The sequence below is a fragment of the Tenrec ecaudatus genome, chromosome 4, assembly GCF_050624435.1.
Source record: "Tenrec ecaudatus isolate mTenEca1 chromosome 4, mTenEca1.hap1, whole genome shotgun sequence".
NCBI lineage: Eukaryota > Metazoa > Chordata > Mammalia > Afrosoricida > Tenrecidae > Tenrec > Tenrec ecaudatus.
The window spans coordinates 182211692-182788407 of NC_134533.1; the positions used below are offsets into that span (position 1 = coordinate 182211692).

Sequence of the window (576716 nt, forward strand, 5' to 3'; positions counted from 1 at the left end):
AGCTATTACTGTAACAATTCTGGAAGCAAGAAAACCAACAGATAAGAAAAATTCAGTAATGGGTCCACTATGGGTAACTAGAAAGTTGAAGCCAAGGTTGTGTGGATTACAGGCTCACGAAACAATAGTGCAACAGGAATAGGAATAAATATACTGTCTCTTCATTTACTGATATGGCCAGACTCCAAACACCATCATTATAGATGCTATGTAAAAATGAAAGATGACCACATCAGGTCACAAAATGAAGAATGGCTATATCATTACATAATTGCCAACTTATATAACTGTCAGGCCAGTCAAGTTGACACATAATCTTTATTTTAGATATATAATCTTATTGGGGGCTTGTACAACTCTTACCACAACCCATACATCCATCCATAGTGTGTCAAGCACATTTGTACATTCATTGCCCTCATCATTATCAAAACATTTGCTTTCTGCCTGAGCCCTTGGTATCAGCTCATTTTCCCCCTCACTCCCCCTCTCTCATGAACCCTTGATAACTTATAAATTATTATTTTGTCATGTCTTGCACTGTCCAAGACTCCCTTCACTCACTTTTCTGTTGTCCGTCCTTCAGGGAGGAGGTTATATGTAGATCTTTGTAATCTGTTTCCCCTTTCCAACCCACCCTCCCAGTTTTGTCCTGGATTCCCTGTGTTTCCAGTTCCTATCTGTACCTGTGTACTTCCTCTGGTATAGCTGGATTTTTAAGGTAGAATTGGGATCGTGATAGTGGCAGGGGGCAGGGGGCGGGCAGAGGAAGCTTTAAAGAACTAGGGGAAAGTTGTATATTTCATCGTTGCTACACTGGACCCTGACTGGCTCGTCTCCCCCCTGCGACCCTCTTAACCGCACAAGTCGGCATTCATTTTTGCCAGACTTACATTATAAATGTGAAAAAAAATGTTGGGCAGAGTTTTGACTATTGTCTAAATGTGAAATGTCAGATGGCAAAACAGTTTATAAGTGAGGAGAGGGAGCGTGTTAAATGTTTTAGTTCTAAAAGGTGCAACCAAAGTTTCTAGTAGACTGTCATCTGACACAAGAGGATCAAAAATCAGATCTTTAAGGTAAAAAGTAAGTACACCAAAAATATTATCTTTACCAGTGAGCCTATTCTGACTGAGCCCCTATACAGGGCAGGATGGAGCCGTAGGCTGCCTTCGATCTTTCTCCTGCAGAGGAGCTGGTGCGTGCAAACCGCACACTTTTCGGGTAGCAGCTGAGCACTTTAACCAATACGCCACTAGGGGTCCAAGAAAAAGTAAGCATAGGCAAAGCAAGTGGTTTGGAACATGCTTTTTAAGTCAACTTTAAATTTCCAAGATTTGATGAAAGTATAAATGCCAAGAGCTGATTCTTTCTCTTTCTATTTTAACAGTTTTAGTGACATCATTCACATATCATACAAGTCAATAGTTCAACCGTATTAAAAGGATTTATGCAATCATTACCACAATCAATTTTAGAACTTTTGTTTCTTGTATTCATTGTTAGCTCCCCATCCCCCCAAAGAAATTATGTCTAATTACTGTCTCCATAGATTTACTGATCCTGAATTTCATACACACAAAACATACCAAAAAATAAAGTTAATGAACAAAAGAAAAACCAAGAAAACCTTCCACTGAAAAGAAAGCAGGAATTATTAAAAGCTATAAAAAATGTTAAGGGATCAAGAGGGAAATCAAATGGTAAGCTGCTATGTTTTAACTCGACCACATAGAGAACGATCCATTGTGCAATGCACTCTGTCTGATAGCAAGGCCATTCACACGGGCGAGAGGGCAACCTGGGATGCTGTGGGGAAAGGGTTTATACTATGTGCGCTTCCCCCCGCCCCCTTCTGAATAGGTCCAGTTGGATTTCTGGCAGTAGGATGTTTGTGTCACGTAAACCCATGAGATCTCTATTCAGGAAAGTACTGTTTTGAAGGATATGGTTACCCACACTGTCTAAATATCTGACCCCCTTCAAAGAGGGTGGAAATGCTGATTATGTCCACACTCTAAAGGTCAGGAACCAAGCAGTATACACAACGTCCAGAAAAGTGCAAATATGCCAATGTTTCCTCAACTAGCTAAGCTATAATTTGTTTGCTTGTCCTATGGACATACTGCTTTTGTATCCATGTTTTTGAATAAATGTTGAAGTTATAGTCAAGTGATAGATGAAATAGATGTTTACTCAGAACCCCAACTCCAACATATGGAAAACATATATTTTTAAGGCAAAAAAGGATAGATATAAGCAATACAACTTGAAAGCTAAATAATAGATGCAGTGGCACCGGAGAGAAAGTGCTAAAAAAATAATAAACAAAACTCATTGCTGCAAGTCAATTCTGGCTTATAGTCACCATACAGAACTGCTGCGATCTCTATGTAAGCAAACTGCCACGTGTTTCTTCTGCAGAATGGTTGGTGGGTCTGAAGTGTCCACCTTTCAGTTAGCAGCTGAGTGCTTTAATCACTCGGTCATCGGGTCTCCTGAAAGAACATTAGCCAGGAGAGCACCCAACCCCACTAAGATGTCTGACAGCCATGGATCCTGGGCTTGGCAGTAATGGATGCAGAAGAACAATGGAAAGCAAGTGAGACCGAGATAGAAGGAAAGGCTGAAAGTCTGCATGACAAGCCGTTCGAGTCTCGATATTGCGTCTATCCCTCCAGATAGACGCTCTTCATATACAGAAACCTAATTTTACCCCCCCCCCCACCTACATTCACACCCATTTTTTAATTTCTTGGGTAGAAGTAACTATGGCTTCAGGTCAGTCATCCTTTCTGGAGTTCACCTACCTTGACAGAGCACAGCAACTCAGCCCTGTGCCAGCAAACTCTGAATATACCTTCTCAGGAATGTGATCTCTCATCTCTCTCAGCAATGTTTCCAACTCTATAAGCTTTCCTTCACTCCGACTATACATGTAGCCATTGGCGTTGGCCATTCATTTGGGCCTTGCATCTCACTTTGGAATTTTCCCTTTAGTAGCATGGTACTTGGGATGCAAAAGAATGTAATATCCTTCCTTCCACATTTGCATAATCCAACAATAGAAACACTAAATACTTGATTCTTGCTAACAGGTTTCTATCCTGAAGTATAATCCTATAAGTAAGACAAATTAGTAAGAATATTATTCAAATTTACATATCAATTACTAATGTCAAAGATGAGGACATTGACGAGTTCACTAACTTCCTCTGTCTGAAAGTAATGAAATCTACAATGAATATACCTTGATAATTATTGGAGATTGGAATGCAAAAGCTGGAATCAAAAAAACTTTAGTTACAATATGGGTTTGTTAATAAAAAAATAATTCTAGAGATCACATGCTAGAATTTTATAACATCAATGACAGTATACACCGTCAATACCTGTTTTCAACAATATTAACAGTGACTATACACATGGACATCGCAAATGGAATACACAACTGGTCTTCAATCATTATTTTTCTGTGCATTACATCTTTTCTTGACATGTTGTCTAAATTCAAGTTAGAATGTCAAGGACAATGTACACAAATAAAGCTACAGGTCCTGTAAGAGCTACTTCACAACTTGCTCTTGAATACAGAATAGCTATAATGAATTGAATAAATAATGAAATCAATAGCTGAGTTGAACATTTCAAAAAGAAGCTCAAAAGGACACAGTCTTATAATAAAGTGTACCAGGGCCTGGAGTTAGAAAATCGAAAGGGAAGAATACACTAGGTGTTTGCATTTCTCAAGCTCAAAGACCTGAGGAAGAAAAAAAATCAAGCTACAAGTTGCATGATTGAAGGATTCTCTGAGCAAAGTGATGGACACAGAATATACGAGAAGATGTAAAGAATACACAAAATGAGTCACACAAAAAAACCTGGAAGGTATTGAACCATGTCAGGAGGTAGCAAATGATCCAGAATCAATGACACTGAAGGAAGAAGTCCAAGATGTGCTGAAAAACGAGGCTCCAGAAATTGACAGCATTCCAACTGAGATGTTTGAAAAAACATATACAGTACTCACAGCTCTCACTCATATACCTTGCCCAAACTGGAAATGATCCACACAGAGAGTCTTACAAAAGCTCATGGAAAATGGTTTTTTATGGGAGAAAAGATAAAAGGCAACTAGGCATACTCCCAACCATTGAGTCCATTCTAATTCATAGAGACCCAATAGCACCGAGCAGGGTTGCCCCTTCTAGGTTCCAAGATTATAAATCATCACGAAAGCAGAAAGCCTCATCTTTCTCTGAAAGAGTGGCTGGTGGGTTTGAATTCCTACCTTGTGGCTAACAATTCAATGGGTAGCCCTCTAGGTCAACAAGACTCCTTGTGTAGATTTCAAAAAATTTTGACAGCAACATGCACTTGTCCTAACCTGCTATATAAGTTCACAACAGGGTCTAGGCTGGGATGTTACAAAGAATGAGACACCTGTTTTAAAAGAACCCATATTAGAGCAACATGAATACCCCTAAAATCAAAAGAAGAGCAAACATTATAATTGACATGAGCCTTGGTGGAAATCATTGCACCAATGGAAATGGTGCAATCATTGATATTCTTTGAAAGGTGCATAGAGACGGTGTCTGCTAAGAAATCAGCAGCTTATAAAAGGATTCCTTGTTTTAATAAAAGACAAGATGATTTTGAAGGTGGGATACTCAGTGTTAGATCATCCACATCAATTTGCAAAGAAAAACTTGATCTTGTTCATGACCTAATTGGAGAGCCCTGACAATTAATGGTAAAAATAGCCAACAGCAAACACGTTTCAATAGGTTCAGCTTATACAGTTCTGACAGAAAAAGAAAAATTAAGCAACCTTTATGCCCAATGGTGTCAAACTATTGCACCCAACTACAGGCCAGATTAGGCTTTCAATAGAAATTATAAACAACTGGGATCGAGATCCTAAAGCACCTCTTCAGAGCACAGTGACAGGAGATGAGACATGGCTTTCTTTACCTGTACAATTTTGAAGGCATAGCGCAATCTAAGCAATAGCAACCAATAGAAAGCAGTGGTACAGTCAAAACAAACGTGGATCTGCCAAGGGCAAAAGTCATGGTGACAGTCTGGAGGGACGCTCAGGGCATGTTGCTTGTTGATTTTCTGGAAGAATAATAAAATCTGCTTGTTATGGGAGTATTTTGAGGAATTTAGCTAAAACGTTAGCAGGAAAAGGTCCAGGAAAACTTCAGTCATGCATTGGACAATACTCCTGACCATTTCCCTCATCAAATGAGTGCAATTTTGTGTGAGTTGCAATGGAAAAGCATTAGGTGTCCATTTTTAAGTCCTAATTTAGAGCCATCTGAATTCTTTTTGTTTTGTTTTTGCTTTTTATCATTCTATTGGGGACTCTTACAGCTATTATCATAACTATTTAAAGGGAACCCATTTTTAAATCATTTTATTGGGGGATCGCTCAACTCTTATCATAATCCATCCATCCATTGTGTCAGGCACATTTGTACATTTGTTGTCATCATCATTCTCAAAACATTTGCTTTCTTCTTGAGTCTTTGGTATCAGTTCCTCATTTTCTCCCCTCTCTCCTCACTGCCCGCTTCCTCATGAACCCGTGATAATTTATAAATTATTATTGTATTGTCATATGTTACATTGTCCGACATCTCCCTTCACCCACTTTTTTGTTTTCCATCTCCCAGGGAGGAAGTTATATGTGGGTCCTTGTAATCGGTTCTCCCTTTCCACCCCACACTCCACCCACCCTCCCAGTATCGCCACTTTCACCACTAATCCTGAAAGAATCACCTGTCCTGGATTCCCCATGTTTCCAGTTCCTGTTTGTACCAGTATACATCCTCTGCTCTAGCCAGATTCGTAAGGTAGAATTGGGATCATGATAGTTGGGGGGAGGAGGTGAGAAAGCATTAAAGAACTAGAGGAAAGTTATATGTTTCATCTGTACTCTAATTGGCTTGTCTCCTTCCCGGGACCTTTCTGTAAGGGGTTGTCCAGTTGCCTAAAGATGGGCTTTGGGTCCCCAATCTGTACTCCTCATTCACAGTGATTTGAATTTTTTGTCCATTGATGCCTGATACCTGATCCCTTTGATATGTTATGATCATACAGGCTAGTGTGCTTCTTCCATGTGGGCTTTGTTGTTTCTGAGCCAGATGGCTGCTTGTTTACCTTCAAGTCTTGAAGACCCCAGATGCTATATCTTTTGGTAGCCAGGCACCATCAGCTTTTTTCACCACTTTTGCTTATGCACCCATTTGTCTTCAGTGATTGTATTGGGAAGGTGAGTACACCATGATATGACTTTTTGTTCTTTGATACCTGACAACTGATCCTAAAGGGAACCCATTTTGGTAAAACTAATCAAGTTAAAATATTGCATTGATTTGATTAAACTCTTAGACTCTGCCCCCACGTCCACCCCCCACCCAGTTATTTAGGGATGAACTGAATGATAGATAACAGTGCTTTTTTTATCGTTTTTGTTGTTTGTTTTTACTGGTGATGTTGTTTTATTTAAAGTATGTTTTCCTGTATATGAATAAATATATTGCAACAGTAACTAAATTAATGGTTGTTTTTTGGGGAGGGGGGTATGACAGACAAGGCTAAGGGAAGTGGGGAACTAATAAGAAGGAAGAAAATGTTCTAGAACTTATTGTAGCAATAATTATATGACTCTTTTTAATGCAATTGAACTACTTAATTGTGTGATATGTGAATTATAGTGAATATGTGAATCAATAAAATGATTAAAAATTAAATCATTGGTAACAGTGTTTACAAAGGGTCTTGACACTGATGTACCTTATGTGGAGAAATAAAGTTGTTATTTTTTTTAGTTCCACTTTTCCACGAACTTTCTGAGTCTTCTAATATTTGTGCCCATCCAAATAAAGGTGAACCCACAGAACGAAGAAATTATTGAACAATATCCTTAATATCACATGCATGTAAAATATTCGATACTTTTGAAATGATTTTGGAGGTACACTAACTTTGAACTGCCAGAAATACAAGCCAAATTTAGAAGAGGATGTAAAACAAGGAGATGTAAACAAGGATGTAAACAAGAGGATGTAAACAAGGATGTAAAACATTGCTGATGTCAAATGAAGAAAATACCAGAACGATGCTTACCTAAAATTGTCTTGGCTCTGCAAAGTATTTGCCCGTGTTATTTGACCATAACAAAGTATGGATGACATGGCAAAGAAGTCTCAAACACTTAATTTTGCTCATGTGGAACCTGTCAAAAGGCAGTCAGTTGAACAGCACAAGAGGATACTGCATGGCTTCAAGCCAAGAAAAGTGTTCATCAACTGGGCTTTTATCCTTTCATCAGACGTGTGCAATCTGTACATGGAGTAGATCATCCGAAAAGTTGGACTTCATGAAAAAGAGCATAGAAATGGCTAACTAACTCCTTAACAATCTGGGATATGCAGATGACACAACCTAATTTTCTGGGGGGTAAAAAGAGATCTTGAAGCACTTATTAATGAAGATGAAAAAGACAGCTTTCAGGGTGTATTACAGCTCAACATAAAGAAATGAAAAATCTCTACCGTGTGATAAACAACACCGTGAGAAACAGAACAGATTGAAGTCAAGAACTTCATTGTGTTAGTATCCAAAATCATTGCCCAGGGAAGCTGCAGTCAAGCAATCAAATGGCATAATGCAGGGAGAAAATAAGCTGTAAACCTTTTTTTTAAAACCATTTTATTGGGGGCTCGTACAACTCTTATCACAATCCACACATCCATCCATTGTGTCAAGCACATTTCTACATTTGTAGCCCTCATCATTCTCAAAACATTTGCTTTCAGCTTGAGCCCTTGGTATCAGCTCCTCTTTTTCTCCCCTCCCTCCCCGCTCCCCTCTCCCTCATTAACCCTTGATAATTTATAAATTATTATTTTGTCATATCTTACACTGTCCGACATCTCACTTCACTCACTTTTCTGTTGTCCAGCCCCCAGGGATGATGTTTTATATGTGGATCTTTGTAATCAGTTCCCCTTTTCCCAACCCTCCCTCCATCCTCCCAGTATCACCACTCTCAGCACTGGTCCTGAAGGGATCATCTGCCCTGGATTCCCTGTGTTTCCAGTTCCTATCAGTACCAGTGTACATCCTCTGGTCCAGTCGGGTTTGTAAGTTAGAACTGCGATCATGAAAGTGGGTGGGGAGGAAGCATTTAGGAACTATAGGCAAGTTGTATGTCTCATCAGTGCTACACGGAGTAGCAGTGGTAAAACTTCTTTAAAGTGCTAAAAATACAAAGATGTCCCTTTACGACTAAGATGTGCCTGACACAAACCATGTTATTTTCAATGACCTTTTAAAAATGCGAAAGCTGGAAATAAATATAAACACTGAAGAATAATTGAAGCCTTTAAAATACGGTGCTGACAAGGAATATTGAATGTATCACAGACTGATAAAAGAACAAATAAATCTGTGTCAAGCGCTCGAGAGAAGCAAGGATGGTGAGAATGTGTCCCCCATCCTTGGACATGCTGGTGGGGCTGGTCCTGAGAGACGCACATCATGCGTGGTGAAGGGAAGGGGAAGCACAGAGGGAAAAGGCTCTCAGCAAGGAAGACTGACACCGTGGCTGCCACACCGTCTCAAGCATATGAACAGTTGTAAAACCGGGGCAGGATTTTGTTCGGTTGTGCGCAGTGTCCCTGTGAGAGAGATCCAGCTCCACAGCACCTGACAGCAGCAACACAGCCACGATGGCGTGCCTTGAAAGGGGCATCAGCATTGGTACAGCAAAACAACACCCGGCGAAGCAAACACTTGGGGCCATCAAATGGATTCCCGCTCGTAGCAATCCCATAGGACACAGTAGAGCTGCCCTGTTGGGTTTTGAAAATGATACATCCTTATGCAAACAGACACATTGTATTTCTCCTGTGGAGGGGCTGATGGGTTGGAAACACTGACATGGTGCTTAGCAACCTAACGTGTAACCTGGACCAGCACTCTTGGGGGACAAGTCTAAGTCCTTGTCTGAATTAGAACAAATCAAAAGAAAACATCTAGAACTGGAAAATGTTTCTGCAATAGCAGTAGAGGAAGTCATTTGAAAATGTACAGGTAAAAATCAGGAGCTTTAAAATTAGAAGTGGTTAAATCTGAAATTGGGAACTAGAGCGGGGAGAGGAGGCAGGGCAAGGGACTACTGTCATTCCATGAAGACATTAAGAACGATTTAATTCAAAAGAGTTTTTATGAGGGGTGTTCAAAAGTTTATGGGGGGGAATCCATTAATTTTCATTACAGTTCCCATGAACTTTTTCAAACACCCTCCTATATATCAGCCAAACTCAAGCTCATAGCCATTGAGTAGATTCCAATTCATAGTGGATGTATGGAACAGAACGAACTGCTCCTTAAGCTTTCCAATGATACACACTTTCACAGAGTAGACAACCTCATTTTCCTCCAGAAGAGCAGGTGGGTTAAAACCGCAGAGCTTGTAGTTAATAATGCAATGCTGTACCTCCTCTCTGTCTCTCTCTCACTCACTCACACACAGATGCACATGTATATGTATGCGTATATATGTAGCTTTGCTAAAATAAAAATTGAGCAAAAATAAAATAGATATGCAGGAATCAGTTTCTTCTATCTGCATGAACTCCACAATCAGTTTTACTTTTACATCCCATCACCTCCAAAAACATTCCAGGCCCAAGTTGTTAGGTCAAATTGGGATGTCAGAATGATTCATTTCAATGTACACTTTAAGCACATTTGAGAAAATCCATATTTAAATACGGTAACCTAAGAGATGGCACATCAGTCTATAAAGCCTTTCCCAAATGGATCATTTCACACCGAGGTATCCCCTAATATATCTAAAATGATTCCATTGATTTTTAGATGTGATTTACATATAGCTTTACAGCAATGTATTCTGTGAGCATGGAAAAATAAGGCTGTATTCAATATTCAGCATCCACACAATCACACGGAGGATGATACAATTATGTATGATTACTACTTTAAGTAAACTTGAAACAGTCTTTGGTACATTTCAATCAAAATATCCACTTTACAATTCTTTTAAATGGTGCTGCTATCAATCCATTATTATGTCACTTTAAAGGCTATGAGTTAAAATGAGTACTTTGTGCATTATTTTCTCTTGTTTAGAGCAGCTCTGAGACACAAATTCACAAGCATCCTTAGATGTGTGATCAACCCCACTGAGAACTGCTGTGAAGAAATGGCTTAGTAAAGCTAACTGCTAAAGTCGAGCATTCACTGTCAACATCGAACTATCTGTTTTCCTTCCCATTTACAAAGAATTTTCCCCTCAGACAATGCTTTTTTTGATACCTTCCACAGTCTCATCTAGTCTGCAGTTGCTCAGAAACACTCAAAAAATTTTTCTTCATTAAATCACAGCAACTTTGCCACCCACCCACCCACCCCCACCCGAAACTTAACACATCATAAGCTTCCAATTTGTATTTTTTCCACTACAAAGAAACACATGCTTACGGGTTCAATATATCCATTCACAAGATTCCTCAGGTTGTTTTCCCAGATCTAAGGAGACGTGTAACATCATTGGGAAAGGCTGGGTACATTTCAGCTGTGGGCACCAAACTTCTGCCATGAATCTGGCCAAAGATGTATGACTACACAATGTCCAGTCTGCAGAAAGTGCTTTTTTTAAAAAGACAACTTAAAACTATTATTGCTTTCAAACTTTTCAGAATGTAAACCATGGAATACTTAATCCAGCTTTCAGAAAATTGCTTCCAGCCTGGCATCGTGATTGAAATGGCTGGAGTAGCTAGAATTAAAATCTATCAGGTAATGCCAGTGGGCATTAGAATGAGGCCCCAATCGTCATTAAACTAACAGCAATGCAGATAGCTCTATCACCATTTTAAATTATTTCATATCACTTCATTCTCAAAGTAAACACATCCATGTTTTAATAAAACACTTTTTCTTATGCAAAACATACTTAGGAGTGCATTAAATTTATCTTTCTTTTCTTCTGAAAAAGCTTTTCATGCAAATGAGTTTACCAAGCTAATAGTTGAGACATAAAATGAACGTCCTCAACAGTGACAAAAATGAGTAGATCGACAACAGATGAAACATCAACAATAAAACCCAGCAATGAGGGAGAGCGTAGGGTGAGTGGGTTGGAAAGGGGGAACTGATTACAGGGATCCACATGTGATCTCCTCCCTGGGAGAGGGACGACAGAGAAGGGGGGGGGGAATGGAGACTCCGGATAGAGCAAGATATGACAAAATAATGATGTATAAATTACAAAGGGCACATGAGGGAGGGGGGAGTGGGGAGGGAGGGGGGAAAAAAGAGGACCTGATGCAAAGGGCTTAAGTGGAGACCAAATGCTTTGAGAATGATTGGGGCGGGGAATGTATGGATGTGCTTTATACAATTGATGTATGTATATGTATGGATTGTGATAAGAGTTGTATGAGTCCCTAATAAAATGTAAAAAAAGAAAAGGGAAAAGAAAGAAAGAAAAGAAAATGATTAGGGCAAAGAATGTACAGATGTGCTTTATACAATTGATGTATGTATATATATGAACTGTGATAAGAGTTGTATGAGCCCCTAATAAAACGTTTAAAAAACAAACAAACAAACAAAAAACCAGCAATGATTCCAACTTTTCATCAAAACATAACATTAAGGTGTGGTTGCCATGACAGTCTAATTTGAACTAAAAGATCTCTATCGCTAGCATTTATCTGTTTTCTGGGAAGGCATTGCCATGTCACCAGAATCAAAGGAAAGTCTCACCAGAATTTCTCAAGTTTGAGGGTCAAATGATAAATGGGTACAGTAAATTTCAAGAATGATAAGAAACCCTGGACATGTTTCGTGGCAGGCCTCCCGGTCCCTAGATCACTAAGGCTGCAGCACTCCTCGAATTGCAGGAGCCAATACTGAAAATGAGCAAACAGATGCTAAAGAAGTTGGCCACCAAATGACAGCATGTATGCCCTAGTTGACAGGGCCTCTCTGCAACCTCTGTGTTCCCACCAGCCACCACCCCAAGGTAGGTGAGCCCACGGAAACCCAGAGGGCTGGGTTAGTTACAGGATCAGCTGGAGGGTTTTAAGAGTGAAGGGGTGGAGTTTAGCTAGTCAATAAGGTTGCACTTGACTGAAGGGTAATCAAGGTAAATGGGTCTCAAGGCCAGCCTCCCTCTCTGTGTGCTTCGCCTTCCTGTAAAGAGTCACACTCGCAGAGCTGGAGGAACCACGTGGACACTCGCACCAGCTCGGAGATGCTTCCACCACCACTGGATCCACAAAATTTTGCACCCACTGCCCTGTGATCTTCCTGTGCTTTGCATCATTGCATGTGACTGCATAAATCGAAAGAGGGATTTATGGACTAGTATCAGATTTATGGGCTTGATTTATGGGCTTGATCTAGGTTGGGCTGAGATGTCTCATCAATATATAACTGTTCTTGGATATAAAGCTATCTCTTATACATGTTCGTGTCTCTGGGTTTGTTTCTCTAGTCAACCCGGCCTAACACAAGTACAAAGAAAGCCAGGACAACATGACAGAAAATTGACTTAATCTCTCTTGTTGATAGGTCAAATGACAAAAATCATAGGATAATACTGATGTTCAAAAGACATAATACAATCAACATCTATTCATCATTAAAACACCTTTTTAAAAATAGTGGGTACTTTCTTAAAATTGTATTTTACCCCAATAAAATGATTTAAAAATAGTAGAAGACTGGACATTAAAAACTTATATTTTAATAGAGCAGAAAAATATACACTGGGGGAAAAATAAAAATTTAAGAGAAGAAGTGAAAGCTTAAATCAATTCATGCTACAAAAATCAAGTAAGTGGCATTCATCTTCTTAGAGGCTATTTGGTAACACTTATTAAAAGCCTTAAAAAAGTGTTCACAATCTATGAGAATTGTTGAAAGTTTTGTCCTATCTCCAACACTCATTGTGTAGTGTCTAGTCATTTAGTTTTTAATCTGTTCAAGTCAACATTCCATGTATTTTAGTCATAAAAACCTGTCCTATGCATGTATACTTTCCTTTTTTCCATAGTAATTAAAATTCTATATGGCTATTAGATGCCATCCAGTAGGTATCCCACGCATGGCGACCTTATGTACAACAGAACAAAACACAGCCCAGTCCTGTGCCATCCTCACAATGTTCCCACGTTGGGACCTATTGCTGGCAGCCACAGTGACAATCCATGTTGCCGTCAGCCTTCCTCTTCATCAGTGTCTGTCTACTTCACATGCCTGATGGCTTTCTCCAGGGACTGGCCACGTCTGCTCATATGTCCAAAGTATGCTAGACAAAATCTCACCATCCTCGCCTCTAAGGAACAATTTCACTGTACTTCTTCCACAACCAATGTGTTTGTTCCTTTGGTCCTGTCAATATTCTTCTCCAGCACCATAATTCAAATTCATCGACTCTCTTCAACCTTCCTTATTCAATGTCCAACTTTCACATGCATATGGGGCAATTGAAAATATCATGGCTTGGGTCAGTTTTACCCTAGTCCTCAAAGTAACAGCCTTGTTTTTTCAACACAGAAGTCTTGTGCAGTAGATTTACCCAATGCAATGTATCATTTGATCTCTTGATTGCTATTTCCATGAGCACTGATTGTTGATCCAAGCAAGATGAAATCCTTGACAATGTCAATCTTTTCTCCATTTATCATGATGTTGCCATTGGTGAAATTTAAAATACTATCAATAGAATTACCATATGCCCCATGGGGATGATTTGTAATGTTCTCCAGTCAAATGATAATGATGTCTCTAAAGTGGACCAGGGACACCTGCAAACCATTGATATGTGAATGAATTTGAGCTCGCATTTAATCATTGAAACCATAACTTAAGAACAATGAATGGCCCTACTTGATAGTCGCCCTCATGAAAAGATCACTGAAGATTTGGATGCTATAGCAAAGTGTGGTGAAGAAATCAGATGGTGCCCAGCTATCAAAAGATGCTTTGGGCATCTTAAAGACTTGTCGTAAAACAAGCAGCCATCTAAGGGAAAGATCAGCTAATTTCACATTGAAAAAAGCACACCAATCTGTGTGCAAATATTATGAATAATAAAATCCAACATCAGAGGAGGGAATTGTATTAGAGCTTAAATCCTGAGCATTTGGCTTGAAGAAGGCTGTGGATGACAATGAAAGCCTAAAATCCGTTTCCAGGGTTCTCGCCTCTGGAGAAGCCCCTATGACCATTGGCCAGGGAAGTGAACAGTCTTGCTATCAGACAGAATGCATGAGAAAGGGGGTTAATGCAAATATATTAGGTTAAAATTTAGTGCCTTATTATTGTGTTCCCTCTTGACTCTTTTTAAATTTGTTCTAGCATTTATTATTTTCTGCTTACTTTTTGATTGCGATTTTTCTCATTTTATTTATTAGTATTGTTGAGTTTTGCTTTGTTTTATTTTGGTTCATTTTCCTTTACATGAAATCCAGGATTGGTAAACCAATAGAAACAATAACTGAATTAATATTTTCTTAGGGTTATGGCAGAAGAGATTAAGCAAAAATGGGGAGCAAAAGAGTACAAGAATGAAGAAAGTGTTCTAAAATTGATTATGGTGATGATGGCCTGATTTTTAAAATAGTTTTAAACCCTTGAATCTGAATATATTAAACCAGTGATACATGAATCACAGTTAACAAAATGGATTAAACATTTTTTAAATGTACACACTCTTTTATTAACCAATTCCATATCTAGAAGTTTACCCTCTGAGATAATCAACCAGAGATAAGCACAAATATGTACTTGTCTGCTACATGAAAAGACTACAAAAATAGCCAGTAAAAAATATTTATGCATATATGTGAGTGTCTATGTATTATTGTAGTCTAGTTATCTATTCAAATGCTATGCAATTATTATATTTGAGTAGCTACTTAGATCCTTGTGGAGTGTTGGTAAATCAATGTTTTAATTTAAATATAATATGAGGTAAATAGCAATTTGATCTTCATTTCACTGTAAAAAAGCAAAAACTCCGTATCATGTATGCCAAGTCAGACACAGAAAAGTGCCTAAAATTTTACCATTAAATATTAAATCAGTACTTTTCCAAATTTCTTTAATTTGAAAACTCTTGCTAAAATTAACCTGTACATCTCATGAACTCTGAAGAAAAAAATAAAGTTTTTTTTTTATAAAGCTTATTTTTAAAAGGTTATACAAAAGGATCCATGCCAAGTCCCACGCAGAGGGGTCTTTGTTTCGTACAATGAGGTTTGTTAAAGTTGTCCGTTTCCTCCAAAGGACACCAACGGGAAAAGTACAGAGAAACACAAAGCAGTACCAGGCTCAGCTTGGTAGCACAGGACAAGAATAACTGGATACTTCCATACACAAGATTCTGGCTTGCTCAGTGTTCTGGTCAAGCTGGACTTGGTTATCTGGCTGTTAAAAGAAATGCAACCCTTGGCACAGTTTAACTCAACAACCCCCCGTACACAAGGTTCATGGTGGCCTGGCAAACTCACTACTCCGCACCATAAGCCGTCCTGATGCAGTTCTACCCACATAGGCACGAACAAGATCTGGGAAAGGTCCAGTTCACCAGAGGTGTATGTAACACAGAGACCAGTGGTGTTGACCTTCATGAGTTATCTGGAGGCACTTTGCCTTCGGTTGCTCATGGCACTGCTGTGATGGCAACATGGATTTCAAAATGGAAATGTGTGTTCTCACAGTTCTAGAGGAGAGAAGTCTGGGTCAGGATTGGAACCACTGCAATTCCTTGCCTGTTGTTAGTACTTGGTTTCTTGGTGACCCTCCTGTCACATCTGCCTTCTCTCGTGTGTGCCTGTGTATGTCTGTATCTGTTTCGGTATTTGATCGTTCAAAAGGGATTTGACTTTTAATATCCGCCAAAACCAAAACCATTGCCATTGAGTAAATTCTGACTCCCAGTGAGTCTGTACAACAAAGCAAAATTGCCCCATAGGGTTTTCAAGGCTCTGAATCTTCATGAAGCAGATTGCCAAGTTTTTGTGCTACAGGACCGCCTATGAGTTCAAACCCCAATTGTGTGGCATTTCAACACTGTGGCAGCAGGGTTAGATTAAGAGCTACACTAGCAAAACCCTAACTGTTTAACTGATTATATTACATTATGTTGCATTATGGAAGGTAAACTTTGCTTTACCTACTCGACCACGTGTGGTAGCAACTAGACTGGTTTTTAGTCAAACAACTGGGAATAACAGAGCAGTAAAACTGACACATTATATTCATGATCACAGAAGAAGTACCACTAGGAAAACTTATGGAAACTCTGGAGACTTGTGGATGAGGGTGCGTTAGACTGGGTTGACTACAGAAACAAATCCAAAGACACTCGTGTGTAAAAGAGAGCTTTTAATCAAAGAGCAATTGTACAGTGATAAAATACCCAGCGCAGTCCAGATCCAGTCCATAAGTCTGATATTAGCCCATATGACCAATACTACTTCATAAATTCCTATTAAGACTCACAAAGACATGTAATGATGCCAAATGCAGGAAGATCACAGGCCAGTGGGTGCAGAGTCTTGTGGATCCAGTGGCAGTGGAAGCATCTCAGCACTGCACAGGTCTCCATGTGGCTCCTCCAGCTCTCTTAGTGTGGTTTCTCAACAGGAAGGTCAAGCAGAGAGAGAGAGAGAGAGGTACTAGCAGGGCTCAGCAAGTCTTCATCTGGCTTGTCCACAGGAAAATGAAGGCAGAGAGTGAGGAAGTTCTCAGGATCCTCAGGAGAAGGCCACCCCCACAAGGAGGCATCATCAGGCTGGAACCTGATTGACATGCTAGACTCCACCCCTACACTTTATCAAGCGGACATGAAATTATGTTCCTACCACAGGATTTATCCAAATGTTGATTGGTTTACAATTCCAAAAGTAAGCAAGTCCACAGTGATGTGCACCTGGCAGGGTGAGTCAGAACTTGGCAAGTTACATGTATGATGAAATAGAAAATGAAGATGTTTCCAGTGACCAAATTTTTAGGCATACAGAACACAGCAAAACTCCAAACAGGTTGGAAATTCATAATTAACTTAATATTGCCATGTAAGATAGTATAGTCTAAAACTTGAGAGGAAGGTTTTATTCTTTTATATCATTTTAGTAGGAGCTTATACCACTCTTATCACAATCCATACACACATCAATTGTGTAAAGCACATCTGTATATTCATTGCCCTCATTATTCTCAAAACATTTACTCTCCACCTAAGCCCCTGGAATCAGCTCATTTTTCCCCTCCCTCCCTGCTTTCCCCTCCCTCATGAACCCTTGATAATTTATAAATTATTCTGTTATATTTTACACTGTCCAACATCTCCCTTCACCCACTTTCTGTTGTCTGTCCCCCAGGGAGGAGGTTATATGTATATCCTTGTAATTGGTTCCCCCTTTCCAACCCACCCTCCATCCATCCTCCCAGTATCACCACTCACACCACTGGTCCTGAAGGGATCATCCTCCCTGGATTCCCTGTGTTTCCAGTTCCTATCTGTACCAGTGCACATCATCTGCTCTGGCCATATTTGAAAGGTAAAATTTGTATCATGATAGTGGGGGATGGGGAGGGAGCATTTAGGAACTAGAGGAAAGTTGTATTTTTCATTGTTGCTACATCACACCCTGACTGGCTTGTCTCCTCCCCGAGACCCTTCTGTAAGGGGATGTCCAGTGGCCTACAAACGGGCTTTGAGTCTCTACTCTGCACTCCCCACCTCATTCACAATATGATTTTTTGTTCTGATGATGCCTGATACCTGACCCCTTCCACACCTCGTGATCACACAGGCTGTTGTGCTTCTTCCATGTGAGCTTTGTTGCTTCTGAACTAGATGATTGTTTGTTTACCTTCAAGCCTTTAAGACCCCAGATGCTATATCTTTTGGTAGCCGGGCTCCATCAGCTTTCTTCACCACATTTTCTCATTCACCCACTTTGTCTTCAGTGATTTTGTTGGGAAGATGAGCATCATAGAATGCCAATTTAATAGAAGAAAGTATTCTTGCATTGAGGGAGTACTTGAGTAAAGGCCCAATGTCCTTAATACTAAACCTATAAATATATGCACGTAGATCTATTTCCCCATCCTCATATATAAATATGTTTATGTATGTACATGCCTCTGTTTAGACCTCTATAAATGCCCTTTGCCTCCCAGCTCTTTCCTCTATTTCCTTTGACTTTGAGAGGGAGGTTTTACAAAGAGAGGTAGAAGATACCTCCAAAGTGTTTTTGCCCAGAAAACAAAGTAGATTGCTCAGAAATGTTTCTTAGAGTTTTCTGAAGTTTTTTATGATGAACACAATTTATTGACTAAGGAAAAACATATATTTTAAAACTATTTACTCCAAGTTCTAGTTTCTCCACATTACACCCAGCTCTAAGGATGAATTCAAACCACCGTAGAGTATAAAAGCTGAGGCAGCTATATCACAATACGACAATGGTGATGATCTAGGAGTAGAAGCATGGACAGACAACCAGGCTGATGGGTGTGGGAGAGGAAGGGTGACAGTATGCCCACAAATACAGACAAAGGGGATATTGGAACACATTGGTACACGGATATTTACCTTTGTTGTAAATGTATCCATGAATGTGGTGGGACACTTAGAACTCTCTCAAAAACTCCCTACCATCAGGTCAATTTTCTGACCCATCGCAACCCTGTGGGGCAGCAACCCTATAGAACTGCCCGTTTCTGAGACTGTAACCCTTTATGGGAGTAGAAAGCTTTGTCGTTCTCCTTCTGAATGCCTGATGGTCTCAAACTGCTGACTGTGTTTAATAACCAGAGTTGTTAACATTAGACCTCCAAGGCTCCTACAGAACCAAATATCTTGCAGAAATACACTGATGGGACCGGGATTCAAACCATAGTCTCTAGGGATACCAAGGCCAACTGGCTTCCCATATCCAAAAGAGAATGTTCTATATCCTATTTTCAGTCGTAGGGACTGGAGTCTTCAAAGCTCATGAGCAAAACCCAACGTGCAACGATCAGTCTCCGCCTATCTCAAGGAAAATGGTGAGATGAATACACAAAATACAGTAGAACCGAGGTACTCAACCGCCCCCGCACTCCACTGTGATTGGATTTCAATGAGAATGTGGAGAACATTTGCATCAGAGCTTGAACAGAACATGGGAATCCGGCTCAGTGCACGTGATTTATATAAACAAAAGCAGTTTGTGTGTCGGTCACTCAGGGTTAGTTGGCATTGTTAATACACCTTATTTACACCTTTTGTGGCTGTGTTCCAAGAGTTTGGCTTTAATTTACTTAGTTTTTGTGGCTTTTTGTACTGTTTTTAGATTAAAAAAAAAAACATGGGTCCTAAGAAAGAGTCTTTTGAAAGAATCATCATGATAAGGAACTGGTTAACCATGTTATTGATATTGTTGATAATTTAGTAAAGCCTTTTTAAAAACAGTCAAGAAAACGTCAACAGCAGAGCACATTAAACAGATTTTTTTTTTTTTAAGAGAAAGCTAGCCAGGTCCTAGTGAAAAAAGGCATCAAGGCAGGGAAAAAACTTCTGAAAAGCAGTTACCATTTGATTTTACAAAAAGAAATTCCCCTTCCAAATAATGACTCTCTCTCCATCTCTCCCCTCCATAGATCCAGATCCTCATCAGTCTCAAGGTATGGGCCCTATGGTAATTGAAAAAACTTTTTAAACATGTTTCTTATTTATATTATATAACTCTGAATTTATTGACTTAGAAATTTCTGTGTAATGCTTTGTTTAAAAAGGTAAGGTTAGGGTAAAAACTTGGTGGTTGAGAATGGATTAATCAGTTTTCAATAATTTCTTATGGGAAACATTGATTCAGAACTCGACTGCTATGCATCTGGATGTTCCTTCTAGAATGGATTAGCATCGAGGTCTGGGTTTTACTGTACACAGAAACAGTCCAATGGACTAATAGACCATGCAAGGATCAGTCTCCAAATTCTGAGGCCAGAATTACTAGGGCACAGCTCCCATAGTGAACTATTCGATAAAGGATCGCATTAGAAAGTCCTGGGCAGAGTGGTTACACATTGGGCTTCGATCTGCAAGGTCTACAGTTCGAAATCATCAGTCGCTCCAAATGAGAAAGATGGGGCTTGCTACTTGCTTAAAGAGTTACAGTTTTGAAAACTCCTAGGGGCAGAGCTACCTTGTCCTAAAGGGCCACTATGAGTCAGCATCAGCTCAATGGCAGACTTTGGTTTTGGGTTTTAGACAGTATGAGAAAAAATGTGAAACAGAACACAAAATCATAAAAAAAAAAAGACTAGGTTTGCTGGTCAAATAGAGACTAGTGGACCCCTCAAAACTGTGACCCTTCATCACCCATCAGGTCTGGAAATCACTCATCCCACTGGTTCTATTTTTAGCCAAGCAATGGACAACAGCACTGGCAACAGAAGTGCATACTTTTGTCTCTAGTGTTTGCCTTCTTCTCTTGCCAACCATGGAAGCACCTCATGTGATGTAATAATCAACCGTCTGAAATCAAAAGAGCTGCATTCACCTAAGGACAATGTTCAGAAGGGTTAGAAAAAGAGGCTCATGGACACAGGACACACACGGGCAAAGTAGGCTAAGGATGTTATATGGAAGGGATTGAAATGAATTAGATGAAACAAAATGTGTTTGATCTGTTGAATGTTACACCGATGATCTGCTCTGTAAACCTTCACAATAAAAAGTTTTTAAAAACCTAAATTGTACATGCTGAAGCATAACGGCCAGTATCTTTTCTTGCACATAATTTATATTTGTGAATGTTTAAAAACGATGTGGCTATTTTTGCATGCGGTCTACAAGCATGAAAAAGAAATAATAGACATCTTGCAGATGAAAACCAGACCTTTTGTAGATGTTCTTTCATCCATTAAATGTTAAAGCTCGAACATATGCATCTATAAGCAGTGGGTTTTCTCTCCTTTAATGATCCAGAGCAGTTTCGCATCCTTGCCACTATTGTCATTTGGGGCTGGATGGTTCTTTGTGTGGAGCTGCCCTCTGCTTAGACTGTTTAGCAGCATCTCCTACCCATCCTCGCTAGATCCTAGCAGCAGCCCCAGCTCCCCCAAAATGTGATAATATTGTCTACCACCACCCCAGCTACACTCCCACTGCCCCCCCGTCTGGATGGGGGGGACAAAAACATTGTCTGAAATAGAGGCACCTTGATCCGATAGTATGCTCGTTCAGTGTCTGGCTGTTACAGACAGCTCTACTGGAACTTCGTAAACCTCACACAATGACTTGTTAAGAACGGAATTTAAAGAGAAAAACAATATGGTTTTCAGTTGCCTGCTGTGATTTAACTTAATTTGAATAAAATTTCAAACTGCCCAGAGGGTGAATTGAAGGGTAAACCTTTTCTCCTAATAATAAGACTATCTCATAAATTTTACAGAAAGTTTCACTCGTGCCTTGGCTATTCCCATGGTTGGCAAGAAAAGTAGGAAAATGCTACCAGGCAGAAGTACAAAATCCTGCTGTCAATGCAAACTACTCCATAATTAGCATATCTAGATTAGGTTATAATGAGTCTATCTAAGCCCCAAACCAAATCCAATGACATTAAGTTAGTTCCGGATAGTGACTGACCCTAAAGAGTCGAGTCGAACTCTTCCCACAGGATTCCCATGGGAAAATCCGCAGGGCCCGCCATAGAATTCTGTTGTGAGGTGGCTGGTGGGCTAGAACTACCAACGTTCAAATTACCAGCCCAACAATTAGCCCATCATGGCACCACCAGGACTCCTTAATTAGCATACATACTTAAAATTATCAAAATGGTTTGACATCTGAATACTTCACGAAGGATCTGGTTGGAGAAAACAATTATTAAGTGTAAGTGAAAGGCCTTCTGCTAGAAATATGTACAAGAGATTCTATGGATGGACATGTGCTTATATCTCAGTTCTCAGCTCTAATCATAATACTTAGCAAACCATTTTCTGTCAGCTCTTACCTGGACGGCCCTTTAGCAAATACCCTTTGGGATTTCTTTTGGTGACAGTGACCCTTAGGGGGCCGTCACAAAGTATCTGTATGGATGAGCCCAGGCTGGGCTAGAATACCTGGAAAGACTACATGAAAATTGTATTCCTCTACTGCTTGTCTTTCTTACCACTGCTGTTCATATGCTCAATAGCCAATATTCACCTCTCCCGGAACTATTTTGAGGAACTTTTCATTATCTTTATTTTAGTTGGAGCTTCTGCTGTGCTGTAGTTTAGGGGTTGGGATGCCACCTTCAAGGTCACAGGTTCAAATCCACCATCCTCATCCTGAGCCTCTCAGATCCTCATAAAGATTTTCAGTCTAGGAAACCCTACATCAAGTCACTGTGATACTTATATAATCGTGTGTCAGTTGGAGGATTAAGAGTATAGGAGTGGAGTCTGGCCTGTCAGTCAAGATATAACCAATGAGGCCTCTGTGTGGGCATGACCTTGTCCTGAGAATTCTGGGAATTCCTGAATTTCCTCCTTAGAGGCAGGAGACTCCTTCTCTCTGCTCACTCCCTTTGGATATACGGCACTATGCTTATAGACCCTATACCCCGGGAGCTGGAGAAGCCGCATGAACCTACCCTGGTGGAACCAAACCTCTGGAGCCAGAGAAGCAACGTGGAGACCCTTGCCAGCGCTGAGAGCTTTTAACACCACTGGGTCCAAAGAATTCCTACCCACTGGCTTGTAATCATCCTGCATTTGGTGTCAGTGCATGTGTTTCGTGAGTCTGAAGAGGACTTTATAGATTGGTATCCCACATATGGGCTAACAACCAACTTATGGACTGCACTGGGCTGTTTTCCCAATATTCAATTGCTCTTTTATATAAAGCTCTTTCATATGAGTCTCTATGAATTTGCTTCTCTAGTCTACCCAGACTAACACAGTCACTGTGAGTCAGAATGAACTCAATCATGAGGAGTTCAATTTGTGTTCAGTATAAACTGAGGATGCTACTCACACCAAACCTCACAGGATACTTCAAGGATTAAATGACTTAATGCCAACAAAACACTTAGAATACACATGGGGGGGGGGCTTGAAAACAATCGTAGAAAAACAAAATTTGACAGTAATGGCCTTTTCCCACAAATTTTTGAAGCTACCTCATGTCTAGCAAATATGGAGAATGCAGTATGAATTAGATTTATTATAACTTTTGCTAATCATTCCCCTTCCTCCACGCATTTGCGCTGCTTGATTACAAAGTCTCTGAATTCGACTCTCTTCTGATGCCAGCCCCTAGAACAGCATCAGGCATGTCTGACGTGTGTTTGCAGATGAGCAGCAGATCAGGAAGCAGACTTATGAAGGAAGTGAAGCCCAGGGGGACTTGAGGTCAAAGCATAGTGAACCGGCGAGTCAAAAGAATTTGCAAACGTCACTGAACAGTGAAATCAGCAAAGCTGAAATGCTCAGAAAGGAATAGAGGGAGCATTTCGAATGGGATGGATGAGGAACTAGTAGCTAGGAAGGGAAGAGGGTGCAAAGTTGACCAGCAGCCCCATGCTTACCAATAAGAGCCACCTGGGCTCCTTATGCTGCCTTGCTGGGCCCTCTTATCTATGGGTGGAGCACAGTCTCAATTTCAACCTCCACTTGCCCAACCTTTGGGCCTTGCCTGCCATCAAAAGCAGTCCTGAGGTACCTTCCTGAGAGGCTGTAGGGGAGCATATTTTTCAAGCAGGTTCTAGGGAGCTGATTCTGCTGAGTTAAGTGCCTGCCACCAGTGAATGGCCTCCTCACCCCTCTGTGCAGTGACTTTCACTTACCTCTACCTCCAGACTCCATCTAGCAGAACCACCTCACCTGTCGAAGCCAAACAGCAGCACCAAAGATTCTTGGCTCTGCTGCTCAGGTGACCTTGAGCAAGTTAAATTTAACCTCTCTGCCCTTCAGTTTCTCCATCTTGGAAATGAAAACTGGTTAGTGTGAAATGGTACAAGTGAAGAGCCTTCAATTTTATTCCATGCAAGGCAAGGTCCCCTTTGACTCAGGAAAGAATCAAAGGACAGCCTTGAACTGCACTACGGAAGGGATGAGGGAGGCACGATGTTGAGTGCTCCCTGAGCAGAGCTCTGTGATGACCTCTCGCCTTCCCCAAACCCTGTGCCTCTTTTACCTTCAAGAAGTAAGTGTGACAAGCTCTTAGGGCACTATGTAGGATCAGTGTGACAGTTATATAATCTGTTGCCAACTTGAGAGGATTAAGAGAGAAGGGGTGGAGTTTAGCCCGTCAATCAGGTTGCAGCTTGATGGTCTCATTTGGAAGCACTAGGAGATAAATAGCTCACTGGAGGCAGGACACACGCTCAGTCCTTATGAGGCATTCTCCTTGACAAGCCCCATGGAAACAGGCTGGGAGCTGAAGAAGCCACATGGAGACCCCTGCCAGCACTGAGATGCTTATATCACGATTGGATCCACAAGACTTCCCAGCCACTGGCCTGTGATCTTCCTGCGTTTGGCATCGTTGCATGTGTTTCATGAGTCTGAAGAGGACTTTATAGACATATGGGCTAATATCAGACTTATGGACTTGATCTTGACTGGGCTGGGATGTTTTCTCAATATTCAGTTGATCTTTTATATAAAGCTCTTTATCATACACACATGAATGTCTAATGAGTTTGTTTCTCTAGTCTACCCAGACTAACACAATAAGGAAATTTGAAGCATGGCTCAGGGCCAGCAGCAGCCTACAGAAGAGGTGTCAGGAGGACTTGGGTGTGTGAGGGAGTGTCTGATCCCTTTGCTCCTCTCACTCGTCCTCAATGGGTACCTCTCTTCCCTCCATCCCAAGTCTTACACTTCCCAACCTCCACAGTCTACAAACGTTCCTAAAATCCAGTTAGGAAAGAGAGTCTGGGGAAAATAACTAAAACAGGTGAATCTCCCTCTGCACTCCCTCTACTAACCCAAAAGCCACAGGCTGCCAGCAGAACAGAAGAATGCTGTTGTGATCCTGCTTTATTTAGCACTCGTGGTGAGAACGAATTTGAGCCAACAGCATAAAACTGGACTTCACCTCAAACCTAGATCTTCCACATCAAAAACTAGACATTGGTTAGGTTCCACATCAAGAAGTTGATTTTCCAGTTTCCTTACAAAGCAGTGGAACATCTAGCTTGAAGGCTGAGGCTGGGGAAGCAGATAATCCCTCTGGAAGGAGTTCATGCTCCTCTGACATCTTCCTACCATCGTGTCCTACCTACTTCTTACAGTACGTGGACCCACCTAAGACCTAAGTTATGCATTTGGAGTTTGCTGTTGTCGTTTGTAGACTACAGGGATGCCTTTGAAATCATCAGCAGACAAGAGAGGAACTTAAACAGCTGTGTGATGCCTGCAGTCTGTGGGTGGGGTGGAGACTCGTTGGAGGCCAGAGCCAATCATCCAACACCTGTGTGCTCTTCCTATCCCAGCAGGTGAGCAATGAGAACTCCACTGATTTCCCACCCCCTGCTTGGCAGCCCCTAGTCATTAGGAGCCAAACCTGAGATGCACATGGAGAGGACTTACACTACTCACTTTACTCATGATTAGCAGTTCTCGCTGCAGACTCAATACAGGGCACGTACTGGGAAAACTTGCCTAAGAGGAAAACGGAAGATTATATGGGGCTTTTACTTCAAAATTCCTCCCAGCCCACCTCCATATGGATGGTGCTCAAAATTCATCATGAGTCGAAGGTGCTTTGGAAACTGATCCTCTAGGAGAGAACAGGCCCTAATTAAGTCATACAGATGATGAACTGTACAAAAACAGAAGCAAAGCATTCGAAGGTAAAGAGTAAGCCATGAGGCTGGGGGCCAGAAGGGAAAGCTGGTGCTCACATAATGAGGGGTCTACATTTGGGCCACAGGCTTAAGGAAACAGGTCATTCACTGCTTCATCCTTTCCCTTTTCTGCTTTTGGGGCTCAAAGAAGGTTGCAATGGAGTCCTAAATGTCCTGCCACGGTTACTAACGGCATCTGTATGCAAATGAGGTCAAGGTAGCCCCTCTGAGAAGAAGCTTCCTCCAAGGTGTCTGTCCATGGGAGGAGCGGGAGGAGCTGGTGGACATTTGGTTTGGCCAGAGGATAGAACTGGGGGTCAAAGGGGCAAGATTCCCTTCCTAGGACTGGGTAGAGGCCATTACCAGGCCACATGCTTTGGTGAGCAACAAGTCGATTAAATTTCCATACCAATTGTTCTTCCTTTCTGGAGGCTTCTGGCACTTCCCAACTGGCTTCAACAGGCTGGCCTTAGCACATCAAACAAAAATACGAAGGACGGAAGGAGCAAAGCAAGTTCTTCAGAAGGGTAAGAGGCTACCCCTGTTTGAGCTTGCAACCAGATTCTAAAATCATTTTCTTCCTTCTGTGTACTCACCAAACCATGATTGCACAGGAAATACTTGCTGGTTAACAAGGATGCAGAGATGTCTCCAACATAATCCCTCGCGATATTGAGGAAAAGAATGTGTCAAGAAGAACCTGGACATTGTAATGATTTCGGAAGAACATTCGACATATTGGGATGCCTGGTGAGAGGAATGGCCGCGGAAGGTTAGTGCCTGGCTCCTCTGCTTCTCCGCACTTCATCCTTCAGAGGACTTCAGAAGGCTCTCCCAACACTTGCCACCTAGGCGGGGCCACCATGAAAAAGGGCATTAAACCCAACAGATCCCAGTTTTGCAGTCACCTATTTCCACAGAAAGCCGGTGGGGAAAGCAGCTAATTTTAAAAGAGAGAGGCACTAAGGTCCAGGATTACCATGTTGAAAATGATCCCCAGAACCAACACAGCTGACTCTACTGGTAAACAGAAAAGATCGGGGTTTTTCTTCTTTCTTCCTAACAATGAAGATACCAGAGGGCTAAGGTTAAATAAGAAATGCATGGAAAGTCGTTTTAAAGTATCGTTAAGGGTGTAATTTTGATTTTTGTTGTTGTTATTGTCTGATCTTAAAGATCAAAGAAATCAGCTTCTTGCAAACTGCTCTGAAAAATTCTCCACTTTCCAAGTGGTAACTAGTCCACATTAAATTCTATTCCTCCCTATTAAAACTCAGTTCTGTAAGAATTGTGAGGGGATATTAATAATCATAGATAGTGGTTTCATAGCCATTTGCTGAATGCTAGGCATTGTTCTAGTTGTCTTACTATATTAACTCACTTAATCCCTATAGCATCTCCTTTTCCCTGGTAAGAAAATAAGGTACCAAGAGCTTAAGTGAAAATTTGCCCCCATTCTGCAGTGTAGCAATGATGAAACATACAACTTTTCTCTAGTTCCTAAATGCTCCGTCCCTCCCCCCACCCCGCACCTCCAACATCACGATCTCAATTCTACCAGAGGACGTACACTGGTACAGATAGGAACTGGAAACACAGGGAATCCAGGATGGAGGGTGGGGTAGAAAGAGAAAACCAATTATAGGGATCTACATATAACCTCCTCCCTGGGGATGGACAACAGAAAAGTGGGTGAGATGTCAGATAGTGTAAGATATGACAAAATAATAATTTATAAATTATCACGGGTTCATGAAAGAGGAGTGAGTGCGGAGGGAGGAGGGAAATGAGGAGCTGATGCCAAGGGCTTAAATGGAAAGCAAATATTTTGAGAATGATGAGGGTAACAAATGTACACATGTGCTTGACACAATTGATGCATGTATGGATTGTGATAAGAGTTGTATGAACCCCCAATAAAATAAAAGAAAGAGAGTTTTCCCCCAACACAGAGATAATTAGTGGTAATGCTGGGATTTGACCAAAGCTATCTGGCTCAGAATCTGGTCTATCAATTACTGCCCTTCACCGCCTCTATAACTACCATCATCTTCCTATTAAACCTACCACATTGTATTATAATTTTCAGCTTAGATGCTCAACTGCGCAATCATGTCACATGCTGCTAGAGGACCAAGATGCTCCAGCAGCTAGCACAGAGCCTGCTAACCACTCGGCATCCAACAAGTGTTTGCTAAATTATATATACAATCATTCTGGCTTAAATTCCCACAGAACTTGCCACAGAGTCCTCCGCCAAGCTAAGTGAAGAGAGCAGTTGAGAGAAGATCATTTCAAAGTGTACAAATGTACGTGGTTGAAGAGACTTGTCACCTTGCCAACGTGTCTGAGAAGGATCACTCCCACCTTTTCCACTGTCACCCTAAGTGGCTGGGGGCTAACAATGGGGAAAGGCGCAACATCTCTTACACAAAGCTGCCTGATGCTGCTTGGAAGAGAGCACTCAGTAAGCACTTGCTCGGATTGCTCTGCGGAGGATGCCTCCTTCGACACGATGGTGCCAGCAAGGTGCCAGCAAGGGGTTAGTGCTGCAGATGCCCTACCAGCCTGAGGGGCTTGTGGGGGCAGTCTGTGAAGACAGAGAGAATGAACGCCCACTGACATAAGGCGTGGGCTGCAAACGAAATGTGGTTCAAACCCTAAAATTAGAACACAAACTTACCCATAATACCCTGCCCAGGAAACCCAAAGGGACACTTCAGAGAGGTATAGAGGACACAATCACAAACTGCTTATGGGACTGCAGTCTCCCCCTCCAACCCACCCTCCCTGTTTCGCTCTCAAAGAAACCAGCTAGGAACATCAATGCAGGTGGTGGCTTTTGTTCTTTGTTATGGGAGGAGAGGGTAGCTCTTGGCATTGAAAAGCTTTCCAGGGAGGGAGGGGGATGGGGGGAAAAAAGAGAAACCGAGCTGATTCCAGGAACTCAAGTGGAAGGTGAATTATGAGAATGATGAGTGCAACGAATGTATAAGGGTGCTTTGCTCAATTGATGTATGTACAGACTGTGATAGGAGCCTTATGAGCCCCAATAAAAAGATTTAAAAAAAGAAAGAAAGAAAAGCTTTCCAGGGAGCTTAAAGACGGAAGGAAATGGGATACTAGCCCCACAGCAATAAAGGAAAGAAATGGGATGACCTCCTCGTGCAATGTTTTCTCCATGGAAAACCAAGTATTATGGAACAAGACGTTTAACAAAACCAAATTCCAAACACCACCATCTCACATATCAACCCTTCCATCTCTAATACCAGACCAAGTATGGACTCAGCTACTTTCGGCCAGTTCTAACTCCTGGTGACCCTATTATTTGCACAGTATAAGTGTACTCCAAAGGGTTTTGTAAAGGCTGTGACTTTTTGGAAGATTACCAGGTCTTTCTTCTGAGGGCCCTCTAGCTGGATTTGAACCACCAACCTTACAATTTAGTCTTCAAGAACTTAATCATCTGTGCAGCCCAAGGACTCAAGTATAGTAATTTCTCCAGAGTTCCAATGGAAGTTAACAAAACAGAAAGGAATGGTAATGCTCAGCTATAGGCTCTGGTTGAGGACTGTCCCCTTGCTGCAATATCACTGCCTATTAATAATGCTTGCCAGACATCATGGCACCAAGCAATTCCTTCTTCAGTAACAGCCAGAAGAGCTTCTTAAAGTTCACAATTCAGATTATGTCATGTCATTTAAAATATGTCCACTGTACTTAAAATCTTTGTCATTCACCTGCACACCTCATAGAGAGGAGTCCCTGCCTCTCTCTCTCTCCTTGCAGCTCTCATTGTCCCCTAGCCCCCACGGGCCCCTGCTGTGAGTAAGCCACTAAGAATTTTACACCAATTCCACCTTCACATCAGAAGGTCATTTCCCTAGTTTGGTTTCCTCCTCTTCTTCCCAACATTCAAACTTCACCTGCACAAGCAACGAATCACTCCCTGTTAGCACGGGCCCCTCTTAGGTTTTCTATTTGATATTTATCATTCTCCTTTAAAATGATCGGGGGCACGCACATATTTACTTTACGATCTGTCTGATCTGCGAGGGCCTCGGCAGAAAATAAATATCACAAGCAAATTGGTCAGCTTGAGGGTCATTTAATAAAGGGACTATTTACAAATCTGGAGGTTGAGTTTGGAGGAACCACTGGGGTGGCTGAACTTCCAGAAGTGTGCCCTGGTGACATAGTGGTTAAGCATTGGACTGCTCACTGCAAGGTCAGCCGTTCTAAAACACCAGCTGCTCCATAGGAGAGAGATGAGACTTTCTACTCCTCCAGAGAGATACGGTCTCAAAACCCAAAGGGATGTTGTACCCTGTCCAATAGTTACTATGAGCCCGCATAGACTTGATGGCAGTGAGTTTGGGTTTGGGTTTAGGAAGAGTGAGGAGCATAAAAAACCCTAGGCCTGGAAAGGAAGAGGTAAGAGAGTAGTCACCAGGACAGACAGGAAAAAAGGAGTTACATAATCTTGTGTCAACTTGAGGATATTAAGAATGAAGGGGTGGAGTCTTGCCCTGTCAGTCAGGTCACAGCCTGATGATGCCTCCTTATGAGCATGGCCTTCTCATGAGGCTCCTGGGAACTTCCACTTTCTCTCTGCCTTCATTTTCCTGTGGACAAGCCATGCGGACCTACACTGAGACCAGAGTGAGCCATGCAGCAGAGACAGCCCGGGGATGCTTGCACTGCCATTGGGTCCACAAGAATCTTCACCTCCCAGCCTTTGATCATCCTGCATTTGGCATCATTGCATGTGTTGCATGAATATGAAGAGGAACTTATACACTAGTATAGGACATATGGTCTAATGTCAGACTTATGGACTTGATCTGAACTGGGCTGAGATGTTTGCTCAATAAGCAATTGCTATATAATATAAAACTCTATGAGTGTCTCTGGATTTGTTTCTCCAGTCAGCTCTGCTTAACACAGGGGTCCTGATGGCATATTGAGTTTAGTGTTGGACAACGATTCACAAAATTGGTGGTTCAAACATGCCAGTTGCTCCACAAGAGAAAAATGAGGCTGTGTGAACTTATAAAGATTTACAATCTTGGGGATCTATTATGGAGTAATTCCACTCTGACCTACAGGGTCACTACGAATCATAGTGGGTTATGTATTGAGCTGCTGACCACAAGTTCAAAACTACCAGCTGCTCTGCAAGAGAAAGATGGCGCGAGCTTTCTGTGCCTCTAAAGAGTTGCAATCTCAGAAACCCACAGGGGTAGTTGTACTCTGTCCTGTAGAGTCACTACGAGTCAGAATCAGTCAGTTGTGGTGAGCTGAGCAATTAGAACCACTTGCCAGCAACGGGAGTTCAAAGAAGGAAGGGATTCTGTGTGGGGAGGGTGGCCCGGCTACAGCTGCGTCCTCAGGAGAGGAGACAGCCAACTCACTGCACAGAGACCGTAATGAGAGGAAACTAGGGACCAACGGCCAAAGCCCATCCCCTCTTGCCCTGTGACAACCTACCAGTTTTTCCCATTTTCCAAGCCCACCAAGAAGCAGAGGGCAGGTAAAGCCATCAGAAAACAAACAACAACACAAAAAGGGGCAACAACTGGAAAGTCATGGTGTCCATTTTTAATTGTGTGAGCTATATTTTGTGTCAATTGTTCCTCAATAAAATTTAAAAAGGGAAAGGAACAATAAGGTACACAAATTCTGTTGCTGAAGGTCAGAAGTGGGCGAACTTCTGGGTGGGCCAGGTAGACCATGGTTTAGGTTTATGTGGAAAATGTTGAGCTCTGCTATTTCAAGGTCTCAAACAGCCATGGACAAAGCAGTCAAAACCTGGATAAGATTATGTGCCATATTTTGCTTATGGATACCAAAACCTGAATTTCATGTATGTATCACTAAATACCATTCTTCCTCTGATATTTCTTCATACACTTAAAACCTTTCAAAATCGGCCCTTAGGTGACAGGCCATCCAAAAACAGACATGTCAGATTTGGCCTAGGGGCCAAACTCTGCTGGTCCTTAAATCAGACCATTCTTGTCAGTATCCCAAGACCCAGCTCCAGACTGTGAAGGCTAGACAGAGTATCTGAAGCAGAGAAGAAATATATTGATCCCTTCCATCGTCCTGGGATCACACATAAATACCAGGATGCGTTCCCTTGTTATCTCCCCAGTATCTCAACTATAGTAGGTACTCAATAAAAATGTGTTGAAAAAGTCATCACATGAATTTCTTATTGTTTCGTCTTTTTTTTTTCTTGCCAAAAACAAGTCTAAAGATCTGCTGGAAGCCTCCCCGAATTACATTTCTGGAAAACATCCCTGGGACAGTATCATGTGGCACTTCTGGTTTTATTGTATAACCAAACAAATGACACATTGGAGTCCTTAAATGATGACAGTGGGGGGGGGGAGGGTGTCGACAGGCAGACATTAGTAAGATATGCATCGTCTTCTTTATCTATGGACCATCATCAGGGCCCCAAGGCACTTCATTCATTCAGCCTCTGACTCCAGTAAGAAATGGTACAGAGAGAGAAAAAGAATATTTTCCTCCGCCTTCTATTGAAGGCAGCTCCGGGACTAAGCCTGAGGGAAGTTGTATGCTTGACTATCGACTCACCTTCTAATCAAAATGGATAAATGCACCCACTCGGGCTGCAGCTAGACAAAGAATGATGGACGTAGGCGGGGAGTTCCCAGATAAGTTCAAGCCTTTCTGATTTTATCATCACAGCAGCCTGGGTGTTGGGCTGCATGGAAGCTTCCAGGAGCTGGGTGAAACTATTATTTAGGACCGCGCTCAAGCTATTCGGGGAAGCGCACTAAATTCATGACCCTCTCTTCAGTGTTCCCAGCAGCGCAGCGCCCAGATGAGCAGTAATCGCAGATCGCACGAGTGAAAACAAGCAGGCAGTGCCCTTCGAGCCTGGCTGGTTGGAGGAACTCGGTCAAAATGAATTTCCCAAACATGCACTGGAGCGTGCAGCAGACTCAGCCCATGACTCACATACAATGTAAGTGGAATCTAAGACTTTTTTCATCTTAAAACATCCCTGGGCCAATTCAATGCCAGAAATGTCTCCTTGGTCCTATATCCTTCCAGCATGCCAAATATTTCTTAAACTCTCCTCTGCTTATTTCACTCTTACATCTACCTCTCCCACCAATCATTCTTACTTACTATTCATGTAAAGACATTTGGCTATTTCTTCACTGAAGATCTTTCATTTGGTTTAGCCTCCATGGCTTCAGCCTTCCATAATATTTTCCTTTAGAGTGTTTCCTCAGTAAAATAATCTTGGTGTTGTCTGTGGAAATCATTTTTCATTCTCTAAAGATAAATTATAATCACCTTCATATGCATCTGTAAATTATTATAACGAAGCAGGTCTGAATTTGTTTAGTTAACACAGTGACAAGTGTGCCATACAGTTATTTTTCTATAAGAAATACAAGAGTAAGTCTAAAATTATTGGTACAAAATCAGAGGCCTATAATAAACCAAAATAACAAAATGTAAAGCTATGGTTTTTCAAAATAATCTTCTAAGTCTGTACACCCCAACGGCAGTGTTTGCATCTTTCTAGCCCTTCCCTGAAGAATTCCGTAGTCTTCAATTTGCACCATGTCAAAATGACAGTTCGGGACCTCTGAGGCTCTCAAATTGTCCTGCTTTAAAATAACCTTTGCGTTTGAAAAACAGAGAGAAGTCTAAGGTGCAAAACCATGTTGTAAAGTGGACAAAGTAAGGTTTCCAAATGAAATCCTCATAGACCAACCCTTACTAACCTCCAAGAATGATCAGATATACTGTCATAATTGGAAAAAAATGTTTAGACACAATTCTCCATGCCCTCCCCACACACCCTCACCCACTACCAATACAATGTTCTCACCATTCGCCTGTGAGTTGTCACAGAGTGGTGAGTTGCTGTGTGTGGTGCTGTGGACCCTCTGTCACCGGTGTTTCAAACACCAGGAGGGTCATCAAAAAGGAACAGGTTTCAGCAGAGCTTCCAGACTAAGAAGGAATACATTGTCCACCTCGGAGGAATTAGCCACTGAAAACCTTATGGATGACGGCAAAAGACTGTTAGTTACTAAAAACCTATTGCATAGACACAGAACACTGTCAGAGATGTCCCAGAAGATGGGTCCCTCAAAAAATGGGCACTCAAAAAGTAACTAAGAGCTGCCTTCTCAAAGTTGAGCCCATCATAATGACTTGGCTGGAGTAAAGCCTTCAAAGACTCATTTGCTCATCTCGAAATGAGAAGAAACAGATGCAAACAGCAATGACTAATTGGAATTTGGAATGCAACACGTATAAATCTAGGAAAATTGGGAGTTTCATTAAAAATGGAATGGAATGCATAAAAATCGATATTCTAGGCATACGTGAGCTGAGATGTACTGGAATTGTCCATTTTCAATCAGAAAATCACATGGTAAACCTATGCCAGGTTTACGTGACACAATCAAGAGGAACGGTGGTGCATTCACCATCAACAAAATGAACATTTCGAGAGCGATCTCAAAATACTGTCCATGAGAGGACAGTGATTATTCCACTATAAGGAAACCCAATGGAAACTGCTATTACTCAAATTTATGCACCAATCAATAAAACTAGTTATGAAGAATTGAAGAATTCTACCAACATCTTTGGTTTGAAATTGATCAAACATGTGATCAAAATGCATTGATAATTATTGGTGATGGAATATAAACATTGGAAACAGAGAGGAAGTAACAAAAGTTGGAAAATACCGCCTTGGTAATAGAAACAAAGTTGGAAATCACATAATAAAATTTTGGAAGTCTAACAGCCTGCTCACAGCAAATATCTCGTTTTCAACAAAACAAAAGGCTCTACATCTGAACTTCTCCCTATGGAATACAAATCAAATTGAAAAAATCTGTGGGACGAGATAAGAGCTCTCAAGGTGCAGTAGTTATATGTTGGGTTACAATCCTTAACGTCAGTAGTTCAAAACCACCAGCTGCTCCACAAGAGAAAGATGGGCCCTTCTATACCCATAAAGAATTACAGTCTTGGAAACTCACAGGGGCAGTTTTTACCCTCTCCTATAGAGTCACTAAGAGTTGGCATCAATTCTTTGGCAATGAGTTTGGTTTTTGGTTTGGTGGGAAGAGATTATGAAGAAGTTCTATCAGCAGGTAAAACCAGACCAGAGGCTGATTGTGGAACAGAGCATCAGTTGCTCATATGAAAGTGTAGGTTGAAGAAAATATAAACAAATCCACAAAAGCCAAATTATGACCTTGAGTCTATCCCACCTGAATTTCCAGAACATCTCCAGAACAGATTTACTGCGCTGAACCCTAATGACGGAAGATTGGAAGAGCTGTGAGATGACGTCAAAAGCATTGCACACGAAGAAAGCAAAGGGTCATTAGAAAGATCAAAGTAGATGTCAGAAGAGATCCTGAAAGTGGCTTTTAATCATAGAGTAGCTAAGGCAAATGGAAGTCGTGATGGCATCATGGAGCTGAACAGAAAACCTTAAGGGGCAACTGGAGAAGACAAAATAAATTGTAATCAAATGTATACAGGCCTAGAGTTAGAAAATCAAAACGAAGAACACTCAGTATATTTTAAAGTGAAAGAACTCATGGGGGGGGGGCGGGTGGTGCGGAATCAAGCCTTGAGGTGCAATCTTGAAAGGTCCTACGGGTAAAGTTTTGAATGATGAAGGAAGCATCAAAAGAAGATAGAAAGAATGCACAAGGTCACTGCGCCATCAAGAGCCAGTCATTATTCCAACTTTAAGGAGGTAGCGCATGAGCCCAAACCAATAGGACTAAAGAAAGAAGTCCAAGCTGCACCGGAAGGATTCGCCAAAAACAAGGCTTCGGGAGAGTGAAATGCTTCAACAAGCTAATGAATTTCAAAACGCTATGCTAAGAAATTTAGAAGACAGCTAGTCGTTCAATGGACTGGAAGAGATGCATATTTGTACTCCTTCCAAAGAAAGGTGACCCAACAGAATGCTCAAATTATAGAATAGTGACATTGATATCACATGCGAGTAAAAATTAGCTGAAGATCATCCAATAACAGTTACAGCAGTACATTGATAGGGAGCTGCCAGATATTCAAGCTGGATTTAGAGTAAGAAATAAAACAAGGGATTTCATTGCTGATGTCGGATGGATCTTGGCTGACAGCAGGGAATACAAGATGATTGCTTGTGTTTCATTGATTTTTTTACCAAGGAATCCAATTGGGTATCATAACAAATGACGGAAAAACTTGAGAAGAATGGGAATTCCAGAATACTGCATTATACTCACGTGGAAACTGTATGTGATCAAGAGGCAGTTGTGCAAACAGAACAAAGGTGCACTTCATAGTTTAAAATCAGGAAAAGGGTGTCTCAAGGTCCTATACTCTCACCATGCTTACTCAATCTGCATGCTGAGCAATAATCAGAAAAGATGGCTTACATGAAGAAGAATGCTATATCAAGATTAGAGGAAGGCTTATTAGCCATGTACGATATGCAGATGACACAATCTTGCTTGCTGAAAGTGAGAAGGACTTGAAGCACTTGCTGATGAACATCAAGATTTCACCCTTCGGTATGGAATGCAATTCAATGTAGAGAAAACCAAAATCTCTTCAACAACGTCAATAGGTAAATGGGGAAAAGATTGAAATTGGCAAGGATTTTGTCTTACTTGGATCCAAAATCAATGTCCAGGGAAGCAGTAGTTAAGAGATCCAATGTCAGGTCACATTGGGTAAATCTGTTGCACACCAAGGTCCTCCCAAGTCAAGCCATGATATTTTCGATTGTTGTACATCCATGTGGCAGTTAGACATCAAGTGAGGAAGATTGACAAAAGTCCATACCCTTGAATTATGCTCTTGAAGAGGAATACTGAAAGTACCATGACTGTCAACAGCACAACCAGATCTGTCTCAGAGGAAGGTCAACTAGAATGCTCCTTTGAGGCAGGTTTGGCAAGACTTCATTTCACAGACCTTGGACATGTTATCAGAAGCGACCGGCCCTGTGGGAGGACATCATGCTTGGTAAAATGGAGGGGCAGCCAAAAAGAGGAAGGCCCTGGACATGGCAGACTTTCCGGGCTGCATCGATGGACTGCAACAGAAGAACCATCTTAAGGATGGCACAAGACCAGGCGGCGATGTGCCTAGTGTCACTGGGCATCAGAACCAACCCCCAGGCTCATAATAATAAAAAAATTAAATTTTAAAAACAAAAAAGGCTCATAATAGCCACCACAATGCAGTTTTCAATCTTCTGAAAACTTCCTAATAAGCCCCCGTGATTGTCAAGTTTCCTTGGATAAAATTTATGACGATGACCTCTTGGAGATTCCAAAACTGCTTGCCAGAACCTTCTGAGTTGACCTCTCTGCCTCGAATTTAACTCCCCACAAAGCCCCCCTTCGAAGCCACTGTTTCGACTGGGCTTTTAGTGGAAAACACCTGAAGGACACGGAAGACGAATGCACTGCTGAGAGCACATGGCTGCAGTCATCCACTGGTGGCACAGACACGCTTAAACACGCTTTGTTTAGAATAAATCCGTGCCTGTATGAAGGAAGCCCGCGTAGCCATACTGTTAGACTTGGCCTCCTATATCTTTCTCCTCCGCATGACAATGCTTAGCTTGTCTTCAGAAGTTGCATATTGATAAGAGCTTATTGATTGCGCTCGCTTTTTAAAAACAATGCACCATAATTCTTCTTTCTAAAGGAAACTGGCTACTCTGGAGCACAGACCTAAATGCTAGAACGTTCCCCTCTGGGGTCCAGTGCTTTCGTGGATTCCTTGAAATATTAGTCCCTTGTGCCTGGGCTTCTGGGCCTGTCACGAGAGTGGCCTCTTTCAGAGCCCAGAGTCCTGGTAATTCTTCCCATCAACAACTCAGTCAAATTAATGAGTCCCCAGAAAGGTTGTAAAATAGATTCGTTAGTAGGTTCCTTTAGACATAGAGGTTTACACGCAGCTACCCCACAGTACAGAGCAGACTGCCCCCTAGAGTTACGTAGACTAAAACCATTACAGTCTTTCTTCCACAGAACTGCTGGGTGGGTTTGAACCACCAACCTTTCCATTAGCACTGGAGCATTGGCTTATTGTGCCACCAGCGCTCAGAGTTCATCTCCCTTCACCATAAAGCTTTGATTCCATTTCTAAACTGACTTTCTCCTCATCTGCTTGGATCCAGCCAAAAATATTTAAATGTGCCGCACACTGCACTTGGTTACAGCAATTTTGGTGATCCTGTCCTACAAGGAACAAATTAGCATTCTTATTGAGAAGAGATCCATACCTGCCTTATAAGGTTGGACTCAAATGACGACGCACTTTGTGGAATGAATTTTTAAGCAATTATTATAACAAATCCTCTTTAATTAATTGTATCACAGTTGCCTTGCTTCCAGAAGCATGTGGCGCCCTTTAGAAAACTAAGAATTAGCAGAAGGCAGTGTCAAGGGCTCCCACTGACAGTGGGAGAACAAGATTCCAAAGAGGCAATAATCATTGCAGCACAGCTGAACCCAACAGCGGAGAAGAGTGGAATCTTCATAAATTAATGTTTACCAGCCCCAAACATGGGCTCCATTCCAAATTCATGAGCATAGAGCCAAAAACGGGCATGGTCATGAATTCGCTATGGTATGTCTACCCAAAATGTGAGATGGCCTCTCCAATTCCAGTCCCCTGGGAGCTCCAGCCTCGGACAGGTATTAGATAATTGACAGAAACTCGAGGTAAACACAGAAACTCCCTTCAAGTGTACAGTTTCCTGTGAGTTCTAAGTTGTGGCTCAGGGACTTCTGCATTTCGGTGTGGGAAGCATAGTTCACTCACAAGAGAAAGCAATTTGTTAATCAACAGGACTGAGTCTTGATTATCAATTAAACAGACTCTAAAAACATCCAAATAGACACTAAACACAGCGATGCAGATGGTCTCATTCAGCCCACCAGTCTCAAGAGAGCAAACTAGCCCATTCATGGAAATTTCATCTCCTACAAATTGATGGAGGCATGACATGGAATGCATTTGGTCTTGTAAAAAGAGTTAAGCTGACAGTTATATGAGAAATGATTTCAGGAAAATTAAGTTAGGATGATGGTGGAGTGGGATGGGGTGCTGCAATGGGATTTTTACATAAACAGATTTCTAGTTTTTATTGGGGAAACCCACAGTCCTTGATTTGTCTGAGTACATTTTCTCTCAGTACAGCTATTCCCCGCGTAAGATCCTCATTGACCTTATGGAGCTTTCCATGGAAGATTTTCATATGCCAACTGAAAAATCATCAATGTTTTAAAAATTCTCTCTGATTCTATCACCAACCCCATGTTCACTGCTATTTTTTTCCTCAGGGGTCACTGTTGAGGATGCTAGGTAGGCTTTTTAAATGTTCTTAGAATTCCTTCTCTGTATTGCCCTAACACCTTCCCTTTCAAGATCATACCAAAAGCTGCTGCCAGGCGGTCCAGAATTATCTTTTCCAATATATAACCAGATGGGCAAAATTAAAGCCAGGTCTCTGCAAAGAAGTGAATGATTACAAAGCACATTTCCTATAAATGTTATATTTATGCACAAGCATGGACTACTTTCAGCCGCCATCAGTCTTTTCCTCGGTGACTGTGTCAGAGAAGTTGGAAGCAAGGCTGCCTTTGGCAGTGCTGTTGACCAGTTTCTCCAGAATGTTTACAAATAGCTTCCCAAGTTTGAGCGGCAATCTTCTCTTACGGTTCCAGGTGTGACCATCGAAAGAACTTGAAGAAAGAGACAATGAGGCTGTTATAGACTTGGAGAACTGGAGATGTTCTGGGAAGTGGAAGTGGCGCACCTCAGCTCTGTAAATGTGGATCGCTGGGCATTTCGTTCCTGTTTGCCTAACTCACCACAATTTGCTTTTTCTCTCCTTTCACCAAAAGGGATCATTTGACCTAGCGTCAACCACAGGAATTTCTTATAAATGTGGTAAGTGGTTTTTGTTTTTGTTTTTTAATGTTTCCTTGCAAAGAAAAAAGTGAATATTCCAAATTAGTAGAAATGGAGTATAGTTTTCAACCATTCTAGTCTGAAGTTTTATGATTTAGATAAAGAAAATCCAGTTAGACTCTCGCCTGATACCACTCACCAATATCAGTTCCAAATAAATGGAAGAAATAGCAAATTCACAAGAGATTATAAGTAAAGATTGACCCATTAGGGGATCAGCGTAAGCCCCATGGTAGTGGTGGGTGGAAAATATATCACTTTTTAAAGCAACGCGATAATGCAACTAAGTAATTAAAATCTAAATAATCATATCTGAAATTTTACAAATCGCAAAGTTTCTACATAGCTTGAAATGCGCCATGTACTAACCTTCACCCAAATCTTGCTTTTGTCCTAGTACTTTATCTGCTTTTCGTTAGTAAAGCATCGGGATGCCATATGGGAAGAATGCCAGAGTTCATGTGCCTCGAAGTCATTTGAAAGGGAACGCAGCTGCAGGCCCCAGGCATGGAGCACACACAAACCAGAGAACACCTCAGCCACTGTGAAACACTCAAAGACACGCACAGTCCAGCCAGAGCCAAAAGACTGCTGGGATGTCTTACAAGGAAACTGATGTCTTCTCCAAACAGTGTTAGTGCCGTGTTCAAAATGCAGCCCCCACTCTACTTGCTCAATGATGGATTGTAGACCCATAGCACCAGTGCACATATTACTTTAAAACTCGGGGACCGTATGCATAAGTTGCTGGTGTAGTGTGGGCGACAGCTGTATTTCCTCATAAGGAAAGGCTACCTTAAATAATAATAGAACTTAGGTCTTTCACAAATCTTTTCATAGTCTCACTCTGAGTTTCTCTTACACCTGTAGTTCAGGGCCATGGGATTCAAATATGACCCATGTGTCAGAGGATACACCCAAAGAAATCAACTGTAACAAAATCATGGTGGTTAGTAGCTTCTATTATCAACTAGATCCTATTCATGATCTCAACCAAAAACTAAAAAACCTCACTGCCATTGAATCTATTGCTACTCATAGCAACCTTACAAGACTGAGTAGCATTGGCCCCGGAGGCTTGTCCAAGGCTGTAATCTTTACTGAAGCAGGCTGCCACATCCTTCATGCACAGAATGGTTGATGGATTCAAACCAGCTGAGCTCTTTAACTGCGATCACCAGGCCTCTTTCAATCATGGTCTTGAAGGATAAGTAATTATGCACGTCAAGTGCTATATCAGTCAATCAAATAAGATGAATTTATTGACCACCTATTATGTGCCTAGCATTACACAAATGCACTCTAATGTGTACTGGCACTATATTAAAATGTCGAAGTAATCTTTGCAGCATCTCAAAGAGATGTGTGGGAAACCCCATCCAGGTTTCCCTATTGTACCCATCAGCACACAGCCATGTTTGACCCCATCCATCCACACTGCCTTCCAACGGCAATGATCAGATTTTGTTTCTAGATGGGAAAAATCATCACATCGATGCCACAGTTTTAAATCTGTGCGAAGATGGAAGTAGTAATTGCCAAGAAAAGCTCAGGACACAATGAGCGTGATAGTTTTGTTATGCCTATGCAGATGTAGAACAAAAGAAACTGCAATGTAATCCGTTCGGTCTTTTGTTTGTTTTGTTTTGTTTGAGCATGAGAGAGCAGAAACGCTGGGAGGAAAAATATCCCATTCCCCTGTGAAATTTCAACAGCTGCTGAAACCGTGTCCTGTCACCAAAAGGTCAGCATTATGGAACACTAAAGCTCCTGAAGCCAGGCTATGGAGAGGCCATGGAAGAAGTTCTTTCTGGTCCTGTGAAAGGAAGGTGGGCCAGCAGGCCAGCACTATTGAGGTTAAAAGGTAATTGGTTAAAAGATTAAAAGCAGTATTGAGGTTAACCGGTAATTGAAAGCAGTTGTTTACAGTTGCGGTACAGTGGCTACTAAGTGAGAACCGTACCTGTACTTGGGCATGTATCGATGGATGGCTTTAGATACTTGACATCCACATGGAGTCTTCCGTCTTAGAAGCGCCGTAAATCCAGGTACTCTCTAGCCCAGCCAAAACGCAATCCAAGCTTCAGCCACAGACATCTTTCTGTAACTCCCAAACTTGAGCAAAGTGGTGCAAGATAAAATTAAATTTTTTTTTTAAAAAGGATGGATCATTCCTCAGCTCTTATTGCTAGATGCCAGGAGTAGCCCTTTCTGAAGCTATGTCTAAGCAAGCAACAGATCATACTCCACCCATTCTACATCTCTTCAGCAAACTGCTTTGTATCTTGGCCAGGGCTTCAAAGAAGTTCAGCTATAGGCAATGAAGCAAAACTAAAACACACCCACATTTTCTTTCACTTGAGTAATTTGAAATGCTGGCCAATGTGGGAAAAGTTCTAGTTCAGAAATTTGCAATGGAGGAGACTCAGAGTAGGCACACTGAGCCCTTTCAGGAGGCTGTTGTGTGACACTGGATTGTTGCCAGGACACTGGAGAGCCACACACCATCAAAGCTGGGCAATCCAGCCACCATCTTTGAGCTGGGCACTGCTTTTTCAGTTCTATCAGTCCAGATATACGGTTGTTATGTAACTAGCACAGTGTTCTTGTTTTCGAAGAGGGAGGTTCTGTTTCTGGGAAGGCGTCAATCCATACATTTTGCCATTCTGATTCACTGACATTGTAAAATGTGGGACCTATTCCAGTGTTGCTTCATCAGCAATGACGGAACTGGGCTCAACAAGTTCTTAAGTAGATGATTACCATCTACATCTCACTATTTATGTTTCTTTAACCCTTACTCTAAAATGCATAGTCTTCTTTAAAAGACATTTTGTAAAAAGACAGCTCAATAACAGATCCAAAGTGAGACGTGGGTTGTCTCAGTTCATATGGCCCTGCTAGCCATAGTTCCTTATGTGAGATAATTCTGGACTCTATGCCTGTGGTCAAAATCCCCTTTTAAAGGGGGTTCTCTCTTATGCTAATAAACAGGGTTAGGGTTGGATTAAGGTCTTATTTTAGTGTTAACCAAGCCACACCCATTGTTTCTTTGGAGCATCTTTAGACTCTACTAGAAGGTATGACTCAAGATACCATGTTTGTTTCCTGGGGGGGGGGTGTCTCACTGCCATCATTGAGACTCTCTCCAAAGCCAAACCTTTGTTTCCTGAGTGTCAATTGCATGAAGACCTGATGTGAATGTTGGACATTTTCGGTTTCTGGATCTGGACCCCACATTGGGCTTGCCTCTGCCTGACCGTCAGGTTTGCGACTGTGCCGCACCCACTACCACGTGAGCTATTTCCTTAAAGATTTGTGAGTTTGTCTGAGACATTGTAGTGAATTGAAGAATCTGGGAGCATGAGGAAATATACCCAAGGGAGGAGAAATAGAGCGGAATAGTATCCTGGAACAGCTGGCCATTTGCGACATCATTTATCTCCAACTCTTTGAGATTAATTATTCATTCTCTTAACATAAATTCTTATCACAGATTGGTAGCATGTGCAGTTTTATTGTTACTGTTTTGATGTGCCATTGAGAGTCCAACAGAGAGTGAACACACATGACAAAGTGAAACTGGCCCATGGGGCTTTCTAGTCTACAATCTTTACAAAAGCAAATCACCAGGTCTTTTTCACACAGAGCTGCTGGGTGGGCCTTTGATTTAGCAGCCAAGTGCTTAACCATTACACCACCAGGGCTCCTGAGTCACGGGTTGATTCACTCACTATCTGGACCTAGTGGCTCAGAGTAATGGCATTTCTTATAGAAACCTATCCACATCATCATAATCCACATCCATCTGGGGGGTTCACTTTTACAGTCACAAGACTCAATTTCTACATACATAAACCCAAAATGAATATACCCACCAATTTAGCTCATTTCTAAGGGGAAAAAAAGGAAACAATCACAATTAGTTTGAACACTTTTCAAAGTAAAATATGAGGGTAAGTAAAAATAGGATTGCTCCAAATCACAGAAAGCTTTATTAAACAACACTATCAAAATGTAAAACAATCGTTTCTCACTACCCATCATCTGGGTCTCTGCACTTCTGAAGGCAGTAGGTCCACCTCTCTAACCATTCCCTGAAGAGGCATTCATTTTCAGTTCACACTGCAGCAAAAATGGCAGTTTTGGCATTCTAGAGGGACTCAAAGTATGTTCCTTTAAATGTTTTTTGAGCTTGGGGAACAAAAGAGAAGCCTAAAGGGACAAGATCAGGGCTACAGGGTGGAAAGGGTAAGATTTCCCAAAGGAATTTTCATACGACCACCCTTGTTGTCCTTGAAGAACGAGCAGGAGCATTTTTGTGACGGAAAACAATTCCTTCGTGTCACTGACCAGGCCTTTTTCTCACAATGCATTTCTCAGTGTCTCAAAGCTTGTTCATAATAAGCCCCCAGGATACTCCTGTGTCCTTGGGGAAAATGTATCGAGATTACTCCCTTGAGAATCTCAAATGCAACTGGCCCAGCAGATTCCCTAGGAAATGACTGTTGGGATTGGACCTGTTTTTCGTAAGGTATCCTAAAGAAACCAAGGCACGTTTGATGCTGGGACAACTGGTCTGCAGCCATTCACTGAGTATAAACGCAGTGGATGGCTGCAGACAAGTTGTAAGCACGTTTTCTTTGAGAGAAAGCCATGCTTCTAGTACCAATAATGCTTGACTCACCCACATACAAAAAGGTCTTCAGTTTGTAATACATTTTGTGATACCAAAAACTCTTATTTTTCGTGTCCAATGCAATTATGTATAATAAGGATCATCTTCATGTTAATTATTTTGGTAACTTCTCAGTTCATTCTTTTTCTGGGAATGATACTAATGTGTTTCTAACAGCATGAACTACAAATGTGACCATGACCCTCAATGCTAGAACATGGTTTATTACCAATAAACCATCATTGTTAACAGTCATGTTTCAATGAGAAAACAAATGTTTAATCAACTCTAAAAAGATATGTGAAATTGTTCTGTAAATAATGAAGATGACTAAGGTTTGTGGATTATCGGTTCCATGCCAGACACTGAGCTATGCACCCTATGCAAGTTCTCATTACTCCCTCGTTACAGCCATAAGTAGTAGTGGGTCATTCCTCCATACTCCTGAGAGGAAAATAAAGAGTTCTGTAGCAAACCTGAGATTCTAAGTCCTTTCCTTCCCCCCAAATGCTACATTATTCACAGCTGTCCTTGCTTCAAGGAAACCAGGCCATACCAAGCAAGGGCCACTCTCCATGTATGGCAGGCTTCCCAGACAGCAATCATAGTAATTAATTAGTAATTAAAGCTCTAAAAACCCTTTCCAGTGATGTCATCACTTTCCTGAGAGTTTCAAAAGAATCTTGAACATTCTCCAAAATGATATGATCAGTCAGAGATTAATGACATTCCGTTTGATTCCTACTCTATTACCGAAAAGAATGAAGGAGATTACCTAAGAGAAAAATTCTATTAAGTTAAATTTAATTCAGTAAACTGTGCTAGCAGGCACTTCGACACTTGCAAAAACTCAAGAAGCTGAGCTTGGCGTGTAATTTTGTTTCTCTGGTAACTTTGCCTGACTCTCAAAACACACACACACACACGTGCACAGACACACGCACACGTTGGAGTCAACTTTAACTCATGACAACCCACATTTCAGGGACAGCTGCCCTTTAATAGGGCTTTCAGTGGATTTAATCCTTGTAACATAGGTTGTCAATCCAAGGCACCTCCTTGTGGTTTTGAACTGCCAAACTTTTGGTTACCAGTCAAGTGTTTTTAACCTGGGGATTTTGGTCTAACTCTCAAAAACAAATTCACTGCCGACTCATAGAATATGAATAGAAATCATCTGAAGCCCCCCAACCCATAATGTGAAAATGTCTAAGTTTTGAGTTACATGACTCTTCACAGACGTGCCGACAAGTTCAAGTGGTCTTTGGTTTGGATCTTCCTGCCTCTGACGTTCTTTGCCCACTCTGAGGGTGCATTGCAAAGGAGACCAGGGACAGCAAAGAGGCAGCAGCTATGGACACGCCCAGAATTTGACAATCTGTAAGTCTCAGACTCCATATCACCAAGACTTGACTACATTAATAAGAATGTTGATATGCCCTTTGCACAGAATAAAAATCCTTCATAATTACATTGATGACAGAAACAGCCATGTTTAGGATTTCTGGTCTCTTTTAGTGCTTCTAATTGGGTTTCCTTAGTTGAGACGTGTTTGATTCAAAATATTCTTTCTGAACCAATATAGGGTACTCTTCAGGATTCAAAGTTCCGGGGCTGCACTTCACAGTAGTCACTGGCCACATGGAGCTATTGAACACTTGAAATGTGGCCCCTTCAACTTTCAAAGACTTGATGCCATACTTTTTTTAAATGCAAAAATTTCAATAATGTTGACATTACCACATGTGGAAACACTTCTCCGCATGTAGTAGGTGAGATGTATTGTTTTAATTGTTTTCATCTGTTTCTTTTTATCTGTTTTAATGTGATCACAATGGATGTTTAAATTCAGCACTTCATTTCCATCCGGCAGCACTTCTCTCCTGCCATGTTCTAAATTATCCATGCGTGGCTCGAGCCAGGCTGCCACACAGGCTGTACGAGTTGTGCACTGCCACCAGGACCAGCAGGGACTGCCATCCACCCTGTGCTCTCCCGGTCAAGGTATCACCGGAGAGGAAGTGTTTTCCTACCTTGTATGTAACTGCTACAGGATGTCGGTTCAGCCCTTCGTAGCCACCTGAGTAGGAGCAAGTTACTTAAGCTCCCTTTCTTTTTGTCCATAAAATGGGGATAATAATATGTTAGACCGGGTTGACTAGAGAAACAGATCCAGTGACACTTGTCTATGTGTTACAAGGCGCTTTCTATCAAGAACTAATTATGTATCAGGAAAACATCCCAGCTTAGTCCAGCTCGAGTCCGTAAGTCTGGATCTAGTCCATAAGACCCTCTTCAGAATCATGCAATCACATGCAATGATGCAGAATGCAGGAATACCACAGGTCGGTGGGTGTAAAGTTGTGCGGATCCAATGTCAGAGGAGTCGTGGTAGGGCTCCAGCAGCTCTTCAGGGAGCCAGTAAGCAGGAAGGGGAGGCAGAGAAAGAGAGGCTGATCTCCAGCCAGCTCTGTATCTCAGTAGCATCTCCAAGAGAGGCCATTGGGCTACGACCTGATTGACAGGCTAAACTCCACCCACATCTTGCCAGTGCCATGTTGGCACACAAAAAAAAACCCCTAACTCTCACATAATACTAAAGGTCTCATAGGGTTCTAGAGATCATCCCAGAGCCTATGATACAGTAAAGGTCAATAAATGTGAGTTGGCTTTCACGCTTCTGTAGAAATCATTTCATAGAAGTCTTCTTTCAAATGCTAAGCATTCAACAACTGATGATTCTCTAGTGCAGAAATCCATGAAATACAGGGAAAAAATAGACCAGAATGGCTAGGCATTCTTTCCTAATAGTTGACTGATGAAGTACAAATGGCTCAAAAAGCCACAAGAACAGAATTTTACCAAAAGAATATTTACCATACAACCATTGGGAAGTTCAATGACTGGAACAGTTTATTGTTTGGTTGGTTTTTTTGTGTGTGTTTAGGGGGTGGGGTTGTTTTCATAAATAAAATGGAAATCTGAGAAGAAAAAGCAATGTCAAATATATTAATTCTCATTAACTGTAGACCACAAAACTCTCATCCCCTGAACACAAATGTCAAGTGTACACCCAAAACAAAGCCGCCACCCTTGAGTCAATGCTAACTCACAGCAACCCAATAGGTCAGAGAAGAACTACCTGGTTGCATTGTGGATGCTATAAATCTGTAAAGAAGCATAAGGCTCCGATGGAGCAATTGGCAGGTCAAAATCACCAACACTGGGTTAGCAGCTGAGAGATTTAACCAAACCTCCTGCCATGTGTATCAGAGGTATACATTTTAACATGAAGCTGTCCATGAAGATTAAATTGCCTTTAAAATAACTAGTATACTAGAAAAGACTATCAATCATTATTAATGTATGTGTCAACCTTGGGCCTGAAATATGGAGCCTTAGACCGGGCACGAGATTCAGAGGTAGGAATGTGCCACTTCAAAGTGCAGAGTGGCAGAGGTAGAAGTTCCCATCCAGGAGGACTGGAACCTCAGCCTGTTTTCCTACTCTGAGGAAATGAGTTACCGGATACAGAGTTCATTACGCTGTAAGCCCAATTACTATCACATGGCATCAACCGTATTGCAATTACAGTCTTTCCGGGAGGCAGCCAGCCGCCGTTTTCAGCAGAGAAACACCGGTTCGGACAAGGTTTATAAATGATTTTCATTAACTATCATTTACCATTAGCACAAATAAAAGCACTAAATGCCCACTTTGCTGTAGAGAATGACCTTTGGCCCAGATTCTCTCTCTAACCGATGAGGCCTAAATGCATTGTGACAGGTCCTAATCACATTGAGTGCAGCCCCGTGATTTAATGGTGCTGGGTGTCCCATCAACCACAGACAGCCCTGGCAGGGCCATTATACGCCATTTCCTTTTAAAGATATGCATATTAGTATCCCAGGGAATTGAGAAATATAAGCCTTTCCTAATCATGTAGAGTATATTTCAATAGCTTAAAAAACTCATCCAGTTATGCCATTACCTACAAAGAAATGCTTGCAATGAGAACATATTTCTCTTCTTCCTAATTCAGGTTTATGTGCCTAAAATGCATTAATCCGATGAGCCCAGCTCTAGTACGATAGATAAAAACTCCCAGTCATAACTCACTAGTCAGAAACAACCCTCTCCAAAACCCACACATCAGGTTTTGCGGCTCAGCTTCATCTCATAAAAAGTTAATACAGCTGTGTGATATCTAATACCGAGGAACTGGCGCCTGAGTTTTGTACTAATCCAGGATAACACAGTTCACGGAAACGTCAAGGGGGAAACACTGGGACGATGAGACTCAGAACACGAAAATGACTGACATCGAAACCCTAACTCCTCCATTTAAATGAAAGCAAGTACCCGGCCGCCAACCTGCTCCAAGTAAAATCTTCAAAGAAGACGCCTGTAGGTGATAGCTTTCTTTCTCCCACAAGAAATGGGAAGAGACACCTCCCCAGCAAAATGTCAGGCCCTAAGCAGGGGCTAATGACGTCTGAGGAAGGACACAGGCTGAGACCAAGAGGGGAAGAGGCTGAAGGTACACAGAGTTATGCAAAGGTGGCTGTGTAAGGAAAAGCCGAAGCCAAAAATGGCTGAATTCATCAGTGTGCGTGCAGTTAATGGTTTTCTAGAGCTGATGTCCATCATGAGCACGAAGGCCCCACTTGTCCCTCAGTCTGTGGTCCCCGAAAGCAAGTCTGCAATACCAGAGGGGAAGCAGCAGGCTACGAGATGCTTCTCTGGTCCTTAGGAAAATGAAACTTTTTTTTTAATCAAGAAAGTGTCATACTTTTAAACCTCTACTCAAATACAAAAATACCTCAAAGATATTTCAGATTTACTTCCAGACCAACACTATACAGAAAAAACTTATATATATATATATATATATATATATATATATATATATATATATATATAAAATCTTGCAATAAAGTGAGTAGCACGGCAGTTTTGGCTTCCCGGTGCATGTAAAAGTCATGTTTGCCCTAACCCACAGCCCAATTCAGTGTCCAAATAGCCTTGTGGAAAACTGTGAAATACGAGAATTACCGAAATGAGGTACAAAGACATGAAGTGGGGAGCACATGCCATTGGGAAAAGGGCACGGACAAACGGACAGGCTGCAGGGAGATGCAGGTGGGCAGATGGCCTGCCTCGACACTTCCGTCAAGTAAAGCTCGAGATGCCCATTCAGCTGTTGGCTTTCTGCTTTTGCACCACTGAGTCCCCAGGGGGCACATGCATACACAGCTGAAAGGAGAAATGACTAGCAACATGCTAGCAAATGAATGACGACTCGAAATCTAGTGGGACTGAGCCCAGAATGTGGCAAATTCACAAAAGAATGCCATCCGATGAAGAGATCACCAGCACCAGCACCAGCACCTGCACCAGCACCAGGGCTTGGCCAAGAATGTCTGGAAATTTCCACTAGCCTACTTCTAGTCTTCTCCTTCTAATAAAATATGGAGAAATATACAACTTGTGGTCTCCGAGATCCCATCATTTCCCAAAATTTACCACACAAAAAAATTCAACCACAAAAACCCAAAGCCTAAGGCTACATAGTTAACCTATCAAGAGCTCTTACACCCTCATCCAACACTATCTCACACAGAGAGCACCTGAATAGGAACCGCAAGACCTACTTGACTTGTACGCCCCTAAACACACACACACACACACACACACACACACACACGGCTTTGCCAAACTTTGGTGATGGATTACGGCACCTTTTGTGCTGTGTGTTTGGTTTGGTTTTTATTTTAACTTTAAAGTCATTCCAAGTGAAAGCTCTGCTCCCTTCTTTAAGGTTATGCATTTACAAGCAAGGTATCAATGGAAATAAAACATCCTAAATGTGTCTTCAAATAGATTGTCCGTGGTTTAGCAAAACAGGGCAGTCCCACTTAATCCAGTTTCCTTTGAATAGAATGTGATTCTAAATTAGATCTTTAAAAAATGGATCACCTGAAGCCAAGTCGATTTCCCAATTTATTTATGGCCCGAACCTTGACGTGTTCAAGCACACCAACCTATTCAAATTAAGGGGAAATCACCCTGAATGATCCTGAGAAAACAGAATTGCAAGGTCAGAGACTGGGTGGCAGTAAGCAGAGGGCTAAGAGCATAACCTACAAATTCAAACAGATAAAAACTTGCATCCCACCACGGCGAAGTAAGCACTATGGACAAATTATTTAACTTCTGAGTCTCTATTCTCTTCCATCTCTTAATGGGCTTGGGGACAGGAGGGTTGAGACCCTAACGTTGGGATCACTTATTATGCCCTAGACTAGAAGGGGTGGATAGGATTTAGTTGCATTGAAATGAGAGACTTGCCCAACTAGAAAGTGGTGGAACTGCGATTTGAACTCCAGATGATTGATTCTGAACTCCCCCCTTAATCAAATTCGTTAATGCTGTCTAAGGTTGACAGGAAATTAAATGCATTGATATGGATAAAGTAGAGTAGCTGACATGCATCGCGGGCACAATTGTTATTTCAGTGTTTATTAATTAATGCTTATTCTGATGTAAAGGTAAAAAAGAAATGCAGGGATATGTGGTTACAATTTACTTCTTTTGTTGCCAAAATCCCTATTTATTAAATACAACTGTGACTTATCATAACAGTGGCAGCTCTCGCACCATACTTGCAGTGGGATTTCAGAGGACGGCTCCCGGCTCAGAGGGGCTTGGGTTCAAAAGGCTACACTTAATCGTGAGCTATTGAGAGAGTTGCTTACTGTGTCAGAAACTCACCTTTGCAGTAACAGCCACTTGCTTCACGCGAGCGCTGTTGGTAGTGGCTCTCGAGTCCAGTCTGACCCACAGCAATCTTATGTGCAGAGAAAAGCCTTGCCATGCGTGGCATCGTCCTCACCATTGCCGGCATGTTCAAGACCATCACGGCAGCTCTGATGCTACTCCATCTCACTGAAGGTTTCCTTCACCCTTGTAGGCCCTCGACTTCCCCAAACATCATGTTCTCCACTGGCAATTGATCTCCCCTGGGGACCTGTCCAAAGCAGGCAAGTCTGACGATATTCTGTGATCCACAGGCTTTCCGGGGCTACGCTTTGGAAGTGGATCACCAGGCCTTGTTTTGGCATTGTCTTAATCTGGAAGCTCAAGTAGAACATGTTCACCATGGACGACCTTGCCAGTACATGAACTAGTGTCAGATATTCAAGTGTTACAGCAACAAGCACGTCACCACGGTATGACAAACCAAGAGACCAGCAGTGTATAGAGTTTACATGAAATGATACATCAAAAGCACATAACACCATTCCTGGCACAGAGTAAAGATTCCCACAAAATGAACTATTATTTTGCATATGGCCTCCTCCTCTCAATTGATTTGGTGTTCTTTTGTGTAAATTAGACAGATCGGCTGACATGTCCGAGATAATTCCAAGGCATACCTTACGTGATGTTACTTACAACTCTCCAGCATGTTTTCTCTTAGAAGCACAATAAGCATCACCATTATCTTGTCAATGTCAACACCTATTGACAAGAGCATAACAGCTTTCCCTCATCTCCCATTTTTCCTTCTCCTGTGTATTGAATTGTGTGCTGCCAAAATACACGGATGTGTTGTAAATCCTAAAGTCATATGCCTCTGGATGGAATCCCATTTGGGAATAGGAATTTCTCTGTTAGGTTAAAGAGAGCATATCTCTGACAGGGTATGTCTTCAATCATCTCTCAGATATGAAAAAAAAACAGGTGCATAGAAGGCAGAAATCAAAATGACCACTACTTGTCTGTCAGCTGGCCAAACTGTGGTGCTGGAAGCTATGTCACGGGTATTTCAAATGACAGCAAGGTCGCCCAACGTGGACAGGTTTCAGCAAAGCTTCCACACTAAACACAGACAATGAATGAAGCAGGACTCGCCTGGCTCTCCGCTTCGGAGGAGGGAGCGGTTGAAAGTCGTATGTCTCGCTCTGAAACACTCTAAGATACTGAAGGCGTCATGAGTGGGAGGAGAGCACTGTCAGAGATGGTACTGGAGTGTGGACCCCTCCGGCCAGTGGGCTCTCAACATGTGACCGAGGAGAAGCTGACTCATCATGGTGCGGTCAACCACGAGGACAGGAGTCAGACAAAGCCTATAGCAGGTGGGGCACTACTCAAGATAAGGAGCAGCAGCTGCCAATATCTGTGAATTGTTGGAATTGACATGGGCAAAGTATGAATCTGAAAAATGAAAGTCGTCAAAAAGGAAATGGAACCCAAAGATTAATATCCTGGCCATTTGTGAGCTGAAACAGATGGGTAGTGACTGTTTTTAATCAGAAAATCATATAATGTACTATGCCAAGAATAACATAATCAAGAGGAATGGTATTGCATTTATTGTCAAAAAGGACTTCGCAAAAATCAACAATAAAGTGCAATGCTGTGTGATACGATTATATGTATATATATTCATCTTCAAGGAAATCCATTCAATACCCCTATTATTCAAATTTATGCAGCCACCACAAAAGCAAATGATTAAGAAATTGAAGAATTCTATCAACAACTGCAGTAGACTCATTGATAACTATTGGTGATTGGAATGCAAAAGTTGGAAACAGAGAAAGGAAGGACAGTTGGAAGATATGGACTTGGTGTGGCAAATGAAGCTGGAGAGTGTGTGAATGTTTTGCAGGAGCGCTAACTTGTTCATGGAAAGCACCTCTTTCCAACAACAGAAAAGGCAACTACACACATGGACTTTCCCAGATGGAATGCATATAAATCGAATTAACTACATCTGTGGGAAGAGATGATAGAGCTGCTCAATATCAGCAGCTAAAAGCAGGTCAGCGACTGACTGTGGAACAGACTAGTTGCTCATATGGAAATTCATGTTGCAGCTGACGGGCATGAGTCTATCCCACATGAACTTCAAGAACAGATTTGACACACTGAACACTAATGACTGGAGACCTGAAGACCTGTGGTTATCAAGAATATCATGCATGAAGAAGGCAAAAGGTCACTAAAAAGACAGGAATGAAAGAAAAGATCAAAGTGAATGTCAGAAGAGACTAAAACATGCTCTTAATCATAGAGTAGCTAAAGCAAATGGAAGAAATATTGAAATCAAAAAGCTGGGCGGGGGGGATTTTCAAAGGCGGCTCCAGAAACAAAGGCAAATATTAAAATGAAATGTGCAAAGACCTAGAATTAGAAAGCCAAAAGGGAAGGACACACTCAGTATACCTTAAACTGAAAGAACTCAAGAAAATTATAAGATTGCCTGGGGCTTTGGCTCAAGGGGAATCCCTCTGGGACATGGGGGTACAAGGAAGGGTGTAACCCTTTACTGGGCATGCCTAGAGAGTAGGGTATGCTGGGCCCCTCTAGGGTTTCTCGTATAGGCTCCAATAAATTTATTTTCTTCCATTTTGCTTTAAAAAGATTAAGACTAGAGTTGCAATCTTGAAAGATTCTATGGGCAAAATATTGGATGATGCAGGAAGCATCAAAAGATGATAGAAAGAATACAAAGTCACTGCACCAAAAAGTAGTTGATGGTCCACCATTGCAGGAGGCAGCATATGAGCAAGAACCAACGGTGCTGAAGGAAGAAGTTCAAGCTGTCCTGAAAGCATTTTCCCAAAACAAGTCTCCAGGAAATGATGGGCCACCCGTGGAAATGTTTCAACAAGCTGATGAAGCACTGGGAGCACTCACTCCTCTGTGACAGGAAACCTGAAAGATGACTACTTGGTCAATGGACTGGAAGCGAGCCCTATGTGTGCCCATTCCAAAGAAAGATGGTCCAACAGAACATTCCAACTACAGAGCAATGTCGCTGATATCACATGCAAATAAAATTTTGCTCAAGATCATCCAACAGTGGTTGCAGCAGTAGATTAACAGGGAGCTGCCAGCAGTTCGGGCAGCCTTCAGAAGAGGGAGAGCAAGGAATATCACTGCTGGTGGCAGATAGATCTGGGCTGAAGTAAGAGAATAGCAGCAGGATGCTGCCTTGTGTGTTATTGACTGTGCCAAGGCCGTCGATGGTGTGGATCATGACAAACGGTGAATGCCCTTGAGAAGAGTGGGAATTCCAGAACACTTGGTTGTGCTCATGCAACATATGTACATGCATCAAGCGGTAGCTGTGAGAATAGAACAGGGAGTACAGCATGTTTTAAAATCAGGAAAGGTTCGTGTCGAAGTTACTTACCCTGCTATTCAGCCTGTATGCTGGCCAGATGAGCAGACGCTGGCGTATATGATGAATGTGGGATCAGGATTGGAGGAAGGCTTCTTAAAAGTCTGCAATCTGCAGGTGGCACAACCTTGCTTGCTGAAAGTGAGGAAGACTTGAAGCACTTGCTGATGAAGATCAAACATTTCCTTCTTCAATATGGATAACAACTCAATTTCGACCAATCTTCACAACTGGACCAAAAGAGAACATCATGTACATGGAGAAAAGCTTAAAGTTGCCTTGCTTGGATCCATTGGCTCATGACAGCAGCAGTCAAGAGATCAAAATACGAATTGTGTTAGGTACATCTGCTACACAAGACCGCTTTAGAGTCATAAAAAAACAAGGATGTTACTTTAGGTGCTCCTGACCCAAGTCATGGTATTCTCCATTGCCTCATATGCATGTGAAAGTTTGACATTGAATAAGGAAGACCAAAGAAGAATTGATGTATTTGAATCATGGTGCTGGAAAAAAATATTGAAATTACCATGGACCACTGAAAGGACAAACTGATCTGAATCAGAAGGAGTAGGGCCAGCGTGCTCTTAGAGGCAAGGAGAGCAAGATTTTGTCCGACATACTTGGGGTCTGTTGTCAGGAGAGACCAGTCCCTGGAGAAGGACATCATGCTTGGTAAAGTGGCGGGGCAGCAAAAAAGGGGAATGCCCTTCAGGACTGACACTGAGACTGCAACTATGGGCTTGGGCACACAATTGTGAGGATAGGGTATAACCAGACAGTGTTTCGCTCTGTTGTGCAGAGGGCGATTATGAGTCTGAACTGATCTGATGGCACCTAGCAACAACATTTAGAAGGGACAATACAAACCACGTGAAAATCGCCAAGGGACCTAGGAACAGAAACGGAGGGGAAACAAGGGAACCTTCCCAATAGCAGACACTGAAAAAAGCCCGCCCCCCACTCGAGTCAGTGCCCTGAATTCAGACATCTAGCCTCCTAAAGCATGAGAAAATAGTCTGTGTTCATGAAAGCCACTAAATCACGATACTGATTTTAACAGCACTAACCAGTCTCCACATCCTTTTGCCCCCACTGCTCTGGAGTCGATTTCAGCTCACAGCAACCGTCTAAGACGAGGTGAAACTTCTGGAGGTTTTCTGACAGTCTCCTGAAGCAGCCTGCCTCACCTTCCCCGCATCAGTAACCCCAGGCTTCACCACAAGCGAGGACCCGCTGTCTTCTCCTGAGCATCTTTTCCCCTTAATAAGGAACTCCATTCTAGATGTCAATTTCATCAATTTTTTTTCTGTTGCTCAGCTTCTAAAACACCTGCTGGACTTCCTCTTTCATGGCTTGAATCCCTGGAGCGTCTGCCACACATTCAGGCTTCATCAGGTTGTCGCGGCGTCAGCGTTTTTCCATTGCCCCCTCAACTTAGCCACATCTCCCTTTTCCATCCCAGGTTTCTGGTACGGTTCATTCTGCATCCTTGAGATTTCTTAATTCCTTTGCCTTTTAATGTCGGAGCTCAGAGAAGCCCAATTATAGCTGTGAGTTGACTGTTTCGAAGGTGAAGAGAATGCTCTAGAGCAGTGATCCTCAACCTGTGGGTCGCGACCCCTTTGGATGTCAAGGGACCCTTTCACAGGAGTCACCCAATTCATAACAGTAGCAAAATGACAGTTATGAAGTAGCAACACAAATAATATTATGGTTGGGGTCACCACAACCCAAGGGAACTGTAGGAGAGGATCACAGCATTAGGAAGGCTGAGAACCCCTGCTCTGGAGAATCATTTTCAACAGTGTGGGAAAAAACCAACTCGCCATTTAGACTGCATTGTTCAGTTGAGTCAACATGGCAAGCACAGGGCTTCAACTCCGCCTTCATTTCTCCCCGGCTATCGTAGATTCTTAGAATGGCCTCACTGTCCCCCTTTCTTTTTGCCCTGTAGTCTTTGTACATCATTAGACATGTTTATTCTTGAGAATATATGCCAAACAGACCCACAATTACTGAACTTCTTTCCTTTAATCACCAATTAGCATTTGTTGTTTCTCTTATCTGTGTTTCTATACAGAGTATAAGAGTGAGGCTCTTACATCTCAGAGAAGAGGCTAAGCCCTCTCACACCAATTTCAAATGTAGAAAATGAAAGTGGAACATTTCAGCTTTTGAAATATTTAAGACAGAAGCATCCTTTTATCACATATAACTCCTTCCAGAAAAGTGAATACATTATATGTCTTCTGAACCAAACCACTTCAACAACAAAATTACATATTCAATTTGAAGTAACCACGGGTCCTCAGGAGGAGAAACTGAGGGTGATCGAATAGACCCAAGGCTTTCCCACAGAGAAAATGCTGGGCCAAGTCAGGAGCAAACCCACTAACACGAACCTCTTAAACCTGACGTACCCAAACTCCTCTCCGATGTTTGTCTCGGGTCAGTTACGACGATGTTCTCAACCCGCCTGCCTCCAACAATGTCTCCCTTCTGAAGTTTCTAATAAAGAAGCACAAGCATTCCTCTATTCAGCTCCTACTTTCTCAAGAGTTTACTCCGAGCTGTTATATGAATAGTCTAATTGCTTAAAGTGTATCACCGTGTCCCCATTTGCAATTATGGCATTCTAAAATTTAAACTCTGCCTTTAAATTGCTGTTTGTCTTTGGATCATGAACATATGGATTGATTCCAAGTATGAAATATGAATAGCATACTTAAAAATCTCAAAAAGACATGGTGTCATTCAATAAGCCAAGAATGATAATCTATTATCCTTAAATCATTTCCCACTAAAGTTTTATTCTTTGTTGTTTGGGGTTTTCCCCCAGGCAACCACTCTAACTGACCTCTCGCCTTTCGGCTAGCTTCTCTCAGCATTCCAGCATCTTACTCCTCTTTCATGCAGCTGCACTACTTCCTTTGGGGATCCAGTCATAAATTTTCTGAATTTGTGTACATCTAACAATAGCTTCTCTTTTACTTCATGCTTAATTTGATAATGAGGCTGAATATGGAGTTCTAGCTCTAAAACCTTCCTTACAAAATCTGAATACACTTTTCTTCCATTATTACTATCATGTATTTCTGACAAAAATATAGGATGTCATTGTACTTCTCATGTTGGCAGTTAACTTTCTTTTTGTCTCTTCTCCAGAAACCCTTTCCCCTCAGTGTGTTAGAAAGCCCCAAGGATATGAGTATTATTTATCCCTAACTGTCGAAAGCCAATAGAAAGCTATTTCTTTTTAACAGGAAGTCCAAGGTAAGTCAGTCCCAATTCATGAAGTATAACATCTAATGATGTACAACATGGGAAATCTCATTAGAATGATATTTTCCCCATTCCTGTGTCATCTTCCTAATTTGGGGCATGTTTGAGTCCGTTGTTGTGGGCAGTTATCACTGTAGTGTCTTTGCTGTGCTCAATTCCATGGGAAGTTTCTTCAGTTTTCACTGACCCTCTGCCAACCCGGACTTCTTCTAGGTGTCGTCACTGAAGTAAGTAAGCCCAACTCTCACCGCTCTCACTTCTCAGGAGCATTCTGGCTGTATTCCTCCTCAGGGAGATTTCTTTATTCTTCTAGTATTCCAAGGTGTGTACACAGTCATCCAGATGACTTGCCTGCCTCACTTAGCCTTCCTCTCCCCTGTCCAGACCCCCACGAATGTGAGGTGATGGAAAGCACCCTGGCTGGGGTTAGGCATCCCTTAAGCATCAAGGTAGCATATGACCTTTTTCAATTTTTTCACAGATTTCCCCAACACAACACTTATTCTGACATCTTGACGGCTGCCTTTGTGGATCCCAATCATTGAATCAACTAGAAGGAAATGTTCGACGAGGTCGATTGTTTCTCTATTTATCATAGTTTTTTTATCAGTTCTATTGCAGGAAGTTTCATCTTTCTTCCCATTCGGGTATAATCCACACTTGAAAGTTGTAGTTGTCATGTTTCCAGTCATCTTCGTTTTCAGTAAGCAGAGCTATATCATCTGTACATCACATGTGCTTCATGAATGAGTCTGCCTCCGATCCTGATACTTCTTTCTTCTTCATCAGTCCAGCATGGCCAATTATTGGTTTAACATTCAGACTGAGCAAGTGCAGTGCAAAGATACACCTCCATCACATGCATTGTCCCTTTTTCAACCATAGTATTTGACTCTATTTGACTGACTGCCTCTTGATCCACATACAGGTTCCACATGAGCACTGAGTTCTGAAATTCCTGTTCATCCCGTAATTTGTTGTTATCCATAGTCAAATGATTCTGTGTAGTTGACAAAATGTAAGTGAAACAAATTTCTGGTATTTTCTGCTTTCTTAATAAGATCCATCTGACATCAACAATAATATGCTCTGTTCCACATCCTTCTCTGAATCAGGCTTGCGCTTCGGGCAGTATCCTGTGAATTTTTAATAATCAGAATTTGGTTAATATATGACATTAATCTTATAGTTCAGAACATTTAAGGCTTAGTTCTAAATTCAGACATGAATACATTGATGCTGGAAAGCCGAGTCGCTTTCTTTCCACTTCTCAGAGCAGCTCTTCTCTGCATTGGATTCTTTCTCAGGCAGATGCTCTCTTTGAGTGGCAAAATAAATGGTCCTTTGTCGTGTTTCATGGCTTCTGGGTCCCTAATTACTAGAGATCTTAGAAAGAATCAAGGCTTCTCTGATCCAGTAATCACATGAATACTCTCAACACCCAACATGTCCATTAAATTAATTCAAATTTATATTAGCCCCATAGCATTAATCCCCCCCCCAAAAAAACCATTAACAGACTGGTTTGGGGGTATGCTGTACAAGAGCAGTTACCAAAATTTGGGGGGCACAGGGCAGTTGAACAAACAAACTGAGCTAAAAAGTCCATTAAGACTGGTGGTAAGCTTTCTTTTCCTTTTTGTTTGGTGCTTGCTAGAACTTTTTAATCTAGAACCATGCTTCTTTTTACTTTAAAGAAAACATTTTTTATGTTTTGAGGGGAAACTATATCCACTCATCCATTCTTTCCAAATCCCTTTCTATAAAACTCCCACTAAGTTATATTTAGACCTCTGCTCCATGTTAGCATACTATTTCCATTTTCTGACTTTTTACTGTACAACATAATATAATCCTTCAAGATCAATTTTATCTTCAGTCCAATTTATCACTAAGTTCGTTGATTGATATTTGTCAATATAATTAATTAAAGATCATTTTATTGGGGGCTCTTATAGATTTTTTATAACAATCCATACATCAATTATATCAAGCACATTTGTACATATGTTGACATCATTTTCTGAACATTTAATTTCTATTTGAACCCTTGGGAAAAAGCTCTTCTCTTTATCCTGCCTCCCCCCATCCCATGCTCATGACCCCTTGATAAATTATAAATTGCTATTTTCATATCTTTTAAAAAATCATTTTATTAGGGGCTCATACAACTCATCACAATCCATACATACATCAATCGTGTAAAGCACATTTGTACACTCATTGCCCTCATCATTCTCAAAACATTTGCTCTTCACTTAAGCCCTGGCATCAGCTCATTTTTCCCCTCCTCCCCACTCCCCCCTACTTTCATATCTTATACCAACCACTGTCTCCCTTCCCCTATGGTTTTTTCCCACCTCTTATCCCAACCTTCCCCCTACCCTCTTGGTATCACTATTCCCATTTCTGTTTCTGAGGGTGTTATCTGACCTGGATTCCATGTGTCCTGAGCTCTTATCTGTACCTGTTTACACGCTCCAGTCTAGGCTGCAGTGAAAGGCAGGATTGGGGTCATGATAGTGGGGGATAAGGAAGCCTCAAGGAACCAGAGGAATATTGTGTGTTTCATCAGTGCTATTCTCACTCTGGTTGACTCATCCCTTCCTTCAGACCCTTCTGTGAGGGGATGGCCTAGTGTTTACAGAGGTGCTTCTGTCTCTGGTCTGACCCCCTTCATTCTTAATAATATGGTTGTTTATTTGCTTGTTATTTTGTTTGGGGACTTCTGATACCTGTTACCTGATCCGTATATGCCTCATGATCGCATAGGCTGGTGTGCTTCTTCCATGTGGGCTTCTTGCTTCTCTACCAGATGGCCACTTGTTCAATTTAAAGCCTTTAAGACCCCAGACACTATATCTTTCGATAACCGGGCACCATCAGCTCTCTTCACATTTGCTTGTGCTTCCTTTTTGTCTTCAGTGATCATCCCAGGTGAACATCACAGAATGTCAGGTTGTTAGAACAAACTATTCTTGTGTTGAGAGAGGCCTTGAGCAGAGGCCCAAAAGCCCGTCCACTTCCTCGATGTATGGCCATATAAATACATGAATATAGGCCAATACCTCTATTTTTATGAATTAATATATTTACGGAAATACACACCTATGTTTACACCTCTATTCATAGCTTTGGTTCCTAGATCTTTCCTCTGTTTCCTTGCACCTTCCTCCTTTCCCACTATCACGCTTGCCCTTCTTCTGCCTCTGAGTCATCAGTTGATTTTTAATATAGTATTTTTTTTAATTTTTGGAAAAACTTACCAGTATAATTGATTAAATCTATTTGTGCTGAAAATAGTATTTTCATTTGTTTTCTTTCACCTTGAATTGTTACTTTAACGTTTCTTGTAACTTATTTAATATTTAATGAATTGTTCTGTTCATTTTGGTCCTCTTTCCTTGATACATTTGCTCATTTTTGTATCAAATATCTGCTGAACCTTGTTTGTGTCTCCATGCTTCTGAACATATGAGGGAGTTTTAAAAATTTCATGTAAAAATGGAATTGGAAGATAATGGAATTTATCCATGAACTATTTTGAAATACCCTCTCCTAAAATAAGAATTATTTGTTTTAGGAGAATTAGCTGGTGTGGACTTCTTTTGAAGGTATATAAATGTGTTTCCCTAATCATCTCCCCGTGAATAGCAGGGTTCATCTCAGGTTGTAAGTAGTTCTACAGTACATGGAAACATGCCTCCAGGAGGACAGCGGAGAGTATGCTTAAACATGGGGCAGGAGCCTGTGACAGCTACCGTTAGCATGGGAGTGGGATAGTTCAATAGATATTTCCTTCTAAGCAACTGGTTTTTGTTTCCCTTCTCTCGTCTATAAAGTAGATTGGGTTCACTGCCTTCTCAAAGAAATTTATATCGAGATATGGCTAGCATACCCTGATGCTCGAATCATGAAGAGATCACCAAGATATGGGTGCAATATCAAAGTGTGGTGAAGAAACTAGATAGTGCCCAGCTATCAAAAAGAATAGCAGCTGGGGTCTTAAAGGCTTGTTTTCAAATAAGCAGCCATCTAAGTGAGGTGTCAAGAAAGTCCACATGAAAGAAGCACATCAGACTGTGTGATCCAAGGACTGTAAATACTAAAATCAAAACCTGAAGAAGGAATTGTATCAGAGCTTAAATTTCGAACCGTCATTTGTAAAAATCTATGACAGTGGAAGCCCAAAATCCACTTGCAGGATCCATACATGGATTAAACCTCCAGTGAATGCCCTCTGAACATAGTCCAGGAAATGGAACAGCCTTGTTATCATTCAGACTGCATTAGAAAGTGGATTATAGTGATTGTAGTCAGGTTAAAATACAGCACCTGGTCATATGAGCTCCTTTTTGACCCATTTTTAAATTGGTTTTAATATTTTCTACTTCTTTTCTATTAAGGTTTTTCTGTTTTATCTAATCATTGTTGTTGTTTGTTTGCTTGCTTTCTGTGTTTTGTATGATTTTTCTGTATGTGAAATCCAGGGTAGGTAAATCTACAATGACAGTAACTGTGTTGATAATTACCTAGAGGCACTGCAAGGGAAGATTGGGGGAAATGGGGAACTAACAAAGATGAGGGCAACAAATGCACAAATGTGCTTTACACAATTGATTTATATATGGATTGTGATGGGAGGTGTATGGGTCCCTAGTAAAATGATTTTATAAAAACAAAGATTACGGAAGAAAATGTTCTGAAATGGGTTGTGGTGATGATTGCAAACCTCTTAATATGATTGAATAAATAGTATGATTTGTAAAGTATACATTAATAGGACTAATTTTTAATAAAAATGTGGACAATGAATAAGTAAGACTGAAGAATCATTGCATTTGAATTATGATTTTGGTGAGGAATACTGATATTTCTATTGGCTGCTAGAAGAACAAGCACCTGTGTCTTGGGAGAAATACCAACAGAATAATCTTTGAAAGTGAGGATGAAAAATCTTCAGCACACATGAGAAGAAGTACCCCCAAAAACTGGAAAAAAGCTCTGCTGGGCAGAACTTTCTTAGTACGCATGTTTCCCACTAGGCAAGCATCGAGCATCTCATTCTGAATTAGTGCACCCAGTGGTGTCACCTGGGAATGTTCTCTCTGGTCACAGTGAATTTTTTAGTAAAAGCCGTTTCGCTCAAATCTTGTTTGTTGTGATGGCAATTTAAGAGAACAATGTGAGGCTGTGAATTTTGTTTCCTACTTGGGAAAAATGCTTCAGAAACTGTTGTGATTTTGAATACAACTTACAAGGACAATGCAAAGGGAAAAACTCAAGTGTACACGTGATTCTCTCATTTCCAAAAAGGTAAAATATTAATTGATAACAAATCTCGTTCTGGATGTCTGTCAACTTTCTGAATGGATGAAAGTATAGACAAAATGTGTGTGCTTGTACTCGAAGACTGACAGTGGATCATTGAAGAGATGGGGAAGTTACCTAGACTATCTTCGAGCTTGGTTCAGAGAATGTTAATGAAAGATTTGGGAATGAGATGCCTCACTTTGAAATTTGGGTTTAGACTGACCAGCAAAAAAAAAAGCATCAACTGGAAGCAGGCTGTGCTTTGAAAGAAAGCCCTGAAGTGACCTAGACATTGTCCCCAAGGTCATTACTGGTGATGAGCCATGGTAATATTCTTATGACCTCACAACCAAGCATGTTTCAAGCCAGTGGAAGACACCATCATCACCTAACCCCCCACCAAAAAATAACATGTCAAGTGAAGTCAAAGATCAAGATGATGCTCATTTGTTTTCCTGATATGTAGGTGGGGAGAGTGCATTTGGAGTTCCTTCCACCAGGTCAGACTGTTAATCAAACTTTCTATTTGGAAGTTCTGGAAAGATTGTGTAACAATGTGTGACAAAAAAGGCCTGACTTGGGGAGGCAGGGGACTGCTTTAGCCACCAGGACAATGAACCCGCTCATGCAGCCATCTCAGTGCACCAGTTTTGGGCAAAAACAGCATGCCTCTCTTGTCCCACACACCTTCCTCACCTGACCTTGCTCCGTGTGAGTTCTTTTCGTTTCTGAGGATGCAGAGGATCGTGAACGGACAGCCATTTGAGGATGTAGAAGAGGTGAAGAGAAAAATGAGGGAGGTGCGGTCAGCCATCCACACAGACGAGTTTGAAAAATGTTTCCAAAAATGGAATCACAGATTTGACAAATGTATTAAGTGTAATGGAGAGTACTTTAAACGTGATAAGGTTCTTTTGTAAAAAGAAATTAAATACATAGCTTTGAAAGAGAATTCAAGTTTTTTGGGGAGTGCACCCTCATACCTTGGACATGTTATCATGAGGGACCAATCCCTGGGAAAAGACAGTCTGCTTGGTGAAGCAGAGCGGCACAGAGTAAAAAGAAAGACCCTACACAGACTCACTGACACAGTGGCGGCACGATGGGCTCGAGCATGAGAACATTTAAGCAAATGGTGCAGGACCAGACGGTGCACCATACTGTTGTACATAGGGTCGCAGTGTGTCAGAACTGACGCGACAGCAACTAACAACAATTAAGGGTACCTAACTCTTTGATGCCTCCTTTTAATCACCAAGAGGAGAACATCACAAGCTCCTATCTTTGTACTAGAAAAAGGGACAGTCCAGAGGTCACAAATTAGAGGACTTTGGAGAATCGTGTGTGACATGACATTTAAAAACTTGTAGTCTTACAACTCCGGCTGGACCAGAGGATGTGCACTGGTACAGACAGGAACTGGAAACACAGGGGATCCAGGATGGATGATCCCTTCAGGACCAGTGGTGAGAGTGGCCATACCGGGAGGGTGGAGGGAAGGTGAGTAGAAAGGGGAAACCAATTATAAGGATCTATATATAACCTCCTCCCTGGGGGTGGACAAAGAAAAGTGGGTGAAGGGAGATATTTGGGGAAGATATGGTAAAATAATAATAATTTATAAATTATCAAGGGTTCATGAGGGAGTGGGGAACAGGGAGGAAGGGAAAAAATGAGGAGCTGACACCAAGGGCTCAGGTAGAAAACAAATGTTTTGCGAATGATGATGGCAAAAATGTACAAATGTGCTTGACACAATGGATGTATATATGGATTGTGATGAGTTGTACGAGCCCCCAGGAAAATGATTTAAATTAAAAATAAAAATAAATAAATGAAAACTTGTAGTCGTTTAGATAGGTTCTTGCAACCGAATAGAGGCTTAAGTAGTAAACATCTAACACATTATGGTCCCATTTCCCTGAACAGGAATGCCTACCTTTTTCATTTAGAAATCACACTTCGCCATCAGGCTAGCACTAGAAAATTACATTCTTCCTCACTGCCAAAATACTTCAAGTAAAGAAAGAAGAGGCTCAGAGAGGCCAAAGAATATATATATATATATATATATATATATATATATATATATATATATATATATATATATATATAAACCATCCCCAAGGAGTGAATGAAGATGCTCATTTCCATTTCCCCCAGGTCAAAAGGCCCTCAGGCCCTCTTTGTGATCTTTTATTTAGAAGAACAAGGTTGGGCTGTCCACCTATACTTTCTGCTTCAGGCACTTGGCCCCAAAGAAAGAAGAAATGCAAGTATTTCTAAAGAAAGCTCCAAAATATAGGGACTGAAGGAAGAGATTAGAATGGAAGTGAATTTCACAGGAGTCTGAAAGGAACGTTATTTAGAGCAACTGTGGATACACAGATTACAGGTGACTATGGCCTCTCCTAAAGAATCGGCATTTTTCTGGCTAAGGAAAACTTCCAGCTATTTGGCAGGGGGGCTAGCAACAGCAAACAACACTGATCTGTTTTCTCAGAGAAGCACTATTCACGGACAAAGGAGTTGAAGTGGAAAAATAACTGCAGATTTCAATCTACTCTATAGACCGACACACACAAACCTACACAGAAAACCGACTTAAATGATCGTCTGAACAGAGGACAATAAAGCACAAAGAATGGTGCATCTGTTGGGTTTAAGGAGGAGCAGAGAGGCCATCAGGAGGAGCATCTCCTTCTAACCAAGTCCACTTGACCATCCCTACCAAGAGAGATTTTAAAATGCTTACAGGTTTCCAGATAAGACACCCCGGTCACACTCAGGGGCGCATTTCAACGCTAATAGCTGACATTGCCAGGATATGATTTTATGTTGGTAAGCTAAATCAGCCCCAAGGGATTTTACCTGCTTCTTCTCTCTCTCTCTCTCTCTCTCTCTCTCTCTCTCTCTCTCTCTCTCTCTCTCTCTCTCTCTCTCTCTCTCTCTCAATTTCTGAGGCTAACTGCTGGTTCTGCTTCCATAATGAGCCCTTCCTTTCTTGGAAAGGCAGGGTCAACTTGGTCTTCAGAAGGAGTGGCTCTACTGTTTGGCCTTTGCTTCTGGCTCTCCCTTCCGCACCCTCCGAGCACTCTGTGGTCCCTGTGCCAACGCGAGCAGGGATGAGCAAAAAGTCACCGTCACACAAGTGTTGGCTGTGAGGGATCACAGCAGGGGTCCCTACCGGCAGCCCCAAGAGAGGGTTTTAAACGCAGATGGGAAGACCCAGTGCTTCCAGTCAAAGCATTTCACCAATAGATATTTACCAACGTTAACATTTGTCGATTGAAGTATACTAGCATATCTCGACAAGGATGTTCCCTGCAACTCTGTTTATAGAATAGTAAAAAATTAGAAACAACCTGGATTTCCAATGTAAAGAAGTAAGGTGTGTGTGTGTGTGTGTGTGTGTGTTAATTATAGGCTCACTGAGTGGAAAGTAATGTCAGTAAATAACTTACCCATAGAAATATTTTATGATATAATATTTTGTGATATTTAATCAATGGCCCATAATACTGGACTAAGTATTGTAATTTGGGGGAGTGTGCGTGCTTGTGTAGATGTAATGGTTTAAAACTAAATGGAAGCCAAGAGTTTGCCAGCACTTATTGAGGAGAGATTTCCTCCTCCTCTTTGTTACCTCTCCGTATTGACTGATCCCCTCAATTGGCATTCTCGTAGTTGCAAAATAAGTAAACTCACTTTCTTTTCATTTTTGGAAATCTATTTTAGGTAAGGCAAATTGCTGCTTTGTACAAGAGGAAGCAGAACGTTAAGTCCAATGATTCAGATTTAAGAAAATTAGGGCCCTGAAAAGGGCACCTTCAAAGGGGGACATGCCAAAGACATAAAATGAAAAGTTAAATTTCGGCTTAATATCAGTGATTCCTTTTCCATTTCAGATCCCTTCTCCGGCACATTTGGCACTGCCTCCTCCTGCTAGTACGCTGCTTACCACAACACCTTCTCATCTTCTGGCTCCCCATCCAGTTTTGGTTTCGACCACTGCTCGCTCTCCTAGGCAGATCTCCTCTATTGCTCAATCGATCTTTCGCTTCACCTCTAGAATGTAAGTTTCCAAAGTCTATAGTCTCATGCCACTCTCTAAGACCAAACTCACACCCTCTGCCACCAGACTGCTCCTTTCCCAGGTTCCCTTTTTCTATACACCCAAATCAGATACCTCAGAGTTAAACCGAACTCCTTCCTGTCAGTTTTAAACAGCCTGAACAACTCTTGTCAAATCCACCTCCTAAATATATCTGGTATCTGTTGACTCTTTCCTCCCACCTCACAATTTTACACTCTATCCCACCAACCGCAGCCTCCATCAGCTACTTCCTGACTTCCATCCCAGTCCATTAGTCCATTCCCTCTATAAATCCATCTATATAGTGGCCAGTTACCTGCAGGAAAAAGTCCAAACTACTTCCCATCACACACTAGTTGCCAGTCTTAACATATTAGCCCCTCAACTACATGACACCTTGACACACAATCTAGAAATGCCCGATTTCTATAAAACCCCACCATGTCAACCTGCCACTGCATCCCCTTTCTATTCTCTCCCTACCATATATTCTTTTTGTTAATGAAAAACACATTTTCTTGGCACTTAATCCACATATCACAAAATTCTATACTTCAATCATATCAAGAAGAATTGCACAATTTCAGAACACGTTCTTTGATTAAATCGCCTTTAAAATGAGTTGTGTATTCAATTTCAGTTCTAGTACTCACTCCCCCTCCTACCTTCATTGTTTACTCCCCAAATCCCCCTTGCCCTCCTCCTGCTTCCTCCGCCCCCTCAATCCCTTACGAACACTTGGATCAGTTGTTATCTCTATGTATCCACTCTGCGACAGTTTATTGTGCTAGCCTGACCGATAAACACACTCCTTCTGTGCTTCACAAACTGGTAAACCCGACAGAAACAATAAAGCACACAAATGAAATGAGGTAGCAAGGATAAAACAATAGTAATATAAAAATAAAATACAATTAGTAAGAAAAAGGGGCCACCATCATTCTTTAAAAACCCAGGGAAGAAGTTTTTGCCATGGAACAAGCAAGAGATCCTTGCACCTGTAACAAATTCAGGCTGGATGTAGAGGGTGGTCAACTGACCAAGTATCAAGTTTGATCCAGCATAATCAGGATTACAATGATCTATGTTTGATGCAAAGCTGTTCCAGACTTTTGCCTGTCGCTAGAGGGGATCTGCCAGTGGCTTAATCTGACCTGATAGTCTGCAGATGGGTATTGGGCTCCCACTGTCCTCCATAGCCTTCCACAAATTAAGTGTTCACAATCCTTCCCAAACATCCTTTTTCTCAGCCCATTCCCCAGTCATTTTTTCCATCATGCCTTTATGCCTGGCACAGATCTCTTTTGAACTTCTTACACCTTCATTCCCATGCCACCATATTACCAAATAAGCCAGTACATAAAGTCCTTGCCTAACCCTTCTGTTGAAGCCAGAAGCCCAATCCACTGCCACTGAGTCCATTCTGAATCATAGTAACACTATGTGAAGTCTCCCAGACTGTCAGTCTCTATCAATGTAGTCACATCTCTCTCCTGCCGAGCAGAGAGTGGCTTCTTTGAATTAGTCCAAGGCTCACCTGACAATACCACAGTAGTATTCAAGTCTCTCCTGCCCTAGGCATGGTCGTTTCACATAGTCTGGCCAATGAGACCTCAGTACAAGGTTACTGGGGGAGTTTCTAGATAGTTTTTTGAGTTCCAGCTCACAGAACACAGCACAGCTGATATGTCCCCCTTTTTCTCACTTTGCACCTAGTATGCTTGGGACTGCGGATCTATGAGGACAGCACCCAGGGATTACAGCGCCCAGAGATGACAGCTCTGACCTCATTAAGCTCCTGAATCCACATTACCCACTGCCATCAAGTCAATTACAATTCATGGCAACCAGCCACCAATCTGAAACTTTATTAAGAAAAATTACCTCTACTTAACTTGGCTAGTATACAAGCTGCTGCTTTATGCGTTCCTGATAGAGTTTTTGAATGTACTAATGTAGCAGTTGCTATTGGGGACCTACTGTCCCCCTGACACTGTACTAAAAATTTGTGCTTATTTTGTTGTTATGCATCATCATTTCTATTTACAGAAATGGAGGTTGACACTAGTAGCTTCGATGGTATCTCTAATATCACTCAACTCTAATTTTTCTGAACCTGGATTCCAACTAGGAACTGTCTGATTGGGAAGTGTGTTCCTTTCGCCATTCTGGGAAGACCAGTTCGGTGAGGTTATACCAAGGCAAGCCAACATGGGTTTGCAAACCCAGCACATGAGAAACTCGGTATTTACCAGTTTACTGCTGAGCTAGTAGTGCAAGACAGAAGGAAAAACTGCTAAAGTGGGTGATAGATGTATTCTTCACCTCCCTTCCTAAGAGTTATCAATCCTGTCACTCTGCATCACAGGAAGGAGATTGGCTTCTCCTCTCTAAAGCCCAGATGGTGACTGCCCAGTGCCCCATTTTCGCCAAGATGTTTGCAAATTTCTTCACAATTGAGGTCCATTTTCAAAGTCAAGGGGGGTTATTTAAAACATTTGTGAGCACCAAAAAAGGCCCCACATGGCAGAAAATGCCTTTTCTCAGAGCTGAGGAGGCCAAGCTTGGGATCAGGAATTCTTTGAAAAGGACGAAGGAGATTCCTCTGGAGTATAGATTCAGAATCAAGATACGTGATATAATTGAGGCTAAGACTTGAGATCGGCTGGGGCAGTGGATTATTATGTGTAGCTCTTAATCCAAGGATATTTGAGTTTGGTTTTATTGTGGGAGGGGTGTTGTTGTTTTAAGCTGACTGCTTCTGATGGGAGGCTTACTACCTGAGAACCTCACAGAATTATACAATAATCCCATAATAAAAACAGTGGACACCTGTTTATCAACCTAAAGGAGTGCTTCAATGCCCATAGTACAAATAGTTTATAGAGCACCTAAAATTATGTCACTCTTGCTGAAATTAGTTCTCTGGAGTTGTGTTCACCTTATTTTAAATGTGCTCCTAAATTGCATTCATAATTGACTTGTGTCACAAATACATTTAACTCAAGTTCTCACCCAAAGCAATGATCCCATGGTAGGCTAAGTTCTCAAGGAGGGGAGCCCAGGGAGAAATGGCTACCTCTCTATCCAAACCATTCCATCCTGAGGCAATCGTCGTCGTACCTGGGAAGTCGCTTCCTTGGAGGGGGTCACATTACGCAGCCACCATTTACTAGCCACAACTTGGCAACTAGTTCATGGGAAGACTATATGGGTCACAGGATTCCCTCCACCTTTGACAGCTCCCATCACCGTCTGATCTTTGGAATGACAGACCGAGAGACAGAAGCAGTGTTGGTTCCCAGAACACGGCAAGAAGAAAAGCCGCCAACTTCGCAGTAGCATACATCTCAGAGTGTGACATCGCTGATAAATAAAGGTCTCTCGTGTTTAAGACATTATATATTTTCAGGCCTATTTTTCTGTCCACAGTCGTTCAGCCTGTCCTAAGCAATATCGAGTCCATGAAGGAAAGTTCCATGAGAAAAGATTGGAGTCAATAAGATCAGCTGGGATATGAAACAAGAGAAGAAAAGAAAAACTAGATCCACATTGTTGCCACCCTTTAAGAGGATTTTTAAAAATTGAACTGGTGGCATCTGCAATGCCCAGCCCCTGCATTTGACAGCTATTATTAATAGCAAAGGGGGAAAAAAGAAGTAAAGAATCTCTGAGCCTGCCAGATGTACACCGATTTCACGTTGCTGTTTATGTGCTAAGTCAAAGGTAGTTGTAGACGTCAAAGGTTTGGAAAGAATCTTTGCTGAAGTACCTATCTCCATACAAATGAAAATGAAGGTCAGTTATTCAGAGGGATTGTTCTGCAGGAAGTGGCCATGGCCACGCCTCCCCTGTGATCTGCTCTCCTGGTATCCACACCCTTCTGCAGGCCTCTTCACACAAGGAACAGTGCTGACCTGTGTGACCAGCTGGCAGCCAGAGCCTGCCTTCCAAGGCTAGGTCATACACGACACTATGGTTGCCACCCTCCTCTGGGGTGGCTTGTCCCAGGAGAAGCCAGGTGCGGCTCTGTAAGGACACAGGAACAGCCATCTGGGAAGGTTCAAGTGGTGAACGGAAGCCTTCCTCTACCAACCAGTTCTGCCTTACCAGTACCCAGCTGGACTCTCTTGGAAGCTGATCCTCCAGGCCCAGTCAAGTGGCGGACCGCAGCCCTGGTGGATACCTGTGCTGGAATTTCACCTAATACCCTGATCCAGAACCCCCCAGCTAAGCTCCTTAAGTTCCTAATCTACACAACACTATGTGAGATGTGAAACTGTCAAGCTGTTAAATTTGGACGTCATTTGTTATTCAGCGACAGTTAACTAAAACATTCATGGACGTTTTTAATACACAGGGCAGAGAGAGAGAAAGGCCACTCTGGCCTCGACTGGAAAGTTATGCCTGTCTTTAGTCCTTCCTCATGTCTCCTGGAAAGGGGGTACACTGTTCCAGGCATCGAGTGTGACAGTGGGTCTCCTCTACCAGAGTCGCACGATAAAATCAGTGCTAAGTGTATGACAGACCTTTTGTTAACAAGGCAGCAAAAGATTACACTGAACTCGCTGCTGGTTCACCTGCAAAGCAAACGGAAAGGTTGCTTTCTTTCGCGGAGTGCTCGTGTGCACGAAGGTTGACTGGCGGAAGTGAAGAAAACACGGTTAATTGAACATAGCGTATGCTTCAGTCAGGGAATGGAGAGGACTACTTAATAGCCTCACATTTCAAACAAAATGAAGACTTGGGGACAATTTTATGCTTGTGCTGCTACACGGCGACTGCACCTCTCCCATACCCTGATTGAGGACCCTCACACAAAACCACTTCAGTTTTAGCTTTCTTGACTGAGGGCACTTAAGGGGAGCGGAGCGCAGGGGCGGGGGTGGGGGGGTTATCTCTCATCGCCTCCATATTGCCCTGTTGGAAGTGCCACAGTGTTTGACGGCACTGGCGTGATGGTTGAGGCACAGAACACGAGGAGCTAGCTCAGTGTGGCTCATCTCTCCCTCTACAATTATCGGAAACCGTCACTAGCTCTTACATCCTATCAGCTGACACACTGACAAGGTCTAATAACGCCATCCCGCCATCAGAAAACCGTGTCAGAAAGACCCAGACTGTAGCTGAGCAAGACAGTGTCATACCTTATCCTACACGAGCGAGGACAGCGTCAGCGATGGCTGATGGTTCTGCTGAGTACCCGCCACCATCTGAGCGGCCTGCACCACACGGGGCCAGTCTATGGGGACTCTTCTTTGGAAATGGCAGATATCTTTTTCCTTGTTCTTCCCCCTGAGCCTAATTCTTCACTAAATCTGGAATCTAGCAAATATTAAAGAATATAATGTTCCTACAATAACCTAATGGACCCTCTTGGGCATTATTTTTACTTTTTAAGAAAATCAAGTTGTGAGTATTAAATCTCCCTTCCTTTAGGCTTGATGATGCACAAGCCAACTGAATGCATCCCGCAATGATTACCAACTGAAGAGTCCTTGATAATATAGTATTGAGGTTCTTAATTTAGTATTCATACATTCAAAGGAGGTATCAGGAATCATGCGCATGCCCATGATGAAGCTACATGGGTTAAATTGCTGTTTCCCAAAGTGAGCGTCAGCGATGCTGGAATGATTGGTGGGGAAGAGGGTACAAAAGCAGATACCTACACTTTATTCCTGGGTTATTTGGCTATGGGGCAAAAGTTTAGGCTTAGGCAATAAAAAAACTTTGTCTTTCATGATCTGAAAGACAGTTTTTAATTACCAAGGAAGCACTGAGTGGTTTGGTTTGGTTTCTGAAATGGGGGTGACAGGTCAAATAAGTTTGCGAACCGATGGGTTCTATAACGCAGGGGTTAGCAAACTACAATCTCGGGGCCAAATGTAGTGGACAACCTACTTTTAAAAAAAAAACTGGATTGGGACACAGTCACTGCTACCCACTTGTTAATTTCCTATCGTGGCTTTCATACTACAACAGCAAAGTGGGATACCTGTTGCAACAACAATGCATGGCCCACAAAGCCTAAAGGAAATACTAGTTGGTCCTTTGCAAAAACAGCTTGCCAATTCCTGAAGTAAAGTATTACACCTCTCATTTTGGGTTGTGTGGTAACTAACGCAGAACCCTACCCACCTCATGAATGACAGCTTATCTCTTTGATCCACAAAACCAAAGCAAAAAAGTTAGTGGAGTAGATCTTTAAAATTTTAAGGAGAGTCAACAGAGTTCTCCTTCTTAACCAAAGGTTCTCTTCTTCAGGCTTAGAAAAATTAAAAACTGGAATCCAGACAGCCGTACCACAAAATCTAACCCCACTGCCATCCCATCAATTCTGCCTCTCTACCGTGTTTCCAAGGTTGTGAATCTCCAAGGGTACAAGCAACCCCATCTTTTTCCTCTTGAAGCAGGTGATGGGTGTGAATAGTCGAATGTATAGTCGACAGCCAACTGCTTACCCACAGCAGCACCGGGCTCCTTGGGCAGCCCGTGTACTTGTGTAGTAGTTCAAAATTCCATTGAGTAAGTTTAAACAGCCATCTTTTTTTTCTAAATGACTTACAGGGCTGAATGTTCTTAGCTTTACATTGTGTTTTTAAAATGAAACCATGTAAACTATTTGGTATACAATGTTTTTCCTGACTTGAAAAATCATAAGCATGGATTAACCTATATTATACAAGATAAGGAAGTGCTTGTAGCAGAATTTAATAAGAATATAACCGCCACAGGATTTGAATTCACTGGTTTGGAAACACAAAGCGTGCATATTTTGGCAGCAAGACAGCGAATCTTCATTAGAGTCTGAGAAAAGTTTCAGAAAGGAGGATTCCCAGCCAGCACCTTGAAGACGATGCAGAGCCTCCCAGTGAGTCTCCGTTCTGTTAAGAGATAAAACCACACTTGGAATTCTTGGCATAGTTAGGAACTTAGCAATCTCCTGAACTAGTTTCATGTGGTCATAAATACCTGAGGACAACAAAAAGTCTTAGACTTTCTCAGTTCATACAGTCCTATCAGCATACATGGGGTACCCAAGAAAAAATTGGGAAAAAAATTCCAAAGCTATGTATTTAAAGGTTTTACAAAACAACTTTAATCACCTTCAAAGTACTCTCCAGTACCCTTAAAACAGTTCTCAAATCTGTGATTCCATTCTTGGAAACATTTTTCAATCTCATCTGTTTGAATGGGTGATAGCACCTCCCACACTTTTTTCTTCGCCTCTTCTACATCGTCAAATTACTGTCCCTGCATGTCCCTCTGCATTCCTGGCGACAAAAATAAGGCACAAGAGCGAGGTCATGTGAGTAAGGTGCATGAGGCAAGGTGAGTAAGGTATGTGAGGCAAGAGAGACATGCTGCTTTTTGCCACAATCTGGCACACTGAAATGGCTGTGTGAACAATTGCATCGTTATGGTGGCAAAAACCAGTCACCTGTCTGCCACAAATCAGGCCTTTATTTGTCACACGCTGTTACACAATGTTTTCAGAACCTCTAAATAGAAAGTTGATTAACAGTCTGACCTGGTGGAATGTATTCCAAATGCACTACAAGTCAACATATCCATCCATTTGACGGACGTCCAGAATGAGGTTTGTCATCAATCAACATTGAAAGGAGGAAATTACTCATATGCTGGAAGTTTTCCCATAGAGCTGTCCTTGTAAGCTGTGTTCAACACCACAAGAGTTCCTGAGGCATTTTTCCTTAGCAGGAAACAAAATTTCATAGCAGCACACTGTTCTCTTAATTAAGCCATCTCACACACACACACACACACACAAAACGAGGTTTGAGTGAAATTTCTTTTATGAAAAAATTTACTGTCACCAGAGAGAACCCTCCCAGATGACAGCACTGGGTGCACTAACTCAAAGCGAGTTGCTGGATGCTCGCCTCGTGGGGAAACCCATGTACTATAAAAGATCCACTCCGCCCAGCACAATTCTGGTTTTTTGGGGGTACCCTGTCATATTGTCCCTATGTAATATATTCAAAGGCAAGACTTCCAAAGACCTAGAACAGTGGCACTGACTGTTCTGGGCTAATTTTTTCTTTGGAGGAGGGTGGTCATGGGGAGAGGGAGGGTGCTGTCATGTGCACTGTAAGGCAGTTAGCAGCAGCCTGCTAGACGCCAGGAGCACTCCACCTTCGTGTCTGAAGTGTCTGCCAACACTCTCAAATGTCCTTTGAGGGACAAAATTGTCCTCGCTTGTCTGCAGGAGGATTAAACTTTTAACTTGTCAAATGGTGACTTAGTTTGCTCAACATCTAGAAATCAGCCGTCCAGGGAATTGGATGCAAGTTGTACTCCCTTCTGAGCAGGAGTAGTTACATGTGCTGTCACAGCTGTTATCACGGCCCCAACTCAAAAGGAGGAAGACCGATGCTTCCCTCAGCAAAGCCCATGGCTCTCCTCTCTCATCCTGGCCCCACTCACTGAAAACCCGAGATCTTGGTCTCAGCATGCAACCAACTCGATGCAGCCACAGCATCGCAGACAGACACAAAGGCTCCATTTTTAACTCAAGAGTTTCCAAATGCCAGGCTGATCCCCCCCCCAGTGGTGGACAGCCTCCTGTAACTGACTAGGGCCAAAAGAGAAGTGGCCGGCATTTGCTAAAGATTATTACCTTACACATTGCACATTAGCAGAATATCTTATGACAGTGCCAACAGTCAGATGTGGTGGTTTTCCTTATGATCCCTTTAAATCCCCAATTCAATTACCACGCTCGTTTTTTCTGATGAATCATCAGCAGAAAGCCAGCCTGTTTTTCAGTGTGATATGCTCTTCAGCTGGAACATTACTTTGGAGCACTTGGCTTTGCCTAACAGACACTCAGCCTAGTCCTGCAGGGTGCACCCAACATGAGACGAACCCCTTAGACAGCTCCACGCCTCACAAACACAGCCGTTTTTCAACCAACACCCAAAGTGAGAACAAAGCTACATGGAGTGAAGGGTCTGGTGTCCTTTGTGGTTGTAGCGCTACCTTTGTCAGCCTCTGAGATGCAGGTCTCAGCTCTAAGCAGCAAGTAAATTGATGCATGCAACTAGTCTCCACATGTATTTTCAGACATAAGAGCAGCGGTGAAGTGTTAGGACTTGGGGACTGCTTTTCCTTCCAGGATTTCTTTTTATCTCTACCTCATCTTCCTTCACCAGAGGGACATATCACCACCGCAGGAGCATCTGACATGTTGATGCCACCAAAGATTAGCAAGTCCCCGTAGAGGAGAAAATGTGTGCATTCCCAAACTGCCGAGTGACTGAAAGTCGAAGAGGAAAATGGGCCCGTGAGTGCCCAAGACGCATTCTGTGGGAGTATGTCTCTCTCTGCCACAACAGCTGACAGGAAATGTGCGCACCTCTGGAGTGGCGAGCCTAGAAAGAGACAATGCTTAAGGGAAAGGGGATCCCAAAGGTTGAAAACCCCATCCATTATTCCATCCTCCCTTACTTTTCCCCCCACACATGCACTTTCCAGATGTCATGATGCTTAAAGCAATTGAGATCACGGACCCCAGCATCCTCTCTTTTTACTCACAATATCCGAGGGGTGCCACGGGATCCCTCCCTGGTAGATAAGACCGGGATATGAGCCTCAACTTTGTTTCCTTAGCTCGAACATTTATAAAGGACATAGCGACTAGTGAGCGATTAAGGTTGTCTTATTTAAGGCCCTACGAGCCTAGGAGAGTTGTCAGGCAAGGTTTGGGCCGCTAACAACGTCAGTGGTTCAAAACCCTCGGCAGCTGCTCTGTTAAAGATGTCCAGCATAGGGTCACTGGCCGTCCGAATTGACTCAGTGGCATTGGGTTGGGTTTTGGCTACCACTATACTGTTTGGCAAATATATTAATTGTTTCGGTACCTGTTGTTAATCTTTAATACATAGAGCTAGCATTGGCTCCGTCAGCTGCCTTTTCTTCTTCCTGCTGATTGTTCTAAGGCTGCATTCTGCTGCGCTGCTGCTGGGATTGTGGAGAGAGAGCGAAGGCTCAATTCTCACTTTCCCAGTTCTCCACGCACTGCCACACTGAATGTGATGCCTGGGGGCCTCGCAGCTCACTGGATGTGTAGATAAGAGAATTTTTAGATCACTTCAAGGTGTCATTCAAATTTTCATCCTAGCGAACAGGAAGGAAATTCACTAAAGCCACCCTGGGGCCACTGTTCCCTCTTTGCCTGCCGACTCCCCTGTCATGTGTCAGACAAAGGCACCGTGAGTCCATATTAGTACCACTTAGGACTAACGCCCGAGTCCTTCCTCCGCTCACGGGTGAAAGAGAAACTTAAGGAGGACTGAGAAGGTACTCTCTATTTTCAGAACTGCTCCTAGCCTCTTTTTTAAACGCATCCCTTTTTAAACCTTATCCATAACTGAAACCACTAGGGAACACAGCGCACTTGGCATTTTTACAGAGTGGAGATATAAGAAGAATCGGATATACCTTAAAGGTGTCACTTCGTAATAGAGCACTCTATCCATTATGTAATTTGAAAATGATTCCCTGCATTGTTGTTGCCAGCGTCGGGCGCTCTGTGCCCATATTAGATTTGGCCTCTCGGCGCGGCGGCTCTGCCTGTGTACTCTGACAACGAGTCCTATCGCGGTAATGCCCAGCGTAAAGACAGTCATTAGTAAATGGCTAAGAGAAGGTATCAGCGGTGCTTCAGGCAGCGGTTCAACTACCCACTAATAAAGGCTTTGAACTCCGATAATAGAAAAGCCATCTCTTGAAACCACTTTACCCGCCACTGTTTTGATAATGGCCAAGGACACATCAAGATTCGGTGGAAAACCGAAGTGAAAATAGCAAGACCACAAGTCAGAGTGTTTTGTTTTGTTTTAATCTGATCTTGCTCACAGCAGCCTCTATACACAACAATAATGGTAGTTCAAAAACAATTTGTAAGTAATTCACCAAAAACCGAAAGCCAACCCAGGGAAATGGTGAACGCTCCATCCTTGTCGAAGGCCATGTTTCAGGGCAGCTCGCTGGGTCTCAGCGAACAATGACTGGAGCAGCCCAGGAGCACTGTTCCTTCCAGCAGAACTTTCTGCAGTGAAATAGTTCATATGTACACTGATCCAGATAGTAGCCACTGGTCACTTACGACTCTTTGGCATTTAAATGTGTTGTTATTGCAACTGAGGAACTTTTTAAATCCTACTTACCTTTAAATAGTCGCAGGAGTCTGTTGGGCATCTAAAGCACTACAGTGGGCAATGCGGGTAAGGAGTTGGGCAAGGGGTGTGCTGGTTTCCAGTGTGTCTCTGAAGGACAGGCAGTGACTGCAAAGCTGTACTGTAGAACAGCGGCTCCCAACCCACGGGTCGTGACCCCTTTGGGGGTTGAACGACCCTTTCACAGGAATCGCCTGATTCATAACAGTAGCAAAAGGACAGTTATGAAGTAGCAAGGAAAATAATCTTATAGTTGGGGGGGTCACCACAACATGAGGAACTGTATGAAAGGGTCACGGCATTAGGAAGGTTGAGACCCACTGCTCTAAAACAAGGATATAAATCAACCAAACCCACGGCTGTTGGGTGAATTGCAGTGCATAGTGGCTCTATGAAACAGAACTGCTCCACAACAGACTGTAAATATTTACAGAAGCAGACAGCCTCATTTTTCTTCAACAGAGCACCTGGTGGACCACCAGCCTGGCTATTAGAAGCCCCACACTTAACCCAGTGCACCATTGGTTTTTCACAAGTCACCTTGGATTAGTAATGCTACGTGCTTCCAAGATTAAGACTGGGGTCAAAAGGAAGGACCGGAGATTAACTAGCAATGCCTGATGTGAACACAGGAAGGGACAGTATTGGCACATGGGCTGCATCTTTGTCAGACCAATACAGTCAAGTGAACGTAAACTCTACGTAGGGAGAAGCAGAGGAAGAAAGTCCAGTTTTGAGGCCACAGATGAATGGCAACTCTAGAAAACAAACCAGACCAGTTATTTTAATACCTGAAATTAATGTTTGCATCTAAATAGGGCAGAAATTCTATCAAGGGTCCTCAAACTTTTTAAACAGGGGGCCAGTTCACTGTCCCTCAGACTCATTGGAGGGCCAGATTATAGTTTTTTTTAAAAACTATGAACAAATTCCTATGCACACTGCACATATCTGATTTTGAAGTAAAAAAACAAAATGAGGCAAAAACACCCAGCGGCCTGGATAAATATTCTCGGCGGGTCACATATGGCCCGCGGGCTGTAGATTGAGGACCCCTGTTTGATGGCCGCAGGCATACAACTGGGGGTAACTGGTGTCAGATTATTCCCTATCTTGTCATGGTTACTTTTTAAACATTCCTCCAGCAGAAATGTGCCCTGTATGAGAATAAAGACTATCCTGCGTCATAAAATAGGTCCTGCTTAAAAGATCGTTATATTGGGTATTATTCATCAGGTTTATTCATCAAAAAATATATGTGAAATATCCTAATATTAGGGTTAGAGCAACAGCAGTGAAAAATAAAACCCTAGTCCTTATCCTCATGGTTGACATTAAATAGCTAGTTACATAATTAAGACCATGTGACACCCTACCAACAGGGACCTGACTTATTAGGTGGTAATACTTTAAAATGCAGGGAAACGTCCGTAAGGCATTGAACTGAATTTTGAAGGCTGAGTGCAAATGAAGGGAGTGAAAGGAAGGTGAAAGTGAGGGGAAGACGAACACCCCGCCCAAAGGCCAGGCGATGGCAGAGGATCCCGGAGAAACATGCTATGAACAGAGCATGAAAATGGCATCCCACCTCCTCTGGCTCCCACAGGAGGGAAGGAGAATCCACTCAGCATCGGCCCAAAGCAGAAGTCAGACATACCTGCCACGAGGCCGGCAACAGGTAGACATACTTTCACAATTCAACATCAACTCTCTCTGGATCAAAAACGCATTTCAATGGCCACAAAGAAATTACAATGTTCACAATGGTGGGGGTTCTTAGGGAAGGTAACAGATTTCAGTTGAGGATCTGAAATGAGCAGGCTGCAATTCATCTGATCCAATAACCACAGGCATGCCTCTCTCTCATCGCAGACTCTCGGTCATTCATCCCAACACCCTCGGCCCTGCTTGGGCAAGTGTTACCAAACTCCTTAGGCACTGCAAATAAACACCTGGAGGGCACTTCACTCCACTCTAAGCCCATCCGCGCTCAGCTCTAACTGTGAGTCAGTAAACCCAGTTTGCCAATTAAGTACCAGGAAACACCCTACTCTGCAAGTGAGCCCCCAGCCTAGCTTTAGTCAGCCTGGAAGCCCACTGCTCACTCTCTTATGCTCCGAGTCTTGGTTCTGATGCTGCCACATCTCTACCACTCTTCGGCTGCATCTCTGATGTCACAGTTGCCTCCAGGATAAAGACACTTAAGCCCACGGAGCTCAGGGCCCAGAGGACACATTGTTCTCCTGGTAATGATTTCTCGATGGTGGTGAGATCCTCAAAAGGTTTTATTTCTGAGGTGGTTACTCAGTAGGAAGACAAAGTGAACCAACTCCTACATTGGAATTCTGTGTACACTCATCTGTATAGTCCCCCTCAGTCATGTGGTGGGAATTAAAAGGCCTGAGTCTGAATCGACTCAACAGCCATGAGTTTTGGGTTTGAGGAAGACTATGGCTAGAAGATGCATATCAAGTAATTCAGTGCACCACATATAGACAAATAAACCAAACCCACTGTCATCAAGTCCATTCACATTCTAGAGAGAGCCTATATGTTTCCAAGGCTACAGATCTTTATAGAAGCAGAGAGATTCCCCTTTCTCCAGTGTACCAGCTGGCAGGTTTAAATGGCTGACCTTGCAGTTTGCACTCCAATGCTTACCTAACAGCTACCCCAGGGCTCCTTATGTACCGCATATGGTGAGCTGCAAATTCTAAATGCAAAGGCAGGAGGCCAATGATACTGCCATCCACGAGCAAGAAAAGCAGAGAAGCCAAGAGCAGCTCTCCGGGTCAGTCAGCGATGTCCTAGAAGAACTTTGCCGTCCCCATCCAGCCTCTTGCTCCTCTCAGGCCCTCTGAACCCATTCACAATCATAGCGGGGCATCTGTGATGGACTGAATGGTGTTCTTCAAAAATATGTAAGGAATTCTAACCCAGAGGCTTGTGGATGTGGTCCCATTTGGGAATGGTATTTTCTTTCTGATGTTAATGAGGCTATACCAATGTAGAGCATGTGGCATAAGCCAGTCGCTTTTGAGATCTAAAAAGAGCAAATTAGGCAGACTCTAGGAAGCACAGATGCCGGGAGGACTGACGCCATGCCACATGGAAGTCACTGCAGAACAGACGTTGAAAAGGAGCTCCTTCCAGCACCGAGAGAGGGAGAAAACCTTCCCCTAGAATCCGTACTCTCAGTCTAGACTTCTAGCCTCCCAACCTGTGAGAGAAGAATGTGCTCGTGGAAGCCACCTAGTTGGGATATTTGTTACGGCAGCACTAGAGCACTAAGACCGCATCACTCTCAAGAGGCTGCATGCTCCTATGCACCCACCAGGAGTTGGCCCCTTTAATTTGGTGAGCTGCTTTCCTCCAATCCATTTCTCAAAGAAGGTCATTCGGAAAATGGGGTATGATGGGAGGACTCACTTATCTGTCACTACCAGAGAGACTTCCTGAATAGACAAACTCGGACTTATGTAAACTTTCCACAATAAAAAATAACTTTGCCCAAGAAATTTTGAGTTTGAGATTCTAGTTTTGACCCATCTTAACTTATTGTCATTGATCCCAACTCATCATGCCCCTACAGGGCAGAATGGATCTTCCCCACAGGCTTTGTGAGGTGTTAGTCTTTACAGGAGCTGCCTGCTACATCTTGGTCCTGCAGTGTGAATAATGATCCAAACTGACCACCTTTCACAGTCAATAGCCAAGGGCTTCAACCACTGTGCCAACAGGGTTCCTTTGGTTCTTCTTAGAAAAACAGCACTAAGTACAGATGTGCTTTATACATGTATATGTATGGATTGATGTATGTATATGTATGGATTGTGATAAGAGTTGTATGAGCCCCTAATAAAATTATTTTTAAAAAAAAGAAAGAAAGAAAGACAGCATTATCCCCATTTGTCAGCTGACAGCACAGAGGCTCACGGAAAATGTGAGTTATACTAGATATCATAACTGCGAGTGCCAGAGACAGGATTCAAAGTCACACCTTCCAAGTCCCTTCCTCTTGCCTACATCAGTAGTTCTTTTCCAATTGGAGGCCTTGTGGGATATACACAGTCTTATACTTCATAAGACACACTAGCTATCACGCACATTTAAACATTTATTGGAGTGATTTTTGCAGGCCATTGAAGATCCTTCCCCACCTAGCCTGGCCCTTTAAGTCAGGGATACTTCCTTGACTGGCTTTCTGAAACCCAGGTACCACATGATGATGGATTTTTTATGGAGCTGCACAGAAAGTTCTAGGGCCACTTACTCAGAAAGGCATGCTGTTTCTTCATTTCCAGATCAGAGCCTTGCTTTGAACAACTTCACAACGTGAAGCTGGAGTGTGGGGAATCATTCATAGGAACTCATTAGTTCTGAAATATGAGTCATTTTCATACTCATGGATTGAAAGCCTCAAAGTATTTTTAGCAATGACAGCTCTCATATCCTGACAAGCTTTAACTGTTCCAGGTGCTTTGTATGCATACTGTAATTAACAGGGATGGATTGCCCAATAAGCAAGGCAAGCAAGTGCTTAGGGCACCAGCAAAACAATATCATCAGTAGTCCAAAGCAAAGACCCATAGATTCCAAGCAGACCAGGCACAAGGACTAAAAGCAAGGACCACAGCAGAAGGAAGTGGCAAGGGGGTAAATGAAATTGACCCCAGCTCCCATGTGTGCCAATGTGCTGGCCAGAAAGAAACATTACACAGTGTCGTGAAAATGTGCATGTGCAAGATGATTTGCGCTAGGTGGCCCTTACCTCTTCACTGCCTTCCTTGGCATCTGACTCCTGGGTGATTGAAACTGCTTACCTTGGTGGGTGCCTTGAGAGTACACTCTTTCAAACAAGCAAGAGGTGGGCTTTCAAGTCTACTTCTTGCTACAAACACCCAGTATGGAGAGAAGGATAGGGGTTTCTGCACCTGCAAAGCTTTACAGCCTCAGAAACTCACAGGGGCAGTTCCACCCTGTCCACCAGGGTCATGATGAGTTGAAATCCACTCTATGACAATAAGTTTAGGTTGACGTGGCTTTCACTCACTATGCAGCTGGATGCAATATGGATGGTTAACTGGGCAAGGATGGACGATATTCATAGATTGAGAAAAAAATGTCTTGTGCAGCCACATCTGCGGATCCCGTAACTCCCACCATAAAGGCCTGCAATGCTGTTTGTTATGGATGCGTCCTGGTCAACAACCCAAGGGAGCTCCATGCAAACGTGAAATCGAGGAAGTCCACCCCTGCCATGAATTCAGTCACAGCACGTCTCATCTGAATAGCATGGATGTAGAGTTATGCCCTAAGTTTCAGAAATCATTATGCCTATAGCTTTATCTTTAATATATGCTTGACATACGCATGGATGCAATCGGGAATACAACTAATATATTATTAACGTGGGTAATAATTTAGTGTAATACTAATAAGCAAATGTCAAAAAATACTGAAAAACTAACATTTTTTATTTATAAATTTGTTTTTACTTAAAAATTGGTTTTTATTTATAAATTTGTTTTTATTTATAAATTTGTTTTTCTCATCATGACGTTTTTCTTTGATGTCATCGTACAAGTGTCAAAACTGAAACTGGTGAAAGTCAATTTGTCATTATGGTAGAACAACATAGGGTTTTTGTTTGTTTGTTTGTTTGTAATGGGAACACAGTGCCCCACTACCACAAATTCTGCAGTCGAGTTTCCCATGTTTGGGGAAATCACAGAGGTCAGCACACCTGCCGTGCGATGGGTGAGCCTCACCCTGAGAAAACCACCTTCCTGATCATGGCGTCTCCCCTGCCAGGTACGTCTCACTGACTCACTTTCTTTGCTGAACTGTGGAATACTCCTTTTATAGAACCTTAGTACCCCATCCACTAATTGTTTTTTAATCCAGATCATCTTATTCTGCTAAAAAGACATAGGCCATTTTTATGCTCAATCACAAATAGTATAGGGCATTTAAAAAGTTACATCAGACAGTCAACACACACACACATTCATAAAAGGGCTTTTTAAAATTTGTGGGGAAAAGTGTAATTAAAAGCTAATGAAATTTTCTATAAACTTTTTGATACATTGATATTTCCACAAATATTGATGTAATAGCTTCTGATTTGAATGTATGAGTAAAATGAGAAGGGGGCCACAGATTATTCACGATTAGGGCCCTTCCATGCCCGAGTCCTGCTCTGGTAACCAGGGTGAAGAACTGTCTGATTTCCCTCAGCCCAAACTTTCCAGGACATAGCAACTTTGAATGCTTCACCGGGACATGTTGTTACCCTCCAGGAGACCTGTCCATCCTTCAACTGATGAAAATATCCATCCTTTCAGGCAGTAGTTCTCAACCCTTTGGGGGTTGAACAACCCTTTCACATGGGTTGCTTGATTCATAACAGGCGCAAAATGACAGTTATGAAGTAGCAACAAAAATCATTTGATGGTTGGGAGTCAACTGTATGAAGGGCCACGGAATAGGAAGGTTGAGAGCCGCTGCTTTCAGAGTTCACATGATTTTCCCAGGCCCTCACAGTTTAGGGCCCAAACTGGGATTTGAACTGAGGTCAGATTTCCAAGGGTTCCACCCTACTCCACCCACCTGGGTAACCACGGAGTTGCAACTTACCCAGGATGCAAGGGCATCCTTTGGGCACTGGTATGTAAATGAACACCTCAAGCTGTCACTTCTCTGGAGAATGCTCACTTTTCTAATTTATTCAGGAGGGAAAGAAAACCTCGAGCACTCTCTTGCCTGAAGCTCAATGTCCTGATTCCCATCAATGCCAGCAATGCTGTTTTACCGGAGGGCTGTTTCTAAGCCCCCCAAGCAAGCAAGGACTTTGGGCTGAGAAGCCAACCAGTAAACGGAGGACAGGCCTGCTAGTCGGACCTGATAAAGTGGAAAAGTAGGAGGCTGGCAGGCTGAAATTTAAATCCTTCCCCACCATAGACTAGTTGCGTGACCTCGGGGTTAATAAGAGTTATTTCTCAAGATTACTGTGGAACATCAAATAAGATCACCCAACGTGAATCTACCGATCTCTGTGGCTGGCACATGATAAATGCCCAATAAATACTAGCTCCCCAACATTCTCCAGAAAGAAAACCCAAAAATTTCCATGCTTTGTCCTCTCCTTAAATTTCCACGGTTTCTAAAATCAACCACTCTGTGAAAATAACAGAAGGTATCATTAAGAATACAAAAAACCTACTTTTTCCTAATGAGCAAAATATACCATAGCATCTAAAAAAGATAAATTATCTAGGGATAGATTCAACCAGTAAGGTGAATAATTTGTACTGGAAATACAGGTTGAATTGAATTGGAAGAACCATAAATTTTGTATTGAATTTGTATTGTAAATTTGTATCAAAAACCATCAAACATTGCTGAAATAAATTGCATGAGACCTAGAGGTTCAGCATTAGGCTGCTAACCACACAGTGGAGCGTTCAAAGCCACCAGCCACTCTGAAGACTTTCTATTCTTTCTACTCTAGGAAAGCATTAGAGTCTCAGCAACTCACAGAGGCAGATCTACCCTGACTTAGAGGGTTGCTACGAACTGGAAATGACCCCATGTCAGTGAGTTTGAGTTTTTGAAATATAACAATATCCTGTGTCCATCTATTAGAAGACACACCTATACTTATGCAGAAAAACACGTACCTTCTACATTTGTTTGCTAATTGCTCCCCTACCCCACACCCCTACATGTTTTTGTAAACACGCTATGCTAAAATTATTTACAGCAACAGGTTTTAAAAAAGAGGTGGCAAAATAAACTTTGAAAGGAACAAGTTATTTGCAAAAATTAAAGTAATATTGTTAAGATGTCAATGCCATCCAAAGTGAACTATTAGATTTAACATAATTCATATCAAGATCCCAATCATCTTTTCTTCCCCCCCATTAGCAATGGAAAACCAACAAAAAATTTTTGCAAGGGACCTTAATAGATAAAGCAATCTTGACAGAGACAATAAGTCATATTATTTTTAAAGAAATATATTTTAAGATATAATACAAAGCTACAGTAATCAAAACAGTCTGACACTAGAATGTAGATCAGTGGTTCTCAACTGGGGGAGTCAAACGACCCTTTCACAGAGGTCACCCGATTCATAATAGTAGCAAATTTACAGTTAGTAAGTAATAATGAAAATAATTTTATGGTTGGTGGTCACCACAACATGAGGAACTATATTAAAGGCTCGCAGCATTAGGAAGGTTGAGAACCACTGACATAGACAGACAGCTAAACCAACAAAACAGAATTGAGATTCCAGAAAGAAGCCAATGTCCACCTGACTTGCAATGTGGGTGCAAAGTCCATGCAATATGGCAAGCAGGGTCTCTTCAGTATATGATGTTGTGATGACTGAATCTCCACATCCAAAAGAATGAAGCTGGATCAATAACTCGCATCATACACTATAATTAATTTAAAACAGATCATGATCCAAATGTGAGAAGTAGTACACCCTATTTTGGTAAGTAGTATCTGGGAGCTTAAAAGATTGAGAGTAACCATCTAAAACATTAGTCTCTTGTCATCTGGAACAAAAGAGAAAGGAAATCAAAGGCTTAAAGGATAAACCAATCTACATGACCAATTGCCTACACAAGCTGCAGCCTAACCCATCCTGAAGACAAAATAAGCCCAGCTATCAGAATGGACCAATCTGACCAAGGTTACATTAGCTAATCCTAGAGAGAGCAGGAGAAAATTATATTATAAAATTCAAAATAATTTTAATATTTTAAAAGTCTTATTTAAAGAGCATTTTATTGGGGTTATTATTAGCTCTTATAACAATCTATATACCAACTTTATCAAGCATATTTGTACATATGTTGACATCATTATTTTCTAGACATTTATTTTCTATTGAGCCCTTCATATTAGTAATTCTCTTTTCCCTCCCTCTCCCCCCAACCATTGTGACCACTTGATAAATTATAAATTATTATTATTTTCATATCTTAAAGCAACTGCTATCTCCCTTCCATCATGGTTTCTGTCATTCATCCCCCTGAAAGTGGGGGTGTGTGATTATGTGTCAATCATTGTGATCAGTTCCCCCTTCCTCCCCTTCTCTCCCCACCTTCCCCCTCCCCTTCTGGTATCACTATTTCCATTCCTGTTCCTGGATTCTGTGTGTCCTGAGCTCTTATCTCTGATCTGTACCTGTGCATATGCTCTGGTCTAGCCCACAGTGAAAGGCATAACTGGGGTCATGCTAGTGGGGGGGGGGGGTGAGGAAGGCTCATGGAACCAGAGGAATACTATGTGTTTCTTTGGTGCTTTACTGCACCCTGGTTGACTCATCCCTTCCCTGTGATCCCTCTTTGAGGGGATCTCCTATTGTCTACAGATGGGCTTTGGGTTTCTGCTCTGACACCCCTCTTTCTCAACAATATGTTTTGTTTGTTTGTTTGCTTTGGGTCTTCTGATGCCTGTTACCTGGTCCCAAAGACACCTCTCATGATCTCACAGGCTAGTGTGCTTCCTCCATGTGGGATTGTTGCTTCTAGGCTACATGGCCACTTGTTTAACTTCAAGCCTTTAAGACCCCAGATGCTGTATGTTTTGATAGCTGGGCACCGTCCACTTTCTTCACCACATTTGCTATGCACCCATTTGTCTTCAGCAATTTTGCCGGGAGGGTTAGCATCACAGAATGCCAGTTTATTAGAACAAATTATCTTGCATTGAGGGAAGAGTATGAGCAGAGGCCTGAAGTCCTTTCACTACCTCAGTGCATTGTCATCTAAATATATGTATCCAGGCCAACACCTCTATTAATATGTCTTTACATCTGTACGCACCTATGCTTATATCTCTATCCATATCTTTGCTTCCTAGATTGTTCCCGTTTCCGTTTACCTTCCTCTTGTCCCACCGTCATGCTTGCCCTACTTCTGCCTCTCAATCACTCCTCTCAGCTAGAATGCCATTGCTCCAACACCCCCAGGATCTCTACATCCTCCTTGTTGTTGATTTTAATTACCTACCTGTTTCCCTGTCTGTGGCGCTGTTTGCTCACTGCTCCCTTCCCCCACCTCCTGCTCCCCCAAGCCCCTCCAGGACCATAAAAATATATTTTAAGAAAGCCAGACTTACTGAGTAGACAGAGACCTAGGGAAACCCCAGGACTATGTCTCTGAGATGTTTAAAGTTTGAAACTGAAACTACTCACAGAGGTCACCTTTCAACTAAGTAACTTTCACAAAACAGTATCACCCATGAGTTCGGTGCTCCTTACAGGGAAAAAAATCATTTATCTGAGACCAAGGGGTCACCATTTACTCTTAAGCAAAGACAAGAAGGAGGTGCAGGAAGGACAGGGAAGCAAAAATAACAGAAATAAGCAACCAGATGGAAATAATGAGAATGCTGGTATAATGTGGAAAATGTAACCAATGTCACAGATAATATAAGGGGGCTTCAGGAAGTATATGCAGACATGGAATTAAAGGAAAATATAATATTTCCAGTAATTTTCTAAAGCACTCGCGTATGGGCAATTTGCTGGGCAAACTTCTACCCAATTCACAATAAAATAGTTAAAAAATAGAATAAAACCATGAGAAGAAAACAGAGGTAACACTTTGGGAACTATTTTTTTGGACAATAGATTAAGTGCATCAAAAGCATGGCTAACAAGAGACAAAATATGTAAATGAGACTTAATTAAAATGAGAGAAATGTGTACACCAAAGAACTCGCTCAAGAAACTGAATAAGCCCTTTAGGGGCTGAACAACCCTCTCACAGGGGTCACTTAAAACATTGGAAAACACATATTTCCAATGGTTTCAGGAACCAAGACACCTCTTTTATATTCTGTTCCCATGCAGGTCCAACCACTTACAGATATGCCTGCATATGAGTACCTAGTGTGAAGACTGTTACCCATGCTACACCATGCTTCAAGACAAAATTTCATTTATTTGTCATTAGAAATAAATATTTCACAATATATAATTACATATTGCTTTGTGATTAATCACTATGCTTTAATGATGTTCAATTTGTAACAATGAAAATACATCCTGCATATCAGATATTTACATCACAATTCATAACAGTAGCAAAATTACACTTATGAAATAGCAACAAAAATAATGCTATAGTTCGGGGTTGCCACAACATGAGGAACTGTATGAAAGGGTCGTGGTCTTTGGAAGGTTGAAAGCCACTGCTAACCACTGCTCTACAGAATAGAAGAAACTAGTTGACAACTGTATATAAGGTAGGGATCCCTGGTAGTGTAGTGGTTACAGGTTGGGCTGCCACGTACAAAGTCAGCAGTTCAAAACCACCAGCTGTTCCATGGAAGAAACACAGGGCTTTCCATTCCTGTAAAAAGCCTTGAAACCCCACAGGGGTCCAAGAGGGTCCCTAGGCGTCAGTGTGGACTCAATGACTGTGAGTTTGGTTTTAGGTTTGATATATAAAACAAGGGTTTAATATCAGATTATATTAAGAACTATATGTCAACAACAAAAACAGAATCAAATTTTAAAATAAGTGAAAGAGTTGAAGACATGTCACCAAAGAAGATTTATAAATGGATACTAATCTCATGACAGGATGTTCAGCCTCATTAGAAATTAGGAACATGCAAATCAGAGCAACCACTTCACACCCATTCTCACGGTGCTGATGAAGGTCAGATTAGCTAGAAAGGAGGTTTCTGAGGCTGCCAATCTCTATGGGGTCACAGAGCCTCATCGTTCTTCTGAAGAGTGGCTGGTAGATTTGAACCATGAAACTTGCAGTCAGCAGTCCAGTACTTACCTGACAGCTCCACCAGGACTCCTTTTCATAGTCACGAGGATGGCTAGCATCATAGAAATGGAAAATCACAAGTGTCCGTGAAGATGCAGACAAACTGAAACACTTGTATGTTGCTGGTGAGAATGTAGAATTGTGCAGTTGCTGTGGGAAACCATTTAGAAGTCTCTCAAAAGGTGCAATAGCGAGCTGTCATATGACCCATCAATTCCACTCCAAAGCATACATGAAGTCTAGAAGCAAGGAACTTACATGCCAATGTTCCTTGTACCACTATTCACAATAACCAGAGCAAGAAACTATCCCAGTGAAGGGAAAAACAAAATGGGACGGATCTATTAATGGGATATTAACTCTGATATCAAGAGAAACAAAATGTCAATGCAAGCGACAGCATGGACAACCCTTGAAAACATTTTGCTGAGTAAAGTAAGCCGGACATAAAAGGACAAATACACACAATCCCCCTTATATGAAAAAGCTGGAACATGCAACAGTATAGAGACAAAAAATTATCATATGAAAATGGATAGTGGCCATAGTTGCAAAAATGGCTAAAATTGCAAATATGTTGCTACACAATAAAATCTGTGAAAGCTGGAGTTTTTATAAGACTGAAATCCTTCACAAAAGGAAAACTCAAATATTCCCCAGTAAAATGAATAGAGAAAGGGTAAGACTGCACCATGTCAAAGGTGAAACACTTCCCAGACCTAGAAAAATAAGATGGTGTCATCAAGTTACAGTTTTCATGGGCTTTGTTGCATATATTTTACCATAATTTTGAGAATTAGTGAGATACTTCATTTAAGGAAACACAGGTGGCAAACAGGCACAAGAAAAGATATTCATCATTAATTAATCCAAACCAAAAACACTCACTGACCAGTCATTTCCAACTCGCAGTGATCATACAGGACAAAGTAGAACTGCCCCTGTGGGTTTCCAAGGTTGAAGCTCTTTATGGAAGCAGACATCCTCACCTTTTGCCCAGGGAGTAGTTGATGGGTGTGAACTGTTGACCTGACAGTTAGCAGTCCAACCAGTAACCCACTTCACCACCCGGGCTTCTCATTAGAGAAATGCAAATTAAAACTACACCGTGGTGGTACCTTGCATACCGCTGCTGCTGTGAGTTGCCCATTGAGTCACTTCCAACTCTTACAGCACAGGGGATCCACCCTGGGACAGGGAGAATATAAATCTGACAAAGGTGTGGTGGAGCCAGAGACACAGGAAAGGGGAAAGAACCAAACAGCTGATTTTTATGACTAGAATGTGATTTATGCCTTTGGTTATTGGGGTAGCAGTGGGAAGAGAAAAGGTACTTTGTGACCACTCTCTCCATGTATCCTACACTTCACATATCCTTGCACTTGACTGCACCTAATGCCTTCTGAACAAGCCAACATAGTGCACTTGACAGTGTTGAACGGACATATATATTTACGAAACCACTCCTCCTAACACAATAAGTGCCTTCCCTTTTATTTCCATACAATGAAATACTACTAAGAGCTCAAGAAGTGATTTCTATTATTTTTTTACAAGTGAAGACAAAAACCTTATCTAAGAACATGGATCCTTCTTACCATTGATTCAACAAAGTGTGAGGTCATGAGGAAAGGCAATTATCTTAGTCAAAATGCTTCATGAGTCCCCAGCACAATATGAGTGAACTCAACCCCACCCCATGAAGCAGTACGGAGAGGCTCACAGAGGAACGAGGCCGGAAAGGCAGCGTGATGAGAGGAGAAGGCCACGGGGAAAGAGTGCAGCGCGAGCAGGCACGCAGGCTGGGCGAACCCTGTGGCTCTAGCCTTTCTCAGTCACATTATGATCAATGCATTCTTTTTGATGCCCACAGCCTTTTACTTATGATGCAATGCCCTCTCTCATCAGTTAGTTCATCTCTTTGGTCTCCCATTTTCTTATAAAAACACTGATTCATAAGATCCCAAAGTCTAAAAACCCATGCTAGAGAGGGTTCGACTGCTATAGCAGGCTACAGCCTCCACTCTCCTCCTGCTATTTGTTAAAATAATGTCCAAATTCCTAATTATAACTGTTAGGTTCAGTTCAGTATTGCAGCAAAACCAGTGACAAGAGGGACATAAGGGGAGGGGGGGATAAAAGGGAGTTGATGTCAAGGAGTGCGGGAAGGAAACATATGCTTGGAGATTGATTATGGAAGCAATTGTACAATTATGTTTGACATGATGGATTGATAAGCCATATGTATTCACTCCCAAGTTACAGCAAAAAAAACCAAAAAACATAGATCCAGGAATGGGTTTTGGGATTACACTAAATCCTAACTCCTACTTGAACAATTAGTTCTTACATCATAGCCCTGCTCAATACTCACCCTCATGAAAGGATCACTAAAGCTAATAGTGCTACAGCAAAGTGTGGTGAAGAAAGTAGATGGTACCCGGCTATAACAAGGAATTGTATCTAGGGTCTTAAAGGCTTATATTTAAACAAGCAGCCATCTGAGCAAGGAGTCAACTAAGTCCACAGGTAAGAAGAACACCAGCTTGTGTGATCCAAAGGTGACAATTACAAAATTCAAATATGGTGAAAAGTATCAGAGCCAAATATGACCACCCAATTTGTGGAAGACTATAGGGGACAGTGGGAGCTCAAACCCCAATTCCAGAGTACCCGATCAGATGGAGCCACTGGCAGACCTGCTTCTAGCCACAGGCAAGAGTCTCAAACAGACTTACTGTGAAGCAGAGGCCATTGTAATCTTGATGATGCTGCATCAAACTCGACACTTGGCCAGTTGACCTCCTATGAAACACGACCTGATTTGTGCTGGGCCCAAGTATCTCTTACTCATTGCCTGACAGAAATCTCTTCCCTGGCTTTTTGAATGTGGAGAGTGGTCTTTTCCTTCTTATGCATCATTTGCGTTTATGTGTGTGTGCTATTATAATTTTGCTTTTTATTGTTTGGGGTTGGGGTTCCCAGCTGTGAAACACAGAAGGAGTGGATGCATTATAGTAACTGATACAAGGAGTTATAGGGAATGGAGGGATGGGGAGAGGTGATGGGGAGAGGTGGTGGGCATTTGGGGAGTAAATAACGAAGGTGGGAGGGAGAGGGAGCACTAGCACTAGCTGGGATTGCACAACACATTTAACCATGGGGCGGGGCGGTGCTCTAGATTGATTTTGTAATGATTGTACAATTCTCCTTGATATGATCAAACTAATTAATTCTATGATATGTGAATTATGTGCCAATAAAAGTGTTGGGGAGAGGGAAGAAAAGAAACCGTCAAGTCCAAGTTCAGGCAAGTTCCAAGTCCCAGGGTCAGATTTTAAGCTGGAGACTTCTCCTGAGCCCAGTAGCTGCAGGGGCTGAGGAACCCAGAATTGCCAAGAAGACCACAGGCTGGTAGGCTTGTGGCTACCCACTCCAATAAATCCAAAATTGACAGCAGATGGCAGGCCAGTAGCTCAAGTCAACCAGAAAACAAAGAGCCACAGGCAGGACCCAGACTGAACAAAAATCAAGAAATATTTCACACAGCATCCACTTAAACTAGTGTGTGTGTTGGGGCGGAGCGGGGGACATTTATGCACACCTGCATGAAATTTCCTTGTAATTGCATCAGGACTATGAGCTGAGTAAGGAAAGGGTTTGCATTCCACTCCTATCTTCTTACAGCGGATTGAATGCTCAAAGCAGATCCCATGTTGGAGTTGATTGTATTGTGTTACATCAAATCATGGAGGATTACTAGACCTCAACTGCCAAACCACCAAAATTACTCGCCGAGTCAAGTATCACAAACTATCACAATGGCTCCACAAGACCTTCATGATAAGCATGCTTTCAGCTACTATTCTCCATTGTATCACAGGACAAGCCTATGAAACTTGAATAGCCATTCTAGATTTTACCTCGTGCTTTATTCCTCTGGAAAGTGCTTTCCACTTTCCACTCCTCTAACACTCTGGTGAAATTGCTCCTCCCCTGGCAGCCTCTCAAAGCATCCTTGCAGAGTAGCCCATCTCTCTCTGCAGGACCTCAGATTCTCATTTCTACTATGGCCCTAACCCTTCCCAAGATCATGATGATGTACAAGTTTGTCTCCTCTATTACTGAGGGTTTCTCAAGAAGTGGGATTTCTCTGTTTCAACTTTGTAATTTCAGAATCTAAGACATGTTGACTGAATACATTGATACAGAATTCAATGTCAATGCACGTCATTGGGCACCCACTCTATGCTAGACACTGTGCTGGATCAGTGGGTATACAGGGACGAAGAGTGTATCCCTCTCCCCACTTGACATGCTGCAAATGAGACCATCCAGAGTACCTTCTTCTCTAAGACTTCCTTGCCAATAGTAGGAGGTAAGATCAAATACTTTTGTGGACAGAATTACCTTAGCACATACACTCAAAAGTCAAAGAGAAGAGCTGTATCAATTTGAGTAGAAGCAGACAACACTTATTAATATATTTTTTCTGTAGGAATTTTATTCCATAAAAGATTTACCTTCAAGAACATTATGATACAATCTCATTCACCCTTAGTTTATTTGCTAAGCAGGTATGAAATGCAAGAAGTCTGCATTTCTGAAGTAGAGTTCAAATGATCACTTAACCAAGTTAAACTCAAGAGTTAAGCCTCCCAAAAGCAGGGATGTTGAGATGGCTCCCAGCATCTGTACATACGAGGGAGTACCCCCTCCCCTGAAAAATGGGGAAAAGTTCTACTAGGTGAAGCTTTCATAGTACACATTTTTCCCACTAGGCAAACATCAGCAACTCGCTCTCAGTTAGTGCCCCCAGTGGTGTCACCTGGGAAGTTTCTCTCTGGTCACAGTGAATTTTTTCATAAGAGCAGTTTTGCTTGAACCTTGGGGTTTTTTGTTTTGTTTTGTTTTTGTGATGGCCAATTTAAGAGAGCAGCATGCTGCTGTGAAATTTTGTTTCCTGCTCAGGAAAAATGCAGCAGAAACCTTTGTGATGTTGAACACAGCATGCGAGGACAATGCTGTGGGAAAAATTCAAGTGTACAAGTGTTTTCCTCATTTCCAAAAAGGCGAAGTGTTAATTAATGACCAACCTTGTTCTGGACATCTATCAACTTCCCTAATGCATGAAATTGTCAATATAATCCATGCACTGTGCTCAAAGACTGACAACAGACCACTGAAGAGGTGGGGAAGTTATCTGGACTATCTTGGAGCTCAGTTCAGTGAATTTTAACGGAAGGTTTGGGAAGGAGAAGGGTCACTGTGATACTTGTGCCTTGTGTTCTGCTCTGACGAACCAGGGAAAAGAGCATCGAAGGAAACATGCTATGCTTTGAAAGAACAGCAAAGCGACCCAGATTTTTTTGTCCAAGGTCACGACTGATAACAAGACAGCATACGCTTACAACCCCAAAGCCAATCAAGCCAGTGGAAGACACCATTGTCACTTCGCCCCGCCCCCCAAAATTCAAATCTTTGAAATCAAAGATTGAGACCATGCTCATTAGTTTTTTTCATGTGATGGGGATAGGGCTTTTGGAATCCATTCCACCAATTCAGACCACTAATCAAGCTTTCTACTTAGAGGTTCTAAAAAGATTACGTAACAGTGTGAGGGGGGCGGAGGGGGAAGGCCTGATTTGTAGCAGTCTGGGGACTGACTGGGTTTACCACCATGACAATGCACTTGCTCACACAGCTATCGAGCACAAGTGCATAAATTATATCAAAATTTTCATCCATTAGGGGAGTTGATGGATGTCCAGAATAAGGTTTTAGCACCAGTTTTTGGCAAAAACACAGCATGTCTCTCTTGCTCCATACACCTTACTCACCTGACCTCACTCTGTGAGACTTATTTTTGTTTCTGCAAATGAAGAGGAGGAGCCTAAATGGACAGTGATTTGGTGACATAAAAGAGGTGAAGGAAAAAAGCAAGGGAGGTGCTGGTCAGCTAACCAAACAGGGAAGTTTGAAAAATGTTTCCAAGACTGGAACTGCAGATTTGACAAATGTATTAAGTCTAATGGAGATTATTTTGAAGGTGATAAGGTTGTTTTGGGAAAAAAACCAAATTAATATATAGCTTTGAAAAAAATTCTGGATTATTTTTTTGAGGTACCCCCTCACATATCCTAAGTCACAGGCCTGCATTTAAGTGCCAACTCCACTTTTGGACCCAAATTAATGGTCACGGGGCCTCATTTTCCTCACCTGTAAAGATAGAAAGAAAAGTCTTGTCTTTAAAATAATAAGAATCAAGTCTTCTGCTCCCCTCTTTCTATACACAAGCAGGCAATAAACAACAAAAGTATCCACTGATGTTGATGCATGGTAGACCTGTGTGACTGAGTAGACCTGCATTCTATAGGATTTTCAATGGCTTGGGGCAGGGGGAGGGGCTGCGGTTTGTCTAAGGTACCTCTGGGTAGATTTGAACTTCTATCCTTTCAGTTATTGGCCAAGCACATAAACCATTTATATCACCCACAGACCCTTAAGCAAGATAGTGTATATATTTTGTCTATAGTTTATCCTAAATGGTAGGACATTTAATATTTTCAAAGTATCCAGGTTCTTCATTCTCATGAGAAGTCATACTGGTTTTTGTCCCTTCTCCTTGCTCCAGTAATAGCACTCTGAACTACCTAGCAACTAGGTCCTCTCCAAAGGGTATACTTTGTTGGAATGTTCGATGAAGCTATCCACCCTCCTCTGGCCAAGCAGCAGAAAGAACATCCCATCCAAATGAGGCCAACTAGACACCCTTTCCACCAGCTCAAGGCGTGAGGGGTGTGGCATCAAGAAAAAGTGTAGGAATTGATTCTTATGTCATTGCCCTCGATAAACCTTTCAGCCTTGACAACTCAGAGCGTCTGAACCTCACTCGTTTCTGTATTCCTCAAAAGCCAACATCAGCATGCTTTGATTCGGTGCTCACTTGACAATGAAATGCCTTTTTCCTTGCGCTGGTGCAGTCATGACTGTTGCTTGCAGCCCAAGAGTCCTAGAGATACACCTTGTTGGCCCAGTCATGGTTTACTTCTCCAAATCTTCCACTTACACATCCCTCTTGCTGTTGTTTGGGTTGTTATGTCCCATGGTTCCAACTCATAGCAACCCCTTGTAAAACATAACACTGCCTGGTCCTGTGCCAGTCTCGCAATAGTGATGCTTGAGCCCACTGTTTCAGCCTCTGTTTGATCCATTTCCTTGAGCCTATTCCTCTTTTAGCTGCCCTTCCTCTTTAAAAAGCATGGTGTCCTTTGCCAGGGGCGGGTCCCTCCTGGTGACACGTCCAAAGGACATGAGATGATGTCATCTCGGAAAGATTCTGGCTGGGCTTCTGGCAGTTTGTTGTTGTTGTTCTGGCAGTCTATGGTATATTTAATATTTTTTGCTAACACCGTTAACTCAAAGGCATGCATTTTTCTCCAATCTAACTTAGTCATTGTCCAGTTCTCACGTGCAGATGAGGTAAAATACCACTGCGTAGGTCTTGCATACCTTAGTCGGACCGAGAAGCCATAACTGTATTGGGTGAGAAGAGAGAGACGCATCTGTTTGGGAGCATCTCAGGTGTACTCTTAGGGTGAAATGTTGCGGCTTTCTGTCTTCAGTATGCCTAAAGACAGGGGAGCAGGTGTTTGAGAAATCGGGATAATTCTTTTGTAAATCACTGCCTACCAGTAAAAGATCCAAAAGGGAAACACACTCAAGGAGCAAGTATCTTGACCCACCCCAAGTTCATTTGACTCTAGAGTGAGATGTAGGCATTATGTCTAGCCGCACACTTTTGTGGGAAAGTGAAAATCATATAAAAACGTGGAGCCCCACCCAACTCATTTGCATTCTCAGAACTGCAATCACAATAGTGATATTATGCACAGATGCTCAGCTATTATCACCTGAAAGACACGGAATCAAAACCTTTTCATCTCTCATCTCTTGTGAGCCATACTAGGTAAGCACTGAAATCAGCCTTGTTTCAAAGACCGAGGATAGGTTCAAACCTTTGCCAAAGGTTGATAACTAGCAAAAGTCAGAACTGAGATGAAAACAGGGATCTTTCTGAGTCCACAGCCAACAGTGTGAATCCAGGTGCCAACCAGCTTAATGTGGGCAGGCCCCTGTTTCTGGGCAGGAAGTCAGAGTCCATCTGGCAAACACAATGCAAAACACAAAAGGGCTTCCTCGATTTTCCTCATCAGGAACAACCACCCAACGGGTTGGGCATCAAAGACAGCTTCCTGCATTTGATCAATCACCTTTCCTCCTCTGCTTGCCACTGGAGACTTGGCTGTCCTCGGGGTAAAGGCAAACGAACTCTTTGTACTGACATACACATCTTACCGGGAGCAGGAATGTTTTTCCAGATGAAATGAAAAGGAGACTCACATCGCACAGGTTAACAGCTCTCAAGAGCTTTGCCAAAGAGGTGACTCCCACAGGGCTGACAGCAGCCTGATGCAGAGTGGGGGGACCTCAACCTTTGCACTTCCGGTTGTTCCTATGCACCAGAAATCAGGGGGAGCACTCACCTCTACAGTAAATCTGGCACACAAATACCCTTCTCAGGGAGGTTCGCAGGTATAAAGAAACCAAGAAATACAAGCAGAACAGATTAGAGAATGTCAAGATGTTACACATTCATTCAAGGAAAAATGTCTAGACAGGTCCAGTTAATAGTATTAGGCCAATGTTATTTTGTCACTTTGATATACATGCCGTGATTACGTAAGCCTGTTAACAGGAGAGGAAGCTGGGTTACGAGTCCACAGAAATGCTCTCAGCTTGGCAATTTTTCTATAAATCTAAAATTATTGCAAACTAAAAGGCTTTTGAAAAGGTACTGGGACAGGCTGGGCAATTCATCAATGAAGTATCTTTAGCAGCAACATTAAAGAGTTCTTCTCGTCCAAAACCACAAGGATAACATGTGCTGCAAACTAAGGCTGTCACCAGAGCTAAAGAGACAAAAAGGTTCAGACGTGACAACTCAGACCCAGGCCATAAATACACTGTTCCCCACAAAGCAGCTCGGTCAATAGTAAAGTGTGTGTGTGTGTGTATTTTAGAGAAACAGAGAGAGAAAGAGAATGGGGAAGAAAGAATATATGAGAAAAAACTGAAGGGGAACAAGAAGGAATAGTTTAAATGGCTCTCTGGGATCCAGAGAGTAATACACACAATAGCGCTATTCATTTGATGATATTATGTAATACATGACCGTTCGGGTCCCTCGTGTCAAGAAATATTTTCTTTCAAGTGTTCCAAATAAAGTTTCACAAATATCTATCCAAGAGTCAATGCGCATAGCCAAAGGATTCCAGAAGAGTTTTAAACCGCACCTTAAGGAAACAATATTTAGGTTTAATACAAACGTCTGTAAGAAAGTTTTGAGAAGGATCAACTGCAGAATCAAGAACACCTTCAAAGACCTGATGGTCATTTACTCACTGACACTAACCTTTATCTCTGAGACTCAAAGAAAGGGGATTGCCCAACTTAGAGGACCCTCTTTCCAATATAAGGAAGGAGGCCTTGAACTGATAGGTAATGAAATACGACACACTGTCCCCAAGAGAGTTTTACTGTATTGCTCTGGATGGTGTTATGAGGAGGAGACGGGTTTTGAAAGGGTTTAATACCTCCTCCTGGTTCAAAGGAGACATGGGCAATGTCTTTAGGGTCTTCAATCCTTGGCACAGAATGAGGCTGCTTTAACATTTATTTTAAAAGTAGTTGCTTGAGAAGAATGAAGCATCGTTATTCTAGGAACAGAAAGTGCCAGTCATGTCATGAAACTCTGGCATTAAAAAGAAAAAGAAAAATCCCTTGACTGATCCAGTTTTCTAACCATTCTTCCTATTTTATAGGCTTTCTGAGGATGTGCGACTGTGGACCTGTAATTTAAGAGAAAAGCTGATCTGACACTAAGCTCCAATTTCATTTCCAATAAGACAACTGGAGCAAATTCAGGAGAAAATAAACCATGGCCTCAAATAACAATAAAAAATATGCCATCCAGAGGGCATCTCCAAATTTAAGATAAATGATTCAGCATTCATAGTAAACATTCTTATTAGTCTTCACTGAAAAGAAAGCATAATAATTCAATAGATCACATACATGTAGATATGTGGTGGGATAATTTAGTGAGACACCAAAGGCCTTTCTACTAATAAAACCAGGATTGACTGTGGGGGAAAAATATCCATTTATTACTTTCCTTAGTGTCCATCAAAGGCAAATCTGGTATTCAAATCTCAAACACAGCAAACATCCTCACACACTTAGAAGAACCATGAGGAGAGGCCCCTAAGCGCACAAAGGGTTAACACAGCTGGCTTCTGGATCAAGAGAAGGCTGCCACAACAACAACAAAATTTAAGGCAAAACACCTGGAGGGAAAAAAAAGTAGCATTTTGTTTCCACCTCAAGAAATTGCCGACAAACATAAAGCAAATCACATCAGTGGAATCCTCAATTATCTACACATGCTAATTAACTAAATGTAATCAAGCCGCGTTCAATCCCTTTCACTGGCTGTAATACTGCTAGTGCCTTGGCTTCCTTGCCCCTCACAAGCGGTGGAACATTAGACAGCCTGTATGGTGCATCCAAGGGACACACACACAGCACGGCTTTCTGCTGACGGCAGGAATTTCTCCTGCTGGAGGCATAGGAACCCACAATATGGAAATCCCAGCACTGGCCGTATATTCTAATTACTCCCCACACCTCTTTTTCAAGAGAGACTTAAAAGTTCCATTAGGTAATATGATGTTCTGTGGTGATTTCATAAAGCACAGCACACACAGTCACTGGAAGTAGTAAATATGCAGTCACGGCAGATTTAAATATTCATGAAACCGAGAGCAACGGAGAGGGTGAGGATACCGGATTATTAAAATTCATCCTAGTTTTCACAATGTAAATCTTGTAGGCGTTTGTAAGACACCCCGATCCCGTCTAGAGTATGTACAAATTCCCGTTCCTCGGTAGACTGCCATTTAAATTACAATATTGATCTTGGTAGACAAACAACCGTCTCAATTCTTAGCTCAGATGCAAAATGCAGAACAATCTCGAGCACTGGCAAATCCCAACTTGTTCAAAGTGCGCCTGTCTGCACGTCCAGAGCAGCCACCCTCCCTGTGATCCGGCTGTGTGCCGGGGATTTGTCTCAGCCACTAGCGCCTGGGGAAGGTGCAAGGGGAAGCACTTCAGCAAATGCAAGTGTTCTTCTGATCGGCACAAGTGTCCAATTCCTCACACACCTCCTTAGTGAGAACAAGTGAGAATGTGCCTCGAGTGGCCCATCCTTGGTTCCGATATTCTGATTTGTTGGACAAACTCCCCCCCTCCTCCCAATATTAGCAGCCAAATTCAAACAGTTTTGGCAAAAAAAAGCACGTGTGTGCATTATACAGATACAACGGAACAATGCTCGTTTCCATAAACTCCAGACACACAAACTCCAAGTGTTTGTGGCAAAGAAGACGACAGGCAGAGACAGAGCTGTAATGAAGATGCTCCACTCATATTGCCAAGGTATGCATTTCTAGGCCATTTCCCCAATTTTCTCCGCAGAAGAAACATCAACCCCAGAATGGCATTGAGACCGTTACTGGAATCCAATTGCCTGAAGAACTCTAGCCCCCCCCCCTCCCCCTCCGCAATAAGGAGCAGCGAGCCCCTCATCTACAATGACACAGCAGGGCAGCGAAAGATTTGCATCTGCTGACAGGCTCTAGGTCCCTGCCCTCCTAGGTAGGAGGATGCCAGCCAAGGAGGACCTTGACTGGGATCAGCAGGGCTCTGAATTCTGCAAATGAGCCAAACTTTACTCCCATTGCTATCCTCTCAGGTTGATGTCACCTCCCTCCAAGGAGTCTCAAGAAGCCACCCCGGCAACTCCTGCACACACGTTTCCCTAGACCATCCAAAGGAGCCCCTGTTAGGCAGTTCAGGGCGAGCAAAGGTCTCTCAGCCTTGCTCCCCTGAGGCGCTCGGCTCCGGGCATCACCGGGCACCACCAACCGACAAGACTTTACTCTGCACCCAGAGCCGAACGCGGAAACCAGGACGGACTTGGGCACACGCCTTCCAGTTCAGAAAGTCACTGGCGCCCACAGATTCTTCTAAGGCTCACGCCTCCGCCACTTCTGCCCCCCCTCCCCCAGGGAAGGGGGCAGGGGGAGCCAAGGGGTTCCAGTGACAGCCGCTCCTACGAGATCGTCTCGGTTTTGTTCCAAAGGTGGCACAGCGCCCCACGCTGTGCACCTACCTTGCTCTCTCCTTTCTCGCCGAGGGCTCTCTTCTCGAGGTCGTCGCCGTCCTCCGGGCTGGCCCCCTCGCCCGCCACTTCATCGGGAGCCAGCGGCTGCGGCAGCGGCTGGGGCTGGGGCGGCTGTGGCGGCGCCGGGCAGGCTCCACCAGCCCCGGGGGACCGGGGGATGGGCTCCGGGCGCGGAGAAACTCCCTCCACATCCATCTCCATCTTCCCATTCACTGGAGGGCAAGACAAAAGCGGAGCGGCGACTTGGCAGCGGCGCCCGGCGGCTCCTCAGCTGCCCGTGGCACGCATGGCTTGCCGAGGAGGGGCCGCCTCCCGCGCGCCCTCCCTGCCGCCACCCTGCGCCCGGGCTCCCCGCAGCCCCGCTCGCCGCCTCGGCTCCTGCACCCGCGCTCGCGGCGGCTGTGGCGGCGGCGGCGGCGTCTGGGCCGGGGAGCGGGCGGAGCGGCTGTGCAGCGTGTCCTTGGAGCGGTGGCCTTCAGGCGCCCCCGGCAGTCCCGCTAAGCAGAGAGCGTCCTGGTGGTGGCGGCAGCGGCGCCTGCCAGCCAAGCGCCCAGCCCTGGGGGCTGCCCCGGGGGCACCCGCTCTCCTGCCCGGCCTCGCGCTCCTTGGCCGGCAGAGGTGCCCAGTCTCTCCGGAGCCCCTCGGGGTTTCCCCTCTCCTCCAACCTCCTGAACAAAGTTACTGCAAGAACTGCCCCAAGGGCTGGCATTTACAGGGAGAAACTGGTAAGGACCTAGGGTGGTGACAGGTGTAAATCAGCTCTACCATCCCTGCCCCTGGACCAGGCACCGACCCACACCCCAGCCCCTCCCCACCGCTGGGGAGCCTTTTCCCACCTGTGCAAGGCAATGGTGGTGAGGTGAAGAGGTGACGGGTTGGTTGGTGCGCCCATGCCCAACCCAAAGGGGCATCCCCTCCCCCATTTCCACGTTGGCCCTAATCATGCCCCTTCCGGGACCACGCTGGTGTGGGGTTGGCCCTCTGTGGGTGCGTGCAGGGATTCCCGGAGCTCCCGGGCTCCTCTGCCTGCTCTGCTCCACAGCCTGCACTGGAAGCCTGCACTGGAAGCCTCCAGGCAAGAGGAGAAGCCAGCCGCCAATTCTGGGCAGGGAACCGACCTACCCTTGGCCCCTGGATTGCAACCAGGATGGGGTGGCGCCCCACGTGGAGTGTGGATGGTGAGGACACGAGGCTCCAGGAGCGCCTGGGTTCGGGTTAATGGTCAGTGGCAGATGGGGGTAGATGGGTGAGGAGGAGAAAAAAATCCAGAAGTCCCTCTGGGGCATTTACTACCATGTGCTGATGGGCAGCGGAAGGAAGGGCGTCCTTGGTGACTCCACTGGTAACCCCAGGAAGTGATTTACATAGATACAGATAGCAAGAGTAGACAGGGAAATTCTAGAATTAGGACTCACCTTCAGTCAGGTGATCTGGGCGATTTCTAAATATAACACGAGTGGGTCCTGGGGAGCAGCTTACAACTTCACGGGAACTGTCACCGCCTCTCTGCACGTCCGGGGAGGACCTTCCAGCATCTATGGAGAAAATGAGCCCGGTATTGAGAACCTGTTTAATATTAAATAGAGCCCATTGTTCTGGGCTTGGAGTTCCATAATGCCCCCAAATGGATTCGCAGATAAATGAAGCGCTCATGTATTTCTTAGCAGAGGGTGGCTTTACCCCCTGACATACAATGTATCACAGGCGACGCTTGCCTAATGGCACTGGAAAGTTACATTGCTCATCTCATGCCTGCTCTGTAGAAAGACAACTTTTACACATCAGGGTTCGCCACCCCAAAAGATGCAGTTACATCTGTAATGTAAGAACGACAACATTTGCATGAGAGAGATTGAGTGCTGCCTTAATTCAATCCGTGTAAAACAGCCAATCTGAGGAATGAAATCCGAATATGCCAATATGCTGATGGAAAGAAAACATTTTTTTGTCATCGAGTTTGAATTACGAAAGTTCGTTCAAGAAATAGAGATCAGAGAGAGAGAAAGAAAAAAAGGAAGGAAGGAAGGAAGGAAGGAAGGAAGGAAGGAAGGAAGGAAGGAAGGAAGGAAGGAAGGTCCACCACGTTTCGGAATGTGTGGAAATTAAAGTGAGCTTTCAGCTGAGATTCACTATAATTTTTAAGCGACACCGGGACCCCGTAGGTAATAATGCTCCAGTCAAGAAAATAAAGAACTGCACCTCTGAAGAATCTGCTTACTCCCCACTTCCTATCCAGTATGCGGTATTACAAAACAGTTCTTACGGGCTTTTTCTCGTGAATTACATGGTTTGTTTGGCAGAGTACCTGATCCTTAATGAACACTCAAAAGAAATGCCTGTGGTGATGACAGCAGTGAGACGCTATGAGAACTGAGCAAAGGATCTTCCACTTAAAGAAGAAATGACCAGCATAAGTCATTTGTTCTATAGTATTTGTAAATTCTATGAATCTCAACTGTCCGATCCCCTGGTTCGTGGCTCGAAGGCCAATCGAAGGCAGCTAACAAAGACATTGATATTACTAAATAATAACGCTACCTGGCCCCTTCTGGAGTCTTGGAAAGGATCCCTTTCCCTGCCTGGTACGCAGTGGTTAAGATCTCCTATGCTAACAGAAAAGGTGCTGTCTTGAGCCCCCCAGGCACTTTAAGGGAGAGAGGTCGGCATCTGCTTTTTAAAACCCAGTAGGAGCCTATTGTGTCCCTCTAGGGACACTTGGGGTTGGGTTACCATTGGGCCACGATATGAATGTTCAGTGGTTCAATATCACCAGCAGTCCTGCAGGAAGACACACTGGGCTTTCTACTCCTGGAAATAGCTACCATCTTAGAAACTCACAGAGGGTCTCTGTGGTCAGCATTGAGGAGTGAGGGTGGACTGGGAAGCAATGGGGCTTGGTTTGGGATAGAAGGTAGGCAGAAAGTCCATGATGTTTAGTGAGCGAAGCTAATGAATTTGACATGGTTGTTGTTGGGTTTGTTTGTTTGTTTTTTGCTGGTTTTTTATTTCCTTCTCTGTACAATGCAGAAATAAGAATGGAAGGTCAGCTCAGACAGGAACTAGAAGAGCTAACTGGAAAGTTATTTTTCTTTCAGGTTTGGTACTTCCAAAATGTGTTTGTGAACTTTCAAAGAAGTTTTAAAGTAAAGATTAGTTTGTAAATATTCTTTTAATTCAAGATTAAATTAAATAAACATATAATACTTCAGCTAACTTTGTTCACCATTTAGGCAGGAGCTTTTAAAGATAAACTAAGGGGGAGGAAATGTTAACCACTGACTCCTTTCTGACTCAGTGACCCAAATAGGAGCCCTATTGGCACAGTGATTAAGCGTTCACCTGCCAACTGAAAGATCCAAAGTTCAAAACCAACAGCTTGTCCACAAGTGAAAATGTGACCAGTTCCAAAGACTGCACCCTTGGAAACTGTTTCAGGCAATTCTGTCCTATAGGGTCTCGATGGGTCGGAATCAGCGAGACAGCGAGAGGTTTGGGTTTGGATTGCTAAGTGCAAATATTTCTCTTTCTATCCCTCCATTTTGGGGACAGATTTTTTTAATGCATCTGTCATAAGTAAATATGGACTCAGAAAATATATTACATTTCAAAACTGTTGATTGCACCTAATTATGCATGTAAATTGCTACTTCAAGCATGCAGACAGCTTGCAACATTTTCGAAAATTTTGCCCCAGTAGTCATCTGAGGTATCTGAGTGACTATTTTGCTGTTGCCTTAAATGACTCTTCATTTCTCAATTCACTTTCCATTAGTAATGCTTCTTTCTATTAGTAATTGTGTCCTTTCTAGGTCAGTAAATGATTCAAAACTACAAATTGGCATTTTCATCAAAATCAACCTTCCTGGGATTTTGGTTTTTTTAAGCCGAGATGAGCGAATACACAAAAAGGTATCCTCAGAACCTTCGTTGACCCCTGGCTGCTCCCATGTGGGCTGTGGACCAGTAGAATTCCCACATTTGTGTGTTAGAAGCACAGAGGCTCCTACATAATCCAAGGTGTCCTGAATAAGAAACTAGATGTTAAGGTTTCCAGGTTTCTAGATGTTAACTAGATGTTAAGATTTCCAGGTGATTCTTGTGTGCATCAAAGTTGGAAATCACACGATTTCCTTCAAGTGTCTTTCCCCCTAAAATACTTACTGGCATACCTAGGAAATATTGCAGGCTCAGTTCCAAACTTCAAAAACAAACAGACTTACAGCGGAACCCCCGTGAATTTCCAAGACTTTTTCCAGGAGTAGAAAGCCTGGTCTTTCTCCCTGGAAGCGGCTAGTGGGTTGGAACTGCTGACCTGGAGGATCACCGTCCAACTTGTAACTGAGCTGAGTTCCAGACCACCTCACTAAATGGAATGCCGCCATTTGGTTTCCTAGTTCATATAAAAGTTACATTTATACTACATATTCTGTTAAATCTGCAGTAGCCTTTGAAAAAGTTTCAAGTATTAGAGGAGAATTACCAAAACATAACACAGACATGAAGTGAGCATGTCATCAGGAAAGGGGCACCCACTTACTTGCTCAATGAAGAATTGCCACAAACATTCAGTGTGTAAAACTTTCAAAACCCAAATACCTTTGAAGTGCAATCAAGTGAACTCCCATCCAACCAGGTATGCCTAGACTCACTAGGAAGACGTATGAGAGGAACACGCTCTTAGCAACTGTTTCCCTCATAGCTTTATGCTCCTACCCCTCCAGGATCTTTGTGTTGCACAATGAAAAGGTGCATAAGTCAAGATGATGTCGATGTGGAATATCTACATAAAAGTATGTCAGTTTCTTAAACCAATGACATTAAAACCTTAAAAGTGAAAGTGACGCAAGTTCTCATTAACTTTGTGAGAAGATGTGGAACTAGGGACTAATATCTTGGTTGTTGGTAAGTGCTATGAGCACCCCCACTTGTCCTGCTCAGGGCCTCTGCACAAGACCTCTCTCAGGCAAGGTGGAGTGCCAGAGCTGGCTACTGAGAACACAGCACATTGCAGTCGAACCCCGGACCTCGACGCTAATTCCTTTAGAAGGAGCATCAAGATGCAATGCAGTTGAGTTCCAAATCAATGTTTCCCATAAGAAATAACTGAAAACAGATTAATCCATTCTCAACCACCAAGTTTTTACCCTAACCTTGCCTTTTTATACAAAACATTACACAGAAATTATAAAGTCGATTAGTACATAGTCAATAATATATTTTAAATAAGAAACACACATTTAAAAAGTTTTTAGCAACTACAGCATGACCCATATCTTGAGATGGGTGAGGATCTGGATCTGTAGACACAGATGTGGAGAGAAGAGATGGAGAGAGAGTCGTTGTTTGAAAGTGAATCCCCTTCCATAAATTCAACGGGTAGCTGCTTTTCAGGAGTTTTTCCTTGTCTTGCCTTGCCTTTATTCCAATAGGACCTGGCTGGCTTTCTCTTTTTAAAAAAATCTGTCTAATGTGGTCTGCTGTTGGTATTTCCACAACTGTTATCTAAATGGGTTTACTAAATTATCACCACCAATATCAATAACACGGTTAACCAGTTTCTTGTCTTGATAATTCTTTTAAAAACTATTTTAGGATCCATATTTTTTCTCTTAAAACAGTGCAAAAAGCCACAAAAACTAAGAAGGGTGTAGTAAAACGTTTGGAACACAGCCACAAAAGGTTTAAACAATGCATACCATCAATGCCAACTAACAAACGCAGAATGATTGAAACACGAACTGCTTTTGTTTACAAAAATCACATGCATCGGGTCGGATTCCAATGTTTTGTTGGAGCTCCGATGCAAAATGTTCTGGACATTTCACGTTGAAATCCTATTATGTCGAGTCCTGATGTGGTCGAGAACCGGGGTTCTTCTGTATCACCAAGGCAATTTCAAGGTAGCAATCATGGGACCACTTTGGTGAACCAGTTCCCAGCAGTTGCAGCCAGAGCGACTGTTCTCGGCCTCCCTCATGGACTCCTCTCCTCCCCTGCATCACCTGGGAGGGATCACCTTGCATGCTTCAGCTAGCCTGTGTGGACAAAATCCTGACCCTGCTGGCCACTCTAGTGTTAAGTATTGTTAGAGACACACTTTCTCTGCCCAACAGAACCAAACACTGCCTGGTCCTGCACCAGCCTCACAATTGTTCTTATGTTTGAACCCACTGTTGCAGCCACTGGGCCTCCCCAGCTAGCCCTCCACTGTACCCACCCTGGCACACACCTTTCCTGATTTCAAACCATGCCACATTCCCTTGTTCTGTTCACACATTGCCTCTTGATCCATGTACACAATTTGGTGTTCCCCATGAGCACAATTCAGCATTCTGGAATTCTCTTTCTTCTCAGGCTATCCATAGTTTGCTATGATCCATGAAGCAGAATGCCTTGGTATAGACAATGAAATACAAGGATTCATCTTTTTGGTGTTCTGTGCTTTCATCCAAAATCTATCTGACATCAGCAATGATATCCTTTGTTCCACACCCTCTTTTGAATCCAGCCTGAACCTCTGGCAGCTCCCAGACAATGTACTGCTACAACCATTGTTAAATGGTCTTCAGCAAAATTTGACTTGTGTGTGATATTAAGTATATTGTTCTATAATTCAAGCATTCTGTGGGATCACCTTCCTTTGGAATTGGCAAAATTATGGCTCTCATTCAAGTTTACTGACCAAGCAGCTGTCTTCAAATTTCCTGGCAGACAAGTGCTTCCAGTACTTTATCAGCTTGTTGAAATATTTCTATTGGTGTTCCATCAATTCCTGGAATCATATGTTTAGCTAATGCTTTCGATGCAGCTTGAACTTCTTCCTTCAGTATCATTGGATCTTGCTCATATGCTACCTCTTGACATGGTAGAACATCAACTAGTTCTTTATGGTACAGTGACTGTATTTGTTCAATCATTTTATTATTGTTATTAAGCTACAGTTAGCATGTCATATAAATCATTCAGTTATCAAGAAGGGTTGTTCAGTCCTTCCCAAACTCAACTTTGGAAACTCTTCTCCCTCCTTGTACCCCTGACATTGAGTTCCAATTTCCCCCACCCTCCCCTTTGTTTCCCCCAGGCAATCATCAATCCAGCCATCTAAATTCCAATCCATCCAGTCTTCTTAATTCCACCCATCTGTTTCCCTATACAGATAAACATATGAAAAAGGGAAAACAATAAACAAGGACCCAGCAACAATGACCAAACAAGTAAAGACCTGAATCTAAGAGAAATCAGAGAATATTAAAATTTAGAATTCACATTGGATGCACCGGGAGATCAAATAACAAGTTTTTACATTCCAGCCTAAATAAAGCTGCTGAAATCCAGCTTGAGGTGTTTTCTATTTGATATTAGGGCTGTTAGCATTCCTACCCAATGTGCATTGGGCTTCAGCAGGGCTCAATCCACATGGAAACTTTGCAAATGGATTTAGGGCTATCTCTCCATCTTTTTTGAAGCTACCTCCATCATTCAATATTTTGTCTATAGGATCTTTCAATACTACAACCTCTGGCTTGGGTTTGTTTTGTTGTTGTTCTTTCAGTCTAAAATATGCTGAATATATTCTTCCCTTTGGTTGTCTAACTCTAAGTCTTTACACATTTTATTGTAATATTTTACTGTCTTCTTGAGCTGCCCTTTGACATATTCTGATCAGCTCTTGGACTTTATCATTTCTTCCATCTGCCTTATCTACTCTCTGATCAAAAGCAAGTTTCGGAGCCTTTCTGACATCTACTTTGATCTTTTCTTTCCTCCTTAATGATCTTTTGTTTTCTTCATGATTGATGTTCTTGATGTCATCTACAGCTTATCAGGTCGACCATCATTAGTATTAAATCTGTTCCTGACATTTGGGTGGGATCTCCTTGAGCTTGTGTTTTAGGCTCTTGTCTACTTTTCATTTTCTTCAGCTTTCACCTGAACTTACAAACAGGCAGTTGATGGTCTGCTCCACTGTCGGTCCCTGTCTGTTTTTAACCTGCTGATAGTGAGCTTCTCCATTGTCTTTTCCCATAGATGTGGGCCATTCAATTTATGTGTATTCCGCCATCAGGAGAAGTCCACATCTACAGTACTACACCTCTGTAATATTTTCATATTTAATAAAGTCTATATCTCCCAGAGTAACTCTCAGTCTTGTTTTTTGGGTTATTGGCACCTAGTAATCAGAAATATGGTCCCTGTCCAAGGTGTCTCCTCACAGAACCCGCTCAGCAGCTTCTCCTAAGAAAAGCCTGGCTGGTGACCTGAATTTATAAAGACGTGGTTTACTTGTCATTCGGTCCATTCTGACTCACGGCAACACCTGTGTGGGAAGCAGAACTGCTCCTTCTGGTTTTCAAGACCAAAACTGTTCAGATCACCAGACTTTCTTGGCGCTTCTGTGTGGATTAAAATGGACACTATTGCTGCTTAATATTTGTCCCACCCGGGAACTTTTCCATACAGACCGCAGCAAGGAAATCCTATGAAGTTGTGCTTTGTAACCCACGGGATAGGCAGGAGTTGGCGTCAACTGAGTGTCGCTGCATTTATTCATTGTTGTTGTCTGGGCTAAACTGTGTGCCCCATGTTTTTAGCAACTAATGGAGGTTGTTCATTTCTTTAAAGAGCTCATATAAATAAATCAACAAAGGGTTAGTTTAAGTCTATTCAGTACAATAGTGTTCATCTTTAATCAAGTGGCCTGGAGGATGTGGTTCACATGCAGACAAAACCTGCGAATCAGTATTTCTAATGAGCTTCCAGGTGATGCCAAAGCTTCTGTTTCTGGGGCCTGATAGACTTACTCTAGTGAATGATTCTCAACTTGTAATCACTTGGGGTTTCTTCCAAGTGCCCAACCCCTAGACAGCACCCTCCACAAATTAAACCCGAGTATCAGGAGGTGGGATCTAGACATCAATGGTTTTTAAAACTGACCACGCTGTTCCCAATATAGTCAAGAAAGTCAAATTTGAGAATCAGTGCTGTACCTCAGTGATTCTCCACGCGAGGTGACTGGAAAGGCAATTATCTGCCCCACCTGGAAACGGTTAGCAATACCCACTCTCAGGCATCACACCACACCGTATGGGAGACTCTGAGGCGGGAACCCAGCCAGCTACAGTTTCAGGAGGTATCCTCTCAAGGCTTGCTCGAGTTTGAGGACAACTGCTGCAATCACAGATCCCCTGTGGCTGTGTGTTAAGACCATCTGGGGAGTATTTCAAACTTACTGGTGGCTTTTAACCCACCCACCCTTCCCCGCCCCCACCAGATCAATTCAATGACAATCAGGGCAAAATCACTCATGCCTGGTGATGTGGAGAAGCTCTGCCAACTGATTCCAACCGTGCAGGCAGTTGCGAACATTTTAAATAGTCTGAATTTTCATGTATGAAAATTGGGTGTTTCCATGGAGCTGCGGTTCATCTTATGTTGGTTAAAAACTAATTCTTTAATGTGAAAAAAAAAAGAAAGAAAAAAAATAAGAGTACCTGGAAAGGTAAATTAGAGCCCTGTCCCAATTATAGATGCAAATTAGTCTGTTCCTTCTAGTCTCATGAGCTTTCCCCTTCTCTTCATTACAGCACCTTATGCTCTGCCGTAGGCTGGGGTGTGAAGTGACTCAGCTTCAGGTGGCAATGAAATGTATAGCAGCATCAAGCCATATTGACTCAAACACAGGATCCCGAACGTATTTGGCCTACTGCCCACTTTGGGGAGGAAATAAACAAGAAACAACACATACCTAACGCAGTGCCCGCTGGCAAGTAAACACTCCCGCACGCTAGTCCCTAGTCCAGGGCAAAGGGCAGGGAACTGCTTTTGCATGTTGCAGCCGCCCTGGGTTGTTCCGGCACACATACCTCAGGAGGTGTCGGCACCCACTTTAGGAGGACAAGCCGTCCTCGGTTTACTGAGCCATCTCCTGAGATGTTAAGGGTGTTAGCAAACTGCTCCTCAAAGTGTGTCCACATACCAACAGCTTGTCACATACGAACAGTGTCACCTGGCAGCCCGTTAGGAACGTTCCTTCGCTGAACCCTCCGCCCAGGAAGGAGACCCCCAGGTGATGGGCCTACACACTCAAGGGCTGAGACGCACTGCTCTGTTTCTCTGAACTCAGCTAGCAGCCCCATCCTCTCTTTCACCTCTGAGGCCTCACCGATGTGCCTTATTCTGGGAGCTCCTTTAAGGACAAAGGAGAGAAGACTTAAAGGCGCCATTCGCTCTGCTTTAGCCCTTCTGGGATTAAACGGAATCTGTTTCTGGGAAAGGCAATTCCAACTCCTAGTGCACCCATGTCAGAGTAGAACTGCCCCGTGGGGTTTTCTTTTGTTTGTTTGGAGTTTCAAATCATTTTATTGGAGACTCATACAACTCTTATCACAATCCATACATGCATCAATTGTATAAAGCACATATGCACATTCATTACCCTCAAAACATTTGCTCTCCACGTAAGCCCTTGGCATCAGCTCATTTTCCCTCTCCCTCCCCGCTGCCCCCTCCCTCCTGAACCCTTGATAATTTATAAATTACTATTTTTTCATATCTTACACTGTCTGATGTCTCCCTTCACACACTTTTCTGTTGTCCTTACCCCAAGGAGGAGGTTATATGTAGATGCTTATAATCAGTTCTCCCCTCAACCCCATCCTCCTGGTATCACCACTCTCACCACTGGTCCTGAAGGGATCATCCGCACTGGATTCCCTGTGTTTCCAGTTCCTATCTGTACCAGTGTACATCCTCTGGTCTAGCAAGATTTCTAAGGAAGAATTAGGATCATGATAGTGGGTAAGGAGAAAGCATTTAGGAACTAGAGGAAAGTTGTATGTTTCATTGGTGCTACACTGCACCCTGACTGGCTTGTCTCCTCCCTGAGACCCTACTGTAAGGGGATGTCCAGTTGCCTACAGATGGGCTTTGGGTCCCCACTCCACACTCCCCCTCATTCACAATGATATGATTTTTTTGTTCTTTGATGACTGATACTTGATCCCTTCAGCACCTTGTGATCACACAGGCTGGTGTGCTTCTTCCATGTGGGTTTTGTTGCTTCTCCGCTAGATGGCCACTTGTTTACCTTCAAGCCTTTAAGACCCTAGACACCATATCTTTTGATAGCTGGGCACCATCAGCTTTCTTCACCACATTTGTTTATGCATACATTTGTCTTCAGCCATCATGTCGGGAAGGTGAGCATCATGGAATGCCAGTTTAATAGAACAAAGTATTCTTGCATTGAGGAAGTACTTGATGGAGGCCCAATGTCCTTCTACAACCTTAATACTAAGCCTATAAATATATGCACATAGATTTTCCCCATCCTCATATATAAACATATTTACATATGTACATGCCTGCATTCAGACCTCTATAAATGCCCTTTGCCTCCTAGTTCTTTCCTCTATTTGCTTTTACTTTCCTCTTGTCCCACTATCATGCTCGGCCTTCATTTGGGTTTCAGTAATTCTTCTTGGTTACATTACCCCTGATCATGCCCTACCAGGCTTCCTACAGCCTCCTCACCACCGATTTGGATCACTTGGTGTTCTCTTGTCCCTGGGTTTGTTAACATCACTTCCTTCCCCCTACGTCCCCCTCTCCCATGTCCCCCAGGAGCTGCCAGTTCTGTTGTTTTATCCTCCAGATAGTTCACCCAGCCTATCTTATTTAGATAGTCCTGCAGAGATAATAACATGCACAAAAACAAGACAGAGCAGAATAAAGCTACAAAAGAAAACGAAACAACAAAAGCAATGACAAAAAACACACACAACACAACAACGACAAAAAAGAAAGGAGCATAGTTAGTCCAAGGACAGTTTGTTGGCCTTTAGGAGTGTTTTCTGGTAGAGTCAGATGGAGTACCAAGCCCTGGCCCCAAAGTCTATTTTTGGTATTCCCTGAGGACTTGGTTGCTCTGTTCCCTTGCTGTTCTGTTGCACACCCTTAGTGTTTTGCCTCAGTGTGGTGGGATCAGATCAGGCACAATTCCCACACTGTGTCTCCAGTGTTGTCCCTGTAGGGCTATGAGTCAGTGAGGGATGTGTCTCATAGTGGGGCCAGTCATATGGTCTTCTCTGTGGATTGGATGCTCTGAGCAGCAATATTGTCCTCAAGGCTTGGTGGGCCAGGATGTGATCCACTCTCTCCTCCTCCCCCTCATTTCTCCCGTGTCCCTCCCCCAGAGCTGCAGCTTCAGTGCTGTCCTCTGAAATAAATTCTTCTGTGGGGAGGGGCACGTGTCCATGTAGTTGGGATTGGGGCCGGTCCCTCAGACCTCTCCACTGGTTCCCTACTCCACGCCCGCATGTTGCATTCACATCTTGGAGCGCCGGGTTGAAGTCTGGTCCCTCTCTCCATGTGGAGATATAAACAATACCCTCACCCCGGGGACTTTTCTTGACCGCAATCTACTCCAGAGAAGTTTCCAGCCTCCTTTGTATGTCACTGCTGGGCGGGTTCAAATGCCCCACCTTTAGATCCAGTGCAAACTATCCCCCACCCCTGGGAATTCAGCCCTGCCTACTGTGCCGAACTTTCTGCAGAGAGGGGCAGGCTCTGTATCTTCCCTGCCCCACCCCCAAACAGTAGCCAGCAGCTGCATGGGTGAGTCCTGCTGGAGCCCATGAATGACAGCTAGTATGACTGAGAAGCTGAATTTTACTTTTATTTCTTTTTAATTGACTTAAGTAGCCTCATGTGCTCAGTGGCTCCCAAACAGGACACCAGAGTTCTGGAGTAATCTTCTTTATTCCTGCTCAAGCCTGATGCACACTCCCAGGTTGAAGACTGTCCCCTCCTGCTCAGCGTGTGCACCTATTTATCCCCAGTGAAGGAGCCAGGATAGAAAACATCTGCCTTGCCGCCACATTTACATAATAAGTAACATTATGCTTATTATTTTGAATGAGAAGAGTTTAACTTGAATTAAATGCCACCAAAAGTTGTCAAAACCTTTTTCATAGTATTCATAATGACGTAGCTTTAATGTTACAGTCTTTTCAAATGTCAGCCGACGTGGAGTGTACTTGAAAACTGCCTTAAGAAAATGAGACAAAGGCTGCAAATGGATTCAGGGTAGAAGGCACGTAAAGATGCCCTCCCCTCCCCAGGATCCTAGCGGTGCATAATGAACAGTTGCATAAATTACAAGTGTACGTAGGTTGAAGATAAATATCCCCACTTGCAGAATATCCTCAGAATAGAACAAAGACGGGGGTCACAAAGTTAACGCCAATTCCAAACAGAATGGCACTCAGCCATTAGCCTGCGAAGAACCCAGTCATCCAGGCAACCAGTGGACGGAGGGGAACAACAGCAGCGACAACACTTCATGGTTTAAAAATGCATCCGTTTTCTCCAGAGTCCCCTTGGTTATGAACGTCCAACTTGTGGACAACTCATACTTGCCCTTTAGTGTTAAGTAAGTTTTGCCCTCCTTTCAAAATTGTTCAATCAATCCTTCTGGACAAAAAGTTTTTCATCACAAAAAGAAAAAAATTTACATTTTTAATCACAATCACCTTCCCTTGTTGCATATGCAGATGTTAAATCACAGGAAAAGACGTCAGCCTGCCTTGGTACTGAAGTAAGGCTACATAGAATTATATGTGGACAACAGAGAAGTGGGTGAAGGGAGGCATCAGACAGGGCCAGATATGACAAAATAATAATTTATAAACTATCAACAGCTCATGAGGAAGGGGGAAGTGGGGAGGGAGGAGAAAAATGAGGAGCTGATGCCAGGGGCTTAGGTGGAGAGCAAATGTTTTGAGAATGATGAGGGCAATGAATGTACAAATGTGCTTTACACAATTGATGTATGTATGGATTGTGATAAGAGTTGTACAAGCCCCTAATAAAACGATTAAAAAAATTTTTTAAAGAATTATATGAACCTGTTCCAATTTACCTACCAAAAATGAAAATTCTCTGCCATCATGTCAATGGACTTGTAGTGACCATTCCACTTAAAGACACAGGAACAGATCATAATCAGGGGACTGCTTATATAGCAAAAAATAAAACAAACAAAAACCACCCCACTGATATAGAGTCAATTCTGGCTCTTAGTAACCTTACAAGACAGTAAGAACTGCCACTATGGGATTCTGAAACTAACTCTATTCAGAAGTAGGAAGACTCATCTTTCTTCCATGAAACAGGTGTGCTTGTGAACCTGACCTTACCATTAGTAAGTAGTGTAAAAGGGGGTACCCAAAAAATAATGGACTTTATTTTTCACCTATGCATTCAATTTTTAATAAAAATATCACCTTCAAAGTCCTCTGCATTACATTTAGTACATTTGTCCGATCTGTGATTCCTTTCTTAGGAACATTTTTCAACCTCATCTTTTTGAATGACTGACAGCACCTCCATCATTCTCTCCTTCACCCCTTCTATGTCGTCAAAATTGCTGCCCTTTCATGCCCCCCTGCATTCTTGGAAACAAAAAGAAGTCACATGGAGTGAGGTCAGTGAGTAAGGTGCTTGGGGCAAGAGAGGCAAGCTGGGTTTTGCCAAAAACTGGTGCACTGAGATGGCTGCGTGAGCAGGTGCTTTGTCGTGGTGGCAAAACCAGTCCCTGTCTGCCACAAAGCAGGACTTTTTTGATGCACACTGTTATGCAATCTTTTCAAAACCTCTAAGTAGAAAGCTTGATTAGCAGTCTGACCTGGTGGAACAAACTCCAAACGCACTATGAGTCAACATTTTAATCTGTTCAGGAAGTTGACAGACGTCCAGGATGAGGGTTGTTGCCAATGAGCATTCACCTTTTCCGAAATGAGAAAACCACTCACACACTTGAGTATTTCCCACGGCGCTGTAAGCCATCTTCAATGTCACGGTTGTATCTGTGGTTGTTTTCCTGAGCAGGAGACAAAACTTCCCAGCTGCACGCTGTTCTCTTAAATTGGCCATCAAAAAAACTAGGTTTGAGTGAAGATGCTTTCATGAAAAAATTCATTGTGACCAGGGAGAACCTTCCCATTAGACACCACTGGGTGCACTAGCTCAGAGTAAGTTGTTTGATGCTCACCTAGTGGGAAAACTGAATACTGCAAAAGCTCCACTCCACCCAGTGCTTTCCAGGGTTTGGGGGGTACCCCTTCATATGTACACCACCAGGGCTCCTTAAAGAACCATAATAACACCAGTACTGTTCATCACTTATGACATGCACACATACATTCAACCCTGAAGTCCTCACAATAGCCCTGAGATATGGGAATGATCAGGAAGGAGATGGTTGAGAAGACACTATTTTAACTGGGACTTAGAACCAGTCCATTCTAGTTCAATGCCTGCCGAGATTGTCCTCACTCCAGATATACTGAATCATCATTTACATTTGGACAAGACCCCAGGTAATGTGTAAGAATAAACTGGAATGAATGTTTGAAACCCAAATTTTAACTGAGACACCCTGGACAATCAGAGAAGCAAAATAAAAATAAGCAGAGCTGTACTTGAGAGGGAAGAGAACAGAATTCAAATAAAGTCAGCCCTTGCCCTTGAGTCTAAGCTGAACTAACCACTGCCTGTCTTACAAAAGGAGGCTCACACTAGAAAAATATGTCATGAGGGTCTGGGCCTGAACCAGCTATTGATATGATACTGCACAATTCAAGATGATGCCTACAAAGAAATGTGTAACTAAGGGCAACAGCAGGATGGTCACTTCCTGACACCCAAAACCGGTAAATAGACTGCCATTGTTGTCCTCAGGAAAGAACATCCGAGACACAGCAGACAGTAAGGGTTCCGGAGGCTGGCTGGGAGCTCACGTGCCATTCGGAACCCATCCCGACTCTCCTGTAGGCATCTTTAAGATCCACTTGACCCGGACCTCTCCCTCAGAAAGCAAGGCCAAGTTTCTTCATAATCCACACCAGCCCACCTCAGAAGGGCAGGGGCAAAGCGAGGACCAAAGAGCATTGAAAGGTTTACCTTCTTCAAGGAGGGATTTAAAAGGCCAAAAATCTACCTTGTTTTACAACTACAAACATACTGACATGCATGCCTACTCACCCACACGACTTAATAAAAATTAAACCGTTGATCCGAATAATTACTTGAGATGTCCACAGGATCTAACACTCTATATTCAAACACACATGCACACACACACATTTTTTGAACACCTAAAATTTTGAGTGTAATCTATGGATATGAGGACTCATGTGAACCTGAGCTTAAATTTCTGGGTCACCTGAAATCTTCCAGGACATTGCAGTCTGAGAGCAGTTCATTCTGCCCAAGCAATATCAGCGTTCTCTTTACTGAGCTGGCCTATTGGCTGCTGACACACTGTACTACATGCCGCGCGCACGTGCGTGCGTGTGTGTGCGTGTTTGCAAAGTGGATGAAGGCTTACTGAGCAGGGAATCAGTTCTACCTTCCATAATTCATACACGTTGTTTCATTGCATTGTTTGCAATCCCCTCGATGTAACATGCCTCTCCCAATTTCCTCCGTTTCCTGTTTCCATTCTTCTTCCTTTCCTAAAACCTTCTGAAATTTGTGGGTAAATGCTTCCCTTTTGACCTCAAGTGGTCGATTATTCTAAGGGGTGTACCCACACTAGTAATACTGGTGCCCTCTTATAAACCAACCCTTTCCCTGAAAATTGCGCCATGAGGGTGGCCATTCAGTTCTAGACTGAATGTCCGTGTGGCTGAGCTGATGCCAGCCTGGGGTGGTGCTCCTGGACACGTGGGCTGCTGTGCTCCGCAACGCCCTCCCGCTCACATGTGAGATTCTCTCTGCCCTTTACTGATCTTCGCCTCCACTGTGGGTTCTTGGCCGCTGGGCACCTTTGCTCCGTATTTAGTATCTGAGGAGGCTTCCAAAAGTTCACGGAAACAGTCCATTGTTCTTTAGCTCCATTTTGCCAGACAATTCTTGAAGCCCTGTCCCCCACTCACCCCCTTATTTACCAGGACCTATGCTAGGCACTGGAGACACAATGAAGTAGCCTGGGGCTTTTGCCTCAAATGGAAATTTAGATAAATTCATTATGTTCTAAAATATGATCAGAAACAACAAAGTCAAATATAAGCACTCACCCGAGGGTCTCAACAATCAGAGTGTCGGCCCAATGAGTCCTTTAGGACGCTCCAAGAAGACACTCAATAACCCCTTAAATGCAGCAACAACTGAACATGAGGCCAAATAATATGTAGGAACAAATGTCACTTTTATGATAATAACGCCAAGGTTGGAGGAAGTAGCTAGTAGCTGTGAGAAAGTCTTCCTATTTCTCATTAGACAGATGAATTCAGCGCGGCCGTCTCCGGCTCTTGCAAGCTCTGTCTGAAGGAACATGTAAAATGAACACTCCCTGCATGCAGCTAGCTCTCTGAAGGTAGAAGGAAGAAGCCAGCATGCTTATTTACCCCCAAGTTTACACAGCAAATAAGACATCCCTGCTGGGACCGAAGGTTCCTGTGTGGTGCAGTTTCCAGTGGTTCTCAATCTTCTGATGCCATGACCCTTTAATACAGTTCCACATGTTGTGGTTAACCCCCAACTATGAAATTATTTTCATTGCTACTTCCTAACTGTAATTTTGCTACTGTTATGAATTGGGCGACCCCTGTGAAAGAGTCATTCGAGCCCGCAAGGGGGTTGCAACCCACAAGTTGAGAACCGGCTTATACAATCAGCTCAGAACCCAGATGCACCTTGGAAGAAAGGCCTGGCTGTCTACTTATCCCAAATCAGTCCTTGAAAACCCCCTGGAGCACAATTTGACTGGCACACATGAGGTTCTCCCATGCATAGGAGTCAATTTAATGGCAACTGAGCAAAAAGAACAAAAGCCTTCAGAAAGGCTGAGTGTCTTGCTGGTTGAATTCCTGTAGAGGAGGAAACATCCGAAGCTTATAGAAAGCGCGACTCACCTCAAGCCAATTCTGCTTCAATGGCAGCCTCACAGCCCACCTCCCATTTCCCAGTCCATCTCAATCAATGCCTCGTGTCCCCTGTGCTGGGCAGACCGTTTCCTCCTTCATGTCTCCATGTACTGGTCCTATATGGCTGTCAACTGCCTCCCAGCCCCTCGATCCAACCACACAGCCCTGAAGAGGGCGAATAACTGATTGGACCCCAGGCAGAGTTGGTCAGAATTAACATTCCTGGTGCAAAACTGTCAAGAATTAAACTCCTGACCTGAATCCCATTAGCATCATGCTCCTATCATCTGAGCAAACCAGAAAATTTTACGGAGGTGTAGCGCTTGCAGAGGTGGTGCTCAAGTGAATGCCTTTTATCTTATAAGTGCCTAATAAATATTACATTTTCATAATTTGGCTTTTTAAACCAGAAATCATCTTTCATTCCCTTGTATAGTATGTTTTACATGACCCAACTAATGCAGTGCCTTCGAACATGGTGGGAACTAAATAAATGTTTGCGAATGAATATTAAAAACCTTTTATGTGGAGGCTCAGAGATGACTGCAACTCAGAAAACTTAATCTACAAAAAAAAAAAAAGAAAGAAAGAAAAGGTGAAATACCACCAGCGGCTTGGAAACTAGATTTTCACTGTGGACTTTCTAGGGACACATGATCATGTCAGGAGGGGTGAACCGTTGCTGGGCTGTCGAGTTGATTACAACCCACTGACCCCATGAGACAGAGTCCAGTGCCCCGTGGGGCTTCCCAGGCAGTAATCTTTATGGGCACCTGTCACCACGTCTTTTCTCCAGCAGAGTTGCTAACTGGTTCAAACCATCAGCCTTTCAGTTAGTGCGTGAGAGTGAACCACTGCACTACCGGGCCCCTTGAACTGCTGTAGCAAGGTAAATAGCTAATTCTGTATCTATGTGCCTTTTCTGGGTCTGGTTTTTGTCTATAAAAAGGAGGAACCTGTAAATTCCTTTCAGCCCAGACTCTGAGATATAAATAGTAAATATTTTATTTTACTTTTTTTAATGGGAGCTGTTCAGATATTGTAACAATCCATACTTCAATAAAATCAATAACAATTGTACAAATACTACCAGCATCCATTTCAATACATTTTTTCTTCTTGAACTCTTTAATATCGGCTCCCCTTTATCCCTTCCCTCCCCCACCCTACCCCCCAGAAACCCTTAATATTACATTATATAGTATTATTTGCCATATCATACACCATTCAGTGTATCCATTCACTTGCAATTGAGATCCGTCCCCCTCGAGTGGGGTTCTACAGTCATCGGTCTGAGCAGCTAACTATGCTAGGAGACTATAGTATAATTGTGTGAGGGCAGGAAACCCCTGAACGTTTCAAAGCATACTTTTTGTTTTCATCCTTTAAACAGCAAAGCTTTCCTCCTGTCCCAAACAGGCACACTGCTCCCCTGGTCGTAATGCGCTTCATTGGCACACCGCACTTTTCAGCTGAGAACCCGGTTATAAGCAACATGACTAAGGACAGTAAACAACTAGGCAGGACATCTTGGAAAACCAAGAATTTACGTATAAATGTGCATGGAATCCACAGGAAATTGTCGTCCATGAAAGGATGGATAGGCATAATGGGTCTTTAGGGAAAACAGTAGAATGAGTGCTTTACTTGCAAGCGTCAACTGGATGTAAGGAGAGCATTTAAAAGATCATCGGAATAGGTAAGGAGGAGCTCTGGTGGTGTAGTGGTAATAAGTTGGACTGCTATCCTCAAGATCAGCAGTTCAAAACCACTAGCCACTCTTCCTTGGGCGAAAGGCAAGGTGTATGGCTGCCATCAACAGTTAGTCTCAGAAACTTGCAGGGGCAGTACTACCTTGTCATACAGGGTCACTATGAGTCACATCAACTCTATGGCAGTGAGGCAGTGAGTTTGGGTAGTGGATTAACGTGGAGCCCTTTTACATAGTAGACTACGAATTGGGGTCCTACTTGCAAGGTCAGCAGTTCTGAGCTACCAGCCACTCCTCGGAATCAATATCAAGCTGTCTGTATCAGTAAAGATTTACTGGCTTGGGAACCCCACAGGGGCAATTCAACTCTGTCTTATAATCACTATGAATCAGAATCAACTCAATGGCAGTGAGTACTATCATTAAAATCTCAGGAGGTAGCATATGCCTTTTAAATATCATCTTTACATGTCCTTTAAGAATACAACTAATGCTAGAAACTAAGGCGCACGTAACCACCAACCAACCACCTGCTTCTTAGCAGGCCCTTTCTTCTTACCTCTCAGCACTCCTGCTTCTGAGCCACCTGCTCTGTTGACAGTGTGCTCTCAGGTGTCATTAGTTACCTTTTGATGGACAGAATCAATGACCTTCTCTCCTTCCTCAGACCTCTTGGTCTTGAGCCAGCCCTCTGCCCCATTGCTTCCCTCCAACCTTCTCAAGCAGCTACGCACTCGACTGTCTTCTCTCTTTTGCACTCTTCCCACTCGGCTGCAAGTCTTCTTCTCCATGTGTGAAGAGGCTTCAGAAAGTTCACAGAAAAAGTCCATGTACCAACAATCTCCTTGAAGACTCCTCAGGGAGACACTTTTTAAAGACAGTGCTCAAGCCCGAATTCAACATCTTCATTTCAGAGAGATCGTGTTCACGTTGAATCGCCAGTGAGATTAGGCACAGCTTTCGGCATTTTACAGTTGACGTCTCTTCTACTTCTCACAACAGTCCTCTGCTGTGTCCTTTTACACACACACACACACACACACACACGTGCACGTGCACAATCAAATTGCTTCCAAATCAAGGGGACCCCATATGTTTAAGAGGAGAGCTACCTTCCATAAAGGTTTTCATGACTGTGGCCTTATGGAAGCAAATTATCTGATCTTTCTTTCAAGGTTACCTCCAGGTGCATTTGAACTGCCAGCCTAGCAGTTAATAGCCAAACACTTAACCATCCATTGGTACTGTGCCTAAAGCAAGGTAGTGGAAGAGCCAGGCTTTGGAACCCAAGCATCTCTGGGTCATATGAATCATTACTGCAAACTGAGGGTGGTTGTATCCATCCAGAGGATCCTCAAAAGAAAGGCCTGTCAATCAAGCATCTGAGAAACCAGCCATCGAAAACACCCTGGAGCACAAATCTCCTCGGACACACTAGGAGTCTCCATGAGTCAATGTCAAAGGTCATGTTCCTTCCATCTACCCATGTTGAACAAACCACTCTGAAACTTCATGACATCAAATAAGAGTTATTGGTTTTGTGCACATGACTCCGTTTCAGAAAAACTTAAATGGATAATACATCTCTGCTCCATGCTGCATCATCTGTAGCAACTCAGCTGGGCTTATCTGGGAAAGCCATACACTGCGAAGATGGCTTGGCACAAGGCGGCCACTGGCTAATCATGAGGAACCCGAATGGGTCAAAGGGCCAGAGCCTCAGTTCCCCTCCACATGCACTTCACCAAAGGCTACTTGGAATCTCTCTCCGCGTGATGACTGGGCTCCAAGAGCAAAGAGCCTGATCAAGAAATAAAGCATTTCTATGACTTACTCACACAATATAATTTATGCCACCTTCTGTGGATGGCGGCAATCACAAAATGTCACCCGAGCTTCAAGGAGAGGTAAAAGAGACTCTGCTTCTCAACAGAAAGTAGCAAGATATTAGCGGAGCATGTTGAACGGGAGGAAGCTGGTTGCAGCCACCTGTGGCAGCAGCAGCGGCAGCAGCAACAACAAGCTGTCACAGTATTCCTCCTTCTTGCTCCATCAGTAACGGTGACTTTTAAATCTGTGCTCCACGACAGCTCTTCTCAGGCCAATTCCGCACCTCTGTTTACTAGAAATTTTCCAAACAGAATTTTCAAAAATGTGTTTATTAAAAGATCCTTTTACTGGGGGCTCTTCCAGCTTATAACAATCTATACATCGATTGTATCAAACATATTTGTACATATGCTGCCATCATTATTTTCCAGACATTTGCTTTCTATTGAACCCTTATTATCAGCTCTTTTTCCCGTCTCTCCCCCTCCCCCAACCATCGTGACCCCTTGATAAATTATAAGTTATTATTGTCATATCTTACACTGACTGCTGTCTCCCTCCCACCAGTTTCTGTTGTCCAGCTCCCAGGAGGTGGGATGGGGGCATGGGGGGCATGGATATGTGTCGATCATTGTGATAAGTTCCCCCTTCCTCCCCTCCCATCTCCATCTTCCCCCTCCCCTTCTGGTACTGCTATTCCCATTCCTGTTCCCAGATTCTGTGTGTCATGAGCACTTATCTCTTACCTGTACCTGTGCACATGCTCCGGTGTAGCCTGCACTGAAAGATAGTACTTGGGTCATGATAGTGGGGGGGGGGGGGGAAGGAAGCCTCGAAAACCAGAGGAATATTTTGTGTTTCATCCATGCTACTATACCTTCCTTGTGACCATTTTGTGAGGGGATGTCCTATTGTATACATATGGGTTTGGAGTCTCTGTTCCAAGTCCCCTCATTCTTAAAATGTTTTTGTTTTGTTTTGGGTCTTCTGATGTCTGTTACCTGATCCCATCTAACCCATGATCATACAGGCTGGTGTCCTTCTTCCATGTGGGCTTATTGTTTCCCTGCTAGATGGCCATTTGTTTAACTTCAAGCCTTTAAAACCCCAGATTCTGTATCATTTGATAGCAGGGCACCATCAACTTTCTTCACCATGTTAGCTTGTGCACCCATTTCGGCAGCAGAGATTGTGCCGGAAGGGTGAGCATCACAAAATACCAGTTTGTTAGGACAAAGTGTTCTTGCTTTAAGGGAGCGCTTGAGCAGAGGTTCAAAGTCCATCCACTTGTCAATATATTGTCAGATAAATATATGTACATAGGTCAATACCTCTTTTATGAATATGTTTACATATGTACACACCATGTCTATATCTCTATCCATAGCTTTGCTTCCCAGATCTTTCCTGTTTCCTTTTACCTTCCTCCTGCCCCATCATCATGCTTGCCCTTCTTCTGCGTCTTAGGAATTCCATTGAGCTTGATTGTTCCAACACCCTCTCATTGTTGATTTTAATTCCCTAGTTGTTCCCCTATCTATGGCATTGTTTGATCACTGCTCCCTTCCCCCACCTTCTCCTCCCTGCAAGCCCCCCCCCAACTGTTGGTTCCATTGCTATCGCCTCATGCTTGCTGCCCGTGTCTATCTTATATAGGTAGGCAAAACAACAATAATGGAGACAGAACAAAAGATTGAATAAAAAACCGGGGGAAAGCACATATAATTTCAAGTCTGTTCACTGATCTTTATGACTGTCTCTTCCCCTGCCTCCCGACCCCCAAGCCTAAAGTCTGTTTGGGGCTCCTCGGGGATTTGTGGCTTGGCTCTGCTCCTGTTGCTGAGCTGTTATGCTCCCTTCTTAGTTCGCCCCGCTGTGCATGTGTCGGGGGGAGGGGGAGTTGCGGGTCTGAGGGGGCTAGGTTCTCAGTGTTGTCTTCTGTCGTGATATTCTTCAGTGAGAGTACCTCATGTCTTGAACTGTTGTTGGTCCTACAGTCCTCTCTGAGCCTTAGAAGATCCATGCAGGGACGTATTCCTCAGGGCTTACTGTGCCCATATGGATTCTAGTCTCTCTCTCTCTCTCTCTCTCTCTCTCTCTCTCTCTCTCTCTCTCTCTCTCTCTCCTCTCTCTTTCTCTCCCTCTCTTTTCTCTCTCCCTCTCTCTTCTCTCTCTCTCCTCTCCTCTTCTCTCTCTCTCTCTCTCTCTCTCTCTCTCTCTCTCTCTCTCCCTCTCTCTTCTGTCTCTCTTCTCTCTTTCTCTCTCTCTCTCTCTCTCTCTCTCTCTCTCTCTCTCTCTCTCTCTCTCTCTCTCTCTCTCTCTCTCTCTCTCCCCCCCTTGGTTTGCTTCCCTGTAGGCATGGCAGACAGGTCCCTAACCCCACCTTGTAGGTTTAGTGTTATCCTCTGTAGCACATACTTCTAGGGAGCGCATCAGTTTAGCTCTGATTGGGTTGGCCCTGTAGCCCTCTCTGTTCATGAATTACTCCATTACATTGCCCTCAAATTTTGGGGTTGGTGTGCTGTGGGAGGGTCTGCACACATTGTTTATGTGGAGACATAAACAATACCTTCCCGCTGGGTAGATTAGTGCCCTGCTGCTCCAGCACCATCATCTCCCTTTTCCCCCTTCCCATTTTCCCTCCCCCTTCCCCCCTTTCCCCTTCTTTGTGTTGTAATGACATGTACATCCTTGGCTTGGGCCTGTTCTCCCCTCACCCCCACTCGGCTGCCTGTACCTCAGCCCATATAGTGTGAGGTAAGTGGCTTTTCTTCTGTGCCTACTTTGCTGATTACACTTACTTCAGGGCACTCATGTTGTGCTTATTCTTTTGTGATTGACTAACTTTGCTTAGCATAGTTTCCCCCAACTCTTCCCATGAGATGACGTGCTTAATGTAATCATCAGTGCTTTTCAGTGATGCCTAGTACTCCATTGTGTGTATGTGCCAGAATTTTCTAATCCACTCATCTATCAAAGGAAAATTAGGTTGTTTCCAATTCTTTGTGATTGTGAATTGCACCACAATAACAGACGTTGATCTATTTCTTACCTCTTCTGGGTCTAAGGCCAGTAGAAGGATTATTGGGTCGGAGGGTAACTCAATTTCCATTTGATTTAAATATTGCTGGATCGCTTCCCATAAAGGCTGCACATCTCTACAAGACCACCAGCAGTGGAGGAGCGGTCCTATATCGCCACAACCCCTCCAACATTTGTTGCTCTCTGATTTTCGCTATCCTCAAGTGTGTTAAGTGGTATGTCATGGTTATTTTAATTTACATATCTCTGATGGCTAATGATCCACAGCATTTTCTCATATATTTATTGGCCATTCAGGTCTCCTCCCTTGTGAAACTTCTGTTCAGGTCTCTGGCTTACTTTCTCATGGGATTAACTGGTTTCCTCTTTTTGCAGGCAGCAAAGTATTGTAGATTTTGTTTAATAAGCCTTTTGTCTTTTGTGTCATTGCTAACAGTCCTCTCCCAGTCTGTGGGTTCTCTCATTACTTTCTTGGTGAAGTCTCTAGACTGCACACAGGTGTTTTACCCTTAGTATATCCCACTTGTCAATGTCAAGTTCACCTGTGTATACCCTTCCCTATTACAGTTAGCCTATGTTTTCCCTGTGCCAAGGTTCTTAGGTTTGTTCTGATTCCTTCGTTAATAGTCCTGATAGTTTGGGGTTTTACTTCTACGTCTGTGATCTGCCTTGAGTTTGTTCTTGTTTCATTTTTTTTACAGGGGGATATCCATTGTTTCCAGCATCCCTTGTTTAAGAGGGCATGCACCTCCCACTTGATGCTTTCGGGGCCCTTGTTAACAATCAGTTGTCTATATGCTGGTGATTTTATTTCGGGGTTTTCCATTCTTTTCCACTGGTGGTTTTATTTCTGGATCTTCTGTTCTTTTCCATTGGTCTGAGTATCCAATACCACACTGTCTATTACTCCAATACCACACTGTTTATGGCTGAACAGTAGGTGACAGAGTCACTGTGTCCTTCTTCTTGGGGAGATCTCTGCTAATTCTGGGCTTCTTCCCTCTCCATATGAAATTGGTGGTCAGTTTTTCCAATGCTTTAAAGAAGATTATTGGTATTTGAATCAGGATAGGATTAAGTTTATATAGTGCCTTGTGTAAGACTGACATATTTATTATATTGAATCTTCTGATCCACGAGCATGGTAGGACAGTATTCCATTTGTAGAGATTGCTTTTTGTTTCCTGTAATAGAGATCTGTAGTTTTCCCTGTGTAAATCTTCTGGGATTTTTAGTTAGCTATATCCCTAGATATTTCAATTTGTTCTTTGCTATTGTGAAGAATACTATCTTCTTGATCTCTTCTATGGTTTTGTCCAATGTATACAACGAAGCAATAGACTTCTGTTTGTTGATCTTGTATCCTATCATTCTTCCATATTCCTCTATCACTGCCAATACTCCTATTATGGAGCCTTTGGGATTTTCAAGGTATAGAATCCTTTGTTCTGCAAGTAGCAATAGTTTCACCTCCTCCTCTCCCAGACTGATGCCCTTAATGTCCTTCCACTGCCTTATGTTGTTAGCTAGGACCTCCAGTATGATGGTGAATAGAAGTACAGACAAGGGGCATCCTTGTATGATCTCCTTTTTCAGTGGGATTGTTTCAGTCTGTTCTCCATTGACTTTGATGTTGGCTGTTGGTTTTTCATAGTTAGGTAGTATTGACTTGAAGACTTTTCCTTCCCTTCCTTCTTGTGTGTCTTAATTAGGAATGGGTGGTAGACGTTGTCAAATTTGTTTTTGCATCTATCGATATTATCATGTGGTTCTTATCCTTTTTGCTATCAATGTGGTGAATAATGTTGATGGACTTTCAGTAGTTGAAACATCCCTGCATCCCTGGAATCAATCCCACCTGATCATGATGGATGATGTTCTATATATTTTGTATTCTATTGGCCGATATTTTGTTAAGGATTTTTGCATCTATGTTCATTAGAGATATAGGTATGTAGTTCTCTATTCATGCAGGATCCTTGCCCTGTTTGGGTATCAAAGTTATAGTGGCTTCATAGAATGAGTTTGGGAGTTTGCCATCTTTTTCTATGCTCTGGAATAGTTTTTGGAGGATCAGTGTCAGCTCTTCATGGAATGCTTGGTTGTATTCTCCTGTGGAGTTGTTTGGTGCAGGAGTTTATTTTTGTTGGTAGTTTCTTGCTAACCATATCTAATTCTTATTTTTCTATGGGTCTGTTGAGGTCTTTGACCTCCATCTGGGATGATCTAGGGAGGGATTTGTTTTTCTCAAGTATTTGTCCATGTCTTGCACGTTGCTGAATTCATTAGACTACCGAATGTTATAGTATTCTGTGATTATCCTTTTAATCTCATTGTGGCCCATTGTGATTTCCATGTTTCATCCTGGCTATTGATGTTTACTCCTTCCTTTCGTTGCTTAGGTTTTCCAGCCCTCTGTCGATTCTGTTGATCCTTTCAAAGAAACAGCTTTATGCTGCATTGTACTCTTGCCTTCCTAGAGGATTTGTGATAGCACATCAGTCATAAGTCTCTCTTACTTTCTTATATATGTATTAATCTCTATCAGACTTCTTCTGATAACTCCTTTTGCTATATTCCATAGGTTTGGGTTCCAAAAACATCCTAATATCCTTCTACTCAGAGCCAGTGTCCATTCATGTCACAGAATATTGCTACCTTTCTTTAGTTCTTTGCCCTTTTTGGGGGGTTGTCCTTTTGTTGATCTCTAGCTTTATGGTGTGGTGGTCCGAGAGGGATATCAGAGAAATCTGTGTGTTTGAATTTACTCAGGCTTGACTTGTGTCCCAGCATGTGGTCTATTTTTTGAAAATGAGCCATGCGCACTTGAAAAGAATGTTAATTTTTTTGCCTTTAGACGGAGAGCTCTGTACATGTCTATTAGGTCCAACTGCCTAATTGTAGTGTTTGGCTCTGTAGCCTCCTTGGTGAGCTTCTTTCCCAGTGATCTATCTTTCTCTGATAGTGGTATATTAAAGACACCTACTATAATTGTTGAGTTTGATTTGTTTTCATCTTTTGAATAGTTTGATGAATTTCATGGGTCTCTCATTAGGTGCATATTTTTTTATTATGTTTACTGGTTCTTGGTCCACTGATCCTTTGAACATTAAATATGTCCATCCTTGTCTCTTGCTATGGTTTGCACCTTGAAGTCAATTTAGGATTGCAACCCCTGCTTTTGTTAAGTTGCAATTTACCTGGAATACTTTCACTAGCCTTTTATTCTTAGTCTATTTTTGCCTGTGTTTCTTGCAGGCAACAGATTAATGGGTTTTGCTTTCTGAGCCAGTGTACTAGCCTGTCTTTTAATGGGTGAATTGAGGCCGCTGATATTCAGAGTTATTAACATAGTTTGTGGATTCATTGCTGTCATTGTGTATCTTTTGTGTTGGGTGTTTCCCTATCTCCCTTCATATCATTGTGTTGTGTTTGTATGGGTGGCTTCATTCTAGCTTTCTGTTTTTTTCTCTGACGCTATGTTATATTGGTGTTGTGTGTGTGTGTTCACTTCTGGATTGAGTTGCACTATGTGGCAGTCTCCTGCTTGTACTAGCTGGATGTTGATCTTCTGACCACAATAAGCCAGCAAGGATTTTCCACAGGGGTGGGTGTCATATGGCGAATTCTCTGAGTTGTTCCTAGTCCAAGATGATTTTTACCTCACTGCAGGCTAGAGGATTTTCAGGTTGGCATTTTTTACTTCCTGCCTTTGGAAGATGTTACTCCACTCTCTCTTTATCTTCATGGTATCTGCTGTTAGGTCTGAGCATATTCTTACCTGAGCACCGTTGTATGTAACCGCCTTTTTTTCTCTTGCTGCTCATAAAATATTCTCCTTTTCCTTGAAGTTGGATGATTTAACTATTATGTGCCTTGGTGAATTCTTCCTAGAGTTTAGTTTAATTGGTGTCCTGTCTGCTTCCTCTATGAATGTCTGATTTTCATTCATTAAGATAGTTTGCTTCTAGGAACTCCCTTGCTAATTTGGTTGACTTCTTCACCATGTCTTGTTCTGCTAGCCCGATTTTTAGAATATAGTTCCTTTTCATAGCATCCATCATTATTCTCAGGTTTTCTCCTGCCTCATTGATTATCTTGTTTGACTGTCTTTCCCATTTGTTGAAGTCTGCCTGGTGTCCTTGAGATTGCTGGTACAATTCTCCATGTCTTCCAGTCTGTTGGTGAGGTCTGTTACAGTGTTTTGCTTTTGTCACCTCATCCGTTAGTTCTTATATTTCCCTTTGGTGTGTTGACTCAATCCCCTCTAGCGTGGGCTTCATCTCCTCGATCATTGTTTCCTTGTTCTATGTTGCTCCTTTCATATCCTGTATTACTCTAAGCAGCATTCTGAAGATTTCTTTTTGTGGCAGACCAATGTCTGTTTTTACTATGAGTGTTAGGTTTAGGACTTCCTCTGCTGTTGCTTTTTTTTTTTTTCTTCTGTTGAGGGTGTTGAGATATGTTCCTATCTTCATTTTCTAGAAGAACTCAGCACCATGTTCCTGGGAGACCAAGGTTCCCTGAGCTTTCTCTGTGTGACTGGTAGGAGTGGTTTCAAGGACTACCTGTGTCCTATTGTGGTGATGGGTTGGACTGGTGTATAGGGAAGGAACCACCATGACTCAGTAGCTGGCAGCAGTGGGGGCCTTGGATGGGTGGGTCCGCTGAGACTGATGACTGTAGGTATTACACTGGGCCAGGTTGGGGTGAGCCTGCAGCACTGGCACTTGACTGGTCTGGACCGTGTGGCCATAATTTGCAGTCTAAGACTCTCGGTGGAGCCCTGGCTCTACCAGTTTGGGGATTGGGCTGTGACTATCAGAGCCTGTTGGCTTTTTCTGTTTTGTTATGTTAAAATCCTAGTATGTGCTCTGGGGATTGTGTTCTGCCTGTCTTATGCTAATGCTATGCTAATGGCCAGATTTCTGGTGACTTACCTTCAAAGTTACACAAAGGAACACAGCCTGGAATTGAAAATGTTTAAATTTTTTATTTCTTTTTATAATGGTCTTTGGGGGTGCCCTGCTATTGGGGCTGTGCTGCCCTGTCCCCAGGGAAGGGGTATCAGATTTTCTGAGTGGATTTGGGGCCAACTAGAGCTGAATTCTCCCCTGGCTGCACTCCTGTGTTACTCTCAGCTCTCTCCTGCACAGCTCTGGAGGTTGTGCTCTTGGAATCTGCATTCTATCACAGGTAAATACCCCAGGTACTCTTCAATTGCTTCACAATAGCGTCTAACTACCATTACCCATGCTGACAGGGTGATATTCTGGTGTTAATTTTCTGGTCTGACAACAGGAGTGCACCCAGTGGCACCACCTAGGAAAGTTCTCTCTGTTCATAGTGAATATTTTATCCCCCCACCTCTCCCTCTCCCAAGCCGCTCCCAGAACTGAACAGTGTGCAACTGTGAAATTTTGTTTCTGCTTGGCAAAAATGCTGCAGCAAATGTTGTGATGTTGAAAACAGGTTATAAGGACATCGCTATGGGAAAAACACAAGTGTACAAGTATTTTTCTCGTTGCAAAAAAGGTGAAATGTTGATTGAGAGCAAATGCCATTCTCGAGGTCTGTCACCTTCCTTAATGGATGAAAATGTTGACAACATCCATGCACTTGTGCTTGAAGGCTGACGACGGCGGACCATTTATGTAAGGAGGAAGTTATTGGGACTGTCTTAGAGCTTGGTTCAGTGAATTTTAGCAGATTTGGGAATCAGAAGGGTCTGCGAAATTTGTGCCTCAGGTTCTCACTGACCAGGAAAACGAGCTTTGAGTAGAAACATGCTGTTCTTTGAAAGAACAGCTCCAAAGTGACCCAGACCTTTCCCCAAGATCACTCCTGGTCATGAGACATGGTGCTATTCTGACGACCCAGCCAGTGAAAGATGCCACCATCACTTCGCTCCCCAAAAGCTCATCAAGTGAAATCAAAGATCAAGACAATTCTCATTTGTTTTTTGTTTTTTTGATGTGAGGGCAATAGAACGCTTGGAATTTGTTTCACCAGGTCAGACTGTTAATCAAGCTTCTATATAGAGCGTCTGAAAAGATTGCATAACAGTGTGCAACAATGCCTTATTTGTGGCAAATGGGGGACTGATCCTCCCCCCCCCCCCATGACAATTACCTGTTCACGTGGCCACCTCAGGGTGCCAGTTTGGGGGAAAAGATCCAGCATACATTTCTTGCCCCACACACCTTACTCCCTGACCTCACTCCACATGACATCTTTTTGTTTCCATGAATGAAGAGGGACATGAAAGGACACAATTTGATGACATAGAAGAGGTGAAGGAAAAAATGGAGGTGCTGTCAGCCATCTAAACAGTTGATTTTGGAAAATGTTTCCAAGAATGGAGAGTACTTTGAAGGTGATAAAGTTGCTTTGTAAAAAGAAATCTAAGTACATAGCTTTGAGAAAAAAAATTCCATTTTGAGGGGGGTACCCCATCATACAAGAGAAAGACCAGCACAGAATGACCAAGGCAAAGTAAGACACTGGGGGGTACACAAAACTAAAGGGCCACAATGGTAAATGCTATTGCATCATCCTGTAGTAATAGTCATAGCAAACATCTGCACATAGATACACAGGTAGACATGTAAGCTGAATAAATGAAGGAAGGTATTATATGTTTACCAACATACATAGGTTTGGCAGAGGATATTTTATATGTGTATTTGCATGTGCTGTAAATTAATATCAAGGGTATTGTTGAACAAAAAGGTAAAATTATGAAAAGTTTTTAGTTATAATTGAAAAGGAATGAGTATTTAGCCTTGGTGACTTAAGAGCACAATTTCAGGGGACAAGTAGGTCAATTGGTATAATATCATCTACAAAAGTAATATTCTACATCTTCCTATTTGGATGAGTAGTTCCAAAGATCTTAAGAGCTTTAAGTGTCCATCCAAGATTCTCCCTATCCAGAACAGACAGTGAAGAAAACCAAAGACCCAAGAAAACCATCAGGACAAATGATGAGTGGACCACTAGAAGCACAGAGTCCACTAGCCTGAGATCAGAAGAACGAGTCGGTGCCTGGCTACTACTCTGATTGCGGTCACAGTAGAAGACCCTGGATAGAGTGGAAGAACAATATAGAACAAAATAAGAAAGATCAGACTTGCTGGTCTGCCAGAAACTGATGGGACCCCTAAGACAAAAAATGGCCTTTAGACGTTCTTCAAATCAGGCACTAAACCCCCAAATTCCACCCCAGGGATCAGCCAAACCATAGGTATTTATAGTATACAACACATGTGACAACCATACTCCAGAAAACTACAAACCATATGAGGGCCTAAGGGCAGCATTTGTCCAAAGACAAAGCTTAGAAAGCAGAAAAGGGCAGGGAAGAATGGTGAAAGGAAACAACAGAGAGGATGTAGGCAGGGTCCCATTGCAACGAGGGGTTGCAACTAATGTTATGAAATAAAATGTGGATTAATTGTTGGATAGAAAACTAATCTTCTAAAACAAAACAAGAAAAGAAACCCGATTTTCTTCATGAACTTTTACACAAACATCTCTCAAATGCTTTTTCACACACGCACACCTCCCCCCAAATTTTTACCCTATTTTTCACTATATTTCCAGCAGCTCTTTCCCTTAATATCCAAGTCTGAATGTTCCTTTATAGATCCAACTCTTACCATTGCTCCACACGCAAACAGATGATGAAACCTGCTTATGGTTCTTCACGCTATTTCAGGAGCATTATTGAGTGCCCACTGTGTATCTAAGGTGCAGTGATTAAGCGCTCAGTTGCTAAGCAAAAGGCTGATGGCTTTAACCCTATAACTACTGTGCAGGAGAGAAGACTTGGTGATCTCCTTGCATGAAAGCACAATTGTGTTGTATCAGGATGAGCCAGAATCCACGGGACTGGCATTTACTTATGTGGCCCTGTGTTGGTAGTTTTCCTCTTAGGTGCCATTGATTGGATCTGAACTCATCGCAAGTCTACGCACAGGTCTGGTCCTCTGCTAGAGCTCATCGTTGCAGCCACTGTGTCCATCCATATCACTGAGGGTCTTCCTGGTTCCTCCGATGCTCTACTGTACCTAGCATTATGTTTTCCTCCGGGGAGTAATCCCTCCCAAAAAGATGTCCAAAGTAGGTAAAATATGCTCTCATCACCTTTCCTCCTTAAGACCATCTGGGTGAACTTTTTTCCAAAATAGATTTGTTTGTTCTTCTGGCAGTCCACAGTTTATTTAAAGTTTTTCATGAACACTGAATTCAAAGGCATCCGTTCTTCTTTGGTCCTCTTTATTTGTTGTCCAGCTTGTGTGTGACTATGAAGCTATTGGAAATGCCATGGCTTAAGTTAGGTGCACCTCCATCCTCAAGCCCGTTTGGGCATTCTAAGACATAAAGAAGTCTTTTACAACAAATATACCCATGACCAATGTATTACCAGTAAGGGAAAAAAAGTAGTTCTTGACTTACAACAAGATTTCTTTAAAATCTCATTCTCAGTTGAATATTCCTTCTCTAAGGTTTCTCTTTTATTGTTTTCTATTACTTGAAAAACTGCAAGTAAACATCTAAAACTGATATCAATAGCTTATGTAAGACAGTAGTGTATGCAGAACATATTACAAACAAGATGTTTAAAAACATGTTAAAAACAGTACATTTTTGTAACTCTGGGTACTACCTATAATGCATGCCCATACAGCACATGGCAGGTCTTCAAATACTTCACAGAAGAATTTCATTATCTTTTCCCTCAATTTTTTTCCATAACTTTTTGAAGCCTTCAACTAGGCGTGGGAAAAAATACATATTCCTATGCCATCTTACTCTCAAATAATTTAAAATCCTAAGTGGAAAGAATAGACAAATTAATGAAAATATTGTCAATTTTCTAAATATTGCAATTAAATTTAGGTGCTGAGGTTGCATAGAAAAGAAGTCTAGATTGAGAGTGGATGAGGTGGGGCGGGGGGAGGCGGAGGAGGAGCTAGCGAAAATGGAAGGGAAGTCTGATTCAAGTTTAAGAAACTGTAGGAACTCAGTAGCCCATCTGAGTTTCCCCACTACGAATCATGGAAACCAAGCAGTATGATTTAGTTTTAGTTCCTCTGACATGAGGTGATCTCTAAAACTTCAATACCCAAAGCTAAACCTCTGTCCAAATACAGACACTTATTAAATGGTTTTAAGAAAGTAAATTGTGAGTGGCATTTTGGCCCCAGATGCAGATCCTGACGAAGCTACATAAACTCCGCGCATGCTTCCGCCCATTCTCTCCGTGCTCCGGCCCCCTGCTCCCATCCCTGACTCACTGCTGTTCGCTCTCATCGAGGAACAAGTCGGTCAGGAAGCTCCCCCATCGCCATGGCATTGAAGGACACCGGGAAAGACACCTTGGAACCATTCACCGGATTAGAATGACTGACCAGCCGCAACGTGACATCCTTGGGAAAGTGTGTGCTGACTTGCTCAGAGAGGCTAAGGAGAAGAACCTGAACATGAAGGGACCAGTTAGGATGCCTACCAAGACTCTGAGAACCACGACCAGGAAAACTCCCTGTGGGGAAGGTTCCAAGGCCCGGGATCCTTTCCAGATGAGAATCCACGAGCGTCTCATTGATTCGCACAGCCCCGCTGAGACAGTTAAGCAGGTCACTTCCGTCAGTATCGATCCTGAAGTAGAGGTTGAAGTCACCATTGCAGATGCTTAAATCAACTATTTTAATAACCTGATATATCTGTTGGTAAAAATAAAAGAAAGTAAATTATTTGAGATTAACTAGTATTACGCAGGATTAACTAGCATTACTAGTTACTAGTATAACTATGATTAACTAGTGTTTGAACGTCAAAACAGCAAGTTGTAGTGTTTTCATTCTCTATGGAAATTGGAAGGAGCTTTTTAAAGGACAGAGAAAGAAATCAATCCAAGCCTAGTGTGCTGGTGTTCTTGTGAGCTCACCCTCATGCACTCCCAGTTATGTAATGACCTCTACGCCACAGGAAGCCGCTGTCTCTGACTAGGACCACTCAATGGGAAGTGCTGGTGGAAGCCAGGAGGGTGAAAGGAGCTGAGAAACTAGGGGTGTTTCTCACCGCTCCATCTCATCAGGATTTCCATGGTGCAGATAACTCCTCCTTCAGTGACCCACGTCCCACTGGGTAGCAGTCCTTGCCCTCCCCAGGTGGTCCTATTTCCCACCATATGGCCCCAGATTCTGGAATTGTGGTGGCCTGCCACTCCGATCTTCCTGCCCTCCCAGTAGGTATCCCTTTGCTTGTTCAAACAACCTCTGAACTGGTAGTGTATCCATCCCCTGTGTATTCCATTCTATCATGAGGTCTTCCATTTGGAGGTCGAGAGTGATGTCTGGTTTCCAACTGAACCCAAGTACCACACCCACAGCTAGCTCATTCTAGTCACAGAGCAGTTCTTTGAGTGGCAAAACATGCTAACTCAACCATGTTCTTATCTAGTCATACAGTAACAGACAGTTCTCTGGCCTTAAGTCCATTGCTGCTGTTGGTTTCTATGACACGTTTAATAAACACCCAGCAGAGGCACAGCAGGGATTTTCGGGCTGGATGGGCCTTCATGCAAATCCAGAAACAGCTACTCACTCTATAACCGGGGGCAGCTTATCCTACGCCTTCTCTGGGCTCAGGCTTTTTCTCTTGCTCTTGTGAATAATAACCTCTGCCTTGAGCCGCTAGGAGGGTAATATTTCCCTATGTGTTTACTTATAGTCAAGAGTCTTCGTTTTAAATATTTGATGCTTCACATCTTGGTAGCTTGTTTATGTAGCTCAAGCTTCATCTGTTGTTGACACTGTACCAATGAAGAGAGCTGAACGTGTACACATGTTGTGTTCTCTGCTGGCTAAGGTGCTGGGAGTTGGTTAATGAAGAGTGCAAATCCCTGAGGCGTGACAACCATAATTTCAAATCCGAACCCCGCCGCCAGCATAGCTGCGGCTTTGGAAAGTCATTGATGTTATTTAAGACCTTGGAATCTCAATTTTCCCATCTGTGAAATGGGGGTCACGATAGTTCCTACACCTTTGTGTTGTTGTGGGACTAAATGGCCCTATTCACGTGGAGCTCTTAATACATATTTAAAGACAGATTAGGCAGCACAGGTGAATCACAAATTAAAAATGTTAGTGACTCCCTGGAAATCCTTTGAAATCCTTTCAAATACAAAGCACGTGGTTTTTATACCCTAAAATATGGTCGTATTTTAGGACATATAGCTAAAAAAGTTTCTGTCTCCATTCTCGCAAACTCTAGGGCACAGCACCACATCCGTTTCCAGTGGGTCAGCTGGGCCTTGGGGGCGTGCTCTGGCTTCCACGGCCGGCTTGGTGCGCCTGCATGGCTCTGTGCTTGCGGGAAGATCAGATTTTGATGACCAAGCAAAATCAGACCGACCGTCTTCTTACAGGGACAGGGTTATTGCTCAACCTGCGCTTTGTGTTATGAGCCTAACTCATTCACGTCTTCTTCCCCAAGAAAGGAAACAAAGCACACTCCTTCGCAGTTACTCTCCAAACCTTTCTTGAACACCGGTGCCAGTCACTAAGAAAGATGCGAGACACAGCCCTAGCCGCCCACCCCGCCCCCGCCCCCGCCCTCGCCTCCAGGAGCTCAGGCGACGCACAAATTCAATACCCCTATGTAAGTGGTATAATACATGGCAGCACAGATGCTCTGGGAATCCGTGGGAGCACCCAACGCAGGGAAGGGGCAATGGCTGGACCACATGTACAAAAACAAAGAGAAATGAATCAAGAAGAACGGAGTGGGCACGTGCAATGGCGAAGGGAGAAAGCCCATTGGGTACAGCAGCATGGAGGAGGAGGCTCACCAGGCTATGGAAAGCCCCAACGTGGAAAGAAGTGAGAGGGATCCGATGGAAAGGGTGGCTGGAGTTAGATCACGAAAGGATTCTACGTTATGCTAAGCAGTTCCCCCTGAGTCTGTGCAGCCTTGGAGAAATGATAGTTTAAGCTGTGGACAAGAAGGAGCGGGAGAGCTTTCTATGACAACCCTGCAGTAAGGACCAGGGAGACAGGGAAACAACTGCAATGCCAGGGCGGGAAGCCAAGCAAGAAACAAGATGTTGAGTAAGACACTGGGCACAGAAAGGAAGGTGCAATCAACAAGACTGCATGAGTCATTAAAAGTATGCATTGTTTCTATATTAAAAGTCCCAAGATGACTGAGCAGACTATAAATAGTGTTTGATTCTGCCTGAGAACAAGGCAGGTGTCAAAAGATGGTCAAGTTAACAGCAGAAGCAATGTGACAGTCAGATTTCACCAAAAGTTGACCCACTGTACCATTAGCCAGACGTTGGAGAATGGCAAAGGCCAACAAGGTCCATAAATTATTTTTCAGGGGATACAAGAAAATACCAATCCAATCAACGTGGTGTAAACTTTTGTTTTTAAATTTAAAATGTTACTCATCCTGGGAGTTACTCATTCTTTTGTCATCAAACTAAATATATGCTTTTGTGTGTCAAGTCTCAGGCAACCAAACTTTCCATTTTCCGTGGTTTTTAAGCAAACCATCACCTAACCTATATCCAACCGATGCACATTTATTCTATGTTTAAGGCTTTTCAAAGAAACATGTCCCATAGTTTCTGGTTCTTAAAAGCTCTACCATGATTTAAAAATAAATAAATAAAACCCTCCACCTGCATATTTTCTCGGAAAGTCAAGTACATCCTTTCCTCTCATGCTGCTACATGGAATACCTGGAAAATGTCCTGAACATAAGCTTTCATTGGGTGGTGTCTTGTGAATGAAAAAGACTTCTCCACGTGAGATGTAATCTGCTGCAAATTATACTTCTCCAGTTTCACAGCAAATTGCCCTTTATGAATGAATTCATCCTGGTTCAGAAGGAGGCTGAAGGAATATGAACACCAATCCAAGCACCAAGCTTATCTTAAACATTTGTCTCCTAGTTTGCATAATTTACAATAAAGCAAACTTTTCATAGCTTGTCATTGAAACACACTATGGTAGAACATAGTTATCTATGTCTTGTGGTAATTCTCCACGTCTTAGAAGGTCTTGCTGAAATGGATGACTGGATGTTCCCCTGGCCAAGTATTTAAAAAACAAACAAAACTGTACCTAAACTCATTGCCGTTGGATCTATTCTGACTCATAGAGATAGAGCAGAATAGAACTGTCCTTGTGGGTTTCTGAGACTGTAATTCTTTATAAGAGTAGAGAGTCTCAAGGGAGTGGGGAGCGGGGAGGAAGGGGAAAAAAAAAGAGGACCTGATGCAAAGGGCTTAAATGGAGAGCAAATGCTTTGAAAATGATTAGGGCAAAGAATGTACAGATGTGCTTTATACAATTGATGTATGTATATGTATGGATTGTGATAAGAGTTGTATGAGCCCCTAATAAAATGTAAAAATAAAGAGTAGAGAGTCTCTGACAAAATAATAATAATTTATAAGTTATCAAGGGTTCCTGAGGGAGGGAGGTGTGGGGAGGGAGGGGTAAAATGAGGAGCTGATACCAAGGGCTCTAGTAGAAAGCAAATGTTTGGAGAATGATGAGGGCAACAAATGTAGAAATGTGCTTGACACAATGGATGTATGTATGGATTGTGATAAATAAGAGTTGTATGAGTCCCCAATAAAATGGTTTTTTTTTTTAAAAGAATAGAATGCCTCATCTTTTTTCAGGTGAGGGGCTGGTAGTTTGAAACTTCTGACTTTTCAGTTAGCAACCCAACACATAACCTATTGTGTGAGCTACAGATATTGGAAACCTGAAAGTCAGAATTGGAACCTAGAGAAACAAAAAGGAAATCAAGAATGAAACTTGGGGCCAATTACAGGTTGGAACTGGAAAAATGGGCTGGAATGCAGGTCACAGAAAACCAACTCAGTTTTAACACAAAGGGAATTTATTGGTCCATGGAACCAAAATGTCTAGAAAGAACATAGTTTTAGATACCGCTTTCTCAGAGTGCTAATTTTTATTTTACAACTGCTTATTTGGCTGTCTAGGACCCTATGGTTGGAGCTTGTCATCAGTGAAGAAGTTATGTGATAGGCCTTCCCATAAAGTGTTACCCAAACCAGAAAAACACCGTCGTAGTCAGAGTGATATCGAACAATCAGTTCCTGCCTCTGGATCTGGAGGGGATGATGAATTCTTCTAAACCCCATGCCTGACACACTAGAAAGGCATGGGAGAGATGCTAGGGGTGGGGGCGGGAGGTGCCCACTGCAAGTCTCACCAAGGCAATGCTTAGAGCAGAAGGGTGCCCCAGAGAGGGCACGTTGGAGCAGAGCAGTCATGCTGCAGTAGCTCTCAACATTCCTAAGGCTGCAACCCTTTCATACAGTTCCTCATGTGATGATCCCCAACCATAAATTATTTTCGTTGCTACTTCATCACTGTCATTTCGCTACTGTTATGAATCAAGCGACCCCTGTGAAAGAGTCTTTTGACCCCCAAAGGGGTGGCGACCCATGGGTCGATGAATGACAGTCACTTCCAGATTTTAATTATTCAGAACAATGATGGTTAACGTGTCAGGTTTCACATGCCAATATATCACCACCTAAGAGGACCAGTCATTCATTCTTTCAAGCAACTAATAGGCTATTTAGTAAATGTCTGCTTTTAAGGACAGAGTAGAACTCTGAAACTCTAAACATGTCATTAAATAAAACAGCTTGTTTCCTAAGAATGGCACTATTTGCGGTGACAGGATGTTCTGGGACTGACTAATTCCTTTCATAGGAACAAGAAGTTTACTTGCCAATATTGAATCGGGGGGTGGGGGTGGTGTTACAGCAACAGGGAAAGTATATTCCCCGATCTATCGAGATCTGGGTGCACAATGCTGGTTTTGTTTATATCAAGAAATTCCCTCTGAGAATAAATTAATTAGTAAATATCTTGCCCAGCACTTGCCAAGTAGTAGGTACTCAATAAATGTGCATTGAATTAAAGTATTTACTGAGCACTTTCCAAGTACCCTGACAGACACTGAGGGCCCTTAGCAGACACAGTGCCTGGGACACCATTCCCAAGCGCTCTGGGGCTTCCCATTACAAGCAGCAGAGACTCTGCCTGAGGGAGAGGCCTGGTTCACACAAGGGAAAGAGGAGGGAGGGAGGTCATGTCCCTGGGAGCAGCTCCCAGCCAGTGCTGGGTGGGAATGTCCCTTGGGAAACGTTCTGCTCAGTCTCCCTGGTGTCCTGCTCACAGCCTGCGGCACCAACTTTCTTATTAGCAGCAGTGCCTTGGCTTTTTCCCATCCTTGTCTCACATCCTCTCTCTCTGCCACCGCTTCCTGGGATCACCTCCTAAGCAAACCCTTTCCTCACAAGTTTCTCTCACGAGTCATTTCTGGAGGAATAAAGCCGATGACAGGAGACCTCCCAATAATCATGATCTTTTTCCTTCCTGGCCGGCAGACTCGAGTATTTTGAGGGAGGAACACGCCTAGCCTCAGGAGAAGGATCCTTATTGGGATGAGCCCACCATGACAATTGATTTTCAGCTTATCCAACCAATCATGTTGCTAGCCTGGAGTGGTGTGATCATTTCTAGCCAATGAGACATAATCAGAGGCCTGAAAGGGGATTTCTTCAAAGCTATAGCTGGGATTGCCACATCTCTTTCCGTCTTCCTGCTTGCAAGTGAGCAGCAGGACAAAGACCTCCACAAAGCTCTTCCATTCCATTATCACTGCGCTACCGAACCGATACTGGCAACAGCCCATTCCCAAACCCGTACTGTGGCAGGAGTGAAACCCTGCTGAAGTCAACTTCACCCAGTTTTCTGGTCACATACTGACAAAACTCAACTCAACTCACTGCCATAGGGACCCTAGAGGACAGGGTAGAACTGCCCCTGTGAGTTTCCGAGTCTGAAACTCTTCCCGGGAATAGAAAGCCCTGCTTTTCTCCTGTGGAGCAGCTGGTGGCTTTGAGCTGCTGACCTTGCAAACAGCAGCGTCATGGATAACCACACCAGCAGGACTCCCTACAAGACACAGGCACATAGCATCTTGTTACAGGAGACCCAATTGCCATGGCTTCGAGCCCTGTAGAGATTGCAGCCAGGGAATTCTCCGAGCTCCTTCACCCTGGAAGGTCTACCTCCATCCTCTCTTTAGAGGTGATGAAAGAGTGAAGTAGGTAGCGGTAGTTCCAGAAGCTTTCAGGCAGGAGAAAAAAGAGAGGTTTGAGAGTGGTTGGGATATGAATAAAGTGAAACAGAGAACATTTAATCAGAGAAATGTGTTAAATATGAAGGGGTACGCAAAGTTGATAGAGGGGGAAATATCCATGCTCTGTTTCATTTTCTAAGGACTTTTTTGGAAGCTCTTTCCTATATTCTACAGAAATACGGCCAGTAACTTCGAGCCCCGTCATTGAAGGCCCTCCGTTTGGACAAAAGGACAGAGACAGAGGTCACGAAGGGTGGGGGGTGGGGGTGAATGCTGATAAGGGTGCAGTTGCAGCACCCAGTTCAGAAGCGTGTTTCAACCAGATATCTGCTAGGACTCCAACCAGGTGCTCTTGCTTTTAAACCTTCTTTGGAAACTCCAATTCAGCTCAACGGATAAGGACGAAAGTGTTAACTTCAGTGACACCACCCTCTGAAGAGGACCCCAGATTGTCATCAGATGTGATGGTAAATGCCAAGCTGTAAAGAAAGTGGAAAAGACTGATGTGGTGGAATTCAGTGATACCATCACACCTCCCCCCAAAGCTCCCCGCAGGAGCAGCCCACTGTCACTGCTCAGTAATTTTAGCATCTGGAATTCATTAGCTGTCCCTGAAGCAAAGCCCTGTGATCTCGGTTTATTTATTTATTTTCCATTAAGAAACTGGGAAGGAGAACTAAAGGATGAGCCCAAGGTCATCGAAGACATCTTTCCAATAGTGAGATAAACAGATGTCATCTCGCATCTGAAAGCTAGAGTGCTCCATGGGAAGCATGGGAGTGTTCCATCTCACGCAGCACTGGGCCCTATAGTTCAGTCCAATGGCCGCACAGGACTCACAGAAGATGCTCATGATTAGGGAGCCCATTGTGGAACTCAGCAAGCTACAATTCAGGTGGAAATGCTCGGGACAGAGTTGTTCAGTTGGGGCATTGCGGTCAGACGGGGTGCCAGCCCCCCGCCACTAACCACGGGCTCAATAGGCACAATTGTATGGCTGAGATATATAAATATGAACATATTGAGAGCATGAGAGATAAAAGAGATGAACTAAGGGTGTCAGATACATTTCATGGTAGCACGCTCACCTCAGCCCTGCTTGGTGGGCCATGTGGAGAGAGGGGGAAGGGAAGGACAAGGGGAAAGGGAACAGGGGAGCGAGGACAGGAGAGGAGAGGGGGAACCGAAGAGAGGCCAAGGGAGGAGCCGAGAGAGAGATCTGTATTAACCCTGGCCTATATACCTTTGGGGGGAGTGCAAGCCCACTAATTACAGGTGAAGACTTACGTCACAGGAAGGGATTGCGTTATAGGTCATACAGCAATGAGAGAGGGACAATCTAAGGACATACACGCACTAGCATGAGGAGGGATTGGGGTATACATGTGACAAGATGGGCGGATCCTAGATTCAGGATGGCAGCTTAACTGAGCCCTTTGACCTGTTCCCTGGCTCAATTGCTAGAGACCATTATCAGCAGGGTGTGAACTCCACCTACAGGAACCAAATCAAGGACTGCAGGTCTTTAGGGAGTAGTCTATTGTCCTTAAAGGCAGGGAGGGGGGGTGCCCACTGCAGTCAGGGAGGATGCCTGCAAGCTTCTGACCTCCCCACACATGCCAGCAAAAAGCCCCCAATCTTGGCATGTCTCTGGGGGAGACAAAGCTGGGGAAAAGTCTCTTTATAATCCCACAGGGCATGTTACAAACTTCTTTTATGTCTGTTAATCAATGCCCAAAGGGCTAGGTGCTCCACTGTAAACCCCAATCCAAAGGCACTCTGCCCCAGTTCCATGGGCCAAGAAGACACGCTTTCCTGGTTAGTCCCACAGGTACCCCACTCTGCAAGCCCACTCACGTTGTGGTCTGGGAAGGCCACCATGTTCTGTCTCGTGCTCTGGCTCAGGATCTGCTACTTCTCTGGTTTTACCGCTGTCTTCTGGATCAAGGAGACTCACTGAAGAGGGATCTCAAGCGCTACAGAACTTGCTCCACTCTTGAATCTTGCCAAAAGGGAGATTCCCGGCTCCTGCTGGTCAGCTGCCTCCCTTTAAATGCAGTAGGATGGCGATCACTCACACCTGAATTTTATATTAGAATTAGAATTTTCCCCCACCTTCTTATCTAGACCCAAAAGGGAAAAGTCATTTGGTGGGAGTAATAAAGGCCATGGCTAGAATAACCGTATTTGATAATCCAGGACACTGCAGGAGGGTACATTGAAACACAAGGATGCAAAATCACAGAAAGTATTTAAACAAACGGTCACAACATGAAGCTATTGTTCCTTCACATCTCCTCCATCTAAGTTTATATAAGATGGATTGACACAGCAACTGCGACAATGGATTCGAACATAACAACAAGATGAGGATGATGCAGGGCCAGGCAATGGTGCCTTCTGTTATGCTTCGGGTCACTATCAGTGGAAACCAACTCGACAGGACTCGACAACCACAACAGGCAACCACCATCACCCATGCCGAACCATTCTGTGGCTCTCTGATGTATGCCACGTGAAAATGGCAGTTTGGGTTTGCTCAAGCAATACAAATTATGTTCCTTCTCAAGGTTCTTCAAGTTTGGGGGAAGGCAAGAAATCTGAAGGACAAGATCAGGGCTATGGGGTGGATGGAGTACACTTCCCCTTTGAAAACCTTGTATACAAACTTGCTGTTCTTGAAGAACAAGTAGGCGTGTGGTTATGATGGAGAACAATTCCAGGCAACGCTCCTGGCCCTTTTCTCACCCAAGGAGCTCATTTCGTCTCTTGCAACATGTTCCCGATAGGCCTGTGCTCAGTAACGCAATGGAAAGGGTTAGCACAAGTCCCTCTTTGTCAGGGGCAACCTCAGTGCTCGAGCATCAGCATTAGGGAAGGAGCCTGCACTCTTCTGCTCATCCTTCCACCCCGTCTCACTCAGGCGAGACTGAAGGAACCAAGCCGGCCTTGAAGGGTGGGTGCATTAGACAACGGAACGTCTTCACCTTCTAGTGCAGTCACATCTGTGTGTAGCTGGACATTGTACCTTGACAGAACGAAGGACAGTGAGACACTTAGACCAAGCCTGGTACCCTCTTCTGGTACCCTAAATTCTCTCCTGGTACCCTAAAATCCCCCCTATATTCTGGAAAAAGAATTTGCTCTGATCTTCTAAGGCTGATTCCACCATGCTGGTGGCTGAGAATGGGTCCCAGACATTCAGCAGGCAGCCATCCTCAAAGGACACCCTAAATCATACATGCTAAGCAGTTGGCCATAGGGCATTCTCACGTCAGTTCATGGAAAAGACCAGATTCATAAGGGCAGCTTACATTATTGAACATGTTTTATGTGCCAGACAGTGTTTTATCCCTGTTATCGATAGCTCCCACCTGACCCAGAAGGTGCCCGGGAATAAAAAGAAGGGAGCAGGGTGGCCCACACTGTCAGGCCAAGAACTTTATCGCCCTAAGTCAGCATACTGACCTCCCTGTCTAGCCTGGAGAAGAGCAGTTGATAGGATGACAGCGCCAGGGGAAATGCTTCCTATAGTGTAGTGGAATTCCTATACATTGCATTGACCTGGAAATACAATGTCCGATATCTTTTGGTTCTGCAGCCAGGCGAGCCTCACACTTTCCATCTCGCCGCACCAGGCCAGCTGAGTGCTTCCCTAGGAGCCTTGGAACCACGCACCGGTAGCACGATTGCCGAAGTCATTTTCATATTCTTACCAGCAGGTTCCAATCATGGTAACTTAATCCATCTTCGGACCATCTACATTAAGCCCTAAAAATGACCCAGATTATCTGATTGGCTGCTGTGCGACCCAGTCCCAGCTTCCATCAGACCATCTGGTGGCTCTCCCTCCTCCAAGGGCAGCCTAGAAGGACCATCTGCTTCCCTGCTCCACATGCCCTGCCGAAGGAGGCAAAGGTTGAGGCCGACCACACACTCAGCAAGACACTCTCCTCTTGCCTTTGCATGAACCAAAGAAATCCTGAAATGCACTGTAATTTAGCTGCTCATACCCTGCAGAGCCTGCTTTGCATTCTCAGTGAACACATCATAATATTCAGAATGCAAATTAAACTTTATGGACGCCATAACCTTGGCCATTTATTGCAGCAGATTCTGTAATTGCCTGATGCTGCTAATACAGCCAAGACTACTTTGGTCTTTTTTTTTCTTCCACTTTTGCAGATCAAGCTGCCATGTTGATTAAGCAATCCCAGGTGCTCTTTCCTTGGCTAATGCATGAATGAAGGCGGTTTCCTGGTTCAAGCAAGCAGCATCTGTCTTATCTAATGATGGACAGTGAAATTGAAAATAAAACAAAATTGTATGTTCATGTTCAAGCAGTACTTGAGAAAAAAGTACAGTTAATATTCTGAGGGAAAATAGGAGATGTCAAAGAACGGGGCAAGGGGAAGGTCAATGTAAGACCAGCGATAACTATAAGTTATACTATATGGTAAAAGGTGACTCTTGGAGTAATTTTAACCACAAAAATGGCCATGAAAGAGAATCAACCAGTATTGGGATGGTCACCAAGGACAAACGAAGGCACCCAGAGCTACTGCTGATGCGTATGAACATGCCCGGTGGCACAGGGACTGCATGCTCTGATGCTACAGGTCAGCAGTTCGACTCTACCATCCGCTCCACGTGGCAGTCTGCTTCCGTAAAGATTACACCCGTGGAAATCTTGCAGGTCCATTCTACTCTCCCTAAAGGGCTGCTAGGAACTGGAAGGGGCTCCGTGCCATGGGTAGTGACCTATAGGCTCTTGCAGGCAAAAATAGGAAAAAGATGCCTGCTCTTCTTCTAGATAGTTATCCCTAAGCGAAATGTTCCAGCGTCATCTCTAGCACTGAGGAAGCCAGTAAGAAGGAATTCCCAACAAAGTAAGCCATTCCTATCATGATGGTGATACAAGGATGAAGCTGTAAAAGCCCACTTTGACAATGATAGTGGCATGTCCAGCATTGCAGAAGTGTTTAGGGGTATAAATTTACCTAAGGAAAATAAGGGAACCCTGGTAGCGTAGTGGGTTACAAATTTGGCTGTGAACCACAAGGTTAGCAGTTCAAGCCCACCAGCTGTTCCTTGGGAGCAAGATGAGGCTCTCTGCTTCCATAAAGATTGATAGTCCTGGAAGGCCAAAGGAACAATTCTGTGCTGTTTTCCAGCATCATGATGAGTTGCAATCTACTCCACGATTAAAAGTTTGGAGTTATTGGAAAAAATAAAATTGGTGGAGGACTGAGATTGAAATACATATAAAAATCCAAGCATTTGGCTTGGATGAGTCCTATGTTGTAGGAGATTAGGAGCCCTGGGGAGGCAGTGGTTAAATACTTGGCTACTAACCAAGTCTGGAGTTGGACTTATAAGCTGTTTCTCAGGAGAAAAATGAGGCAGTAATTATTACAGCCTTGGAAACCTATGGACAGATAGACCTACTCTGTCCTATAAAGCCATTATGAGTCGAATCAACTGACAGCAGTGGGTTGGGTTGGGTTGGATCTCTGCTTACAGGAAACCTGTCATTCTGCCCACTGTCTCTATGACCTGTCATTGGGGAGGGGGGGTAATGAGGGGAAAGTCAGGGTCCAATAAATTCTTTGCATTTTATATATGATACCATGGCCTTGAGAAATGGAGCTTAAGCCAGGTCACTGCTGAGCTCATTCTTTTGCCACTCCTGTGGACAGAACTTGGGGGACGGCCATCTCTGATGCACTTCCCTTTGTGAGCATGGGCTCATCAGCGGGATAAACCATCAGTACCATCATCTTCTATAAAATCGGTATGGAAGACAAGAGGGGCTACACCTTTCCACTGCTCATTTCACCCTATATCCATGACTTTACCGTTCTAACTAAAAAGACAAAATGCCTCTCTTTACTTTGTACAATGGAGCTTTAAAAAGAAATAGAATTAGAAGAAAATAGAAGTGTCTACAGCCCTTTGGAAGGCCCCAGATAGCCGGTAACTTGTACTAGTAGAAAGGACAGTAAGCCTAGGCCTCAAGGGGTCTTCCATGCCTCAGCCATCACCATAAGGAGGCGCGTCCTCTGTCTCTGGTGGAGGATGAGAGACACCTGGAGCGCAGCTGTCTCGGCCCAGCTCAATGAAGATCAGAGCCCAGCCTCCAGCAGAAGACCCAAGGGGGAGCCCAGCTGCAGGCAGCCAACCCACAAAACGGGGCATGTCGACACTTCAGTGGGTGACAGTTGTTTTAGATCACTGCATTTGGGGTGATTTGTTACACAGCAACCATTCGTTGGGACAACAGGAACTACGGTTGATTTGGGGCCTCGGCATTCAAATTTATGGACCTTTATACAAACACTCCCATTAACTTTAATAACTCTGATTCTATGCATCTGTCCCAGTTCTAAAGTCCCAACAGAAACCAACAGCTGGGAAATGGAGCAGAAACTCAGGGCACATGAATCTCTCTGTACTCGACGTCCAGGGAGCTGCATCTAGTACGGTGGCCACGTTCCCCCAGGTCTTACTCTGTGAGTGATTGCCCCTCCCACATGCATCTCTGTGGACTGCTGAATTCTAGCACCTCACTCTGTTCCAAATCCAATGTCAGTAACCAAGTTTTTAATTAATTAAAATGAGAATAAACTCTAGTTGTGATCTCTGATTCCTCTTCGCCTATTCCTAAAATTTCTAATGAATCTTTTTTTTTCACTTAGCCTTTGAAAAATGTGATCACTGGACACCTATATTCTAAAAGGTTGCCTCTTGGGACAAGCCAAGATCTGTTTCTTTCAACCACAGAAAACAGCTAGCTGCTTTCTGACCTCTGAATACAATTGCGTTGTGAGTTTCATGAGGACCTGGGCCCCGTGGGTCCCCTCCCAGGCTTTATTTGGAAACGCCTTATCATGACCCTTTGAACATCCAAGAACATTACTTTCATCAAGTCCTGTTTATCTCTATTTTTGTTTACTCTTTCTAAGAATTAATAGCTGGAGTGATTTCAACTTCTAGAAAAGTGACTATTTGTGCTTATCTCTTTATTCTTTGTATCATGGGGTCTTCACATAAAACCTGGGAAACCGTTTTTGCTGGAAGTTGATAAAGCTCACCACACTATCACTTTAGACATCATTTATTTTCTTTAAGAGATGGAACTAATCTTGGCCTCTTAGCTATTTTAAAGTAACAGTACTTTATTATTTTTTTTACAGGAATGAATGATTGAGCTGCTAAGTGCAAGGTAGGCAGTTTGAAACCATTAGCCGATCCTCTGGAGAAAGACAAGGCTTTCAACTCCTGTGGAGAGTTAGTCTCAGGAAGCCGCAGGGCTGATACTCCCTTACCTTACAGAGACCATAAGTGTTAGAGTCCACTGGGCGGCAGAGTGTTTGAGAATGGGTCTTTTCAAATCTGACTGCTCTCCTTTTCATTTAACTAACTCCGTCCTGTTTCTAATAATAGAAGTACATTTGACATCAAAACAAAATTTGACTATTAACTTAACATTTGTTTAAACATTTTATTGGGAGCTTTTACAGATATTATTAAAATCTATAGTTCCATTAGATCAAGCATGATTATACAATTGCTGCCACCATCATTTTCAGTACATTTTCTTTTCTTCTTGAACATTTTGATATCAAATCCCCTATATCCCCTCCCTCCCCCACTTTACCAACCCCTGATCCCTCAATATAATTATATATTATTGTTATTAGGGTATTTTTGCCATAACTTCTGCCACCCCATTTATTAAATCACCTAAAATTTGGATGTTTGTTCCTTTGAATGGGGTTACACAATCACCATTGTTATTAGTTCCCCTTCCTTCCCCGTCTCCCACTCTGGCTTCAAAATCAAAAAGAAAGAATATATATGTACATAAATATATATAAATTTAGCATTGTGAAAGATATGAAGTTTATAAAGAAAATAATGCAAAAGAGATCAAATGAAAATAGCTTTATACAGATAGTAAGTTACGTGCAAGGCTGCGAACTGCAGGTCAGCCATTCAAACCCACGGTCCTCCATGGGAGACAGATGAGTCTTCCTATTCTCATACAAATGTACAGTCGCAGAAGCCCACACACAGCAGGTCTAGCCCCTCCTATAGAGGTGCTCTGAGTCGGAGATGGCTGGATGGTAGTGAGGTTTTTTGTTTTGTTTTGTTTTGTTTTCTCACGACAAACCCTTGTGTCGAGGGCTGACTTTCAATAGATCGCAGCGAGGGAGCTGCTCTGCTACGTACGAAACCCCGACCCAGAAGCAGGTCGTCTACGAACGTGCGTGCGGTGCGTGACGGGCGAGGGGGCGGCCGCCTTTCCGGCCGCGCCCCATTTCCCGGGACGAGGGGCACTCCGCACCGGACCCCGTCCCAACGCGCGGCGGGGGCACGCACGCGGCCCGCCGAGGGGTAGTGAGGTTTTTAGGGGGAAGCACACTGGAAAGTAAATATGCAGACAACTCACTTAAGCTGCTTGGTTGCAACCTTTTGAAGTTAGATCACTTTTCTTCCAACACCTTCTCTCCAGTGTCACCGCTGTTGCGAGGGCTGGAATATGCCTACCTTCCCACCTAAAAACACATAACTACGCTATAGGGTCCCACTTCAGTGAGTCGACTTAGAGTGAGCCTGTAGAATAGAGTAGAACAGATCCCTAAGGTTTCTGAGGCTGGAAATCTGTTCAGGAGAACACAGCCTAATCTGTCTCTCTTGGAGCAGCTGCTGGATCTTGAACTGCTGACCTTTTGGCGAGCAGCCCAGTAGTTATTTCAACCATACCACTTCAAGCAAAGGCATGCTAACCGTATTACCAGTGTCTGGTCATAAACTAACATATGGAACAGATTTAAATTCTGCTCTATGTGTGAGAGAACCCAGAGTGATTTGCTTTCTTTCAAACTCCAAGGAACAATAAGGAGCCTCCTCATTCACGATGTGTCCATGTGCTATGCATACGCGCTGCTTCCCCGTTTCAAAGCCCGCACGTGATGAGCCTTCCTTAGACTTTTACATGTGTATTTCCGTGCTTTAACTTCGTTTTTAGTTTAGTTTGACCTCAAAATATGAGTTCCTCAAAGGTTGAAAACTTGGCCAAAAAAAGATAGAGAAGAATGCTTGTTCCAAAAATTACATTCTCATCTATCACTCTTTCATCAGGATGAGTGTGAAAAAGTACTGATGCTCCTCTTCTGGCAACGGACTATCTCAAAGAGCACCGAGAAAACCCAGCAGCAGGTGACGAGCAGGCAGTCTCCTCATCTACATGTCCGGCAACCACCAGCCACCAACATCAGGATGCTCTGCAGATGGCTGCCGACTCCATCCAGACGTCCACCCCTGAGACAGGCTGGAGGTGGGAGCATTGGTTCTAAACTCTGTAACTTCACATATGAAAAGCAGAAGTCCTAACTAGGTAGCCAATGTACGTTGTATTATCTATTTGGTGTGGGTGGTGTTGAAGACCACCCTTTTGGAGCCAGGCTGAATTTAAATTATTGCTCTGTCACAAGACCTAGAACAAGTGGCAAAACTGTCCTGTGCATCAGCTCACAGTAGTAACTAACTTCCTGGGTGGCTGTGGGGATGAAATGTGTTATAGAAGCTAAATCACTAACCTCAGTGCCAAGCATTGGGCATTGAGGTTGGCAGTTCAAACCGACAGCCACTCCAGGAGACAAAGATGAGATTGTCTGCACCCTTAAAGAGTGTCAGTCTCTGGAACCCTATACAGGCTTGCAATGCATCTGAATCAGCTCTGTGGTGGTTTGGGGGGTTTTGTGGCAGAGACTAATGAGAACCCCTGCCCTTGAGTTGATGTGGGCTCATGGCAGACTGATATCAAGTTTCTGAGGCTGAAAATGTGGAGTAGACAGCCTTCTCTTTCTCCCAAGGGGTGGCTGTTAGGCTTGAGCCACTGACCTTGCAGTTAGCGATCCAACACTTCGCAATAGCATCTGACTGAGCAAAGGTATATCCACTCTTGCCTCCTCACCCTCTGGGTGGGAGAGCTCCGAGGTATCTGTACTACCCTGACTCCGTGTGCCCATGGCGTCACTTAGCTCCCACCACTCACAATGGTAATTTGCTTGTTAACATACCTTCTGGCTCCTTCTTTTCCTTCCTGTCCCATTTCCCCTCTATCATAGTCATTCTCAAAGAAACCCTTCCCCTCCAATCTTGGTTTCCAGGAGAACTCGTACAAGACAACTAGCAATACTGACATAGTGGACTTAAAACAACAACAAAAGGCACTTTGTAAGTTTTTTTCTCCAAATAAACATATGATTCACATTCATATCAAGTTTTAAAAATTCAGCATTGTGTGGCATCTGCTTTAGGCTGTACACATTTAATAATTACAGGAACACATCTTTTTTTAATGTCTTGAGCTCAAAAAGCTGGCACACAGCAGAGCGCACATTGCTATTCTTTACTTCAATCTCATTTGGGACTGGAAGAATGACTTTGACCTTGTTTAGAGCCACTTGAACTCTGTGGGCTCCAAGCTAACTTTTTCTTCCTCACCCCAAGCTTCATTTAGTGCCAACAGAACTCGACTTTCTAGTTCAAATAAAACTATCTTTGAAAAGGCTTATAAAAAGGTTCATAAGATGTGTTGGTGTTTGAAATGGCTTCGAGGTGTATAAATGAATCAAGAGCACACAGATTAAATTTTCCTTGAAATAGACAGTTTCTAAAAGGAAAAAGGAGTCCTTAGAGAAAAAAATATTTACGAGGATTTACTGCTTTGTCTTTGTTTGCTTGCCTTTTTTTTTTAAGTTAAAATATATTTTTAAATGTCTCTTCAATAAAAGAACCCCTAAATTATTTCTCAACATTCCTGGACAGAAAGCATTGTGCATCTAGAAAATGAATATTTAAAGCTCTTCTTATAGATATGGCCAAATCCCAGACTTTCTGTATATATATATTTTAAAAGTTTCCACTCCCTTAGAAGCAATGATAAAGTACACTGGCCAACCTGCATTTCGGTGACTCAAATGTTAGACCAGTTTCTGAGTATATTTCACCTGCTGATTAAAAAAAATGGCAGCAGTTTTCCCCCCTTGGTTCTAGTTTTTGAGATATAGAACATACAAATATGCCATATACTCTTCACTGTGTTCATCCATTAAAAAATTGGGATATTTTAATGTAGTGTTTGCTAGCCTGAGATAAAGGAAGGGTACTCCTTTATTTAAAGTAGTTGTTGTACTAACTATTTAGGTCAAGTTAGAGATCACATGGTGTCCTTTGATCCCCAAAGATATTTGAACAGTACCAATTACATGAACTTGAAAATTTCCCCAAGTATCACTTCACTTTTACTAGGAACTGAATAGCAGGCCAGAATAGTTTTAGTTAATAAACGGAGTAGTTTTATTAACTAAAAAAGGAGCCGGAACTAAGAGTTGCTATACCGTAACTCAGGAGCCCCGGGGGGAGAGTGGGCTCTCCGTTTGACTGGGAGCCCACCGGTCACTCTGCGAGAGCCAGAGGAGACTTTCTGCTCCATGAAGAGATGCGGTCTCGGGAACCCACAGGACACCTCCCACTCTGTTCCACGGGGTCACTATGGGTCATAATCGACTGTGCGTTTGGTGCATTCGATTCAAATGAAACCCAAAGTGGATCTGTCAGCGTTCATATTCCTTTATTCAAATGGAAATGTTCCACTCTTGTTGTAAAATGGCACACCCTCTCTATCTTTGCAGAGTCTTAATAGAAAAATCGAATTTTTCTTTTCAAGAAGATTGGAGTCACTCTCACCTCTGAAACATTGAACACAAACAATTCATTGGCTTCTATATATTAAAATGTGGTCTGAAACACTTACTGCACAATTTAAAGAAGAAAAATTTGGATCTTCAAAACATTTATGAAAACGGAAAGCTGACATTTTTGACACTCTAATTGCTCTCACACCTTCCAGTTATGTATCTCGAACTTAAAAAAAATGGTTCCCGCTCTTCGCAAGCTGTTTGCTGGCGTTTCAGTCTCCAACGTGGAGTCTCTGTCTATAGTCCCAACTTCCTCCACCTACGAGAAAATCCTACTGCCCTCGAGTTGATCCTAACTGCTAGTGACTCCATGCCACAGAGACAAATGGTCCCTTGGCGTTTCCAGACCTTTCAATCTTTTCAAGGCTGAAGAGCAGCTGAGGGATCAAACCACTGACTTTATGATTGTCGACTCTGGTTGTAACCAACCAGCCACCATGGATCCATCTACAGCTTCCCTGGGAAGTTCCTTCATACATGATTCTTTTTCAAATATTTCTTACCTTTTTTGTTTTATCCTATAATCTGTGCATTTGAATCCTTCTCATCTTTGGAACGAGGATGATAAATAAATTAGGTAAGTAACTTTATAGCTGAAAATATAGTGGACCACTGTATCCAAGAAACAAGAGCTGAGTGGTGTAGGCAATGCAGTGTTCTCGGTCGGGGCTCCAAATAACCCCAGGAGCATGTCTCAAACCCAAGATGCCAAGGGAACCGTGCTGCTGTCGGTGGGCTGTGATACCTTTCAATAGTGACTGAGCCAGGTAACATGAAGGGACTGTAGCACATGTTATATTTACACCGAATTTATTAAACCATCTTCTGTATAACAGCTCTTGAAAAATAAGTTGTCATTTTCTTTACAGTTGGCAAATGTATTGAAGCAAATTCCATTACAATTAAATGCTTTTTAGTAAATCATCATCATATCTAAGCGTTTTTATTGTGTAAACAACTCGGATGAATCAGGTATGCAGCAAAGAGAGATTTTTAAACTACCCGGATCCATGCCTGACTATGGAGCCCCGAGAGTGTAGTGAGTTAAGGGCGAAGTTGCTAACCCAAGATCGTCAGTTCAAACCCACCAGCTGCTCATGGAACAATGAACTTGTCCGTTCCCATAAAAACTTATTATCTTCAGAAACCTCAAAGAACAGTGTGCTTTGGCCTACCGGATCACCGTGAGTTGGAAAGGACTTGATAACCATGGATTTGATTTGGTTTATGTTTGACAAGGCTAGTAAAAGATATCCTGATAGAGACGGAGAGAGCTCCTTGTTTTCCTGCTCGATGCTCTGCAGTAGAGGCATTTGGAGAAGAAACAAAGAGCAAGCAAACACCTGCATAGTCCTCATACATTTTAAGTTCATTTGCTTTGATGGAACTAGATAGCGATGGCTTTCCAGGTAAACTATTTACGAAGTGTCTTTCCTTTTAGTTGCTTCTAGTGTGTCCCCTTGTGATTGGAATGCTCTCATTTCTGTTTAAGTGGGAAGAGCCCATACAGTAATTACATTTGTAGTACCAATCATTATGTTTGTAACACAGTTTTCTTTCTTTCCACAAACAAAACATCCTCTTTAAATTGTTGTCCTTTTCCCTGTCTGGCTATAACTCAGTGATTATCTCTGTATTCTCTTATACACGTGTGCACGCGCGCACACACACAACTTCAAGTTCAGCAGTTTAAACCTACCAAATGCTCCATGGAAGAAAGGAGCACACGTAACCACCTACAGTCTTAGCAACACAGCGAAGCAGTCCTACTCTGTCCTCACGTGTTGCTGTGAGTCAGAACCAATTCAGTGGCACTCAGTGAGCGATATCAGTGACCTTAAAATGTATTTGTTTAAATGCGCTTGATTTAAAGCTCTGGATATTAAAAGGATAGCACTGATTGGTAGGTGTTAGGATTATTGGTATTGCACTGGGCAAAGCTGTGAAAGCTCAAAGCTGTGCCTTTGAGGTCTGAGGTGCACCTGATTTAAACTATGGTATTTGAAATCCCACCATATGTTTCAAATGCAGGACTAAGGAAGACCAATGAAGGATTGATACCTTTGAATTATGACGTTGGCAAAGAACGTCACCTGTGCCATGAATTGCCAGAAGAACAAACAAATCTGTGTTAGAAGAGTTACAACCATAATGCTCCTGTGCTAGTTAGGCTTTGTGTCAACTTGGTTTCTCCTGTGGGAAGGTCTGGAAAGGGTTCAAACTCTCCACAGCACAACCTACTGTCTCCTTGGGGTGGGGGGGTGGGGGTAGACTATTTATAAGAGACACGGTCCCCTCTCTCGTCCTTCTTGCTGCTTGCTTGGATCCTTCATCTGTCTTCTAGGGCTGGTGGCCCATGGGGTCTGCCAACCTCGAGAGCTGTCAGCACCCTGCCATATTCCTGCCAAGCTCGGAGTCACAATATTCTGCATGCGCCAGCCTATGATAGCCTAGCTTCTGATTTTCTCTTCCTGTTTCATTAGCCAGCAGCTGTGTGAGTCAGGAGAGGCTTCCACCTAGCACCTGACCTATGAATTTGAGTTGACTGAGCTGGGCTGCTTCCATGATAGAAATGTCCTTCTTGATAGAAAGTTCTTCATTATACATAGACAAACGCAACTGGTCATGTTTCTCTCTAAAATCCAGACCACACAGCGTCTTAGAAGAAAGGACGGTGAGACATCATCTTAGGTACTCTGCACACAATCAGGAATGGCTAGTCCACAGAGAAGAAGGGCCATGCGTGGTAAAGTAGAGGGCCAGAGAAAAGAGAAAGACGTTTTTGGGGATAGACTGGCACAGAGGCAACACTGGGCTCCCACACATGAACTGCCGTGAGGATGGTGCAAGACGAGGCAGTATCATGGTGTGTGGCACAGGAGGTCACTATGAGTCAGGAGTGTCAGCACAGTACCTGTCAACATCTGACTGTAGTGAAGACCCACCGCTTTCAGGATCAGAGGGAGCACAAGGAAGACTGCACTTATGACGTTTTCAGTTCTTCATGTTGACCACAACCATTAGCTATGTTGACTCATTAGCCACTCCCTTACATTTACAAGGATAAGTAACAATGATAATAATAGGGTTCCAATTCCTGCAAGCACAGTTTATTCTATACAAACTCAAAACCACACTCAGGGCCAGTGAGTTGATTAAGACTCAGAGGTGCCCTGTAGGACAGGATAGAACTGCCCCTGTGAGATGTTGAGATTGTAACTCTTTATGGAAGTAGAAAGCCCCGGCTTTCTCCCACGGGGTGACTGGTGGTTTTGAACCATTGACATTGCAGTTAGCAGCCCGACACACAACCGCTATGCCACCAGGGCTCCCGTTACTCTAACAAAATGTGTTTAAATATTTCTCTGCAATCTTTGGATGACTGTAGATAAGTTTTTTCAGGAGTGCACTTTTTAGTCTCATTAGGCTTCCTTCAGATAGATATGAAGACCCACCAGTAGTCCTTTTCTAGAGACTTGTCTCTCGTGATCACATGTCCAAAGCACATGTGTGGGAGTCTCGCCATGCATGTTTCTGAGGAGCGTGCTAACTGTACTTCTCCCAAGGCAGAGCTCTTCATTCTTCTGGCCATCCATGGTATTTTTTTTATGACAGAGGAGAATCCATGGTATTTCTTCTACTTTTTAAAAATATTTTTCACCAGCCAGTGCTGTAATTTAAATGCAGTAATTGATTTTTAGTTTTCCTTGTCCAACTTTCAACGTTCAACTTTGACATGCATATGAGGCAACTGAAAATACAGTAGAACCCCAGATCTTGATGCTAATCCATTCTAGAATTAGCATTGAGATGAGATGCAGTTGAATTCTGAATAATTTTTCCCATAAGAAATAACTGAAAATAGATTAATCTGTTCTCAACCACCAAGTTTTTACCCTAACCTTCCCTTTATATACAAAGCATTACACAGAAATTTCAGAGTCAATAAATTCAGTGTTAAATAATACAAATAAGAAACACACATTTTAAAAGTTTTTAACATCTACAGTATGGCCCATACCTTGATATGGATGAGGATCTGGATCTGTGGACACAGATGTGGAGAGGAGGTGTGGAGAGAGAGTCATTGTTTGGAAGGGGAATCCCCTTACATAAAATCAACTGGTAGCTGCTTTTTAGGAGATTTTCCCCTTCCTTGCCTTTTTTCACTAGGATCTGTCTGGCTTTCTCTATAAAATGAATCTGTAAGATGTGGTCTGCTGTTGGCATTTCCTTAACTGATTTCTTAAAAGGGTTTACTAAATTATCATCAACAGTATCAATAACATGGTTAACCAGTTCCTTATCTTGAAGATTCTTTAAAAAAAAAACTTTCTTAGGATCCATGTTTTATATAAAAACAGTACAAAAAGCCACAAAAACTAAGAAAATTATAGCAAAATGCTGAAACACAGTTGCAAAAGGTTTAAAGAACGCACACTAACAACACCAAGTAATGTGGAGTGACCGAAACATGAACTGCTTTTGTTAACAAAAATCATGTGCGTCGGGTCAGATTCCGATGTTTTGTTCATATTCCAATGCAAAATTTTCTTGACATTTCTCATTGAAATCTGATGATGTCGAATACAGATGTGGTCAAGTACTGGGGTTCTACTGTACCAGGGCTTGGATCAGGCCCACCTTAATTCTCAAATCCTTACTTTTCAACAATTCAAAGAGGCCTGTGCAGCAGATCTGCCCAATGCAATGAGCCCTTTGATCTCTTCCATGAGCATTGGTTGTGGATACCAGCAAAAGGAAATCTCTGACAACTTCCATCTTTTCTTGATTTATTGTGATATTTTCGACTGGTCCACTTGGGAAGCTTCTGGTTTTCTTTATATTGAGTTGCAATTTATACTGAAGGAGTCGATCCTTGATCTTCAAGTGCTTTGTGCTCGCTTCACTTTCAGCAAGTAAGGTCGTGTGAACTGCATATCAAAGCTGTTAACAAGTGTCCTCCCAGCCTTATGCTGGGTTCTTCCTATGAGCTGACTTCTCTGATGAGTAGCTCAACAAACAGACTGAATACGTATGGTGAGAAGACACACCCTGCCACACATCTTTCCTGCTTTTAAGCCATGCCCTAGTCCCTAGTCCTGTTTGTGCAACGACCTCTTGATCCATGGACAAGTTCCACATGAGCACAATGAAGTTTCTGGAATTCTCATTCTTCTCGAGGTTCTTCAGTTTGTTTTGATTTACACCGTCAAATGCCTTGGCCCAGCAATACAACACAAGCAAACATCTGAAGCACACCGTTCCTGATTTTAACCCATACAGGGTTTCCTTGTTCTGTCCAAAGAGCACATAATTCTTCGGGGGAAAACTAGAGGGTTAGTAACATCACCTACAGAAGTGTGTCAACCTAGGTGGAGGATGTATTGAAAACAATAGCTCCACAGTTTGAGATTTTGAGTAGCTGGTGGTTTCAAACTGTTGACCTTGTAGTTCGCAGACCAACATACAACCACTAGGCCACCAGTGCCCCTGAAGTGTATTCGGGTGATGTTTAATTCTGTGCTAAATTGTGGAAATGCGCAAGGGTCAATCAACTTTGAGGATTTGAATTTACAGTGAGAAGGGTTAGGTTAGAGGGAAAATTCAATTTAGAATTTGGCAAAGCTGTCTATCCTAGGTGGTTTTACAACATACTTTAACAGCAAATAATACAAATCTTTATAACAGAAATGTATTGACATTTTTCATAAGCTCGTGCCTGTGGTGCTAGACCAAGGGGTTCTGAGACTGTAGAGCTGAGACCCTGATTTGGAGGGACTCACAGTCCACGGTGTGTAGTGCTGCCTCGAAATTATGGAGCCATGAGGCTTGGAGTCACTATCAATATGCTGTGCACTGAGACAAGAAGCATCGTCTCAAAGCCCATATTTCAACTGAACATTATAAGCAAAAAGTTGCAAATGTATAAACACATATGTTGGTAAACACTTAAATAGTCTTTTCTCTCTTTATAAAGCCATTTCAGTTTAACACAAGAAAAGCAAAATTTAGAAATTAAGAAACCCAACATCAAAATATCCATGATCTTTCTTAAAAGAAAACTACCTTGAAGAAAAGAATCAATACAAAAGTAATTCCTTCTCTAAACCAACTCCCCCATCCCCCCACCCCACCCTCTACCCACATTGAAATAGGACCCCCTAGATTTTTCAATTCCACCACTTGACTAACCCGGCGACTCTCCCCGGTATTTGCCACTCACTGACTGACCAGCGGAACAGTTCCTCCTAGCATCTCATTCCCCTGCTCATTGTCTGATAAGTTATTCTTGTCTCCGTCGCTTTCAGACCCAACACCATGGCCTTGTGCTTACACTCATCCCTCTCCTAGGAATTAAGGGAGAGCCACCCTTCCCAGAGGCATTAGTCAACATTCCTTAAGACCAACTTAACCCAACACCTACTCACAAGTAGAAGTCAAAATTGAAAGAGAAGTCAAAACTCAGCTTGCCGTAGAAACTGACAAGTTCATTTGCTGCCGGTAGAAAGTAAAAAGTTATTAGACATAAAAAGCTGTTGGGTAGTGCAGGCCCTTTCACTGACCCAACAATACCACTTATAAGAATAATTTTTAAAATGAATATACATAAAGCATGAGGGGAAAAGATGTTTGTGATAGAGTTGCTTATAATTTTGAAATCATAAAAACAAATTATATGTCCAACAGGAGGGTTTATCACTGCATGGCTATCAGTGCAATGAAAATACTAAGCAATCATTAAAAAATATGTGGCAAAATAATACATAATAGCATGAGGATATGGCCCAAATATATAGTTAGGAATCAAAAGCTATGGAAATAATTGTATGCATATGTATAATATTATTTCATATCTAGTTTAAAATGTAAATAGGTACCTGCAAAAAGGGCTGTAAGATTTTTTTTAAATATCAGCAGTGATTTATCTGTTGTTGATAAGATTGCAGGTGGTGTGCAGTTTTATTAAAGTTCTGTTTTTTTTAGTGTGCATGTGTGCAGATGAGTTGAATGAAAGCCCCCTATTTTGGTAAGGCCTCCCCATCTGGTTCTGGTATCAGAGGCCGTGAGGTTTGATTTGGCCAATGAGATGCTAGCAAGTGTGACACAAGCAGAGGTTGGAAAGCAGGCGCTTGGTGCCTCCTCCATCTCCTTGAACTCATGTGATTAGGGGACGCAAGGAAGCACGTGAAGGAAAGCTGAATTGTCCCTATTTTCCCACGTGAGACTGGCCAGCCCGGCAGGAGGGCGAACCTGCATGATCAACAGAGCCTAACTTCCCCTGTACCCGCTAGGCAGGCCCATTGAGTGAGATGAGCAGAAGCCTGCGGACATTTTTCCATGCGCATTTTGCTCCTGCTGGTACCCTATGTTACTGTAGCAGGAGATAACTTATAGACCATATGTTTGTTGTATGAAGCTGAGGGTCGGACAAGGAGCTAGAAGAAATGAAAACCAACCTTAAATGGAAAAGCACGGGGATGGAAAATCTCTCTTCTTGGAGAAGACTTTTGGAGACGTTAGATTTGCTTCTTGTGTTGCTGGAGAAGAACATTGAAAGTACCACGGACTGCTAAAAGGGCAAACCCACCTGCGTTGGGAGACGTAAGGCCTGTGCTCCTTCGAGGCAAGGATGGCGAGACTTTGTCTTGCACTGTGGGCATGTGTCAGGAGAGAGCAGGCCCTGAAGAAGGGCAGCATGTCTGGTAACGTGAAAGGGTGGCGAAAAAGAGGAAGGCCCTCGATGATGAGATGGACTGGCTCAGTGGCTGCATCGATGGGCTCCCGCGCAGGAACAATCGGGAGGATGGCACGGGACCCCACCGCATTCGGTTCGGCTTTGCATAGGGCTGCTATGAGATGAAGCACATAACTACAGACCAGCAGACTAGCAGGAAGTTTCAAATCAATATAAAAACATGAACTGATGTTCTAACAGGCGGAAGGCGCTATGCTAGAGTCTGGGTGTGACATAGCTCCTACTTCTGGGAAGCCACACTGTAAACAGTGGGAATCTATTCACACACACAGTGCTTTTCCGAGACTTACCAACAATTGCATTAACTATGCTAGGGCACCAAAGAACTTTCCATTGTTGATATTGGTTGAAAATGCACTCATTTCCCCCAACATGATTCTCATATCACCCTAACAATTTTTTAAGGCTTTCTCTTGTCACCCAATGAACTTGAAGTAATGAGGTCTATAAGTTGATTTGAACAAAAAGAAAAGATATTAAGCTTTCAGGGAGGACAAAAGAAAGTATCTACCTGAACCCTTTCTGACAGCCACAGACCCCTTGCCATTGAACACTCGGCGGCTGTGGTGCATTACTCCCAGGCAGCGGAGAGTTTAATAAGCCTGTGCAGAGAATCCTAACCTTCCAACCCTGGCTGCCTGCTAGCACCCCTCAGGCGCTCGCAGTGGAAGCTGACAATCTGAGCTAACATCCGGGCGTGGATTTCCTCAGACACAGGGGCATGGGTTGGCATCGTAATGTCTGCCTGCTGTCCCTAATGTGCAAATCACAGAATGGCCTCACTGCCACCCAGCACAGCACGAACACCGTTGGGTGTTTAGTTCTAGAGGTTCTGGTGGTCAAGACTCTTCCCTGAAAAACCTAGCTCCCCCGTGGAATCCAGTGATGCTCTTTGCTCCATAAGCAAAGCTCAACTTGCCTGGCTCAGCCGTGATTCCCAGGACTCCTCCTCCCGCTTACATCTCCTACCGCCTGCACCCTGGGGCCTCACAGTTTCTGCTTTTCTCATATGGTGCTTTCTTCAGCCTCTAAGTTTCCTCCCCTCCAGTCACCTCACTCTTCTACCTGCAAAACCTGACCATGATCCACAAGTTTGTCTGACTGCAAATTTAGTGACGATAGTAAAATGACATGAGTGTGCTAGGTGCTGGGCATATGGTCTCACTCGCTTAATTATTTTGCCCAATAATTCTGTGAGGTCAGCATGATGATCACCATTGTTATCAACTCATTCCCATTTTAAAGATAAGGAACGTGGGGCTCAGAGAGGCTAAAGCAACTTAGCCACGGTCTCAGTCAATTCCATGGCAGCTGGCGATGGTAATTCACTATGACACAAGGGCTAGAAAGCATTGGTTCTAAGATTCCAGCTAATACATGCATAGGTTTCTTCCCCACAAAGTGTTTCAGCAGTTCTCTGTGATCAGGGGATGTGGCAGCAGACGGTCCTCTTAGTAACACATTTGTTAAGATGTCTTCAAAATCGAGTCCCGGGAGGTCAGCTCAGGGTATGACCATTGCTTTGGAAATTCCAAAGGGCATAATCCTGACATATTTTCTCAAACAACATGGGACAATCATAGGAGCGTATTGGGAAAAGTTTTAAGATGATTGAAAACTGCATGGGTGAGAAAATAACCAGGAAATTTGCACTTTGGAAATGGTTTCCCATCACAATACTGTGCTGCCCATTCTTCAAGGGTGGCAAGAGCTGTCCTAGGAGAATTTCATGGGAGACCTTAATCTGGCCACTCTGCCTGCTAATCTTGCCCCCCACCCCAGACTTCTCTTTGCTCCCCAAACTCAAGGAGCATTTAAAAGGAATACACTTTGAGTGAGGAGGCCAAAGTGAGGGTTTTCTTTTTGACATGGTGTGAAATAAATGGAGTAGATTTCCTCAGGGGAGACTCAGGGCTGGAACCACCACCTTCAGATGCACACAGATATGCAGGCAATGTCGAGAAACAGTAGGCTCCAATTCTGATATTTTTGTGTAGTGAAAGTTTCTGAGATTTTGTTGCAATATTCTTGTTCTTCCCCTTACACTACCAGTGCCTAGCCCAAGGTTGAAGGCGCCCTGGTGGGTAATGGGTTGCAATGTTACTAGTTGGAAATGACCATCTGTGCTGAGGGAAAAAGACAGAACTTTCTACTCCTGTGACATCTACGGCCTCAGATTAACTCAAAGGGACAGTTCTCTCTGCCTCAGAGGGTCGTGGTGAGTCTGAATTGACATGAAAGCAGTGAATATGGATATTTTGGGGGAAGAGAGAGAACCTGACATCTGGCTCACAGTATGGAATGAATATGAAGCCTCCATGAAGCTGTTCTTACAGTCAAGCTTGATTTCACTGTCTTCTGCTTTCCCATCTCCACCTACTAGTGAACACATTCGATCTCATAGACGTGCCTACAATTGCCAGACAGCCTGAGCTTTCATGGAAAACTTGTACGCAGCATTGCCGGTCATTCCAAACCTGCTTTGCTTGCAGAAAGTAAAGCTTCATCGATTGGTGACACTCCATGGCTGATAGCTACTGGTAGGGAGCAACTGGGTCATGAGTCCAAAAGGAATTGGGGGGGGAGGGTATGGACATGAGTTGGAGGCTAATTGGTCAGCCTCTGACTCTCCAGAAGTACAGGCCTGACCTCTCCCGCAAGCACCGGCCCCTACACCTCCTCTGCAGTGATTGTGCACCAGGAGGGACGGACTCACAGAGAGCAGCTATCCCAGAGGAGTGCCTGTCCCCACACTCTCTCCACATCTCCCTCGCATAGCTTGATAATGATGTACGAACAGGAAACACATGGGTTAGAGGCCAGCAACTGAACAGGAAGTGGAGAGTAGGATGGTAGTGGGCCTATGGGACATCTGAGATATGGTCTGATGTCAGCAAAAGGGGGAGGGGGGGAAATCTCAGACTAAGACCTACTGGAGTTTAAAACTCAGGTACCAATGTCATGGGACCTCTCTGTCTTTCAAAAGCAGCCAAGGGGGGCCTTGAGAGGGGAGAATTCTCCATGGACAGCTGCTGGCAGTCCAGGTTGGTAGATTTTCCCCTCTGACAGGAGTCAGCTGGGTCTGAAGGATTATGGTAGTAAAGAGTTTTGTAACCATTAACTCCTGGTCTTTGCGGTCACAAACCACCCCCACTCCCCGCCCCGCCCCGCCCCCCCCCACCCACTTTCAGACACTCTCTCCTTGAAGACCAGTCCTACTGGTGTGCTTCTTACCCTTGCTCTACTGAAGCTCCAAAGCATAGGAGCCAGTCACCATCTCATTTCTCTCCTGCCTCCTCCTTTTCTGCTGCAGATTATTGGAGACTAGAATTTAGAAAGAATCTATAGAATCTATGAAGTTCAGTTGTATGACTTGATAAAGAAGTGGAAATCCTAAGATATGTTTGCTAGCTTCCTTGCTTTTGAAAGCTGCTCTAAGTGTGGGCCTGAATTCCAACTCGCCAGGGGAGGGCACCCTGAGCTGGCCTGGGCTCAGGAGAGAAGCATTCATGCATTTCCTGGAATGCAGCCGAACCCTGCCATTACCCATCAATAAGACGACTTTCTTTCTTTTCCCTTTTTAGCTGAATGTGAAGAAAGCAAGGTGATTTAAAGCCTTTCCCAAAATTCGACAGTGAGATGTCCTTTAAAAGATAGACATTGCTCTTAACATACCCATCAGGGAGAAAATCACAATACTGCTGGTGATGGCTTCTAAAGATTAATTTCAAGAAGGAGAGAGAAGCAACTCCGATATTGAAGTCTGGTAGAGGCAGTAATACAAGAGTAAGATCATTTCAAATGTATAGCCACATTTAACCGAGTCATTATTAAATGCAATGCACTTAAACACATACTCAATTCCGTTTTAAAGGAGTAAATAAAAGATAAGTGATTTACAAAGCACTTTCACAGGAAATATCTCATTTCTTCTTCACAATGCTTTGATTTAGATATCTTCGCCGTCATTTTACATGAGGAAATGAGATGATTGTTCCAGACACCAAGCTAATAAACAGCTTATTAAGACAATATAGATTTATATAATCTAGGATAAGAGATCTGCATTAAGACAGAAATTTATTCAAATTCTGACTCTTAGATTTTCTATTAATAAGACTTAGACAAGTTAGTAAATGAAATCGGGACTCAAAGTTAGGGTTTTCATCACAATACCTTAGATACAATAGCCAAAAAGCTAAGAAAGGGATGGGGAAAGTAAATGGTGGAAATACATGCGTGCATATCTTGGCCAAATCAGACTTTCCACCATTACAGGTATTTCTATGCCCTCCACTCTGTGTAATTAAAAGAACTAAGTAAGTCCCTCCCTGAATGCTTAATATCTTCATGATATTGTAGTCATATTTTAAATATAATACTCAGGCTGGGATCTTTAGAGATGCCAAACCAGTGATGCTTGTATACATATGTGCATATACATTTATGTATATGTCGAGATTGATATTAAGATAAGGCTCACACAGTTGTAGAAGTTGGCAATTCCTATCTGGCTCGAGTCTGTGGGTCAGATGTAAGCTACAGGCTTCTCCTGACTCATGTAGCTGCCAGGGCTGATCAACAGGAAGCAGGGAGATAAGGCAGTAAGACCAGAGGGTGGGGGATGCAGGGCTGAAGGCATCCATGGTCAGCAGTCCACCGATGGCCCCTGGGAGCAGCAGGCCCTGGAACAGGAGATGACAGACCCAATGCAGGATCCAGATGCAGCAGCAGAAGTGAGCCAACTTCGGCATATTTTAAATCCATACCAACGGCCAGCCACACCTCTAATGAACCCTTCCTCACCTGAATCAAGACTGGGCCAGATGAAAGGATGACATTCCACCCTGTTCTTTCCACAACTGTTGGCTGCTTCACAGAAGAGCTCATCACAGAGTTGACTCTGCCCTGCTACATCATATCCAGGGAAAGTCCTGGCATAAAACCTATCACAGCTATCTAAACATACAGTGCCTTCCTAACAAAGTAATAGGAGTTTGCAATTAAACTCATCACAGCTGACTGTGACAAGACTGGGTTGAGCTTCAGCAGGTGGAAGGTCAGTCTGGGCCACATTCAGGCAGCATTGAACTGATCACTGGGCTCAGGCCAGCACTCTGAGTTCAACTCAGGAGGAAGAAGCATCTTGGTAGTAATATGTCCCTAATTCACAATAAAAAAAGTTTTAAAAATGAGACCAAGAGGGAAATTATTATCTATTATTCTAATGTAACTTGATTTTATCAAATTCAATAAATAACTCTGAATAAAAGCACTTCTCAGATCAGCTCAGACTCATGAATACCATCAATCATTTCCACTGTGTAGACTTAGATTCTAGGCTGATTTACAAAGCTTACCATAGTGCTTAGGTCTATCCATCCTAGGTGGACAGATTGAACTCTATCCTGTCATTATCCACTGCAGAACAACTGAGTTCAATGCTATAGACATACACAGATTTTGCAAGTACTAGAAGCATACCTCCTATTAATCCAATATGGGAAGTAACTCTATTTGATAGGGAGTAACCTATTTGAACAGTGTGTCTCTAATAAAGATAGAGGTAACCTTCTCACTAGTAAGAATCCATTTAAAAATTAAGCTTCAAGCATGCAGTCAATAAGACAGGACAGTCTGGAATATGAAGAAAAAGAGCTGGCTTTGGTACAAAAACTTTCCATAGTCTACAGATGTAAACTTGGGGTGCAAGTCACCCAGGTTGTAGGTGGGAGTACCAGGCTTTTGTTTTATGTTAACTATGTAGTATATTTACCAAGGGAGGATTATTCGGCCAGCCACGGTTCTCCATTGTGAGCTCTGAGACATTGGTCAACTGCTCCTTCATCCCTATGCCTGGGACACCCTACATCTCAAAAGCCTAGTATGTGCACATGGATAAAGGGTCCCCAGAGACTACTGCAGACAAAGTTAACCCAGATGTTGGTTCACAGAATAATTTTTGAGCTACTGATGTGCCCAAAACATTTCAGTGGAAACCCTAAACTTAGACCAACACAGAGATGGCTTTGAACTGGAAACTTAAGTGTCTGGCCTATGACTTTGAATCTGACTTTGGTGAGCACTGGCTGTTGCACCCAGAAGAGTTCACGTTAAATTATCTCATTGATTCACTAGAAATTTTTATTTAATAGTTGATTTTAAGCAGTACACCCCCCCCCAAATGCCACAACTAGGATAAATGAATTCTTGAGACATCTTATGAATACAGAATCATATTGGAAAAGAGAGGAAGGGTCAAGTGGTTTGAAATGCTATAACTGGAGGTCACGTAACCTGTTCAAGAAAATAATGTGCTAAATAAATACAGCTGTGAAGAAAAGAAGAGGCTTTAACCTTCAATGTTTTATGATATTTGGAATTTAAATATGACATGTTGTGATCCTTAGTCTCACTGGTTCTCAGAATGGTACTGAAATTCAGACTTTTTCGAAGCAAGCAAAACCTAGAAACTCTGCAGGACTTGTTTTGACCCCCAACTTGATTTCGCCCCAGGCTTCTAATCTTGATGTATTCCCACCTCAGTATGCAGCATTGTGAACACCAGAAACCTGACACAGACAGTCCTTATTCCTCCCTCCTAAAGCCCATCTCCATTTCCTAATAATCCCCTGAAGCTAACATTCCTCAAATCTGTCCACTTTGCTTCACCACTCAAATCCAAACTCACTGCCACAAAGTTGATTCCCACTTACAGTGACCCTACAGAACAGGGGCAGCGCTGCCCCTGTGAGTTACCGAGGCTGTAACTTTTTTTAAAAATCATTTTATTAGGGGCTCATACAACTCTTATCACAATCCATACATACATCAGTTGTGTCAAGCACATCTGTGCCTTCATTGCCTTCATCATTCTCAAAACATTTGCTCTTCATTTAAGCCCCTGGCATCAGCTCATTTTTCCCCTTCCCTCCCTGTTCTCCCCTCCCTCATGAACCCTTGATAATTTATAAATTATTATTTTGTCCTATCTTACACTGTCCTATGTCTCCCTTCACCCACTATTATGTTGTCTGTCCCCCAGGGAGAAGGTTATATGTAGATCCTTGTAATTGGTTCTCCCTTCCTACCCCACCCTCCCTCCACTCTCTCGGTATTGCCACTCTCAGCATTGGTCCTTTAAGGGGTCATCTGTCCCAGATTCCCTGTGTTTCCAGTTCCTATCTGTACTAGTGTACATCCTGTGGTCTAGTCAGATCTATAATGTAAAATTTGGATCATGATAGTGGGGGGAGAGGAAGCTTTTAGGAATTAGAGGAAAGTTATCTGTTTCATCATTGCTACACTGCACCCTGACTGGTTCGTCTCCTCCCCACGACCCTTCCATAAGGGGGTGTCCAATTGCCTACAGATGGGCTTTGGGTCTCCACTCTGTACTCTCCCTTATTCACAATGATATGATTTTTTGTTCTGATGATGCCTGATACCTGATCCCTTTGACACAACGTGATCACACAAGCTGGTGTGCTTCTTCCATCTGGGCTCTTTTGCTTCTGAGCTAGATGGCCACTTGTTTACCTTCAGGCCTTTAAGACCCCAGATGCTATATCTTTTGATAGCTGAGCACCATCAGCTTTCTGCACCACATTTGCTTATGCACCTGTTTTGTCTTCAGCGATTATGTCAGGAAAGTGAGCATCATGTAATGTCAGTTTAATAGAACAAAGTATTCTTGCATTGAGGGAGTACTCGAGTGGAGGCCCAATGTCCATCTGTTACCTTAATACTAAACCTATACATATATGTGCATAGATCTATTTTCACATCCTCAACTTTCTATGGGAGTAGAGAGCCTTGACTTTCTCCCTCGCGGAGCAGCTGGTGGTTTCAAACTGTTGACCATGCAGTTGGCACCACTATAATTCATAATTTCTCAGCAGAATTCCTGAAATTCTCCTAGCAGGTCCTTTTGCCCGCTGTGGTACTCCCTCTCACCGCATTCTGTTCACTGCTGCATGTAGAACCTTTGTGAAATGTAAAACAGATTCCACTGCTGAACACTCTTTTAGCCCCTAAAGTGTTCAGGGTAAACCATAACTCCTGATCTGCTCTCATCATGACTGGTCATTTCATCTATCCCCAGATCCCACATGCTCTCTTGCTTGTGCTTTTACCAGCTTTGCTCTTGCATTTAGGTGCCTGCCTTCAGGTCCTTCTCCAGCCTCCCTGGGAGGAGAGCACGTTTTTGGTGTGCACTGAAGATCTTGGAGGAGGCCCGCTGCAGCCGTTCAGGGCAGCCCCTAAGAAATGGAATCTCAGGAAGGGGGGAAGGGAGTGATGCTGCATGAGGGGACTCTGCTCTGTATTATCTTGTTGGCGCTCCTTTGTAGTAAATAAGCATACCTGCCTTTCCACTTTGATCTCTGGAGATACTGATCCAGGGGGCAAAATTCAGGATTCTGTTTTTCCCAAATTCCTGGAGATGGTGTTACTTGTCTTTGAGACATTCACCATTTTGGAATTTTTAGAAAAGCTCCAACTTTAGCATACAACCATGTTTCAATTTTTCCATTTATTTGGTAGCAGTTGAATTCCACTACAAATACACATTCTTTCTATGTATGTTAGATCTGAATTATCCCTAAGAATTAAAGACTCTGGCAACTGTTTTTATCCTTAACAACACTAGAATCAAAGTCCTAAGTAATTGTTGTAAAGTGTGTGTTTATATAATCAACTCCATAAAGCTTTTGAAAATGAAGGCAAATAAGGAAGATAATCTGAAAATACAAATATACATCAAGGTTTTAAAAATTCGAAATTCTTAACACTAACTTAAAATCCCACTTGATGGCTGTTAAAACTCAGCATTCTCAAAACACAAAGCTATTACAATTATCAACTCTTGTATAGTGTGTACTGTTTGGCCAAGCATTTTCAAGCTTTTGACTTCTAGAACATACAAATATGTAAATATTTTCATAACAAACTTTGGAAATTGATGTAATTCCCTAAAATTCAGACATCAAATCGTCTATTTCTTTAAACTTGTTTGTGATGCTCTCAATACATTCTCCAGTTTGTAACTTTATTCCATCAATTACAAGATAGTCCTCTTCACAGTCATTCTCAGATGGACTGCCTGAAGGAGCTTCAGAGCTGCCTTGAGATAACTGTAAATACAACCATATCATTCATTAGAACCACATCAAATTTACTTTAAAGCCAGTTCTAATTATACAAACAAAATCATCAGAAATGCCTCAAGGCACAGGAGTTACTGCCTAAAGTTTCTTTCTCTAAGGGCGTTCAAGTAATCACCCCCCTTATATAGTGTAGAAGTGCATTTATTCAAGACTAGCTTATCATTTAGATTTTATCCCTTAATTTTAATGTTACACTTTGGTAAAACATGATTATTTTAATTCAGTGTTGGTTTTCTATGTTGCTTTATGTTTTCAAATTGAAACTATTATTATAGACTACAACTTAGAGCTGTTTAGGAACTTTTTCTGTTGTCACTGTCTGTATAAACAATTGCATTTTTATTTGTGAATAGTGAGAGTTTTCTCTCATTTAATGGGGAAGGATACTGATAAAAATATTGCACATATACATACAATGTATCATTTCAAAAGTCATTAAAGGCAGGGTTAACTGCTTATGCAAAGGGAAAAAGATATATCAAGGGAAAAAGATATATCTGCAGTTTATATAAGCACTTTTATATATAAAAGATGTTCTTTTAAACATAACTTTTATTTAACAAATGCTATCTTATTTGCATATGGATTCTCTAATTTATAAATTATTCAGGTAGATATATACAAATCTGAACTTTATTTCCTCACCTTGCTTGCAAAGTCCGGGCATGTGCACAGCGCTAGTATGAGCTAGAAGATTATAATTAGAAAGGTGCCTCTATGGAGGAAAATCATCTCATAAAGCATTGCAATGACAAACAGAAATGAGTTTTGATTATCCATGTGTGCGTGAATTTTTCCATATTGCTGCTCTCATCCATTGGTGTACATGTTTGAGAGTAATCATATTGAAACCTCACAGGTGAAATGAACAGTGAAAACATCAAATTTACAACTTTGAAAATAGCTCAAACAATAACTGCTCAGAGAGTAAGCATGCTCATGACTTTAAAATTGCCAGGTGTCTCTGTCTGGCTTATCAGAAGCCATTTTCCCCCTAAGAACAAAACACCTCTCACTTTCTAAGTGACTTTACCTTTGGAAGCTGTGTGAATGAATTCATCTGATTCACTCCCCCAGTCCCCACACACTTCTCCCACCTTCAAAACACACACACACACACACACACCCTCTTTCCCTCCCTCCCTCACACACTTCTCCCACCTTCAACACACACACACACACACACACACACACACACACACACACCCCACCCCACCCTTTCCCTCCCTCCCTCCCCAAGGAAAGAGAGAATAAATGACCGGGGGTTGGGGTCTGTTGGGGCATCACTTTTTAATTTTCAAACTGGAAAGCGGTCCGACTCAATGTCATTTGCTTCATTGTTACTCTCCCAGCCAGGCACTCAAGGATCCCGACTCTGGCATGAAGGCAGCTCTCTGTGTGGAGAGTGGTTGAGGAACCAGCCAGCAGGAAGCACTCACCTGCCTGGCAGCCAGGTAAAGTGGTTAATTTTTACAATCCGTAAATGCCTTTTGAAAGCATGAAATAATGTAAGAATCTGAAACCCAATTCAAACCCCTGCTATTAAAACTATGTATTTTACCTTAAGAAGTAAAAAATCAGATGTAAGTAATTTTCTATTCTATCAGCTTACTAATTATAATGGCAAAATAGAAGGCAATTCTGTGGCTGTAAAAACTCCAGGACATCACTCTAAAAATCACCCTGGATGTATTTTTGAAAAGACAAACTATACAGACTGAAAATATATTTCACAAAAGCACATGGTGTTCAAACAAAACACATATTTTCTAGAAAGAAATTTCTGCATTAATTATATGTATAGAAGATATATGCCACTAACCTATTGCTCTTGCTCTACAAAAGGTAAAATCCATATACAAAAACAAGTCTTGAAAAAAGAAAGTCTAATTTTTAAAAAATCATATTTAAAACCCATGCCAATTCAGGTAAAAACCATGATTGCTGGTGTTGACTATTAAAGATATTGTGTCTTTCAACTCAATAGGAGTTTTCAACATTAATTTTATTTTCTTTCTACACGTGTATCTCAAAGGAAATTCTATATATTTCTGGCATTTCAAACTCAATTAAGGAGGTGCTTAAGATTCAGCTTTCTTCTTGCTGAAGTTCTGAACAAAACCTTGCAGTTGGGTAGCTGTCAGCGTGCATAAAGCACCTTGTTCATTTACAAATCCATGTTTTCTCCATCTGAGAACAGAAAGACTTGAGGATGTGGAAATAAGAGAGGAAGCTAGAAAATCTTAGCACTTAACTCTATGGACTGCATTGCTAATTCCCATCTACAATCACAGCTAATTTATCAGTTACTATACAAAGCATTTACTTCATCTCAAAGAACCCTCTAAGGCAAGTGCTAAGCAACTTCACCAAGTTAGACAGCTCTGAAGTGGCAGGAGCAGGATTGCGACACAGGCATTGGGAATCAGAGTCAGTGCTTCTAACCACTGTGGCCTCTTGTCTCCAAGCACCTTTTTTCTCCAAATGATGGAAAGGAAGACTCAGGCAGGAGGGGCAGGGAGGCAGGGAGAAGGAAAGAGAGATACCTTAAAGATACACAAGTCCTCCCTGGTGTTTTTACCTCTTAATTATTTAAGCAACAGCTGTACCTCTTCCGGGCAGTGTCTGCCTTCTGACTTATTTTCAGTCCACACACCTCACTGCTACTCTGGGTTAATGACCACCTCCCCTGGCCATGCATCACAAACTCACATTTTATTTGCAGAGACACGGAGCTGATGGGCCAAGTGGTATTAATTTTCAAATGTAAAATTTGTGTTGTCATATATAAGCATGAAATAAAACAGGCACAGATGGCCTTTCTGGATCCAGCATAGTTGGCCACACACACACAAAAGATAAATCTAGATAAGAATGGTTAAATGATACAACTTATTTCAACTGAAAATTCTACCTCCAGTATTTTATATTTGAGTTTTTTGGCGAGAGGTACCCTGGTGCACGGTGCATGCGCACTCCATGTGGAGGGTAACATCTGTGTTGTTGTTGTTGTTAGTTGTCATCCTACCCAAACCACTGCCATCCCATCAACTGATAGTGACCCTACAGGATGGAGTAGCACTGCTCCATAGGGTTTCTGAGGCAATAAATCTTTACAGGAGAAGACAGCCTCACCTTTCTTCCGCAGAGAGGCTGGTGGTTGAACTGCCATCTTTCGGTTAGCAGCCCAGTGCTCAAACCACTGTGCCCCCAGGGCTTCTGAGATGCCATCCATTCCATTACAATTCACGAGTGCAGATGGGATAGTTTCCAAGACCCTCCGTAGACTTTCAGAGGCAGGTCTACAGGTGTGGTAATCAGGAGACCTTTCTCTGAACAGCACAGCACTTGGTCAGTTTCCTCACCCAAGGGCGACTGTAGGTGGCACCAAGCATTGCACAGGGCAGCTATTCCATCAGAATCCTTTCGCCTGGCAGATTTGCAGCAGGGTTAAGGTCTCTCTCTTGGGATCTTCTCATTTCAATGCGTCCCCTCCCTACCCACCATCTTCATTCCAATCCCAAAGATCTGAAATTTTAAAAAAAGAGCTCTTCTGCTAAAACACAGATCTTTAAAAAATTTCCAGACAGAGAGAGATATTCTGATTTCTCAACAAGTTACTAGTCTATTATTCACTGTATGGGAATCAAGGCCCAAATTTCAGAAGTGAAAAATGTTTTCCATGTAATTAAAAAGCACCACCAGGAACAATTTTGCCGTTAGAGGGTTTTAAATTGCTATAGAGGCCTGGCGGAAAGTGTCGGTCATACCTTTTCTCCTGGATTTGTTTCTCCTCCGTGATCTTCTTCACGCTCCCCTGGGCCCACAGTGGGCAGCAGTGCTTCCTGCAGCATTTGCTCCAGGTCTTTGAGTAAAACTTCTGCCTCAGCGACAACTAAGGAGCACAAAAGTAGTATAATAAAAAGCTACAGCTTAATTAATTCAGAGTAATTCATAATATTAACCACCTAGAAAGAGAAACTTCTTTACACATCACGAGACCAAAAATACGTATTTCCTATGATTTTTACATCTAGATGCTGTTTGATACAAAGCTATTATGAATTTTTAGGAATCTGTTATAATTCTTCCTTGAAAAATGTTACATACTTATTATGTGTAGACCATAAAGTATCTTTGAAACCTCAAAAACTCAAAATATTTTATTGATATAGAAGGGCCAGGGTCACTATGTGGGACTGAATTAAGTCTCCTTTCCACCAAAGCTATGTTGTAGCATCTGGTAGCTGACTGGACACAGTTTGAAGATGTGGTCAGTTAAGAGCGCATGCAGTCATATTGCAGTAGGGTGGACCCTGATCCAATCTGAGTGACGGCCTTGTAGAAGAAAAGACCATGGTCCGCAAGATGGGACTCTGGGACACAGGCCTTGGGACAAGAGAGTTAAGCTGCAGCGCATAGGCAATGAGAAGCTTGGAGTAACAAGAAAGTAGCTTCCCTATCAGTGGTTCTCAACCTGTGGGTCACGACCCCATTGGGGGTCAAATGACCCTTTCACAGGGCTCACCCGATTCATCACAGTAGCAAAATGATAGTCATGAAGTAGCAACGAAAATAATGTTATGGTTGGGGGTCACCACAACATGAGGAACTGTATGAAAGGGTCGCAGCATTAGGAAGGTTGAGAACTAGAGCCTTAAGAAGGGTCATAGCCCTGCCAGCATCCTGCATGGAGACAACTAACTTCCAGAACGGTGAGACAATACATTTCTTTACGTTTCCTGATGTATGGTATGTTGTTGTGTTAGCCCCAGGAAACTAATACAGACACCAAAGTGTTATTTATAGACTAAGGCTTGACAACCCTTTCCTGTAAAGGGCCAGGAAGTAAATATTTCAGGTTTTATAGGCCAGATGGTCTCTGTCACAACTACTTAATTCTGCTGTTACTGAACAAACCATGGCTGTGTACATAAACAAATGATCATGGTTATGTTCCAATAAAACTTTATTTATGAAAAGGGTGGCCTATGGGCTAGTTTGCCAATTCTTATTATAAACTGTTATAGCTACTGGTGAAAAGAGGAAGCTGCATAGCTAAGTAGCTAGACTGAACAAAGTCATGTTCATTTTTTAATCCAAATATGGACATATCTTAATTGAAAATCTTATATTAAAAAAGCAATGTTACAGAAGGTTGTTTTGTATTACTGTGACATAAATATATACATAGGCAAAAATCTAGCAATTAATTTAAATAAAAATTATCCTTTACCAAAATAAATGAACAAAATCCTACTTTAATTCTATAGATTCAGCTACTGATTACAAGAAGTCTCAAAATTCCTATTTGTAATGGAACAAACAAATACTCAGTTGATATAGGGCCTCACTAAAGTAAAAGTCAAGGAAAAGACGCCCCATGCAGTCTGCTGCCCTAGACCTGGGAGACAGATGGAGCACCTGAGAAATCCTTCCAAAGGCAACATGACTTGGAGGGAAAGGCTATGAGGGCATGCCCTTTTATCTTCCATTCTGGTTACCAAACTCTGACGATCTCGCATTGTCTGTGTTCATTGGCAGGTCACCAAAAGTCATGCTAGGTAGAGAAGCTGAATGTTCATGGAACACGAAAACACTCTAACATCAGACACATGTTAGAGCTACAATATTACTGACGAATATGTCAGCATTTTTCCAGCAATTATATGATTTTTTAGTCATTGTTGGATATACTTTAAAGTGAGTGATTAATGATTTTTAGGAAGAATGCATATGATACACACACATCCCTATGTGTGTGTGTATACATCCAGAGATAAACATTTACACACATTCCTATAGCTTAACCAAGTCATAGGGGAAAATTGAACTATAAATGAGAAAGAGTTCCTATGCTGTTTCCTTTCTTCCATTGCAAGTGTCCATATTATTAATAATCCTTTTGTTGATAATTTTCTTTCAGATATTACTTATAAGAAAAAAATTCTGTCTAAAATTTAAACTAAATAGTAGTGTTGAATAATGTACTAAATAGGAATACTATTTACTGTTAAGTCACCAGAGGTTATGAAACAGATCTTTTTTTAATTGTCATTATAGAACTGGAAAAATAATTTTTAGTTTACAGTTTTCACATTATAGTTATGGCTACAAAAATAATTTTCCATCTTTGTATTGCTTGCTCTAAGCTGTTCTATATAGTCAGTCTACAAATATTTATTTTGTGCCTACTAAGGGCAAGGGACTAAAGAAATAAGCACATAGTAACAAATCTTTCTGACCATGGTTTATTCGCAGTCAATTTTAGGTTTTCTCTAGGAAAAATTCATTTCAAAATAAGAAGCTTCTGATAACCCTTTACATACCTTAGAACCATTTGCTATGGTTGAAAAAAATGAAACAAGCAAATAAAAACTATAATTGATATGCAAGTTGTATAGGTCTGTGGCCTTGGTTATTAGTAAAGCCTAAGAACACAGAGCATGAACTATTGAGGGTCCTGAACCACGGTATTCAACATTTGTCGGCTAGAGTTTATTTCTTAAAGATGGGCAAAATGCCATGCACAGTGTGTTAGAATGTCCTACAGGAATGTACAGGAGCCCTGGTGGTATAGTTGGAAGTTACATGTTGGGCTGCTAACCACAAGGCCGGCAGTTCAAAACCACCAGCCTTTCCGTGAAATAAAGATGAAGCTTTCCATGCTAGTAAAGATTTACAGTCTTGGAAACTCATAGGGGCATTTCTGCTATGAGTCAAAATCGACTTGATGGCATTGAGTCTGAGAGGAATGTGCATATGTATTGAAGCAATTTTGTTAATGGAATCAACTTGCTTCCTTAACTAAGATTTTGTACTTAATAACCTATTACTTAATACACAACAATTGTGGTCACCTCCCACTGACTTCTCAGGCCCACTCACCCTGTGCTTTCCTACTTTCCATTCTGAGTCTCTGGACATTGACACTAACATGTACTGCACCGTGGAGAAGACGGATTTTGAACTATGCTGTAAAAAAATAAAATGGGGCACAAGCATCTTTATATTTCTAAAGCTAGGCTTAAATATAATCACTGTCTGATAATGAATGTCACTGCTGAATGACATTGTAGGTCCTCTAGTTTCAAGCAGTCTGGAAAACTATTTGTACTGCCTTTTGATTAAAGAGTAGGCAAAATAATGGATGACTTAATAAATTAACCGGGGTTCACAGCATCACCTTAACTGATGTCAAAATCTGCTTCCAGAGCAATCGGATTTGCTTTCCTAAACAGGTATTCCTATATTGTAAACTGATGGTGTTCAAAAGTAATACTCAATAAATAGTAATTACTATAATCAACAAAGGTTATCAGAATTATCAATTGTGGGATATAAAAAGACTGTTCCCCCCCAGCTTGTCTCCCCCAAATCTGTTAGACCTAGGACACTGCTTGCAACTAATGGTAAATGATTGTCAAGTTATCTCCCTGAAGACTCCAGCCATCCAGAGCAAGCAGACACCATTGTTTCTCCCACAATAGGTGGGGCTCACTCCCTGCTGTTAGGGACAGTGGATTGCTTCCCCTGAAAATTTAGACTAAATCAAGTCTCCAGCTCAAGGCCAATCAAGGTTAGGCCGCCATCATGAATCTATGATCTGCCCATCTTGTCACATGTATACCTTTGTCACATGTAGTACAATCCCTTCCTGTGACGTATGTCTTTGCCTGTAATTAGGGGGCTTACACATCCCCAAAAGATATATAAGCCTTGGTTAGCAATAAATCGCTCTCTCTCTCGTCTGCCCTCTCATCTCCCATCTCCACATGTACCACCAAGAGAAGCTGAGGTAAGCATGCTACCATGAAAGGTGTCTGACTTATTTTACTCTGTCTCTTAGCTCTCTTATCCTCTATGACTTACACACACACACACACACACACACACACACACACACACACACACACACCCCTTACAATTGCACTTACTGAACCCATGATAGTGTGAGGGGCTGGCCTCCCTCCCTCACAGTTCAATGATCTCCTCCAAAGACAGAAGAGAATGAATGTCTTTACTGACTGTGAGGCCGATTACCTATCAATACTGATCATCCTATCAATACTGATCATCCTGTAGCTTGACTAACTTATCTTAATTTGTGGTTAGAATAAAATGGTAGCATTACGGCTGTTCCAATACTCAAAAGAGGTAAATATACACAAAAAAGCCCAAGACTGTATCTAGACTTTTAAAATAAATGCATGTAAAATAAATCAATGCTAATTTCTTGTAAGAAACAACTCACGGTTAGCTTCAATATAACAGTCACTTTCACTACTTCAAAGCATCAAATGTATATTTTTGAAGTTTCTTTAACCTCTACATTTCCATTAAGTGTTTCAAGACATCACTTTTCTTCCTCATATAAGGTGATTATTGATTGGGTTATGCCAAATCTGACCTTGTGAACAACCCTGCATTTGAAGGACACTGTAAATTCTTGAGCATTTTTATGGAAAGGTAGGCCAAGGAAGAGGAAAAATCATTTAGCTTTGGTCTTTAAAGCTCTGAGTGCTTACAATTTAAATGTAGAGATGAGTAAAACGCAAGTTGAACAGTAAGTACAAGTTCAGCTTCTACGGCCAAACTGTCAAAGGAGGCATGCTACTTCTTTACTTCATGAGATCGAACAAAGCTCATCTTTCAGGCTAGAGTTTACATGTGACTCCAAATTAAGTGAGAGTGGGTGACGTTTGCCTTGAGTGACCAGGTATTACCTGTCCTGCAGACGTAGATTTACTCAGGGGCTAATTTCATGTTCCAGGTCATTCCTATAACTACCATCCTTTTCCAAACTTCCCTGCTGCAGACAGGTGCCCAAAATACCCTTGTTCATTTAATAATGAATGCTAAGAGATTAATATTAATCGTTGGTCCCAGGTAATATATCAATATTTTAACGACAACTTTTATTTATAGATTACTTATCCACCCACCCTCTGCAAAAGAAATGAAGAATCCTAAAACAGGAAAAAAAATTGACACAAAAACAATTCAAAGGCTGAAAGAAACTAAAATTAATTAATTTAGGTAGATACGAAGTACAATGTATTTTTAAAATTCTTAGATCAGTGTTATACCAAATAAACACATAAAGTTAGCTTTGAGGTTGCTGGTGCTAAAGCAACCAAGGAAACTGCTCTACTAAACACAGCGTTTACTTTTAGAAATTGTGTGACCTTAGAAAAGTCATAGAAGTTCAAGACGTTCAAGGTAAAACCAAATTAAAAGATAATGGAATTTTGCTACAAATATTTGGTCTCAACACTCTAACACTCCCTCCCCTCCCCCCATACCTTGTATAATGTCTCATGTACCGATTGGGTCTACCTATTAATAAAATGGGTTTATTGGTTATCATCATCTTTATTATATCCCTAGACTTTGGAAAAACTAGCTATGGGGATAATAAAAGTATAATATTCATGATAGCAATACGTTTTTAAAAGCAGACATGTGCCGCAAATAATTATTTCTAAAATCAGGCATCTGTACAAACTTTAAATTACAAAAAGGAAACTAATATTATACAGTCAGGAGCACAAACTTTAAATACAAGAGGGTGCTCTACAGATAAGGAAAGTAATATTAGGAGCGATTAAGTAGCTACTTAATGAGTTATCTGCCTGATCTCTTAATTAAGGGAGAGAAAAAGATAAGCTATAGTTGATGTCTAAGGCTTTAGAAATAACATAAATTGAAATTGGGAGACTTTACAGCACCTGGGAGTGTGAGGCAAACAGGTCCCCTCTTACTGAGTGGCCAGTTGGTTTGAACTGAGAACCTTTCAGTTATCAGCCCAGTGCTTCACCACTATGCCACCTGGCCTGCAGAAATGTGGGCAGGGGATCAAAACTTGGAGGGCTATCATGAAAGGAAACTCCCCTTCAGGAAGAAAGTCAACTTTGTGAAGTACACAGTTGCTTAGCTATCCCTCCTGTTTACTTGTTCACAATGGGAAGGAGAAGACAAACCCAGGATCAGGGTAGCTTTGAGCTATTCAGAGCCAGAAAGACTCTGAGACTCCTGACGGAGCTTCCCTTGACTGGCTAGTCACTGGGATGCATTCATTCATTTACTCCAAAGATTCGCTTTGGGTTCCTGCATGCCTCCTGGCTACAGCGCTTCCCCCTGCACTGTTCCTTCCGTGAGCAAGTGGTCGGAAGGGTGTTGAGCTTTGGAGCCCTCTGCTGAGGTGCCAGGGGCTCCAGGAAGCAGTCATGGAATGGTACCACAATTAGTGGGAAAGTAGATGCAGAATTGGTTAGAAACGAGATTAACAAAAACAACAGAATGGAGTGGTAGTGTAAAGAGAGATGGGGGTGGGGGGGGAGATTAATCCGTGGAGAAAATTTGATAACTAAAACAACTTAAGTCTGGTAGGAGGTGTGTTAATGGTTTGGATGAGTTGCTTTTGCGTGTGCACGCATAGATGTGGTTTATGTCTAGCTTGAAAGTAAGTACAAGAACAAATGCCCAAATTCTCAAGAGTCATGGCAGGTCTCAAGAACTAAGCCTCAGATCTCAAGAAAACGAGTCAGGGAACTTGAGGTTACTGCTATGGGACATTCCATCTGTCCTTGAGTTGCTGTGTAGCCCAAAGCAGTGCAGTGCCACAACTCCTAAGCTGGCTGTGACAGAGAGGGAATACGCCAACTATCGCCTGGGGGTTAACAGGCTGTCAAACTCTCTGTAAGGCTGCTAATGTTCCACCCTTGTAAGTGAGCGTTTGCTTGCTTTGCAAGACTACTGAAAATGTGGGAAGAGTGAATGGTTTTTGAGAAGTAAACTGTCTCTGTTTTCGACATTCACTCTACTGTGCTCTAGTACTAGTGGGACTTAATTCAGCTGTAAACCCCAGGCTCTGGAACCCCAAGGGCCCCAGTTAATCTGGAATGAAGAGGTATGGACTGAAGCATCCTGTTGTTGGAATGCCTCCCCCCCCCCACCTGTTGTCAACCTCAGTGTGCTTCATTCAAATAAAAGGAAATACGTTGTCTGATGAAGCTTAGATAAGATTTAATGTGTGGAACTAAAAACCTAAAGACAAGAAGTTCGCGTGTACATCAGTGTCAAACATTTCTCGTTAATATTTTTCATATATTGTTACCACAAAGGTGATAGCCAAGAACGGAGTTGTTTTTGGTTTTTATTGTGAACTTAAATAGTGGCGAAAGAACTCAAAGTAGGACAGGTCGTTACATACCCATGTTTTCCTTTGATAAGGCATCATCTGAACAAACATTTTCAAAGGAACCTTTTAAATTAGCTTTCCTAGAAAAAGAATTTAACAGATTTAGTTTCCAACGATCAATCATATATATTTAAAAACAATCCATGTATATTCATTGGTAATTGTAGGTTTTGAACACATATTTCCTGTTCTTGAGATACTCTGGAGATGGGGGTGCTTCCTACAGTAAGGAAGGCAGCACAATTCAATGCAAAAAACAAACAAACAAAAAAAGCCAGAGGCCCACTACAGATTGGAGGGCCCACGATGAGGAAAGCATGATGTAGCTACTAAAATCATGTTACATGAGATCCATACCCTTCTCCCAAAACCCCGACTCTGAGTTTTACTCTCATCCTATCGATAAAGAAACTGGAAGTCAAAGAAATTGAGGCATTTGCCAATACAGAAAAAAAAAAAAAAGGCTGTGTTTTTAGTTCTGTCAGACTGCAAATCCATGCTTTTCCCACAATGTCACACTGCTGATGTAACCAGAAAATGTCTATTGAACTCATTTGCTCTAACTATAACAGCTTTTAAAAGCGACTTCCTAAGTTACAATTTGTTTTACCTGCTAAATAGAGATAATAATTATATGCCTCCAACCTATTGGGGGGTGGGGGAGGTAACAATGAAGTGTTCCTGAGATAACACAGTAAAAGTTATTTTAGAAAATTTATTCACTTTCTGAAAATGACAAAGAAGAAGGAATACTAGTCATGCAAGACTTTGTTTTTCACTAAGACTCTTTTTTAACACAGTACTGATTATCAGTCATTGAAAAAACAAGTGAGTAAATCAACTGTATGGTTGGTTCAATGACAAACACTAAGACTTGTTCTCAGTGGTATATTAGTTCATCATAAAGGCCTATGTCTGACTTGTATTACCAACTTTAAATTAAAAATGTGCTTCTCATCTGGCAGCTCTAAAAATAATTATCATTGGAAGTTCTGATTTAACAGATTTCTATAAGTATAAAACTTTCTTCATACTTTTAAAGCTTATTTTAATTTTTAAAGAAAATTGTATTTGTAATATTTCCTTAAACAAACAAAAGAATTTGGGAAATGTCTTATAATAATTAAATTATAAGAGGTTAAGTCAAAAAGTATTTCTACTAGAATTCCATTGGTGGCTTATTCCAAATAAAACATGTTTAAAAACATCTCTGCCATGAGCAGGTAGCTGCAGACAAAATCTCTCAGCAATACACTTGTCTTAATCTTTTTAAGGTGCCTTCTAAAACACAGTCCAATCAAAAGCGTGGCACTAGGAGGATTTTTTCTGGACAATGAAACTCAAAGTAGAGAGGTCAGCTCTGAAGGTCAACTATAAGAGTGGAGTCTCAAATAAAAGCCCTTCCAAAAAGGTCATTTTCATAGTTTTGTTTTGACATCCCCCACCTGAAAAACACAGAACCATCATGAGGGCTTATTATGAAGTCTTTCAAAAGTTGAAAACTGGATTTGTTAAAAATAATAATAACAAATAAAAGACCAGGAAAGTAATGCCAAGGAATTTTTTAAACCATGACAATGCACTGCTCTTTCCCACAGGTTAGCTAAGAGAATTTCATTGGGAACCCTTGCCCCATGCACCCTACAGCCCTGACCATGCCTCTTCAGAGTTTTCCTTGTTCCTCAAACTCAAAGAACATGGAAATGGAACACAATTTGAGTTAAGAGTGCTAAAACTGCTGAGCACAGAATCCTTCAAAGGAAATGTTAGAGAGATGGAAACGTTGCCTTCAGACGTGTACAGACAGAGATGGAGGGTGTTTTAAGAAGCAATGGCTTCATATTTTTGCTTAATAGGGGTTTCTGTTATTTTGTCCACCACTTGTCCATCAGTTTGGCGAACGGTGGTGCCTTGTGTGTTGCTGTGATGCTAGCAGCTACGTCACTGGTATTTCGAATACCAGCAGGGTCATCCAGAGTGAACAGGTTTCATTGATGTTTCCAGACTAAAGCAGACAATGAAGAATGACTGGGTTCCCCACTTTGGAGGAAGAAGCTGCTTAGAACCTTATGTAAAGCATTGCAAATGCTGAAAACCTAAAGGAAGGAAGCAGAACATGTCTGAGGCCCTGCTGCTAGACAGGCCGCTCAGATTCAAGATCACTTGAAATGTGACTAAAAAGCAGATGGTTTTCTTAGAGGGGACTTGAACATTGTGACGTGAGTTGTAAAGCTAAAATTTGTGGGAGTGGAGCCTTTGGACTCTTCATTTCCTGATGGTCCAGGAGTCAAGGGAAAGAGAAACAGCTGCAAAAATCGTCTAATGATTGGAATTTGGAATGTGAGAAATAGGAATTTAGCAAAACGGTAAGAGGTCAAAAATAAAATGGAACACACGAAGCTCTGTATCCTAGGCATCAGTGAGCTGAAGTGGAGTGGCGTTGGCCATTCTGAATCAGAAATTCATATGGTTTATGGTACCAGGAATAACAAAATCAAGAGGATTGTCAGACAGGATCTTGCTAAATCCATCATGAAGTGCCACGCTATGATCAGATTATAGCTATCCGCCCTGGAGGAAATCTAATCAATACAAATATTATTTAATTTTATGCACCAGTCACCAAAACCAGTTGTGAGGAAACTGAAGAATTTTATCAACGACTTCCACCGTAAATTGTTTAAACATACAACATGCATATGCATTAATAGATATTGACAATTGGGATGCAAAAGTTGGCAACAAAGAGGAAGGAATCCTAGTTGAAAAACATGAACTTGGTGATATAATTTCGCAAAACCAACAACTTGTGCATAGAAAATACCTTTTTCCAACAACACAAAAGGTGACTACACACATAGACTTCCCCAGATGGAATACACAGAAATCAAATTAGCTACATCTGTGAGAAGACACATGAAGTTCAATATCATCAGCTAAAACCAGATGAGGGGCTGACTGTAGAACAGACCATCAATTGCTCATATGCAAGTTTATGATGAAGCTGAAGAAAATGAAAACAGTCCACAGGAGCCAAACTGTGATTTTGATTTTATCCCACCTGAATTCTGAGAGCATCTCAAGAACAAATTTAATGCAATGAACTCTAAAGGCCCTCATTCATGAAGAAAGCGAAGGTCATTAAAATGACAGAAAAGAAAAAGATCAAAGTGGATATCAGCAGAGACTCAAACTTGCTATTAATCAGAGGAGCTAAAACAAATGGAAGAAAGAATGAAATAAAGAAATCGAACAGAAAATTTCAAAGAACAGATCAAGAAGACAAAGACAAATATAAAGAAATTGCAAGGATCTAGATTTAGAAAAACAAAAGGTAAGAATGTGCTCAGCATATGAAACTGAAAGAGCTCAAGAAAAAAATTAAAGTCTTGAGTTTCAATTTTGAAATATTCTATGAGCAAAATATTGACTGATAAAGGAAGCAGCAGAAGAAGATGGAGAGAATACACAGAGTCACGGTACCAAGAAGAACTAGTTGACAGTCCACCACTCCAGGAGGTAGCACATGACCAAGAACCAATGGTGCTGAAGGAAGATCAAACTACATTAAATACATTAGCCAAAAGCAAAGCTCCAAGAATTAAAAAATACTCATTGAAATGTTTCAGCAAGCTGAGGAAGCACTGGAAGCACTCATTCATCTATGCCAGGAAGTTTGGAGGACAGCTACCTGGCCAACTGACTGGAAAAGATCCATATTGTACCCATTCCAAAGAAAGGTGATCCAACAGAATGCTCAAACTATACAGTGATTTTGCACACAAGTAAAATTTTGTTTAAGATCATCCAACAATGATTGAAGCAGTGCATTGCCTGGGAACTGCCAAAAATTCAGACCAGACTCAGAAGAGAACATGAAACAAGGGATATTATTGCTGTTGTCAGATGGATCTTGGCTTAAAGCAGAGAATACCAGAAAGATGTTTACTTATGTTTCATTGACTATGCCAAGCATTCGACTCTGAAGATCATAATAAAGTGTGGATGACCTTGAGAAGAATGGGAATTCTGGACCACTTCATTGTGCTATGAGGAACTTGTACCTGGATCAACAGGCAGTTGTGTGAACATAACAAAGGAAAACTGGATTGCTTAAAATCAGGAAAGGTATGTGTCAGGGTTGTATTCTTTCACCATATTGTTCAATCTATATGCTGAGAAAACCATCAAAGAAGCTGAATTATATGAAGAATAGTGTGGCATCATGATTGGAGGAAGTATTCTTAACAACCTGCAATCTGTATATGGCACAGACTTATTTGCTGAAAGTGAGGAAGATTTGAAGCACTTACTGATGAAAATCAAAGATTGCAGCCTTCAGTATAAATTATAACTCAATGTGAAGAACACCCAAATCCTCACAACTGGATCAATAGGGAACATCATTATAAATGGAGGAAGCGTTGAAGTTATCAAGGATTTTGTCTTACTTGGATCCACAATAATGCTCATGGAAGCAGCAGTCAAGAGATCAGATGATGTATCACACTAGGTAAATCTACTGCACACAGTTTCTTTAATATAATGAAGACCAAGTATGTTTCTTTGAAGACTAAGGACTACCTGAGCCAAACATCATTTAATAAGCATGGGAAAATTTGACATTGAATCAGGAGGACTGTAGAAGAATCAATGCACTGGAATTATGGTGCTGGAGAAGAATATTGAAAGTCCCATGGACTACTAAAAAGACAAACCAATCTGTATTGGAAGAAGTAAGGTCAGAGGGCTCCTTGGAGGTAAGGATGGCAAGACTTGTTTTACATACTTTGGAAATATTGTCAGGAGAAACCAGTCCCTGGAGAGGGACCCAGGCTTGGTAAAGTGGAGGGGTGGTGATCAAAGGAAACCCTTAAACCAGAGGGACGGACACAGTGACTGCGGAAGGCTCAGGCACAGGAACAATGGCGATGACGGCACAGGACCGGGCACTGCTTTGTTCTGGTGTACACAGGGTAGCTATAGGTCGGAGCAATATTTTTGGACATTCTTGAGTGTGTGTGCATGTGTGTGTGTGTATCTAAAAGGACTCCAAAAAAGTTCATGGAAATTTTTCATTATTTTATTTCTACTTTTCCATGGCTTTTGGAGCCCCTTGTTTTATATATATATATAAAATATATATATAAAACAAGGGGCTCCAAAAGCCTTTATATATATATATATATAGATAGATAGATAGATAGATAGATATAGATAGATAGAGAGAGAGAGAGAGAGAGAGAGAGAGAGAGAGAGAGAGAGAGACAGAGAGAGAGAGAGAGAGAGAGAGAGACAGAGACAGAGAGAGAGAGAGAGAGAGAGAGAGAGAGAGAGAGAGAGAGAGAGAGAGAGAGAGAGAAGGAAGGGAGAAATTCATTGGATCATAATGTTTAAAAACTTTAAAGAGTATACCTTTTCCTTTTTCTAAATTTAGGCTTTTTCTTTTCAACGTTAGTTTTGGAACCTTGCATCTGTAAAACAACAACAACAAAAAAACTGAGTTAAGTCACCTAATCACTAGATCAACTCAGTACAACATGGTCCTATATGATCCAGCTTAGCACAAAAGGAAATTCTGACTCATAACCCAAAATATCGTGTATAACTTGCATCATACACCGTAGTATTGCAATTGAATGGATTTGCTCAGCTTCGGGAAAATAGCAGAATGATCTCTTATCTCCAACCTCTACTCACTTTCAAAAACATAAAAATACAAAATAAAGCAAAATTTAAGTTTTAATACACACCATATCTGTAAAGGAGGAAAATAAAACACTCATATGCTAGAAGTATGTGAAATTAATAGTTATAGGTGGACACAGACATGATGAGGCTCAGAAGGAATTTATAGATAGAATGAAAAGTCTTGGAACTATAATTTTAATGTCTAAGAAATGGCAAATGACTTATTTTGGGGTCCATACTAGTTAGAAAGATATGTTGAAAATGTTCTCTAAAGCATTGGGCCTTAAAAGACTTTATGCATGAAAAGATAATTGGAAAAATTCAACTTACTAAGACAGAAAAGCAAAAGGTAATATGTATCTATCTAGGGAATTGGACAAAAGAGAAAGCAGTAATTCTTTAAAAATGAAAACTTCAGGGCTATACCATGAAAATAAGAAATTAAAATTTATGCTTCTTGAGCATTCCAAAATTCCCAAATCAAATGAATAGCAAAAAAGAGTTATCCAAGATCTCTAAGATCACCAAATTTAGAAGTAAACACAAAAGACACATTAATATATAGACATGTACAGAATTTCTAACACCATTAGTTCAGAAATGTTACACAAATTTTCAGGAAAATTAATTTTGTGTATATATATATGTATATATATATATATATATACAGGCAAAATAAATTTATCATGAAATTTTAAATATAGTCATCTTCTAAAAACAAGCCCCAAACCAAACTCACTGCCACAAAGTTGATCCCGACTCACTTTCCTTTAGGAAAATAGGGTAGAACTGTTCCTGTGAGTGTAACTCTTTAATAGAGTAGGAAGCGTCCTCTTTCTTCTGAAGGACTGTAGTGTTCGTTAGACTGACATGGGATGTCAGGAAAGTGATTATCCTTAGGGCAGGGAGCAGGAGTAGAAGACAACATAAGGACATTCCTGTGGCTCTGGAATTTGTTTCTTTAGCTGATGCCAGGAACTTAAGTGGAGAGCAAATGTTTGGAGAATGATGAGGGCAACAAATGTACAAATGTGCTTTATACAATTTATGTATGTATTGTGATAAGAGTTGTATGAGCCCCCAATAATATGATTTTTTTAAAGTGTTTACTTTGTAAAAATTCTCCCACCTCTACTTATGATTTAAACTTTTCTAGATATTTATATAACACTAATTAAATGCTAAAATTAATATCTTTAATGTTGTTAAAAACAGAAACTATAATGAACAAGGTACAATCTCTACAACATGTGTGACAAATAAAAAATAGAAAAAGATTCCAAAAGAGGAAAATAAAATCAGCAAAATTAAAATTCAGTAAATGGTTACTAACACTAGTAAGCTGCCAATAACGTGAAGGAAGAAATCACAAATTTATTAACATCAAATGAAAATGGAAGCTCAGCATACCACAGCATATGAACTATAGACAAAAAACTACCTTTTTTACTACTTCACGTAAAACATACAGCCTTCAGTATGGAGTACAATTCAATGTAAAGAAAACGAAAATCTAGGACACAAGTCCAGCCTGAGTAAATTCAAACACATAGATATTATCCAGACATCTTCCTCAGATCACCATGTCATAAAGCTGGAGATTAATAAGAGGATGTCCAGAAAAGCAAGGGCAACCAATTGGAGGATGAACAACGATCTCCTGCGACATGAATGGGTACAGGCCCAGATTAGAGAGGATAGTAGGAAGTTTCTACTAAGTAATGAGAATGAGAATACAATATATAAAAACTTATGGGATACCGTGAAGGCAGTTCTCAGAGGTAGCTTGATATCATTAAATGCATGTACAAAAAAAGAAGAGAGGCTTATGACAGATACGTTAACACACAACCTCCAACACTAGAATAGAGTCAGCAGAACAAGGCCTCCAATAGCAAGAGAAAAGAAATAATAAAGCTCAGGGTGGAGTTAAACCAGTGGGAAGATAAGAGAACAATGCAAAAGATAAATGCAACTAAAAGCTGGTTCTATGAAAGGATAAGCAGAATTGACAGACTGCTCACAAGACAAGTCAAAGAACAGAAGGAAGAAACATTAAAAGCCAGGCTAAGATATGAAACAGGGGAGATCACAACAGACTCCAATGAGCATAAAAGGATAGTTTTAATGAATTCAACAATGTGGAAAATATGAACAAATACCTGGAAAAACAAGCTCTCCCTAGATTATCCCAGATTGAGGTCAAGAACCTCAATAGACTCATAGCGAAAGAAGAAAAAGCTACTATGGTTCTTAAGAAACTATCAATAAAACAAGCTCCCGGGCCAGATGGCTTCACAAGAAAATTCTACCAACTATTCAGGGAAGGCTGAAACCTAACCTCCGCAAATTATTCCAGAGCAGAGAAAAGAATGGAAAACTTCCAAACTCATTCTATGAAGCCAGTATAACTTTGTTAAACAAACAGGGAAAGGATCCCACAGGAATAGAGAACTATAGACTGATATCTCTACTGATCATAAATGCAGAAAACCTTAACAAAATATTGGCCAATAGAATACAAAAATATATAAAACATATCATCCATCATGATCAGGTAGGATTCATCCCAGGAATTCAGGGATGGCTTAACATCTGAAAATCTATCAATATTATACACCACAATGAGAAGAAAAAGTGTAAGAATCACATTATATATCAAGAGATGCAGAAAAAGCATTTCACAACATCCAACACCCATTCCTAATTAAGACACACAAAAAGATAGGAATGGAAGGAAAATTCCTCAAGTTAATACAAGCTATCTATGAAGAGCCAACAGTAAACATCATAGTCAATGGAGAAAAGACTAAAGCAATCCACCTGAAAAAAGGGACCAGAGAAGGATTACCCTTGTCCCCATTTCTATACAATATCATACTGGAGGTTCTAGCTAACAACAGAAGACAGTGGAAGGACATTAAATGTATCCAACTGGGAGCAGATGTATCCATCTGCTATTTGCAGATGACATGAGTCTATACATTGAAAATGCCTAAAGCTCCACAACAGGAATGCTAGCAGCAATAGAGGAATATGGAAGAGGGGCAGGACACAAGACTAACAAACAGAAGTCTATTATTTTGCTGTATACATCAGACAGGAGGAAGAGGAGATCAAGAAGACAATACCCATCACAACAGCTAAGAACAAATTGAAATATCTAGGGATATATTTACCCTAAAACCCAAAAGATTTATACAAGGAAAATTTCAGGACACTACTACAGAAGACTAAAAGCACCCTCCACAAATGGAAGAATATCCCATGCTCGTGGATCATAATTTGTTTATTTCTTATGTTATCTATCTATCTATCTATCTATCTATCTATCTATCTATCTATCTATCTATCTATCTATCTATGTGGTTTTTTGCCTGGTAGGGTGACCCAGACCTTCATTCCTGAGGGATCTGGGTCATTATAAGTCCTATCAGGATTGGGTTGCTGTACTTTACCATTTACTTTAATCACAGGACATGGTAGCACTAAGAGCTGGCCTCTGGGATCTCCTGGATTCCAGACATATTCTTCTTTATCTCCATTATGTAGCACCAGTCCAATTTCTCCTTGGTAGTCAGGATCAATTACAACACTCAGTACACTGACACCCTTCCTGACCTGTTGATTCAAAGTCATGAGAAGCCCAGAGTGGCCAGGGAGCATTCTCAGCTGCCAGTTCAGTGAAATCCATGCTGTGTTTCCCAGTAGGAGAGTTCCTTCCTTCGGGATCAGGACCTCCAGGCTTGAGGAGCAAAGGGTTTCTGGGACAGAAAGCAAAAATGATGCAAGTGGATCACTAGGAGTAATAGTGAGTGGTGCCACTCCAGCTTCTACCCCTTGGTTCCTGGACCCATGAATTCTGGCTATTGGAGACACAGCACCATATATTGGCCACTGGTTTAGAGCGTATACAGCCTCCTGGAGAACATTGCCCCAGCCCTGCAAGTTGTTGCCACCTAGTTGGCACCTTAATTGTGTCTTTAGGAGCCCATTCTATTGTTCTATCAAGTCAGCAGCTTCGGGATGATGAGGAACACGATGTGATCAGTGGATTGCACAGGTGTGGGCCCATTGCAGCACTGCATTTTCTGTGAAGTGAGTTTCTTGATCTGAAGCAATGCTATGTGGGATGTCATGCTAGTGGATAAGGCATTCTGTAAGTCCACGAAAGGTAGTTTTGACAGAAGCATTTGTGTGCAGGGGGGGCAAGTCCATATCCAGAGTAGGTGTCTATTCAAGTAAAAAAAGACTGCCCCCTCCATGATGGAAGTGGTCCTATTTAATCAACCTGCCACCAAGTTGCTGGTTGATCTCCCCAGGGAATGGTCCCATATCTTAGACTTAATGTTGGTTTCTGCTGGTGGCAAAACTCAATATAGTACTTTATTCAAACTTTACTCAATATAGTAAAGATGCCATTTTTACCCAAGGAACTCTAATTAAGTTTAATGTTATCTTGATTATAATATACCTGACCTTAACACCTATTATACAGCCACAGAGGTCAAAACAGCATGGTAATGGAATGATAACAGATACTCAGATCAATGGAAAAGAACAGAAAACCCAGAAATAAAACCATCAGCATATAGACAACTGATCTATGACAAGGGCCCAAGAAGCATCAAGTGGGAGGTGCCCTCTTCAATAAGTGGTGATGGAAACAATGGATATCCACCTATAAAAAAAAACGAAACAAGAACAAACTCAAGGTGGATCACAGACCTAGAAGTAACACCCCGAGCTATCAGGACCATCAACAAAGGAATTGGGACAACCCTAAGAACCTTGGTTCATGGAATGCATAGGTTAACTGTAATAGGGAAGAATACACACACAGGTGAACTTGAAATTGACAAGTGGCATATACTAAGGATAAAACACCTGTGTGCATTGAAAGACTTCATCAAGAGGGTAGCAAGAGAACCTACAGACTGGGAGAGGATTTTTAGCAATGACACAACAGACAAAGGGCTTATTAACCAAAATCTACAATATCCTCTTAGTTTGCACGAAGAGGAAAACAGTTAACTCCCTGAAGAATTGGTCAGAAGACCTCAACAGACCTTGAGGAGACACAAATAACCAATAAACATATGAGAAAATCCTCTGGATCATTAGCCATCAGAGAAATATAAATTAGAACAGTCATGAGATACCATCTAATAATCTTGAATATAGCCCAAATCAGAAAATCAGAGAGCAACAAATGTTGTAGGGGATGTGTGTGGCAAGATAGGAATTATCCTTCCCTTCTGGTGGTCTTGTAGATATGTACAGCCTCTATGGAAAGCGTAAATCAAATGGAAATTGAGTTATCTTATGACTCAGCTATCCCTTTACTGGGCATATACCCAGAAGAGGTGAGAAATGAACCAAGACTAGTCATGTACGCTCCAATGTTTATTGCAGTGCAATTCACAATCGCAAAGAATTGGAAACAACCTAAAGTTCCATTGATAGATGAGTGTATCAGTAAACTCTAGCACATACACAAAATGGAGTACTACGCATCACTAAAAAGCACTGATGATTGCATGAGGCACGTCATCTCATGGGAAGAGTTGGAGGAAACTATGCTAAGCAAAGTTAGCCAATCACAAAAGGACAAGTACAACATGAGTGCACTGAGGTAAGTGTAATCAGCACAATAAGTATAGAAGAAAAGCCATTTATCTCACACTATATGGGTTGAAATATAGGCAGTTGGTTGGAGGTCATACCAAACACAAGAAGGTACACACTATTCTAACATAGAAGGGAAAAGGGGGAAATGATGGCATGCAAGGAGCAGGATACTAACCCACTCAGGGGGACAATACTGTTTATTTCTCCACAGAATTGGGAGTGTGCATGAAGACCCCACCACGGTGCAGCAAACCCTGAGAGCAATGTAACCACATGGAAAAATGCATGAAAAGAAAAGGCTACAGGGCCGGCCCCTAACAGCCAAACTGACTCCCTCCATAGAAGTGTGTGCTACAGAGAACAACACGAAACCTACAGTTTGGGGAGAGGGGCCATGGCCACATGAAAACAAACCAATCCTGGGGAACAACATCCCAGCACAGAGCTGCAAAGGCGCAGAGAGGACTGTTGCTGACAACAGCTAATGGCATGTTGTCCTCTCAGTGGAGCATACTGTAACAGAGTACAATACTGGGGACACACGAGGGGAGTTAGTTCAGTCTGAACCCCCCCACGGTGGGGTGAACCAAGAAGGGAGCACAATAGATCAGCAAAGGGAGCAAAGGAAAGCCACAAAGCCCCTAAAGAGTCCCCAAAACAGACCTCAAGCTAGGAGGGGCAGCGGGCAGCTTCCGGAATTCCCCCAGGACCAAGGGGGAGACAGTCATAAAGGTCAGCAGACCTGGAATTATGTATGTTGTTGTTTTGTTTATCGTTTTTGTTTTTCTCTTTCAATCTTTTGTTTTCTTCCTTTTTTCTTTTTGTTGCCTGTTCTTGTTTGGTTGCCTACTTATATAAGATAGGCGTGGGAAGCAAGTTTGAAGAGAAAGCAACTGGATCCACAGTCCTAGAGGAGAAGGTGGGGGGAAGGGAGCGTTGAGCAAGCAATGCCATAGACAGTGAACACCTAGGGAATTAAAATGAACAATAAGGAGGGTGTAGAGATCCTGGGAACAACAGCAATCTAGCTGAAAGGAATTACCAAGAGGCGGAAGTAGGGTGAGCATGATGGTAGGGCAGGAGGAAAGTAAAAGGAAACAGAGGAACAATCTAGGAAGCAAATATATGAATTGAGGTATAAGTGTGTACATATGTAAAAACATTTATTCATAAAATAGTGCTATGGGCCCATGTATATATATTTATATTGCAATTCACTGAGGTTGTGAACGGACTTCAGGCTTCTGCTTCTGCTTTCCCTTGACACAAGAACTCTTTGTCCTAACATCCTGGCATTCTGTGATGCTCACCTTCCCAGCACAATCGCTGAAGATAAAATAGTACATAAGCATATGTGGTGAAGAAAGTGGATGGTGCCTGGCTATCAAATGAGATAGCATCTAGGGTCTTAAAGGCTTGAAGTTAAACAAGCGGACATCTAGCAGAGAAGCTACATGGAAGCTTCCACATGGAAGAATCACATCAGCCTCTGTGATCATGAGGTGTGGCCAGGACCAGGTAACAGGCATCAGAAGACACAAAAGAAACAAGTAAAACAAAAGCCATATTGTTGAGAATGAGGGGGTCGGAGCAGAGACCCAAAGCCCATCTGTAGCCAGTCGAATATCCCCTCACAGAGGGTTCACAGGGAAGGGATGAGTCAATCTTGGTGCAGTAAAGCACTGATGAAACATACAATATTCCTCTGGTTCCTCAAGACTTCCTCACCCCCCCCCCCCACCCACCCAATAACATGACCCCTGTGCTGCCTTTCAATGCAGGTTAGACCAGAGCATGTGCACAGGTACAGATAAGCCATAAGCGCTCATGACACACAGGATCCAGGAACAGGAATGGGAGTAGCGAAATGAGGAGGGTGGGGAAATGTGGGGAGGGGAGGGGAGGAAGGGGGAACAGATCTCAATGATTGACATATAACCCTCCTCCCCTTCCCAGGGGGATGAAAAACAGAAATTGGCAGTCCAGTTCTTTATAGGAATCAATCTCTCTCTCTCTCTCTCTCTCTCTCTCTCTCTCTCTCTCTCTCTCTCTCTCTCTCTCTCTCTCTCTCTCACACACACACACATCTCCTTTCCCCACCTCCTTTTCAGTTGGCTACCATGTGTATCCCTGGATTTGGTCTGGCCCCTGCCATACTACCTGGTCCTTACCCTTGGAATATTTGTATACAGTAGCTTTTCCCCTATGCCCCTTCTGTATTTTTTTAAAGCTTTCCTCAGCGGACTCATGATGTACTTGTCCTTTTGTGCTTGGCTTACTTTGCTTAGCATGATTTTCTCCAGTTCTTCCCATGCAGCGATGTGCTTCATACGTCCATCACTGTTTATTAGCGATGCGTAGTACTCCATTGTATGTATGTGCCACAGTTTTTTAATCCACTCGTCAGTTGATGCAAATTTAGGTTGTTTCCATCTCCTTGTAATTGTGAAATGTTCCGCAATGAACATTGGAGCACAGATGTCTGGGCTTAGTTTGTTTCGTTCCTCTTCTGGGTATGTGCCCAGTAAGGGGATTGCTGGGTTGTATGGTAACTCGATTTCCATCTGTTTTAGATATCACCAGATTGATTTCCATAGTGGCTGTACATACCTACAGGTCCACCAGCAGTGGATGAGAGTTCCTGTCTCCCCACAGTCCCTCCAATACTTGTTGCTTTCTGCTTTTTTGAATTGGGCTATCTTTGAGGGTGTTAGGTGGTATATCATAGTTGTTTAATTTGCATTTCTCTTATGGCTAAAGATTGGGAACGTTTTCTCATATGTTTGTTGACCTTTTTTCTTTTTGGAAGTTAACAGAGTATTATAGATTTTAGTAATAAGGCCTGTGTCTGATGTGTCATTACTAAAGATGTTTTCCCAGTCTGTGGACTCTCTTATTACTCTCTTGGTGAATTCTTTTGATGTGCACAGGTGTTTTATCTTCAGTATATCCCATTTGTCAATTTGTGCCTCCTCTGTGTGTCCTTCCCTATTTCTGATAGCCTGTGTATTCCCTGTGCCAACGTTCTTAAGTTGGTCCCAATTCTCTCATTGATGGCCCTAATAATTTGGGGTTTAACTTCAAGGTCTGTAATCCACCTTGAGTTTATTCTTGTGCGTGGAGTGAGATAAGGGTGAGAAGTAAACTTTTATGCTTCAAAGAACACCATCAGAATTAGAATAAGAGAAACTATTTTAAAATAATTTTAAAACCACAAGTAAGTATATCTAGGATATAGTAGAGTAAATAAAAAATATTGCTACTAGGATTCCAGGTAAGACATGCGTGTTTAAATATGTCTCTGTGATGAGTGTCTCGATGCAGACAAGTTCTCTCTGATGTACATCTGTCTTTGTCTCAGGGTACCTTCATGAAAATATAAATTTTTGTGTGTGCCATGGGGAAAAAATTATGAGGTCAGGGCTGGTATCAAACTACATACCACATCATTCAATCTTTACAGTAAATGTATAGGAATGTTTCTCCACATGAAACAATCGCTTTTAGACAAGATTGGGTATTTTTAGAAGAATCAGGAAGCCTTCAAAGATGAATGAAGAGAAGGTAATCCATTGGCTTCAATGAATAAACAAACAGTGGCTGAAGTCCAGAAAGTGGGAAGAGACCATAGATGATCGTTGGTGTTATAACCACTGAAAGATGGGATCTCATATATCTCTGCATTTTCAATTTTAACTTTGAATTTTGACCACAGACAGGTTTTAGCTGGATGGGTACCAAAAGCGTCATGCAAAGATCAAGTAGCCGAGTGAGCTGATCTTTCTTTCCGTCAGTCTTACAAGCAAGATTAAAGTTAATGAAAATAGTCTTATGGAACAAACAGTAACTAGAGAGAACTTTTGGATTTACCAATATAATCCAGAGAGCAAGGTGCTGTCACAAAGTGACTTCCAAAAAGCCACTGTGGACCAGTTAACTTCAAGACAGAGAGGTCAGCTCTGAAGGTAAAGATAAGTGCTTTTTGAGATTTCAAAGAGATAATCTTGATAGATCTTCTCGAAGGACACAGGACAATCACAAGTGCTTATAAAGAAGACCTTTTAAGAAAATTAAAAAGAGAATTAGTGAGAAAAAGGCCAGGAAGATGGCATCAGTACATGTTTCCTACCAGGACAAAGCACTTACCCATTCTTCATGGGTAGTCAGGGCTGTCCTATGAGAATTTCATTGGCAAACTTACCCCATCTGCTCAAGATCCCTGATCTCCCACCGCTAGGCTTCTTTTTGGTCCAAAGTTCAAAGAATATTGAAAAGGGAAATTATTTGAGCCCTTCAAGGATGCAAAAGCTTACATTTTGATATGATGGAAATCAAGGGGCTCAGAGTTCTTTGGGGGAAAGGTTGGTGAAATGGGAGCACTGTTTTCAAAAAGGCACAGACCTACATGAAGGATATGTGGAGAAATAATAGCTTCATATTTTGAAAGGTTTATTTAGTAAATATTTCTATGATTTTGTAGCAATCGTTTTTAATTTACCTTGGCATAAAGAGTGCTAACAACTTACTTAGAAAAGCAAGACAACTGAAAATTAGAAAATAAAAAGAACCGTAAGAAGTAGAAAATGATTTGAAAGCACAGTTTTCAAGAGCAGATACATGAATGGACTAGAAGCACATGAAGAGATGCTTAACATCCTTGGATGTGGTTGTTAGATACTGTTGAGTTGGCACTGACTTGACTCAGAGCCGCACTACGTTCAACAGACTGCAATGTTGCCTGGTTCTGCGTCTCCCTCGCGTTATGGTTACTAAACTTGAGTGTGCTGACGCGTTATGGTTACTAAGCATGAGTGTGCTGTTACAGCCACTGCGTCAATTCAGCTCATGACTAGCTATTAGAGAAATGTAATTCAATACCTCCAAAAGACACTCTTTCACATTTTAGGATTGCTAAAACAAAAAATACGGGTGAGTAGTATTAACAAGAATGCGGAGTATGTCAAATGATGCAGTCATTTTGGCAGGTCTAGCAGGACCCCAAAATGTTCATTACCATATGACCCAACAATTCTACTCCTAAGTATATAAATATGTATGTATGTAAATATTTATAGTAGCATTATTCATAATAGCATTATTAGTGATTATAATAATAGGTAAAAGTATAGAAACACACTACATGTTTACACTATGGGATATTACTTGACTGTTAAAAATAATGAAGTGCAGACAAAACTTACAAACAAATGAAACTTGAAAGCATTATGCTAAATGAGAAATGAAAAAAGTGACACAAAAGGCTATATATTATAGCATTCCCTTTATATACTGTCTCCCCTAAGCCTTGGACATTCATCATGGGATTTAGGGCCTACCTAATAAAAAAATAGTCTCATCTTGAAGTTCTTATCATAATTATGTCTACAAAAAACTTTATTCCAAATAAGATTAAATAGTGAGGTTCCAGTAAACATATATTTTTGAGATCATTGCTGAATCCATTCTAGGTGGAGCCTGGAATCTTTATAAATCCCATATCCTTCAATTCTCTCTTTTTGTTTCACATCTGATTCTACTATGCTGTCTTGCTAAATGTTGTTTAGAATTAGGTCCAATTCTGCTGTGCCAGATGAATCATTGGAGGTAAATTAGCAGTGTGGCTACTCTAGCCATCGCTGTCAGTCACCTCCACATATTGGAAAAAAAAAAGAATTAGGTCCAAAACGCAACAGAATCAGCCAACACCTGAGAGATGGTTGGAAATGCAAATGTGGTTGTCTGCCCTAACTCACTACCATTGAGTAGGTTCTGGTTCCCAGCAATCCTATAGGGCAGAGTGGAACTGCCGTTTTGAGTCTCCAAGGCTGTCAGCCCTTATGGGAACAGAAGGCCTCCCCTTTCTAGAGCAGAGTGGCTGGAGCATTTGCCCTCCTGACAAGCTTAACACATAATCCACTGCTCCCTCCACCAGGCGCCTTGCCTGTCCAGATCTATGGAACTATAAACTCCAAGAGTGCGACCCAGGAGTCTGGATTTAAGTAAGTTCTTCAGGTGAATCTTAAGCTAACGGAATTTTGTAAGGCAATCATAGGCATATAATGCTATGTATGGTTCACTGATTTTAAATGAACCAAATTAAGCATGGACTATTTTCTTGATGGACATACAGAACAAAGAGGCATATATATGGGCAGCACATGAAATTTAGGAAAAAATCTCTCTGTGTGTCATCAGAAAGTTTCAAAAAGTTCCTGGAAAAGTAAAAATTACAAGATAACAGAATTTTTCCACCAACATTTTGAAGACCTTCATATATGTTTATGTGGGTGTGTATAAATACACATACCTATGTAGGATTGCTGAATAGAATAACAAATGACAGAATTGTCTTTAAGGGAAAAGAAGCAAAAAAAATCTATCAGTTTTGTTTGTATCAAATGTATATAATCTGCATAAACTTACTTGACACTGCCCATTACCTTAAGTCACTGTTCATCTAAATGCTTATCTTTTGGGTCTTAAAAAGAACTGCATTAAATATGAGGGTATAAAATTATGGTTCAGCATTTTATGCTCATAAAAGACATAAATATGTTTTGTAAACTTTTGAAAATAATTGTCACCTAATAATCACTAAAGAGCTGCCTGCTTGGACATAATTTCCAAAAGTGAATCTGTGTGCATTGAATAATATACACAAATTCTTGTGCATTGACTAATGTACACAAATTCTTGTCAAAAATAATCACTCCAAAGGCAAAACTAATATCCTCATTTCCCTTTGGAAAAGCTCCTCAGAAAACCTGCTTGGAATAAGTATGAGCACTAGTTTCATGTAGCATTATAAATGACGGTTATTGCTTAATCTAAGCACCCAGTGTATAAAAATAATACAGCTAAGTCTCTGGGGCCCAGATAATGATTGTTTTCAACACTTCTTTGCTAGGAGGGAGGAGGTAAAAATAATAATTTTCTAAGTCTACTTTTTGTTGTAATGTTAAAATGTCCTGTATTTTAAAAATTATTTCAAAAGCAAAAACACAAAGCGAATGATTATGTAAATGTTAACCAGTTACCACAGAGAACATCTAGTCAATCTTTCATACAGCTCATCATTTCTATGAGGTTTGAACATTAGCAGAGACCAGTCTGCTATATTTTTCTCTGAATCTAAGGGCTTCCCAGAGAAAACAGTGGAGTGTGTGTTCAAGAACTGTGACAACCCTTTTGACTCATTTTAAATTTGTTCTAGTGTCTAATATTTTCTACTTTCTTTTCGACTAAGAATTTTGTTTTAGTATGTTATTGTTGTTAGTTTGTTTTGTATATTATTCTGTATATGAAATCCTGCATAGGTAAGTCTATAGGGACACTAATTGGATTAATGGTTCCTTGGGAGTATGGCAGGGGACACGGGAGGGAAATGGGAAGCTAATAAAAATGAGTGCAAATTAAGAAAATGTTTTAAAATTAAGAGTGGTGATTATTGTACAAGTCTTCTTGATCATGACTGAACTATTTAATTGTATGACATATGGATAATGTGCCCATGAAAACTGTTTTTAAAATAAATAAAATAATTAATTTTTAGTGAAGAAGTGAGTTGAGATGTAGGAGAGTTATTTCCTCTCTAAGAGAAGCTGACCTCTAGGCCACCTTAAAGAAAAAGCATGAAAACCTTTCTAGTCACATTTCCCAGCCCTAGTTGAGGGCTGTAGTAACAGAAAACTTCAAGAAGCTCTAAGATTATGTATTTCACATACAAGTTTTAAAACCTTGGACTTAGAATTTTCACAGAAGTGCTCCTTGACTCTCTGCTGTAAATGCTGTTGTGTGCCACCGAGCACCGCTCTGCGACAGAGGAGTGCTATCCCATAGGTTTTCTAGACTACAACCTTTATGGGTGCAGATCGCCCCTCTCCCTTCCTTCTGTTTAATGGCTAAGCAGGTGACCATTGCAACACAGTCTTTTCTATCAGGTATAGAAGCCTTAGTTGTTTGTTATCTTTTTTAACCTAATTGACTTCACTCATCTAAAGATTTCAAGAATACTAAAAACTCATTGAAACAAATGCCAAGGGAAGGAACCCCAAGAGAAGGAGGAATTCTGGCACAGTTGTTCATCTTGTTGAATGGGGGAAGGAAACTAGATTCTTGGAACCCAAGTAGGTTGAAAACAATTCCTATATTTGTGTAAAGTTTTGTTGTTGTTCTTATTTTCTAAAGCTACTCAGTAGTTTAACAAGAGACACGATGGGAAAAAATATGGTTTCTAGGGAAGATATTTTGGACTCTAGAGATTTCATCTAATTTCTAAAAAGCTGATTAAAGACTCTATCCAATGTTTTATTCCTTTTTTTCCCTGGACAAATAAATAAATACTGAATATTTCTTTACCCACTTTATAAATTTTGTTTCCACTAACTTGGGAATAAGGATAAGCTACCTGATTCTTTATCTCATAAATCACTGTCAAATATCCTGAGCACTTATCCTCAGCAGAGGGCATAACATAATCTCTTGTTCTTATACAGGAAGAGACTCTCCACAGCAATACCAAATAATGTTATTAAAAACATATCTAGATTCAACTATTTACATCAACTCTGTGGTGAGACAAGCATAGATTCGATGAAGGACATGGAAGTCACAGCACCCTTTATTGGTGCTTCCATGTAAGTAGAGCACACAGTTAAAACCAAACCAAACTCACTGCCATCAACTCAGTTCTGACCCATAGCAACCCTACACAACAAAGTGGAATGAGCCCTGTGAGTTTCCTAGGTGTGCATAGCCTCATCTTTCTCCTGAGAAGTGGCTGGGTAGTTCAAACTGGTGCCTTTGTGATTAGCAACTCAATGTATAATCCACTACACTGCCAGAGGTGCTGGATCCCTTCCTAGCAGATGTGGCATTTACATAATCTCCTGTCAACTTGACCAAAGGGATGGAGTCTAGCCTGTTAATCAGGTCACAGCTTGATGACCTAATTTGGAGGTAAGATGGCGTTAAATAGCTCACTGACTGCCCTTCCTTTCCTGCTGTTGAGACACTCAGAGAGCTGGAGAAGACCCGTGGAGACCCGCGCCAACACAGATGCTTCCACTGCCACGGGAGCCACAAGACCTTCTACCCCTATGATATTCCTGCATTCGGCATCATTGCATGAACTGTGTGAGTGTAAAGAGGAATTTATGGACTAGTATCGGAAATATGGGCTAATATCGGACTTAGGGACTTTGATCTGGACTGAGCTGAGATGTTTTCTCAATATATAATTGCTCTTTGATATAAAGTTCTTCCTAGTACACATGTGTGTCTATGAATTTGTTTCTCTAGTCAACCTGGACTAACACAGCAGGTATACCAAATATAAGTGTTCCATGACATAGTAAATTCTTTTTGAAAAAGTGAAGGTATTAAGTACATAAGCAAATGGTAAAGAATTAAAAAGTAATAATTTCTAAGTCTTCAAAGGAAGAAGATAGTCTGCGTGTCATCTGATAAAAATGCAAAGTTGGAAAATATGTGAACAAAAGTAAAATATTTACAAGTTTGGAATCAAAGACTTGGATTTCTGAGCATGAGAACCCCAGATGAATTTAGGACACCCCATGTGATATGTTGGCTGTGCTAAAGTATGAGGTCAAAAGTCTACTTTGAATACAAAGGAACTTCCCCACCTAGAATATCGCTGCTGGGTGCTGTCAATCGGGTTCCAGGGCACAGTGACTCCTTGTGTGAACCAAACAAACTCTGGTCCTGCACCCTCCTCCCACCCATTGCTATGCTTCAGCTATGAAGTAACTGAACATATCATGACTTGGATGGGACACATCTTAGTCCTCAAGGTGACATCATTGCTTTCTGACACTTGAAAGAGGCCTTGCGCAGCAACTAGATCTACAATGTGCTCTTTGATTTGTTCAGGGTCACCAGTGAGTCAGAATCGACTCGATGGCAGTATTTTTGGTTCTGGTTCACTTCCATGGGTCCAAGTAAGAGGAAATCCTTACAATTTCAATATTTTCTTCTTTTTTATCATGATATTGTTTATTGTGAGAATTTTTATTTTCTTTATTATTGTGGTACAATCCATAGTAAAAGCTGTAGTCTTTTGCCTTCAACAGTGCTTCATGCCTGCTTCATGTTCAGTAACTTTGTGTCATCTGCATGTTGTAGGTTTTAATGAGATTTCTTTCAATTCTGTATTTTTCTTCATGGAGTCCAGCTTCATATAGTTCAGCTATTAATTATTCAGGATACAACTGAATACATATGGTAAATGGATACAACACGGACACACTTTTCTGATTTTAAACCATGCAGTATTTCCTTCCATCCAATTTTATAACCCTTACCTTCAAGTCAGTCAGTCACTAGATTTTCATTGAAGTTTCTTATATTTCCTTTTAAAGGATCATTGGATCACTTTTACCAAGAATCCTTTGGACCTTATAGTTTTCTTTTTTTAAAATTAATAAATATTTTTATTGGGGCTCATACAACTCTTATCACAATCCCTACATACATCAATTGAGCAAAGCTCCCTTATACATGTTGCCCTCGTCATTCTTCCTTTTTTTTTCTTTTTTTACATTTTATTAGGGACTCACACAACTCTTATCACAATCCATACATATACATACATCACTTGTATAAAGCACATCCATACATTCCCCGCCCACGGTTTTCTATTTGAAAGTTGCCTTGCCTCTCAATAAAAACTCTTTACTTTTCCTTTCAACCAGATTCTGCGTTTTTCCTCTCCAGATGAAGGTATTATTTTACAAATGAACTCGATTAATTTACACTCACATTGTCACTTTCCCAGGGATAACAGCTCCTCTTGCAAACAAGGGAACGGTAGGTGTTAGGACTAGGCATGAAACTATCATCTAACATCCACCGTACTAGCTACAACTTAAATAATACAAATTCATTATTCAAATCCCCACTATCTCATGTTAATAACCACTCTCTATTGATTAGTAAAAAAATACTAGGATTTCATTTAATAGGGTGAAGGAGATAACAGTAAATGAGAATTATTTTCAAAAACATAAGGTTTATCCTGTGTGTAGTTTGCTGTTGGAGATATCGCTTAAGTGTCTCCCTATCACACAGACAGGACTGTAGCTTTCTATAACATGAGTAAATAAGCATACTAAACTAACGAACGCTGCATCAAATGCCCCTCAGTCCCGAATAGCAAAGGACAAGACCTGGAAGCTGTTCTCTGTGCAATAACTGGGGCTCATGTGGAAGAGGGTTTGTTTCTTAACAAACGAGCAATCACATTTTTGCAAAATTCTCCTTATTGCCTCGTGACTCGAACTTAAAAGTTTAGAATTGAAAACAGGGAAAACTATGTTTGAAAGATTTTAAATTTCTGGAATCCATGGCACCAGATTCCATGTCTTCCCACAGTTAAAGGCCTAGTAAATTAACATCTTCAATGAATTCTTAAATGTGTATTGTGTGCAAAGAGACATAAAATGAACACAAAAGCTTTATTGTAAATGCTCACATTAAAATACTTTTTGGGGTTATGTTTTAGTAATAAGGATGAAACCAATTCTTGAAAGACAAGAGGGAAAATTACTGAGAGGTAAATTCAGTTTCTGTTTACCGTGTATCATGTCTGCATAATTAAGCTCTGAGTTTTCCCAGACAAAATCGCAGGTTTAAGAAGTCATCACCAGTAGCACGCTTTGTTGAAAATCTCTGCAACACTGAGGAGCTGGCTTCTGTGTGCATGGAACTGCTCCTTCAGGGCAGCTGCTAACAGATACCTTTCCCATGAATGGGGAGCATAGCGTGGCCCTTGCACTAGAACACGGGGACTTGATAGTGCAGCAATTAAGTGCTCAGCTGCTATTCAAAAGTTTGAATTCAGCAGTCCCTCCTCCACAACAGTCATCCACAGCCTTGGAGACCTCATAGGGCAGTTCTGCTCTGGCCTATAGAATCGGGATGACTGGATGGGGAAGGCTTGGACCCTGTTGTTTCCTATCCTGGAAAAGAAAAACCAAGGGATCTGTCACTTCATTGCCTTTCCCCGGATGCCTATTTTCTCTCTGCTTGCCAGCTTCTTCTGTACCTACTGTCTAATTTAAGAGAATGCAAAGGTGGGTTAGCTAGATCATTTTGGCTATATTCACATCCATAGGCTCAAAGTTAAAACAAAGGTTAAGCAAAAACAAGTCTTAAAATAGACTTTTCTCTTGCAAAGTAAATATATTCATTCACACCACAAAATTGGTACCCCGAATCAGAAGATACTTGTTCGCTATCATAGATGGTATATAATAAAGTTTACATATCAGAATTTAATCTATTTTACCATTAATTATTAACCTATGTAGTTCCTACACACTATAATTCAAGACTGACTGAGGTCAATCTTGAACACAGTCAAGTAGGTTTACAAACTAAATTATTTACATAGTATCTTGTTAAAAAAAACAACAAAAGCAACCTTCTGATTTTGAGCATAAAAACAGGGTACAACTACCCCTTTGATTTTCAGAGACGGCCGCTCCTTACAGAAGTAGAAAGTCCTGTCTTTCTCAAACAGAGCAGTTAGTGGCTTTGAGCAGCCGATCTTGCTGATCCCAGTCCAACTTGTAAGCACTATGCCACCAGGGCTCCTTTAGAGGGTAAGTAAAATTGTCATGAAAAGAATGTTCTACATCAAGATTTTCCAAAGTGAGACTATTAACAATGTAGGTGACACATGGGCATTTCTGTTAGTATGCTTATTTTGATATGTATTTGAAAAATATAATTTGCATTAAAAATTAAGATAGACTTTTAAAAAAATTATCTCATTTTATTGGGGGGCTTGTACAACTCTTATTGCAATCCTTATATACATCCATTGCATCAATCACATTTGTACATTTGTTGCCCCATCATTCGCAAAACATTTGCTTTCCACTTGGGCCCTTGGATCAGCTCATTTTTTCTCCTCCCTCCCTGCACCCCCCTACCTCATGAACCCTTGATATTTATAAATTATTATTATTTTATCATATCTTACACAGCCCGACATCTCCCATCACTCACTTTACTGTTTGTTGTCCATCCCTCAGAGAGGAGGTTATGTGTAGATTCTTGTAATCGGTCCCCCCTTTCTACCCCACCTTCCCTCCACTCTCCTGGTATTGTCACTCTCACCACTGGTCCTGAGGGGTTATCCCTTGTATTTCCAGTTCCTATCTGCTCCACTCTACATCCCCTGGTATAACCAGGTTTGTAAGGCAGACTGTGGATCATGATAGTGCGTGTGTGTGCAAGCATTTAAGAACTAGAGGAAAGTTGTGTTCCATCGATGCTACACTGCACCCTGAGAGACTCATCCCCTCCCCAGGCCTCTCTGCAAAGGATGTGCAGTTGCCTACAGATGGGCCTTGGGTCTCCAACCCACACTCCCCCTCATTCACGGTGATATGATTTTTTGTTCTTTGGTGCTTATGCCTGGTCCCTTAGACCCCTCGTGATCGCACAGGCTGGTGTGCTTCTTCCATGTGGACTTTGTTGCTTCTGGGCTAGATGGCCGCTTGTTTACCTTCAAGCCTTTAAGACCCCAGACTCTATATCTCTCTATAGCTGAGCACCATCAGCCTTCTTCACAACAATTGACTTTTAAACATCTTAATTGGGTGTAATGGAAAGATGGGTATATACATTTGAGAAAACTCATCAAGCTGCACAATTAGGATCTATACCTTTCACTTTGTTTTAATTTTACTTCAATAAAGAATTTAAAGTAAAAAAAGGTAATAATTACAAGAAAACTATGGTAAGTAACAGTATAGACAATGGCAATAATCATGAGGGAACACCTGAATAATTCATGTTTGGGTAACACTAACCTATAGAGAGGGTGAATGACGCCCATGGAGTAGAAGCCAAAAGGAAACTAAATGAGTTTTAAAGTTTAGTTGTGACTCTTCCCAGAGGGTCCTTCCTTTGCTTGCTATTCTTTTTTGAGACTTTTTTTCTGCCTGAGGCTAGAAGGCAGTAGTAAGACTCTATTGCAGTATTTATCTTTGGAAAAATGCATTCAAAGTTAAATGAATGAAATGAGTTTCCGTAGATGAATTCCATATTAATAGCAAACTTAGCAATTAACACAAACACCCAGATATCTAGTTATAAAGTGCAAGCAACTTATCTTGTTAATTGGTAAAGGAGCTTTCCCTGCTGGTTATGAATAATTTTTGTAATAATTTTTTGGGAGAACATATTTTCCATCGGAAAAAATAGGAGCCTAAATATCTTAAGCATGAATGTATACATTTTTAAAATCTTCATTAATTTTGTCTTTCAAAATGGTATAAGTTAAATTCTTGATATTAATAAAAATAAAATGTTGGGGAAGAAAGTAAACACACATATGCACATGTGAATACACATGGAACATCTGTATATAAGTCAAAAAAGCTGGAAAATAACAGCTTTTTTGAAAAAGCAGTTCTTTCCTACTAATAGCTATATTTACAGTAGCCTTAACTAGAAATAGTAAAAACCTACACTGAAAAAGAAAAAACAAAGGAAGGTGAATAAATAGTTGTTTCCAGATGGATATAATTGATGATTATATACACGTAAATTCTTCTTAAATTAATGCATAGCTTTTCTACATTGTCAATCTTAATCTTAACTGACTATTTCTTGTTATTTGATTAAATAATTCTAAAATTCATCTGAAATATTAAATATTCAAAAGTATAAACCAACATTTGCAAAATTAATGATCAGTGATCACACATTAAAAAATTTAAAACTAAACAATAATTAGAGCATTTATGAACTTATTTGATACCAGATACTTGAATTGAGAAATAGATGTTTTGACATGCTAAATGGCATGTATATTATAAAGAATCTCACAGAAAACAGCAAAGAAGAGCAGGATTATTGATTAGTGACTACGTGGATAACCAGTTAGGCAGTTGGGTTACATTTTTGTTTATATACCAGTCCATCCTCATACCACATACAAAAATAAATATATACTCCTATACACTTACATTTGTGAAGTGTTTTCTGTGTGTTTTAAGCACCTTTGCTATATGGTTAACATACACTGCCAGAGAAATATTATATATAAGGAAATAGAGAGCTCAATGCATTGAGAAGCCAACTTTAGGTCACATTCAACACTCTAACTTAGGAAATGCTTGCTTTTACCCATTCTACTGCGAAATTCTCCTTGAAGGAATCTTTACTACTATAGTGGGTTATGTGTCCGGTTGCTCACCGCAGGGTTGGCTGTTCTAGCTTGCCTGCTACTGAAAGGGAAAGTGATGGAGCTGTCTGCTCCAGTAAGAATTTGCTAAGAATCAGCACCAGTGTTGGTGGATAAGTGGGGAAGAGCAACCTCACATCAGAAAGGATACTAAACAACAATTTTAGGGAACCTAAGGGAATAAGTACTATGATGACCGTAGACCAGTGGCTCTCAACATTCCTAATGCTGCGACCCTTTAATACAGCTCCTCATGTTGTGGCAACCCCCACAATCATAGCATTATTTTGTTGCTACTTCATAACTGTAAATTTGCTACTGTTATGAATTAGGCAACCCCTGTGAAAGGGTGGTTAGACCCCCAAACAGGTGGTGACCCACAGGTTGAGAACCGCTGCCTTAGACACCGGCCTAACAGGGTACACCAGAAAGACTCAGTGTGGAAGCCCGACTGAACTTACTACCTCACAACTACCCAAACCCTTGGACCTCTCCCTGGTGGGAGAAGAAGCAAAAGATGGCCACCACAAGACTTTGGAAATGGTGGTCATTGGACCTTGGGTTGGACCCCTGATGTCCAATGAAAGGAGACCCAGAACCACCAGATATTTAGTACCTCAATGCTCTCCTTGTGTTATTATGAGAGGTTTTAATCTGATAGGCAAAAATCTGTTCTTGCAAGAAATAAGACAGCTAAATTTCCCCTAGCACCAACTCCCATGTTCAATGTAAACAGAGTTCAATCAATTAAGAAATCAAAGAACAAAAAATCATATCATTGTAAATGTGGGTGAGTGTAGAGTGGAGACTCAAAGTCCATCGGTAGGCAATTGGACACCCCCTTACTGAAGGGTTGTGGGGAGATGAGCCAGTCAGGGTGCAGGATAGCAACGATGAGATATATAATTTTTCTCTAATTCTTCCTCCCCCCACTATCATGATCCCAATTCTACCTTACAAATCCGGCTAGACCAGAGGATGTAAATTGGTACAGATAGCAACTGGAAACACAGGGAATCGAGGACAGGTGACCTCTTTAGGAGCGTGGTGATGCCTAGAGGGTGGAGGGAATGTGGGGGTAGAAATGGGGAACCGATTACAAGAATCTACGTATGGCCTCCTCCCTGGGGGATGGACAGCAGAGAAGAGGGCGGGGGGAGACGTCGGACAGTGTAACATATGACAAAATAATAATAATTTATGAATTATGAAGGGTTCATGAGGGAGGAGGGAGTGGGGAGGGAGGGGGAAATTAAGAGCCTATATTAAGGGCACAAGTAGAAGGTAAATGTTTTGAGAACGATGATGGCAACAAATGTACAAATGTGCTTGACACAATGGATGTATGCATGGTTGGGACAAGAATTGTATGAGCTACCAATAACATGATTTAAAAAAAGAAATCAATCTGTCCAAAGCAACAACTCATAGTCTGCAGCTCGCAGATGGAGTGCACTCACATGAACTCTCTGTCTTGACATAAGCTTAAATTCTGTATCATCGGATAAATGACTGATGTAACCAATGCCAACACCTTGTATTCTAGGGGGATGATTGACAACATTTTTCTTTCTTGTGTTTTTGCTTTGTTTTTGTTTTCTTTTCTTGTTAGGTCTCCCAGTTTAAGAAGCACAGCAGTGGGTGCATAAAGACATAACTAAGGCAATGGCTTACTAGGAAGGAGGGAGGGGCAAAAGGAAGGGGAATTAGGGAACAATCAACGAATGTGGGAGCAGACAGAGAACATTAGAACTGATTGTGATGATGTATGTACAACTCTTTTAAAAATTGATTTAACTATGGAAGTGTATGATATGAGGATATTACATCAAGAAAACCACGGAAAAAGCAAACTTTACCACAGGTGACAGAGGAAGAGTTTTTGCTTAGGGGGCACTGAACTTATTTTAATGTTGGTGGAACAATTTGGAGAGGGATATCAAAACAACACAAAGTATAATCAATGACACTGAATTATACATGTAGAAGTTGAATTATAGAATGCTCTGTGTGTATATTTTTGCCAAAATTGAAAAAAATTACACTAGTAACAATGAAGAAGAAAATGGTCTCAAATTGTCGTAAAAAAGGTACAACTCTTCTTGATATGATGGAACTATTGAATTGTATGACATGTGGATGAAGTGCCCAAAAAATTGTTAAAAAAATAAATAAGAAGCCCCCTAAGGACATTTACATTTTCTCCATTAGGGTAGCTATGCGTCTGAATTGACTTAATGGCAGTGGGCTTGCTTTCTGTTTATTGTAGTTAAGCACAGATGTATGTTTCTTGACATCCATAATACATTCTGTGAAACAGGATGCTGTATGATTTGGAATTATGAACACCATATTATGTTTAGCATACACGCCTAAATCTGCAGCAGTAACATTCGCTGATTTTCTTCTCTTATGTACTGCACCATCATGCACCTGGCAATGTAATCACTTTGCGCACAAGAGGCATGAGATATACATGCTGCATGCATGAATTTGTTGTGCTGACTACCTCTGGTTAGGTCTCATTCTCTGGTAGAAATTTCTGCACTTGTTTATAATCTTGAAGATGAGAATATACACTTCCTGAAGAGTAACAGTCTCAGAGACCCATAGAGGCAGTTCTATCTACCCTGTCCTAAAGGGTTGCTGTGTCAGCATTGACTCAATGGCCATGAGGGTTTCCCCACTCAAAATATATTATAACCCTGGTGTTGAAGTGGTTATGTGTTGGCCTCTGATCTGCATGATTGGCGATTCAAAATGATGAACAGCTCCCTGGGAGAGAGACTAGGCTTTCTACTCCCACAATAGTTATCATGTCGGAAATCCACAGTGGGTTTGCTAGGAGTTCGGTAGTGAGTATAACCTAATGGAACCACGAGAGTATATGTTGTCATATATTGTGTAAACACTTTATGCAGCACATGACTATACTGAAGTAAAATTCAAAACTAAAAAATGTGCATATAACCACATAAAAATATTTAACTTCCATATTTCCAGGGAAAAAGTGCACAAATGAGCAATACAGTGGAAAATATATGCAAAAAATAGAACAGTGGAAGAAATATGTTTGCTACTAGTTATGGTGAAGCGAGTTGCGTGGAATGGTTCTTTTAGCCATGCCATTGCACCTCTTACCAAATGACTGGGTGGTTGAACCATATAAATAGGGTGTGGGAAACACCAGCAGAGGGAATTGTTCTGTTTTGCCATTGCACTGGGAATGTAAGTGTGCACCATCTCAGCAGAAGTAGAGAGGAAGCTAAAACAAGAAAAAGTAATGTTTTGTTCCAGATTTTTGCTCCCACTCTATATCTGAGCACTGTGCTCATGTGAAAACCATATATGGACAAAAAAGGCGTTGTTTCACCAGAACAAGGGAATGACCTTGTGGTTTAAAACTGGGGGAGGTGTCACAGGATTGTGCCATTTCACCAGACCTATTCAATCTGTATGCTAATCAAATCATCTAAAAAAAAACTGGACTGTAGGAACAAGAGCCCCGCAGAAGGATTAGAGGCAGGCTTACTAACAACCTGTAATATGCAGATGAAACAATCTTGCTTACTGAAAGTGATTAGGACTTGAACTACCTGCTAATGAAAGTCAAAGATGTTAGTGTTCGGTATGAATTCCAACTCCATGTAACGAAAGCAAAACTCTTACAACCTGACCAACAAGCAACAACATCATGTTAAAGGAGAGAGGATGGAAGGTGTTCAAGGATTTCATTTTACTTGGATCCACAGTTAATGCTCATGTAAAGCGCAGTCAAGAAGTAACATGATGAGTTGCATAAGGCAAATCCTTACAGTACAAAACTGCTTTAAAATGTTAAAAAGCAAAGGTATCATTTTGAGGACTAAGTGCATCTAACCCATGTCATGGTATTTTGAAAAGCCTCATATGCTTGTAGAAGTTGGATTGTCCCTGGATAAGGCCTTGATAGTTGGCAGATTGTCAGTGAAAAAGAGGAAGTCCCTTGCTGAAATGGATTGACAAAGTGGCTGCAACAATGAGCTGAAAAAATAAGCAGTGTTTTGTTCTGTCATACGTAGAGTTGCTATGAGTTGGCACTACCACCACCAATAACCTTAATAGGTAAAATGAACACTCAGTCTCCAATTAAGCTATCATTCCAAGATTTTTACAGGCTCTAAGGAAAACGAATTAGAACACGGAAGCAGCATTTTCTAAGCAAAAATGGCCTCCTTTGGAAGCCGATGAATGCTCCTGTCTGCTCCCTCTCCTTTCCAAGGTTCTGCAGTGAAAGCAACATTTGCAAAAATGTTTTGAACTTTAAAGTACTATACAAATTAAGGTTATTTTTTAAGTAGAATTATGCTCCTTTATATGCATCAACGCTGAAGTGTTTTAAACATCATTTTATGGGAGGCTCTTACAGTTCTTATACAGCAATTGTGTCAAGGATATTTGTATATATATTGCCATCATCATTTCTAAAACATGTTCTTTCTACCTGAGCCCTCGGTATAAGCTCCTCTTTTTTCCCCTCCTTCCCTTACCCTCATAAATACATGATCAATTATATATTGCTATTATTTCGTATCTTATACTGTCCGTTGTCTCCCTTCACCCACATATCTGTTATTCATCCCCTTTGGGAGGGAGGGGGGCTGTATAGCCAACCTTGTGATGGGTTCCCCCTTTCTTCCCCTTCCACTTCCCCAACCACTCCTTAACCCTCATGATATCGCTACTCCCACTACTGTTCTTGAGGCATTTATCTGCCCTGAATTCCATGTGTTGAGAACGCTTATCTGTGCCAATGTGTGCTCTCCAGCCTCGTCAGATTTGTAAGGTAGGACTGGAGCATGGTGGCGGAGAGGAGGTAACATTCAGGAACTGGAGGAGCGATGAGTGTCTCGTTGGTGCTATACCGCAGCACTTCGGTTGAATTGTTCTTTCCTCACAACCCTTCTGTGGGGGGATGTCCAACTGTCTACAGATGGGCTTTACGTCTCCACTCCAACCCCCCCTTGTTTGCATTGATATGATTGTTTATTTTGGATCAAATTAAAAGTTTTTCAAAAATCAATTGAAATACTAAAGTAATGTTGAAAAAAAGAAAAACTATTCAAGAAAATTATGGCATTGTGTGTCATCAGAACTGGATTCCTACTCTGGCTCTGACATTAGTTAGTCACTACTAGTCACTAGGACAATTTCTTTGTAAGAATAAAGAGAATTGTGGAAATGCCCATTTCCGATAGCTACAATAAGGGTCAAATGAAGTGGTCTGCCAGTATTCCTCAATTCTGAGTTGGTGACTTTTTAATAAAAAACACTTGGAAATATTTCTTTCCTTCTAGAAGCGACTCTTTGATAACTATCTGCACCCCAGTATTTATGCCATGAGTATGAATCGATGTGATGACAATGAGTTTCCCTGCCCCTTCTTTTAACAAACAAAACCTACACTTCCCACCTCCCCCTTGCTACTGGATATGGCTATGTAACTGAATCTAGCCAATGGGATGGGAAGGAAGTGATGTGTGCAACATCAAGTTCATGTTTTGGTTTCATTAACCCTTCAGCTAAGGGTTTTACTCATCTACTTTACTTTTTTCTGTTTGCCAGAATGTGAATGGATAGTGCAATCAATCTCTGACCACTACAGATGATGACCACTTTCCAGGTTTGGGAAAATGAAATAGAAGGAACATAGGAGCTTGGATATTCTGATGGGAAGAAGGCTTCTACTCAATATGAACCAATGGCCTAGCTTTGGACACATATATGGCAAAGTGATAAAAATTCCACCTCATGTGACTCAGAGTCATTTGGAATCTCTTTGTCATAACAATGCAGGCTATGCCTTAATTCATACATCTGGCTACATCCATATTTAAAAATGTTTAAACTGTAATAAAAACAGAATATATATTAACAAAATTAAAGTATAATCCATATGTACACACTTGAGAAAAACTGTATTTTAAGACATAATCAAGAAGATAAATGCTCAAAATTAAAAAATAAAGAGAGAATTAGTTATCTCTAATAAGACTGGGTACAAATGAAATGACATGATCAAAGGATCTATAGAATAAATGAAGAGGAAACATAATGGTAGATACAAGGATAGAAATTACTTTTAGGCTAAGTAATAACAGATCAGACTTATTATTATATTGTAAGAAAGAAAATAAATTAGTTTAGTTTAAATTGGAGTAGGGATAATATAAAAATAAATTATATGTCTCTATGAGTATAAAATATTAGAATCACTATGTTCTCCAAAAGAATTAGCCAAATAATTTCCTGATGGAGCCCTGATGGTGTAGTGGTTACTTGTTGGGCTGTGATCCACATGGTTGGCAGTTCAAAACCATCAGCAGCTCCCCAGGAGAAAGGCTGAGTTTTCTACTCGCATAAATAGTTACAATCTCAGAAACCCACAGGGGGTAACTATGAATCAGCATTGACTCCAAGGCAGTGAGTTTGAGTTTTGGGGGTGGGTGGGTTTGAATATGCTATAACAGGGAATGAACAGTGTATCACAGAACCGTATATCTTTTTTTGAAATCCTACAGCATACTTTAAAAGATCTTTACCTCAACTGTCACTATATAAAGAAGACTAGGCGATAAATTAGAACAAAATAAACAATATTATAGGATGCAATAAGGAATTTTATGGTAGATCTCTGGACAAAACTAGAGTAAGACTGGAGAACAATAAGCTAAATAATTTCAAAATATGCTTTTAAAGCAAAACTTTCTATTTATTAAGTGAAACCATTTTCAAATATAAATTATAGTAACATGAAATATTTTTAAATAATTTAAAAAATTCAATGTTACCAATGTATTTAATTTGTCTCTATTTAGTAATATTTGGCCTATGAGTGTTAAAAGGCACCTTAAATCTCCCTGTTACTTATTTACAAATGTGTTTCATGGTCTCTTAGTAACTGTACTTCTACTGTGAAAGCATTTTCAGTTAACTATCTTGTTGGGTGCTGTCTTAGTTACCCACTGTTACTATAACAAAAATATCTCAAGTGGATGGCTTTACCAAGCACAAATTTACTTCCTTATGCTTTAGGAGGCTAGAAGTCTGAAATTAGAATGCTAGCTCGAGGGTAGTGGGCAATACCCTGGTGTGGTGCTGAAACGATGCAGAAGGACTTCACACACAGACTGCTTACACTTTTTCCTGCATTATGGGCTGTAGTACTAATGTGTATACTTTCCAGGAAGGCACTGAGTAAATCTTTCTTTCTGGAAAGGTAGCAGCAGTCCAGATAAGTTTGGGCACCTACGCTCTAGAAAGACACTGACAAACTGCGGCTCCGGATCCACTTATGGCTCTTTCGGTGCAAACGTGTGCCTCTGAAGTAAAAATGATATGTTTAGAGGATGCTGTTCAGATGATAGTGATTTCATTTGTTTGTAAAATATATTTATGGCTCTTGAATAATTTTAAATTGTTGTGAGGGACAGGATTGGCTATTCTGTCTCAAAAGTATGCCGACCTTGGTCGAAGGCCTTTTCTCTGTGAGCTCAGAAGGAAGCTCTTCTCTGAGCTGCTTCTCCTGAGCAATTTTCACCAGCTGGGCATTTCTCTTTCCCCATCTTTGCTTCTTTGCACTTCTTGTTGAGTCTCATTTAAGTCTCAATAAAGATTACTTCAGATACACCCTCTCAAAAACGTCACTGCCATCAAGTCAGAATCAATGCTGTCTCATAGTGACCTGCTGGGGGTTCCTGAGACTATAACTATTTGTGGAAGTAGAAAGCCCAGTCACTCTCCCAGGGCGCTCCTGGGGGTTTCACATTGTAGACAATGAAGATTTCATCCCAATGTGTAATTACTATACAACCAGGAGTCCTCTAGATACACCCTACACAATCCTATTTAACATAACCCATCCCTGTATGAGAGTATAACCACATACATAGAAGGTAGGGTTTACAATGCTCATTCTGTGGGGACACAATTCAATCCACAGCATTCCACTATTTGGACCCCCAAAATCCATGCCCTTAGCACTTACAAAGCTCATTCACTCCAATACATAATCCCTAAAATTTCCAATCAAATCCAAGTCCAAAATCTTATCTTTGGAAACAACCTAAACCAAAATAGGGTGCAAATTTAGGCATATTCCATCCTCAGGAAAAATTCCTTTTCACTTGTGAACCTGTGAAATCTAGAACATAAGTTAGCTCTTTTGAAAATACAAATGTGAAACAGGTATCAGGCACACATTTCTATTACAAATGGGAGAAAGAAGAAGAAGAAGAAGGAGGAGGAGGAGGAGGAGGAGGAGAGTGAACAGGCAATAAGCAAGTCCAAAATTCAGAGAACAATTTGTATTATTTCTCAAGCTTTGAAAATAATCTTCTGTTCGCTGAGACAGTCTGGGTAATGGTCTCATCCTTCAGAATGGGTGCTGGCCTTGCCCTCTGAATTCTAGATGATGAGCTTCAGCCAGGGGCTTCAGATACACTTTCAATGCCTACTGAAATCAAAACTCATTTCCCGCAGCTTTGGGACATCCATTCTCCTACTACATCTGAGTGGTGACTTCATCCTCTTGGCCCCAACATGCCCCATTCTTCTGCCCCTTTGGCATGACAGCCCCATTCCTTTAGCTTTGGCTGACCACTGCATCACTTCTAGCACACATTTTATGCAGTCTCACAGCCCGGAAGCAAGCTGGTGAAGATCCAACTCTTTGAAACATACAAGCCCCACCCGTTGAGATCCAAGAGATGCTGGCCCCATCCTCTAAAACTGAGAAAGGCCCTGCTGCCTATGGTCTTTGCAATAGTGGTGCTGAACAATGAGCTTTCCCAGGGATGACTTTTTTCTTTTCTTGGAAGGAATAGATGTAGCTCTTTGGTCCATCCTGTTTCTGTCTCTAGAATTCCAAGAGGTAGACAGTGTCTTCCCCTTTTGTTCTTTCTTTGACCTCTACGGTTTGAGCTGAGGAATTTCCTGCTGTGGTAGCTGGTTAGAGCCTTATGTCACAAGTTTAATCTCTTTAACCAAAAACTGTGTAACCACATTATTGGTGAACATGTCTTGACATGAGTCTTGCAGCTGTACAACCAAATTTTCCAAATATTTAAGTTGTTTTTATTTTGCACAATTCATTTTTTCCTGTAATTTAAAAATTTTAAATATTATATTGTACTATAGAGGAAAGTTTGGGACTGCCCTATTCACTGGTAAGACACTGCTTTAAATACATAGTAGCACACATCTTTTACATTTTGCTTTAGACTTTTATTGGTAGAATTTAGTCTTTTATAATTGGTAGAAACAACTTGGCCATTCTCAATTTCTAGAAGGAAACTTTTTTGGCTACAATTTTTTGTTTTAGAGACACTTTCTCCCCAGCAGTTTTATTGGCATATTAATTCACACATCATACAATTCAATTTTTCAATCACATAAAGAAGAGCTGTACAATCATCATCACAATCAGATTTAGAACATTTTCTTTAATCTTGTACTCATTGTTATTGGCTCCTCATTTCCCCAGCCATTATGCCAAGGGATTATTAATCCATTTAGTATCATTTATTTTTAAGTCCATGTGTTCTCTCACATTTTAATATGTGCATCAAGGAGAAATCACTTGGACCCTTTACAATATTACTCAGACATTTCATCAGTCAGATATATAAGTTCATCACCAGTCATTTCTACCTTCCACCAAACATTTGAACATAATTCAGAGAAGGGTCTTGCTGCTGAATACATAGCATCACCCTTTCCCCATTGTCCAATTACACAATCATTATTTTCTTTAAAGCCTCATCAAAATCACATGTAATTTCTACATTTCCAGCAACATTCTATTATGGGATCCATATGTATTTTCTAAGATGATAGAGACTTTCTTCATAGCTCTTTTTCTTTATTACTTTTTACTGACCTTTCACCAGAATTGCCTATGAAGCCTATAATTCTACCAACCATTTCTTCAAGATAATCTTGGTGTCATGAATTGAATTGTATAACCTGCAAACTATGAATCAACTTGACTGGGCCATGATTCTCAGTGCTTCACCCATTATGTAATGATATGACTTGGCAGTTATAGAAGGCCATCATTTTCCCCAGAATGTGATCTTCTGTAATCCAGCAATAAGTTCTAAGGGGATTTGGGTGGTATGTAACGCCTTTACCTAGATCACAGCTCTGAACACATGCAAGAGGAGTGTCATTTCAGTATGATGTACATATTATTTTATCTTACAAGTAACACAAAGAGCAAGAACTAAGCAGGGAAACAAGGGCCACTAAGCACGATAGAGAGAGAAGGGTGAGGAAGAGAGTGCATCCTCAGACCCAGTGTCCCTATCCTTATAACTTGTAGTCTCAAGGAGAAATTGCACATAAAAATATGCCCAGAGAATATGAGTCAAGAGCTGATGAAAAGAGAACTTGCCCCAGGACCACCAGAGAAAGTCTTCCCCTAGAGTCGGTACCCTCAATGTAGACGTGTAGCTTCCACTGTATGACAGAATAAATTCAATTTCTCCCAGTGGCAGAGGATAGGGGTCTGAATTCAGGGACTCACTAGGGGAAGGCTCTTTCCGTTGGCTCGGGAGGAAACTCTCTTTTGGGGGATCTTCACCGGGTTGGCATCTCTCCTTTTACTCACTTACTTTGGTGCTTAACCCCATCACACTGCTTCTCCTGCTTGCCTGTTTAACCCCTTGAATATCTCAAAATAGATGGTCTCAAGATACACCCTACAAAATCGTGCCTCATTAAGATAGCAAGACAACCCATTCCCAAAAGTGATTGTAGCCACAAGTAGAGAAATAGGATTTACAATATGTTTTGGGTGGGACTCAATGTAATCCATAGCAGATGGGTTACAATATGTTAGAAGAGAATAAGTAAATTATTTAGTAAGTTTAAGAACAAGTGTTTATTCCAGTTTAGCTACCTTCTCTATAACAGGCCTTTGCAATTCTGTAGATTTTTGCCAAAATTTTATTTTAGTAACGTTTTATATGAAATAATTTTACAATTATATGTATAGTTTTTTGAATCCAGGAAAACATTTAAGAAGCATGCTGAATGTGTACAATTATTATAGTTCTGCTCCATGTATTGAGAAATCACCCAAACTATTTCCCAATAAAATGCTCTGTACTTCCCAAATTTACCATAACCAAAATGCATCCATAAGTTTCTAAATTGTTTCCTTGGGCAATGTCTCTTAAACTATCTGAGGTAAAGGAATATTCCTTCATATGGTGGGTTATTAACCACTAGGTCAACAGTTTGAGACTACCAGCCACTCCTTGGGAGGAAGTGAGGCCTTCTATTTCTGTAAACATTTACAGTCTTGGAAACCCATTGGGGCAGTTCTACTATGTCCTTTAGGGTCCCTATGAGTTAGAATTAACTTGATGGCAGTGAGGTCTTGGTTTGAAAATAAAAATGAGTTACTGGAACAATAAGATTAGCTAAAGAGCAAAGGCACAAAATACATGATTCAGTATGTTGTTATTAGATTCAACAAATAACAATTACTCTGCCAAATCACAGTAATCCCACTGCCATTAATCCCAATTCACAATGACCCTATAAGGCAGAATCGAACTGTCCCACAGGGTTTCTGAGGCTGTAAGTCTTTATGAGAGCGGAAAGTGAGTGGTACATTCCAGATGCTGATCTTGTGGCTGTAAGCTCCAGGTGTAACCATCTATGTTACCAGGGCTCCTTCAAAACACTACAGAAGTTCATAGTTACTCTCAATTGTAAAGTCACCTTTTCCTCTGGTCCCTGGACCACACTATGAATGGCATGCTAATAACCTAGTTATTTTGGGTTTGTTTCAACATGGGTAAAAATTAAACAAAATGTTGATATGTTAGCCATCATCTTATTCATTTTTTGGTAAATATCTTTTAGCAGAGTATGAAATAGACAATTTCATTCAAACGCACTATCCCGAACTACTTCACATATTCTTGTCCAGATCTCCAGACCTACACCAGTCCTATTTCCTTTCTTTTATATAGGGCAACCTTGTACTCGTTGATATTGAATTACTTCAGGCAAAGGAATATTGACATGATTTAGCCACCTCAAAGTCCAGATTCCTTTGACAAGTAGAAGAGCAAAAGGATGAAACAAAGTCTGATTTCAAAAGTGCCCACAAGACGCACCTATTCAGACTACATGAAGCCTGCTCACCCACTGTCTGCTCACGTATAAGTCTACACCCAACATCATTTTCTGTTCCACCTGACTGCATTCAACATTCCTGGGACTACCCTGCCCCTTCACCAACTCCAAACACAGAAACTCCCACTATCAGCTTTCCTTTCAATCACAAGTCTTTTTCTTGAGACATCAATATATTACATGTCCAGAAGGATTTCTTTTAAGCATCCATTCTTTCTCTATTTCATTAGTGTCCTGTAGGAACATTGTCACTTAAGGAGAATGCCAAGGTTCACCCGGTCTCAGTTATATTTTAGACAGTTGGTAAAGTTAAGAACCTCTCTCTGAATGGAATATATAGAATGATTTAAAAACATCTTTTAAAATGCTATTGACTGTGCAAGTTTTCCTTAAAAAAAATATAGGTAAAAAAAATTAGTTCAAATGGCTGCTGTTGCTCTTTACAGCAGAGTACACATACAGTAATATGGTTTAGAATAAAATATAGTAACATTAAATAACATATAACAACATTACATATAAAATATCTCTATATGACAGTATATAGGAGAAAAACAGGAGTCACTCGGTAGCACAAAGGCTCCCTGGTGGTGGTATGGGTTACCTGCTGAGCTGCTAGCCAAAGACCAGCCATTTGAGCCCACCAGGACTTCTGTAGGAAAAAGATGAGGCTTCTGTTCTCCTAAAGATTATGAACATTGGAAGCCTACGTGTTTAGTTCTACTCTTGTGAGGTCGCTTTGAGTCAAATCGACGTGATGGCAGTGAGTTTGGCTGTGTGAGTTTGGCTAGCACAGCTACTAGCCTGAAGGTTGGAACTCATAATTCACCTAGAAGTTCCTTGGAAGTCAGGCCCGGTGATCTACTCTGCACACATAGGGTTGCTACGAGTTAGAATTAATTCTATGATAATTAGCAACAACACTGGGCACTGCAATTTAAATAAAAGTAATTGTTCACTCAACTTAATTTTCTATTATTCTAATTTCTTGTGAATCTATCATACAATTAAGTATTCATAAACATTATATTCAAGTGTAAACCTAAGAAAGAAAACATATATTCGAGTAAGAATATTTAGAAGAAAAAGATTGATTATTTTGACTCAACTAGCACATACCGGGCAGCATAGTGATTAAGTGTTGGGCTGCATTCCTCAAGGCCCACAGTTCAAAACCACCAAGCACTCCACGGAGAGAAAGACTGGCTTTCACTCCCGCCTAATCTAAGAAACTCCCAGGCGCAATTCTGACCTATGCTCCAGGGTCGCTATGAGTCAGCATCAAATGGATGGCAGTGAGTTGTTTTTTTTTCCCCTTTGCTTTTGTTTTACAGCACCATGCTTTTAAAATAAAATAGCAAAAATATGCCCTGAGAGTGGTAGTGAGGGATTGACTGGTTAGTACATATCACTGGCCCCCAAATATAGTACATGTCATTGCTTTTAAATATTAATTTTCCTTTTTAAAACATTAATTAAATGCATCTGAAATGTATATATTTTATATAATAAAATATGATCTTACCCTTTTCTTGGCCACCACAGCAACTTTGGTACCTGCTTTGGATGTATCTGCAACAAATAAAATATGGCTGCTTGGACTCAGTACTTAAAAGCAAGGTTGTACTACCAGGCTTTCCTACCTTCTCATACTGTGTTAGCAATCTTTATTCCAGTGCTCCCTTTGATTGAAATTGAGAAATAACCTCAATTTTCTAGAGTTGAGGAGAGTGATGAAATCTTTAAATAGTATCAGAAATTTGTATGCTTACTTGACAAACCTCCTCCTGTAATTTGATGGATTTGTAAGGCATTTAGAACTAGCACCTAGCTTAGGACATGGAAACTGTGCCCATTGCATTATGCAAATTCCATATATATTTAAGAACTATTCTAGACTAGAATGTTCCTCAAACCAAGGATCACATCTTATATGCAGTAGGTATGAAATAGTTTTTATAATTTATAGATGTAAATGGAGTTTTTCATTAAAAATCTTAAACTTGCATGAATCTGAAATATTTTTTTGTGAACAAGCTAATATAATCCATTATGTAAAATACACAGGACATCTATTGGCATAAACTGTTATATTAGATAGAAAGCAATATATATACAAAGCAATATATATGTTCTCTGAGATTCAGTTTCCTTATTGATAAAGCATAAGTAATAATACTCTATTGGTATATTGTGAGATTTAAATAAAATAATTGATGGAAAACTCCTAAAACAATGCCAATTAAAGGGAATCAATAAACATTCGCTTCAACTTTTAGCTGGCAAAAAAGTATCTTAGGTTATGTCTGTATATATGCATGTGTTTATATTTTAACCCTTCGAATATGAAGAGAAACAGTTACAGTGATCATTTATTTCACTGTTATATCATCATTTAAGTGATTACATAATGATTTCCTTTAAATAATCACTCTAGTCATTTTAACCTAGTTGTGAAAAATTGGTGAGTAATGATAAAATAGCAAAATATTGCAAGATACAGGAAAAAACCTAAGATCTCATTATATAGCTAAGACTTATTTAAAAATGTAGTGGAATTTTATAAGAAGGAATAGGTATGTTGTAACTCAAAAATAAATAAAGTTATCTTTATTGTATTAAAGACCTCTAATAAATATAAAAGTTATGAAGTATCAATTTGTAAAATAGTTAAATTGCACGAAAAAAACCCTCAAAACTACAATTAGATATAGTGAATCCTAAAAGATTCACAATGAAAATTCACGGTTTCTCTTCAAACCCTAGCTTATTCTTATGTGCAATTTCCTTTATGGAGATGAGCTACTAACAAAACATCTACAGTGTTGTTCAAGGCACTTTGTATGTTCATAAGCTTCAGACCCTTCCTTCTCCTAAGGCAATAGGAGGGCCATACAGCAACTCTGATTTGCAAATGGCAAAGAGAAATTTGATACAATGCTTAAAAGATTACAATCACTAAAAATAACAGTGGGTTTGTGTTGAATCTCGGCAACATGACTGTTACAGAGCTGAATTTTCCATAGCGAGAAAATGTATTTTCCTCCCTCTGGAGTCTCTTATATTCAGGGACTCTCATCAAAGTGAAAGCACTGAAAGGGAAACATCGATTTGAATAAAGACTTCATAAGACTGGCTTCACTCCTCTTTGGAGTTGTATGCAAGTCCTTTTATTTTGAAAATTACAAGGAGGATCTGCAGGTAGTAATTGAAAATTTTCTCAAAAGAGTTGAGGCCTCATGATCCAAAAGAGATGTTAAAAGATTTATTATTTACAACCATATTAGAGAGGAATAAAATAGGAATAAAATATAGTGGTTTCTCTCCTTTACATAATGTTCCATAAAGTTTGTCTAGTCATAGCCTCTAAAAAGAGATGTCAATACATGCTCTTTCAATGTGACAGTTCAGAGCAGTTTCTCATAAAAGTACAGTTAGGAACATCCATTCTGAAATGTCTAACATGTAAGAAAATATTGTCCTTACAAATAATAAAGCTAGCGTATAAAGGGACTAGGTAAATAACACCCTAATGTTCGCTTATGTGTAATGACTGCTCCTATCTGAAAAAAAGGAGCCAAAGTGATGCTGTCGGGTAAGCACTGACATGTTAACCAAAAGGTCAGTGGTTCAAACCCACTACCAATCCAAGGAAGCAAGATGAGGCTGTCTGCTCCCCCAAAGACCTACCGCCTCAGAAACCCTACATTGAGGCACTCTCAGTCAGACCGGCTTGATGGCAGTGGGTCTAGTTTTTCTTTTGGTTCATGTATCAAAGAGCATTCTAGGCTACTTAAAAGAATCACTTATTCAGAGTCATAGTTACTACCACAAAAAGTACAGGGCAACTAAGTAAAGTGGATACTAGTTTGAAATTTGAGGAAATATGACCAAGTTTATACAAGGGAGCTTCAAAAAGTTTGCAGAAAAGTGGAATTGAAAGATAGTGGAATTTTTTCATGGACTTTTAAAGTCCCTTCACATTTACCGTTGAGATTTCAATATGAAATAGTCTTATCAAATATGATTGTGTGCCCATTTCTGCAGGGTAGGAAGTTTATGCACCGGAATATTAGCAGTGCTAATATTATCACTGCTGCTAATATTATCAGTGCCACTATTATCAACTGTTGAGTAAAGAAATCTCAGAGTTGCTAGAATTAAACAAATGGTTTGTCTCTGAGCTTCTCACCTTTCAGACGTTGGAATAAATGGGTAAATATCTCAAAATGCTACTTTAGAATACATACAGTAAGGACTTAAATTTTGTACCCAAGTCCACCCTGGACGAAGGAAACAAAAGCTTCAGAGAAGAAACTTTTTTCCAAGGCTCTGACCTATGTGAGCCATAGTTCATTTACCTTGAGACCAGAACTAGAACCTTTCAGGCTACCACTACTATCCTGACTAAGTCCACAAGAGGAGGTCCTTGCAGAATAAAAGAAAAACCTGGAAAACAACCCACATTCTTACTAAGTCTAGAAGTACTGGACCAGTTGAGATTGGAGGATGGGGTAGTACTAGAAACAGAACCACCAGTTTGCAATTAAAGAGAATGCTAACACCTTGTGAAAAAGGTCACCAGTGTAACTAAGCAATTTGTATAGAAAGTGGGTGTCAATGGGACCTAATTTTCTATGTAAACTTTAATGAGAACATAACAAATATAAATATATATACATATATGTATTTAAATCCACTCCGGAAGTTACACAGACATAAGGATTAAATTGTTTATTTGGGAGACAGCAATGGGTTAATGTGTCTGAAATGAATGAGCCTGTTCTGCCAAATGATGAACTCTCCTAAGTTTGTCCATGACCCTACGCTTTGACTCTTCGAGTCAGACTGCTGAACACAGACACTGATGAGGAACGTTCTCCTCAGAACAGTCAGCTATACAAGATCCAAAGGGTAGTATTTTCCTTAAAACAAATTTCAGAAGGTGAGAAAGATGGGCTCATAGAAACGGGGAACCCAGGGAGCAAGCGAGAAGTATACTGTAACACTGAGGTGACTGCAACTAATGTCACAAAACAAAACGTATATAAATTGTTGAATATAAGATTAATTTGTTTTGTAAACTTTCACCCAAACTGTTCAAATGAATGTATTTTTCCTTTTTGTAATTTTTTTTTAGAAAATCAAGCTAAATTACTCTGCATATAAAAACCAAGAGACTCTCAGGAAGAAAACCCTCTGTTGCTATGAAACCAGAGGTGACCACATGCTTGACGCCTTAAACTTGGAAGAATGACAAAGGCCCCGACATGAATGCAACCATGGCTCAGAAGACACTGTTCCATGGTATATTCAGAGAGGTTGTCTCCTATTAGTGTGAAGTAGATGTAATACCACTTTAAAAAAGCAAATGACTATACTACTCTGAAATATTAATGTTTAATGAAAACATAAATATTGCAAAGTTTATTGAGGTAAAACAAGAAAATTACAAAGTCCATGCAAGGTGAAAGGTTGTATCTGTGATGATAGAGTTCAGTGTTTAGTGCTAATAAACAGAGACATTATATTTTCAGCCAAGGAATACAATTAGATTTGTAGTAATAAATGTCTCAAAGCAAACCAGGGTAATGTGCTTGTCATTCTTTTTCCATTCTTTTCAGACCTACTTACTCGCTTTAAAACCTAATCCTAGTTGTCTGGCTTAATATTTAAAACTTTTTCTCAAATAAATGCATATAGGTTTAAAACCATATACATGAAACTTCTCAAAAGAGAAAAAAATCACTTAATAATCTGCTTTATAACTTAAAGTAATGAATTTAGAAGGGATCTTTTAAGTTAAAAAGTTATGATCACTGAGCAGATAAGAGTTTTTAAACATATTTTATTGGCATTATTATTTTCATGTGATAACCATTCTTTCAGAGTTGAAAATGTGTGGTAAGTGCTATCATCCTTCAGATGAATTCACTTTAAAGACTACCAATGAGCCATAATACTTATAATTCACAAAAACTATCTTTTAAAACCATCTCAAATAGCATATTTTTCACAAACCTGGTTTTAAAAATAAAAAGTTGAAGATTATCTTTTATCATCTATTTTCTATAATTATTGTCTATAAGTAAAATTTTAAAATCCAAACAGTTAAAAAATACTTTGTGTAAAATAATACAGCATATCCCAGTGAAAATTTCATCCCAGGATTATATTTTATATATATGATCATTAATTTTCGAATAATACTTTTTAAATACACCAGATCTAGATATAGAGTCTAAGAGTAAAGATTGCAGAAGTGTGGATAAAAACAAATCAAAATTTGCCTTTAAAGATTGTATTATTAAAAAGAAAAAAGTTACCTTATTAAATTATTTGAAATAGTTTCCAAGGACAAATGCCATCAACTCATAACAAAATTATTGTTTTCCGTGGACAAAGAAAAAATTTTTCCTGATAATATGAAAGGGGGAGGGATTTTTAAACTTAAAAACATATGCTGGAAAATGTGGATCTGAATACATCCTTATATTGAAGTTTAAAAGAACAAAGAACTCATATACCGTGTCTTGATAGGTAGCACTTTTCCTGCCTTTGCTCATGAGAATATCCAGAGAGTAAGTATGCTTCTTGTAGGGCACTTTCATACCACTTCTTCTTCTTCTTACATTGTCCTGGCTATGGGGACACACAAAAAGAATCAGATTCATTTCAAAACAGACCTTTTCATTTCCATAAAGGAAAAACTAAATTGAATTTGGACAACAGAATATTACTTCAATTTTTGGTATCTAGTTATTATTTGTAAGAGCTCTGGATACCTCCTTATTTTTTAGATATAGCATGTTAATAGCAAAAATACTCAGATTCTTGGTTAATTGAGATAATATTACAATAAGATTCATCTCACGCTTAAAAGTTATAAAAAGTTAAGCCCTCTTTGCAATGAAGTCCCCAAATCCATGGCTCCCGAGTCTGTTGGGCTCATAAAGCTTTCCTGAGCAGATAGACTCAGCTCTCTCCCACGGAGAAGTTGGTGGGTATAAACCACTAACTGTAGTTAGCAGTTCAATCCTTACCCAACAGACTAGTTATCATTAGTTCATTTTACTAAAATAGCATTAATTCCCTTTAAGGGAAATTACACTGCTATTGAAATGGTAGATGTTAACAGCAAGTTTTTTTGTTAAAGAAAACTAGTATTAGCCATATCTACTTTTGGTCTTTTGCCAGATATCTTGATATATGCATGCAACTTACTTAAAGTTCTATTCCCTAGCTTCTCCATGTGTAAACTATGGGTAATAACAATGCACACAAGAAGTATTTTCATGAGTATTAAATGAAATAATATATGAATCAATTTTCTGGCATAATACACTCTCAATAAGATATCTTATTCTAATTGGATAGCTCACTATTTTTTGAAATCCTTGTTATTTAAGAATTCATATTTTGGAAAGAGACAAAATAAATGAATCTGTGTTTAAAGTGTCTATAAAATATTAAGTTTAATGATTTTTAAAAAGTTATTTTAGAATTTTAAAAAATGGTGTGATAATATTTTAAATGTCACAGTTCATAAAATGCAGGTTACTATTTGATTTTTTTTAACTTTAACAACAGGAAGAATACCAGTGTTACAGAATTTTTAAAAAAACTATTTGATTACTTTAAATATAATAAAGGTTGAATATCCAGAATAAATAAGTAAGTCTTCCTTCTCTATAAAAACAAATAACCCAATTTAAAAGTGGACAAAGGACAGGAATAGACACGTCCCTAAAGAAGAAGACATACAAATGACCCCAAACACAAAAAAGATGCTCAAAGTTGCTATTCAATTAGGGAATGTAAATCAATTCATAATAACATAGTAACTCATCTTATGATACTCTTGCTAATGGTTATTATAAGAAAAGTGGAAATAACAAGTGTTGATGGGGAGATGAGGAAACTGGAGTTTGTGAGCATTAATGATGAAAGTGTAAAATAGGACTCTTGTGGAAAATAGGTAGTTCCTCTAAATGGTAACACAGAATTACCAGATGACACATCAATTATTTTCCTCAGCATAGAAAGACTTTCAAAAAGTTCACAGAGAAATTAAATTAAAAGATGACAGAATTTTTCCAGAAACTTTTTTACATTCCCTCATATGCCCAAGAGAACTGACAGCAGATATGTTTACACCAGTGTGCACTGCAGCACTGTCCCCAACAGCCAAGAGCTGAAAGCTGCGCAGTGCTCATCAGCACTCCAGAGGAGGAGCAAACCCTGTACATCCACACAAGGAAGCAGTATTCCACCACAAAGAGGGGAAAAGTTCTTGTACAAGCTACAACGTGAGACTTTAAACATTACACCATATTAGTCAGACAAGGACAAATATTGTATAACCTTACTTACATAAAATATGTAGAATAAGCAAATATAGAGGCAAAAGTTTATTATAGTCTAAAGTTTAATAGTGGGAATCATGGGTTTCCTTTTAGGGTGAAGATAAGCTTCAGAAACATGAGGGGGTAGTGAAAAAACACAATTTTTTCAAAGTGATGCATTGAAATGTTTTTAACAAAGCAACCTTATCACATTCAAAGTACTCTCCATAACATTTAATACATTTATCAAATCTGTGACTCCATTTTCAAGCTCATTTGTTTGGATGGTTGACAGCACCTCCCTCTTTTGTTTCTTCACCACTTCTGTGTCTTCAAATCACTCTCCTTTCATGTCCATCTTCATTCACAGAAACAAAAAGAAATTTCCCGGAGCAAGATCAAGTAAATAAGGGCATGAGGCAAGAGAGGCATGCTGGTTTGTCAAAAACAAGTGCACCGAGATGGGTGCATGAGCAGGTGCATTGTTGTGGTGACAACCAGTCCCACCTGTCGCAAATCAGACCTTAGCTGTCGCACACTGTTATACAATATTTTCAGAACCTCTAAATAGAAAACAGTCTGGCCTGGTGGAACAAACTCCAAATGCACTATCCCCCTCACATTAAAAAAAAAAAAAGAGCATCCTCTTCTTGATTTTGCTTGACGAGTTTTTTCTTGAGGGGGAGCACGGGGATGATAGCGCCTTCCACTGGCTTGACGGCTACTTGCTTTCAGGGTCATAAAAATAGCACCATGTCTCATCACCAGTAAAAACCTTAGGGGAAAAGTCTGGGTCACTTCGGAGCTGTTCTTTCAAAGCACAGCATGTTTCCACTTGATGCTCTTTTTCCTGCTCAGTCAGAACCCGAGGCACGCATTTTGTAGTGACCCTTCTCATTCCCAAATCTTCTGTTAAAATTCGCTGAGCCGAACTCCAAGATAGTCCAGATAACCTCCCCATCTAGTCAGTGGTCTGTCTGCAGTCCCCTTGCACAAGTGCACGCATTTTGTCAACATTTCCATCTATCAACGACCCGAATGTCCAGAATGAGGTTTGTTAGCAATCGACATTTTGCCATTTTGAAATGAGAAAACCACTTGTACACCTCAGTTGTTCCCATAGAGCTCTCCTGATAAGCTGTGTTCAACATCACAACAGTTCTTGCGGCATTTTTGCTGAGCAGGAAACAAAATTTCACAGCCACATGCTGGTCTCTTAAATTGACCATCACAAAAATCAAGGTTTGAGCAAAACTGCTTTTACGAAAAAATTTGCTGTGACAGAGAGAACCTTCTCTCTGCCTTGAATTTACCGTCCAGCAGACCTGTGAGAAACTAGTTTTGATTCCTTAAAAGAAAAAAAGAAGACTAAGACAAGCTAAGAAAAGTGTCGTATGAAAAGAACGTGTCTGCAGCCATCCACTGCTCACAGAAATATGTTTAAACACATTATGCTTGGAATAAACCTGGGCAGGGATGGACTGCAACCCTAGTAGCAATACGTTTTCATCCTCATAAAATAAATAATCTTTGCATACTCTACAGTACCTGTTAGACAGGGTTCTCTAGACAAACAAACCCAGGACACTTGTGAATATATAGATATCTATCCATATATATATGGATAGATATACACAGTATGAAGGAATTTATAACACCTAATTAGTCCACACAGCAGTTCAGAGAACTCAGTTCAACTCACTTCCATAGAACAGTTAATTTCCTGGAAGTCCTTCAACTCATGAGGGCTGCTCAGTCCAAGGTCAAGGAAGCAGACAGATGAGTCTTCTGTAAAGCAATGCAGGCAATCCAGCCAGAGACAGCAAACAGCAGAGTAGGTAATCAACAGACAGATGACAGGATCTGACAGTTCCCAGCTCAAGCAATGTACACACCAGCAGTGTGGTGAAGCAGGTCTCGAAGGAACCTGAAGCTCTAGCTACACGGTCCACGTGTTGGGTGTCCCACAGGTAGTATAGCTTGCAAGTTGAGGCAGCTAGTACACTGGTCTGATCACCAGAGAGTAAGAGAGAGGTGGGGCTTGCCAAGCTGTTTATCTCTTTGCCCTCCAGTCAAACTGCAACCGTATTAATCCCACATATTCTTATTGGCCAGGTTGGCACAATAAACCTACCTATCACAGTGCCCAGTTCCTAACGTAGTTGATTGTACACTATAAACGCAATCAGTTAAGCCAAACCCACTACCACTAAGTTGATTCTCACAATGGTAGAGCACAGTAGAACTGCTTTACACAGTTTCCCAATCTAACTTTTAACGAGGGCACACAGCTGCAGGAGTGTTTGAACCACTGACCTTGTGGCTAACAATTCAATTCATAGCCACTGTGTTTAAACTCTTAGATAAAATTCACTACCCTTGAGTCACTTCTGACTCATAGAGACCTATAGTACAGGATAGAACTGCTTCCGTGGGCTTGCGAGACTGTAACTCTTTAGGAGAGTAGGAAGCCTACTTTCTCCAGTGGAGCTGCCAGAGGTTCACATAGCTGGACAGCAGCCCAACAGGCCACCCACTACAGGCTACCCACTAGGGCTCCTTAGACACTCACATAAGTGGTAGTTAAGTGGATTCAGTCAGTTAATTTGGATACGGATTAATTTGATATAAAAACACTGAAATAATATTGTCAAGCAAAAATCTACTATTGAGCATAGAGTCTATAAACCTCACTCATTAAACAATCTCCTAGGAAAAACGATGACAGGGTGGGCAAATAAAATCCAGTAAACCTTCAGATAAAAACAAAGTATTTCAGAGTGCTGGTGGCGCAGTGGTGAAACGCTCAGCTGGAGTCCTGAGGACTGGGGCTTGAACTCATGAGCTGCTCTGAAGGATACAGAAGTGATGTCATCTTCGGTAAAGACGCCAAACCAAACTTGCTGCTATCGAGGCAATGCCGACTCGAAGCGGTGCAGCGTGAGCTTCCGAGCCTCTAATTAATTGTGCGTTTCTCAGTCTCTGACTGTTTATGGAATAGAAAGATCAGGCTTTCTCCCGCAGGCCGGCTGGCAGTTTCGAACTGCCGGACATATGGATCGCAGCCCAACACGCAACCACTACACCATCACGGCTCCTTTCGGCAAAGATTACAGGCAGGAAAATATGATGGAGCGGCTCTCTGCTGAGTTAGAATCTGAGTCTAAAGCAATGGGATGCTGTTTTGTTTTTGTTTGGTTTGGGCTTATGTTAAGGATATCTAAGCTAAAGTCTTTGCAGGTTTAAGACATGTTTGTAAATCAAATGCTATTGTAATAATGACTAAGAAAGAAATTATAGATGGGGAATTCATTTAAAAGCTGATATATCACTAAATAGTTGAAATTAAGGAAATTTCTTGCCAAGAAACCAACCTGATATATATAGTACAACAAACTTTGATGAGTATGGGGAACTGAAAAGTTGTTTAAACTCTGAGCCATTATAAATGTATCAGTAGTAGGTAGGTGCCACCTAGTGGCAATACAATTAAACACACAAACTATTCATTCTTACTGCATAAAGAAATTTCAACTCCAGAATTAGACTCAGCTATAAAATGTGTTCTTAATTATCTTTTTTTATTAAAGAAATGAAAGATTCACATTCTGGCAGTAGAATGTCCCCTCCCTTCCTGTGACAGGTGCCCCAGTGTTCCTCCCTAAAGTAATTATTACTAGTTCCTGTTGCAGTCTTCCAGAGATACAGGTTCAATAAACAAATATTCACATCATTTATATAAGTACTTCTTTAAATGTCAGCAGTTGCAACCACTCAGCTGCTGATCTGTAGAACAGCTGGCAACTGTTCCTATAAAGAACTACATGAGGTACTTCTACTTATAGGGTTATGAAAGGTCGGAAGGTAGTCAATTGTACACAACAATATGAGTTTCTATAACTTCAAAAATTTTTCACAGTCTTTCAGAGTGCTTCATTATTTATTGATTCAGCATTGTAGATACCTGAATTATGTCATTTAAGAACACAGAAAAGGTATCTACCTTCATACCTAGAGCTTACATTATAGCCTATGAAACCAATCTTCAGCACAGCAAATAAGGAAAAGCTATGGTATAAGAGGTGATAAGTGATGTGGAATAAGCCAAAGTTAAGACTACCAAAGGTGATTGTGACGGCGGATGACTGGGTAACACGGTATTACCTTAACACTCACTGAACAGCACGGTGACATTCGTGCAAAGATAGGACGGAGGTCAGGGAGCTAGGCATGCCTGTATGTACCAAGGGAAGAATACTCTGGCAGATAACTATGCTCTCAGGTGGAGAATACAGGTGGATTCAAGAAGCAACAAAAGCCACCCTAACTGAAGCTAAACGAGGAAGGAGAGTAATAGGTAAAGGGATCAAAAAGTAGGGGTCCTTTTAATCTGAGTGAACTAGAGCTGTAGTAAAGTTGGAGAAAAATAACGTGATTTGACTTAATGCTGTAAAACGATCACTCTGGTTACTTTGATGCGAAGCAAATACAGAGAAGGAAGTACAGAAGCAGGCTGACTAGCAAGAGGCCATTTCAAAGTTGTTGCTGCTATTGGCAGGTGCCATCGGGGTAGCTCAGACTCAGAGTGATGTTATGTACATCACAATGAAACATTGCCGGGGCCTGTGTCATCCTCACAACTATTGCAGTTTGAGCCCGCTGTGCAGCCACTGTCTCAGTCCATCTCAATGGGGACCTTCCATTCCTCCTCCTCACTGATCGACTTTACTAAGAATGATATCATTCTTCAGGGAGTGGTCTCTCATGACAACACGTCCACAGCAAGGCAGGCAAAGTCTTATTACTCTTGCTTCCAAGGAGCATTCTGGCTGTACTTCTTCTAAGACAGAGCTGCTCATTTTGTTTCTTGCAGTTCATGGTACTTTCAATATTTTTTATCAACCCCATAGCTCAAATGCATCAAGTTTTCTCTGGCATTTCAATAATCCAGATGAAAAATTGATGGTGGTTGGTCCCAGATATCATTTGAAAGTAGAGCTAAAATAATTTGCTGACAAACTGAGAATTGGTTGTGAAGAAAGAGGGGAAAGGAAGACTCCCAGACTCTTGGACTTTAGCAATGGGTCAAATGGAATTCGCCATCCAACTAGATGGGGAAGATCAGCAGTTCAGGCATGTCAAATATGAGGTACCTGTTCTGAAATCCAAGTGGGGATATAAGTTATGGAGTAGACAACTGAGCTGCAGATAACATTTAGGAATTGCCCACATATAACATGGTATCTAAGGCAAGAAATTGGCTGCGTTAACTGAGAATGGGGGCATAAATGCATGTACCCCACTACTATGTTTATTGGTACTTTTAAACCATAATTTACTTAAAACAAATACCATTAAGAATGAACACTGGACTCATTTCCACTACACTTTGCTCATATAAGAGTATAGGGTAAGATCAATGTTTTGGCATAGAATTACCAAATTTAATGAATGCATATTTTGAATTATGAAACTGATTTCTAAATCAAGCTCAAATGAAGTGGTTACAGTTTACAGTGTCACCAATAATTTATCCCCCCAACCCTTGGGAACAACTTAAGGCTACAAAACTTTTATATCTTCACCAGTTTTTTTCATTTCTCAAATTACGCATGCATGTTTAAGAAATATTTAAAATTCCATTAGCATTTCCTTTTTATGAGATGCCTATTTTAAGTTTTGTGTTAATAGTTATACTGACAACTTCCCTGTCAGTTTGTCTTACTGTGGTGGCTTTCGTTTGGCTCTGATGCTAGAAGTTATGTCACTGGTATTTCAGTTTTTTAAATCATTTTATTAGGAGCTCATACAACTCTTTTCACAATCCATACATACATCAATTGTGTCCAGAACATTCGTACATGTGTTACCATCATCATTCTCAAAGCATCTGCTTTCTACTTGAGCCCTTGGTATCAGTTCATTTCCACCTCCCTCCCTGCTACCCCCTCCCTCCTGAACCCTTGATAAGTTATAAATTATTATTATTTTATCATATCTTATGCCACGCAACATCTCCCTGACCCACTTCTCCACTGTCCGTCCTCCAGGGAGGAGGTTATATGTAGATCTTGTCATCTGTTCCCCTTTCTCCCTCACCTTCCCTCCACCCTCCCAATATCGCCACTGTCACCACTGGTCCTGAGGGGTTCATCTATCCTGGATTCCCTGTATTTCTAGTTCCTATCTGTGCCAGTGTACATCCTCCAGTCCAGCCGGATATGTAAGGTAGAACTGGGATCATGATAGTGGGGGGCAGGAAGCATTCAAGAACTAGAGGAAAGTTGTATATTTCATCATTGCTACACTTCACTCTGACTGGCTCGTCTCCTCCCCACAGCCCTTCTTCAAGGGGATGTCCAATTTCCCACAAATGAGCCCTGGGTCCCCACTTCACACTCCCCCTCATTCACAATGCTATGATTTTTTTTTTGTTTTGTCTTTGATGCCTGATACCTGGTCCCTTTGACACCTTGTGATCTCACAGGCTGATGTGCTTCTTCCATATGGGCTTTGTTGTTTCTAAGTTAGATGGCCCCTTGTTTATCTTCCAGCCTAGAGGACCCCAGATTCTATATATTTTGACAGCTGGGAACCATCTGCTTTCTTCACCGCATTTGCCTATGCACCCACTTTGTCTTCAGCATTCGCGTCGGGGTAGGCTGGTGTGCTGCTTCCTTGTGGGCTTTGTTGTCTCTTAGCTAGATGGCCACCTGATTGTCTTCAAGCCTTTAAGACCCCTAATGCTATGTCATTTTATAGCCGGGCACTATCAGCTTTGTTCACAACTTTTGCTTATGCACCTACTTTGTCTTCAGTGATCTAGTCGGGACAGGCCAGTGTGCTTCTTCCATGTGGGTTTTGTTGTCTCTCAGTTAGATGGCTGCTTGTTTATCTTCAGGTCTTTAAGACTTCAGGTGCGATATCTTTGGATAGCTGGGCACTATAAGCTTTCTTCACCACATTTTCTTGTGCACCCATTGTCTCCAGCGACTTCAGGTGCTATATCTTTTGGTAGCCGGACACCATCAGCTTTCTTCACCACATTTGCCTGTGCACCCACTGTCATCAGTGATCGTGCCAGGCAGGTGAGCATCTCAGACTGCCAAATTGTTAGAACAAAGTGTTCTTGTGTTGAGGAGGTACTTGTGCAGGGGCCCACTGTCCATCTGCTTTCTTAATACTCAACCTATAAATATATGTACATAGATCTATTTCCCCCTTGTTGTATATAAATATATCTACATCTTTATATGCCTGTATTTAAATCTCTATGACTATCTTTTGACTTCTAGTTCTCTCCTCTATTTCTTTGTACTTTCTTCTTGTCTCACTGTCATTTTCTGCTTTCATTTGGGTTTTAGGAATTCCTCTCGGTTACATTGCCCTTGATACAGCCCTGCCAGACCTCCCACACCCTCCTTGACACTGATTTTGGATCCCTTGTTGTTCCCTTGTCCCTGGGCTTATTAACACCCCTTCCTTTCCCCCGCCTGGCTTACCCCCTTTTCCCCCTGGAATTGTCATCCCATTGTTCTCTCTTCTGGCTTGTTTATAATGCCTATCCCTTCCAGGTAGACATGCTATGTACCATCACAAGACTGAGTACAATGAAGCAACAACAGAAAGTAAAACAATCGCTACAACAACAACAACAACACAGACACACACACACAAAGCATATGAATAGTTCAGGGTCTGTTTGTTTTCCTTCATGGGTGCTTTCCAGTTGAGTCTGATGGGGTTCCATGCCATGGCACTGCCTCTATCACTAGGGACTTCATTGTTCTGCTCCCCCTGCTGTTCTGCTGCATGCCCCCAGAGGATGACTTCAGCATGGTGAGCTCATGGTAGGCACAATTCCCGCAGTGTGTCTCTAGTGTCACTAGGTCAATGACTATGGGTCAATGAGGAACACTGTGTCCCATGGAGAGGCCAGCCCTGTGGTCATCTCTGCACATTGCTGTTATGAGCAGGAACATTGTCCTCAGGTCTTGGTGAGCCAAGATGTGCTTCACTATATTTTTTCCCCCGTATCCACCCTCACTGACTACTGTGTGCTCTGACCAGACCAGTCCCTCTTCTTAGGCTGTAGCTTCAGTGCTGTCCTCTGAAGTGAATTCTTCTTGGGGGGAGTCACTGTTATTTCAAATACCAGCAGGATCACCCAAAGTAAACTAGTTTCAGTGAAGAATTCAAGCAAAGAACAACGAAGAAGAACTGGCTGCCTACTTCAGAGGAACTAGTCACTGGAAATCTTATACACAACTTCAAAACCTTGTGAGATACAGAATACCTGCTATATGGAAGCAGAACCTTGTCTGAGGCAGTGACAGAGGATGGGCCCCTCAAGTCTGATGGCACTTAAAACTGATTGAGGATGACCTGCTTTCTTGGAAGGGAGTCAGCCATGGTGACGTGATGCTGCTAAACTGCTGGGAGTGCAGTCTTTGAATCCTGCATTTGTTGACAGGGCTTGATCAAGGGAAGGAAAAACAGCTGCAAACATTTTCAAATGATCACTACTTGGAATGTGTGAAGTGTGAATTTAGGAAAATTGGAAGTCATCAAAAATTAAATAGAACATATAAAGATCAATATCCCAGGCATTAGTAAGCTGAAATAGACTGGCTTGGACCATTTTGAAACGTAGAATCATGCACTGGGAATAATGCAATCAAGATGAATGGTGTGACATTCATTGTCAAAAAGGACATTTCCAAAGCAATCTTGAAGTACAATGCTGCATGTGATAGGATTTTATCTATCCACCTTCAAGGAAATCCAACCAATTCAACTATTTTCAAACTTATGCACCATCCACAAAGCTAGTGATGAGTAAACTGAAATATCCTACAGACTTCATTTTGAAATTGATCAATCTGACAACAAGATGCATTGATAATTATTCATGATTGGAATACAAAAATTCAAAACAAAGAAAAGGAACAGTAGTTGGAAAATATGGACTTAGTGGTAGAAACAAAGCTGGAGATCTCATGAATTGGATGGAATACATAGAAATCAAATGTACTACCTGTGGAGAGAGACGATGGGGAAGCTCAATATCAGCAGCTAAAACCAGGCCAGGGACTGATTGTGGAGCAGACCACCAATTGCTCATATATGTAAGTTTAGGAAAAGCTGAAAAGAAGATGACTTTGAATCTATCCCACCTGGATTTTCAGAGCATCTCAAACAAAAAATGACTCAGTGAACATGATGAGACGGCCTCATAAGCTGGGGAGGACATCAAGAACATCATTCCAGCATGAAGCAGAAGGCCATTAAGACGACAGGAAAAAGGAAAAGATCAAAGTAGATGTCAGAGCAGACTCTGAAACTTGCTCCAAATTAGAGAATAGCCAAAGCAAATGGAAGAAATGAAGTCAAAGAGCTGGATAGAAAATTTCAAAAGGAAGTTTGAGAAGACAAAATCAAATGTTTTAATAAAATGTTCAAAGAGCTAGAGTTAGAAAAAAAGGGATACGTGTTCAATGTATCTTTTCCCCAAAACTTATCTTAAACTGAGAGAACTTGAGTAAAAAATTCAAGCCTTGAGTTGCAATATTGAAAGACTATGAAGAAGCTATTGAATGACGCAGGAAGCATCGAAGGAAGACGGGGACGTGAACCAGGGATGCGAGTAGCCTTGCAAGCATGCGGAATGCATTGCACGTGGATTGTTTCAGATGCAGCTACATTAAAGTTTAGCACTCTATCAGTTGATCTTCCTTATACTCCATTTAAATTTGCTCTAGTTTTCAGTATTTTCTGCTTTCTTTTGGATTGAGGTTTTACTTTGTGATTCTTGTTAGGTTGTGTTTGGTGTTTTGTTCAACTTTTAGTATTTTCCTTCATATGAAATCCAGGATAGGCAAATCTATAGAGACAGTAACTGAATTAAAGGCTCCTTGGGGGTGTGGCAGAGGAGGTTGGGGAAAATAGGGAGTTAATAGAGATAGTACAACAATGAAGAAAACATTTTAAAAGTGATCACCATCATTAATGTGACTGAATTATTGAAATGTATAGTAAGTGAATTATATGAAAATAAAAACTTTTTGGGGGGGAGAAGATGGAAATAATACACAGAGTCACTGTACAAAAAGTGCATTCAACTATTTCAAGAGGTAGCATATGAACAAAAGTCAATGGTGCTGAAGGAAGACATTCAAGGTGCACTGAAAGCATTAGCCAAAAACAAGGTTCTAGAAATTTATGGGCTACCAATTGAAATGTTTCAACAAGCTGATAAAGCTGATGAAAAAACTGGAAGCACTCACTCGTCTATGCCAAGAAATTTGGAAAACAGCGACTTGGCCAACTGACTAGAATATATCTGTATTTGTACATATTCCAAAGAACAATGACCCAATAGGGTGCTCAAATTATGGAACAATATCATTGATATCACATGTAAGTAAATTTTGTGATGATCATCCAACAATTGTTGCATAAATACATTGAGAGGGAACTGGCAGAGGTTTAGGCCACATTCAGAAGAAGATGGGGCACAAGAGATACCATTGCTGGTGTCAGATGGATCTTAGCTCAAAGCAGAGAATACCAGAAAGATAATTACTTGTGTTTCATTGACTATACCAAGGCATTCAACTGATGGATCATAAAAACTATGCATAGCCTTAAGAAAAATGGGAATCCCAGAACACTTCATTGTGCTTATGAGGAACTTGTACTTGGATCAAGAGGCAGTTGTGCAAACAGAACCAGGGCATGCTGCATAGTTTAAAATCAGGAAAGGTCTGCATGAAGGTTGTATCCTCTTACCATACTTATTCAATCTGCACACTGAGCAGATCATCAGAGACATGGCTTATATGAAGAAGAATGTGGCATGAGGATTGGAGGAAGGCTTATTAACAACCTGTGATAAACAGAAAACACAACCTTGCTTGCTGAAAGTGAGGAGAACTTGAAGTACTTGCTGATGAAGATCAGAAATGGAAGCCTTCAGTATGGATTACAACTCAGTGTGACAAAGACCAAAATCCTTACAACTGGACCAACAAGTAATGCTTCCTTTCCCCCCCCCCCCACTATCATGACCTCCATTCTACCTTACAAATCGGATTAGACCAGAACATGCACACTGCTACAGGTAAGAGTCCCCAACACAGGGAATCCAGGAGAGATAAACCCCTGAGGGCCGACATTGAGAATAGAGATACCAGGAGGATAAGGGAAAGGTGGGGAGGGGGCGAAGAAGGGGGAATCGATGACAAGGATCAACCTATAACCTCCTCCCAGGGGGGACAAAAAGCAAAAAAAGTGGGTGAAGGGCAACAGAGGATGATTTAATATATGAAAATAATAATCTATAACTTATCAAGGGTTCATGAGGGAGGGAGAGTGGGCAGGGGAGGAGGGGAAATGAGGAGCTGATATAAAGGACTCAAGTAGAAAGAAAATGCTTTGAAAATGATGATGGCAGCATATTACAAATGTGCTTGACACAATGAATGATTGTATGGATTGTGATAAGAGACATAAAAGCTCCCAATGAAGTATTTAATTTAAAAAAATAACAGTAGGGTAAATGGAAAAAAGATTCAAGTTGTCAAGGGTTTTGTTTTAGTTTGATCCATAATCAGTGTTCATGGAAGCAGCATTTAAGAGATAAAAAGATGCATTGTATTGGGAACATCTGCTGCACGAGACCTCTTTTAAGTATTGAAAAGCATGTGAAAGTTGGACATTGAATGAGGAAGACCAAAGGAAAATCAATGCATTTAAATGGCAGTGATGGAGAATAAGGTTCAAAGGAAAAATCTATCTGTCTTGAAAGAAGTATGTTCAGGATGTTTCTTAGAGACAAGGACGGGGAGACTGTCTTAGATACTTCAGACACATTGTCAGGAGAGACCGGTTCTGGAGAAGGACATCATGTCTGGTAAAGTGGAGGGGCAGTGCCAGAGAGGACGGCCCTCAGTGAGATGACTGACACAGCTGATGCTGTAACGGGCTCGGGCACAGGGATGGTTGGGAAGATGGGGCAGGGTGGGCAGTGTCTCATTCTATTATGCACAGACTCGCAATGGGTTGGAACTGACTTCATGGCACCTGACAACAATAAAATCAACAGCAGTTATATATCCCCGAGTAGCTCATCATTTGTACTCATGCTGTTTATTAAAATAATATAACTCTTCTTTTTTTTAAAAAATTATTTTTATTGGGGGCTCTTACATATGTATATGTAAATATATAACTCTTCTTTACTTATTTGAATACTACCTTAACCATTAACCATATTTCCAAGTAGTTTTGAATCTCCTATTGGCAACTGTTATTATACCATTAATCTGTCAATTTGTAGTTTGTAACAAACTGCTTTAACTGCTGGAGTTTTATTATAGCTTTAGTATTTTAAAACTTTATATGTCTAACTTGCTCTGCCATGGTTAATTTTCCTATAGATCTGCATTAGTTTGTTTTGCTAAAAAAATTCCTATGGGTATTTTTAAAAATGACATTGCACTAAAATTACAGATGATTTTATGGATTATTTTATATTTTCATATAAAATCTTCCAAATGAAAAAGGTGCAATGTCTTTGTTTGGCTATTATTTCCTGCAATGTATATTACACAATGCTATTTTCTGTTGTTAAACTTTTAGATCTCTGTCAATCTTTTTCATTTCTTAAGAATGTTTCAAAAATATTTTTAAAATTCTTTTTTTGGCAATGAATGTACAAGTGTGCTTTACAAAACTGATGTATGTATGGACTGTGATAGGAGTTGTATGAACCCCCAATAAAATGATTTATATATGTATATATATATAAATTCGTTTGTATTTGCATTTTATGACATACCTGTTTAAGTCTTTTGTTAATAGTTATATTGATCTTTTCTCTTATTGATTCTTATCAGGTAGACCCCTACCTCATGATGACCTCAGGCACAATGGAATTATATGTTGCCCAGGCCTGTAGGCCCATGATCTGCTGTCTATTGGACCGTCATGATCTACAGGATCTCAGTTGACTGATTTTCAGAAGTAAATCATTAGGCCTTTCTTCCTAGGCCATGTTAGTCAGGAAGCTACACTAAAACCTGTTCAACATCATAGCAACCAGTAAGTCTCCACTGGAGATGGAGAAACCTTAGGTGCATGGGCCAGCAATTGAAACTGGATCTCCTGTGTTGGAAGCAAGAATTCTACCACTCAACCACTGATGTCTCCATACATTGTTGCTACTATAAATGGGAATTTTTATCTGTTCATGGTTTTAAGTTAATTCTATAAAATAATTTTATAACCTGCCACATAACTGAATTTTCTAATTATTTATAGTATGCTTTCCATCTGAATTCCATGGTTTTCTAGGCAATCATCTACTAATGATAAGTTTGTTTCTTCCTTTCTTATATTTATACATTGATTTTTATTTAGCTAATCCGATTCTGCCAAGATAATATTAAATAATAGTAGCAATCCCATATACATTTGAAAATGCAAACTTCCTACCTGAACAGTATATTTGTTCTCTAGTTAAAACGTAAGTAGAATGAATTCATGTATTTTTCAAGACATGTGCAAGTGATTCTCATTTAATTGAATTTTTCTGCAGATGCTACCAAAAAATGTTTGTAATTATCTTCATAAACTAAGCTCTCTGGAACATTATCATAATCTTTCAACTGAATCTGCCAAGAAAATTATTCTGGATTGACAAGAAAGAAGCAAAGATCCAGCATTTCACTGAACATAATAGATGCATTCCATACACTAATTACTAGGATACAGTTTGTGAAGGATAAATGAACAGCACGCTTGAATGAATTACCAAACTAATATTGTAATTAAGTTTGATTTTAAGATAGTATAGTAGTTAATGATATAAACGTTTAACTTGAAGGTTCATAATTTTGGAAACAAAGTTAGCAAAAGAAGCAGTGTTGTTCTGAGTAAAGTAAAAACCAAAGAAAAAGCTTTCTTGTCATTTGGTTTCTTTGACAAGCAATTTTTCACCAAAATGAATGTCTATTGACTATATAACACATTTAAATAGATAGTTAAATTCATATTTCATCAAGTATTGCTCAAAATAAACTCATATTAAAAATAGGAATCAAATTCAAATCGAAAGTATCATTTAAACTCATTCTTTGAACTAGAGTCTAGATCTTAATCCTTGGCTGAAATCTATAACAGTTCCTACAACTTTTCTAGTAACTTTCCAATAACAAGAGGTGCCTTCAGCTATTTTGTTGTTTTTAGGTGCTATGAAGTCAATTCCAACTACTACAAATCCTGTGTACAGCAGAAGAAAAGCGCACCTGACCCTGTGCCATCCTCACAATTGTCATCTTTGAGCTCATTGATGCAGCCATTGTATCGATCCATTTTGTTGAAGGTCATCCTGTTTTTCACTCAGAGTCTACAATACATTTTAGCTCCCTGGATTAAAAACTGAAATGTCTACTCTTACGTGAAGAGGTAAAATTCTAAACTTCATTCCAAGTTCAAAGCCCTGCAGTCCAGCAGTGAGTGCCTGCAGGCTTCAATGGGTTCCTTTTTGCCTCCTTGTGTTTCTCCGTCTCTTCTAGGTGTTCTTGAGCAGAGGTTGGCAAACTGTGGGCCTGGGAGAACCAGTCCTGGCCCTCACAACCACTTAAAAATCCTCTGAGAGCGATAAGTATATTTTTACAAACAAATGAGGTCGCCATTACCTGAATAATATCCTTAAATGAAACGATGATAATTCTATTTTAACTTTCAATTTTAACTCAGAGCCACACATAGGTTCTGAAAGTGCCGCATATGTAGCAGTTTGCTGACCCTTGCTCTGAGCAAACCCTGCTCTGTGTAAAAAGGTGGTGTGAGGAATGAGAGAGGCATTGTAGAAAGCGCTTTTCCTTGACTGCTATTATGGTGATCTCGGATTGGAGCTTTCTGGGCTTGAAGTGGTTTGGTTTTTGCTTTTTAAATTATAGAGAACTTTACAGATGTTTTAGGAAATTCCTCACCCTAACTAGGGATACTTTCCTTACAGGGGGCTGTTTCTAACCTCCACCTCAAACACCATTTTTCTGCAGAGATTCTGTGGGGTCAGAAAGCCTTCCCATAATGCCTGTCTCCTCCCTCTGTAAACTGTAGGGATGCTGGCTATTCCCATTACAGCCTCTTCTCTTCGTTCTGTCAGCAATGCCAATGACCACACACTTGCATTCTGTAGACATCCCCAGGGAAAGCTGGAGATCAGTATAGTAGACTGTGTTGTTCAAGCTCCAGGAAACATGCATAAAATCCTCAAGAACCCCCTCCTATTAGCTCGAACCCAAATCTTGAACTTTTGGGTTTGGAACTACCATCCTGAGGGACAGCTAAGTAAATTGGCATCATAGAGTCCACAAAGACGATGTTCTGTATCCTACTTTGGTGATTAATGACTGCGATCTCAAAAGCTTGTGAGTGGCCATCTATGATGGAACAAAGAAGAGAGAATAAAGTCAGAGACTCAAGAAAACCATGAGTCCAAAGACTGACTAGACCACACAAACCATAGCATCTATTCATCTGAGACCAGAAGAACTAGACGGAGCCCGGCTGCCGCTACAGACTGCTCTGAAGAAGAACACACAAAAAGGCCCTGGGTAGAGCAGAAGAGGATTGAAGAACAAAACCCCCAAATCACTCTAAAAAGATCAGACTTACTGGTCTGATAAAGGCTGGTGGAATCACTGAGACAAAGGCCTTTGACACTCTTTAAAATGGGAACTGAAACTAACCCAATGGTTTGATCTCAGATGCACAATAGATCGCCCTGTAAAGTAAATACACAACATTTGGGATAGTCCTCAAAACAACCAACAATATTAGACCAGAGAGCATAATTTACCCTAAAACAAAATTCAGAAGGCACAAAGAGGCAGAAATGGAAATGGGGAATTTAGGGAGGAAGGAAGAAGAATGCTGTTATTTAAAGGGGATTGAAATTAATGTTACCTTAAAAATAAAATGTGTGTAAATTTTTAAATAGAAAACTAATTTTCCTTTGCAAAATGTCATCCAAACCACAGTAAAATATTCAAATAAATAAAAAAGAAACTTTTATTAAATATGAGGTATAGATAGATAGTTTTGTTTTTAAAGACCTCCCTCTTTTTCCTAAGAGAGGGAGAGAGGGGTGTAGGGAAAATGTCACAGAGCAACAATTTTTTTCTAAGGAAAGTTCTACATGTTCAACATCGAACTGTTTATAGCCTTCTATAAACTAAGCTAAGGGATGCCAAGAGTTTTGGGGTACCTCCTTTGCACAATGTACACACTTGAATTTGCACTTCACTTTACAATGTAAAAGTAACTCTTTTTATCCTCAGCTTTTGAAGTCCTACAGAAGAATGTCTTTGACTGTAACTTGGCTGTGTCTGATAATGAATGAATTTTCAAATCAGGTGAACTCCCACTTCAAAAACACAGATTTTATAGGAAGCCTCCTAAGAAAAATATTATCAAGACAGTTCTCTAGCAAACTTTTGAGGAACCAAAGGCTTAAGAGAATTAAAATCAGTGGGAAAAAATTTACAGATTAAAGTTAGTTTCCTACTCAACAATGTATACATATTTTGCATTGTAACTTAAGTTGAAATTTTCTTAATATAACAATACTTTTCTCAGATCCTCCTAAGTTCCCTTCTTCCATTCACCCATCTTTCCTGTCTCTTCTTGCCCTGTGAATTTTGATTTGGCACTAACTACATTTTCATCTTCTGGGGTGAATTTTTCTGAGCAGTATGCTCCTCACAAGTGGTGTTGATTTGAGATGAGACTGTAGGAAGGGCTAAGCACTCTGATCTTCCAATTCCAGTAAATCCTAGGATTACCAGAGAAACTATCGTGTATTTTATCTGCATTGCTGAGTTTTCTCAGTGTTATTAAAGATGGTAGAAAATAAGATGTAATCATCACAAAAGGAAGAGGATATTTTATCTAAACTTTTGTGTTACCTTATGAGTATAAGGTGCATCCTTGGAAGATGAATAAGGATTTAGAATGGGGATGGGGTTGAAGACTGGGAAAGATGCCTATGCCTGAGAAAAGTCATCTCTCTGCCATTGAGTCAATGCTGGCTCATAGCAACCCTCTGTGGGTTTCCGAGACTGTAACTGTTTAGGGGAGTAGAAAGCCCAGTCTTTCTCCAGGGGAGCTGCTGGTGGTTTGGACTGCAGACCATACACAGTGCAGTCAAATGTATCACCACTATACCACCGGGGCTCCAGAGAAAAAGTCTTTGATGACCCTAAAATGGGGATGTTGGTAAACCACTGTCCTATAGGACTTTGTTTCAATCAAGTGTTATGTGCCAAATATCATTTCTCCATTTTCCAGGATTTGAGGAAGTAGTGGAATGAATGCTCCTTCTCAGCAATTTTTAACTCACTGGATAAGGTGTGAGCTATCGTATTATACTAATATGTAGTAGAAAATTCAGGGGGGAAATACCTGTGTGTGTACACCTAACTTTAAAAAACTGAACTCACTGCTTTCAAATCAATTCTGATTCACAGCAACCTTATAGAACAGAGTAGAATTAACTATTTCTGAAGCTGTAACTCTTTACAGGAGCAGAAACTCTTATCTTTCCCCCAAGGAGTGGCTATTGGATTCAAACTGCTAACCTGGTGGTTATCAGTCGAACACATAATCCACTGTGCCACTAGGACTCAAGCTAACCTCAGGTCACATAAATTGGAAAGACATTGTTGCCTGAAAAATGAGGATAGGTAATTTTCAGCCATGGGTAACATCTTTATTCAAGTAGCTGGAAGTCAGGCAGCTCAAAAGCTTCTTTAGTGCTGGACTAAATAACCCTTTCAGAACCTGGCTGCCTTTAATGGTAGGATTCAGCCTCCCTTGGTACATCAAAGTGTAGCCTGGTAGCCTGTAGCTGAGGAAGCCTCATGCCCAGGGTACTGGCAAGATTTTCAACCTCTTTCATGTCTTAGGGAATCACCTCTCTGCCTTGCTACCTTTGTTGGGGCCACCCAGAGACAATGGCCATTCCATTCTGTCTAACCTGCCCACCCTTAAAGACCTCAGGACAGGAAGATAGGCAAGTCTTTGATCCCTCAACAGAAACTTTCTCAGAGACCTGGGGACACAAGAGTTTTGAATATTTTTTGGAATAAAAGAGGAAAAAATATAAACCAAACAAAAATTATTATAAACAACCACTGGTGTCTTATTAGCTGTAAAAAGACTGTCCCAGCTAGGGGGACTAGGGTAGATGGGGATTAGAACATGAGCACAGCTAGAGCAGACTTTCCTCCCCACCCGCTGGCATCCCATTCCGTCTTCACTGTACCATTGCTTCCTCCTAATGTTTCTCCCAACTGACACACTATATATTTTTCCTATTTACTTATTAATATTCATTCATGTCTCATGAGGGCATTCCCTTTTATCTATTTTGTTCATGTATATCTAGACAATTCTCAAATAATAGTATCTCAATAAATATTGATTAAGTATTATACATATTTTGTTTGTTTTGAATGGCATAGATAAAACTATGCAAGATTATTAGAGATGAGAATTTTTAAAAGCTGTCATATTTCAATCCTAATTTGTAATTTTCCCCACAGGGTGAGGAAGAATATAAGCATTATTATAATCTGGCATTATAATATTAATTCTAATCCCTTTTTTATTGTTCCATAGTTGAGGCCTATAAAATATTTGATAGCTCACAGATTTATTCTCTGATATTAGTAGCATTATTTCTGGTGGGGGGAAATGTGTTTGATGGCAAGCACTTTAAATTATATGTATTAAATAGTTTCTAATATTAAAAGTAAAGCCATTCAAACAAATGATTATTAATATGACCTATTGCAGGTACAGTAGAGCTTCACTATCTTTGGCTACAATTATAGCATTTATAATCCAAATTTATCATTCAACTTTTGATTATATCAATATTAAAGTTTAATGCAAATATAAGACTTCCAATGTAACTCATATTTATCTTTTATATAATCATAGCACATCAATCTTAGACAAAAGGTTGACATATATTAATATGAGAATCATAAAAACTCTAAAACTGGTTTATAGAGACTTATCATTCATTGAAATGACTTCAAATATTGGCCATTACTTGAAATTTTTGCTTATATAAAACGCTTTTGGAAACATGAGGATGTAAGTCATAGGTTTCACAGTCTAAAGAAATACAAAATGGCTTTCCTTTGGCTGCATCCTCACTAAGTGTTGGAGGATGAATACTAATCACCTATCGTGTGGTGATTACTGTCGATTGCTGCTTTGTATACATTTAAACTTGCGATGTAACTCCTCCACTCTAACTAGGCACTGTACTGGCATGTGGAATTTCCCATCCTGCCAGTGCTACCACTCTGCCTCTTTGTTGGGCAAATCGTTTTCAACTTAAAGAACTTCTGTAGAAAGCTAATCACAAGTAGATCGTGTTTACCTCCAATTGGATTTCAGCAAAGGCAACCAGTAATCTAAGTAAGAACTTTCTTGCCCTATAGCTTTAGGCTCTAAGCTTCCTATTAAGCCTTCTCATCTGGCATCTTTAACAAAGGCTTCTATAATATTTATAAAATCAGGTCTGAATTATATAGACTGCATATTTAAATTATAGAATATTTGAAGCTAATATTGCTTTTAAATTCATATTAATTTATTGCTTACTGAGTTGTAGTTTTTGTAGGAATTTTGCTTTCAGGATTTTAAGGTTGAAATAACTCCTGTCCCTTTAATTCCCCAACACACTGGAAGGTAAGAATCAGGAAAGCTGGTCAAAAAAAATCTAGCTTCACCTGGTGTGATACTTAACATCAGACTGAGAGAACATACCCCGACAGCAATGAAAACCAAAGAATAAGTCAGATCGAAAACTTAAGGAACTTTGAGAGTAAAATCTTTACAATTTGATTCCATTGTTTGGTTTAAAACTTTGGGAATCAGTAAAACAAGGACTGGAGCTCTGACCTACCTTGTCCCGGTAATGAAAGACGGAAGTGAGGGGCTTAAGACCTAACAGCCATATCATACAAATCATAGGCTACCTCGATAAGCTTTTATCAAACAAAACCTTGGCACAAGCATTTTGAATAGCAGATCGCTGTTTTGTTTTTACTAATAAGCTATAACAGACAATTGCTACATGCTTTGGGTTTGTTTGGCTTGGTTTCGTTTGGTTTGATGTCTTTGTTTACAGGAGCTCCCATCATTTTTAGGTGCACTCATGATCAGGAATCACATCCTTTAGGAAACAATACAACCAACATCTTAATCATTTAGTGTGATAGACCTGAGATCATATTCCGAGAGACTAAGAAAGAGGTTTCAGCTCTCGGGGCAGGGAGAAAATGAGACCTCACGAAATGAGGATGTGCATTTTTAAAGGGATGAGATTTTAACTTCACATCACAATTCAGTTGAAGATTTCCCTGTTTTCTTTAGCATTACAAACTCATAAATACATTCATATAATCCCCACCTTGCACATTTATATAAATAACTTCTAATTCCTGTAAACATAGAAAGTAGGTATTTATGGAAATATAATGTTATCACTCTTGAGATCCACTGAACAGGATATACTTGACCTGGCTAAAAATACAGATTTTCAGAACTCTCCCCAGGAATAGGTTGGCATTTTTAAAGTGTTCTACAAAAGAACATTGAGATCATCAGATGTGAGAACCAATATAATAATAATAAAAACTCACCAAACCCTGGCATCAGGACACCAAAGCTTATATTAATAACCATTTACTGCTAATGTCACAAGAGAATTATTTTTAATAGCCTAGATTTTAATATTGAGAGACCTAGAGCCATGGCTAGGAATCAGTGCACTCACATTAAGAAACAGGCTTGTACATCTTTGTCTAGCTTTAAAAAGCCTTGGATCAAGGTTAAGCTAATGAATCAGCTTGGCTAAATTAACAACAGAAGATCAATGAGAAGGCTTTTGTGATTTTCCAATTAATAGGTGATAGCTTATTATGAATTTGGTATGCTTGTAAGGATTCGAAACAGATGGGACGATGTAAATTTCAAGGAGATTAATATATAATGTAAAAACCTGGAGTTTAGAATCAGAAGACTTGGGCTTGAGGCCCAGTTCTTCTGATGTATTACCTCAGAGAAATCACTTTACCTGAGTTTCGGTTTGCTTTAACAGTTAGTGAAGCTCACATAAGGTAGATCACATGAGATAGTACATGTAAAAGGTGCCTTATAAGCTTTGATGTTCTTTTCAGATGTTAGTTATAGGCAAAACTGGTCAGAATATGAACATTTATCACATGGCCTTTGCAGTCCAAGGAAATGACATGGAAATCCTACTCACAATAAAGAGAAGTTGATCAAGTACATAGTATATTTCTATATCAGGTCATTTTCAGATTGCTTAGGAAAAATACTTTCAGGACTATTACACAGTAACTGAATATATTGCTACATCTGTAACAAGAAACCAGTTGTAAGCACTGCTTTGTAAAACAATGGTAAAGCATAAATAGTGTGAGTTAAACTACTACGCTACTAAAGGAAAGGTCAGCACATGGACTCTACCAAGTGCTTCATGGGAGAAAGATGTGGTAGTATGCTTCTGTAAAGATCTACAACTTTGCAAACACTATTTATAGTTCTACTCTGTCCTATAGGGTCACAGTGATTCAGAATCAACTTGATGGTGGTGAGTTTGGTTTGGTTTGGCATTAATATGTTAATCAATACTGCCCAGGAAGCAGAGGAACCTTGAGTCAATAGATAATTCTCAAGAGACTCACACTTGTCTAAAGTGCTGCTCTCTCCCACTGTTCTAAGCTGACTTCTTCAACGAAGAAGGTTAAATCAAAATAGAAGACAGTGTACAAGCTTAAATTAGCCACAAAAATAAATATGTGCTCATTTGCCTTGAGTCTTCAAATCATGAGGATCTTCAGCAGCAGTTCTAATGGATATAAAGACATAACCCTAAAAGAAAGTTAACACACTTGGCTACTATGTTCTAGTCCATATTTGTTTGCTTTTTATGGAATTGTGTTTATAGGAAAACATTAGTTGAGTATATTATAGACAGATGCTCAGATTCTATGCTTAACGATAAAATTGTAAAAGCAGGTGCAGAATCTGTACATATTCTCTGAGCTAAACAAAATGCAAAAGAATTGATAATTCTGAAATCTACATTCAAAATTAGTTTAGTCATCATTTCTTATGGTTATGGGGTAATGGATTTTGCCTGTATCACAGGCTGGTCCTGGCCCAGAAGACACTTTTAAAAAAAAAACCTGAAAAAGAAATCAATATACCCAATTGCAGGCTTTCTATTATAAAATTGTAATTTTGGAACTTCCCTTTTCACTAATGAAATAATGCGCTAAAATGATACTGTACAACTATTTATTAATTTCAGAGCCCTGATATAAAATACTCATGGTAAGGCAGGCTTACTCATGAGTCATATGATTCTGAGGGCAATTTAGTAAGCCTTGTATAGTGCCTTGAAAACCAGTGATCTGGCTTGTGGTTTCTTTAGCAGAGAATAAACATGTCTAGAAAATTGAGGAAGCTTTATGATGGAATTTCATAGAAAAGAATATTTCTGTTCCACTGAAGAATCAATGTGAGAAAGATATAGTTGATGCTTAATACATTTTTCATGCATTCGATGATAAGAAAGGTAGCCACTTGTTCCATCTTTTATAAATGGAGTGAAGTTGGTCATAGCGTGTGGATTTGGACTTTAACGTAAGTACAAGTTCACAACTATCTAAATTCATAAGCAATGAATTCAAGTGATAACAGGGGTGAACTCAGGAATTTATTTGGAGCAGCAAAGTCAGCATACATAAATGTGAGAGAGTCAGAAAAGCAGTTGCAAAGAACATGAATGATAATATTTCCTGTCCTCCTTCCAAATTCCATCAAACACATCCAAAGTACTCTTGAGGGCACTAGTCATTTACCAAGGAGTCGGATTAAGAAGGCTCTAACTTATCTCCTACTCTCAAGAGTTCTCAGCACTTCTGTTTACATTAAACCCGAAAAGCACTACAGCAAAGGCCTCCTTTCCATCTTGGACTGAGTCAAAGAATAAGAGATTCAAGTAGCTCTAGTTCCTTAAATTTCTGGAACCATCATATTGATCGATAATATTAAAATCCTGTCATTTTCCATATATGAAGTTAGCCAAAAGGAAAGATGTGGAATTCAGGGAAGAGAAATCATTTAACCATGTATGTCACCTGGTTCTTGCAGTGAATAATCATATCATCTAACATGGACTGAGAGGGCACTATATGAAGAGGACTACAGCAAATGCTTACATGAGTCTATGCTTCTATTGTCCAGCTTGACCTTCACGACAACTTTGTGACACAGATATTCGTATAACCTCCATTTTATAATGAAGTGGCTGAGATTTGTAAAGGTTGAGTGACTTCCTTGAGCTCAATGCCTAGTAAGCAGCAGAGCCAATCTTTAAAATCCAGAGCCTGATTCTATCATCTACCTTTTAGATCATTATGACAACTTTATTCTTTTCCTAATGAACATAAACAAAAATGTTTTCTTGGTAGATTATTCTCAAGTAGGTGACAATTATAGAAATATAATTCCCTTGTCCTCTCTCAATCCAAATGCTAGAGAATGTTCAGTAAACAAGCAAAAAAAAATTACCAAAAAGCCTTAATTCAATAATACAAAAATCCTGGAAAATTTTATATAAAATACAAAATTTTATATTTAAAGTAAATTTGATATGTTAAATTAGTACAATAACATTATATTTGACAGTAGTCAAATGACTCAAAAGTATATGTATAGATACATATATGTGTGTGTATGAATATATTTTACAAATAGATTTGTCTAATAGATTTTTAGCTAGTTTCACTCCATTACTCTAAGAGCATAACGCTGCCAGATGATCTAGTTACACACTCATGTGCTAATGCAAACTACAGTCTAAATTCTAGGAATCTGGATCCTACTAAATCTTAGAAGCAGAACAGTTGCTTAAATAAATGATAATGCAGATGCACTGGCCAAATGATAGTACAAATTCAGTCTAAAAATATTGGCAGCCAAACACTCAAAAACAGGTGCAAAAATAAATCCTCTTTTGCAACCCAAAACTCATTGTGCAGTATGAGTTTTGATACAGATAAGAAGGGACATGTCAAAAAAATATATCGGCAGCTCTACTTATTTTGCTTGGTCTCTAGTCCTCTAAGGGAACATTAAGCAGGAAGTGAAAAACAAATCTTCCAGAATCTGCCATCATCCAACATGTACATTAGAATCTAAATGAGAAAAATTTCCACTCCTCATATTGTACATAAGAGGTTGGGAAACATTCAACAATTATTAATAGACTGGTGCTACACATAATCAAATAAATGTAGAAAGAGAAAGAGGTGGACTTGATAGCTACACATCTTAGTTCTAATCATTGTCCTGTCACGTGTAGCTAAGTGACTTTCATCTACACACATAACTTGAATCTCAGTTTCTTTACACGTCAAATGGTGATGACATATCTTCATGGGGGTGTGTGACTTACTTGAAAATAATACATAAAAGGATATGCCATAATCTCTGGTCTATGGTAGGTACTTAATGAATTTTCCCTAAAAATACTTTTTCCACGTGTAATTTCATTGTACAACTACGACTTCATGTGGCTGTTGTGTGCAAAGCTATGCCACTGGTGTTTCATATGCTAGAAAGTGGACAGGTTTCAGTTAATCATCCAGACTAAAAGAGACTAGAAACTAATGGAGGTTACTTAAATTATTTCTCAACAACTGATAATTCTACCTCTAATATGGACCAAGGATATGTATAAACTTTAGATACATGGATGAATTTTGAGTTTGCATTTGATCATAACCCTTTATCTAAGAACAATTCATTCTTATGGCATGACCCTGCTCAATTCCTGCCCGCATGAAGTGATCACTGAAGACATGGGTGCTACAGCAAAGTGTGGTGAATAAACCAGATGGTGCCCAGCTATCAGAAAGGATAGCGACGCTATGTCTGGGGTCTTAAAGGCTTGTCTTAAAACAATCACTTATCTAAGTGAGGTGTTATCTAAAGCTACATGGAAGAAGCACATAACCCTGTGTGATTCAAGGATTGTATATAATATAGTCCAAATCTAAGGGAGAGAATGGTATCAGAGCTGAGATTTGGAATATACCATTCGCAGAGGCCATGGATGACGGTAGAGACCCAAATTCCATTTGCAGAGTCCCCATGTGAAGTAAGCCTCCACTGAACTCCCTCAGACCATTGACTAGGGACGTGGGTATTATTGCCCTCAGACAGCATCCACCAGAAAGCGGATCACCAGAGATATAGTTAAAAATTTTACAATCTTTTTTTCTTCAAAACCATTTCATTGGGAGTTGTGTAATAAACAGTATTATATAATTGTCATCACAGTTTCAAAGCATTACTTTCCTTCTTGAACTCGACATCAGCTTTTTGATACCCCCATTCCCCACCGAAACCACTGTACCCCCTGGCCAGCCCATACTCTGGAAACCCGTATTCTTTCTACTTGCTGTCCTTATAGGTTCATCAATCCTGGGTTTCCTATGCTGAAAAACAGATAAACATGTAGCAGAAATTCAAGAGGGTGACCTCCAATGACAAAGCTCATCTGAGATAAACCCCAATGAACAAACAAAACACAAACAGATACAGAAAGTGTTAAAAACCACATCAGGCTGAGTATGCATCAGAGCTGGGACCAGCTGAGAAGGTTTTAACTGTTCAACCCAGGTTTATCATGTTGATCTTTCATAGTCATCACTCCAACACATTCTGTTTGGTAACCAATTTCTTCCCATCACAGGAAGCCAATTTCTTATGTAGATCACACAAATCTATCTTGGGCTCCCACTGTCATCCATAGCTTTCTGCAAAACAGCTCCTAACAATTTAGACTCTGGTTCTAGTTCCTCCTTTGCTTTCATATTACATGATTTACAACGTTCGGGCCACTGATGGTGTGCTTCGTCCATGAGGATTTAGTTGACATCTCACTTAGATGGCTGCTTGTTTGGTAATGAGCCTTTAAGGTCCCAGATGCCATTTTATCTGATATCCAGGAACTATCTAATTTCTTCGCCACACTTTATTTTAACACCCATATCTTCTGTGTTTCCTTCCCGAGGGCCATGATGGAAGAACTAATCCTTCTTAATTGGAGCTAGGATTTCATGCTACCCCCAAACCCATTCCTGGATCTATATCTATTTATCGGCCATTGGTCCCTTTCAAAACCTCCTAGTGAATTTATGGTAGGGATTCATATCAATCATCCCCTTGGGTCATAACAATCTTCCTTTATATTGTCTTTGCTTAGCTCCTGATACTACAAAATTTATAATTTTATCCTTTGTTTTCCCTTTGAACCCATTTTTAAAATTTTAAATTTGTTCTAGTTTCTATAATTCTCTGTTTTCACCTGGACTGAGGCTTTCCTGTGTTTTATTTTTTTGTTGTTGGGATTTTTGGATGATTTTCTTTATATGAAATCCACGATAGATAATTTATAGAGATAGTAACTAGATTGATTGTTTTGGGGTTTGTTTGGGGTTTTTTTTGGCTACAACAGAGGAGGGTAGGGTGTGGGTAATGAGCTAATAATGACTGATACAAAAATTAAGAAAGTGTTCAAAAATTGAAGGTGGTGGTAATTGCACAACTCTTTGAATATATTTAAATCATTGAATTGTATGGTAAATGAAATACATTATCAATGAAACTTTTAAAAATAAAATGAAATAACGGGGGAAACTGGCTTAACTAATGATACTCTCAATGAATAGTGGTTACACATTGGGCTGCTAACCACAAGGTCAGCAGTTTGAAGCCACCCACCAGCTCTTCAGGAGAAGGAAATGGCATTCTAATCCTGAAAAGATTCCTGGTTCCTGAGTCTGCCTCAGTTTTTTCTCTTGTTACAACTCTTAATTGAATGCTCACTGGAATCAGATTACTTTGAGATAAGCCTGACAGAAATCAAATTCTCACAGTATAACTAGTCAATTTTAAAACAGGTTTGTTTTTTTTTAATTTTTGTGCTGATGGTTATATCTAATTTCTTAGTAATGCCTTTGCCACATTGTTAAGTGTCTGAGATTCCAAAGTCTGCTCTGTGAGTGACTAGGGGCTTCTCCATCCTTGAAGAGGGCTTGAAAACGGGCACAAGAGGAAGGACACTCCTTCTTGCCTTCTGTGGTTGCCAGCAGCAGTGGCCGGGACCACATCCAAGGGTGAGAGCAGAGGGTTCCCGTTAAGACGACTGGCTCACAGCTGCTCTGCTCTCTACGCGATGTTACTCTGCACCTGAATATTTTTGTGAAAACAGCCTTCCACTCCAGCTGCTTTCAAGCCAAATGAATCAAAGGTATCATTTATGCCAAAGGGACAGTTTTTAAAAGCACTTTAAAAGACTTCAAATGTCCACAGATTTAATTGAATGTTTTGAATATACAGGGATCGCAATGTATATTTCTCACTATAAAATGGAAACCTTCTAGACTGAATCAAAGTTGCCCACATTTCTGGCATCTATTTCTTATCAGGTTTCTAATGAAAACATTTGCTGATGGAAAGCTTCAACATAATAATATAGATGCAGATGACTGATTTATCTGAATGAACCAAAATTTTAAAAATATGTCCAGCTCACCTATTCACAACCTGAAAACCCGTCTATTCGATAATGGTAGCATGAGATTTAAAGTTTAAAAGGAGTCAAAAATACTTAAGGAGTTAGTAATAAAATATTCTGTATGAAATTTGAAAAGCTAGTTGAATTCCATAATTAATTTTCCCTGTGAGCTAGGACTACAACTTCTCAAGAGAATTAGAAAATTGCCAAGTGATAACATTAAAAAAATATTTCAAAAGGCAATTATGTAAAGTGTTCAGTTGATTTATGGTATGTTGCCACTGGAAAAATAAAGTTTAAACTCCCCCAGCTCTCTTTATATCTATACTATCTTTAAAAGAAAATGCTTTTAAAATTCCAAATATCTAAATTTAAACAAACAACATACATTATTTTGTTTCTAAAAACCTAGAAGTAATTACTTATGTTTAGGAATTCAATTTAAAATGGTCATAATTAAAAACAAGCATAAGAAGAATAAGTTTTACTGTTAGTATACATACCTTCAATGTAATACTATAGTGCCCAACAAATGTTGCATCTGTCCATGATCTTGAATGGGGTTCACCCAGAAATTCTATATGATACTTTTCAACATTTCCATCCAGGTCATAGGCCACATATTTCCTTTTAAAAGGATCAGTGCAAAGTATACCTGGCCAACTTTCAAAAGAAAATGTTTTTGAATTATTTTGATGCTTTATAAATTGCATACCATAATATATATGTCAGAATCATATATTAATTTCTTCCTTTGAGTATTAATGATTTTTCAACAAAATTTGAACATCCTAATACTTGCCTGTATATTTACAAGTGAAATAGTCACTAGATACATGTAACAAACTGTATCTTTGTAGATCGTGAAAACTATAGTAATCACAATTTACGATACACATAGACTGTAAGACGAAAGAATAATAAGTCAAAGAATGATATCCAGAGTCAATAAGAGACATTGAGGCACTGCTGAAAGAAAAATGAGAACTGATACATGCCAGGGTTAACTCTAATGAAGCAGAATGATTAATTAATAAAACGCAGCCCACTTGGTGGGAAAGAGCTGTTCCAACCAGAGGCAGGGCTGTGAAACAAGAAGGTCCTGGTAGCCCAGACTGAAATAACACTATAGGGGAAAACTACTATGGGAAAACCAGAAATAGACCTCAGCACTACTTTCCCCACTCCACCCCTTACCTCCATCTGCACCATTGGTATGTGTTCGAATCGCTAAAACCCTTCCACTCTGCAAGTAGAGTTTATGCTTGCAAAAAAGTAAATCTATAGGGACGTGTTCTTTCATGAACTCAACTGGCAATCCCTTGATCTGTCTCACTTTGCCCTTTGGGTACTCAATTTCCACATCTGTCCCTTCCTATCAATGTTCTGCTCTACGTGTCCTGGGTCTTTCTTTTTATATCCTAGCAGAGAGCTCTTGCCATTGACATAGCTGATACACAAAAACACAACAGCATTTCCATATGGAGACAGAGCAGGAAATCAGAGAGTAACCTGAAAATGTTCTGTGCTGTGAGAAAATAATTGCAAAGAAGTGATTCACATCAAAATTTTGGTTACAAAATTCTGTTTCAAAGTAAGTTTGAAAGCAAAATTAAATTTTACAGTTTCATAAGCAACTTTGAAATGCCTGATTACGAATGCAAATAAAAACAAATGTAGGCCTAGGGAAATTGGAATTTGAAATAATACATTTGGCCTATGATTTAAAATTAACTTGTAGTATCTTTGAAACAGTAAAAGTTAGGAAATTGACATAATTCTATCATAAGAATAACAAAGGAGGAATGTGACACAATTTAGAAAGTTGTCCTGGAAATCAAACAACTACACCAAAACGTGGCAAAGGATGAAATGGACGAGAACAGAACGATCTTTTACTCAGTGAATCACTTTAATAGCTATGATGTCCCTGCTTTGAGGCTCTGTTTATCGCATTGAATCCTCAGTCAGCCTGATGAGATGGGCATTTGACATTTCCTAGAACTCTAAACAAATCTCAAAGAGATTACAGAATATCCCTAAGAAGACCATGTCAATAAGAGGTGAAGATGGGATTCAAAAGAAGTCTTTTTGATGCCAAAGTCCAAATGTGGTCCAGTAGACTAGACCATCCTCAAGTTCCAGAGGCAGATATGGTATCGAATGAAAGGAAATCATAGGGAGGTTGTATCAATTCAGGAAAAAGAACTTCCAAAGAATTTATTAGTCCAGAAGTGAAATATCAAGTAGCAGAACTCTGAAATAAAATGGTTATTTTGTATTTACATCATCTAACGTAAAGGATCTAAGTCATGGACTTTAACATTCTATTCCTGGCAAAACCACACTACATATATCAACTGTGTTTTAAACATTTTAGCAATTGTTCTAGATTCTGACTTATTGTTCAGAGACTAAAGCAGGAAGGAGAGGCAGCCAATAAAGTCGGGAAGCTATGACTAGGGAGTGTGCAGTAGAAATCTGACAGAATTTTACAGATCAAGGTCCCAATGTGCAGGCAGTCAAGGGTCAGGTCAGCCAGTTTCCAGGCTGCACTGTAGTCTGCAGCACTGTGGAGCAGCAGGGCCGTGAGGCTCAAATCAGGGGACTACGGCGCCTGTTCTCCCTCTAGCAGGCACGAGCCCTCAAGCAGGTCATCAGCGCTCCAGAAACCAGGGTTCTACCCTGTGCTGTTGCACAATTTAAATGAACGCATGCCTTACACATTTGTATTTTTGAAATGTTAAAAATATGTAAGTATGCATGTGAGGTAAATAGTGCAATTGATAAGCAGAGAGAATTCTACCAAAATATGTTTTGCCTAAGATGGATAATTATGTAGGAAAAGCGTCAACTTGACACTTAAAATTTAGAACCTCAAGGAAGCATGCAAACGATGCTTTGAAGAAACTAAAATATCAAAATTTCAAAATCCATATACTTCTTGCATTTGAGGACAACCAATTACTGATCTTCCAATACATTATCACTGAGAATCATGTTATAAAACCATAAATATAAAATGTCTTCATCTCATATATACAGGTTAACAGCACAATGTAAACTAATAAAAGATATTCTATGTTTGGCATTCTTAATGTAAAAAAAATGTACATCAGGTAGTTGCCAAGTCCCAAGATGAATGATACAGAAGTGATAATTCTTAAAAAAAAAAAAAAAAAAAAAAACAGGCATTAGGGATGAAGAGTGTGTGAAATGTTCCGGTTTCCAGGCTGCCCCTGGATGCTGAACAGAGTCCTATGGTTCTTGGTTCTGTCTAAGGGCCAGGGAGGCTGGGATCTGTTCACCAACTCTAGCCAGGGGAAAGGAAGCATAAGAGGCATGAAAAGTTATTCAAACCATCTGGGACCCACAGATGGCAATATCTTAGAACGAGAAGTGAGTGATGATGTAACTGGACAATGGAAAAGACTGTGATTATTATCAGGTTCATGACAGCAACTTCTCATTGTTAGTGAGTGGGTCTCATAAGGCTGATGTAACTGGACAATGGAAAAGACTGTGATTATTATCAGGTTCATGACAGCAACTTCTCATTGTTAGTGAGTGGGTCTCATAAGGCTATAGAAGTATGATATGGGCAAACATTGAAAACATCAAGGACTTCTAGGAGAACAAACAAATTTGCTTCAAAGACATATGGCCAGGATGTTCTTTAGAAGAGACGATGGCAAAACTGTCTCACACATTTTGTATGTTATTAAAAGAGACCAGTCCCTGAAAAAGGATATCAAATAGATGATTGGTGAAAGTGAGAGAGACTTTCGATGAGATGGATTAATACAGTGGCTGCAACAATGGGCTCACACATAAACAACAATGGTGACCATGGCACAGAATCAAGCAATCTTCTTTCTGCTGGTCACTACGAATCCTGATGGTCACTAAGAACCGACTTGATGTCACCTAACAACAACATTAAACTGTGCTTAAAGCTTCGATTGAGTTCACCTTTTAAATTGACATTGGAAATCAACATTTGCAAATAAAGCCACTCAAAAGAAAAAGACTTCGACAAGAAAGTAAGCCGTTAAGAGTACGTGACAGCTGCAGTGGAAACCCACAGGTACCAGAAATTGAGGATTAGCAGCTATTTAAAAAGCAACCAAATTTTAATTGCTATGGTTGTTTAAACTTCTGTAAAATGTAAGAAACTCATGCTTAACACTAGGTGATTCAGACCTCATGGTACTTTCTAAAAAGATTATCAAGCAAGTTTACATTATAATAAGTACCTACTATGTCCAGTTTCAAACAGTGTAAGGATTTGTTACACTGAAGTCATGAAACAGAAATATTTTGTAGGTATTATATGTGAAATTATTTGTAAGTGTTCTGATAATCCCCTGGATATCTCAATCAGGGCCAAGAATATTTTATTTAAATTATTACTCTATAAAATTAGATGCTAATGAAAGAAAAAGACTTGATCGTGTATTTTACATCATAGAAAATATTAGAGGCTGACTTAAAGATGAATCATGAAAAGTATTGTCATGTGTCCAAACAACAGGGCATTTTAGCATTTCTCCAGGCAGAAGACTCCTGGTTGGATAGCTCTGCTAAACATGAATTGCTAAACTGCAGGAAACGCTGAGCAGAGGCGAGACACCGAAAACATGATTACTCCCCTCCATCGGCTGTACCTATCGTCATCTCTGACTCTGACTGAAGGAAGCTGGTGTCCATTTCTTGCCCTTACATCAACCTCAATTTGAGTTCCCAAACTGTCAAGCATGATAGTGCATTCTGCACTCTTGCTTCGTGGTGTGTCCCTCTGGTATTGCTGAGAAACACTCTAAGTTAAAGGCAGAGAGTCGAGCAGCCGACCAGTGTGAGGGTTGAAAGAAGCGTGTGGTCCCCTTCAGGAGGAGTGGGCAGAGGAGGGAAAACACACAAACAAGGTCATGTGGACATCAAATGTTACAATTGATGGGGATGGGAGGGATTCTGACGGGACAAGTACGCTCACGGAAAGTGCAAATGTGTCATAAAGAGACGAATGCTTATTTATTTTTATCCAGTGGAAAATAATTTGAAGAACCACTGATAAGGGATGTGAATAACCTCGCCCTCAGAATACATTGAAAAGTGAATTAATGCAGATATATTTGGGTTACACTTAATCTCATTTGTTTTCCTTTGTGATCCATTTTTAATTTGTTCTGGTTTTCATTAATTTATGCTTTGTTTTGCATTGAGGTTTTTCTATGTTTTATTTTGTTGTTGTTTGTTGGAGGGTTGTATAAGTTTCAGTATATGAAATACAGGACAGTTAAATCTACAGAAGCAGTAACTAGATTAATAATGTCTTAGGGCAAAGTCAGGGGAAGTTAGAAGGAAATGAAGAGTGAAAATATGAAATAAATGTTCTAAAATTGATTGTGGTGATGACTGTACAACTCTTTTTAACATATTTAAATTATTGAATTGTATAGTATGTGAATTACATGCAAATGAAATAGTTAAAGTTTTAAAATGAATAAACATGAAAATAAATTAAATATAAAAAGAAGTAAGTAAGTTTTGTTACTCAATACAAAGATATACAAATCTTGCATTTGGTCTCTACCTATCTGCTCTGCAAGAATTCTGAACGGACTAGGAAAAGAAAAACTAAGTTTGCAATGTTTAAACAGGCTTAATTATAAAATATTGATCAAATAACATAGTGGTTAGCTACAAAGAGCCAAAAATTAAAAGGAAAAAGTAACGTTGTATATCTCATTTAGTACAGGAAAATACATTGCCAAGCAGAAATGAGGGCTCTTTGTAGCATAACTGCTTTAGCTATATTTACATGAACATTTTATAGAACTTTCTGATAAGTATTAAAATTACTTTAAAGAAAAGATATTTGCATTCTAAAAATTATTGTCCAGTTTAGTAATAAAATGTACCTTTAAGTTAGCAAAGAAAAATAGTGACAATTTTTAGATATAACATATAAATTTATAAATCAAGATTTCTGCTGCTTTTTTCTGCATTAAAAAGTATTATTTGGGGGTTTCTTATTTGCATTCTTTTATATATATAATTTTGTTGGAGGCTCTTAAGCTCTTATAAGAATCCATACACCAATTTTATCAAGCACATTTGTACATATATTGCCATCATCCTTTTCAAAATATCTTTCTACTTGAGCCCTTGGTATCAGCTCCTCTTTTGTCCCTCCCTCCCCACTCTCCCACCCTCATGAGTCCTTGATAAATTATAAATTATTATTTTCTTATCTTACACCACCTGCTGTCTCCCTTCACCCATGTTTCTACTGCTTGTTCTGTAGGGGTTGGGGGAAGGTGAGCTATATATTGATCATTGAGATTGGTTCCCCCCCTTTCTCCCTCTCCCCATATTCCTCATACCCTCAGAGTATCACTACTCCCATTACAGTTCCTGAAGGGATTATCTATCCTGGAATTCGTGTGTCGAGAGCTCTTATCTGTATAGTCTAGTCAGATTTACAAGGTAGAACCAGGGTAACAATAGTCAGGGGAGAAGAAGCATTAAAGAAGTAGAGGAATGTTGTGTGTTTCATCAGTGCTATACTGCACCTTGGCTGACTTATCCCTTCTTTTGACCCTTCTGTGAGGGGATGTTCAACTGTCTACAGATGGGCTTTGGGTCTCCACAACGACCCCCCTCATTCCCATCTATATGATTGTTTGTTTTGAGTCTTCTGATGCCTATTACTTGATTCCATTGATACCTCATGATCACACAGGCTGGACTTTCCTGCACAATGGCTGATTGTTTGACTTCAAGCCTTTCAGACCCCAGACTCGCTATCTTCTAATAGCCAGACACCATCAGCTTTCTTCACCACATTTGCTTCTGCACCCAATTTGACTTCAGCAATCGTGTCAGGAAAGTGAGCATCACAGAATATAACCTGGTGGTTAATAGAATAAAGTGTTCTTGCATTGAGAGAGGACTTGAGTAAAGGTCCAATGTCCACCTTGGTACTTAAGATATAAATATAAGTACATAGACATTTCTTGTCTTCCTTGGTACTTAACATATAAATATATGCACATAGACCTATATCCCTAATGCTATATTAATATATTTCAAAAAACATGCCTATATTTATACCTCTATAAATATCTTTTGTCTCCTAGTTCCTTCCTCTATTTCCTTTTACTGTCATCCTGTCCCACTATCATATTCAACCTTCATTCGGCTCTCAGTAATTCATCTCAGCTACCTTGCAATTGGTCAATGCCCACAAGGCATTGTACACCCTCCTTGCCATCGATTTTAGATCTCTTGTTCCCTTGTCCCTGGGTTTGTTGGTTCCCCCTTCCTTGTCCCCCATGTCCCCTTTTGCCTGTCCCTGCATAATCATCCATCCTGTTGTTTTCTCCTTGGGATAGTTTATTTTGACATTCTTATTTAGACATGAAAAAAAAGAAGAAAAGGGGGGACACTATAAATAGTTCCAGGTCTGTCTGCTGACCTTATCTATGTTTTCTGATTGAGTCTAATGAGGTGGCAAGCCCTGCCCTCCAAATCTGAAGTCTATTTTGGGGATTCCTTGGGAACTTTTTGCTTTGCTCCCCTTGTTGTTAAGTTGCATATCCTTTGTTTTTTTCCCCAGTTTTGGGGTGTCCGACCAGGCACAATTCCTGCTCTATTTCTCCAGTGCTGTTCCCTGCAGCGCTGTGGGACAGTGAGGGGACATTTTGTCTCATGGTGGGGCCTTCCCTATGATCCTCTTTGTGCTTTGACTACTCTTAGCAAGAATGTCATCCCAGGGGCTTAGTGGGACTTGGCCTCTCTCTCTCTCTTTCCCTCTTAGTTTGCTCCCCTGTGGTCTGGGCAGACCCACCACTCTCCCTGGGCGGTATCTTCAGTGCTTTCCTCTGTAGTGCAATCTTCTGGGGATCAACAAAGGTGGGATTGGGAGCAGCCCCACAGACCTCTCTGTTAGTTCACTTCTTCATGCTTGTGTGTTGCCCTCAAGGCTTGGAGAACTAGGTTGCAGTCTGGTCCCTCTCTCCCTTTCCTGTGGAGACATAATCAATACCTTCCCCACTGGTGGGTTAGTGCACTGTTCTCAACTTTCCACATCCTCTTTTCTTTCTTTCTTTTCCCCCCCCCTTCTTTCCCCTTCCTTTTTAGTTTGCTGCCATATGCATCCCTTGGTTGGATCTGACCCCTGCTAGAGTGCTGGGGCCTTGCCCCTAAAATTTATATTTGCATTCTTTTACTAATGTATAAATATGCTTTTATATAAAATATGGATGTATTGATGGGAAACTTCCTCTTCCCATCAGCTTCTGCAGTTAAGTACAGTCCAGGAATAGCATCCAGTTAATGATGATTTGCAACTCATCCATCTTATGTTCCACAGTTTGGGGCTTAGGCTCAACTTAAGCATCCAAACCACATTTGGGTATAAACATATGACTACTAAAATTATGCTTAAGCATACTTCCACTGGATAAAAAATGTATAAACATGAGCCCCTTCATGATATATTTGCATGTTTCATGAAGTTATTTGTTCTGTCAAAATTCTCCCTCGACTCAATATATTTCTTCATCAGATATTCTTTTGACATTATTCTGTTTGTAGAATCAGATTGTTTGTATTTTATAATGGAACTTGTGAAGGTTTAGTAACTCTAATTTAAGGAATGGGTTTATTTTATGCCATTTGTCCGAATTATTACATTGGAAAATTTATTAGGAATTTCTTTTGCCATTTTATATTGGTAATTGAGGGTTAGGGTTTGCAATTAGAACTGATGCATGTTTTGCTACAGTCTCTAAATTATCTCTGGTTATGGACATCAAAATGTCTGGAAAAATATGGCCATATCTACCTTCTTGCTTACTAGAACGAGTATAGTATACTTGACTGCATAATCACATTTCTCATCATTAAAAATGCACAGGTGAGCACAGATTTATAGACTACCAAATTCAAATTTAGGTATATTTTTCTTCTTATTCAATAGCACCAATAATAAGTATACTGTTAACCTTCTAGAAGCCATCCAATTTTATTTCTTAAATAAATTATTTTATAGATTTTGAAATTTCAAGTGGAAAAAACAGCTAGCCTGCTGCAAAGGAATTAACAGTGTCACATTTTATGGGTCAAATTTCTTTATCCAATGGCTTTGAAGATTTAAGGACTCAATTTTGTCAACATCTTGTTCTTTCTCTAAAGAGTTGACAAATGAGACTACAAATACATTCATAAATAACTTTAAAATGTCTCATTCATCACCCCGTGAAATCTGTGTTCATAACCATTCTTGTTTAAATATTTTCTCTCATACAATTATCTTGTTAATCTTCATATTCATTTTATTATTTTAATTAATTCATGGCAGCACATTGGTAATATAACTTTGTTCTCAACATTATCACATTTTAGTTCTTTTTAAATCCCTCAGTAGTAAAGGGAAGTATCATGGAGAGATCACCCGTATGACAAGTAGTCATCTACGTGAGGTATCAGCTAAGAAAGAGCACAACAGCCTTTGCGATCCAAAGATTGTAAATACTAAAATCCAAGATTAAAGAAGGGAATTGTGTTTGAGCTTAAATTCTGAGTGCCTGGTTTGCAGAAGACTATGGATGACAGTGAAAGCCCAAATACCCATTGTGATGAGTCTTCATGCAGATTACGTCTCCATTGAATTCCCTTGGACCATTGGCCAAAGGTGTGAACAGTTTCGTCCTCAGAAAGAGTGCATTGGAAAGCGGACTACTGCAGATATAGTTAGACCGAAATGTGTTTTCCCTTTTGACCCATTTTTTAGTTTGTTTGAATTTCTATCATCTTCTGCTTGCACTTGGACTTAGGTGTTTTTGTGCTTTATTTTGAGACCTGCACCAGCTTCACAATTGTTCTTATTTTTTAGTCCATTGTTGCCTCCACTGGAACGATACATCTTACCAAGGGCCTTCTTCTTTTTCACTGCCCCTCTACTTGACCAAGGGTGAGATCTTCTCCAATGACTGATCTCTCCTGACATTTCCAAAACATGTGAGACAAAGTCTTACCATCCATGCTTCAAAAGAGCATTATGGATGTATATTTTGCAAGAGTGATTCATTTTTGCTTTAGGAAGTACAGAATACAATATTTTTTTACCATCACTATAACTCAAATGCTTCCATTCTTCTTCAGTCTTCCTCATTCAATATCCAACTTTCACATGTATATGAGGCAATAGAAAATACCATGTGTGTACCTTAGTTCTCAAAGTAATACCTCATTTTCATCATTTTAAAGAGGTCTTGTACAGCAGATTTACCCAATACAAGGTGCCCTATTTCCTTTTGACTCTTGCTTCAATGAGCATTGGTTGTGAACCAAAATAATATGAAATTGATTTGTAAGGTACAATAATTGTATGTAAATAAAACTTTTTTAAGACAGAGATTTGAAGAATAGGAATGAGATAATTGCCCCAAATTAATTTATTTTAAGTTCCAAATGAGCTATTAGAACAGATGATTTTTGTCTTTTCAGAGAAAGTTCAGAACTAGTTGTTTGTTTAAAGGTGAAAATCCTTAAGGAGCAAAGGTGAGCATAAGCAGATCAATTAAGAGTCAGTCAGGGTTCCTTCTAGGAGAGTTGAGCCGGGTGCTTCGGTGAGTTAGAAGTAAGCCACTTATTCTTTTATTGTTGTTTAATTTTATTTATGTTAAATTAATTCATGTAAAACAACAACTGAAGGCATTGGAGCCATCTGTGCATTGTGATTACTTCAAAATGACCAACAACGTTCCTTTCCAGGTGGTATAATATAAATTGTGGGGAGATAAATGCAAATAAACACCAGAAAATGTATAAACAAAGCAGGGAGGAATTCAGCTAGAAAAATCTTCATAAAAGGCAAGTTTATATGCTTGATATTTTGAGACAGCAAAAGAAGTGTGGGGTCTCAGACTATGAATCAGAAAAAAACGTTTTCCAAATTTATTCTGTAGATTCTGATTCCAAAGATGATGAAGCAAATTGACTTCCTCTGTTCTTGCCTGTATGTATATCAAACATCCCAGGCAATACTTGAGATGGAATTGGCTCAATGGTACTAATAGAAACAAAATATATAAAACAAAGTTCAGTAGATTCTGAAAGGTAGAGACAAGATAGGGCAGTGAAGAACTTTTAAACATGAAGAATGATATGAAAGGGACAACAGATGAACTTTCTTTTAGCCTCATATATCCCAGATTGAGGTACTAAAGAAATCAAAACAAAACAAAATCACCACCATCAATTCAATCCCGCTCCTAATGATCATAATATGACAGCCTGAGGCTGTAAATCTTTAAGGAAACAGAAAGCCTCCTCTTTCCCTCTTGGAGAAACTGGAGGGTTCAAACTGCTGAACTCACAATTAGCAGTCCAACACATAACCCCCTACAAGACATACACACACAACCAAATGAATACTTACTCACCAACTACCATCAAGTCAACTCCTACACATAGCAACCCTAAAAGAAAATACTAAAAAGAACTAAACAGGAATTTAAAAACTAAAATATAAAACAAAAATTAAAAGCTCAGAATGTATACTCAATAGCAAAGTATAGATAGAAGATGAAAAAGTCAGTGTACTTGAAGATAGAACAATGAAAATTATCCAGCCTGAACAATAAAGAAAATAGATGATAAATGAATTCTGACTTACTCCTTTAAAAATTAGGAATTCATTTCACATAAAATTATACAAGATCATTATAAAATGTAACACTATAGTAATAAAGAATAACGTTCCTATGAAAAATGATTACAGACACATGCCATCAGAGAAAATGAAAAATGTAACCAGATGTTTCAAGTTGAGAAAATAACGTTATTCAAAAATAATATAAATCAAAATTTAAAAATCTAAAAGCATGAGATGATTAGAGAAAAAGCAAGTTTAAAAAGAGAGATGACAAAGTGAAAAAACTAGAAATATATATATATATATATATTTTTTTTAAGAACCAAGACTGTACTGAAAGGATTACTTAAAACAAACAAATTCAATGGATAATACCTTTAAGGAGGAGGAAAAAAGTGAAAGGGAAAATATTTAAACTTATAAAGAATTTTTTAAATAAAACAGTTCAAGAAAACATGATACTGAAGATAAAGTAATCAACCATAATAAAAAGTGCTCAAAAAAGAAAACCAAAGCAATGCAAAGAACAAATATAAAGCCTTAAGTTTAAGGAAATTTAACCAAATTAAAGACTTAGAACTATAAAAGTACACATTGCAAATTTGGCGAAATCAGTCCAGAATGGTAAGTCCTGAGATATACTCCATTAAAACTAGAGAAATGTAAATAAAAAGTTGGTTTTGTTTTAAATAAGCATATAGTAATCATTTCAAATGTCCATGAAACTTTACAAAATAGGATATGCTGGACCAAAGAATACGTTTCAGGAGAAATAACTAATACATTTATAATAAAATTTAGTAATAATAAAATATTTTTAAACTTCTAAATATTTAGTAATTTAAATACGCACTAATAGACAATCCATTTCAAATAATAAATCATAAGGAAAATTAGAATTTCAAACTGAATAATTAAAAAACAAAATTTTGGGATATACATAAAGCTGCATTTAGAGAGAAATTTATAGCTTTATAATTTCCTCTAATATAAGGAAAATACTTTAAATTCAGTGACAAATTTTCCATTTGAAAAGCCAGAAAAAGAAGCATGAATTAGATCTGAGTAGTAGGGGAAGAATAATGAGGCCAGCACACATAAATATATCAGACAAACAATAGAGAAAATAAACAAATCCAAGAGTTAACTAAACATCAAATCCCAAAGCTAACTAAAAATCAAATGCATAAAACAGCACAACTATACCTCAAAATTTATTGTAAGACTACAATGAAATCCTTACCTTGGCCAATTATGTAATTTTACCAAAACCAGGCTTCCAAGAGGGAGCTGTGAATAAACTATCTTAAATCCATTTTGATGAAGCTGAGATTCTTCAGGAAAGTCTTCTTCAGGAACAGAGCACTTACTGTATCTCGAGTCCATGTTCATGAAGCAGTACCACGGTTCACTGTGATCAACCTTGGCTGCATCCTCACTTGACAACAATCTCCATTTCAAACAATTTTCCTTCTCACATTGAACCCACACTTTGTTTACATACATGCTGTTTTCCAAGGAGGAATCCATTGTAGTGATAAGGTAATTATTCAATTATCTCATTCCCCAGTATTTTTTTCCATAATGATTTTAGTCTGGAAAATAGATGAGGAGGAAAATGTAAAAACAGCAACAACAAGAATTCAAAAGTATAAGATAGACAATTTAACTCCAAAGCAGAGAAATTCCTCTTTGATATCACTTTATGCACCCCCTCTCTATTTTACAAAGATTGTCTATGCTAAATTATGATATGATTCTCTTTCTACCTTCTCATAAACCAAAGGGGGAAAAAGGCACATCATTTTGGACATCAGATACTGCAAAATTGAAAATAAGAAAAGTATGATGGAATGGAAAATGAGTAAAATTTATTCATAATTCCTATAAACCTACTAAATTGCATGCATCTGGTAAGCTGTCCAATATATTTCTGCTATTAACATCTAAGCCTTACAACATATTGACTACATACCAAGAATTATTCTAAGTATGTTATATACACAGCTCATATAGTCTTCTCGGTAAATCTATTGTGCAAATTTTTCAAAAAAATAAAGAAATAAGTAACTGATTTATGATCCTGGAGTTGTAGGTGACACAGTTGGGATTTGAATGAAGACAGTTTGGCTCCAATTTCTGTTATTTTATCCAAAAGCAGTACTAGATGCCTTTTTCTAACTCCTAGTAAAATCAAATGTAACAAAATGTATCTCAATAGGAAAATTTAAAATTAATTCTTTGAAAAATCAACGGAATCTTTTGTTTATGTAGGTTTGCTCTTCTCCATTATTAATTCAAATAGCTTGTAGGGGGAGCACTCTCCCAGAACTTTTTATCATCAACATTTTAAACATATAAAGAACTATGTGTAAACTAATAAAACAATATAAATAAAATATAGGTAAAGATCATTATTTGTAACTTACTTTGTAATACATAATAAATTTCTTTTTAAAATACTTTGATATACCATGTTCCTAAGTTACAGAACAACACTTCTCAATTGTAAACACTACTTGAAATAGCTTAATTTAACTTTAGTTAAGCCTAATTGACCATATGTTGTGATATTTCTTCTTTAATATATTCATACAAATCAGTTTGTCAATAATTGTTTTAGATTTCATATACATTAATTTACTGCATAGAATACAGCTGGCCAGTATATTTAAGCTACCAAAACTAAGCCATAACAATTCAACTATTGTTCAAATGTTCATCAAACTTCCAATACCACTGCCATGAAGTTGCTTCCTATTCATAGAGACCCTATATGAAGGGTTAGAACTGCGCCTGTGTTTCCAAGACTGTAACTCTTTATGGGAGTAGAAAGCCTCATCTTTTCTCTGTCAAATGGCTAACCTTGGGGTTAAGCAGCCCAAATGGTAATAACTATACCCCTAAAACTAAAGGTAGGGGTGAAGAAATTGAAGAATTCTATTAATTTCTTCAGTCTGAAATTGTTCAAGCATGCACCCAATATGCACTGATAATTAGCGGTGATTGGAATGCAAAAGTTGGAAGGAAGAGTAGTTGGAAAATATGATCTTACTGATAGAAACTAAGTTGGAGAATGTATTATAGAAATTTACAAGACCAGTAACATGTTCATTGCAAACACATTTTTTCAACAACATAAATGGCAATGATGCATGCGAACTTCTCCAGATGGAAGGGTCAAGAATCATAGATTACATGTATAGGAAGAAAAGATGGGGATGCTCAATATCAATAGCCAAAATGAGGCCTGGGACTGACACTAAAATAAAGCATTAATTGCTCATATGTATGTTGATTTTGAAGAATAAAATTGAAACCTCATGAGAGCCAAAATATGACCTTGAATGTATATCCTACTTGAATTATGAGAGCATCTCAAGAAGAGATTTGACTCACTGAACACTGACAGAAGACCTGATGACCTGTGGGTTGACATCAAGAATATAATACATGAAGAAAGCAAACTCTAAACAAACTCACTGCCATTGAGTTAATTCTGACTCACAGTGATCATAGAGGACAGGGTAGAACAGTCCCTGTGGCTTTCCAAGACTGTAATTCTTTACAGCAGTAGAAATCCCAGTCTTTCTTTCTCTGAGTGACGATAGTTTCCAACTGCTGTCAATCGCATAACCACTACACCAAAGAAAGTAAAAGGTAATTTAAAAGACAGAATGAAAAAAAAATCAAAATGGATGTCAGAATAGACTCTAAAACTTGCCCCTGATCACATATTTACTGAAGTAAATGGAAGAAATAATGAAACCAAAGAACGTAGTAGAAAATTTCAAAGGAAAACAATAGAAGATAAAGTATTATATTGAATTGTCCAAAGACCTAGAGTTAGAAAATAAAAAAAATAAGAACATGCTCAGCATATATGAAGCTGAAAGAACCAAAGAAAAATTCAAGATTAAAGGTACAATATTGAAAGATTTCATGGGAAGAATATTGAATGAAGCCAAAAGCATCAAAAGAAGATGGAAGGAATACACAGCTATTGTACCAAAAAGCAGTAGTTGGCACCCAACAATTTCGAACAGTAGCATATCAGGAAGAGCCAGTTATACTAGAGGAGTTCAAGTCACATTAGAAGCATTAGTCAAAAGGAAATCTCCAGGAATTGATGGAATATCAATTGAAATGTTTCAAAAAGCTGGTGAAGCACTAGAAGCATTGGAAAGATAGCTACCTGGCCAACTGACTGTAAGAACTTCATATTTTTACCCACTCCAAAAAATGTGACCCAACAGTATGTGGAAATTACCAAGGTGTATCATTAATATCACATGCTAGCAAAATTCTGCCGAAGAACATGTAAAAATAGTTGTGATAGTACATCAACAGGGAGCTGCCATGAATACAAGCTGGATTCAGAAGAGGTTACGGACTGAGGTATGTCATTTCCAAAATCAGATGAATCTTAGTTGAAAACAGAATAACAAAAAGATATTTTTTTGTGTTTCATTGACTATGCAAAGACATTTGACTGTGTTGATCATAATACACTATGGATAACATTGAGAAGAATAAGACTTCAAGAACACTTCATGGCATTCATTTGTAACCCCTACATGGCCTAGGAGGAGTCATTCTCATAGAACAAAGAAACGCTGTGTGGTTCAAAATCTGGACAAGTGTGCATCATGATGGTATCTTACATTATATTCAGTCAGTCTGTATGCCGAGCAACCACACTAAATGAAGAAGAATGCCACATCAAGGTCAGAGGAGGGGTTACTAAGACCTGCGATATGCATATGCAGATGACACGACCTTGCTTCATACCTTTATCCTACAGACTAAAACACTGCTTGGTCCTGCACCATCCCTTAGATTGGATCACAATAGTTCAATCTTCAACCATGAGTTGGGGTAAGGGACAACTCAACAACCATATTAACTGCAACAACAAATTAATCAATAGCTCCATCTTTCACCAACATAGTACTGATGATCGTCTTGTTCTTTATTCCATTTCTTTCGGGACTCAAATTCAATGAGCCGACATTTTCTGCCATTTGGGAAGTTGTCAGATGTCCCGAATGAGGTTTGTCATCAATCGACATTTCACTTTTTGAAATAAGAAAACCACTCATACTCTTTTGAGTTACTCCCATAATACTATCCTTGTAAGTTGTGTTCAACATCACAACAGTTTCTGCAGCATTTTTCCTGAGCAAGAAACACACAGCCACACACTGTTCTCTTAAATCGGCCGTCACAAAAATTTAGGTTAAAAGAAAAATGAGGTTTGCGCGAAACTACTTTAACTAAAAAATTCACTGTGACCAGAGAGAACCTTCCCAAGTAAGGCCACTGGGTGCACTAACACAGAGCGAGTTGCTCAGTGCTTGCCTAGCGGGAAAAATGTGTAACTATGAAAACTTCTCTGGGTGGAGCTTTTCTGGTTTTGTTTGTTTTTGGGTAGCCCTTGTATGCTCTTTACTTTAAAGAGTTTGGCAGTTTCACTGAAACATGATCTTCTTTATTCCATTTTGGAATTGTTATGTCTCCTGATATTCAATCATTTTTCTTTTCAGGTCTTGTCTTTGTGATTCCATATTCTCTGAAATATATTTTTGACTCTATTATATAATTCCTTTTAAAGTGATTTTCATATATTCCAAAACTATTGCCCTGCAATGATACATGGTAACTTCCTCAGCTCACCTTCCTCAGTTATGTTTACTCTATTGATGAGTTTTTTTATTTCAGAATTTTTATATGTAGAATTTTATTATTATCATCTTGTCAAGTCTATATTGTTATTTCCATCTCTGAAATCTATTTATATTCAAAATATACCAAGTCAAAAAGGACTGCTACTAGGATTCCAATTCATACTTACATGGGTTTCTTCTGAACAAAATCAGCTTAAAATATCTTTGTGATTAGGATCACTGCACACAAGTTCTCTCAGTCATACACTTAACATAGTCTTATTAGGGTGCCTTCTAAAAATGAGGGCGCTATATTGTCATGGAAAAAAATGATTATGAGTTCAGTGCTAGTATCAAGTAAACACCTTCCCAAGGCATTGAAGTGTTGCAGCAAGTTTACGGGAAAGCTCTCACACAGAAGAAAAATGTTTTTAAATAGTTCATGTGTTCTAAGGAAAGTCAGGAAGTGATTAAAGATTGGACAAGAAAGAAAACTGTCAACCACTACAAATGAAAAAATTGTGACTGAAGTCCAGAAATTGGTGCACGAAAGCCATACTATTACCAATGATGTGATAGCTACTAGAGTTGGGAATCTCACATGGCTCAACATTTTCAATTTTAAGGGATCCTCTTAACCTCAGCAAGATTTTGACTAGGTGGACATCAACAACATTGCATGAATGTACGTGGGAACTCTGTAAATGATTTTGGGCTGTCACAGTCATCTATGACCTTTGGAAACCAGGATGCTCAGAATTTAAGCGCTAGTACAATTCTTCACATTTTGCTATGCACCCTTATCTTCAGTGACTCTTCATCAAGGCTAGTGTCAAGCAGGGCCACAACATAAAACTAATTGTCCTTCAACTATGGCTATGATTAAGTGGTAGCTCAAAAGGCATTTATATTTAAGTTTATATATATACCTATAGGGTCTAACTTTGGACCCTTGGTGGCATAGTGGTTTCGTGCTCAGCTAATCGCACGCTTAGAAATTTGCACACACCAGTTGTTGTACAGGAGAAAGAAGGTGCTTTCTACTCGCATAAAAGGCTACAGTCACAGAAACCCACAGGGTCGTTTCTACTCTATGCTGTAGGATCTCTGTCAGTCATAATACACTTGATGGCCGCGGGTTTTTTTTTCAGTGTGGCCTACTTTAGATGCACCACCATTTGTTTCTTGAGAAATAGCACAAATAACTTTCATGGGAATTTTGTAATTCTGAGAATAATATCATTAATCTAGCCAATGCTATAGAATTTAAAATACTAGCAAAATAAAAATATTCACAAGAAAACCTTCACTTAAACAGATAAAAGCTTAAGTAAAATTTTTAAATAAAAACTTGTATTAAAGAAAAAAATCTATTTGCCTGCAGAAATGACACATGCAAAAAGCAAAGAAAATGTGAAAATAGCATATATATGGTAGATCAAGTTGTGAATTATTGGACAACTCCAAAGTAATAGGAGATTTGCACCAAAGTCCAATGACTTCAAAATTCGTAACCGTGGAATAGCAGTCCTCTGGATGACAGTGATTGCGAGAATCCATTTGCTGAATTCCCATGCACACTAAGCCTCACCGGTTAAGCCTCCATTGGATTTTTCTGATCATTAAGCAAGCATATAGATAATTTTGACTTCAAGCAGAGTGCTTCGAAAGTAGATTATCTTCACCCCTCTCTAGCCAACCAAGGAGGGCAGTCTCTTAGCGGCTTACCTCGGTGTGTCCTTGGTGGAGATTACTGGGGGTCTGATAGGCATGAGAAACCCTATCCACCTAAGCAATCTTGTCAGTTCTTCTATGTAACTATGTACTCATACCAATCATGGTCCTGTTTCTGCTTCTGTAGTCTTACCTGCAAATGTATTGATCTGCCACCAATCATAAATCTGTGTCATTTCCACTGTTCCATGCCTTATTTAGCGAGTGCCCTGAATGTAAATGCTTGAATGGTCATTTTGACATTGTGCTAATGGCCTCCCTCATCCAGATACATGTCTGTCTCGGTGTTGTCTTTGTCTCTTTTAAGACTTAATAAGTGTTTTCATTGAATTATCTCTTTTAACTGCATGAAGAAATCAGCTAGCTCAAAATGATCAACTTTCCATCAGACTTTTAAGGAAGATCAAAGCTAATGTAGACAATTGGATGGAATTAATCATAACCATGAACAAGACTTGAATTTAATAGTACGTACCCTCCAGAGAGTGAGGTCCTAGCAAAACAGTGGCTTCTAAGGAGATCTGCTGGACCAGCAAAATTCAGAAGCATTCAAGTCTGATCACAAGGTTATAATGATTTGATATTTTTTCTCAAAAGACACAAGACTACTATCACTTACTGTGGAAAAGTTTTATGAAAATTGAAGACTGCATTGGTTTACAAAAAAGGCTACAATAGCTGCACCATGGAATTGTTTTCCAGCCCTACAATGTACCTGCTCATTCTTTACCTGGGTTAGTCTATGAGAATTTAATCAAGAAGCTTTACTCCATGCATGCTACAGACCTGATCTTGCCACACCGGACACACTGGGCTTCTTCTCTAAATTCAAAGAACAATGGAAAGGAACACAATTTGCATCCCATTGGGATTATCCCAACTACTATTTTGACATGGTGTAGACTGAAAAGCACAGAATTTTAGGGAAAAGGAAGGGTTAGAGAAATGGAAACACTGCTTTCCAATGTGTATAGACATAGTTAGAGAATATAGTTCATGTTTTCAGATTTTAAATAAAGGTTTCTATTATTTTAAAGCAATATCTGTGGATTACTCTTATATTCCACATATGAAATATAAGAGAGAAGTTTAAGTAAACTTTAATATATAAATACATGTATGAATAAATTTTGTAGGGAGTAGTTAAGTCTGTTGTGAAGTGAATCTGCTGAATTTCCTCCTATTAGATTACTTCCTTGTAATTTTGTAATGACAGCTCACTTTTAGTGAAGTCTATACTATGGAAATTATTTTTGCTTCTGACAAGGGATGTATGCCTGCAGGGTGATTTTGCATTTACCCCTGCCATCTGGCCCAGAAACATTGCTGGCGTGAGCTTAATTATAGGTTAATTTTTATTTATGTGAGCATATTATTTCAAACACATAAAGAAAATTACAGTCCCAAAGTCTCTTAAGATTGTGGATTCTCAAATTCTATTTGAGTTTCTCTCTACTCATTTGTTTTGATTTGATTTAAAAATTTTTAATTTCATCTTATTGGACACTCTTACCACAATCCATACAAATATCCATTTTGTCAAACACATCTATACATATGTTGTCATGATCCTTTTCAAAACATTTTCTTTCTACTTGAAGCCCTGGAATCAGCTCCTCATCCTCCCTCCTCTCTCCCCCTCCATTCCCCAGGGCCCCCTTGATAATTCATAAATTCTCCTTTTTCTTTTCATGTCTTACACTGACTGCTGTCTCATTTCACACACTTTTCTGCTGTGTTTCCTGGGATGGGGGGCTATACATTGATCATTGTCATTGATTCCCCCTTACTTCCCCAACCCCCACCCTTACCTTCCTAATGTCGCTGCTCCCCTTATTGCTCCTGAGGGGTTTATCTGCTCTGGATTCCCTGTGTTGTGAGCTCGTATCTGTACCAGTATACATGTTCTGGCCTAGCCAGATTTGTAAGATAGAACTGGGGTCATGGTAGTGGGGGTGGGGGAAGGAAGCATTAAAGAACTAGAGGAATGTTGTGTGTTTCATCAGTGCTATACTGCACCCTGACTGGCTCTTCACTTCCTTGTGGCCATTCTGACAGGGGTGTCCAATTGACTACTGATGGGCTTTAAAGTCTCCACCCTGCCCTCCCCCTCATTCCCATTGAAATGATTTTTGTTTGTTTGTTTTGTGTCTTTGATGCCTGATTCCTGATCCCATTCACACCTCATGATCACATAGGCTGGTGTGCTTCTTCCATGTGGGTTTTGTTGCTTCTCTGCAAGATGGCTGGTTGTTTAATTTCAAGCCTTTGAGACCCCAGAAGCTATATTGTTTGATAGCTGGGCACCATCAGTTTTCTTCACCACATTTGCTTATGCACCCATTTTGTCTTAAGTGATTGTGTCAGGGAAGGTGAACATCACAAAGTGCCATGTTAGTAGAACAAATTGTTCTTGCATTGAGGGAGTACTTGAGGGGAGGCCAATGTCCATCTGCTCCCGTAATACTTTATAAATAAATATATGTACATGGCTCTATTTCCCTGCCATTGTATATAAATATATTTACATATATACATGCCTGTGTTTTGACCTCTATAAATGTCCTATGCCTCCCAATTCTTCCCTTTATTTCCTTTTACTTTTCTCCCATCCCATTATCATGTTTGGCCTCTTGCTCACTGGATTTAACCCTGCACTTCAGTTCCAATTTCTCACCTCTCTAGTGCTTAAAACCCCAACTTCTGGAATCATGTGGTAATCAAAACCCTTAGACTATGGGAGCTAACCTCACAGATCTTCATCTCCCTTTCTCATACTCCCAAAGGGAGAGACAGCAGCAAGTCTCATACTATTTCTTTTTAGGATAGATTATACTGGTAGGATTATATAATGTATGAAAGCAATATCGAGGGGGGAGTGGGGAGGGAGGGGGAAAAAAAGAGGACCTGATGCAAAGGGTTTAAGTGGAGAGCAAATACTTTGAGAATGATTGGTGCAGGGAATGTATGGATGTGCTTTATACAATTGATATATGTATATATATGGATTGTGATAAGAGTTGTATGAGTCCCTAATAAAATGTAAAAAAAGAAAAGGAAAAAAAAGAAAAGAAAATGATTAGGGCAAAGAATGTACAGATGTGCTTTATACAATTGATGTATGTATATGTATGGACGGTGATAAGAGTTGTATGAGCCCCTAATAAAATGTTTAAAAAAAGCAATATCAAATTTGTGAATGATTCCAAGTTAAACAAAACTTAGAATAGTCACATATGAAACTAGAAAATTTATGTTTCTTTATAATGATTTAATATAATTATTTATAATGAACCGGTTCGTTAGAATCTAATGGGAAACATTTTAAAAGCAGGGGTTTGAAAATAATCCCAGAAAGTACTAAAGATATCTAGCACTGTTGGTGTTGTTTTTAGGTGCCATCAAGTAGGTTGGGACCCATAGTGCTCTTAGCTGCACACAACATAATGAAACACGGCCCTGTCTCGCCCATCCCCACAACTTTCTCGTGTTTAAGCCCATTGCTGCAGCTATTGTGCCAATCCATCTCGCTGAGGGTCTTCCTGTTTTCATTGCCCCTCTATGCTACAAGCACGGGGTTTTCCAGGGACTAGTCAAAAGTGAACAACGTGTCAAAATTGAAGTCTCATCACCCTTGACTCTAAGGACCACGGTTGCCATATTTTCGCAAGACAGATTTGTTTGTCCTTTGGCAGTCTACGGTACTTTCAATATTCCTGATCCTCACCGGAATTCAAATGTATTAATTTCTCTTTTCTCTTCCTTATTCAGTGTCTAATCACATACATATGAGGTAATAGAAAATACCTAGCTTGGGTTGGATGCTCTTTAGCGCTCAAAATAACACCCTTGCTCCTCAACAGTCTATAAAGGATTAGTCTCCAAGAATTAGTAATTTCCAACAATCTCACAAGTGCCTATGGTAGCAAACATCTGCCAGAGGATGAAAAATGTAGTAGGAATCACTGTGTTATGAATTTAAAAAGCAAACAAAAAATGTTCTTGTTCAGCTAAATCTAAATGTCACTTAAATACAACTTTTAAAATTCAATATTCATTTTTAATTATAAAAAATTGTTCATTTTTCAGTCAGTTTTACAGAGTATTTTATTGAGCCTCCAGAGAAGGATTTTAGTGTGATTTTTTTATATAAAAAAGAAGTTTAATAAGTTCTTGACAGACCAAATTGAATCTAATATTCAATTTGCATCCAGAGGAAAAGTATTTTTTCCTGTGGAATGTTAAGTTATGAAAAAAGATATGAAAGAGATCTATCTTCAAGAGAAATTAAACACACACAAAGTAGTCTCTTCAATATCATTAGTGTGATTGGCTTAATTCCTAATGCTTTTGAAGGTATATGTAGAATAATACATGATCAATCCACACAGATTTGGTTCTATTTAAGATAATTCAATTACCATCAAAATATAACCAATTAAGGTAACCTTCTCTAGTTTCACTAAAAACTATATCTCATTCTATCACGCTTCACTTTAATGCTGATATTTTGCTTTATTTCTAATATTTGTAACTTTTATTGTGTGTCCTCTTCAGTGCTGAGTTTATCAAACACTGTCATATTTTTTTCTGTAACTGATCTGTATTTATAGAGTCATGTTAATGTAGTGGCTATACCTTGGCCTGCTAATCACAAGGTTATCAGTTTAAAACTACCAGCAGCACCTCAGAAAAATGACGAGGCTTTCTACTTCCATAAAGAGTTACAGTCTAGGAAACCCACCACAGCAATTCTGTCCAGATCTACGGGGTCATTATGAGTCAGGATAGACTCAATGGTAGTGAATTTGATTTGGGTTTTGGATTTGTCTTTGCTTTCAACTTTCATGTCCCCTTCACTAGCAATTATAAGTGCAGACTGATTGCACTTTTGATTAATTTCTGTCCTGATATGTTGTTAAATATCTTCAATGTCTTAATTTTTTACATTAGTGGTTGCCATGTAAATTTGAAGAATATTCAAATTCAGAATAGTCAGAGGATACCAACTCAAAAATCAAATATAAATACACATGTAGAAGATTCTGAGTCTAAGGCAAGTATTGGAGTAGTGTCAGTTGGAGAAACAATTAGATTATCTACTGCAAGTTTCACTTGAAACTTTCCACGCATTTCTATTTTAAATATACCAGAAAATGATCCTTCCTAATATTCAATATCAAAATAACAGTGGAATCCTTACTCAGACCAGTTGTTGGCGGTGTTAAACAGGACATGAGACCTCTGCTGAAAGCACACTTAAGGCAACACTACTAATAATTCAAGCACATTTGGCAACACTAATAATTCAAGTAAAGTGTAGAAGATATTAAAGACAGCAGAAAGTGATTACAGCCTGACACTCAACAGCCTAAGACTTTGTCAATCTTGCAAGCAATGTACTTCTGTAAAAGAGAAAGGACTAAAGTGTGTAGTACCACATCAATGGAAAGCTTAAGAAACTCCATTATGATAGTCTATTATAAAATGTTAAGGGGATTAAAAGATTAGCTTTAAATGGTAGATAAAGTTTTTAGATTTTCTTAGGATGTTGGGTCTCACAGTGGATAATACTGAAGAGATAAATTAACACCAAGGAAATGTCATTAGTACGCAAATAGTGAGATTCATTTTCCATCTAACTTAAACTTCTCAGTACTTTAGATTTGACATATTTTATCCAGGTTAATAGAATTTATAATACAGATTATAAAATACTTATGCTTTTCACACTAGGCTCTCAATATGTCTATTACATTTTATCTTACATTGAAAAATTATTGCCACCAGAAAACATGCAAATGAGGAGAAAGAAAGGGGGTTACATGCCCACTAGAGTCTTTGATAGGCCCTCTGTACAAGCCTGCCTCACTTGTCCAAACATTCATTCTTAAAGACATGGACAAGTGCCAAGCTAAGCTAAGTGGCATTCCTGCTTTACACAACTTCTGCTCTTAATTGTTCAACATGTCTACCACATTGAACTAGAGCAGGGCGAAGCAAACTTTAGAGACAGCAAAGCCAATCCTGTCCCTCACAACAATTTAATAATTATTTGAGAGGCATAAATATATTTCTAAAAACATACAAAATTACCATTATCTGAATAATATCCCTTAATCTTTTTCAATTTTACTTCAGAGCCACATGTACATACCAAAATAGTTGCATATGACCCACAAGCCACAGTGTGTCCACCCCTGAACTAGAGAGTTTATTAAAAAAAAAAAACCTAAACTTATTTTTCAGGAGATAATGAAGTGATATTTTCAGAATTCTACAGTTCTAAATTCAGGACTCTTCATTTAATCATTCATTCAAGACAGCTGTTACACTCGATTTTTAGTCAGCATAGTTGGGTACCATTCCAGCCCTCTCTCTTTTTACTGGACAAATTATTTAATCACTAGGTCACTATATATAAAGCAAGGGTAATAAGAGTACTAGCTAGTAACCCAATTCACTCTTTATTCATGTTCTTAGACCTGGTTTCAGGATAGACTTGTCCCTAGAGAAGGATATTGTGCTTGATAAAGTATAAACCCTCAATGAGATGGATTGACAACAGTGGCTGCAACAATGGCCTCAAACAGAACAACAATGAGAATGGTATAGATTGGGTGGTGTTTCATTCTCTTGTATACAGGGTGCTATAAATTGGGATCAACTAAACAGTACCGAACAACAAGTTTAATCGATTGCCTATGATTTACAGGCATGGATTAGGGAACGGATTAGATTACACAAAGCCGGCCTTCATTTTGGTGCTTAGCCTTATAGTAGTGGATTCATACAATATTTTTATTTTTGTGATTGACTAACTTCACACAGCAAAATGGTTTCCAGGTTCATCCATATCATGGGGTGTTTCATGGTTTCATGGTTGTTTTTAAGGATATGTAATATTCCATTGTGAAGATGTACCACAGGTTCTTATCCATTAATCTATTGATAGGCATTTGAGTGGTGTCCAACTTCTTGCTACTTTGAACAGTGTTGAAATGCACAGGGAAAACATACATCTGCTCCTTCTTTGGGCTGTGAGGCCAGCAAACGATTGCTGACTTGTACAGTATTTTACTCGGGGCTGTTCTAGGTAGCACCATAGCACTCTCCACGTGGATGTACATGCTTACAAGTCAACCAGCAGTACAGAAGAGGCCTCTTCTAGCATTTGTTGTTTGCTGTTTTTTTTAATTGGGCAATCATGAATGTAAGGCAATATCTCATCATTGTTTTCATTCTCACCTCCCAGGTGGCTAGTAATCCTGAGCATTTCTTTGTGTATTTGTTAGTCATTCCAGTGGCATCTCTTGGAAAATTTCTATTCATGTCCTGTTCCCACCTTTTAAGTTCATTTCTGACTTCCAGAAGTGCAACATATCCCTCCTAGTGGAACCTCAGGGGAGTTGCCAAGGAGACCGTGCCGTGCTTGTTACTCTTCTTTTTTGACTGCTGCTTCGATGATTGTTGATTGTGGATCTGAGTGATAAGAAACCCTTGACAACTTCAGTATTTTCTCAGTTTATCATAATTTAAGTACTAGGGAGAAAAGATGAATAAGAAACAATCCCTAGTCACGAATTCACAAAGAAATAAAAAAAATTAATCTTGTAAATTAATGGATAAATATAATACAATGTGATAAAATTTATACTAGACGTGAGAAAAATCTATAAAGAAATACATGAGTAAACAGTTTAGCTTACAAAAAGAAATCCCTAGGAAAAATGTTTAAAAGAGATGACATTGAACCTGATTCTGTGAGGATAACCTGGGATTTGTCATAAAGAGGGAGGAAAGGAGCATAGAAGCAAAGGGAAATGCAAGAGAAAAGGCATGAATGTGTAACATTACAAAGATGGTGAAGGAATTCTCTTTTTTAATCATTTTATTGGAGATTCATACAACTTTTATCACAATCCATACATACATCAATTGTGTAAAGGGCATGTGTACATCCATTGCCCTCAGTTCTCAAATCATTTTCTCTCAACGTAAGCCCCTGGCATCAGCTCCTCATTTCCTCCCCCCTCCCTACCCTGTTCCCTGCTCCTTCATGAACCCTTGATAATCTACAGATTATTATTTTGTCACATCTTATACTGTCCGACATCTCCCCTCACCCACTTTTCTGTTGTTTGGCCCCCAGGGAGGCTATCTGTAGATCCCTGTAATCAGTTCCCCCTCTCCACTCGACTCTCCCTCCACCCTCTCCTGGTGTAGCCACTCTCACCACTGGTCCTGAAGGGATCATCGCCCTGGATTCCCTGTGTTTCCAGTTCCTATCTGTACCAGTGAACATCCTCTGGTCTAGCCAGATTTGTAAAGTAGAATTGGGATCATAATAGTGGGGGGCGGGGAGGAAGCATTTAGGAACTAGAGGAAAGTTGTATGTTTCATCATTGCTACATGGCACCCTGACTGGCTCGTCTCCTCCCAGGGACCCTTCCCTAAGGGGATGTCCAGTGGCCTACAGATGGGCTTTGGGTTTCCTCTCCGCACTCCCCCTCATTCACAGTGATATGATTTTTTGTTCTTTGATGCCTGATACCTGATCCTGAAGGAATTCTTAAAACTTGAGCTGTGAAGCATGGATAGAACATATTGAGGTAAGATTAAGAAAGGTTTATTTACCATGCTAAGCTAATAAACATTATCCTCCAGGCAAAGAGGAACCATTCACTGCATAAAAGCAAGAAAAAAATTTTTTTAAAAGAAGAAAGAAAATATTTTGTAGCTTCATAAGCACATTTCAGTAACCACAATGAGTCTTCCATTCAATGACCTCTTAACGTCATGATGCAATTATCATTGCCTAAGCATAAACTGATCTAAGTGTAGCTACATGGTTGTTTTCTGATGGTATGGCTAGACAGCCACCATTCCTAAACATTCCAATAATAAGTCCAAGTTTTACATAAAAAATATTAGTTGGTGCCTGCAGGTAAGAACAAAATATCACCAGAATCAAATTGTTTTGAACTGCAACAGCAATTGAAAGAAAATCTCAGAGATAAAAATGAAGCACTCAAGAAATGCTGTTTCTCTCATGCTTTTGATGGCACAGAAAAGAAGTATATGAGAAATTATAGATGTCAAAAACTGAATTGAAAAGTGATGGAAGAAAATTACTCTTATGTTAAGAAGTTTAAGAATTTCTTAATCAATTTATTTCATTTATGCTTTCTTTTTAATGTGTACACAAAATTGAACTGTGATAAGAATTTATGTGCAACAAAGTCCAAAAGAGCTTTTTCAATTACTATAAAATGAAAATAATCGGTATTAAGAAAGCACTGTGTCATAGTTTAATCTAGCAGTTTTTCTTCTGTTAGTGTGCATAAAATAATGGCACTTCTCATTTCAATGGTGTCTTAGATTCAATTTGTTTTAGAAATATAACTCCAGAGACTATAGCAGGATTTAAGCTATATGGAGAAACTGGAGGCAGCCCTATCAACTACTGAGAAATCTACTACAAAATATTGTACAAGAATTGATGAGAACCTCATTAGATTAATAGAAATCCTGTTGGAGAAGATAAGATGAATATGCAAAGCATTCAGGAAGGATCTTGCGAATATATTCCTGTGTTTGGGCTTGGAAAGGGAAGAAAAGGCTCCTGGTGATAACGGAAGGGGTCATAGTGGCAGATGAGTCCAAGATTTTTGCTAATCTAGAACAACTACATGGACAGTGGAATTAATAAGAAAATAGGAGACATAATTACAGGTCAAGCTTGAGATTTGGGGAAAAGCAATATTGCTATCTCTGGATGTCTTGAGTTTGAAATGCCCGTGAGTCTGCTAAATAAGCAATTTGAATTATAGATATGTTTTTCTGGAGAAAAGGTCTAGACTCACACTATAGAAAAGAGTATAAACTGGTTGCCAGAAATCCAGCATGTGATATATTAAGAATGTTAAATCGAAAAAAAAATGAAAGCAATATCAAAATATTTTATTATATCTACTTTAATTCAGAGACTCAATATACTGCTGGTATGCATTGTTAACAAAAGTCATAGAGCCTTTATCACTGAGTCCAAAGTAAACAAGAAATGCAGATTGTGCAATTAAAACTTAATTGGTCTCTAACTGATATCAAGTGACTCATTTATTGATCTTTTATGATTTGTTATCATATTAAGTACTATTGCTCCAGTAAAACAAGAAAGAACAATTTTAGCATCACATAAAGAAAATGTTGAGTAAAAAAAAGAGATGGAGAGTAATATAATGATAAAAGGGTCCATTTATTTAAAAGTAGCAATTATAAATATCTGTGGACTTAACATCCAAGCCCCCAAATATATAAAGCAAGTACTGACAGAATTAAAGGAAGATATAGAAATAATAGTTGGAGACTTCAATTTACCACTTTAATTTTTTAAAGATGTCTATTGGTAATCCAGCCTTGAGTTTGGGTTACAACTCAATGTAAAGATGACCCAAATCCTCACAACTGGACTAGTAGGTGACATCATGATAAATGGAGAAAAGGTTGAAGTTGTCAAGGATTTTGTCTTGCATCTGTCCACAATTAATGCTCAAGAAAGCAGCAGTCAAGAGATCAAACAACACATTGTATTTGCTCAAACTGCTGCACAAGAACTCCTTAGAGTATTGAAAAGCATGATGTTACTTTAAAGATTAAGGTTAGCCTGACCCTAGCCATGGTATTTTCAATTGCCTCATAAGCATATGAAAGTTGAGCATTGAATAAAGAAAACCAAAGAATTGATACCTTTGAATTGTGGTTCTAAAGAAGAATATTGAAAGTATTGGTGACTGCTAAGAGGGCAAACAAATCTGTCTTGGAGGAAGTACTCATAGAGTGCTCCTTAGAGGCAAGAATTGGGAAACTTTGTCTTACACATTTTAAGCACATCAGAAGAGATCAGTCCCTGGAGAAAGACATCATGTTTAGTTAAAGTTTAGTAAAGGCAGGAAAAAAGAGGAAGTCCCTTCAAGGATATGGATTGACATATTGGCTACATCAATGTGTTCAAGCATGGAACATTTGTGAGGAAGATGCAGTACCAGACAATATTTCGCTCTATTGTGCACAAGGTCTCTATGGGTTGGAACCAATTTAATGGCAACTAATAACAACAATTTGACAAAATCAGTATTTCTACCAAAATGCAAATGATTTTCAATTAACTGATATGGAAATTCTGGATAATTCAGGCCAGAATTAAGGCTGATGGCTAAATTTTAATCATTACAATGTAAAATGGATACAAACAAAAAAATAATTGTGTTAAATTGATTCTAATTCATAGATACTACAGACCCTAGATACTAACAGATCAGAACTGTCCATAGTGTTTTCTGGACTGTAATCATTTTCTTTCTTTTTTAAAAAAATCATTTTACTGGGGGATCATACAGCTCTTATCACAATTCATACATGACTCTATTATGTCAAGCACATTTGTAAATTTGTTGCCATCATCATTTTCAAAACATTTTCTTTCTACTTGAGCCCTCGGTATCAGCTCATTTTTCCCCTCCCTCCCTCATGAACCCTTGATAATTTATAAATAATAATTATTTTTCATATCTTACACTAACTGATGTCTCCCTTCAACCAATTTTCTGTTGTCTCTCCCCCTAGGAGGAGACTATATATAGATCATTGTGATCGATTCCCCCTTTTTACCCCCCACCTTCCACTTCCCCTCCTGGTATCGCTACTCTCAATATTGGTCCTGAGGGGTTTATCTGTTCTGGGTTCCCTGTGCTTCTTATCTGTACCTGTGTACATGCTCTGGCCTAGCCGGGTTTTTAAGGTAGAATTGGGGTTACAATAGTGGAGGGTGGGGAGCTTTAAAGAACTAGAGGAAAGTTGTATGTTTCATCGGTCTATGACTGGCTCATCTCCTCCTCATGACCCTTCTGTAAGGGGAGGTCCAATTGTCTACAGATAGTCTTTGGGTCTCCACTCTGCACCTACCCTCATTCACAATATGGTTTTTTTTTGTTCTGGGTCTTTGATGCCTGATGCCTGATCCTATCTATACCCCATGATCAAACAGGCTGGTGTTCTTCCTTGCAGACTTTGTTGCTTCTCAGCTAGCTGGTTGCTTGTTTATCTTCGAGCTAGGCACCATCAGTTTTCTTCACCACATTTGCTTATGCACCCATTTTTCAGCAATCATGTTGGGAAGGTGAGCATCATGGAATGCCAGGTTAATAGAGCAATGTGTTCTTGCGTTGAGGGAGTACTTGAGCAGAGGCCCAATGTCCATCTGCTCCCTTAATACTAAACCTATAAATATATGTATAGATCTAGTTCCCTATCATTATCTATAAATATATTTACATATGTACACGCCTGTATGTAGACCTCTATAAATGTCTTGGCAGTAATCTTAACAGAAACAGATTACCAGACTTTCTGTACATTGAACAGCTGGGTTCAACCTGGGTTCGAAAATAGTACAGCTGGGTTACACACCTTTAGGTCAGTACGAATACACAAACATTTGTAGTACATTAGTGAGATAGTTAAGGTTTATTGTGCCAACCTGGCTGATAAACACATGTGGGATTAATTGAAAGGTGGAGAGATAAAAGGCTGGGTGAACCTTGCCTTTCTAGTTCTTGGGTCTCTTGCTTTCTGATGGTCTAACCAGGGTGCAGCTTCCTTAGCCAGTTCCCTGCTTCAGCTGGCAAGGTTCATTTCCTGCAGGACATCCCTAAGGAGAATGGACCTACCCTGATGTGGCCCTGGGTGCTGGAGCAGCTATGTGGAGACCCCTGCCAGTGCTGAGATGCTTACACGCTCACTGATTTGACTTTCCTTCTGCAGTCCATATCATTGTGTGTATTTTGCGAGATTGAGGAGGACTTTGTAGATTGGTGTCGGACATATGGACTAATGTTGGACTTATGGGCTTGGACAGCACTGGGTTGGGATGCTTTCTTAATATACACTTAAGATTTATATAAAACTCTCTCTTATGCACATAAGTTTCTGTGGATTTGTTTCCCTAGTTTACCCAGACTAACACAGTTAGGCATCCATTAAAGGAAAAATATAGATTTTTTTAAAATGCAGAACGAACAATGGAGATTATGAAACAAACAAGATTCATTAAATCAATTAATTTCAGAATTGAGAACTTTATATATTTTCTACATTAGGTTACCTGAGGACATGAATCCCCCCTTATCTTGGTGGTCATAGATAACACTGAGCATATTAACAGAATGTATTCATCTTCTGGGCGAATGTTATTTTATTCCTAGTGGAGAAAACACATGTAGATAATTGTTTGAGTATTTTTTTCATGTGTCCTCTCCCCCCCCACCCCCACCTGTGAAAGAAAAGAGCAAGCTAGAAAACATTGTAAAGTCAGAGAAAGTTTTAAAACATACATTATATAATTGGTAGTGATGGAAAGGAAGTCTGAAATAAAATAAATTTAACAATTCTGGCCCAAAATTAAGCAAAAAGTTTTGGGAAACGTGTGGCTTGACATGTGGCTTGGACTACATAGGATTTGCTCTTTTTCTAGTCTTTAAATTTTGCCATGTTTACAGGGGGAAAGTTCCCATTTGTCTTCATTTTATTCAACACCATTAGTGAGATATAATTCACATTCTATATATTGTTTCCATTCAAATTCCCCTTAATAATAGCATCTGGGGTCTTAAAGGCTTAAAGATAAACAAGCGGCCATCTAGCTCAGAAGCAACAAAGCCACATGGAAGAAGCACACCAGCCTGTGTGATTATAAGGTGTTGATGGGATCAGGTATCATGCATCTAAGATCCAGAACAAAATCATACCCAATGTGAGTGGAAACCCAAAGCCCATCTATAGACAATTGGATATCCCCTCACAGAAGGGTCACAAGGAAGAGATGAGTCAGTCAGGGTGCAGTACAGTACAGATGAAACACACAACTTTCCTCTAGTTCTTTAATGCTTCCTTCCCCCCATTACCATGACCTCAATTCTACCTTACAACTTGGATTAGACCAGAACATGCACACTGTTACAGATAAGAGCCCAAAACACAGGGAATCCAGGATAGATAAAGCACTCAGGGACAACAATGAGAATAGAGATTCCAGGAGGATTAGGGTAGGGGAAGGTAGGGGGAGAAAAGAGGAACTGATCACAAGGATCAACATAAAACCCCCTCCCAGGGGATGAACAACAGAAAAGTGGGTGAAGGGTGACAGAGGACAATGTAAGATATGAAAATAATAATCTATAACTTATCAAGGGTTCATGAGGGAGGAAGGACAGGAAAGGGAGGAGGGAAATGAGCAGCTGATATTACAGGCTCAAGTAGAAAGAAAATGCTTTGAAAATGATGATGGCAGCATATGTGCAAATGTGCTTGACACAATGAATGAATGGCTTGTGATAAGAGATGTAAGAGCTCCCAATAAAAGTATAGGGGGTAAAAAGGCCCTTTAATAATTTTTTTTTCATTTAAAATCCCCTTAATTCCATTAAAGGTTCCTTAATAAAATAAGGTTTGTCAGGTTGAGAATCTATAGTGTAAGACAAAAAAAAATGTTTCTGAAGCAAAACAAGTTAATTAACTTTCCTTCTAAATTTTTCTTTCATGACTTATGATCATGTAAAATGTATTTGTCATACAAAAGAAGAGTTGGAGAAAATACACAGAAAAAAATATTTCCAATTGTTGATTTTCAAGGATGAACTCACAATAACATCCAGATGGTTGCTGTACAGGCACCTATGTAAGCTCATCTTCATATGTGAAAAGGTTAATTCCTATTCGTTTAAAACACCTCTTCAATTTTATTAGGCCCAAACCTTTCCAAATGCAAACAGGCCATATCTTTGCTTTCTTTTAAATCTGACCTGCTGATTCTTAGAGGAAATCATGAAGTCATGCCTGTTGGAACTGGTTCTACTACTTACAAATCTCCAATCTCAGATGATTCCTTAGCTCCTCAAAGGCTATCTTTTTAATGTTTTCTTTTGCTTGTTGTGGCAGTTACATAATCTCCGGTCAACTTGGGAAAAGGGGTGCAGTCTAGCCTGTCAATCAGGTCATATTCAACAATGCTTCTGCTTGGGCATGGCCTTCTGAGGATTCTGGGAACTCCTGTCTTCTTCTCTGGAGGAGGGACACACACTCTCTCTGCTTAATATTCCTGTTGACAAGCCACATGAAACCATGCTGATGACAACAGGAGCCCTGGAGCTGGAGGTACCACATGGAGACCCACAGCAGGGTTGCGATGCTTCCACTGCCAGTGGACCCACAACTGGCCTGTGATCTTCCTGCATTTTGGCATCATTGCATGTGCCGAATGCAAAGAGAAAGGAATTTATGAACTAGCATTGGACATATGGGCTAATATCAAAATTATCAACTTGATTTAGACTGGGCTGGGGTGTTTTATTAATATACATTTACTATTGGATATAAAACTCTCTCTTACACACATATGAGTGTCTCTGGACCTGTTTTTCTAGTCAATCTGGAATAACACACTCATTATTCTTGTATCATCACAATGATTATTATAAACCTTTATGATTCTGAGACCATCTTCCTTATTCTCAAAAGATTTTTCCTATTTTGTAAGGACTTCTCAATCATTTCTCATTCACCTAAAATCTTATCTAAAGTTACACATATTTATTTGCAGTAGTGTCAGATCTTGATTTGATTTGCTTATTAAGGGTATGCAATGAATCATGCATACTACTAAGGTAAAGATATCTCTCTACAAAGAAATGAATGATTTAGCAGGAACATAGGCAAATAAACTACAGTTTGATAAATTAATACAATGGACCATGCTAACACCACTCTTCAAATCTCTGAGACTAGAACTAGATAATGCCCAGCTACTACTATCAACTGCTCTGGAAAGTATATCGTTTTGAAAGATCCTGGGTAGAGTGGGAGAAAAACATGGAAGAGAACTCAAAATATTAAGAGACGAGGATTATTAGTCAGATGCAGACTGATGGGTCCCTCAAGATAATTGCCCTCAGTCACCCATCAAGTCCAGAACTAAACTCATCCCCCATGTTAGAATAATCAACAAGTTAAGATCAAAAGGGCAGCAAATGCCTTTCATCAAAGGACAAAGTTCAGAGGGTTAGGGGAACAATGAGGAATGGAAACAGGAAATAAAGGAGAAGGTTGCATACGGGTTGGTACATTGGGTGGATTATAATGAATAATTTGAAAAAATGTATATGAATTATTGAATGTACTGATGATTTGGTCTGTAAATCTTCACCCACCTCACAACAAAAACTTTTTTTAAAAAAATCCAGTTTGAGAAGTATTAATATGGCGGCAAATACAGAGTGTAGGGAAGTATATAATGGAGCCCTTGTGGTGTAGTGGGTGAAGCAGTTGGGGCTGACAAGTGCAAAGTTGACAGTCTGAACACACTCTTATGGGAGGGGGCGGGGGCAAAATCAGGCAATCTGCTCCTGCAATATTTACAGTATTGGAATCCCTACAGAATTATTCTATTCTGCTCTATAGATTGACTGTTGTAATCTATTCAATGCCAATGGATTCAGTATAGAAGCTCATGAAGGTTATCTAACTACAGCATTCAGGGAGGGTCAAATGGAGTCAGTGTTCCTATGACGTACACTCAAGTACTCTAGACCCCACCACATACTTATATGACGTTATTTATTTATTAAAGTCATCTACAAGACAAGGAAAATTCCTAGGAGAAGGTTCACATACATATTATAACCCTAGCAACTAAAAGAGCACTGAACAAGTATTTTATAAGGTAAGACAGAATGGAAGTATAAGGTACTTTAGAGTTAGACAGGCCTGGGCAGAGTTGAATAACGCATGTTGTTATTAAATGCCGCTGAGATGGAACAAAACATTACCTGGTTCTGCACTTTCCTCACAAGTGCTGCTATGCTTGAGCTCACTGTTTTAGTTACTATGTCAATACATCTGGTCAAGTTCTTCCTCTTAATGACCCTCCAATTTAATAAAGAATCCATCTTGCTTGATAATGTGTTTATAGTACATGCCTGAAAGTCTTGGCATCCTCACTTTCAAGAAGAATTTTAGCTGTACTTACTCCAAGACAGATTTGTTTGTCCCTCTGACAGTATGTCTTCCTTATTCAATGTCCAACTTTCACATGCATATGAGGTGATTTGAAAATGCCAAGGCTCGAGTCAGGCATACTTTACACTTCAAAGTGATATCCTTGCTCTTTACACTTTAACTAGGACTTGCACAGCAGCTTTGCCCAATGAAATATGTTGTTTGCTTTCTTGACTGCAACTACCATGAACATTGATTGTGATCCAAGCAAGATGAAATCCTTGACAATCTTAAACTTTTCTCTATTTATCACGATGTTGTCTATTGGTCCAGCTGTGAGGATTTTGAATTTCTTTTTTTTTTAGTTGTAATCCACACTTAATGATCCTCATAGTCGATTACCTTGGCATAGTCAATAAAATACAAGTAAAAATCTTACTGGTATTCTCTGCTTTCAGCCAAGCTCCATCTGACATCACCAATGATATCCCTGGTTTCAACCTGTCTTGTACTCATCTGTCTTAGAAGAAGTACGGCCAGAGGACTCCTTAGAGGCAAGGATGACAAGATTTCATCTTACATACTGTGGACACCTTGTCAGGAGAGACCACTCCCAGAAGGACATCATGGTTGGTAAAGGGTCTGGGTGGCGAAAAAGAGGAAGGCCCTCAATGAGATCAATGACTCAGTGGCTGCAACGGTGAGCTCAAACATGAGAACAATTGTGGAGGCAGTGCAGGACCAGGTAGTGTTCTGTTCTGCTTTCATAAGGACCCTGTGACACAATTTCACTTAACAACAACAATATTTACTGAAGGCTGTCGTCCTGGATCTTTATCATCAAATGCCTCAAATCCTCTTCACTTTGAGCAAGTAGGGCTGAGTTATTTACATACTGAAAGTTGCTAATGTTCTTTCCTCCATTCCCTGGTGCCATGTCACATAATCCAGTTTCTCTGATTATTTTTTCAGCATACAGGTAGAATAAGGTGAATGGGTACAATGCTGATGCACATCTTTCCTAATTTTAAACCAGGCAGTATCCCTTTGTTTAGTTTAAACAATTGTCTCTTGGCCTATTTATGGGTTCCACTGCAGTACAATAAAGTATTCTGTAATTCTTATTTATTTCAATGTTATGCATAGTTTGTTACGATCCACACAACTAAACACTTTTGCATGACCATAAAATATAAGTAACTATCTTTCTCATATTCTCTGCTTTCAACCAAGATCCATCTGAGGTGAGCAATAATATCACCCATTTCATGTCCTCATTGAATCTGCTTTAAAATTCAGGTAGCTCACTGTCCGTGTACTGTTGGAACTTTTTTTTTCAAATAATCTTCAGTAAAATTTAATTTGCATGCGGTATTAATGAGAGTGATTTATAATCTCTGCCTTACACAGGGTCACAAGAGTAAAAGCATAGAACTCTTCAGCCATTTGGCCAGCTGTCTTCCAAATTTCTTGGCCCAGATTGAGTGCTTCCAGTGCTTCGTCATATTTTTAAAACATTTTGATTGGGTTCTTGCCAATTCCTTGATTTCAGCTAATGCCTTTAGTGCACCTTGAACTTCTTCCTCTTGTACTATCAATTCTTGATCTTATGTTACGCTTGAAATGGAGAGATGTTGATTCACAGGCATGCTACATTGATTGAATATCATGACTGGGTCTGGGTTTTAATTCTCTATTTCCTGTGAGGTTTTCAATTAATTCACATCAGTTAAATGATCTCAGTATTATTTTAACATCTATACATGTTGATGGTTGTTGTTACATGCCACTGAGTAGATTCCAACTATAGCAACTCTATGATGGGGCTTCAAAATTTTCTTGGAAAATAAAATTATAAAATGTAATTCTTGCACAAACTTAAACAAAAAAACCTCTCATACTTACAACAGAACAAATCTCTGCTCAGTTCTCTGTCCTCTTTAGAGCCATTGTTATGTTTGAGCAATGGTGTCCTTCAGCAATGGTGTCCTGATGATATGCCCAAAGTACATAAAGTGAAGTCTCACTAACCTCACTTCTAATGAGCCTTCTAGCTGCACTTCTTCCCAGAAAGATTTGTACCTTTATTTAACAGTTCATGGTATAGCCAATATTCTTCATCAATCCATAGTTCAAAGGCAAAATTCTTTCCAATCTTTCTTAATCACTGAAAATCTTTGGCATGCATCAGAGGAGAATTAAAATATCATGACTTGGGTCAGGTGCTTCTCATCATTTTAGAGAGGCCTTTTGCAACAGTTTTGTCCTATGCAACTTGTCATTTGATTTCTTGGTTGCTGGTTTCAGGACATTGCGGATCCACATAAAATGAGAGCCTAGACAAAGAATGTACGGATGTGCTCTATACAATTGATGTATGTATATGTATGGATTGTGATAAGAGTTGTATGAGTCCCTAATAAAATGTTTTTTTTTTTAAAAACGAGAGCCGAGAAAATATCAATCTTTTCTCCTTTTATCATGATGTTGCTTATGGACATAATTGTGAAGATTTTTGCTTTCCTTAATTTAAAGCTTAATTCATACTGTAAGCTTTAATGTTTTATCAATAATGCTCCAATCTTACCTCAGTACAAGAACGATTTGTTTTAATTATGTGGCAATGTATGTTACTCACCTTTCCAACACAATCGCTAAAGACAAAAAGGGTTCATAAGCAAATGTGGTGAAGAAAGCATATGATGCCCAGCTATTAAATGATATACTGCCTGGGGGTCTTAAAGGCTTGAAGTTAAACAAGCAGCCATCTAGAGAAGTAAAAAAGTCCACATAGAAAAAGCATATCAGCCTGTGTGATCAAGAGGTGTCTATGGGGATAGGTATCAAAAACAAGTAACCAAATTGACATGAAGGAGCATACACAAAGTGGAGATTCAAACTTCGCCTGTAAGGTAATTGGACAGTCCATCCAATCGAAAGGGGTAATATATCCAGGGTGCAGTATAGCACTGTTGAAATACATAATAATCCTCTAGTTCTTTAATATTTTCTCCCCCTACTATTATGATCTTAGTTTTGCCTCATTAATCCCGTTAGACCTGCATATGTTTATGTGTATAAGTATAATTATACACATAAGTATATGCAGGCCTAACATAATTAATATTTGATGCATGAAATCCAAGATAGATTATAATCCAATGCATGAAACCTAAACCATTCAGGAATTATAATGGAATAACCATTTGGTTTATAACAGATAAACCATTCAGGAATTATAATGGAAGTAATGATTCCCTGAGGGTACAGAAAGAGAGGGAAGGGAAGGGGGAAAGTGGGAATTGATAGCAATAATGACTATATAACCCCACTTGAGGAGAATGAACAACAGAATGGCAGGTGAATGGATACATTGGATAGTGTAAGATATGGGGGTGGAGAGGAATAACAACAATAGCAATATTTAATATAATAGCAAGGGTTCTTGGTGGGTGGGGGGCTGGGATAAAAGGGAGCTGATACCAAGGAGTGCAAGAAGATAGACAAGGTTTTGAAAATGATGGAAACAATTGTGCAGTCATGCTTAATCTAATTGAACTATGTATTTTTATAATATATGTAGAGCTCACAATAAAATGGGGAAAATGAGAATAAATAAATAAATGCTCCAAGTTCTCTTATGGCAAATAAGGTTTTGCCATCTTTACATCACATGTTGGTAATGAGTGCTCTGCTAAGTCTGATGGTTGTGTTCTCCTTCATGTAGTCCAGCTTCTCAGATTACTAGCTCATCATCAAGATTGAATGAATATAGCGGGAAAAAAATGCACACGGTCACACAACTTTCCTGATTTCAAGTTGCTCTGAGCAACTGCCTCCTACTTGGTTACAGGTTAAGCATGAGCACAATTAAGGGTTCTGAAATTCTTATTTTTCGTAATACTATTCATTATTTGTTATAATCAACACAGTAGAATGTCTTTGCATAATAAAGCAAACACAAATAAATATCTTCCTGGTACCCTATGCTTTCTACTTGACATCAACAACAATATCTCTTATGTCACATCCTTTCGACACCCAGGTTGAATTTCTGGCAGTTCCATGTAAATGTATTGCTCTAACCATTTTTTAATTATGTTCCACAAAATTTTACTTGCATACAATATCGATATTGTTTACCATTTTCTGGTGGGTTACCTTTCAATGGAATGGGCAAAAATATGGATCCCTTCCAGTCTTTTGGCCAGATAGGTGTCTTCCAAATTTTTTGGCATTGACAAGTGAGTGCTTCCAGTGTTGTATCAGTTTTTTGAAATGCCTCAAATGGTAGTCTGTCAATTACTGAAGACATGGTTTTCATCAATGCCTTCAATGCAGCTTGGACTTTTTCCTTCAGTATCATTTGTTTGGGATCACATTTTTACCTCCTAATATGATTGAATGTCAATCAATTATTTTTGATACAGTGACTGTGCATCCTTTCCATATTATTTTGATGCTACCTATATTATTCAATATTTTACCTATGGAATCTTCAATTGTTGTGAGGCCTGAATTTTTCAGCTTGAGATATGCTGAGAGTGCATACAATACTTTAGTTTCTGGAGCTGTCCTTTGGAAGATTTTTATTTTTTACTCTTTTCATTATTTCTTACATTCACTTTGCCTACTTTACGTTCAAGGTTTAGAGAGTGTCTTCTGACATCCAGTTTGGTCTTAGAATTCTCTTTCCTTTTTCAAAATGAAATTTAACTTTCTGTATGTTTGATGTAATCTCACAACTCTTCTGGTTCTTTCATTAGTGATCAATGTGTCAAATCTATTACCTTTTAAATGATTATCAATTGGAAGTTAATATATATATCAAGCAGAATTGTAGAATTGCTACATTCTTTTTCTTCCTGAACTCCTTGACATCATCTCCCTTTTACTCCCCCCACCTCCGTCACACACCACCACCACTTTACTCTCCCTGCTCTACAATCTCTTATTATACTTCCTGTCCCTATAGGTTCATCTGTCCTGAGTTTCATATACAAAACCCCCCCCAGAAAAACATATAGCACAACTTCAAGAGGGTGACCTCCAGTGACAAAACATCTTTGAGATCCACCCTCATATGAATGAACAAAAACAAAACAAAAATAGAGAAAATGTTGAAAACTAGATCAGGTCCAGCATGCATCGGAGAGGGGATCAACTGACAGTTGTAACTGTTCAAGCAGATAAAATGCCTTTGCTCTTCCATACTCATCTCTCCATACTCATCTCGCCAACCCCTTTCCTCCCATCCCTCAATTGTGGATAGAGGGAATTCATCAGAGGCGTGTTTCCTATGTAGTTCCCACAAATGAATCTTGGGCTCTTACGAACATTCATAGTCTTCTACAAACCATAGTCTTAAATTTAGACTCTGATGCTAATCCCTCCTTCAATTTCAAATTATGTCAAATCTATTCTTGAGATGGTTTGTAAATTCAGGTAAGTCAAGGTGGTATTTCTGTTGTTTTGCTTTAATTTGCTTCAGCTTCAAGGAATTTGTATATGAGAAACTAATGGTCATTTTCCACAGCCAGCTCTTGGCCTTGTTGTGACGGATGATATTGAACTTTCGATCATCTCTTTAGGATTTGTGGTGGAGTACTGGGCTATGAGTTCAGCTACTAACTACAAGGTAAGCAGTTTGACCCCACCAACTTCCTACAGGAGAAAGAAGAGGCTTTCTAGTCTTGTAAGATTTACAGCTTTGGAAACCCAAAGGGGGCAATTCTACTTTGTAATATAGGGTGACTATGAGTCAGAACTGATTAGATAGCAATTCATTTTTTGGTGTTTGTTTGTTTTATAATCTCTTTCCGCAAATGCAATCAATTTATTTCTGCGCATTCCATCCAGCGAGGTCCACATGTACAGATGCCACTAACGTTGTTAGGAAAGGATATTATTAATGAATAAGTACCTGTTCCTACAAAATTCAATCATACTGTCTCCAGGGTGATTTTTGTCACCAAGGCCATATTTTCCAACTCCCAGCCCTTCTTTGTTTCCACCTTTTCGGCCAATCACTAGTAATGCATCTTTACCTCTTGTTTGGTCAAACTCACACTGCAGATTTTTATAAAACTCTTCATTTCTTCATCTTTAGTATTAGTGGTTGATGCATCAAGGTGAAAAAAGTTATGTTAATTGGTCTCCCTACTAGGCATACTGACAGAGTTTACTTCAGGATAGATCTTGAAATATTACTATTGATAAGGAATGCCATTCCTCTTCAATTTATTATTCCTGGTAGGTAGACCAAATAATTATATTCAAAATGGCCAGAAATAGTCTATTTTGGTTCATTTATGCCGAGGGTTATCAATCTATGTGCATTTCATTTCAATTTTGCTTACTATCAATTTTCCTAGGCTCATAGTTTGTACATACCATGTTCTGATTATCAATGAAAGTTTGCTGTTGTTTATTCCCATTTTGAGTTTACTATTAATGAAGGTCTTGAAAGCTTTACTCCATCCATGCCATTAGGTCAACTCCATTTTGAACTGGCAACTCTTCTTCAGTTGTGATTTGATTATCTTCCTGGGTAATGTTCTATTACTATTCATACAGTGTGCACTGGCAACTTCATTTTAAAAAGTAAATCACTAGGTTCTTCTTCCTAGTCGATTTTAGTCTGCGAGCTCCCCTGAAGCCTGTCCACCATGGGTGATTCTGATTGTAATTTGAAATAGCTTACTGGTATTTGAAATACTAGTAACATAGTTTCTAGAATCATAACAACACACAAGCCATCACATTATTAAAAAATGGCAGAGTATTGGAACATGTTGATAATGTTAAAAATGTTTAACAAGCCAGTTTTAACAATTAACTAAAACAGCATGTGAAAAGAATTCATGTTAGTGCCTGATACACTGAAGACATATAATAAATGTTTGATTTCTTTCCAAGATTGCTTTTAAGGGAGTTATATTTTAGTTAGAGAAGAAAATTAAAATATTCAAAAACCAATGCAGAATGAGAACATTCTAATTATGTTGTCTTTCTTTCATAATTTTTCTCAAGTGCTCAACTTAACAAATAATTAAGTTGCTTGTAATCTTTATAGTCCATTTATCCTAATCCTCTCTGCAATGTAAATTTAGTATTCATTGTTCATCTATTTGCCTAATTAACAAATCTGTGCCTATATGCCAACCTCAGATTATATTTAATGATTCAACAGAAATTTATTAAGAGCCTATTATCTATGCAAAACTGTAATTTATCATTTTCATTTAGGGTACAGTTTATGCAGATACTGCTGGCCAGCTTTTACATAGCTCCAAGATACTTAAAGTATATTATTTCTCTCTTTTTTTAAAATAATGAATATACACTGATAGATTTTATTTTAGGTCCCAAACCACAGTAGACTACAAAGAAAAGTTTATTATAGTATAAATTTAAATGATATATTTTTCAGCAATTATATTCTGCTTCAATGGGATAGTTGCGCTGTTTCATATGGGGCCACTATGGTTTGAAATAGACTCCACAGCATCTAATAACAATAACAATATTCTGGTTCTTCAAAGATTTTAAACAAAAGTTTACAAATTTTCAGAAATTTTATAAGCTGCACTAAATTGGAAAGCCTAGCTATGGAATTATATGCATTAGGTAAATATTGTGTGTCCACCAATATGTATCCCAGGTAATTCAATGTATTGAGATTTGTAAAAATATAACAAAAGATTCAAAACAATTAAAATTAAGCTTAAATAATAAAAAATATTCTTTATCCAACCAAAGAGAGCAGTATTATAAGAACCAAAACAATTATATTAGGAACTTGAATAAAGAGAGTTTTTAAATGTTTAGCTACTTCTTCCATATCCAAACAAACACCCAAACAAAACAAAGAGCCAAAACTTCACTGTTGTAGAGTTTATTCTCACTCATAATGACACTATATTGGGTTTCTGAGGCTGTAAATCTTTCTTTTTTACTTTTTATTAGGGGCTCATATAATTCTTATCACAATCCATACATATACATACATCAATTGTATAAAGCACATCCATACATTCCCTGCCCCAATCATTCTCAAAGCATTTGCTCTCCACTTAAGCTCTTTGCATCAGGTCCTCTTTTTTATTTTCCCCTCTCTCCCCAGAGGCTGTAAATCTCTATGGGAATAAATAGCCTCATCTGTCTCCCACAGAGTGGGTACTGGGCTTGAACTACCAACATTACAATTAGCAGTCCAATGCTGACCAAGCGATGACACCAAACCTCCTTAAATTAGCCAAAGGTACAATTTAAACAATATTAACATGAGAACTGTGTAAAATTCAAACAAGCAAATAATCAAATTAAATATAATGCTATAGGATACATTAGCTTAAGACGCTAAATATATTCTATTTAATCTACAGAAATTAGGAGTGAACTGGATAATTTTATAATGAAGAGCTTTTGTTATTCAATGAGGGTGGATATTTCATTGTCCAAATGTTAATTTAACAAAACATGGCATAATTTACACAAATTTTTGGTATATAAATAGAAGTAGCAGAGTTGGCACATTGACACTAGAAATATGATATTGCATTACGGAGATTTCAAAACACTGGCTTTATAATTTTTGAAAGTTATCTGAGCCCACTCCTTGGCCACACATGGAATAATATATATATAGTTCCAGGAATGGGGGAAATGTGAATACAAAATAGAGCTATAAATGCCCAAAATTTGTGGAACTAAAAAAATATGGATTCTAGTAACTTCCTCTTTGTTAGCATGGAATTCAAAAATAACACTTTAAGCTGGTAAACAAAAAAAAGTATGTCTGTTATTGAGAATCAAGGTAACCATGGGCAGAATAAAGAATTAAAATTTATAGCTTAAAAGCTGCTTCTGAGGCCTAAATTGTGACATAGGCTTGGGAAAAGTTTTGTTTTCACAGGTTATTTTTTAAAATGATCTACATCATGTGCGTATAGAAAAAATTACAGTAAAAAGAAAATCTAAATATTTAAGAAATATTTTTGAAAAAATATAAAAATTCTAAATACATAGAGCTCAGCAGAATGTCCTCAAAATTTAACAGCATTAATTTCATTTTGTTCTATTTTCCATAGGTCTTCCTCATCTTTGAAGTGAGACAGAAAAAAAGTATGTTTTAAAAAGGTATTTGAATGCTTTAACCATTCTCTAATGAAACACTATTCTGTATTCATATATTTTACCCTTTTCCTATCAAAATTTGATAATTTTCTTAAACTTCTTATAATCTTAAACCTACTACATGCTGCGATGTTTTAATATTATGACTTACTGGATATTTTTATTTATTATTAGATTGTGTTAGCATTATAAAAATCCCTTATTATATTTAATTATCTTTATAATCATTTTTTTATAGACTTGCAAAGAGGCCTTTATTTATCTAGCTCAAATAGACACTATCACAACCATAGTTACTCCTATTACTAAAATAGTTCAAATCAATGTTTGTACCACACTATCAAAAAGGGCCGTTTCTTTCCCAACCAAAGTGGTTCAGTAGAAGGTGGGTGCAGACACTGGAGCCGGCAGGACGGGTAGCCAGCCTCGGCCACTTCCAAAGAGTGGCCCAAACCCCCAAGATACGAAAACAGACAGCCCTGCGCCTCTTCCCTTACAAAACACAAAATCAGTAGTATTTGTTTCAAGCAACACGGAAGGACACTTTTCCTCTCTGAACACTGGTCCGTGGCTAAAACCCATCTGACTGCTTGGTGGGTTCCCACTGGGAGCGGGGGCAGCGCCGCAGAAGGGGGCTGTCATCTCAGAGGGCAGTTTGAGGGTGCAAGACCAGAGAAGGTGAAGGGACAGGCCCTTAAGGCAGGACACCAAGGCCGGCAACAGCCCACTGCTGTCACCAGACACTGGACCTCAGCCACCTCCCCCCTCCCTACGCTCCCACACCTCAGCAGTGGGCCCAGTGCACCTGGGGCGGGCAGACTCACTACTGGCTCTGGAGCAGCTTTGTAAGACAGAGCCACCAGTCTGTTCTAGGAGGCCCAAAGGTGCACTAACTTGGGTGGCAGCAGCAGGAGACAGGGGCAGGCCTGCCCCTCCTCCCTCGCTGTAAGGCAAGAAGCAGGAGGGTCTCAAAAACACCCCTGACATCTGGGTGCTGCCCCTTGGGTGCGGTGTGTCTATGGGGTGGGTGGACCTTGGGTATTGGCCAGTGAACCTAACTTATTGTTTACTGTTGGTGGCAGCCGAGCCAAACAGGACCCAGGTGGACTGACTCCCCACCCCTCAAGGGCAACCCTGGTTCTTCCCACTTCCCCCAGCAGCCCATGTGGGCAGGAACCTTCTACAATATGATCAGAACTTCCTGGTGCCTCCAGGCCCTGTTCTTTTATCAATTCCCGGACCTTTAATATGAGTCAGAATTGTCTTGATGGCAGTGAGTTTGAGTGACACTATACTAATTGAACATAGAATAGCACAGTATAGATTTTTGGAATGGAATTATTCAAAGTGGAGTTCTAATATGTCAAGGACAAGAGGCCATTATTGTTATGAGAAAGAAAAATTAGAGAAAACCATAGATAGATACAATAAAATCCAACAATAGGGATAGATGACTAATAATTTAGGTAAACAACTTTAAGCAATTTGTTATCAAATACATATATTTATCAACAGTTCAATGAATAGATGAAAGACTAAATATCAAAAACCTAATTTTAAAGGAAACTTAAACTTATAAACAAATAATTCTGTATGGTTTAAAAATACTTTTTAAAAATTTAGCTTACACAGAAAACAGTGAATGAATTTGTACAAAGCAAACATATTGTGTAGTCAAAACTTAGTTCAAGAAACAGAATTAAAAATAATTCCTTAGAAATATTTTGTGTCCTCTCTCAGTTTTTACTGTTGATAGTTACTGTCAAGTCAGCAAAACCTCATAAGGACCTTTTAAATAACAGAACAAAATACTGTCTGTCATCCCCTCACAGAAGGGTCACAAGGAAAGGCCAAACTAGTCAGGGAGCAGTATAGCATCAATGAAAACACAACATTCCTCTAATTGTTTAATGCTTCCCCCAACTATCATGACCCCAGTTCTATTTTCACTTAATCTTGGCCAGAAGGCCAAGAACCAATGACCCCAGTTCTACCTTAAAAATCTGGCTAGATCAGAGCATGTACACTGGTATAGATTAGAGTTCTCAACACAAAGAATCCAGGACAGATAAATCCCTCAAGACCGATAATGAGAATAGAGATGCTATGGGATTAAAGGGAAGTGGGGGCAGAGGGGAGAAGGGGGGAACCGATCACAATGATCATATACAACCTCCCCCCAAAAAAGGCAGGGTGAAGGGAGACAGTGGACGATGTAAAATATGAAAAGAAACGAAAAAAACTGTCCAGTCATGTACTACACTCACAATCCTTCTTGCATTTGAGTCAATTTTTGCAAAAACTGTCAATCAAGGAACTGACAGGCAATTGGCAGACACTTAGTGGATTCCGAAGAGTACTGGAAACAAGGAATAGATCTGACGATATCTGATAGACCTTGGTAGAATCCAGATGACTGGCAGTAAGATTAGGGATAAAGGGGGTTGTTCCCAGCAAATGTCTATGCTAAACAAAAAATAGCTGGTATGCCACAATAAAAGGGTTTGAAAGATATCAGGCACACAGTACAAACCTACTGGGAAGATCCAAAGCTAGGTATGTGCAGATTAAAGTCACCTGGGAATGCTAACAGTTCACCTGTGCATGCACACTAGAAACCAGCGACATAACACTACCAGCGTCATACACACTCCTCCTCTTTCCCCTTTCTGGCCATTTTCCAGGTGGGTTTTTGGCTCCCCCAGAAGCAGCCATTTTCAGTCAGGAACTCTTGCGTGGTCCCCAGTGCAGCCTTGCATGCTTTCAGGGGATAACGTATACTGAGACAATAACCGGAGACTTCCCTTTCCCTCATAAACGTTACTTAAACTTTAAAAAGTGCTTCTGCTGTGTGAATTCTTTCAGCATTGAGAAGCAAGAACCAAAGGGAAACATCCTAGAAACCGACTGCTGAGAAATCAGAAAGATATTTGCCTGTGTTTTATTTACTATGGAAAGGCATTTGACATCATAACACATCATACACAACACTACAAAGAAAGAACATTCCAGAATGTTTCATTGTGCTCATGAAGAACCTATACATGAATAAAGAGGCTGCAGATGTAATAGAGCAAAGGATTAAAATAGTGGGGAAAATCTTCCACTTTATTTAATCTGTACTCAGAAAATAATCATAAATGTTAAATTATCTACAGAAGAATGCAGCATTAAGATTGGAAGAAGATTCACTAACAATCTTTAATTTGTGCTTTCAGATGAAGGTAAAAGAAAAACTACCGCCAGCCTTTACTATGAACTACAACTGAATTTAAAAAAAAAAAAAAGGAAATCTTCACAACTGGGCCAAAAAACAGCAAGGTGAGAAAGAAACTGATTTGTTAAGGTTTTAATTCTACAGGAATCAACAACTAATACTATTGAAGTAGCAGTCAAGAAATTGAATGACTTATTTTATTAGACAAATATGCAAAAGATCTCTTTCAAGTGTAAAAAAAAATAGCAAAAGTGTTACTTTGAAGAAAAAGACTCACCTGACTCAACCACCTTTTCAATGGCCTCATACGCATATGAAAGACAGAAAATGAAAAAAGAAAGTTAGAAGAATGAATGTATTTAACAGGAGGTGCTGGACAAGAATACAGAATGTATGCAGCCTGGAAGGCCAGAAGGAGCAACTAATCAGTCTTGGAAGAAGCACAGTCAGAATCTTCCTGAGAAACTGAGATGGTAAGACACAGTCTTGCTTATTTTGGACACATCACCAGGAAAGAGCAATTGCTAAAGAAGGACATCATATTTGTTTAATTGGAGAGTTGGCAAAAAATGAGGAAATCCCTCCATGAAATAGACTGACTCAGAAACTGTGAAGATGATGAATTTCATTTTGTAAGAGGCAGAGCTTACTCAATGGCAAATAAAAATAATTATTATTTATACTATATTGTGCAATGTTCACCACCATCTATATCTAGGTGTGTTTCTTGATCCTATCTAAAAACCTCAAACCAAATCACCACCCTCCATTCTGACTCATAGGGAGCCATAATGCTGTTCGTCTTTACTAGAGCCAAAGGCCCCACTCTTCTCCCGCTAAGTGACCCGTGAATTCAAATTTTTGAATTTTCAGCTAGTAGCCAAAAGTGTAACCAGGGTGCAGTACACAACTAGGGCACTGCATACAAAAATGAACTACCTATTAACTTAAAATCCAGCTATTTAAAGAGGTAGCATGTAAGCAAGAACCAATGATACTGTAGGAAGCAGTCCAAGCTGCACCAAAGGCATTAGGCTACAGGAATTGACAAAATACCAACTGAAATGTTCAACAAGCTGAGAAGCACTGGAAGCATTCACTTGTCCATGCCAAGAAATTTGGAAGACTTGGCCAACTGTCTGGAACAGATCCACTCGAAAAGAGATGACCTGACAGACTGCTCAAACTATAGAACAATATCATTGATATCACATATAAGTAAAATTTTGCTAAAGATCATCAAACACTGATTGCAGCAATACATTGCCAGAAGTTCAGGCTGGATTCACAATAGGTGGTGGAACAAGGGATATCATTGCTGATGTCAGACTGATTTTGGCTGAAAGCAGAGAAGACCAGAAAGTTGATTACTTGTATTTCATTGACTATGCAAAAGCATTCAACTCTAAGGATCAAAACAAACTATAGGTAGCCTTGAGAACAATGGGGATTCCAGAACACTTCATTGTACTCATGTGGAACTTACACATGGATCAAGAGGCAGGTGTGTGAACAGAACAAGGGAATGGTGTCTGGTTTAAAATCAGGAAAGATGTGGGTTATGGTTTGTCCTATCACAATACTTATTCAATCTGTATGCTGAACAAATCACCAGAGAAGCTGGATGATGTGATGAATGCAGCATCTGGATTGGAGGAAGGCTTATTAACAACCTACAATAAGCAGATGACACACCTTGCTTGCTCTAAGTGAGGACTTTAAGCACTTGCCAATGGAGATCAAAGATTGTACCCTTCAGTATGGATTACGACTCAATACAAAGCAGACCAGAACCTTCACAAGTGGACCAAAAGGTCACATCATGATAAATGGAAAAAAGGTTGAAGTTGTCAAGGATTTCATCTTGCTTGAATCCACAATTAATGCACTTGGAAGCAGCAGTTAAAAGATTAAGTGGCAGATTGCATTGGTGAATCTGCTACAGAAGACCTCTTTAGAGTAGTGAAAAGCAAGGAGGTTCCTTTGAGGAACAAGGTGTGCCTGCCCAAGTCATGGTATTTTCAATCACCTCATATTCATGTGGAAATTGGATGGTGAAGGATGACAAAAGAAAATCGATACATTTGGATTGTATTGCTGGGGAAGAATATTGAAGTATAATGGACTGACAAAAAAGAGATCTTGGAAGAAGTATGGCCGGGGTGCTTCTTACAGTCAAAAATGGTGAGACTTATTCTACTTTGGACATATTGTAAAGAGGATATCATGCTTGGCAAAGTGAAAGGGTGGTGGAAAAGAGGAAGGCCCTCATTGAGAAGGGTTTACACAGTAGGTACAACAATGGGCTCAAGTTTAGGAACAATTGTGAGGATGGTGCAGGACTGGGCATCGTCCCTTCTGTTGTGCATTGGGTGGGTATGGGTCAGAACGGAATCATTGGCATCGGACAACAACAATAACAAGAGGTGACTGAAAATACCATGGTTTGAGTCAGGAGTTACTGTGTGTGTGCTTTCATTCCAAATTGAAGACTTCCCTTTAGTATTTCTTGTAGGACAAATCTAATTGTAATTAATGAACCTCCCTCAGTTTTTGTTTATCTGGGAATATCTTTATTTTGTCCCCATTCTTGTAATCCAGGGAAGAAAATTAAACAAAATGTATCTCCTAATTTTTGCATCTTAGTTATGTCCTGGGACCTCCCTTCAACACTTGGGCTACCTTGCAACACCAAAGTGAATGCGCATTGCACTCAGGTGGGTATTTTTTGTGCATGTATTTTGTCCTGATATATATGCCAGGGTAAGCCAAAAAGTTTCTACTAGCGTTCCAGTTCATAGGTGCAAGATTTATTCCAAAAAGGAATGTTTAGACAGTCTCTGTGGTCAGTGGATGGCTGCAGACAAGATCTACTGGAATAAATTTACCTTAGTCTTGTGAAAGTACCTTCAAAAACTGACCAAATCAAAACAGTGGTTTTCGAAGAGATCTGCAAAGCTGGTTAAGTTCAAGGAAGAGAAATCAGGTCAGGTTATGGTTACTATTTGGGGGATTCCATCATGAAAATGCACCTGCTTAATTTTCTATGGTACAGAAGCTGCCCTAAGGAGAACTTCACTGGGAGCCCTAACCTTATCTACCAAAGACTTCTGATTTTACTCTTTCACACTTTTTAGTTGTTGTTAAAGACTATTGAAAAAGAACATGATTTGAGTCTCTCAAGAATGCCAAAACTGCTAGGTTGTTTTTTTTAAGTTGTAGACTGTTTATTTATTATTAAAAGATGATTTTATTAGGGGCTCTTACAACACTTATAACAATCCATGCATCAATTGTAATCAAGCATAATTGCACATATGTTGCCATCATTATTTTCTAAACATTTACTTTCTATTTGAACCCTTGGTATCAGCTCCTCTTTTTTTTCCCTCCCTCCCCCTTCATAACCCCTTGATAAATTATTATTTTCATATCTTACACAGTTTCTATTGTTCATCCCCTTGGGAATGTGGGATGTGTGGTTATGTCAATCATTGTGATCAGTTTCCCTTTCCTCCTCTTCTCTCTCTCCCCTACCCTCCTGGTATCAATATTCCCATTTCTGTTCCTGTATTCCTTGTGTTGTGAACTATTATTTCTTTCCTGTACCTGTGTACATGCCCCAGCCTAGCCCTCAGTGAAAGGCAGGGCTGGCGTCATGATATGGGTGGGGGCAGGGTGTGTGAGGAAGTCTCAAGGAATCAGAGGAATATTGTGTGTTTCATCGGTGCTCTACTATGCCCTGGTTGACTCGTCGCTTCCTGGTAACACTTCTGTGAAGGGATATCCCATTATCTACAGATGGGTTTGGGGTCTCTGCGCCAAGCCACCTCCTTCTCAACAATATGGTTGTTTGTTTTGGGTCTTCTGGGCCTCTTACCTGAAGCCGTAGACACTTCATGATAGCACAGGCTAGTGTGCTTCTTCCATGTGGGTTTGTTGCTTCTCTGCTAGGTGGTCGCTTGTCTAACTTCAAGCATTTAAGAGCCCAAGTGCTTTATTTTTTGATAGCTGAGCAACATCAGCTTTCTTCAACATATTTGCCCATGCACCCATTGTCTTCAGTGATTGTGCCACGAGGGTGAACATCAGAGAATATCAGGTTGTTAGAAAAAAGTGTTCTTGCATTCAGGCCAGGCTTGAGCAGAGGCCCAAAGTCTGTCTACTACCTCATAGGCCAATGCTTCTATTTTTATGAGTTAATGTATTTACATATGTATTACATATGTACACATATGTACACAACCCATCCCTCCCCATTCAATAGACTTCTGGGCTTGGTGTGCCAATATGGAGTCTAGACCTCCACTCTCTCTTTTTCCTTCTTGGTAAAATTGCTGTTTTGACGCGGTGTAAATCAACGAGCACAGAACTATTCAGGGCTTTTATGTGGTATAAATGGAAGAATATAAAATTCTGTGGAGCGTAGACTGATGACACACCACCTTCAGAAGTCTATAGAATGGGGAGGGTTGGGGAAAAAATGAGGAGCCTCAAGTAGAAAGAAAATGTTTGAATATGATGACGGCAACATAATTACAAATGTGCTTGACACAATGACTGTATGGATGGATTATGATAACAGCTGTAATCATCCCAATAAAATTGTTTTAAAAATTTAAAATAAACAGTAAGGATACAGTCCAAAAAAGTCTATAAACCAAAATAGTGCATACATTGTGAAAAAATAGCTTCACATTTTAATATTTTTAAGGTTTCTGATTTTGTAGCAATTCTTTCTTACTTTCTTTTGTATATGTGGATTTCACAATTTCTTATATATACAGTGCTTTTGAAAGCATTAACTATGAGGGAAATGTTAACTCTGGCTTCTCCTTCTGTCTTTTGATGTTACATGTATGCTCCAATAGTCCTATCTGGGACCAAGAGGCTAAGAGAAGTCACAACCTTATGGAATTGTTCATCACTTCCTCCACAGCAGGCATAAGCTAAGAGGAAGGACAAATCTAGGGGAACACTCTGCTTCAGTGTTTCGGCAATTCCCACATAAGAAAGCATACACAACAACGCAGTAAGTCTGTTCTGTTTACTCCAGAGCCAGAGAACTGCACCTTTTCAAGAGGGGGTCCTGCAGGGGCAGTGACTTAGTTAATGTGGCTCTGTTAAGCAAAAGGAGCCCTGGTGACATAGTGGATACACACGAGACTGCTAGCCTCAAGGTCAGCAATTAAACACCACCAGCCAGCTCTAGAGAAGAAAGGCAAGGCTTTCTACTGTAAAGAGTAACAGTCTCAGAAACTCACAAAGGTAGTTCTACACTGGCTTATAGGGTTGCTATGAATTGCAATAAATAGCAGTGAGTTCGCAGTTTTTCTCGTCAGTCTTTCACTCGCACCAAATGACCTTTTCCTGCATGAGGCTGGTAAGAGGTGTGGGGAGGATACTAATAGGATACACCTGTGAGTCATTGGGAACAGAATTCCCTGGCGTGCCACCCTGGTTCTGTCTAAAATGAGCCCTCTGAGAAGCAAGAGGAGGGATCTAATTACCAGCAAGAGTCAGGAGTGGAGTGAGTCCTCTACACCTGAGATCACTGCACAGTGAACCTCCTGGATACACAAAACAGAGGATTCACACAGCAGCAACAGAATCAGGAGCCAGAGCATGGAATAGTAACGTTAGCAGCTGCCAGAGCAAGTGAAACTGAGTGCTTTTGTACAGGAAGCTGGCTTGCGGGGTAGGGTGCCTCTGAGCACTTGATTCAGTGAGTTGGGTTCTCTGACCCATGGAGGTTAAGCTTCATGAATTTGGGTTGAAGTTTACACCAGGGCAGTATGCCCCTTGGGGCATGTATTAGCAGACCTGAAAGAACTTTTGTAACTTGTCCTGATAAAACAACTCAACCCTGAGCATTGCTAATACAAATATTTTCTTCTTTTCAATATAGGAGAAAGATCAGGCTTTCTACTTCTGTAAAGAGTTAGTCTTGGAAACCCACAAGAGCAGTTCCACCCTGTTCTATAGGGCCGCTATGCATAGAAATAGCTTCAATGGCAGTGAATTTCTTGGTTTTCTTAAATATAGACATTCAAACCTATAATTTTCCCTGTAAGTTCTTGCTTAGATACATGCACATAATTTATAGTGTCATATTTTTGTTATTCTCTTCAAAATATATTTAAACTTCTATTGTAATTTTTTAAATTGAAGACTTAAAGTATTTTTCTTAATATCCAAATATACGGGGGGTATTTGCTTTTACTTATCTTTTTGTCTACTCTAATTCTTTAAAGCCTGTAAGATTTTAAAACTTTGGAACTTTGATGATTTTTTATGACAGCATATGGTTGTTTTTTGCCATATTTTCCAAAGCTATTTCAATTTGTATTTTCCGGGTCACACATAATACACACACACACACACACACACACAGATACACACGTATACTCATGTTTGATCAAATCTATTATTTGATATTGATCACATATTCCCTTATGAATTACTTCTATTTGTTCTATCAGGAAATATGTTGAAGTGAAATTATTTGCTTATGGCTATTCTGCCTGTAGTCTTTGTAACGTCTACACAGTGACTGGGTAGAACAAGCAAATAATCTGCAGAGGGCACTAACTCTGGAATCGATGAGTTTTGCCATTACACTGGGTAGAATTAGCCATGAAAGGCGACTACCACCACCATCAAGAAAGATGAGTCACCTGAAGTTGTGAAGGCAGCAGAACCTAGAGCATCAAGATAATGAGACAGTTTGAGAAGCTGCACCTGGGCTGTCTAAGAATGCTGCGCTTTCTGAGACAGAAGCTGAGTGCCTTTAGGCAAAAGGTTGACTTGCAGAATCCAGTGTCCTTTGGATATTTACCCAGTGCTACAGGCACTTTGTGACATTTGTCTAATCAGGACAGCTGCCAAGGACCACGTGGCTAAAAGGATGATGAGCAGAGAGGCATGTCTGTCAGCATGGTTGAGAGGAGGTGCTTCTGACAAAGGGCTGCAGCTTTAATGATTTCATTTGTTAACTTCCTGAATAAACTCCTATAATCATATTGTCAGTGTGTTCTGTGTGCCCAGTGGAGTGGATGATTGAACACTGCAAATAAGTTGAGTATCATGGTTGGTGTTAGAATAAAGAAGAAATAGAAGGCAAAGGCATGTCTGACCTCGGCCCTGTGACCTTGTGGTGCTGGATTAGTGTGGAATTGGATTCTCTTTCTCTTCCTGCTGAATCTGGATATTAAAATCTTCCTGTATTGTTTTTTTCTTAGTTCCATAAAATTTTGCTTTATATCTTTTGATGCTTTTAGGTACATATAATCTGAGAAATGTTTTATTTACTTGGAAGAAGTAATAACTCCCTTCATTCCCCTAAAATCTGCTTTGTCTCATGTCAGTATAATTATACCACATGCTTGGTTTAGTTGAAGGAGTCCTGCTAGTGTAGTGGGTTGAGTTTGGATGCCAACAGAAAGGTCAGCAGTTTGAACCCAACGGTCACTGAGAAGGTTGAGGCTTTCTGCTCCTGTAAAGACCTACAGCCCTAGAAACCGGAGGGGCTGTTCTACTCGGTTCTATAGTCATTACGAGTTGCAATCAATTAGATAGCAGTGAGTTTGACTTTTGTTTTATTGGTTTAGTTTATAAATGATCGATATTTTATACTGCTTTATGCAAATTTATAATTAGCAGTTTTTTTCTTAATCCAATATGATGATCTTTGAGTACTCTGTGTACACTTAATATAATCATGGTACATTCATTTTAAAATATATCGTGTTTGTTTCAAAACAAGTTTTTTAGCTGGCCTATACTTGTATGGTTTTCTTTTCTCAACAGTATTTTAAATTCTAACCATTGGCTCAATTAACGACACTCAATTGAATTACTTTATGCTCCAGGTTAATGATTGATAATGTTCTCTAACATAAAATTATAGTGATGCTTCTAAAGTGAGCCAGAGATATACGTAATCCATAGCTATATGAATGGATTTTGCACTCACACTTAATTCTAGCCCCAGTCTAAGAACCATTAGTTCTGATGATATGGTCCTGCTTAATGCTTGCCCTCATGAAGAGATCACGGAATATTCAGGTGCTAGAGAAAGGTGTGGTGAAGAAGTTAGATGATAACAAGCTATCAGAAAGACTATTGTCTGGCATCTTAAAGACTTGTTTTCAAACGAGCAGCCATCTAAATGAGATGTCAACTAAATCCCCATGGAAGAAGTCCCCAGCCTGTGGGATCCAAGGAATTTACATAATGAAACTGAAATTAGAGGAGGGAATTTAAATTGTGAACACCTGGTTTACAGAAGGCTGTGGATGACACTGGAAGCCTACACACCATTTGCAGGGTCCACACATGGATGAACGCAGTGGTGACTCTCCTCTAACACGGTTGGGGCTATGACTATCCTTGTTATCAGACACAGACAACTGTCCATTTGATGGTGGCAAATGAACTTAGGTTGAAATGTAAAACCTTATCATTTGAGCTCCCTTTCAGTCTTTCAAATGTAAGAGTTGTTTCAGTTTGTTTGTTTGTTTACACATGGATTAAGCCTCTCATGAATTCCCTCTGACCATAGGATATTGGAAAGTGGATTACTGAAGATGCAGTTAGGTTAGAATTTAACACCTTAACATTTTATTTCCGTTTCAATCAAATTTAAAGCTGTTATACTTTTAATATTTCATTTTCTTTTTGATTGAGGTTTTCTGTTATACATTGTTGTTGTCTTTGTATGTCTTTCTGGATATGAAATCTATAGAGACAGTAGCTGGATTGGCGGTTGCTTGAGGATATGGCAGGGAGGTTGGGGGAATGAGGAGCTAATCATTATGAGTGCAAAAAAGAAGGAAATGTTCTATAATGTTTATGGTGATTATGTAACTATTTTTTAATGTGACTGAACTATTGAATTATATGATGTGTGAATTTTATGCCAATAAAACTTTTAAAAAGTCCCTTGAGTCTATTTTTTCCTAATTATTTCTTATTTGGTACACTGTGGAAATGACCAAAATAATAAGATTATGGGTTACAGTCAAATGTTAAAATTTTCAATAAAAAAGTATAGAATGGGAAAAAACATATTTCAATTAACTCCTAATGGAATCTTTCATAAAAACCTCATATAAATATACCCATTGTTATAGAGTTTATAGTTGATAATTTTATTATTGTTCTATTGTGTTTCTCTTCTTCAAAGCGGTGAAACAACCTGATCCATAGAGGTTTTGTAAGGATGAAAATTATTTGTAACCTTTCGTTTTTTGCTGTTGCTTATTATAAAATAAGAATTATAGATATTCTAATAATTCACTTGATATCGATGTAGAAAATTTCTCATAAGCCTTCTTCTCTTCCTCAACCTTTATTTCATACCCTAAAATCAACTCTTTCATATACATATTTTTAAGTGAATAACCTCTATCTGTAAAACACTAATTGCTTGCTGCCTAGTTGCATAAACAAAGAAATTCAGATTCTGTGAATATTTACTATGTTTTTACTTTTATAAGAAAATATCAGTCAAATCAGAAGGGGTAAATGATCAACTATCAATGAAGTTAATATTCAGTAAAAATTATTTTAATATAAGTGATCAAAAAATTTAAATATGTTAACTAATAATTTCTACAAATGAAATAAAAGTAGTTTTGCATTTTGGATCTGGTCATTTCCATCTAAACAGCATTGAAAATTAATACTGCTAAATGATAGGAACAAAGGATAAACTAGCCTCTACAACTCTATTACTTTTCTAAAGCAATTCCTTCACTTCCTATATTCAAGATACCAAGAATTATCTCAAAGAAGAGCTATTTCCAGAAAGTTTTAGTTCAGAAGAGTCACCTTCCTGGTTCCTTGCTCAGTGATCTCAAGAGCTGGGTTTCTGTGTATACTTGGCAGAGACCACCTTGGGTTCGTTTACATTGCTGCTTTAATTCTTTTCTTCCTAACACAGGTATTTGTAACATGTTAACTCCATGGCGTAGTGTATCAAGTTGACTAGATGGGGTGCAAAAGAAGCACTTCTCTAAACTGAAAATCTGTATTCCAGAAAAGCTATTGGTAGAGGTAGCATGAGATAAGCACTCTTATGACATATACTCATAATATTCAGGTAGCAATCCAAATAATGATGAGGACTCTGTGGAAAAAGGAAAGGGGTAGCTTGGAATTCCACCAGGGATAACTTGATAACAAAATCATGATCACAAAGTCCTGGTACTCGCACATATTCCAAAAAAGAAAAGTATGATTCAATAAGGTATGAAGATGATATTCATTAAATGGAGATAAAAGATCCCCTTCTGTGATGCTAATATATTAAACATGTGAGAATTAGAGCTACAGTTCTCAAATTGGTATTGAGGGACTATTTCCTGGGATGTCCTGATTCTTTTATAATTTAAATTGGTTTTTTTAAATGTCAATGCGACTCTAGGATTACCTGAAAGTATTATAAATGAGTCTAGATCTCCATTTCAATGCCTGAATTCACATTGTGTTGAGGAGTGCAGTGCCACCAAGTGCTGCTTTCCTTTACCCTTATAGGCTAACACAAAAGAATGAAGGGATGCACAAATTACAAAGGATAAAGGCATGTCACACACAGGCCAGAAAATGGCTTGGAGACCACATGTGATCTCCTCTGGCTTCAACAGGGAGCTGGAAAATCCAATTCCAAATGAATCAGCCCAAGGTTGATTGCCGGAGGTAAAGTGCCAAGGGAGGGATGCTTTATGTCAGTATAGTGTACAAAGCGAGAAGGGGAGAGGCCCGGGGGAACTTTACCTTGATCATTGAGTCCATAATCCATTGCAATTGCCACACAGAACTCACAGGCAAAACTCATATTATGGAGTCTTATTAGGGAAGTTAATGGGTTAGGGAAGTTAACTAGTCAGGAGCATAAGACATTAAGCAGTCTTTGGTTTAGAGTAGCCCTTCTTAAAAACTGTGGTTTGTGTCCTTTGCTCCATTCATGTCATTTGGGAGATTCTACTTTAAGAGGCAGGTCTTCTTCTGTTGTATTTTGAGTGCCTTCATACCTGAGCAGTTCATTTTCCAACATTATCTGATAATGTTTTGTTGTTTCTCTTAAGGTTTTCAAAGGTTATTCCTTCAGAAGTGGATGACCCATTCCTTCTGAGATGTAGAAAAACTTTTGTATCTCTCTTCATATTTTATTCTATAAATAGGATACTTTTTGTTAAAATTTTCTATATTAAAAAGTAGCATGAATTTTTTTGTGTAAAACAAAAACCTTGGGAAGGCAAAATTGGATAAAAACATCACAACAGAAGTAGAGTGCTTCAAGAAAATCCCATCACCTGTGACGCCTCTTATAAACAATCTCCAGACCAACACCACATATAAAAGCAGTCAGCCCTAAAAAATAAACAGAATACTTTTAAAAGTGTCTGTGTCGAGTGTTTAATTCATTCCAAAATAACCATTCTGTAACAAAATTTATTCTTTAAACCAGTTACTCTGAAATTTTCAGGCTGTTATAATGATTTTATATATATATATAAAATCCAAAACTTGGTATAGGGCAGAATTCTTTTAGATGATGTATTTTACAACTCTTTTGGGGGAGGAAATGAACATTCCTGGGGGGTGGGATACTAAAGGAGTCTTCTAGTAAACTTTAATGGGTTAAGACTTGCTCTGGGAAACTAGTAGCCATCCAGCTAACATTTACAAATCTTCTGTTGAGTGTTCTCTAGTCCTTCTAACTCTTGAGTAACCTCAATTGACAGAGTTGCCACGCTTCAATTTATATGGGAGAAGCCTGGTGGCTCTGCCAGGTAAGCACTGCACTGGGCTATGTGCTCCAGCCTCCGGAACCTTACATAGGGTTGCTATGAGTCAACAATAAAAGCGGCTTAAAAAAGCTGTGGCAATATGCTTCCTTGAATTTACAGCATTGGAAAACCTGTGGGGCAGTTCTATAGTTTTACAGGGTCAACATGAAATAGTATCAACTGAAGGAACCGGTTTAATCCATGAAGGAGCAGATTGGCAAGTGTTATTTTTCAGCAGCCAATAGAATTACGAATCTGTGCTTAAAGCATTACATCACCAGTCTCACTTTGGTATGAGACTGTAACTCATTAAGGAAGTAGAAAGCATTAGTCTTTCTCCAGTGGAGGGCGCTGATGGTATTGAACTACTGACCCAGACGCTTGCAGCTACTCCGTAATCCACTATGCCATGATGGCTCCTCCCAGACCACAATCTAGTGATTCAAAAGTCCCCTTTCTTTCCGATGTCTGATTTAATTAGAGACCACTCTGCCACCCGCTCAGCCTCTGTAACATTGCGTATTTCACAACATGCTCATAGATATGTTGTCACGGGATGTAGGAATATACTTCATATATTGCCCATAATTAATTGTCCGTCCTTTCTGAGAAAGCGGGTTCTAACCCCTTTCCTCCTGGTAAAGTATGCACTCATAGCATACTTTTGGGAGTGGCGACATTAGTGTTGCTAACTGTCGGCTAGGGAAGGTACATTTTCTACGATTACGGTCTTGCTTACCCAGAAACAGCTCTGCGGGACAAAGTGGGGGTTTTCTACTCCTGTGAAGAGTTGAAGTCTCAGAAACTCACAGGGGCAGTTCTACCCTGTCCTATGGCGTCGCTAAGGGTCGGCATCGACTCCACTACAGGGAGTTTGCTTTTGTTTTAAACCAGAAGCAGCCCTTCATTTTGGAGCGCTCCCTCTGGCTGCGACGCCTAAAGACTGTAATGGATCGAATTACACACTGCCAGGACTACGATCTAGAAATAACCAAGCGTAGTGGAAAATGAAAGGTAACCACAGCTCCGCCTTCGTCTCTTGGAACCCCCAATTTATAAAGATTTCCTATGTTTAAAGGGACCGGCGTGCGGAAACCCTCGTTTGATTTCTGCTGCGTACCTGTGGTTTTTTAACCATTCACCTTATTTCTGCTTCAAATCATGGCCGGAGGGTTCGCGTGAGGCTTCCCCCCAAGACTGTCTTCCCAGAGTTCCCCAGTCCCGGCCACGCTGAGGCGACACACGGCCAGCGTACCGCGGGCTGGGACGCGAGGCCGGCACGTACCCCACGCTCGGGAACCCCCTTGCGGACGTCTGCGGAAAAGGCGGGGTTAGAAGGGCGGCCCTGAGGGACCGATGGAAGACCTAGGCTTCACCGTCCCGACGGCGGAAGACGCGCTTACCCAGCTCCGCCTCTGTCTCCGCCTCCGTCTTCTCGCGTCGCACCAGTCCAGCCCGCCCCGTCTCGCCGCGGAGGCTCACGGGACACGTAGTGCAACGGTCACATTTAAGCCGTCAGCTTCCCGGAAGCCCTCCCAGCTCCTTCGGGCCTGACTTCCGGTTTCCTGGCCTGACGGGGCGCTTGGTCCGCAGACAGCCGAAGCCCCCTTTCCGGTGCTGCCCGGCGCGTCCCCTCGCTCTCGCCGCCCCTCCATGCCCCTCCCCGCCCCCGAGACTTCACTTCTGGGCGAGCTTAGCGCGGCGGGCCGGCGCAGGCCCTGAGGGGCCGCTGCGGGGGGCCTGGGTCGCGCGCGTGCGTTGCTGGGTAACGGCTCTTCTGGTGGCAGGTCAGCCCCTCTTCCCTCGGCGCGCGAGCCTTCCTTCACCCCCAGGCCCTTGAGGAGGGGCAGGGGTCGCGCCAGGGGTGGCGCAGTCGTGGCGAAAGAAATGGAAATTCTTCTTTGGCGCTGCCGAAGCAGCTGCCTTCGTTGGGAAAGCAGCGGTGTCCACCAGGAAACCGGAAGCCCGTGGTGACCCCTGGCCATCCGGGTTGATTTTTATCTATTGCCAAACACTGGAGGAGAATCGAAACTCGGCGGGCCTGGGGACAGTCCTGCGGAGCCTGGCTTCGGGGTGAGTGATGCGGTTGGGCTGGGGGTGCGGGCAGTGCAGGGGCCCACCTCTGCTCCCGTTGCTGATCTGAAGAGACCTGTCATTTTTCTCTCCTAAAGCCGACACCCCGCACCCGCTGGACCACTTTCCGTCGGCCCAGCCTCGGGCGTCTCTTAGCTCTGTGGCATTCCCAGCTGTCCCAGGCCCTTGGTCCTTTACTTTTCCTCTGCCCCCATTGCTCCCCCCCCTCCGCCGCACGTACTCCGACGTACCGGGACCTTTGATTTCATTCATTGGAATAGCTTTTGTATTAAAAGAGAAAAAGACGTAGCGAGGCGACACCGCCGCCCCATCCGGGACCACCAGACCCCTCCAGCACATTATCAGGGACTAACAGTCGTTTTCCGGCATTCCTCCTGTCCCCAACCTGTGTCACTCGGGTTAGGTGCTGAGATAGTGCGACAAGCAAAGTGGAAAAGCTCCGCACTTACCAGTGAGATAAAAATAAATACACGGAAACGGTTAATAACAAATTAGAACAAAGCTTCAGGGTGTGTTGGAAAGAAACTGAGATGATCAAAGGCAGTAAACTTCCTAGGAGTGAAGTTGACCTTTCGCTGTGGGCTGCCACAGGCTGTAACCCTCAGCCCCTGAGGTGAAGGATGACTCATTCTTTCAATGGTTGTAAAGATTTACAGTCACCACTGGGGCAGTTCCACTCCGCCCCTTATGTGGGAATTGACCAATGGGCAATGAGTTTGGTTTATTTTGGATTGGAAATTTGAGTTGAACAAGGGTGTAGTTTAAATTACAGTTCTCTATAAAGTTCTACTTCAAATTCTAGTTCTCTAAAAATATCTTCTAATTCTCCAATCTATTGTGATCACTCCCACTATTTTCCATAAATTGGAAATATGCCTGCTTCACAGGTTCATCGCAAATTCTAATGTGATTATGTATAAAACGGAGTTGTCTATAGGACTTGGTAGTGTGTGAGTTTCTGAGATGAACTCCTTTTAACTCTTTTTGGCAGTTGAAAGCCCTGTCTTTCTGCCTTGGAGAGCTGGTGGTTGTGAACTGCTGAAGCAGCCCCACACTTAACCACTATGCTACCAGGGCTCAAACTGGGGAGTGGCATACAAATGTAGTATGAACGAAAGAGTTGATGGGTAATACATTGGATTTAGTGTGACTACCTGGAACTGAATCATAAGTTTTCCAGTTACTCATTTGACACTTACTAAGCTTAATCCCCTCTTACTTTTGTCTCTAAAATGGGAAGCAGGGTATAGCTTCCAAAAGCTAAGGTAGCTAATGGAGCCCAGGGAGTGCACTGAGAGTTAAGGTCAGTGGTAGTGTTTAAAACCCACCAGCTGTTCCAATGAAGAAAGATGAGGCTGTCTGCTCCTGTAAAGATTTACTATATTGGGAACCCTATGGAATAGTTCTGTTCTGCTCTGCTCTATAGGGTCAAGATGAGTCAGAATCTACTTGGTTTGTGGAGGCTCAGGACTCCATTGACAAATTTTCATTCTTGGCCCCTCGGTTTTCTAACATTTGTTTGTGATATGTAGTCAATTAATATAACCTTTCTAGTCATACTTCCTTGTGTGATGTAGTATAATTCAGCACTCTCTGACTGTGGCTATAATCCTATTTTAGAAAATTTCTGCTTTACTAATGATAGGATTAAGATGGGGTTAAATCCTTGACTTTAGAAGAAGGTGTGACATAAAGATATTCCCTTTGTATCCATGGGAATATCTTTAGACCAGGGATGGGAAATTTTTTTTCTGTCAAGGGCCATTTGGATGTTACAAGATTTGTGGCCATACTGGTCAGTCAGTTAATTAACTCACCCCCAATGTGATAGCTGGAACTGTTTCTCTTTGGTAGACCTGTGAGGTTAACTGAAATTGATGACTCAGGGTCCTTCATACGCTTAGTGTCCACCTTTATCTTTATAGTGGGAGTGTGCATAGCTAACAACAGCTTTAGACTCCAGTAGAGGGTGTGACTTAGGGTACCATTCTTCATTTTCCTTGAAGGGGCATGGTCTCTAAAAGAAAAAAGAAAACACACCTCCATAAAAGCCTTTCCTCTCTGTGTATAGTCATCTTGAGCAGAGAAAGCTCAGGATCATTGTAGAGCCATACCTGAAGAGGACAAGGCCTACACCACAGGCACCAGATTGTGGCACAGAGACTATAGGATGGAGGAGCAGCAGCACGGAGACTGGGACTGTAAATGTGAGCAGTAGCTTGGCTTCCTGGCCCAGTATGCAAAGACCAAGGGACCATAAAGCTTGGAGGCTGAGCACCAGGGAGTGGTGTTGCTTTGAATCAATGACTGTATCTGTACTGTTTGTTGATCCTGACCTGTGGTGATCTATTAACTTCCCTAATGAACCCCTTTGATTGTGAGTATTGTGTATGAGTTCTTTGTGGCCATTGTGGTGAATTATAACTCAGAAGAGAAGTAGAGTGCCATGGGAGGAATGATTGGTAGCAGAATAGGGTAAAGAAAAAGAATGTAGGGTACAGGCATGCTTGACCCCTGCCTCTTGGCAATAGGGAAGCCAGAAGAGGTCAGATATGGCCCTCGTACTGTTTACTGCAGCTTGTCTTAGTTACACTACCTGGCATATCATAAACAGTTGGTACATATGATTACCACTACAGAAGGCTACATGAAGCTTTTTGCACCTGTAAATATTTACAGTCTCAGACCCATAGGGCAGTCCTGTCCTATAGGGTTGCTGTGAGTCAGAATTAAATAACTTTGTAAAACTCTTAACACAATGCTAAGCGGCCCGTTTCATTGCAAATGTATTTTTATTTACTTGAAAATGCTGTCTTTAAGTATTCTTCACACTCTACTCACACCTAGATCTATCTATAAAATGTCATAGAATAAAGACCAAAATCAATAGTCTCCTTATCACAAAGGGCCATCTCATTTTGTCCCCATTCTGTCTTCCCAACTTCATCTCCTACCATCTCCCTTTCTCTACTCTTGTACCCAAACTCTTTAAGATCTTTGTTCTTTACTTTTATAAGAGGATAAGATCAGGTCACTCTGTTTTTTGGTATCTTCTTTGAATATAACTTCCCCTTCCTACATCCTCACAGTATCCTCTTGTTTCTAGTATATCACTTACTTCTAGTGGTATAGTGGTTATGTGTTGGGCTATTAATTGTAAGGTCTGCAGTTCGAAACTACCAGCCACTATAGGAGAAGGCTGAGACTTTCTATTTCTGTGAAGAGTCACAGTCTTGGAAACTTACATGGGGCAGTTCTACCCTGCCCTATGGGGTCGCTACGAGTTGGCATCAACTCTGTGGCAGTGAAAGGGTTTGTGTGGGTTGTTTTTTTTGTATGCTGTAATGATAATTTTTCTCCTACACTGGGTTTTCTTTCCTGAGAAGAATGATTACTTCATGATAAAAAGGAATAGTAAATCAGAGTTGAGCTGGTTAGAAATAACTTTAAGTGAAATAAAGCGCATCAGCTTTGTTCTTTATAGTAAAGTACACAAACTTAAAGACAGCTTTGACTATAAAGCGCACTAGCAGTAGCGCAGTAGTTAAGTGGCCTGCTGCTAACCGAAAGGTCAGCAGGGCAAACCCACCAGAGGCTCTCCAGGAGAAAGACCTATCTGTGCTCATAAAGCAGCAGCTCCTCCGGCGAAAGATGAGAATTTCTACTCCTAGGAACAGTTTGTCTTGGAAGCCAACAGGGGTCGCTATGAGTCAGCATGGACTCAATGGCAGTGAGCTGGTTTTGGTATGGACAGCCAGGGGGATGAACAAATCTGTCTCAGAGAAGTACAGCTAAAAACTCCTTACAATTGAGACTGAATAGACATTGTCAGGTGCTTTGCATAGATTATCAGGAAGGACAGTCACTGAAGAAAGATGCCATGCTTGGTAAAGTATAATGTCGATGAAAAAGATGACAACCCTCAAGTGAGAAGGACTGACACAGTAGCTGCAACAATGGACTCAAATATAGCAAAAGTGGTGAGGATGGTGCGGGACTGGGCAGTGTTCTTCTACTCGCTATGAATCAGAATAGACTGGACAGCACTCCACAACAGTAACGTGAGTCAGAATCAAGTCTACGACGCATAAACAACCTTCAGATTATGTAGAGCATGTTTCTCAACGTGAGCAGTGATACCCTGGAATCATTGGGGGTACTGTAAAAGCAGACCCTAGAAAGTTGAGGTGACTCAACCCAAGTTTTTCACCCTGAGATGACCTCTGAGCCTTAAGGAAACTGGTCTCCTCAAGAAACCTTTTTAAGTTAAGCAGTAGCCTATAATTATAAGAGACCCTTGTTTCGTAGACTCCTGAAGAACTATCTGTGCAGTTCAGACTAGAAGTTGTGTTGTCAGGTAAATTGTTAAATACAAACACCGTTTTGATCCCTTTCCGGGGAATTGCCATTGGAGTGTTGATAAGATGGGATGTAAGAATCTTGGGAAGTTCTTTCCTCGTTGGAGCATTTTTTTACTATCTAGTCAAAATATTACCGTATTTGCAAACCATTAAATATCTATTTTAATTCGTGCATAGTATTTACAGTTTTATTGTCACTTCTTACACATATATAATTCACACTTCATACACATATGTAATTCACTAAATTCAATTATAACAACAGTTGTACAATCATTACCACAATTACTCGTAGCACATTTTCTGCTTATACTCATCATTAGTGTAATTATTTTTTAACTGGAAAAATATTCACAACAAAGCATTTTCCAATTCAATACCTTCTACATGTACATTTCAGTGACATTGATTTTACTGTTAGGCAACCATTATTGATATCCCTTTCCAAATTATTCCACCACTATTTTTTTTGCAAGCCTTATATTAAAGAAACTTTGATCATGTTCTAGAATTGGCTTAAAATGACTCATTTTTACAAAAATAGTGTTTGTGTCCTGCTTTTCATCTGTCTAAAGAGAGAAAAAAATTCAACTTGAATAAATTCTGTTCATTTGGTTGAGTATGTTATACCTTAGATGTGTCAATGTTAAAACAAAATTCTTATTAAGCTAATCATAGAAATTGATTGAATTTCATGGAATTTATAGTTGGGGTATCATTTGACTAAAACCCCCAAACTAAGCCCACTGCCATCCAGTTGATTCTGACTTGTAGTGACCTTATACTACAGAGTAGAACTGCTCCTTGGGCTTTCTAAGGTGGTGAGTTTTCATGGGAGCTTGAGAGCTTCCTCTTTCTTGGGAGGAATGACTGGTTGGCATGGAATCTCACTGACCTTGGAGTTAGGAGCCTCTTACAGTAAAAAAATGTTCGGTAGATGAGAACTTGTAAGACTATAATATCATGTGTTAGGCCAGGTTGACTAGAGAAACAAATCCAGAGACATACATATATGTATAAAAAAGAGCTTTATATCAAGAGTAACTGTATATTTAGAAAACAACCCAGATCAAGTTCATAAGTCTGATATTAGCCCATAAGTCCACTACTAGTCCATAAATCCCTCTTTAGACTCACATAGCACATGATGTAAATGCAGGAAGATCACAGCCCAGTGGGTACAGTCTTGTGGATCCAGTGGCAGTGGAAGCATCTCCAGGGCTCTCACAAGTCTCAGCCTGGCTCCACCTGGCTTGTAAACAGGAAGAAGGCAGAGAGAGCTGGGCCAGGCTCCAGGGAGCCATTTATCTTGGCAGCACCTCCAAATGAGGTCTTAATGCTGTGAATTGATTGACAGGCTAAACTCCACCCCTAACTTTTTCAAATTGACATGAAATTACGTAACTCCAACACCAAGGAACCATATCCAAAGCAGTGTTTTTGTAAGAAAAACTGACTGCAAAACAGATTCCAGTCAGACCCTGGAGTTACTGTTTCTCATACCTGACTACATAAGGTTATTCACCAGAAGACCCAAGCCTACATGGTAGGCTATTGTTCAGCTTAAGGATGACTTTAGGAAACCAGTTTCTTCAGTAGTCAAGGTTTAAAGGTTAAAGAACATGCAAATGGCATGGCTTTTCTCTCTAGTATTTGCCCTTCCAGTCACACAGCCCCTGGCCTTTGTTTTCTACAGAGAGCCTTGGTGGCACTGTGATAAGCACTGAACTGTCAACCGGAAGGTTGGCAGAATGGAAAGTTTCTGAGGAGAAAGATGAGGCATCTGTGTTGTAAAGATTGACCCTGCATTGGCTCGTTTGGAGTCAGAACCACTCGACGGCAGTGGGCTGTCTTTGCTAACATAACCGGGCAAAATGTAAGCACGGTGAGTCAGCACGGGCTCCCAGGCTCCACTCTGGCAACAGGCTCAGGAAGGGAAGCAATAAAAGGCAGTCAACCATGTATTGTGAGTTGTGAACTGTTTGGGGGAAAATCACCACAAGATTATAATACTGGGTGAAAACAAAGATTTATTCTGCATATGTGTCAAAGAGAAAAGTGAGATGGGAAATGGACTGACAATACCATCAAAGGTATTGCTGACAGAATCCAAAAAGCCCACAAGATCTGTTCCTCTGAAATGGTGTGGTTCTTATAACAGGTGAGATAAATATAAACAGTAACTTCTGCAAAACCCTCGTCAGATGCTTTCTGAGGTCTTTGGATGATCCCTCATACCCGTATTGGGGAAGACAGATGGCTCTCTCCTGCTGCATATTTTGGTCTTGAGGAAGTTTTCTTACTCCTATCTTTATATGGAGCGAAAGTTCCTCCACCGATCTTCATTGTCTGTGTCCCTTCTACTCAATGTATACGTGCCTCCTTCATGTATCTCTCCTCCATGTGGCCTGTTCCTCTGCCATCCAAGATTACCAAGGTCATTCTCAGAGTACTGTCCTTTCCTGTCTCCTTAGACTTCACTTTAGTGGCTTGACGGTCAAAAAGTAAAAGTAGGGTACACAGGATGGCATTTGGGCTAATTTTAGGACTTGGGTGGAACCAGGACTTTGTCAGGAGCACCTTTAAGTATTAACCCATTATTCACTGAGGTCCCAATGACTAAAGGACCTTCGGCCTCAGATTGTTCTAGATTGTTGAGAACATCCATGTTCTGGAGAGGGTGGCAAATCCTGGGGACAGTGGAGGCCCTATGCTAGGAGCTTGTGGGGGACCAGCCTCCACAACTAAATGAGTGCAAGGGGTGTTTGTGTAATGAGGGGTAAATTAAAGAGACATCAGACAAGATAGAGCATGCAAGGGCTCACTGACTTCAGGAACCAGGTCAGAGCAGAGACCATAATGTACTCTCACGAGATCGGACAAGCAGGTCACAGTAAACACATATGTAACAGGAAGGGGTTGTACAATAGGCACACACGTAACAGGAGGGGGACGAACTAGGTGTGTACTTGTGACAGGAAGGCACAAATACAACAAGCTGGGCTGGCTCTAGATTCCAGATGGCAGCCTAACAGTCATCTCTGACCTGGCTTGACCTTAGGTGTCTTTGAGCTTTTCTCCAGAACATCCTGTGATCCTTATCAGAAGGGAGTGGGTCCTACATAGGGAACCTACATGTGGGAACCTCCCAGATTGCATAACTATGAATGTTGAGAGTTTTGTCCCTTATGCACTCTCTTCCCTGTTCTGTTTCCCACAGGAATTCCTAGACTTTTCTTAATGTGCCTCTTATATCCAATAGGATTCAATAGAATTACCCAGAATGTTTTTGGGAAACTGAGGCAGGCAGAGAGTTTCAGTAATTTACCCAAGGCTATACAAATGCTAAGCTGTAGAGTTAGAATTAGACAATCCAGGGAGTTGAGTTCCAGAGTCCGTGCTTCTAACTACTGTGCTATCCTGCCTCTGAAAAATAGCGCTCTTCAGCATTATCTAGTGTTTGCATGCTTCCAAATACATCCTTTCCCTATCCATTTGTTCCAACAGCTACCCTGTCGCACAGGTTAAAACTGCCCCTGTGGCTTCCCAAGATTATAACTTTACGGGTGGGAGTGGGTCTCAAGTGACTCAATGGCAGCGAGTTTGGTTTTATGGTTTACTCATTTACTCAAGGAGATGCTTACGTTCTGTGCTTTTTGTTGCTTTTCTTAAACTAGCTGTCATGGATACATTGGTAGAAGATGACATCTGTATTCTAAATCATGAAAAGGTTAACAGAAGAGAGATCATAATGACTCCAGGCTCACTATATGCAGGAGATGCGACTCTTGCTTCACACTTTGCCCTTGTAACAGCATATGAAGACATCAAAAAGCGATTTAAGGATTCAGAGAAAGAGAATACTTTGTTAAGGAAAAGAGTAAGATTTTTAGAAGAAAAGGTAATTATCTTTGTTTTGCATTCTTTCAGGAATAATTTAAAATATTTGAAATTGTAAATATTTTTGTCCTGTCTTCTGTGGTTATACTAAATATACATGCATCATTTATTGCTAATCTTAAAACCTTGGGTACTATACTCAGCCAGTTTCATTTGCATATCATGAGATTGGTTCATATTTGTGGAATAAAATTTAATCATTTTACATATAGCTATATATATTTTATTCAGAATGTAAGTGATGAACCAATATCCTGTTTACCTTTCTATGCATAAAATTGACATTCCTGAATATTGAATATATAAACACAGTGATGGTGTTAGGTGCAACTGAGTCAGTATTTTATTCGTACTGACTCCCTGTGTCAGAATAAAGCTTCCCTTTAGGGTTTTCCAGGAACCTTGATGGCATAGTGGTTATGCCTTGGACTGCTAACCTCAAGGTCAGCAGTTCAGAACCACCAGCTTCTCTTTTCTCAGGAGAAAGAGGAGGCTTTCTACTCCCATAGAGTTACTGTCCTAGGAGCCCACAGAGGCAGTTCTACCCTGCCCAGTATTGTGGTATGCGTCTGAACTGACTGGATGGCAGTGAGATGATCAGGGAGCAGATTTGTCAAGCCTTTCTTCCACAGACCTACTGGGAAGGCTTGAACTGCCAACTGTTTGGTTTACAGCCAAGCACTTAACTGTGTGCTACCAAGACTCCTTTATTTTTTTTTCCTAACCCTGACCCCAAGACTCCTTTATAAACAAGCAGCTGCTGCAGCCCAGATCACCAGCTCTACTTGGCTTTATAGTGTTTAGAAATCTTCCTCACTCACCAATTCACTTTTTAATTTTAAAATTTCCATACTTTGGTTCATATTTTTCAGATCAGATCATTGAATTTATATTTTATATGTAGAAGCTTCCACCAAGGGTGAAGAATATGTATTCTTAACAACCAAGAAAATGAATTATCCTGTTTTAGACACTTTGAGAGAGACCTTGGTAGAGTCATGGAAATCATTTGTAAAAAAACAAAACAACCTATAATTTCTTTTAATTCATAGGATTTCTTTCCTTGCTCTAATGGTGATTAAAAGCATGTGTTTACATACTGGGATGGAGTGATTTTGCATTTCAGAATTTATGATTATTTGGGATTAAGTAGAAAAAATGTGATTAGTATACATTTAATATTGGAAATATTTCTGTACTTTGTAACCTGCAACCCTATTCTGGAATAATCCAGGTTATATAATGAACTAACATCATAGTACTTTAGAAAGTCAAGTGTACCTTTACTTCTCTAATGATGGAAATTTTATACTAATAGCTTGGAAGATGTCTGTGAACTTCAGAAGAATGTTTTGTGATACGATGTGTGTGTGTATTTATTTTGATTTCTTAAAACAATATCATTCACTGCTATCACATCAATACTGACTTATAGTGACCTGACAGGGTAGAACAACTTCTGTGAGTTTCTGAGACTGTAACTCATTGCAAGAGTGGAAGACACTGTTTTTCTCCCATGGAGCTGCTGGTGATTTGTAACTGCTGACATTGCAGATGGTTCCTTCTTAAACAGTATAGGTTTATTATATCGAAGTTAAATGTTGACCTCAATAACTCATTAGCTGCCATGAAGTTAATGGCAATTCATGGCAACTCCCTTAGTACACAATAGAGCTGCTTCATTGCGTTTTCTTAGCATTGTCTTTAATAGAAGCTGCTTCCCAAGTCTTTTCTTTTGTGGAGCCACTGGTAGGCCCAAAGGACCAAATGTGAACGATTTCCACCACCCCACATAAAAATGATCAAAATAGGGTATGAGCCAATCACAAGACTTACTTTCTTACACAGAATACCTTTTACAATATATCCTTTCTCTTCTAATTTTATATCATTAGCTTATAGGAGCTCAATTAGATGAAGAAACAAGTTCTGTGGGACGAAAACAAGTAAATAAAGCCTATCATGCATATCGGGAAGTCTGCATTGACAGAGATAATTTAAAGAGCAAATTGGATAAAATGGTGAGTTAGTTTATAAGAATGTATGTAGCATATATATTACAAATGAGTTTTCTCCTTCAATAAGTTTAAAATTACATACAAAAGGTTAAATATTTATATTTTATTAAATAAAAACTGATATGTGGATGTTCCAGGCAAAAATGGGGTTTTATGTAGTATTTTAACTTATTTCTGAATAAAATACTTAATGTGTCATATATTGTGCTTGTACCCTGGTGGTACAGGGGCTAAGCATTCTTGCCTACTATCCAAAAGGCCAGCTGTTCAAACCTACCCATCAGGCACTTTTAGGAGAAAGAGACAGCAGTCTGTTTCTGTAAAGACCTATAGCCTTGGAAATGCATAAATGCATCTAACACTACTAACTTAATTTGAAAATTCATGACATGGTAAAATTTGTCATTGTGTTAAAAATAAAAGCCAATGAATAAAATATGTCTTACGTTAGAAAAAGGAGAGAAAAGATTGATGTGATGTGACCTCTTCCCTGGGAGCGGGACAGCAGAGAAGGGGGGAAGGGAGACTCCGGATAGGGCAAGATATGACAAAATAACGATGTATAAATTACCAAGGGCACATGAGGGAGGGGGGAAAGGGGAAGGAGGGGAAAAAAAAAAGAGGACCTGATGCAAGGGGCTTAAGTGGAGAGCAAATGCCTTGAGAATGATTGGGGCAGGGAATGTATGGATGTGCTTTATACAATTGATGTATGTATATGTATGAACTGTGATAAGAATTGTATGAGCCCCAATAAATTGTTAAAATTAAAAAAATAAAAAAGAAAGTTTAAAAAAAAAAGATTGATGTGAGTTACATTTATTGCCCTATCTTTTAAAGGCTAGGTTGAGGGTTGTTTTGTGTGTGTGTGGTTTTTTTTGTAGTACCTACCCCCAAATAAGGATATAATATCAACCTATTAGTTTTATTGAATGTAATTTGGCATTTTCCCTACTTATCTAGAATAAAGTCAACTCTGAATCTTTGAAACTGCTGAATGAACAACTACAATCTAAGGAAGTAGAACTCTTCCAGCTAAGGACAGAGGTGGAAACTCAGCAGGGTATGCCACTTTCTTGTCATCAGTACCCTAACAGTACTAATGCATTTGTCCATTTATGTGTTACATCCATTATCAATTTTCTATATCTGTATTTAAAGTGTTTAGGCTACTTTAGTTTCTCTGTTTTGCATTAATAAAATATAAATACATTAGTTTCTGTATTTTGCATTAATAAAATATTAGTGCTTTTTTTTAACCTTTCCTTACATATAAGTTGCACTACTCTAGAGAAGATGTAATGTTTTTTATTTAAGGCTACTTTGTAGTGAAGTCATAGGGTGGAGAGGGAGAATAAATTCCCATCTTCATCAAAACCTCGTGGCCTTACTTTCCCTTCCTACCAAGCCTTTGTCTGCACTGTTATAGAGAAGATATAATTGCATTTTTGTTTATTTTTTCCACTTTCTGAAGGTTGTGAAATGTTGGGGTGGAATAGTATGTCTGAGGGATGAAAAGAAGGGGTGGAATGTTATGTCTGAGGGATAGAACTATTACCCTTTACCCATGAACACTGAACTGTGCCCTTTAGGAGACCTTTTTATTGGGGTTGAAATCTAAGGATAGCTGGTTGAAGTGTTTCTAAAGAAGGGAAATCAAGGTACTTTTGTGTTCAGATCAAAATTAAAACAGTATAAAAAAAAGCAAACAGCATTTCATTTTCTCTGTTAGAATGTGTTTTGGCATCATGTAATTCAATGGTCTAGGCCAGGTGATTAAACTTTATACTTCCTGAAGGGCCTATGTAGATAAATTAGCTTAGCTCTAGTTTATTATTGCTATTACTGTTTTAATTTAAATTACTGATCTGTATATATCTGTATTCAGTTACATAATATGGCTCTTCTAGTCATGAGCCAGCCCCCTTTCGTAATGGGTTTTAAATTGTAGCCTCGATGCCAGTGTTTACAGTTCCGTTTTGGTGGAGTTAATACAGAAATGAGTAGAAGAGCTATATGCATGTCCTTTAATTGCACCACAGGCCACCCACCCTCTCTGGCTCTTCTACCCAGTATCGTTTTCATACACGAAAGATTAACTTCTCCCCTCTTTCTGTTACATCTTTTAAAATAACAAAGCTTTAAAAATCATTTTATTGGGGACTCATAACTCTTATCACAATCCATGCATACATCAATTGTATGAAGCACATTTGTACATTCATTGCCCTCATCATTCTCAAAACATTTGCTCTCCACCTAAGCCCCTGGCATCAGCTCATTTTTTCTCTTTCCTCCCCACTCTTCCCTCCTCATGAACCCTTGATCGTTTATAAATTATTATTTTGTCATATCTTGCACTATCCAACGTCTCCCTTCACCCACTTTGTTGTCCATCCCCCAAGGAGGAGGTCACATATAGATCCCTGTAATGGGTTTCCCTTTTATACCCCACCCTCCCAGTATCACCACTCAGCACTGGTCTTGAAGGGATCATCTGTCCCAGATTCCCTGTGTTTCCAGTTCCCATCTGTACCAGTGTATATCCTCTGGTCTAGCCGGATTTGTAAGGTGAAATTGGGATCATGATAGTGGGGGGGAGGAAGCATTGAAGAACTAGAGCAAAGTTGTATGTTTCGTTGGTGCTACACTGCACTGACTGGCTTGTCTCTTCGAGACCCTTCTGTAAGGGGATGTCCAGTGGCCCACAAATGGCCTTTGGGTCTCCATTCTGCATAAAATATCAAATTTAATGGTCATTCTGCATAAAATATCAAATTTAATGGTCAAAGTTAACCCTGTTAACAATCACTTAACACCTGAAACATCGTGCAAACCTATCATCTTCCCTCACTCTCTCTAACCTAGACCCATCCGGAATAGAGAAAATTATTCATTGGGAATGCTCCTGTGTTCCACTCATTTTGAGACTAAAGACATAAATGAAAGCTTGAAAGCCAGACACATCATGCCTTTTTCACCTGCCACCACCATTTTGGATATCTACTTCTAAATTGCATGTCCCTATCCCCAGTACTTCTAAGACAAGAATGTTCTTTCATTTGAAGAATCATCCATTCTAGTTAAAACTTTGAGCATATGCATCCATAACCAAAATTCAGTCTAAAGCAGGCCATCTATCAAGACTGCAGCAGAGTACATCAACTGAGTGCTAATATCTTTTCATTTAGCTGGGTTCTATTTGACTCAGCCCCTAGCCATCGAAACTAGTTCAATTTACCCAGTAGTAAGCTTGGGGGTTTATGCATTCCTTCCTGTACTGATGACCACCCTTTGCACACTCATCAGCTCTAGCCTCCTGGGGCTAGTTCATGCCCACAGGCTCAAGATCCATACAACTCTTTAAATTTCAGACCAGCAAGTCCTTCCTCTCCCCTCTCATCTCTAACATCTATGGACCAGGTCAACAAGTTTTCAAGAGTATGTCCAAACTCATCCTGTCTCTTCGTTGCTGTTTCCCCCACTTGCACTTCGCAAGTGTCCCCAAGTGGCCTGAGCATTTCAGTCTTCAAAGGAGGTTTTGACTGATGGGTACCTACTTTCTAGCCTGGGTGTATCCACAGGCAAACTACTTGCTCATAATTCAAGAAGCTAGACAGAAAACAAACACAAAAACTCCAGCTCTCTATCTTCTATCCCAGACTTTCCCATTCAGATGCATATGGCCATGGGCCTCTGACAAGGTAGATCCAGCAGGTAGAGCCATTTTGTTTAACTAGCCTGGCTTTTGCTCCTAGCAGCCCCCAAGCAGCCTTTCTCCCCTGTGCTTCAGTTTAACAATCCTTAGATCCTTTTAAAGAAATATCTAAATAACACATTTCATTTCCCATGCCCCTTCATTCTTTCTTCACACCCAAGCTTCTGCCAGACTGGAGCCATTGCAACAAACCCCATTTCTGTTGCCATCTGATGCACCAGGAAGGAGAATCCAGGGCTGACACTTGAGCATAGGTGTGATTTTATGTACCACCTTTTAAAATCCCAGCCTGGCATTTGTACTTTAGCCTAGACAGAAAATTACTATGTAGTCGAGCGAATAATACATTCTAAACCAAAATTACTAGAGTTTTGTACTCTCGTTAGCATAGTTATTTGCAAACCATTACTGCTTTTAACTGTTGTTACATATGTTTCATATTAGCATTTTTATTCTCTTTATCAGCATAACCTGGGAATTGGGAAAGCAGACATAATTGTTTTGATTTCCAACCTTTTTGTAGTGATGAGGAATTTAAATCCACCCACATCAAACTGGGAGGTAGAAAAATTGAGCTGTGACCTGAAGATCCATGGTCTGGAGCAAGAGCTGGAACTGATGAAGAAAGAATGTAGTGATCTCAAAATAGAGCTACAAAAATCCAAACAAACGGTATTGAAGAATTATTAAAATACTCCATATTGTGTGCATTATGTAGGGATTATTTTTAAAGTAATTTTAAAGTATTGAACCACAAAGGCGTCTTGATGGTACAGTGGTTAAAGCACTCCCAACCAAAATGTTAGTTCAAACCTGCTGAGCACCACCCCCTCTCCTACATCCCCAAAGATGTGGCATTCATCCTCAATAAAACTTTCTGGCATTGGAAACCCAAGGGGCAGGTCTACTCTCTCCCATAGTGTTGCTCTCAGTAGAAATCCACACAGTGGCCACAGCTTTGGTTAAATATTAGAGCTGACAGACATTAACTACTCAGAGAATGTTCTCAAGCTATGAACAACCTGTGCTGCTTCCATTTTAATCATTTCTACCAATATGGCACACTATACTTTTAGTATGATCCCAGAGTTGTATCGTTTTATTTTTAAAAACTTGAGTATATATTGTAACTCTTTAAAGTTTTGTCAATCTTTTCTTAATAAAATTTAAAGACTCAGGTTTCATATTTCCCACTGTATTTGAGTTAATATTTTGATTAACCTAAATACCACAAGAGAATGGTTTATCAGAATCCTGTGGGTAGGGCAGTTTTACAGAGCTCACTCTCTTAATTAGAAGTCTTAGTAAATTTTGGGTAACTGTAATTAGCAGTAGAAAGATGGGACTTCCTATTCTCATAAAAAAATGCAGAGTTTGGTGGGGGAGGAAGAAAAATATTGAGCTGATAACAAGGGCTCAAATGGAAAGAAAATGTTTTACAAATGACAATGGCTACGTATATACAAATGTGCGTGCGTGACATAGTGGGTGTATGGATTTCATTGTAAGAGCCTTTGATAAAATGATTTTTAAAAAAGTAAAACCCACTTGGATCACCAAAAAAAAGGGGGGGGTGGTTACAGTCTCGGAAACCCATAGGAGCAGTTCGACACTTTCCTATCAGGGTTACTATGGGTCAGCATTGATTCAAGGGCAGTGAGTTGAGTTAATTTTCAGCAGATAACTGAAAACTAAGTATATGGAATATGGAGAGTGAGGAAAACATCTGCTGGACTGCTAATGCGTGAGCAGTGAGGCTGGGTTGGGCTAAAATTGATTCTGTTGTAACATGTGTAACTGCTTTTGGATATCTATGCATATATTTGGTTATAGTAGTTCTTAACTTACTACTATTCTCCCCTAGGTGGTGCTATAGAATAAATTTTGCTTTTAAATTTTCGTCTTTTATCACAAATCACAGAAACAAACTTTTCAGATAGAAGACTTAGAAAATCTTAATGTTAGTAAAATTGAGCATGAAACCCAGAATAAACTGTAAGGGTTGGCAATGCAATAAAGAGGGACTGTTTTAAAAGATTAAGAAATGACTTCTAATTTTACAAGGTTTGTTTTTTTGGTTATTCTTTTTTAAGTTGGGAAGGGGAAATGTGAACTGGGAAAGAAAAAAAAAACAACTAACACAGATAAATGAACCCTGAAAAGAAAATATTTTATGTACAAAGTCGTTCCAAGTTGAAGTCTTGGTGATACGGTATATGTACTTTTAAATTCTTTCAGTGGTTTTGCTGATCAGAATCTTCTTGGGTATGGGAATCAAAGTCAGCCAATGAGAAATTCATGTTCATCTTAATAGTCTTGTTTACATCATAAAAATATTAGGTTGTACTTTCTATAAAACACAACATTTTCTGAATTAAAATACTCTTTCATTGACATGAGAGGGTATTTTATATTGTTGAGTTTTGTTTTTTAATTCACTGTGAATTTAGGATTAGGGGCTCAAGGTTTCAGGGTCAATTCCAGTTGCATTTTTATGTCCCATGTCTATTCATAACAGTTGATCCTAAGAAAAACAAAGTCAAGGGCCAAAGAAATATAAGAACTGGGCCAGTAAATTGGAGTTATATAGAGAATGTGTAAGGGATTCACATTGTAAGGAGTCCTGTAATACTAGGACCTATTTACCTAAAACATGATTTCGTATGAAATGTGCACATCATATGATACTAGTTTAGGATCTATAGCAAGTTATTTTTCTATAGACATTAGAAAACAAATCCATTAACATCTTTAGAAAATGGCAAGCTGATGACTATCCAGGAATATGGTTTCTGAGAATTAAAATACCTTTGTGCTTTTTGCTGATGTGCATGAAGAAATTAATTAGAAAAAGACTTTTTCACCCCAAATCTATTTTTTTAATTAATATATATCCTTGACTTTAAGAATGAGGGGTATTTTTGTTTGTACATTTTAAGTAAATTCTAGTTAATTTGTAAGTCATGTGCCTTGATAGTGGGTAAACAGGCCCTAACTTGAGGGCCAGTTAGTAATGTTCCCCTTTTCCATAGTACTCCCTAACATGTCATTTGTTTAGTTGGTATGTTCTGGAGAATCAGACCCAAAATGCTTTCAGCTCTGTTAAGCAAAGTACGAGAGTACCCCCAAAAATCCCGATGCTCATTTGTTTTTTTGATGTGAAACGGATAGTACATTTGGAGTTCATTCCAACAAGTCAGATTTTAATTAAGCTTTCTATTTAGAGGTTCTGAAAAGATTGCCTAACAGTGTGCGACAAAAAAGGCCTGATTTGTGGCAGATGACAAAGCACCTGCTCATGCAGCCATTCAGTGTGCCAAGTTTTGGCAAAAACCTCTTTTACCCCATGCACCTTACTCACCTGACCTCACTTCACGCAACTTCCTTTTGTTTCCATGATAAAGAGAGGCATGAAAGGACAGCAATTTGACAAAGTAGAAGGTCAAGACAAAACGAGGTGTTGTCAGCCATTCAAACAGATAGATGAATTTGGAGATGTTGAAGGTGATAGGTTTTTATATAAAAAAATTTAATACATAGCTTTGGGGGGAAATTGGGATTTTGGGCATACCCCCCTCGTATTTTTGATATTTTACTTTGCCAATTCAAGGAACTCAAGAAGTCTTAGGAGTTTTAATGTTGCACCTTTAGAATACTTGGATCGCGTAAGCAAGAAGTAATAAAAGATTGGATTCTGTTTCCTCTACAGCCTGCTTCTGTTAGGAGCATTTGTGGCAGCCATCTTCATTGCTTACAGACTCGGTGACAATGCATGGTGGACACTTTACAGAGTTGCTGTAGATATACGGTCACTTTTAAACATACTCTAGGCTCTTTCTGTCAATATTTACTACTTAAACTACTAAAAATTAAAAAGTGTACAAGGACTTTATGAGTTAGGATCTATAGCAAGTTATTTTTTTTAAGTTAACTAATGAACATAGACTTCAGATTGGTATCTTCAAGAATTCATGATTGAGACTCATTTTATTTTTAAAAGAAAATTCGAGCATGCATGGCTTTAAATAATTGGCTCTCTCACTGGCATCAATAGATTTGATTCTGACTCAGAGAGACCCTGTAGGGCAGGGTGTGACTGCCCCTGGGGGGTTGTGAGACTACCCTGCCCGGTGGGAGTGGAAATCCCCACCTTCCTCCCAAGGAGCTGCTCTGGCCTCAAACTGTGGACCTTGAGGAAATAATTGGCAGAGTTAAAAAATATCTTCTATCAGTTGCAGATATTTCATTAAAATTTGATTAGAAATCTAGTTTTATGCTGTATAAAATATGTAACAGCTAAAGACATTTAACAATACAGTGGTATAAATAAATAGAAAATAACAATGGCAGTAATTTTTTTTAATTTGTTAGGCCCTGTCTCAAGATGACAATCAGAAGAGCAGTGATCTCCAGAGACTAAGCATTTCAAGGTATGAACATTCTTTAACCTTAAACAAATATACATGTTCTTTTCTCCTGCAGACCAGTTTCCCTAGATTCCTGATTTGCTGTTAAAATCTTTACAATTTAAAAAAAAAGACTAATCTTTGACCGCCATATATATAATATAAAATATCCAGCTGTTAATTTAACAACAAATCTGAACTTGTTTCTAGAAAAGTCCATTTGTGAAGCCATAAAAAAATTTCAACATCAAGTAATATTGAACAATTAGTCTATCATATGCCAGGAACTATCCAGTTGTGATAAAAATAAAAATGGCTCTTAAGAGTTCATGTATTTCAACTCTTTTTCTCAAATATATGTACTTAAGTGCTGTGCGTTAAATTGCCTTGATGTTTGTTTCTGCGCTAGTTGCATGACCTGTGTGGATACTTCTCTTCAGTGTAAAGAACAGACTCAACTTCGCTGTTGAATGTTTTAGACTGTGAGCCATAGGGTCTGTTGTAGTTGGTTAACGCTGCCATTTCAATTGTACTTCACTTACGTCTGCAGCATTTACAGGGAGTTTGCCTTTAAAAACAAAAGCAATGTGCCTAGTATGTCTCTGTAAGTTACTTCTCAAGGCTGTAGAGAAGGGAAAGTTTCACCTTAAAGGAACTGTTTTTCCTCTTAAATAATAACAGTTCGATGTTGTATCATCGAAGTATATCTTCTCTCCAGTTAACCTAGATTTCCTCTCATTAATATGCTATGTCAATTTTCTAAGCTGCTAAAAACTATTCTGGAAAGAGGCAGAGAACAAGTAAACATGTTAGAATCCGTGTTGGTCAAATGAAGGAGCTGTGTAGTTTATTTAGGAGGATCCCTGGTAGTAAGCATTGGGGTAAGCACTGGGTAACTCCCAGCAAGTTCCGTGTTTCAAAACCAGCAGCCTTTCCGACAGAGCAAGGTAAGCCTGTCTGCTGTCAGGAACCTTACTTAACAGTTCTCCTTTGCCCTTATGGGCCCCTGTACGTCAGAACTGTCTGTATGGCACTGGGTTTTGCTTAGGGTAGTTTACTGGAAGTACGTGATACACAATGAGACTCATTCCATTTTTGAGGGATTAAGTAAATTGGATGAACAGTCTCAAACTAACTGTAAAGGCTAACAACTCCCCCGTCATGTTTGCTGGCATCAGATATATAAGATAGTAACGAATTTCTAGGCTAGGATTTGAGGAAGGATCAAAATTTAAATGTTAAGCTGCACTTTTTTGAGTTCCTTTTTAACTGCCAACATGTACTAGTTTTTTCTCATTTCCCTGCCATTGAGTCAGCGCTGGCTCATAGTGAACCCCCATAGGTTTCCAAGACTGTGACTGGTTACAGGAGGAAAAAGCCCAGTCTTTCTCCCATGGAACTGTTGGAGGTTTTGAACTGCATCCCATGCAGATCGCAGTCCACCTCGTAAACAAACCCCACCAGGGCTCCTCTGCTAGAAATTTGAGACGTGCTTTTTAAGGGTAAGGCCAAAGCAACAATAAGTACTCCCTGGAAAAAGACAAGTCCTACAACCCCAAATCAGAATTGTTATAGAGCCAAGATTGCACAGACAAAACTCAGCAGCCAACGACAGTAGAGGTTAGATGCCAAGAAACACAGTTTATTGAAGTTCTAGTTCACTTACTACAAGTATACGCATGTGTGTGTATGGAGCCCTAGCAGCGTAGTGGTGACGTGTGGGCTCTGATCAGCAAGGTAAGCAGTTTGAAATAACCAGCCTCTCCTCAGAAGAATGTTGGGGCCTTTTATTCTTGTAAACAGTACAGTCTCAAAAGCCCGTTGGGTAGTTTACCCTGACCTATGGGGTCACTATGAGTTGACATTAACTTGACAGCTGTGTGTGTGTGTGTGTGTGTGTGTGTGTGTGTGTGTGTGTGTGTGTGTGTGTGTGTGTGTAATAGAGAGCTATTCTCATGTTTCGTGGAGATTAGCCAGAAAGGAAAACAAGGCTGAGAATTTGAGATGTCGAAAGTATAAAAACATCCTGTAGGCATTCTATAGCAAATATTCATATAAAACTCAAACTCATCTGCCATTGAGTCAATTCCAACTCATAACAACTCTATAGAGCAGTACAGAACTGCCCCTGTGGGTTTCTAAGACTATAGGGATAGAAAGCCACATCTTCCGAGAGTGGCTGGTGGTTTTGAATTTAAAACATTCACTGTAGCAAATATTTGAATTGGCTAGCAGCCCAACATATAACTCCTACACCACCAGGGCTCCTGAAGTATTTGCACAGTGGGCACTTCAGAAACTACCAGGTACTCCGTAGGAAAAACACAAGGCTGGGCTTGCGGCTCCCAACCTGTATAGGGTTGCTGAAACTTGAAGTCGAAGCATTTTATTAACTGGAAAGTAACGAACTGCTGTTACCTTTTTATCCACAAGAGGGAGAGCTTATCCTTAGTAATAGTTAATATCTTCCCTCTCTAGTTTCAATTTAGGTGAGTGACATTAACGAAAGTGGCAAAAACATAATACATCTACTTAGTGACATAGTTTTCAGTTTAACCCAATTTTTAAGTGCTCTGCATTAAATTGAATAGGAAAATGTACGTGGCAGTAGACAAAACCTCTATTATAATTGATTCACTTGGCATTTAGATTTTTAATTACATCTGTTGAATATCTCTTAGATGTTCTTGATGTTTCAAGATCGATAAAACTTTTTTTTGGCATTTTCTTTTCTTTTTTGCAAGTCAAATGCTGATTTACCATGTCTTGCAAATAAATACACATAAAACTGTAACTCCTATTATTGCTGTGCATGGATAAGCATATGTACAGTGTTTATACTTACCGCTAAGTAATTCTTTGGAACATATTAAATGCCTAAAATTCCACCATGGAGGAAGCCACAATTCTCTTTCGCACCTAAGACAGGTTCCTATGTGAAACATTCAGTGTAGCAAATAACTCAAATGTTTAGTGGTGAAACAAAGGTGGTTAGACAATTTTTGTGAAGTCATTATTTCACACCTATCAAAACTTGCAAAAAGCTATGTGGTTTTTAAACTAATGAAATTTATAGCAGATTAAAGATGAAAAGTAAGCATCCCCCTCACCTCTATACCCCAAATACCATAATCTTTATTAAAAAAACATTTTAGGTTTATTCTGCAGCCTCTATCAAGAGAATTAGTCTGAGTGGAATGGAAATATTTTCAACATCAAAAAAGTCTGAAAGACTTCAAAAAGTTCATAGGAAAATTCTTTTAATTCCACTTTTCCATGAACATTTTGAAGCCCCATTGTATTTAAGTTTACATAATTCAAAATAATTGTTTTAAAATGTATTTGCTGCTTCCTTAATTAGGTAGTATATCAGATTTAACTATCAAGTGTGTTGTCCCCTTGAAGTCTGATTAAAGGATTTTGTTTATGGGTAAGTACAAATGGCGATACAGTGTCATCTAAGAAGTGACGATGGCTATTTGGATGATGTCAGATCAGTTATGCCCTCATTTAATTGTAATTTCATGTATGTAGTGACATCATATGTGTCACATTCTTTGCAACTAAGTGAGAATATATGTTGAAGATTTCAGTTAGGTAGCATTTGAACACCTAAAATGAAATCCTGAGTACACAAATTGACGTGTAATAGAAAACTGACACTTGTCGACCTTAGATTTAATGTACTTAATTTAGGATACCTATGACAATTAAAATACCTCTAAATGTAAAATGTCAGAGGCATCTCTGAAGTTTTCACTTCTGTTTCATCACATCCTCCCTATCTAGCTTCTGTTCCCTAACAAGGAAATCATCTGGCTCCTCATGTCTTGGGCTGTCATGTCACATTGGTTTAGAACCAACAGTATGAGACAGCTCAGTCAAACATAAAAGAATGTAATGCATGAAACCTAAAATTTATTTTAATGTCGTATACATTTAGCACTTGTCATATTTTAATTCATATAATCAAAGCAATGATGAGGAGATAAAAACCAGTTTAAAGACAAACATGATTGCTTTTAACTTTGCTTCATCAGATTTGCTAGCAAAGACTGTACAAAAAGAGTATTCCTAACTACTAATTATATTTAAACCTCTGCACATTATAGGAAATCACCACAAAACCAATTCTCAGAAACTAAATTGGAAGCTTAATTTATAATAAGATCATTTAATATGGTACAGTTAATTTTGACAGATGGGGGAGGCAATGTTACTCATGAGGCATTTGTACAGAATGCCCTAATTAAATACCTAATTTATATTATTTAATGTGTATCATCTTACGTATGCTTTAAAGTTGTTTCCTTCTGTATATAAAATCAATGACCATTAAATTTTTAACCCTGTATTTCAGTGATAATGTGCAGCATGCATACTGGGAACTGAAGAAAGAAATGTCTAATTTACACCTGGTGACTCAAGTACAAGCCAAACTGTTAAGAAAACTGAAAACCCCAACTGCAGTTAAGAAAGGCAAGTCACTGCTGGAAACAACCGATCCCAGTCAAACTGATTATAGAGAGCAACTAGTTATAATAGCTTAGCAAAATCTCATCAAATGAGTTTGATAAACCAAAGTACATATACTGTGTTCCAAGCCGGCCCATGTTCTGCTTTGGCTTCAGTCTCACTGGTCAGCTTCACACGTAAAGGTGTTGCTGATGTGTTTTCTCTTGAATACTGTATTCTTTCCCCCTTGTGGCTTTTTTCTCAGCCAAGTGTTGCTTATGTGCATAAAGCTGAGGTGTTAAGTTTGCTCTAGTTGACCTTTTACCACAACTACTTTATGTATTACAAAGGAAAAGGGACACCAAATGCTACTTCATACCAATGCTACAAAATAACACCAAAGACCGAGCTTTGCAGACGTTTTGAAGAGGTTATTTTGTTCATCAGACATTTACAAGCTTCATTGTTCTTTTCAAGAAAAGGTAAATTTAGAAGAGAAACTAGGCTTTCCCATCCTCTTCAGCCAACAAAAATTCTAATTGCTTTGCCTTTCATATTTAACTGATTAAAACTCTTAAGTTTTGTGTTAACTAGTTTGGGCTAGTTAACTAGATGTGGCTAGTACAGCCAGAATGCTCCTTAGAGGCATGGAGACTAGGGACATGTTGTCAGGAGACGAATCTGGAGGAGGACATCACGCTTGATAAAGCAGAGCAGCCGAAAAAGAGGAAGGCCCTCCATGAGACGGGCGGACCGAGTGGCTAGCACAGGAACAATTGTGAGGGTGGTGCAGGGCCAGGCAGGGTTTCGTTCTGCTGAGCATAGGCTCCCTCTGGGCCAGAACCAACTGGATGGCCCATAACAACAGTGGTTGTGGCTACTTTGCCAAAACTATTTTTATACCTCAAAAGTTGTATAATATTCAGGTGAGTGCTCTAAAATTTTCTTTTTAAAGAAATAAATTTTTATTTTAAAAATAATGATCATAGTCTAATTGTGTTCGTAAAGATTCCTCAGAATTTTCACTTGTAACGGAAATGTTATCTATTTAGGAGAAAAGACAATTCATAATAGTGGATATAATCCTTTCAATTTCTAGAGTTACGTAAGAGTCAAGCAGCATAATGCATTTTAGAAGGTCTTAGTTTACTTTCAGGTTACGTCTGTCTTTAAATTTCCCAGGGGTCAGGGATGTATTTTAAAGAGACCAATAGTAGAAATAAAACATCTCTAGAGACGCAGTAATCTTGCAGTTTTGGGACCTCATCATTTGAAGGAAAAAATGCCTTTTCCATACTTGAAAATAGCTCAGTCTTTTGTCCTTTCCTATCTGATGAGTGATACATCTTCTAGTATTTTGTACCATAAATTTCCTAAGCACCTTTGCACAGGCTCAAGGTGACCAATCCAAACCAGAGTGCTCCTTCTCTTGAGCATCAAAGCTAGATCCCCTTCTTTCCCTACCTACACCCACCTTTGTCCAGTAGCTGGATACGGCTCTTTCCAACAACACCACCCTGCCTCTCCCAAGAAAAGTCAATGAGTTATTACATGGTTTAACGCATTTCTTCTAAAGCCAGAGTCAGGCTATAATAGTTGTACTTGACATCCTTCTTGATCTTTAAGTACATTTGTTTACCTTTTCTACCCTGGTGTAGGCTAAGCTGAATGGGGAAGAAAAGTTTATATTATCATTTTGCTGGCTTATGTCAAAATTGCTCTGGCATAATCTTAGTTTTCTAAAGCCATGTCTGTATATTAAGCACCTTTTCCCCCAGTTGACCTTTGACCTGAACAAAATATATATCTAATGAATTGAAATCTTTATTTTAAATATTTTATTTAAATGATTTTTATCCAGTGAGTTTGGTTTTTATCCATGGAAGCATTTAAATATATATAGAACCTAAAACATTTGCTGGGTCTTTACTAGTTCACAAATCATTTCTGAAAAACTTTTTTGGATAGCTGATGGATTTGAATAAAATCTTCAAAAAAATATCTTCTTGGAGAAAAGATTTGAAGAAGTGTTACATTTAGCTTAAAAATATTAAAAATTAAGACAGCTTAAATCCCCAGTGGCACATCAACAGTCCTTAATTTTTTCTGAGCCACAAATAAAAGGATTGGTTTTGATATTGTAACATTAGTTTTCTTCAAATCTTTTCTCCGAGAAGATATTTTTTTGAAGATTTTATTCAAATCCATCAGCTATCCAAAAAAGATATGAATACTAGTATCCATTTTGCAAATGAAGAAAGTGACAGCAGCTAAGTGACGCATCAAGTTAGTAAATAACTAGTCCCGAATTAGAACTCAGATTGTCTACTTCCAATTCAGTGTTCTAGGTACCGCCTAACGTGGAAATAATAATATATTTCCTTATTAGTTCCAGAATTCCATCCAGTTAGTATAACAATTACAAATACCTTTACCTGCAAACTGACATCTCACTTTTGCTTTATTGTAGCCTGTACTCCAGTAGAGTGCATTGAAGACCTTGAGAGAGACAGAACGAAACTTCACTTGACGAAGTTTACTGCAACATACAAAAGACATCAGTCTCTCTCACCGAATGGCAAAGCGTTTTCTCATGCCACATCTTCTCCCCCACCACCAGGAGAAACAAAGATCTTTCCACAGAAGGCAGCTCTCCAAGCATGGACCGATAATGAGAAAGCCATTCCTAGTGATGGTACTTCCGTTCAGGAACACAGCTCCTATGGCAGGAATTCTCTGGAAGAGAATTCTTGGGTATTCCCAAGCCCACCTAAATCAAGCGAAACAGCCTTTGGAGACTCTAGAAGCAAAAATGTGCCTTTACCTAACCTGCCACCGCTGCACGGCGTGGATCAGCATAATCAAACCTGCCTGTACAAGAATTAAAACTGAAAAGTTTTGATTTGGCCACAAAGATCCTATACCTCCCTCAGTGATTCCCCTGAGAAATTACTGAACTGAAAATGGACTGTGATTAAAATTTGAACATTTTCAGTATATATACATTTGTACATACTGTATTATAATTACACGGTGACTTTTCTAGTATGAGAATGCCTTCGGCTCCATAATGTCAACGCAACAAGATATATGCCACTAATAAATTATTGAAAGTGTTTTAAAGAGATTTTTTTTTTACCTTTGATTACAATTGTGAATTTCAGCCTTTCAGATAAGGAATGGAATTGATGTTTTTTGGACGTGGATTTATAAAGCATGTGATACAAGTATACTGCACAGGAAAATAACCAAGGATACAACTCTAAGAAATTAAAATCATGTAAGTTACTTCAAGTTGTTTAAAAGCATAAAGGCCAATGTGAGTAAATATTACAATAAAATATTTTAATGTTTAGGTATTCCATCTCGATATACATTGTGTTTAAAATTTTAAATCACCTATCGATCACAATACTGTTAATAAATATTTTTTAACTTGCAATATGATTTCTGATACTTGAAATGAGCTAGCCATTGCAACCAGCATTGCCCAATAATTGAAAACCATGAATAATAGAACCATTGTTTATGAATGGATTATTGTGAATCTATACATCCAGTTAGAAGTAGAAAGAGCAACAAAGATTTTAGTCTATTGTCTGTTCCTTCAGGTCTACAATGAAAATCTAAATGTATGAACCTAGCTGTCTAAGGTCATTTTACCCAAAGGAACTACAGCTGCTTAATAGAACATTTATGAACATGAAACTTTGTTTTGAAATGTAGTATTTTTACCCAGAGAAGTAATTCTTAATTAATTAGGTATTTTAATTCTAGAAACCAAATTTTGTGCAGTATTTATAATCAAAAGAAATTTCCCAAAACTTCCATTCTACATGGCTTATCATTTATAAACAAGGAAATAATAAAAATAGCTTCAGATGGAAATCTAAACTCCTGAGTGGGAAGTATTATGGATATTAAAAATATAATGTATTACTTGTTTCATACATTTTGCCTGGGGATAAGGTGTTTCACATAGGAGGCCTTTATCCTTTTTGATAGACAGTGTCATATATCTTGAACTCAAAAGAATCTCTCAGATCTCTTCTATATTACTGAGTAGTAGCATACATACATACATACATAAACAATGTTCACTATTCCACCAGATATTTTTGTCTTTCTATTATCTTACTCACTTACTCAAGCTTGTCTGTGATTAATGGAATTGGTATTAGATGCTGAAATTTATTCTGACCAATGAGCACAGCTGACTCAAGGGAGTACAATCTCTTGCCAAGTAATAGAACCAGACTCAATATGCATAAAATAAACAGAAGACTCCAGGCGTAGCTGAGAGAAGCAACTACCTGTGTGATACAAAGCAGTAGGAGCGATTTCTCCTGTGGCTGCATAGGCTGTGTGACATCGAATCTCTAATGTAGCTTACATTGGTTTGCCTGTTTTAAAACCAAATTTGAAATTTTCCTTTGTAAAGAAAGTCTTATGAGATAATGGCTTAATTAATGTTTTGGACAATGCATCAAACTGTTTCATTAAAATAATTTTTGTTTGGAACGAAAGTTGATGTGAAATACCATCCTTGCTTATTTATTCCAGGGTCAATCACTAACTAAAGTTGTTATTTGCTTATTTAATTCATATAATAGGCACTTGTCTTGCTAACTTTAAACCAACTTCTTTTGAGTGGGGAAAAAATGCTTTTCCAACAAAATAATGATGGTTATCAAGCAGGTAATGCTTAGAAGCCAGTGGTTGAATTTTCATGATAGTTTATAAAGTGCTAAATAAACATGTAAGATGCTTGAGTAAGAAAAGATTAACCGAAAGAATTGTATACTCTTATGTAATGTGATTAAAGAACAAATGAATAGCCTATTGGTATTCAAGGAGATCCCTTGAATATTTCTAGTTTTACAATTTATTTTTATGGTGATCATTCAGTTCAGTACATCTATAACCCAACAGATGGACAAGAACGACAGCTATCAACATAAAAGCCACATAGCCCTTTTAATCCCTTATTGGCTAAAATAATAGTTTCTTTAGAATGACATTTTTTTACTATCCTGCTGGCAAAAGGAAACCAAATTCACAAGTAGAGGAAGGAATTACCTGTGTGTGAAACATAGGAAGCAGAAATAAACTGGAGAAATTGAAGACTTAAGTAGCTCAAGGATGAAAGTATGCATGTATAGGAACAACCTTACCCAGAAAGGCTCCTTGGCTAAACGTGGTGGTAAAGCAGCAGATTGTGACTTATGCACGCAGAGGCACAAAGAAGCAGGACACGCTGCTGCCTACACTTAGAGTAGGGGCAAGGGGAGGAGGAGAGGGGCGCTCAAAAAACTCGTAGATGAACTATTCTTCTTTCTTTCCATTTTTTGACAAACTTTTTCCATCCCCCTCAGGTACATGCGCAGCCTGAAAAGCTATGTTGAAGATTTTATTTTTGAATGGGAGGCATGAATAAATTATGCTACATAACCTAATTTGTCTAGGAGCTAGAGGAAATCTTTATTTACATAAGCAAATGTTCCAAGGAAACTGGAAGTGGCCCCTGTTAATTTTAAAATAATCATTTTCATTTGGGTCATTAAAAACTAGAATTAAAGTCCTATGTTTCAGGAAACACATCCGTACGGAAAGGCCAACAATGCAGCCCCTGTACTACCTGAAATCTCGGTTTCTGTACATGCTTTCCATTTCTTGGTTCTTTTTGCTCAGGGGGAAACATGGCTTCTTTATGTTTAAAATTTGAGCAGTTTTTTTAATTACTAAAGAGTAAAATATGGAACATGAGCATCTATAGGTCCGTTAGGGTCCCATTGCTTTAATGTAGCTTAAGTTCCTTATTTTTTTTAAAAAGGTTTTTTAATCTGTTTCATGCGTTCGGAAGCAAAGTTAAATCTTGCCCCAGTTTACGGCAATATTGAAAGTGGCTAGATATGGTGCAGAGCTAATGGGGAAAGAGCCTCTCTAAATTCACTTCTGAGGCCTTCACTGTGCTACAAATGGTCATTCAAGTTAATAAAGAAACCTTTTAGACTGAAAGGTCAGACTTTAAAGCCAGCAGGTCAAGGAACATCGTAATCCAAAAATTAGTATCAACGCATGGACTCTTCTAATCTGGGCTTTCTAGATCAGGCAGTACTACACATTTTAAGGTAACAAAGGACCAAACCAAAAATAAATCAACTTTGCCTCTGGTGACCCTAGAGGACTGTCCCCCATGAGTTTCTGGGACTGTAACTCTTACGAGAGTAGAAAGCCTCCCCTTCCTTGGAGTGGCTGGTGGGTTCAGACTGCTGGTCTTTCGGCAAGCAGCCCAATGGGGGCCCTTTACGGATAGAAGCATGTAAAGCAATCCGACGGACAGCTGAAGAGCATTTTCTATGTCCAACACAATTTACCCTGTACTATTCAGTAAGCCATGGCTGCCTAGCTACAGCGTGGTTCTAACCATTTTGCTATGGTGTCTAGTTATTAGTACCTTTGAAGGCTGTCCAGTGTTTTCTTTAAATTAGCCACTTTTGGTTTATATGATTGGCCAATAGCTTAAAGTGGGCAATAACCACTCTGAGGGGTGCTGGAATGATACGGGAGGCTGCAGAGCAGTGCCTACACTTGATCCTGGATGAAAGGCGATAGCACAAAAGTTTTTAATTGCCAGGAGGGCAGTCTTGTTGTCCTCCCTCTCTGGAAAGGAGGTGAGAGGGCAGTACATTTTGGAAGCTATAACTCACACAAAGGAGAATAATAAAAGATCCACTTGGGACTTTAAAATTCAGCATCACTGTTGGAGAACTGTGGTCCTGGGGGGAAACAAATGACTAAAAATTCAGAGTGATCAGGAAAACCATATCCCATTTCACTAATTACTGCAAGCATATTAATAAAGTTGGGACTTTGATATTTCAAAAATCAAATTTTATTTCCATAATTTTGGATAAAGCAAAAGCATTTCCTTGACTACAATAATTCAATTGACTGTACCTTCTGTAAATCTTAGAATCCCTGAATGCCATTTAAATATTTGCCTACATGCTTGTAGGAAGCTTCTGTAGCCTTTTCTTGGAAGGAATTCCAGTTCTTCTGAATTCTTCTCTTTCTTTCAGGTACTCCATTTTGCACTCTTCATAAAAGGCTGGATCCGTATAGCTATAAGAGGGGTGGGGAGGGGCAGAAAAAAACAAAACTCCCTTTAAAATGAATTGATAACATTTCAAGCTTTCAATATAACCTCACTCTAATCACAAAGCTCAATCTTTAAAATTAGACTTGAAGCATTGATTCATTGTAAACCACAGGCTACCCCAGTGAAAGAGGCACACGGGAGCAAAAGGCGTTGGGAAGCATACAAGTAAAATTCACATTACAAAATGTATACAAAACACTATGCTCAAGGTACAGTCCAGAACACCATGGAATTGTGGGAAAGGAATAGACGGAAACAAGCTGTATTTTGAAAGTCTAAGTAAATCCATGTAGAAGGCAGAGATGCAAAGTGCAAAGATGAGAGAAAACTGATCCGTAAAGAACTGCCAATGGGTACTTGCAACCGCACACTATGCTGGAATTGACATGGCTCAACGTATCAGGGTTCATTTATGCCATACTAAGAAATTTAAATCTACCTTGAAGAGAGGAGGCTGTAAACAGAGCAACTCTAAGATCAAGCTGACCGTAGGTGACAGAGAGGCTGCAAATCGGGCAACAGCATTGAGAGCAGGACGTCCAATAAACTGCAAGGATAAGGGCCTGGGCCAAGGAAGGGGCAGTAGGAAATGGAAAAGATGAAATGGATCTGAGGGAAATTTTAGGAAGCAAAATCAATAGGAAATAGCCAATTAGGGATACCAGACAAGAAAGAACTTTGTAATTTACAAAGACGCGATGTAGCAGGAAGAGAGAAGTCGAGTTCCGCGTGGGACCTGATGAGAGCCAGAGCAGTGCCTCAGCTACAGGGAGCAACAGAACCCCGGGCACAAAGTAAACTTGCTTAGACTTACGAATGGCACGAGAACCCAGGGATAGGTCAACATAAAAAGTAAGGTGAGTTAGAAAAGTGTGAAAGACAGGTAGACATGTTTGGGAAATGAGGAAAGAGCATTATCATGGAAGCCAGATAGAAAAGAATTTTAGGAAAGGGCTTTTAGAAGATTATTCCCATCCTTACAAGAAAAAAAAAAACAAGATAATCAATTCTTAGATATAGCAGAATACTGAAATTATTCTTGTCCAGACAGGTGGACAAGAGAACCGCTACCACATTGCGTGTATTATGATACTGGCTGCCATCGAGTCGGCTCCGACTGGTTTGTGCGACAGGAGGAGACATGGCGCAGCTCTGGGCCAGTCACACAACTACGTTTGAGCTCATGCTGCAGCCACTGTGCCAATGGACTTTGTTAAAGAGCTTCTTCTATTTTTGCTGTCTCTACCAACCACGATGCCCTTTCCCAGGGACTGGTCTCTCCTGACATGTCCAAAATATGTGAGACACAAGTCTTGCCATCCTTCTTTTGTTTGTTTGGCCATCCTGATTTCTAAGGAGCATCTTGGCTGTCCTTCTAGGGCAGTCCATGGTACTTTCAACATTCTTTGCCAGCACAATTCAAATGCATCAATTCTTTACTCTTATTTAATGTTCAACTTTTACATACATATGACGCAACTGAAAATAGCATTGCTGACTTGGGTCAGGTGCACCTTTAAGTAGCCTTGCTTTGCAATACTTTAAAGAGGTCTTGTGCAGACTTATCTAATGCAATGGGTCATTTGAGCTCTTCACTTCCATGAGCATTGATTGTGGATCCAAGCATGATGAAATCCTTGACAACTTCAATCTTTTATCCATTTATCATGATACCTATTGGTCCAGTTTTGAAGATTTGGGTTTTCTTTATATTAAGTTGTAATTCATATTGAAGGCTGCAATCTTCATCAGCAAGATGAACAACTGCTGGCATTAGATTATCTTGGAAAATAAAAATTCTTGGAGGGCCATTCTTAAGGGGCTTCCATATTTTTTAAAAGTCTTTCAGAGCTCCCTCAGCTTCTCATTGTGAATCAGAGAGAAATTTCCTTTGTCTCCTTGGCAGTGGGAGGAAAAAATAAAATATTTTGAAACAGCTCTGTTCTCAAAAATGGCCTTCCCTAAAGGGAAATTAAATGGTTATTTAAAGGCAGAAAAACACACAGTCTCAAAAGGCAAGGTAAACATCCAAACAAACCCCAAATACAGCAAAGATGTTATAATTGCCAGGACCCAAGATTTTAAAGATTAGGATTAACAGACTAAGGGGTACAATGACCAAGCACACAAAATGCAAGAAGATATGGGTAATGTAAGCAGAGAGAAAGAATCAGAAAGAAAGCTGATAAGTCAAAACCACTGGTATACTGATAAAACACCTGAGAAAAGAATGAGCTTCCCAAACTGAAAAGCCGAGAGAAGAGCAAAAGCACAGGATATCTGAGAACTCGGGGACACTTCTAAAACATGTATTATGAGAAAGAGGAGGAACAAGGAAAAATTCAAAGTAATAATGACTGAAATTTCCCCAAACTGACAACAAGGTCAAACTACAGAGAACACAAAGCATGATAAATACCCCAAATTCTACAACTAGAAAGATCATATTCAAACTGCAGGAAAAAATCAAATCTAGAAAGAAAACACCTAACCTACAAAGGAACAAGGAAAATAATAAAATCGGTTTTTAAACGAATAAGAGAGTAGAGTAAAAATTTAAAGTGTTGAAAGTAAAAAGCACACACCTAGAATTCTGTGTCTGTACTAAAATTCTTTTCAAAAGTGGAGCAGACAATAAAGCAAAACATAAGACTAAAGCTAATGAAGATGATGGTCTCGAATGAACAGTAACTAGAGACAAGTCTTAGATTCATCAACTTCATCTTGGAGCAAGGGCCAATCAAGAGAATGGCTTCCCAGGAGCCCTGCTGAGGGAGTTAAATTCAAGGCATCAAGTTGAGAGTTTTCCTTCAAGAACAAAGGATGATTGCAGGGGCTTATCAAAAAGTTTAAGGAAACGGAAAAGTGTACTGGTGAGGAAAAAAACAAGCAGGAAAGTTGCAGAGACAAACTTTTGCATTACAACAATGTATCTGCTCGTTTTTTTGGGGGGGAGTCGCATTCTTTGAAAATTTCTTTGGGAGATCCTAGCTCATCCACCCTGCAGCCTTCTTCTAGGCCCTTCACACTTTTGTTTTCTCCTTTTTAGTTCTCCCACCTCAAAGAATACTGCAAGAAACACGGTTTGAATCCCTTAAGGACACCAAACTGCTGCCTTGCTGTGATGTAAACTGAAGAGTGGGAATTCTTCAGGGAAGCATCAATAAGATGGAAGCATTCTTGCAGACGTGTGTAGACCTACACGGGAGTTTCACGTTTTGATGTGCTTGCTGGGCACAGATGTCTGTGATTCTGTCTTACCCTCATATTCAGATTTCAGGAAAAATGAGTTTATCTTTAATAACTCCATTTGTGTCCAGAAAATTTTCCATCCCTCTTTTTCCTTCCCCGCCTATCTTCCTTACAAAAAAAACCCCCACAAAAGCAGCCTCACTTCTCTGCCCATCTACACACACCTCAAAATGGACTAGAACCTATTTTCTCCTCCTGTTTCTAAAGAGATGATTAATATTTTTTATTCAGATAGCAAATAAAAGCTAACAAGTACAAATCTAAAGAAAAGTTAGTATACTGCACGCCTACTATTGCCAGGGCATGTGGTAAATATGTTTATATGCATTTCCTTACGATGTCTCCATGAGGTATAATGACTCCACTTTAAGGAACCTCCTGCCCAAGGTCACATGGCTGGCTGAACGTTAGCTGATCCAGCCGAGCCAGGCTGCCCTCTCTGCGATCCATGTTCCTGCCCACCACGTTCTAGTGAGAGAAGCACAGTAATGGCTTAGGACTGAGACGACGTAACTGACTGATATATGACAGGATTGTATATATGGATAACCATATTATTCCTTAAATATCACTTGGGACCTCTAGGGATTAAACTGGAAGAACACCAAGGTACAGAAGGAACTCTCACTCCTTAACAAAAGTCTTGACTCATAAATGATAGCCATAAATAAACAGGAGCCCTGGTGGCACTGTGGGCTAGACAAATTCAGCCGTTCGCGCCCACCAGATGAATCTTCTGCAGAGAGCTCCACTGGGAGAAATTAAATGTGTTTAGGAATAAACCCAATGGCAGTAGGTTAATGCTATCATTAGTGATGTGAATATTAAGCATGCTTTCTCATTTATAAATATACAGATGGGCTGAAATATTCTCGAAAGCTGCTCCTAATCTCAGCTTTCTAAAACAATCTGCAAGCTTGTGTATGCTGTTTGTTATTTAAAAAAAACACACAAGATTCAGAAAATCACTACTTTCCTTTTCATTTAATTCCCTAAAGGGCATCCTACTCTACTGACCAATATGCCTCCGAGGGTAAGAGAACACAGCAGAGAAGCAATTAGGGATTGCCACGATCACACAATGATCAAAGAATACTCACTCAAGTATTCAGCAATACCCTCTTCCTGTGTGACTGATAAAACAATACAGAAACCAGAAAGCATTCAAGGAATTGTGCGTAATTTAAAAGTCAAGGAATTAGAAGAAACTATCAGTGAATATGATAGATAAGAATTTTAATGTTAATTTGATTCCCTCCAAAAAATCCACTTTTACCTGATCTGCTGTCAGGTAAGTGTTGGCTTGCTAACTGCAAGCTGGCAGTTCTCCCTCTCAAAAATCCATAAGGTCACTAGGATTTGGAATTGATTTGTGGATTTAGTTTATTTATATTTATTGTGTTGGTTTAGTCTTTATTTCATTTACCTCAGCTTTCCCATGGGTTAAATTGCACTAATAAATCACAAAGTTGGAAAGGTCTTTTAGATTCTAAATGAGTATCTTTCCATGAAAAGAAAAGAAAAGCTCAGACGTGAGACCAATTACTAAAATGGGCAGAATTCTGCAACATCTCAATAAGTAAAAAAAAAAAACAAATAATCTACGGTAATTAAAAGGTGGGCAAAATACCTGAGTAGACAATCCACAAAGGACAACACTCCAGTAGCTCACAGCACATGAGGAAATGCTCATGATCACAGCCACCACCATATGCAAAAGGAAACAATGAGCTATCATCTTACTCCCCCAGCAAAAGCCAATTCAGAACAGAAAAAAAAACAGAACAGCCAATGCTGGAGAGGGCTCAGAGACTGGAACTTTTATACACTGCTGGGGGGCTCATCAGTATGAACAACCATTGTGGAAAGTGATCTGGTATCTAAAACAACTGGGAATAGAAATACCATACGAATCAGCAATAAGCTGGGCATATACTCCAAAGAAACAAGAGGCATGTGCTCTCCCATGTTCACTGTAGCACATTTCACAACAGGATGAAACTGGAAACAGCCCAATTGCCTCACAGTGGAAAAACTGGATAAAGGAAACTCCGGTACACACGCATATGGAATAAAGACAGCAATGAAATCAGGAAACACCTCATGACATGGAAGGACCTGAAACTACTATGGTCAGTGAAGTTATTCAATCACAAAAGGACAAAGATATATGAGTCCACTACTGCAAGGTAGACACTAAGTTGAAGGTTGGCCACTGCTCCCAGAGCATGTATCTTCTAATCCAGTCCCCCCCAAGCACGGAGCGAGGTAGGGAGCCTGCCTAGTGTCAATGAGACATGTGTAGCCTCCTCTCAATGTCCTGCCACAGAGGAGACGTCACACCAGCAGGGGTCCATCTTTCAAGATGTGGAGAGAGGGAGATTATTCAGTTGCTGCCATACAAAAGTATGCTAAAGTCATCGCAATCCAACAGACACTTCTACCTGAATGATAAGGAACTTCACTGGAAATTCAAGTCATTATGGGGGGGTGGGGGGACACATGTGTCTCAGAGAAGGCATTTATATCTCTGATGGTAGGAAAACGGAGAGAAGCAGTCTTCTCAGACAGGAAGAATGGCTCAACAATACTTATGTGGAGCCCAGGAGGAGAATATTCCTGGTGCTGGGTTCCTAATTGGGACACTTCTGATCTAGTTTCTTTGCAGCCCTTGCTGATCCAGTGAATGTGCCATAGACTACTGGGACATTAAACTGTTCTTTTGAATCACACCACATCTTTCAAAGGCCACACCAGAAGGCCTTGATGTAGAAATCCCACATAGTGAACTGCACTGTACTTCAAACTCACTTGCGGCCATTGGACTGAAGACTGAAACCCTCTAGTGTGAGAAGTAACAGATTGAATACTAGTCCAAGGACATGGCTCTGGTGGATATTGGACTTTGGTTCAAATCTGTTGCCTTGAGGTACCCAATGAATGGTGGCCAAGAACTACCAAATACTTAATATTTTAAATGCCCTCCTTGATCATTACGACATGTATTAATCTGGTAGGCATGGTTCTGCTGGTGTGAATGAATATTATCACCAACCCTCGCTATTTGTGTCGTCACTTAAGTATTAAGTAATTCTTGACTGCAACCCAGTCAAGAATTAATGAATTGCAGTTCATAGCTGGCCTACACTCATATAGCATCCTTTCCTCAACAGTGTTTTAAATTCTAAAGCACTGGCTAAACTAATGACACGATCAATGCGGAATGGTTACACAATACGCTGCTAACTGCAAGGTCAGCAATTGGAAACCACCAGCCAGCTCCACAGGGAAAAGTTGAGGTTTGATACTTCTGTGAAGATTTTCAGGCTCGGAAACTCGCAGTGGCAGTTCGACCCCTATGATGAGTCAGCACTGACTTGAAGGCATAAAAGGGGTGCTACAAAGATTATTGATAATGTTCTCTACACAAAATGACAATGATGTGTCAAAGGCGAATCAGAGACACATATAAGCCATAGATTCATGAATGGATTTGGGGGTTGCACTTAATTCTAGCTCTAATCTAAAAGCAATTAGTTCTTATGACATAGCCCTGCTTGATGCTCACCTCATGAAGAGATCACTGAAGATATGGATGCTATAGCAAAGTGTGGTGAAGAAAGTAGATGGTACTTGGCTATCAGAAATGAGTCTTAAAGGTTTTTCCAACCAGCCGCTACTTAAGTGAGACATCAACTAAGTCCACATGGAAGAAGCACACCAAGCTGTGTGATCTAAGGGTTATAAGTAATATATACTAAATAGGAAGGAGGGGATGATATCAGAACTTTATTGTGAACACTTGGTTTGTAGAAGGCTATGAATGACAGCGGACGTCCAAAATCCATTTGCAGGGTCTACACATGGATGAATCCTTCAGTGACCCCCCCTGACGATGGCTGAGGGGTGTGAACACCCTGCTATCAGACAGAGCATTCCACAGTCAATCAGGACAGATGTAGTTAGGTCGAATGTAATCGCTTATCATTTAGTCTTTCTTTGGACCCATTTGAAAGCTGTTCAGTTTAAAAAGATAAAGAGGGAAGGGGAAAGACACGTGGGTTAAACCCCTGGTGCACCTTCTCTGGCCATGCACCAGCGATAAGTAACCTTACTGTCATGTCGAACGCATTGGAAAGGAGACTGTTGCAGATGCAGTTAAGCTTGATTTTACCTCTGCTGTGATCCATTTAAATTTGTTCTGGCTTTTACTATTTTCTGCTTTCGTTAGGATTGGGGTTTTATCTTTTTCATTTCGGTGTTCGGCTTTGTTTGTTTGTTTTTTAATGTTTTTCTGTACATGAAATCCAGGATTAGTAAATCTACAGAGGGAGTAACTGGGTAAATGGTTCCTTGCGTACGGCTGGGGTCTGGGGGGCTAAGAACGAGGAGTAAAGGAGTGGAGAAAGCGTTCTACAACGCGTAACTCTGCAGGTTTATGTGTGCATGCCTCCGCAAAACACGGAGGCAAATACTTACTAGGCAGTTAGACAAGCTTTCAGGGTAGCGTTTTCTTTCCGGCATTTCACTACCATGAGGACACCAGAATCCTTGCAACATTTGGTAAAATCTGAAACAAAAAAAATTTTTGGAGGAAAATAAATACCACCACTGTTAAGTCGATCAATAAAATTACAATTCATTTAAATGCCTACTTTCTAGATTGTGTATGATTTCTAGAAAAGGCAGTCCAGTCCAGGCATGAGAGAATAAAAGGAGAAATCTGCTCCCAGTCACTGTTCAATCTCTGTATGTCTTCTGAGCACATATGGCAGCTCTTGGATCCCAGTCCAATGACACCCAGCACCCCTTTTCTTTGAGATAACCGTGCCACGGGACCTCACTGATAACAGGGCACTCGCTTCACCCTCAGCTCAGCTCTTAGAGGCCCCAGAAATTTAAATGGCTTTCTGTTACTTTTCTGTTCGCACGGTTTGTCTAGAGAATGACTGGACCTTTTGGTGGCCTGTCCGCTGAAGACGACACCAACTCAGAAAACACTGAAGTCACAGTCAACCAACAGCTGGCCCAGCTGCGATTCTTTCTTGTGTTTGTGTGTTTTTACTGAAACATAGTGCATATACATCTGTAAAAGGGAGCAAAAACATTATAAGCCAAAAATAATAAAAACAAAACCATGGAGATTTCTTAAGTGCAGCAACATTCATTCAGTGTGCTTTTCTGAGTCAACAGCAGAGCCATACTTGGAGGGACAAGTGGCAGAACAGCAGGGGAATGAACAAGAATGAGAATAAAGGACACGGAAATGACTTTAAACAATTTTACTGTGAATGACATGGAATAGTCCCCTCAAGGGCATGCATGGTTAGCGTCCTTTAGCCCTTTGCTCACTAGTCTCCACACTTGTTATCATTTCTTCTAAGATCCCACGTTCAGCTTGTTAGAGTGTTACAAATTGAACTGTGTCCCTGTCACTTCTAAGTAAAAAAAATGTATATGGGATAGACACCAAGTTAAGGATTGTCCATAGGTCAAGGAATGGCCAGAAATCACAGTCTGTGCAGAGCTACCAACAACAGAGGAACCGGCAGGCCAAGACCCTAACTTAACACGTTTAGCCTTCAGAAATATGAGAAGATCAACTTCTACTTTTTTTCAAAGCCACTTGTGTATGGCGGTTGTGCTACAGCAGCACTAGGTAATAGGACAGATGGATCCTAATCAGGTATCGCCATTCTTCCCACTGTGAGATAAACTGGACCCACAGGCGAAATCATCCCAAGGGAATTTCCTTTGCACTCCTCCTTAAGGACACGCTGTAACTCAAAAAGGCAGTACAGTCTTAGAGTCAGCTCTTTATCGAGTGAGACAGTGGGTAGAGGCCACAAGGCTATCAGAGTTCATTAACATTCTCTCGGAAATGCAAATTTATTCATGCACATTAAAGTTTTTATGTATATATGAGAATTATGATCTCAAGTGAAAATTAGGGCAGGGGTAATATTCAAAAGTGGTATGAGCATAAAAATAATCCAAAATTGGCTATATCTGGTTAAAGCCTTCTTTAAGAAAAGCGTCATGCTCAGCAGTGTGAGGAAGGATGGACTGATTTCTCTGGTGATCTCGCTCTCCTACAGTAAGACGACTTTGCTCAGTGTCTAGAAGAGAACAATTCCCCATCAAATCCCCCAGTCAGTTTTCTGGAAAATACACATTTAATGGCCATTATCAAAAGTTCACTTTCTGAACTAACAAGTACAATCGCTTTACTCGAGAAAATTAACAACAGATTTCGTAGGCATTGTCTTGTTGGAAGATTATTTCTTGTAAAATAAAAATACCCATAACAAAAAGTTGCAGGGAGGTGGCACTTAAAGGGACTGACGACAATAAAGACACGGTCTGTATGTTTTCGCACTTGTCCGAATCTCTTCGGGAGTGGGTGGGATTGGCCTCAAGCCTCACGCTGTTTGTAAGGCTTTTGTCACTTGTTTAGCAACGAGATCTTTCTTTCATACCACATTAGCATACATTCATATACAAGCGATGTCGCTAATATTGTCACCTGATTCTGAAATGGTATTGGGAAACAAATCCCGATTAGACTGCTTCTATCTCTCAATATCAAGCTAACCGTTGAGTGCACACCATAGTCCCTTTCTAAATGCTTGTATTGCAATAAAGATGATGAAAAGTAAATTTTCATTTATCTATGTATATCTTATCACAATGCAACTAAGTATCAATAAACAGTGAGAATAACAGAATGTAGCGAGATTGTTAAAGGTATTTAAAGACAGCAAGGAAGAATTTTCATTAAAATTTCAAGAACATGAGGAAAACACCAAAAACAGAAAAAAATTCACAATTCAGCATAATGAAAAACTTTTGTGTATCAAGAAACTTTATCAAGAATGAAAAAGGATAACTCACAAAAAGGAAAAAATACATGGAAATGCCAGTATTTAATGCTGCCCCTGGGCTGTCAGGCCATAGTACTGTAGTGGCTGCTTGCTTAACCCAATGCTGGAAATTATGCCCCAATTATTTCAAATAGCAGCAGGGCCACTACTTTCAGCTGGGCTTTCAAAATAAGTACAGATTAGAAAGAAGAAATAAACTGTCCACTTCTGAGGGTCAGACACTGAAAACTTTATGACGGCGCGGAAACATTGTCGGAGTCGTGCCAGAAGATGAGCCCCGCCTGCTGGAAAACCGAAGCTAAACTCACGGCACGAAGCCAATGCCAACTCACAGTGACCCTGTAAGCCCGGGCAGAACTGCCCCTGTGGGCTTCTGAGACTGTGATTCTGTATGGGAGTAGAAAGCCCCATCTTTCTCCCTTGGAGCAGCTGGTGGCTTCAAACTGCTGACCTTTTGGACCAGAGTCCGATGTAAAACCACTAGGCCTCATGTTGGAAAGCTCTCAAAATGTGACCGGGGAAGTGCTCTCCTCAAAATAAAGTCAAGCTTAAGGATGTACACGAAGTAAAGCTTTCCTGATCTTCCTCTGACGTGGCCACTCAAAATGAAGATAAATAGCTGCAAATATCCATCAATAATCAGAATGTGGGATGTACAGAGTGTGACTTTATGAAGACTAGAAATCCCCCAAAGTGAAGTGGAAAACATAAAGACTGATCTCCTGGGGACTAGTGAGTGGACTCGACTAGTATTGGCCATTGTGAGTCAGACAATCATATGCTCTATGCGAAGAGTGACAAATTAAAGAGGAATAATATCACATTCACTGTCAAAAACATTTAAAGCTCCATCACGAAGTTCAATGCTTTCTGTGATAGGATACTATCGATATGAATACAAAAAAGTCTAGTTAGTACAACTATATAATTCAAATTTATGCATCAACTACTGAAAATAGTGATGAAAAAATTGAAAATTCTAGCAACTTGTTCAGTCTGAAGTTGATCAAACATGCATTCACATTGTATTGATAATTACTGGTGAGTAGAATACAAAAGTCGGCCTTAGTGATATTTCCTTAAACAGGGTCTTAAAGGATTGAAAGTAACCAAGCGGCCATCTAGCCCAGAAGCAACAATGCCCACATGGAAGCAGCACACCAACATGTGTGATCATGAAGGGCGGAGGGAACCAGGTTTCAAGCACCAAAGGGGGGGGATATAATATCATCGTGAATGAGGGGAGTGTGTAATGGGGACCCAATGCCCATCTGTAGACAACCGGACATCCCTTGCAGAGGGGTAGTGGGGACATGTCACTCAGGGTTCAGTGTAGCAATAATGAAACTCACAGCCTTCCTCTAGTTCTTAAATGTTTCCTCCCTCAACTATCATGATCCCAATTCTACCTTGCAAACCTGGTTAGAACAGAGGATGCACAGCGGTACAGATGGGAACTGGAAACACAGGGAATCAAGGACAGATGAGTTCCTCAGGACCAGCGGTGAGAGTGGCGATACCGGGAGGGAAGGGTGGGTAGAAAGGGGGAACCAATCACAAGGATCTACATATATAACCTCCTCCCTAGGGGATGGGCAACAGAAAAGCGAGTGAAGGGAGACACTGGGCAGTGTAAGATAAGATAAAATAATAATTTATAAATTATCAAGGATTCATGGAGGGGGGGAGTGGGGAGGTAAAAACAAAAACTAAAAAAAGCCCAGCTAAGTATTTGTCAATGTCTTTCCTAAGATTACACAAAGCAAAGATATAGTTAGATACCAGTATGATTCAGATTTTTAACAGAAAACCTATATGCAATTTCTGTGTAATAGGATAGCATCTTCTTAGTGCTCTCACCTTTAACGTTGGACCCTCAATTTAATTTAAATGAAAGACATTTAGTAATTCCCATTTATGAAAGACAGGAAGTAGGATAGATATAAAAATATCCTTCTGTTCATAAGTACCCAACTACTTAGATAAGAAGGAAAAAGATGTGTATAATATAGAAGATCTTTAGATCTGTTACTGAATCACAAAAGGTTTTAAAAATAGATGCCTGAAAATATTTTAGGGCGGAACTCGTTAAGTACCAATTTTTAGTAAAACTTCCTATAAACACCAGCATTTTAAATTGGTAGTACACAATAACATAAAATCAATCTCACTTTTCATGAAAAGTTATCTAGACCAATGCGCAAGTGCTGTTCGGTCTCAGGAATCCCATCCCTTGGGGAAGCAGTGAAGGACAAAGTTCCTAAGACTACAGAGGGCAGGCTCAGTGCTGAGCGCACCAGCTTCAAAGCAGCGGGGACAGTCTGAGCCAGGGCACAGACAGTGAAGACAGCAGTTTGTCTTCCGCTCTCTAAGAAGTATTTGGCCAAAGGTAACCAAGCCACAAGGACAGAGAGCACACCGCAGCGTATAAGGAAAAGGAATGAACAGTATTTCATGAAGTTGATGAACAGTTCTAACTGGATGTACGTTAGTTCATAAGAAGCAGTGGTGAAATTGAGGATCTTTGAAAATGTGTGTCAGTGATTCCAGTAGTGAATTTTGGGAAGAATTCAACTCAATCTACAAAGTCAAATATCATAGAAATCCCCATAATCAAGCTACCTCTCCCCAAACTCCCCCTGCTCCCTCCCAGTGTCTCAATTTGCCTTCCTGATTCACCCACCAGCAGCTGCCTAAGTGTGGAGGGGCTTCTGGAGAGCATCTGGCCTATGGCCTTGAGTAGGACTGAGCTGAGCAGCTTCCTTGAAATAAATTTCCTTCCTGAGATACCATTCTTTCTTTTATACATATCTCATTAATTTTGTTTCCCCTGAAAACCCAGCCTAATACAAGACGCCACCCTGTGAGACAGCAGAGAGAGATCACCACGCCATGCTGTTGCTGGACTATTGAAGAAGACATCCTTTTCTACCTAACTTTTAATTACAAAAGACAAAAAAAGATCACAGTCCAGCCTTTGTGACAGCAATGACAATAATAACGTGTAATTTTTGTGGCTCTGTGTGCCATATTTCATATATAATTAACTGAGTCAATAAATTAAAATATCTAATTTTTGTCACCTTTCACTTTAGTCCTTATCCAGAAACTCATAAAAAAATCCATTCATTCAACAAAAATTTTAAAAGAACTACGTGCCATAGAGTTGACTCAAATCCAGTGAGCCTACCTGACAGAAAAGACCTTTCCCCAGGGGTTTCCTGGGCTGTCACATTTATAGGAGCAGATCTCCTACAGAGCTGTCCTCAAGCTCGAGCCACTGACCTTTCAGTTCGCAGCCCAGAGTGCGTAACTGTCGCGCCACCAGAGTTCCTTGTGTACAACGTACTCCTTACTGTGTGCATGAGGCTGTGTGAGGTTCTAGGGCTTTCACACTGAGAGACACAGAGAGGGGCCCTGTCAAGAGAGAGCCAACAATAATCCGGGTGCAGGCATCGGAATTCGACACCTGTTTCGATAGTGAAAGGACAGAGGAGACCCAGAATTAGAACGCCAAGGAATTTCCCTAGAAGTGCTTTCAGTTCAGATGAACACTGTATGGGTTAGCCCAAGATGAGGAGAAAAGATGATCTAGATAAAGGGAATGATGGGCTTCAAAGCGAACAGGCAGGAAATAGAGTAATTCAAACGGCTAAATCATCTGTGCTTAGATGGCTGTGTGTTCGGCGGATGGGAGTCAGAAGAAAGACATGTGCCAAGGATGACCTGGGTGGACATAGTTAGGCTTTGTCCTCAAAGCAATGGAAATCTCCAGAAAGTTTTTAAACAGGTGAATGGCATAATCACTTGCTGATGCAAAGCATGAGAGAGCAAGAAAGGCCAAGTGAAAGTAATAGGCAAACTGGCTGGGGAGTTAGTACGATAATCCACGCAAGAGACCAGAGGGGCTAAAATGCTAAGCTCGGAGAAGGGAGAAGCGTGGATGAATATAGTCGCAACTTGAGACAACTGAAAGCGCTTGGGATGTGACTGGTTGGGAAGTTAACAGATAACTCCTAAATGCCTTGCTGCAGCCCTGGTGGTGTGATGCGTTCCAAGATGGGCTGAGATTGCATGGTTGACAGTTCAAAACCAGCAGCTCCACGGGATGTGGGGGAAAGACTATGCTTTCTACTCCTGTAAACAGTTGCAGTCTCAGAAACCCACAGGGGTCACCGTGAGTCAGCACTGACCCAATGGCATGGAGAGAAATTTCTTGCTGAGTATGATGGCATTATTTGATGATTTAAAAACACACTGGAAAAAGAATAGCAGATAATTTCTGGCTCTTTTTTGGTGGCATCCAGGGGAGGAAGATGGCATAAAACGATGACAAGCTTTGGGTGTATTGCAATGGTCGAGTAGAGCTGTCAAGGTTAACAGTTCGATGGGTCAGACAGTTAACAATAACGAAATGAGGTCTTGGACAAATACCGAGGACAGAGTTATTTTCCATGTAGGGAGAAAGGAGACTTGAAAGACAAGTCAGAAGATGACACTGGCCCGAAAAGTTAAAGGAACCCACACAAGCTGCTTACCCATTAGTATACACTCTGGAGCCACTGGATCCAGTTTTAGCTTTTCGGTTTCTTTTGAACAGCTTTAACTAGTGTAAGGATGATTCTCTGACTTTTATGAGGATATGCTAACATGCACTGCTATAAAATCATAGAAACCTGCATTAAACAAAAAGCTCAACATGGGTAGCTCTGCAGTGTGCCAGCCCCCAGCCGGCTCTGTGTAGTTCTGAAGACACTGTTTCCATCTGCTACCCTTCCTCGAAGAGTCCTGTGCTCTTTGAGCTTTATCCTGTCAAAATGACAAGATCGTCATCCTCAAGAGATTCAAATCATGCTTCATTTGAATATTCTCTGAGTTTCAAAGAGAAAAAAAGTGAAGGGACAATATCAGGGCTGTAGGATGGGTGTGGTAAACCGCAGGGCGGCCCTGGCTGCTCTTGATGAATGAACAGCTCCATTAGCATAACGGGAAAATGTCTTTCTCGGCGCAACTTTGCCGACCAATGCAGTTTTCAATTTTCTCCAAGTTTCTAAATAAGCCCCTGTGGCTGTTTGTGTCCTTCAAGGGAAGGCGGCCCGCTGGAAGTCAACAGAGCAGTCACCAGCGCCTTCTGAGCTGCCCTCCCGGCTCAGCAGATTCCCTCCCAAGTTACTGATTCAGCCTTATCCGCGGACTGTACTGGTGTATCCACGGTTCGTCCTCGGTTACAAGGTGTTCCACAGATCCGTTCTTTGTAGAGTTTGGGAAGGCACTCTCACAAGGCTGAGGTTCCTGCTGGTGCTGGAAGAGGAGCACTGGATTGCCAAGGCCAGGGTCTCAGGAGCTCAACCCACCACCACCCTGCAAACTGCTGCTCCCACACAACCTTCGTCTTGGAAACCCTACAGAGTCAGAATGAGTCACATTGACTGCATGGCGGGTTCAGCGTGTCTGAACGAGACTAAGGTAAGGTGTATTCTTGAAAGTGCTTGCCTGCAGCTATCTGCTGATCGCAACCAGAAATTCAAACCCGTGCATGTATGAATCGGAAGTCTAGTAGCAAAACTTCATGACTTACCCTCAGCGTCTTCCTTATGTCACCTCTCCTCTCCCCCCCCCCCAAACCCAGGAACTTTACGCTACTTCTCCTGTAATAAAACTCGCCCCATCTTACAATAACCATATAGGTTCCTTAGATGATTCTTTATAAGACTAAGATAAATTATAGAGTCTTGATGATCTTGTTTCTCCACTCTTGAAACATTTTATTATTCTTTCTAGGGATTATATCAGCATGATTCATCCATTATTTCCAATTATGATAAAAATGGCTAAAATAGAGAATGAGGAAATCATCTAGAAGGATGATGGAGCAAGGAAATAAACCTCCAACGATGTTCTTGCTGCACTGACCAATGTATTGATATCATCTTGAATGAACATACAGACGTCTAGAGGCATCATTTTTGTAGTCTTTTTTTTAAATCATTTTATTGGGGGCTCATATAATTCTTATCACAATCCATACATACATCCATTGTGTCAAGAACATATGTACATTTGTTGCCATCATCATTCTCAAAACATTTGCCTTCTACTTGAGCCCTCAATATCTGCTGCTCATTTTCCCCCCGCTCCTCACTTCCCCCTACCCCATGAACCCTTCATCATTCATATATTATTATTTTGTCATATATTACACAGTCTGTCGTCACCCCCCACCCTCCTCTCAGGCTTCCCTCCCCAAGGGATAAGGCTATATATAGATTCCTGCATTCAGTCTTTTTTTTTTAAAGAGATTCTTTCCCCCATTTTTTGCCTGTGCTAGGCAGAATGAAGGCCAACAAAGATGTCCAGTACCTAATCCATGTTACTGTAAATGTTAAATTACACAGCAAAGAGGAATTAAGGCTGCTGAAAGAATTAATGTTGGGTATCAGCTGACCTGACAATGAGATTATCCTGGATTATCTGGGTGGGTCCAGTATCATCACAGGCTGTTAAAGAGAACAAAACCAAACACTAAGCCAAGAGGCCACGGAGTACATTCCAGTTTGTGGGAACCCCAAAGAATGATACAGAACGGCGGAAGAAAGAGATGGGGGATGGTGAGAGAAGAGTCAGAGTGATGCTATGATGGTTGGGGGTCACCACAACATGAGGAACTCTATTAAAGGGGAGCGGCATTAGGAAGGTTGAAAACCACTGCTCTAGATGCTGGAAAAGGCAAGCAGCAAATTATTATTAAAATCTTCAGAAAGGAATGCAGTTTTACCAAACACCACCTTCATTTTAGCCCAGTGCCGTCCTCTTCAGAGTTGTACTGAAAGCTGTTATACTTTACAGAATGGAAAGAAGAAATTTGACCATAATAAAATCCTCTCTAATTATTAGATGTATTATAATACACATGCAAAGAAACTGATAGCAGTTTCTTTGTAAAATCAGCCGTGTGTGTGTGTGTGTGTGTGTGTGTGTGTGTGTAAAATCACAGACTATGTACCTTCAGACGACAATACTCTGGATCAGTATTTCCCAAAGTGGAGGTATCACTCCATGGAATGCCCCAGGGGGCTGCAAACGCAGATACCTGCATTTTACTCAGGATTATAGACAAAGTTTTTAACTGTGAGAAGGCAGCAGCCCATATGTTTAGAACTCTATGTTCTAGATAAATTTCCTCAAAATCAGAACTGACAAGTGACTAATGTATTTCTAAGGATTAAAATGTAATTGAATATTTCACCCCGCCTTTCAACAGGAAAGCCTTATCGAGCTGTATCTTACAACATGAGCCTGTACTCCCCCATTTGTTAAAAGGATACATGATAGTAGTCTTCTATCTTTCATGTCTCAGCACTGAAAATACCTCTAATAAACGCTAAAGGTAAGTCTGTATACAAAGATAATCAGAAGAAAGTTGTAGAGCTAAGTAAAAAATGAAAATGTGTTATAAAGTTATGAAGTTTAAAAAATTGGCCATGCTCTCTTCAATAAAATAATGAAGCATCCTTTCTTTTTAACCAGAGCTTAACAGAGGTAAGTTAAAATCTGACATCAGTATTTGCAGGATAGCTATATGTCGGTTTCTTTCAGAGGACACTGACCATTTCAACTATCAAGCTGTCAAAATCAGAAAAACAAGGAACAAAAACTTCAGCTTGCTATGTTTATATTCCCATTAAAATGTCTAAAGTCATTGCCCTTCTATTCTTCCATAAGTCATGTGAATATGACCTTAAAATATATTTTAAAAATAATAAAATGTGGCCACCAGGATATTGTGGGTTCAGGAAGGAGTGGTCATTAGTGTCAAATGTTGCCGAGAGGTTGCGGAGAGTGTGGGGTACGTCTGCCCTCCTCCAGCTACAGCAGGGAAAAGGAGAACCAATTCCACATCTGCCTAAGGCTGATGAAGCAGAGGTCGGACACACCGGCTCACCACCCTTTTTTATATTATTATGGCATCAATCGATAGCACCCAACTTCGCTGTGGGGTTCAAAGAGGCAGTTTCTGCTCCACTGAGATGCACAGTCGAGGGAACCCTAAGGAGCACGTCTGCTCTGTCCCGGGGGCTCTGAGTTGAGACTGACTCCACAGTGGCAGTGTGTTAGGCAACCAAATGAAGTTCGGGGCTGCAGTAGTTAGGGACCTCACTGCTACCTGGCAGGCTGGGGTAGATGCAAGCAGCTAAGAAAAGTGTGCCAGGCAGGGTTGCTGTAAAGGTGGTGTGCAGATTGGAAAGCAGACAGGTGGTGTGCAGATTGGGGAACGGGGAGGGAGGGGAAAAAAAAAGAGGACCTGATGCAAGGGGCTTAAGTGGAGAGCAAATGCCTTGAGAATGATTGGGGCAGGGAATGTATGGATGTGCTTTATACAATTGATGTATGTATATGTATGGATTGTGATAAGAGTTGTACGAGTCCCTAATAAAATGTAAAAACAGAAAAGAGGAGAAAAAAATGATTAGGGCAAAGACTGTACAGATGTGCTTTATACAATTGATGTATGTATATGTATGAACTGTGATAAGAATTGTATGAGCCCCAATAAATTGTTAAAAAAAAAGATTGCATAGCAGTGTGTGACAAAAAGGACCTGATTTGTGGCAGACGGGGTACACCTGCTTACACATGCAGCTATCTCAGTGTGCCAGTTTTGGGCAAAAAAAAAAAAAAAGAGCATGCCTCTCTTGCCCCACACACCTTACTCACCTGACCTTGACCTCTTTTTGTTTCCTCAAATGAAGAAAGACATGAAAGGACAGAGATTTGACAGTGTTGAAGAGGTGAAGAAATAAACTAGGGAGGTGCTGTCAGTCATCCAAAGAGATGAGTTTGAAAAACATTTCCAAGATTGGAATCACAGATTTAACAAATGGATTAAGTGTATTGGAGAGTATTTGAAGGTGATACGGTTGTTTTGTTTAAAAAATTTTTTAGTTCATAGCTTTGAAAAAAAATTCGAGTTTTCTGGAGGGTAACCCTTTGTAAGTCCATCTTACACCATCATTTTCTTATCTATCCCTCCCTTGCTCCTCGCACACCCTTTAGCATTAGACGAAGTGTTCATTAAAAAGGATCAATGAAAGCAACTGACCAAAGGAACTGATGAACGTGGAACATACTGGCTCCTTGCCACTTGCAAGCGGGTACCCTGTGGCCTCTCCCAACCTACATCAAGGAGGACACAAAGCAGGACCAAAGTTGGTGGTAATGCTGGCCCTAAACTAATCTGTGGTACTAATGCAGACTTGCAGGTGATTTTGCAGCCCATTCTGGGAGTGAGTGTAGGCCAACGGGGATCATTAGACACCATGTATTGTTTGCTTAGTCTTCTGGAAACAAAAAAGATTGGAGTAGGAAGGGCCTTTGGTCACCCACACTTAAGTCAGAAAGTCCTTCTTAACCAAATTGCTTAAAGACTAGTGGTGACAACAAATGTCTTATATGCAAATTAGAGAGGTCCACATGTACATGTGAAAGTTGCAGTGAAGGAGATCACGAGGTGTCGAGGGGATCCGGGATCAGGCATCATCAGAACAAAAACTCTTACCACAGAGAATGAAGGGGCAAGTGCAGAGTGGAGACCCAAGGCCCATTTGTCGGCCACTGGAGATCCCCTCACAGAGGGGTCTAGGAGAGGAAAGAGTCAGTCACTCAGGGTGCGATGTAGCACCGATGAAGAACACAGTTTTCCCCAGATCCTAAATGCTTCCTCCCCGCCAACTACCATGATCCGAATTCTACCTTGCAGGTCTGGATAGAGCAGAGGATGCACACTAGTGCAGATAGGAGCTGGAGACACAGGGAATCCTGGGCGGATGATACCTTCAGGACCAGGGGTGTGAGGGGCGATACTGGGAGGTTAGAGGGTGAGTGGGTTGGAAAGAGGGAACCGATTACAAGGATCGACATGTGACCTCCTCCCTGGGAGATAGACAACAGAAAAGGGGGAGAAGGGAGACACCAGACAGGGCAAGATATGACAAAATAATCTATAAATTATCAAGGGCTCATGTGGTAGTGGGGAGCGGGGAGGGAGGGGGAAAAAGGAGGACCTGATGCAAAGGGCTTAAGTGGAGAGCAAATGCTTTGAAAATGATGAGGGTAAAGAATGCACAGATGTGCTTTACATAATTGATGTATGTATGGATTGTGATAAGAGTTGTATGAGTCCCTAATAAAATGTCTTTTTTTTAAAGAAAGAAAATTGCAGTGAAGGAGAAGTACAGCAAAAACAAAGCCAGAGTAAGTCTAATACTGCTTCCTTACCAAATGCTCTGCTAGTCCCAGGTAGACTAGAGAAGCAAATCCAGACACTCATGTGTGTAAGAAAGAGTTTTATATCAAAAACCAATCATATATTGAGAAAATCGCCTAGCCCAGTCCAGATCAGGTCCATAAGGTCGATATTAGCCCATAAATCCAATACTAGTCCATAAATTTGCCTTCAGACTCGTGCAGCACATGCAATGATGCGGAAAGCAGGATGATCACAGGTGAGGGGGTGAAAAGTCTTGTAGATCAAGTGGCAGTGGAAGCACCTCAGTGCTGGCTGCCATCCGCGTGGCTTCATATGGCTTGTCAACAGGAATGTCAAAGCAGAGAGAGACAGACAGACAGGCCCGCCTCTTCTGATGGTAGAATCCAGGGAGAGGTCCCCAGAAGCCTCAGGAGAAGGCCACGCCCACAAGGAGGGCTCATCAGGCCGTGACCTGATTCACAGGCTAGGCTCCAGCCCATCACTCTTTTATCAAGTTGACATGAGATTGTGTAACTACCACAAAGTGTCTAAGAAACAGCATCATTATTTCTTTTGAGAGCTCAGAGCAAGTGTTAATATGCCCTCCTCCTTGTTAAGTTGCAGTTTGCAGACATCTGACAACATCCTAGTTCGCCTCCTCTTGGCACTGGTTTGTCAAATGTTATTTATACATTTAACACCTTGCTTTGTTCTACAAGGTATCTGAAGCAGTTTAACATCTCCCTTTGAAAAAACAGCATCCACAAAGATCCTATGTTCTTCAAACTCAAGCACTCACAGCCAATGACTCAATGCTGACTCACAGCGACCCCCTGTGGGTTTCTGGGATTGTAACTGAGAGAGCAGGGTCTTTCTCCAGAGAAGCTGTTGGCGGTTTCAAACAGCCGACCATGCAGCTTACATGGCAAAATGTAATCACACCAACAAGGGCTCCTAAACTCAAGCACAGTGTCATCAAATTCAAATATAAAAATAACTGAGTATGTCTCTCTTCAGTTATACAGAGTCTCATTTATAGAGAATCACTAAGGATGAAATATTACTTGCCATTTCTCATGCTAGCTTCTCTCACCTGTGTCCAAAAATATTTTTACCCAAATAAAAAAAGTCTCTGATGACATCAAAAGCTACACCCTCAGCTTTCTTTTAATTTCACAGGGTCATACCAACTGCTTAAGTGGAAAAACTGTATCATGAAATTCTACACGGGAAAAAAAACTTTTAAGTACAGATAGGAATTTTCTCTAAGATTTGTAATTAACAAGGTACAAAAGAATATCATCTATTACCATTCCTGCTTAATATAGATATAGAGGCTTATGCAAACTGGCTGGGGAAGAATATGTAAGAAACTGTTAGCTAGCTGTCTCGGGGGAGAACAACTGGAGGTGTGGGAGACAAGAAGAGAAGTAGCAGGTTTTGTACTGTTTTGGTGCTCTGTATATGTAACCTCACAAAATATAATTTTTGTAAAAAGAGAATGGAGCGTGGAAGGAGAGATGTATATGGAGAAAAGGAGGCCGAGCTTTGATGAACAGAGTGAAGGAGTTTGTTTTTCTCTTTAGGACTTTCCAGCTATATTCCACTTAGCCACAACTGGGTTGGGAATCCTCCGTCAGATCTCATGAAGAACCCTTCTAGGAGCACACACACTAGGGATGTTTCTGCCTGCGTGGCTTTCTCTTATTAAATGCTAATTGTCCTAAATATAAATTTGGAAATTCCCTTTTGCAACCACATGCAGCTACAAACATCTTACTATCCCCATTACACCAAGTGAAAACCACCAGTCCAAGGTGAACTGACACCATCAAAAGCCACGCTGTCTGCTTTCTTTTAATTTAACACGGTCACACCAACTGCCGAACTGGAAGAAATCTGACAATGATAACGTGCTATCTTGCTAATAAAATAGGTCCGACTTCTTAGTTTTAAGGCTACTCCCGTGTGTCACTCCCCCACACACAAGGAATAAAGGGCACGCTATGCTGAATTTAATTATACATTGAATAAGTGTGGTATCCCTAGCTAACAAGGCAAATTGAAGCCTTTAGTTCTGGATGCAGCTTATTTCAAGATTTTACAATTTTACTACTTAGGAGCAAGTCCTATGGAGGTGTTATCTCGCCATTTATATTTGCACAACACTTATGATATCGCTATCACACTCTTAAAATAAAAGAAAAGCCCATGCCACATCTTCAGACTGATATAATGCTACAGAATCTATTTTTATTTCTAGAAATAAACATTAAAATAAATCTGTATTGCTCACTTGATTCTAATAATGCTGAACATTAAAAAGAAAAAAAGGTAAATGATCTTTTTTAAAGTCTCGGGTATCAGAAAAGCAGAAGTTTTAATCACCTGGTTTTAAAATTAGGCACTATCAAATGTATCATCCTGAAATTCAAACAACAGAGGCTTTTAATGACAAAATTATTGTGCTATTAATTTTCTATTAAATTGTGGTTTATTAGCTTGTTACTTGACAGATTAGTCTGTACAAAGAACAAATTTAGTGGTGCATTTAATGAGGCAAGAAGGTAGAAGGATAAACATGAAAAGCTTATTTTACATTGTAGTGCACGAGCTATTTGATAATTCTAACCTAGTACAAAAGAAAGCTTCTCTCTAGATTGATCACGGTTCAGTTAACATCACTGAATATCTAATACCTCCAACTCAATTAATTCTCACCTGATTAAGATCAGACTGATATTCAAACTAAATCATCTCTCCAGTCAAGTAGAAATCAATATTTCTGATTTTACTTTTAAATTACAATAGAATATAAAATGCATGCATCTTCAATATGCCAAGAGTAGCTTTTCTAGTCTAGCCTACCATGGCATGGATAACACAGTTGATTAAAGAATTATTCTAATTTGAGCACCAATATATAGGAGAGTCTGATTAATTTGAACACAGAAATGGAATAAAGTAATTAAATATATCTTATACAGGGGCAAATAGAAAATTGACATAAACTAAACTTGACTTCTTAAACACAAACCTCACTATTTATCAGCTCAAGTAGTTAGGGATACAGTTTTACTACGGATTGACTGCTCCCTGGGACAAGCTTTGTTTCCGGCGCAGATTCTAGGTGGGAAAGAAACAGCCTTGTTGGGGCTAACCTCTTTGAACGCTCCCCTCAAAAGTATGCATATGTAAAACCATCGATTTTTCTCCTGCACAACTTTTCCAAAAAAGCAGGACCTGTCGACACATCCTTCTTGAACATAACAAAATGCTTACATGCAAGACGGTTTTAAAAAGTTCAGGAAGAAATTAAGTGAAAGGATAATGGAGTTTTTCCACAAACTCTTTGTAATTCGTACTGGAAGGGAAGATAAAATGGATTTTGCTCACTTTTTACTCTTTCATTCCTCAACTCTCTTCAAATTGAAGATGGAGGGGAAGAGGTAAAGCCATTTAATTGGCTAGATTAATTGAATAGTAATTATTGCTTCTTGACTTTGCTAAGCAAAATTTAGTAATTCATGTGAAAAATAACCAAAGTATTTTAAATGTTAAATAATCCAGTTAAGAAAGTAAAACCACAGGTAAATACATTATGTAATAGAATTGAAAATACAATTTATAAAAGAGTACTTAGTGTGTGCCCAACATTGTGTGTATTACAGTATATATTATGGATATATAATTTATAAAAACTTTATAAGCAATGATAGTTTATAAAAAGACTTTATCTTATACATAAAATAAATATTTGTTATATACAGTTTCTAAATCTCATAAACTAGGCTATTCACCATACGTCAAATATTCATAGACTTAACTTAGATAAACATCTTCTAGTATGTTAGAGATATCATCTTAGAAAAGAGTACAAGGGGCCAAAAATTACACAAATTAACCCGAAAACACAAATAACTTCAAAATTGTATATCCTACAAGAAATAGTCAGAAAGGGTACTTGTAAAACTTAAGAAAAGGACATGAAAATTAAAACTTGGTAAAACAAAATTTCTTTAAAGGCTTGTAGGATCTAAGACAAGGCTACTTATTCAACTTACAGTAGTGTCACTTGCAAGTAAAAAAACACAAATGAAGATTCTTCACTTTCATAATAGGTGACATTCCTAGTTTGCTTGAACCACACATACAGTTAGTTGACTTTCTTACGATTAAATTGCTTTTGGAGCAATCCTTCTCTCAATACACACGGACACACGGGCCCACATAGTGCAAGCAGAAGAGTAGCAAAGAGGTACACACACATGCTCGGGTCTAAAGGTGCCCTTTGAAGGCCTCAGTAGCGGCTGCCTCCCAGGACTGGAAGCAGTGTCACCACTGCTGGGCATTTATCAACATCTCTACAATGGGAAACTTTTAAAAATGTGAAATCTCAGGATTTTAAATGGGTTTGCTGACACTTTTCTGAGCAGATGCAAAGCAATAGGCCTGCCAACTGAAGACAGGCTGGTGGTTTGTCGTCTGCTTTAGGGGCTTTCTTGTACCTTCAATTCTAGAATGAGTACGTGCACGTGGTGTACCTTTGGAAGCCACTTTCGTGCACTCTGCAGCTACTAAAGCAGCAGTCTCTAATTATTCTACACAGCATCGCGGTCTTACAGACGGGGGGAAAGGGGGACTTGTCCTGCCTCTATTCCACAGCCCCAGGCCTACTTCCCGGGCCTCATGAGGCCAGCTCAGCCATGCTGTGCGTCCTACATCTATTTCCTTCCAGCCATCAAAGCGGGTCCCTGATATGTCCTTGAAGGGCACATTGCATGTACTCGACTTGTGTACCAGTTGGTGAACCTCTTCTTCAAAGGAGTGCCGTTGATGCAGTGGTTAAGCGCTCAGCTGCCAGCCTAAAGGCTGGCTGTTCATCACAAGTATCAAGAAGCACAACAGTTAGGACAATGTTCTTTCTGAATGGCTGCTGCATTTATAAATCAGTCATCGTTCTTGTCTTCTAATTGTAAGAAATATCCAGTGGAGCAAGCAGTGCCACGCTACACATAAAATCAAACATTACAATATAAAGTAGCAAACATTACATTATAAAGTAAAACATTCCTTTTGGGGGAGAAGTACAAGAAGGTTCACATGGGAGGAAAGGCTGGATGGTCAGTGACAGCATGCTCAGTGGCTGAAATGGAGTGCGGAGAAGAAAAGGACGCCCAGAGGCTACGAGAAAAGTTCCCAAGGGATTCTTCCGCATTCGGATAAGTGAATGACAGAGTCCCATGCAACGTAAAGCAACGATCATTATTATGTTGTTACTAAGTAACCTAAAAGCAGTCTGTATGTGTAAGTGATGGCACTCAGAACTGTTTGAAATCTTTTTAATGATAAGACATTGCTGGAATTCAAGGAAATGTGTGTTAAATATCCCCATGCAAAAAAGCATTAAGAAAAATATGCAAAAGCACAAAGTTGGCCTTAAGGTGCCACATATGAATTTTACTTTTGTTCTCTACCTCATTAATAACTTTCACTGAAACATTAAAAATGGACAATAAAGCACAGCTCACTCCAGGATTTAAATTTTTCATTTTTAAGAACAGAAGAAAACAGAGAAGGTGGCTGCCAGAGTCCTATTTGTTAGATTCCACAAAGAATATTTTTAATTTAAAAAGAGAATGTCAACAGGGTTGATTGAAATAAAGAGAAATAAATTAATGCTAAATAATTACTAAGGAAGTTTTGTTTATGGAAATGAATAATTCAGTGTTTTACAAAGCAAATTCAAACAGCAGCTGCTTTGCTGACATTAAGCTAAAAAGAGCTTTCTCAAAATAATACAAACTTCAAAACTAGCAAATCATCATATTTTTTTATGTCAAGTGGGAAGTAGTTTATTTCCGGTATTAGCATAAAAGATTGCACGGTTACAATGGTAATAAAGTAACCATTTAAAGATCCTTGGCTTTCCACTTTTCATGGGAGGTATCTGCCACATTCTAGTTAACTGCATAATCCCTTCTCGGCCTTTTGGCTCAGATCAAGTGTAGTATCTAGTTAACTGAATATATATGAATAATTCCTGGTCTGATAAGTCTTTTAACAGCTGGGGGTGGGAAGGTGCAGTGAAAGGGAATAATTCAGATTTTCAACAATCTGTTCACAAGCCTCTACTTGGTCCTAGATTTTATTCGGATCTCAAGATGAATCCAGTGCCTGCTATTTAATTCCCTGCAGTCCTATTTGTCTCTAAAGTATTTATTCTCATGGATCAGGAAGGAACTCTTCCTTTACCTTCAGAAAGAAAAGAACTCAAACATGCAAAACAAACACGAAAGTGTTCATATTAATTTTTACTTTTAATTCTTTATTTAAATTTAATTCTTAAAAAAGCAGTTTTACAAAGGAGCTGACAAACAAATTAAAAAACTAAAATGTTACACCTAGCCTCAAAGATCAATATGAAGTTAAAATAAGTCTATTTGTAAAATAAGACTAGCGGAAAACCAGACTGCTTATATAAAACATTTTTAAAGATTATATGAGTATCGTCGATTGCTAACTGCAATCTATAGCTCATTAATGGATCATGAAAATGTAGTGGATTCTGAAAAGCATTTTCCTTTTTCTTGGTTAAATAGGAAATAGAGTGGATTAGCACATCATCTCCATAAATATGCACACAAAAATGAAAATATGTATCACAGTTGGGGAAAAAGTTTTAAATATAAAGGAAAAAAGTAGCATAATTAGTCAATCTGATGCTATTATCTTCATGCCTTGTCAAGTTGATTCTGACTCATAGTAATCCTAAAAATCAAAAGCAATACCTGCCTCACAGGGTTTCTAAAGCAGCCCTAGTGGTGCTTGGAGCCAAGTGTTAAGACTGCTGATGCACAGCTGGCGGTTCAAGGCCAGCAGCTGCTCCACATGAAAAAGGTGAGGCTGTCTGCCCCCTGTAAAGATTTACAGTCTTGGAAACCCTGTATAAGTGAGAAAAGGCTGTAAACATTTTGGGGTGGGGGGCAGGGAGGGGCCTGTAATCTTTACAGACGCAGATTGTTCCACTTTTATCCCAGAATGGCTGATGGGTCTGAACCACTCACTGTTCATTTAGCCCCCAAACTCTGAAGTCACCAAGGCACCAACCCAAACTCGGTGCCATCGAGGTGATTCCAATTCTGATTCATGGGAACTCTATCTTTATAGTTTCCAAGATTATAAATCTTTATGGTGGCAGACATCCTTGTCTTTCCCCGCTGCCTGAGAACATAAAACTAATCCTGAAGTTTCTAATTCTATACACGGCATACTGAAGAACATCTATAAGCAAAATGGACATTAAAAAATTGCTGAAGAAAAGACTAAATTCCAGGGCTATATTCTTACAACCAAGGCAGACGGTAAGTCCACCAGTGATGAAGAGAGAGCTACCGCTTAACGCCAAGGCAAAAGTACTTACTATTTTTGTGGGAATCGGGGCTTAATCTTAAAATGTAACGAAAATGAAGGGAAAGACTGGAGACAAATAAAATGACTTAACATTAAAATCTTAAAGCAAAAATGAGTTAAGGTTAGAATGAATCCACTGGAAAAACATTATTTAAAAGGGGTATTTTCTGGGGTGGCAAAGTGTGAAAAACATTCTTCATTCTTTCCAGAAGGCTGCAAGGGATTTTTGTTTTTGTGAAAATTAAAACAAGCTAGGCATCTTGGCCATTTCTCCATGGCAAAGAGAAGAAGGAGAAGGCTAGCTCAGTTCATAGCTCGGATCTCACTTCTAATCTAATTAGTTTCCTAAGTAGTAACGACACATGAATATTTTATAGATTACACACACATTATTGTATAGAAATAACCGCATTAGTGTGTGCTTAGAACCTAACTTTTATAACTTATGGAGTCAATGAAAACAGACATATTTCATAGGGAAGATGAGGGAAACCAGAGACCTTAGGTTAACAGGATGCCTTTTTCTTATTTCAGAAAAAAAAATGGATGACTGAGCAAATTAAGGATTTAAATTAATTTTGGCACATCTATTTTATTAGGCTTCCATTTGTTTTTAAAAGCACAATCAAAGCATTTCCTTCTTTTCTAATGTGCATGTCACATCTTCATCTTACTCATTCTGTGGAATCTTATGAAAAATTCCCGCACACCTTTCTGACACAAATAAATTACAAACTTATTTTCCTGTATTTTGGAAGAGAGGAATTGATTTCATGTGCCAGAAAATAAACAGCACTCCAAAATTTAGGCATTAAACTACCCAAGTTACAACTTTTGGGAGATTATCTGTAAGAAAAGAAAGGCATTAGGAAAAGATTTTGCATATTAAGGAAAAGCATTTGCTTGCACAAGGAGAAACTGCACAAGGATTCGAGACTGCAGTACCAGCCATACAGATTTCTTGTAAAAAGCTCCTGCGCTGAATTGCCCGCAGCTGGCACTTCGTGTACCGTTAATGGCACGCACTAAGAAGGTGCCATAGCAATTGCTCTGTGAACAGATAGTGACATTGTAGAGGCTTTGTCCAGTTAACAGTTAAAAAAAGAAACCAAACAAACAGCAATTATTCTCTTCGCTTATTTGATCGCCACACGATGCAAATTCAAATATAATCTCTTAATAAAATCAACATATTTTATAAAACTAAATAGGTTTTCGTGTTAAAGATGAAACTTTCCAAACATGATGTGCTTTGTTTTAAAATTTCATTTTAATGCCTTAAAGTAAAAAACTTGAGTGTTAAAACAAATTTTTATTTAAAGATGTGTTTCTGTTCCTGGATATCCACACGCATCTACCTCAAACTCAGTGTCAGCAAGATTCTTGAAAATGACTTGAAATCAAATTCTTGGCATCTTCTTCCTTTTCCTTAATCTTCTCTTCAACCACTAAGTCCGCTGTATCCTTTGAACTGCTTCCCACTCTCACTGCCACCTTCCTAAAACTGAACCTCTCCTAGTTCTAGCTTAAATCAAAGAAAAATTTCTTCTGTCTATAAGGTCATCTTCTCCAATAAGTCTGAGCCCACTTTTTTTTTTTATCTTTTATGTTGACCGAGGCAAGAAAAGAAAAACTGGACAAGACTGAAAGGATTTAAGAATAATGAGACTGCATTCTCTTTCCAAACTTACTTACTTAGCCTTATCCAATGCAGCATTTTGTTTAAGGACTTAGTAACAAATCATTAAAGGCAGAATGAGTGTGTGTGTGTGTGTGTGTGTGTACATATATAAAACAAGATAAATCCAAAACCAAACTCATTGCCATCAAGCCGATTCGGACACATAGCAATCCTATAGGACATGGGAGAACTGCCTCTGTGGGTTTCCAAGACTGTAACTCTTCACAGGAGTAGAAAGCCCTGTCTTTCTCCTGAGAAGAGCAGCTGCTGATTTCAAACTGCTGATCTTCCAGTTAGCAGCCTAAAGTATAACCCTTACGCTCCCAGGGTCTTCCAAGATACAAGGCAGATTTGATAATAATCTCAATGATGTGCAAAACCCCAGAAATTAAAACAAAACGATGAAATTTCTCAGAGGTAAATGCAAATTTCTGTACTTAAAGTTGCAGGTTTGGGGTTTTTAAAAATAACTTTTCAAAGAAATTTTAGAGTGGCAGATGACATAGTGCAATATGATCCAAATATACAAGGAAACACTGCAGAAAGCAGACAATTCTGACTCATCATGAACCTACAGGATACAGAGCTGCCACTCGGGTTTTTGAGAGTGGAAATCTTTAAAGGAGCAGAAAACCTCACTTTTCTCCTGCAGAGCAGCTAGTGGTTTCAAACTGCTGACCTTGCAGTTAGCAGCCAAGCAAAATCACCTTGACCACCAGGGCTCCTTAAAAAGCAGAACAGACACAGTTAAAATTTTATTCACACACTGAAAGTAATCATGGTAATAGGGTGGAGGGTGGGATTCTTGCAAACAGAAAAACAAGGTGCAGTAGACAAGAACTATGATAGAAGCTGCTGAACAGGACAACCGATTTCCCAGCCTTGTGTTCTCCACATTCCTGTGTAATCCTCTCTATTCGAGGATAAGCGGAACCTAGTAACTTAGTTCTAGTCAAAGAATATGCCAATGCCCATGAGATGTCACGTTTATGATCCAATTACTAAAGATTGTCTTGTCTCTTTGCTGCTTTTTGGTTTTGCTTTTGGTTTTTGTTTTCAATCGCTTTATTAGGGGCTCATACAACTTTTATCACAATCCATATGTGTAAAGCACATCTGTACTTTCATTGCCCTCATCATTCTCAAAGCATCCACTCTCCACCCAAGCCCCTGGCATCAGCGCCTCATTTTCCCCTCCCTCCCACCTCCCCACTCCCTCATGATCCCTTGATAATTTATAGATTATTATTTAGTCATATCTTTCACTGTCTAATGTCTTCCTTCACCTACTTTTATGTTGTCTGTCCCCCAGGGAGGAGGTTATATGTAGATACGTGTAATTGGTTCCCGTTTTCTACCCCACCCTCTCTCCACACTCCCAGTATCGCCACTCTCACTACTGGTCCTGAAAGGATCCTCTGTCCTGGATTCCCTGTGTTTCCAGTTCCTATCTGTACTAGTGTACATCCTCTGGTCTAGCCAGATTTGTAAGGTAGAATTGGGATCATGATAGAGGGGAGGCAGAAAGGAAAGGAGGAAGCATTTAGGAACTAGAGGAAAGTTGTGTTTCATCATTGCTACATCGCACCCTGACTGGCTCGTCTCCTCCCTGAGACCCTTCTGTAAGGGGATGTCCAGTGGCCTACAAATGGGCTTGGGGGTCTCCACTTGGCTTACCATTGGCAAAGAGCTGAACTGGCCTTAGGACAACAGTTAGGCAGAGAGGAAGGCTGTCAGGAAACAGAATGCTTCCACCAATGAGTGAGCTTGAAAGAAGATCCTTCACATCCTTTGTCATTGTGTCGAGTGACTTCTCACAAAGCGAGCCTCTGTGTGACAGAACAAAACACGCCCTGGTCCTGTGCCATCTCACAATTCTTCTTGTCAGAGCTCATCACTGCAGCAGCTGTGTCAACTCCTCCTGTACAGGGCCTGCCTCTTCGCTGCGGCTCCACTTTTATCAAGCATGGTGTCAGGGACTCGTCTCTCATGAAAACATGTCCAAAGTCCATGAGTGCAATCTCATCATCCTTCCTTCTTAGGGGCATGCTGCCGGCACCTCTTCTAAGACGCCTCTTTGTTCTTCTGGCGGCCACAATACTTTCAATATTTTTTGCCAGCATGATGATTCAAAGGCATCAATTCTCACCCTTCCTTGATCAATGTCCACTTTCGAAGGTATGTGAGGCAACTGAAACTAACAAGGCGTGGGTCAGAGAGACGCACCATGGTCCTCAAAGTGACACGGTGGCTCTTCAATCCTGCACAAGAGGTCGTGTGCAGCACATTAACCCAATGCAGTGTGTCATTCGATCTCTTTCACTCCTGCCTCAATGTGCACCGATTCTGGATCCAAGCAAGATGACATCCTTGACCATTTTCATCTTTTCTGTTTACCACGATGTGACCTATCCTTCTAGTTGTGAAGATTTGGTTTTTCTTTAGACTGAGTTGTAATCCATATTGCAGGCTGCAATCGCTGACCTTCATCGACAAGCGCTTTGAGTCCTCCTCCCTTTCAATGCTGTGCCGTCTTTTTAGGGCAGGTGTAGTAGCCTTTCTCCAATCCTGACACTGCGTTCTTCAGACAGTCCTGCGTTTCTGACTCTGTGCCAGCATACAGACTGCGTCTGTGTGGTGCGAGGGTACAGCCCGGACACACCCTCCTTGATTTTGATCCACGCAGTACTCCCTTGTGCTAGTCACACAACTGCCTCTGGACTCATATGCAGGTTCAGACCCTCAATCGTAGCCTTCCGAGAGACCGTAAAGCACAGGGCCCACCTAAGTCATGACCAGTTTCTGCCCAAAGAAATTCTGAAATAATAAATGTGTGCTATTTTAAGTCATAATTTTGGAATAATTTGTTATATGACAATTAAAATCTTTCTTTAGTGATATCCTAGAGGGAGAAACCCCCCCAAAAGAAGAGAAAATATACCTAAAAGGGTAAGTTTTTTGACATAAGAACTGAATCTATAAATAAAAAATAATTCAATTTCTCCTAGAAAGAATTGATACAAGACAGTCAACCCATAAGATATATCCTAATTATGTTACAAGGCTTTCTATTCCTGTAAATAGTTACGAGTCTCTGAAACCCACAGGGATAATTTTACCCTGTTTTATAGGGTTGCTATGAGTGAGCATCGACGTGACGGTAGTAGGTTTGAATTATGGCAGAATGTGGGAGTCAGTGGAGGGTGGGGATGAAAATCAGGCTGGACTCAGAATTCCCAGAGCAGCAATCAATGTGACAAATTTTAAGGCAGCATGTACAAGGTTATAGGAAGAAACTATGATATGACCTTGAGGATATTATACTGAGCTTATGTTTGTTCAAGCAGCCCTGGTGGACATAGCGGGTAGGTGTTGACTACTAACCACAGATGCCTGGGGAAAAGATGAAGCTGTCTGCCCCCAACAAGATTTACAGTCTCAGAAACTCTATGGAAACGTCAGCACTGTCCTACGGGAGTGCTAGAAGGAGTCCTGGTGACACCGTGTACTACTAGTTGGGCTGATAACCACCGATGAGCGGTTTGAAATCACTAGCCACTCGGTGGGAAAAAGATAAGGCTGTCTATTCTTGTAAAAGTTAGTGTCTCAGAAATCCACAGGCACAGTTCCACTCTGCCTGGCAGAGTCACCGTAAGTTGGAACCAACTCACTGGCAGTGAGCTGGTTTTAGTGTGGAGTTGGGTTTGGTTTTATAGGTAGCTGTGAGTCAGAATTAACTCAATGGTAATAGTTATAATGCCAATCAAGAGCCCTTGGGTGCAGTAAAGAAAGCACTCAGCTGCTAAGTCATAGGTCAGTGACTCAAACCCACCAATGGCTCCATAGGAGAGAGACAGGGCAGTCTGCTTCAGTAAAGATCGACACCCCGTGCCCTATGAGACAGTGCGACTCTGTTTCTACAACGGGCAATTTGAGTTGAAATCCACTCCACAGCAATGAGTTTTGCTTGTTTGTTTTGTTTAATGTCATTCATGTATGACAGAAATTAAAAAATTCATGGGAAAATTCCATTACCTTTCAACTCCATTCTCCCATGAACTTTAAAAAATTCTGTGTATATGCGATTAAGTAATCATTCCCAAACCTGGAAGACCTCAAGGGTTCTCAGAGATCCTTAGTAAATAAACTATCTGACAAATGAAAACTACTGACTCAAGCAATGCGGCAAAACAAACCAGCGAGAAAATGTGTGAGGCATTGAATATCTAATTACAGAAGAAAATGTAAATTTTGATGTAAAAATGCAACTTAATACGAACAAACCTAAAAGAGTATGGGAAAAGTAAAATCATTCCTTTAAAGCAGAGAATAATCAACATTGTCTAATATGGAGTTTAAAACACACACACACACACACACACACACACTCACACTCCAAACCTGTTAAGGGCTTTCACTACAGCTGTCGTGATTGGAGTCAAGTTAGAAATGGTACACCAAGAAATCTTTTAGTTTCTTTTTTGCTAAACTAAAAATAAAGAACCAGTATACATTATACTCTTTTGTATGATCATAAAGAGCTGTCTGGATTTGTGCACAGTGTGATTTGGGACAGTTTTCTCTTTCTGTATTCCTTACATTATAAGTATTGAGTATTTATCACTTAAAATCATTTATCAATCAAAAGAATTTTTTTTCCTCTTAAAAAGTAACCAAATGTGCAGGAGACTGAAGTAAATAGTGACAGCCTAAATTGTGGTAGCTATTTAAATATTGAAATTATCACAGTGTTAGAATTGCACTTTTAGTTCTCAAAGGTTTCATCTATGATACTACGTTTCTAACATCACGAAATTCCCCAGAAGAAAGAATTCTTCGCTAGATGCAAATTCCTGTTCTCTATGATATTAATACTGAACTTTCCTCCTACTTTCAAGAGGCACCGAATTATGACCTGAACCTCTAAACAATTTGACAGTTAAAGATAATTTCCACCAGAATGTTTTAACTGTATGAATCTAGCCTAGGAAAAGTATATACAATTCTGGAACTCTTAAAAACTTTGCTAATCTATGCTTACTAGATTTCTACAGCATTTCTGCTCATTTTATAAAAAAATTTGTTCTAAATTAAGTATGATATATTGTGTTGATTTTAACTCCCAAAATTTAAAAACAATCCCAAAGCAAGTAAAAATATGTAAGGTTAAGAATGTTAAATTAAAAACAAAAACATCACAAATTTTTTAGGAAAAATAAGAGTGATTAAATCAATCGGATTTGAAATAAATGTTCTTAAAACTTGATGTTTTCCCAATCAAATATTTCACAGTACTTATTTTTTTAAAGAAATGATTCATCACTTGGATAGAATGCTAATAGTCTCCTGACCTCCATAAACTTTCTTACAATGGTAATATCTACAGATGGGCTCTGAGCACACCGAGGGGCATCAAAATGTTCACAGAAAAATTCCATTATCTTTTCATTCCACTTCCTGGGAACTTTCGGAAACCCCCCATATCTTAAAAAACTAGAAACTCCAAATGTTAATATTATTTTTAAATGATGAAAAATTATTTAAAATGTCATGATATTATATAAGCATATTCATCATTATCATTTGTAATATAAACGGAAACTTCAAGTAAGCAGGTGAAGTATTTTGTTTTGCTTTTTCCTTAACCACAATTAAAATGTTTATCGTCTTTGCTTCACTATTTCAACACATTTTTGAAATGTGGCAGTCAGTCACAGTTCTGGATTTTTCTACCTTCCTATGATTAGAAAAAAATAATCTAGAGTTATTGTTAATGGACACCTGGAGTTTAAGATTCAAAATCTTCTAAATAAACATTAAACATTTAATATGACATTTACAGTAATGGAGAAGAGCAAGAATAAGTACATATAAGATGATTAAGTCTCAAGCACATTTCAAAGAATAGTACTTCCATTTTTTTCTACCACAAGATGGAGATAAAGTAGATGTATTTACATACTTCAAAAGTAAATAACCCTATTAAACATTTGAAATCATTAGGCTTGTAGTCAGAAATACATCCTGGTTGTCAGGGCAAATAGAAAAGTAAAACATTCTTAAATGTGGATCATTTATAGTTTTATTTCTTTCTAAAATATTCTTCTAATAAAAATTATTAAAAGGCATATATGTTATCACATTTCACTTCATTTTATATAGAATAATACAAATATTCATTTATTTTCAAAAACATATAAAATATGTCAGCAGTAGCACTATCCAGCAGAACATTCTAGAGTGATTAATATCTGCGCTGCCCAATATGGTAACCCCTAGCCACCTTTGGCTATTGAGCACTTGACAGCTGGCTAGTATTACTGAGAAACTGAAATTTGAGCTTTAATTAACTTAAATATAAAATGAAGTAGTTAATAGGCTAGTGGCCACAGTATTATAGAACAGTACAGAATTAGGACACTTTTTAAGTTAAATTACAGATCATGACCAATTAATCCAATATATAATGCCAAATTCCACTTTCAGATATTAAAGATATCTTCAGATACAGATATTAAAATAATTAAAAATTCTAGCCTCTAAAATAATTATAATTTAATTAAACAAAAGCCCCTATGAGGGAAAAAATAGAAAAGCTCAATCTAATTCTGGAGGTTAAGAAAACATGACTATTAGAGAGTACATTGAATTTTTCATTCAATTGAAAAGAGCATATTCAAGGAAGCTTCCAAATGTTCATGGAAAAGTGAAATTCACAGGTACTAGAACAAATCCTCGGGTATTTCACTGATCATTAGATATGTGCGTAACTATTCAGAGCATCTCACCGATCATTAGATATGTGCGTAACTATTCAGAGCACCAAAATAAACACACAAAATAGACCCCATGCTTTCCATCTTTGCAAGTCAAAGTTTAGCTGTGTCTGTTTTGGTTTTGTTTTTTAATTGCGGGCTCTTACAGCTCTTATCACATCCATACATCCATCCACTGTGTCAAGCACATCTGTACATATGTTGTCATCATCATTTTCAAAACATTTTCTTTCTACTTGAGCCCTTGGTATCAGCTCCTTTTTTATTTGTCCTCCCTCCCGCATGTCCCCTTGATAATTTATAAATTAGCTGTGTTTTTTAAATGAAAAAAAATGTTTTCCTCTTACCAAAACAGCAACAGTCTAACTCTGTAATTACAGAGCACAGACATTGCACCAGAGGCAGATTCACCATGAATCAGCAGGATTTCAAGCAATGCAACATGCCAACTTCCAGTGCCGTACAGGATAAAGCAAACTGCCCCATACGGTTTCCAAGAAGCAAACTGTGAACAGTTTTCGCCTGTGAAGGGGCTGGTGGGTAGGAACTGCTTTGCAGTTAGCAGCGAAGCACTTCAGAAAGGCACCACCAAAGCACAGTGCTAGAGAGCCAGTAGCATAACTGTCTGAACCTTGGAGGGAATTCACTGATCGAGGCAAAGGTGCCAATCGACGATGCTGACACCTCAACAAAAAGTGCCCTGATGATCACATCCCGAAAGTTAAGAGAAGATCCATGATGCAACCACTTCACCCTGAGCTGGGACGGAGAGGGAGAGAAAACTGACCTGTAAGTGCTATAAATAAACGGTATGCAGATAAAGAGGGTTTTAGACAGCACTTTGTGAACTCGTCACCAAATTGTTCTTGAGTGCTTGTTGATGGCTGGATTGTGTTCGATGTGTTCTCATTTGCAATGAAGAATCAAATTTGTAATAAATAATGAAGCCCAGCTTGCAGCTGACCAATCACAATCTAATATAAAATGTAATAATATTCATGGCTCTTCAAAAGGCATGGTTCTCCCCTAAAAATCCTCTCTATGCTATTTCTACAAGTGTTGTGTTAAAACTGAGCCCCTAGAGGGCAACTGAGCTTCATTTCTTTACCTTCACAACATACTTCAGTTGCTAACCTGTGTGTAGCTATCATGACCTATTTTCTTGGAACATTTCCTTAAAGAGAATAGGGAAATGGAAAGAAGAAAACTGAGACATCCTTTTACTAATAAAAAGAATATTATGGGGGAGAAAAGCATCATGGAATGCACTCTGTAAGAGTGATGATTCTAAGATAAAGAATAATGCAGACATATCCCTAAGTAATAAACACCATAAGCGAATATTTGAATATTAACACTCTCAGTAGGAACTGTGTAGCAGATAGGAAAGACATACTTAACAAGCCTTATAAATGTTTTTGCATAACTTTACATTAATTAAATGACATATAAAAATTTATAGGAAAAAAAGGTGGCGAAGCCAATCTCAAAACTAATTAACCCTCTACAATACAACCCAGCATAAGAACACCAATGTTCCTTTAAGGTAAAAGCTATCCGGGTTTCCTGACTACCTATGGAAGTCCATTTTACGTATTCCATGAGATAGTACTACTGACGTCCAAATATGCCCAAACTATGGAGGTAGCAAGAAAAGAAAAGAAAAGAACCAATAGAGAAGATGACTAGCTAGTATGGCCACCAAGTTGTACAATTTTAGGTGGGTGCCATCGACTCACCCAGTGCTGGCTTCTCAGCTGAAGAAGTGCACCTAAGGGTGAGGCCTCCCAAGCAAGAGGTTTGGAGACTTCAGAGGGAGCCCAAGACTCTCTGAGCCATGGGAAAAGGGGACAAAGGGCAGCAGTTATAGCTCAGACCACCCCCAATTTAGGAAAGCGTTAAAATTGGGCATAGGTAGGTCTAAACTGCATGCCAATAGAGTAACAACACATGAGATGACAATAACTTACTGAGAAGAAAAAGTAGCTTTTGTTTTCATCCTGGTAAGATATTTAAAAGATCACGTCTCCTATTTGCATGCTGCTGACTCAGTGACCCTGTATGACAAAACTCTCAGGTGTTTTACTCTGTTATACATATATATGGAATTTCTTCTTTTTATTTTCCTAATCATTTTATTGGGAGTCCTGACAGATAACATAACAATCCATCGTGCAATCATATCAAGCAGTATTGCACAATTGCTACCACAATCAGTTTCAAAATGTTTTCTTTCTTTTTTTTTTTTTTAAACGTTTTATTAGGGGCTCATACAACTCTTATCACAATCCATACATATACATACATCAATTGTATAAAGCACATCCATACATTCCCTGCCCCAATCATTCTCAAAGCATTTGCTCTCCACTTAAGCCCTTTGCATCAGGTCCTCTTTTTTTTCCCCTCCCTCCCCTTTCCCCCCTCCCTCATGTGCCCTTGGTAATTTATACATAGTTATTTTGTCATATCTTGCCCTATCCGGAGTCTCCCTCCCCTCCTTCTCTGCCGTCCCTCTCCCAGGGAGGAGGTCACATGTGGATCCTTGTAATCAGTTCCCCCTTTCCCCTCACCCTCCACTCTCCCAGCATCGCCCCTCACACCCTTGGTCCTGAAGGTATCATCCACCCTGGATTCCCTGTGCCTCCAGCCCTCATATGTACCAGTGTACAACCTCTGCCCTATCCAGCCCTGCAAGGTAGAATTCGGATCGTGGTAGTTGGGGGGAGGAAGCATCCAGGATCTGGGGGAAAGCTGTGTTCTTCATCAGTACTACCTCGCACCCTAATTAACCCATCTCCTCTCCTAAACCCCTCTGTGAGGGGATCTCCAGTGGCCGACACTTGGGCCTTCGGTCTCCACTCCGCACTTCCCCCTTCATTCAATATGGTATATACATATATATACACACATACATATATTCTTTTTCAAAACGTTTTCTTTCTTCTTGAACTCCTTGGTATCAGTTCCACTTTATCCCCTCCCTCCTCCACCCTACCCCTCAGCAGCTTTTCTTGCTTTCTTATTTATATTTATTTTTGCCTGATCTTGTACCATCCACTAAATTCATTTACATATACAATTCTGTTGGTCACTCCCCTTGAGTGGGGTTATACAGTCATCAGTGCTGTCAGCTCCCCATTCCCCCCTTTGCTGCCCCTCACACACTTCCCACATCCCCCTCAGGGGATATCAGGGGCTACCTCGGGTCGAGGATGTTGTGTTGTCGGAAACTGACTTAGCTTGGTGTCCACAGCCAAGAGAAGACAAGCGCTTGGATCTCTGGCCTATATTGTGGGGAGGGGATCACCAGATCTTTTCTGTGGTCAAGCGGACGTGGCGGTAGATTCACATCGCCAACCTATGGGTTAGCAGCCAAGTGTTTAGCTCCTGTGCCGCCAGCTTCCTTTATGTTTGCATACATACTTTCTTAAGTTGTTCATTGCCGCTGGAGTAAAACGAGAACCCATACACGTTGGCCCATAGAACCCTCCTCTTCTCGGCAGGGCGGTCACCCTATCCCGTGACTGTGTTGGGAGTGCAGAGGATGCTGGCACGTGCTGTGACAGACCCTTCTCTCTGGCACTCAGTGTGCGACCTGCTCCCGTTCATTACCTCCTGTGGACTCAGGAACCTAAAGTCATCACAAATCATTCTGTGCTCATCTGGGTTACAATCAGACCAAGCAGCGAATGTACTGATGAAACAGAGAAGAGACAGGCTGCTAAAGAGGGTGAAGTTTTAGTACCATGATGTTAATCTTCAGAATAGCAAGGATGAAAAAGGAGTTCTCATCTAATTTACAGGGTTAAATAAGGGGCAAGGCATAAGATTACAAGAACGTACTTCAGTTCATCTTTTCCTAAATCTAGCTAAGAGTCCTTGGCTCATTAGAATAAAGGGGGGGGTTGGTCAAAGCTAGCTTTGATAATTTGGAGTTCAACTTCAAGATACAAGTAAGAAAAGAAAGATAAAGAAATAATGCACATACAAAACTAATAATAGAAATAACCAATGCTATTACCACCCCCCAAAATAATCCCCAAACCCAAACCCACTGCCATTGGGCCAATGCCAACTGATAGCCACCGGGTTTCTGAGACTGTATTTCTTACGGGAGTAAAAAGTTCCACCTTTCTCCCACGGAATGCTTGGTGGTTTTGAAATGCTGGCCTTGCAGTTAGCAGCTCAACCTATAGCCATGATGCCACGAGGGCTCTTACAACAGCAACAAGAAAATAACAACTGAAGTGTTTGTAGGTGACCCCCCCCCCACACACAAAAAAAAACCCACTGCTTCTAATCCACTCTGACACTACTGACCCCACCGGCCGCGGGACAGAGAACTGTCCCACGGGGCCCTCCAGGCTGTATATCTTTACAAAACCAGATTGCCAAACTGTTCTCTCGGAGGGGCTGCTGAGTTCCAACTGCCAATCTCTTGGCTAGCAGGCAAGTGTTTTAACCACAGAGCCACCAGACAACCTATCACCAGCAACAAGAAGAAAAATGGCTTGTTTGTAAGAAAAGGGTGTCCTGAGCAGGGAGCTATATTATACATAAACAAAGTCAGCTGAGGGCAGGAGTAAAATCCACATGATCTCTGGCCACATGCTGCTTTTTTTAATTAACATTTTATTAGGGGCTCATCCAACTCTTATCACAATCCATACATACATCAATTGTTTCAGAGAAGGCACAGGGACAAGAAAGGATAGAGATTTGATAACACAGAAGAGGTGAATAAAAAAAGGATGGAGGTGCTGTCAGCCATCCAGACATGTTTCCAAGAATGGAATTGCAGATTTAACAAATGTATTGAGTGCAATGGAGAGTACTGTCAAGGTGACAAGGTTGTTTTGTAAAAAAAAAAAAATTAAATACATAGTTTTGAGGAAAAAATTCTGGGTTTATCTGGGTACCCCTAATACCTCTGAAAGTTATGCTAGGGGAAAAAAGAAAGAAAGAAATTTATGCTAGGGAGACCATTAAAACTATTAAGAATAAAATTTTAAAGCCCACTGCCCTTGTGGCGTTTCAACTCACAGAGACCCTATCAGACAGTACAGAACTATTCCCTAGGGTTTCCAAGACTTTAATCTGTACAGGAAAAGAAAGCCTCATCTTTTTCCCATGGAATGTCTGATGGATTCGAACTTGTAACCCACTAAGCCACCAGATGTAGCATACCTTAACTAAGTTTGCACTCTGTACTGATACACTCTAGACTTCAGTGGATATCCAGCTTCCTGTAAAGTGAGTTTCAAAGGCCTATCTGTACCGCATGGCTCTTCTTGAAGTATGCTCCTGTTATGGTCTGTGTAGGTGAGCGATGACAAAAGTTAAGCAACGGCTGTAACTGTCATTAATCTGCACTGAGTTACAGTAGGAATTGCTCCTACTGATCCAATAAAGGCATTTTCTACCACTGTAAAGGGCTACTGTATCACAAAAACCAGTCAGAATAAAATAGAAATCAGCATTTAGAGAGCTCTTACCAAAAAATTAAACAAAAAGAAGCTATGCTACTCCGCAAAAAAAAAAAAAAAATATATATATATATATATATATCAGTGCCATTGAGTCGATGTGACTCACAGTGACCCCATAGGACAAGGGACAACTGCCCCTGCAAATGTGAAACTCCTTACAGGAATAAAAGTCCCATCTTTCTCCTATGAACAGCTGGTGGTTTTGAACTACTCACCTTATAGTTAGCATCCACCACAGGGTGGCAGAGGGTATTAAGTTCTAATCATGCTGTTGATATTACCCTGAGGTTTGACCTAATCTTTATATGAAGGATATCAGAAAAGATGACAGTTAAATATTTTACCCATCATTTTAATTCTACTCAAGTCCTGGTCTTTGTCAATGTTGCTGACTATGGGGCTGAACTATAGGCACAGTTTAGTGATAAGACACATGAAGAAGTTTTGAAAAGTAAAAGGGAACAAACTAGGCTTGTCTTTGACAACCTGTAAGTTTTATAGGAAAACATCCAATAAATCTATTTTGGCAAAAAAAATCATACTTTCTTAAGCATTGCTTTAAGATACGGCTAGCAGAGATGGTTGAAATTCAAAACAATGTCTATCTATAACAATATGGACTCAAGAGTAGGATTAAGGCTATGTGTGTGAGTTTGGTCATTGTTTTACAGGTATGGTAAAGAATCAAGAAATACAGAAATTTGAAGTCGACAGGTTTTTGGCTCATCCATTTGGAGGATAAGAACACTGGGTGCTACATTTTTGCTTATTATGGGGAAAAGCAGTCTGACAATGCAAACTGACAGATTATCAAGCAAGTGAACAACCCTTAAATTAAGAAAATAGGCTGTGCTATTTAGCTGGTTAGTCAATCTTCGACACACACACAAAAAAAGGAGGGGGGAGTTTCTTTAATTTGGAAATATAAGGCAAAAACAAAAACCACTATCGTGAAGTTGGTTCTGGCTCGCTGTGACCCTACCCTGTACTTTCCCAAAACTGTAAATCTTCACTACCGTACACAGCCTCAACTTTCTCTTATAGAGTGGCTGGTGAGTTTGAACCACCGACCTTGTGGTTAGCAGCCCAACATTTACCCAATGGACCACCAGAGCTAGCCTTAAAAATCTGACAAATCCAACCAATAAATTTCTTTAGAAAAGGCAGTAAGTAACTAAGGTGCTTAAGGGCACCACATGTAAAAATAATTACAAACGGAACGTCTCAACAGCAGAGCTAAGGGACCCAGCAGCAGTGGTCTCCTGCAGTGCACGTGCCCCTCCCACAGCAGTCTGAGAAAGCGGCGCCCCTTTGGCTCTGGTAAGCACGCGCTGTCGCCATTACTATTAATGAACAAGATTCTAGCTTAAACAGAACAGCGAATGTCATTTTCTTAAACACAAAGTTATCGATTTCACTTGTATTTTTATAGCAAATCAATCTTCTTTCATTTCTATTGGTATCAAGTCTTGTGCTGAAAAAGAAGAGAATGCGGGGGAGAAAAAAGGAGGGGGCACAGGAAAACTTTCAGATGCTTTGATGCTTCCAATTTCTTATGGCCTGAAATGTAAACTCCTGTTCAAGTGTTTCAGAGAGCTGGGCACAGGGATCATACACGGCTTCCCGCTGCCGCGGCACTCCAGAACCAAGCCCGACTTATCCCAACTGCGCCTCTGCACTTGTGAAGCTAGGCTCCATTCTGTCACGTGGGCAAATGACGCCCACTCTTCCTTTCTGTGCCTTCAAAATGCTGTTTAATCGTCCCTATAGAGACGTATTTCAGGGCCCAATGACTAAATAAGAACTCAATACATTTTCTTTTTTGAAACTATCATGAGTAATTTTTATAAGTTATTGTATATTGTTGAATTCATATTTATACACACCTGAGATTTCTCTCACCAACCAGACAATAACAAAACAAGAACCAAACCCAGTGCCGTCAAGTCGATGCCAACGTGCACTTTACAGTAACGTCTCACAGTGCTAAACACATGATGCAAAACACTCATTGCCAATGAGTCAATTCCAACTCACAGCCACACTGGGATAAAGCAGAACTGCTCCTTCGAGTTTCCCGGGTCGTAAATCTTTCCATGGACAGAAGTCTCGTCTTTCTAGCACCCAATAACTGGCGGGTTGGATTCACTGACTTTGCAGTTAGTAGCCTCTGTCATGTAACTCACTGGCGCACAGATAATAAAACCCCAAACCAAACTCACTACTAAAAGCCTGACCTGCTGCCTTGGATCATGCACCTCTGCGGCCACGAGTCTGGGGTCTCCAGCCGATCCTCAGCCCCATTAGGCATGTAAGGCAGAAGAAGCCTGCAGCCCAACATCCGACCCACCAACTTGGAACTTGCCTGGTCTCACACTTGCCTACTTCTACAACTATGTGGGACATTTTCTTGATATACATTTACATAAACCCAACTAAACTCACAGCCACTGAGTCAACGATGCTGACACTTAGCAACTCTATGGGACAAGGTAGAAATGCCCCTGTATGACCATGTGAATAGAAAGCCCTGTCACCAGGGAGTTTACACACACACACATATCACCAGTTGCTCCTCAGTAGAAAGATGGGGCTTTCTACTCCCATAAAACGTTACGGTCTCGGAAGTTACAGGGGCAGTTCCACCCTGTCCTGTAGGATCACTAAGAGTCTCGTATGAGCCAGCATACAGACACACATCTATCTGTGTGAATGAGACACCTCATCTATATGAGACACTAGCCATGCGCAGATCACAGCGACAAGTTTAAACCTGCTGTTCCAGTGTGCACTGGAAACTTCAGAGGAATACTTTGTGATGTACCCGCACACAGACTTTGTATGCAGCCCTTGGCAGATGGTTAGTATGTGCTCATAAACAATTTATTAATTTGGTACATTCTTCCTGTACGTATTTACACAAAATATATCTTTGACTTTATCATACAAAGGTAGGTCATTCTTTTATCAACTATCTACATGGGAAAAAATGGCAACAGTCTCATAAAACCTTTGCCAGGAACCTCCGCAAAGGAGGGTGAGAGCGGCTGGGCAGCGCCAAGAGGGCCGCCAACGGCACCGCTATAAACGGAGACCTGGCTGCGGTGCAGAGCGATTTACCACGCAGTCTAACAAGAAAATAGTGTTGTCTTGTTAGACAAAGAAGCTCATCATATCTACAACTTTGCATATTTTAAGAAAGTAAGTAAATAGCAAACCTTTTGCGTAAAGAGCTCTGTAATAACTATCTTAGGCTTTCAGCGATTCCCCTGCACGGTGCAGAAGCTGCCGTAGCCCAGACGCAAGTCATCAAGCTGAGCTAGAAAACGAGCCAGCGAGCCACAGATGACATGAACGAAGAGCAGATATTGTGAGATTTCTTTCCTATAATTTACTATGCAATAGGGCTCTAACGTGTTCATGGCAAGATGCAGTTAGCAGACAGTGAGTCTTCCACAAATGCTTGAAGCCACACTCACGATTTACTGTAACAGGAAACGTATGCATGAGAAGACTTCAGAGAGTATGTGGAAAAATGAAATTACAGGACAGTGGAATTTTCCCATGGATTTTTGAAGCCCTCTAGTTTATTACTAGAACATGGATATATCAAAATTTACTTAATCTGCCTTTTGGGGCATCTATATTTTAAGCAATATTCTATTGTATTTAATGCTGTTTAACATGCTTCTACATATCTGATTATCTCAAGATAAACCACTACAAGTAGATTTCTTAGGCTCAAAAGGTAACCACGCAACAATTTTTTCTTAATTAAAAAAATTCACAGAACTTTTTTCACGGGATGGCACCAATCTCTATTCCTAGCCATCAACCTGTTTCTCCATATTCTCATCCTCATTTACTATGTTTTCACATACACACAAATACCTCCTCGTGCACATGATCAGAACTCAGTATTTCTCTACTTTTTTCTTACTAGGCAACAGTTATATAATAAAATATACAGTGCTCGCTTCAGCAGCACATATACTACAATAAAACACACAAATCTTAAGTACACCACGTGGAGAATTCTGACAAAGGTATATATATGTACAATACTAATCACTAACATGATAAAGATTAAAGTCACTCCAGAAAGTTCTTTTATTATCTCTTCCCAATCAATAGCTATTCCACCCCACCTGACAGTCACCATTGCTCAAATGATTTTTGGTTGTTCTAGAACATGATAAAAATGTTGCCTGTCTCAAGACATATTATACTGAGGAACATACAAAAGCACATGAACTCTTGTAGATGTCACTCAGTATAATGGTTCTGAGATTCATCTCCATTGCTATGTAGTTACTTCACTGAATTAGATTACATTTTATAAATATTCCAGTTTGCTGCATTTCCAATCCTAATCCTTTACTGAGAGTTATCTAGGTTTTTCAGATGTTGTTATTTTTGCAGAGGTCTATTATGAATAAAAAACTTTAAATAATAGTGTACATGCTTTATAAAATATACAGAAAATTGCTTTTTCTCAATTATGGTGGCTGTAAGTCCAAATCAAGCTTTGGCTTCCAGAGGTTTTAAGAGGGTAACTGTTTTATGTCTCTTTCGTAGACGCTGGAATATACACCTGTTTATACACACCTGTTCAGGCACGCCTGTGCATACACACCTGCTCATGCACACCTGTTTGTGAGCACGAGAAGGTCTTTTTTATAACACACAACTCTGGGTGACAGTGGTAGGTTACTGAGCATTTATATATTTGATGAATGTTGTCAATATTTTATTTATTTTAAAAATCATTTTATTGGGGGCTGGTACAGTTCTTATTACAATCCAAACATACATCCATTGTGTCAAGCACATATGTACATTTGTTGCCATCATCATTCTCAAAACATGTGCCTTCTACTTGAGCCCTTAATATCAGCTCCTCATTTTCCCCCTCCCTCTTTATCTCCCCTCCCTCAGGAACTCTTCGTATTTCATAAATTATTATTATTTTGTCATATGTTACACTGTCCGATGTCTCCCCCTGCCCTCTTCTCTGCTGTCTATCCCCCAGGGAGGAGGCTATATGTAAATTCTTGTAATCAGTTTCCCCTTTCCACCTCACATTCCCTCCACCCTCCAGTGTTGTCAATATTTTAATTGTAGACAATTGGCAGGTGAGTGATTTCAATTACATGAATACTGTCCTGACTGATAATGCCCCACAGGTTCCTCTGTCTTTACTCTCCTATAGATTTGATATTTCTGTGGACTTATGAGGGGGGTACCCAAAAACACCCAGAATCCCCCCAGCCTCCTAAAGCTATGTATTTTTTTTTTTTTACAAAACAACCTTATCACCTTGAAAGTACTCTTCATTACATTCAATACATTTGTCAAATCTGCAATTCCATTCCTGGAAACATTTTTCATACACAGCTGTTTGGATGACTGACAGCATGTACCTCCTTTTTTTCCATTTCTTTTTTTTTAAAGCATTTTAGCGTGGGCTCATACAACTCTTACCACAATCCATACATATATCAATTGTGTAAAGCACATTTGTACATTCGTTGCCCTTATCATTCTCAAAACATTTTGCTCTCTACTTAAGCCCTTGGCATCAGCTCATTTTCCCTCTCTCTCCCCATTCCTCGCTCTCTCATGAACCCATGATAATTTATAAATTATTATTTTGTCATATCTTACACTATCCAAAGTCTTCCTTCACCCTCTTTTCTGTTGTCCATCCTCCAGAGAGGAGGTTATATGTAGATCCTTGTAATCGGTTCCCCCTTTCCACCCCACCCTCCCAGTATCACCACTCTTAGCACTAGTCCTGAAGGGATCATCTGTCCTAGAGTCCCTGCATTTCCAGTTTCTATCTGTACCAGTGTGCATCCTATGGTCTAGCCAGATTTGTAAGGTAGAATTGGGATCGTGATAGTGGGAGGAGGGAGCACTTAGAAACTAGAGGAAAGCTGTATGTTTCATCATTGCTACACTGCACCCTGACTGGCTCGTCTTCTCCCAGATTCTTCTGTAAGGGGATGTCTACTTTCCTACAGATGGGTTTTGGGTCCCCACCCTGCACTCCCCCATATTCACAATAATGATTTTTTGTTTTTTGATGCCCGATAACTGGATCCCTTTGCACCTTTTGATCACACAGGCTGGTGTGCATCTTCTATGTGGGCTTTGTTGCTTCTGAGCAAGATGGCCTTTTGTTTACCTTCAAGTCTTTAAGACCCTAGATGCTCTATCTTTTGATAGCCAGGCTCCATCAGCTTTATGACTACATTTGCTTAAGCACCCGTCTTGTCCTCAGCTATCATGTCAGGAAGGTGAGCATCATGGAATGCCAGTTTAATAGAGCAAAGCATTCTTGCATTGAGGGAGTACTTGAGTGGAGGCCCAATGCCCATCTCCTACCTTAATACTAAACCTATAAATATATGTACATAGATCTATTTCCCCATCCTCATATAGAAATACATTTACAGATGTACATGCCTGTATTCAGACCTCTATAAATGCCCTTTGCCTCCCTGCTCTTTCCTCTGTATTCTTTGACTTTCCTCTTGTCCCACTGTCATGCTCTGCCTTCATTTGGGTTTCAGTAATTCCTCTCGGTTACATTACCCTTGATCATGCCCTACCAGGCCTCTCACACTCTCCTCACCACTGATTTAGATCACTTGTTCCCTTGTCCCTGGGTTTGTTAATACCACTTCCTCTCCCCCAACCTCTTCCTCTCCCATGTCCCCCTGGAACCATCGGTCCTGTTGTTTTCTCCTCCAGATTGTTCATCCAGCCTATCTTATTTAGACAGACCTGCGAAGATAATAACATGCACAAAAACAAGACAGAACAAAACAAAGCAAGAACAATAAAAAAACAACAACAAAAAGGAAAAGCCGATAGTTAGTTCAAGGACTGTTTGTTGGCCTTTAGGAACATTTTCCAGTGGAGTCTGAAGGGGTGCCAAGCCCCGGCCCCAAAGTCTATATTGGGTATTCCCTGAGAACTTTGTTGCTCTGTTCTCCTTGCTGCTCTGTTGCACCCCCTTAGTGTTTTGCCTCAGTGTGGTGACATCAGATCAGGCACAAATCCCACACTGTGTCTCCAGTGTTGTCCCCCGTAGGGATATGGGTCAGTGAGGGATGTGGTGTCTCATAGTAGGGCCGGCCATATGGTCCTCTCTGTGCATTGGCTGCTCTGAGCAGGGATATCATCCTCAAGGGTTGTTGGGCCAGGTTGTGCTCCACTCTCTCTTCCTCCCCCGTCATTTGCTCCCATGTGCTCTGATCAGACACGTCCCTCTCCCTGAGCTGCAGATTCTATGCTGTCCTCTGAAATAAATTCTCCTGACCTCCCTCCTTTGTTTCCTCACTTCTACATAGTCAACTTGCTGTCCTCTCATGTCCCTCTGCATTCATGGAAACAAAAAGAAGTCTCACAGAATGAGGTCAGGTGAGTCAGGAAATGTGGGACAAGAGAGGCAAGCTGTGTTTTACCCAAAACTGGAGCACTGAGTTGGCTGTGTGAGCAGGTGCTTTGTTGTGGTGGCAAAACCAGTCCCCCATCTGCCACAAATCAGGCCTTTTTTGTTGCACACGGTTATGCTATCTTTTCAGAACCTCTAAATAGAAAGCTTGATTAACAGTCTGACCTGGTGGAATGAACTCCAAATGCAGTAACCCCACCACTTCACACTATGATTTTTTGAGTACCCCCTCATATATTTAAAGTCATGAATTCTGTCAATTCCATTTTACAGTTTTAGAATATAGACTTGGGCCATTTTTATAATTTCCAATCTTCTTTAAGAGTTCTTTTAATTCATTACAAGCGCACTTCCCTTAACAACTTTAAAATCCTTATCTGCCAATTCTATTAACATAGTTATCTTGGATTTAGCTTCTGTTGATTATTCTTTTGAGAATGAGTTGTTTTTCTTTTTCTGTGTATACTAAATAATATCCTGGATATAGAAAATCTGGATCTTATTATTTTTGGGTAAGGAAACCTTTTTCTGTTCCCTTAAACAGTAAGTTGGAGGGGAGCGGGGAAGGAGGGGGAAAATGAGGAGCAGACATCACGGGCTCAAGTAGAAAGCAAATGTTTTGAGGATGATGATGGCAACAAATGTACCAATGTGCTTGACACAATGGATGTATGTATAGATTGTAAGAAGAATTGTATGAGCTTCCAATAAAATGATTTTAAAAACAAACAGTAAGTTTGCTGGGCTTAACTCAAACTTCAAAACTTTGTTATCACTTCCAATGAAGGCTTCCGGGGTTGGGAAGCCGTTTGAGACACTGGCCCTAGAAGCCAGACAGAGCACCCACTCAAGCAAGAAAGAGACCAGTTCTCTATGGCATCTCTTACAAACAGGCCACACACCCAAGAGACATCTTTAGCCTATGTCCTCACTGAGCAGTTGGACTCCAACCACACTTTCCCATAAGTATAACCGTGTTGACACATTACCTATCAAGCAGTGCGATTCTACTTAAATTATCATTTTAAATTTTAAAAATGCAAATATTTCTATAAAGTTGGTTATCAAAATGATAGGTGCATTTTTGGAGAAGGTACAGGGTAGTGATTGAGAACAACACAAAGAGGGTTGCTTTGGTCATTTCTATTTCCAGATTCAGGTAAGTTCACTTTGTGATATTTCATCAAGCTGTGCAGTTACAACAAGCATTCGTTAAGCAGGTGGCTGTTAATCTAAAAGTTGGCTATTTGGATGTCAGTAGCTTTGTGGAAATAAGATGAGGCTCTCTGCTCCGGTCAAGACTTAAAGTCTCATTAAAAATCACCATCAACTTGGTGGCAGTGGGTTTGACCTAATTCATGTTGCTATGCTTACATTCTATAGGAGCAAATGATATTTTAGAAACAATATTAAAATATACCTTTAAAATAAAAATTGCTTAGGCCATAGAAGGAAAATAACTGTTCCCTCTTGGTGCAGTCTGGCATAACTAATATGGCACGTACAATCCAGCAACCAGAAATTATTAAGTAGAATTAAGCCAGTATGTAGGTAAAAAAATTACTAACTAGAAATAAGTTACTATATAGGTCAAAAACAGCAAAAATCAAGCAGAGTGCATCATTATTTACAAATCTATCACCTCTGTCCAACACAGCCAATTAACCTAATGACACACTTTCTGACTGATCCTATTCATCACCATGTGCTAGGCAGGCAATAGCAACTGATTCAAGTTGACACAAATGAACTCTATTTGCTATCCTGGAAACTATAAAACACTATGTTAAAATGTAAAGAATATTGAGTTGGAAATTAAGATACTGAGATTCTCATGACAGCATCAATACAAACAAGTCATGTAACACTGAGTAAGCCATGTGCTCTCTTTACAGGGGTGTGGAACCAGGTCTTTGTAGTCACCTATTTACATAACACTATATATAGCAGAAACTAGATAGTTTGTTGAATTAATAAGTTAACAAAATGTTCTGGAAGAGAAGTGCTGTGTATAGAATCTTAAAATGAGTAGCATGGAATTATAGTGTAAATTTTTATTCTACCACTGACCAAGTTGAAAATGCATACTGATTGTACCAAACTTGTACTATTAACACAAAAAATATTAGAACCACCACAAATGGATAAACACTCTATTCTTTTGTTTCCTTTCAAAGGAAGAATTTTTTTACTACTGTTTAATACAGCAGTGTCAAACTTAGATGTCTACTAGATACCTCAAGCCTAAAACTAAACCCCTGGTCTACCTACCGCCAAAGAGTAAAATAAAATGAAATAGAATGGCCTTGCTTACAGCTTCCTCCCTTGCTGTTAACTACAACTCCATCACTTCATTTGCTCCGGACAAGGAATAGGGAACCATTTCTGGCCTCCAAATCACATGCCAGACATGCTGGAATGCATCTTCACTGTGCTTGATTTTACCCTTGTAAAGTCCACCCAACCCTTTCTTTAGTTAAAACTCCTTATTGTGAATTGAGTGTGTTTACAGAAAAGACCCTAAATTTACAGTCAACAATCCAAACGTATTTTGTTTCAACTCATACACAGCAATCCCCTGAATGCACTATCACTTTTCCCACTTCCTCCCTGTTTCCATTTCTTCTTTCTAGCCCTCTAAACTTTGTCCTTGGGAAAATGATGTTCTCTCAATCTAAATGGTTGATTAATTCAAGGTGTTCCTACCTCACAAGCATTCTGGTTCCCCTATTGTTTGGCAGAAACTAGAGTTGAGGGGTGACTGCATTTCCATACTTGAAAGATGTCTAAGGGAGAGAGTCTTAGGGATTCCTCTTGTCTCTCTCCTGGTCTTTTTGATGATTTTGAGTTTGCCTCCCTATTTTTCTCCCCCTCTATCCAGGATCTTCTACAGTTCCTCTTCGGGAAACTGGTAGTGGTAGCTGGACCCCACCCCGTCCGTCTGCTCTCAGGGCTGTGGTGCTTGATGGCAGAGCTCATTAGCCCGCCGGGCGACTGGCTTGCAGGTGCTCCGGTGCTCATCATTCTCTCCGCCACACAGGGAGAGACCCAGAGCTGCACCTTAGATGGTCACTCACAAACAAGCTTTTAAGGCCCAGCAGCTACTCATCAAAGTGGGTGGCAAAACATTGTCTTCGTGGGAACTCTATTAGGCCAGCTGATCTGGGTGCCCCTGAGACAAGGGTCTTGGGCCACCAGGACCAGCAACAACCTTCCTCGAGGTGCTTGAGTGTGTCTAACGCGCTTCCATAGCTTTGCAAACTGCATGCTTCAGCGCATTCATGGGCGTAGTTACAGCCAAGAAAAATGCCCATCTATAAAACACTCATGAATACATCTATAAATGAACATTTGCAGGTATACTCCCCATCTCCTGCCCACACCTATTCAACCTGCATGCTGCCCACACATCCACGTGTAGGGTACCGTTATGGTAGGACTGTGGATCTAATAGTATTTACCTTTGCTGCCTTTAACTCTTGCAAACCTCCCAGTCTTCCCCTGCCGCCATCATATTCTGCAAACCTCTCTTATTGAATATTGCCTTACGCTTCACCTAAGACTACTCTACCCTCTACAGTCAGTGACGTTCCATTTACTCTTAATATAGGAATGAATAACGGTATTAAATTGTAAAATTAATACCTGATTCACTTCACTGCTCAAAACCTCAAACTATCAATGTCTTCCCATTTCTCTCAGCATAAAATCCAAAGTCTTTTGTTTCTCTCTGTTATTTTTAGGTGCCATCAGGTTGAATTAGACTCACACTGGCCCAGGTAACAGCACAGAACTTTTCCATACATTTTGGGGGGGGGTGTAGTATTAACTAGGTCTATTTACCACAGAGCTGCTAGGTGGGTTTGAAGAGCCAATCTTTTGATTACTAGTTACACAGTTCCAAAAGTGTACGGGTCGTATGCAACCTGTCAATCAGGCCACAGTCTGATAATGCCTCCTTGTGGGCCTGGCTTTCTCATCAGGAGGGTCTCTCTTGGTCTTCACTTCTGCTGGCTGGCTGTTGCTTCAGAACCCTGTGATGCATCTCCTGCCATTGGGGCCACATGACTTTTTACCCACCACCATTGCTTATGACTGCATGAATCAGAAGAGGGGCTTATGGACTATTATCAGACTTATGGACGTGAGTTGTACTGGGCTGAGCTGTTCTGCGATACATGATGACTTCTTAGTAGAAAGCTCTCTCTTCCACATATGTGAGACTCCCTGGATTTGCTTCTGTAGTCAGTCTGGCCTCACACAGTTGCTGAGGGCCTGACCATTAACACCAGACACCCTCAAGATCCTAAATGAAATTGTCCCAAGTGTTTCTCCAAACTTTCCACTCCTTCCCCTTCCTCACACTCGTCGCACCCTGTCCACAGTGAATCCAGGGGAATTCCTTGAACGTGGCAGCTACACTTGGGTCTCAGGGTCTTTAACATGTTATTCCGTCTGCTTGAATGATTATCCCTAGAGGTAAGCTGCATCTCTGTCTCCTTCACATCCTTTACGAATCTGGTCCAGGCGGCACCTTCTCTGGGAACTCTACACAGACCACCTCTGTAAAACCGCAGCCCTGCTCCAACACCAGGACTCACCACGGTCCGCACCCAACTCGCTAATTTGCAATAACACCTAAATGTAAGGTTCATAAGGGTAAAGATTTTTTTCTGTTTTACTTATTGTCCATGTCATGGTGACTGGCAGATAGAAAATGCTAAGTGGCTATGTTTTGGAAGACTGCTAAATATAATCCTAAACTCCCACTCAACTACTTAAAGGGATCTCACATCCTTTATTAGGTTGGCATAAACACACTAAAAATTGTGTGTTTGCTAATACTAAGATTATATGCAAATAATGTTGTCAAATGCTAAGGCACTGGAAACAACCACAGTATTAAAATATAGTATTAGATATGATGGATTGAGTGTGTCCCCTAGGAAATACATGGTATGGATGCTAAACCTTCATGCCTAAGGGTGAGGGTCTCACCGGCTTATGAAAGTCTACACTATGTTGCTGAAACCTGATCCATGTAGTCTGCGTCTTGAGTAGGTCAGCCTTGGGATGTAGAAGCAGGAGACTGGACACGGAGAAGGAAGGTCAACAGAAGAAAGAGATAAGCTACTCGGAAAGCACCAGTGAACCAAGTCAGAGAAACGCAAGAGACAGAGGCTTTCCCCGGGTCAGGAAGAGAAAGCCTTCCCGGAGAGTCGATGCCTTGAATCTGGGCTTTGACCTCCTATGAAGAAAGAAATTTACTTGTTAAAGTACCCAAGTACGTGTAGAATTCTGAAGATAACAGCACTATGAAATTATGACGCCACAGCCTTGCCTAAGAGGTGGCCTCCGAATGAAGTGTCTCTTCCTTCTGGTTAATGGAGTAATAGTCTGAAATTTATAGTAAATGAAAAGAAACCATTATTACCTAGAACTTCTTAATGTGAATTAGGATTTCTTCTAGACTTTACATGCCCATAAAAGAAAACCTCAGAAATAAAATAGAGGTGAAGAGACACATTAAGATGGAACAGTAAGCTATAACTTCTGATTTAAAACCTGTATTCATGAAAACAATTCATGCTGCCTTCAATTATTGTGTAAACGTAACAAAAATAAGGATAACATGTAACAAAATATTACTTTTACCTATTTTACCCTCTGTATTTACCTATTCACCCCCTGCCCTTTCCCAAAGGGCAGACAAAATTTCCAACAGCGTAAGACAATATTTCATTTAAAATATAACTATTTTCAAATATTTGCAAACAGTTTCCAGTATCAATCTCTGATTCACTTGAAAGAATGTCAATTATACTTAGCGGATCATCAGGTAGCTTAGGACAACAAGTGTGATTGTCTGCTCAGATTATACAATACAGGGCTTGGTACTGTTTAAAGATAATATTCAGTTTTGGATTAATTTCTCACAAGATGAAAGGATTTAAGTCTATTACAAAAAATAATTGAAAGCAGATGTCTGAAGACTAAGATAATAATAAAACTTGTTAATGAAGTACTAGCAAAAAGACTCAATTTACATTAATATTATTTATTCATTCTAATGATATTTAAAAGTTCAAGCCATGTAATTCTTTGCTTTTGTGTTCAAATGTCGATTTTTCACAGACTTACACCCTCAAAGATGAGAAGCATAAAAATTGCTTTAAATATTATATTCATCTGCTCTGTTAAATTTCCCTGCTAATCTAGTCATTTAAAGATTTAGCATTTTAGAGATTCACTTCTTTCTGAACCTAAAACATACTACCTTCTCTATTTTTATGTGGTTACCTATATCCAAAGCAGCCTTGGCGGTCAAGTGCGTTGGGCTGCTACTCACGAGGGCAACAGTTGGAACCTCTGGCCATGCTGAAGGAGAAAGGGGCTTTCTGCTCTCATGAAAATGTACAGCACCGCAAGTCTACAGGAAGGGCAGCTCTACTCTGCCCTGTAGGGGCTCGATGTCAGAATTCACTTGACGTCGCACAGTGTAAGACATGTCAAAATAGTAATAATTTATAAATTATCAAGGGTTCATCAGGGAGGAGGGAGCGGGCAGGGAGGGGGAAAATGAGGAGCTGATACCAAGGGCTCAAGTAGAAAGCAAATGCTTCGAGAATGATGATGGCAACAAATGTACAAATGTGCTTGACACAATGGATGGATGGATGGATGGATGGATGGATGGATGGATTGTGATGAGCTGTATGAGCCCCAATAAAATCATTTTTTTTAAAAAGGAATTCACTTGATGGCAGTTGAGTTTGCTTTTTTTGGATGTATATCTAATCATATATGACTTTATTGCCAAATTGCTCCTGCAACTCAGAAACAACTAACATAATAAACCATTAAGGAACTAAAAGAAAGGCTTGAATCAACAAATGGACTTCAATGAGTAATTACCATTTTTTAATTTGTTCATTTGATTTAATTTATGAATAACTAAGCTATAATATGTGTGCTTGATATTGTTTAATACTCAGGCTAGTGTTGGCATGACTTCAAGTCAAATGGTTATACACAAATACTTACTGCTAATAACAATAACTGAGTTTATGGCCACATAAAGAAAAATGTGAACACTGCAAGTCTAAGACTGCTAATCCTTAGAAAAGCCAGCTGGACAGTTAACCTATGGTGGTGGCTGTGGGGTCATTTCTTACTCATAAAGGACCCTATGGACATCAGGACAACAAAATATTGTCTGTCCTGTGTCATCATGAAGACCGCAGGTTTGAGCATACTGCTGCAGCCGCTCTGTCAATCCACCTGTCACGGGCCATCCTGTTTCGCTCTCTCTCTACGTTACCCAGCATGCTGGCCTTCCCCAGGGCCTGCTCTTTCCTCATAACAAGTCCAAAGCACGTGAAGCAAAGTCTGCCATCCTTGCTTCTAAGGGGCTCTCTGGCCGTACTTCTTCCAAAACAGATTTCTGTGTCCTTTTGGCAGCGCACGATACTTTCGGGTGTCTTCGCAAGCACCGTAATTCGAATGCAGCATTTTTACTTTGGTCTTCCTGAATCAACTTGGCATCTAAGTTGGTATGCAAGAACTGGAACTTTGCAAGTGTTCACACCATTCTGTAAGCAACACAAGTGGCTCACTGGGTCGGAACTGCTTAAGCAAACAGTACAGTATACGCTAATCTTAGTTATCGAGTACTGCTTTAACAGAAATACCACTAGTGGGTAGCCGTAGCCAAGAGAAATGCGGTGTCTCAGAGTTAGGGGGCTCAGAAGGCTGGATTCGGTGTAGTTCTGCAGGAAGGTCTGTGTTTCTTCCAGAGTTTCTGTTCCTCAGTAAGCTTCACGCAGGATGTCATCGATCTCTGCTCCTTTAATACCGCAAACGAGGCTGCCTCACCAGACACACCCCACCCGAACATGATCTTATTAACACACAAATCAACCCCATTTCCAAATAGAATTCTATCGATAGGAAAGGGGGTAGAGATTGCAGTACATATTTGGAAGGTATACGATTCAGTGAACATTCATACTGAATATTTGGCTTCTAGAGATCTGGATTTTTGATGCACACCAGGTAAAGGGGGCCTCTGTGGCCAGTCCCAGTGAAAACACAGGGCACTGAGTCTCTAACACTCCCTGCAGACATGGACCTTCAAAACGTTGGCGCAATACTCCATTTTTTTTATTCCACTTTGGAAGCCTCTTCATAAGGCTCTAGTTCCATGATAGAGGGCTACAGATGTCCCAAGTGAGTTCAGTGGGAGCGGAGTTGAGAGCTTGCATCTGGTTTCTTTGGGACTTGCCTTGGGCATGTTTCCCTTTGCTGACTGTGCTTTGCCTCGTTTTTCTGTGATACACCTCGGGCCAGAGTCTAACTTTATGCTCAGGCCTATGCACCCTCCTAACAAACCAAGGAGCACGGGAGTGGTCTCAGAGACCCTCTGCACAACCCAGGAAGAGGCCACAGTGCAGGAACTGTGCCTGGCAGTTACGTGTGTTTTTTCGAAGACTTTCATGCTCTTTTAAAGAAGCTGTGGTGGTGCAGGTGGGCAAGCGCTGAGGTGCTAGCAACAGCTAATCGAAACATAGATGGTTTGAACTCACCAGCTGCTCCATAGGAAAACAGTGAGGCTGTCCCTACAAAGACATATAGTCTCAGAAGCCCTATGGAGAGCTTCTACTCTGTCCTACAGGGTCACTGAGTCAGAATCAACTCAATGACCCGGGATTGTTTTGTGTTGACATATCAGATAGCCATAGTTGGTCATTTTAAATCTTAGACTCGTAAAGCATTCATATCGTCCAAAGAAATGCCAAAGCTGAAAACCTCTCAGAGGTTATCAGCTACCTCCCAAAAAACAAGTTGCTAATCTCAGATCCAGGAAGGAGCATTGACTACCCTCACAGTTGAGAGGAGCCCTGGTGGCTATGTGTTGGGCTGTTAAACACAAGGTCAGCAGTTTGAAACCACCAGCATCTCCACAGGGGGAAAACAGGGCTTTCTGCTTATGTAAACTGTTACCATCTCGGAAAATCACAGGGGGCAGAGTTCTGCTCTGTTGTGTATGGTAACAGTGAGTCAGCACCAACTCCGTGGCAATGAGTTTGATTTGGGTCTATCTTCACGAGTGGTGGAGGAATATTTCTGCTTTGGATTTTTTTTTGAAAGAGGGAACTATGGAAACAGGGATTGTACATTCAAGCATTTGTCTTCAATTCTTTAGCTTTGTCACAGTTTACACATCAGTATGAAGAGAACTCTTAATTTTGTCAGCACCAAGTCTTTCAAATAAGCCACTTTTACTCACAGGTTCTTTGTGGTATTTAGATTATATGTCAACTTGTACCTGTATGAGAGCATCGGGGCAGAGTGCAACTAGCAATCAGGTCACAGCTTCAGGAAGCCTCTTTAAAGGTGTGGCCTTTTTGTAAGAGAGACACTGGAAACAGCTTCTTCCCCCATGCCCTTTGCTTTCCTCCTGCCTGGGACTCTGTGTCTGCCTCCCGTGGGCTGCTCACGCTGGGAGCTGACCTGGAGAGCTGTCTGCATACTGCCATGTGTCCACCGACTTTGGGACTATGCAACTCTGCACCCACTGACCTGTGATCCCTCTGCCTCTCCCTTCACCTCCTCCATCACTGCCTGCAGCCCGGAGCCTGAAGAGGGCTCCAGCTAGCATCACACTCATGGACTTGAGTTGGATGGGGCTGGGCCACCTTCTTGATATAGGATTATATCTTGAAATAAAGTTCTTTCTTATACACATATGTGTCAGTGGTTTCGTTTTTCTAGACCATCAGCTTAACAGTCTTCTAAAAGAAAAAGAAAAAGTCTATTTCATATAGTCAGATTCTCGAGCTGACTCTAATTTAAGAATACAAACACTTTTTAATTATCATCCCAAAGCTGGGATATTCTTGCTTCTAGTCGTCATTATATTGAAGTTATTGTGACTTTATATGAAGTCACTGTAGTATTATAATCATGTACCTGTAAAGTAATTCTAAAAGTACTGTGGCATATACAGATGGAACATTCTAAATGGTATCTGCTGCTTAAGATGCACTGAATGGTGTTTAAACATAAGGTAAAATGCACAATTCAGATGAAATCTGTGGCTAGTAAAAACCAGTGGTGTAGAGATAATTAAGGAAGCATGGAAGCTGGTTAAAAAAATTAGAACGTAGGGAGAACTAGTAAGAATCTAGCAGCCTGGCTGAAACTGACATTCATTAGGGTACTCTTCACATCAATAGGGAGCATTTGGACTCTCTGGTCTTTATCAGTGTCCCAGCTGGTAATGGTGGAAGGTTAATGCCTAAACCCATTCTGTTCAATTTTCTATCCTAATTAGCCCTCCAAATCTATAGCTGTGAGCACCAAGTGTCTGTGCTCAAAAGAAACTAATTAATGCTAGCAAATTAGATCAAGTCCAAAGATCCAACATCCCAACTCTTAGTTAAATGCTCCTTGTTAATAGGAAGTGTAGCTGTCAATAACTGCTGTTGGTGGCTATAATGAGGCATCTTTCTTTCATTGAAAGTGATTTCATTTCTCTTTGTCCCTAGAAAGCTACTCCATTCCCTTCACAAACCTAAGTTTCTGGCAGTCTGACCCAATTCTTATGATCAGCTGGGTTGAAATGACATGGGAAAAAAAATCAAACAGAGAAGCTTTCCCACATAATCATGTTTCAGGCATTTAGCAGAAAGTCAGATCACTTATTAAAATTCCTATATCTTTATCCAAGAACAATACAATTAGCATGCATAATGCTGTCATACAAAATCCTATAATGATTTAATAAAACTAAGGCTATAAACAGTAAATAAAATACAATAGAAGTATCCAGATTTGAAATTACGTCACATTGTTCAGTGTAAATGGAGCTGGCTGTTCATCTGCTGCTTGAGTGATACCAACGATGTTGTTTCCTAATCCACACAGTTAAACTGGAGGAATATTGAAGATTGTTCTTTTATAAAAATAATCCATTTTAGATCTTAAACAATTGTTTTGGACCATATGGCCAAAAAATCAATATCCGATTATCTATAATTAGTTCAAATATTCAAAAATCAATTAGGATATAACATATGTTTAAATAAGGACAAATATTACATTGAAATATAACCCATATAAACCCTTAGGTTTTAAGTTGATTTTTAGTCTTCAGATTTAAATAATTTAACTTATGATAAAGAAGTTAAAATTAAACATTTTCTTTTTTATAAAGCAATTTTGTTTCTAACACATAATTAAAGGGTATTTTAAAGCTTTACTCAATTCCTTTTATATGCCCCCTCCCCCAAAGGCAACTCTAAGAGTAACCAAAAACAATTCTGAGACCCAAAGCCACATAGTTGTTAACCATTTTTACCTGAGCCACGAGTACAACTGAAAATTTTAGAGATTTTAAATATTTAAATATAAAATGATATCTCTTACATTTATGAGTTAGCTATATTCTCAATACTATGGGGCATAAATGCAATACATCTATTTGTAACATTAGGCCGATGTATCAGGAATAAGTCGATCTGAGTAATGGAAAGCTAACTACACATTTCTAATTTCCTTTTCCCTCATCTGAATGAGAGTATATATTATTGAAAGGTCTTAGAAACAGGCAGGTGGGAGATTATCTCTTGAGACTACCAGCATGACACCTGCCAATGCCAGATGTGCACTAGAACCCTGTCTGCAGGTGCCAACGGGTTAATTTCTCCTGACACTTGGGGGTGGAGGTCGAAGGAGAATGCTCTGACAACTAATTCATAATGAAAGCAAAAATAATAACCATGATAATTGATCTTAAATCACTACTGCATGGGTATCTAAAAAAAAGTTGGTCGTAAGTCATTTAATGACTAGAATGATGAGTATGAGAATGAAGAAAATGTTCTAAACTGATTGTGGTGATGACTGTACAACTCGTCTTGGTTGAGACTGAACTACTGAACAATATAACGTGTGCAAACTCGGGGAGGGGGGGAGCAATACACGATGCCGAGTCTCCTTTCATCACCTCCATCCATCAATTACGCACCTGGCTCTTCTCCTTGCAATGGCACTGCAGCCTATCCCTGTCCCTAAACATCAACGCAGCCACTCAGCAAAAATTTTAACACTAAATTTTTGATAGCTAATCAAAGGGACAGAACTGATGGTGATTACACAACTCATTTTAAAAGTGATTTAACCATAGGGACAAAAAAAAAAGAAACTTCTCTACAATTGATTGTGGTAATGTTTGTACAACTCTTCTTAATAGAATTGAACCATTGAATTGTGTGATAAGTGAATTAAGTGCCAAAATTTTTTTAAATTAAAATAAATGCCACAAAAATAAATACTCATGGAAGGATGTTTTAAAAATCCCGCTATCGACAAGAGAAAGGCAAAAGGAAATAGAGGAAAGAACAGGGAGGCAAAGGGCATTTATAGAGGTCTAGATAAAGGGATGTACATCTGTAAATATATTTCAATAGGAGAATAGGGAAATAGATCTTTGTGAATATATTTATAGGATTAGTATTAAGGTAGCACATGGACATTGGGCCTCCACTCAAGTACTCCCTCAATGCAAGAATACTTGTTCTATTAAACTGGCATTCCATAACTCACCCTTCTATGATGCTCACCTTCCCTACACGATCACTGAAGACAAAGCGGGTGCATAAGCAAATGTGGTGAAGAAAGCTGATGGTGCCCAGCTATCAAAAGATATAGCATCTAGGGCCTTAAAGACTGGAAGGTAAACAAGAGGCCATCTAGCTCAGAAGCAATACAGCGCACATAGAAGAAGCACACCAGCTTATGTGATCATAAGATTCTGAAATGATCAGTGATCAGACATCAAAGAACAAAAAATCATATCATTGTATGTTCACCTCCCAGATATGATCACTGAAGACAAATGGGTGCATAAGCAAATGTGGTGAAGAAAACTGATGGTGCCCGGCTATAAAAAGATATAGTGTCTGGGGTCTTAAAGGCTTGAAGGTAAACAAGCGGCCATCTAGCCCAGAAGCCACAAAGCCCACATGGAAGAAGCACACCAGCCCGTGTGATCATGAGGTTTTGAAGGAATCAGTAATCAGGCATCAAAGAACAAAAAAAATCATATCATTGTGAATGAGGGGGAGTGCAGAGTGGGGACCCAAAGCCCATCTGTAGGCCACTGAACACCCCCTTACAGAAGGGTCACAGGGGGGAGACGAGCCAGTCAGGGTGAAGTGTAGCAAGATGAAACATACAACTTTCCTCTAGTTCTTAAATGCTTCCTCCCCAGCCCCACTATCATGATCCCACTTCTACCTTACAAATCTGGCTAGACCAGATGATGTACACTTGTACAGACAGGAACCGGAAACATAGGGAATCCAGGATTGAGGATCCCTTCAGGACCAGTGGTGAGAGTGGAGATACCAGGAGAGTGAAGGGAAGGTGGGGTAGACAGGGGGGACCGACTATAAGGATCTACATATAACCTCCTCCCTGGGGAACGGACAACAGAAAAGTGGGTGAAGGGAGATGTCGGACAGTGTAAGATATGACAAAATAATAATTTGTAAATTATCAAGGGTTCATGAGGGAGGGGGAAATGGAGAGGCAGGGGAAAATGAGGAGCTGATGCCAGAGGCTCACGTGGAGAGCAAATGTTTTGAGAATGATGAGGGTAATGAATGTACATGTGTGCTTTATACAATTGATGTATGTATGGACTGTGTTAAGAGTTGTATGAGCCCCCAATAAAATGATTTTTTTTTAAAAAGCCCACTATCACCACTTTTACCCAACATTATACTGGATGTCCTAGCCAAAATATTAAAACATGAGAGAGAGAAATGATATCCAAAATAGAAAAGGAGCAAAATTACCTCTCTGTAGATGACATGAACTTACACATAGAAGAGCCTAACGATTTCACAAGCAACTGCTGGAACTAAAAGAAGCATCTTACGATGCTGTCACAGGGTACGCAGCCACTTGCAAAACTGAAACGGGCTCCTCTACACTCACAAAGACTACTCTGAAAATCAAGAAAACAATACCATTTACAGTGGCCCCCAAATCAATAAAATACCTACGAGTTAACCTAACCTGCAACAATTATAAAACACTACTACAGGAGACTAACAGAGAACCAAAAGATGGAAAGACAGCCGTGCTCATGGACTGCAAGACTTAATACAATGAAAACATCAATTCTACCTAAAGCATTCTACAAATACCATGTAATAACAATACAAATTCCAACTACATTCTTTACTGAAAATCAAGTGACCGATGTCACATGGAAAGGAACGAAACCCCAAATAACCAATGCAATACTGAAAAAGAATAAGCAGGAGGCCTCATATCAGGCCAATGGAAGAGAATTGAGAAGAATCAGTAAATCACGCCTTCTATGGACAACTGATTTTCACAAGGTGTCAGTTTCTACTTAGGGCAGCAGAAACAGTTTCTTTACTAAATGGTGCTGGAAAATAGAGATATCCACATTAAAAGGAATTACACAGGAGCCACACCTCACATAAGACACAAAGTTAACTCAAAATACATAAACGGCCTAAATGTTACACCCAACTCTATAAAATTTCTAGAAGAAAGCATAAGGAGAAAACTATGGCACACAGTGTTTTGTAATTCCAGAATAAGTCATCTCATAAGCAAAGCACGGGCAAACAAAGGCAGAGTACGTAAATGGGACCTCATGAAAAATAAAAACTCCACCTTATCAAAGATTTTATAAAAAGAGTAAACAGACAATCTATATGCTGGGATGGGGGCTGGGGGAACCTTCAGTAATGACTTACTGGATAAGAAGCTAATCTTCAAAATCTGTAGAAAACTTTTACAACTCAGCAAGAGGACAAACAACTCGATTACGTAATGGACAAAGGACATGAACAAAACCTTCACCAAAGAGGATGCTCAAGAAGCCAAAAACCATGAAAGTTGTTCAGGATCGTTTGTCATTGTTGTTAGGATCTTTGGAGTCAGTTCCACCTCGTAGCAACCCTACGTACAAGAGGATGAGACATGCCCGCACCATCCTCACGACTGTCCCTGTGCATGAGCCCACTGTGTAGTCACTGTGCTAACTCACTGCCTGCCCGTCCGTCTGCTGTACCTAGCAGGATGTCCTTTTCAGGGACTGGTCTCTCCGGGTAGCAGATCCAAAGTACATGAGATGAAGTGTCACCATCTTTGCTTCTAAGGAGCAGTTTAGTTCTGACAGCCCACAATACCTTTAATACTCTTAATTAACACCACAATTCAAATGCATCAGTAATTCTCAAGTCTTTCCTTATTTTCCTATGCAAATGAGACCATTAAAGGCATCATGGTTTGGGTCAGGCACACCTCACTCTTCTAAATGACATCCTTACTCTTCAACACTTCAAAGAGATCTTATGCAGATTTGCCCAAAGCAATGAGCTGCTTGCTTTCTTGGCTGCTGTTTTCATCAGCATTGATGGTGGACCCCAGAAAAATGAAATCTTTGACAACTTCCTTCGTTTTTGTACATCACGATGTTTCCTGTTGGTCCAATTTTGAAGGTTTTTACATTGAGTTTACTCTGCACTTACAGTGAGTTGTAATCCTTACTGAAGCCCATAGTCCTTGGTGGTCATCACAAGTTGCTGCATCAGCAGGGCTGTCATCTGCATATTGAAGACTGTTAATAAGCCTTCCTCTAATCCTGATACCACATTCATCTTCACTTAGTCCAGCAATTAACCATTACAGGAAGGCACATCAAAAGCATAAAGAGATACTACTTTACCCTAGTTAAAATGGCACTGATTTGAACAAAATAACAGATAACAAGAGGGACGGGAATCCTTAGCCACTGTTGGTGAAGCTGTAAAATGCTACAACCACTATGAAGAAGGTATATGCTTTTTAAAAAGCTAGAAATAGAACTCATCTCACTTACAGTGATATACCCGAAAGACAACCACAATAATAGTCATATACACATCTATGTTCACGGTTGCTTTAGTCCCAAAAGCAAATAAATGGAAACCATTAAAGTACTGTCCATGGATATATGGATAAGTAAGTTGTGATACACATATAAAATACTGGGCAACATAGAGAAGATTATTATAATAATATGGATGGACCTGGAGGACAGGCAGAATGCAAAGTGAAAGAAGTCAAGCACTTATGCACCAATATCATATGGCCCTCTTCAACATGAAGACAAGAATAGCTAGGTAAAGAGAGACAAGGCTGTGTGGTGGTTACCAGGCAGGAGGCAGAGAGTAGGAAAAGTCTGATTTACTCTGTGGAAACGAGCTACTTCTGAAGGTGGGAAAAGTGTCACCGAGTCTGAATGTAGTGAACCCTACTCAAAGTAAAATGAGCAGTTCAGCATGCATGGACTGGTATAGGCAAACTGGTATATGAGTAGGTGGTCTGAAGTGCAGGAAGATGTGTGTGAATAGCCAAGCTTAGTACTGGTACCTGTTGGATATCAGCAAGGGCTGAGTTAACTGAAATCTCACCAGAAGAAAGAAACTGACCATGTAGTCCATTCTGGCCTTACTGGCCAGAACAAATGCCCACAGGGGCTTTCAAGACCACAAATCTTTACAGGGGTAGCCAGCCTCATCTTTCTCTCGCAGCGTGGCTGGTGGTTGTGAACTGGTAACAGTGAAGTTAGCAGCCCAAGGCACACATTGCTGCATTCTGCTGGCTTTCCATGGACTTAACTTTGCACATAGATGCAGATGCTCAATATCCCAACTACAATGAGGATTGTTCAGATCAAAGAACTCACATGTCTCCTCAGAGAACTAAGCTGTTAAGCATGGGACATTTACAAACTGGATATCTAGAGTGGGGGTAATTAAAAGCATGACATGACTGGCTTACAAGCTTTCACGGGTGTGCTTAATCCCAATATAAATGAAACAAGGGAGGATCCCAGTTTTCTCTTTTCTTCATTGGTCTGGGGAAGAGAAAGGGAGAGGCGATTTTGATTAGATGTGATTCAGGTGTGATTTTCAACTGAATTAATAGTGATTCTAAAAACAGTTCATGTACCTGAAAGAGAGGGGAAGCTAATTCCTCAAGCATAAATGGGTTAATGGCTAGAAGAACCAGTGGGGTAACATGAGACACAGACGATTAATATGGCCCTTCTAGCCAGAGTGCCTCGTAGGCTGTGGCTGTGACTATAACCCAATTTTGGAGTGAGTTCTCTGTTACAGGATAACAGTGAGTTGCGTATGCTTACCAAACCAAACCCACTGCCATGGAGTCAATGCTGACTCATGGCAAGCCTCTGTGGGTCTCCTAGACTGTAACTGTTTTACAGGAGTAGAAAGCCCAGTCCCCCACTAGGAGTTACGGGTGGTTTCAAACTGCCAACCATGCAGATAACAGCCCAACACTTAACCACTACACCACCAGGGCTCTTCAGTCGTGACCCTCAGCAGAGGATGGGACTGAAGTCACTATCCTTTGCTTTTCTTTGGGGTAGGGAAAGACAGAAACCACAACTCCGTATACAACCCCTCTCTAAAGCAGGAGCACAGAGAGAAATCTCAGACCTGATGGAAGAGCCCGCAGGGAAGCACTTTCGAGATCTGTCTGAAGTGAAGCTGGCCAAGATCAGAGGCATCAAAGGTGGAGGCAAGGAGACCGAGACAGAACAGAGCAGCACTGATAGACTGTGCGCTGTAAGGCAGGGCAGAGACTTGGCTGTTGGCGGAGAGAGGTGCTGCTGCAGATCAATGACTGTAACCTTGCTGTTTACTGATCGTGATTTGTGGGAACCTATTAACTTCTCTAATAAACCCCCTTACCATTGCGTCTTGACTGTGGATTCTGTGTGACCACGGCAACAGATAAATGAACCCAGCACAGAAGGAGAATGCCATGGCAGAACGCTAGTTTCAGAACAGGGTAAAGAAAACTGGACAGTGAAGGAATGAATGTCTGATCCCTGCTTTGTGGCAATCGGGAAGCCCTCTGAGCCATTTTATAGCCTCATCTTTCTTCCAAGGGGTATGAAATCACACCAAGCTCACTGCCATTGAGCCAATGCACACTGATACCGACCCTTTGTGACAGAACTTCCCCTTGAGTTTCTGATATTGTGACTGTGGGAGTAGAAAGCCCTTTATTTCTTCTGAGAAGCCCCTGATGGTTTTGAACTGCTGACCTTTTGGACTGCAGCCCAAAGCATAATCGCAATTGTTGACCTTAGAGTTAGCAGCTCAAGGTGTAAGCCACAATGACACCTAGAAGTCCTAGAAGTGACTACAAATATGTATTACGCCAATGCAGGCCACAAATATGAATATTCTTTAGAATAACAAGTCTTCCAGCACTGGCCTTCTGCATTCGAAGGCTTGGGATCATAGTTTCCTATGATAACTCAATAAACTCCACACAGTTTACAAAACCGATTTGCATCCTAGTGAAATGAGCAGTGCGTAGAGTTTTAAAATCTGAAAAGGACCCGTCTAACACACAATTGTGAGTGTGGACTTCTAGGAGAAACACAAGTAAGAAGGGAGCCCAAAGAAACAAGTCCACAAGGCCCACAACCTCATGTACCCTGAGACGAGGAAAACCTAGATGGTGCCTGGCTACCAAACACGGACTATTCTGGCCAGTACCAAAATAGCCGGTCCCAGATTGAATGGGAAGTAAACATGGTAAAATAAAAATTCTTATTTGAGAAAATTAAAAGCCAGACAAACTGGAACAGTGGAGAGCAGAGGATTTCCCTGACACTATTGCCCTGAGAGACTCTTTAAATCTAAAGCCAAGCCTCTTCTGAGACTTCCTCTTAGCAAAATAGTGGAGCGGTCTACAAAATAAAGCTAAGATTAGTGGCCTAATTAAAAAACCTGAATCAGTAGGAAACCCAAAGGTCAAAAATTACTAAAATGCAAAGTTGAGAGACTAAATGAGGAGGGAAGGAAGAGTACTGGGAAAAGAACAAACAATTCAAGGTCAACGTATAAGAATGTTGGCACTTCATGATAAATATAATTAATGTCAATAAACAATCTGTGTGGAACTCAACCTGCTGTGTAAGCTTTCACTAAATTTTTGTTTTAAAAATCTATCAACATGTTACACTGACCAGAATCAGATTGGTCTTACTGGGATTCCACTAACAATTCCGTAATAAATGACAGCACCCAAATATTTTACCCTAAAACACACACACGCACGCACACACACGCACACACCCCTCCCCCGGGGCATTCAAGAAGGTATAGAAAAACACACTGTCTTTTAATTCTATTTCTCACAAACTTTTTGAAGCTCCCACATACATACAGAACATAAATAAGTATACAATGTGTATCTAAATTATGTTACTAGAAAGAGATAAAAACAAATACATATTAGATTTTATGTTTCTTCTTTTCCTATCAAAATCACCAGAGTAACTTGTTTCTACAGAATACTCATACCAAGTGTTTCTTTATATATAACTGTACTTGTAAGGGGAAATGGTTTTTACTAGTAATTTGGAAGAATATTTTAAAATTGTAAATAAATTGAAAACCGCCTAGAAGCTATGAAAGCTGAAATACTGGTATCTCAGTCAAAGGGTGAGAAGCAATTCATACATATTAATTCACTGACTACCTGACTCTGAGGCTAAGGATTAAACTCAGATCATATTATAAAAATGGAATTTGATCTTTATCTGAATTTGAATTTTACCTTGAACTTGTTCAGAACATCTCTCTCTGGCCTTCTCTCTCATTATTTTCGGGATCAAAACATCTTTTTCGACGTGTCTGAGATGCTCTTCTAAAAGAAAAATAAAATTTTACTTTACTTACAAATGAAAATAGCTCTAGTTTTTAAAAACCGAGGTCTCAAAGGAAATCACTAGAATTGAGGAAATAAGCACTATCGCAACTTAGGAAAGATTATAAGGTTCTCTTAGATGAGCTAAGGAACTACTGCAAATGCAGCCAGTCTTGCAGTGGAGGAGAAAAGACATAACTAAGCATCATGTTTAAAATTTTGACAGATTTTAGTTCAAGAAGAAATGACCTTGAAAACATCTCTTTCTGACCAAGGGATTTAAAGTCATAGGACCCATATTAGTAATCCAAGAAGGCAAAGTCGTGAACAATTCGTGAGTTGCTAAGGAAGTTAAAAGGGAGCAGCAGTGTGGAGAAAGAAATACTAAGCATGCGTGGTTTCAGGGAGCCACATAGGGAAGACGTACTGCAGAGAAAGCCAACTGGGCCTATTGTTGGCCTAGGCCAAGTACGGCAAGGATGGAGTTTTCTTTAAAGTCATCACAGAGGTAGACTGCAGGGGTGGGCCGTAGCCTAATTTGAGTGGATTTGGAGGAACTTTCTAGAGCCTTCTGCCAAAACACAAGAGAAAGATCACTGTGCTTAGAAATACGGATGGGTGGAGACAGATGTGTATGGAGGCCCTAGAACCCCCCCCCCCCCAGTGAAGCCCACAGGGATGAGGGGGCAAGAGAGGAGGCACACGGGTTTCTGGCTCTGAGCAAACCGATGTGACCACTCCTTGAAACGGGGAGTGCAGGAGAACCATGTTTGAGTGCGAGAAGAGGTAGCTCCACTCGACAAGCCAAATTTGAAGTGTCTGAGGTATCTTACGAGAATAAAGGTGAGAGGGACGTGAAGAGAAAACACGACTGGAAGTCTTGCCATTCGCGGTTTTCCCCCTTTTCTAGTACGATCTGCTATTAGGCATCAGTAACCAGCAACAAGTTCCCTGAGCAAATGAAAAGAAGCACTGATATAGCGATCTGTTTTCTAAATTCTGCTTCCGTTTTGCCTCTCATAGTTTTAATCTAGAAAACGGATTGATAATTTGTTCTGATGAGTCTTTTACTCTATAAATCTTGCCGTGGCTTTAGGTCACTGAAATACCATTTTCTTGTATCAGTGCCTTGAAATCTGATATCGCTTGGTAATACTGAAGCATTTTCCCATAAATTATAATAAACGTATTCTTTTATTATGAATTCTAAGTTACATTATTTCAATTCAAACATGTCTAAGAACCCTCTCCAATCAATATAAAACTTCTTCAAACAAAGGAACAGTTCTAAGGTTAAATGAATATTGATTTCATTTTTCCACGCTCTAGGTGTTAGTTAAGTCATAAATGACAACCCTAAAAGTACATGAATAACTACTGGCCGACACGTCCCCATTTGGTACCATACTAACCCATGAACTATCGATTATTAGTTATACTTTTGTACATATTCCAGCTACTTCAGTATAGTTTTCTCACTGTTATGCTGCCAGAGGTGAAGTTACAAAGTGGTTCCTGTAATGTCAGCATTAGGCATGCGTGCTACACCTTAAAGAAATCCATGTTTCAGAGATTGCTTCTATAGAGTTCATGAATTTACACTGGGATAAGGAAGCAGGGTCACACCAGCAGGAAAAATCTCCAAAGCTCTAAGTTCTCAACATTCTGTCATCACCTGCAAGTCAATTTTCACCTTTTTCACTGGCTGAATTTGTTAGCTCAGGTTTCGCTCTGGGTCTCACGGGTTCTTGCAATAAGGCAGTCCTAGAAGATGAAGCCACTGACACCAGTGCTTCGTTCGAATCCACAAAGATCCCAGTGACGCAATCAGAACACAGGAGTCTGCCTTAGGAAAAGAGTGCGACACAGGGGCAGCCAGGGACACCTTTCCAAGAAGGAGAATGTTCTAATGTCACTGGTTTGACTCCTATTTAGACAAGGCCATTTCTTTGGGAATCTTCCAAGTCACACGAAATTGCTCCTGAAGATGTTCCCTTTCTCCAACTCCCCCTCCCAAACCATTTTATTAGGTGCTAATCCAGACATCGTACCAGTTCATAGTTCAATCACATCAAGCAGTATTGTACACCTGCTACCAAAATCAGTTTCAAAACATTTTCTTCCTTCTTGAACTCCTTGATAGCAGCTCCCGCTGACCCCCACCCCTGCACTGGACCCCCCAAGAACTCTTATTCTAGTTGTCGGAATAACTCCATCTCTCCTGGGTTTCATATACCAAAAACCAGAGAAAAATGCTTAACAAAGATTCAAGAAGACTGCCAACAATGACAAAATACCACAGAGCTACACAGGGGATCCCGTGACAATGCTGTGGCCGTTCGAGTCGATTTATCATGACGTCTCCTTTCTGTTGCTTCTCTGGAAACAGGAGTTTTAATAAAGTGCCTGCAACCAATTTGCAACAACGCTCTCACTAGTCACCAGTTGTATGGTATGTCCCTGCTCCTCCCTAGCCACCAAGAGCCTGGAAGCAAATGCCGTTATCGACTCCGAGAACCAGGCAACGTGAAGATGATGTGGCCCAGGTCCCAACGCTTCGCCTGTTCGCCCTACGCACAGGGGGTGGAGCTCTAGCTAAGATTCAGTTCACTATGCAGCCGCAGGCATTTTCAACAAGCAAATCCCAAACTTCACATTTCGCAGGATGTGATTGGAAGGCGAAATCCCATGGAATTCTTCCTCTCCAACTCCTACCAGTGGGAAGATTAATAATATTGCTCCAGCATAAAATTTATCAGTTGACTGAAAAATAATCTTAAAGGCAGCAGACATAACTGTCACTAGGTGAATCAGTAACAATCGGATTTTTTCTAAGCTCAAACTTTTAACAAAACATGGAAATGCACCAATACGGTAAACACGTCTATTTCTGCTTAGGTTCTAGGTCAAATGGTGCCATTTCCCATTGTAAAAAACTCACTGCCATGGAGTCAATCTTGACGCATAGCACACGTGTCCCTATAGGACAGGGTAGAAATGCCCCCGTAGGATTCCAAGACTCTAACGCTTCATGGGAGTAGAAAGCCCCATCTTTCTCCTGTGGAGTGGCTGGTGGTGTCAAACTGCTGACCTTGCAGTGGCAGCGCAATTGATAACCACTACACCCCTAGGGCTCCTTGATATATTAGAGTATGTTTCGTTTGGACTCCTTTGTCTTACCAGTTTTCACTGTGAATAGCCACCTATTTCACACTCGGTGTGCCCACTTCCAAATATCACACTTTTCTGGGACTTAAGATGCTGCAGATGGCTAACATGTGAAAAAGTGATTTCTTCTTCACCTAACTTGTAAACTCTGTTACAAGGTTGGTGGTTCAAACTCACCAGCTGCTGCAAGGGAAAAAGAGAATGATGAGGCTGTCTGCTCCCTTAAGATTTTCAAAGCCTAGGAAACCCCTTTAGGGACCTATAGGGGATGGGGTTGCTATGAGTCTGAATCCATTTGAGGGCAGTGAAGTGTTTCGTCTTCTCAACTCATACAACTGTGCCTTGGCTCTAGAAGGGAGGCAGTGAGTGTTTGGTTCAGTTAGCAGCCCAAACTTAATTAACCACTGCATCACCTGTTATTTAAAATTTAGACTACATAAAAATTTAAATTTAGCTTTAACAAAAAGAAAATTTTTAAATTTAGACCCTCAGTTGTAATTTTTATATTTCAAGTGTTCAATAGCACTGGGAAGCGTGGATACAGAACATTTCTATCGTGAATAAAGTTCTACTAGCCAGTTCAGTGAGGACATGGGAAAAATAAGAGCAAGATGGTGGTCTTTTCTGAGCCGCGGCCCTGTGTAAGAGAAGAGGCCATTACTAGAGGTCCATTCGACACTGGCATGCTCTCATTTTAGGTACATCCGAATACAAAGGAAGTCTGGTAAAAAGGACTAGAAACTATAGAAAGAGAAACAGGAGGCATCTATGGAATAAGTTTATGACCACCAACCATCGTCTCCTCCACTGGGGTTCCCCAGAAGGCTCTGGAAAGGACTATGGTGGGAGAGGGGGCTGTGGGGGAGAAGGGGGAGAGTTTGCTCTGTGAATGGGGTAACTGAGACTGGAGACGAAAGCTAAAGGGCAGAAAGAGAAAACTGGAGTACTCCGAATCCTTCTTCTCTGACGGCACATTAGGACTGCCTATTATTAGGTATTTTAAAATGTCAAATGGTTGAGCTCTACCCCAGACTAATTAAACTGCAGTATCTGGGAGAACAGGCCTGGCACGAGCATATAAAAAATTCCATCTCCCTCGACAGCCCCTTATCCTATATGTCTCAGAATCTTTTTCCTTCTGCATTCAAATTGTAAAAAAAAAAAAAAAATGATGAACACTCTAAGGCTTATCAACCTCAAACATTAAAGAACATAAATCATTTATGTAAATTTAGGTAAAAAACAACTATACAGGGAGACTACAAAAAAAATTCATGGACAAGTAGAATTAAAAGTTAATGGATTTTGCCAAGCACGAAAAGACAAATACAACATGAGTCCGCTGGAGTAAGCTTGAAAATGCAACGGGGGCATAGAGGAAAAGCTACTGTGTACATACATTCCTGGGGTGAGGTCTAGGTACTATGGCAGGGGCCAGACCCAATCCAGGGATACATATGGCAGCCAACAAAAATTAGGGGGAAAGAAGAAAGAAAATAAAAAATGACATGGGTAGCAGGGGAACAGGGCACTAACCCATGCAAGGGGAGGTGCTGTTTATGTCTCCACAAGAGAGGGAGAGAAGGAGCAGACTTTAACCCAGGGTGCCAAAATGTGAATGCAACACACTGGCATGAAGCAGGGAACCAACAGAGAGGTCTGCAAAGCCAGTCCCAATCCCAACTATGTGGACACTCCCTTCCCAGTCTTCCTGCCCCCCAGCCCCTCCCACAAATGAATTCACTTCAGAGGACAGCACTGAAGCTACAGCTCAGGGAGAGGGGCGTATCTAATCAGGGCACAAAGGAGCAAATGAAAAAGGAAAAAGAGAGAGTGGAACACATCCTAACCCACCACGCCGTGAGGATGATATTCCTGCTCAGAGCAGCCAGTGCACAGAGAGGACCACGGAGCTGGTCCCACCATGAGACACGATGTCCCGCACTGACCCATAGTGCTACAGGGGACAACACTGGAGACACAGTGTGGGAACTGTGCCTTATCTGACCCCACCATACTGGGTTGAAACGCTAAGGGAGTGCAACAGAGCAGGAAGGGGTGCAAAGCAATTAAGTCCCTTGGGAATACAAAAATAGACTGTGGGGCCAGGGTGTGGCACCCCATCAGACTCAACCAGAAAATACTCCTAAAGGTCAATGAACAGATCTGGAATTATTTATAGGTTTTTTGTTGTTTTGTTTGTTTGTTTTGCTTTGCTCCACCTTAGTTTTATGCTTATTATCTCTGCCTTTCTATCTAGATAAGATAGGTGTGATAAACAATCTGGAGGAGAAAACAGACAGACAATTCGGAGGGACACAGGAGACAGGGTGGGGGGAGCTGGTGTTAACAAACCCAAGGACAAGGGAACAACCAGTGATCTAAAATTGATGGCAAGGAAGGCATAGGATGCCTTATGAGGCATGATCAAGGGCAATGTAGCCAAGGAATAAGTGAAATCTGAATGAAGACTGATTATGATAGTAGGACAAGAAGGAAGTAAAAGAAAAATAGAGGAAAGAATAAGAAGGCAAAGGGCATTTATAGAGGTCTAAATAAAGGCATGTACACATGTAAATATATTTATATATATAAATAGGGAAACAGATCTATATACATATATTTGTATTATACTAGCAGACAGACATTGGACCTCTACGCAAGTAGTACCTCAGCACAAAAACCCTTTGTTCTAATAACCTGGCATTGCGTGATGCTCACCTTCCTGACAGGATCGCTGAAGACAAAATGGGGGCATAAGCAAATGTGGTGAAGAAAGCGGATGGTGTCCAGCTATCAAAAGATAGTGTCTGGGGTCTTAAAGGTCTGAAGAGAAACAAGGGGCCATCTAGCTGAGAAGGAGAAGCAACAAAGTCCACACGGAAGAAGCACACCAGCCTATGTAATCATGAGGTGTAGAAGGGATCAGGTGTCAGGCATCGAAGACCCAAAACAAGAAATCTTATCAATGTGAATGAGGGGAAGCACTGAGTAGAGCCTTAAAGTCCATCTGTAGACAGTTGGACATCCCCTTATGGAAGGGTCACAAGGAAGAGACAAGCCAGTCAGGGTGCAGTATAGCACCAAAGAAACATACAACTTTCCTCTAGTTTTTTAATGCTTCCTCCACACCGACCCCCACCCCACCCCCTATCATGACCTCAACTCTACTTTACAAATCTGGCTAGGCCAGAGCATGTACATGGGTACAGATAAGAGCTGAAAACATAGGGAATCCAGGGCAGATAAACCCCTCAGGACCAATAATGAGAGTAGTGATACCAACAGGGGAAGGGGAAGTGGAGTGGGGGCGGGTGGGGGACGAAAGGGAGAACCAATCACAATAATCTACACATAACCCCTTCCCAGAGAAAATAGGTAACAGAAAAACAGGTGAAGGAAGACATTGGTCACTGTAAAACATGACAAAATAAAAAAATTTATAAATTATCAAGGGTTCATGAGGGAGGAAGGGAAAAAAGATGAGGAGCCGATACCAAGGGCTCAAGTAGAAAGAAAAGCTTTTGAGAATGATGATGGCAACTAATGTACAAATGTACTTGCCATAACGGATGTATGTTTGGATTGTGATAAGATGCTTTTTTTAATTGATTTTTTAATTATGAACTTTTTGAATTCCCCTCATATAACTTGCAATCCATTATGGGTTTGAGACAAATAAGCTCAATCAAGTTACTGTTACAGGTGGTTGCCAATTGAACATCAAGTTGTATATTTAAAGATATCTAAAACTACAATAGAAATCAATGAGAAACAGATTTTATGCTAAAAAATTTCATTTGGGATAACTTTCCAGTCACCAGCGGAGTCCCACATTGCCATGGATTAAATATTGGACTGCTAACTGCAAGAAGGTGATTCAAGCCCACCAGTCACCCCGAGGGAGGAGGCTGTCTGCTCCCATGAAGATGTACAGTCTCTGAATCCCAATGGAGATCTTCTACTCAGTCCTACAGGGTTGCTATGAGTTGGGATCAAGCGGAAGACAATGGATCTTCTTACCCAGACATTTATCTACTCAATCTGAACACATACTGTTGTGGAGTTTAAAAAGCATTTTAGAAAATAAAAATGTGAGCTGATGAGCCAGCAAAAAACACGTTGTAAAAAGTTTCAGATTAAGGGGAGCTAGGACCAAAGAGTGCAAGAAGACGATGTTTTGAAATGACGGTGGCAACAATTGTACAATCATGCGAGATCTAACGGAGCTATGGATTTTTATAATATCTGTAGAGCTCCCAATAAAATGGGGGAAATAGTTCTAATACATATAGGCGCTTTAATTTAGACACACATCTTCACCCTTGCCATATTCCTTTCTGTTAGACCATTCCAATCTCGTTTCTACCGCTTTTTGTCAAAGTGCCAATGACCTTCATGTTGGTGGATTTGACCATCACGATCCAACCAATTAAAAAGCTGTGTGGCGGAGTGGATTACACCTTGGACTGCTAACTGCAAAGTCAGAAGTTTAAAACCATCTACTTCCAAAAGAGTTACTGTCTGAAATTCAGAGGCAGTTCTACCCTATCTTATAGAGCAGCTATTAATAGAACCAATTAAATGCTAGTGATTTTTCTTAGTTAATCCAACTAATTTCTGGGGAAAAGATCTAGAAATTATCTGTTATCCTATTCTCTTGCTTACCAACCCATACCCAATGCAACAGCAGGTGCTATCAATTTAACCCCCCAAATATATGTTGTCTTTACATTTCCCTCCATCTCCCCAGGCCTGACCGACTGCTACAGTTCCCTGTTTCTACCCATGATGCCCTACCCTCTGATACTACCACAGCAGTCACAGCAGTGCACTGGAGAATCTGGATTAGATGAAAAGAGTGGCAACAGGATCGGAGGAAGGTGTATTAACAACCTGCGGTACGCAGGTCACACAACCTTGCTTGGTGAAAGCAGGGAAGACTTGAAGCACTTGCTGATAAACATTAAGGATTGTAGCCTTCAGTATGACTACAACTGAATATAAGAAGACCCAAATCCTTACAAGTGGCCCAATAGGTAACATCATGATAAATGGAGAAAATGTTGGCCTTATCAAGGATTTTGTCTTACCAGGATCCACAATCAATGCTCATGGAAGCAGCAGTCAAGAGACCAAAAGACGAATTGCATACAGTAAATCTGCTGCACAAGACCTCTATACAGGATTAAAGAACAAGGATGCTATTTCGAGGACTGATCCACTCCATGCATCACATGCATGTGACAGTTGGGCATTGAATAAGGAAGACCATAGAGGAATGGATTCATTTTTATTGTGGAGCTGGAGAATATTGAAAGGATCATGCTCTGCTGAAAGGACAAACAGATCTGGATTAGGCGAAGTAAAGACTGATGCTCCTTAAAGGCAAGGATGGCAAGACTTCATCTTACAAACTTTGGACATGTTGTCAGGAGAGGTGAGTCCCTGGAGAAGGACATCGTGTTTGGTAAAGTGGAAGGGCGATGAAATAGAGGAAGGCCCTTGAGGAAATGGTCTGACACACTGGCTGCATCAATGGGCTCACACACTTGTGAGGATGGTTCAGGACCATCAGTGTTTTGTTTTGTTCTGTTGTGTACAGGGTCGCTATGGGTCCGAGGCAGCTTGATGGCAACTAACAACAGCTGTGGGAAACAGAACTGGGAAGAGTGTATGTGAGCAAACTCATACATTCAGGAATCTGAGGGGCCAGGGGATCCTGTGACGGGAATCTTCACGTTCTTGGGTTGAAGATGCATCCCAGTTACATTCTCCTGAGTAAAAATTATTTCCCTCAATACACCCCCCCACCCCCACCATAATAATGCCAATGTTAAAGCATTGTTTGCAAGCACATGGTCGCTTACTTGAAGGAAAACTGCTTGAATGCTATCTGCCAGCAAAAGCAGTCAGGCCATCTAACCCTAAGTACAGCCCACTCCCTTCTGATATAAGGACCATGGATTATTTCCCTGGAGAAGAGTTCAAAGTCACCTAAGGTCAACCCAGCTGAGAGATGACCAAGGCTAGGCTGCCATCTTGACTGGAATCCACCCATCTTGCGGATGTACCTTCTTGTCACATGTATGCCTCTAGTGCCTCCCCTTCCTATTCCATGTATACCCCTGACTCTTCCCCCTCGTGTTTCATGTACCCTCTAATACAACCCATTCCTGGTGCAAACGTGCTTACGGTGGCTTGCATGCCCGAGATCATATAAGGCCGTGGGGGAATCTATACTCCCTCATTCTCGTTCCAGTCTCTATTGGAAGAGGCGAGTCCTTGCATGCCTTGTCTCATGTCTCTTTTACATATCCCTCAATCACACAGTTGCTCCTTAGAACACAGTTGCCCCTTAGTCCAGATGTGGGGCTAGACCTCACAGTCATAGTAGTCTTATAAAGACATAATTATGTTACTGAGTTTTTTAAAATTCCCCCAAAGCTTTTGATGCCATCAGAAAACAAATGCTTTATCATCACCCTCTCCCCCTACTCCCTGAAGCATCTAGCTCCAGCCTGTCTTCCCTTAGGGATCTCTTCAACACAGGCCCTTATTCCACTTCAGCATTTTAAGCATTTGCTACATCTGCCTAGCACACTCTTCCTGGCACTTCACCTGGTTGCTTCAGTTCATCCTTCAGAATCTAATCCAAATGACATTTCAGTCAAAACCAAACTCCCTGCCATCAAGTTGAGTCGGATTCCTACCAACACTATAGGACAGGGTAAAACTGCCCCTGTGGGCTCCAAGATTGCAAATCTTTATGGACGTACAAAGCCTGGTCATTCTCCAGATTGAGGGCTGGCAGTTTTGAACTGCTGACCTTGTGGTTAGCAGCCCTATGTGTAACCACTAGGCCTTCTAGTAGAGCTTTCCATTAACCACTGCTATAGCTAATGAAAACCGTCGCTTAACCATTGACTACTTACTCCTTGCTTATTCCTTGACACCACAATGTATAAAGGGGAAGAGGGAGATTTGTTTTCTTTCTTCCACACTAGAATACATGCTTTATGATGAATGACAGGTACATGTACAATACCTACCACCCACACTGCCCCAGTGGATTCTGACTCCATAGCCATGTAAGACACAGAGCTGCTCCATCGGTTCTCTGAGGCTGTCAACCTTGTGGGAAACAAGACTGCCTCATCTTTGCCCCAGTTACTGGCAGGCTCAAACCACTGACCTTGTGGTTAGCAGTCCAATGCTTAAACCACTGTACCCACGGCTCCCGAGCTCTACTATACTCCAAACTCATTGCCATAGAGTTGTTCCTACTCGGAGCAACCCTATGCAACAGAGGAGACTTGCCCCTGTGGGGTTCCAAGGCAGTAACTCTCTAAGTATAAAATCTCATCTTTCTCCCAGGGAGCAGGTGGTGATTTCGAACTGCTGAACTTATGGTTAGGAGCTCACCACATAACTCACCATACCATCAGGGCCTCCTTAGCTTTGTTACACGCCCTAGAAAACAGTAGGTAGACTCTGACTTTTTTCTCCTTGAGCTTGCCTGTGCTATATACAACTGTCTCCTAGGGCCTATGACAATATTAAGGGAGCCCTTAGGGTCCAGAGTTTATGTATTAGACTTTGATCCCCAAGGTCAGCTTTCCAGAACTACCAGCAGCTCCTTCAAAGACCGGCTTTCTCGGCCAGTAAAGAGTTACTATCTCAGAAACTCACAAGGGCAAGTCTACCCTGTGGTATAAGGTAACTATGTGTCAGTACTGATTCTATAGCAGTGAGTTTGTTTGGTTTTTGGTAGTCCTGATGGGTACTGAATTGTTCATCACAAAGTTGGTGGTTCAAAACCACCCAGGGAGAAAAAGGAGGCATTCTGTTTCTATAAAGGGCCAACAGGAATCGGAATCAGCACACTTGGCAGTGGGCTTGTATTTGTTCTGCTAAGGCTACAGTTCAAGTGCTAACTGCTTCATAAATCCTGAGGCAATCACCTGGCTCCGAGTCAGTATGGTCGCTGGGTGTTTCTTCCTGACCACTCCTTTAGAACAATAGTAGTGGTTCTCAACCTTCCTCATGCTGCCACCCTTTCATACAGTTCCCCTGTGGTGGTGAGCCCCCAACCATAAAATTATTTTCATTGCTACTTCATACTGTCATTTTGTTACTGTTAAGAATTGGGTGACCCCTGTGAAAGGGTCGTTGGAGCCTCAAAGGGGTCGCAACCCACGGCCTGAGAACCACTGAATTAGTCGTCTTCCAATTTGCCACTGCCAACTTTTACTAATAATTTAACTTCTTAATTTGTAAAACAAAGAAAATTTTATTTACAGATCATGTACTTAGTATAATAGGAAGAAGGCTTGATATTAGTTTTCAATAAATGTACTGTTTGTGTCATAAATCTTTTTCATTCTCCTTGAGAAAACATAAAAGTGTCCTTTTCATTTCTGAATTTGTAAATGTCCAAAGCCAATTTACCTCCTCTTGAGGGTTAGTATATATAAACTGAAAAGAACTAGCTCAATTACCATTCCCTTCATAGATGAAGCTTTATATCCATAATCAAAGATATAAACCAAAATAAATGCCAACGAGTCATTCAGACTTACTGCCACCCCTGAGCGTCATGCTGAATTGTACGAATGGAATTTCCAAATTGATTTTTTGTTTGTAAGTAGATCACCAGGTTTTTTGCTTCAAGTGGACTGGAACCTCCAATCTAAGGAACACCTTCACACCAACACCTTCAAATAAACAGACTAAGGCAACGATATTGCACTGAGACTCTGTCGGGGGAATTGCGAATGAAAACGGCGTGGAAGCACAAAAATTAAGTAACATGTATCAAGTCCTTGGTAACTTTTCCAAGGAACTACCTCTTGTCACAGTTGCCTCGCCCCTCTGAACCATGTGTTTTAAATCAGACACCACGGATGAACTTGAGCTGTGTGAACTCCTGACACCTAAAATAAAACCAAACATACACATTTTTCTACATATTTGCAGTTTGGGGCCCCAGAGAGCCGAAGAGCATGCTGACTTCAGGAGAAGAGTTTACAAGTCACAAACGGACGCGTGTTTAGACCACAACCCTTGCGCCCTTCACATAACCCTAAGGTGCAGGAAGATGACATGTGACCTTCGGCAAACGGAGGTGGGCCAGACCCAGAGTTTACGGCAGGGCAAGCGGGGGAGGCAGCGGAAGCTGCGCAGCCCCCACAACTCCCACCTTCTCCAGGTCGGCCCCGAGCCGCCACGCCCGCGGTTCGGCCCGGGCCTCTGGCACCCCCGCCCACTGCGCCAATACCTGCAGGGTCGAGCGCCATCTCGGTGGGCTGGAGAGGCGGATCAGGGGACCGGGGACCGGGGGCGGGAAGGGGAGGAGCCTGGGCGCGGCTGCACGTGCGGCCGCCCGAGCTTCCCGCGCGCGGAGGAAACTGCAAGAGCGTGACACCCTAAGAGCCGGCCCCGGCCCCTTCTTCTCTTGTTCCTACTTCCGCCGCCCACTGCGCCTGCGCTCTTCTAGCCCCGCCCCCGAATCCCAAAACCTGTACCCGCGGGCGCGCAGCCGACTTCGCGACCTGACCCTGGGTGGGGGGCGTGGTTACGCACGCACCTTGCCTTTGAGCTGAGCGCCCGCGCTGGGGGCTTGGTCTGCGGTGGCGAGAGCTGCAGCCCGGGGCCCTTGGGGATTGCCCTTCCTTTGGCGATTTATGTCAGAATCCTAGACTTCTGTCCACTTTCGGAGAACTAACTGTACTCTCCAGCCCTTTCATTAATGTTTCCAAAACTGCCATTTCATTTATAAAGATCTATGTCATCCCTGCCAGGTGCTGAGCAAGGTCCTTCAGGTTAGGGGAAAATAACTAACAAAAAAATAAGGTTTCTATCCTCCAGGGTCGCTATGAGTCAGCATCGACTCGATCGCAGTGATTTTGATTTTTGCCCCCAAGGAGCACCGCGTTGGCAGGGGAGTCAGACGTGGGTGACACGCTGTTAAATGTGATAAACGCCACACGCGCGAGGTGTGCACAGCGCTTCCTGCCGTAGAAGTGGAGTCGTGTGTGCAGGATCGTTATTTCTCCCCTGAAACGACAACCTGTCGCCTCCCTGGAGGTTGAAGAAAAAATTACAGCCCTCCCTTTGGGAAGTAATGTCCTCAGGGCATAGAGTATATTTCGAGCGATTGCTACGCGCTCCTGAAATCCTGACTCAAAGCTGGCTGTCTTGGGAGGGAAATGAAGGAAGGTGATGGCCAGTCTCCTTAAATCCCCCAAATGCCCTCTTCTCAATAGAGGGGACTTACTGGGTGGCGTTAGGGTCATGCCCACTCACCAGCCAGCCCTCTGAAACGCGTCCTTGTCAAATCCGCGTTTAACTAACTGGAGCCTCCGGAAGGGTGTAGTGCGACTGGGGACAGGACAGATGTTTAGAAACATGAGGAGCAGCTGCTTCTTCGCGGCAAAGGATTGAAGGCTTTCAAATTGACCCCCCTGCCCGCCTACCTGCAATCCCTCCTCCCCTGCTGCTTCTTCCGCATGGTCAGTTGGCAAGCAGCTGACCCAGGGGAGCAGGCCCAGGAAAGCGGTCTCTGCTCAGCAGGTCTTCCGTTGAAGGGCCAATGTGAGCGGAAGGGTCCTTATTACAGCTGTAGTTGACGGTTCCAAGATGAGGAATTAATGCTTCACTCAGCTAGGCAGGAAAACCGGTCCCTTTCCTTGTATATTTTATAAATGTGCTGCAGAAACGTCCCGAATTCACTCTGGAACCTCCTTTTCTCCTGGTGGTAAAGGATTGAATTTAGAAATAAAATATTTTTGAGGGGATGGTGTATGCAAATCCACATTCAAATAATTAACCCAACTATTTATCACAAGGTCACCATGGTAAAGGGAGACATTTTAGAGAGTATCGGTTAAAGAGACCTGAGTCTCTGAACTTGAGACCCATATTACATCCTATTCGCTTTGTGACATGAAGTAAGTTTCAAGGTTTATCTGTACTTTAGTTAATTACTAATCTACGAGATTGTTGTGAGGAAGAAATGTGAGATACATCCCTGTCTCATGCACTGAAAGACCACTTCCCCAGGATTATAACTACCCTTGAAAATTCTAATTTAATATTTTTCCATCTAAATCAACTCACTTGAGCTTCATCCTATGCACAAATGTCTGTAATGTCATTGGTGTCTTGGACCCAACAAGATGGACCAATAAACATATTGCACTGAGAGAAACACTAGCCAAATGCCTCGCAAACCAAACAAGTTGCTCTCAATTGCTAGTCCTAAATATTGCAGAGTAAAACTGAGTTCTACGCTTTTCTTAGCTGAAATTTTAACACCAATGACGGGGATTGAAGCAATGTCAGTTAGTAGACAACTGTTTGTCCCACACGTGGACTAAAGTCAGTGTCTGATACATGACAATATACATCTCCACTCTCAAAGAAAACTACACCGTTTCCAGGAAACAGTCTTTACAATATAACTGAGGAAGAAATGCCCTAAAGGGGAAAAGTTAAACAAACAACAATCCCCCCAACCCCAAACAAACAAAAAAGCCACGCTCATCCCCATGACGTCCATGCTGACTATAGGGTGAAATTACTGTGGCTAGGTGCTATCGAGTTGGTTACAACTCATAGCCACCTATGTACAACAGAATGAAACACTGCACGGTCCTGCCTGCCCCCCCTACAATTGTTCCTGTGCCTGAGCCCATGTTGCAGCCATAGTGCCCACCCCCCTCACTGAGGGCATACCTCTTTCGGGGTTGCCCTTCCACTTTACCGATCATTATGTCCTTCTCCAGGGACTGGTCTCTCCTGACACTATGTCAAACATATATAAAATGAAGGACGTGAATTGTCCTATAGTGTTTTCAAAGCTGTAATATTTAGGGGCGAGGCTACCGTATCTTCCATAGAGTTTGAACCACTGACCTTGCAGATAGCAGATGAGTGCTTAACCACTGTGCCACTAGAGTCCCTTAAAGTTCAATCCTAGAAATGAAATGAGCAATTCAAAAGAGAACTTCCCTAAGGCACCACATTAACAGATGATTCTTTGGGCCATAATGGCAAGAGGAGCTTAAAAGGGGAGGCCAGCACTTGGTCCTGAATGTTAGGAACTGCTTATGATCCAGCCATGATCCCCAGAACTCAGACAATACACAATCCTTAATGCTACATAGTAGCTTTTCAGGACAGAAAGAATACCTGTGTGATGAGGCAAAGCTTCAAAGATAAGGCAGAGTTGCTCTGGACCTCAAAAGATAGGATCTGGAAGCTCTTGCTTGCTTCTGAGCTTCAAGCCACAGTCCTTATCAACTATGCTGTCTCCGTATAAATGGCCTTTATCCAGAACTGGAATGCTTCTCTGGATAGCGTGCACTTGACTAGATCCCTAACAACCAACCATGCCTTGGCCTCTCTCCAGAGCAATATGTGAGGACTCAGTCCTGTTTGTCTGCTAGTTGACCAGGACTTGCTTCCATATGGATCGTTTCACTTTCTCCAGCATCCCCTGTCTGTCCTGCACCCTCAATTCACACTAATTGCAACACCCACCCAATCCTACTTCTAAAATAATGCTGTCACCTTAAACTACAGTGCAAGACATTGTAGTCCAAGATCTATCTGCTTTTGCATAGATTATTATAATAATCTAACTTGCTTTCAGTTTCTAAACTTTGCCTCTTTCTAGTCATGTTCCCTGATCCATTTTACTCACAGCAACAAAAAATGAAAAAAGAGTAGAAACAATCACACAATTTCCACATACAATGTTCCAGTGGTTCCCTATGGATAAGTCACATCTAAGCCCTTCCTTTTAACAAGATACACAAAATTGTTTATCAGGCAGTCCTAATTTCCATCAACCTTTCTTCAGCTTCCTGGTACTTAGAAATTTCTTCTACATTCACCTGCTTGCAAGAGTGTATCATCTGTGGAGATTTTGCTGTGCTGTATCCCAGCAGAATAAAGACGATTCTATGCCTACCATAAAAACTTGACACGGATTACAGAAAGAAGGTGTAGTAGCAAGATGGGGTCTTAGGAACGAAAGAGAACTACATTTCAATTCCTTCTCAACTTTTGCTCTCTTGTTGAGTTATAATTCAAATACAGTAAAGGACACAGATTGTTGTGCGGATGAATGTGGATATACAGGTGTGAACAGTATGTATTAAGCTGCCACTCATATCAGGGTTGCCAAAGCTGAGGGCCTCCAAGCTGAGGCTTAGGGTATACTGTTGTACCCGTGGGGCCATTATTGGCAACCCTGAGAGAACTTTGTAACATTGCCTAAACAGGGTAGAGGCCAGTGGGCCAAATGGCGGGGAGGCCAAAGACCAGAGAGAAGGCTGCCTATGGACAGACTGAGAAGAGGTGGTGCTGTCTGAATAATTGCATCCTGAGCATTTGTGGTCTGTTAACCTCTTTAATTCATTTCATAATTGGAGTGTGAAACGGGGTGAAGCAGTCATCGTTTCTGGCAAGAGGGGCGAATCTGGAGTGGTGCATTCTTTGGATTCTGAGGTATCTGGGCATGGAAACTTCTTGATCCAGGAGATACCTATGACAGTAGGGGTGGCAGCAGGAGACAGACTGGTGGACTTCCCAGCTGAGTACCTTTGGGCAGGAGGCTGGCTTGTGGGGTGTTGTCACGCAGGTTATTGGGGGAGTTTGGTTGGCTGACCCATGATGGTAGAGCTGACTGTCTTCTGACTGTGCCTTATGGCAGAACAGCATGTCTTTTGGGCACTTATTGGCAGTCCTAAAAGGATTTTGTAACATAGCACAAACAGGGCAGAGGCCATGTGGCTGACAGAGGCCAAATACCAGAGCGAGGCCTGCCTGAGGCTACAGCTGAGAAGAGAAGTCGTCCTGTCCAAATGATTATATCCTGAGTATTTATTATCTATTAACCACCTTAATAAACCTCGTAATAAAGAGTTTCTCTCTCTCCCTCTCCTAGTCAAGCCACACCCTCAAGACTAACCACACTTTCCCCCTTTTTATGAATTTATATATAAAGATATTCCTACACTGTTTCCTTTCATATCCTGGTTTCTTTGCCTCAATATTATGGCTATGATATTTATCACAGTACACATGTACAAATCTACATATCTAATGTGACATCATCCGTTCTCCTGAACCTCTGTTTCCACATCTGCAAAGATACAACGAACGTTCTGGCACAAATGTTTTGGACTTAAGCATAGCCTGCCTGTATTAAACATTAAGAATGGTGTCTGATACGGTTCATAAATGAAAACGATGGTCACCGATTCTTTCTGGTGATTAGATCTTCTGTTTGCACTTTTAGAAACCCACTCTTTCAAACTATGATTATACTATATTTAGGTGAAGTTCTTTTTTGTTTACTTTTGTGTTTTAATTTAATAATTCAGGACTCCACTTCCTTTAGGACCAAAATCTAGGTAGCACTATGTTTAAATCAGCATTATGTGAAGAAGCAGAAAAACCTCTTCAAATGAACAAAGGAGATTTTTAGCAGTGTGCCCTATTGCTTAACAGGTGAGAACAGAAGGTGTGAAAAAATCACCTCTCACCTCTGCAATAGGCTTTCTAGTTTATGCTTTGTTTTCACTGGGTATTGTTTTCTGGGTGCCCTCATTTCAGACAGACCACAATTTGCTCTGAGGTCAAAAAAATCATGCTTAAAGCATAATAAAAGAAAGGAAGATAAAAACAATGATGATTCTACAAAGGGGCTTCCAGAAGGTCGTGGGAAAAAATGTAATAAAGAGATAATGAAAGTTAATACCTGTGGGGTTCCTCTGATCACGAGGGAATGGAATCCAATGGATAATTCTGAAGCACATTTAAAAACATCATTTTATTGGGGGCTCATACAATTCTTACCACAATCCATTGTGTCAAACATATTTGTACATTTGTTGCCATCATCATTCTCAAAACATTAGATTTCTACTTGAGCCCTTAATATCAGCTCCTCATTTTCCCCCTTCCTTCCCACTCCCCTATCCCTCATGAACCCCATACTTCATAAATTATTATTATTATTATTATCATATATTACCCTGTCCAACATCTCCCTTCACCTATTTTTCTGTTGTCCATCCCCCAGGGAAAAGGTTACAATAGATCCTTGTAATCGGTTCCCCCTTTTTACCCCACCCTCCCTCCACCCTCCAGGTATCGCCACTCTCACCACGGGTCCTGAAGGGATCATCTGACCTGGATTCTCTGTGTTTCCAGTTCCTATCTTTACCAATGTACATCCTGTGGTCTAGCCAGATTTGTAAGGTAGAATTGGGATCATGATAATGGGGGAAGGAAGCATTTAAGAACTAGAGGAAAGTTGTATGTTTCATCGTTGCTACACTGCACCCTGATTGGCTGTCTCCTCCCTGAAAGTCTCCTCCCCCTTCAGTCTCCTCCCCTTCAGTAAGCGGGTATCCAGTTGCCTACAGATGGGCTTTGGGTCTCCACGCTGCACTCACCCTCATTCACAATGATATGATTTTTTGTTCTTTTACGCCTGATACCTGATCCCTTCAACACCTGTGGTCAGACAGGCTGGTGTGCTTCTTCCATGTGGGCTTTGTTGCTTCTCAGCTAGATGCCGGCTTGTTTATCGTGAAGCCTTTAAGACCCCAGATGTTATATCTTTTGATAGCCGGGCATCATCAACTTTCTTCACTACATTTGCCTATGCACACATTTGTCTTCAGCAATCGTGTCGGGACGGTGTGCATCATGGAATACCAATTTAATAGAACAAGTGTTCTTGCATTGAGTAAGTACTTGAGTGGAGGTCCAATGTCCATCTTCTGCCTTAATACTAAGCCTATAAATATATGCACGTAGACCTATTTCCCCACCATCCTATATAAATATATTTACATATGTATATGCCTGTATTTAGATCTCTATAAATACCTTTTGTCACCCCGTTCTTTCCTCTATTTCCTTTTACTTTCCTCTTGTCCCACTATCATGCTAGCCTTCTTTTGGGTTTCAGTACTGGAGACAGTGTCGGGATTGGCGAGGATTGACCCTGGGACACGGAGGCAAAACACTAAAGGCGTGAGGCAGAGCAAAGGGGGGGAGCAGAGCAGGGAGCTCCCGAAGGAGTGCAAAGGATAGATTCTCGGGCCAGAGTGTGGCACCCCATCGGACTTGACTGGAGGACATGCATAGAGGTCAAAAAACAGACCTTCATCTATTTACAGGTTTTTCTTTCTTTCTAAAAATTTTTAATTTTTTTCTTTTTCTATTTTTAATTAATTTATTCTTTTATAGGTCATTGTTTTCCTTTTATTTGTCATCATTGTGTTCTCTTTTGTTGCTTTGTCTTGTTATGCTTTGTTTTTTTGGTGCATGTTATTATCTCTACATATCTATCTAGATAAGATAGGCTGGATGAACAGTCTGGAGGAGAAAACAACGGGATCGATGGTTCTAGGGGGACATGGGTGAGGGGGAGGCGGTGGTAAGGAGGTGGTGTTGGCCAACCCAGGGACAGGGGAGCAACAAGTGATCCAACATTAGTGGCAATGAGGGTGTGACAGGCCTGGAATTCAGCAAGGGCAATGTAACTGAAGCACATTTTATAGGACACTTCCAATTGCTTCATGGTATCAAGTAGCAATCACCTATCTGTAAAGTAGGAAATGCAATAATACAGCCATGTACTATCTTTCTTTTCCTTTTTCATAGAAGCACCATTCAATCTGACTTTGAGGTTCTGCTGCTATGTAAATGTCTTTCTCTTTCTTTCTATCAAATGCAACGATACAATATATCATTGGGAATATATAAAACCCCAGCACAAGGAATGTCTTTCTGAATCAGGGTTACCTTGATCTGTTGTTCTTTGCTTTTGTTCGTAACTGGAAATGCCTTAGCTTAAAACTCTAGCTTCCAGTCATCATCCAGGATTTTCCTTGAAGAATTACACTTATCAGACACCCACTATCTGTAAATCTGGTTCCATATTCATAGTTTAGTCTCAAATAAGAAATAGACTCAATGCATCCATTTCAGTATCAATGCTGGAGAAACAGAAGATGCCCACCAAAATGCCTACTGAAGGAATTTATTCAAACGTTGGCATTTGTTTACTTGAAACCAGATACTGGAGGAAAGGTCATTATTCATCTGATTTTGCTTAAATCACTATCAATAGTTATGATTCCTATACTGAATATAAATACATGTTTTCTTCCAGTTATATTATTGATTAAAAGCCTAGGAAACATAGCCTTCATCAAGACTGCATCTACAGTCAGTGTGATCAAGTCCATTTCAAGTCTTAGGAGCCTCACAGGACAGAGCAGACCACTGCCCCGTGTTTCTGAAGCGACAGATCTTTACAGCAGCAGACCGCCTGTCTTTCTTCTAGAGAGCAATTGGTGGGTGTGAACTGCCAAATGTTCAGCTAACAGCCTAACATTAACAAGCTTTGTATGGAAACCACAATTTCTCTAACTGTTAATGTTTGAGGTTGTTTCTAATTTTTCTTTTAAAATTAACAGCAGAGACATTCTAAAAATAAATCTTTATGTCTAAATGTCTATTTCTGAACAATAATTCTTAAATGGAACCACGATGCCAACCACTCTTGATGAATTTTCAACAATAGATAGTCATTTTAAATATATGTGCTAAATAAATACCAAAAGGCATAGTTATCCTAACGAACAATGGAATAGAAGGGAAATCCTTCAGTATAATTGAGGGAACATATGAAAAGGCAACAGCCGGCATTATACTTAATGGAGAAGATGGAGTAGCTTTCCCCCTTGAAATAGGGAACATTAGAATAAAATTGAGACTCTCTAAATGAACTCATAGCTTTATGGTCAACAGATTTTTCTCAGTGGTCACTTGGTTTTCAACCTGTTTCTTGTACTTGTATCCTGCAATAGCCGGACTCTTCAGCCATCAGGCTTGTCCATTGTCCATACTTTGGTCAATTTTCATCCTAAGAAGCAAGTAGGATCTTATCATTCTTTTGCTTCACGACTCCTTATGGTCTCACTTTCCCCTGAAGTCAAACCAAAACCCAGAAACAAACAGGCAAAACCCCCAAACCAGTTGCCCCTGAGTTGGATTCCACTCTTGATGACCCCATGTGTTGCAGAACAGAGTCTTGCCGCAGGGCCACGTCGGTGACGGTGATCTTTCAGAAGGAGGTCACCAGACTTTTCTTCTGAAGTCCTCTCGGTATTTTCCCACTGCTAATTTTAGCGTTATTGGCTGAGGCCTTAGCAGGTGGCCACCAAGTGATGCCTTTGTCTTACAGCAGTGCTTCTCAAATGTTGGTTGAGTCATATACAAGACTTGTCAAACACAGATTGCTGGCACCCCCACTTCCACCTCCCATTGATTTTAGATTCAGCCGACTGAGGCAGGGCCCAAGAACCTGCATTTCTACCAAGTTCCCAGGGGACGTGAATGCTTTTTCTCTTGGTGCTACACTTTTAGAATCACTGGTCTGCAGATTGGTGCTATGCACTGGCTTCATTTGGCTTGTCCCTAACTCCCTCCCATCAATCCCACCACTCCAAACCTTACCAGCTCATCCTGACAGCTCAGCCTCTATCCAGATGCAGACTCACCATTTCTGTAACACTTCACTCTTTGTGCCTGAATGCCTGGAAAAGCCCGTTCCTGAAGTCACACGGCCCTCCTCTGCATAGCCTTCTCTCTAACATATTCTCACTCTTTCTGAACATGTTAATCATGCTTCCACACACTGGAGTTGTCTGTTTTATATTATATTGGTAATTTATTTTTATTTTCTTGAAGTCTTTCTTTTTCACTGAACTCTGGAATTTGGCCATCCAGGGCCCATGCCTTACTATTTCCTTGTATTTCAGTTCACAAAACGTCAAGCAAGAAGAGTCGTTTGGTACATATTTGTTTGTAATTTAAACTTAGTTGAAGTATTTTAAGATGTCGGATGTATGTATAAAGAGGCCAGTACATCTTGGGCTGCTAACCATAAGGTCAGCAGTTTGAAACCGTCGGCCTCTCCTCAGTGGAAAGATGGGGCTTTCTACGCCCAGAAAGTGGTACACTCTCAGAAACTCACAGGGGCAGTTCTACTCTGCCCTGTAGAGTCTATGAGTTGGCATCAACATGATGGCAGTGAGTTTGGTTTTTGTTTTGGGTTGAATATACGTAGGGGCTATGTAATAACTCTGATACAACATATGTCATCAATGCAGAATCAAGACATGAACCCTACCTTAGACTAATTACAGAACCATAGGCTATTAGCTATAGATGGGAACCTTAATGAGGCCAATATAGAGATCAGTTTACTCAACAAAATTCCAATCTCATTGTTTACTTCACTGCTTACTAAAGTTTAGAAAATATTTATAATCTCCCTTACAGTTCTCAATCTACATACAACTGAGCTCTCCGCCAAGCAGATTCACCCATGTGATATTTGGAAAAGAGAAAAGAGCAAATATTTCAGATAATGCACCTTCAGGCATTTTATTTTTCCACAGCAGTGGTGGGAAGGGTCACCGTGACCACGCTAGCTCCATGGGTACTGAGAAGCAGATCCTGGAGCATTCCCTATCTGGAGTAGCTTTTGGACCCTCCAACTTCCCGATCATGGAAAGGAATGGCAGCTGCTTGGCAGCCCGCCATTCTGGTCTGTTGTTTTGGGGCTCATTCCTGGAACACTTCTGTCCTTCCAACCATTTTGAAGCCTCTAACTGGTGCATTAGGTCTCTCTCTGGTTTCTTGATTCAGATGGATTCCCCTGGAGAGGATGGAAACATTCTCATTTTAGAGATGAAGATACTGAAGCCCTGCTGTGGAAACCAGTTCAAAGGCACAGCTATACAACAGCATGCACATTGGGGCACCATCTTCAACTCTGCTAGAGAGAGCATTCCCTTGGTACTCCACACAGTGCAACGACTTTATCAGGGAGTATTTCATTTATTTCTTTGAGAGCAGTTCTTACTGAGTAGCTCCAGGGTCAACCCACCGAGGTAGCCAGCTGCCACTGCAGGCTACATTGACCATGTTCTAGTTTTCTCAGTGCACACATTCGCTTATTAAATTTTGATGAGGTTCTCTAGTTCTCTGATCACTAGCCTCTCCACTCTACCAGAAGAGCACAGCCACGTGCCTTGTTCTACTTCGGGTCACTGATTTCTGGATTTTGAAACTGGCTACGGTTACAGTGAGTTATCCAACACTGAGCCCTCCAACCTGTTACTATAACCTGAAGGGTGGCTCATGGTTGAGAGTCCCTGTATTCTAGAGGCCACCAATCGACCTTTTCCCACTGGCTTTGGTTTGTTTAACTATTCTGTTCATTTCACAACTCAGGGTGTACATGGAACAAAGCTCATGGCATTATCTGCTCTACCTCCATGTCAAAGTCTTTATTCTTACATTCCAACATTATAAAAGAAGAAAATCACTTGGGAAAAAAACAAAGACATCAGATAAACAAGCGGCCATCTGGCCCAGAAGCAACACAACCCACATGAAAGAAGCACACCAGCCTGTGTGACCCCAAGGCGCCAAAGGGATCAGTTATCAGACATCAAAGACCAAAAATTCATATCATTGTGTGCTCACCTTCCTGATATGATTGCTGAAGACAAATGGGTGCATAAGCAAACATGGTGAAGAAAGCTGATGGTCTCGGCTATCAAACGACGTAGTGTCTGGGGTCTTAAAGGCTTGAAGATACACAATCAGCCATCTAGCTCAGAAGCAACAAAGCCCACATGGAAGAAGCACACCAGCCTGTGTGATCATGAGGTGTCGAAGGGCTCAGGTATCAGGCATCAAAGAACAAAATATCAAATCATTGTGAATGAGAAGGAGTGCAGATTGGGGACCCAAAGCCCATTTGTAGGCAACTGGACAACCCTTACTGAAGGGTCGTGGGGAGGAGATGAGCCAGTCAGGGTGCATTGTAGCAACAATGAAACATACTACTTTCCTCTAGTTCCTAAATGCTTCCTCCTCTACAACTATCATGATCCCAATTCTACCTTACAAATCTGGCTAGACCAGAGAATGTACACTGGTATAGATAGGAACTGGAAATACAGGGAATCCAGGACAGATGATCTCTTCAGGACCAGTGCTGAGAGTGGCGATACCTGGAGGGTGGAGGGAGGGTGGGGTGAAAAGGGGGAACTGATTAAAAGAATCTACATATAACCTCCTCCCTTTGGGGTGGACAATAGAAGAGTGGGTGAAGGGAGACATTGGACAGCGTAAGATATGACAAAATAATAATGATTTATAAATTATGAAGGATTCATGAGGGGGAGGAAAGTGGGGAGGGAGGGAAAAATGAGGAGATGATACCAAGGGCTCAAGTAGAAAGCAAATGTTTTGAGAATGATGATGGTAACAAATGTACAAATGTGCTTGACACAATGGATGGATGGATGGATTGTGATAAGAGTTGTATGTGCCCCCAATAAAATGATTTTTTTAAATAAAGAAAACAAAGACATCTTTAAAAGTTTAATCACAGCCCATGTGTGAAATATTGAAAGTGACAGCCTCTTCAATTTAACATTAAGAGGGCAGCATAAGATGGATTTTCAGAAAAGATGGCTAATCTAACTTTTCATTAATTAGACTGGAAATATATAGTATTCCAATTACAGAAATGATTAGCCTTATAAAACTGCATGTTCTGTTTACCTTCAGGGTGAAACACACTTCCTTGAATTTGTTGATTATTTTTATTTAGTACGTGGGTTGAAGCATAAATGATAGTATATTTCCTCCATAAGTTAAATAGGCTATATAAAAGTAAAAGAAAAATTGTCCACTTTTGATTAATGAAATACAATAGATGACAGCTAAACCATCAGGTCAAGTTTGAAATTAAACTTTACTTGGACCAAATAAATTAAGAGAAAATTTCTTTCTTTTCAGGTTATGGTCTCTTTGTTTACATGTGGTGCTCTACTAGATGAAACTTCCCATAGTTTTCATTTCAGATAAGTACTGTAGCAAGTCAGACAATTAATGTAGAGCCAATTAATGAACAGAGAAATTAATGAATAAAAGGGGTTTGGAGGTGTTGTCTTCCATCACTATAGGAGTAAAAATTTTTTATGACTTTTTTGAGCTACTACTCTCCCCAAAATGGAGAGAGAATAACACCCCATAATGCCCAACTGGCAATCTTAAATGAGGAAATAATTATGAAATGCTGGCCTGTGCTTGGCACACAGTGTGGCCAATAAATGTGAAATGTTATGTATCAATATGTATGCAATCTGTGAATCCCAGAAGTACCGTGTAGGCACCTTGAGGCTTACCCTCAAGAAATAAAAACAGATCATAAATAATCATATTTACTGGTCAAGGAGAATTAATTTCTCCTTGGATTAGTCCTAGAAGCTGTTCGAATCCTGGAGGATTCGGTCAGACACTACCTGGTGTTCTCGAAAGGCTATTGGTAGTACATTGGACCAGGTAGTATATTTTCTCCATAACCAAACATCGGAGGATGCGCATTTTCCACCACACCAAATGAATTTTCTAAGAAAAGGCTTGTGAAGAGATGAAATGCGAGTAGAGAATGATTCAAATTATTGCTTTCATGAATGCATTCTGAAGCGGAAGACCTTTCTCCAGAGCTCAGTGTCAGGGTCTCTGAGGTTGCTAACACGGCTGCTGATCCCGTACCCGGCCTACCCTCCCTGTCCTTTCCTTTTTGAAGCTTTTTCCCACCGGACCTGTGCGTCCTTACTTCTACCGCTGCTTCAGTTCTTCCCTCTGTTTCCCAGTCCTCGACGCCTTCATGATGGTTGGCCCTAAGAGCTCTGTCCTTCTCCGTGGTCTTTCTCTCAGAGAATTCACTGATTCCTGAGCATGAGTTCTATGTGAAGGATGCCCACATAGAACACTAGATAGGTTGTTTTGTTTTTGTTTTTACATAAGTTTTCTTCAGCTTTCAAGTTTACGTCTCCAGCTCTCTACTGAATAATTTCATTTTGATGCCTGATTTATGCCTCAACTCAGCACTTTGGAAATGGACTTATCAGTATCCTTATTCTTGTCAATATTTTCAGAAATAAACTTCTACTGGAAATCCAAAATATCTTTGACCCTAAATTCTGCGTTTCCCTCCTTAAATCCAAGACTGTCTGTAGTAAAATATACCTTTGCTGCCTCAGAGTCAATATCGTTGTGCAAATGCTCATCCCACCCCCACCAAACTATTTTTGTAACCTCATAATTCCTTTTGCCTGCCAGGCTTTCGTCTCTCCAATATACTCATATGTGTCTTAGTCAGATAACACATTTCAAATCTCATGTATCTCCTCATGTCACCGCTGGCTGAAAATCCTCTCACGACTGCTGGTTTCCCACGGACACATCTCCAAATTCCCAGGCCCGTGGGCCTGCCTCTGAGCCAACCTGATGCTAAAGCTTCATCTTTTACCCTCCTCACTATACCTCTAGAGCAACAGTTCTCAACCTATGGGTCGCGACCCCCCATAAAGGGGTCCTTTGGGGACCTTTGGGGGTCGAACAACCCTTTCACAGGGGTCACCCGATTCATAATAGTAGTAAAATTACAGTGATGAAGTAGCAATGAAAATAATGTTATGGTTTGGGGGGTCACTACAACATGAGGAACTGTAAGGTCATGGCATTAGGAAGGTTGAGAACCACTGCCCTAGAGCCAATTCATTCCCTGACAGTGGATTTCAGAAAGGCAGAGAGACTCCTTAACGGGACAGTAAAACTGCACCCTAGAATGTTTCTGAGGTTTGTTTCCTGCTCAGAAGCTTCCTCATTATTATTACACATTCCTTCTTTGGGGATCCCATTTTCTGACACATGTGCACTGGGGTTCTAGCGCCCCCCCTCCCCCAAACCAAACTCACTTCCATGGAGTCAGTTCTGACTCCAAGCAAGCCTATGAGGAGAGGACAGGACAGAACTACCTCTGTGGGTTTCTGAGAGTATAGCTCTTCATAGCGATAGAAAGCCTCATCTTTTCCCAGTGAAATGGCTGATGGTTTCTATCTTCTCACCACAAGGTGAAGAGCCCAATGGGTACCAACTAAAAGGCACCCCTAACATAAGGTGACCAGACATCCTGCTCCAGATTTTTAACAATTTTCCCGCATCCCATGGCGTTTTATAAAGTCCCGATTTTTGGAAAGAATGCACGACAAGCTAGGGTAGATGGTTTTCGGCTGCCATGAGGCTATTTTGCCAGGATATGAGTTTTATGAATGGTGTCCTGCTTTACCAATGTTAAAATCTGGCCTAACAGGCATTTTTTGGCACTGTCATCTTTTTTGAAAAATCATTTTATTGGCATACAATTCACCTATCATAGAATTCAACAGTTCAATCATGTTGAAAAGAGTTGTCAATCAATTTTAGAACATTGTTTTCTTCCTTGTAGTCATGGTTAGCACCCATTTCCTCCTAGACTCCTCTGCCATGCCCTTAAGGAGCTATTGACCCAATTACTGATTCTGTAGATTTACCAATCCTCGATTTCACATACAGAAAAACCTACAAAACAAAGCAAAAAAAAAAAAAAAACAGCAATGGCAAAATAAAACAGAGAAAACATTCAATAGAAAAGAATGCAGAAAATATGAAAAACTGGAAAATATTAAAAGTGAGTTGAAAGGGAGACCGATGATAAGGTGTTACATTTGACACTGTTGTAATTATATCTTCAATAATCCACTTTACAATTCACTGTATCTGATAGCATGGCTTCTCACATCCCTAGTCTATGGTCAGGGTGATTCACCGAAGGCTTAATCCATGTGGGGACTTTAAAAATGGATTTTGGGCTTTCCCTGCCATCCATAGCCTTTTGCAACCCCCATGTTCAGAATTTAAGCTCTCATACCTTGCCTTCCATCAGTGTTGGGTTTTCTTATTTACAGATGCAGGCTGGTGTGCATCTTCTGAATGGACTTAGCTGACACCTCATTCAGATGGCTGCTTGTTTAAAGACCAACTTTCTAAGATCCCCGATGCTGTTCTTCTGAGTAGCCCGTCACTGTCGCATTTCTTCACCACACTTCATATGGTGCTCATACCTTCAGTGAGCTCCTCGCGAGGGCAAGGCCGGAGTAGAGGGATGTCATAAGAACTCATTGTTCTCAGAGCAATAGGCATTGTCTGTCATTCCTCACATAATCTGAACACCGAGAACTGGCAACTCTCCCATTCCGTCTTTCTTCACATGAAGATTATATAAGGAAAGAGTCCTGTCTTTTTTCTTCATTTTTTACTTTGAAGAATTAGATATTTTATTGTTATTATGAAAGACTTTAAACAGAAAATACAATGGATGGTCCTGTACCCACATATTAGGTTTAATAACTGGCAAAGTTGAAAAGTCATTTTGTTGTAGGTCACTTTAAAAAATGTTCTTTACTTTTGTTCCTTCTATGCTGAAAATGAATCATGTGTTCATTGTTATTAACTCTTCATCTTCGCCCAGTCCCCTCTGTAGTAACCCTAAGGATCTATTAATATAGTATTATCTCTATAGATTTACATATCTGGATTTCATATAAAGAATATCATATCAAAAAATATCATACCAAGGAAATAACCCATCAGCATCAACAAATGATCACACAGATAAATTTCAATACACAAGAATGCAGAAAGTAATCCTAACTAGAATACACTAAAATTTGGTCAAAAGGGAAAACAACTATTTAAGAAAAAGTCACCATTTTATCACTTTTAGAACATACACACTAGACATCGTAACAACCATGTTGGGAAGTATGAATCGGCAACACAGTGTGACCCCGGGAGATTTCCATATGCTTCAAAAATGAAAATGTTTGGTTGGTGAGTTCACATATTCACTTTGTTTCAGCTGCATACATTCGCCTCATTAAAAGGAGAAAGAAGTTGAAGATACTGGTGTTTATTTCCTGCCGGTTTTGCAGCTTCAGTAAGAATAATGTGTGACCAGAGAGGACCACATCGCCGGTCTCACTATATGACATGATGTCCCTCACTGACCCATAGCCCTACAGGGGATAACACCTGAGACACAGTGTGGGAATTGTGCCTGATCTGATCCCACCACACCGAAGCAAAACACTCAGGGGGTGCAACAGAACAGCAAAGGGAATGGAGCAGCGAGGTCCCCAGGGGATGCTGAAGGTGGACTTAGGGGCCAGGGCATGGTACCCCAACAGACTGGACTGGAAAACACTCCTAAAGGCCAACAAACAGTCCTTGAACTAACTACAAGCTTTTCTTTCTTGTTGTGCTTTGTTTTGTTTGTTTTTTTTGGTCATTGGATTGTTGTTGTTTTATTGTATATTGTTGCTTGGTTTTACTCTGTCTTGTTTTTGTGCATGTTATTATCTCTGCAGGTGTGTCTAAATAAGATAGGCTTGATGAACAATCTGGAGGAGAAAACAATGGGACTGACAGTTCGGGCGGACATGGGAGAGAGGGAGGTAGGGGGAAAGGTCGCGGTGTTAACAAACCCAGGAACAAGGGAACAAGTGATCCAAATCGGTGGTAAGGAGGATGTGGGAAGTCTGGTAGGGCATGATCAAGGGTAATGTAACCAAGAGGAATTGCTGAAACCCAGGTGGGGACTGAGCATGATAGTGGGACAGGAGGAAAGTCAAAGGAAATAAAGGAAAGAGCTGAGAGGCAAAGAGCATTTATAGAGATCTAGATAAAGGCATGTACATATGCAAATATATTTATATATTGAGATGGGGAAATAGACCTATGTGCATGTATTTAGAGGTTTAGTATTAAAGTAGCAGAAGGACATTGGGCCTCCACTCAAGTACTCCCTCAATGCAAGAATACTTTCTTCTATTAACTTGGCATTCTATGATGCTCACCTTCACAACACAATCGCTGAAGACAAAGCGAGTGAATAAGCAAATGTGGTGAAGAAAGCTGATGGTGCCCGGCTATCAAAAGCTATAGCATCTGGGGTCTTAAAGGCTTGAAGGTAAACAAGCGGCCATCTAGCTCAGAGGCAAAAAAGCCCACATGGAAGAAGCACACTAGCCCGCGTGATCACAAGGTGCCAAAGGGATCAGTTATCAGGCATCAAAGAACAAAAATTCATATCATTGTGTGCTCACCTCCATGATATGATTTCTGAGGAAAAATGGGTGCATAAGCAAATGTGGCGTAGAAAGCTGATGGTGCCCAGCTATCAAAAGATACAGTGTCTGGGGTCTTAAAGGCTTGAAGGTAAATAAGCGGCCATCTAGCTCAGAAACAACAAAGCCCACATGGAAGAAGCACACCAGCCTGTACGATCACGAGGTGACAAATGAATCGGGTATAAGGCATCATCAGAACATTATCAGGCATTATCATAGTGAATGAGGAGGGAAGTGAGGAGTGGAGGCCCAAAGCCCATTTGTAGGCCACTGGACAACCCCTTACAGAAGAATCTCAGGGAGGAAACAAGCCAGTCAGGGTGCGATGTAGCAACGATGAAACATACAACTTTCCTCTTGTTCCTAAATGCTTCTCCTGCCCCCCTCCACACTATCATGATCCCAATTCTACTATGCAAGTCTAGCTAGCCCAGAGGATGTACACTGGTACAGATATGAACTGAAACACAGGTAATCTAGGGCGGATGATCCCTTCAGGACCAGTGATGTGAGTGGCGATACTGGGAGAGCAGAGGGAGGGTGGGTTGGAAAGGGGATACCGATTATAAGGATCTACATGTGACCTCCTCCCTGGGTGATGGACAACAGAAAAGTGGGTGAAGGGAGACGTCGGACAGGGAAAGATGTGACAAAATAATAATTTATAAATTATCTAGCATTCATAAGAGATGGGGGAGGAGGGAGGGAGTGGAAAAAATGAGGAGCTGATGCCAGGGGCTTAGGTGGAGAGCAAATGTTTTGAGATTGATGAGGGCAATGAATGTACAAATGTGCTTTACATAATTGATGTATGTATGGATTGTGATAAGAGTTGTATGAGCCACTAATAAAATGATTTTAAAAAGAAGAATGTGTGTGACAAAGTGAAGTGTATGTTTTGGATTTTTATTCAGGCTGTGTAGAAACATTTCCATTAATTTACAGGAGATTAATGAATACTGTAAAGCGTTATTAACTTTTTACTCAAACCAAATCTCCTGCTCTGTCACTTCTGAATATCTCTAGCCAATTATTTAATCTTACCATCTATTTATTACAATGCTAATGACTTGAAATTTATTGCAGAGCCTACTCTAAATAATTCCCTGAACAACAATCCTTAATATATACCAATGCCTATTCTTTGCCTTGCTATTAATCTTGCCATTAATTTTTGCAAAGAAGACAAATATGATACCTTGAACTTAAAATCTTCATCTGTTTATTAAGAATTCCAGCATCTGACCGGAGCAATGGTTCCCTGAGGGCCCGGAAGTTGGGGGTGGGATGGGTAAGAGAGGAGAGTTGATAGCATTGAGCATTGTATACCCCCACCTGATAGGATTGAACAATAGAACTGTATGGGAAGGGAAAGGAAGGGATCTATTGGAATGAGTAAGATTTGTTAATAAAAATATTTTACCTGTCTATCTATATAAAGAAAGAAATCCACAGTCTCAAATGTGGAATTGCTGCTGATTTCAAATTGGTTTTAATTTCTTCTTTGTGCCTTTCTCTCAGGCCCTAGGAAACGGAACTTTGGCACAAATATGAAGATCTTACTTTTTGCAGATGACAGGAAATATCCTACCATGTGAAACTCCATATCTTTACACACAATATTATAGGGACTGCCAGAAGAAGAAATGAAATTTTCTGGGAAGTGATACATCCAGAATGCCCCTTAGAGTCTGCAATGGTGACACTTAGTCTCACATACTTTGGACATGGCATCAGGGGGAAATCAGTCCTTGGAGAAGGACATTATTCTTGGTAAAGTAAACTCCAAACCGAGACCCCTGTCTCTGAATCAGTTCTGACTCAGTGTACGTTTCCAAGGCTGTCACTTGGGGCCAGAGCACATCTACCTTTCTCTGGCAGAGCATGGGTTTGAGCTGGCGACTTTGTGATTAGCTGTCCACCACTGAACCCGAAGGGGTCATCACACGTTAGCAAAACAACCAGGAAGACACGTAAGGAGATGGCTAGATACAATTGCTGCAACAAGTGTCAAACATAGGAATGATGATGAGCGTGGTGTAGGACCAGGCAGTATTTCATTCTGTCAGACTCTGAGTCAGGCCACGTGGCTTTCAACAAGTTGTCATGGAAAAACAGAAAGGAGGAAATCATGGAATTTTTCTATAAACGTCGTGAAACCCCCAGGTAGATGGCAGGTTTCTACAGATGAAACGATAAATGAACCGGAAAGGTTTCAGTGGACCCATGAATGCTCGCTACAAAGTTAAATAGTTGCTAGTATATTCGCTCGGTGCCTCTAGATCAGTGGTTCTCAACCTTCCTGATGCGGTGACCCTTTAATACAGCTCCTCATGTTGTGGTGGCCCCTAACCACAAAATTATTTTTGTTGCTACTTCATAACTGTCATGAATCGAGTGACCCCTGTGAAAGGGTCACTCGACCACCCCCCCAAAGGGGTCACGACCCAGAGGTTGAGAACTGCTGCGCTAGATAAACCAGTTGCCTCCTCTCGACTCCCACTCATGAGGACAACCTGTGCGTCAGAGTTGAACTCTGCCCCCTAGGATTGTCCGGGCCGGTTTTCAGAAGTGTGTTCCCAGGCCTCTCTTCTGAGGAGCTTCTGGGTGAGCCACAACTCCAAGCTTTTCATTCACAGCCAAGTGCGTTAAACGTTGGTACTACCTGTAGGCTCGACTCATAAATAAGCGACTGCTGATTTGTAAAGTTTTGTTTTCTATATAACAAAGATTATCTGTGACTATTATTTGAGAGGGATCATGCTTCCTTCTGTTTTCTAAATAAGCAGCCTTTTTCAATGGACATGTGACTCTGTGGCCACCTTTACCTCATGATGTACTTGGCAATTTTTGGATCCGTACTTAGTGTAAAGTCTTGTGCTAATCAGGAGCCAGGTGATGAGTCAGATTTGTAGGCAGACTTCAGGGCATTACAGGGGAGTTGAGACATTTATAAAACATGATAGAAATAAGGCCGTACGTGCTCTGTGTCACAAATACACACTTTAGTTTTTATAACTGAATATTGATAATATATTTATTCTGAGGGCTTTAAATACAATATTCACAGATTGCTGAATTTAAAGCTTCAGTCTGTAGATCTTCATTTTCCTACAGAATCACCTTTGTTTTCCAATGATTATATCTGAAACGGAAAACTTAGATAACTTAAAAATTGGATGAAGCAGTAAAGATGGGAGCCTGTGTTTTGTTATAGATTTTTATACATCAAAGTCTCAAGACAGATTATTCATTTATAAATTCAGGTTTGTCGACATGGTAGATGGAAATGACAAAGTCTAGAGGGAAAAATAACGGACAGTTCACTCAGATGGGACTCTCCTATCTGGCTGCCCCCTGAACTATGTCTCCTCTTCTCCTCTCTGACCTCTTGGATTCAGAAATGCTTAATTAGAGGATAATCTGAAATTTTCTCCTTTATTTTTTGAAGAGTCATGCAATTAACAAGTTGAGAATCTGCTTGGAGGTTTGAGGAGCACAGATTACACTGAACGATCCACCCTTAAAAATTAACTAGAATGCTATCATCATAAATAGCTCTCCCTTGCAGTCATTTCTGTAATTCTGTCTAACATTCATATTGTCATTTGATTAGTTAATCATCCATTTTCAAAGGTGTGAATGTGTTTTCACACTTCTCCTAAGACAGTGTTAACTATGAAACTATAGATAGCAATAGAGATTAATTATCTCTTGCACAAGTTCACACACCTTGTGCTTTCCACATAGAGGAAAGAGAGTGCATGTCTTAACACAGGTGTGATTTCAAAAATGGAAGAAGGGGGGAAACGAAAGAAAGGAAAACTTGGTCAAATGAGTTCAAAGAGTACTTTCAATTGACATGTCTTCAAATGTTAACGGCATTTACACTTTTAATTTTATTTCTAAAACAATTGATCTTCCTTGCATAGTAAGACTTAGTTCCTGGGCGGACTGGTGCATATCTTCAGTTGTAAATGAGTAAATGAAGTGGAGGCATTTTACAAAGGAGTCAGGGCTTGATGGAATTAAAAATGGAAAAGAAACCATTTCTTGTATTTGAAAAAAACAAATCTCTGAAACTTCAATAGTACGGACGAAAAATTACATATTTCTCCCCTGAAAGGTTGATTAGTACATTGAGCCTTGTGAGTTCCCCAATAGCTCAAAATCAGCAGCAGCTTCTCTTGAGGTGATTCTCTATGTTGCTACGCATCCTTTACTTTAATGATGAATTCTGTCCATTCAGAATCTGGCTCACTGTCTCTTTGGGGACTTGACTTTTCCCCAGTGAATTACTAGCCTCAATTTATATAGCGTAGCAAGATGAAAAAGAGGATTAAAAGGTAAACATTGATTCATAACCACATTGACTTTTGAGATAAAGATAAACTCAAATTTTAATCCATATGCAAAGCAAAAATTCCTACAGCATTGGGCCTGTACGATGGTGGTGCAGTTGGCTATAAATATCCTTATAGTCTTCTGTATGATATGAAGCCAGCACTGAAAATAAACTAAAATATTTTTTATTCAGAAAAATGTCTCATCTATCTCACATGCATTTGTTCTTCTTTCAGAGAATAAAGTACTTGGAAGAAAGCATCCTTCCAGAGAAGAGTGACACTGATTTCTGATGACGTGACCCTGTCCGAGCTCTCTGAGGGACAACCTTGTCCTTTAAGAGCCTCACATATTGAGTGTGCAGTCCAATTTGCTACCTCTTTCGTGGATGGAATATGACACCAAGCAAACAAATGTCAGGCCATGAAGGGTTTTAGTGGAAAGAAGATGAGAGAAAACTCAAATCCACAGACCAAGGAAAATCATGTCCCAGTGTTTCGAATCCATCTACTAGTGATGTACTAGTTTGCATCACTGCAAATGATTAATAAACATCAAGACTTAATCACCATTTCCAAATGTGACTTTCAAATTCCATGCACACTCCACTCACTGAATAAGGATGGCCATCAGTTAACACAGCCCCACTTTGACTTCATGCTCTTTCATTCTCAAGCCTGGCAGGACCAAGTTAACCAGTCACCTTTTGAGATATCTCAGCCATTACCAGAAGCATTGACATGTCTGCAGCCTTTAAAGAGCCATGCTTGGGGAAAACATGATTGAAATGGAGAGAATGAAATGTGACCAAGGCTGGTCACTGGCTTCCTATCCAAGTACTAACCAGGCCTGCCCCTGAAACCTAAGCAGGCTTTTGAGATCAGACAGGATCGGGCACATTCGGGGTGGTTTGTCTGTAGACCAGGCACTCGTTTCTATAGAAGAGATCCCCCCAAAAGGATCTTCCTTTTCCTTGGACAGGCTTGCTGAGGAGGCTCTGGGCCATCGTGGGCCTAGGTCACACGACTATTACTCCATCTGCAGACTTAAAAGAGATTAAGCAAAACATGGGAAAGGGGTGAATTGGAGGCAGACCTCAAATAGAGGTGTACATCTATGTACAAATTAGTTGTGCCATGTATTTGATATTTGCGTAGTTTACTGTGTCAATTTTACCACCATGAAAGAAATTAATTGATATTCGACTTGAAAATCGAGGCGTGGCCATACCCTATTGCCTGTGTAGGTATACACGAGGATAGACCAGGTGATCTTGCTGTTGCTGTGAGGTGCAGTCCAGTGCATTCTACCTCAGTGACCCTGTGCATGACAGAACAAACCCCTGCCTGATCCTGCATCGTCTTCACACCTGTCGTTATATTGTAGCCTGTCACCGCAGCCATTGTGCCAATCCGTCTTCCCTTCGGCTGACCGTCTGCTTTAGCGAGCATGCCATCTTTTCTCAGGAATGTCTCTCTCCTGGTCACATACCCAAAACACGTGAGACAAAGTTCTGTCATCTTTGCTTCTCAGGAACACCTGGCTGTACTTCTTCCAAGATAGAGTTGTTTTTCTTTCTGGCAGTCCATGGTAAGCGTTTCCCTCCTTTTAGACTCCCTGGGTGGTGCACACCGTTAATAGCTTGGTCAGCTTGAGTGACCATGGTTGGAGCTTCAAGTCCCCTCAAAGGGCCCTCAGAATAAAGGATTGAGGATCTATTTCCAGGACAACTCATCACTTCGGAAATTGATTCTGACTGATAGCAACCCCACAGGACACAGTAGAACGGCCTCTGGGCTTCTGAAACTGGACATTTTTACTGGCGTAGAAAGCCGTATCTTTCTCCGGTAGAGTGGCTGTGGCTACCAATTGTTGATCTTGCAGTTAGCAGCCTGACCGGTAACCAACAAAGGCAGCCATTAAAGACCCTATGGACCGCAGTTCTACTCTAACACACATGGAATTGTCATGCGTGGGAATCAAGTTGATAGCATCCAGGTGGTTAATATGGCCTCCTTCTCCGCATTTGCTTGTATATTGGTCATACAGGAATTGCGTTTGGGTATCAGGGAGTCTTTATGCCAATCATCTGATTTAACCCAGTGTTTCCAGGGCCTTGGGGGTGCTGGAACGATCCCATGGGCAGGGTGGGGGGGGTTGAGTGGTGGGGCAGGGGGACATGCAAAAGCAGATACATACTTTATCGTAGATTATGGGCTAGAGTACATACGTTTTTAATTGCCAGGGAGGTGCTGAGTAATTATTTTCCTAACAAGACAACAGTAGGCTGAGTAAGTTTGGAATGCTCTTGGAATACTCCTCAGGAAATACCAGTTGTAGGCAGGGAGTGGGAGGGCAGGGGGAATCACATTTATCAGAGAATCAGAGAAAATGAATGACATGCTCAGTGAGATGGATCGCACAAGAACTGCAAAGTGGGGTTCATGATGACGCAGACGACACAGAATCGGCCTTTTCACATACAAGGTTGCCATGAACCAGAGCTGGCTGCTTGGCAGCTGACCGCAGCAACGGTGGTTGTCTCTTGTTTTCTTATTCTTCCATTTCTTTGACTTTCTTATTTGAGGTGCTTATGCTCTGAATCGTTCACTTTTAATTTGCCTCAACTTGGAACCCACTACTCTCCATCGTCTCTTTTACTTTATAATTGTCAATGTCAGCATTTCCCAATTCAAGCTTCAAATCACAATATAATAATTCATAAACAATTAGAGCCTCTTTGTTTATGGAACTCATTGGCAGTTTGCAAACAAATTCCATTTATAGTGCAATAGCTTTCATAACTGTAAGTAACATTATACATTAAAATATATTTTTATTTTAAAGAGGTAATCTTAGTCCCCCCTCCTTTCTTTCATTTTCTTTTTTTGCCTGAAATGAATTCACTGCATATTGCATGTTCTAAATTTAAACCTTACAGCTAGATAGAAAACTGACAAACAGGAAACGATTAAAGGAAGAGGTTCTTCCTACCATACTTGATACCATCAAAACAAATGACTTTTTGTAAAAAGACATTTTTTCCCTTTTCATTGGGGCCACAGAGCAGTGGGGCAGTAACATTGACAGTTTATATACAGCTCTCTTTTGTGGCTACGCTCATCATGCAAAATTTACTAATTGCACAGCTTTGCCTAGCTTTGTAATTTGGTCTGGAGATTATCTTTGAGAAAACTCTAGTTCTGATTGTTCAGTCCTTACGCCCTTTAGCTGAACAGTAACAAACCAATCATGATAATGAAATGGAATGTATCTTTTTAGAGCATTTTCCTCAATCCATACAGAAGAATAATTGTGTTTTTATGTTTCCATCATTCCTCAGGAAAGAGACCGAGTTGGTCACAGTTTAGGAAGCTGCTGCCTATTGATTGAAAGCAATAAATTTGGGGTTGCTGAAACCCACAGAGAGTTTCTGAGCCTAACTCATTATGGGGGTTGATAGCCCCATTTTTCTCATAAGCCACCAGTGGTTTCAAACTGCTGACCTTGCAGTTAACAACCCAACTCGTAACCACTATGCTACCTGGACTCTGAGACTATAGGACATTCTATTCAGCTCTATTCTTAGATAATTGTCATTTAGGTGTTCCTCCCATTCTTACAAATAATGCTAAATTAAAAGTTTAAGTGTTCTTTATATAAACAAAAAACAAACAAACATAAACAACAAACAAATCTACTGCTGTTGAGTAGATTTCAAGTTACATCAGCCCTATATAGGATCAATGAGAAGGACATCTTTACAGAAGACAACCTCATTCTTCTTCCTTGGAGCAATTGGTGGGTTTGAACCATCAACCTTATGGATAACAGTTCAACACCTACCCAAGAGCACTACCTAGGCTGTTTCTTCTCTATATATAATTGTACAAACATACTAATTTTGTCAGTATATTCCAAATTTAGTCTACTTACAAAACTTTGTAAATTATGCTTAGTAACCTGGAATTTTTATTTAACTGCTAATTTTAAAAAGTGGAATATGTCTGTGACCTTGCAAATAAATTTGAAAATATAAAAATATTTCTTTTGGTACATTAACAAGCGCTACTTGTGAGAATTGGAATTACTGATTACAGAAGGTGTGAATTTTGTTCCTATTGTTTAATAATCACTGATGTGACCTTCAAACTATCTGTATCATTTCAATGTCACCAGAAGTTCCTATCTGTTCTATTCTTGCTTACATTCTGTGTTAAGTGTTTAAATGTCTATTGTTCTAATAGGTAATAATGTTCTAATTGATTATAATTTGAAAATGTATGCTTAGAAGTCAGATTTAGCCTCTTTTCTTCATCATTTATATTCTTGTTTTTTGTGAATAGTTTGTTTATGTCCTTTTTCTAGCAAGTGGTTGATCTTTTTTCCTGTGTTGGGCTGGGTTGACTACAGAAACAAATCCAGTGACACTCATATGTGTGAGAAAGAGCTTTGGGGGAAGAGCAGAGTGGAGACCCAAGGCCCACGTGTCGGCCACTGGAGATCCCCTCACAGAGGGGTTTAGGAGAGGAGACGGGTCAGTCAGGGTGCTTTCCCCCAGATCCTGGATGCTTCCTCCCCCCAACTACCATGATCCGAATTCTACCTTGCAGGGCTGGATAGGGCAGAGGTTGTACACTGGTGCATATGTGAGCTGGAGGCACAGGGAATCCAGGGTGGATGATACCTTCAGGACCAGGGGTGTGAGGGGCGAGGCTGGGAGAGTAGAGGGTGAGTGGGTTGGAAAGGGGGAACTGATTACAAGGATCTACATGTGACCTCCTCCCTGGGAGAGGGACAGCAGAGAAGGGGGGGGAAGGGAGACTCCGGATAGGGCAAGATATGACAAAATAACAATCTGTGGATTATCAAGGGCTCATGAGAGAGGGGGGAGCGGGGAGGGAGGGGGGAAAAAAAAGAGATGACCTGATGCAGAGGGCTTAAGTGGAGAGCAAATGCTTTGAGAGTGATTAGGGCAAAGAATGTACGGATGTGCTTTATACAATTGATGTATGTATATGTGTGGATTGTGATAAGAGTTGTATGAGGCCCTAATAAAATGTTTATATATAAAAAAGAAAAAGCTTTATATCAAGAAGTTCTCAAATATAAAACAAACAAAAAACATCCCAGCCCAATCTAACTCAAGTCCGTAAGCCTGATAATAGTCCACCAGGCCCCCTTCAGACTCACGCAGTCACAGGCAATGATGCAAAATGCCGGAAGAGAACAGGCCGGTGACTGCAAAGGCGTGTGGCTCTGAGGTAGGGGAAACATGGCTGGGATCCCGCAACTCTCCAGGTGTCCAGCAAGCAGGGAGATAGATGAAGGAGGAAAGATAGGCGGGCCTCCAGAGAGCTGTCTTTCTCGGTCACACTTCCAAGGGCGGTCCTCAGGCTGTGATCTGATTGACAGGCTAAACTCCACCCATGTTTGCTTAGAGGTGCCATGTTGGCACAAAACACCTATCGCATTCCCTTATGGAGTTTTAGGAGTTCCTAGTATAATGTGGATACAAACCCATGTTTTATTTACATATGTTGCAAGTATTTTCTCCAAATTTGCTGCTTGAACTTTATGCAATTTTGTGATACAGATTAATTCAAAGTTTGATATTGTTGACATTATTAACAAGGTCACAAACATATTCTATCACATTTTCTACTGGCAGTTGAGTAAAGCACCAGATTAATTAGTCATAACCCAAATAATTTCATAGATAGAAAATCTTTATATATATATATAGTATTTTGGTGGGGGCAGGAGGCAGAAATATCATTTAATTCATGACTATATCCAGATTAAGAAACATCCTTTATCAACCTAAAAATACCACGACAGATAAAAAATAAAGTGTTGTTTTAAGCCATTAAGCTTTGGGATAATTTGTGGTGCCGCAGTAAATAAATGGGGCAGATTCAGTGGTGCCTCCAGACTAAGAGCACACAGAGAAGGAGGAATAACAATCCACTTCTGAGGTGCTGGGCACTGGAACCCTCTTGAATAACAGCCAACAGTGTCAATATACAGGGCCAGAAATGAGCTCCTCAGGTCAGAAGGTACTCAGAAGAGTTGACCTGAATGACATGGATGGGGCAAAACTTTGGGGACATTTGTTTGCTGATGCGGCACAACTCAACATGAGAAGAAACAGCTGCAAGCATCCATTAATAATCAGAATGTGGAATATCAGAAGTATGAATCTAGGGAAATTGGAAGTTTTCAAGCATAAAACAAAACACATAAAGATCAGCAATCCAAGAACTAGTGAGGTGACCTGGGCTGGTATTCACCATTCATAAGGTTTTCTGTACTGAAGATGACAAATCCAAGAGGAATGGTGTCCCAGTTATTGGCAAGGATTGTCATGAAAATGATTATGGAATTAATGCCGAAGGTAGAGACCAATATTTATTTATGTGTATATTATAATAAAGTACCGTTAACCTTGCAAAGGATGGGTATTCCAAAACACTTCATTTTGCTCATGTGGAATCTGTGCCCAGACCAAGAGGCAGCTGTTTATAGAGAACAAGGGGCTACTGCTTGGTGTAAAATGGGGACATTTGTGTGTCGGGGTTATGTCCTCTCATCATACTGACTCAATGTGTGTGCTGAGCAAATGCAACCCAAAAAGCTGGAGTATATGAAGATGAATGTGGTTTCAGGATTGGAGGAAGGCTCATTAACAACCTGCAATATGCAGATGACACAACCTGCCTCATGAAAGTGCGGAATACCTGCCGCGCTTATGGATGAAGATCAGGTTGTGTGGCTAACAACTCAATGGAAAGAAAACAAAACCCTTCACAACTGGACCAATAGACAGCCATATGAGAAGCAGAGGAAATACTGAAATGGTCAAGGATTTCCTTTGGCTTGGATGCACAGTAAAAGCTCATAGAAGCAGCAGTCAAGAAAAAGAAAAGATGTATTTCATCAGACAAATCTGATGTACAAGACCTCTACATACTGATGAAGAGCACAAATGTCACTTTGAGGACTCAGGTGTGTCTGACCCAAGCCACGATATTTTCAGCCCCCTTGTAGGCTGTGAAAGCTGGACAACAAACAAGGACAACAAAGAGAATTGATGCCGTTTCATGCTGGTAATCATGAAGAACAGTGAGAGGGCCATGCACTGCCAGGAGAACAAACAGATCTGTCTTGGAAGAATTACAGCCAGAATATTTCTAAGAAGTTAGGAGGATGAGACGCTGCCTCACTCACTTTGAATGCATTGTAAGGAGAGACTAGTCCCTGGAAAAGGACATTATGTTTGGTAAAATAGAGCATCTGAGAAAAAAAAACAAAAAACAAAGGCCTCCAAGAGATGGACTGACACAACAGCTGCAACAAACAGCTGACACATAAAGAGACCATCGGGAGGCTGCCGCCTGACCAGGGAGCGTTTCGTTCTGTTGTGCATGTGGGGGATAGGAGTTGGGCCTGACCCAATGTCGCTTACCGGCAGGACCAGGCATGCGTGCGCAGGCGTGAATGCAGGCACCGTGGTACGAATAGAGCATCTGAATTTCTAGATTCAGAACTCAGGAATGTTAACACGCACGTGTAGCTTCAGAAGTCAATCCTTTCAATGTTAGAATCTGATTTCTAGGAACAACCCGTCGATTAAACGACCAGCGTCTATGCTGTGCTGCATTAGCAAATGTTAACAAAAGACTCTTTGGAAAACAGGAAAAGCCTTGTCTTGTAACATTTGCTAATTTCCGTGGTACAAATACTCTCACTTGGGCCAAATTCAAACTACGTTTACGTCACGCATACTCACTTGGAAGGTGGGAAAGACGTGCATGAGCTGTACTGCACTCGTGGGTCAGCTGAGCATAGCACTGAATATATAGCTTTAAGAAAAGCCAGTCTAAACAGATCTACTTGAAGTGATTGTTCACCCTCACAAAATTCTCTATACAATAAACCCATGTACTGCTTTTTAAAAGACCTGACACTTCCTTAGAAACAAAAGAGAACTGTCGCTTACTAATGGATTCACAGCAAGTCTATAGGGTGGAGTAGAACTGCTCCAGAGGGTTTCCAAAGCTACATCTTTATCACTTGGAGGGGCTGGTGGGTTCGTACCCTTGACCTTTGGTAAGCGGCCAAGCACTTAATCACTGTGCCACAGACTTGGAGCCTCCTAAACTCATTAATACAGTTGGAATACAATTGGAAAGTACTTCAAATATAGCTGGAAAGTACTTCAATTTACTTATAGCTTATATGCATCTGTGATAGTTACATAATCTGTTGCCAACTTGAGACTATTAAGAGTGAAGGGATGGAGTCTAGCCTGTCAATTAGGTCACAGCTTGATGACCTCATTTGGAGGCTCTACAGAGATAAATTCCTCCCTGGAGGTTGGAGAATTTTGCTGCTTCTTCCTGCTACCAAGCTATATGGAACTACACTGATGGAGCCATAGCCCTGGAGCTGGAGGAGCCACGTGGAGACCCACGCCAGTGCTGAAATACTTTCGCTACTACTGGATCCACAAGAATTTCCACCGACTGGCCTGTGATCTTCCTGCATTTGGCATCATTGTATGTGTTGCCCGAGTCTGAAGAGGGAATTATACACTGGCATCGAACATATGGGCTAATGTCAGACTTATGGACTTGATCTGGACTGAGTTGGGATGTTTTCTTAATATGCAATTGCTCTTTTATATAAAACTCTTTCTTATACACATGAGTCCCCCTGGACTTGTTTCTCTAGTCAACCCAGACTAACACAGCATCATTGCCAAAAGTAAAGTTTATAGCTATCGTGGACAAGATATTGGTACTCAACCAATGTCCAAGATGCACCCTTGTATTTTCCAGAGTCCTTTGAAATTCGATTTGGACCTATTCAATGAAATTTGGCCAATGGCTTGTGAGAGGAAGTTATATATGTCACTTCTGAACCAAAATAGTTAAGGATGATTAGTTCTTACCTATTTTGTCATGACATCTTAGCCTTGGAGGCCAAAGGTTGACATGGCAGCATTACACAATGAAGGGAACTCAAATTCTTGAATCATTACATGGGAGACAATTCTGCTGAATTTCCTCATATTCTGCAAGTATAAGCAATCGAGGGTGCTTGTGCATGTGTATGAGAGAGAGAGTGTGTGTGTGAGCAATCATGAGAAAGTGTGGGGTGGGCTGCTCAGAGGAGGAGAAGAGAGGGTGGAAAAATGGCAAGAGGAAGAGCAAGAAAGAAAAAGGCGAGGGGAGAGAATCACTGAGACTGGGGAGTTTGTTACCATAGCAGAGTAGGGATTAGCTTGCTAATAAAGTTATAAAAGTAGTTTGGGAATTATCTGACTTTCAATGACAGTTTTTATCAATTTGAGGCTGGTGCAAAGAAGGAAAAGAGAAGATTTAAGAGCAAAGGAATGACAATGCGGTCTAGGAAGATGAGAAAGTAGCTTCACACTCTCTATTAACCAGCACTGATGTCTGACTTTTGGTGCCTTTTCATTATAGAAACAATGTTTTGTAACCTATTAGGATGCCTTTATTTTAATTTAGATAACTACTCAATTATAATTATATATAATATTTATTTCCATTTTGCATTAGTGGGTTACTTTTATAATCTACATTAATTAATTAATTAATTTATTCACTAATAAACTATTTATGAGTGCTTATGATGTTCCGAGAAGGCCTGGTGGTGATGTGGGTTAGGTGTTGGGTTGCTAACCACAAGGTCAGTGGTTCTAATCCACCAGACACCCCAAAAGATGAAGTTGTCTGTTCCTGTAAAGATTTATAATATTCAAAAGCCTACATAGGATCACTGTGAGTTGGAATAGACTCAATGCAGTGGATCTGAGTTTGAGTTTTTTTGGTTTCTGATATTCACGATTCTGTGCAACTTGCAGAGAATATAAAGATGAAATAAAATAGCATGAACGATGCCCTCACAGGAATTGTGGTCTGATGAGTTACTTAATAATCAGACCAAAAAAAGTGTTAAGTATCAGAAAGAAAATTTGGGGCTGTGATCCTCATGGTCAGCAGTTGGAAACCCACCAGCAGCTCCGTGGAGAAAGACTGAGCTTTCTACTCCTGTGAACACTTAGTCTCAGACACACGCAGGGGGTCACTATGAGTCAGCATTGACTTGATGGCTGTGAGTTTGGGGTTGGTTTCTACTTTTGAGTGAGCATGTATCAGGGAGCTGACTTTGTTGGAAGCGTTATGGAGGTAGTAACAGAAGCTCACCCGAGCAAGTGCATCTTGAATCAAAGCCTGAGGGAGGAGTAGCAGTTAAAGAGAAGAGGAGATGTGAAGAGAGAATCTGCTCACTTCTTATTGCTTCTACACCAAACTGCCTTCAGTGTGTTGACTTGAAACAACACAAATCACAAATGCATTCTCCTACAGTTCTGCAGGTCAGACGTCTAAAATGGGTTTCTAAATGACAGCATTCCTTAGAGGAGGCTCCATCTCTGCCTAATGAAAGCATTCCTTGTGTAGCCTTAGGGGAGGCTCCATCTCTGCCTTTTCCAGCTTCTAGATGATTTCTTGGGCCGCCTCCAGCGATGGCATCGCTCGGACCCTATTCCTATCTTCTCTGAATCTCCTTCTGAAGGACCTTCTCTGAACCGGACCCTTGGTTATTGTTAGGTGCCGTAGAGTGGTTCTGACCCATGGTGACCCTGTGCACAACGGACGGAGGCACCGCACGGTCCTGTGCCCTCCTTACAATTGGTCCTCTGCCGGAGACCATTGTTGCAGCTACCGTGTCAATCCGCCCCTGGGAATGCATTTCTCTGTTTTGCAGCCCCTCCACTTTACCAAACATGGTTCTCTCCTTCTGGGCCTGGTCTCTCCTGACAATATGTTCCAAATATGTAAGACGAAGTCTTGCCATCCTCGCCTCTAAAGAGCACTCTGACTGTATTTCCAAAACAGAGCGGTGCGTCCTTTCACAGCCCAGCACCACAATCCAAATGCATCGATTCGTCTTTGGTCTTCCTTGTTCAATGTCTGACTTTCACATACTTCTGAGGCAATGAAAAAAAATCATGGCTTGGGTCAGGTGCACCCTCCCTAGTCCTCAAAGTAACATCCTCACTTTTCAAGACTAAAGAGGTTGTGTAGCAGATTTACCTAATGCAATTTGTTATTTTATCTCTTGACTGCTGCTTCCATGACCACTGATTGCAGATCCAAGTACGATCAAGTCCTAGACAACTCCAGCCACTTCTCCCATCTATCAGGAAGCTGCCTAGTGGTCCAGTTGTGAGGAGTTTGGTCTTCTTTCCGTTGAGTTGTCATCCACACTGAAGGCCATAATCTTTGACAGTCATCAGCAAGTGCTTCAAGTCCTCCTCGCTTTCATCAAAAAAGGTTGTGTCATCTACATATCTCAGGTTATTAATAAGACTCCCTCCAATCCTGATGCCTCATTCTTCTTCATATGAGCCAGCTTCTCTGGTGATTTGCTCAATGTACAGATTGAACAAGTACGGTGAGAGAACACCTTTTCTTATGTTAAACCATGCAGTGTCCCCTTGTTCTGTTCACACAACTGCCTCTTGATCCACTTACAAGTTCCTCATGAGCACAGTGAAGTGTTCTGGAGTTCCTGTTCTTCTCAAGGTTACCCTGAGTTTTTCATTGCCCACAGTCAAATGCTTTTGCATAGTCAATCAAACATAAGTAAACATCTTTTTGGTATTTTCTGCTTTCAGCCAAGATCCATCTGACATCACCAATGGTATCTCTTGTGCTTGAACCCTTAGCCCCGCCTTTAGAAGAACCCTTGTGATGATATTGGGCTCACTCAGATAACCCAGGATCCTCTTCTTCATCTTGAGATCCTTAAGTTAATCACACCTGCCGAGCTCCTTTGACCAAAGAAGGCACCAGATGCATGGATTCTGAGGATGAACATATGGACACCTTCCATCTAAATCCCCTCCCATCGAGTTGATTCCAACTCATAGAAACCTAATAGGACACGATGGAATTGCCCCACAGAGTTTTCAATACGGCAATCTTTATGGAAGCAAACTGCCACCTTTCTCCTGCGGAGCAGCTGGTGAGTTTGAAATGCTAACCTTTGGGATGGCAGCTAAGCACTTCACCCCTGTGCTAGCAGGGCTCAGTCTGGACCTCCTTTTGTATGTGTGCAGGGTGGGGGTGGGGTGGAGCATTATGCTGCTTAACCACAGAATGCAAGACAGAGGGGCCTGCGTAGTTCAAAGCCTTGAAATGAAAGGGACTGTCTCACTGGAGAGCAGTGTGAAGCTACTGCGCCTGGAGGATGAGAGCAAGGCAGGAGGATGTGGGGTGGGCGGGGTGACAGAAGCCAGGCCCGGGGACTGCAGAAACTCATCTACTGTGTTAAGATGTGATTCTATAATTATCTTAGGCACGCTCAAAAACAACTCTGTGTAGCAAGAAAAAGTCACGTGAATGAACTTTCTAGATGGTTTCTAGCTTTGAGGCGCTATGGAATCCAATGCACCAATTATAATTCATAATAATATGATCTTATAAAATGGAAATAATCATAGTTGTTGCTACAAAAAGTTGAGGTGAAGAAGACGTACGTTGATGACAAGGCCTGGCACATATTAAAAAAAACCACATAAATCTTCGCCACTGTCAGCGACCTATGCCAAGTAAACATTTCTGGTGTTAAGAAAAGAGAAGGCAGTGCATGATGGTTGCCCAGCTCTGTGGGAATTTAAATGAGAGACGAATAAGGTCTGCGGGGTGTGTGGGAATTTAGACTAAAAACTAAGTGGCAGGCTGGTGAGTGCAAAAAGGAATCAAATAAAGCGGTAATTGAAGTCCCTGGTGAGGCCAGTTGAGATGGACAAGATGGACTGAGTGCATAATAGAACCAATGAAGCACAGTTTGAAAAATTCTCTGGGAATTCGGAGATGTCTTCAGCTTCCCTTGATGGAGCTGAAAATGGTAGGGAGCAGACTGCTGGATCCAGGGTGTATTGCTTTGAAAGGGCAGGGAACCACTTACTCAACCTAAACACTTAGCGCTGTCAGGCTGCTGGGACACGGAATGACACTCAAACGCAGATCAATGCTCCACTGTGCCACAGTCTGGGTTGAAAGTCGCCAAGGCACGTCAGCATGACTTGACGTTGCCCTGAAAAGTCAAGGCTTCCACACAATTGTAAGAAGTACTGTAATTTAAACTGGTAGGTAGGGCTTCGTCCAAACTTATTCTGAGTTTACAGTGTCTCTGGTTGTCTCCCCAGAAGCAGGCCCAGAGTCACAGATTTGAGAATAAGTAGCTGATTTGGGAGGTGGTCCTAGAAAGCCCCTTTGGGGAAAGGGCACCCAGGAACTGTGAGATAAAGTCCTCTAGGACATGGTATCAATCGACACCCCAGGAGAGTAACATTTCAGGGCCCCACCAAGGTTGAAGAGGTTGGAGTGGTTACGTATACCTTGGTGCTTCTCTGACTTTGGCTGAGGGCTGCCCGGAACAGAGGAGGATCAGATCTGGTCTCCTGGTCAGGAAAGCCTGCAGGCTCTGAGTCCACGGTGCTGGGGTAGGAAGCTCCCCGAACACACAGGGGCGAAGGTGCCCGGAGGGTATGGGCTCTGCCGCTTCCCTGGTGATCCCTTCGGCTTCTGAGACTGTTCTTCGCTGGAGGAGAGAGCCTCATCTTTCTCCTGCAGGGCGAGTGGTGGATTTGAACTCAGCAGCTGCTCTGTGGGAGAAAAATGTGGCAGGTTGCTCCCATGAAGGTTTACCGGCCCAGTGTTCAGAATGTTGGAAGCCTGCTACTCTCACTCGCTCCTTCTCCTACACTGCCTGCGTGGACTGCCGAGTGAGGATAACTTCCTGCCTGCCCGCGGCCCTCTTTGGCTGAACAGAAGTGCACGTTAGAAGAGGACATCCCCTGGTGGATGTATCCATAAAATTCACCTTCCTTAGGGGAACCAATGTGCTCCCCCCACCCCACGCCACCACACACACACACACACACACACACACACACACACACACCAAAATAAGCCCCACACCACTGCCATCGAGTTGAATCTGACTCGCTGTGACTCCACGTAAGGTTTCTGAGACGGTCAATCTTTCCAGGAGTAGATGGCCTCCCCTTTCTCCCGGGCTGGTGGGTTTGAACTGTTGACCTGAGGGTAACAGTCCACCACTTCCCTAACAGCATCCCCAGGACATTCGGAGAGTAGAGGTAGAGCGGCAAACAGAACAGCTAGCAGAGATGATCTTTGTGCAGTGTTGGGCTTAATTTATTATTTTCAAGATTTGTAAGAAGATGTTCTGCTAAGAAATTCTGCCGTCACTTCATAAATGTAGGGTTGCATCGAATTACTAAGCAAACATCTTCTCAAGTTTTCATTTTCAGTAGTTCAGTGTAATAAGACTAAATGGTCCACGGGGAAAGGCAGTAATTTTTATAGAGCTCAGGAAAAATGCAGATAAATATGTCAGTTGGTATGCAGTCATGGGCAGCAATACAAACATTTATAGTCAATGGAATCTCTATGAATTCTGCCACGTATGTGACCCACTTGGTGATCTTGACAGATCTTTCTTTGCTCAGACAGGCCCTCGAGCACTGCCAGGAAAGGGTCTCTGTCTCTAGCCAGCAGCTTGAGATGCACTCAAGACTCTACTTCCTGTTTGTTCCAAAACACTAACTGCTGTCTTTTAATTCTGAGGACATTGTATAGCTCCCCTCTGTGACTCTTTGTGTTGCCTTGTACCACTCAGTCCTGGGTCAACTCCACCCTGTTCTAGTGCTCATTCCTGCCTCTTACAACTGTAGTCCCCAGACATGCAGCCTCATCCAGAGCTCTATGACGCCCACCTGCCTGGCATGACAGAATTTAAACGACATGGGCTGGAGTCACATCACTAGCATTTGCCATTGCCTGGGAAATGCTTCTTTAAGACACTTAAACTTTCATTATTTCTAGTCCAATGTGCCCAAGAATACTGTTGAAGGATTTTATAAGTCCCTTGGAAAAAGTACCATACTGATTTTGACCTTTCCTTTCTATAAACAATTCATTGATCTTCTGATACACATTTCTAGATTTTCTGAAATTAGATCATTTAAGTCTGTTTCTAGAGTCTGTTCACCTACGAGGAAAATGATAAAACAGAGTTTCTGAATCGATTGAGCAGCAGTTAGCCAGGACTCTCTGAGCACCCGCCGGCCAACATTCCTGAGCCTTCAGTAAACTCTGCTCTTTAGAGGAGCCTTCCTAATGTGCAACTGTGGCTGTCTTCAGGTCCCCTCTTTTGGAAACTTGTTGGGTTTGATCCATGACATTATTTTCTTGGCATTTTGGAGGACAGGGATGTTGAGGCAGCATGAGTAGCTGCATGTCATCCATAAAGGAGGTGTCCTGAAAATTGGTATGACAGGAGAAACCAAATTGAAGCCCTTGAGATAGTGTTAGAATTCAGAATTTGAAGTAGCTGGAACTTAACGGGAAACAAAGCAAAACAAGAGAATTGAAAAGAAATTGGCCCTCTGGGATGAAGTAATGTCGTTTCAGATCACAGAAGGGACTGCTTTTCAGTACTACAAAGGCGCACCTATAGATGCAGCTCAGAGTTTTGAAAACGGCTCTCCTTTGATGAGAATGTGCCCAGACTTACCCTTAGTATGGGTTAAGGATGGCTTTCCCTGTAGGCTTTGGTTGCTCCCGGCCTCAGATTTCCCCAGAGTGCTTATACTTTTCCTGACCTTTTAAACTTTTTAACTCCCATGCCAAGAATCTTGGCATCGGGATCTGGCCTTACTCAGCTTCTGTCTTTGCCCAGAAAACTTGGTATTTTTGGCTCCTCCATGGTCTGCTGTTTTCAACCCCTGTTCTTCTATTGTCCATTTAGAATTTGGTATTAACCCGGTAGGTGTTAAAACGGGTCAGTGCTTGGAATGCTGGCTGGTTGAATCCACCCAGAGGTCCCTCAGAAGGAAGGCCTGGTAATCTACATCTGTAAAATCAGCCACTGAAAACTCTCTGTCACCCGGTCCTGCTCTGACACACATCACCCTATTCCTGGAGCCACGCCCAGTTGACATCAACCCAATGGCAGGTGTTGTTGTTTGTTTGTTTATTTTGATTTGTTTTCAAAATAGCTCCTGGTTAACTGGATTCATCGTAGGCTCTAGTTGAACAACAAGTTCTGCAAACACAATTTGCTGTCTAGCACTTAAGAGTTGCTCAGCAAGAAGAACTTTGAATGACCAAATGAATACACGAGTTAAAAGGGTCTTTAGGCTTCCACAATGTGCACAAAACCTACCGTATGGTAAGCAGTGATCTTTCATTTAATAAGATCAGCTTCCGAGGGGCTATAATGAATGGAGAGTCTAAATGTTCATATGTAGAGATTTTTGATTTGTTTGAAATCAGATCATATGCAAAGCAGAACAACAATAGGCAACACAGCCACCTGTAAGTCACAGCAAAATAAATAAATAAACAAACAGACAAATAAATAGGTGTTACCAGATTTAATGACAAAAGATAAACGTTCAGTAAAACATTTTAAGTGAGTCTCAAAAGCTCATGAATAAGCACAATGTCCATTGAAGCTGTGTAAGGACCTTTACACTGTACATTTAAGACATGCTGACTCATATGGTGGACATCACAGTGTTTTTTGTGTCCCTGCTGAGCATGGATTTATCATATTTGGTCTCTAGGTACCTTGTGAGTGATCCTATTTGACCTCCCCCAACTTGGGTAATTGTTTACCTGCGGGGACACCACCTGGCAAGAACCTTCTCCATCTCATGTCCTAATCAGACAGAGGAGGCTTTCGCTTCCAGGGATTGCAGCAACATTGAAGTCATGTGTACAGGCAGGAGAAAACGGCTGCTAGGAACTCATGGTCTCAGTGTGAATCACCTCAAGAGGAGATCCGGAAGAAATGTGTCAGTTGCTAGATTGGATAGTTGGAATCCGGAGACTCTTGGAAAAGTAGGGAAGCGAGGCAAAGAAGGGAAGGTCAGTGTGAACAAGTGAAGCTCAATCCAGCTGGGGAATGCTGGGAGCCAGTGTAGACACTTCTAAAGAGTTAGCCTAACTAAAGTGTGAAGAAGCTGGGGTATTCATCTGCCAGCTTCCGCCTGCCATTGACCGAGGGCTGCTCCCAGTGGAGGTGGCTCCCCAGCACTCCCAGCGTGCGCTACCTGCAGGCCTGGAGGCTGCTCCCAGTGGAGTGGGCTCCCCAGCCCTTCCAGTGTGTGCTACCTGCAGGCCTGGAGGCTGCTCCCAGTGGAGGTGGCTCCCCAGCCCTTCCAGCGTGCGCTACCTGCAGGCCTGGAGGCTGCTCCCAGTGGAGTGGGCTCCCCAGCCCTTCCAGCGTGTGCTACCTGCAGGCCTGGAGGAAGCCCTCTGGCAGAGTCACAGGTGCTGCTGGTGGGAAGCGAGCCCACAGGATGGGTGGGGCACTGACAGCATCTGCTACTGAGCACAGCGGGCTCTGCTACGAACATGAACTTGTTTCCATTTGTAATTTCGTTTTCAGACTTTTAAAACCACAAGGCTGGACCTCAGACGAGTCTGAAATAGATGCCATCTTCATCACATGCCTGACAAACTCCCACAGTGGTTTCTACCAGGCTGCAGAGATTTTCAGAATGAACTCCATGGGCATGACGTGATGACCCTGAAGACACAATTGTCAACTTTGAGAGCAAGTGGTGGCAGCAGTGGGCCTGTAGGGAGGTTTGCACCAGATTCGTTTCCATTTTGGATTCCTTTTATATTGCTGAATATATATATATACTAGACAGTAACTAAAAAAGGGAAAAAAAACCTCATAAAAGTTCCAGTGGAATGCTTTTTGAGGTGAACATAAGTAAATGCAGACTAAAGATGACTCACTCTAGGGTCAACAATATTTTCATGATTATTTCCTCTCAGAGCTGATATAATTGCTCCTCAAGATTTATGGATAAATAGGCCCCTTTAGAAGATGATGTATGTTTGTGCACCAGTCTCTTATCACCAGGGGTAAATCACATAGACTGGGATCATCATAGCCTAACTTCAGGAGTGAAAGAGAGCATATAAATACATATTTCCAAATAGATATCAGCAGGACAAAGAATCATTTGAACTTTAGTTATTGCTACGATGCCTGTTGGTGTTCTTCATTAGTTCTCTTCTGTCCTTATCGTTCTGTGCCATCAAGTCAAGTTCAACTTACAGCCATTTTATATGATAGAGTGGAATGCCCTGTGGGGTTTTCTAGACTGTAATCTTGATAGAATCATATTTCCAGATTTGTTGTCTCATAAAGTGACTGATGAGATTGGTCAGTTTTTTAGTTAACAAACCAGCTCTTAACCATTGCAAAGTATGATAATGAAAAGTTCAAACCTGGAGTTAGAAAACCAAAGGGGAAGAATATGTTCAGTATTTTTCAACTTAAAGGAACAGAAGAATAAACTCACTTCTCCAGTTGGAATATTGAGGGATTCTATGTGCTTTCCACTTAAGCCCTTGGCATCAGCTCCTCTTTTTTTCCCCCTCCCTCCCTGCTCCCCCTCTTCACGAGCCCTTGATAATTTATAAATCATTCTTTTGTCATATCTTGCCCTGTCTGATGTCTCCCTCCACCCCTTTTCTGCTGTCCGTCCCCCAAGGAGGAGGTCACATGTAGATCCTTATAATCGGTTCCCTCTTGCCAACCCCCTCTCCCTCTACCCTCCCGGTATCGCCATGAGATTTTCTTTACGACTGGAATTGAAGCACCCCTTGCCTTTTACTGATCCTCTCCTGGCCTGTTGCATTTTCTTGGCATTTTGTATTTATTTTTATTGACTATGGGTTTATTGACTCTCTATTAATCGATAAGTCCTTTGAGGCTCAGAATTTTGTCTTGTTCACTGGGTAGCACATAGCAGTTTCTCAGAATATAAAGACTGATTAGCCGGCTGGTTTTTAAAAAATACTGTGGTTATTATAATGACTTTTATAGTTGTCATAACAGAACTCTTTTTGAAGATAGCATCTGCATCTGGCTTCTACTCACCTTTCGGTCACCATCTCTTGGCATTCATCGCCCCACTCCTGCCACTCTGGTCTTCACACATGCTGACCTCCCTGCTTATAGGGATCACTTACTTCTGTCTCCGTTTTCACCTTTCTTTTCTTGGGCCTGCACCTCCACTGGGACGTCTTCATTCTCTGGATCAGCTAGACTCTTACATCCTACATATCTAGTATCGTAGCACCCAAACAACTTGAAAATCACTTACCGCTTTTTTTCCCTATTAGAATATCAGTTCCATTAGGAATGAGCCATCCTCCTTTTTTAAAACAAATAAATCATATTATTGAGGGCTTTTACAGCACGAGCCGCCCCTTCGTTGCTGTCTTCTGTATTCGGAAACCTAGCATACTTCCTGCCACGTCGTACTTGTTAACTGAATGAATGAAAACACAAAAGTGCCGATTTCTCAATCTATCTGTTTCCCTCGCACTCTCTCGGACTTTTGCAGCTTTGCCTTTATCCTAAATATATAACACTGCCACCCAGCAGGATCAGCACAGGATTTACCACCACTTCCAGATTCATTCTCAATTTCTAGATGTTAGGATACCCTGCTGTCCACAGCACCAGTGCTAAGCTACAAACTGTCAGCCTCTTATGAGCTCTCTACAGCTAATGAGTCACCCCATGCGGTACGTGTTCAAAACGCTCTTGCTTTCGTCCAGTGCCTGCTGCCAGAGAGCTGGTCTCTGGCCTCTTTAACAGAAAGTCGACTTATTGCCGTCATTATGGTCAAACTTGGCGAACACACCTGCTGTCAGATTTTAGTAAATCTCATGGGGTGCAATCAGCTGGTGCTTGCGCGCTCTAATTTCTGTATGCGAATGCTTGCAGATCGACGGCTGCCTGGCACAGGGAATTCTTACAGCACAGAGACTGAGATGAAGTCTCAGAAGCAAGGGGACTCCTGGCTATGGCGGAGGCAAGATGGTGCCAAAACCAAGATCACACTTAACCCCAGTGCGAAAGACCTCAGAGGAAATAAGAATTGTGCTTTAAATAGTGAAACCTTTATTTTTCTTAAGAGGGAAACTCCTGTGCTGATTTTTATTAGGATAAGGATTCTTATTCTTTAACGATGTTTGAATACAGACAAATTGCCCTCTATCTTAATTTTCAAGAAGCAGTTATTTCCATGAGGAAGCAACTCCGGTCTAGGACAGACCTGCAGTTGAATCTCAGCTTCCACATGTACTAACTTAAAAGCCTTAGTCTCTTATTAGCTCTCTACATTGAACGCATCACCACATGTGATATGTGTTTAAACGCTTTTGCGTTCACCCAGTGCCCGGTGCCAGATATCTGCTCCCTTGTCTTTTGAACAGAAAGGCTACTTATTGTTGTCATTAAGAACATCATGGTGTGTGCGCGTCAGATTTTTCACCTGCAAAATGTAGACAATACTAGGAGGCATCGAAAAGGTTGTTATGCATGTGACCCACTTAAAACAGGACTTGACATGTAATAAGCAAAACATCTGTTACTGCGGTTGCTGTTGTGCCATTCTCACTTTCCAGGCAACCAAGGAAGTGAAATGAAAAGTCTATTTGGTAAATTTTGGGGGGAGGTGGGGCAAATATAAACTAAATATTAATTGGGAGCGAAACTCGCGCTTGGATCTTGCTTAGGACAAGTTACACCAGAAAAGGAATAGATTAAGAAAGTAACTTTTCATGCAGAGCAAACGTGTCTAAAGACTCATTACAGTAGATTCTCTGACTTTAATTGATATCCTTGTACTATTTTGCTTACCTATCACCTACTTTCGTACATTGTTTTGCCCGACCAACATCAACAGAGTCCATTGCAGTTGCTTATGGCCTGATGTCTGTGGGCAAAATGCTTCGGTTCCAGGCCTTTACAATGAACGATAAGAGCTTTTCTGTTTAAAAAACATCAGAAAGAACCCATGGGTTGTAAGAAATTTAAAGAATACAACAGAGAAAATAAAAATTGTAAGCCAAGCAGCAGCGACAACCTGTGCATTCTAATCCTAATTTTCAGTAATTGCTACTGATAGCACTTTGGAGTATATTGAAGTATAGAGCCTTTTGGATTCTCTGTATGTGTACATGTATACGATATGTATAATACACACAACCAGACTTTCTTTTTCTTGGACAACAAACAGATATCTATATATCCTTTTATATTCTCTCTCATCTCTCTGTATATATGTATATACTACCTGTATAATATACATATGTAGACTTTTGTTTTTTTAGATAACAAGTATATATGCTTTGGGATTCTCTCTCTCTGTATATATATTTACCCAAATTTCCTGCCATCCGCTGATACCAACTCATCGTGACCCTACAGGACAAGGTAGAAATACCCCTGGGATTTTTCGAGTAGAAGCCCTTACTTTCTTCCAAAGAGTGGCTGATGGTTTTGAACTGCTGACCTTGAGAGGATTGTATCCCAACTTTAACTGTTATGCCAGCATATATGTTATGTACGCACATGCATTTTTGTTTTCTTAAATAACTAAATGTCATCAAATTATGAATGGTGTTCCATATCTTTCTTTTTTCTCTTAAAAATACATCCTGAGCATGTTTCTTTATTGGCTTATGTAACAATGACTAATTTTAATCCATAACTTATTTTTAGTTGCATGTCAAGTAGATGTTCCAAAGAATCACACCTGATGCGCATGCCTTTGAGTATCTCCCTTCCTTACTACAGATGCTGAGTTTGGTCATGTGAACTCCTTTGACCAAGGGGAAAGCAGAAGCCCCAGCACACCTTCTCTTGGACTGCTGACCCTTGAAAACCACTGCCATATAAAAAGCCCTTGTATCCTGAGACCACTATGCTGTGCGAAGGCCCACACCACTTCCGTGAGCAGAGTAGCATGGAAGCAACAGGCATGATGAGGCCTTTTGGAATTTTCAGGGTGGACCAGCCTCCAGTTGCTGTAGCCTGCTGGAGGAGTATAGTAACTGCCACAGAGAACTGACGAGGCAATTCTTTTTTTCTTTTTAATCATCTTATCAAGGGCTTATACAGCTCTTATCACAGTCCATATATACATCGCTTGTGTCAAGCACATTTGTACCTTTGTTGCCATCATCATTCTCAAAACATTTTCTTTCTACTTGAGCCCTTGGTATCAGCTCATTTTTCCATCTCCCTTCCCCCCTCCCTCATGAACCCTTGAGAGTTTATAAAATTTTTTTCATGCCTTACACCGACCACAGTTTCCTTTTACCCACTTTTCTGTTGTCCATCCCCCTAGGAAGGGATTATATGTAGATCATTGTGATTAGTTCCCCCTTTCTTCCCCCACTTTCTCCTTCTCCTCTTGGTATTGCTACTCTCATGATTGATCCTAAGGGATGTATATGCCCTGGATTCCCTGTGTTTCCAACTCTTAGCTGTACCAGTGTACATGCTCTGGTATAGCCAGATTTGTAAGGTTGAATTACGGTCATGATAGTGGGGGTGGGGCCATTAAAGAACTAGAGGAAAGTTGTATTTTTTTTAAAATCTTTTTATTGGGGCTCATAAGGCTCTTATCACCATCTGTACATACATCAATTGAGCAAAGCACCCTTATACATTCTTTGCACTCGTCACTCTCATAATTCACCTTCCACTTGGGTTCCTGAAATCAGCTCGGTTTCCCTTTTTCCCCCCCCCCCCATTCCCCTCCCTCCCCGATCCCACCCCTGGTCCCTTGATAGTTTATAAATAATTATTATATCTTATCTTACACTCCCCGGTGTCTCCCCTCACCCACCTCCCCCTTGACAATCTCCCAGAGAGGAGGTTACACATAGATCTCCGAGATCGGTTCTCCCTTTCTACATGTCCTTCCCTCCTGGTGTCGCCACTCCCACCGCTGGTGTTGAGGGGTTCGTCTGTCCTAGATTTCCTGTGCCTCCAGATCCCCACTGCACTGCTGTACATCCTCTGGTAAACCAGGTCCACAAGGCAAGGTAGGATTGGGGTCATGATGATTGGGAGGGGAGGAAGCATTCAGGAACTAGAGGAAGGTTTTGAGTTTCATTGCTACTACACTGAACCCTGAGTGGCCCATCTCCTCCTCACTACCCCTCTGGAAGGGGTGTCCAGCTGTCTACAGGTGGGCATTGGGTCCCCATCATGCACTCCCCCTCTTTCATGGTGATGTGATTCTCACCACCACTCCACCTTTGATGTTGGAGACCTGGTCTCCTCTGTCCTTCATGGTCACCTATGTTGGTGTGCTGCTTCTGTGTGGGCTCGGTTGCTTCTGGGCTAGATGACCGCTTGTTTGCTTTCAAGCCTTTAAGTCCCCAGACGCTATATCTCTCAGTAGCCGGGCACCATCCGCCTTCTTCACCACACTTGCTTATGCACACTTTCGTTTTCAGCCATTATGTGAGGAAGGTGATCACACAATGATTGTTTTTGTTCCTTTGTATCTGCTACATGGTCCATTCAACACCTTGTATTCACTTAGGCCGTGTGCTTCTTCTCTGTGGGCTTTGTTGCTTCTGAGCTAGATGGCCGCTTATTTGCCTTCAAGCCTTTAAGACCCCAGACGCTATATCTTTTTTTGATAGCCGGGCACCATCAGCTTTCTTCACCACATTTGCTTACACACACGGCTGTCTTCAGTGATCATGTCGGGAAGATGGGTATCCTGCAATGGCTGCTTAGCAGGGAGAGGTGCTATTGTATTGGGGGATTATGCATGAGGAGGCCCAATGTCCATCTGCTACCCTACTACTAAACCTATAAATATATGCATATAAATCTATTGCCCCCATAATCATAAATATATTTACATATGTACATGTCTGTATTTAGGCTTCTCTGTATGCACTTTGCCTCCTACTCCTTTCCTCTATTTGCTTTCGCTTTCCTCCTGACCCATTACCATGTTTAGCCTTCATTCTGGATTCAGTAGTTCCTCTCAGTTACCTTGCTCTTGGTCACTCCCTTCCAGTCCTCCCCTCCCCTCCCTCCTCTGGTTTAGAACCATTCGCTGTTCCCTTGTCCCTGTGTTGGGCGACACCTCCTCCCTTCCCCTACCTCCCACGCTCTCATGTCCCTCCAGGACCGTTGGTCCTCTTGTTTTCTTCTCTCATTATTTGTCCAGCCTATCTTGTCTAGGTGGACCTGCTGACATAGTAATATGTGCATACAAATGGATATGACTTTGACTGCGCCCAAGTAGCCCATAAGAACATGGCTTTGACAGAAGCAACATCGACACGCTGATAAGCAGAAAAGCCACTAACATACAAAATTTACAAGGTAAAAAACAAAACAAATTAAAAAAGACTAAACAAAAAGATAGCAAAAAGTAAAAGAAAAATTGCTAGTAGTTCAAGGTCCTTTCGTTGGCCTTTAGGAGTGTTTTCTAGGTGTAGCTTGTGAGGCGCCACGAAAGTTGTATTTTTAATTGGTGCTATACTGCACCCTGACTGACTCATCTCTTACTTGTGACCCTTCTGTAAGGGGATGTCCAATTGTCTACTCTCCACTTTGCACTCCCCCTCATTCACATTCATATGATTTTTTGTTCTGGGTCTCTGATGCCTGATACCTGCTCCCATCGACACCTCATGATCACACAGGTTGATGTGCTTCTTCCATATGGGGTTTATTGCTGCTCAGTTAGAGGGCCACTTGTTTATCTTCAAGTCTTTAAGACCCTAGATGTTATATCTTTTGAAAACCGGACATCATTAGCTTTCTTCACCACATTTTCTATGCCCCCGTTTTGTCTTCAGCGATCCTGTTGGGAAGATGAGCATCATGGAATGCCAGGTTATTAGAACAAAGTGTTCTTGTGTTGAGGGAGTACTTGCTGTCTGTACAGTTTTTTTCCTGCCAGTTTTATAAATATATGTACATATGTACATGCCTGTATTTAGACCTCTATAAATGCCCTTTGGATGAGGCAACTCTTGCTGACATTCTTGACCTACAGAAGAGTTAGCAATAAATTGAGTGTGTTAAACTATAACTTTTGGGGTGGTTTATGATGGAAGCATATGTGAAAAAGTATTACTACAAGGGTTCCAGTTAATCCATAGGTTTATTTATGTTAAAACAGTGGATGGCTACCTGCACATTCTCTCAGTAAATATACTTGTCTTACTCTCACTAAGGAGCCTTCCAAAAAAAATAAATTATTCAGCAACCAAGTAGTGTTTGGAGTCTTACAAGTTCATGAGCAACTATCTAAGGTGCAGCCATTGTTCACCCCCTGTCCAGAGGAAAGAAGAGTGGTGAAAATCAAAGATACAATTAAACAATTAGTCCAATGGATCGTAGAAACATCAGTCTTCATAAGCCTGACATGCGAATAAATAGATGGTGCCCAGATATCATTTCTTCATGCTCTGAAAGGGATCACATTAGAAGTTCCTGGTGAGTGTGGGAGAAAAATTTGGGCCAAAACTCAAAATCATAAAAGGGGATGGCCTTACTAGTCAGATACAGACTTGATGGAACCCCTGAGATGGAACCCCTTGATGGAACCCCTTAGTCACCCATTGGTCCTGGAAATGAACTTACCCCATGGCTCAGGCTTTAGTCAAATAATACACAGGTCTATAAGGGGAACAGTAACCTTAGGCATACCTTAGGATAACCAGTCGAGATAGAAAAGGCAGTGTGTACTCAAGGAAGGTCAATAGAATGGTTGGGAAGGAAAGATGATTGGAAGCATGAACCACAGGGAGGGACTGGGACATGTGATGTTACATTGAGGGGACTGCAATGAATGAGTTGACACCAAATGTGTATACATTGTTTAATGTAAAAATGATGATCTTCTCTGTACACGTTCATCAAATTCACAGTAATAGATTTTTTAAAACGGGGTCCAATCAACACTGTGGCTTCCAAAGGGGTCTGCTGGGCCCGTTACGTTCCAGGCACAGAGGTCAACTCAAAGGGTAGTCCAGAGGAACAATCTGCATAGATTTTTTGTATGACACAGGCCAATATGTGCATATTATTCTAAAGAAGCTTTCAGAAAATTGAAAAAATGCATTGGAGTCAAAGGCCAGGGAAGTTGCATGGAGGCCTGAGCCTGCTCCTTTTTGATGATAGCAAGGGCTCTGCTACGGGGATTTCCCTGGAAACCCGTATGCATTCACGCAACACCTCTTACCTTACCCCTTCAGATTTTGTTTTGCTCCCAACCTCATACTTTGCTCCCAACCTTCAGGCTTCTTTAATTGCTCCCAACCCAAAACGAACTCAATTTGAATCCCTCAAGTACTCCTAAACTACAGTTTTCCCTTGGTGTTAATGGAGCAAAGAATTCTTCCAGGTTTAGAGTTAGAAATCTCACTTTCAAGTGTGTGGACCTAGATGGAGCTTCATATTTTGATATTTTTTATTAATCAAGGTTTCTGTGATTTTGTAGCTAGCAGTACTTCTGATGGGCCCCTATACATCAATAGATGGTTGATACATATTTGTGATAACTTATTTATATCATGTTTCATTGGATAAGGGGAAAGCTCAAGACTACTTGCCCTTGAACCCACCCGTAGGTGCCTCTGGAGTCAGGTCTTAGGGATCTGTTTCCCAAAGTTCACAGCCTTGAAGCCCCCCATGGCAGTTCTACTCTGTAACACATGGAGTCACTGAGCATTTGAGTCAACTCAGTGGCAACTAACTATCAATAGCTCTATAGAGCTAATGATGTGGCTATTACATTCAAGGTTTAACAATCGTTATATATTTATTTATACATGCATGCTAGTACTTTGGTTTATAGTGGTAAAGTTGGTGGGCCTTAGCACAATGGGTGCATGTAATAATGTATTGATGCTATCATGTGACCGTTCCTAAAGACGATGTCCATTTATACTTTTGCAAAAGTGAATCATGCTCTTTATCTATATCCTTGCTGCTAAACTCCTAAATGCTTTCATATCAGGCAGAAAAATACCGTATTTACCTGTTTTATCGTGCTGGTGTTGGAATATTGGTGGCAGAGTTCCAGGACCACAGCCTCACACAAGCTACTGAAGCACAGCAGAATTTTAATCTTAAAAAAATTTTTTTTTCTAGATACTAATTAATTCTATTGATCCCCCTCTCCTTATTTATAGAGAAACATAATTCTTAAAATTATGGTGAGTTTTTCTTTGTAACTTAGGGAAGTTACATTCAGCTTTCTCTCAAATATGAAATGCGTTCATCTTATTTATTAAAGAGTAGATTCATATGTCCACTGTCATCCAGTGGATTCCATCTAGTGGTGACCCTCCCCCGGATCTCGAAAGCTGTAAGTCTTTAAGGGAGGAGACCGTCTCAGCTCCCTCCCATTGAGTGGTGTGGTGGGCATCCCTGATCTTAGTTAGATGCCGTGGCCATTCTCAGCAGGGATGCTCAGGTGCACATACCTCCTTACTCTCTGTATGCTTCGACAGTCCGGCCAAAGAACTACATACAAATGAATTCCATTTGGAACCACAGGAGATTCACTAATAGCAAGGCATGATAGAATATGTGGATTAAATAGATAGATACTGAAAAATTGTAAAATCTGACCACCAAGAAATCGGCTATTTCTGGACGTTGATTTGAATACCTGAAGCCAACAGTAGACCTAATGGTTGGTCTAATAAAGCATTCTCATGATGCTACAGAAAAGTCATTGAAATTTCCTACCTTGAGGACACCCGCATTTCCCTTTCCTCCTTTCTCAACTCTCACAGCTGACAATCGCCACATAGAACTCAAAGAAAAAGACACTCATGGAGAGGAAGGTTGCTGCATGTGGTCCATTTAGAGGTAAAATAATGGTGTCTCAAAGGGTCTATTCTTCAAGAGTGACAGAAAGGAGAAGATTGTCAACACCTTGTGGGTCTAACAGTAACTCTGACAAAACCTGAATTACTCTTCGAAAACATTGTATTTTTACTGTGCTTGTTCAATGGATCATACATGAAATGTTCACATTTAGCACTGCTCAATTTTACACAAATAAAATCAATTTCTCCTTGATGTAAAGGAAATGCTCCAACTCTTCCCAGCTTTAAGGCAGCCTCACCACTTAGCTAATCTACATGGGCTTTTCACATTTTGACTGCTTTTGGTAGGTTCGTGTTGTTATATTATTTGGTATTTTGGCTCCCTTTTATAAAACTATGTATTAAAATCTAGTTTCCTAGAGTGACCAAAAAGAGTTATATCAAGTTTTCCGACACATACATTGATCTTGAACAACCTGCAAAAACCGTAAGTGGGATGTAACCTGGAGCTGCAATGTCCTGAACTAATTCTACTCTTGAGTTTGTGCACCTGTCATTTAGAACTGTTGTTGACCAACAAATAAATATTTCTTCTTTCTCCCCAAATTCAAAACTAGAAGTCTGTCAACATTAATGCTTCTAAAACTTGACAATACTGTTTGTATAATGTGATTTCCAGTTGGTGGATGGATTTTTAATAAGAGCTGTAAGAGCATCCAATAGAATGATTTATTAAAAATATTTTAAAATAATAATTAAAAATATAGGATCTCCTGCTTTGCAGAGTTGCTGATGCTTAATCACAATTTCTAGTTTTTTTCTTATTACCAAGATACTGTTTTAAAAAATAGAAAAATGCAAAGAAGAAAAACCATTCTTTGTCCCCCTATCAAAAGCTAGCTAGTCATTACTCATTAATGTGGCGTGTGTTTTTAGAGTCATATATATATATATTACATGTTTGTGCAGTAACAACATCTTCTCCACTCTATTGATTATTTTGCTTTCTTAGGAGATACAGATGCACATCTGTTGCCTCTCTTTAGGTTCCCACTTCCCTCTCAATGATCAACATCTCTACTTTCTAGCTTTGGTTTAAGGCCCAGTTCAAATGACATCTTAATTGGCTTGATTTTTAAAACATTTACACCTATTTCCTAAGAAACAGAAGTAAATCAGCCATCACTAAGTGCTTATATTTATCTTTTAAAAATACTACTTATAATTTAATATTTTGTGCTTTACTTATGCTATTTTATCTTATCGTCATAAATATCTTCTCTCAGATCTAGGAACCCTCACAGCAGTGATTATGAGTTGGGTGACTAACTGCCAGGTTGCCAGTTCAAATCAACCAGTCATTCCATGGGAGAAAGACTGTTTTCTGCTCCCGTAAACAGTTACCAGCTTGGAAACTCATAGGGCCAATTTTACCTTGTCCTATAGGGTTGCTATGAGTCACCATCTACTCGATAGCAGTGAGTTTTGAATTTATCTTCTATATAAACTTCTTCAGGATGTTGTATTGGTTGCATAGAATCGTAGCTTAAGGCAAACAAGGTAAGTTGTTGAGTTAGAAACACGGGAAGCGTAATGAGCTTTCAGATATGCCTGGTCCCAGCTACCCCCTTTCTCCCTCTCCTTCTCAGCTCTATGGACCACAACGTGCCTGCATCCTTTGCATGAGCCTTCTCCACATCTTTTCCTGTAACACTTCTTTTCAAAGGAGCCATTCTTTCTTTAAAAATATAGCAGAAGGGTCCCAGAGGTGAAGCTTATTCAACCAATTTAGGTCATTTGTCCTAAAACTATCCGTCTGGGCAGGCAGAAGGAGCACGCTCATTGGCAGGTCTGAGTCGTGTGGCAGACCCTGTAGCTTCGAATGGGAAAGAGAGGAAAGCAGAAGTGGCCGCAGGATGAGGGCAAGGGCTGTGAGTTAACTAGTTGTATACTGGTCCTAGGACCTTATTTGATCTCGCTTTCAGTGGCCTATAGTTTTTAGATAATGCTTTGCATATGGCAAGTACTCAATAATTTTTTGAGGAATTAAATGGCAAGGTGGAGGACATGAACACGTTTCAGGTCTCTTGAACTCTTTTATCTGTTAATATAATTAAGGGAACACATGTTCACTGTTTAGAATTATTTAATAACAAAACCTGCGACCACTGACTTACTGTCCCCTACTAGAGACCCCCATGTGCTACCGCTACAGAGTAGCAGTGATCCACAGCTGTTCTTGGCTGTGATCTTCACAGAAGCAGATCTCCTGGGCTCTCTTCTGTTACACCGCGGGGTGAGCTTGAACTCTTAGCCGTTCAGTTTGTCACTCGCTGTCACCAAGTCAACTCAGACAGGGTGGAGCTTTAGGTCTCTGAGGCGGTCAGTGTTTACACGGACAGAAAGCAGGATCTTTCTTCTCTGTGGAGTGACTGACGGGTTCGACTACTGCTCACCTTGAGATTAGCACTGTGCCTCTAGGCGTTGCCATCTCTGTGTCCCCTGGGAGCTTTGTTTTCCCAAAGTCACCCATGAAACTGAGTTATAGGTAAAAGACAAAGAAACCTCAGGGGGAGTAGATGCTGTGGCCACAGTGAGAATAAAGGAGAGGTACTTCAAAGTAAAAATAGATAACTTTCCCTTGGCTTTCCTGAGTTCCTCTCTTGTCTGCCCTGGGCCTGGAAAAGCTACTATTTGTGAAAGATAACTACTTATTTCCTTGCTGTACTTGGCGAATGGGAGGTATCTGTAGGATACCAAAAGGCAGGGGGAGAAAGGTGTTGGAGGATTTTTTCCCCCAACTTTCACCTTGTCAAGTCATGATGACTTGGGCACAAGTCTTGTCTAAACGCCACCACACATTTCACACAGCTGTCTTTTGCGTTCTGATCATTGTTCCTTCCTTTTGATGTTCCAGGCTCCGACATAGTAATGACCCCAACCCCAGCCCTTGTTGGCTTTCCTAAACTCCTCCCCTATCTTGGAAAACAGGCCCTTTATTGAACTCTCTAGGCTGTCCAGTTGAAAGGTGTTACATCCTTCTGAATATACATCCATATTTTCCCAAGGAAAAGGGAAAGCAAATTAAAAACACATAACAAATGAAACACAGAGTCTGAGAGATTGAAAATGTTTATTTCATGAAGTATCATGGGAGGAAGACCAAGGTTGCCTTCTTGACGGCTGTATCTTCGGGTTCCTCAGGCTCCATTCTCTAACTGTTGCCTCCTTACAGCTGCCTTGAGGATGATTCTCAGGGAAAGCTGTATCTTTCTAAGTGACAATCGCTATTCGAGGGCCAGCTGTCCAGATGATATTCATGAATGTTAATATTTTAAAACCCAGAGTGTTGCTTCGAGATATAGAACAACAAAAATCAAATGGCCTTTGGCATAGACATATGCTTTTGATTCATGAACCAATGAGAAAGAAAAGGCAGAAAAAGACATGTTTCGGGAATCATCACTGTAGCCAAATTTTTCTAACAAACCCATTTTAAAGGAAATAGCTGAACATTTCCACGTGTGTGGGGCTCAAATAACAAAGCAGCCCAATTAACGTTGTTTTAAAAGACTCTCTCCCTTTCCATGTAGAGCAAATTAATATTAAAAATAATTACCCAAAGGCTATCTGTAAGCATTGTACTCAGTACTAGTTTCGACGTGTTCTTTGGCTAAAGCAAATTACTTTCGCAAGGAAGATATTCTTCTGCTCTGGCGGCCGCCTTGACTCCCAGCCTGTTTATCCCAGTGCAGCTGCAGGCTAAGTCAGGGCTTTCCCTTTTTCTCCCTCTTTTCATTTTCCAGGCAGAGATGCGAGTCATCTGACCCAGGTTGTACATGAGCTGTACGGCATATGGTTGGGGTAAAGAACATCTTATCTTTTGTTCAACAGTTTTTGTATTTCTTTCCAGTCTTTTGCTTTTCTGGTCCTCAAATAAGGCTAATTACAAAGAAAGAGGAGAAAAAAAAAAGGTGGGACTGATGGAGAGGGAGCCTTTAAAACCATTCCTTTTGCAGCGAGGAACAAAAGAGAGTACCAAGGGCATGGCTAGGCCTCTGCAAAAAAGAATAGAGAAAAACCACCTAATGAGGATGTCGAGATAAGTGCTTGTGAAGAAAACTGGCAAAAAAGAGCTTTTAGTCTAAAACCCATAAATAAGTGTGCATCAGATGGGTACTAGAACATTTTTTAACAAGACAGTCCATGAAAACTATATCCTTCTGTGCGAGAGCTGTCAACCTAAAAAAAAAAAGATACTCTTTCTCTTTCTTTAGAAGATATTTTTCTTTCAGAAATTAATTTAAAAGAAATACTTGAAAATTAAGATGTTTTATTCATGCTCTGAATCCATTATAGGGTGAATACCATATAAAGACTTGTTTTTGAGCCATAATTACAAATGTTGCTGGCTTCTTACGGGTCAAAGGTTTCACATGAACATATGCAGAAGGTATTCATGGAGAAGAGCTTTAGTGAAAGACACTCTGGCCGCAGAGCTGCATCTTTCACTTTACAACAAGGAGGAGGAGAGGCAGCTATGTTTGAAGTTGGTTATTTATTCCATATGGTCCTTGTTTCCTTCACTTCGGATGTGCCGCACCTGATTTCAGAAGCTAAAGTCAGAGAGGCCAAAGGTTTGAGCCTAAGTTAATTGCAAAAATACTAAAGAATCATACAATTTCAGAGTTAGAAGGTATCATAGAGTATCTATCTTTGTGTATCTCTAAGGGTGAAAAAGGAGTTCAGGGAGAAATGAACCTTTAAAACCTTCAGAAACGCATGTGTTTTGAATCTGACCTGAATGTATCCACCTTTAGTTTATATAAAGAAGAATATAAGAATGCCTGCCACAGTAACCTGGATATTAATTATGCTGTCACATATGTGTAACACTGTACTAGTTAGAGGAATTAATTGGTTGATCTAAGGATTTTCTTTCTTATTTCTCTTTTCGCTCTTATTTTACCACTTGCTCAGGTGCTTCTATGTAAATGAGAAAGTTTACTTTAGACTTTTTCTTGTTAATTTATCTCTCACTTTACTATGGTGTTAATCAAAGGTTATAAGCAACTTTGAGTTTCATTTTTCCATGTCATTATTCTATAATGTCCATGGTTTTGAAGTGGAAAGGGTATTTTAATATTTTATCTTATTCAGTGACTTTTATGGGCCAAATGGAAGACAGTTTATTATCTTCAAACTCGTTAAACAAGCTTCTGTGAAATATTGAGGCTGTCGTGATTGTTTCAATGTTTTAATTACTGTTTTTTCCCCTTCATGCCACACTCAGTAAAAATCTGAAATGATGCTTCCCACTTCTTCTACCCCCACCCATCTCTTCCTCCTATGCCATTTCTTTACTATAGCATCGACCGCATACTCGCACACTATGAATGCTTTGTATTGCATTTATATTTGCTATCTGCACCTTCTTCACCTGCCAGTGTCCTTTGCCACCTACAATCAAGCCTCCGACACAGGCTGGGCACTCAAGACACGGCAAGCTGACTTGAACTGTAGGGAGCTTTGAATTTTGTAAACGGTTTCCTCAAGGTAAATTACTTAGGATGAGAACAAACCTACCATATTTTAACTTTGATATATTTTTTAGTTAATATGCTGGAAACAAAGATGATAGCAAGCCCCTTGTTTCAGTATAATTTCATGAATTAAATATTTAATATCATTATATTTTATCATTGTATTCTATATGCCAGCATATATTTATAAGTAATATTTCCTTGTTTACATTTTCTATGTAAAGTATTTATTCCTTTCTGAGGCTTATTATGTTTTGAGATTTTGGTCATAGATGAACATAGTCATGGTTTATAATATGTGTTGCGCCCTTGCACACATTTTTCTAACTAGTTTTGTGGTTGTCAGGTGCCCTTGAGTCTGTTCTGACCCACCGTGACCTGGTGCATATCAGACAGAAACGCTGCCCAGTGCTGTGCCATCCTCACAATGGTTCCTGGGCCGGAGCTCATCATTGCAGCCATGTTGTCGCCCATCTCTGTGAGGGTCTTCCTTGTCTATGTGGCACCTCTACTTTCCCAAGCATCATGGCCTTCTCCGGGGATTGGGCCCTCCGGACAACATGTCCAAAGTATATAAATTAAATCTTGCCATCCTTGCCTCTAAGGAATCCTTCTAAGTGATACTTCTTCTAAGATAGATCTATATATTTTAAGTATATATTTAAAATAAATAAAATAATATATAAACAATACAATCTTAGCTTTAGGCTAAAATATATAGAGAGAGATTTTAGTTGGTATTCTGGGAACAAAACTATAGCAGACCACTTGTTTCAGTATAATTCCATGAATAACATATTTAATATCATTATATTTTATAATTGTAGTATATATGCCAGTTCATATGCATAAGTAATATTTCATTATTTATATTTTCTGTGAAAAATATTTTATTCCTTTCTGGGGCCTATTATGTTTTGAGAATTTGGTTAGGTTTCTAGCTATGTCTACAACTTCTCCGTATGTAATGTACACTAACCTCTTTTATTTGCTCAGGTAATTTCTTGTGGTTTTCTTTTACATATATGTTTGGAAACCTTGAAAATGTTTTTGGTTGATAGCGATTATTTCTTTCCTTATATCAGAGTTTTGTAGGTTTTACTTTATGGAAAAATTAGAATTTTTGCACATCTTATGTATTTTCATTTTTCTATTTTTTCAGTTGGCTAGAACTTCACTACCTCCCATATCAGGGACATGCTGATAATGGAAAACTAAGCTTTAAGTAGTCACTTCTCAAAGTTGGACCTGTACCAAATCTGGTCTCATGTCGGTTATGGCCATCCTCTGAAAGAGCAGTGCTCGTGGCAGATGTTGTTTACTAATTAAGTAAACTAGTACTTGTTTTTCCCACTAGTCCTGGAAGGTGGGCCCACCATGGTGGCTTGATCCGGGACAGCTGAACCTTTGGATTCTTGTATTTTTGGCTTGTCTGTTGCTGGGATGTTGGAAGCTGCACCACTAGCATTCCCAATGACACCAGGGTCATCTTTGGTGAACAGGCTTCAGTGGTTCTTCCAGATGCAAGCTAAACTCGAATGCAGGAGTAGGTGACACACTAGGGAGAGGTTACTCACTGAAAGCCTTATGAAGATTGTCTGATGTCCTGCCAAAAGATGAAGGCAGTCAAAATGCAATGGGAGAAGAGCTACCTCCTCAAAGGAGAATCGGCTTAATGACACGGATGAGTAAAGCTTTGGGCACCTTCATTTGCTGATGGGCATGACTCAAAATAAGAAGCAGCTGAAAGCTTTTACTAGTAATCGGAGGAGGTTATGCATGAAATGTGAATCTTGGAAAGTTAGAAGTCATCAAAAATTAAATGGAACCTATAAGGATTGATAGCTCAGACCAGCGGTTCTCAACCTATGGGTCGTGACCGCTTTGGGAGTCGAACGGCCCTTTCACAGGGGTTGTCCGATTCATAACAGTGGAAAAATTATAGTTATGAAGTAGAAATGAAAATCATTTTATGGTTGGGGGTCACCAACAGCATGAGGAACTATATTAAAGGGCCATGGCATTAGGAAGGTTGAAAACCACTGGCTTAGAATTTGTGAGCTGAAATGGGATGATATTGGTCATTTTGAGTTGCATAATCATGTAGTTTAGCATACCAGGAATGACAAGTTTAAGAGGGATGGCATCACATTCATTATCACAAAGAACATTTCAAGATCTATCTTGAAGTACAATGATGTGATAGAATAATATTCGTACATCTACAAGGAAGACCAGTTAATACAATGATTATTTGAATTTAAGCACCAAAAGCTTACCAATGATGCAGTAATTTAAGAATTCTACCAACTTGTTTGGTCTGTATTCAAGCATACAGTCAAGATGCCTTGTTAGTTACTGGTAATTGGAATTAAAAAGTTGGAAACCAAGATAAAGAAGGATAATAATTGAAAAACAAGGTCTTGACACTAGAAACAAACCAGGAGGGATGAGGATAGACTTTTGCAGGACCAACTACAGATTCACTGCCAAAGGCCTTTTCAACAACATAAATAGCATCGATACACATAGACTTTTCCAGATGGAATGCATAGGAATCAAATTACTACATCTGTGAAAAGAACCAGGAGAAGCCCTGGTGTGGTAGTGGTTGCGTGTTGTGCTACGATCCACAAGGTCCACAGTTTGAAACCACCAGCTACTCTGTGGGAGAAAGACAGGGCTTTCTACTCCTGTAAACAGTCACAGTCTCAACTATGCACAGCGGTAGTTTACCTACCCCATCAGGACACTATGAGTTGGCATGAACATGGAGGCAGTGAGTTTGGTTTTGGCTTGGTGGAAAGAGCCAATGGCTAATCTCTTGGATCACCAGGCAAAACAAGGCCAAAAGCCAAGCATGGAACTGACCATCAGTTGCTCACATGTAAGTCCAAGATGGAGCTGAAGAAAACAAACTAAGTCCACAAGAGCAATTCAATCTTGACTTTATCTCACCTGAATCTAGAGACCATCTCAAGCACAGACTTTACACTTGAATAATGACCAAAGACCAGGTGAGTTGTGAAATGAAATCAAGAACATTCTATATGAAGAAAGTTAAGATCATTAAAAAGACAGAAAAGAAAGAACATGCCAAAATAGGTATCAGAAGACACTCATACTTGCTCTTGAGCATAGAGTATCTGTGTTAGTCTGGGTACTTTAGAGAAAACATCCACAGAAACTCATGTATAAGAGAGAACTTTATATAAAGGGTAAGTGCACATCAAGAAAACACACCAACCCTGTGCTGCCCAAGCCCACAAGTCCAATATTAACCCATATGTCCAAAACCAATCCACAAAGTCCTCCTCCATTACACAAAACACACACTATGATGCTGACTGCAGGAGGAAAGCTGAATCAGTGAATGTGTAAGCATCTCAGCGCTGGCAGGGGTCTCCACACAGCTGCTTCGGCACCCGGGGCGGCATTGGGGTAGGTCCATGTGGCTTCTCCTGGGAGGCGTCTTGCAGGAAGTGAGCCTTGCCAGCTGAAGCAGGGAACTGACTAAGGCAGCTGCACCCTGGTCTGACCATCACAAAACCAAGAGACCCGAGAACTAGAAAGGTGAGGCTCACCGAGCCATTTCTCTCTCTGCCTTTCAGTTAACTCCACATGTGTTTATCAGCCAAGTTGGCACAATAAACTACCTCAGTAGCTAAAAGTAATGGAAGAAATGATGAAGTAAAAGAGCTGAACAGAAAATGTCAAGGGGCAACTAGAGAAGACAAAGGAAAGCGTTGTAATGAAATCCACACAACTCTGGAGTTAGAAAACCCAAAGGGAAGAATACACTCAGCATGTCTCCAGCCAAAAGAACTGAAGAAAAAGATTCAAACGTGCACTTGAAATACTGAAGTCTTCTACAGGCAAAATACTGAACTATACAGAAAGCATCAAAAGAAGATAGAAAGACTACACAGAGCCATGTATCCCAAAGAACTGGTTGATGTTCAACCATTTCGGGAGCTAACATATGATTTATGGTATTGAAGGGAAGTCCTAACTGCACTGAAGTAACATGTTTACCTAAAAATCGGAATCCATACACATTTGAGGGCTACAGTGGTAATTGCAGACTCCAGGCATTGATAGAATACCATAGAGATGGTTTCCAAAAATTGATGCAGCCTTGGACATGAAATAATTAGGCATCATTGCTGACATCAGTTGGAGCTTGGCTAAAAGCAGAGAATAGCAGAAAAATGTTTAGTCATGCTGTATTGACCGTGCCTAAGAACCAGGGTGAGGGTGGCCCAGGGAAGGAGAGTGTTCTGTTCCACTGTCCACGGTGCTGCTGTGCGTGGGAACCGGCTCGGCAGGACTCAGCAACAACAATCATTTGGTGAAAAGAGGACATCATGGACATTTTTTGCTTTGAGGTTTAAAGATTTTTATAGGGTAATACTTTAGGAGGTTCATCCAGTATCAACGGCAATTGAACGTTTAGATAGGGGACTTAGAACACTAGGGAGGAACAATTCAGAACAGGCGAGTGAGGATGGTTATATTACTTGAAGACTGTCATTAATGCCATTGAGTTCCACAGCTGGAAATGGCAGACTTGATATGTTGTATAGCCAAATGCGTAGGTCCGTGTACCAAGTGCTCCTTCTCCCAAAAAAGTGGTTCTCACGTCTGTCAAACTCCAAGCCACAAACATTTTGTTACAGCATTCTAAAATTCATGAATTAAAAAAATTTAAAACCAAAACCAAAACATCTACCTATATACAAAACAGAGATAAAAGCAAAGTAGTTTACAATGAAAAATAAATAAACATGAAGACCCAAGCTTGTACTACTGTAGAAAACATTTAAAAATAGAGACATATTTACTTAAAAATCAGAATCCATACAAAGTTGAGGGTTATGGTGGTAACTGTGTGCTGCTGGTGATTCAGATGCGATACCCATCAGTACTGCAATGAACTGGAATCGTTCTGAATGAGAAGAAGGGGCAATGTTCTTCCCATTTATATGTCAGTTACATTTTTTGGGAAATCAATTCATGTTAAAATTGTGCAATATTCTTTGTGTTATGATTTAAGACAGAACTAGGTTCTCATGAAGACAGTTCATCTTCATGGATGTCTGGGGCAAGGCTAAAGGTGAGTGATTTGCCGAACAAGTTTTTGTTATGTGAGTCTTTGCTTCACGTCACAGGACATGACAATTGCAATGCCTACTAAGTACCGGCAACACCTTCTGAGAGCTGAGACACTAAAAATTGTCCTCATATACTTGATGTGAACACTCAGGGGATCAAGGCTTCCTGTTGAAGCCCGCTGTGTTTCAGGAAATACAGTGTTCCTCTCTGGCTCTTTTTGTGTTGTTATTGTCACGTAACAACCAGGATGGTGATTTGAACCTAGCAGCTGCCGATTGGCACATCTTTCTCCTGGGGAGTAGCTGGTGGTTTGAACCACCAACTTTTAAGTTAGCAGGCTAATGATTTCACCCTTGTGTCATCAAATTAAGACTCCTTCCACAAAGACGACACCCTTGGAAACCCCGGGGAATAGGGGTACTTCTATTCTCTTCTAAGTGTCAATGTGGGTCAGAATCAACTTGATGGCAGCCAACAACATTGCTAGGTCAAACCAAACAGAACCATGTGTCTCTACAATGAAATTATGGATGGGCCAAGAAGTAAGTGCATGCCTTTCAGATGGACTGGCCTACAGTGAACGGCCTAAAACTTCTTACCACTGATGGTTCTTTCCGTGAGTAACTAGGACATTTCATGGTGGCATTGTGAGACTGCAAATAGTAATCGACTTTCAGAGAACAGACGTCAGCTTTTCAATGCCCTGGAGATATGTGATCTTTTTAATATACACTTTGTCGAATCTGATTGCTTAATTAGGACCCAGAGTTCCTGTGATAGTTGGAATCTTCTCTTTATTTTTTTAACATTAGCAAAAACTTAATGATACTACACGATCAACACAATTTCATGATGAACAGTTCAAGATTGCGAAAACCGTTAATGCATCGTCTATGGTTACTGTTAGCATATAATTAAACACCATGACAGATGTTCATCAAGCATGTCTCCAGCAGACACTTATTTATGTATTTCCTTATTTATTTCCTCATTACTTGGAATATACCCTGAGTTTATAGTAACAAAATTCATGAAGGAAAAGTTTTGAGAGAAACAAGGGAGAGCCCCCAATAAAATGATTTATTTTAAAAAAAGAAGTGGAACAAAATTACTTTTAAAAATGCCCCATTAACCTGTTTGGTATGAAAACAGCTTTCATACATACCAGTGGTGGGCTCCTTGGGTGGGAGTGGGGGCGGGGGGCTTGATAGAGCTTGCTGACATACTCCATGGAGCCTTAAGGAGACAGAAGATGTGGACTATCTTTGCCAAGCTGGCTTTTTCAGAACTGAAATGCTGCTCAAATATTTGTTCACATAATTGCCAGCAACTGTCTTCTCTTTATAGGGGAGTGTGGCATAATGGCCAGTTGTATGGTAGAAATTCACGCTCTTTGTCCACATCATAGAACGATCACTGGGAAGTGGTTGCTAGACATGGACTTGAATCGTGAATCAATTGGGGACCTCTGAGTCGAGCTGAGTTGCGTTCTCGCCAATCTGAGTTGAGTTCTCACCACAGGCATGTGGGTGGAAGGGTGGTCTACCCCTACCAGACCTGGCCCACAAACCACCTGGCTCAAAACTTCCTAGCCCATCCTCCATGCTCTTTTGTCCCTTATCTGCTAGCTGGATGGTGAACCTGGATACCAGGCCTTTTGGGAAGTCATTTGTAGAAGATGGTGGTGCCTCCATCACCTAGGTCCTGCGTGACTATGGCGCAAAGCACATCCTCTCCTTTATGGGTGATGGAATCATTCAGGTGCAAGAAATGCACATTTATTGGCTAAACCAATGACACAAGGGCTTTCATTCATTTCAAGAATTCTCCAGAATCCTCAGGAGAAGGCCATGCCCACACTCCGGAGATCTCATTGGCTATGATCTGATTGACAGCCTAGACTCCACCCCTCCACTCTTCATCCTAAAATTGACACCAGATCATGTAACTACCACAGGCGTGTTGCAATAAAATTTTCTAAAAACATTTCCACTGAATTTGGCTGACTAGCTCTAATTTGCCTGTTATATAAGCATAACTTTCTACGATTCTATTGAAATCCTTTGACACCCCCCCCCCAAACATCTGATTAATTTACAGTTTCTTTCATTTGGAGCTTTGATCTGGACATGTGAAGAAAAGCAAATACCCCATTAACATTTTTTAAGATTGTTAGAGCTCATGCATTCTCTGAAAATTTTTGTGTAAGGAAACCATAGATTTGAGAAATATTTTCATTAATGAGGAAAGGAAGAAAAATATTATTGCTGACCAATGGTAGGTGATGTCCAAGCCTAAAATTAAAAATTGGATTTGAATAAAAATAAAATTATGAGAAACAATTTACTCTATTTCTTCATTCATTAAAAATATTTGATGTATCTCTTTGCTCCAGGCACTAGGATTACAATGTGAAAATGAGAGATGCAGTGCCCATGCTATATAATGTTTGTGGTTTAGTGTGTGTGTGTGTGAGGGGGGGAGGTACACATGTTTATCAAGCAATTATTACAAAGAATAAAGACTCCATGGAGTGGGCAAATATCGGGTGAAATGGGAACTCGCCTAGAGAAAGGAACAGCAAACATGAAAAGACTTCGGTCTGTGGGAAGTGATATAAATGGGAGGAAACGGCGGATGGCTTTGGAATTTGAGGGAGAAAGTTGAATACGTATCATACGAGTATGAAGGGGCTTCCAGAAGTTGGTGGCAAATGGAATAAAAAGATAACGAAATGTTTCGAAGCCCTCTTGTACATGACTTAATGGCAGGCTTTGAGGTCGGGAGTGACATCTCTGGATAGGGACGGTCTTTTCACAAATGGGTCTTAGATTAACGGGGCCAAGGGAGGTGGCAGGATCTGTGTAGCTGTAAGAGGAGGTGGCTGCAGTCAGGAAACAAGAACGAGCCACTGTGTCTGGGACACAGAATGTAGACGAAATGAGCTGGAGCCAGGGTCAAAGGTAAAGGTTCAACGCGGATGATGGAAGGCTTTGAGTACCAGAATGAAGAAAGGCAGGGGCTTCACCTGAGCGGGCTGAAGTGTGGAGCTTAGGAGCCAAGAGCAACATCTGAGATGGGCAAAAGCAAAGCCCAAATCATTCCCACCAAGTCACGGTCACCTGATAGAGCAGGGTAGAAACCCCCCCTTCCCCCCCGTGGGTTTCTGAGGCTGGAAGTGCTTATGCAAGTTTTAGAAAAACAGGAAGGATTAGAGGGGAGTCTGAGGGCAAGGACAATAGGTAAGGGACTTTCTGAATAGTCCAGGTAATATGGGCCAGGAGATGAAATGGATGGGGTTATGCTGTATTGTGAGAGTGCGTCCTTCTCTAGAAATCCTTTTGAGTTAAACGCAGCATCTGTTCGGCTGCCGTGGCACCGTTTTCCCTGGGATGAAGAGCGGCGCGGTATTCACCGGCTCCTGACAATGTCCCTCCTTGTGCCCTGCTATGTCTTAATTATGTTTGACATTCATCACACGCTATTACTCAGTGGCAGCAAATTGAAGAAATGCAACTCCATTTGAAGGCAAACAAAAGTGAGGATACAGTAATTATGTAGTCATATATTATTACATAGAAACTAGGAGTATATTGGGTTGAATATACCTGTGACGCCTTACCCGCTCTCCCACTCCATTATCTTGTTCTGATTCCATTGAAAGAAGGCTTAGCCCACGATTTAATTAAAAATATCAATTCTAAACAAGGAGCAGTTAAAAAGAATAAAGAACCAAAAAAAAAAAAAAGATTTTAAAAATCCGCTCTGTTAGGAACCAGGAAAAAGGCAGTGGCTTTTTATTACAGAAATTTCCAAACTTACCCCAATGTACAGAGATTAGTATGATACATTTTATGAATTCATAGTTTCGATAATGATCACAGGACAGTTTGTTTCATCTCTAACCCTAACTACATTTTATCCTTGACCCCTAACCTAGATTATTTTAAAACACAATCCAGAGTACCTATTAATTCACCTATCAGGAGCTTGCTGTTGTCGCTGCCATGGAGTTGGTTCTGATGCGCATCGCCCCTGAGTACAATCCTATGTACAGAGCAGACCACTGCCTGGTCCTGCCGTATCCTCACAATTATTTTATTGGAGTGTATTGCTGCAGCCACTGTGTCAGTCCCACTTCCTTTTTTTTTTTTTTTTTTGCTCACCCTTAATTTACCACGTCTTTTCCCATAGTATGTATGGTTAAGGGAGAACTACTTCAGAAAAGAAAAGTAACACAACCTCATTGCCATTGGGTCAATTCTGGTAGAAAGTCTCATCTTTCTCCCGAGGAGCCGACTGATAGTTTTGATCTGCTGACCTCGCAGTGAGAAGTCCAACTCATAACTACTATGCCACCAGGACTCTGAAACACAGCCACGTTATCACTCTCATACATGTAATAAAAACAACTAGAATTCCTTAGTGCCATCAGATAGCTCTTAATGTTCAAATATGAATTTAAAAACTCACTGCCATCAAGTGGATTCCGAGTCACAGAGACCCTATAGGCCAGAGCAGAACTGCCCCTGTGAGTTTCTGAAACTGCAGCTCTTTATGGGATTAGAAAGCTCAGTCTTCCTCCCGTGGAGCAGCTGGGAGTTTTGAACTGCTTTCTTGCAGTCAGCCGCCCGATGCATGATCACTGTGCCACCAGGGCGCCCTAGTTCATATTTCTCCAGTTATGTTTACTTTTTATTTGATACTTCCTATCTTTTGTTGGTATGACTGCTCAAGATGAATCAAGAGTAACACACTGCATGTGTTAGTGTATCTCTTAAGGGACATTAAATATATAATGACCACTTTCATGATAAATTTCATTACAAATTTCATATTTACTGATTTTTGATGACAATTTATTCATTAGGGGCCCATGGGAGGCTACAATAAGTAAATGTTTAACTTCTAGCTAAAAGCTTGGTGGATTGAATTTACTGAGCTGTGTCTTGGAAGAGTGGCCTGGGTCATCCTTTGTGCTTACTGGAAAGAAAAATTTGAAGCATGAGATGAAGACTGACATGCGAATCTTCCATGGGAGGGAAATGCATCTTTGCTGACTTTGAAAATCTAGATATGTGGGTCTGATTCCACTGTTTTGCAACAATATTTTATGGATGGGCTGAATTGCTTAACGTCCTATGGAGCAAGAGAGCCTCTGTGACCCTTCAACCTAGACCTGAACCCAGACCCAGGGATCACTGTGAAGCAAGCAGCAGGACCACTTAGAAAGTGGACAGTGTGACTCCAGAGGTGTGTACTCTTCACAACAACCAACGCTCTGAGACCACAAGGACTGCATTTGCCCAACACCAAACACAGAAGGCAAGGAAAACTCACTGCCATTCAGCTAATCCGGACTCATCACGACCCTATAGGAGAAATCAGAGATGCCCTGTGGATTTCCAAAGACTTGAAATCTTTTTTTTAAATAAATCATTTTATTGGGGCTCATACAACTCTTATTACAAACCATACATACATCAATTGAGTAAAGCACCCTTATATATTCATTGCCCTCGTCATTCTCAAAATTCACCTTCCACTTGGGTTCCTGGAATCAGCTCATTGTCCTTTTATCCCCCTCCCCTTCCCTCCCTATTCCCCCCTCCCCCATGAACCCTTAATAGTTTATGAATTATTATTTTATCTTATCTTACACTGCCCGGCATCTCCCCTCACCCACCTTCCCATTGCCCATCTCCCAGAGAGGAGGTTACACGTAGATCCCCAAGATCGGTTCTCCCTTTCTACACCCCTTTCCCTCCCGGTGTAAAGATTTAAAGACTTTGAATTGCTGGTGACTTTGAATTGCTGACTTGTGGTTAGTAGCCCACTATACATGCTCCAGGAAAGGACAGAGGAAAACGAAAGCACCAGAGGAAGTGGGAAAAGTACTGTTACGGTGAGAGATTTGCTACTCATACCATGAAACCAAATGTGTACATTGGTGATGGAAAATGATTATGTTTTATAAGTTTTCATTGAAATCACAAGAAAATTTAAAAAAAAGAACTTCAGTGGAGCAGCTCTATTCTGCACCTATGGAGTTGTCATAAATAGATATTGGACTCCATAATATTTAACAACAGCATGTATTTAGGAAAGATCCAATCGTTTGTCATGTAGATTTTTCTGCTTTCTAGCTATACTGTGTATCCCTGTATTGGGATGTAACATGATACTCTATCCCTGAGTTTTGATAAAGTTGTAATTAGATCTAGATGTTTGGGCCACATTCAATTATTTTGCAAGAATATTTTCTGGATGGTCTTCAGTTTCATTGCATCATATGAAGAAGCATTCTGTGTTTAAATTTCTCTCTCTATGATATTAGGAAGATGAATGACTCATGTGTTGCCCCCCTGATTCCATTATCATTAAGTCTTCAATAAGCTACTTGGAAGCAATTGTTTATTCAAGAAAAATAGTAATAATTCTCTATTTTCCCCTACTTATTAGTTATTCAAACAGTGGCTGCTTCCTTAGCATCTTCTATCAGTTACCAAGGAAATGTTCAACTTTTGTGTACCATAAACTCATAGATATTAATACTTTGATGCATTTAAATTCATTGAAATGTATTTCACGTGCAAGTGGTCCCACCTCTTCAAGTTGGCTCCTGCTTTTCTTACTCTCTTCCAATACGTTTGATACTTTCTTTGTAAAACAACAAAGAATGCTAGGTTCATTTTGGACTCACCAGGTCGAAAGATTGAAACTGGTCATTCCTCTATGGAGCTCTGCTTCCTTTTAGTTGGGAAGGGTATTCAGAAACCATAATCAGACCCCTAAGGATGCTCATACCACAGAGTGTCACTGTGTCTACATCATTTCAATCAACAGAACCAGGAACTTTTTTCCTAAAAGAATGCATCAGGGGTCTATAACTATATTTCCAACACATATTTAGAATTTAAAAATTTTATTTGTTAATATATTTGTGTCTCCTTCCTTATATGCTCAAAATCTTGGTTTCTAATGATAGCAAATTCTTGTATATTTGTTTGATCCTAACAATAAGTAATTCGAAAATAACTATAGAAATTTTATGACTAACTATGTGATTATTAAACATAGTCTGATTGCTTTAAAGCTCCCTTTGCCCCACAAAGGAGCCCCTCATTGCACGATGGTGAAGCTCTTGGATGCCAACCAAAAGTTCCGTGGTTCAAACCCACTGGCCACCTATGGCGGGGAAAGATGTGGAAGTCTTAGAAAGTCTTGGAAAGTCTTACAGTCTTGGAAATCATAGGGGGGAATTCTACTCTGACCTGTAGCATAGATATGAATTGAAATCAACTCGATGATATTGGAATTTTTATGGATCTATCCTTCTAAGGATAAACAACCAAATATCTGAATAAAGGATAATCAACAGGGCTCCTATATGTATGGGTTTATTTTCAAACAAAGGGTGTTCCGAGTGTGATTAGAACTGCTGCAGACATGTTCTCTCAGAAACATATGTGTTTCAGTGGAAGACACAATAATGATGTGAAAGGTGCCTGAAATCATGAGGCATCAGGGAAGTGCAAAAGACAAGAGCAAGGCGCCACTCAAACCCACCAGCATGGCTGAAATCAGACTGAAGACACCAAAAGCGAATGAGGATGGAGAGTAGCCAGAGCACAAGGGCCCTGTTGGGAGGAGTGTAAAACAGTCTGGTTTCTTGAATTTCTTGACTTTGTACCTACACACTGACCAGCCATTCCACTCCTAGCTACTTACCCATCTGAAACAGACATGCTCTCATAAGAATGTGTATTAGCCCCTAAGGTTTGTAATATTAAAAAACTGGAAATAACTCAAATGTTTCACACAGGACAATAAAAAATTTTGGTACAGCATACAATGAAATTCTGCCCAGCAATAAAACTAAATGAGCTACTGATTCTGCACAACTGCACAGAAGAATCACAGATCATGCCATGCTAAGCAAAATCAAGCCAGACAGCAAAGAACACATATAGTAAAAGATTCCATTGATATAAAAGTTAGCAACACCCAACCCACTGCCACCCCGTCTGCTCTGACTCACAGGGACACTGCAGGCAACGGAGACCTGCTCCCTGGGGTTTCAGAGAGTAACCATCTTCACAGGAGCAGAAAGTCCCAACTTTTCCCCTCTGAGTGCCAGGTGGGTTCTGAATATGGATTTTAAAAACCATTTTATTGGAGGCTCTTACAGCTCTTATTATATTTCATGCATCAATTGTATGAAGCATACCGTAAATACTCATGTATAAGCCGAGTTTTTCAGCACAAATGTGCTTATACATGGATCAGTGGTACCCCATGGTTTGACTTATACATGGGTTCGGCTTATACATGGGTCAGTAGTACCCCAGAGAGGTGTAACATCTCGTGGGTGATTGCTGTTCCATTCAGAGCTGTCCTATGATGTGACGGCTCCAATTTGCAGAAGCGCCCATAGTTATTCACTTACGCCAGCAGTTGAACTGGTAAGGATGTGTCTCTGACTGCGCTGTCTCTCCCCTCTGGTCTCTGTGTTAATTCACATCCTGCATTTCCCACCCTAGGCTTATACTCGAGTCAATTGGTTTTTCTGGTTTCCCAGGTAATAATTAGGTACCTCACCTTATACTCAGGTTGGCTTATATTCAAGTATATACGGTATTTGAATATATGTTGCCATCATCATTTCCCATACATTTTCTGTGACATTCCGATGTTTTTCAACTGTTTGTTCTGATTGAATTGCAATGCGTTACCTTTTTATATGACAATAAACTTTAAATGATGAAAGAAAGAAATATACTTGTTAGGCTAACACCAATTGAACATCTTCCCAGATCATTAACGCTTTACAGCCCGTTTACGGGAATGCTGCCACACAAAAAGCAACAGCTTTTACATGGACCGAGTTTACGAGGAAAGTTGGGACACTCAAAAATAGAGTGAAGACAGAGAGATCAGCTCAGAAGATTATGGTGACTTTTTATGGAAGTTCAAAGGAGCAATCTTGACTTTCTCCAAGGTCTCAAAATGATCACGGTAACTGACATTAACAGAGTTTTCAGGAAAATTGAAAACTGCATTGGTGGGGGAAAAAAGGCAGGAAAGTTGCACTGAGGAATTTTATTTTCATTGTGACAATGCACCTACTCATTCCTCGAGGGTAGCCAGGGCTATCCTATGAGAATTGCTTCGGTCAGTCCTCTTTCTGTATTTTCCCCCAAACTCAAAGAACATCCGAAAGGAACTTGCTTTGGGTCACTCAAAAATGTCAAAACTGCTGTTTAATATGGTGTGAATCAGAGTGCAGAATCCCTTGGGAGATGGGTTAGTGAGATGGAAACTCTACCATCATAAATGTATAGATCCAGATGGAAGATACACAAGGAACAATAGCCTCACACTTTAGTGTTTATGTTTGATAAAGGTGTCCATTGCAATGTCTTCATTAATGTTTTCTATTTCACTGCTCCAGGCTCTAATATTCTTTGCAATGGCTACACAGAAACTCATGGACAAATATATGATTAAAGAATTTACTAAGGACGTTAAGGAGTTGTAGTGCCAGTGAGAAGAGCCGGGGGTAGTTGTTGACCAGGATATGTTACAAGTTTAGACCTAAGGAGCATACCACTCTGCTATAAGCTTTAGCTGGAAAGTGCTCCGCTCCCCCTCCCTGTGGGCCAGCAAGTCCAACTCCCCCCATTAAATGCCCAGAGGCACCTACTTTGTAAGTCAGAGACTGGCACAAAAGCACTCATCTTCCCTTGGTCTGTGGGTCCGGGAGTCCAGCACTGTCTGTCTTGACTTCTGGCTCTGCTGCTGTTTCTCTGATGGTGTAGCTGCCAGCTGTATCCAAGGGCTTCACTGCAAAGGACTCTCGCTGGAGCTTGCTTGTAATGAGATCGCTCCTCATGTTTCTGAGAGAGTTCATTGCATACACAGCAGGATGGCACTCTAGGCAATCCTATTTACAATTATCCATAGGTGAATCTGACCTATGGATCTTCCCCTACCTTTATCCACAATACTTTCCGACTCGCTCTCCTACATGCAATTTTAATGGGTTACGATGTAACATAATGAAAACAAACATCTTTGTAACTGAACAATATCATAAAGAGTGGAGAAAATATTGAAGTTGACAAGGATCTCATCTTGCTTAGATGAACGATCAATAAATCAAGCCACATAATGCATTGGACAAATGTACTCAATGATCTCTTTATGATGTTAAAAAATAAAAGATATCATTTTGATGATTAAGATGTACCTGATCTAAGTCGTGAACTTTTCGATTGTTTCTTCTTATGCATGCTGAATAATGAAAAATGATCCAAGATAAATTGATAAATTTAAGTTATAGTGCTTTTGAAGACTACTGAATATGCCAAGGTCTGCCAGAAGAATGAGCAGACCTATCTTGGAGGAGCCCAGAATGTTCCTGAGATTACTCCTATAATGATAAGTCATTGAGGTGCAATTTCTGAACGGAAAGGGCTGCACATTTTAGAGCTAGCCCTTTCGGAAATTGATTTGTGCTACGAGCTAGAATCCTTTAGGATTCTGACAACATAGTCCATATTTTTTTAAGAGTCAACTCTATTGGGACATCATTTTCATATCATCAATGAATCTAAGTTAATGGCACAGTTTGTTGAATTTTGACAAATATGAGGGGGCTTCACAAAGCTCTTGGACAATTCCATCATCATTGAATTCCATTTGACTAGGAGTTTTGTTGAAGCCACCTCCTGGATCTACCTCTTAAACCACCAAGCCCAAGAGTCCCTGGCTGGCACACATGGTTGAGCGCTGGGCTAGGAATATAAGGTTGTGGGCTCAGACTTATTAAGTGATGCTTTGCCAGAAAAGCTTGGCCATTAGCTTCGGAAAGACCACAGCCTTGAACACTATTGAGTAGCCTGACTCCAAGACACCTGGGGTAGTCATCCGTCCAAGTACATTTGAGGGCAATTAGTTTGATGCTAATTTTCCTAACCACCACCACCACGATATTTTAAAAAAAGAGAAAACAATTTCCTTCAGTCCCAAAAGTTTCCTGTTTCTCTTTGCTTTGCCCAGAAGTTTTGTGAATGATCATTTCTGTCCCTTGCAGTCACCCGTTTGGAAGGATAAATCAACTTTTCAGATTTAGGCCATCCATTCCCAAATGAACTATCTTCAGGCAGAAATTAATTTTTATACTCATCTGTTCTCTTTTCTGCCCGGATCCATGTCAGAAAGCATTGGCTTGAAGCTATCAATATTAAACGCTGTTTTCAGGATGTGGGTTGAAAGCTGACATCCATTATGTTGTTGATAACAAGTCTGAAATTCACGTCTCTTGGGTAACACCCCTCACAGCTAGTCCTGCCTTTTTGGATATGTATACTTGGCTTTTCATTTAGACAAAAGAACACATTGAAGAAGCTGTAGCAGCCTATCTCCCTGCGGGAGTGTTGTACATCTGTCTAAAAGATGGGAGATTTCAGTTTGGAATGATTGGGATTTTTCACTTTTAATCAAAAATATCAAAGTGAGTTCTGTGACCAATTATAAAATAACTTGTAATCATGGAATATAATGATTTAAAAGCCCAAACCTTTTTGCAAGAAAATGAAAGACTAAAGAGATTAAGCGGCTGACCTAAAGTCAAACAATTTAAGGTCCATTTGGGATTAAATTCTTCTTTAACTGGATGAACTGCCTCTTCTCCCCAAATCTCACACTCATAATCCCGAGTCTCCCGCTTTTTCAGAGTGCCATGCTGCCCATTCATATGGGTCTTCCTTAGATGTGATTTCCTCCAGACAGTATCATCTATTGCATCCACTGGGCCATGAGAAAATGCTCATGGCCCACACTGTGTCTATTTCACTGAAGTTATCGATTGCAAACCAAGCTCATTATACTCAGAACAATTTTGCATTTGCTTAGTACAACACGCACCTTCTTAAACTGTGTAGTGTGCTGGAGGGGTGGGGGTAGGAAAGTGTGTCTAATCTCGGCAAATGCTCGCCCTTGCTGTAGATCACCACAGAACGGAGCAACCCAATTTCCGATGAGCAAAAAAGCTGCTGCTTGCTTTCCCAGCCATTCCCTTGTGGCAGTGTAGAAAATACCATACTGTTTCATCTTTTAAATTTATGCCACTTTTTCATATTGAAAAAGATATTTATCTGGGGGAAAAACCAAGTACTACTAGTAAAATTATAAATAAAATTAACTTCCAATGTTTTAATTACTCTTTAACTGTTGGGTGTATAATCTCTCAAACTTAATAGACATTTTCAAATACTGATTAAGTTTAATAATCCAGCTAGTGCAATAATAACATGTGCTTCACATGAGACATGGTAGGGTACACAGGTTGAGAACACAGGTCCTGGATTACCTGGTTAGCGTCCGTAAACGATTGACTTTTAGTCATTTCTTCCTGAGCAACTTAATCTGTCTGTGTCCCAGCTTCTTTATATATAACACAATTTTGGTGCTTACCTAGCAGGCAGTTGCCAGAATTAAATGAATCAATAGATGCGCACAGCATCTGAAAAGAACCAAGCATTTATTGACACTATTTACATTATTGCAAACTAATTTACTCGATAGAGTTTCTTTGAACTTATCTTTTGCTCCACTCTCTTTCCCCATTTCGCTTCTCTCTGCAGAAGTAAGTCGCAGTCGGCTTAATGCAGTGACCTCGGGATAAATTTGGGATGCTCTTCTGGCTGCCATTAGGCTTGGAGGATTGAGAGAAGGAAATACTTAAGTATTCTGAAGATGTTTTCTGAATGGAATGAAATTGGGAGAACTGGCTGGAATGGTTGGACAGAAGGTAAGATGGCCTGCTTTACTGTTTTAAAAACCCAACTACTTGTCAGACAGCCTGGCTTCCTTTCCATCTTGGACGAGGGAAGCCAGTGACTGAGGTGCCGTCTTGGCTATTGCTGTCAAGAAGGAGCCTCGCATTTCTATGCAGTTTGACTATGAGTGTAAAGGTTTGCACTTTTACCAACCTAAAGAAGGGGCATTAAAGCGGTTACATCTGTGTCATATAAGGGAATGCATTTGTAGAGATGCTTACCCTCTGAACTCCCTCTGAAATATTTCTGGCCTTGGCTTCTCACTTCGTGCTGATATCTCTTTTTTAAAATCATAGGCTGAGTTTGTGTTCTGGCTGGAGGCGTGATTATCGACAGCTCAAAAATTTGCATGTGTCATCTTTCACCACCCTTGGGTGGGAAAGACCTCCAGGACCCAGTTCAAATTCAAGGCCAAATGGACTGAGTTTGGATTAGATGCTGACTTCCAGAAACAACCAACTATGACCAAAAAGGTTGAGGGCATGTAGAAAAAAAAGAAGAAGCCAGTCCACATTAAAAGCACAGGCTGGGCATGGAGGAGGACTATTTTCCACAATAAAGGAGGCGGGAGTGGGACAGGCATGCTGGTTTGTAATGATGGAAGTTCTTCATTTTCCTCTGCTCTCTGCCTGTGCGTCGCCTCACTTTCATTACTCAGCAGCATGCTGTGGGTGTGACTTTTGCTCTTGTGTGCCATTGGTCCCATCTGCTCCTGACTTATCTCCTTTGATGTCATTATACAGATGGCAAGGGCACAGTGGGATGTGGCACTTAGTCCAATATGGTAGCTCTGGACATATCAAACCTCGGTGCTGCTGAGACTAAATCCCTGTGTCAGTTGAATAGTGGAATGATCGTTAAATTGTCATTTAGCCTTTGAAACTCCCACAAAAGTTATTGACACTAGAGGCATCTTCTGAAATGTGCATCTTCTATAAGGCAAGCGCTAGTAAGATTACTTGACTGGTCGTCAGGTAGGTTTCTTAGAAAATATGATAAAATACTGCTAACCTACCAAGGTTCAGAAATGTTGTTATCATCTACAATGGAAAACGACTTACAAATGTGCTTGTTAATTTGACCATGGAGGTGTCAGAGCTAATCAGTCAACAGCTGTAGCTAATGCAGGAAAGAAGAAAAATTAATATTCATTAGACCCTTGTTTACACTTCTGTTGTCAAAATCAATCAGTTTGCTTTAAGCACAATATTTCACTCTTATTAAAGTCATGAGTGTCCTTGCGTACATGGTGAACACTGGGCCTTCCCAAGTGTGTTTGAGTTGCACATCGCACGCATGCTCAGCAAACAGATCCTACATATTTTGCTGATGTCTGGGATGTGGGCCTAGGCCTGTATTTAGACTACCCAAGTATTATCATTCACCGTAAAAAAGAAGCTGTAAAAATTGAACCCAAAATGTGTTACTGTATGGGGTAATCTTCCCAATTACAGACACTAACAGGTATTCTGTGTTTTTTTTTTTTGTTTTAACACATATCTTACTTACATAGTCTCGGATCAGCACAGATACTACATGACACAGTACAGAAGGAATTCCTCAGTGCTTTGGCTTATCTTTGTTTTGTTTTTTTAACAGTTTTATTGGCACGTAATTTACATAGCACCCACTTCAATAGTTCAATTGCTCCTTCATATCAAGGAGAATTGTACAATCATTACCGTATCAATTTTAGTGGTTTATCTTTCTATCAAAAATTATCATGGTAAAAATATATCATTATAAGCAACTAACACATGATTAGAAGTTTGTTGTTCGTTTTTTAAACTGGGGAACAAAGACTGTTGTTGGTAGAATGTTGTGGCTGTAATTCTACCAGATGATTGGGTTTTTCTTCTACAAAGAAAAGAGTAATTTTGCCTGCTCCTTTAAGTGTGGAACCATTATTTCATAGAAATCCCAGCTTAGCATTATTCTAGTTTACTTTGTAACGAACTGCAAGCCTGAATGTCCCATGCCAATAGTTTAAATGAGGTAAGCAGGCGTCTGAAGTGACGGTGGGTCAGTCTTTGACCCTTCACCACTCAGTGGACAAATCTGCTAGAAATTAATGCGGGGTCTTCATGGAGGATTTCGTTCCATACATAGGAACTACTATGGATTAATGAGGAAAGACCCAATATAGGCTGTTATTCAGGATTCTCTGAAACCGAATCATGCTACTTGCTAACAGGAGATTTATACTCTGCAGTAAGTAAAATTCATTGAATTATTTTGAGCTAAATCTAGGGCTGTGATATTTTCCCCCTTCTTAATTTTCTATCTCAGCAATTTTAAACTGGTTTCAAATAATGTAGATGCATGCCTCTTGATTTTAGCAAAGGACAATTTCCCTTCCAAATGCAAATTGTATTTTATGGTAGTGACTATATGAGAGGGGGAGTGGTCTCAGAGGAAAAAGAATTTTTGAAGAATTGCTGTGAGAAGACTGTTATAGATTGAATTATGCTACCTAAAAATGCCTAACCTTTATACCTATAATTATGTATTGCAAGAGTCTGAAAAGGAATTGGGGTTCTTTTGTCATATTAATAAAGCGATACTGGAGTAGGGACATGCTGAATGGTGTCCTTAAAATAGGTTGATAGATCCCGGCGTGGAGGAGGGAACCAGTGGAGAGGTCTGGGAGGCTGGCCCCAGCACCATAAATTAAGTGGATTCCTGCCCCTCCCCCGAAAAGAATTTGTTCCAAAGGACGACATTGACTCTGCAGCTCTGGGAGATGGACATATCTGATCAGAGCACACGGGAGCAGATGAAGGGGCAGGAGCAGAGAGTGGAGCACAGCCTGGCCCACTAGGCCGTGATGATGATGTTCCTGAGTAGAGCAGCCAGTCCACAGAGAGAACAACATGGCTGGCTCTACTATGAGACATGATGCCCCTCAGTGGCAAAGGGCGATACAGGGGACAGCACCGGAGACACCAAGGCAAATCACTGGGGGAGTGCAGCGGAACAGCAAGGGAATGGAGTGGCAAGGTCCCCAGGGAATGCTGAAAGTGAACTTTGGGGCCAGGGCGTGGTGCCCCAACAGACTGGACTGGAAAACGCTCCTAAGGGCCAGCAAACGATCCCTGAACTAACTACAAGCTTTTCTCTTGTGAACTGTTTTGTTCTGTTCTTTGTCAGTGGTTTGTTTTTGTTGTTTTGTTGTCTGGTTGTATACTGTTGCTTTGTTTTCCTCTGTCTTGTTTTCGTGCATGTTAGTGACTCCACAGGTCTGTCTGAATAGGACAGGCTGGATGAACTATCTGGAGGAAAAACAATGGGACCGATAGTTCCGGGGGGACTTGGGGTGGGGGGGGGTAGGTGGGGGGTAAGGAAGTGGTGTTAACAAACCCAGGGACAAGGGAAAAACATGGGACCCCAAATGGTAGAGAAGGCGGAGTGGCAGGCCTGGTGGGAAATGATCAAGGGTAAGGTTGCTTAGAGAAGAGGTATACTCTAGCCCAGGTGGCGATGAAGCATGGTAGTAGGGCAGGAGGAAAGTCAAGGGAGATATAGGAAAGAACTAGGAGTCAAAGGGCATTCATGGAGGTCTAGACAAAGACATGTACATGCAAATATATATAGGAGGATGGGGAAATAGATCTATGTGTCTATATTTATAGGTCAAGTTTTAAGGTGGCGGAAGGACCTTGGGCCTCTACTCAAACACTCCCTCAATGCATGAATACCTTCTTTTATTAAATTGGAACTCTGTGATGCTCACTCTCCCGACACAACGGCTGGAGCCAAAGTGGGTGAACAAGTAAATGTGGTGAAGAAAGCTGATGGTGCCCGGCTATCAAAAGAGATAGTGACTGGGGTCTTAAAGGCTTGAAGATAAACAAGCGGCCATCTAGCTCAGAAGCAACAAAGTCCACATGGAAGAACACAGCAGCCTGTGTGATCGAGTGGTCCCAAAGGGATCAGTTACCAGGCATCAAAGAACAAAAAATCATATCATTGACTGCACACCTCCATGATAGGATCGCTGAAGACAAATGGGTGCATAAGCAAATGTGGTGAAGAAAGCTGATGGTGCCCGGCTATCAAAAGAGATAGTGTCTGAGGTCTTAAAGGTTTGAAGGTGAACAAGCGGCCATCTAGCTCAGAAGCAAAAAAGCCCACATGGAAGAAGCACACCGGCCAGTGCGATCACGAGGTGCCAAGGGACCAGGTATAAGGCATCATGCAAAAAAAAAAAGATATAAGTGTGTGTATGTATGTGTATATATGTGTATATGTATATGTATATATATACCATATTAAATGAAGGGGGAAGTGCAGAGTGGAGACCCAAGGCCCAAGTGTCGGCCAATGGAAATCCCCTCATAGAGGCGATTAGGAGAGGAGATGGGTTAATTAGGGTGCGAGGTAGTACCGATGAAGAACACAGCTTTCCCCCAGATCCTGGATGCTTCCTCCCCCCAACTACCATGATCCGAATTCTACCTTGCAGGCCTGGATAGGACAGAGGCTGTACACTGGTACATATGAGGGCTGGAGGTACAGGGAATCCAGGGTGGATGATACCTTCAGGACCAAGGGTGTGAGGGACGATGCTGGGGGAGTGGAGGGTGAGTGGGTTGGAAAGGGGGAACTGATTACAAGGATCCACATGTGACCTCTTCCCTGGGAGAGGGACAGCAGAGAATGGGGGAAGGGAGACTCCGGATAGGGCAAGATATGACAAAATAACGAGGTATAAATTACCAAGGGCACATGAGGGAAGGGGGAAAGGGGAGGGAGGGGAAAAAAAAAAAGAGGACCTGATGCAAGGGGCTTAAGTGGAGAGCTAATGCCTTGAGAATGATTGGGGCAGGGAATGTATGGATGTGGTTTATACAATTGATGTATGTATATGTATGGATGGTGATAAGAGTTGTATGAGTCCCTAATAAAATGTAAAAAAAAAAAGAGGAGAAAAAAATGATTATGGCAAAGACTGTACAGATGTGCTTTATACAATTGATGTATGTATATGTATGAACTGTGATAAGAATTGTATGAGCCCCTAATAAATTGTTAAAATTTAAAATAAAATAAAATAAAATAAAAAAATAGAAAAAAATAGGTTGATAGATAGATAGATAGATAGATAGATAGATAGATAGATAATATGATGACCATGCACAAACAAAGGAATGCCAAGGATTACCAGCAGTCGCCAGAAACTAGGAAAGACACCCAGAGAAACCCAGGGCATGATCTTGAGACCTTCGTTTGTAGGCTTATCCTCCCAAGTTGAGAAAACACATTCTTGTCTTTAAATCACCCATTTGGAGTATTTTCTGTATAGCATCACTGGGAGGCAAGACAAAGATTTAATATGAACTATTTTCAAACTAAAAATAGGTTTAGCAAATATCATCTACCATGGTCTTCATACACACTGAGGACTTCCACACAGTGGGAGAGGCCGTTCATGCTTTGGGGCACTTCTAGCCAATCATTTCTAGTATGTTTTTCCACAAGGTCTTTAAAATAATTGGACATTCCAATGGAATACTCATAACAGCTTTTTCTATAGATATAGTGAATGACATATATCACATGTAGCATAAAGTAATATCCATAATTCTGCAGTAGTGTGCCATATAATAGTTGAGGAATTGCATCTATTATTTCTGAATGAGAAAACACCAACTCGATAGGCAATTGAAAGTGACCTTGAATCTGGTTTGGAGGTGTAACTTGAGTTCTCTTCTATTTAAAACAATACTAGTCACATGTAACTATTCAGTTAAATTTAAATTAATTAAAACTATCTATCTCTCTTATCTATCCTTGGTAATCAGGATCAACCACACTATTCAATACAGTGACACCCTTCCTGACCAGTTGATCCTGTGGCATGAGGAACCCAAAGTGGCTAGGGGACATTCTCAGCTGCCAGTTCAGTGGAATCAGAGTCAGTCTGGGTGGACTAGAGAAACAAATCCAGAGACACTCATATGTGTGTGAAAGAACTTTATATCAAAGAGCAATTGTACATTAAGAAAACATCCCAGACCAGTCCAGATCAAGTCCATAAGTTCAATATGAGTCCGTATGTTTGGTACTAGTCTGTAAATTCCTTTTCAGACTCACGCAATACATGCAATGACACAGAATGCAGGAAGATCAAAGGCCAGTGGGTGGAAAGTCTGGAGTAGCAAGGGAAGCATCTCAGTGCTGTCACCAGGAATGTCTCACAGAGAGTGTATGTCCCACCTCCAGGGAGGAAGATAGGAGTTCCCAGAATACACAGGAGAAGGTTATGTCCACACAGAGTCCTCATTGGCTATAACCTGATTGACAGGCTAGATTCCACTCCTTTGCAAGTTGACAGGAGATTAGGACTGGACTATGATCTTCCTGCATTCAGGGTCATTGCATGTGTTGCATGAGTCTGAAGATGAATTTATAAACTGGTATTGGACATATGGGCTAATATAGGACTTATGGACTTGATCTTGACTGGGTTGGGATGTTTTCTTAATATACAATTACTCTTTATATAAAGCTCTTTCTCATACACACATATGAGTGTCTGGGCATTTGTTTCTCTAGTCAACCCAGACGAACACATTATGGTACCTTGGGAGTGGGGCACTAGAGAAACAAATCATAAAGATGGAGAGTGGATGCTTGTTTGATCTCTGCCTCATGGTAGTTTTTCTTCTTCTTTAAAAATGTTTAAAAAATAATTTTATTGAGGTTCATACAATTATTATCACAATCCATACATCCATCCATTGTGTCAAGCACATATGTAGAGTTGTTGCCATCATCATTCTCAAAACATTTGCCTTTTACTTGAGCCCTTGATATAAGCTCCTCATTTTCCACCTCCTTTCCCCTTCCTCCTCCATCATGAACCCTCCATAATTCATAAATTATTATTATTTTGTCATATGTTACACTGTCTGATGTCTCCCCCCGCCCTTTTCTCTGCTGTCCATCTCCAAGGGAGGAGGCTAAATGTAGATTCTTGTAATCAGTTCCCCATTTCTATCCCAGATTCCCTCCACCTTCCAGGCTTCGCCACTCTCACTGCTGATCCTGAAGGAGTCATCTGTCCTGGATTCCCTGTTTCCAGTTGCTGTCTGTACCAGTGTACATCCTCTGGTCTAGCCATATTTTTTAAGGTAGACTTGGGATCATGATAGTTGTGGAGGAGGAAGCATTTAGGAACTAGAGGAAAGTTGTATGTTTCATCATTGCTATACTGCACCCTGACTGGCTCATTTCCTCCCTATGACCCTTCAGTAAGGGGGTATCCAGTTGCCTACCAATGGGCTTTGAGTCTCCACTCTGCACTCGGCCACATTTATAATGATATGATTTTTTGTTCCTTGATGCTTGATACCTGATCCCTTCAACAGCTTGTGGTCACATAGGCTGGTGTGCTTCTTCCACGTGGACTTTGTTGCTTCTGAATTAGATGGCATTTGTTTATCTTCAAGCCTTTAAGACACCAGATGCTATATCTTTTGATAACCATGCACCATGAGCTTTCTTCACCACATTTGCTTATGCACACATTTATCTTCAGTGATGGTATCAGGACGGTGGGCACCAACTGATATGATTTTTAATTCTTTGATGTCTGATAACTGGTCCCTTTTACACCTTGTGGTCTGACAGGCTGGTGTGCTTCTTCCATGTGGGCTTTCATGCTTCTCAGCTAGATGGCTGCTTGTTTATCTTCAATAGTTTTTCTTCTTTGTCAAACCAGAAGTCAAATATGGACATGCAGTTTACTAGGTTGTTTCCTGGAAAGAATATGGGAAGTTAAAGTTTTGATTCTTTTTTGGTTGTTTTCTCTGGGTATTCCTGTTTGAAATGGTGAAAAAGAATGTAATTAATGTATATTTTTACCTCAGGGGTAGAAACCACCCATTTCTCAGAGACCATGATGCTTAGTGAAAATGGCTGAGAGAAAACCTGGACTTGGCTTGATTCAGTCAGAGACCAAAGAGGTCATATTTCACATCAATGGAATAGCTTGGACTAAGATCAGATAGATAAGGATAGAACTTGACTATTTTAAGAATTGAGTTTAGGATCTGGCTGTACTAGGTTTATACTGTTTTCTTCTGCCTATTTTTATTGATTGACAGAATTTATTATTGGGAAGTATGAAAATAGAGGGCTTGTAAATCCACTTGCCTTTAGCCATTAAAATCTAACTTAAATGGGTTTAGGACATGCCTGCAAAGAAGGCTCTGGAAAGATAAGCCCTACTCTGTCTTGAGTGCTGAGGACATTTGAAGGTCAAGAGAGTTGCCAGGGAGGCTGTTGAAAGGTTGAAGAAAAAAAAAAGGAACTCTAGATTTTTGAATTTTGAACTAGTGGTTTTTGTCAGAAGCTGGAAAAAGTCTGGAACCAGGAATAAAAAACTCCTCTCTAGGACTGAATGTTACTGAGCAGGCTGAAAATCTTTCTAGGTGACCACCTGGGTCCACTTTTTGAGTAGAAGTAGGAGAAATTCAGCGATAAAGAGACAGATTGAATGTGACCACTGACACCCATGAACTTGGTTCACAGAAACTAGAGACGACGAGAGGGGGTTGACTGGTCTGAAGTTCATGACCTAGGATTGTTGAGAATTTGTGATGGAGCCCATGGTCTAAGGGCAAGGCAACCAATGGGCACCTTGGTGAGGTTAAGTGAGGCATTGAGTAGACCAGAACCCGACTAGGTGAAGAGAAGATATTTGAAGATACATATTGCTGCTGACTTTATGGACAGCCTGTCCTGATTTGACTTTGCTTATGCATGCAGACTCACAAAGTTCCAACTGGAATGAAGATTCTTCACATGAATAAATATGATCTGCAGAGCACTAAGTTGATGCAAGTGGGCATTATAGAAATTGGATAACCAACATTGGGAGGGTAAAGGCATGACGTGGCTGGCTTACAAATTTTCATAGAGAATATATTGATAGGATTATGGTGTAGGTGTTCACTAAACTGTAATTGTTATACATAGAATACTTTTGTTTTGTTCACTTATAGAATGTTATGTTTAAACGAGGCTGGAACATATTTAATTGTATGCAGTTTAGTTTCCTCCTATTAGGTACAGATTTGATTTTATTAGTATTTGGTTTAAAAATTATATATGGCTGAAGAGTTGTGTAAGAGTATCAATTTGACAAGGGGTGGTCTGTGGCAGTTATATAATCTCCTGTAAACTTGTGAAGGGGTGGAGTCTAGTCTCTCAATCAGGTTATAGCCAATGAGGCCTCTGTGTGGGCATGACCTTCTCCCAAAGATTCTGGGAACTCCTATCTTCCTCCCTGAGGTGGGACACACACTCTCTGTGAGACATTCCTGGTGACAAGCCACAGTGAGCTACGCTGATAGAGCCAGAGTCCTGGAGCTGGATTAGTCACATGGAAACCCATGGGCAGTGCTGAGATGCTTACACTGTAACTGGATCCACAAGACTTTCCACCCACTGGCCTTTGATCTTCCTGCATTCTGCATCATTGCATGTATTGCGTGAGTCTGAAGCGGAATTTACAGACTGGTACTGAACACATGAGCTCATATTGAATTTATGGACTAGATCTGGACTAGTCTGGGATGTTTTCTTAATGTACAATTGCTCTTTGATATAAAGTTCTCTAGATGAGCATCTTTAGATTTGTTTCTCTAGTGCACCCAGACTAACACAACAATGAACACAGTTGACAATCACGCACAATGGAACCATGCAATCCTGTCAACATCTTCTCTCACCTTCTCTTTCCCAGACCCATCAGGAAAAGAAGAAATACATCTAATCTCTGTGGCCCCACCCAGTTTTGTGGTGGAGTTGTGAAGAACACCCGTGCCCAGTAAATCACAGCAAAACAGACAATAATGACAGACTGATTGAAGTGCAGTCCAAGGTTAATGAAATAGATTAGCACAGAGTCTGAGCCTTGTAGGTAGATTGATACATGTAAACTGGACTCACAACAAGTTGTTTGATATTATAATTAAGTACGGGAATATTTTTATAAAAATAATACATCTCTGCTGAAACACCACACATCAGTTTTAAAGACAGTCTGATAGTGTCATCTGCTGTGGTCAACACCATCCGCTGCACCCAAGTAGTGGCATCAATGAATACACAGAGAAATGTATTGTTCAGAGGATTCATGGTTAAACTAAATTTACATAAATTAATATTAACCTGAAGCATTGGAATTAGGAAAACCGAAGTTTTGTACAACTGAGCCTTTTATTTGAATAAGCAATCCCACTGTGGTAAAATATTTATAAAATAAAATGTTTCATCATACCATCTTCAAAGGTACAATTCAGTCACATCAGTTACATCCACAATTTTATGCAGTCGTTTCCATCATCTATTTCTAAACCTGTTTACTATATAAACTGAAACCAAACTCACTCCCATTTAAGTGACCCTAGAGGACAGGGTAGAACAGCTCCTGTAGGTTTCTGAGGCTGTCACTCTACAGGAGTAGCAACCTTGTCTTTGTTAATGTGGGCCTATGTCGACATCATAAGGTGTATAACTGACATTGATAGAATAATACAAGAACCATGTCCTGTGTTAGGCAGGGTTCTCTACCCAGCTGTCACATGTCCTTTTACAACTGTGAAAACACTTCATATCCTATATTCAGAAACCATATAAAGACTTCTGAGATTATTAGGCAAGCAATGGCTCAACTGACTGTTAAGAAACACCTTTTTTTTTTAATGTTCAACTTGCCAAAGATGCATTAATGCTAGTTAAACCTAACATCTTGACCATGACATTTTAGTGTGTCAATGATTATATTAGTGATCCTAAGAGCACTCTAGTTTAGGGTTGTTTTTTTTTTTTAAAGACTGAGTTCTGCTAAGAAGGATAACAAGAAATCCAAATATATTATTGTGGAAATTTTTGAACTCCTAAAATCCCTCACCATGTCGTCCATCACAGAATAATGCCCCTGGACTTTGATACAACAGGGGGCGTTGGTTTTTTTTTTAATGAGAGCAGATTTAAAATGGAAATCTATGCATGTGATTTTGTGGGGATTTCCACCCCCTCCAGATCCAAGTAATAAAATGGACATCTTTCAATTACTTTCTCAAGAACTTCCTCTTGCCTAGCATGTAAAATTTGAGCTCTTTATTCTTTTATTCCGACCCCAGCCTCCATCTTCTCCTCCTTCCCCATGAATGTGCCTGCTATTTCCTCGTGTAGCATTTTTGTCAATCCCGCTTTTGTGATTTCAGCTGGAGCATCTTTCTGCCCAGATGGTCTTTGTTTTGCTTTCTATTAAACCTGCTTCGCTCTGTCTGGAAGTTTTAGGGTAAAGCTCACTTTGAGCACTCCCCTCGTGAATCATGTCCTAATGCTGTGTTTTGTTCTTGCTTGTTTGTCTGATTTCAATCACCATGGGCCTCTTGTTCTAGTTCCTTTACCTTGCTGGTAGTCTATCAGAATTACTGGTCAACTTTACCAATATTTTGGTTATCATCAAGGACTGACCCACTTGTTTCCCAAGAGCCATGCTTTCTGTGGCCTGTTGTGTGCCACTGAGTTGATTTTGACATATATGACAGTGTGGCACCGCCCCACAGGCTTTCTTATGCTGAAATCTTTACAAGAGCAAATCACTGGGTTGTTTCTCCTGTGGAGCAGCTGGGGAGTTCGAATGGCTGAACCTTTGGCCAGCAGCTGAGTGCTTAACTATTGAGCTACAAGAACTCTGTTCCTGGTACTTACTGAGAAAGCCTATTTAAAATTACTATCCCATAGTATGCTGGTTAAAATGGATGCTCTCCTTTATCACTTGATAGATAGTTCTTACATCCATTTGAAGTTCTAGATCCATGAAACCCTACATCTGCTTCATATCATCAGTGTGTTGTCTGTTGTTCACTGGGGCCTCATTCCTTGGGAGGCTAGATATGAGGGTCTATTTCTCAGTTTTATTGACAACACTGTTGACACTGGGTGGGGGGAGGCCAAGTCTGATAGGTGACCTTTCTGGTGAGTATAGGTAGGAGCAGGGATGAGCACCAGGACAGGGCACCCCAGGTATCTCAAAATGAGAGGTGCCCGTTGGTTTGCTGCCTGTCCACCAGGCATGGCTTCTGATCAGTGGTTTATCTTCAGCTTCCTAGAAATAATTAGTATTTGGAAGCAGAAGAACTTGCATGAAGTCCATATCTTTCAAACTTTTAAAAATCCACCGATTACAAGAAATAGGTTCGATATTTAGATTTCCTCTGTGTGAGCATTATCTACCTAGCTATTACTGTCCATTGTCTAGATAAAAACATAGCTAGCTAGTCAATCCAATTAAAACACGAGTTTCATGAAGCGATACTGTGGTTACTTGTGGCTGTATCCCATGCTATTATCCTATTCCATTTCATTCCACTTCAGTTTCTAACATGATGAGCGTGGTGTTCTACATTGATTTTATAGACCACTAGTAGGTCAAATTTACAACTCTCTCATTCTGTTTGATTAGAAGAGGTGAGAATGGTGATAAATACTTTATCTGGAATCTGCCTCAAAGCCAGCAACATTTTGATGCCTGGACGCTATGTTTGAACCAGCCACGTGGGCTGCTGTCTGGATGTTCATCTTAAAACAGAGAGGAGGTCTCCCCTGGTTGCACTGTAGGCTGCGCTTTGTTCCACTGCCCATCCTATGCCCTTGCAGTTGCAACGATGCCTTTAGGAATACAGTTTCCTCTGGGTTGCATTTGGAAATAGGAGAAGAAACCTATCTTAGTTACTGATCATTTAGAAAATGCTAGAAAGCTCCGTACTATGGTTTCTTTCTCTTTTTGCCCCATGGATTCCTTTGGAAGTCTGTTAAAGCCCACAGACCTCTTCTTAGAATATTGTTTTTAATGCATAAAATAAAAAGCATAGGATTAGAAAGGAAAGCAGAAAATGCTTTTTAAAATTAAAATACAGTGAATAAAGTTTTTAAAATAATGCATGGCCTGTTAAAAATTCAAACTGTTGTGGCTTTTGGTTGTTGCTTTCTCTATACTCAGTCCTCCAATCACCTTCTCTCAGAACAGGCGCAGTCATCTGTGTGTGTGTGTGTGTGTGTGTCCCCCCAGAGAAATTCCGTGTGCATGAGGGAGACAGTTATGAATCTTCCTTGCTCACATCATAGGGTTTGGGGATGTTTCATGTCACTGAGATGTTTAAAGCTCTTTCCCACTGTATGAATGGACCATAGTGAATTTAACCAGCTGCCTTTTGATGAACATGTATAATCTTCTGTTCAAGGAAACATTTCCACATCATACTATGAGTCGGGATGAGGTCTCAATAGCTGGCGAGCATCCATCTAAGGCGCATGCAATTGGTCTCTTCTTGTCCAGAACAAGGAGTGAAGAAAATCAGACACAAGCAAACAATCCGTCCGGAGCAATGATGGGCCATGTAACCCCTAGCTCCATGGCTCCGGGACCAAGAGAACTAGAACCCAAAGAACTGGGTACTCCTGTTTACCCCTCTGCAAGGGATCGCTAGAGAAGGTCCTGGATAGAGTGGCGGGGGTGGGGGTGGGGGGAGTAATGGAGAACAAAACCCAGATTCATCAAAAAAAGATTGGGTGTGCTGGTTGGGCAGAACCTGGGGGAAGCTGGAGACTGTGGCCCTTCGTCACCCTTCAGGTCTGGAACTGAACTCACTCCGGTGACTCAATTCAGCCAAAGGATATAAAACAGAAACCCAAACCTTCACTGCTATGAAGTTGAGTCCAACGCACAGCTACCCTATAAGACAGAGCAGAAATGACCCTCTGGGTTTCTGAGACTGTAACTCTTTTTTTTTTTAATTTTAACAATTTATTAGGGGCACATACAATTCTTATCACAGTTCATACATATACATATATCAATTGTATAAAGCACATCTGTACAGTCTTTGCCCTAATCATTTTTTTCTCCTCTTTTCTTTTTTTACATTTTATTAGGGACTCATACAACTCTTATCACCATCCATACATATACATACATCAATTGTATAAACCACATCCATACATTCCCTGCCCCAATCATTCTCAAGGCATTTGCTCTCCACTTAAGCCCCTTGCATCAGGTCCTCTTTTTTTTTTCCCCTCCCTCCCCTTTCCCCCCTCCCTCATGTGCCCTTGGTAATTTATACCTCGTTATTTTGTCATATCTTGCCCTATCCGGAGTCTCCCTTCCCCCCTTCTCTGCTGTCCCTCTCCCAGGGAAGAGGTCACATGTGGATCCTTGTAATCAGTTCCCCCTTTCCAACCCACTCACCCTCCACTCCCCCAGCATCGTCCCTCACACCCTTGGTCCTGAAGGTATCATCCACCCTGGATTCCCTGTACCTCCAGCCCTCATATGTACCAGTGTACAGCCTCTGTCCTATCCAGGCCTGCAAGGTAGAATTCGGATCATGGTAGTTGGGGGGAGGAAGCATCCAGGATCTGGGGGAAAGCTGTGTTCTTCATCGGTACTACCTCGCACCCTAATTAACCCATCTCCTCTCCTAATCGCCTCTATGAGGGGATTTCCATTGGCCGACACTTGGGCCTTGGGTCTCCACTCTGCACTTCCCCCTTCATTTAATATGGTATATATATACATATACATATACATATACACATATATACACATACATAACACACACTTATATTGTTGTTTTTTTTTTGCATGATGCCTTATACCTGGTCCCTTGGCACCTCGTGATCGCACTGGCCGATGTGCTTCTTCCATGTGGGCTTTTTTGCTTCTGAGCTAGATGGCCGCTTGTTTATCTTCAAGCCTTTAAGACCCCAGTCACTATCTCTTTTGATAGCTGGGCACCATCAGCTTTCTTCACCACATTTACTTGTTCACCCACTCTGGCTCCAGCCGTTGTGTCGGGAGAGTGAGCATCATAGAGTTCCAATTTAATAAAAGAAGGTATTCATGCATTGAGGGAGTGTTTGAGTAGAGGCCCAAGGTCCTTCCGCCACCTTAATACTTGACCTATAAATATAGACACATAGATCTATTTCCCCATCCTCCTATATATATTTGCATGTACATGTCTTTGTCTAGACCTCCATGAATGCCCTTTGACTCCTAGCTCTTTCCTACATCTCCCTTGACTTTCCTCCTGCCCTACTACCATGCTTCATCGCCACCTGGGCTAGAGTATACCTCTTCTCTAAGCAACATTACCCTTGATCATTTCCCACCAGGCCTGCCACTCCGCCTTCTCTACCATTTGGGGTCCCATGTTTTCCCCTTGTCCCTGGGTTTGTTAACACCACTTCCTTACCCCCCCTACCCCCCCACCCCAATTCCCCCGGAACTGTCGGTCCCGTTGTTTTTCCTCCAGATAGTTCATCCAGCCTGTCCTATTCAGACAGACCTGTGGAGTCACTAACATGCACGAAAACAAGACAGAGGAAAACAAAGCAACAGTATACAACCAGACAACAAAACAACAAAAACAAACCACTGACAAAGAACAGAACAAAACAGTTCACAAGAGAAAAGCTTGTAGTTAGTTCAGGAATCGTTTGCTGGCCCTTAGGAGCGTTTTCCAGTCCAGTCTGTTGGGGCACCACGCCCTGGCCCCAAAGTTCACTTTCAGCATTCCCTGGGGACCTTGCCACTCCATTCCCTTGCTGTTCCGCTGCACTCCCCCAGTGATTTGCCTTGGTGTGGTGGGATCAGGTCAGGTGCAATTCCCACACTGTGTCTCCGGTGCTGTCCCCTGTATCGCCCTTAGGCACTGAGGGGCATCATGTCTCATAGTAGGGCCAGCCATGTTGTTCTCTCTGTGGACTGGCTGCTCTACTCAGGAACATCATCATCACGGCCTGGTGGGCCAGGCTGTGCTCCCCTCTCTCCTCCTGCCCATTCGTCTCCTCCCGTGTGCTCTGATCAGATATGTCCTTCTCCCGGAGCTGCAGAGTCAATGTCGTCCTTTGGAACAAATTCTTTTCGGGGGAGGGGCAGGAATCCACTTAATTTATGGTACTGGGGCCAGCCTCCCAGACCTCTCCACTGGTTCCCTCCTCCACGCCGGCATATTGCATTCACACCTTGCGACACTGGGTTGAAGTCTGGTCCCACTTTCCCTGTGGAGATATAAACAATAGAGACTGTAACTCTTTGTAGCAGAAGAAAGACCCAGTTTTTTCCACTTGGAGAGACTGGTGGTTTTGAACTGCTGACTTTGTGGTTGGGAGTCCAGTTTGTAACCCACTGCACCAAGGATGGTAAGACTTTGCCTTATATACTCTGGACATGTTGTCAGGAGAAACCAGTCCTTGGAGAAGGACATGATACCTGGTAAAGTGGAGGGAAAGAGGGGAAGCAAAAAAAAAAAAGTGGAGGCCCTCATCAAGATGGATGGACCTAGTGGCTGAAGCAGTGCACTCAGGCACAGGAACAATTGTGAGGATGGTGCTGGACCAGGCAGTGTCTTGCTCCGTTGAACATAGGATTGCTATGGGTCAGAACTTATCGGACGGTACCTAACACCACCACCCCTACCAGGGAGGATAGGTCAGACTATAAGTGAACAAGAACACCTGGGAGCTACTCATTCCTTAGAAGAATTAGCAAACAAAAGGCTGACATTGATCCAGGCTAAAGCTCAGAAAGCAGAAAAGGATTAAATTGAGAATGGTGAACAGTGGAAGGAAGTGGGACGGGTGTTGTTGTTACCCTGTGTAGATTGCGATCAAGGTTATGAATCAATATGCATATGAATTGTGGAGTGGAAAAGCATTTTGATCTGTCAAAGTTTCACTCAAATCACAACAAAAACTTTAAAAGAAAGCAAAGAATGCATGAAGAGGCATATCTGGCGAAACGTATATTTTGGAACTTAGAGTTATTTGAAAGAGGAAATAAGCTCACTGTACTATTACTCTCACTTTTTCTCATTGATTATTCTATGTCTTTAGTTCCTCGTGCTACACTTTAACAGACTCTCACTCCTTGGCCAATTTTCTTCATGTCTGCAACAATGTCTGACTTGTCTTTATCCGTCTGAGGGTAGCATGTCATCTTTCATCAGAACACCCTGGTGGCTTAGGACAAGATTTCTAATACATGGGGTCCTGCGAATACTTCAGGGTTTTTCTTCGTTTGTTTGTAAGAACCAACCTGTTTTATTTTTTGTCTTAATTGATCATATATTAAATGATAATTCCCACACCTTCCCCTTTTCACTTCCCTTCTCCCAATGACCTCCAACTAGCCCTCGCAGTCCCCATCTTTTAGTGTGAAAACCACTTTTTCCCACTTTGTTTCTTTTATGGCAGCATTGTCCTGTAATATTTGTCTTTACAAGATTGACTGACTTCAATGAGCACGATGTCCTCCAAGTTTGTCCACGTTGTGAGGTGTTTCACAGTTTCATCAGGATTTTCCCCATGAAAACGTGAGTGATCGCGAGACAGCCAGAAGGGTGGGTGGTGGCTCTCGAGACAATCCCCCAGGTAGAGACCTGTGCCACGCAGGAGGCTTAATACCAACTTCACAGCACGGAATACTTGTCTTTTACGAGGTGTTCAACTCTTACACAGCTATGTTAAAGATAAATGATTCCAGTAATAGTCGAACAATGATGAGGTGTCATTTTGTTTCCAAAGTTACCTGGATGTCTGCTAACTTAAGGCTAAAGATGGAGAGGGAAGCTGTGGATTCTGTCTCAAGGCACTGCCGAGCCTTCTGAGAAGGCGCAACGAGCAAAGCTCACTGCTACAAGTTGGGACATTCGTGGACGAGAAGTTGTCATTGAAATTAAGTGTTGGCAGGCATGCCAAGGGATCCTGTGGGGATTGGAACCTTGTGAAAAATGAGTGTGTGGGGATGGCCACCGGTGGCCAGCAGAGCACTGTTGGAGTGGGGTGCTGAGGAAGGCTTGGCGTGGGGTGCATTAGAAGGCTTGGCGCGGGTGTCAGTAACGAGACATCCGTCCAGCGGGTCGCCATTGCTTCCCCTTGGCCCCATGTACAATGTCATTTGTACAATGCACTACAAGGTGGAAACGAAGCTATGTACATTTTTCGTGTTAAATTTCTTTGTTAAATAAACGTTTGTCCTCGTTTTTTAAAAAAAGACTTAAGATGTATAGCTTCAAACTCTGGGTTTTTCTTCAACTAGGTGAAGAGTAACATTCTTTTCCCTCCACTAGGAAGTCAAACCAGTGTAAATGTCCCTTCTAATGAGGAACCTCATATACTACGATGCCTCGTAGATTAATCTTAGAGCAGTGAAGTACCTCTATGTTCTCAGGAAAACTCCCATATCATAGTTTTCCATGCTTGGGACTCTTTTTATCAGTTAGGAACCCATATTTCATTCTCCTTTCCCGGACCACTTTCCTAGTTTTAGCTCTGATAAGCTCTTTTGATAACACTAAGAACTTGAGACATTTTTCTGTCAGCATCATTTAGAATGCTAGACTAAAGTGTTCTTCTAACCATTACAGCAAGTGAGCAGAACACTAGAATGGGTTTCCCTATGGGAGAGGAAGTAGAATAATTAAACAAAAGTGATAGGAATTGATTAAGGTGATGATAATGTTCCACATTTGCATACTTCATGCGATAAAGATGAGGTTTGGGCTCTCATTTATTTACTTTTAAAATAGCTCATGCAAAAAATTCACCTGGTGGCTAATCTCGGGGAAATTCTCTACTTGACAACACATAGTGAAGTTTTAAAATTCGGTAAGGAAGCTTTAAAATTCGGTAAGGAAAAATGCTACACATTATTAAGGGAAACAAGAACAATGGCCCTTATTGACTAGTTTTATGCCTATGAAAACAGTTCATCTCAATAGAATATTGTATCAAAGAACCAAGTGTGGAGAAAACTTATTTGTTTACTCATTTACATTGCCCAGTCACTGGCTCTAACATAGCTCTTGATTGTATTCCATGCAACATATTTGTTGATCAACATTATCTTCTGGGAAGAACAACAGTTAGAAGGTCCAAAATTACAAGTTAGACCGAGGGTCTCACTCAGATAGTGCCAAAACACAACCACACTGCCATTGAGTCGATTCCAAGTCATGCCGACCCGATAGGACAGAGTAGAGCTGCTCCTTTGAGCTTCTGAAGCTGTAAATCTTTACGGGAACAGAAAGTTTCATCTTTCTCCATGAAGTGGCTGGTGGGTTTGAACTGCTGACTTTGCAGTTAGTAGTCCAACCCTAGCCCACTGTGCCACCAAAACCAAAAAATGAAGACAAATGAGCACACTGCTATCGAGCCAATGCTGACTCATACCTATCCCACAGGACAGGGTAGAACTTCCCCTGTGAGTTTCTGAGGCTGGAACTCTTTATGAGACTAGAAAGCCCCAACTTTATCCTGCAGAGTAGCTGGTTGGTTTGAACTGCTGACCTTGGGGTTAGCAGCCCAATGTGTAATCACTATGCCACTAGGCCTCCCAAATATAGAATCATCTTCATCCCCTACCAAGGAATTTGCAAGGCATCTTTACTTTGGGACAGGTATTAAGTACAAAAAGAATAGAAGAAATAAACAAGACCTTAAACTGTTTAGAAGGATGAGATCCTTTGAATTAATTCATTTAGTCAATAAATATTTACGGAGTCGCTAATATATGCCAGGCACTACAATAAGTGTTTTTAATTGCTACAAAACTAGAGAGACCTTTATTAAACATCAATAACAAAATGGGAAGCAATCCTTTCTCTATGTAGCATCCATCTAAGTCTATACATTTTTTTTCAAAAAACAAAACCCTTTTCTAGAGGATTGGATGAAGGTGTCCAGAGCAAACCAGTTTTCCATTCAATAATTCATACCTAGTTAATCCTTGATTGCAATCCTCACAACATGACATGACTGATCTCACTTTTACCCTTTGTTTCTCATTCCCATCCCTCCTTTTTAGCCTTCCTTCTTTCTGCCTTTTGTCGTTGAGTGATTGCTGCCCATGAGCTCTGAAATGAGTGTTTTTTTTTCTGGGGAATGGGTACCTGCCTAATGTTGTCGCTCACCTTACAGACCTCACTACTTGGCTGAGATTAGTTTCAGGCTGAAGAGTGAGTAAGGGCCAGTGACATCAACCTTCCTCATGCCGTGGCCCTTTCATATAATTCTTTATGTGGTGGTGACCCCCAACCATAAAATTATTTCCATTGCAACTTCATAACTGAAATTTTGCTACTGTTACTAATCGTCATGTCAACATCTGATATGCAGGCTGTATTTTAATTGTTACAAACTGAATATGATTAAAGCATAGTGATTCATCACAAAAGCAGTATGTCATTAGATATTGTGAAATATTTATTTCAAAGGGCAAATGAATGAAATTTTTTCTTGAAGCATGTTGTAGCATGGGTAACAGGCTTCACGCCAGGTACTCATATATTGGTGTATCTGCATGTGGTGGCGAACCCGCCTAGAGATGGAGAGAGGGGTGGTGCCTTAGTTCCTAATACCATCAGAAACATGTGTTTTCAGATGGTCTTAGGTGACCCCTGTGAAAGGGTCATTTGACCCCCCAAAAGGGGTTGTGACCCACAAGTTGAGAACCACCGGTCTAGGGGTTCCCACACTCACTATCCAACCAGCAAGTCTAGCCTTCTTTATGATTTTGAGTTTTGTTCCCTATTTTTCCTCACCCCCACCCAGGACCTTGTCATGTGAGCCTTTGCAGAGCACCTGCTTGTGGTAGCATACTAAGTTCTTGAAGATCCTCACTGAGAAAGATCCTTGCTTTCCTGCAACGTGTATGTAGTTGATACAATTAAGGATAATTGTGAAAATGTTAAAATTTTAGAAGAGGGAACGGAGATGGATGAGATCTTTATTTCTGGATGGTTTTGAAGGTATGACAGATTCACATTTGTTTGAGAAAACGACATTAAATAAAAATCCAGTTATATTAAGATTTGAATCCACTCACTGTGGAGAGAGAGGAGGCCGTTGGCTCCTGTAGAGTTCCAGCCTCAGAACCCCTCTGCAGCGGTTCTAGACTGTTCTCTGAGAGTGCGAGTGGTGTCAATGGCTCAACAACAGTGGATTTGGTTCTTGCCTGTATAATCCTATAGTGTCACCAGGCTGAGCCTCAACATAGGAGCCCTGGTGACACAGTGGTTATGCAGTGGGCTGCTAACTGCAAGGTCAGCAGTTGAGAACCATCAGCCCTTCCTTGGGATGAAGGTTTTTACTCCCGTGGAGAGATTGTCTGGGAAACCCACCCCCACCCCCACCCCAGGGTATCTCAGGCACCTGCCCAATAGCATCATTCTGAAATAGAATCTACTTGGTGACAGAGACTAAAGGTTGTTTTGAGGCTCAAGTGACTTGCTGTTTCTCTTAGCTTAGAGTGAACGTTGCGACTGTGCTAGGCTGCATGATCCTAAAATAAGGCTATCAAAAAGGCGAACCGTTACTTCCCTCCTAGGAGATGCATATATACTCGAGTATAAGCCGGCCTGAATATCAGCGGAGGTACTTAATTTGACCACAAAAACTGCATTAAAAACGTGCTGAAAAACTTGCCTTATACATGAGTCTGTATGATCCTTCATTATTATCGAAGAAGGGAAGATTTTGACCTACATTGTAAAGGGTACAAAGAAATAGTATTGTTTCCAGTTTGGAGGTACAGAATCCATTTTATTATTTTTTTTAATTTTGAAATTCTAAGTATTACTCTTTTTAAGCAAAAACTATAAAATTATGGCCAATTCCTTCGCTCCAACGTCCTTATTGGATTTTATATTCTCCAAATGGCTGTATATTTCTCATTTTCTGAACTTCTCCATGTCTTGCATGTATCCTACCTCTCCCTTTGTTAGGATTTGGTTTGGTAAGAGCACTCTGAATGTGTTAGAATGTGTTAGAATGTGTTAAATGAGATTTGCCGTGTATGATTTGTCCTCCTCCCAAGCCAGTCGGAGGAGGGAGGTGTTATGTCTCAAGAGACTCTTTTACCAAGACCAAGTTTTAAATAAATGAAACTTGTACAGACTCCAACACACCATCTTGAGATAACTCCAGGCCTTGCAGTATATTGACAAGCAGAATGATCGCAGCCAAATCATAAATCTGCCTTTGGGGGATGGGGGTGGGAAGTAGTTGGATGAAACATTAGCAGTGATTGAATCAAAGGAAAGGATGCCTGCCTTCTTCAAGTTGAAAGCGATCTTCTTGGTAAGAGAAAGCAGTGAAACTGTATTCCTGGCGATCAGATTTCCAAAGATCTCAAGGCAGTTATGCAGGTCTGTTTGCTGAACAGCTCAAGTAGCTGCTCCTATCACCACCATTTGTTGACTTCACGTTTTCTCTTCAGACCTTGTCCATTTAGCTTCTATTCCACCATTTATCAATACTGTTCCTGTTATTGACTTACCGTTTTTAAAGCCCCTTGGCTGTTTCTCTGTCCTCACTGGAGCTCTCAGTAACGTTCACACCTGTAACAAGAGTTGACTGTTCCTTCCTCCCAGGTGGCTTGGGTGGCATCACATGCCCGTTGTTTGTTCCCTTCCTTTCTAGCAACTCCTGTCTTGGAAGAAGTACAGCCACAATATTCCTTAGAACTGAGGAGGGTGAGATTTTGTCTCTCACACATTGGGCACCCTATTAGCAGGGAGCTATCCCCAGAAAAGGGCACCATACTTTGGAAAGTAGGGGGCAGTGAAAAGGGGAAGACCCTCAACGGCATGGACTGCAACAAGGGGCTCAAACCTAACAGCCATTGTGAAGCTGGAGCAGGCTGGGGCCGTGCAGAGTTCATTTGCGTACAGGGTTGCTTCGAGTAGCACAACACCTAACAACAACAAGAGTAACCTTGAGCTTCTTACACTGTGAGAAGACATATTTCTGTTCATTGAAGCCACCATGTTGTGGGGCTTTCGTTATATAGCAACACTAAAAAGAATGCAGACAGATTCCAATACATGCTGAAGAAAATCCAGACTTCTTACAATGGAGCCATTCCTCCTTCAACCCTGGCCAACGCTCTCAACATCCAAACCATTCTTCCTCTTTTCCACTAAACCGCAGTCACTCGGGTCGGACACATGCGCTTTTTTCTGCCTCAGAGCTTTTGCATTTGCTGGTGTGCTTTTGATATGTAAGAATATACTTTGACTCTTTACATGATTTCCTTCAAGTCTCAATTGCAGTGCCACTCCTCAGTAGTATTTTTATTAACACCTAAGGTTTTATCTCTCTCTATCTCCCCATCATCCATCTATCTATCATCTCATCTCTCTATCCATCTCTGTTCTCATCCATCACCCGTCTGTCTGCCTATCTATCTATCTATCTATCTATCTATCTATCTATCTATCTATCTATCTATCGAAGTCTTCATCTTCTGGGGTTTTAATCATTTTTAGTACTGAACATAAGAAGAGTTGGGCAAGCAAGCAAAACCAGGTTTGAAGAGGAAACATACAATGATGATGATCTTTTTTATGATGATGATGATTTTTAAGCCATGCGGGATCCCTTCAGTACTGCCTTTTGGTTTATATATAGTTCTACGTGAGCAAAATAAAGTGTTCTGGAGTTCCCAATCTTTGTCTAGTTATCCACAGTTTATTATGATCCACATAGTCAAATGCCTTTTCATAGTCAACAAAACACAAGTAAAGGTCTTTCTGCTGTTCTCTTCCTTGAGCCAAGATCCTTCTGGTGTCAGTAATGATGTTACTGTGCCATGTCCTCTTCTTTATCTGGCTTGAATTTCTGGCAGTTTCCTGTCAATGTATGGCTCCAACTGGTTTTGAATTCGCATCAGCAAAGTTTTATTTGCATTTAATCTTAATGATATTATTTGATAATGTCTGCATTCGGTTGCCTCATCTTTCATTGGAATGGACACAAATGTGGATATCTTCCAGTTTGTTGGCCAGGTAGTTCATTCACAAATTTCGTGTCATACAACATTGAGTGTTTCCTGTGTTGCATCGGTTTGATGAAACATTTCAACGGATATTCTGCCAATTCCTATAACCTTGGAGATTTTTAAAAACAGTTTCTTCAGTGTAACTGAGATTTCTGCTTTCATTAGTGTCAGTCCTTTATCCTGTGACCAGTAACCTCTTGATATGGTTGAATATTGACCAACTCTTTGGCATAGTGGCTCTGTGCACCCCCTCTGTCTTCTTTTGATGCTTCTAGCGTCATCCAATATTTTGACCATAGAATCCATCAGTATTATAAATTGAAGATTCAATTTCTTCTTCAGTTCTTTCACTTGAGATGTACTGAGTGTGTTTTCCCTTCTAGATTTCTAACGCTAGGTCTTTGCACATTTCATTATAATGCTTGACCCTGTCTTTTCCAGCTGCCCTGTGGAATGTCCTGTTCTACTCTTTTACTTCATCATTTCTTCTTTTTGGTTTAGCTTTTCCAAATACATTTCTATATGCATCTAATCCAACACATTTCTTACTGCAGGTTGTGTTAAAATTAAGTTTGAAAAACCCTTCTTTAGACAGCCCTCCAGTATTCTGATTGAAGCTACCAGTCTGATTGAGATCAATGTATAGTGTACACGGGTGGTAGGTCTCTGGGCTGCTATATAAAAGCCGACTTGCAACTCATCATCTTTATTTATGTGATGAGAAAACTGAATTTCTCCTATTCAATCTAAGATTTTGCCCAACTGGAACCAGCCCTTCTGCAAAACTGTAGCAAAGGAGATGAAGCCCGCCAACCCCTTGGATCTGTCCAAATGCTGAAACCACCTCTTAATTGAAGCTGTTGAGCTGTCTCTTAAGACTTGTAACCTCTGTAGCTTCATTCGGAAGAGGACCACAATCAGGTCCACGTGCTGGTGTTCAATGATCATGATATCTTAGTTGTTCTGTGTTCACCCTGTAGAGCAGGCATCGCAAACCCCAAGGTCTCTCAGGGGCCAGGTAGGTATAACAAATATGTGAGGGCATCACGGTGTATGAAAAGTGGCAGGACAGTGAATTAAACGGTGTGAGCCCTTCTAGACGGGGACAAGGAATACCGAGCTGCAGTTGATTATTGTCTTTGGGGAATGTGATCCTTGTGGAAAGTACCTCTTAAGAAAACATTATATATGCATATATATTCAAGATTTAACAATAAATATTAAAGTCATCCCATGGGTAAGATTTGCTCTGGCAACTCTTGGTTTGCCTCTTTTCACTAAAATCAAACTTTGTATTTTTGTGGGTGGTGGTAGTAGATGTGTGTATGTGATATGTATGAACAAGTGATAAGGCAAAATGATTCCTATCTTTAAATAAAATCTACATATAAGCTCAATAAATGACATCTCAAAACACGGTCCTGGAAGGAGTGTGACTGGAGCCACATCCACTACTCCCTTGCCCCTTCTAACCCTGTTCCCCTGATTATAAAATCGAGAAACCATGGGTTTAAATACTAAACACACGGTCTCTTTGAGATAAGATCCTCCTCTCTTTTGTACAGTTTGGCAAGCTGCTAATACTTGTTGAGATCATGCTCATAATTTGACAGTAAAATCGTACCATCAGCATTGAGAAAGATGAGGGGCTTCTCCTCCCTTCCATCTTTTACGACAAGGGAGCGCATATGGGCCATTTCTGTAAAAGAGATTTAATTTTTTAGACATGGGTTAGAAACCAAGCATGGTTAAGCAGTTTGAAGCCACCCGATGCTTCTGCAGGAGAAAGACCTGGTCGTCTATTTCCATAAGCACTGAAAGCCCCTGTGACAGCTATACTTTCTCATACGGGGTCAACTTGATGGCACCCACAACGAAAATAAGTGCTTTGAGTCATTTGGATACTTTCTAAATCAATTCTGGGACTTGCCTATAGATCCAGAAAAAAACATTAAAAATCTGAGATCGACATCAAAGTCACAGAAATTGGCCCATACAGCAACCTAGAATTCCCCCTGGGATCAGGAAAAGCATTTTTATTTTAAGTCCTGCGGTATTCCCTCCCTAAGGAATTAAACGCTGATAGCAGATCATGAACACCGGGGAACAGAGATACTTTCATGACTAAATTACCGTGAAGAGAACGGGGCTCTGAGCTTCACAGTTAAGCAGTGTGCTCAAACATCCACTGCTGGTCAGAGGATAGGATTAGAACATAGCTTTTTCAGTTGATATTTAACTTTCCCGACACCTCCTTTGGGAGTCCTGGTGGCATAGTGGTTACATGTTTGATCGTCAAGAGTTTGAAACCACCAGCCCCTCCACAGGATAAAGATGAGACTCTCCTCTTCCATAAGGAGTGACCGTCTCAGAGACCCGCAGGGGCAGTTCTACTCTGTCTCCCAGGGCCGTGATGAGTTGGGATCCACTCAATGGCAGTGAGCTTGGTTTGGGCTTATAATCTTTCATCCAGAGTACAGGATGGCTCTCATATTTCCATAAAAAATGTTTCAGGCATCAGATAGTGTGGATAAAAGTCACAGTGAAGCTAGAGCTTTTACCACTAATCAGATTTTATTTTAAAACCTATTTTTTTTAACCTTTGTGAGAGGTAGGCCACACAGGAAAGCATTCTAGAATGGGAGGCATTTGCTGATGAAATGTCAAATGCTTAGCAACTCCTTTGGCCTTTCCAACCCTCCCCCAACCCCTGAATAAACTGGCAGGAGTGGGATTGTCACAGAACCATTATATTTATCCTTCGAATCTACATAAAACACTATCTGTTGAAGAACTTTTATCTCTTTTTCTGAGCATACACTCCTTAAAAAAGAACGCAGCTGTTAAACAGAGAAAATCAATCAATGCTTCGTCTCTCTTCATACCTTTTACCTATAATTCCCTTTTTGTGAACTTCTGATGAACTCTTGACCGTGGGTAAAGATGCAGCATTGCATGAATTTTTGAAAGTGACTTTTGGTGATTTAGCTGCTAAATGTGCATGATAGAAATGCGGCTTACCTTTGAGGCTCCCGGGGTTTTTAAATCGCGGTGTCAGGAAGCACACGAGTCTAGGGAAATTCAGCTAATGTCTCCCAGCTGTGCAGGAAAAGTGTGAACAGCTCTGTCAGAAGAACTGTCCCTTCCCTTTCCTTCCCAGACAGCACCTTGTACTTCCCAGACAGGACCATCGCTTCTTATTTGCCATTCGCAGAGCAGTGCTGGACTGCCGCTGTCTTATTGCCCACGGAGAAGCTGAGTGAGGAGCTTGGGGCTGGTCTTGCAGTAACTCTGGCCAAATCTGGTCCTGCCAGACACATAAAGAAGGCTGACAGAGGGGATCCGAAAACAGTCACAGCTTTGGCCTAAAGATTCTTAGGTGACTGGGAAGTACGCAAAGGAGAAAGGTTCTCCTCTTGACTTGCAGTTCTTTCCAGGTGAACAAATTAAATGCCATCACTTAGTCAAAGGAATAATCCCCAATCTTTGGGGGAATTCCCAAAGCATGCTTATGGGAATGCTGAATCTTGAGTGATCAAGGCTGTTAGCAAGAAGACACAGAAATACCAGGAAAAAGGAACCTTCAGAAGTAATCATTGAATTGTAGCTATAAGGGAATAATTCTCAGCTTTTATGCTCTCTTACAAAACAGGAATTGAATGACTAAATATGCTTAGCATGCCTATGGCAAACACTGTTGATTGCCTCTTGAGCAGCCGTTTCCCTACCTCTTCCCTACAGCAAAGTCCACCTGCCATATGATAGAGCCTGAACATCTTGGACGCTTGCTCTGATAGCTAAGTTACATAATCTGTTGTCAATTTGAGTATTAAGAGTGAAGGTGTGGAGTTTAGCCTCTCAACCATGTTGCACCTTGATGACCTCATTTTTTGCCGCTAAGGAGATAAATAGCTCGCTAGCAGCAGGAGACAGACTGACTCCTTGTGAAACATTCTGGTTGACAAGACACTTGATTCTACACTAGAGCCCCGGAGCTGAAGGAGCCACATAGAGACCCATACCAGCACTGAGATGCTAACACTGCCACTAGATCCACAAGACTTTCCACCCACTGCCCTGTGATCTTCTTGAATTCTGTCATTGCATGTGTTTCTTGAGTCTGAAGAGGAATTTATTCACTGGTATCAGGCATATAGGTTAATATTGGACTTAAGGGCTTGATCTGGACTGGGCTGGGATGTTTTCTCAATATTCAGTTGCTCTTGTATATAGAGCTCTTTCATATACACATATGTGTGTCTATGACTTTGTTTCTCTAGTCTGCCCAGGCTAACACACTAAGGTTTTGTGTTAACATGTCTCAGCCCGAATCACCAGTGGATTGACAGTTAAGATATAATGACCCACCCATGATGAGATTCTCTTGGCAGTGTGGCCTGCTTCCAATATAAGTGGATGCTATTGAAAAGCTTGCTTGCTTTTTACTGGGTATGGATCTTGCAGCTGGCTTGTCATGTGACCTCTGGTTCTTTGGATTTGAGCTGATGACATGTTGTACTGCCTGCTGATCTTGGGAGTCATCAGCAGCCTGCCATCTTCCCAGCTGAACTTGGATCATTCCCCTCAGCAACCTGGACTTTGCTGTTTGACCTGCTGACCTTGTGAGTCTGTAGAAACCACCAGTCTGTCATTTGGCCACAGATGAGGAACTTGCCTGCTTGTACTAACTGTGTGACCACTTTCTTTGTTAGAAACCTATCTGGCTATCTATCTATCTATCTATCTATCTATCTATCTATCTATCTATCTATCATCTATCTTCTATTTCATTGTTTTTCCTTCTCTAGAAAACTCAGACAAAGACACTTGCTTTCCCAACCTCCCTTCCAGCTAAGACTTTTTGACTGAAGTCACGGGACCTATCTTCAAACTATGCACACAAATTCTCTCTCTCTCTCTCTCTCTCTCTCTCTCTCTCTCTCTCTCTCTCTCTCTCTCTCTCACGCACACACACACACACACACACACACACACACACACACTCCCCTCCACCTCTGGGGCATGTCTCCTCTCCCTTCTGGCCCTAGCAGGTGAGAAGTGGTTATGGCGAATTTGTCAACTAGCATGAAAACTAAAACCCAAATAGACAAAAGAGCTCAGGAAACAGGTAAATCTGAGGCGAGTCAGTAAAGGAACCAACAACTTTGTGCACACTGAAAGATGTTCAGCAAGAGCAATGACCAGTATTCGTAACTATGACCCTGAGGTGCAAGTATGTCCAACACACTCTTCTTGAGAAAGTAGTATCAGTGACCTTGGTGGGGGCTTGACTAGACCTCAGGTCTTAAAAGTCTTGTGTCTTTCCCCAATATGAGATTATAGCTCCATGGAAAATTTACTATTAATCAAGTAGTCATATTGAGTCCTAATTTATAGTCTTATTCACGCCCCCACACACACACCTTCCCAAGCTAGCTAGTGTGTATGCTTGTGTGCTTGTGCACATGCACTTATGCTTTCAATTCAAAAGCAAGGCTTTGGTCTTTGTATTCTGCATCCACCACTTATTGCTGAGTAAATGTATGCTTAAATCATTTAATTTATCAAAACCCCACTTTTCACATATGTAAAAAGTAGATGCTTGTTATAACATGTATTGCCTAGAATTGTTGTGGTAAGTGAAATAAGTTAAATTTGCCTGGAAAAGGATTCTAAGTGATAGGAGTGGGAACAGAACATTGTGGCTAGAACCCGAGCATTAGAGAAAAACAGTGGGACATCCTGTCCCTTAGGAAGTGTTTGACTTTGTCCAGATATTTACACAGGTTTTGTCAAATATTCCTCATCTGAGATCTAACTGACAATATCCACCTCATGGATTGCTTTCAGGATTCATATCAGGAATGTCTCCACACCCCTACTCCTTACTAAAGGTTTACCACCATTGCCTATTAATAACTATTGCCTATTAATCACCACTGAACTAATTGCAAGCAAAATTATATTAGTAGTAATATTGCATTTACCTATGACTTTACTAAAGTCAAGGGTAGACCTTTTCTGCATCCACTAAATGATATATAATCTTAATGAAATGAAAATAGTACATGATGTACCAAAACCACAAACTCACTGTCTCGAGTCGATGCTGATTCACAGCGACCCTATGGGACAGGGTAGCACTACCCTGTGTGACTTTCTGAGCTTGTAACTCAGAAGCCCCGTCTTTCTCCCACATGACATGTGTAGGCTAGAATTAAGAAACGCATGTTTGCTTGAGGTGGTATATGTTACCCCACCAAAATCTAATTTTATTCCTTAAAAATAATACATACTTTAAACCAGTCAGTACATTTTTGCCTTCTCTGTCAGGTTAACATGTAACTAGTCTATACTCTATGACTTACCTTGCACCTGTGGTAGTCGAAAAAGAGTGTTTTTCTTTCAGTGTGGTTTACTTCTGACCCATGAGACCTGGGTCTCATGAGACACGAGAAGCCTAGATGTAATTTCTTTTCTTTTCTGATTAAAAGCAATATGACTGAACAAACTCTTTTCTTTTCTCTCCTCTTTTTGTCCTCTTTGACTTTAGACTGGAGCTTCGTGAGGGTAGCACTTCACTTGCTTTCTTGACGGGTCTGTTCTCAGCAGGAACCTCAATGACTGGCACTTTCTCATACTATTTACTGATGGACTCTGAGCGAGCGGACGTGTCTGTGAGGGAATATGATGCGTAGAGCTGCAGTAGCTGTTTTACAGCCTTGACTGAGCAAGTCTGGTGACAGAAGTCAACAATGGTAACATGGCACACGGGAAGGATACAAGCCAGCCCCTTAATGACGCCATTGAACTACGGAGCCAGCTTTGTGGCAAATTACCTCTGGATTTCTTGTAATGTAATATGTATAATCCCTTATTGTTAAAGCCACTTCTTTCCCTTCATTTATTCATTGATCAAATGTTACTGAGTGCCCAATCTGTGCTGAGCTCTCTTCTGAGCTCTAGGGGCACAGCATTGAACCCAGGAAAGGTCTCATTCTAGTTGGTAGACACAATGAACAAATTCACATGTAAATGTATAGTATTTCATATGGTGATTTTCACGATTGAAAAATAAAGCTGAATAAATTCTCACCTTCTAAGTGGAGACACTGATTTGATTCTGGCCAGTGCACTTCATACACAGTCACCACATGTCTGTCAGTAGGTAGATGTTTACATATGATGATGAACAGGAAATAATTCATTCTAAGGAGCGTTTGTTTGAAAGTGGTTCCAAGAAGCCTGGGTGATGTCGTGGGTGAGGACTCAGCTGCAAACAGGTTGGAGATTCACACTCACCAACCACTTCATGGAAAAAAGGTGTTACAATCTGCTTCCGGAAAGATGATAGCCTTGGAAAGACTATTGGACAATTCTACTCTGTCCAATGGGGTCACTAGGATTCATAGTCAACTTGATGGCAACGGGGCTTTGGAAGTGAGGCAAACAGCTTGGGCCCAACTGCTAATCTAAAGGTTGACTATTGGAGTCTACCTAGCAGGACAATGGAAGAAAAGGTCTGGCGATGTGCTTCCATGACACCACAGCCAAGACAACCTTAAGGAGCATTCTGTTGCATGCAGGTTACAGTTGGAATTGCTTGGAAGGCAGCTAAGCACAGCGAAGTGTGTTCCCATAATAACCTGATCCACAACTGACTGTGAGGATGGCTGAGGACCATGCAAGCTTTTTGACTTCACATCCATGCGATCACCATGAGACCATGGTCTCACTTCCATAAACAACAGCAACCCAGTCAGAGACAGGAAATGCTGAGGTGGAGCCGGCTTGTTGCTGCTGTTTTACGTGGAAGGCCCTGGGAAGAGCTAACCCGAATGACATCTAAGCCAGAACAAAAGAAGCGAGGGAGAGAGCTATGATATTATCGGGGTTAAGATCATTCTAGGCAGAGAAAAGAGAAGAGCCAAGATGTTGAGGTGCATTTGAAGAATACCAGGCAGGTCAAAATGTGTGCAAAAAGGAACTCAGTGGAGAATGATTCCAAAGTGACAGTGGCCAGGTTACTGTACCAATTTAGTTACTGTAAAGGATTTAACATTCCCTTGGCATGAGACGCCAAGCCATTGGGATGAGGGAACATTTTAATGGAAGAGTTACTTTGCCTGACTGAAAAAAAAAAAAAGACTTTCTAAAACAATTGTATTGAAAATAGGTTTTAGTGGGTGGCCATTCCCTACAGGTAGACGGAGCGGAAGTCACCACTGTCACGGAGTCTATTGTGGGACAAGCCGAGCTCTTCCCTGGGTTTTTGAGATTGGAAGTCTTCGTGGGAGCAGATGCCTTTGTTATCTTTCTTCCAAGCAGTGACTGGTGACTGGGACGACTGACTTTGTGTTTAGCAGCCCAGCACATCTCCCTGAGAGACCACTTCAGAGAACTTTGGAATAACCCAGGCAAAAGATGATGGCAGGTTAGATCAAGATGGAATCAGTACATCTGAAGAGAAGTGGCTACATGTACGTATATTTGGAAGGTGAAGTCATATTTTCTAAGACATTTTAGATAAAACGTTGGAACTGTAAATGTTCTTTTGTTTTACAAGTTTATATTTATTAATTTGTCTACCTGTCCACTATTGCTCACCATGTTTTAAAGTCCTTAAGAAAACTAAAAAAAAAAAAAAGAACTTGCTGATTTTCTGGCTCTGGTTGTGTAGCAGTGTACACACTGGGTTCCTATCTGCAAGCTCAGCAGTTTGAAACCAGCAGCTACTGCTCAGGAGAAAGATGAACATTTCTATTCCTGTAAAGACTGAGGCCTCTCAGAAACCCTCGGGGAGAGTTCCACCCTGTCCTACAGTTAGTTCATCGGTCAGAATCCGCTCCATGGCAGTACGTTTGATTTTGAGGTACTGTGTTAGTGTAGTGCTTTAAACCCACAAGCCACTCCTGTGGAGAAAGACGAGGCTGCCTGTGCCTGTAAAGAGTTAAAGGTCTGAGACACTCGAAGAGAAAGTTCTATCTTGCCCTATTAGGTTGCTATGAGTCAGAATCAACTCAATAGCGGTGCCCTTGGTTTTGAGTTTGGGAAGAGTCCTTAAAGATTTTTGTAATAATCACTTCTGATCCCAGCAATATTCTTGAGAAGAAATGAAAGTACGGTTCTTGTGAAATTTAGGGTACAACCTTAATTTTATGGCATCCAATTGATTTTGGGTTTCTTTACAATATTGAACTTAATTTAATTCATAAAATCTTATATCTTTCATTAATCACTTTAGATTTTTAAAATGCTATATTCCTCCATTTTAAAGACTGAGAAATTGAGGCTATATTAATTCCAGGAAACCACAGTTTCTTCTTTAGAATAATGAAGTAATAGGGTGTATTACTCCAGGTTGCTTAGTGAAACAAATCCAGTGACACTCACATATGTCTTAAGATAAGTGTATAAGAAAGAACTTTATCCACATAAGAAAAGCTTTATATGTATCTTGATTTGATCAATTCTGTGAAAGTCCAAGTCATTCCAATGTCATTCTGTACTAGATTTCTCTTAACTTAGCTTCTTGCTTAACTTAGCTTCTTGCTTTGCTCCATTGTGGTCATGCTTACATAACCATGTAGAAGGGTCCGGTTAAATTAAATTAAATTGACACTAAAACCACATCTACCACAATCAATATAGTAGTTTTTTAGTTCCCTGTGCCCAGTGTAACTAAGAAACACAAACTTGTTGGCTTAAAACAAAAACAAAATTAGAATGCATTCTCCCACAAATCTGGAAATTCAGGAGACTGAATCAGTAACACTAGACTGAAGGGATGCTGGTGGGCCCATACTTTCCCCAGAGACTACAGACTGTACAAGGGTTGCTCCCCTCCCAAACAGGAAAACGCTCTACCAGGCAGAGCTTTCATAGTATGCATTTTCCCGTAAGTGAGCATCAAGCAGCAGGCTCTGAGTTAGTTCACCCAGTGGCGTCGTGTGGGAAGGTTCTCTTTGGTAGCAGTGAATTTTTTTTCTTCCATAAAACAATTTCATTCCAACCTCATTTTTGTGATGGCTGATTTAAGAGAACAGCGCGCAGCTGTGAAATTTTGTTTCCCACACGGGAAAGATGCCACAGAAACTGTTGTGATGTTGAACACAGCTCACCGGGACAGCGCTACAGGAAAAACTAAAGTTTATGAGTGGTTTTCTCATTTCAAAAGAGGTGAAATGTCTATTAATGACAAACCTCATTCTGGACTTCTGTCAACTTCCGGAATGGATGAAAATGTCGACTTGGAGTGCGTTTGGAGTTCAGTCCATTAGGTCAGATTGCTAATCATGCTTTCTATTTAGAGGTTCTGAAAAGATTGCGTAACAGTGTCAGACCAAAACAAGGCCTGATTTGTGGCAGATGGGGGTGTATTTTTGCCATAATAACAATGCACCTTCTCACACAGACATCTCACTGCTCCAGTTTTTGGCAAAAAACAGCATGCCTCTCTTGTCTCATGCACCTGACTCACCTGATTTCAATCTGTGTGACTTCTTTTTGTTTCAGTGAGTGCAGAAGGACATGAAAGGACAGTGATTTGAAAATGTTTCCAAGAATGGAATTGCAGATTTGATGAATGTATTAAGTGCAATGGAGAGTACTTTGAAGGTGATAAGGTTGTTTTGTAAAAATACAAATTAAATATATAACTTAAAAATGTGGGGTTTTGTGTGTGTGTGTGTGTGGTCATGGCCTCTTCCAGCTCCTGGCAGCTGCCATCATGTCTTTACACGTGGTTGGATTACTGCAATCTTTTTCTTCATGGTCACTTTGCCCCTCTTCTCTTTGTATCAAATCACCCTTTCTTTCACTCTTAAAAAAATCCATTTATTAGGGGTGCATACAACTCTTATCACAATCCATACATACATCAATGTATAAAGCACATTCGTTGCCCTCATCGTTCTCAAAACATTTGTTCTCCACTTAAGCCCTTGGCATCAGCTCCTCATTTCCCCCCTTCCCTCCCTGTTTCCCACTCCCTCATGAACCCTTGATAATTTATAAATTATTATTTTGTCATATATTACCCTGTCCAATGTCTCCTTTCACCACTTTTCTGTTGTCCACCCCCAGGGCGGAGGTTAGTCTTATGAGGATATGAGAGGACATTTAGAACGCTACCAGATGATCCATATACTTAACCCCTCTAACGATTCTTAATTTAATCCCCTCGGCAAAGACCTTTTCTTCTAAATAAAGTGAGGTTAGGATATAAACAGAGACAGAATGCAGAATGGCGGGAGACAAGTTTATTTGAGGAAATCTGAGAGAGGCACTGACCTGCGTCCAAAGACCCTCTCTACGCAGACTCGCAGAGTTTTATAGGGCTCGTCAAAGGGTGGGAATGTGTGATTTGGCTAATTCTGGGTACCAGTCATCTGCAGGCCGGTGGGAGATTACTGAGCAAGGTGTTTCTTCAGGGGCTGGGGAGTGGGGGCGGTGTCCTTGCTGCCTGTGAAGAATCACTGGACAGGAAGCGTCTGCAGGCTGGCGCACTCTCCTCTCGAGGGACATGGAGGTTCTTGGGGGTTTGGCGCTACTGCTCACCAAATGTTTCCCATTTGTGATCTGGGCAAAGGCAGCATTATGCTACCTGACACTCTTTGGGTTGGGAGGGGCATGCGACTAACTATGCCCAATGAGCTACAGAAGTTTGTGTCACGTCCAGTTTAGAGCATTTTAAGCGTCGGCGCAAGGTCGCCATCACGTGCTCCTTCCAGCTCTCAGGACACCGGTGTTGGAGTGGGGATATACCATTCACTTGGGGTCCAGAGGGAGGAGGCATGGTCAGTGGACCTGTGATGACATTAAGGGCGAGCAAGCAATAAACCTGGACTACAGAGTCACTATATTTAGGATTTTTCTGCTCTTTTCCCTGCAGCATAGCAATCTATTTAAATAGCCCTGCTGATGCAGTGGCTTATAATTTGGGCTTCAAGCCACACGTTCAGCATTTTGAATCAACCAGCCATTCTGAGGGAGAAACATGAAACCTTCTAATTCCATAAAGATTTACAGGGCTGGCACAGAATCCAGGACAGATAAACTCTCCAGGAACAATAATGGGAGTAGTGATACCAGAGGATAAGGGAAGGTGGGAACAGAAGGGGGAGGAAGGGGGTAAGGGGGAACTGATGGCAAGGATTGATGTATAACACACACACACCCTCCTCAGGGGGATGAACAACAGAAATGTGGGTGAGGGTAGACAGCAGATGGTGTAAGATATGAAAACAATAATAATTTATAATTCAAGGGTCATGAGGGTGGGGGGCGGGAGGGAAAAAAGAGGAGCTGATCCCAAAGGCTCAAGTAGAGAGAAAATGTTTTGAAAATGATGATGGTAACATATATACAAATGTGCTCGATACACTTGATGTATGGATTGTTGTAAGAGCTGTAAGGGACCCCAATAAAATGATTTATTATTATTTTTAATTGCAGTATCAGAAAACCAAACGAGCAGTTCTACTCTGTCCTCCAGGGTCACTGTGAGTCAGAATGGACTTGATGGCAGTGAGCGAATGCATGAATACTGTGTCTTGACTTACACTCAAAACCTAAAGTCAACGACTTGAAGGCATGAAAACACATTTCCTTTTCACTGTAGTCCAAGACCTCCCTCCCTTACAGGGAGGCATCTAAAATTGTGTGGGAAAATTGAACTTTCTTTTAATTCTGATTTTTAAGAGCTTTTGGGAGCCCCCTCAGATAATTAAAACTGAGATATTCCATTGCCTTATTCTATTGGGGAAAATCATAGTTCCCATTTACATCAGACTTCAATAAATGATTGAGTACATTTCCAAAAATAGGAGTCATTCAACCATTTTAAATGTTAACAGTTTTATTAAGATGTAATCTACATATCATAAATTCATTCTATTAAAATATATAATTTGATCATTTCAGTGTGTTTTCATAGTTGTGCAACCATTATCACTATATTATTTCACAATGATTTCAACCCCTCAAAAAGAAATCCTGTACCTATTACGCTTTAGCCATCACTTCTTGCTCACCTTTGCTCTCAGTCCCTGGAAATCATTAGTTGATTTTATATCACTATAGATTTACCTATTTCATATAAATGAGATCAAGGAGTAGATGGTTACTTTTGTGTGTGTGTGTGATTTCTTTCACTTATCATAATGTTTTCAAGACTATTTATGTTGTAGCGTATATTAGTACTTCATTGCTTTTTATTTCTAATAATAATCTATTGTATGGCTATGTTACATGTTTATCCCTTCTATCTTCCAACTTTGGTGTACATTTGGTTTATCACTACTTTTTGGCTATTATGTAGTGTTTATTTATTTTTTCATATGAGGCGTTCAATCTTGGCATCAAGTGTGGACCATGAACAACTTAGCCCAGGCCCCTTTTAGACTATCTCCTGCACCTCATCTCCCCTCCCCTCCCCTCCCCTCCCCTCACCTTCCCTCCCCTCCCCTCCCCTCACCTTCCCTCACCTCCCCTCACCTCCCCTCACTTCCCCTCACCTCTCCTCACCTCCCCTCACCTTACTTCGTATTACTGTTAGTGACTCTTCCATCTTACACATTGAATGGACTCTGTGTTTACACTAGGAACTCTGGTGGTGGTGTAGTGGTAACATGTTGGACTACAAATAGCTTCAAGGTCAATAGTTTGAAACCTACAGCCTCCTCCGGAGAAAGACAGGACTTTCTATCCCATAAAGAGTTACAGTCTTGGAAACAAACAGGGACTGTATTACTTTGTCCCACAGGGTGGCTAACAGTTGGCATCAACTTGATTGCAGTGAGTGGGTTTGGTAGTTAGATTGGGCCTATCTAGATAATCAAGGATAATCTCTTTTTTAAGATCATCTAATTAGCAGATGTGATTCATTTGGAACCCTAACTCTCCCTTGTCACATAATGCCACATATTTAATAGATTCGACTATTAGGACACAGATACCTTTTAAAACCCCAATGCCATTGAGTGGACAAAGTAGAACCACTCCATAGGATTTCCAAAGATTGTAAATATTTACAGATGCAGACTTATCTTTATCTTAAAGAGCGACTGGTTGGTTCAAAAGGCTGGAACTTTTGGTTGGCAGCCCCTGCACCACTAGCACTATAAACATCTTCAGGGCATGATCATGACTACCACAATATATTTTAACGTTCTTGCGATCTCTGCTATTTTTTAGAAACAACCTTTTGAAAACACACACACACACACACACACACACACACACACACACACACACACCTTTGCCAAGTAAAGTGAAAAATTCCCAGCTGTTGATTCTGACTGACAGGGACTCTCCTGAGCACAGAGAGAAAATACTGATACACAACAAGCAGAATCAATACCTCAAACAAATACACAAACAAACAAACCCAGCTTACAGAGTTGGGTTCTGACCACTCTAAGGGTATGCATATTCTTTCTCAGAACAGTGTACTTCTTTGGATCAGCATTTCCCAAATTTCTGGATTTCAGAAACCATTTTGCTTATGTATAATCATACATAATGAATGTCTTTCTCCAAATACCTAAATCAATTGTCTTCAAAAATAAATCCAGGCTTTCATTCTTAAAATACAGAACTTCTGACAAACTTTAAATGATAGTTTTGCCAGAATAAAGTGTTTTTTCAGGTTTAACTTAAAAACCTCAAATGATCACTAAGGTTTCAAAAATTCCCAGGTGTCAGTTTTAGGCACCATCAGCACCCCGTTATACCTGTGTTACTAGGTAACCCAAGAGCAGACCTCCATGTGTAGTAATTCTCTATATTAGGTGAACTTCAGAGAGATTTCATTTCAGTTAACAACGCGTATACATTTAATCTTGAAGTAAGCTGTGTTTGTATTTCCTAAATCATCCTTCAGACCCCCCTGGGCATTCACTCCTTTTGAAAAGGAAAACACATCTTCGCCAGTGAATCCCGAAATAGACATCTGACTTGCCTCCTCACTTTCCGAGAGGGTTTCTGTCAGGTCAAACTTGGTCATCGTTATCGCCTCTAGTCAAACATTATGAACGTTCAAGTCAATCACTAGGAAAGTGCGTTTATGCCGATCCAGGCAAGATTCTGTCTGCAAATGGGAATACTGCACCCAGAAGAGAGACAAAAAGTACTTAGAACTTAGTACTTAGAACTTTTCTTAATTATTATTTCCCATTGAGCACACCACAATTAGAAGTCTCAAATAGTTTTCTACCGAGTCCAGTGAAAGTTCTGCCATCTTACCCGACTTGCAAGTGAATGTGCCACCGTTTCGTGGAGACTGGCTGTTGTCGCTAGGTGCTGTCGATCAGACTCATACTGACTGTATGTGCAGCGGAATGAAGCACCGCCTGGCCCTGCACCATCCTCACAGCTGTCCTTGAGAACAATTGTGTGCATTGTGGCAGACGCTGTGTCCATCCATCTCTGTGAGGGCCTCTTCTTGACTGCCCTCTGGTTTACCAGGCATGATGTCCTTCACTGGGGACTCGTCTCTCCTGACATGTCCAAAGGATGTGAGATAAAGTCCCACCATCCTTACCTCCGAAGAGCATTTTGAATATACTTCTGTCAAGACAGATTTTTTTGTCCTTTGGGGAGTCCATGGTACTTTCAATATGTTTCACCAGAAACCTAACTTAAATACGTGGATGTTTCTTCTGTCTTCCTTATTCAATGTCCAACTTTCACATGTATAGGAGCCTATGGACAACACCATGGCTTGGGAAAGACACATCTTAGTCCTTAAAGTAATCTCCATGCTTTCTAATACTTTCAAGCGATTTTCCCCCTGATTTTATTATTCCTTTTTAATTAAAAGATCATTTTATTGGGGCTCTTACAGCTGTTATAACAATCCATACATTAATTGTATCAAACATACTACTTTCAAGAGATTTAACCAATGCGATGAATCATTTCATCTCATGACTGCTGTTTCCATGAGCATTGATTGTGGACCCAAGCAAGACAAAATCTTTGACCATGTCAATCTTTTCTCCTTTTATCATGATGTAACCTATTTGTCCAGCTGTGAGAATTGTTAATATCTTTGCATCGAGTAAAGGCTGAAGGCTGTAACCCTTGATCTTCATCAGCAAGGGCTTCCAATCCTCACTTTCAGCAAGCAAGCTCGTGTCACCTGCATGTCTCAGGTGGTTAATGTCTTCCTCCAATCTGGATACCGAATTTTACTTCTTCATATAACCCAACTTCTCCGATGATTTCTTCAGCATACAGATGGAATAAGTACGGTGGGAGGATGGAATCTGGACGCACACCTTTCTTGATTTTAAACCATGCAGCCGTCCCTTGTTCTGTTTGCACAACTGTCTTTGGATTTGTGTACAGGCTCGGCATGCGTGCAGGGAAATATTCTGGAACCCCCTTCTTCTCAAGCTGTCCACCATTTTGTTAAATGCCCCCCACAGTCGAATGCCTTTGCATAGTGATGGGTGCTGGCAGGAAGCACGGGATTCCTGGTCAGAGACAGAAGATGCCAGTCTATGTTGCAATGTAAACAATGGGAGACTGGCACATCTGTGTCACTTCTACTTGTCCCCGAGCCTCATCAGTGTAACACAGATGAATCTAGATGGATGCAGCAGGGTGCATTGCAGGAGAGTAATATCGCTGGGGGACTTGAATTTTTCAGGCTATAAGCAAACCCACCTTTTTGTTCTAGAGGGAGACTTTAATCATTCAAGGCTATTTGACACGCAAATATTTTTTGAAAAATAGTCTGGAAACAAAGGACATCCAGTGCTTTGTTCTTAAGTCATGTTGATCTGTGTGAGACTCATGGAGAATCGTCTTCTAACAGTTTCCTTGCAGCCTCTGACTTATGGTGCACTCCATATGAGGATTTCATTACTATGACACATCCCCACACATTTTCCATGTTTCTCCCCATCAAAGGCAACAATTTTGTCCCAAAGTATTCAAATTCTCATTTATGCATTGCATTACAAACTGCAGGTTCAGTAGTTCAAACTCATCCACTGCCCAGAGGAAGAAAGGTTAGTCTTTCTGTTCCCAGAAATATTTACAGTCTCAGAATCCTCAAAGGGCAGTTCTACTCTGTTCTACAGGGTTGTTATGAGAATCGACTTGATGGTGGCCTGGTTAGGGCTGTGGTCTGTCATCAAAGGTGACTCCACGCTAATGGCCATATATGTGCCTTGCACTAATAAACACTTTGACTTCACTCAGTTAAGACCTATTAGATGAAGCCGGATTTATGAATTCTGCCATAGAGTGTGTTCATCCTCATATACAATCAATCACTTGTCCTCTTAAAGCAACTTATGTAGTAAGCCAGCTTCCTCAGCCCTACTTTCCTAGGCCCTAATTCCTGCCATCGTTTACTTCGTCCTCCCATCTTGCTTTGCATATTGTGATTGTGTTTTTATGCCCCTTTCTTTCCTTGTTGCATCCTCTGTGGTCAGTCTTGTTCAGTTCTAATCTACCACTCACACACCTGCACGAATACACTAAATGCAAATCTAAATACATTACTCTGTTCTGAAAAATCATCTATAATACATCTCAAATTTCTGTGCACAATAAGTTTCTCCACAAGTTGGGTCCTGATTATAAATTACATAATATTTATTTTACCCCACCTTAATCCTTTAGTGCAGTTATCTGTAACAGGGGGTGGCGCTGTTGGGTAAGCATTGGCCTGTTTACCACAATATCAGTGGTTCAAACTCAACAGTCACTCCATGGGAAAAATATGAGACTGTCTGATCCTGTACGGATTTATAATCTAGGAAAAAATATATAGTGTTGATATGAGTCAGAGTAGACTCAATGGCAGTGGGTTGGATCTCCCATATCACTATGAGAACTATTTATGTTAGTACATGCAAATTGCTTGTGACGATAATTATTCATGAAGAATTCCCTCTCCCTAATTAAACTTTTTCTCCATTCTTCCAACAGGCCAGATAATTACTGGCCTAGCTCTCTAAAGTCTTTTTGGATACTTCATAATCTTAGATACTCTACTTTTTCTCATCACATCGCCTATAATACAATCCTGAATTTCATTTTATGCTTCTAGTCACGTCTCTTTGAACTCTTGTCTGCTGTTCTTGTTTTAATGAAAACAAATGGAATATGACTAGCACATTGCCCCATGGGGGTTTTGGGGGTTTTTTTTGGCGGGCAGGGACAGGTCTTCTAGGTGTCTGTATTCTCTCTCTCTTTCCTTAAACCTATGCTTAAGCACCCACTCACTAATTTTCCCTTAAATCTACCTGTACTTCTCTTGATCAGAATTCCAATACATCACGATTGCCACATTTTCGGTTTTTTAAAATTCGAATTCTTTTGTTGTAAGTATTATTATACATGTATTAGTTATATTCATGCTCATCCTGACTGAGAAATCTATTTAGACACTGATTTTTTTAGTTAGTCCAGAGAGTCGTATGTAAGAATATCACACCTAACAAGATCCATTTACTTAGGATGGAAGTGAAAGGAAGATGCTATTTCTTTGCTGCTGTATTTTGTCCTGCTTTTCCATCTGGTTTTCATTTCTGTATGTAATTTGCCATGTGGGTTTCAGGAAATAAAATAAGAAACACATTCATGGAACTCCCCCGTTTACCTAATGATTATGTTTAAGGGTGTGTGACTCTGATCACTTGGTTGAGGTGGGTCACTGACTTGCTGTGTTGCAAAGCTCCCATTTCTCCTTTTGTTCCTACCATTTGGGGGGAGATATTTTGAGACTGTAAAAATTCTGTTTCTCATCAAACATTTTCTCACTAATTTAGTACCCTGTCTGATTATCACCCCAATCAATTATTATTATTTTTAAATCAATTATTTGTATCGCAGTACAAGGGTTATTTTCAAACTAGCCTCATGTGCCCCTATAGGATACACTAAGATGGATCAAATATCACATACCCCCAATTGTTATGCAACTTATGCATCACTCGACTCTAATCATGAGAAAACATCTGGCAAGCAAAAATGGAGAGCAATCCCCAACAAATAAACAAAGAGATAGATAAATACCATTCGCAATAAATAAAACTTCTGTAATCTTACATAATGTTAGTGTCATGAAAGACTACAAAGTATGGTTACAGATTAAAGTCTAAAGAGATAAGGCACTGAAGGCAATACTGAACTATAAAATTTGCCATAAATGACATTATTGGAAGTTTTAGTAAATATTGGCTAGAGATTAGATAATATTGGGTCTATATTAAATTTTCACAAATTTGATAATGCAGCAGTGATTATGTAAGCAGAATGTCATTGCTTAAGGCATATATAATGAATATTAAGGAATATAAGAATATAATTAATATTATAGGCATTTTACACTCAAGTGATTCATGTAATCCAAGCATGATAAAGTAAATGCGGCAAAGCATTAACAATGGGTGGATTACTTGTCTTGAATAATTACCAATTTTTCTGAATGGAACAAGACTTTCTCAAGAATGATATTGAAGTTTATACTCCTTTTGAATTACATTTTTTAACTGTGTGCAACTTCTCTGTACACGGTGCCTTTGAGTTTCAGAGAATCACCTACTTACAAAATACAACAGGTCAAGCTGGTCAGATGAATAAGGCGCATCACACTTGTGGCACAATCAGGTCTTTGGAGCACCGGGACACCAATTCTTGAATTGATGATTCAGCAGCATCTTTAGAGATGCACTTAGCCGTGTTTTTGTGCCCTTGGCAGCTGACAGTCGTTGAGCTCTTCTCTGAACTCTGCGCTATTCTCAGGACTTTGCTTGTTTTCTCTCTCTCATTCTCTGTAGTACACGTTTCTCCTTGTGTGTCTTGTATTCAACAGTTCTCAGAGGAGGGCCTGATGGGGTTACTTAGTAACCATATTATGGATTGGATTGGATTCCCCCACAATATGTGTCAAATTCCAGCTCTTGTACTCGTGGATGCAATCCTGTTTGAATTTGAGTAAAACTTCTCTTTTGCTAATTAATGGGGCCATGTCAATATAGGTGCATCTGAATCCTAATCACTCGTGAATTACAAAAATACCAGAATAGACACACAGTCACACACATGGGGGAAGAAAAACATGTGAGTACAGTCTACAACCCAAGGGAAACTAAGGAACCAAGGGATGCTCAAGAATGAAATAACAAGGCCAAGACTCTTATTTGAACTGTTCACTTCCATCAAAATCCAAAACCAAACCCACTGCCACTGAATCAATGCTGGCTCTTATGTACTCTATATGGGACTCTGAGACTGAAAATCTTTACGAGAGTAGGCAGACTCATTTTTCTTCCACAGAGAAATCCAAGGGTTTGAACTAACGACCTTTTGGTCAGTAACCCAATGTCTAATCCACAGTTCCAACAGGGGTCCTTTTAGCCTCCATAACTGTGAGACAATAAATAATGTGCTGTAAAGTCACTTACTTATAGTATTTGCATTATGACTGCACTAGGTACTAGATATAAAGGAGAGATGGTGGTGTAGTGGTTATAAGGTGGACTGCAATCTGCATGATTGGCAGTTCGAAACCACCAACAACTCCATGAGAGAGGCTGGGCTTCCCACTCCCATAAACAGTTACAATCTCAGAAGTCCACAGGGGTCTCTATGAGTCAGCTTTGACTCAATGGCAGTGAGATTTTTTTGAAAGGTACTAGATGTCAGTAAAACCCATCTACTATTAAGCACAATTGTGCAGCGTACTCACATTGGCCTCTTATATAAACATATAGTTTCCTTATGTCAATTCCAGGATCTCAATTTGAGATACATTAGAATTAACCCAAATAGCAATTCTTACCAACCCTGGAGATGTTACACTGTGCTTCAGGATGAATTCTTGATCCCATTAGTTGTGATCAATGGATCTTGATCATAGGACTTGAAGAAAAACCTAAGAAGAAGGAACCACCTGACTCTACTGTCTCACAGGGGCATTTATCTTTCCCTTCACTAACAATTGTCAGGAGATACAAAGATGGCCTATCTAAGTCCATCTGTATATCCTAGATAGAAAACAAATTATACATTATCTAAGTCATAGGATAGGTATCAAGAAACATGGCCATTTGTGTTATGAGGTACACAGAGTTCTAAGGTCTAACCAAAAAGGTTAACAGTTCAAACCCACCAGTTTCTCTACAAAGAGAAAGATGAGGCTTTCTGTTCCCATAAAGATTTATAGCCTGTGTTAGTGCGGGTAGACTACAGAAAAAAAATCCAGATACTCATATGTGTGTAAGATAGAACTTTATATCAAAGAGCCATTAAACATTAAGAAAACACTGCAGTCCAGTGCAGATCAAGCCCCTAAGTCTGATATTACCCCATATGTAGATACTAGTCCACAAATTCTTCAGACTCATGCAGTCATGCAATAAAGCTGAATGCAGGAAGATCACAGGCTAGTGGGTGGAAAGTCTTGTGGATGCAGGGGTGGTGGGAGCAACTCACTGCTGGTGTGGGTCTCCATGTGTGCTCCTCCTGTTCCAGGGCTCTGGCTGGTATCAATGTAGTTCCATGGTGTGTCAACAGGAAGATGAAGCAGAGAGTCTCCTGCCTGCAGGGAGGAATATAGGAGTTCCCAGAATCCTCAGGGGAAAACCATGTCCACATGGAGGCCTCATTGGCTATGACCTGAATGACAAGCTAGACTCCACCCCTTTGCAAGTGGACAGGAGACTATGTAACTGACACACAGCCTTAGAAACCCACAAGGGAAGTTCTGTTCTGTCCTATAGGCTTTCTATGAGTCAGAATTAATTCAATGGCTGGGAGGCATAGTCTTTATTTAGATTTCATTGGTTAATTGTTTCCCTTTCAATTTCCCCTCCCTTCAACCCAGTTCTTTCTTCTATTCCCGATAGTTTACAGGTGCCAGGTTCCAAACTTATAAACACCCAGAAGGAAGCATTCTATTTCATTATGTATCATTTTAGAATGTTTCTGTGGCTGTTTGTGAATCCGTCATGTCAGTAGTCATTATATTCTCAGTAAGATGGCCTGAGACCTTTAATACGCTATCCACTATCTTGACCTATAAGAACGATACATTCTTAAGATAAGGCCAATTCATTTAAAGACTCGTGGGACAAAGGAATTATGTTTTGGGATAGAATGATGATGAATGTTATTAATTCAGGATAATTGTGGCAACAGCTGGCTAATTTATGATCAGTACTGAAATATAGTGATCCTCTAAGGCAGTGGTTCTCAACCTTCCTATTGCTACGATCCTTTAATACGGTTCCTCATGCTGGGGTGACCCCCCTCACCATAAAATTATTTTTGTTGCGACTTCATAATAATTTTGCTACTGTTATGAATTAGTCGACCCCTGTGAAAGAAAGGGTCATTTGACCTCCAAAGGGATCGCGACCCACAGTTTGAGAACCGAGGCTCTAAGGTTTGACTTCTCTAGCCACAAAGGATAAAATGGTGCCATAATGCACAATGGGCATTTGGACCTCTCTTTTATTTTTTAAAACCATTTTATTAGTGATTCACATAAGTATTATCACAATCCATACATACATCAATTGTGTCAAGCATATTTGTACATATGTTGCCATCATCATTCTCAAAACATTTGCTTTCTACTTGAGCCCTTGGTATCAGCTCCTCATTTTTCCCTCCCTCCCTGCTCCCCCTCCCCATGAACCCTTGGTAATTTAAAAATTATTATTATTTTGTCATATCTTATGCCATCTGATGTCTCTCTTCACCCACTTCTCCGCTGTCAGTCCCCCAGGGAGGAGATTATTTTCAAGGTAATCTGTTCCCCCTTTCTCCCTCACCTTCCCTCTACCCTCCCGGTATCACCACTCTCATGCACTGGTCTTGAAGGGATCATCTGTCCTGAATTCCCTATATTTCCAGTTCTTCCCTGTGCCAGTGTACATCCTCTGGTCTAGCCAGATTTGTAAGGTAGAATTGGCATCATGATAGTGGGGGTGGGGGAGAGGAGGAAGCACTTAAGAATTAGAGGAAAGTTGTATGTTTCGTTGTTGCTACATTGCACCCTGACTGGCTTGTCTCCTCCCTGCAGCCCTTCTGCAAGGGGATGTCCAATTTCCCACAGATGGGTCCTGGGTCCCCACTTCACACTCCCCCTAATTCACAATGCTATGATTTTTTTTTTTGTCTTTGATGCCTGATACCTGATCCCTATGATGCCTTGTGATCTCACAGGCTGGTGTGCTTCTTCCATGTGGGCTTTGTTGTTTCTAAGCTAGATGGCCCCTTATTTATCTTCCAATCTATAGGACCACTGTATATCTTTTGACAGCCGGGCACCATCAGCTTTCTTCACCGCATTTGCTTATGCACCTGTTTTGTCTTCAGTGATCGTGCAGGGGTAGGCTGGTGTGCTTCTTCCATGTAGGTTTTGTTGTTTCTTAGCTAGATGGCCGCCTGTTTATCTCCAAGCCTTTAAGACCCCAGACGCTATATCTTTTGATAGTCGGGCACCATCAGCTTTCTTCACCACCTTTGCTTATGTACCTACTTTGTCCTCAGCGATCGAGTCGGGACAGATTGGTGTACTTCTTCCATGTGGGTTTTGTTGTTTCTCAGCTAGATGGCTGCTTGTTTATCTTCAGGCCTTTAAAACTTCAGATGCTATATCTTTTGGTAGCCAGGTACTATTAGCTTTCTTCACCATATTTGCTTGTGTACCCATTCTCTTCAGCGATCGTGCCAGGAAGGTGAGCATCTCAGACTGCCGAATTGTTAGAACAAAGTGTTCTTGTGTTGAGGGAGTACTTGAGCAGGGGCCCATTGTCCATCCGTTTTCTTAATGCTAAAACTATAAATATATGTACCTGGACCTATATTTCTCCCTCACTGTATATAAATATGTTTACATCTGTATAATCCTTTATTTAAATCTCTATGACTACTCTTTGTCTCCTAGTTCTTTCCTCTATTTCTTTGTACTTTCCTCTTGTCTCACTATCATTTTCAGCCTTCATTTGGGTTTCAGGAATTTCTCTCAGTTACCTTGCCCTTGATCTAGCCCTGCCAGACCTCTTACACCCTCCTTGCCACTGATTTTGGTTCACTTGTTGTTCACTTGTCCCTGGGTTTGTTAACCCCCACTTCCTTTCTCCCCACCTTCCCTACCCCCATGTCCCCCTGGAACTGTCATCCTGTTTAAACTTCTCTTTTATCTTCATCCAGAAATCTTCAAACTCTTCAGCCCAGCCTCTTAAACTCACATTCACTCACTTTAATGTATTTATTTACTCACACATTCATTCAACAAATGTTTATTGAACATTGAGGCCTCAACTGACACATAGGTTGTCTGGGATGACTTTTTAGAAATACTTAAATTTTAATCCAAATTTTAATTTTAGGTCATCATTTTAAAAATTGCCAACTACAAAATTTTGATGAATGGAAATGCCCTGCAGGTCAGAGTAGAACTAGTCTTCAAAAGATTTTTCATGACTAGCTTCTGGGAAGTCAGTCCCCAGACCTGTCTTGAGGGACCTCTAAACTTTTTGTTAGCAGCTAAGTACCTTCACTGGTTTAACCAGTCAGGGTGAAGAGAGCTGCTCAATAAGCTAATGCATCATGAACGCGTTGCACACGCTTCTTAGTAAGATTCATTGCATTTGAATAATAAATTCACTAAAATGTAAATCACTGAAATGAGAGTGCCCTCTTGACCTTTACATTCTCCAGCCCTTAGAAAGCACTTTGCATCTAATAGGAATTCAATTAATAGCTTTGTAAACAATGGAAGTAACTTTAAATCAATAATTTAGTGTTGAAATTAAAGCAGTGTACATATATTTTCTTCAGAAGTAACTTTATTCAAAATCTTAATATCATAGGTAGTTTTTCATTGTTGACTTTTTTTTCTATCCAGAACTTTATTTATTTTTATCTCATTATTTTATCTTGGCTTCCAAAGAAGAACATTTTTATGAAAAAAACTTTAATTTGATCATGGAACAGCTGTAAAAGCTTCTAATATTTTCAACTAATAAAAGCTTAATTTAGATAGCCAATGTTTTCATTCATATTTTGTGACATATCTTACCAGCAAGTATCAGTTTGAATAGTGTCAATCTAAATTGAAAATATGCCAGGTTTATTAACACCAACCTTAGCAGATATTTTAAATGAGTTGCTGATTCTGTCAATAATATAGTTTACTGTTATTTATGAAAAGTGTCGAATAAGCATTTCTTCTGCAACTTATGTTTTTGTAGATGTGGAATGAATCAAATTTTTAACAAATGTTCAAAAACAGAATCATAATTTCATGATGTATTATTTTATAGCTTTACATTTTAAAAAGCTGTTTAATTTATTCCTTAATACATATGACTTGCTTATAAGTAACTTAAAACTTAAAAGCCAATTTTTTTTTAATGTACAGACTTACCCTTCTGGATTCCTGCTTCTTAGATGGATCGTTGAAAGCATGTTCAAGAGTGTTTATAATATAGCTTTCAGTGTGCTGGAAGTGAAAATTACATTTCTCATGCTTTTTTATGCTTGTAAAAATTTTTACTTCTACTTTCCCTTGCTGTGATGAATATGATCTTTGTGCAAAATCTACAATTCACAAAAGGCCTTCTTATATCCATAAAATTGGGAAAAATGTGATATTTTAGCCTTATTATGTAATTTAAATGTACTATTACACAATCTAAGGAACCCTGGAAGCACAGTGGATTTCCTGTTGGGCTGCTAAACACAAGGTCTGCAGTTCAAACCCACCAGCCACTCTGCAAGAAAAAGATGAGACTTTCTACTCTCCTAAGGCTTGCAGCCTTGGAAACCCAAAGGGGCAGTTCTATTTTGCCTTAAAGGGTTGTTATGAGTCAGAATGGGCTGAATAGCATTGAGTTTGGTTTCAATATTACATAATCTAGGGAGCCCTGATAGTTCGACTTTGTTCTATAGAGTCCCAAAGTCTTGAAATCAACTCAATGGCCAGGAGTGTTTGTTTATTATACAATTTGGAAACGTTAGCTAGCCCTTCCATATTGGATCACCATCCATATGTCACTTTGTTACACTTTGATGTCTTGGCTGTTGCTGGAAGCAACTGATATTTCAAATACCATCAAGTCACACATGGTATATGAGTTTCACCAGAGCTTGCAGACTAAGAAAGACAAAGAATAAAGCCCTGATTTCCAAAAATTAGCAATGAACATGTTATGGATCACAAGGGAACATTTTTCACTTATTGCTTGAAACATGCTTCAGGAGGGATCAATCCCTGGAGGAGAACATCATGATTGTGAAGCAGAGGACCAGAGAGGATGAGGGAAGCCTGATGAGCGGAGTGCCGTGACACCTACAAGAGGGACTCACACACGTCAATGCTTATGAAGGTGGTATGGGATTGAATAACATTTTTTTCTCCTCTTGTCTATAGGGTCTCCATGAGTCAAAGTACAGTCAATGCAGCTTTTATTCTACCTCTCCACTGGAAGGGATAGTACACAAAATATTTCCGCCATTTGAAATGCTGGGTACATGCAGTTTCAAATAAGATATTTTCCAAAGATAATTCACATCCTTTAATTTGCCTATCATTCTTTTGTTCTGTAACAACCTCAGATAAGTTGGGTTTCAGGAATGTTGCCTGATTCATATCTTTATTCTAAAGGCAGTTTTTAAAAACTCATGTAAGCTCAACCATTGTGCAAGTAATACTTATATTTGTTTCATCAATTGTCACGTTGCTTATCCATTTAGTCTTTTGTATTCAACCCTTGTTTGAAGCTACGGGTCTTTAAATAGAAAAACACATAGGCCTTCTTAAGGAAACATTAACTTTTCTTATGGGATACATATACAATTTAATATCTAATCCATACAGTCATAGCTTCTGCCAAAGAGTCAATTTAATCTTTGTGGTAGATTAATTGCAACTCCACTCCCCACATCCCCCCCACACTTGCTTTGCACAGTGACTGCAGAGCCTCTCATCAACGAGGTGGGTTCTATTTCCCCTTGATGTTGGTCCGGTCTTGTGGTTTGCTTTGGCCATAGGGTTGCTAGCAGTAGGAATGACCGAGACAAAAATATGGCCCCAGCGAGGTGGTAATTCCTTGCAGAGTTGGGGCAAAGTCTTCCAGGAGACAGTGTTTTCTCTAAACCAGCATCTAACCCACGGTGTTGTTTCTCAGACAGCCAGGCTTCCTGGGTCCAGGAGATTAGGGATGAAAGTGGGAGTGGTACCTGGCGCCCTTGAAAAGGTTTGACCCGCTTCCTTTCGCTGCACTCTCATGGCCTGCATTCCAGAAAGAGGCATATTCCCACTGGACCCAGGACTGATTTCATTGAACTGGAATTTAAGACTGTCACCCGGCCACTTTGAGGTCTACATCAACAGCAGAGAAGGGAGCTAGTTTATTCGATGGTGGGACTGATCCTGATAGCGAAGGGGAAGTAGGAGCCCTGATAGCATAGGGTTTACATATTGAGCTGCTAACTTGGAGGTCAACAGTTTAAACCCACTGGTCAGTCTGAGGGAGGAAGATGGGGCTTTCTGCTCCTGTAAATATTTACAGTCTTGAGGACCCAGAGGGCCACATCTACTTTTCCCTATTGGGCCATTATCAGTCAGCATTGACTCAATGGCAGTGAGGTTTTGGTTTGGGGCCAAGGGGAAATTGGATTGACATTAAATAATGGAAGTAAAGAAGTCGTGTATGCCTGGAATACGGGAGATTTCTTAGGTTGTCTCTTTGCACTATATTGTGTATGATTAAAGTAAATGGAAAACTACAGGAACCTAATTTCAACATGCCCACATGGACCCAAACCTTCAGGAATAAAGCTTTGGATCACGGTACCAGGAAGAGAACCACGACAAACTGCGACCCTTTCTTTAAATGATGTCCTTGGTGAATTTAACCACTGATAATGAGGTGATCTTTATGTCTAGCAATACTTGTAGCTTTAATGTCTATTTTGTCTCACAATAATATATACAAACAGGCCTTTGAACAAGCATATCTCACAGAACTGAGTCAACATCCAGCCTTCCTACCTGCCTACTTTGCTTAATATTGGATAAGAAGTATGTTAAGACCCATCTTTTCATAGGCAGGAGAAAATCCTACAGTCACTTTAGATTGTCACAAACAATCTTTCACTGAAAATTAGAGCATCTAGCATCCAGCAAGACCCCATGTGCTAGATACAAACATGTTACATACAGCCCACATCTCTATTCAAGAAAGGAATGGTGCATGGTGCACTAAAGGAACTGAGCATTTGGTACTCAAATGTGGGGGTGCTGGTGCCAGGGATAAAGATACGAACGTATGTTATAAGACTCAGCTCTCTGATGATAGCAAATAGGCTAGAATGCAAAATAGTACAGGTCATGTGGTGGTTTTCAGTTCTCAGAAACCATGAGGTCACAATTTTCATGATGACTGGCAAACAGGAATGCTGGTCAAGGGGGCGGGGCCTACAGAGTGCTTTAGAAGTGGTTAGTGGAACATGAGTATCAGGCACAGCTCTGGGCACCCAAAAAAGGTATTGTTCGACTAATACAGCAGAAGAAATATGCTGTTAGAAGTCATCGCTCCAATGAAAAGTCATGACACTGCTCAGTTTCTAGATGAGTCACTTTTCAGACTCTGAAACCACTGACTAAAGAGAAGGTCCAATCCTTAGAAAGAAGGTCCAATCCTTAGAAAGAAGGGTCTGGAAATACCACAGCAAGTGTGAAAGATCTGTAAAGCTTATGGGAAAACAATCTATGATCTTTCAATCCCATTTTCCATGGGATTTGACTTTCCTCCTACACATATTTTCCCTGTTACCTACTTCTGCTCTATCAGAAATACTATAAGAGGATGACTTTCACAAATAGGATTCTAGAATCTGAATTCAGGACGCCAGCTCCAGGGTAAGGGTTTATCTCACTGTTGGCTCTGGAGGGGAAGGTGTTTGTTATTAACCTTCTCCTGCATCTAGCACAGTGGTTCTCAACCTTCCTAATACTGTGACCCTTTCAAACAGTTCCTCATGTTGTAGTGACCCCCCCAACCATAAAATTATTTTCTTTGATACTCATCACTATAATTTTGCTACTGTTATGAATCGCAATGTAAATATCTGATATGCAGGATATATTTTTATTGTTAGAAATTGAACTTCAGTAAAGCGTAGTGATGAATCACAAGACAACATGTAATTATATATTGTGAAATATTTGTTTCTAATTACAAGTAAATTAAATTTTGTCTTGAAGCATGGGGTAGTGTAGGTAACACTCTTCACGTCGGGTCCTCATATGTGGACGTCTCTGCATGTAGGCGGATCCACCTGGAGACGGATAGAGGGGCAGTGTTTCGGTTCCTAAGACCATCAGAAATAGGTGTTTTCTGACGGTCTTAGGAGACCCCTGTGACCCCTGGGAAAGGGTCGTTTGACCTCTAAAGGGGTTATGACCGCTGCTCTAGGGAAAGGTCTTTGCTAGGAACCTTCGCCTGGGTGTAGGAGTTTCTCAGTGCAGGAACCCTGGGCCCAAAAGATGTGTTCTGCTCCTGGCTCTTCTTTCTTGGTGGTAGGAGAATCCTCTGATAATTTAATCTCATTTATATCCCAAAAAATATTCATTGAAGATCCAATCTCATTCTGTAGATTGCATCCTGACTTCTTAATTTAACTGCCACTAATCTTGCCTCATTAACATCACAGAAACTAGCATTTACAGCACCTCAGATAACGTGGAAGAGAGTCATGTAATACCAAGAATCATGCCCTAACTAAATTGACACAGATTGTGGGGGGCTACAATTTGATCTCTATCACAGGACAATAATTTCTTCGGTCTTCCACTAAAAACTATGAGGACCATTTACTTGAGTAACTACATTGGGATAAAGGGAATTCCCAGATATTTTAAAGATTGATGGACAGAATGTGAATTATTGAGAATCAAAGACTTGTCCTGTCAGTGTGGTCCCTTTGATAGAATGGGAACATATCGGAACCGAGGATAAGCAGAGTCCTGGGCAAGGTCCTCTGAGCGTCCACCAGATGTGCACACTCACCAAGATTTCTCGAGCCGCTGAACTATAACTGGTATTGGCATGTTGGCAGATTGTATAGTGGTGCTTGGTGTTTGTAGTAAAGCCCATAATAATAGAGAACATGAACTTGAAATCTTGAAATTCCAGCCATTCAATGACCAAGATTAAATCCAACATAATACTGCAGCCCAGTAATTGGAGTAGAGACAAAGAATAGTGCCACCTTTAAGGATCTCAAAGACGTGGGGATGACCATTCTTCATGAAATTCGTCAGCCTTGTTCTGCAGAAACCCATTAGACTATAAGGACATCTTTAAGTGAGTTCGTCTTAAGTAGGTGTGGACTTGCCCCTCTCCTTTGCACCTTTCCAGGGACATCTGACAAGTCTGGAGACTGTTGTCACAAATGTGTGTCTGCATGCTTGCACCTGAAATCATCCCGATTGGGATTATGATTACCCTTCATCTTACATGAAGACATGACCATTTGGGGCCACTATGAGTAAAGGGTGATAAGAAGCATCTGCTCCCAGCTACTCTGCCAGTTAGGCAGGGCTCTTGATTGGGCCTGCTTTTTTATTTCTCCTTCCGTCCAATTCTGTTTTCTCACTTCCTTTTACATGTGTTGATTTCAGCTATAATTAACATCTTGTACCAGGTTTATTGTCATCCCCAAGATTGGGTGTAGACTGGATGGTTGTGATCCATAACGTCTTCACTGGCTTACTTTGGGCGGTAAATCTTCAGGCCATTTTTTCTAGTCCATGCTGGTCTGGAAGCTCAATGAAACCTACTCATCATCCTAGCAACACCTAAACCTCACTGACAGCTCGGTGGTGGCTGTGTTTGAAGTGTGCATGAAGTCTCTTTGAGTCAGGGGCCAATGACATATCGGGTTATGATGTGGGCTCATAACAGCAAGGTCAGTGGTCCAAAACCAGCAGCTGCTCCTCACGGGGAAGCTGTGGCTTTCTACAGCAGTAAAAAGTCTCAGAAACCGACAGGGCAGTTCTACTCTGTCCTGAAGGGTCACTATGAGTGGCAGCGAGAACACGAGTAACTAAGAGCCCTTGCTCTTCAGTTAACCCAAACTGTGAAATTCTACAAATATTACGCGATAAAACCAAGTCAGATATGACCCAACTTCAAGTGGCTCCCCAATCCACAGAATTTTCACCTGGCTTGCTGTTCCGCTCACCCTACTCATATTATTAGCATTGCAACAATGCTAATGCTTTTTACACAACTGCCTGGTTTGGGGTCCCATTCAGAGTGTCATGGTGAGCTTCTGTTTTCTTCTGTTGTGCTTTGGCGTTACAATATTTATTAATACTTCAATCAAAAACAAGATTTTTCCTATTCTCTCAAACCACCACCACTTGCACATAAACCAACCGCCTTTGGGGACGAGAACATGGTTGCCTTTTCTGTTTCCTTTCTAGTTTTCTCAGCTGATTAGACAGAGCTTCAAACTCTCTCAAGCATTAAAGCATGTAGGAATGTAGGAGAAACAAGGCCACAGAGATGTGACTGCTTAACTTTGCCTGGCCTAGGGTAGCTTTCTCTCTTTGAGCCTAGCAGACGGTAAAGTTGACTCTGTGTGTGTGTGTGTGTGTGTGTGTGTGTGTGTGTGTGGTAGCAGCTAGGGGATAGCATTAGATGGTGTAACAAAGAAACAACAACCAAAAAGGTGGCTTTCTTCGCTAAGAGAGAAGTACATTTTCCTCTCACCTAGCAGTCTGGAGTTAATTGGTTCAGAGCAGATAAAGTGGCATGATATTCTTTTGATTATAACCATAGTTCCTACTGTCATTGATCACAACTAAGGGGAAACTGGGCGAGTGTAGTGTAGACAGCTTCCTTTGAAAGCACACGACTCAGAAAGTTCTTCCTTCATATTGATTCTCATGCCACTGGCCATAACTTACTCACCTGATTCTATTCCCCTTCTAAGGAGACTACTAGATGGACTCTCTAATTGGGGAACCATGTGCCAAGATAAAATTTAGTTTATTTATTTATTTTTCTAAATTGGAAAAAGAAAGAATATATACTGAGGGATATTTAATTGCCCCTTTCCACTGTATCATTTCATGGATTTTGGGGAGGTTCCCAGAGGACAACCCTGACCATAACTCCTATGACAGGAGCCAGGCATTCTGTTCCTCAAATGGCCTGGACCTCCTCAGTCCCGAATACACTAGAGATCCATTTCACAGACTCCCTTTGATAGTCTGCTCATCTTCCCACACAATTCCCTAATGAAATGGTCAACAGGACTCAAGACTAATTTTCTCTGCCATGTGTCATCTGTTTCATAAGACATATATATTACTTATTTCAAAACTTTATTTCAATTTTCATAAAGGATACATTTATTTTTACTGTTCCCTTTATCCTCCCCACAAATTACAATCAGGTTAATTTAGGAAAGAAAGTATGATGATCTTTTAAATTTCTATTCCTTCCTTTCCTAGAGCTTCAGACTTCCTCTGAGGGGAAGGAGGGTCAGGGTCATGTCCAGGGTGATCCTTGATTGCCCCTTGCTCATGCCATTCAATGTTCAGAGATAGCCCCTTCCAGATGATCACGGATGTGTCCAATATTTATCATACTGAGGGAGTATAATTGAATTTTCAGTTTAAATATCCTGTCTCATAACTCCTTTAGTTTTCTTATTTGTAGCGATTGTCTGCGATGTCTTTTCACCCTACCCTAGGAGTGCCTTGCAAAAAAAGGATAGAGTTGGGTTTTTAAAAATTCAGTCTTTCCACCTGCCCCTCTCCCCAGAAGAATTTATTTCAAAGGACGGCATTGAATCTGCAGCTCTGAGAGGGACATATCTGATTAGAGCACACGGGAGCAGATGAAGGGGCAGGAGGAGAGAGTGGAGCACATCCTGGCCCACCAGGCCTTGAGGACAATGTTCCCAATTAGAGCAGCCAGTCCACAGAGAGGACCACATGGCCGCCCCACTATGAGACATGACTCCCCTCACTGACCCATAGCCCTACAGGGGACAACACCAGAGACACAGTGTGGGAATTGCACCCAATCTGATCCCACTACACTGAAGCAAAACACTAAGGGGGTGCAACAGAACAACAAAGAAATGGAATGGCGAGGTCCCCAGGGGATGCTGAAGGTGGATTTTGGGGCCAGGGCATGGTGCCTCAACAGATTGGACTGGAAAACACTCCTAAAGGACAACAAACAATCCTTGAACTAACTATAAGCTTTTCTTTCTTGCTATGTTTTCTTTTGTTTTTTTGGGTCATTGGTTTATTGTTGTTTTGCTGTATATTGTTGCTTGGTTTTGCTCTGTCTTGTTTTTGTGCATGTTACTATCTCCACAGGTCTGTCTAAATAAGATAGGCTGGATGAACAATCTGGAGTAGAAAACAACAGGACTAACAATTTTGGGGGGACTTGGGGGAGGGGGAGATGGGGGGAAAAGTAGTGGTGTTAAAAAACTCAGGGACAGGGGAATAACAAGTGACCCAAATCGAGGGGGAGGAGGATGTGGGAGGACTGGTAGGGTGTGATGAAGGGTAATGTAACCAAGAGGAATTGCTGAAACCCTGGTGGGGACTGAGCATGATAATGGGACAGGAGGAAAGTAAAAGGAAATAGAGGAAAGAGCTGGGAGGCAAAGGGCATTTATAGAGGTCTAGATAAAGACATGCACATATGTAACTATATTTATATATTCAGATAGGGAAATAGATCTATGTGCATATATTTATAGGTTTAGTATTAAGGTAGCAGAAGGACATTGGGCCTCCACTCAAGTACTCTCTCAATGCAAGAACACTTTGTTCTATTAAATTGGCATTCTATGCTGCTCATCTTCCCGACACAACCTCTGAAGACAAAGCAGGTGAAAAGGCAAATGTGGTGAAGAAAGCTCATGGTGCCCATCTATCAAAAGAAATAGTGTCTGGGGGTCTTAAAGGCTTGAAGGTAAACAAGCGGCCATGTAGCTCAGAAGCAACAAAGCCAACATGGAAGAAACACACCAGCCTGTACAATCATGAGGTGCTGAAGGGATCAGTTATCAGGCATCAAAGAACAAAAAATCATGTCATTGTGTGCTCACCTCCATGATATGATCGCTGAAGACAAATGGGTGCATAAGAAAATGTGGTGAAGAAAACTGATGGTGCCCATCTATCAAAAGATATAGTGTCTGGGGTCTTAAAGACTTGAAGGTAAACAAGCGGCCATCTAGCTCAGAAGCAACAAAGCCCACATGGAAGAAGCACACCAGCCTGTGTGATCACGAGGTGTCGAAGGAATCAGGTATCAGGCATCATCAGAACAAAAATTCTTATCAGAGTGAATGAGGGGGGAGTGTGGGGTGGAGACCCAAAGCCCATTTGTAGGCCACTGGACACCCCCTTGCAGAATATCTCGGGGAGGAGATGAGCCAGTCAGGGTGCGATGTAGCAACGATGAAAAATACAACTTTCCTCTAGATACTAAATGCTTCCTCCCCCACCCACTATCATGATCCGAATTCTACCTTGTAAGTCTGGCTGGACCAGAGGATGTACACTGGTACAGATAGGAACTGGAAACACAGGGAATCCAGGGAGGATGATCCCTTCAGGACCAGTGGTGTGAGTGGTGATACTGGGAAGGTAGAGGGAGAGTGGGTAGGAAAGGGGGAACTAATTACAAGGATCTGCATGTGACCTCCTCCCTGGGGGACAGACAACAGAAAAGTGGGTGAAGGGAGACGTTGGACAGGGAAAGATATGACAAAATAATAATTTATAAGTTATCAAGGGTTCATGAGGGACGGGTAGTGGGGAGGGAGGGGGAAAAATAAGGACCTGATCCCAGGGGCTTAAGTGGAGAGCAAATGTTTTGAGAATGATGAGGGCAATGAATGTACAAATGTGCTTTACACAATTGATGTATGTATGGACTGTGGTAAGAGTTGTATGAGCCCCTAATAAAATTTTTTTTTTAGTTCAGTCTTTCACTTTAAGTGGCAGAAGTGTCAACTCTGCAGGTGACTTTTATAGGAAGTATATCTGAGTAGGAGTAGGACTCATGACCTTGTCTTGGAGCAATCGCCTGGTTAGCAGAGGCTGCCTGTGGCGTACTCTGCTTCACGATCCATTTCTCCTTCATGATTCTCAGCCAGAACACCAAATCAGCCCATGCCCTCTCTATCTTATTTCTCTTTGCAAAATCCAGGGAATGGTCTGGTAGGCCCATTCGCATGAAAGCTTAAAATAAATGTTGGCCTTCTTGTGGGAAAGTTACATTCTAATGGGCAAGAGGACTCTTGTTTTGATTTAAACTATGTTGATTAGGCAACGTTCATAGAGGCTCGTCAGAAGCCAATATAAAGATATTACTCCCCAAATCTGCCTAGCCCCAAAAAGCTAAACTTTGATGTGTATCCCCAATAGAAGCTGCTACAAGGAATAAACCTCTTTTAGAGGGAACCCAGCATAATTAAAAGATTAAAGAGTGAGGAGTGGAGGACAGGATAGGGTGTAGAGAGAGAGGTTCTGCTCTGAATGGTAGTGGGTGGAGAAGAATAACTAGCAATTAGTATGCTTTAACAACACAGAATATATTGCCCAACACATACTAGCTTAAGTCATATAACATGAATGTTTTCACATAACAGAAAGTCTGGGGTTCCAGGTTGGGGGCAGCAATGACCATTATCTTTAAAACCACCAGCTCTTTTCCATTTTTCTGTATTACCATCTCAGCACCTGGTTTTCTGTCATGATGCTTGTGCCTCAGAGTCCCATGTGGCCGCAGTAGCTCCAATAAAGACTGAACGCAGAAGCACCCTGGGCTGCGTGGTTGGTCAAAACATTGATGCATACCGGAGGGGAGTGAGGCACTGCCCCCCTTTTTGGTCTATCAAGCCTCTGCATGGGAAACCCTCCCACACTTTGGGCCATGTGCTTGCTCCTTTGTCCTTTTCACTATAGTAAAACTAATTGATAAGAACGTCCTGCGAGGAAGTAGCGCTGGCCGGCAGTTCAGAAGTGACAGTGTCCAGGGTGTCCAAACTTGCAACTGCTGCCTAACATTTCGGGCAGATGAGGCAGTCTAGAGGACTGTGCCCTTTCATTGTGTGTGTGGGGTGGGGGGAGGAAGGGGGCGATGGGGCGGGCTAGCTTTGGGTAGTTAAGGTCAGAAGAAGAAATACTACGTGTGCACTTGAATGTACACTGAAATAATTTTGTTCAGTTAATGTGAGAAATGGTATCAATTGATTTGGATTGGCCAATGTATTTTGTATCAGAGACGTGGAGTGTGATTTTCTAGTTCTAGATGATGGATAACAGCGCTATTGTCATGTGGGCCTCATTGCCAACTTTGGGGCCCTTAGCAGGAATCCATCTGCCAACTCAATGATTTAGCTGCAGCTTCAGAATCCTCTTCACTGCGAGTTAGGCAGCAATTTACCAGGCCAGCTGGCATTCTCAATGAAACCACACCTGGCTTTCTTGTATCAATGGTGGTTCCATTGCTTTAGCAAAAAGCACAGTCAGAATTAGTTGTGATAAGCAATACTCTCTTCATCCATCCATCCATTTGTTGAAAATGAATGCATCTCTTACGAAGTGTCAGATTCTTTGGTGATATGTTGTCTAAGTTAATCATAGAAGAAATTAACAAAAAAGAAATTAAACTTTGGTCGCCATATCACTGCAATGTCCAGTAAACAAGGCCTACTGTTAGCTGCCCTGGGTAGGATCTTGACACAACGGGACCTTTGCACTATGGAATTGAATCATTGGGATCGATAGGTTTCTCATGAGTTGATCTTTAGGAAGCAGATCCCCAGGCCTTTCTTGGTAGTCTGTCTTAGTTTGGAAGGTCCACTGAAACCTGTTCAACATGGTCACAACACACAAGCCTCCACAGAAAGACAGGTGGCAGCTGCCCATCAGGTGCCTTGGCAAGGAATTGAAAGCTGCGTATCACAAATGGAAGGTGAGAATTCTGCTCAACTACCCATGCCCCCAGGAAGATAAAATAACCATACAAAAAACAACCCCAAGATGTGACTTTTTAAGCTAATATAGTCTCTTGATTCAGGAGGTCTGGAGGGAGTCTGCACAGTGTGCAGTTTCTTCTCAATGACTCTCTTGCCTAGAATCTGGACAGGAGCAAAGACTCCTGAAATCATTCAAATATTTCTCTCCTGTTCAGAGCAACTCCAAGCCAAACACACCAGCACACATGCCAGGAACCCAGCCTGTGGAAGACAGGATGCGCCCGGGGCATCTGTAGCTTCCCCACACCCCCCGCCTAAGGACTCTGGATGGAGGCTGAAGACGATGTGCGCGGTGTGACAGCTTCGCTTCTGTGGTTTGGAGCAGAAATGCCCGGATGGTGCTCTTTGAAGAGGCTGGTCGGCTTTCCACATCACGCGTGCCACCGCCATGGAGATCCTTTTTGACAGTGCCAGGGAGAACGCAAGTAGAACTGACCTCTTCGGCAGCTCCGTGAGCGTGGGGCTCGTGCAGGCAGATTGGCATCTGCAGGCACATCTTTAGCAAGTTGGCAGCCTCCATGCCCTTTGCAGGTTGTCATCAAACCTGCCTTCTACAGCAGCCTCTTTCTGGTTGATTAACTTTAATGTAATTTTAATTAAAAACCACAGTGTCAAAGGGTTTAGCTACTAGAGAAATGAGCACAGACTGCGGCCCAGTGGCAGCAGTCACTTGGAAAATGGAAATGTGCCCTGACAATGCTGTGCAGGGGCCAGCTCAACAGGGTCGCCGCGGCACTCTCCTCCCAGGCAGGACACGGCCACGGAACCGCGAAACTGAACTCGGGCTTGTCCTTTCAGGGGTTCAAATGTATGATTTTCAGGGGCCATCCCTTTTTTTAGATCTCTCGCAATCCTGGCAGAAAGACCCTCGTCCAGAGCCGGCTGTGGCATTCTGCTCTCCTCTTGGCATTTTGGTCTCTAAATCAACACACAGATTTGGGTTAAATATCAATCATTTCAGATAGGGCGTTTGGGGGTGGGGTAGGGTGTGGGACACAACGTTTACTGTATATTATTATTATTATAATCATTTTATTGGGGGCTCATACAACTCTTATCACAATCCATCCATACATCAATTCATTTACTGTATTATTAAACTGTAGGACTTCCCTTTTTCCTCCTAGAAAGATTTGATAAGAAGACAGGTGTTAATGATAAGTATTCTAAGTCAACTTTTCTCTCAAGGAAATGCTTTCTCTGACTGTGGGTTCCTTGACATGGGTGACAGGGAATGAGAGCCGAATGATTCCTTCCAGAAAGATGGCTGAGTGCCTTGGACTGGGCGGAGGAAAGGAAATCATCTCAGGTGCACATGTAGTCTGGCAAATATGTTCACTTGAGAAAAATGGAATGTGTTCACTCCATCTTCTTATGTATTAAGATATAAATAACCACCAGACCTGTGGGTGAAGGGAGACAATGGACAGTATAAGATACGAAATAATAAAAACAATATATAATTGATCCAGGATTCATGAGGGTAGGGGGATGGGGAGGGAGGAGAAAAAAGAGGATCTTATATCAAGGGCTCAAGTAGAATATGCTTTGGAAACGATGATGGCAACATATGGTCACATATGCTTGATATGCTCGATGTATGAGCTATAAGAATCCCCAATAAAATGATTTAAAAAGAAAAGAGATTTTAAAAAAGCTATTTAAATTTTTTCTGGTTAGCCAGAAAGAATGGTTTAAAATTCTCATTTTCCTGGTGGATGGTAAATAATGCTCAAACTGGAAGTGTGGAGCTCTGCGTGGGCGATAGGGTTCATTAACGCCGGTGGGATGAACGCCTCTCCTCCGTGCCGAAATGCCCTTTTTATTGTCCGTCAGCATAGCTAATTTTTCAGGGCACAACTCTCAGGAGAACACCTCGTGACGTCAATTCTTCAGAGGAGAATTTCCTCTACCAGGTTTGTGGGACGCTAGGGCTGCTTTGCTGACAGATGGAGCCGGTACAGGTGGGCCCGGAGCCATGTGAACAGAAGGGGCCCCGGGCCCTGACAGAGAGGATAGACGGAACGGTGGGGGAGAGTTTAGGGCAGTGGACAGGGAGGGGAGAGAGGAGGCAGAGAGGATTTCTACATTGAATCCAGCAGAGAGGAAGAAAATAAAAAACAAGCAGATGGGTGGACTGGGAGAGGTGATTTGAATTGTGTAACTTGCTTAAGAGGCACATAAAGCACATTCTCTGGGGATCCAACTTCACTGCAGTCAGTTCTGGAAAACGAAACCCATCCCAGCTTGCGGAGTAAAGGAAAATGCAAGGGGAATGAATTCAAAGTGCGGGGATGAAAATGAATTGTGTGTAAGCTGCTGGGACGGATCCTCTAAAGGCCCCTGTACATATCCAGGTGTATTAGTCATTCTCTGACTATTTCTGATGCGTGAGAGCCCCTATTCTTGCTTTCAACATGCCTGTGATCTCCACGAGGGAAAAAAATAAGAATGTGATGGTCAGATCAACAGATGATAGATGGGTTTGTACGGAATGAATTTAGAGAACAACTATAAAAATCCATAACATACCTATAATGACCTTTCCCCCCAAAATGTACCAAGGCAGGATTTGACTCAGTTAAACCAGGATAGCCCCCCAAAAAATAACACCCTGAGAATATTCTATTTTCAGGACCTTTGCCTGCCTGTTGGGGAAATATGGTTTATGATGAAACAAGTGCGAGGAGGCCTGGGTCATGGAGCAGCTCTCTCGTCTTCCAAAGATCACGTGTCACCTGACTTGGGCACTTGTCTGTAATGCTGGTCACGGAACCCTGTTGGGAGAGTTTCTCTTGGGTCTAGCTTGAAAATGACCAGTACAAGTTGCCGTCCGGTTGGGTCCTACCATGGTAACCAGCGCAGCGTGTCACAGTAGAACTCTGCTCTGTGGGTTAGACTCAGAGGCTCGTGGACACAGGCAGAACACTCAAGGGCCTGCCATCGCAGTGGGGTGGGTACAGTCACAAGGTACGTGCGTCTGCACTTGCGTTCTGCACTGGGCCCACGCTGGAGATTTATTTAATACCGAATTGAAGTGAAAGGGGATTGAAGAATGGAAATCCACATGCTAGCAACATTCCATTTCCAGGTGATAAGAAGAGCTAGCCTCAAAAACCTCTAGTATGCTGTTGATATTTGAATTAATATGTGTCTGTTTGGTTAGAGATGATCATTCTAATTGTTTTATAAACACGATGGCCTATATATGGAGACCTTGTGGTTGTGGTTGGGCTGCCAACGCTGAGGTCAGCAGTTTGTAAACCACCAGCTGCCCTGAGGGAGAAAGGAGAGGCTTTCTACTCCGTAACAAGTTAGTCTCAGAAACCTGCAGGGGCAGCTCTAGCTTGTCCTGTGGGGTCGCTGAAGAGACCGAAAGGACTTGATGGCAGTGAGTGAAGTAGAAGTGGTGGCCTCTGTGGCCCAAGGACTGACTGGAGTGGATTCTAAGCACACCCACAGCCAGGCCCGAGTGTTCCCAGAGGGCTGACTACCTGCTCCTGGCTTTGTTTGGGGGTTTTGATTTACAATGCACCTTGTCTTTATTTACAAAGAACAACAACATTGTTGATCAGAGGGACGTGTTTGTGTTTTCTCACTACACTATTGCCAACCTGATATGGTAGTCTGAATGCGACAAATATTGAAATTAGTGACTCGTCCCTGTGGTTAGTATTGGAGACTAGCTACGCTATACGAACAGGGCCAGAGCAAACACTGCGGAGGTAAAGGTGTGACAACACTATCAAGCGCTGCTGCCTGTGTGCACATGACTCTCCTATGAAGCCTAGGAGATAAAAAAAGGACAAATTCAACAAAATAGAGAAGCCTCGTAGACCACATCATCTCATAGGGGTGTGACTTTAAGGCTGGAGAATGAAAGCAAACTGGTGGGAGGGAAGAGAAGAGGTGGGCATTTCAGGCTTCCCACAAGTGTGTCCTGACAGAAGAATACTTCCCAAATGGGCACAATGCACCTCAGTTTCACTCCATTTCATCCATGTGAGTAGTCTTGATTTACCTTGGCAGAGGGCAGCAGGCAGGCTGGTAGGTGCTTTTGATGGGGTAATTTGGCTTCTTTGTGTGAATGCTCAGAAAACCAGATGTGTCAGATGGTTTACCAGGTGCAAAAGGGAGCTCGACATTTCTTCTGCTGGATTATAATCCCCCATCTGCTGGATTATAATCCCCATACCCCCACAGTTTCACAACCCATTTCCATACTACATTGAATTCATTTTTGCACTTAATCCAAACAGTAGCACTGTTGGCAGGCATTTGTATTCCAATTTTGCTGACAATGAAACTGAGACTCGGCAAGACTAATACCTTTAAGTGCTCCCACTTGGGGACTCATAGTTCAGCAAGTCACTAGTTGCTGCCAAGTTGATTCTGACACATGGTGATTCCATGAGTGTCAGAGTCGAAGTAGGTTGCATAGGGTTTCATATGCCTGCCAATAGGCTGATGGGGACACTTGAACTCCTGATATCTGGGTTAGCGCTTGAGTAGATTGTATCACCACGTATATGTAATTACATTGTTGGACCTGTACCATGGAGAAATATAATGTGTGATCTCAGATGTGGTCCTGGGACAGAAGCAAACAAACAAACAATAAACACAAAAACATAAACAGTAAAGTCTAAGGAAAGTTGAATCAACTCTGGAATTTCATTAATAATAATATATCAAAATTGGTTCATTAATTATAGAAAACATACCATACTAATGTAAGATGCTAATAAAGCAGAAACTGGTGTAGGGAGTGGGGCATACATAGGAATTGTCTGTATTGTTATACACTCATGTTTTCCCTAAAAGTGTTCTAAAAAAATGCCTATTAGTGAAAAAACAAACACAAAACAACAGCAGAATCAAAGACAACTATAATAGCTGACACTCTTAGCGGGAAAATAGGCCTAAATCTTTGTGGCCTTCGGTTGGGATTTAATTTCATTGCTTTTCAGGTTTTTTGTTTGTTTTTATGGTAAAGACTGAAACAAACAAAAAGAGATGAAAGGAGCATCATCAGAATTTTCTTGTTCAGCTCCCATGTCTGTCACGGCCTTGCCAATTTCTCCCAGTCCTGCTTCTGCGACAAGCTGCCTGCAGACCAATGCTTGTCTCAGGGTCCGCTTCTGGACCAACGGACAGAAGACTGGACCTTGTCACTGTATTCACAGCCCAGCTCCCAGAATCATGAGTGGTCACCTTCCATCCTGTTGGTTTATTTTAAATGTACGGAGCTTTGTATCTATATTTTAAATTGTAACTATAGCACATACTCATATCCAAACAAACCAGACAATAAGTAAAAGTCAGCGTTTGACTCAGAGGCTGCTGACCATCGACTCTTGCTTTTGGCATCAGACTCTCCCAGAATTGAGGGCACCCCTCATATCCACACAGTCCCTGGGGTTCTAGACATTTAATCGCATTCTTTATCATTTTCCAGGGAACTGGTGCCCTTTGGCATCTCTCACCTCGAGATGAGTTTCCTACCCACAAGTACATTTCTTCCTGAGGTTCTACCTGGACTTTGGTCTTTGATACAGTCCCTTGAATTTCCACAATTCCCAGATCACCAACCTAGTGCTCTGAAAGAGCCATCTGTCCAAAATCCGCTTCGCCCTTTCTCCCAGGAGGCGTAGCCAGACTTCTGGTGCCCCTGTCCTCCAGCTCTGGTCTGAGTTTACAGTTGGGCACATTATCTACCTGGCAAGAATGACCTTACCTTCTCTATTTAGGTTGGTTTTTCTTCTAGAGTTTAATTCATTGCTATTTGAACTCTTGAACAATAGAGTTTTGTTTATAGAACAACTTGAAGAGAAGGCACGTCTTATTAGACATTAATCTCTAGTAAATGTGGCTGAGAAGTATTTGGTTTTGAAAATTTACAAGGGCTACTAGTAGCAAGCAATAGAGGGGTGTTTACTTATAAATAAACACGGTGTTTATTTATGTTTGTAGCCCTGTACCTAGCTCTGTGGCTATGTAACTAGTCCCAATAAGTACTAGTTAATTTTAAATCTTCCCTCTCCATGATACACTTCCATTTGATTTTTAAAATCTTACTCATTATACTCTTACCTTGGAAATCTCAGGATCTAAACTCTTTTTGTTAAGCATCACGCTTTAATCTCAGCCTTTGTTCTGGATGACTAAAAAAGAAACTCAAACTCACTCGTATCAAGTCCCTTCTGACTCACAGCGGCCTCATAGTACAGCTGTCCCAGTGGGTTCCCAAGACCGTAGCTCTTCCATTTTGAGTGACATCTGCGGAACCTAAGGAAATGAAGTCGCTGTGATCAGGCTTGGGGGAGGGAGGACCCCCCCATAGAGAGCACAGTCGGGATCCTGGCATCCTGGCATCTTTTCACTAAGGACCTCAAAGATCAACTCGCCCACTCATCTTCTCTAGCCTCAAATGGAGTCTTTTCTACCCTGTCTTGTTTAGTGGTGTTTCAGCTTGGTCAATTTTTACTCTCCAAGGAGCCTGCAATTCTCTTGTAATCCAACATCTATTTTCTTTTTCTGGGTAACCATGACTTCCAGCCACAAACTTTCTGTGCCAGGGGTGCTCAGTAAATGGTGCTGCCAATCGAGTCAGTCACCAACAAATACTTATTGCAACCCTGGTGACAAGGCTAATGGGAAGTTGTTTCTGGACTTCAAGTCATCAGATCCAATGATAGCACCTTACTATGCCTCCGGCATGATTGGTACCTTCTATCCCTCCCATGTCCTGCTCCCACTTCCTGGACTTGCTTACTAGACCCTTCCCGACAAGTAAGCGTTCCCTTTCCTGTTCACCTTTTCCGACCACTGGAAGGAATTGGATCCGTCTCAATAGTACATAGCCAGTTTGAATAAGAGCCAGGACTAGAGCTGAGGTCTGGATAGAAGGAAAGGCCATGGAACAACCACTTTTTGATGCTTCTATTCATGGGGAGGAAATCCAGATGGACCTACTCATAACACATTCTTCCAAATTAAAGGCCATTTTTCTCACTAAGGACCTGATTAGGGCGATGTCCAGCTAGAAGATCGTCAGAGAAAGTTCACTCCTCTACCTGCCCGAGGGAAATGGGAAAATTAAATGCTTGAGCCATTTACCCAAGTGAGTGATCCGTGCTGGAAAAGTTGCCCAGCGTATGCTTTGAAAAAGGCCTTCTGTCTGTATTATGGCCACACGACTGCTGCCTCTGCCCAAGAATATGGTGTTGCAAAGAAGATTTCTTTTCAGTCAGCCCTGGCATTCTCTGTCTCATGAAAAGGCCCTTGGCATTTAGTTGGCAGTTACTCCGCAGGCTTTCTGCAGAACATAGGTTTTTTGTTTTGTTTTGTTTTTTAACTAAGCTTCTAAACTCAATAGACATCAGGCTCCAGTGAAAATACATGTGGCCTAACACGAGCAGAAATAAACACGTTTCTAATCAATCTGGCTGTTGACAGAGCATGTGGCTGCTTTCCTCAGCCTGCAGTCTTAGGAGTGGGCCCTGAGTTTTCATAGGCACGTCCCTCATTTATGTGTGCACATACGGTCATTAAGGGTCCAATGACCAAATTGGCATCGGCAAATGGGGACTTTCTGGGGGTAAAACACTCCGTCGTTTGGGACCAGCTAAAACTTCACTCTTTTCTTTTTGAAACAACCCCCCAACAATAGCACAGGCATGACAAAGCTGCCATCTTGCCTCAGTCTGACGCCACCACGGTAGACTTCCCTTTATTTTGGTGACGCCAAGAACCAACGTTATGATCTGGGGCTTATTCTTCTGCATTGTCCACTCTGAAAGATAATAAGTCCTTCCAATGCGTCCAGACCGACTTCCTCCCTCCACCCACTCTCTGTCTGCCAGAAGTGATCATCAGAGATAAACTGGATACAGATCTTCTTTATGAAGATGTAACTGTATGTTAAGTGTGAAAGGCCGCTATTTTCTTCTTCAACCTTTAGGTGACATCTCATGTCCCATAAATGACTTAAACTTCAAGGGAGACAGGTTTTTAGAGGCATTCAGTCACAAAGCCAGTCTCAACGATGTATAGAAGCTATCCTCCCCAGGCCCAGTGCCAGTGCAATGGGAATGAGCATATTCCACTTTGTCTCTTTACATCAGTGCAGTTAAAAACTGGAGAGAAGACAGAGCAGTTCTCTGAAGAGAGTGAAGGGTGTAGCAGAGGGGAAAGAGAATCAGAACTCAGAGCACCACTGAACCGGTGATGAGCTCGCCATTTGTTGACCTTCTGGAATCTCCTGGTCTAGAGTAAGACTGCCAGAACCCTAAACCTATGCTTCAGCTGGTTTATGGACAGTGGGAATTCACCGGGGACTCAATCCACTTACAGGCATTACAAATGGATTTTGTACTTTCAATATCATTCAAAGTATTTTGCAAACGGGATATTTGGGATTGAAGTAACCATATCATTCCCCTCGTGGGACTTGGATCTTGTTCGTTATAGTCCTGAGATCACACAAGGCCGTGTGTTTCTTCTGTGTGGACTTAGCTATCTCCTCACTTAGATGGCTGCTTGTTTTGAGACAAGGCTCTAAGGGTCCAGATACTATTTTTTTCCTGACAGTCAGGCACCATCTGTTTTTTTCATGCTTTGCTATGACATGTATATCTTCAGCGATTTCCTAATGAAGGTGATACTGAGCTAGGTGGCTACACCCTTGATAAGAACGTTCCTTTGCCTCATTAGTTAGGTAATTAACTTTACCTGTTAGTTAATCTCTGTTATGAGAGTCTATTATCACCCAACAATTGGTCACCTCAAGGTTCTGTGTATGCCATCTTTATCTGTTGATTCATTCTTAGTTTTCAGTGCTTAGCTCAGTTTTGCAGTAAATGCTTGAATAAATAAATAAATATATTATCTCCTAAGTGAAATGGCTAAAACTTATTTAAAAGTATACACATAAACATAAGTGTGAACTATTTATTATACTTTATTTTCATTAAGATGACCATACGCTTGATTGTCTAAACTGAGAGAGGTTTGAAAGTGAAAAGGTGGAAGGGCACTACAGTCATGAAACGACAGTATCTGATCTACAACAAGCACAAACTAAAACATATTGTAATTCTCAGTATCGGTCTAGTGGCAAATACCATTTGACCTGCTCATCCACAGCTCTGGTCATACACATATATGTGCAAACACACGTGTTAACTGTACATCATGTGCTACCATGAAGATGTGGAAACCTTAATATTTCTAGTGAAATGATAGTTTTATGTACTGTACACCATTATTTTGACCTAGATTTCTCTTTTATTTCCTCTTCAAATACACTTTCCCCCCAAAGAAGAAAGGAATATAATGCCTAGTACCTTGCTTTGTAGTCTAGCCTTCAATGGATAGACCAAGGGACAGCAGCCAAAGAGAACAAGGGAGGCTGTATGTTTGACCAACATCGGGAAAGACATGTGTTGGGGTGGTAAGCTTTCTCCATGTTTACTTAGTCTTCATGCTGAGCAAATAACCTGAGAAGCTGGACCATATGGAAGTGAAACATGGTATCAGGATTGGAAGAAGACTCATCAACAACCTCCCTTATAGAGATGGCCCAGCCTTGCTGGCTGAAAGTGAAGGCAAGTAGGAGCAGTGACTGATGAAGATCAAGAACGACAGCATTCAACGTGTAGAAACTTCAACATAGAGAAAACAAACATTCCCACGACTGGATCATCAATAAACAACATCACTAAATTGTGAAGGTGTAAAGGTTTTCATTTTACTTAGATCACCAATCAGAGCCCATGCAGCAGCAGTGAAATAAAAATCAAACAAACTATTTAACTAGGCAACTCTGCTACAAAAGACTTCTGAAAATGGTTGAAGAATAAAGCAAGATATGACACAATAATAATTTATATATTATCAAGGGTTCAGGAGGAAGGGGGTGGGAGGGGAAAAATGAGGAGCTGATGCCAAGGGCTTAGGTGGAGAGCAAATGTTTCGAGAATGATGAAGGCAATGAATGTACAGATGTTCTTTACACAATTGATGTATGTATGGATTGTGATAAGAGTTGTATGAGCCCCCAATAAAATGATTTAAAAAAGAATAAAGCTATCACTTTGAGGCATAAAGTGCCCTTGATCCAAGCTACGGTATTTTCAATGGCATCATATGGACAATGAATAAGGAAGATCAAAGAATAATTGGTGCCATAAGATCTGGGTGCTGGTGAAGTTGACTATACCAGGATTGCCAGAAGAATTCAGGAGAAAGTTGAAGC

General features: G+C 40.8%; 3 protein-coding genes and 3 pseudogenes across 5 annotated transcripts; 3 read left to right on the forward strand and 3 right to left on the reverse strand.

The window, feature by feature from the left end:
- Nucleotides 1-84349: 84349 nt before the first annotated feature.
- On the reverse strand, nt 84350-84504 carry LOC142447354 (U1 spliceosomal RNA; annotated as a pseudogene).
- An 85503-nt stretch (nt 84505-170007) lies between these two features.
- ZCWPW2 (zinc finger CW-type and PWWP domain containing 2) lies at nt 170008-319782 on the reverse strand. Of its 2 annotated transcripts, XM_075548941.1 has the most exons (10): nt 319603-319782; nt 290446-290541; nt 271127-271478; nt 258722-258881; nt 228689-228803; nt 223687-223733; nt 188843-188901; nt 183440-183507; nt 175995-176119; nt 170008-172191 (listed from the first exon to the last, which is right to left on the reverse strand). In XM_075548941.1, the coding sequence occupies exons 3-10, from the start codon at nt 271411-271413 to the stop codon at nt 172030-172032; spliced, it is 1023 nt and encodes a 340-aa protein (XP_075405056.1). In that variant the 5' UTR covers nt 271414-271478; nt 290446-290541; nt 319603-319782; the 3' UTR covers nt 170008-172029. The 2 variants fall into 2 exon arrangements, with proteins under 2 accessions (XP_075405056.1, XP_075405055.1); XM_075548940.1 differs by lacking the exon at nt 290446-290541.
- Nucleotides 254564-254705, forward strand: LOC142447752 (small nucleolar RNA SNORA40; annotated as a pseudogene).
- Nucleotides 319783-320019: 237 nt separating the features above from the next.
- AZI2 (5-azacytidine induced 2) lies at nt 320020-346694 on the forward strand. Its single transcript, XM_075547122.1, has 8 exons — nt 320020-320555; nt 328615-328838; nt 330733-330858; nt 331819-331918; nt 335097-335245; nt 338945-339003; nt 343340-343458; nt 345905-346694. The coding sequence occupies exons 2-8, from the start codon at nt 328620-328622 to the stop codon at nt 346318-346320; spliced, it is 1188 nt and encodes a 395-aa protein (XP_075403237.1). The 5' UTR covers nt 320020-320555; nt 328615-328619; the 3' UTR covers nt 346321-346694.
- A 3612-nt stretch (nt 346695-350306) lies between these two features.
- On the reverse strand, nt 350307-432232 carry CMC1 (C-X9-C motif containing 1). 2 transcript variants are annotated; one of them, XM_075547123.1, is made up of 4 exons: nt 432039-432232; nt 419501-419590; nt 358328-358418; nt 350307-350559 (listed from the first exon to the last, which is right to left on the reverse strand). In XM_075547123.1, the coding sequence occupies exons 1-4, from the start codon at nt 432055-432057 to the stop codon at nt 350439-350441; spliced, it is 321 nt and encodes a 106-aa protein (XP_075403238.1). In that variant the 5' UTR covers nt 432058-432232; the 3' UTR covers nt 350307-350438. The 2 variants fall into 2 exon arrangements, with proteins under 2 accessions (XP_075403238.1, XP_075403239.1); XM_075547124.1 differs by lacking the exon at nt 419501-419590.
- On the forward strand, nt 376954-377192 carry LOC142447400 (U2 spliceosomal RNA; annotated as a pseudogene).
- Nucleotides 432233-576716: the final 144484 nt, after the last annotated feature.

Coding starts and splice junctions, on each gene's coding strand:
- ZCWPW2 (XM_075548940.1), bottom strand. CDS start 271,413: ATGGATTCCTCCTTGGAAAACAGCATGTATGTAAACAAAGTGTGGGTT. Junction 258,882..271,126: donor AAATTACATAATTGGCCAAG/GTAAGGATTTCA, acceptor TTCTTTTGAAAG/TTGGCCAGGTATACTTTGCA. Junction 176,120..183,439: donor CTTATCAAAGGAAAACATGG/GTATGTAACGAC, acceptor TGTGCTCCTTAG/TTGTCGCTGAGGCAGAAGTT.
- AZI2 (XM_075547122.1), top strand. CDS start 328,620: ATGGATACATTGGTAGAAGATGACATCTGTATTCTAAATCATGAAAAG. Junction 331,919..335,096: donor AGAGGTGGAAACTCAGCAGG/GTATGCCACTTT, acceptor ACCTTTTTGTAG/TGATGAGGAATTTAAATCCA. Junction 339,004..343,339: donor CAGAGACTAAGCATTTCAAG/GTATGAACATTC, acceptor CCTGTATTTCAG/TGATAATGTGCAGCATGCAT.
- CMC1 (XM_075547123.1), bottom strand. Junction 358,419..419,500: donor ATGTTCTGAACAAGTTCAAG/GTAAAATTCAAA, acceptor TTTTTGTTTCAG/ATTTTACCAAATGTTGCAAG. Junction 350,560..358,327: donor AAAGCTTGTCTAACTGCCTA/GTAAGTATTTGC, acceptor CCCCTCTTATAG/CTATACGGATCCAGCCTTTT.